Below are 572,155 nucleotides of genomic sequence, written 5' to 3' on the forward strand. Positions count from 1 at the left end.
AGTTTGATGATGAGGTAGTTCATGAGCGTATATGGAAATTACATCATCGAACCGGGAACGTCATACACGGTTCTGCGGAGTGGTGCGCACTCGGAGATGCATGCACGTATCTACCACCGAGAGCGCGCTTCAACTCAGACCGGTCCCACCGTATGAGCGTACGCCCGCTGAGACTACCCGGCTGGGACGGTACATTGAGGTGAGTCGGGTGCACTCTGACTCATGAGTCGATATGAGGGCTGTCGTGTGCGCGCACAGAGGTGTATTTTTTGTCTTTCATGTGCGTATATGGAAATTACACCATCGAACCGGGAACGTCATACGCGGTTCTGCGGAGTGGTGCGCACTCGGAGATGCATGCACGTATCTACCACCGAGAGCGGGCTTCAATTCAGACCGTTCCCACCGTATGAGCGTACGCCCGCTGAGACTACCCGGCTGGGACGGTACATTGAGGTGAGTCGGGTGCACTCTTTCTCTCGCACGTCGTCCGCCGTCCGTGTGGACGAGGACTTGTACGGTGGATCGGTGGAGTTGCTCGCAAGGGGGCAACGCTCTCGTACGTCGTCCGCCTCCGTGTGGATGTGGGCTTGTACAGTGAATTGAAGACGGGCCACTATCTTAGAGCAAACAAGGCGTATGGATTTTCTATTGCCTACATTCAGGGGTAAAATATTCTTTAGAAAAATGCCCGAGTACTGGAAGTAACCACAACATAGGTTACTACCAGTCCTCGGGCAAATTTCTCTTCTTCGGAAGACTTCGGGATAGGTTAAGTGACATGAGCAAATAATAAATAGAACACTAGAGTGGAGTATGTATTTAGCTAATTATTGGTACAAAGATTATACTAATCGCTACTGCGCTAGCGGGGTCGCTGTTTAAATCTTCTGACACGGGCCATAGTCCCGCGGTACCTACCCTCAGTGAGCATAGATATTACACTGGCCTTAGTAAATCGACGAACAATGCCCTCTTCATCCCTGACTAAGTAAGTGTCTTTGTCGGTCGTGCTATCACGCAATTGAATTCTTCCAGTGAAATTAATAAATAGTTTTTTTAGCTTCGAACACTCGAGGGCAAGGAGAGCCGATCGTTTGATCCACCTCCTGGCCTGCCTCGCACTCCGACCTATTCTCGTCGGTGTAGGCCTCCCAAGTGGACGCTCCCGTCTCTTTAAGCGAGCAGGTATATGACTGCACTGCCCTCGGTATCCCAAGGGTTTCCAGTACCCTAGAGACGGCCGCTTGAGCATCGTTAATAGCAGTTTTGATCTCAAAATCAGTGGGTAGGTAAGGTGACGTTTCCTGACTACGACCTTGGTTTGGAAAATGGTATCTTTCCCTGTTTCGGTATTTAATTTGCTGCAACATGTGCACCCTACGCAACTTTTCGCTCAGTTCCTTAAATGTAAAATTAGTCTGTGTGTGATACATGGTTGTCATAGAACGCAGACTTCGAAACGCTCCTTCCACATGTTGACTTCCGTAGTGGGTAACCAGGAATTGCTCTGGATGACGACGATCGCGGCAGCTACGGGCAGCAAGCACAAGGCCGTGGGCGTTGAGCTCGCGACAAGCGTACACGTTGGCCGTTATGCACTGCGCATTTGTTCGTTCATGCCGCAATGTCCAATTCCTCCAAGCCCTCATGAAGAGTAATGTTTCCCTGCAAGGATAAGAATATATTGTATGTTTAGGTTAAGTCAGGTTAAGAATTTAAAAACAACCATACCAGCACATAGATATCCGTTCCAGCGGAGTAATAGACTTATCCGTGAAGGCTCGATACATGGCGCGCATGTACCGCAGAAGCGCCACTGTTCCTTCACTACCGGGAACATTTGCCTCCATGAAGTTGATGGTGGGTTCGTTCATTATCTTCTGAGTTGGATTGAAACTCATCAGATCAGTCGGGTTGAGGTCAGCCGAGGTGATTCCATGCATGTTCTTGTGGAAATATTTAACAAGATGCTCGAGATGACTAATTGAGGGATGCTTGTGCCCTAGTGCTAAGGTTCCCGGCAGTTTAAACAGCCGGCGACGGATATTGTTCAAGATATGTAGACTATCTTGGAAGCAGATTACCAACTGGTCAAATGCAATAGCAAACAATTCACCCAGTGAGGATTCTGGTGTAAACTTCATCACGTTGATCATGGCGCTTAGCAAAGGTGTGGCTCCATCTGAAGCGATGCCTAAGACAGCAATTCCATTGGCTTGTAGTGTTTTGATCGTGTGAGCCCAACGTTTAATGACATGTATGTGATTAAACTTGTTGTCAGTGGCCATGTAGAACAGTACATAGGGCGCAGCGTTTGGTATCAAGGGAGTAGCGAGTTGGACATAAGCAGTGCTTGCCAGTGCGCATTTCTCCAGTTTTTCGACCACCTCATTGGCATTTGACGCGTTGAAGTAGGCTTGCGTCGGCAGTCCAGTCTTGTCCAGTGGTGCAACACATCCAGTTATCGTGTTTGATCTAGAATCATACTGCACTTGCTGCATAACTCTGGAACGGATAATCGGATAACCGTTTTGAAGTAAGTACTGCTTCAAACCCGCTACGTCGATTTGGCCTGAAATAGATAAATAAATCGTTACAGGGTTACAAGTAAAGCCCAATTGAATAGCTTACCTTCATCTATACACTTTGTGCTAGCCTTCAAAATCCTTGATAGAGTGCTTCGGCTGATGACGGGCAAGTTCCCAACAAGGAATTTGTGGTACCTCTTGCCAGCCATCATGTAGTTATACAGTCCAATATCCTTTTCCTCATCCGTGTAGCGTACACCGCGACGTTCGTGTTGGGCTTGCTTTTTAGCAATTGTTCGATAATGTTGAAGCATTGGATATGCAGCCCTGTTAGACGACACGGAGCAGTTGGCCTCGCTGCTCCGCGCTTCTAGTTTCCCGAACTTTGTCTTGGACGGTAGCTGCATTCTGGTTGAGGTGAGAACTGTTCAATGATGCTAGCTACTTTTGGTCCCCTTTTTCTTCCCTTGGGCCCATCAGGCTGTGCAGTAGCGTGGTTCACGTTTCTATGAAAAAGACAAAAGTTGTTTTTTTGTCTTGCATCAACCGGAATTTCGTTCTTTTATGTCCCCAGAAGCACTCCTGAAAATTTGAGCACATTTGGTAAGGAGCTCCAGTTTTAATTTGAAATTTATATGGGATTTTGATTTATTTTCCATGGGAAACTATCTTTTTTTACATTGTATTAGGATTTTTTTAATAAATCGATGAAATGACTTGATTCTTATAGTAGGAGATAGGTTTTGAACTGGGGAACAACTTTGTAGAACATACCAACATGCTAGGAAGTGACCCTTTAAAGATACAGATACTTTTAGATGGTGGCTGGCCCCTTCAAAAGCCACCATCTAAAAGTACAGTATGTAAAAAAAGTATTTACACCCCTTGGGCACTATGTACATATTGTGATGAAACATCTAAACAATTTAATGTTGACAGAAACCTAGTACTACGTTTTGTTCAGAAACTCATGCCAGACATTTTGCTACAAAAAGCTCATGAAAAGATGATTTCTATAAAAAGTTATATAACAAATACTCTTACGAAAATAAAAAGGTGCAAAAAAGTTTGTACACCTTTCGAAAAATTAACATAAATAATGTTATTTGTTGACAAATCACCATAAATCCAGTCTCCCAACTCCAAATAGGCATCTTTGACTGATTAAAAATAATTTGGATTGAATATAAAGTTTACTAACTACTTAGTATAAAAGTTTATATAACTCTGAAATTCTATATAAAACTTATCTTAACTTAATTTTGAAATCTTCTAATTCAACTAAATGTCAATATATTACCATAGAATTGCTAAATAAACATTTTGGAGTGAGTAGAACACCGTTTTGGGGTCTTTGTATCGCTAGAATAGATTTTCGTTGGAATTTCGTACCAACCCGGAATTACGTCGTCGGAAAATCCGCCGGCATCCGAACCGGTCCACAATTCACAAGTCAACCTATGTGGAATCGGAAAGGGCATAAAATTTCCGATCTTTTGATACCCAAACATCTAGGTTTTCTTTAAAACCTACGTTTTAAAATACCTGGGCAAAAAGTAAGTTTGATCCACGAGAACAAAAATTACGAAATTCCATACATTTTGACAGGTTGCTCAAACGAAACCATAACAACGTTTTTGCTTAGGTATTTAAAAACGTGGGTTTTATAGAAAACCTGGATGTATGGGTATCAAAGATCGGAAATTTTATGCCCTTTCTGATGCCACATAGGTTGACTTGTGAATTGTGGACCGGTTCAGATTTTCCGACGACGTAATTCCGGGTTGGTGAAATTCCAACGAAAATCTATTCTATCGATACAAATACCCCAAAACGGTGTCTCCACTGTTTATTTAGCAATTCTATGGTAATATATTGACATTTAGTTGAATTAGAAGATTTCAAAATTAAGATAAGTTTTATATAGAATTTCAGAGTTATATAAACTTTTATACTAAGTAGTTAGTAAACTTTATATTCAATCCAAATTATTTTTAATCAGTCAAAGATGCCTATTTGGAGTTGGTGATTTATGGTGATTTGTCAACAAATTTATTTATGTTAATTTTTCGAAAGGTGTACAAACTTTTTGCACCTTTTTATAGTTTTTTTGAAATCATCTTTATGAGCTTTTATAGAAAATCATGAGTTTTGTAGCAAAATGTCTAGGTTTCTGTCAACATTAAATTGTTTAGATGTTTCATCACAATATGTACATAGTGCCAAATACTTTTACATACTGTATCTGTATCTTTAAAGGGTCACTTCCTGATGTTCTACAAAGTTGTTCCCAGTTCAAAATCTCCTAGTTAAAATCCATCATCATTAAAAAAATTAAATGGGCTAAAATTTTCAGGAGTGCTTCTGGGGACATAAAAGCGAAATTCCGGTTGATGCAAGACAAAATAACAACTTTGTCTTTCATAGAAACGTGAACCACGCTACTGTGCAGTGACAACAGGTTGCGGCGTCGTCCTGGTCGTCGTCGTCCTCGTCTCGATCGTGATTGTTGTCGAGATTCTCCAACTCGTGCTCTTCTACGGTAGTATAACTTCCGGTTGAGCTGATCGAGTTTGCTTCTTCGGGAGCATAGGATTCGTCGGAGTCGTCACTTTCAGCGTAATTTCGAAAGGCAGCTGTAAAATCATCAACCCTTGTACCTATGCTGGACGTAGTTGGACACAGCCCATGTACGTCCAGTTTGAATGCTTACAACCGACCTTCCACATTTCAAAACGCAATGGACTTCTCTCCAGCCGTTAGCTCAAATTTATCCAAACTAGTTGCATGACGTCCAAAAATGTCAAATTTAGAGACCGTTACAGTCTTTCGCTCGATGCCCTCATCGTAAATTGCTTGACCTTCAGCCTTGATGGTTGCATCGATCGCCGTACCCCAGTCCTTCACCTCGGCCAGCGCATCCGAACCAGACAGCTCGAGCAAGTCCATGATGCTGATAACGCGCCAAGGAATGATGCCAATCAGCTTGCCCATGCGCTGCCAAAACGGTCGACTATTTCTCGTTTATCCATCCTGTGATACTAGACACTGCTCAATATCAATCTGTAAGGAAAAGAAAATGGAACCAATTAGGAATAAATGTGCATCGAATAAGCGTTTTACGTGCATTAAATGTAAATTAGATCCCAGACGGACCCGGTGGCATTTTTCGAGACGAGATTTGCCTGACCACGCCTTCTATCGAATGGGGAAGTAAAACCTCGGTCCATTTGCGTAAAAGAGGTTTTGAGTGACTCACCACACATAACCTTCGGACGCCTAGAAATGAGCAGAAACTTGCAACATAGACCACAAAAGACCCGGGGGTCGTTAAAGTGGATTACTTTGCTTTTAAATGTAAATTAGGTGCAATTTGTAAAATAAAATGCATGGGAAAAAATGTACACCGAATGTCCACTGAATTCCCACCGAATGTGTAAAATGCATTAGAATGCATTCGAAGTGAGCCACCCTTGAAAGGTCCTATAAACAAAATTTTCAATTTTTGCTTTTTGGGTGTTTTTAGCAGGGCTGCGGAGTCGGGTCATATTTCAAGCGACTCCGACTCCGGCATGCTGAGTTAAGCCGACTCCGACCCCGGCTCCGGCTTTCTACAAATTGGTGACTCCGGCTCCGGCCTACCAAATCTAGCCGACTCCGACTCCGACTCCAGCTTTCCAAAACTAGTTGACTCCGGCTCCGACTCCGACTCCGACACCTAATCTGTATTTAAAATATTTGTAGCGTTTGTAAAAAAAGCATTGTTAATTCACTTGAAAAATAATGAAATGTATGTAACTACTTAAGAATAAGCAACACCACTCAAAAATAAGTAGGCCATGATCAAAATTGACCTCACCCTCACGCGCCACGAGACCTGTCAAAGTCGCTTACACAAATACACCGACTCTGCTTCCGGCTAATTTGTGGGATTGGGAGAGCGGTGCAAGAGAGTGAGGGAAACGAAGAGAGCAAAATCGGGTGGACCAACCAACATCTCGAGTTGCTCGTTCAGTTGGATTTCTACTCAAGAAGGTGACGGTTGCGGAGCCGCGCTAAGTTTTTGTGCGAAAGCGAGCACACGCCGAAAGAAAGAGATCCGGGTCGGCAAGTAAAGATTCTTTCCGGGTCTGCGGGCGACGGGCGGCGCTACCTGGTCCACTAGCTGCCGGCGACGACCTTCAAAAGCGTGCTGATTTCCTGGTGTGCCGGAATAGACTGGCCTGGAACGTGGCGCGCCACGCGCGGCTGGAGGCCGCTCGACGCGGTCGCGAGGCTGTCTGAGGGAAGTCTGCGGCTCGGAAGAACCGGCGATCACGCCGAACGATCCGCCAGGGCGTAAGGAGCGACAAGCGGCTTACATCGGTGGCTGAGCGACCAGCCACGAGGCTGAGCAGCGGCGCGGAAGAAGGAAGATGAAGAAGAGGGTGAGGCGAAGCAGGGAAAGTAGGCCTTGAGAAAAGGACGTTTTGGGTAAACGGGGGAGAAATAAAAGTGATGAAAAATTAATTTCACCGTGTTTGGGCCATTAAATCTAGAAAGAACAATTATCTGTTACATATTTTGAAAATATTTCAATTCAATTCAATTGGTGTTTATTAGAATTTAACATTTCTGCTCCAGGATGTTACATTTGCAATTCAGAGATTTGGAGAACCTTTCAACTGAGATCAATTCATAAGCCTTTACAGGGAGGGTACATGTTCCTAAGTTTAGATTTTGCTAGCTGCGTGCTCTTTTAGGGAAAATAAATTTTGAGAAAAAACCCTAGATCTATTATAAAAATATGAATTAATCACATCACTCACATTCATTTCACACTTGGGCGAATACTGTAAACCGGGGTGACATTTATGTTCGGGGTGTTTCGCAAAATGATAAATACGAATGATTTATACAAAAAGAGTGGTATAGAACTATACTAAGCTGGGTAGATAAGTGTTCGTTGTTCTATGTTACATGTTTTCAGCGTTATTTAAACAAAAATAATAAAAAAAAATCTTCAGATTTAAACGCATTTTCAGCACAACAATGTTCTAAGTAAATTTGAATTTTGTTGTTTGAAAAATTGGAACTATTCATTTAACTACTTTAAATTTACATTTTTTTTGTTTATAAGCTAGCTACACTAGTTTTTAATTGTCCTTTTTTAATGAAATATTAAAAGAAAGTTTGCCTTCACGATCGAATTGACATATAAAACCATTTTGCATACTTTTTTTTAAAGAAACATGGTAACTATCAAAGATACCCTGGTTTTGAAATAAACAATTTTCAAAGTAACTATTTTTTAAAGCTCTTTTGAATTTATTTGAGAAGACGTACATGGACATTGTGCGAGCTTTCAGGTAAAAATATTTGCGAGACTGAAAAATCAAGTCTGTCATTAAGAAATTGTCAAAAACTATCGAAAAACCACTTATTCAACATTTTATTTTTAAAACCGCTGTAACTTCGCTTTCGGAACAAACGGCAGAAGCCCATAGAAAGGCAGACCACCGATTGGCGACTCGGCTCTTGGAACTGCAGGTCTTTAAATTTCTTGGGTTTCGAATTCGCCTTAGCGAAGGAGTTGCAACCTCGCAACTGCGATGTTGTGGCACTGCAGGAGGTGTGCTTGGAGGAGGAGCAGGTGCTCGACTGGCCAGGTCGGCAGACCAATTCCCGTTTTATCTGAGCGGCGGCAAGGACAAGAAGCTGGGTACAGGCTTTATCGTGCGGGGCAAGATGCAGGATCGCGTGTTCGGCTTCACGGCGATCAGCGACAGATGTGTAAGTTGAGGATAAGAGGCCGTTTCTTCAACTACAGCATCATCAACGTGCACTGCCCCCACGAAGAAAAGACCGATGATGAGAAGGAAGCATTCTACGCGACGCTGAAGGAGGTGTACGACGGCTGTCCGCGGCAGTATGTAAAGATCATCATTGGGGACATGAAGGCTCGGTTCGGAAGGGAGGAAATGTTTCGACCGACAATAGGCCCAGAAAGTCTACATGCGGTCACGAACGACAACGGCCAACGCTGCATCGACCTTGCAGCCTCCCGTGGAATGGTGGTCAGGAGCACCTACTTTCCTCGCAAGGACATCCACAAAGCCACCTGGACATCACCTGACCAACGGACGAAAACGCAAATCGACCACGTCCTGATCGACGGCCGATTCTTCTCGGACGTAACACACGTGCGCACCTTTCGCGGTGCGAATATTGACTCGGACCACTACCTAGTTGGAGTTGACATGCGCTCAAAGCTGTCGACGGTGTACAACCAACGCCGAAGCCGGCAGGCCCCTCCGTTCAACACCGCGTGTCTGCAGAAAGGAGATGTGGCCCACAGTTACGCGCAGCACCTGAAAGCGAATCTGCCAGGTGAGGAGGAACTTGGCGCAGCCTCGCTCGAGGGTGGTTGGAGCCGCATACGCTCAGCCATCGGCAGTGCAGCGGAAGCCACACTGGGTAGTGCGATCCGAGTCAGTCGAAACGATTGGTACGACGACGAGTGCCAACAGATTACCGCCGAGAAGAAAGCAGCTTACGACAAGAAGCTGCACAAGGCGACGAGAAGGAACGTGGAACGATACAGGCAGGCTCGGAATCGGCAGGTCGCGGTCTTCAAGCTTAAGAAGCGCCAGCAGGAAGACCGGGATTGCGCGGAAATGGAGCAGCTATTCCGAGCTAACGAAACGCGCAAGTTTTACGAGAAGGTGAACCGGTCCCGCAAAGGCTTCGTGCCGCGAGCCGACGTGTGCAGGGACAGCGGTGGAAACCTGATCGTAAACAAGAGCGAGGTGTTGGACAGGTGGAAGCAGTACTTCAACGAGCACCTCAACGGCGATGAAGCGAACGGAGACGGCGATGGAGTCAACCTTGGAGCGCCCGCAGCTGATGAACAGTTCCCAGTACCTGATCTGGAGACGGTGAAGAGGGAGATCAGGAAGCTGAAGAACAACAGAGCTGCCGGAAAGGATCGGTTACCCGGTGAGCTCTTCAAATATGGAGGAGAGAAACTGGCGAGGGCGCTTCACTGTGTGATCTCCAAGATCTGGGAGGAGGAGAAGCTACCGGAGGAATGGATGGATGGTGTCGTGTGCCCCATCTACAAAAAGGGCGATAAGCTGGACTGCGGCAACTACCGCGGCATTACGCTTATCAACGCGGCCTACAAAATCCTCTCCCAGATCCTCTGCCGTCAGCTGTAACCCCATGCAAGGAGGTTCGTGGGGCCCTACCAAGCGGGCTTTACTGGCGCGCGCGCCACCACGGACCAAATATTTTGTCTCCGACAGATCCTCGAGAAATGTCGTGAGTACAACGTGCCCACACATCACATCTTCATCGACTTCAAGGCAGCCTATGATACAGTCGACCGCGAGCAGCTATGGCAGATTATGCACGAGAACGGATTCCCGGATAAACTGACTCGGCTGATTAAGGCTACCTTGGATGGTGTGATGTGTCACGTGCGTGTTTCGGGGGAATTATCGGAACCCTTTGGATCACGCCGAGGGCTGCGGCAAGGTGATGGCTAATCCTGTGCGCTGTTCAACATCGTCCTTGAGGGCATTATTCGAAGGGCGGGCATCGAAACGAGTGGCACGATTATGAACAAGTCCTACCAGTTGCTTGCTTTTGCCGATGACATCGACATTGTGGCAAGAAACCTGGAGACGGTGATGGACCTCTACACCCGACTGAAGGTACAAGAAAGGCGTGTAGGACATGGCATGAATACGACGAACACGAAGTACATGAGAGGAAGGGGTTCGAAGGATGTCGGCCCCCCAAGTCTCACCCCTCTAACTGTGGATGGTGATGAGTTGGAGGAGGTGAGCGAGTTCGTGTACTTGGGATCGCTGGTAACCGCCGACAACGACACCAGCAAAGAGATCCGGACTCGTATTTTTGCTGGGAATCGTGCGTACTTCGGATTACGGAAAACTCTCACTTCGGATCGAGTGCAACGCCGCACGAAGCTGACGATGTACAGAACACTGATCAGACCGGTAGTCCTCTATGGCCACGAGACCTGGACGATGCGGCAGGAAGATGAACGTGCCCTTAGAGTTTTCGAAAGGAAGGTGCTACGAACGATCTACGGTGGAGTGCAGGTGTCTGACGGAGTGTGGCGAAGACGCATGAACCACGAACTGCACGAGTTTCTTGAAGAACCGACCATCGCCACCCAGGCGAAAATCGGGAGGCTCAGGTGGGCCGGCCATGTCGCCCGAATGGAGGAAAGTCAGCCTGTCAGACTGCTATTTGACCGCGCTGAACCAGCTGGCGGAACAGGCAGAAAAGCAGGGAAACCGCGCGCACGGTAGGGAGATCAAGTGAATGGTGATATCTGGAAGATCTGTAACCTGGGAAATTGGAGAGTAGTAGCACAAGACCGAGAAAGATGGAAGCGTCTTCTTGCTACAGCACGCGTACCTGGTGCGCTATGCTGATTGGTATGGTATGTATGTAACTTCACATGGATTAGACTTAGGACAAAGGTCAATACGATCAATGTAAAATTGTCTGGAAAATCGATTCCCGCATTCGGTTTTTAAAAATTTACGTTCAGAGCACTTTTCAAAAAAATGTTTTCAGTAAATAATTTTAGCTTAGCTTAGCTTGGTTGTCCGTACTCTAGCCGAGCATAAAGCTCGCAATAGCTAGGTTGGCGCCGATAAGGAAAATAAATGCGTCAAGAATGTGCCGAATGACACATTACCATTCATTTTTCCTTTTGGTCGACTCCTCACGATCAACGGGGGAGGTGGGGTGGGATTTGATGATTGGATACCCTATAGAGATGCCTAAGAACTTAGACGACCTCCAAGATATCCGGATTTGGAAGGGAAAAGGTTTTGATGGGATACTTCACCGACGAATGAAGTAATGGGTAAGCAGAATATAAATGGCAATGCAATAATTGAAAATGATGAATTACCTTGAAACACTGCTGAAAAAAAATCAATATTAAATGTAAAAAAAATAAACCATTTTGAAAAGGATATTTGACTGCTTGAACATCCTTTCTATCGGAATATTTGACGAGTGGGGTGTTTGTTCCGTGCGCCAATTCTTCTTGTCGATCATCTATCAGTGAATGTAGATCTTGCCAGTTTTTTCCTTTCCTGAATTAATTTGCCTATCACAAAACCAGTTCTACTAGAAAACTTTGAGCAGAGCAAGTCGTGCACTCAATCTATTTTGTTCTTTTGTGTCACATACACCGGTATATATATATTTTTTTTCTTCAAAGCTAAGCTCAAAATTCACAACCATTTTAATTCTAAACTTTTATGATCATCTTGTTTCACAACATCCAACAACGCATTGTAATATTTTCACTTTAAAATCCAATTGAACAAGTCACACTGCCAGATGCTAGCGATGACTATTTTTTCCACAAAAGCCAAATGTTTCCAGTAAATAATTTTGGTATTTTTTTAGATGATTGCTCCATCCTGCATTTTTCGTGAGTTTTTTGTAACATCTTGACTATTTTCACAAAAATTTTGAACGAAAAAAAATCGCGGCTTACTCTCAAATTTGACATTAAAATTTTTAAATAAAAAAATATCATAAAAGTGGCGTGTTGTTTTCTTTCAGTGTATTTTTTTGGAAAGCCCGTCAAATTCGCGATCAAAAGCTCAAAAATTCCGACAGATGGCGCAAAGCATCGAAGAATGACGATTCAAATTTTCGCTGTTCGGTTACATAGGAATGCAAACTTAAAATTGAATTTACAGCTCATAGAACAACTTTTGAAAAAAAATTCAAGTAGTACGATTGTTAACTCTTTGCCCTCTATAAATTAACGCAATAAAAAAAAATTTGAAAAAAAAATAATTTTGAAAAAATAATATTGTTTAAAATGATAGAGCATCAAAAGTTAACAAAGTATCAGCTCGAATTTTTGCTCAAAAGTTGCTCTCAACGCTGGAACGCGTTCAAAACGCGTTCAAAACAACTTTTGAGCAAAAATTCGAGCTGATACTTTGTTAACTTTTGATGCTCTATCATTTTAAACAATATTATTTTTTCAAATTTTTTTTTTCATTTTTTTTCATTGCGTTAATTTATAGAGGGCAAAAAGTTAACAACCGTACTACTTGATTTTTTTCTCAAAAGTTGTTCTATGAGCTGTAAATTCAATTTTAAGTTTGCATTCCTATGTAACCGAACAGTGAAAATCTGAATCGTCATTCTTCGATGCTTTGCGCCATCTGTCGGAATTTTTGAGCTTTTGATCGCGAATTGCCTACAAGTTTGTCTTTGACCACTTTTTGATACGATGCAACGGCTTTGAGATACAGAAAAAAATAAATTCCGAAATACAAATAAATATCGAATTTAAACTGGCTCCATATACACAAACATGGCTTACATAAGCGTCGTATAACATGTCTACAAAGTTTCATTAAAATTGGAGATCGTCCTGTATAACCGATTCCCTATTTGGCATGGAATTGCTCTATATCAATGATGCAATGATTATTTAAAAAATAGTTGCTACTTTTTTTCGATATTGTTTGTCAGTCCTTAATGTTTTCAGCACGACACTTTGATTTATTTTTATTTACATACAAAAGTAGATTGATATAATAATTGATCATTTATTAGTAGACTTATACTGTCAATTTTACAAATATAATAAAAATACTTTTTTTCGATGAGTACCTTTATTTTCCTATAAAAAAATGATCTACTTAAAACCTCCAAGATATTCGCTATCGGGCAAAAAGATATATTTTTTTAGAAAGAGTTTGATAAAATTTGTTCAAATTTGATTTGAAAGAATACATAAATACAAGCAAAAAGAAACAGTAAAGAATTTTTTTAATATGTTTTAATTTTTCGACTACACAGCCACAATTGTTTACTATTTTATTTGTTATGACACTATAATATAGTGTATACAAATATTGACAAGAGAGGATTAACAGATTATCATTCAGTGATCTTAGTAAAATAACACAATAAGAGCTTTCCAATCACAATAAAAATGCTTCGAAAATATATCTTGAACCAAAAAATAAATTGAATAAAAAATTTCAACGCAGTGCACGCGACAACTCCGACTCCAGCTTCGACTCCGGGTCTATCAGAAATTTACGACTCCGGCTCCAGCTCATACAATTTAGCCGACTTCGACTCCGACTCCACCTAATCGAGTTTTGACGACTCCGACTCCGACTCCAGGTCCCCAAAAATACCCGACTCCACCGACTCCGGCTCCGACTCCGACTCCGACTCCACAGCCCTGGTTTTTAAAACCGCCTTGAGTCAATGGTTTTGAAAAACACCCAAAAAGCAAAAAGTGAAAATTTCGTTTATAGGACCTTTAAAAAAAAACTCGAGATTTGTTCATATCGAGAAGATCACAGAGCAGTACTTATATTGTGATTTCGGAAATAAATCGAAATAACAGCGCGAGTCATTTCCGTCTTGCGAAGCTATTTTATGTTGTTTCTTTTCTGAGTGTATCTCAAATGTCACTCTCGAAACCAAAACAAAATTTCGCCGCGGCACCAAACTGAATTGTCGCGAGTGGAGTAGCGAAGCGACTAGCGCCGCGACCAACAAGAATCACAGAACCGACCCCAAGTATTGCCGGAATTTGCTCTATGGATGTGGATTGGATGGACCATGGCATGAAATGCAGCCTGAGAAGGATGTGCAAGGTGCTTTTAGGATTAATAAGGGTGACTTGGCATCCGGATCAGCTCATTTCTGACGGGACGTAACGAACCAAATTGACGACGAATTTCGAGGCCAGATAGCACTCTTGGTATTCTGCCTCTCCTTCTGAATCTGGGAATCAATTGAAGTTCATTATATAACCCCACTAAACGATTCGTGTGGTAGTTTAAGCTCCTAATTTATCGGAACATGAGATTCTACTCAATAATTTTATTTTTTTGTTTTCATTTCTCCTTTATTTCGCTGATATCAGCGTAAAATCTCAATTTATACTTCAATAATTCAAGCAATGCCAAGCAATCAAAACAAAACAACCTACCACACTGATTCAATACCGCTTTAACGTGTATGACAGATATTTCGCGACAAAAAATCGTCGCGAGAGTTAAACTCGCTCAATTCGGTTTAGTGCTGCGGCGACAATAAATATGTCGTTTACGTCACATTGTGAGAAAATCTCATGTTTTTTCATGAAATGTTGCAAATATCGTTTTTGAGCGAGCAAAATTAAAATATCCAAAATATTATTGCGGGCGTTAATAATTAGAGTTCACGCGCGGTGATACGACCGCAAGATAATGGTCGCATGACAGCCGCATGACAACCGCAGAACAAATTTTTGGCTGTTGTCAAAGGTTGCCTTGAGTTTTCAGCTGACTTTTTGGAAAATATTCAAAACAAACCAAGCTGACAGCCAAATCAACGCAGAATTTCAGTTCAACTTGCTGATTTTTACACTGCGGTAGTTAGGCGGCAATAATCTTCTGTCACTCACAGCGATGGAGAAACGTGATTTTATCTCGCAATAAGCAATATATGCCTGCTCGTTTGTAATCATAGTAGCCCATGTTTTATGCTAAAAACGCTCATATACCAAGAATTTTGAAAATTCGTCACTTTTTGTTCACTTTTCAAACTCAACAAATATTACCGCTCTTGTTCGAATCCTGACTTCAAATGACAGACGTAAACATACCCAAGTTCATCTTTTAAATATTTAACCAATTGTTAATTATAATCAACCAACAAAATTTTTGATTTTCCTAAAACCAAAGCAAACAGTCGAGCACGTTCATTCGAGTTCGGGAAATCTGTTAGCCTTTAGCATTTTCAACAAACGGGTTATTAAATTAATATTGAATTTTGGTAATTTTAACTGAAAATTGGCAGTAAAAAGTACGTTTTTGTTGAAATTTACGAAAGCAAAATCTACAATTTTAACTCCTCTTTCAACGGAATCTGGAAGTAAGCGTCAATAATCGAAAAGTACTTCGCGCGGCCCAGCCGGTGAAAAATATTCTGCATATTTTGCATCGGATACGCGTCCTTGACCGTCATCGCGTTGATCCGCCGTGAATCGAGACAAACCCTGATCTTGCCGTTCGATTTCCGAACCGGCACCAACGGGTTCGTCCACTCGGAGTAACACTCCTCGATGGCGTCGAGCTCCTTAAACAGCTCGATCTCCGCGTCGATCTGTTTTTGGATGAAAGGCGAGCACTTGTAGACGGGCTGGTTCCTCGGCTTTGCTTCCTTCTTCAGGATGATCTCGTGCTGGATCAGATGTGTGCGTCCTAGCTTCACGGGCGCGGTGAACTCGAACACTTCGACGACTTCGATCAGTTCCGCCCGCTCTTGCGGCGTCAGCTCGTGTTCCGTCTCGATGCTCTCGGGAGCTGGTTCGCCAGGCGTCCCGAGCATGGGTAAATAACAAGGGTGTTGGAGTGGTCACGATTAACAACCCTGCATCTACTGTCGGGTCACCACTGTCGGGTCAACTGTGACCATTCAACGCGAGTGACCACTGTTATCACGGCTGCACGCGACCTACAGCAGCTGATCGCGGTATTGGTGATCGCGGTGATCCTCTCGCGAGATGGACGATCGTGATCGCTGATAGGACCAACACCAACAGCAGGATGCACTTTTTCGGGGTCGATGACCGCCGGGCCGGGTTGATGACCTGACCTGCTTCAACGAACGACGGGAGCAGCTGACCTGCTGCGATTTTTAGTTTTTAAGTTTTATAACCCTCGTACCTGCAGATCGAAACGGTCGATTCTGCGCCCTTCAGGCAATTTATATCTGTTTAGCGTATTTTTCAATAAATGTACTGCCGCTCTAATCGAGTCCGTCCCATATGTAAAAACAGCAAGCCGAGAAAAACGCAAGTCAAATTTGTCTCGCCCATAAGGTTACGTGTTAGCAATTCCCGAAAAAGTGAATTTTCTACGGTTTTCTGGAACAAAGTACTGAAGTTTATTAGTTTTTCTGATAGTTTACATGATTTTGAACCAAACTGCATCATTAACTCAATATTGACAAAATTACATATGGGACGGACTTGATTTGAGCGGCAGTGTAGTCCTTTTTAGTTCGTGTATTTAAGTAAAAATTGTGTTTAAATTAAAGTTCTGTGTTTTCCCAGTCACGACGTTCTAGCAGGATTCTAGCAGAGTTCTTACAGAGCTGGATATTCTTACAGCATTCTAGCAGAAATGTTCCACCGTTCTAGCAGGATTCTGACAGAACCAGCTCTGCTAGAATATTTCGTGACTGGGTTACTGTGATTTCGTGTTGTTTTAATTGTGAAATCCGTAAATTCCGGAAGCCACCCTACGCACGGACTACCCACGGCCAACGAACCAGGACCGGACCAGCCAGCCCAATCCGATCCGGTCGATGCTGGGAGCCACCAGAGCTGTCGAAGGCTAAGGTTTTTATTCCGGCTCCCCAACAAAGGGAAATGCGTAATAATACCTTTCTCTGGTATCAATACCAAATTTTGGTATTCCAGGACCCTTTAAAATTTGTCTTAAGGATTATGCAAGAGCAAAATGTGCTATCATACCAATTTAAGGTATTGTTTTGATATTGCAAAATTGCAGAATTTGTCAATGGTCGAACACCACATATTGGTATTCTTTTGGTATTACAGTGTTTTATCAAATTCCTCTGAAACTATGGGAAAATTTTGACCAATTTTGACAAAATAATTAATTTTAAGCTAAAATGATGTCTCAAAGTGAATGCTTTCATTGAAAACCGGAAATTTCAAACTTGATTTTAAACATTTTTGATATACCCCCTGAAGAAATGACTTGAAATTGTGGAAAATTTTCTAAGTCAGGATGGCACATTTTGGTATTATTTTGGTATTAAAGTGTTTAATCAAATTCCTCTGAAAATATGGGAAAATTTTGACCAATTTTGACAAAATTATTAATTTTGCGCTAAAATGATGTCTCAAAGAGAATGCTTTCATTGAAAACCGGAAATTTCAAACTTGATTTCAAACATTTTTGATATACCCCCTAAAGAAATGACCTGACATTGTGAAAAAATTCTAAGTCAGGATGCCACATTTTGTTATTATTTTGGTATTGAAAGGTTTCATAAAATTCCTCTAAAACTATGCGATTTTTTTTTTAATTTTGATGAGATAATTAATTTTGCGCTAAAATGACTTGAAACCCAAAATGTTAAAGCTGATTTTCATTTTTTTATATACCCACTAAGATTTTTTTATAACGTTGAAATTTCTCTAAGTTGTGATAACCAAATACTTTGAAAAACGAGTTAATCGACAGATTATAGAATTTTTGTGAATTTCAATCCAGTTTCATTTTAATAACACCGTAAACTGGGGTCAATCGGGACACATGGGGCGAATTGGGACAGCAGTTTTAACCATGTTGGAGCATTTTTTTTAATTTCCTGGTTGGTTTCGGTTAGAACAGACTCAGACCAACAAAATGTGTACAGTCATCCCACATATTCGGAACACCCACAAATTCGGAACACTTTTGTGGTAATTTGTCAATAGAATGCAAAATGCAACTTTTCTGCCGACCCTGCTATTTTTAAGGCCTTTATTTGGACATTTTCTTGCTATTTCACTAGTAAAAGTAGTACTTTTTGAACAAAAAACTTCAATTCAAGACTATTTTATCCAGATCAGCAAAACACTGCCTCCAAATTGCCTGTTCCATGATCGTGGGATGTTATTGTGCCTCCCACAATTATGGAACACCTGTATTTAACTGATATTTTCACAAAAAAGTTATTAGACCATTTATAAAACATTACTAAGCATGAGTTTTATTGGTTTCGGAGTGCGAAGTCATTATTTTGTAAAAAAATACGTACTCCTGGAGAGAATAAAAAGCTTGTTTACATCGTAAGAAAAAAGTGTTCCGAATTTGTGGATTTCAAGGGTCAATGTTTTTCTTTGAAAACTTGATATAAAACGTAAAAATGTACAGCCGGTCTATACATCAATCGAAAGATCGCAAGAAAAGCTTTCTCATGAAGGTAAAAGCAATTCATTATATTCAATTATCGATTTTATATGATTTGTTGAACATTGGCCGATCTGTAAACTGTTCCGAATATGAGGGATGAGTGTACATCCATTTCCAAATTTAAAAGCTTTAAGTGCTCTAAAACTGCTGTCCCTATTCAGACTGTAGTCCCGATTCACCCCAGATTACGGCACTTATTTTTCAATCTTGTTATTTTTCAGAATCTTCAAGAACTTCAAGCACAGTCCGTTCATCAATGACAAATGCATTCAATGTGGTGAAGAATATCACTAAGAACAACATGGAATCATCAGGTGAGTAGATTTGGCTGTTGCATATGGATCATTTCCGTTTTTCACTAACTGCAACTGTTGCACTAAAATGGTATGAAAATACCAAATTTAGGTATTTCTTGTGCAAATACCAGCGACCAAAATGTGCTCTTGGTTGCCCAGTAATAGATGGTAAAATACCATTAAATCATACCAAATTCATGTATTTTGAAGACCACAGGAATACCAAAATCTGATTTTCCAAGGGCGGGAATACCTAAAAATTAAACCATGGCAATACCAAGTTTTGGTATTCAAGCAAAGTTCAAAAATCCAGAAGACCTCAACTTGGTATTGAAATGGTTTTATTTTGAGGTATTATTTTACCCTTGGAATAACATGGTTTGGTATTGTTGTGCCCTTCCACATACTAGACTTTGGTATGATTTCATGGTATTTTACCATCTATTACTGGGCAACCAAGGGCACATTTTGGTCCCTGTTATTTGCCCAAGTAATACCAAAATTTGGTATTCCCGTGTTATTTACCCCTGCTCGGGTTTAGGAGGTATATCAAAAATGTTTGAAATCAAGTTTGAAATTTCCGGTTTTCAATGAAAGCATTCGCTTTGAGACATCATTTTAGCGCAAAATTAATTATTTTGTCAAAATTGGTCAAAATTTTCCCATATTTTCAGAGGAATTTGATTAAACACTTTAATACCAAAATAATACCAAAATGTGCCAATTTCAATTTCGCAATCAAACCTTTATGCCAAACACTGTCAAATGCTTTTTCTATGTCTAGAAGAGCAGCGCCAGTAGAATAGCCCTCAGATTTGTTGCTTCGAATTAAATTTGAAACTCTCAACAACTGATGAGTAGTTGAATGCCCAAGGCGAAATCCAAACTGCTCATCAGCGAAAATTGAATTTTCATTAATGTATGTCATCATTATATTAAGAATTATTCTTTCGAATAATTTACTAATAGATGAAAGCAAACTAATGGGCCGATAGCTTGAGGCTTCAGCAGGATGTTTATCCGGTTTCAAAATCGGAACTACATTGGCATTTTTCCAACTACTGGGAAAATATGCCAAATCAAAACATTTGTTGCAAATTTTGACCAAGCTACTTAAAGTTGCTTCAGGTATTTTTTTAATTAAAATGTAAAAAATGCCATCCTCACCAGGGGCTTTCATATTTTAAATTTTTTTAATAATAGATTTTATTTCATTCAGACCCGTATTAAAAACATCATCTGATGAAAACTCTTGTTCAACAATATCCTGAAATTCTATTGAAATTTGATCTTCAATAGGACTCAAAACATTTAAGTTGAAATTATGAGCACTCTCAAACTGCTGAGCAAGTTTTGAGCTTTCTCCCCATTAGTTAATAGAATATTATCACCATCTTTTAAAGAAGGGATTGGTTTTGAGGTTTCTTAAGAACCTTTGAAAGTTTCCAAAAGGTTTGGAATAAGGTTTAATTTGTTCGACATCTCTTGCGAACTTTTCATTTCGCAGGAGAGTGAATCTGTGGTCAATAACCTTTTGCAAATCTTTTTGAATTCGCTTCAGTGCAGGATCACGAGAACGTTGATACTGTCTTCGGCGAACATTTTTCAGAGGAATAAGAAGCTGAAGATCGTCATCAATAATGAGAGAATCAAATTTGACTTGGACTTTAGGAATAGCAATATTCCTAGCATCCAAAATTGCATTAGTTAAAGATTCCAAGGCTGAATCAATGTCAGCTTTGGTTTCTAAAACAAAATCATGATTTAAATTATTCTCAATATGATGCTGATACCTGTCCCAATTAGCTTTGTGGTAATTAAACACAGAACTATTGGGTCTGATAACTGCTTCATGAGAAATTGAAAAAGTTACTGGAAGATGATCAGAATCAAAATCAGCATGAGTCACTAATGAACCACAATACTGACTTTGATTTGTCAAACCAAATCAATTGTTGATGGATTTCTAACAGAAGAAATGCAAGTTGGCCCATTCGGATATAAAACCGAATAAAGACCAGAAGTGCAATCTCTGAATAGAATTTTACCATTGGAATTTACTTTTGAATTATTCCAAGATTGGTGTTTGGCATTAAAATCACCGATGACCAAAAATCGAGATCTATGCCGAGTAAGTTTATTCAAATCCCCTTTTAAATAATTTTTATTTTCCCCAGTGCATTGGAAAGGCAAATATGCAGCTGCAATCATAATTTTCCCAAATGAAGTTTCAAGTTCAATGCCCAAACTTTCAATAACTTTTAACTTAAAGTCACGTAATGTGCTATAAGTCATACTACGGTGGATAACTATTGCAACTCCGCCGCCATTTCGATTCATTCTGTTATTGGTTATAACTTTATAATCTGGATCACTTTTCAAATAAGTGCCAGTTTTTTTAAAATGTTTCGGTTATAACAGCAACATGCACGTTATGAACTCGTAAAAAAAGTTGAAAAAATCATTTTCTTTCGCTTTTAAAGAGCGAGCATTAAAATTCATAATATTGATGGAATTACTTAGATCCATGATTAAACTTGAGGGTAAGAACAACATCATTCGCAAATTTTAATCCAATCTGGATAGCTTCCATCATGGATGTAGCATTACTCATTGTTTGAATCAAACCAAACAGTGAGTTTTGCAAAAAAGTCATTTTTTTCAAACGTAACATCGCCGAGATCAGAAGATCCCAAAGCGTTGCCAGCAGAAAAAATTTCAAATGAAATTTGAGGTACCTGCCCAATTTGAAGATTGGTAGAGGATTCAAAATTCGTGGATGAACCCGAACCCGAAACGACGTTGGCATAAGAAATACCATTGCTGTTACCTAACTTTTCCACGGTAGGGGTATTTCTAGCATTGTTCGAGTGAGACAGCACGAACGTTTGATTTAAAGATGCTACAATCTGACTTTGAGAAAATTTCGGTTTGGATTTCGGCTGATGCTTAGCACGAGAATCCAAAACCTTTTTTCTGATGGGGCAATCCCAGAAATTTGATTTGTGATTTCCACCACAATTTGCACATTTAAATTGGGTGACTTCTTTCACGGGACAATTGTCCTTGTCGTGAGAAGAATCCCCGCAAACCATGCATTTTGGAACCATGGCGCAATGATCAGTACCGTGACCGAATGCCTGGCAACGCCGGCACTGGGTCAGATTCTGGCCATTACCGCCATGTTTCTTAAAATGCTCCCACTTTACCCGTACATGGAACAAAAACTGAACTTTGTCCAAAAGTTTCAAATTGTTGATTTCATTTCTGTTGAAATGAATCAGATAAAATTGTGAAGTCAAACCAAAGCGAAAAATATTCCCGTTTGATTTTTTCTTCATTGGTATTACTTGGCATGTCGGTGGATGAGATCCAAATCGAACTTAAGGTGTTGCTTGGCTTTGCCCCATCCCAAGTAATACCAATGAAGAAAAAATCAAACGGGAATATTTTTCGCTTTGGTTTGACTTCACAATTTTATCTGATTCATTTCAACAGAAATGAAATCAACAATTTGAAACTTTTGGACAAAGTTCAGTTTTTGTTCCATGTACGGGTAAAGTGGGAGCATTTTAAGAAACATGGCGGTAATGGCCAGAATCTGACCCAGTGCCGGCGTTGCCAGGCATTCGGTCACGGTACTGATCATTGCGCCATGGTTCCAAAATGCATGGTTTGCGGGGATTCTTCTCACGACAAGGACAATTGTCCCGTGAAAGAAGTCACCCAATTTAAATGTGCAAATTGTGGTGGAAATCACAAATCAAATTTCTGGGATTGCCCCATCAGAAAAAAAGGTTTTGGATTCTCGTGCTAAGCATCAGCCGAAATCCAAACCGAAATTTTCTCAAAGTCAGATTGTAGCATCTTTAAATCAAACGTTCGTGCTGTCTCACTCGAACAATGCTAGAAATACCCCTACCGTGGAAAAGTTAGGTAACAGCAATGGTATTTCTTATGCCAACGTCGTTTCGGGTTCGGGTTCATCCACGAATTTTGAATCCTCTACCAATCTTCAAATTGGGCAGGTACCTCAAATTTCATTTGAAATTTTTCTGCTGGCAACGCTTTGGGATCTTCTGATCTCGGCGATGTTACGTTTGAAAAATGACTTTTGCAAAACTCACTGTTTGGTTTGATTCAAACAATGAGTAATGCTACATCCATGATGGAAGCTATCCAGATTGGATTAAAATTTGCGAATGATGTTGTTCTTACCCTCAAGTTTAATCATGGATCTAAGTAATTCCATCAATATTATGAATTTTAATGCTCGCTCTTTAAAAGCGAAAGAAAATGATTTTTTCAACTTTTTACGAGTTCATAACGTGCATGTTGCTGTTATAACCGAAACATTTTAAAAAACTGGCACTTATTTGAAAAGTGATCCAGATTATAAAGTTATAACCAATAACAGAATGAATCGAAATGGCGGCGGAGTTGCAATAGTTATCCACCGTAGTATGACTTATAGCACATTACGTGACTTTAAGTTAAAAGTTATTGAAAGTTTGGGCATTGAACTTGAAACTTCATTTGGGAAAATTATGATTGCAGCTGCATATTTGCCTTTCCAATGCACTGGGAAAATAAAAATTATTTAAAAGGATTTGAATAAACTTACTCGGCATAGATCTCGATTTTTGGTCATCGGTGATTTTAATGCCAAACACCAATCTTGGAATAATTCAAAAGTAAATTCCAATGGTAAAATTCTATTCAGAGATTGCACTTCTGGTCTTTATTCGGTTTTATATCCGAATGGGCCAACTTGCATTTCTTCTGTTAGAAATCCATCAACAATTGATTTGGTTTGACAAATCAAAGTCAGTATTGTGGTTCATTAGTGACTCATGCTGATTTTGATTCTGATCATCTTCCAGTAACTTTTTCAATTTCTCATGAAGCAGTTATCAGACCCAATAGTTCTGTGTTTAATTACCACAAAGCTAATTGGGACAGGTATCAGCATCATATTGAGAATAATTTAAATCATGATTTTGTTTTAGAAACCAAAGCTGACATTGATTCAGCCTTGGAATCTTTAACTAATGCAATTTTGGTTGCAAGGAATATTGCTATTCCTAAAGTCCAATTCAAATTTGATTCTCTCATTATTGATGACGATCTTCAGCTTCTTATTCCTCTGAAAAATGTTCGCCGAAGACAGTATCAACGTTCTCGTGATCCTGCACTGAAGCGAATTCAAAAAGATTTGCAAAAGGTTATTGACCACAGATTCACTCTCCTGCGAAATGAAAAGTTCGCAAGAGATGTCGAACAAATTAAACCTTATTCCAAACCTTTTGAAACTTTCAAAGGTTCTTAAGAAACCTCAAAACCAATCCCTTCTTTAAAAGATGGTGATAATATTCTATTAACTAATGGGAGAAAGCTCAAAACTTGCTCAGCAGTTTGAGAGTGCTCATAATTTCAACTTAAATGTTTTGAGTCCTATTGAAGATCAAATTTCAATAGAATTTCAGGATATTGTTGAACAAGAGTTTTCATCAGATGATTTTTTTAATACGGATCTGAATGAAATAAAATCTATTATTAAAAAAAATTAAAATATGAAAGCCCCTGGTGAGGATGGCATTTTTTACATTTTAATTAAAAAAATACCTGAAGCAACTTTAAGTAGCTTGGTCAAAATTTGCAACAAATGTTTTGATTTGGCATATTTTCCCAGTAGTTGGAAAAATGCCAATGTAGTTCCGATTTTGAAACCGGATAAACATCCTGCTGAAGCCTCAAGCTATCGGCCCATTAGTTTGCTTTCATCTATTAGTAAATTATTCGAAAGAATAATTCTTAATATAATGATGACATACATTAATGAAAATTCAATTTTCGCTGATGAGCAGTTTGGATTTCGCCTTGGGCATTCAACTACTCATCAGTTGTTGAGAGTTTCAAATTTAATTCGAAGCAACAAATCTGAGGGCTATTCTACTGGCGCTGCTCTTCTAGACATAGAAAAGCATTTGACAGTGTTTGGCATAAAGGTTTGATTGCGAAATTGAAATTGGCACATTTTGGTATTATTTTGGTATTAAAGTGTTTAATCAAATTCCTCTGAAAATATGGGAAAATTTTGACCAATTTTGACAAAATAATTAATTTTGCGCTAAAATGATGTCTCAAAGCGAATGCTTTCATTGAAAACCGGAAATTTCAAACTTGATTTCAAACATTTTTGATATACCTCCTAAACCCGAGCAGGGGTAAATAACACGGGAATACCAAATTTTGGTATTACTTGGGCAAATAACGGGACCAAAATGTGCCCTTGGTTGCCCAGTAATAGATGGTAAAATACCATGAAATCATACCAAAGTCTAGTATGTGGAAGGGCACAACAATACCAAACCATGTTATTCCAAGGGTAAAATAATACCTCAAAATAAAACCATTTCAATACCAAGTTGAGGTCTTCTGGATTTTGAACTTTGCTTGAATACCAAAACTTGGTATTGCCATGGTTTAATTTTTAGGTATTCCGCGCCCTTGGAAAATCAGATTTTGGTATTCCTGTGGTCTTCAAAATACATGAATTTGGTATGATTTAATGGTATTTTACCATCTATTACTGGGCAACCAAGAGCACATTTTGGTCGCTGGTATTTGCACAAGAAATACCTAAATTTGGTATTTTCATACCATTTTTAGTGCAACAGTTGCAGTTAGTGAAAAAACGGAAATGATCCATATGCAACAGCCAAATCTACTCACCTGATGATTCCATGTTGTTCTTAGTGATATTCTTCACCACATTGAATGCATTTGTCATTGATGAACGGACTGTGCTTGAAGTTCCGACAAGTCGTTGGAGAGACCTTTTAGGACCGCCTTGAATGGACGAGCATTCTTTGTCTCATACGTGTAGAAATTGTGTTTGTGGTTTTCAAATAACCAACAAAATTTTGGTGATCTTGTAAAGATTCCGTCAACAAGCGACATTCTCCTCTTCGACCAAGCTGGAACGAAACCTTCAAATTGCAAGTTTCCTTGAATTTCTTCAGTTGCGTTCGAAAGCTGGCCAAATCGGAGACGGAAGTCACTACAATTGGCGGAGCCTTTACTCGTTTCTCGACGGCAGAAGGCTCAGTACGAGGAGAAGGATCCTTGTCAACAGTTTCAGATAGGAGGATGGAGGATTGACCTCACTTTCAGAATCAGAATCAGACCTCGGATGAGGCTGTTTTCTTTTTCTGTTTCCGTTAGCCAGTTTAGCGTTCAAACGCTTCACCGACGTAACGACCAAATCTTCAGAAGATTTGCGTTTACCTTTGTTTTGACGCATTTTGCAAGCAAAGTTCTCTTTAAAAAGATGGCTTCGTTTGTAAAATACAACAAAATTTCAGGTGGGGTTAGTCTTGAAAAGACTGTTTAGAATTTTGAAAAATAACACAGGTAGTCTTTAAAAAGACTGTGAATTTTGTTTGAAATAACTCCGAGCTTAGGTAGTAAAAAATACCGCAGCTCTAGTGTCCGTTCACCACGAAGGTTCGCAAGACACTGGCCTTGGTTGGTGTTTATTCCGTTAAGTCATTCTAGGTGTGGGAGACGTCTCCCTGCTATAAAGACAAACAACACACCAAACCAAGTCTGCTCCGGTGGAATCGCTGGCGGCTGTTGATCTCGCAATCGAAAGGTCGTCAGTTCAGGAACAGGGAAAGATTTACTTTTACTTTACTATAGAACTTAAAAAACTTAACTTTCGTTCGGTAGTAGAGATACTTGACTGTGATACTGTATGAAAAAAAAAATGGCTCGGTAATATTTTTTATTGGCTAAAAGTTTGAAAATGAGAATTTCTTGTGATACATTAGAAAAAAACATATGCTTTCGCAATAATTTTGCTTAGAACTTCCTAATTTTTTTTTTTTTTTATTATTGACGTCTAATCAAACTACAAATACAATTTACTTCCAACTCCTAACCACGTGGCACTTTACTTTAATTTACTGTACAGAAAGCAAAGAAAAAACAAAACCTCCTAACAAATCCTAATCCTCCAACAAAACCTCTTCACCATAGATTCAAGAAATGTTTGAAATGTTTTTAAACAATTCTCTTTTATTCCACCACGATTCGCGAATGTGACTTTTCAATTCTTCAATACTTCCGCTTTTACTATTTTTACAATAACACATCGATTCGATAGTCAACCACAATGCTGCTTTTTCTTTACTATTCGTTTCGCTTATATTACAAGATAAAAGCTCTTCAGCATCACATAAAGTTAATTTGAATCTTGTTTTCAAAATTTCGTTAAGCCAGGACCAAACTTTGTTCGAGGAGCAGCAATTCTTAATTCTGTGTTCCACACTGTCTGGCACACCGCAGCAGTCACAGTTCGGAGATTCAACTCCCCTTACACCGTGTCGAAACATTTTAGCATTGCATGGAATAATGTCCCGGAGAATCATGAATAAAACAGATTTGCTATCAGATGTAAAAAAATTTTTGTTCATATTTTCAAAAAGGTTTTGCCAGTTGTTATTCGGTAACTCAATTCGATTTTTAACTGTTATTTTCGTTCTTTACAAAATTGTATCATACATTTGTTTTCAGGTATTTAAATGAGTTTCATTCATAAATAAATCTGCATCCTTCAATCATTCCCTAGTATTCCTTGTGATAGTTTTAGTATGAATTTGCTCCAGCATAAATTTATCGATATTAACTACATCATTACTACGCGAAAATAAAATATTTTTTACAAAAAGAGCTTTACATTTTGCTTCAACGTCTATAAGCGATAGACCTCCCTCCAATACTGGAAGGTAGAGTTCCTTCCTTTCTACTTTATAAAACAGTCCTTTCCAAATGAATTTTCCACAAATAGATCGTAATGTGCAAATATGTTTATTTTCCGGTGGAAAAATCTTAGCTACATACCACAACTTTGAAAGAATAAAAGTGTTTAAAATTGTTACTTTTTGAAATAAATTTAACCGTCGAGATTGTTGTAGAATTAAACTTACAATGATGCAGTAATTTTTGAGTTTTGACCCAGAAGGAGCGTAACCGTATAAATTAGAGCAACACATGTCTCATGGTGAGAAACATTGGAAAGTGATAAACATTGAATAAAGAAGATAATTAGCGAAAAAATTGTGCACTGTATTCCGCCGGGGAATTGAACCCCGTTCTATCTCATACCGTGAGAACGCATCACCGATCTGCCAACGGAACCAAACCACCGTGCTGACCCAGTCACGAAATATTCTAGCAGAGCTGGTTTTGCCAGAATCCTGCTAGAACGGCAAAATATTTCTGCTAGAATGCTGTTAGAATATCCAGCTCTGTAAGAACTCTGCTAGAATCCTGCTAGAACGTCGTGACTGGGGAGAGGCGACCTCTTAGAACGTGATCTGTTTCTACTGGGTAATCGTATGACATTTGTTCCATGTCTCCGACGCAACCATAACACCAATTCTTTCGCTCTTCTATTATGTCAATTTCTCTCTCTTTCCAGTGGCTCTCCGAGATCCTTGTGGATCAAGTATATGTTTAGAAGCATTTGTGTCGTTGTTCATTAGGGTCATTGGGTGAATACTGAACACCTCGACCCAAATGCGACGTATAAACGCGGTTGCCTACTTGAACAATGACAACATTTGAGTGGATTAAAGCCACCGGCTTATTTTCGCAGTAATTTTTGAGTTGGGGTCTCGTGGCGCAGGGGTAGCGGCTTCGGCTGCCGATCCCGATGATGCTATGAGACGCGGGTTCGATTCCCGCCTTATCCACTGAGCTTCTATCGGATGGTGAAGTAAAACGTCGGTCCCGGTTTCTCCTGTCTCGTCAGAGGCGCTGGAGCAGAAATCCCACGTTAGAGGAAGGCCATGCCCCGGGGCGTAGTGCCAATAGTTTCGTTTTTTTCACTTTCCAATGTTTCTCACCATGAGACATGTGTTGCTCTAATAATTACAATGATGCTTTGAATCAAATCTTTATTATTTTTCGATGGTTTCAACATAGTCCTTTTTAAAAGTTATTCCTAGAATTTTCATTTCTTCCACCTCTTTAACTTGTTGGGGACCCATCCGACAGCTGTGAAATCTTGAAAACTGTGATTTCTTAGAGTTTAATTTAATTTTAGAATATACACTGTAGTAGTGTATTAACTGTAAAGTCATATCAAATTCACTATCATCTCTTATAAAAATGTTTATATCATCCGCAAATGCTACTATTTTAACAAAATCGTTATCAATTAAAACACCTTTTAAATTTCTATCAATTAATCGAATTAGTGGTTCTAAATATAAGATAAATAAAACCATGCTAAGGGGACAACCTTGCCTTACAGAACTAAGAATAGCAAAGGGTGAAGTCAGGAAACCATTAAATAATATGGATGATGTCGCGTTTTTATACAGTTTGCGTAAACAGCTAAAAAAATTGTCAGGAAAATTGAACTTTTTCAAAATTTTCCACATGAACTCATGATCAACACGATCAAAGGCTTTTTCCAAATCAAGACTTAAAATCGCTCCTTTAAACTTTTTCGATTTATTTGCTTTTATCAAAACATTTCTCAATAATTTTAAATTATGAATACAAGAACTATTTTTAACACATGCTGCTTGGCCTGGTCCAATTAACTTTTCTAGAATGGGTTGTATACGATTCCATAGAATTTTTGTGAATAATTTATAATCTGTGTTAAGCATACTAATTGGTCTTTTATTTTGCAAGTCTAACTTATCACCTTTCTTAGGAATTAATGTTATAATTCCCGACGTAAATAATCCTGGAGGGTACTCTTCGTTGATGAAATAAGTGTTAAATAATTTCAGTAAGTCATTTTTAATGATATCAAAACAATGAGTATAAAACTCATAACTAATCCCGTCTGGTCCTGGAGAGGAACGTTTGGATGAAAATCTTAAAGAAGTTTCTAATTCAGACATTTCTATCGGTTTAGCTAAATTTTGTTTTTCGTGATCATCTAAATGCGCAGTTAAAGTGTTTAAAATTTCATCGGTGTTATCATTATTTACAGGCTGTTTTTTGAACTTCTGAGAAAAATTATTGAATATTTCATTTCTAAGTAAGTTATAATCTGATGTTTCTCTGCCGTCAATTCGAAGTTTCAATTGCTTGGTGGATGTATTGCGATTTATAAAAGATGTTATTTGATATAGTGATAGTTTCTCGTCATTTTGAAGTGATTCTGGTTTGATTTTATATTTGATTTTATTCAATCTTTGTTGTTCTAGTTCAATTAACTTTGATTTGACTAACGCTAATTCCTGAGAGCAATCAATATTAGCTCTTTGTTTTTCAATAATCTCTTTTAGACAGTTATAATAAAAACTTTTTTCACGGTGCGACTGCTGGTTGGTTATAAAGTTTTCCGTCTTGAAAATTTTTTTGATGCTGGTTTACACATCATTGTTCCACCAATAACTTAAGTTTTGGTACGAATTTCTTTGTTTTAAATTACTATACAAGTTTTTGAATTTATTTAAAAAGTCTAGATCATATAAAAGGGATGAATTCATCTTCCAATAACCTCTTTCGTGAAAACACATAAACTGTCGATTTATTTCAAATTTTATAATAATACTATGATGATCCGAAAACGGTACGGGTACCGTTTCTAAAGATCTAACTTTTCTAAAAATCAATTGAACTGTACACTCTATCCAGCCTGGATTTAGAGTTACATCTCATAAAAGTGAAAGTTGTTGTGTTTTTTTTCTTTAATTCAATATCAATCAGTCCTAATGATGTTACTAAAGTTTTCAATCCGTTACTTATATATTTATTCAATCCGTTCGAATCATTTTTATCAATTATGCAGTTAAAATCACCTAAAATAACGTTTTCCTTATGTTCTGACAAATGGATAAGCAGATCTTCAGAAAAAAGCAAATCTCTTTCTTTTTTATATTTTGAACCAGAATGTGCATAAATATTAATGAAATTTATGTCATCAATTACAACTGAGATAATTCTTCCATTAATTTACCGAGAATACAGAGTACGCTTGAGGCAGTGCAAGACACCCGAGGAACAGATTGATGTGATCGCACACTTGTTGACACATGGAGCGGGAAAATGATCATCTACTTAAGTTACTTTTTTATCTTTTATTATTTTTGTACCATTGACCCTCGGTCCTAACCTGGTTGTAGCACCTAAAAGGACCTAATAAAAAAAAAATCTTCCATTAGGATTCCTGCAAACGTTTGAAAATTCAATAGAGTTCCTTATCAAAACACCAGTTCCTTTTCCATCACTGCTAATGTTGATTAAAGCATTATGAGATGGTAAAAAACGAAAATTTTCGGTTGCAACTTCCTGCAAAAACACAAAATCTAAATCGTTGTTCCACACATAGTCCTTTAGTAACGAGAGTTTTAAAGTTGAGCTGATTGCATTAAGATTAACTGTCGAACACTTGCGTATGTATGCCATTATACCTTTAGAATATCAAAGAAATCAAAGCCAAAGTCACGAATATAATATTCAACAATTCCATATCGAGTTATTAAAAAAAAACATTTCTTGAAACTAAAGTTTGAGAACAGCAAAAAATTAATAAAAATGGAATCAAAATAAAATAAATAAATAATAAAATAAAATTAGAAATAAAATTTAGAAGAAAATTAGAAAGAAAAGAAAAAAAAACTTCAAATGGTTTCTACTTGCCCTTACTACCTCGCTTTCCCTTACCTTGCCCTGCGTTCGAATCAGTCGACAGCGATTCCGCAATCGGCCGTTTCAACTGCTGCTTCTGTTGAAGTCTCCACTCCTCCCGATCTATCACCTCCTCCTGCTTCGTATCATTCGCGTTCGGCTGATCTCCGACGACGATCATCGCGTCGCTGGCGGATCCCCCCGCCTCGGCTTGCCCACTTCTCGGCTTCGTCATCCGTTTCGGCGTCGGTCTGCTCGGCGCTCTGGTCGCTCGGGTCGTTCGCGACGATCGCGTCGATCGGCGAAGCTTCCTTCTGCTCCTCTCCTTGTCCCTCCGCTGGTTTCGCTTGAGGCAACGCCAGATCCGGGTTCGCTTGCACTGGCGGCTGCACAGTGCTCGTACTTGGTACCACGCCGGCTTCTTCTTGCTGAGCTTGTTCTTTGGTCTTGGTGCGTTGAGCTGGAACTGGGATCAAGGTCATGTTGAGTAACGGGCTTGCTGTCTCTTTCGCACTGCCGGTGGCAATCTTCAGATTCGCTGTAACGCTGCTGTACGAAGGCTGACCACCAGTTTCAGCATTGCTCCTGAGACTGGCCAGCTTGGGGCAATCGACCTTCATGTGCCATTCTGCTTTGCAGAAGAAGCATTTATTCTTCAGTCCTTCGTAATACACCCGGGCACGGAAATGAGCGATGTACAAGTTGGCCGGTATCTCCTTTACCACCTTCATGTACACGCCGCGGATGCCGCTGAACACGTGGTAGCCTAGGTCCGCGGGGTACTTTTCCCGCACGTGCTGTCGGATTTTCCCAAATTTCGCCAACGCTGCTGTGATTTCTTTCTCCTCCGTCTCCGGTGGCAAGTTGAACAAACGGACATACTTGAACTGCCGGCTTGCCAACTCGAGTTGAACCGGTGTCCTCGAACCATACTCGTAATGGAACCAGTACTGGTCTTCCACGGTGTTACAGAATCGGTTGTAGCTGGTTCCATCGATGAACTTCACGTAAAATTTCTGGTCATTTTCGTCCTTGTAAACGGAATGGACGTCGGCTGCTGGAATTTTCACTCCCTTGGCCATAAACTTTAGCACATCTAGATGCGACGGAACTCTGGCACTGGTCACAAACTGCAGCTTCAACGTGTTCTTTCGGGTTTCCATTTTTTATCTGTCCGTAGATTAGATTCCGCTTGAAGAAATAGAGATAGCTGTGGGTGGCACAGAGTGCGACATAACGTTTACAGCTTCTTCGCGAGCACTTCGAGAACTTGACTTGACTGTCTGAACTGCCCACCATTGAAAAAACGGCTAATATGCACTTTTGGCAAAAACGAGATATTAGCACCAGGTGGTAGAGGATGTTCCAACGCATCTCCTGGAACTTGAATTTTACTGAAATATTGTTTAGACTTGGCTGCCAATGCGAAAAACCAAACGGCTAATATATCACTCTTATGGGAAATTGCCTTGACGGAGATTTTGTCACAAACACTAAAACGCGTTTTTCTCGGAATACTTGATTTAGCATAAGCATAAGCATAAGCATAAGCATAGGTGCCCACCCGCAGTTGCTACTCCGTTATTGACCAGGACCTCCAGAAGTTACATCCACGAGCCGTGGAAGATGAGTGGGTGCTATCTTTCCTCGCTTCGCAACTTCTCAAAGGCCCCTATCATGCTGATCAATACCGGCGCCGGCCACGACCAGTGGTAGAGTCACGGGAAGTGGATGGGAATGTTAGTCCGATACTTGAGTGATAGAGACCGCCCAATCGACTGCTTCTCCGACAAAGTATCACATGAGTTTTGAGGGGTTAGTAGATGGGTATGAGGTCAGGATTCACGAGTGGCAGTGATGTGACCATGAGCATTTTGTTTATCGGTTGAAAATTTTAAATCTTAGGCAGCCGGCTGCGGAAAGATACATAATTGATTATTTAAAAGTGTTTTAATCGAACGCGTGCCAACCGAGCAGTAGTGCTATGGGCTGGACTTTTAGTATATTTTTACTGTTTGTACAATTTAGATAACGTGAGCAAATTACAAAAATAATAAATAAAAGACGCTTTACTCTTCATAAAATCGGTAATTTGATGAGTTAATACTAAAACTGCCAGTTGGAATAAATTATTACGATCAACGAATATAAACGAAAAGAAAACAGGACACCACGTAACCGATTGTAATGAAATTAAAACAATAACATAAACGAACCAAACCGGCGGCGTGCCTTCCAATCAACGATGACGAAACTAGCGACGCGAAGTGTTGTTACTCCAATTGCATTTGCCGTAATAACATAAAAAATGTATTTTCTATCCCGACCGCCGCGTAACCCGTATTAACTTTTCCTGGCCTTGCTTTTTTGAAATGAAATTATCATATTATTAAAACACAAAAACCTCGACGAACTCAACCGGCGGCATGCCTTCCGATCCACGATGATAATGGAAGGACTGATTTTATCACTACTACCGAGAAAAAGGTCGCAAAAATTACGATCATACGCATGGCCCCGCTGGTCACAATCGACTCGATTTTACGATTGATGCGATATTTTATATATATTTAAAAATGAATAGCAGCACTCTTTCATTCACTCTGACGTACTCAAACACTCACATGCACACACACACACACACACACACACACACACACACACACACACACACACACACACACACACACACACACACACACACACACACACACACACACACACACACACACACAGAGGTCATAAAACGAAATAAACTTTGGAACTATGCTGGATATAGTCAGCACTTTAAATCATTAAAATAGATAAAGTTGGTGCTTGCAATTTTTTTCTCAGTTTACCATTGCCTACTCAATGTTGGGTTCGATCTTAAAAGGCAATGAGGAATCAGTAATTCCAATTAAGCGTGTCAACTGACATAACTCACTTGATATCTCGGTTCTCAAACTTTCAAGCGACACTCGCAAATCACAACACATTCATTCACTCTCACTTTCATTCATAAAACAACATAGAACGTGCTCACCCGAGTTCAGAACAAAGAAGTTCATTCACGCAGAAAAAAGTTTTGTAGAATCAGCCTGTACGAGGTTTGAATCAACAAAATTTTTGTTGAATATAATCAACGCCGATTTTGCGTTGAAACAAACCTTGATTTTCTCGATTCCGCAAAAGTCTTTTGTTGTTTTGAAAAAGCTGCTTTGACGTTTAGCGTTGATTCAACAAAAAATATGATTTTCAAATCAACAAAACGTTTTGTTGATTCAAATATGCCTTATTTTTCTGCGTGTTGTTACGTTTTTCTCGGAATACTTGATTTGGCATAATAGCCGAATTTTCAATTATGGGCAGTGAAGTCCAAAAGCGAACTGAGAAAACAATTATCTATATGGGTAATCTTTTTTTCGTAAAATCGCGATAACTCGTGATGTTTATAAGCAAACCCCTTATGTCTATATATCAAATTTTTTGTAATTGTCTGCTCTACAACTTTGTAGAACATTGTTACACTCTAAAAAATAACCCTACAAAGTTAGAAAAAACACGAAATTTTAAAATGAAAAATTTTGTTCTAAATGAAAAAATGACCCTTCTGGGACAATGTAGATTCGAAAGGTACATTAAATTTCCCATAAAATGACATGTTCCAAAATTTTGTACAGTCGAGTAACGGAAAATGGGAGAATTTTTAAAACTTTTTTAGTGTTTTTTTCGATGAAAAATACGTTTTTTCGAAATTCTGAGTACGCCATCAAATCGGGCGTCTAATTTTACACAAAAGTCCCTTTGACACCAAATTTCTATCTCATCACCGTTTCAGGCTGCAAATTATTTAAAAACACCTCTTTTTCGCATGTTCAAAAATGGAAGGGGTCGTACCACCCCTCCGTCACGAGATATCAAAAAACGGACCTCGGATTCGTGATCAGGGACAAAAGTTACCCCTTAGGACAAAGTTTCACGCAAATCGAAGAGGGGTCGGGGCAACTGCTGTGTGAGTTGGCGGAGAATTACCCATATGTATTTTGCTTTTGTTTCATTTGAAATTAATGAAAAAAGAAATATCCAGAAAATGTTGATAAATATAATTTTCATTTCGATAAAAACACTTTATAGTTTTGATAAAAATCCTTATCAAAACGATCAATATTTTTATCGATTAGATAAATTTTGCAAGCGACGTTTCTTTTATGACGTTTATCAAAATGATAATACATTTTGTCAAAATGATAAATTTCGGCTGTCAAATTGACAGGAAAACTTATTGATTTTGATAAAATAAATTATTGGTTGCCAACCAATAATTTTATTTATCGAATTGATGTCAGAAATTTATCGAATTAATAATTCTTTTTTCAGCGTGTTAAGGCGTTGATTATCAACTTTCTAGAAAACAAAAAAAAACTAAAACTATACATGAAAAGTACGATTGTGGATAGCATCACCATGGTGAGCAACCCTAATGTTCAACCAAGCCAAAATATGCTTCCTTCCCATTTGCAACAACTCTTCTTAAGGCACCAAAGCTTCAGAGCTTCGCAATTTTTCTGAAAATCAAATTTTCACCTAATTTTGCGATCTTTTCGGAGGTTTTGAGTCTAATTAATTTAAATGTGTATCATTGTTTAAGTGGTTTTTTTTGAACCAGTAAAATACTAATACATGACGAAGCCCTGGGGCTGTCGGTCACCTAACGAGGTTAAATGCAGGGATCAAGTGCACTGTGAGCATTTCTATATTGTGTTAGTGACGACAAGAAGCATATGACGACGATCATTGGGCTCAATTAAAAAAAAAGGTTTATGAGTGATTAAAGAATCGTGTATCTTTTAAATTGAATGCACTGACTATAAAACAGACTTGTACCTTTAGTAGATAGTTTAGGGATAGTCGTTTTAACCATGTCAGAGCACAATATTTTTATTTTTCTTGTTGGTTTCGGAACAGACTCAGGCCAACAAAATGTGTACACCCATTTCAAAATTTAAAACCTATAAGTGCTTCAAACACTGCTGTCCCTACTCAGACTGTAGTCCCGATTCGCCCCAGATGACGGTACGCTGTTTTATGCATTTTGCAGCACAACTGAATGTGACCAACATGGGCATTATATAAATTTTTCACAAAACTAGAAGTGTAAAATGAAAGTCCTTTTTTCATAAAATTATTTGTATTAGGTCCTTTTCGGTACTGGGACCTGGTTAGGCTTGGAGCAGGCTTGGCCGAATGGTTAAGTTGTCCGCTTTGTAAGCGGATGATCATGGGTTGGATTCCCATCTGCTCCAACCTTCTATCGGATGAGGAAGTAAAACGTCGGTCCCGGCCTTGGTTGGTGTTTATTCCGTTAAGTCATTCGAGGTGTGGGAGACGTCTCCCTGCTATAAAGACAAACAACACACCAAACCAAGCCTGCTCCGGTGGAATCGCTGGCGGCTGTTGATCTCGCAATCGAAAGGTCGTCAGTTTAGGAACAGGGAAAGATTTACTTTTACTTTACTATAGAACTTAAAAAACTTAACTTTCGTTCGGTAGTAGAGATACTTGACTGTGATACTGTATGAAAAAAAAATGGCTCGGTAATATTTTTTATTGGCTAAAAGTTTGAAAATGAGAATTTCTTGTGATACATTAGAAAAAAAAATATGCTTTCGCAATAATTTTGCTTAGAACTTCCTAATTTTTCAAATCTTACAATTGAAATGTAGACGGAATGTTATAATGATATGTTGATCATGTATATTATTTATATCTCTTTCAATTTTGAATGCTTAATTTTATGAAGGGCAAAGTCTTACTAAAAGTGGGGTTGTATGATTGCCATTTACACATGTGATATATTCTATTCGTTTCCGTTACAGCATATTAAGCACAGATAAGCAGACATGAATATATGTTTGAATCCATCAACTTGACAAACTTTTCTCGAAAATCATGAATCATGACAGTTGATTTACAAACGTTTTACAGTTGGATGAAATTTTCATAAACTTTGCGCCTGATGATTGATGGACATTGAAAAAATCGTATGTTTATGTCTGTTTGCCTATGCTGTAAGAGAGCAAGTAGAAACTCTAAAGTCTTTTTTATTTTCTTGAACTAAAATTGGCATGGCATATTTAATACGATGTTTTTATCATAGAACAGAAGCATGGAGGTAAATGTGCCTTTTTCGGTACAGTGATCTGAAACAAAACGAAAATAAAAAGAAAATTAATTACTATATAAATTACAAAATATATATATACAGCAATTCCATTTGAAAAGAGCCTAAACCAAAAAAAAAGCAAAAAAAAATTTTTTCTGGGGGTTCCTTGGCCAAAATAATAAGACCCGTATTTTTTTGTTTGGCCATTAGGGTGGCCTACATCGTGCTAGGGTGGTTCGAAAAATGGCAATTTTCGTCATTTTTCGCAAAAACCACTATTTTCTAAAAATCATATCTCCGCGCCATTTCATCCGATTTTAGCTGTCTTAGACGCAAAAGAAAGGTGATGAGTTTGGCTATTTGGGAAAAATAGTAAAAGTTCCAAAAATCTAGCTTAACTATTGAAAAGTCGTATGAAAACTTAAAATGGCGTTTTGACCGTGTCTGGACCAAAGAGCCTATGTCTGAAAATATTTTTATCGGATTCCTCGGAAAATTTCACATAACATATCAAAAAATTGGCGATGTCGAACCGTACGTTTCCGAGATATGATTTTTTGAAAAAACTGCGTTTTTCGACGCGCCACGCGCAAAAACGGGAAAATGACGAAATCGGCAAAAAATCAACTTTTTCCACTAAAACTGCGATAACTTTAAAATTTCAGCGATGACCTATACTGCCCATAATCGCAAATTCGGCTATTATGCCAAATCAAGTATTCCGAGAAAAACGCGTTAGATGTTATGGTACCAAAAGTTGCGTCTTTTAATTTCGAAAATTTTGGTACCCTTACATGTACAGGTCATCGCTGAAATTTTCAAGTTATCGCAGTTTTAGTGAAAAAAGTCGAATTTTCCCCGTTTTCGTAATTTTCCCATTTTTGCGCGTGGCGCGTCGAAAAACCCAGTTTTTATTTTCAAAAAATCGTATCTCAGAGTATCGAAAACATAACTTCACCATTTTTTGATATGTTATGTGAAATTTTCCGAGGAATCCGATAAAAATATTTTCAGACATAGGTTCTTTGGTCCCGAGACCTACAAAACAGCATTTTAAGTTTTCATACGACCTTTTCAAATGTTAAGCTAGATTTTGAAACTTCTTACTATTTTTCCCAAATAGCCAAACTAATAACCTTTCTTTTGCGTCTAAGACAGCTAAAATCGGATGAAATGGCGCGGAGATATGATTTTTGAAAAAGTGGTTTTGCGAAAATCGACAAGTTGCGTCTTTCAATGACGAAAATTTTGGTACCCAGACATGTATAGGTCATCGCTGAAATTTTTAAGTTATTGCAGTTTTAGTGAAAAATGTTGATTTTTTGCCGATTTTGTCATTTTCGTGTTTTTGCGCGCGGCGCGTCGAAAAACACGGATTTTATTTTTAAAAAATCATATCTCGGAATCCTGTTAATGTACTCCTCCCATTTTTTAGTATGTTATGTAAAAATGTCCGGGGAATCCGATAAAAATATTTCCAGATATAAGCTCTTTGGTCCAGACACCGTCAAAACGGCATTTTAAAGTTTCATACGCCCTTTCCATATGTTAGGCTAGATTTTTGAAACTTCTAACTATTTTCCCTTGAAAGGCCAACTTATCACCTTTCATTTGCGTATAAGACAATTGAAATCGGTTAAAACGGCGAGGAGTTATGATTTTTTGAAAAAAGTGGTTTTTGCGAAAATCGACGAAAATGGCCATTTTTCAGACCACCCTAACACGGCGTAAGTCACCCTAATGGCCAAACAAAAAAATACGGGTCTAATTATTTTGGCCAGGGAACCCCCAGAAAAATTTTGAGCCCGATCCGAGCACTTTTGTTTTTTCCATGTATATATACAGCAATTCACGAAAACAGCATGGAAAAAACAAAGTGATCGGATCGGCTCAAAATTTCGGCCAAAATAATAGACCCGTATTTTGTTTGGCCGTGTTAGGTGGTCGAAAAAAACCTTTTCGAAAATCATAACTCCTCGCCATTTTAACCGATTTCAATGTTTATACGCAATGAAAGGTATTTTCAAAGAAAATAATAAGTTTCAAAATCTAGCCATATGAAAGGGCGTATGAAACTTTAAATGCCGTTTTTGACGGTAAATATTCCGACATTTTTACATACTAAAATGGGAGGAGTTCAGATTCGAGATATGATTTTTAAAATCCGTGCGACGCGCAAAACCGAAAATGACGAAATCGGCAAAAAATCAACATTTTTCACTAAAACTGCGATAACTTTAAAATTTCAGCGATGACCTATAGATGTCTGGGTACCAAAAGTTGCGTCTTTTAATTACGACAATTTTGGTACCCAGACATCTATAGGTCATCGCTGAATATTTTAAGTTATCGCAGTTTTAGTGAAAAAGTTAATTTTTTGCCGATTTCGTCATTTTCCGGTTCTTGCGCGCGGCGCGTCGAAAAACACGGATTTTATTTTCAAAAAATCATATCTCGGAATCCTGTTAATGAACTCCTCCCATTTTTTAGTATATTATGTAAAAATGTCCGGGGAATCCGATACAAATATTTCCAGACATAGGCTCTTTGGTCCAGACACCGTCAAAACGGCATTTTAATGTTTCATACGCCCTTTTCATATGTTAGGCTAGATTTTTGAAACTTATTATTATTTTTCTTTGAAAGGCCAACTTATCACCTTTCATTTGCGTATAAGACGATTGAATTCGGTTAAAATGGCGAGGAGTTATGATTTTTCGAAAAAAGTGGTTTTTGCGAAAATCGACGAAAATGGCAATTTTTCAGACCACCCTAACACGGCGTAGGTCACCCTAATGGCCAAACAAAAAAATACGGGTCTAATTATTTCGGCCAGGGAACCCCCAGAAAAATTTGAGCCCGATCCGAGCACTTTTGTTTTTTTCCATGCTGTTTTCGTGGGGAATTGCTGTATATATATACAGTATGGTGCCCAGAATATGGGACTTTTCTCAAAACCTCGCTCCACAAGCTGAATATTGCTCCTTAACCTATTTTAGGACTCTGGGCCAAATATGAGCGAAATCGGTCATCATTTACTCATTGATACTGGGAAGTGAAGTTTGCATGGGAAAAATCGAAAAAAAAGTATGGAAAACCCAAGTTTATTACGGTTTGGTCTGCACCTTGCGCTACTTCCATCCAAATATTCCCAAGAGTGAGATTCTTATTAAAAATTTAATGCTCTACAACTTTGTAGAACATACCAAAGCTGAAAAATTCGATCCTGAAAAGTTATTAGTGATTTAAAAAAGTCATTTTCGTATAAAAAACATTTTTTTCACCAACTTTAGGCTCGGGTATCAATGGGTTAATCTCATCCAATTTCGCTCAAAATTTACACAGATGCTTAAAATAACCCAGAAAACCGTTTTCCGCTTGTGGAGCAGGTGGTTATTTTTCCTGGGCACCCTAATATACAGCCATTCCACGTCAAACAGGAAGTCTCCAAATCGAAAGTGCTCCGATTTGGCTATGTAAAATATAACAAGGAATCAGGGAAAAATATTTTCAGACATGGGCTCTTTGGTCCCGAGACCTTGAAATCGGCAAATTAAATTATCATAGGACCTTTTCAAATATTCAGCTAGTTTTTTGGACCTCAACACATTTTTCCTTAAAAGCCCAACTAATAACCTTTCTTTTGAATTGTTGCGCTCCAAAATTGGTTCAGCCGTTCCGGAGAAATGATTTTTTTTTTGAAAAATGTGGTTTTGCGAAAATCGACCAAAAACGCAATTTTATGGACCACCCTATTTCGGATAGGACCACCCTAATCGCCAAACAAAAAAATACGGGTCTTATTATTTGGGCTAAAAAATGCCCACTCCAAATTTGTGCCAAATCGGAGCACTTTTGATTTGGAGACTTCCTGTTTGACGTGAAATGGCTGTATATTAGGGTGTTTCAACCAAAACAAAAAGTTCTCAGATCACGGCAAACCGAGGTTCTCCTTGTAGAGAATACCCATAGGGACTCTTATGTCAAATATCAGCCCATTTGGTTGAGAATTGACCTGTCCCCAGCAGTTTAAAATTTACATGGAAATTACCATGGGATTTTTGTGCTTTTCATTCAATTGATCCTACAGGTCTGGGGACAAAATGGATTCACTCGGATTAAAGACAGTTGTGTAGGGGATGGTCCAATGAACACATTCCAGAAGGAATTAGGTTTGTCCAATCTGTCCCCAAGGTGCGCATTGGATCGACGTCCGGTGTCTTCAGAATCAACAATTCACCCTTCAAAAGCATCGCATTTCCTTAGTAAACTGGGGTGACATTGATAGCCCGGGGTGACTTTGATAGGTTTTTCAAATACCCGTCAAATTCATAGCTCAACATTTTTGAAAATTTTGAGTATATTAGCACTAAGGCCTACCTTGGTAACGAACATATATGCAAAAATGTGACTGTTATATTGGATGTATCCGAATTAGTGGCCAAATCAAATTTCTATCAATGTCACCCCAGTTTACGGTACCCAAACATGTATAGGTCATCGCTGAAATTTTTAAGTTATCGCAGTTTTAGTGAAAAAAGTAGATTTTTTGGCGATTTCGTCATTTCCCCGTCTTCGCGCGCGTCGCATCGAAAAACATTTATTTTATTTTCAAAAAATCATACCTCGGAATCTTGTTAATGAACTCCTCCCTTTTTTTGGTATGTTACGTAGAAATAAACGGGGAATCCGAAAAAAAAAAATATTTCCAGACATAGGCTGTATAGTTCAGACACCGTCAAAACGACATTTTAATGTTTCATACGCCCTTTTCATATGTTAGGCTAGATTTTTGAAACTTCTTGTTATTATTCTTTGAAAGGCCAACTTATCACCTTTCATTTGCGTATAAGACAATTGAAATCGGTTGAAATGGCGAGGAGTTATGATTTTCGATGATATCGAAAAAAGTGGTTTTTGCGAAAATCGACGAAAATGGCCATTTGTCAGATAACCCTAACACGGCGTAGGTCACCCTAATGGCCAAACAAAAAATACGAGTCTAATCATTTCGACTAGGGAACCCCCAGAAAAATTTTGAGCCGAGGAATCCGTTAAAAATATTTTCAGACATAGGATCTTTGTTCCAGACACGGTCAAAACGCAATTTTAAGTTTTCATACGACTTTTTCAAATGTTAAGCTAGATTTTTGAAACTTCTTACTATTTTTGTCAAATAGCCAAACTAATCACCTTTCTTTTACGTCTAAGACAGCTAAAATCGGATGAAATGACGCGGAGAAAAGGTGGTTTTTGCGAAAAATGACGAAAATTTCAATTTTTCGAACCGCGATGTAGGTCAATCTAATAGCCAAACAAAAAAAAAATACGGGTCAAATTATTTTGGCCGATGAACCCCCGAAAATTCCACGTCCCCGAAAATTATTTTCTCGAAATTTCCACATCCCCGAAAATTCCATATCCCCGAAAGTCATTTACCTGAATAACCATTTTACCGAACTGTCGTTTTCCCGAATTTACATATACCCGAATGGTTACTTCCCCAAAAATTAAATTGTCTCTAATGATAACCTAGATATAAACATTTTATAAACCTTAATATTAAATTCTCCTACGTGTGTTTTTAAATATGAATAAAAAAACAAATAACCGTAAACCACGCGGACACTTAAAGAGTTCGGGGTATAGAGATCTTCCACGTTCCATTAAAAAAAGTTGTTTTTTTTGTATGGGCAATTATCAGCAAAGGAATTTTCAAAAACGGTTTCCATGTGGTAAGGATTCTGGGGTTTCCAAAAAAGTGTCCACATGGTTTGTGAATAGTCCCATACAAATTTTTACGGTAGTCGAGCTCTTACTTGTGTCAAACGCATTCTGACCTGAAATCCCTTTGGCCAGTTGTCGTACTTACATCAATTTTCCGGGTGTGTCAAGTCGGTTTTTATTGAATATCTCAGGACTGAAATCAAATTTTGGGTTTCTGTGTAGGTCAAAAGATGAGGCATTGTGAGCTGCACCAAATTGCGTTTTTAACTCAATTTGACTCAAAATCGACGTACGACAAGACAGCGACGAAATGTGAAAAATAGGCAACTGCATTAAGCGGCACGCTGCCATTTAAATTTGTTCATTATAAATATGTACACCGCTCAAGATGTTCTCATTCTCTACATCATTTGTCATAGTCGGAGTTTTTGTTGGATTCGGTGGAGTCAGTTCTTTTGAAAGGCAGTTGGAGTAACAAAATCTCAGAATCCGGAGTTCAAATTCTTTAACTCTACAAACTTGGAAAATATCCAAAATTTAAGTGAAGCTGGAATAAAATACTCGGAAAAAACTTGGAATGTTTTTAACGTTTAATTTTGCATGATACTTCATCGATCGCTTCTTCCCCTTGCCGGGTTCGGAGATGTGGTGTTCGGGAAATGGCCGTTCGGGGATATGGTCATTCGGGAAAATGATTTTTAGGGATGTGGAAAATTAGGGGAAATGGCCATTCGGGAAAATGGTTTTTAAGGGAAGTCGCCACCCCCATTCGGGGAAATGGATTGTTCGGGGAAATGATTTTCGGGTAAATGACATTTCGAGAAAGTGTCTTTTCGGAGATGTGGCATTCGGGGAAATGTCTTTTCGGGAATGTGGGTTTCGGGGAAATGTCATAGATTCGCTGCAGCTGGATGGTGAGACGAAGTGATGGGGGGAGAGATTTTGACATTTTATGCCCGCATTTGGCCCGCCGCCTATTTCGTCGGTCGTTGAGCCGACGGTCGTTTCCAGCGACCGAGTCCAGCTAGGAACTGATCGTACAATAAGGTATTTCTGGAGCAACACGAGAAAAGGGCGGATAAGCATTTTGACAGTTTGGACTGTTTTGCTATTTCTCAAGTTAACGGTAACTTTTTCTCAAAACTCGTAAGGGGAAACAATAGCTCCCAGCTACCATTTTACGCTATGGGTATTATAAAATAGTTGAGTATTGCCTGGGAAATTGCAAAATAGTTGCAGCTGTCAAAATGCTTATGTGCCCTATTCAAATGTTGCTCCAGATTTTATGTATGTAGCGAAGATTTTTATCTTGCTTTTTCATGTGGTTCTATCAGCATTGGGAACCCATGGTGCATAGAACCTTTTGAAAAGAACTCTGGACCGAATCTAAGAATAATACTAATCCTTGCAATTTATAGAAACTTACCTTACTCCCTGTAGATCCATTGTCTTTATTATTTCCTCTTCTTCTTTTTGTCTTGTTCTAAATAGTATGATTCAGTTTGGTTTGAATCCTGTATCGATGAATGGGTTTCAAATACTACAGGAGCATTGATATTAAACCATTTCCTTTCCTTCTAATTTCAATGAAAGGTCAGAGATTATTTCTTTATATATTAAAGAATCAATATTTTTCCCTAATTGATATAGGATGAACCAATCGCCTAGCTGACATTTTGAAGATATTAACTCAACTTCGTCGTGCGAAGACAGGCGAGATCTAGCACGTAGCAAATATAGGCGTACTTTTGGCATGAAAACTACTGCAAAACGATAAAGCAATGAAGCTCCCGTCAGAATAGTTAGAATGATAAACCAAAACCATAGAAAAACGTAAATCTTTTCGTTTACAATGTTCAATGGTAGTACGCACAGGCCATCAAATTTCTGGACACTTCCTGACGGACCATATTTGTGGAAAGTGCATTTGGTTACTTTAGGGAAAACACGTGCCATAGGATCTCCTCTTTCTTCCGGTTCCATCTCGGTAAAGCGTACTACTTCACTGCCATAAGTGGTAAATTCGCCATCCAAGAAGAAGTCCATGAAATATATCTGCCCTAATACATTGACGAAGTTAAGGACCTCACAAATGAAGAAGCGAATGGCGTAGAAGTTGTGTCGATTGATGTTCTCAACAAAGTAATCCACCAGGATCTTCTTACGTTCATCTTTGCATTCATCGTTTACGACCGGCATGTTGAGATCGAGAACCAGCATTTTGATGCGGCCAGCTTCCCATGTCTTCCACAGGTAGCGAGGTACGTAGAAGAGCATTGCTTGGAAGAACAGCACAAAGCAAACCCACTGATAGTATTTATGGTATTTGACTTCATCATGGCCGTCGACGTGACTGGAGACTCCCGGCTGCACGATATCTTTCCCAGCGACTCCGGTTAAGCGATTTGGAATGGTGAAAGTTGAGTAGATCCAGCAATACGTATCCATCACATTCAGTGGAATTTCGTCCACGATACAGTCGATTGGGTCACCAATATATTGCCGAGATGTCACCAACAGTGAGAAGGCAATCAAAATCACCACGGTGGCTTTATAATGGAGGCGAAAAATGTTGTTGTCGATGCATACTTGATCAAGTTTTAGTAGCCCCTTTACGGAGCCAAACACATCAAACATTTTTGCGGTTTAATCACGTTACTCGTTCTCAAATTGATTATCACTTCACACACAAGAATGCATACCTTACGGATGCTAGCTTTTTCCTCACTAAATTATATGTTCGGATTCAACTTGAATGTATCCGATCGTTGTACTGCCTGCAAATGACCTGACTCAAATGTTGTTCATCAGAAACGATGTGAACTACTTGGGACACTGAAGGCAACTGGTTTTGTCTGGTTTATTTCTATCTGTGTGAGCTGTTCATGGGTAGTCTGGAAAATATGGGACTTTTCAAATATGAGCTTTCTGTATGCAGCTATAGAAATCATTGTGTCTTTCATTTCAACCATACATTCATACCAGCTCTTGCCCTCAACGCGGAAGACCAAACTTAATTCAAAGAAATGTTTAAAACATAATTTGATTCGTTTGGCATTTTAGCAATTAAGCATGCGTCGTATGCTTTGGTATAGTAAAATTTTGAAAAAGCCCATCGCTTCCAATCTCCAGAATGCTTGTATTAGTTTCATACTCTCACTATCCATGTATTGGTTCATTCATGATGCTCAACGTGCCTTTACCTGCAGCATCGTCTAGCTTGAATGTATTCAACATATTGTCGCTTGTGTGCTATCTTGTGACACGTCTGCTGTAAAGATAGGACGTGTCACAAGATAGCACACAAGCGACGATATGAGAGTCTAGAAGCCATATTTTCGTATGTGATAACTTTGAGATAGGTTTTATTTTTTTTTCTTGTTTTTTTTAAATAGCGGTTTGTCATTTTTTTTTACACATTACAAGTTTGTGTAAAATTTACGGTGTTAAATTTGAAGGTTTGATATAACCTCTTTTATGATGTAATACACCATAAAAGTGGTCAATTCACATATTTTTAGAGGTATAATTAAACTTTTTACAAAAGGCAATCAATCATAGACCAAAAATGGCAATATTTGTGATTAAAAGATCTATTTTGCCGCATGGCGTCTACACGGAGTCTAAAATACCGCTTTCATATAGAAAAACACTAATTCGAGATATATTCACCACACGTTGTCCAAAATACCGTTATTAAAAATAAAAATACCAATTCGATTGGTAAGACCCTATACACTGAAAAAAAAGTACCGAATTCCTAAATTCTAGGAATTTTGGCTCCTTTCCTTATTAAGTAAGCCAAAAAACCCGATTACTAAATAAGGAAAAGAGGCAAAATTCCTAGAATAAAGGAATTTGGTACTATTTTTTTTATTTCAGTGTAGAGCACCTCTGGGTGAAATACGAAAATTTTTGTCGGAGAGTTTTCGAGTTACGCCATTTTAAAGATGTTAGTATCGATTTTTCATGATTTTCCTCTGAATGCAACCTTAGAATTCATCATTGAAACAGAACACAAAAAATATTTCCGGGTTAAAAGGCATTGTTAGAAAAACAATTTTGTAAGTAAATTTGGATTTAATTATTTAACTTCAAATTTACATTCAATTTATTTAAAGCTAATAAATTTAAATAGTAAATTGTTATTTTTTCACTGAATCATTAAAGCAGGGGTGCCCAATCTTTTTGCCCTGCGTGCCAGATCTGATTTTTCTTGTGACGGGCCGCAACTAATATTTGATAAAAGTTGAAAAAGTAAACACATTTTTTTCAATTTTCTTATGATTGGGTTCTTTTAAAGTAAATATATAAAAGAACTAGTGTTGTGAATATGATTCATATATCTTGATTTTAAGAATGAAAAACAAAGATAACATTCAAAAGTGTGTTTATTTTACTTATTTTAATATTTTCTTGTTTAAAATTGTAAAGTTATTGTTTTTGACGATTGCAATTAAATACCTTGATTTATTTTTTTATTAAAAAAAAAACAAATTTCAATGACCGTTGCAATTTTTTGAAGTTTTTGATACATTTTTTAAAAATTTTAAAATATTTGCAGCGATCTATTTTCAGTATGAATAATTTGTTTTTAAGCTTTTTTTAAACTTTATCACTAAAAAGTTGTTCTGGAAAAATACATTAGTTTTGCTTACTTATTTATTTAAAAAAGAAAATAGAAAAAACATGAATTGGAAGTACACAGTCAAAACTTGACGAAATAACATTTAGTCTCTTTTTGTAAATTTTAAGACAACAATCCAAGTTTTTTCATAAATTTTACAATTTTACGAAATGGATAATTTCGTTTTCCTGCACAATTTTTCAGTTAAAAAATATCAATATAAAAATTATAAGAATTAAATTCAAACATGAAGAATGTTCTTATAATATGTTAAAATTGGATCTCAAGGTTATTTTTTTAATTCGGACAATGATTATATTTATTTAATACTTCATGAACAGCCTTAAGGGCCGGTCATAGAACTATTTTGAAAAGCCGTCGCGGGCCGGATGAAATGGCTTCACGGGCCGGACGTTGGGCAGGCCTGCATTAAAGGAAACCTGGCCATAATGATGGATTTAACATATAAGTTCAATTTGATCACTTTCAGGCTGACATTTATAAAAGCACAGTGACTATCAAAATCACTTTGGTTTTTTAAATAACAATTTTAAACGAAACTTTTTTTAAAGCTCCATTGTTTTTTTAAGACGTACATGGACATCACGCCATGGCTGAAGGAGACTATTATTGCAAATCAATGTGTCTAAAAAAATTGTTCGTGGAAAGGACACTTGCGGGATACTTTTTCATTATCCGTGACCTAGATTTTGTTACCCATGAATTTTTGATTGATTTTATTTTTTTAAATTTTCTACACATTTAAAAGGAGGCGTGTGATTCTTGAATCTTCACTTAAAACTAATTGATTTGCAATGATAATCACCTTCTGTCATATTGGCATGGGACATACAGTATGAGGAAATTATTACACGGAGAGACCGGCCTGGGCATATCTAAGAAAATCTTGGTTAACCTTCCTTGGATGTTAAGAAAAACTTACGTTAAAGGTGTTCCGGGGTCTATATGACCCCGAAATTGAAAATGCTGGCAAAAATCCATTTTGCAACCGATTTTCGTTCTTTTGGACGCAAATGAAAGGTATGGACGTCTAGAAAGGCACCTGTGCTATGCGGACCCGATTTGGCCACTTTGGTTCCTGGGAATCGATTCCAAAGGAACAAATTTTCCGGCAAACCGACTCTTATAAGTTTTATTAGAATTAGCTATGGATTAATGGATAATAAACTATATATATAATCTCTAAAAATACGAGTCATACGCTCAGGAACAGGTTGCATGCCATTTGGATCATATCTGGCCACTTTGGAACCGGTTCCGGATACCCTGGAAGTGACCAGATTGCTGTTTTGGTAAAAGCATATCGTGCGACATATCAAACTTCATGGAGTTACAAGCCATGTACACTGGAACCAGCAAAAAGCCAATTGGTGGCCACATGGCTATTTTGGTAAAAGCCTAACGTGCGGCATATCAAACTTCATGGAATAACAAGCCATGTACACTGGAACTAGTAAAAAGCCAACTGGACCATATCTGGCCACTCCGGAACCGGTTCCGGATACCCTGAAAGTGGTCAGGTTGCTATTTTGGTAAAAGCCTATCGTGTGACATATCAAACTACATGGAATAACAAGCCATGCACACTGGAACCAGTAAAAAGCCATTTGGATCATGTCTGGCCATTCCGGAACCGGTTCCGGATATCCTGAAAGTGGCCAAATGGCTATTTTGGTAAAATCCTATCGTGCGACATATCAAACTTCATGGAATAACAAGCCATGCTAGCTGAAACTAGTAAAAATCCAACTGGACCATATCTGGACAATCTGGGACCGGTTCCGGATGCCCTGGAAGTGGCCAAATGGCTATTTTGGTAATAGCCTATCGTGTGACATATCAGACTTCATGGAATTAAAAGCCATGTGCTCTGGAATCAGCAAAAAACTAATTGAACCATAGCTGGCCACTTCGGAGCTGGCCACTTCGGAACTGGTTCGGAAGTGGTTCTAGTGTGCATGGCTTGTAATTCCATGAAGTTTGATGTGTCGCACGATAGGCTTTACCAAAATAGCCATTTGACCACTTCCAGGGTATCCGAACCGGTTCCAAAGTGGCCAGATATGATCCAAATGGCATGCAACCTGTTCCGGAGCGTATGACTCGTATTTTTAGAGATGATATATAGGGAAATATACCCATTTTAATCACTCTAAGCCGTTCGACCAATTTTAATCACTTTTGCAGTTTTCGGCTATTAAATCAACATTTTTTGATACATCAACAATGGAGAGTTGCTTACTCACTTTTATTTGAGCTATTTGTTACTTTGAAACAGTCAAAAACACATTATGAAAGCTGTAATTCATGATCAAAGTGCTAATAGGCCGATAATAGAAATAGGCTGATAAAGGGTATATTTCCCCTAGTTTATTATGCATTAATACGCTGCTGCGGTCTGGGGCAACTGCGCCAAATCGCACCGAAAGCGACTCCAGGTGAAGCAGAACAAGCTGCTCAAGATGGTGCACAACCTGGACCCGTGGTACCCGACCGACGATCTACACAAGCTGGCCGGCAAGCATCGAAAAGGCAACGTGAACCTTCAGGACTTCATGTGGGATGTCAACGAATCCGCTCATCGAAGCACTCCTCCGTCAACAACTGTGATATTAGTTTTTAAGCCAAACATAGATCTAGGGTTTTTTCTCAAAATTTATTTTCCCTAAAAGAACACCCAGTTAGCAAAATCTAAACTTAGAAATATGTATCCTCCTGCAAAGGCTTATGAATTGATCTCAGTTGAAAGGTTCTCCAAATCTCTGAATTGCAAATGTAACATCCTGGAGCAGAACTGTTAAATTGTAATAAAAATACAATTGAAATTGAAATTAAATTATGCATTAATCCATAGCTAAATCAAATAAAACTTATGAGAATCGGTTTTCCGGAAATTTTGTTCCTTTGGAATCGATTCTCAGGAACCAAAGTGGCCAAATCGGGTCCGCATAGCACAGGTGCCTTTCTAGACATCCATACCTTTCATTTGCGTCCAAAAGAACGAAATCGGTTGCAAAATGGATTTTTGCCAGCGTTTTCAATTTCGGGGTCTATATGACCTTTAACGTAAGTTTTTTTTTGTAGCGCCCTTTCTATGTGGCGCTGGAGGTTGCTTCCGGTTGCAAAATTTTTATTTTACAAAGTTAGGAAAAGTCAGAAAGTTTCAAGTCTGTAAGTTAGAATGAATAAAAGTTACAGCACATTTTATAAGCCGTCTGGGTCATATAGACCCTAACACCTTAGGAAGGTTTTAATTTAACTAAAAGTATGGGTTAATTTTGTACACAGCTTTTTTTCAACAATCGATTGTTGATTTTGTTAACCCAAAAAAAAAGTATTCTCAACCCCTTTTAAGTTCTATTTTTATCCTTTTCTTTTATTCTTTTTTGAAATTCGGTGAAATGTCCATTCGGCGAAATGTCCCGCACCCGTATATTATAATTGATGATTCTGAAAAAAAGAATGGTTCATCAAGATTTTATCCGTCGTAAGCACGAAGCTTTTTAATGATTCAGTTTTCTAATAAGAATCACATAAAATAAATTATTGTGCAAAAATAAACCCATACTTACTTGGATTAACCAACATTTTTTTTTCGCCGTGTACCGTGCTTGAGTAAACAAACATCGTTACTAGCGCGCATTTTAAATCGTTTTTTCTACGTGTTTTTCGCACCGTTTTTCTCCGCGGGACTTTTAATAGTGCAGTTAAATGGAGGAACTAAGTGGACATTGTGGTGGTTAAGGGCTAAGAGAAAGACCGAGCTCCGATTTTTTTCGTTTTGCGCTTACTAGATTTCGCTCTCCCCGTGTTTTGTTTTCTCTCTCTATTCTCTCTCGCCGTGTGCACCGTGCTGCCAGCAAGGCGATAGGCATACTTTTGCGTCGCATGAACAGGATACCAATAATTATGCCGTTGATTCCATATTACTTCTGATGTAAAAATCTTCAATGATTATTTCAAGAACATTGTGAAGATTTTTGTATTCCAGTACTATAAGTTATTACAAAAATATGTAAATTCTTCAAAAAATCGTACATTGTTCGAGAACTTGATTTTAATAGCAATGTCCCCCAAAGTTTTTGTTTGCATAATGTTTCATCAAGCGTTGGAAACATATTTCAAAAGCAATCTGAAGAGTTTTGTATTCAAATACTACAAAATATTACAAAAATACGTAAAATACAGTAAAATTAAAACATTGTTCTAGAATTCAACTGTTATCGTGATGGCCTCCACAGTTTCTAGTGGCAAAATGATTCTTCAAGTATTAGATACATATTTCAGAAATAATCTGAAGAGTTTTGTATTCAAGTACTACAACATTTTACAAAAATACGTAAATACAGTAAAAAACGTACATTGTTCAAGAACCTGATTTTATAGCAATGATTTCCAATGTTTTTGTTTGCGTAATGTTTCATCAAGCGTTGGAATCATATTTCAAAAGCAATCTGAAGAGTTTTGTATTCAAATACTACAAAATATTACAAAAATACGTAAAATACAGCAAAATTCAAACATTGTTCTAGAATTCAACTCTTATCGTGACAGCCCCAACAGTTTCTAGTGGCAATAGGTTTCCTCAAGTATTAGATACATATTTCTGAAAGAATCTGAAGAGTTTTGTATTCTAATACTACCAAATTGTACAAAAATACGTAAAAACCAGTTAAACATCAAAAATTTAAATTGAACTCGAATTTTATCGTCATGAACCCCACAGTTTTGGGTTGCAAAATGTTTCATTTTTTTTAGTGTTGGAAACATATTTCAAAAGCAATTTGAAGCGTTTTATTTTAAAGTACTAAAAAAATATTACAAAAATACGTAAAATACAGTAAAATACCATTATTGTACCAGAATTCACCTTTCATCGTAACGACCCCCACAGTTTCTAGTTGCAAAATGTTTCATCGAGTATTAGATACATATTTCTGTAAAAACTGGAGAGTTTTGTTTTCAAGTACTATAACTTACTACAAAAGATTGTTCTAGAACTAAATTTTTATCGCGATGATTTCCACAGTTTTGATTCGAGCATGTTTCTTCAAATATTTTTTTATACCACAATTCCCCACACTAAAAGCTCATAATTCCAGAGCCCCCTGGTTATGGACGCAAACTGATTTCAGATCGAATTCAAAATGAAAATAAGGCAAAGTAATACAATAATGAGCTGACTTTACTAGGATGTGCGGTGTGTGCGACATATTTCTAAAATAATCCTAGGATGTGTTTGAAACATATTTCTAAAATAATCTGAAAAGTTTTGTATTCAAGTACCTACTACAAAGTTTTACAAAAATAAATAAATTGTTCGCTCTACAGCAGTGTTTCTCAACCAGTGAGGAATTCCCCCCTGGGGGGGAGGAATGAAGGTTCAATAGAAATTCAATGCCTTTATCTGACACATTCTTTGCAACTTTCAGTTTCTTTGATTAGTAATAACAACATTTATTTTTTCTAAAAAAATAATTATTAATGTTTCAATTTCTGATAATTTTGACATGCTTTGAGATAATTAAATGATTTTTTAAATATTTCTCAGGCATTTTTATTTTAAACTTTGTAAATTTTTTGTAATTTTTTTTGTGACTGTTTTTTTTTGTTGGTTTCTACGAGATTTTTGTACACTTTTTAACAAGAACAATTTTTTGAAAAATAATTGGAAATTGAAAAAAAGTTTTTCAAATATTATTTAAGATTGTTTGAGTTCTTTACTTTTTTAGAGTAATTTGTCTTCTGCCACAGATATTTTTTTTATATTTGTACATATTTTACAATTGTATTTGGGTAATTCTCTACCAACTCACACGAAATCGGGAAAAGTTGCCCCGACCCCTCTTCGATTTGCGTGAAACTTTGTCCTAAGGGGTAACTTTTGTCCCTGATCACGAATTCGAGGTCCGTTTTTTGATATCTCGTGACGGAGGGGCGGTACGACCCCTTCCATTTTTGAACATGCGAAAAAAGAGGTGTTTTTCAATAATTTGCAGCCTGAAACGGTGATGAGATAGAAATTTGGTGTCAAAGGGACTTTTATGTAAAATTAGACGCCCGATTTGATGGCGTACTCAGAATTCCGAAAAACGTATTTTCATCGAAAAAACACTAAAAAGTTTTAAAAATTCTCCCATTTTCCGTTACTCGACTGTAAAAATTTTGGAACATGTCATTTTATGGGAAATTTAATTTACTTTTCGAATCTACATTGTCCCAAAGGGTCATTTTTTCATTTAGAACAAAATTTTTATTTTAAAATTTCGTGTTTTTCTAACTTTGCAGGGTTGTTTTTTAGAGTGTAACAATGTTGTACAAAGTTGTAGAGCAGACAATTACAAAAATTTTGATATATAGACATAAGGGGTTTGCTTATAAACATCACAAGTTATCGCGATTTTACGAAAAAAAGTTTTGAAAAAGTTACTTTTTGCGTTTCTCTTTGTTTCGTCGTCCGTGTCTGTCGCGGGTGACCATGAACGGCCATGATCGATGACGACCAACTTTTTAAAACTTTTTTCGTAAAATCGTGATAACTTGTGATGTTTATAAGCAAACCCTTATGTATATATATCAAAATTTTGTAATTGTCTGCTCTACAACTTTGTAGAACATTGTTACACTCTAAAAAATAACCCTGCAAAGTTAGAAAAACACGAAATTTTAAAATGAAAAATTTTGTTCTAAATGAAAAATGACCCTTCTGGGACAATGTAGATTCGAAAAGTACATTAAATTTCCCATAAAATGACATGTTCCAAAATTTTACAGTCGAGTAACGGAAAATGGGAGAATTTTAAAACTTTTTAGTGTTTTTTCGATGAAAATACGTTTTCGGAATTCTGAGTACGCCATCAAATCGGGCGTCTAATTTACATAAAAGTCCCTTTGACACCAAATTTCTATCTCATCACCGTTTCAGGCTGCAAATTATTGAAAAACACCTCTTTTTCGCATGTTCAAAAATGGAAGGGTCGTACCGCCCCTCCGTCACGAGATATCAAAAAACGGACCTCGGATTCGTGATCAGGGACAAAAGTTACCCCTTAGGACAAAGTTTCACGCAAATCGAAGAGGGGTCGGGGCAACTGCTGTGTGAGTTGGCGGAGAATTACCCATTTATTTATTGTAATTTAAACGAAAAGAAGCCTAGAATAGTGGCTTTTCTTGTTCAAGAAGAAATGATCAAATAAACAACCAATCAATCAAATTCAAACCTGCGAAACTGTCAAAATGTCAGTAATTTTTTTTTAATAAAAAAAAAGTTTTTAAATCCTACTAAAGTTTATTGCATATTTTACAATTTAATTTGTTATGAAAATTGTAATCTATTTGCAAACCTAAAAAAATGTAATTATATTTCTGCATTGATACCAATAACAGTCAAGGGGGTCACTGCTACAGCATTGCCTTGGCGTTCTTGATTGCGAGATTCCTACTCGAAACTAGGTGTCCGAAGGCTTGATTGTTGAGACAATTGCAAACCTCTGTTTACACCTTACCTTCATCCACCCCGGAATTCCAACTGACGACCTTTGGATTGTAAGTCCAACTACATACCAGCGACTCCACCGAGACAGGACCCAGGGAGACGACTCCTACACCTGGATTGAGCTAACGACCTAAACTCCAGGTTAGACCAGGGCCAACATTTACTTCCCCAATCGATGGAAGGCGTGATCAGACAAATCTCGTCTCGAAAAATGCCACCGGGACCGTCTGGGATCGAACCCAGGCTGACTGACTGAGAGGCAACCACGCTTGCCCCTACACCACGGTCCTGGCAAAATTTTACAAAAATACGTAAATACAGTGAAAATCGTACATTGTTCGAGAACTTGATTTTTATAGCAATGACCGCCAAAGTTTTTGATTGCAAAATGTTTCAATATGTCGATATCTCTGTGCTCACTTGTTCCAAGCTTGCAGGTTTTCCATTCTTGTTAGCATAAGAGAACACAGAGGCATCGAAGTGTTAGACATATATGTTTTAAAACAATCAAATACTACAAAAATACGAAAGATACAACAAAAATAATATACTGATCCAGAATTAGATTTTTATCGTGACGATCCCCACAATGTTTAGTTGCAAAATGTTTCATCAAGTATTAGATACGTATTCCTGAAAAAAACTGAAGAGTTTTGTATTCAAGTACTATAACTAATTACAAAGCATTGTTCTAGAATTCATTTTTTATCGCGCTTTTCAAGTACTATAAATTGTTACAAAAATACGTAAATACTGAAAAAAATCAAACATTGTTCAAGAACTACATTTTTATCATGATGGCCTCCACAGTTTTTGGTTGGAAAATATTTATTAAAATGATTGCAACATGTTTCCCAAATAGTCTGAAGAATTTGATTTTTTTTATATAGTTGCTCAATGAGGTACAAAAATATTTTTAAATTATTTATTATTGTGGGCTGGATTAGAGATCAAAGATATATTTCGAACAACTTATCAAACACGCAGAAAAATAAGGCAACATTTTCAATTAAATCCAATTAGTGTTTTTATTAGAATTTAGCAGTTTTGTTCAAGGATGTTACATTTGAGATTTGGAGAACCTTTCAACTGAAATCAATTCATAAGCCTTTGCAGGGAGGGTACATATTTCTACGTTTAGATTTTTCTAGCTGAGTGCTCTTTCAGGGAAAATAAATTTTGAGAAAAAATCCTAAATCTATGTAAGGAAACATTTTGTTTATTCAAAAATCATTATTTTTGTTGAATCAACGTTAAACGTCAAAGCATTTATTTTCTTCAAAACACTGAAGGACTTTTTTGGACTTGAGAAAATATAGGTTTGTTTCAACGCAAAATTTTTGTTGATTATATTCAACAAAAAATTTGTTGAAGCAAACCTCGTACAGCCTGAGCAATTTTGAAGGGGGAGGGGGCGACATAAACTTTGAAAAATATTTGAAACGGCCTAAATTTCTTATTTTTTATCTAGAATTTTTAATTTTCTAGAAATTCTTGAGTTTTTAGAATTCAATATATAGTTTTTAATTTCTTGATTTCTACAAACTTCTTAAAGTTAAATTTCATTATTTTTTTTTTGTTTCTTGCATTTTTCAAATTTTACTTTGTAGCTTCCTAATTTTATTGGATTTCGTTGAAATTCTATTTTTTATTCATTTTATTTAATTACTTTATGTTGAAATTTCCTGAATTTCTTGGATATCTAAATTTGTTCTGAAATGTATCATTTAATTTTTTTTTAATTATTAGAAATTTTAGAACTAAAAAAACAAAAATAATTCCTCTTTATAATGTACGCTTGAATGACCTTTTTTATTGCTAAAATTTTCTTGAATTTTTTAGGTTAGTTTTTTTAATATCATGAGTTTTATGAATTATTTGTATTCTATGATATATTTAATTTTCTCAAATTTCGTCAATTAAAACTGATTTTTTTATGAAAATAGTGCTCTAATCAACACAAAACAATCTAAAATGCCCTTTCTGCATTGATTACCATATTTAGCTTGTTTGAGCTCGTTTAAAAATATGTTGAACTTTTATGAAATTTCAATGTTCAGCACCGCAAAAACTTTTTTTTCTTTCAAAAATAAAATTTTCGTCAATGCTTAGATATTTTGGGAATTTATGATTGCAAAATAACTTGACAGGTGTTTAATGCATTTTAAAACACTTTTTTCATTCAAATGCAAAAAATTTGTCCGTTAAAAAATTGTTTGTATATATTCAAAAATATGTATCTTGGAAAGGATGTCGTTGTTTGTTAGTTTATTTGAGGTATTTTAACCTTCTTGGTAATTTGCTGCCGATCTCTAGAAGGAATTGTTTTATTGATATAGTGTCTTGAGCAAATTTGTAAGTTATGATAAAGAGAGTTTTGAAATAATAGTAAAACTCTTAAAAAAATACATAACTAAACTATCATAAAATAATTATTTAAAAAATAAATCTGAAAACTGCACTTTTAAATATATATTTTTTTTTTCATAAATATAAATGAACAAAAGTGGTATCTGTAGAAGTGTAAAAGTTTATTCAAAAATGCTGATTTTCTGAAGGTGCCATATAATTTCTCTGAGTTTCCTCATAATATTTATAAAATACAAAAATATGAAAATCAAAATTTTATAATGTCGGTCGATTTTGTAAAGAATGTCATCTCAGAACTCCATTGAGTTGGTAGATGTCCTAGAGCTATTCAACAGACCATAGATCATAGATATTGACCATTGATATAAGCAGCCATTGATAAGGTTGACCTCCATGAGAAAATATAGGTTTGTTTCAACGCAAAATTTTTGTTGATTATATTCAACAAAAAATTTGTTGAAGCAAACCTCGTACAGCCTGAGCAATTTTGAAGGGGAGGGGGCGACATAAACTTTGAAAAATATTTGAAACGGCCTAAATTTCTTATTTTTTATCTAGAATTTTTAATTTTCTAGAAATTCTTGAGTTTTTAGAATTCAATATATAGTTTTTAATTTCTTGATTTCTACAAACTTCTTAAAGTTAAATTTCATTATTTTTTTTTTGTTTCTTGCATTTTTCAAATTTTACTTTGTAGCTTCCTAATTTTATTGGATTTCATTGAAATTCTATTTTTTATTCATTTTATTTAATTACTTTATGTTGAAATTTCCTGAATTTCTTGGATATCTAAATTTGTTCTGAAATGTATCATTTAATTTTTTTTTTAATTATTAGAAATTTTAGAACTAAAAAAACAAAAATAATTCCTCTTTATAATGTACGCTTGAATGACCTTTTTTATTGCTAAAATTTTCTTGAATTTTTTAGGTTAGTTTTTTTAATATCATGAGTTTTATGAATTATTTGTATTCTATGATATAATTAATTTTCTCAAATTTCGTCAATTAAAACTGATTTTTTTTATGAAAATAGTGCTCTAATCAACACAAAACAATCTAAAATGCCCTTTCTGCATAGATTACCATATTTAGCTTGTTTGAGCTCGTTTAAAAATATGTTGAACTTTTATGAAATTTCAATGTTCAGCACCGCAAAAACTTTTTTTTCTTTCAAAAATAAAATTTTCGTCAATGCTTAGATATTTTGGGAATTTATGATTGCAAAATAACTTGACAGGTGTTTAATGCATTTTAAAACGCTTTTTTCATTCAAATGCAAAAAAATTTGTCCGTTAAAAAATTGTTTGTATATATTCAAAAATATGTATCTTGGAAAGGATGTCGTTGTTTGTTAGTTTATTTGAGGTATTTTAACCTTCTTGGTAATTTGCTGCCGATCTCTAGAAGGAATTGTTTTATTGATATAGTGTCTTGAGCAAATTTGTAAGTTATGATAAAGAGAGTTTTGAAATAATAGTAAAACTCTTAAAAAAATACATAACTAAACTATCATAAAATAATTATTTAAAAAATAAATCTGAAAACTGCACTTTTAAATATATATTTTTTTTTCATAAATATAAATGAACAAAAGTGGTATCTGTAGAAGTGGAAAAAGTTTATTCAAAAATGCTGATTTTCTGAAGGTGCCATATAATTTCTCTGAGTTTCCTCATAATATTTATAAAATACAAAAATATGAAAATCAAAATTTTATAATGTCGGTCGATTTTGTAAAGAATGTCATCTCAGAACTCCATTGAGTTGGTAGATGTCCTAGAGCTATTCAACAGACCATAGATCATAGATATTGACCATTGATATAAGCAGCCATTGATAAGGTTGACCTCCATCTCTGAACTCCGTAGAGTTGGTAGATGTCCTAGAACTTCTCAACAGATCATAGATCTACCCAGTGTAACGCACTGAAGCTACCTGAAGATGTTCCAACTTCATAGTTATTGATATAAGCAACCATTGTTCAGGTTGACCTTCATCTCTGAACTTCATAGAATTGGTAGATGTGCTAGAACTTCTCAACAGACCATAGATCTACTCTCTGAAGCTACCTGAAGATGTTTAAACTTCACAGCTATTGATATAAGCAACTATTGATCAGGTTGACCTTCAACTCTGAACTCCGTAGAGTTGGTAGATGTCCTATAGCTATTCAACAGGCCGTAGATCTACCTAGCTCACTGAAGTTACCTGAAGATGTTCCAACTTCACAGTTATTGATATAAGCAACCATTGATCAGGTTGACCTTCATTTCTATATAAAGTTGGTAGATGTCCCAGAACTTCTCAACAGATCATAGATCTACTCACTGAAGCTACCTGAAGATGTTCCAACTTCACAGTTATTGATATAAGCAACCAATGATCAGGTTGACCTTCATCTGTGAACTCCATAGCGTTGGTAGATGTCCTAGAAATTCTCAAAAGACCATAGATCTACTCAGTGTAACTCACTGAAGCTACCTGAAGATGTTCCAACTTCACAGTTTTTGATATAAGCAACCATTGAACAGGTTGACCTTCATCGCTGAACTCCATAGAGTTGGTAGATGTCCTAGAACTTCTCAACAGACCATAGATCTACTCAGTGTAACTCGCTGAAGCTACCTGAAGATGTTCCAACTTCACAGTTATTGATATAAGCAACCATTGATCAGGTTGACCTTAATTTCTGAACTATATAAAGTTGGTAGATGTCCTAGAACTTCTCAACAGACCATAGATCTACTCACTGAAGCTACCTGAAGATGTTCCAACTTCACAGTTATTGATCAGGTTGACCTCCATCTCTGAACTCCATAGAGTTGGTCGATGTCCTAGAACTTCTCAACAGACCATAGATCTACTCAGTGTAACTCACTGAAGCTACCTGAAGATATTCCAACTCCACAGTTATTGATATAAGCAACTATTGATCAGGTTGACCTTCAACTCTGAACTCCGTAGAGTTGGTAGATGTCCTATAGCTATTCAACAGGCCGTAGATCTACCCAGTGTAACTCACTGAAGCTACCTGAAGATGTTTCAACTTCACAGTTTTTGATATAAGCAACCATTGATCAGGTTGACCTTCATCTGTGAACTCCATAGAGTTGGTAGATGTCCTAGAACTTCTCAACAGACCATAGATCTACCCACTGTAATTTACTGTAGCTACCTGTAAATTTTCCAACTTCATAGTCATTGATCAAAGCAACTATTGATCAGGTTGACCTTCATCTCTGAACTCGATAGAGTTGGTAGATGTTCTATAGCTATTCAACAGGCCATAGATCTACCCAGTGTAACTCACTGAAGCTACCTGAAGATGTTCCAACTTCACAGTTTTTGATATAAGCAACCATTGAACAGGTTGACCTTCATCGCTGAACTCCATAGAATTGGTAGATGTCCTAGAACTTCTCAACAGACCATAGATCTACTCAGTGTAACTCACTGAAGCTACCTGAAGATGTTCCAACTTCACAGTTATTGATATAAGCAACCAATGATCAGGTTGACCTTCATCTGTGAACTCCATAGAGTTGGTAGATGTCCTAGAACTTCTCAACAGACCATAGATCTACTCAGTGTAACTCACTGAAGCTACCTGAAGATGTTCCAACTTCACAGTTATTGATATAAGCAACCATTGATCAGGTTGACCTTCATTTCTGAACTATATAAAGTTGGTAGATGTCCTAGAACTTCTTAACAGACCATAGATCTACTCACTGAAGCTACCTGAAGATGTTCCAACTTCACAGTTATTGATCAGGTTGACCTCCATCTCTGAACTCCATAGAGTTGGTCGATGTCCTAGAACTTCTCAACAGACCATAGATCTACTCAGTGTAACTCACTGAAGCTGCCTGAAGATATTCCAACTCCACAGTTATTGATATAAGCAACTATTGATCAGGTTGACCTTCATCTGTGAACTCCATAGAGTTGGTAGATGTCCTAGAACTTCTCAACAGACCATAGATCTACCCACTGTAATTTACTGTAGCTACCTGTAGATTTTTCAACTTCATAGTCATTGATCAAAGCAACTATTGATCAGGTTGACCTTCATCTCTGAACTCCATAGAGTTGGTAGATGTTCTATAGCTATTCAAAGGCCATAGATCTACCCAGTGTAACTCACTGAAGCTACCTGAAGATGTTCCAACTTCACAGTTTTTGATATAAGCAACCATTGAACAGGTTGACCTTCATCGCTGAACTCCATAGAGTTGGTAGATGTCCTAGAACTTCTCAACAGATCATAGATCTACCCAGTGTAACTCAATGAAGCTACCTGAAGATGTGCCAACTTCATAGTCATTCATATAAGCAACTATTGATCAGGTTGACCTTCATCTCTGAACTCCATAGAGTTGGTAGATGCCCTAGAACTTCTCAACAGATCATAGATCTACCCAGTGTAACTCACTGAAACTACCTGAAGATGTTCCAACTTCATAGTTATTGATATAAGCAACTATTGATCAGGTTGACCTTCAACTCTGAACTCCGTAGAGTTGGTAGATATCCTAGAGCTATTCAACAGACCATAGATCTACCCAGTGTAACTCACTGAAGTTACCTGAAGATGTTCCAACTTCATAGTCATTGATACAAGCAACCATTGATCAGGTTGACCTTCATCTCTGAACTCCATAGAGTTGGTAGATGTCCTAGAACTTCTCAACAGACCGAAGATCAACCACCAACTAACTGTAGCTTCAGAAAAAACCTACCTGAAATTTTTAAAATCATTAAAAAATATAATGATTTAAAAAGTCTTTGAAAAATATAAAGAAAATATTCTGGCACCACTGCAAACGAACTGTCAGCACGCGAGCTTGAGACAAAATGAGAGAGTAGAAATCTGCGCGAATTTGTTTATGTTTCAGATATTTTTTGGGAAAAAGATAACCACTCAATTATTTTACAACTAAAGTATGGCTTTATATGTATCAAATTGCAGGTAATTGTCTCGACTACAAACTGTCGAGCTTAGATTTTCCATAAAGGCTTTCATTTCTTTAAAAAGTTGGGAGGAAAATAAGGCATTTTTCAACGTGTTTTAGTACCTTTTACTAAAAAGATAACCACTCAGGCTAGACTTAACCAATCAAGCTCATATTTAACCAGTAGGTGCGTAAGAATGTTGGCTACAAAATGTCGGGTCGGTTTGTTGAGAAAATGTATCGTTTTCGAGATATTTCAATTCTACTGAAAAAACTCCCAGCTGGTTCTCTTAGCCCTTAAAGAAAACTTTTGGAGGATTAGTGTTTTCACGGCCGCTAAAAAGTTACACCGACATTGTACTAGTGCCTTCTTGCGACACTTTCCTTACTCCTCCTCGCGCACCCGTACCCGCAGCTATAGTCTTTTTCACTTGTTATTGTTACCTACCACGTGCTCACCATTTGGTTGATAAAGTTACCCTCCAAGTGACCACCCTCCGGATTTGATCTTTGCTGCCGATCAAATAACATTTTATTGGCAACTTATCGAGAATGCCGAAATCCAGCAACTGTGACGCCGAAGTTTGCCTGGGCAAAGCAGCAAATCGCTCCCCCCGAGTTCGCTGTGAAATCTGTTCAACCAGCGTGCACCTCAAGTGCGCAAACTTGGACAACACCGTCGTCAAACCTTTGCGGGATTCCGCCGGCCTCTGCTGATTGTGTCCTAATTGCCGCGATCCAGAAAAACGAAAGTCGACTTCCAACAGCAACACCATTGATCACATCTTGCAACGTTCAACTTCAACGCTCAAACTAGTCGGTGTCCTCATGGACACAGTACAGATTTTGAGCCGGCTCATCAGGACCATGTGTTCACGGCCCGTCTGCAGTGCTGGTCGTCCATCTGCCCTGGATGCTGAGTTCCCAGGAAACCACGATCCTCTGAACTTCACCGAAATCTTTGAATCCATCATGAATGGTGACAAACGGCCACGATCAAGCAGTCTCTCCAGACCATCTTTACCTCAGCCAGACAAAATAATGAGAGTTGACGTTCCGGTTGACCAAACGCTCGATTCAAATAATTCAGTCCCTACCGTTTCAGTCGCTGAGGAAAGACCTGATGCTGAGCAGCTCTGCGCCGATCTATTGCTCCGAGCTGCTTCGGAAGCTGCTCTGGAAGCGGCTGCCTTGGCTGTTGAACGCGCAGCTGCCACTCGTACCACCAACAGCTCCATCGTTCAAGCCGTCCAGCTTGACGGGACCACTCCACCGATTGCCCCTCGGAATGCAGTCGCCACCTCCGGCGCCGCCGCTCACTCGACCACCGCATTATTGCCTCCAACTGATCCTGGGGTACAACTAAGGTTTTGCCGCATTCTCGCAGGTCTCGCAGCAGCTGCTAATCACGCCTCAGGCCCCGCCTCAATCGCAAACCATGCCCTCGTCCCAGCCTCTGGTTGTGCCACCGCAGTCCATGCTTCCCTCGCAGCCTCTGGTCTCAGCGCAGCCGCCACCGCAAACCATGCCCTTGCTCCAGCCTCTGGTTTTGCCGCCGCCGCAAATACAGGCCCCGCCTCCGCCTCTGATTACGCAGCCGCTGCAGACTGCGCCTCAGGCTTTAACCCACGCCGCACCAACATCTTCCTCATCATCTACCGCTACCAACCGCATTGTTCCCGACGCACGATTTTCTGTGGAAAGCTACCAGCAATCAAAAGCTCTTGAAGTTAACTTCATTCCATTCAAAACTAGTTTTATTGTTAGCGAAGGGAATAGGATTAATGTTTATGGACCCAGTCTTACGCAGTGTCAACAGCTGTTAGACTCAAACATCTCGGAACCCAATTGCCAGATTCACGAACATAACTGTACACCTCACACTACACAAGCTACAAATTATTGTGAAACCACCAACACCATCAGCAACCTACAACATCCTTCACTTTTGGTAGCCCCTCCAGAACAGTCCACCTCTGACGATTCGGCTGAGCTTACACAGCAAAAAATAATGTAAAAATGGAAGGTTGAAAATAGAATGTTGAAAAAAAGAATGATGAATTTTACCTCTATAATTGTTGAATAACGAATTTTTTGTTTGTCAAACAGGTTTTACACAAAAAATGTGTAATATTACAAAATTTTTGATGAATATTCAACATTATTTTTGCTACTTGTATACTTGAGTAATATTCATCAAATTTAGGTACATTATTCAACCATCTTTTGACCCAGGGACTTTGACAACTGTCAAACGCAAAGTTTTGAAAAGTGGTTGGCAGAAGCCTGTCGGATCGTGATTCAATCGTCGCGTGTCCAGGAGTTTTGGTCGCTCGTGCGTCAAACAATCGTCGCCGATTCCGCGCCGCCGTCGTCATTTATTTTGGTGAGTTTGTGTTGGTGCTTCTTCCGGATAGGTCTGGAGGAAGGTGCCAGTGTGTCCGGGTGTTTACGTCCAGGAATTGCCGCAGATTCCGTGCCGCCGTCGTCGTTTGTTTTGGTGAGTTTGTGTTGGTGCTTCTACCGGTTCGGTTTGGGAGAAGTTGCCAGTGTGTCCGAGTGTTTACGTCCAGGAATCGTCGCAGATCGGTTTGGAGGAAGGAGCCAGTGTGTCCGGGTGTTTACGTCCAGGAATTGTCGCAGATTCCGTGCCGCCGTCGTCGTTTGTTTTGGTGAGTTTGTGTTGGTGCTTCTTCCGGTTCGGTTTGAGAGAAGTTGCCAGTGTGTCCGAGTGTTTACGTCCAGGAATCGTAGCAGATTCCGCGAAGCCGTTGTCATTTATTTTGGTGAGTTTGTGTTGGTGCTTCTTCCGGATAGGTCTGGAGGAAGGTGCCAGTGTGTCCGGGTGTTTACGTCCAGGAATCGTCGCAGATTCCGTGCCGCCGTCGTCGTTTGTTTTGGTGAGTTTTGTTAGTGCTTCTTCCGGACTGGTTTGGAAGAAGAGTCCGGGTGTTTTGGCCACTTGCGCATCCAAGAATTCTTAAAAGTGGTGCTTTTTCGGGTAAGTTTGGAGGAAGTTGCCTATCGAGTTTTGAAGTTTGAACAGTTCACGAAGAATCTGATGTACGATCCATTTATTTCAGGATTCAATCGTCGTAGTCGGGATGACTTGTTTATCGTACTTATTCAACCAAAATAAACAACAAACGTTAAATTTGAAGTAAATTACCTCATGTTCATTTTGTAAGTAAAAACAGGACTAATAAATTCCTAAAATATTGTTTTTAATTATTTTTCTGAGTGTTATCAAATTGGCTTGGTGAGAAGCATTCTTTGATGGCCCCTCTCGCGTAATTCGCGTCACTTTTTCGTTACTGGATTGACACCGCAACAGTTAAGAGTTCTAATGACAATTTTAAATATCATTAAACATAATTATCAACTCATCTTTACAGCTTCTCAGGACAAACGACTCTTGGAAAATGCCAAAGCCAACGTGAAAAAAGCAGCCGCCATAACTGTGCAAAATTTGTTTTTCGGATCTAATAACCATTAGTCGACGTCTATTTCCACTTTTAGATAAGTTTTGTTTTCTTAAGAATATGACACTTTGTAAAAATCGTTTTTTTGCAGGTGGATATTTCATGTGGGATAATATCTCAAGGATTTCAACTGGTGAAACTTCGTCTGGGAAGGTAGCTACTGCTTGCAGCATTTTTTGGGTAAGTACACAGCAAAATCCGATGGTAAAATTGCATGCACATCACCATTATGGAAAAAGTAATTTAACATTACACTTTGCATGTACAATTTTGGAAACACATAAAAGGTGCCACCGATGGGATTCAAACCCAACATTAACAGTATGGACTGGCGCCTTAGCCCGATCGCAATCAGACAGATGAAGAATTAAAAGGATAAAGGAATCTATGAGCTTAACATATCGGTCAAGTAGATTTCCCATAATGATGAGCTACATATGTCAGGGTGTAATATTACATAAAATTTCATAAAATAATGCAAAATATATTTTACAACCAGGCTTTTTACACGCAGTCAGATTAATACTTTTTTTTCCTGTTTAAATTGCATGGTATCTTGTTTTCATTATTTCATTGAATTATCCTCCTTTTGTACTGACGATGAATAACGTCTTACTCGAAGGTGCTGGGGTACCATTTCGCAGAAAACAGTGCTTCAAATTTCAATCGCTAATATTTCGGTCCAGACGAATCTAAAATGCACGTATTATGCATTATTTTCAAAATTTGTCACAATTTTCTATCAAACTTCCTACAATCGCACAAATTTATGTCCAACATTGTTCCCTTCTCTTTGCTTTAACTGTTAAAACAATTCAGTTGGAATGCGTACAATTTTAAAGCCAAGTTGGCTTTAAGCAATCAAATAATTTAATATCTAATTATATCAGTGCTTTTACGTTTTGTATATTATAAAAGAAATGGCTCAATCCTAAGTCTCTGGCTTAAATAATTTTCCAATTTCTGCTTCTCCAAATTTGTCGACTGCAAATCGTTAAAAAGGTTTGATTCCGCCTACGAAGGCTCTGAATTAGCAGCTCTGCTGAAATTATTTTTAATCTTGTGCAATGTTTTAAAACAAATAATAAATTGAATAATTATGGATTTTTTTTGAAAAGGTCCTATAAACCAAATTTTCATTTTTTGCTTTTTGGGTTTTTGGGACACAAGGCGGTTCTAAAAACACCCAAAAAGAAAAAAATGCAAATTTTGTTTATAGGACCTTTTCAAAAAAAAAAATCTAGGATTATTGAATTCCAACGATATAAATTAAGGTAAAACGGGAAAGCAGCGCCATATTGATACCACGACTAGCATTTTGGAAGCTCCTTTAAAGAAAACACCGTAACTTAAACATGTTCTGTCTGTTGCAGACGCTAAATAGGTCGATAGCGAGCAACCTGTCGAGTTCAGACATTTATTTAAGTTGAACAAAAGTTGTCCAAGAACTGGCGTTCCGTCTAACCTTAAAGTAATATTTGCTAAAAAACCAACCCGGGTCCTTAGAGCGATCAAGCAGTTGGCCGCTAACTGATTGCCACCCACAAAGTGCCCTGAAAGTCATGAAAAAAATATTCGCTTGAATTAAATGTTTTATTTACGTTCTCTGAAATTGATGACAGCTCAATATTTTTTCTTTCCACTTTCTCAGCCACAAATTACACATTTTTTAATGCAATAATACACATTCTTTCGTAAAATTCAACATTTTTGCGGTAAATTTCATCATTTTTTTAGGTAAATTTCATCATTATTTGAGGTAAATTTCATCATTTTCTGATGAAAATTCATCATTTTCTAAGGTAAAATTTATCATTTTTTTGCCACAATATCTGTCACCATTTCCTGATGAATATTACCATCATTTTTTTCTGTGTAAAGTGGTTTTACGTCTCCCGGTTCCTTCCTAGCGAGACTTGTGATAATCTGATACGCTACATACAAAACAAAACGAACTGCGATTCCACCCGCATCATTTGTCAAAAGTTAGTTCGCAAAAATCGTAACTCAGCCAGGCCCCTTACGTTTTTCTCGTTCAAACTAAGCGTTCCGGAATCAATTGAGAGTTTGATTGTCGCTACAGACTTTTGGCCAGAAGGTGTTACAATCAAGCCTTTTTTAGTGAAGCGACAAGCTCCCGAGCTCATTGGTCCTTCCTCACACAACCCGCAACCACTGAACAACCTCGTTTCGCCACGCAGTTCACGAACAACGACTCCTCGTCGCCGGCCCGCTCCGAAAATGATTCCTAATCAGCCTCAGCACACAGCACGTCTCTACCGCTACCGTTTTATCATCCCAGTCAGTTGGCGATGCCCCATATGAACCAGTATCTTCCGCTGTACGGTCAGATGCCAGAAGCTGTCCACCACAGGCAGCAATGGTCAACAATGGTTTAAGGTCTGCCATTTCACCCGCTCCACCACCAACCGACCCTCGTACGACTAACCAAGCTGCGCTGCATCGTGAAGAAGCGACAAATCTTCTGCTCTACTATCAAAATATAGGGGGTATGTTTGTGTGTGTTGTTCATATTCCACCAAAATTTGACAACAATGCGACTCTCTTTGAGCAGCACAGACGATCTTTGACGTGGATTTTATCCAAGACGAAAGTCAATGACAGCATAATGATCGTCGGCGATTTCAACTTTCCGGGTATCCGTTGGACACGCACCCCGACGAACAAATTGCTACCAAATCTTGCTCTCACCCCCTCGAACAAGCTTAAACATGATCTCCTGGACGAATATTCGACTGCGAACCTGAGCCAGTTAAACGACCTCTGCAACAGCTCCAACAACGTGCTCGACCTCTGCTTTGCCAGCTCGAAAGTACCTGTCAACTGTGTCCTCCTCCCAGCACCTTCACCTCTCGTGAAAGACGTTCGTCACCACTTGCGCTTCCTGGTATCTATCTCGTGTACAGTGTTCACCTTTAGTGACACAAGACTACCGCAATGGTAACTACGAAGGTATGAACGAATTCTTGGCAACCGTTAACTGGACTCGACTGATGGCCAATCTCGACGCCAACGAAGCTGCTGTTACTTGGACGGAAATTTTGACGCAAGCTATCAACGTCTTTATCCGAAGAAACAGCGGCAACCTCCTCAACATCCACCATGGTCTACTCACCACCTAAAGAAGCTGAAGACCGTGAAACGTGCCGCACTCAAGAAATATGCCAAGCATCCGACAGATCGTTGGAAAAACCACTACAGAGCTAAGAACCGGAAGTACAGTTTGTTAAACAACCAACTTTTTCGCCGCCACCTGAACCGCATCCAGAGCCGCTTGAAACGTGAACCCAAAATTTTGGAACCACGTCAACGAGCAGCGGAAAGAAACTGGCCTCCCAACCTCGATGGTACTCGACGGTGATGAGGCTACAACCACCGAGAGTATTTGTGACCTTTTCCGGCGCCAGTTCTGCAGTGTCTTCAATAACGAAACTGTAGCAGACTCGCAAGTTGCTAGGGCTGCTAGTAACGTTCCACTGAGACCTCCCATCGGACCTCATCCGGTGATAAGCTCCGAGTCCGTTCGCCGTGCCTGCGCCCGCCTGAAGAGTTCCAACAGCTGTGGACCGGATGGCATCCCCGCGGTTGTGCTCAAAAAGTGTTGCGATGCACCCGCTGGCTCAACTCTTCAACACCTCGCTTTCCACCGGAGTTTTCCCATGTTTCTGGAAGAAGTTGTTTTTGTTCTCTGTTCACAAAAACGGGCCTAAACGTGACGTCCGGAACTACCGCGGAATCGCTGCCCTCTACGCTGTAAGAAAGCTCTTCGAAGTCATTGTGCTAGACTTCATCAAGTTCAACTGTTGTGTTTATATCGCCCAGGAACAGCATGGCTTTCTGGCGAAACGTTCTACCAGTTCCAATCTGGTCACCTGGGTTTCACCTGGGTTTCAGCGGTTCTCTGCTCGAATGGCTTCGCCCCTACCTCACCGGACGAGAAATGAGCGTGAAAGTGGGCGACGTAATTTCTGCCATATTTGCTGTTTTTCAGGCGTCCCACAAGGCAGCCACCTGATTTTTCTCCTCTATACGAACGACGTGCACCCTCTGCTTAAATGTCACAAGCTGTCTTACGCGGACGACGTAAAGCTTTTCACTGTTATCGATGAGACCAGAGACTGCCAGTTTCTTCAAGAGCAGCTCAACTGGTTTGCCAACTGGTGCTCCGATAACAGAATGGTTCTTAATGCAACTAAGTGTTCAGTAATCACTTTCACCCGCAAACGCAACAAAATTTCCTTTGACTATAGAGCAGTTCTCTACGGAATCGGTCTTTTTTCTTTAATTTAATTTTTTGTATTTTTTAATCCGGCTGAAACTTTTTTGGTGCCTTCGGTATGCCCAAAGAAGCCATTTTGCATCATTAGTTTGTCCATATAATTTTCCATACAAATTTGGCAGCTGAGGCAAACATGGGCACTAATTTTAAAAAATGAAAAACTGAGACTATTTTCAAAATAGTTACATAAAAATGGTTATAACTTGAAAACGGTGCACTTTATCAAAAATTCACTAAAGTACTTTTTGATTGCAAATTCTATTTTACATCGAAAAATGAAGTTGAAAATTTTTTGTGACCGATATTTCAATTTTTTGAAAAAATCTGTATTGATTAAAAAAATCATAACTCGGTCAAAGATTTTTTGCCCATTCTGGAAATTTCTGAAAAGTTGGCATTTTATGTCCTCTAAAACATATAAAAAAAATAAAAATAGTGTTTTTTTTTTGCAAATTAAGTTTTAGTGATAAAAAGTTAAATTAAAAATCACCAATTTTTTTTTTACCGTGTATAATTTTTTTCCAGTGTAGTCCATATCCATACCTACAACTTTGCCGAAGACACCAAATCGATCAAAAAATTCCTTCAAAAGATACAGATTTTTGAATTTTCACATATCATTTTTGTATGGACAGCTGCCAAATTTGTATGGAAAATTATATGGACAAACTAATTATGCAAAATGGCTTCTTTGGGCATACCGAAGGCACCAAAAAAGTTTCAGCCGGATTAAAAAATACAAAAAAAAAACGAATGACCGAAATCTTAGAGAATTGCTCTATACTCTTTCAAACACCACTATACCTGACTCCCTTGTGGACCACCGATCAGTGAGGTACTCCTGGATATTAGCTCCTGAAAAAAGCTTTAAAAGTGCAAAAAATGCCTCACGGCAAGAAAAAGAGGCGGTCCTCACCAGCAGGATCGGCAGATTTGAAGAAGCTAAAGAATGCCGAAGCGCTACCTGCAAAGCCAGGCAGTTTGAGCAAGGACGCTCAAAATTCGTCTGGAAACCAGTTCGCTACCCTCCCTGTGGACGTGAGCGAGAAGGAAGAATTTGAACGACGGGAAAAGTTGCCACCCATTTTTGTGAAAACATCGTCATCGGATTCGGTGCGAAAGTGGCTGACCGGGTTTATCAAATCTGGTGCTTTACGAGCTTCCATTCGCTTGTGTGCTGATGGACTCAAAATTCTGCTACCTACCAGAAAGGATTACAACTACGTGCGGGATTTCCTGAACAACACAAAGATTGAATACTACAGCCATGACGATCCAGGTAAACGCCCCATGAAACAGGTCCTCCGAGGCCTGTACGCAGGGTTGTTAAAATATCAAAATATCAGCTCTCAGCAACTACAATTATCCCGCCTGAATATTCATGCCTCAAATATAACTGCTCTTCTCTCTTCATTGAAACTCTCAGCGCCGAACATAGCCGAACACGTTTTCGTGTTTACCCACTCGCGATTGACATTTTCCTTTTCTCTCCAATTCCCGCTTCTACTTTCATCCTACCACAACAGCGTTTAACCACAAAAGCCGCCACAAAACCAATTTCGCAAACGCAGTTTAACGGGACGTCATGCGTGGTCGGCTCCTAATCGCCTTCTCGCGTTCTCTCATTGCAGTTTTCGGAGAGATTGAGAGACTATGCGGTGAGAGGGCATAGTCGAGGAAAAGGGAAAGAGTGACAGAGAGAAAATGACATCGCTGGGAATCACGAGGCATAAGAAGAGATCTCACAAGCTATAGTGACGGCCACTATACTCTCAGATATTTTTGGTGCAGAGATAATCTATTGATAGCTTTTTTATCACTCATTTGCAACACTGCCTGTACGACATGGATGTGAGTGTACTGAAAGAAGAGCTCAAAACTCTTAAGTTGAACGTGATCGAAGTCTTCAAGATGACGAGACACAACAAGGACATCAAGTATCGTGATCAACTGTACCTGGTTCATCTCGAGAAAGGATCGACAACGTCGTCTGAGCTGAAAGCAGTTCGGGCAATTTTCAACATCATCGTGACTTGGGAACGTTATCGTCCAGTGCACCGTGATGTGACGCAATGTTCGAACTGCTTGCAGTTTGGACATGGTGGAAGGAACTGTTTCATCAAGAGTCGTTGTGCAACCTGCGGAGGTGAGCACAAAACTCAAGCGTGCGAAACAATCAACGAGAACATCGAAGCGAAATGCTTCAATTGCGGCGGCGACCATTCGACCAAGAATCGGAGCTGCCCAAAACGTGCAGAGTTTGTAAAAATTCGGCAGCAAGCGACGACGAGGCACCAACCAAATCGTCGCAAAACACCACCAGCATACACGGACGTGGATTTTCCTGCTTTGGCGTCGCCAGTAGCAGGATCTGTTCGAGTGGTTCCAAATCTGCAGCCATTGCCGTTGAATCAGCGGCAAAAAGTTGCAGAGAATACAACACCTCCTGGCTTCAGTCAGCAACCGAGAGAGAACCAACCAGCATCAACGGGTGAAGGCAGTAGTGACCTGTTTTCACCACAAGAACTTCTGAACATTTTCATCGAGATGACAACAACACTGCGTGGTTGCAAAACTCGCCAGGAACAAGTAAGAACGCTTGGAGCATTAATCTTAAAATACAGTTCGTAGTTTACTCGTTCTAATGATTTTGAATATTTCAATGAATTTATTTTTTTAGTTTTAAGTTAGGATTAGTTGTTAAAGTGATTTTTTTTTCTTTTTTACCCAAATGTATTCGATTCAATGCAATAATGTAAAACAATTTGAAGTAAATAAAATAAATGTGATCAGTTAATAATAAAACGAAAAATACAACAAAGATGAAGAGCATTAGGCCATACCACTTAGCATGTAAAAGAAATGTAATTATTATAAGAAAGTTCAATAAAGACATATTTAATTTCAATAAAAAAAAAACCACTATACCTCGGACTTCCTGTGTAAAAGATTTAGGCGTGATGCTGGATAGCAAAATGACGTTTACTGACCATATTACGTACATGGTTTCCAAAGCTTCCAAAACATTAGGATTCGTCTTTAGAATAGCTAAGCATTTTCGAGATTTAGGCTGTCTCAAACTAGGGGGTGTACAGAGTCAAAGTATTTACTTTTGACGCTGAAATCAACATACTAGTTAATTTATTGACGAAAATTTGAGCCGGCGTTCCCACCGTGTAATTTTGACCTCGGTTAAATTTGACAGCATACATTCTATAAACAAAAACAACGCAACATGTTCGACGACAACGACAACAACCACTGGCCGGATTTTCTGCAGTTTCTGTTCCTGTGTGCGAGTGCCCCGACCTTCCAGCTGCAGGAATCGGCGCTGCGAACCCGCCGTTCGATCCGGACATGCGCTTTTTATTCTATTGCACAACAAGGAAGATGGAGCTTGAGCCGGACGTGAAGGACAGTTGGCGCCATTTGGAGAATGCTCTGGCGATGGTGCGCAAGCTGGCGGAAAAGCAAGTGCCCTCATTTGTTCCGCTGGTGCTACAAATGATGACCGGCCTGGATGACGACGAGGAAAAGTCCAAGAAAAGTCCGTATCGTATGAGATCGAAGATGGCCCTGCTGGACAACGAGTTGAGAAAATTCAACGATCTCGTGCCACCGTAAACAAGATGATCGGAATCCTGATTTAACAGTTCATTATTGCGTGTGTTTCCTCCTGACAACATCATCTGAAGGCAACATTTATCTTGTTTTAAATTTCTTTCGATCACAATTTCAAAGTCTGCATTTTGGTTTCTCATTATTCAGCTTAGTTATAAATGTTCGTTTGTTCGTGCTCTCTAACCAGGTCATTTTAGAGGTCACTTCTAGTACGGAAGAAATCTTGCCACGCTGTCTCCGTACTTCGAATTCCTGCAAGAAGCGCAAGCGTGGCCTTCTTACTCCAGTTCTCCGCTCTGTGGCCGGGAGACTAGCACAGTTTTGCGTAATATTCGAAGTTCATCAAGCATAAGCGCATGAGCTATAATTCACAGATTCTCCTTCGACGTGCCTATGTCCGCGTGGTCCAAGTCCATCTAGCGCTAGCCTAACAACGAAATGTCGATGAGAATTACCTAGACCTTTACCCGTATAGTGTCTCACTTGGCGTCTAAATCTGCGACGATCGACGACACTTCCATACCGTAACTCGGCAATCTCCGAGCTCCAGCTTGGACTTCAGCACCTTCAAATCTTCGTGCCTGAAGGGATATTATCTTGGCACAGTACCAGTTGCCGTCACTCGACTTCCTTCATCTCTAGGTTAATGAAGATCTCGTTGCTCGTTGACAGAACGTCCAGCAGCTTGCCGATCTCCGGTGTCCAGCGCGAGTTCTAGTTTGCGGTTTGCTCAGGCACTTCTTCTTGATGTTCAATCTTCGCAAGTGTCACTTCTTTTCGAATCTATCACAGGTTTTACGTAATCGCCGCGCTCCTCTGTAATCGCTCTCCCCTTGCCCTCAAGTACCAGATTCTGGACCCACTAAATTATCTCCCGCTATTGTTTTCTCTCCAGCGAATCTCCTTCTCCCGGTTCAACAAAACCGATTCCGGAACATTACCAGATCTGAAAAGAAGACAGTCACCCATGTAGCCACCGATTCTGTGAGTTTTTTTTGCCGTATACTGGATCGAATCCACCGTTGTGAAAATTGTTTTTCTGTTTCATTGGGAACTTGTTTTGTTTTGATTTTGATGAAATTTTGACTTGCCACGCTTCTTATCTCATGGTGGGATTTCGTCAATATATTAACGAAATGTCGATGCGTTGACCAATTATCTTAGTCTGCTGATAATGTATTAACCTATCTGTCCAGCTCCTAGCTTCTTGCTCAAAGTACCTGCACTGGCAGTGCAGCACTGCAGTCTTACCAATCTTCAAGCTGTATTCTTGCCCTTCCAATAGCTCGTACACGGCTATTGTGTCGATGACGAATATCGGCGGAGGCCTTTTTTCCTTCGCCGCCGTAGCAGTAGCGCCGCTCCGTTTCTTCGACTTGCTTGTTGAGCCGCCGTCATTAACGCTGCTGATGCTGATGTCGTCATTGTCATGAGCGGAGTGTACGTGTCTCTCGCAGGGATGTTTACAGTTGTGGATTGCTGCGTTCCAGAATTACTGCCGGAAGGTACCTGGTTCTTCTGGCCACTTTTGCTCAACATGCCTCGCGTACGAACGGGGCTACGTATCGGTACAATTGGTCGGATGTTGGTGTTGGCATGGAGCAGATTAGAGTTGATTCCATCTTGGTCCGCTGGTGATGTTAGGGTGGCGGCGTTGTTCGTCTTGGCACCTTTTTTCACTCGGCCAGTTGAAGTGCTTCGGGACTGCCTCGAGGTCACACTCGAGTTCCCGCGTCCCCGGCCGGGTTAAGGCATCCCGGGGGAGATGTTCGCGGACAATCACTTCTAATTTACGACGTAATTTTCGAAAAAACTGTGGAGCACCAAAAACTTTGTTGTTACCGGCTGTAGGGTTGGTCGAACGATGATTTCAAGTGTTTTGCTATTGATATTTGAGTGCTCTGTACTGCAGGGTCAGATCATGTGCGAAACACTTCGATGCGCTGTGGGAGTTTTGCTCAGTGTTCCATTACAATTTGAAACTTTGTTTGAAAAACTTTTTTTGCCCTTGATTTTTCGTGAAAAAATTGAATGCAATCAGACTTGAGTTGTCATCAAACTGTCATTTTAAATTTATCGAAGGATTAAAAGCCGACCATTGAAATATTTCATTAATTATTCACCTTAGTGGTATATGAAAGAAAGCTCAAGAAAGATTTTTTTTAAACTTACATTTGAGATTCGAATAGGATTTGCAAAATTTATGGTTTAACTAGATTTGATTTTGTAATTGTGGAGAGCATTTTAAATTTGAATGCATTAATATTGTCACGAAACTTTTCAAAATATTTATATGCATTTATTTAGATGCAATATTCACTATGATTCTTATTACCTTCGCTCACTATAACAGAACAGCGCCATTGCGCATGTCAAAGGCAAGAACGAAGCGTTGTGATGATGACGATATAGCACGAACTTTCACGAACATATTTTTATAATCACAGCTGGAGGAATTCACGTTTATGTAAAATTTCTGTTCGCCTTACAGACAAACGGTACGACGAATGTGCATAGCGAAGCAGAACATACAGAAGATTCCAAAAACGTGGTCGTCGGGATTCTGTCGCGTTTTTGCTTCTGAAAATATTTTTTCATCCAACCATTTTCAATTCCTCAGATAGCATGTCTAAGCATCGAAAAATAGTACTAATTTATTAGGCATCAAGTGTCGTGTTTAATAGTAGAATACTTAGAGCAAGGTAAAGAGTTATAGTTCAGGGTCCGATCTAAGAAAGAGGTCACATATCTGTTACCAGCTCACAAAATCATGAAAAGGTAGCAAAAAAACGCTCGATAAATGTGCATACAATAGGCTCGTTTTAATAAGCTTTATATGGAAGATCTCAAACAATGCTTACAAAAGCATGATTTTTAAGTTATGTGATTAACTCCAAGAAGTCTCAAGATAGTTAAGTGCGGTATAGCATATATTCTTGTCAGTAAACTCTATTGCGTTATCTTGCAGACAGGAAAAATCGATAATGATGAAGAAAATGACTTGGAACGTTCACAACTGAGGAGAATTTCATTTACCGTTAAATGAAGCAAATAAAGACAAACGAATTGAAAGTACACTGCAGGGATTCTATTTGTATCTCATAGGGTCATGGAATGATACGGATTCGCTTCGGAAGAAATGTTACATAAATGTTTTGGATTTTATTTATGTTTAACACTTTATTCACCCCAGGTGACGGTATACTGCAAAATGGAAAAGTGTTCCCGCGCATTACGTACGCTTGTCCAGAAATAAAGATTTTCTTTCTCTGTTCGGCAACGTAATACGTGCAAATTATTTAAGATTTCGTTTAAACTTGTATCAGAAAAAAATGTTCTGTGCAAATATGGCTGCTAAGTGGAAAGCTGATCATGAAGGAAAACAACAAAAGGCAAAAATGAAAATTTCGGCAGCAAAATGCGTTATCATGTCACGGAAGCATGAGTAGTACAATAAACAGGAATAAAACTAAAGGTAGCAGTTAAACAGAGAGCCAGGTTTTAGGGAAAAAGTGTTCTCATTAAATATTTCGTTATATGTAGTAAACTATATATCCAAGATAATTATAGTTTTGAATCCTTCCTCGGAAAATGAAAAAAATGGTTTAGTTCAACGTATGATGTCGCTCCCGAATCTTTATGTGTTCTCATTCCGATTGCGTTCTCTACCACGAAAGTTTATCTGGGAAAATTGTGAATTCAAAAACAACTGAAAAATCTTATGCTTATGTGCAGTGTGTGATAATTTGTGACGATTTTTAAGAAAAATTTCGGATGGGATTTATTTCATTAGAAGTAAACTGATCAAAAATATATAGTTTTGATTATTTTAAATATTTTATTAAAGATAAATTATGAAACAATACGAATGCATCAACCGAACATGCTGGTTGAGAATTCAAGACAGTCACAAACGTCTAATTTTATAAATATGGTGCAATGTGCTTGAATGAGACTATGACATGCGAATGCACCAATAAGCATTGAGTGTTTTCTTGCCATTCGGGTTTCGTATCGATTTTTCCGCTGAAACAAAACTCTGCAGAAGGAAAATGGTGAAAATTGTTCTCTTGGAATTTTCGCATTAACATGGCTTAAACGGAACTTGGATATAACGTGTTAGTTTTTTAATTGTTCATCGATTTATTTAATAGCATCAGTTTGTGCAATCTTAAATATGGAATATAACGCAATAAGGAAGAGACTACAGAAGAAAATATATAATATAAAGTGCAACTGGATCTAAAATTAAAGCAGAGAAGAAAAGGTTCTCATCCATCTGAAGTGAAAATATGGTGAAAAAACTAGTGTGACAAATTGTTAAATTGTGCCATATCGCTATGCTGTCCAGTTCGAAATTTAGGCCACCGTTGTTGGATATAGCAAAATGCAACTGCAATACCAATTGTGCTGGAATTGAACAGTTATCCTGAATGAGGAAAAATGAAGAGGTAACTTGATTTTTGTGGTTAAATTATTATTTGAGTTTTTGCGCTATTGACCAAGTATGGTGGAAGAGAAAAAAGAGTGTTTAATTAGGTGATTTTTTTTCTTTGGCTTGTAATATATAACCGAACAAGAAGAAACACACAGTTCACATGGAAGCAAAAAAAAACCTGCGCATTGGAGGTCTCAACCAAAAAGTGAGTATTACTGTTTTCATCCTTGATTTTGTTTTTTTTCTGTACAATACTTCTTCGATGATGTTTTTGATAGGGCTGCCTATGATTTTATTTACCTTTATAAATATTGTATTAACGTATTTGCCAGACTATACCATGTTCAAGCTTATTTCTTCTTTTATGATGCGCATAATCGTGAGCAGGCGGCTGGATGTGATTGCATAACACAATTTTATATAGAGCATAACATCTTCCTTTTGTAGAGTAACGTTTTGTTTCGTGTGTTGTTTTAGTTCTTTAATATCAAAATGACTTACATTTAAACTTATGAACTCTAGAAAAGTGAATTTGCAATGAGCATTATATTTATTAGAGAACAAAATATGTTCGTGAGCATCGCTAACATACGCTAGGTCATAAACATAGCCTGGCGATGGCCCAATAACATAGAAGCAGAATAATTAAATGGGGAAACAGAACACTGTACACATTGTGAACAAAGATGACGTTGTTGAAGAAACAGCTTTCGTGATAACTGTCATGTCACACAATTAACCTAAATTTCAAATAAAGTGTAATGTGACACAAACTTGTATACGGGACATTCTCTAGAAACTCACACAGCAGTTCCCCGACGCCTCTTCGATTTGCGTGAAACTTTGTTCCAAGGGTAATTTTGGTCCCTGATCAAGAATCCAAGGTCCATTTTCTAAATATCTCGTGACAGTAGGGCGGTACGACCCTTTAATTTTCGAACATGCAAAAAAATGCAGCCTGAAACGGTGATGGTATGGAAATTTAGTGTCAAAGGGACTTTTATGTAAAATTGGACGCATGACGTCCAATTCCGTATTTATCTTTAAAAAAAATGCAACAATAGTTTCAAAACCTCCATAATTTTTCTTTACTCAACTGAATTTTTTTTTGGATGTAATTTTAAAATAATTTTAATGTACTGATTCTGATATAACCCAGAAGAATAATTGTTTCACTAAGAACCACATTTCTCATTTTGAAATTTCGTTTTCCCACGGACAACTCAGCATTCCCTCCTGGTTGAGGGGCGGCCCAGCAAGAAGTCACCGGGGGAAGATCTCTTCACCCTGCCGGAGTTCTTTGCTCTCGCGGGGGAGATGATGTCGCGGTTTCGGACCTGCCGTAACAAGGCGGAGCAATTTCTAGCCCTTGGGGAGCTGATGATTAAGCACATCTACAAAGGATAAAATTCTCTGATTTAGTTATAAGCTTTTTCTCTTTCTTTCCCCTTTCCTTTGCAATTTTAGCAAGTTTTTTTTTTTTAATTTTCTTGCTCTTGTTAGTGCCTTAGTTATAGAAATAATTGTTCCAAAATGGATTATGATGCAACATACAGCTGAAAGGAACTCCAAAACTCTGTTATGAATAGGAACGTGGCGTTACATCGTGCTGCATAGTGGTTCAAATGGTTGTTTTGACGAACTTAATTGATTAGAGCAAAAAGTGAGCATTTTCGTGCATCGACATGTTCTACAACTTTGCTCAGCGTTGTCATGGTCTACTTTTGGTGAAATTTGTTTTTCAAAATACTCATCACAGCAGGCTAGGGAATTTCTAACTTTTGACAGTAGATAGAGCTTTTGTGTCTTGGGCAAAGTTGTAGGGCTGAAAATTTCCACAAACTTTGTCGAAGACGCCAAAGTTCTATCGTTGACTAAATGTCTAGTTTCGCCGATTAGCTCTTTTGGAAGGGATTTTTTTTTTCAAAAATACACTGGATAGCCTCAAAAATAGATCAAAATTTTCACAAGAGTCTGGCCTACACGCCTCGTGTGTCCGAATAAATCGTAAAAATGGCTTATGTGCCTAAATATAAGTGCAGTGATTCTGGGGACGCGCAGTCCTGTTTTTTCTCGATAATTTTCGTCTCTTTTGTGTGCATGGGGTGATTGGTCATAATAATTAAATAATGCCTTCATAAGTGCAATGCTTCTGGGGACGCACAGTCCGGTTTTTCGCGATAATTTTCGTCGTAAATGATCGTAAAAAATTATTCCAACTTTCAGTTTTAGTATTAACTCATCAAACTATCGATTTTATGAAGAGTAAAGCGTCATTTATTTACTATTTTTGAAATTTGCTCGCGTTATCTAAATTGTAAAAACAGTAAAAATATACTGATAAGTCCAGCCCATAGCCCCACTACTGCTCGGCTGGCACGCGTACGATAAAAATAAACCATTCTAAATAATCAATTATCTATCTTTCCGCAGCCGGCTGCCTAAGATTTAAAAAATCAACCGATAAACAAAATGCTCATGGTCACATCACTGCCACTCGTGAATCCTGACCTCATACCCATCTACTAACCCCCTCAAAACTCATGTGATACTTTGTCGGAGAAGCAGTCGATTGGGCGGTCTCTATCACTCAAGTATCGGACTAACATTCCCATCCACTTCCCCGTGACCCTACCACTGGTCGTGGCCGACGCCGGTATTGATCAGCATGATAGGGGCCTTTGAGAAGTTGCGAAGCGAGGAAAGATAGCACCCACTCATCTTCCACGGCTCGTGGATGTAACTTCTGGAGGTCCTGGTCAATAACGGAGTAGCAACTGCGGGTGGGCACCTATGCTTATGCTTATGCTTAAAATGGCTTATGTGCCTAAATGCATTACAATAGCCATCAAAAATAAAATAAATTGAAATGCTCAGAAATCTATGACCGTAAACCTTCGGACGAATGATTCACCTGACATTTTGTAGTGGAATAGTCATACTTGAAGCCTATTGTATGGATTTTTGCCCAAATTTGCCCGAGGCTTTGTATACCGAGTTCGAAAACTAGCTAAATTATCACGAAATCTTGCTATACCTCATCACATATAGCTCCTTTCAATTTGGCGTCTTCGACAAAGTTGTTTTTTTATACTACTGACAACTCTTCTGAACATTGTAATCGTCTAAAATCAAAGTTCAACATAGTTTTAGTCAAAAAACTGTTTTTTTTGGCAGGGATTTATGAAAAAGGTTCCAAAACTGGTATTCAACGCAAAGATAGAACTTTGGCGTCTTCGACAAAGTTTGTGGAAATTTTCAGCCCTACAACTATGCCCAAGATACAAAAGCTCTATCTCTTAACTATCAAAAGTTATAAATTCCCTAGCCTGCTGTGATGAGTATTTTGAAAAAACAAATTTCACCAAAAGTAGGCCATGACAACGCTGAGCAAAGTTGTAGAACATGTCGAAGCACGAAAATGCTCACTTTTGCTCTAATCGATTAAGTTCGTCAAAACAGCCTTTTGAAACACTGTGGCAGTGTTAATCTGAAGCGGAACAGCATTTGAAAATTACCCTCTTCAATCCTGCTCAAATTTGGCAGGGCTGCTGATACTATCAAAACAAGTAATAATCCCGAATTTCATCCAAATCGGACCATCCCCTCCATTTTTGTACCTCCCAAAATAATCGACATTTTGGCGATTTTTGAGCAAACATCCTAGTTTCAAAAGGCGATAGCTCAGGAACCACAAATCTTAGAAGGTCGTTCTTAAACTCAATTTTGAAGAAAATTGGACGTAGAATCCAGTTCCGTGATCAAAATCTTGATTAATCCATTTGTTCTACCTGTATTGCGCAATTGACAACTTTAAACGGCCGTATCTCAAAACACCCTCCCCCTCACTTATTTTTTTTTATTTGACCTCACCTCGTATTTCCCGGCCAATTCTACATAAGAATCACTTATCGACAGAATTTTTAAAATTTTGTGTTTTTTGAGATTACCTACATCCTACAATCATATTTCATCATAAGAGCAATTCTCTGAGATTTCGGTCATTCGATTTTTGTTTTGTATTTTTTAATCCGGCTGAAACTTTTTTGGTGCCTTCGGTATGCCCAAAGAAGCCATTTTGCATCATTAGTTCGTTCATATAATTTCTCATAAAAAATTTAGCAGCTATCCATACCAAAATGATATGAGCAATTCTCGCTGAAACCGTCCCACTAAATGCACATGTTCTCAAATCGTTACGACAATGTTCTCATTCGATTCAGCGCACCAAAAAACCATAAAAACAACCTTCGAACCAATGAAAATGTCAGCCGTTAGCCACCTGTAAATAAAAACTTGTTTTGAACAATGGATTTTTTCGACAAAATGCCCTAATTTGAAGAAATGATATCTCCCAAAATACATCACCAAACATCAAAAACTTACATATCGTTGGAAAGGTAATCGCAAGGGCTTTCTATCGCACTTTGATAAACATTTTAAAAATTATTTTTTCAAGGGTAATTTTCAGGATTTTTGGGAAACTTACTCTTAATTTTGAATTTTGACCGTGTTCGCAACCACTTATCATTACGAAACCATTTTCATTCGAAAGATTGGACGATTTTGCATAAAATTAACTTGAGAAAAGTAGTGTAATGAAATAGTTTTCGTATAGTTATTAACGGATGAAAGAAATTGGTCAAAATTCAGTAAAAATAATCAAAGCTCAGACTTCAGAGATGAGCCTTATTTACAGGCAATACAAAGCAGGATTGTATTTGAGTCGAATTTACAGTCATCTGATGCAAATCTGGACATATAGGATGAATAGGGACAGTTTTTTCAACTATGCTTTCACTCATTAGATCATATTTTTAATTTGTTTATGTAGCTATCTTGAAGAGCTCTTGTAGAACTCCTGGAAAAAAATGTTACTTGGGATATAAGCAGTTCATTTATAAATGATCCAGGAAGCTGTAAAAAAAATTAAACACAATTTTAAATGATATTGTTGCCGCTGAACTGATAATTGAAAATAATTGAAATTACTTCCTACCCACGTCCTGCATCATGCACACCTAAAAAACGTCAAACAAAAGAAAGACAAAAATCGCTGCTGCACCACTAATTGCCTCCACTGCTGGCACTGAACCCGCAACCTTTGGAGTGTTAACATTCACACAAAAAAAACATTAACATTGATTGAGTAAACATTGGCACAAAATCCGCTTTGTAAATGCCACCTCGATACCCTTCAAGAGGTTTCCCTGGTGTAAGAAGAATTAAGAAGTTTTAAGAAGAAATCTAGAAGAAATCTTTTGTTGGGTTTTCTTTCTAGCAAATTAGAAAAAAGGGGAGAAGTGCACGGGACATAACAATAACTTCTAATAAATAACGAATAATTACACTTTAAAATACTTACACTGAATCACACACTTTACAGGGCAAAACAAGCAAAAGACCAGATATTATAAATAATTTAAGACGACACAGCATGATTGATCTTGACCTACATTTTATTTTATTTCAGACGGGTTTCAATAATTTCAACCACTTTACTTAAGGGGGCTTAGGAGGGGGAGAAGGGGCAAGAGGGGGGTTTAAAGACTTTTTAACTTGTTCACGTGTATTTGTCTTTGTTTCTGTACTTGCATGCTTTTAGGTTAGTATCGTTGTTGCTCGTTGGTCGACTTGCTGCTGCTGTTGATCCTCTGCTGGTGGCTGGTTCCGGAACTCGGCGGGAGCGTCGGCGATGCCTCAAAGGCCGCCGGGGTTCGATGGCTTCGCCCAAAGGGCCACAAAAGGGGGGGGGGGTTTCTTCGGCGTTTCGCGGGCCATATGGTGACGGATGGCCAAGTTCGCTGTCCGGGGAGTGGTACCGCGCGCACAAAAGAGTGGTCCATCCCGAGCGAGGCACACCACTGTTCTTTGGGGACTGGTCCACAGAATTTGACGTGTACCACAATGCACTCAGTACCGCGGTACTTCGTGCGACCAGTCCCGACCACTTTACACTTTTCACTGCAGTTTCTTCACACTACACTCGCTCGGGGGTACGATTTTGACCGAGGGGACTTAACGCGGCTAGGGTTTTTTAACTTGTCCGTGGTGTCCACTAACCGTTTGTAGTGTTGTCCTTCCTCAGTCCGTACTATTAACTTTAAGTGATTTTAATCTTGTGGTACGTCACTGTTTATCACTGTTTAATGTGTGAATTTTAATTAGGTTTTCAAATTGCACACGCGAACTTTCAAACCGGGTCACATGTTGACGGGTGACACCGGCGCGATTGCCGATCTTCACTCCTCCGGACGTTGGTAAAATAAGAGAGCGGGCCTTCGTTTGGGTCCGCTTTTATACCCCAGAAAATCCGTTCCCGCCAGCTCACTTCCGCTTGCGACGATGACAGTTGGTTGACATTGACATCTGTCACTGTCAGCTTAAACAGGCTGAAACTTACAGTTCATATGGGGTTGGTGTCTTTGTATTTTTCATGTGACTTTTCTCGACTTAATAGAGTCGCCTACTTTTAATTCATTTTAACTGTGCTTGTTTTCTAATTGTTTTTTATTTAATCATGCATGAATAGGTTTTAATAAATAGGAAATAAATTAATAAAAATCTCCTAGTATGACACCAACCAAAGGCTAATAAATATAAAATAAATGCATGTGGCACACGATAAACATGAAGACATACATTTAAATATATTTGAACATTTACAGACAACAATTCGGAGAAATAAGAGAAACCTCGCTCTTCTTGTCAGAAATGTCACTTTTGACATTGTTGACGTTTCTCATCTGATGTTATGTTTACCGTTTTGATTTTGCCTGTGTGAAGTTCGCTGCTTTTTGCGGCAATTATTTTTGGGGATAAAAACATGTTGCTAAATTTTCTGAAATGCCTTGCCCTGCGACCCACTCCAAGTACTCCGGTAAGTATTAACGGGAGTTTCCACCGAGTTGGAAAACCTCCGCAAGAAAATTGCCGCACTGTCCAACTCCAGTATGTATATTTTTTAACTTTCCTCCTCCCCCAGATCGTGTTGAAAAATGCACATCGGAATGTGCAGGAAGTGTACCGGAACAGCAACATTCCCGAAGGCTAGATCGGCTCATGTAACGACCCCGTACGAGGTCGTGGGCAAGTCATGGACCGGACAGAAGCTACAGACTCCAATGGACACATGGGAAGAACCAGGAACTAGGAAGGCCAAGGACATAATCGTCGATTGAGGACGTGTACGAAGGCCCGAAAAGGATTCCACGACATTGTGTCACCGTGGCCATATGCTGGCAGGGTTTTTTTTTTGGATTTGTTGTAGTTTGGCCGTTATTTATTGTATCTCGTGTTGGTTAATAAACATTAATTTCCGTGGGGAGAGGGAAGGGAGGGGGCATCCTAATCTGCACCTTCGGGATTTTGAGCGATCTTCGGCAATACGGGATGATTATGTCCAGTTCGGTAAGTGGCTCTTCGCTTGGTTTTCTTCGTGTGTTTTGTCGTTCCGGGACTCAGCAAGAGGTAGGTAGGTAGGTCGTGGTACGTTTTGGAGGTAGGTCCCTTGTAGCCGGTTAGCGGTTTGCTGCAACATGAACTGAACTTCTTCCAAGACAAATCACTTCGTCGTCAAGCTTCTATGACTCGTCGATCTTAGCGCATTTGGGAGAACTTCCGGTTGCACTTGTTCTGTTTCGAGTCGTCGAGAGCTGCCATTTGCTCGAAGACTTAGTCACTGTAAAGAATAAACGTTTAGTTTGAAACCAAAATCGTCACCAAACTAGGTGTTGACCGTGAGAATAATCGCAATGACCTGGGAAGCTTCTAGATTGACCCTCAGTTGAAGGATGGTTTCTTTGGAATTGCCAAGTACGGCCATGGTTTAGACGAGTTCAGCTTTTAGGGCAATCGGGACAGAACAGCTGATGAGGCCGAGTAGGTTGAGTGTTCGCAGAGGGCAACACGGGCCACCACAGCACGGATCACTAGCAGGACTGCTTGCAATCCTCAAGGCTCGACTGCTATAAACCGTCTCGGAACCGGGGTTCTGTTCCTGATAGTACCGGGACAGCAAGTTGAAGAAGTATTCCCACGAGATGGTCGGTGCGGCACCTCCAATGCCACCTTGGCTTTCCTGCTTCAGCAGGTTGAACGCGGTTTAGATACGGATTGAAGAGAATTGGAGGTAGATAATCTCCGGCCAACAAGATGAACTTGAACAGACAAATTGATCGTAACGACCCGCGATAGTTGGCAGCCACTTCCATCGGTCCCCATTTCTCGAGGGTCAGCGAGAGATGTTAAATACAAAATAGACGACTAAACGCAAGAAATGACCCATATTTCATCTGTGGTATCGGTCGAGAGTCGTGTCGATATCCTTCTCCAAGTCGATCTGGAACTGTAACGAACTTCCGATGCGGAGTGCCATTCTTCTTGTTGCATCTGTACTAACAGTCGACTTGAAACCGAACCCCGCCAATTACAACTTCCACTTCTTCCTCGAGTGAACAATTGGCCGCGGTCGACGTCGTGGTTCCCACCGCCGGATTGGTCGTGTGAATCACGGGCTGTGTTTCTGGAAGTGCCGTCGTGACTTGGTCGTGACTCACTTGCGTAGCCACCGCAGAAGCTGGCCTGCTGACAACCGACACTCCGATCGTATTTAATATGGCCAATCATGCCAGAGAACCATTCCAGATTCTGGAATCGTCTGGAAAAAAAAATCTTTTAAAGGTAAACAAACAACAAAATGACATTTCCTTGTTTCGCTCTTCTCTCTTTGTTTGCTCTCTTCATAGAGATCTCTCTTAAAATATTCGGAGCAAACGGGAGCAATCGGGAGGAATCTGGAGGAATGTAGAGCAACCAAGAGGAATGAGCTGAAAACGGTCAAAAGTAAAATTTCAGAGCAAACGGGAGCAAAGCAGAGGAAACGGGAGCAACCAGAGTAACTCTCTTGCTCACTGTCTTGCCCCGAGGCTTTATCGTTGTGAACAATAATATCAGCAATCTAAACTTAATTTTAGGACCCAATTTTGAAGAATGTACTAAGAATAAAAGCGTTTTAAATCACAAGTCGGCGGTGAAGATCTTTCAATGGAACATTCGAGGAATGAACAGTCTGGAGAAATTTGATGGCGTTCGGGAACTCATTGATCGTTATGGAGATCCAATTGATTTTCTTGTACTAGGGTCAAGGAGGGCAACCAGGAGATGTACAACTTAGCGGGCTACAAAAGCATATTTTCGTGTCGAGCAAGGTCAAATGGTGGATTAGTTGTATATGTCCGCAGTAATATCAACGCGAAAATCGTCGAAATTCTATCGCATAACGGTTTTCATTTGATTCACCTGCTGCTGTCTCTGGGAAAGAGGAAATTAAACTTGATTGCAGTATATCGCCCACCTGGATTTCCTTCTGGCGACTTTCTGGACAAATTGGAAGCTAAACTAGGAGTCTTGCAATCTGACCAAGAGGTTATCCTTCTGGGAGATACCAACGTTCCGTGCAACGTGGAGGCGAACAGTACTGTGCAGGAGTACGATCGGTTGTTATCTCCGTTCAATCTACAAGTTACAAACAACATCACTACTAGACCAGCAAGCCTAAACCTTCTTGATCACGTGGTGTATTCTGCGGGCATCCCATGAAGCATAACAAATGAAACGGTTGAGACAGAATTGAGTGATCATTCAATGATCCTGACATCCCTGGAAATGAAAGTGGAAAGGTGACTAAAACATTAACCACAGACGTAGTAAATCACGAGTTGCTGGATGAATTGTTTGCTCGTTCGATTACGCAATTTTCGGGGGAGGTCAGTGCTGCGGAGCGTCTCCTGTTTGCAATCAACCAATACAAGGAAGCCTTAAAGTCAGCTACAAGGACTGTGGCTGTAAAAGTGAAGGTGAAGGGAAACTGCCCATGGATGACTTTGGAGCTGTGGCAGATGATCAAAATCAAGAAGCAAGTCTTGAAAAGCAGTAAACAACACCCTAGCAATGCACACCTCCGAGAACTTGTTAAACACACTGCGCAACTGCTGAGCAAGAGAAAAGCCCAGAGCAAAAGGAATTACTATTACAACCTAATTACTACATCAATGCCGACGAACTCGTGGAAGCTGATCAACGAAGTCCTTGGAAGATCAAAGAAGAAGGAGTCGGAAATACTTGTACGGGACCAATCTGGAGTATTGAGAGACAACTTACAAGCTGCAAACACGCTGAACAAGCACTTCTGTGAAGTCGGAGAAAACCTGTCCTCATCAATCCAAAGTGACAGAAACGTGAACCACTTTCGCACCCTCACCCGCCATGACCTGACCATTTATATGAGACCTGCAATATCCCAAGAAGTCATCGTTCTGATTGGCCAATTGAACCCGAAAAAGTCACCTGGTCCGGACAGGATACCAGCTTCATTCATCAAAAAGCATCATCTGTTGTTCCCTGACCTCCTCAAAGATGCCTTCAACGAGATGATTGAGACAGGACTTTACCCGGACTTCCTGAAAGAAGATCGAGTGGTTCCCATTTTTAAATCTGGTGACCCAACGGACGTGAACAACTACAGACCTATTTCAACTCTATCCATGCTGAACAAACTGTTGGAGCAAATGGTTGCAGCGCGCTTAAGTAGCTTTCTGGATACCCACAAACATCTATACAACCAGCAATATGGATTTAAAAAGGCTCCAGCACACTAACAGCCACCTGCGAGCTACTCAAGGACATCTACGACAGCTTGGACGAGAGAAAATTTTGTGGGGCACTGTTTCTGGATCTGCAAAAGGCGTTTGACACGATTAACCACGGGCTGCTATTACAAAACTAGAATTCTATGGAATTCGCGGCAAAGCAAACAGTCTTCTTAGGAGTTACCTATTGAACCGAATGCAGCACGTGAGTGTCAATGGCACAAGAAGCGAATCTCGACGTATATCGACCGGAGTTCCGCAGGGGAGCAATCTCGGCCCGTTGTTGTTTTTGGTGTTTATCAACGACCTGTCTCGCTTACAGTTGACTGGAAAAATACGTCTTTTCGCTGATGACACGCTCCTACTTTATAGTAGTCGAGACTGTCGCACCATAAGGAACAACATGCTGGAAGACCTGTCCATACTTAACCAGTACTTTGCATCGAACCTGCTGTCGTTGAACGTAAGCAAAACAAAATTTGTGATGTTCCATACATGTCAACGACGAGTTCCAGAGCTGAGTCCCATAAGGTTCGGAAACCAAGTGGTCGAGCGAGTCTCCCACTTCAAGTACCTTGGACTTGTCTTGGACGAAACCTTGTCATGGGAAGCGCACAACCAGCACTTAAAACGTTGTATAGCGCCAATCTGCGGAGTCATCAGGAAACTAGCTTCACCTATACCATCTGTTTGGTTGTTGAAATTGTACTTCACCCTTGTACAATCTAGATTGCAGTATCTCGCACTGAACTGGGGTACAGCTGCCGCTTTCAGACTACGTGAACTCCAGACACTGCAAAACCGTTGCCTGAAGTCAATTCTTGCAAAACCCTACCTCTACCCTACACGCCAACTCTATATTGACGCTCCGGAAACTGTCCTACCGGTTCGGGGACTACACATGCAGCAAACACTAGTTCACATGTGGAACATGTTGAAGGATGATGCTATCCACCACAATTTGAAGTTCGAAATAATTAACTTTATGACAAGACAAAACGGGGATATTCGGATTCCCGGTCCAACACAGAACTCTGCAAGAACCGGGTTACCTACGTTGGAAGCAAATTGTTCAACGAACTCCCCAATGACCTGAAGGAACTAAACTCTAAAGTTGTATTCAAAAAGAACCTACACCGACATATAAAAAAACAACCTACTGAACGCTTTGTACTTATCCTCCACTAACCAATATTTAAAAATCTGATCTTGTCGTTTCCGCCGCCACCGACCGCCCTCCGCTCGCCACCAACCACCCACCGCCAACCGCTCATCGCCACCGCCCACTGACAACAACCCACCGCCCACCGCCCACCACCAGCCGTTAACCTACACCGTCCATTACACACACTTTCGTCTGAACACCACTATATTGAAATTCCACACACTATTTATTCAGCAATTCTCCACGAAAACAGCATGATTCGAAAAAAAAGTTCTCCGATCGGGCTCAAAATTTTTCTGGGGGATCCTTGGCCGAAATAATGAGACCCGTATTTTTTTGTTTGGCCATTAGGGTGACCTACGCCGCCGTGTTAGGGTGGTCCGAAAAATTGCAATTTTCGTCGATTTTCGCAAAACCACTTTATTCAAAAATCATATCTCCGCGCCATTTCATCCGATTTTAGCTGTCTTAGATGCAAAAGAAAGGTGATTAGTTTGGCTATTTGGGAAAAATAGTAAGAAGTTTCAAAAATCTAGCTTAACATTTGAAAAGGTTGGATGAAAACATAAAATGCTGTTTTGAAGGTCTCGGGACCAAAGAGCCTATGTCTGAAAATATTTTTATCGGATTCCTTAGAAAATTTCACATTACATATCAAAAAATGGTGAAGTTATGTTTTCGATACTCTGAGATACGATTTTTTGAAAATAAAAACTGGGGTTTTCGACGCGCCACGCGCAAAAATGGGAAAATGACGAAAACGGGAAAAAATCAACTTTTTTCACTAAAACTGCGATAACTTTAAAATTTCAGTGATGACTTATACATGTTAAAATACCAAATTTTTTAGTTTGGCTATTTGGGAAAAATAGTAAGAAGTTTCAAAAATCTAGCTTAACATTTGAAAAGGTTGGATGAAAACATAAAATGCTGTTTTGAAGGTCTCGGGACCAAAGAGCCTATGTCTGAAAATATTTTTATCGGATTCCTTAGAAAATTTCACATTACATATCAAAAAATGGTGAAGTTATGTTTTCGATACTCTGAGATACGATTTTTTGAAAATAAAAACTGGGGTTTTCGACGCGCAAAATGGGAAAATGACGAAAACGGGAAAAAATCAACTTTTTTCACTAAAACTGCGATAACTTTAAAATTTCAGTGATGACTTATACATGTTAAAATACCAAAATTTTCGTAATTAAAAGACGCACCTTTTGGTACCATAACATCTATAGGTCATCGGTGAAATTTTAAAATTATCGCAGTTTTAGTGAAAAAATTCGATTTTTTCCCGTTTTCGTCATTTTCCCATTTTTGCGCGTGGCGCGTCGAAAAATCCGGTTTTTATTTTCAAAAAATCGTATCTCAGAGTATTGAAAACATAACTTCACCATTTTTTGATATGTAATGTGAAATTTTCTAAGGAATCCGATAAAAATATTTTCAGACATAGGCTCTTCGGTCCCGAGACCTTCAAAACAGCATTTTAAGTTTTCATATGACCTTTTCAAATGTTAAGCTAGATTTTTGAAACTTCTTACTATTTTTCCCAAATAGCCCAACTAATCACCTTTCTTTTGCGTCTAAGACAGCTAAAATCGGATGAAATGGCGCGGAGATATGACTTTTTAAAAAAAGTGGTTTTTGCGAAAATCGACAAAAATTGCCATTTTTTGAACCACCCTAACACGGCGTAGGTCACCCTAATGGCCAAACAAAAAAATACGGGTCTCATTATTTCGGCCAAGGATCCCCCAGAAAAAAAAATTGAGCTCGATCGGAGAACTTTTTTTTCGAATCATGCTGTTTTCGTGGGGAATTGCTGTATTAACGTTTAAACGCCAAAATTAGCACTCTCTTAAAAGAGCAAACTTTGCTCACTGAGATGTGCAAATAATGTAAATGTTAAATGTTTTTTTTTGAAAAGATAGTAAGTTTTATGCCCTAGTGCTTTTGTCCTACCAAAAAAAATGTACTGCAAAAAAAATATCACTGCAAAAAAGAAAAGAATTATCCCACATTGACTGGGCAGCCCGCCGGCGGTTCGCAGGCGGACCGCCAAACCGCTCTGGCGATCCGCCGGCGCTTGATTTGGCGGACCACGGGCGACCCGCAGGCGGATAAAATTTGCAACAATTTGGCGCACGATCAGTTTTTTTTATCGTGACGTTGGTCCGCCAGCGACCCGCCTCGGGGTCGCCCAGGTTTGCCTTGAAATGTTTCACCCGGCGTTCATCCGCCCACATACGCCGTTTTGTATGGTTCAACCGCCCCTATAAGATGGTTTGCCAGCGGGTCACCCCCGATCCGCCCCCTATATAAAGTTCATCCGCTCAAAAAGCCCCAACCGCCATGGCTCGCCCTTGATGCGCCTCTCATATACGGTTCAGCCACCCCTGTAGGTTGGTCCGCCAGCGGGTCACCCTTGATACGCCCCCATATGATACTAATTTAATAACTACTAATAAGAAAAAGGTGTGATATCCAAGGATGTCGGCAAGCTCTTGACACTAACTCTTCCCCTAGGATAGGAAAACAGAGTCGGCTCACCCAGGTGACGGAGGACAACGCGGATCAAATAAAATAAAGCCAATTTGTGGGATATATCAAGGGATGGGTTTTATTAAAGACAACTAAAGAAAAAATATGGAATTAAGACTAAATTTATTAAAAACTACGGAACTACTGTGTGTGTGATGTGGGGGAAATTTGGGCTATTGTGGGGGGTTGCTGGGGTTCTGGAACTGCTGCGGTACGTACCGTTGATAATCTGCTTCTTCTCCTACTTCTGCTTCGGCTTCGGTTGGCTCAGGTTCTTGGTGGGCTAGCACCACTCGGATGGCCACGCTCGCTTCAGCGCCGCGCACGGGACATCGACCAGTGCTCTTGGGTGGCAATGGCGGCCGTGGAAAACCGCGGGCTGGCTTGAGCGATGGCGGACGGATGGCGCGTACTGACCAGCAATGGCGTAGGCTGGTGTCGAGGTTTACGGTGTCTTCCTTCGTTGGCTCGATCGGGCGGACCACGGGATCACCGTAACGGTCGTTCCGAGAAGGGTCTCCTTGTTAATTAGGGCTTCAGCCCGAGAAAAACGCTCCTTTACGGGTTATGGATCCGTAGATCCAGAGCGAGAGGTCCTATTACGATTAGGTGCATGTACTGGCTCCTCCGCTCTCAATGTACATGGACCGACCCGTGCGAGTGTGAGGCGCGTACGCTTGGTGGACGAAATCAAAAAGGTCCTGAGGGGACAAATCGTGAGCATGAATGCCAAGGTCGGGCGATTCAGGGACGCAGGGTTTACCTGAACGAACAGCAGGGTGATGCGGGAATCCTTCTTCCGTCTTCTGCTGGCTCACTTTTAAAAAACTTTCACTAAAGCACTCAACTTTCTCGCACGAACACCGGGATTGAAATGGCCGATTCACGGCGGTCAAATATGCCTCGAAGAATCCGTCATCGGTCTCCTCAACCGTCATCCCCCAATACCGCCAACATCGTAGAAGCTTGCCCTTAAGTTGCACCCACTGGATACCCCCCTTGCACCCACTGAGCCCTTTCTTAAGAGACAATATTTTGTTGTGTTTGTTGACGGGGGACTACGCTATACAATATTGGTGTTTCCCTATAGCTCGTAACCCAAAACATTGAACATTTACCACAAAGAACATTAAATAATAAATAAATAAATTAACATATTAAAAATACTAGGGATCTTGTAACTGAACGGTTACACATATAAAATTCATCCGCCCAAAAAGCCCCAACCGCCTTGGCTCGCCCTCGATGCGTCTCTCATATACGGTTCGGTCGCCCCTGTAGGTTGGTCCACCAGCGGGTCGCCCTTGATACGCCCCCCATATAAAGTTCATCCGCCCAAAAAGCCCCAACCGCCTTGGCTCACCCTTGATGCGCCTCTCATATATGGTTCAGCCGCCCATGTAGGTTAGTCCGCCAGCGGGTTGCCCTTGATACGCCCCCCATATAAAATTCATCCGCCCGAAAAGCCAAACCGCCTTGGCTCACCCTCGATTCGCCCTTTCATACATATTTAATCCGCCCAAGCACAATACCCGTACAGGTTCCTTCAGGATTCTGAGTGTGTTGTTTCAAGTTCATCTAAATCTGAAAAAACACAAAGTGCCTTATATAGAAATGCAGATCTTTGCAGATTCTTGTGTGCTGAAATTTAGAAATAAAACAAAAACTAACCTTATCCACCTATGTGGTTGGAGCCTTCCTCACTCATTACCAACAATGGCTGATTTGATGGGGTTGTACACAAATTTCATCTATTTTTTAGATCCGGAATAAAAAAGTACATGAATATCACTTAAGTGACCATATCTCGAGACAGGGTTGCCAGATCTTCAATGTTTTAGAGTCTTTGGAAAGGTATTTTGATAATCTATCCAACGATGGGTCGGATGGTGGATCCGGACATAGTTTACATACATTTAAGTGAGATCCGGATATATGTGAAAACACATTTTTATACATAACTTTTGAACTACTTATCGAAACTTCAATTTGTATAAAACTCGATATATGGGACCCTAAACCAAGTCGAATGCAACAGGTTCGGGTCAAATCGGTTCAGCCAGTGCCGAGAAACATGAGCTAGTTTGTTGGTCACATACATACATAGACACACACATACACACAGACATTTGTTCAGTTTTCGATTCTGAGTCGATATGTACAGTATGTAAAAGTATTTACACTTGGGCACTATGCACATTTTGTGATGAAACATGTAAAATTTAAAGTTTGACAGGAACCTAGTACTACGTTTTGTTCAGAAACTCATGCCAAACATTTTGCTACAAAAGCTCATGAAAAGATGATTTCTATAAAAGTTATATAACAAATACTATTACGAAAATAAAAAGGTGCAAAAAAGTTTGTACACCTTTCGAAAAATTAACATAAATAATGTTATTTGTTGACAAATCACCATAAATCCAGTCTCCCAACTCCAAATAGGCATCCTTGACTGATTAGATTGAATATAAAGTTTACTAACTACTTAGTATAAAAGTTTATATAACTCTGGAAATTCTATGTAAAACTTATCTAAACTTAATTTTGCAAACTTTTAATTCAAATAAATGTCAATATATTACCATAGAATTGCTAAATAAACATTTTGGAGTGGGTATAACACCGTATTTGTATCGATAGAAGAGATTTTCGTTGGAATTTCGTACCAACCCGGAATTACGTCGTCGGAAAATCCGCCGGCATCTGAACCGGTCCTCAATTCACAAGTCAACCTCTGTGGCATCAGAAAGGGCATAAAATTTCCGATCTTTTGATACCCATACATCCAGGTTTTCTATAAAACCCACGTTTTTAAATACCTAAGCAAAAACGTTGTTATGGTTTCGTTTGAGCAACCTGCCAAAAATGTATGGAATTTCGTAATTTTTGTTCTCGTGGATCAAACTTACTTTTGCCCTGGTATTTAAAAACGTAGGTTTTATAGAAAACCTAGATGTATGGGTATCAAAAGATCGGAAATTTTATGCCCTTTCCGATTCCACATAGGTTGACTTGTGAATCGTGGACCGGTTCGGATGCCGGCGGATTTTCCTACGACGTAATTCCGGGTTGGTACGAAATTCCAACGAAAATCTATTCTATCGATACAAATACCCCAAAACGGTGTTATACCCACTCCAAAATGTTTATTTAGCAATTCTATGGTAATATATTGACATTTAGTTGAATTAAAAGTTTGCAAAATTAATTTTAGATAAGTTTTATATAGAATTTCCAGAGTTATATAAACTTTTATACTAAGTAGTTAGTAAACTTTATATTCAATCCAAATTATTTTTTGAATCAGTCAAGGATGCCTATTTGGAGTTGGGAGACTGGATTTATGGTGATTTGTCAACAAATAACATTATTTATGTTAATTTTTCGAAAGGTGTACAAACTTTTTTTGCACCTTTTTTATTTTCGTAATAGTATTTGTTATATAACTTTTTATAGAAATCATCTTTTCATGAGCTTTTTGTAGCAAAATGTTTGGCATGAGTTTCTGAACAAAACGTAGTACTAGGTTCCTGTCAAACTTTAATTTTTTTACATGTTTCATCACAAAATGTGCATAGTGCCCAAGGGGTGTAAATACTTTTTTTACATACTGTATACATGAAGGTGGGTCTACGACGTTTTTATACAAAGTTCATTTTTAGAGCAGGATTATAGCCTCTAATAAAATAAAAGCCATATTTTCGTATGTGATAACTTTGAGATAGGTTTTAATTTTTCTTGTTTTTTTTAATAACGGTTTGTAATTTTTTTTACACATTGCAAGTTTGTGTAAAATTTACGGTGTTAAATTTGAAGGTTTGATATAACCTCTTTTATGATGTAATACACCATAAAGGTGGTTAATTCACATATTTTTAGAGGTATAATTAAACTTTTTACAAAAGGCAATCAATCATAGACAAAAATGGCAAAATTTGTGATTAAAAGCTCTATTCTGCCGCATGGCGTCTACACGGAGTCTAAAATACCGCTTTCATATAGAAAAACACTAATTCGAGATATATTCACCACACGTTGTCCAAAATACCGTTATTATTGTCGCCGCAGCACTAAACCGAATTGAGCGAGTTTAACTCTCGCGACGATTTTTTGTCGCGAAATATCTGTCATACACGTTAAAGCGGTATTGAATCAGTGTGGTAGGTTGTTTTGTTTTGATTGCTTGGCATTGCTTGAATTATTGAAGTATAAATTGGAGATTTTACGCTGATATCAGCGAAATAAAGGAGAAATGAAAACAAAAATAAAATTATTGAGTAGAATCTCATGTTCCGATAAATTAGGAGCTTAAACTACCACACGAATCGTTTAGTGGGGTTATATAATGAACTTCAATTGATTCCCAGATTCAGAAGGAGAGGCAGAATACCAAGAGTGCTATCTGGCCTCGAAATTCGTCGTCAATTTGGTTCGTTACGTCCCGTCAGAAATGAGCTGATCCGGATGCCAAGTCACCCTTATTAATCCTAAAAGCACCTTGCACATCCTTCTCAGGCTGCATTTCATGCCATGGTCCATCCAATCCACATCCATAGAGCAAATTCCGGCAATACTTGGGGTCGGTTCTGTGATTCTTGTTGGTCGCGGCGCTAGTCGCTTCGCTACTCCACTCGCGACAATTCAGTTTGGTGCCGCGGCGAAATTTTGTTTTGGTTTCGAGAGTGACATTTGAGATACACTCAGAAAAGAAACAACATAAAATAGCTTCGCAAGACGGAAATGACTCGCGCTGTTATTTCGATTTATTTCCGAAATCACAATATAAAATAAAAATACCCAATCGAGCAAAATCCTTTGTCTTATGCTCGTTTGGTACCTCCGTTTGACAGTTCTCGTGATTCGATTGGTACCCCGGTCGGAAAAAAATCTGGTAAATTTGAGTGTCTGGCGCAGGCGGACGTTTGTCGTGCAGTTCAGACACACTTGGCACATTTCTTTTAGCCAGGTTTTGCGTGACGCCCGACGAATCTGGCGAAAATCTGGCGGGATAACTCACAGCTGTCTGGCACAAAACCAATCGGTTCAATCGGTTGAACCGTGCACGACCGGTTTGTTGCATATTCGCCAGAATTCTGGCAACATTCTTGGGCCAGTCGGGGGGAAAATCTGCCAGACGTCTTGCGCAGCTAAGTGCAGCGCCCAAGACAAAACGCCCGCCAGGCGCCCCCCTTTTCCGTCTGGGACTTTTGGTTTGAGATGTCCGTTCTCTAATAAGATCCAGGCTCTCTAGTATGACCCTAGAGCACCTCTGGGTGAAATACGAAATTTTTTGTCGGAGAGTTTTCGAGTTACGCCATTTTAAAGATGTTACCCAGACGGAAAAGGGGGGCGCCTGGTGGGCGTTTTGTCTTGGGCGCTGCACTTAGCTGCGCAAGACGTCTGGCAGATTTTCCCCCCGACTGGCCCAAGAATGTATGCAACAAACCGGTCGTGCACGGTTCAACCGATTGAACCGATTGGTTTTTGTGCCAGACAGCTGTGAGTTATCCCGCCAGATTTTCGCCAGATTCGTCGGGCGTCACGCAAAACCTGGCTAAAAGAAATGTGCCAAGTGTGTCTGAACTGCACGACAAACGTCCGCCTGCGCCAGACACTCAAATTTACCAGATTTTTTTCCGACCGGGTAGTATCAATTTTTCATGATTTTCCTCTGAATGCAACCTTAGAATCCATTATTGAAACAGAACACAAAAAATATTTCCGGGTTTGAAGGCATTGTTAGAAAAACAATTTTGTAAGTAAATTTGGATTTAATTATTTAACCTCAAATTTACATTCAATTTATTTAAAGCTAATAAATTTAAATAGTAAATTGTTATTTTTTCACTGAATCATTAAAGCAGGGGTGCCCAATCTTTTTGCCCTGCGTGCCAGATCTGATTTTTCTTAAGAAGTGACGGGCCGCAACTAATATTTGATAAAAGCTGAAAAAGTAAACACATTTTTTTTCAATTTACTTATGATTGGGTTCTTTTAAAGTAAATACATAAAAGAACTACACAGTAAACAAAATCTGTGTAAAATCGCATGTAAAAGCATGCACATCATCATTGTGAGCAAAAGCATGTAATATTGTATGAGAAACGTGTACACAATTTCCACCATTTCAAATTTACGACAAACTGTGGAAGAGCAGGCCAAGTGAGTGCCGCGCTATTATTTTGTTAAGATCTCTCAAGCATATTTGTTTGTGTATCATCCCGGTCGGAAATGGCGGACGCATTTCTGGCGTTTGTCTGGGGGCTTGCGCCAGCTATCTGGCAGAATTTCCCCCAGATTTGCCCCAGATTTCTGCCATGATTTCTGGCGAATATGACACAAACCGGTCGTGCACGGTTCAACCGATTGAACCGGATGATTTTGTTGGCAGACAGCTTGCTGGAATTTTGCCCGATTTTCGCCAGATTCGTCTGGCGTTACGCAAAACTTGGCTAGAATAAGTGTGCCAAGTGTGTCTGAACTTCACGACAAACGTCCGCCTGTTCCAGACACTCAAATATATACGATTATTTTCCGAGTGGGATATGTGAGCATTTTTGTTTGTGTATCGCTTTGTGAGGCAATGGACCAATTCGCTGGCAGCCAGAGCTACCGAGCTGTCAAATCGCAACATGGAGTAAATCTTCCCACTCGGAAAATAATCTGGTATATTTGGGTGTCTGGCGCAGGCGGACGTTGGTCGTGCAGTTCAGACACACTTGGCACACTTATTCTAGCCAAGTTTTGCGTAACGCCAGATGAATCTGGCGAAAATCGGGCAAAATTTCAGCCAGCTGTCTGGCAGCAAAATCAACCGGTTCAATCGGTTGAACCGTGCACGACCGGTTTGTGTCATATTCGCCAGAAATCTTGGCAGAAATCAGGGGCAAATCTGGGGGAAATTCTGCCAGATGGCTGGCGCAAGCCCCCAGACGAACGCCAGAAATGCGTCCGCCATTTCCGACCGGGTTTCTGTGAAGTTGCTGTGAAGCTTACCAATCCTTTTCAAAAAGTCTGACTCCATGTTGTACGCACACACTCTCACTTTTAATTTGTATATACACCACCGGTCTCGGCCGCATAATTATTATAAACGTTTTTTTGTCATTATAAATCTGGTGTGACCAAAGTATTATATGGCCCGTGGGCCAAACGTAGCCCACGGCGTGTTTTCTGGGCAACCTTAAGGAGAAAAAATAGTCATCACTACTTTCAAAAGTGTCTTATAGGAAATTTTCTCAGCTTTTCAATGCTTCTAAGAGCGAAATGTTTCATCGGGAAATTTCTGAGATATCTCTATTTTAAGTTATTTGTTTTAAAATCCTTAATCATTTATTGGAAACTTTTAAATAACAGTCCAGGAAACAAATGATGTGTTTCATGTGTCATTTACTCATCAAAATGTGCAAAATAAGACAAGAAACAACTTTGTAGAAGGTTGCAAACCGCTAAACATTTTGAAAATGAAGTTTAACCAGAATTTTTGAATATATGGAATTTATTTAGAAATTGAAATCATAAAACCGCATTAAAATATTATTTTCACAAGAACAAATAGATTATTACATAATTGTTGTGTAAAATAACACCGCACAAGCAAAGCAATCCACTTTAACGACCCCCGGGTCTTTTGTGGGCTCTGTTGCAAGTTTCTACTCATTTCTAGGCCTCCGAAGGTTATGTGTGGTGAGTCACTCAAAACCTCTTTTACGCTAATGGACCGACGTTTTACTTCCCCATCCGATAGAAGGCGTGATCAGGCAAATCTCATCTCGAAAAATGCCACCGGGTCCGTCTGGGATTGAACCCAGGCCATACTGGAGTGAGAGGCTACCACGCTAACCACTGCGCCACCGGACCCGGTCTGCTCTGATTCAACTTGAAATTTGCTGCTACATCCGAATTTTTTACAGGTTGGAGATTGATAGGATATTACAAGATTTTTATGAATAAATATCATATTTCCTCAATCAAACATTAACCAGTTGCATAGATACAAAACATGTTTAATACTCGAAATTAAACTGCAAACTACCGTTGCAAGCTTAAGGAGAAATACTTTTCATTAGTATGAAATGATTGTTTTAGTTTTTATGTATTAAATGATCAAGGATTTACCAATATTTTAGAAGTTTATAACACTCTCATCTTCGATCTCATCTTTAAAAAAATATTTATTGATTTTTGTTTAAATAGTTGCGAAAGAAAGTTTCTGTTTGATTTTTTTTTGTTAAAATAATATCAAAAAAAAAAGTTTGTGACGGTGTTTTCAGCATTCTGAATTGGAAGACTCGAGTATTATTGCTACTTTTAAGTGCATGTTCAACAGAAAACATTTTATTTTTTTTTCTTTATTTTAAACTCATGAAAATATGACTTTTGAAGCTTGCAACAGTAATATGTAGTACATTTTCGATTTTAAATCATATTTGTATTTATGTTCCTGGTTAATGTTTGCATAACAAAATATCAAATTTATTCATTAAAATTCAATAATACCATTAACAATCACAAACCTGCCAAAGTTTCGGTTGAACAAGCTAAATCAGAGCAGACACGTGATTTTTGTACACAAAAAATATGTAATAATCTAATAATTCTTGTAAAATATATATTTTACATTGTTTTATGATTTTAATTTCTAAATAAATCCTACATATTCAAAAATTCGGTAATAACATAATTTTTAAAATGTTTAGCGGTTTGCAACCTTCTACAAGTAGCAGTGCGTGGCCGAATGGTTACGCTGTCCGCTTTGTAAGTGGATGATTCTGGGTTCGATTCCCATCTGCTCCAACCTTCCATCGGATGAGGAAGTAAAATGTCGGTCCCGGCCTTGGTTGTTAGGCCGTTAAGTCATTCCAGGTGTAGGAGTCGTCTCCATGCCATAAGTACAAACAACACACCAAACCAAGCCTACTCCGGTGGAATCGCTGGCGGCGGTTGGACTCGCAATCCAAAGGTCGTCAGTTCAAACACTGGGGTGGAAGGTTCCTTGGAGTAGAAAGAGGTTTGGGTGCTCTCCCCATTCAAGCCTTCGGACTCCTAGGTTCGAGCAGAAACTTGCAATAGAGACCACAAAAGACCCGGGGGTCGTTAATGTGGATGGTTTGATTTGATTTGAACCTTCTACAAAGTTGTTCTTGTCTTATTTTGCACATTTTGATGAGTAAATGACACATGAAACACATCATTTGATAAGTTTTCTGAACTGGTAGTATAAAATTTCCAATAAATTATCAAGGAATTTAAAACCATAAAACAGAGATATCTTAGAAATTTCCCGATGAAACATTTCGCTCTTAGAAGCATTGGAAAGCTGAGAAAATTTCCTATAAGACACATTTGAAAGTAGCGATGACTATTTTTTTCTGATAAGTTTGTTCTAGAAAACACGCCGTGAGCCCACTAGGTGATTTTTTGTGGATTGCGAACTCATTTAGAATGATCATGTAAAATGGTCCGTTGATAATTTTTTTATTTTTTTTCCTTGGATGGCCCACCTCTTACCCATACACAGTTTTTGTAGCATGGAAGGATTACGAGCAGATATCTTTCGATAATTCTATCGTCTATTATTGAGAGTGTCCTTTGATCTAACTCTACTTCCGTGTATGCCCATCCGTTCCTCTCTTACTTCATCTCAAGGCGCTCTTACAAAAACCTATGTAGAGTCCTTTTGTCTATCACTCAGATTGCAGCTTCCATTTAGGGTATTGAGATCATTTGCTATCCCACACACATATGAGCACATAGGGTTAGAACCGCGCCCAGATTCGCGTTACTTTTGATCAAGCTTACATCATATGAGGCCCAAAGTGATCCCATGCGACATGTACCGATAATGAAGATGGCCGGCCGTCATAACATGCTCTTCCTCACAGTACCGTCGTGGTTCACTTTTACTCCATCGGTCGTTTACGCACGAAATTCTTACACAAGTTTTTGAACTCGTTGATGTTCCTTGTGTTCTTTGCTGCTTCCGGTAGCTGGTTGTACGTACATGCTGTATCCTTTGTAGAACAGTGAATTCTGCGTACACGCCTTCCTGCACATCTGCAATCTGAGATTGTCAGCTCCTCTGGTGTCGTGCTGATGGATATCCCTCCCGTATACCAACGTACCTATCAAGTATTTCGGCGCCATCCCTTTAGATACACGAAATACTACATTTAAGTTTCATTAGTAAAACTAATGATTTATCCATATCTTGATCGTTATTTTACTACACAAATAGTTTGTTCAAAAAAATTTCTAATTGAAGCAATTGCACATGTTTCGATGTGAGTGAAACTAGTAAATATCGTCATAATTTTCATCAATCATTTTTGAAACTTATTATGAAACGTTTAAATTTGACTTATGGGTCATTCCATCTGAAGCGGAACAGCACTTGAAAATTAACATCTCCGATTCTGTCCAAATTTGGCAGAGCTGTTGAGACTATCAAAAAATGCAAAAATCCCGAATTTCATCCAAATCGGACCACCCCCTCCATTTTTTCACAAATTCACTGTATACTATTTTTTAATTTAAGATTATACAGCAGTTTTCTACAGTGGTGTACATTCAATATTTGCCTATTTTGCTAATGATTATTTGGGATGAAATCTTATTTCAATAAAAGCAGGTAGCAGTTATTGATCTTAGCATTTATTGACTTAGTGCTTCTAGCAGAGGCGGCGAGTGTAGCTAATTTAGGTAATCTCAAATACTCAAAACTTTAAAATTCGGTATCTCTGGAACGAAACATATTCCTTTTTGTCGATAAGTGATTCTTATGTAAAATCGGACGGGGAATACGATGGTGAGGTCAAATTCGAAAAATAAATAGGGCTGCTTTGAGATACGGCCATTCAAAGTTTTCAATTGCGCAATACAGGTAGAAAACATATTTTAGTCTAAGTTTTGATCACAGAAATAGATTCTACGTCCGATTTCCTTCAAAATTAAGACTGACCCTCTAAGATTTGTGGTTCCTGAGTTATCGTCGTTTGAAGATAGGGGTTTCGCTCAAAAATCGCAAAAAAGTTGATTTTTGGGAGGGTACAAAAATGGAGGGGGTGGTCCGATTTGGATGGAATTCGGGATTTTTGCATGTTTTGATAGTCTCAACAGCTCTGCCAAATTTGAGCAGAATCGGAGATGGTAATTTTCAAATTTGCATTTTTTCTTGCACACTTCAGGTGGAATGACCCTTGAAATTTAAATTTTTATAATTTGTATTGTTTGCCTTCCCTCGACCATGACCAGAGTGGAGAGACATTTTTTTAAATATATGCATTGGCCTAATTGTAGGAAAACAATTTCGCATCGATGTTTCATTAATTACACTTAATTGAAATATAAATATACGCCGTAACTTAAATTGTTCAGATTTCATGTCATCATTTTCAAAAACACTACTACATTCAAGTAAAATTCAAAATACTTGAACTGATGCATGTATTTTTAGGCATTTTAAATAAAAATAAAGTAGATGGTTTGGCAACGCTGCCAACAGAACCGATTGCGGCAGCGTCGCGCTCCGTGGATTACATTTTTTGAATTATTTTGAGTGTTAAAATTGGAAATTTGGTGTTGATCGACTTGCTTCAATGAATATTACCAGGAAAATACGAAGTTTTAAAGTTTTAACGTTGATTTTAGTGTTTTGAAGTGGTTTTTGTTTTTGCTGCTCGAGAAGCACCGGCCATTTTGCGGGATTTGATTTGAAGCGATATTTGTGCGTTGGGGATTTCGAAAGAAGTTGAAGGATAAATGAAAAAAAATCGAGACTTGTTTACAGATAGAGGGTAAAGTTTAAATGGATTGTATGGAAAATTTGTTAGCAAAAATCTCATTCAGCCTTTGTTTGCGATGACCGTGGAGCTTTGAGAGTGAGAGTGAAAAGTGAAAAGAGCTGAGGGTGCGAAGAAATGTGACAGTTCATCGACGCTGCCCGGTCGGAAATCAAATTATTCTCTCTACAGCATTGCCTTGGCGTTCTCGATTTCGAGATTCCTACTCGAAACTAGGTGTTCGAAGGCTTGATTGTTGAGGCAATTGCAAACCTCTTTTTACACCTTAGTAGAGGTGGGCAAAACCGCTCTTTTTTGGGAACCGCTCATTTTCGTTCGCTCATTAAAAGAGCCGCTCTTTTGAACGGCTCTTTCGCTCTTTTTCAAAATATGGACGAAAAGGATATTTTTAAGAATGTATTATTTGTAAAGCTATTGCACATTGGAATTATATAAATTATTTGGCGATCTCTAAGTCAACATGTCTACTTGAACCTAAACGTTCGAATGATTGAATGGCATCCAAACTTAAATCGAGGAGACTGTGGAGAAATTGCTATTTATTTGAAAATTACGTTTATTTCTGCCAAAATTAAATTAAAATTTAGCTGATATTTTATGTAGAGAAAATATTCTGTTAACTCTTTTACATTCTGATTTGCTCAATAAAGTCTGTAAACGCTGAAGTTTATTCGGGCAAAAGGATTTATTTTTTCCAGAATCTCTCAGCTATTAAGTAGATTTTTGATAATAATAAAAGCAATTTAAAATACTCAAATTTGTATTCAAGTTATACTTTAATTTACGATCAGTACAAAGAAAAGTTACTTCGTTTTGTTTATAAAATCTTTAACTTTGGAATTTTAAAAAAATAAGGAAACCGAAAATATGAGCTTGAAAACTATTAATTGGTTTCCAATATGAACATCAATGTTATTGAAAGTCTTTCAATATATATATATATAGATGATAAAGTTGCTATAGACAAGACATCCCAATGAAATATAACAATCCAGCTCTGAAAATGTCGGGAAATAGCCGTTTTTATTATAAAGTGCTTGAAAAACACCAAGTACACCAAGGGACAATGCAGGGATTATTTTTTCAAAAACAAATTTAACACTAAAATATTTTGGAAATTTAATAAATTATGTTTAGAACCAGTTTAAACATGATTCCTTCTTGGAACGGATCTTTCAAAAGACCGGAGCTTAAAAAAGAACCGCGGTTCTTTTTTTGTGAGCCATGGTTCGTTCGCTCTTTTTAATGAACCGGCTCTTTGAGCGGCTCGCTCTTTTTTTGCCCACCTCTACACCTTAGCTTCCATCCACCCTGGGGTTCAAACTGACGATTTTTGGATTGTTAGTCCAACTTAGAGCGTCCAATTTCCCGGGGTTACAAAATTCCAGGGAAACGGGAAATTTTTAACAAATTTCCCGGGAAATCCCGGGAGTTCCCGGGAAATTTGAAATTTATTGAAAATTCATCTTATCCTCAGCCCGGGATCATGTTGACAGCTCCCATACAAACTGAGCGTACCCCTTTTTGTGGGCCCAGTGGGCCTAAGATGGCGGCCTTCGAAATAATCTCGCCAAACTTTAGAAAATGGCGAATAGTTTAAATAAATATAGTGTTTGCCTTGTTTTGGTTTAAAACGACAAAATAAGCAGTCTGGAATCATTTTTTTTTGAAACTTGTTTAGAGATACGCCACGTTCAAAAATTAGTCTAGAACAGTTGAAGTGAGCAAGCCACGAAAGCCGTCACGAAAAAAAGTTTCCCATGCAAATTTTGAGTTGCGTATTTAATGGGCGGACTCCGACGAGGCCTACTGGCCATCTGTCGGTTAATACGCGCAACTCACAAAAACTGTCATGTTAGGGGACGGCTGCTTATCCTGCTTCTGATTGATATTTTGCAACAAAATTGTATAGAACTGTAACTTTAATGTTCAAAATGAGTAAGTAAAAAAAAAGTAAATCTTTCCCAGTTCCTGAGGGGAACACCCTTGAAGAGTATCGCGGCCGGCATTTACAAAGCGGATTCAGTGGCAGTTTCATTCTCAACTTAATGTTAACATGTTAAGGTTAATGTTAACATTCCATAGGTCGCCTCCCTAAGGTGTCGTGATAAGGTCCAGTTTGTGACGATACACTACCTTCCCTTTACTAAGCAATCGATTCCAGAAGGGAAAAGATCACCAGTTGTGTTGGTCCGAGCCGGGATTTGAACCCCGATCTACCGCTTACGAGGCGGAAGCGTTACCCGGTCGGAAAAAAATCTGGTAAATTTGAGTGTCTGGCGCAGGCGGACGTTTGTCGTGCAGTTCAGACACACTTGGCACATTTCTTTTAGCCAGGTTTTGCGTGACGCCCGACGAATCTGGCGAAAATCTGGCGGGATAACTCACAGCTGTCTGGCACAAAAACCAATCGGTTCAATCGGTTGAACCGTGCACGACCGGTTTGTTGCATATTCGCCAGAATTCTGGCAACATTCTTGGGCCAGTCGGGGGGAAAATCTGCCAGACGTCTTGCGCAGCTAAGTGCAGCGCCCAAGACAAAACGCCCGCCAGGCGCCCCCCTTTTCCGTCTGGGTACCACTGGGCTACGTGGCTCGGTCAAAATGAGTGTAGGGGTCAAATCATGGCTTGACTGCTTAGAAAAATCATACAAATTTGTAAAAAAAAATCTTATTATATCAATTGATTTTTTTTGTTAAGAAGTATTATTTTTTTAAATAAAATATTGAATCAGTGAGTAAAATCCATGCTTCTTAACCATAAAAATGCTTTTAAATTTGTCTCTGTTACCATTTCAAAGGAATATGTTTAAGAATAACGTTGACTCATAAAACAAACAAAAATAAAAGCATGCAGAAATTATGTTTTTCATGGCAAATAACTTGTTCTAGACCGTAATTTTATCAACAAAACTCATTTTAAAGATTTTTAGGCAAAACTTTGACTTTTTATCAATTTCACCAAAAATTTATAGGTATATTGTTAAAAAAACTTATAAACTATAAACTAATTTACACATTGATTTTCTTTTTCTTCGTAAAAACTTATCAGCAACCTTAGTGATTGTGTAAATTTTGAACACATTAAATCTGATTTTAACAACAAATATTTTGTATAAAGTCACCCCAATATGCTAAATACAATTTTCATCGCCACTAGTTTTCAAATACTATTAAAAAACATTTTTTTCCAACAATATTTTTTTTTTTAATTTATATTTATTTTGAATTTCTCTTCCATGTACATTCATTCAGTTAAAATATTATTGAGTGTCCAATCACAATCGATGACTTTTCACCTCAATTATAAATACTAGCAACTTTCATTTATTCATGAAATATTGTAGCTTTCGCTATTCAGTGATTTCAAATGTAGGAGGTCCTACATGTACAAAGGGGAAAAGAGATACCTTAAAACTAACTTATAAACTATATAAAGAGCGGATCAATGCAGCTGAAGACTGCAATGATTTTTGTCGAAATGCATCAATTATCTTATTGGACATAACATCCAAAGTGTCCACTTCGGCTAATTGATGAAGTTCACTGGTGCTGAACCAGGGAGGAAGTTTCAGAATCATTTTCAGAATTTTGTTCTGAATCCTCTGAAGTTTTTTCTTCCTGGTTAAGCAACAGCTTGTCCAGATCGGCACAGCATAAAGCATGGTAGGTCTGAAAATTTGTTTATAAATTAACAGTTTATTCTTGAGACAAAGTCTAGAATTCCTGTTTATAAGTGGATACAAACATTTAATATAGGTATTTGTTACATTTAACCTGGATACTTTCAATGTGATCCTTGTAAGTAAGGTTTTTGTCAAAAGCAAGTCCAAGATATTTCACTGTCCTGAGATTCTTGAGCAAGTCAACTTCTACATTCAACGCCGTACGATCAGATCTCACCAATTCATTAGAATTCCACGCGCATCGACCAACTACGGTCGCAACGCGGCCGTGTCGAGCATGTGTAGAGTCTTTAACGATTGCTACGAGCACTTTGACTTCCATTTGTCTCGCAACGTACTCCGGAAACTTTTCCTAAACCATTTTAAAACTTGACCCATCGCTACCAGAAGCTTTCTACTTGTGATATCCAACTGTGATCTTAGTTTAGGTTAGGATTAGGAAAGTTTTATTTGTGTTCTATGTATTAGTTTAAGAAATCTTGTATCATTGGAGTTTGTAAACTTGTTGATGCGTTAAGATGAGGTGGTTTTTATGCCTTCTTGAGAATGTGTCTGACACAGCTCAAGGAGGCTTTTTGTCCACCAAAATAAAAAATGAAATGAAATGAAATGACTTTTTGGTTTAAGAAAATCAGCCCTTGGTTTGTGAGGGAAAATAATAAGTTGAGTTTTTGCAGCATTTGGAGTAATTTTCCATTCTTTTAAATAAGAATTGAAAATATCCAACCTTTTTTGTAATCTTCTTGTGATGACACGAAGGCTTCTAACTTTGGCGGAGATGCTTGAATCATCAGCAAAAAGTGATTTCTGACATCCTGGGGGCAAATCAGGCAAGTCAGAAGTAAAAATATTGTATAAAATTGGACCCAAAATGCTTCCTTGAGGGACGCCAGCACGTACAGGTAGTTGATCAGATTTGCTGTTCTGATAACATACCTGTAGAGTACGATCCGTCAAATAATTTTGAATAATTTTCACGATATAAATCGGAAAATTAAACCTTTTTAATTTCGCAATCAAACCTTTATGCCAAACACTGTCAAATGCCTTTTCTATGTCTAGAAGAGCAGCGCCAGTAGAATAGCCCTCAGATTTGTTGCTTCGAATCAAATTTGAAACTATCAACAACTGATGAGTAGTTGAATGCCCAAGGCGAAATCCAAACTGCTCATCAGCGAAAATTGATTTTTCATTAATGTGCGTCATCATTCTATTAAGAATTATTCTTTCGAATAATTTACTAATAGATGAAAGCAAACTAATGGGCCGATAGCTTGAGGCTTCAGCAGGATTTTTATCCGGTTTCAAAATCGGAACTACTTTGGCATTTTTCCAACTACTGGGAAAGTATGCCAAATCAAAACATTTGTTGCAAATTTTGACCAAGCTACTTAAAGTTGCTTCAGGTAATTTTTTAATTAAAATGTAAAAAATGCCATCCTCACCAGGGGCTTTCATATTTTTATTTTTTTTTGATGATAGATTTTATTTCATAGATCCGTATTAAAAATTTCATCTGATGAAAATTCTTTTTCAGCAATATTCTGAAATTCTATTGAAATTTGATCTTCAATAGGACTCAAAACATTTAAGTTGAAATTATGAGCACTCTCAAACTGCTGAGCAAGTTTTTGAGCTTTCTCCTCATTAGTTAATAGAATATTATCACCATCTTTTAAAGAAGGGATTGGTTTTGAGGTTTCTTAAGAACCTTTGAAAGTTTCCAAAAAGGTTTGGAATAAGGTTTAATTTGTTCGACATCTCTTGCGTACTTTTCATTTCGCAGGAGAGTGAATCTGTGGTCAATAACCTTTTGCAAATCTTTTGAATTCGCTTCAGTGCAGGATCACGAGAACGTTGATACTGTCTTCGGCGAACATTTTCAGACGAATCAGAAGCTGAAGATCGTCATCAATAATGGGAGAATCAAATTTGACTTGGACTTTAGGAATAGCAATATTCCTAGCATCCAAAATTGCATTAGTTAAAGATTCCAATGCTGAATCAATATCAGCTTTGGTTTCTAAAACAAAATCATGATTTAAATTATTCTCAATATGATGCTGATACCTGTCCCAATTAGCTTTGTGGTAATTAAACACAGAACTATTGGGTCTGGTAACTGCTTCATGAGAAAGTGAAAATGATACTGGAAGGTGATCAGAATCAAAATCAGCATGAGTCACTAAAGGACCACAATACTGACTTTGTTGATGGATTTCTAACAGAAGAAAAGCAAGTTGGCCCATTCGGATATAAAACCGAATAAAGACCAGAAGTGCAATCTCTGAATAGAATTTTACCATTGGAATTTACTTTTGAATTATTCCAAGATTGGTGTTTGGCATTAAAATCACCGATGATCAAAAATCGAGATCTATGCCGAGTAAGTTTATTCAAATCCCCTTTGAAATAATTTTTATTTTCCCCAGTGCATTGGAAAGGCAAATATGCAGCTGCAATCATAATTTTCCCAAAAGAAGTTTCAAGTTCAATGCCCAAACTTTCAATAACTTTTAACTTAAAGTCACGTAACGTGCTATAAGTCATACTACGGTGGATAACTATTGCAACTCCACCGCCATTTCGATTCATTCTGTTATTGGTTATAACTTTATAATCTGGATCACTTTTCAAATAAGTGCCAGTTTTTAAAAATGTTTCGGTTATAACAGCAACATGCACGTTATGAACTCGTAAAAAGTTGAAAAATTCATTTTCTTTCGCTTTTAAAGAGCGAGCATTAAAATTCATAATATTGATGGAACTACTTAGATCCATGATTAAACTTCAGGGTAAGAACAACATCATTCGCAAATTTTAATCCAATCTGGATTGCTTCCATCATGGATGTAGCATTACTCATTGTTTGAATCAAACCAAACAGTGAGTTTTGCAAAAAAGTCATTTTTTCAAACGTAACATCGCCGAGATCAGAAGATCCCAAAGCGTTGCCAGCAGAAAAATTTTCAAATGAAATTTGAGGTACCTGCCCAATTTCAGGAAGTTTGGTAGAGGATTTAAAATTCGTGGATGAACTCGAACCCGAAACGACGTTGGCATAAGAAATACCATTGCTGTTACCTAATTTTTCCACGGTAGGCGTATTTCTAGCATTGTTCGAGTGAGACAGCACGAACGTTTGATTTAAAGATGCAGGTACAATCTGACTTTGAGAAAATTTCGGTTTAGATTTCGGCTGATGCTTAGCACGAGAATCCAAAACCTTTTTTCTGATGGGGCAATCCCAGAAATTTGATTTGTGATTTCCATCACAATTTGCACATTTAAATTGGGTGACTTCTTTCACGGGACAATTGTCCTTGTCGTGAGAAGAATCCCCGCAAACCATGCATTTTGGAATCATGGCGCAATGATTAGTACCGTGACTGAATCCCTGGCAACGCCGGCACTGGGTCAAATTCTGGCCATTACCGCCAATGTTTCTTAAAATGCTCCCACTTTACACGTACATGGAACAAAAACTAAACTTTGTCCAAAAGTTTCAAATTGTTGATTTCATTTCTGTTGAAATGAATCAGATAAAATTGTGAAGTCAAACCAAAGCGAGAAATATTCCCGTTTGATTTTTTCTTCATTGGTATTACTTGGGATGGGGCAAAGTCAAGCAACACCTTAAGTTCGTTTTTGATCTCATCCACCGAACAGTCGTTGGAGAGACCTTTCAGGACCGCCTTGAATGGACGAGCATTCTTGGTCTCATACGTGTAGAAATTGTGTTTGTGGTTTTTCAAATAACCAACAAAAGTTTGGTGATCTTGTAAAGATTCCGTCAACAAGCGACATTCTCCTCTTCGACCAAGCTGGAATGAAACCTTCAAATTGCAAGTTTCCTTGCAATTCTTCAGTTGAGTTCGAAAGCTGGCCAAATCGGAGACGGAAGTCACCACAATTGGCGGAGTCTTTACTCGTTTCTCGACGGCAGAAGGCTTAGTACGAGGAGAAGGAGCCTTGTCAACAGTTTCGGATAAAATACCGAAACTGTTTGCCAATGGAATTGGAGGATTGACCTCATTTTCAGAATCAGAATCAGACCTCGGATGAGGCTGTTTTCTTTTTCTGTTTCCGTTAGCCGATTTAGCGTTCAAACGCTTCACCGACTTAACGACCAAATCTTCAGAAGATTTGCGTTTACCTTTGTTTTGACGCATTTTGCAAGCAAAGTTCTCTTAAAAGATGGCTTCGTTTGTAAAATACAACAAAATTTCAGGTGGGGTTAGTCTTGAAAAGACTGTTTAGAATTTTGGAAAATAACTCTGGTAGTCTTTAAAAAGACTGTGAATTTTGTTTGAAATAACTCTGAGCTTAGGTAGGAAAAAATACCGCAGCTCTAGTGTCCGTTCACCTCGAAGGTTCGTAAGACACTGATTTTTTCCAACAATAGTGCATGGACCTTGTTTGGCCTACCCCAGTACATGTTTTACAAAATAATAATCTTGAGACAAACCTTACCAGTTGGAAAAAAATATATAAAAACAGATGGCTTGGGGACGCCGAAGCGACCTCGTCAGTGGGCACCGCACGGCGGTGCAGCACTTGATCGACGGACAATAGCTTCAAAACCGGGCGTCTAAGCTACAACCACTGGGTCCTGTCGTGGGTGGTTGATCGGGCCGAGATTAGCAATGGGGAATGAGGGACTACTGGGGCAGCACGTGGGTGGTTCGCCAGTTCGGCAATTACCTGATTTTCTCGTTCAACGCGCAGTTCTCTTACTTTTCCGTACAGTTTTGCGGGCCAATCACTGGTGAAACTTTGGACAAACTGAAATAGACGGTCAGTTGTCTCGCTCAGGACTTGGTGCACTTCTGCGCTCGGTGATAGGCAAATCGGAAAAGACCTTTTAATTTCGCTATGGCCACCAGTAACCCTCCTCGGCTCTCGATCCCACACTCGCTCTCTTTTTACCCCTTTTCGTGCAGATCTCGCGAATAATCAACCCTTGCAGCAAATCTCGTTACAGACTCTGATTCGTGTGTTAACACTTAAATGGCTATGGTTTGCGATCTGTGATATTTAGGTTTAATCTAACTGTGCTCCAATTTATTTATTAGTTTGTGTTTTAATTTAATTTAAGTTTTACATAAAGACGCTTAAAAAGACAAATACACAAACATCCTCATCCTTAATCCCTATGCATACTACTGTAGTTTCTCCCTAAGCTCCTATTTACCCTTAACGGGGCGGGGTAAAGGTAGAACAATTTAGTTACAACGGTAACAGGACCAAAAAGTAAGGAAAATGTATACTTCCGCTTGAATTTCGGGAATTCCCGGGAAATTTAAAAATTTCCCGGGAAACGGGAAATATTATTTTTCGGGAAATCCCGGGAATTTCCGGGAAGTTTTTCCCGGGACGGGAAATTGGACGCTCTAGTCCAACTGCCTACCAGTGACTCCACCGAGACAGGACCCAGGGAGACGACTCCTACACCTGGACTGAGCTAACGACCTAACCTTTTAGGTTAGTCCAGGGCCAACATTTACTTCCCGTCCGACGGAAGGCGTGATCAGACAAATCTCGTCTCGAAAAATGCCACCGGGACCGTCTGGGATCGAACCTAGGCCGACTGGGTGAGAGGCAATCACGCTTACCCCTACACCACGGTCCCGGCATGGCGGACGCATTTCTGCCATCTGGCAGAATTTCTCCCAGATTTGCCCCAGATTTCTGCCATAATTTCTGGCTAATATGACACAAACCGGTCGGGCACGATTCAACCGATTGAACCGGTTGATTTTGTTGCCAGACAACTGGCTGAAATTATGCCCGATTTTCGCCAGATTCGTCTGGCGTTACGCAAAACTTGGCTAGAATAAGTGTGCCAAGTGTGTCTGAACTGCACGACAAACGCCCACTCAGCACGTTCCGTTTGAATTCCGTTTAGAATTCCGCTTGAGCGAAAAAAGTTCGATTCGAATTCTAAACAGTGTTCGTTTTAGATTCTAAAACGCATTCCGTTTCAAACGCAACAACCGGTTCCGTTTGAGTTTTCGCCGCAAATCGGTTCAAGTGGAATTCAAACGGAATCGAAACGGAATGGACGGGTTAGTTTTGACAGCTACTTCTTCTTATTCTTGTTTTTACTTTTTTATTTTCTTTTTTGTTTTGGTTGAATCCAAAATTAATTTGAATTCAACCAGAGAGGTTGATTAAACTATTTTTTCTTATTTTGAACGAATTTTATTCATTATTATCAAAATTTCTCGTTAAATGAAACGCCTAACACGAACCCAACCCCCCAGTCCTCTTATTTTTTATTATTCTTTTAAAATAATCATAAACCACTGACAGGACAGTTTGTATTCCTCGGTGCAATCCGTAACGACGTCATTGTTGGTGGCCCCGGTCAACTTTCGGATCCCTTGCCAGTGACGTCGTGCTGCTCCATTAGGTTGACGATCTGGGCCGGGCTCGGCGGACCAAACTGGCTGTACTGCATCGGGAACTTGATGAAGGAAGCTGCCTGCTGGAAGCATTGTGGACCGGCGGTTGCACCACCGCCCACGACGCAGGTTGGCGTGTTCTTTTCGTGAACGTGAGGAAGGGCGGTCACTTCGGTTGCTTCCGACGTGTTGTCGCCACTTTCTATCAAGCTCATGTCGGCAGCAGACGCGGTGGTGCGAGGACGATCCTGGTGATGCTCGAACTTTACACCCGTCACAAAGGCCGTCGACGTCGACGTGGACGCCACCGCGCGCTCTTAATCTACCCCAGCGATGAAATTCCGAGACGCCTTCTTTGCCCTGGAGGATGGTTTCGTGGGCTTTGTTGAGTGTGCTGGCAGTGACGCTGTGCTGGCTGAGGCGGGCCTGTGTCAGGCTGGAATTTTCACGAAGTAGCTGCTTGAGCAGATGCAGCAGGGACAGACGGGTAACCGGAACCGCAGTCTTGCAAGCGTTGATGGCGGTTTAGAAGCCGCCTTCCGCCCGTCCCCCAGCACCACCTGCCGGAAACACTTGATCGCCACCTCGATCCACGGCGAGGACTTCTGGGACGTGTCGAATAGGGAAGCTCCCGCCATGTTTTCAACGCTTCCAACGCCTCGGAGATGAAACGATCCTCGCCGGATCCTCCCCGGTTGAAGTCCTTTGTGGCCGAACTTCTGTTCGTGTGCGGGAAAAACTTGAAAAAAATCGAAATAAACTGTTACTGTTAATTCATATATTTTTATAACGAGCTTAACTCACCAGTCCGATTAATTAAACGGCAAATATGTTTTTCCGTTAAAACACGAGGCGCGAAAGAAAACAGGAACGAACAAGTTTTCCTACTTGTTTTTTCCTAACACTTTGACGTTTGATTGCCAAAAATCAACAAGAAACCCGCTTCGGCGAAACTCGGCGAAATGTCATCGAGGTTCCACCATACACCAGAAGGTGTCGCCCTTGTGCAAAAATTGCTCAAACGGAATCGAAGCGGAACCCAATCAGACAATCTGTTTAGAAAATTTCGAAGCAATTTTCGAAGCGGAATTCGAAGCGGAATGAACCCGTCTAGCGGAAAGCGGTTTGATTGGGCGTCCGCCTGCGCCATACACTCAAATTTACCAGATTATTTTCCGAGTGGATGAGTGCTTAGCAACCACCACGCCACTACGCTCGACGGTGATCGGTGGCGGAACTAAAAAGGGCAGTGATGCCCGCTTCACAGAATCTTGTTGAGTTTGTTCCAAGGAAACAGTTGTTTTTATTTGACCTCTCGGATTTCGATGTTAAATGTGAATAGGAAATGAATTCAAACCTCCGATTTTTTTTTGCATAATATATTTTTCATTAAAAATGATTAACTCGGATATTAGTGTAGATTCATTTAGGTAAGTCGGCCGAGCTCCTGTGGTCTAATGGTTACAGGTTTCGCTTTATGAGCGGAAGGTCGTGGTTTCAAACCCACATGGCTCGGCACATCCTTTCCCCTGTACTCTTCACATGTATAAGGACCAACTGTTCTCTGTATAATTGCCCTACAGAGCTCCACGGCCCGATCACAAAAAGTGCTTTGAAGGGACGAGTTTTTCAGAAACCAGAATTTAAGGGCTAGCTGGGTATAAGTAAACGTAAAATGTGCACTTCGGTTCTAGCGATACATTTGGACAGTACAGAGTGGAAAAGGCAGAGCCAAAGAGGAAGGAAAAAACATTCAAACCTCTTCGGCGGCGAAGTTACGGCAGTGGATCGCTCGACACACTCGCTCAACAATAGCGTGTGTGCGTGTCCCATCTGCCTAATAACAGAAGAAGCCTTTGTGATTCTATAAATAGAATTGCAAGTCCGCAATAGATCTAATTCCTGGTCGCAGTGGATAGTGGCATCAAACAAAAAAAAAAAAAAAAAAGTCTATTTAAAAACTTGATTTGTGAGTGCGTTAAATCTTTCCACAGCCGGTTGTTGAGGATGTACCTTCTATAAAATAATCACACTACGCCTTTAAGTAAATCATAATTTTCTCGACAACTGCATCCGATTGCATGCCTTGAGAATACGATATATCAAACAATTTTAACTTTTCAAAAATGTCAAAATCAGTATGCAGTTTTCTTACTTTACCGAATCTTTCCCTTTTCCCACATTAACTCAGAGCGGACGTTACGCATCGTGTTGTCCGCCCTGGAACCGCCCTGGCGGACCGAGGGCGAGCCGCCTGGCCGTCCGCCCTCCATCCGCCTTGGCGTGCCATGGGCGCATCGCCTGGGCGGTTCAAACTGATCGCTGAAATGTTTCAATATCGTTCGCCCCTCAATCGCCACGGCGAGCCAATGGCTGATTGCCGTGGCGGTTTGCATCTGAAGGAATTTATTTCGAATTTGACATTTCAGTCAGTTTTCAACGAGCTGCAGTGGGCGTTGTTATTTAATCGGCGGCTGCTGATTTTCGTTGTTAAATTTGTGTTGGGAGAAGTGTTGTGTTGTTTAGATTGTTTACTTATGTAAACAAACAGTTAAGAGCGAGTTGTGGCGCTATAACCACGGCAAATAGTGCCCAGGGCATTCGTGGAATTACAATGTCCCATCCCAGAGGGTCCCGGAGTACCAAACCTTCTTAGCATGGTGCTCCCAACGAATACAACCAAAATCTCGGAGCGTATGGTGGTGTGTCCCCACGCTTCTTCCTCCCCTGTCGATTCAGAATTGTGTTGTTGTTCGAACACTCAGTGCTCAAACTCAACCCAATTACGAGTCATCTCTGCGATACGGCTTTACGCAGTAGGCCTGGCCGCTTTAACGCTTGTGATGTTTCAATGCATACCGATGCAATGGCGCACTACAAATGTTAATAAATGACAAGAAGAGTGCTAGGCGTCGTCTAACCTAAGGCACTCTCCAGGATCCCTTCGAAAGATTGGCTGCGCTACACGGAGAAAAAACCGTTCCGAAAATCGTGAACAACGTACCACGAAACCGGGAACAACGTGATTTCTACGGTACGAAAACGTACCATGAACAATTTCCATGAACTAATTGCAAATCATGCACACTTGTTCACGCCGCTAAGCTTCTCCAATTTCATAGGGGATTTAAACTTTTGGTATTGACGAGCTTTAAGCTTTCAAGCAATTTTACAGCGCCATCTGCATATCGTTTCATATTGTGAATGAAGCTTTCAACCTGACATCTAGCGGTGGGTTATGCAAGCTTTTAATTCGGAGCATTAGAAATTCATTGAAACCACAAACGAATTGTTTACTTTTATTAAAGAAAACAACAAAACAAAAAGCATCTTTATTCATAAAAATAATGATAACAACATTGCATTTTATAAACAAAGCACTGTAAAATAATCACTGCACTTTAAATATAACTTTAACTCCGCTCTCCGCCTAAAATATCCTTGCAGCAACCCAGTTGGAACTTCCGGATAGAAATTGGTAAGGCTGCCGGCGGTTAGCTGCTCTCCAATGTCCTCAAAACAAAAACGTCTAACCTTTGTCACTTGGTTATCGGAATCAGTTCCGGCAGCCTCCTGTTCCAGCGGACCAACCACAACAAGGTGGTTTTCACCTGTAAGAAAAAAAAAACCTTCAGAATCAAAACAAAAATCATCACAAAAAAGATAGAAAAAACTTACCAAACTCGAGATTCGTAACTTGTCCCGGAAAACCCGAGACCAATATTGGCCGATTCTCCAAAAACGGTCCATTACAGCAAACGATTTGGGATAGAAATTTTTCACGACTGCTTGATCGGACTTGTTTCGTTGGTTTGCGTTTTGCGATGACAACAATGGCGACTGAGCTTTTCAGGGAACCGTTCAGCGAAAACTCGACGCGGAAACAGAAGATCATTCAAATATTAAGGAACGCTTTAAAAATGCAAATAATTAATCCGATAAATTATTAATTATTAATAAAAACGTTAACAAATTAATTTGACAGTAACAGTTATTCATAAATAGGTATGTTTTATTTATTAATCAACGAAATACATAAGTTAAAAGTGATGAATAGGGTCCTAACAAGCTTTACGTAAATATAGAAAAACTTATTTTATGGAGCACAATGACACTTTATATTAACGTTTAAAACTAGGTGGAATTTGAAATTAATTTTAATAAAACCCACGGTCTTTCTTGAGCATCATTTTTGATAGCTTGTTGTATGGGACCAGATTTGATTTTTCGAACCATACACTCAAACCCCGATGGTTTAACCCCAACTGTTGTCAAACGAACGGGGTCACTTTTTAGTTTGACACCCCTTTACACGGAGTTCACTCACACTATCAAACGTTTGATGGCGTACTCAGAATTCCGAAAAACGTATTTTCATCGAAAAACACTAAAAAGTTTCAAAAATTCTCCCGGAAAATCCGTTACTCGACTGCAAAATTTTTTGGAACATGTCATTTTATGGGAAATTTAATGTACTTTTCGAATCTACATTGACCCAGAAGGGTAATTTTTTCATTTAGAACAAAATTTTTCATTTTAAAATTTCGTGTTTTTTCTAACTTTGCAGGGTTATTTTTTAGAGTGTAACAATGTTCTACAAAGTTGTAGAGCAGACAATTACAAAAATTTTGATATATAAATATGAGGGGTTTGCTTATAAACATCACGAGTTATCGCGATTTTACGAAAAAAAGTTTTGAAAAAGTTGGTCGTCGTTGATCATGGCCGTTCATGGTAACCCGCGACAGACACGGACGACGAAACAAAAGGAAACGCAAAAAGTAACTTTTTTAAAACTTTTTTTTCGTAAAATCGCGATAACTCGTGATGTTTATAAGCAAACCCCTTATGTCTGTATATCAAAATTTTTGTAATTGTCTGCTCTACAACTTTGTAGAACATTGTTACACTCTAAAAAATAACCCTGCAAAGTTAAAAAAAACACGAAATCTTAAAATGAAAAATTTTGTTCTAAATGAAAAAATGACCCTTCTGGGTCAATGTAGATTCGAAAAGTACATTAAATTTCCCATAAAATGACATGATCCAAAAAATTTTACAGTCGAGTAACGGAAAATGGGAGAATTTTTAAAACTTTTGTAGTGTTTTTTTTCGATGAAAAATACGTTTTTTCGGAATTCTGAGTACGCCATCAAATCGAGCGTCTAATTTTATATAAAAGTCCCTTTGACACCAAATTTCTATCTCATCACCGTTTCAGGCTGAAAATTATTGAAAAACACCTCTTTTTCGCATGTTCAAAAATGGAAGGGGTCGTACCGCCCCTCCGTCACGAGATATCAAAAAACGGACCACGGATTCGTGATCAGGGACAAAAGTTACCCCTTAGGACAAAGTTTCACGCAAATCGGGGCAACTGCTGTGTGAGTTGGCGGAGAATTACCCATTACTTTTAAAACAATTTTAAAATCTTCTCTGGGATTGTTTAAACGTTATAATCGTTAATTTTTTTTTCAATATGTACTAACGTTATTTTGAAAATTTCTTTCTAGCTTACAGATACTGCGCGAAAGGCGAATAAAACAACGAATCCCTGCCAAGCTTACACAATGCCGTAAATAGTAATGGATGTGCCAAAATCCATTCAATCACTGCTAAAACTGGATGTGAGTGTAGCTCAGTTGTTTTTTGGTTTCTCTTATGGATAATTAATATGTTTGCGATTATTTCTATTATCCTCATTCTTTATTGATAACATTTTGGTATACTACATCAAATTATTATTTGTTTTAATTAAATCATCAATGTTTCTGTTGTTTATATTTTTCTTTCAATACTCATTAGGAGTTCTCCTTTAGATTCATGTTTAAAATCCACATTCCTTATCAAAACTGGTCAAAGTCAATAAGACTTTAGAGATATGAAATAGTGCCAAAGTATTGCAGTTTTGCTTTTGCTAAATTTTGTTATATGTTACGTAGAACGCAGTAGTGAATGGAACAAATATGTTTGTATAAATATGTTGAGCTACATTAAATTTTCTTATGAGCTAAACATCGTAAAATCGTATTCCTATTCCTCCTCGGAACACCAGAAGGACCTATAAAGGTATAGAACTGGTCAAGGTTTACGAAAAAGGTTTGAAAAATACCTAATTCTCACCTCAACTGTTCTTTCATTGGAATTCGAAATGAAAATGTTGTCAACAAACATCCTTCACCTGTCAGACATTTTTTTCTGATCACAGCTACCATACAGATAAAAAGGCTATAGTTAAAAGCTGAGTTGGACCCTGGAAAAACAACTTAGCTTAAACCACTTATAACTAAGCCAAATGTGCTCAGATCGTTTCGCGATGTTCTACAAAGTTGTTCACCATAGTAAAATCTATAAACACCTCGGACGGAATGTTATTTGGGTAAAGTTTGGAATTTTAATGCAATAAAATGTAAAAACTGGTGTTTTCTCTATACTAACGAGCCCAAAATCCAATACAAACTTCAAACCGAGTGGGCTACTCGAATTCTTAACCAAAATGGCTGAAATTTTCAGGAGAGCATCTATAGATATACGCCTATCCGACCTAGCTCAACTTTTTGCTTTTTTAGCGCACCCTAGTCCCCCAATCGGAACAATCGTGAGGTAGCGGCTTCTCCAGATTGTTGTCACCTTTTTCGAAATGGCCAGTATTGCAAACCATGAGTTGTGATACCAATATTGCCAAAACTCGTAGGTTCAATAGATGTCTTCCCGGGAAAACTTTTCTTTAGGGCATTGGCCACTGCAGCTTTTGGCCAACTTTTTCTAAATTGCCATTTTCATTACCAATATCAAAACCCGATTTAATCCCACCTGGGGTGAGACAGAGCCTTTCTTACTAAAGAATATAACAATGGTAGAACTTTTTTTCAATTCATAACATCGACTTTGTTTATTTATAACGTCAGCACAAAAGAAAGTCTTATGATGAAAGCAAAGTATTATAAATGATATGATTTCCAAAAGAAATAAAAAACGCAATTTTCACCAAAAGAAAATATTCAATCGTACAATATGCTTGTACGTTTGTAATCAAACAAGCGTTTATGCCAAACGCGATCATAGCAAGTTTCCCATGCGCCATTGACAATGCACACCGCGGTTTTGGTTTTTTAGCTTCGGTGAAACGCGTGTGCCGCAGGGGAAGCTAGCCTAAGAAGCTTCTAAGAAAGTGACAGAGTCAGAGATAGCTATTTTCAACAACCGCACCACTACACACTCAATCGCGAGAACCTTAGGTAGAAAGCCATTGGCGTCGCCAGCATTGAAAACTTCGAAAACGATATAAACGATGAAAGCTTGGAAAGCTCCTATTGGAATCCAATGAACCCTGTTAGATAAACTTACGACAAATGAAGTCTACATTTAGGCGTTTTTAAGAGCGCACGAAAAACAAATTGATTGTAGCCGGATGAATGTCCTATGTCACAAAAGTTTTTGAATAAACATTGGACAGATATGCAAAAACGGACAGGGCAAAAGAAACCGAAAAGCTACGATATCTTACATGTTGTAGAAAACATCGGTAGACAAGCTACTACAAACGAGTATAAGTCGAGCCAGCAAATATGTGCGCCAGCATTCTCGCGCCAGTATTCGAAGCTCAACTTGACAACTTGGCGACGAAGCGTCGATGCAGTGTGATTTTTTGACGATTTTTCCGCTTAAAATTCATGCTGAGTCGACATATTTACGAAGATGAAAATGACGTCCTGGCTTAAAGTAAAACCTATACCTTTCTTTAGTAAGAAAGGCAAAAGTAAATCGTTCTAAAAATTGATCGGGATTGTCGATCGATGTCAAATTTGTTTCAGATGCTCACTCATGGTCTGTACTATGAATGTAGCAAGAAATTTTGAATAAAATCAGAAATGAAAAACGTTGGTGAAGGTCACCAGGTGGGCTTTTACCTTTTTTTAGGGATTTTTTTTCTTTTGGTAGGTTAATCAAATGGCTCTAACTCCAGAACCAGATTATGGATCTGGATGAAAATTTGGGAGGTTGTAGAGCTCGAAAAATGCAATTTTTGAGATAAATAAAAAATATGAAAATGAAAAAAATTGACCATATTTTCATTTGAAAACTGTGAATTTTGTTGAAAAGTCTGGCCGCATCCGAAAACAGATGGATATTTCGAAATTTGCGTGGCAACTCGCCCAGGTTCAGCACACTAGCTTTCATCTGCACTCAGAAAAATCGAAATCGGATTTATGGGAGCTGAGAACGGCGCGACACAAAATTTTGCAAAATTTTACCACATACGAACATCACTCGACCTCCACGGAATTTATTTTCTCAAAATTCGAGGATTCGAGATAGACGAGTTCTGTCAAGGTGAATCGATAGAGCGTCGAAAATCGATGCAGTGTGATTTTTTGACGATTTTTCCGCTTAAAATTCATGCTGAGTCGACATATTTACGAAGATGAAAATGACGTCCTGGCTTAAAGTAAAACCTATACCTTTCTTTAGTAAGAAAGGCAAAAAGTAAATCGTTCTAAAAATTGATCGGGATTGCCGATCGATGTCAAATTTGTTTCAGATGCTCACTCATGGTCTGTACTATGAATGTAGCAAGAAATTTTGAATAAAATCAGAAATGAAAAACGTTGGTGAAGGTCACCAGGTGGGCTTTTACCTTTTTTTAGGGATTTTTTTTCTTTTGGTAGGTTAATCAAATGGCTCTAACTCCAGAACCAGATTATGGATCTGGATGAAAATTTGGGAGGTTGTAGAGCTCGAAAAATGCAATTTTTGAGATAAAAAAAAATATGAAAATGAAAAAAATTGACCATATTTTCATTTGAAAACTGTGTATTTTGTTGAAAAGTCTGGCCGCATCCGAAAACAGATGGATATTTCGAAATTTGCGTGGCAACTCGCCCAGGTTCAGCACACTAGCTTTCATCTGCACTCAGAAAAATCGAAATCGGATTTATGGGAGCTGAGAACGGCGCGACACAAAATTTTGCAAAATTTTACCACATACGAACATCACTCGACCTCCACGGAATTTATTTTCTCAAAATTCGAGGATTCGAGATAGACGAGTTCTGTCAAGGTGAATCGATAGAGCGTCGAAAATCGATGCAGTGTGATTTTTTGACGATTTTTCCGCTTAAAATTCATGCTGAATCGACATATTTACGAAGATGAAAATGACGTCCTGGCTTAAAGTAAAACCTATACCTTTCTTTAGTAAGAAAGGCAAAAAGTAAATCGTTCTAAAAATTGATCGGGATTGCCGATCGATGTCAAATTTGTTTCAGATGCTCACTCATGGTCTGTACTATGAATGTAGCAAGAAATTTTGAATAAAATCAGAAATGAAAAACGTTGGTGAAGGTCACCAGGTGGGCTTTTACCTTGTTTTAGGGATTTTTTTTCTTTTGGTAGGTTAATCAAATGGCTCTAACTCCAGAACCAGATTATGGATCTGGATGAAAATTTGGGAGGTTGTAGAGCTCGAAAAATGCAATTTTTGAGATAAATAAAAAATATGAAAATGAAAAAAATGACCATATTTTCATTTGATAACTGTGAATTTTGTTGAAAAGTCTGGCCGCATCCGAAAACAGATGGATATTTCGAAATTTGCGTGGCAACTCGCCCAGGTTCAGCACACTAGCTTTCATCTGCACTCAGAAAAATCGAAATCGGATTTATGGGAGCTGAGAACGGCGCGACACAAAATTTTGCAAAATTTTACCACATACGAACATCACTCGACCTCCACGGAATTTATTTTCTCAAAATTCGAGGATTCGAGATAGACGAGTTCTGTCAAGGTGAATCGATAGAGCGTCGAAAATCGATGCAGTGTGATTTTTTGACGATTTTTCCGCTTAAAATTCATGCTGAATCGACATATTTACGAAGATGAAAATGACGTCCTGGCTTAAAGTAAAACCTATACCTTTCTTTAGTAAGAAAGGCAAAACCATGAAATTTGATACCAATATTGCCCAAAATCGTATGGTTCGGTAAATGTCCTCCCGGGGCAACCTCCCTGAGGGCACCGGCCACTTCAGGTTGTAGCCAATACTGTCAAATTGGCCATTTTAATCACCAGTCACCCAAACGAAAAATATATCTCAAAATCTGCAACAGTGAATTTGCTGCAGAAAATGTTATATTTTATTACATTTTTTGCAGCAAGCCCATAGATCATTTTTGCCCGCGTGTAAACACGTCAGCGATCTGCAGTTCTCACCAACACATAGAATAGGGACGTGGCGTTACATCGTGCTGCCACCTGGTTTTTTTAAGCGCAAGAGTGGAAAAGTGCTGAGTCATCGTCTAAAAATAGACGGCGTCCTATCTCGCCCAGCAAAATAAAGTCGATAAAGTAGTCGGTTTCGATGGAGAAAAAGTGGAAAACGTGGTCTAAAAATAGCGACGCCATCCCCCTATGCTGGCGCGTCCCCGAGCAACAATCTAGAGAGAACATTATGTTCGCGCTCTGTCCCTCACCATTCATCAAGCGTCCATAGCGCGGTGGTAGCGTGTCGGATCAGCAACCTAGAAGTTGATGGTTCAATCCTCGTTCTGTTAAGGTTTTTTTTCTGCAATACAATCAATCTGCCGTCGGTAATGTCGATAATTGTCGGTAACGGGCAAAAATGTCATACCCCTATATCGCAAAAAATGCATGAGGACAGTTTTCATGCAGATTCTGATATACTTTCATGCTGCCATGCATAAAAATCATGCGACCGCCGTTTGGGTGTATCAAAATCCAAGAAGTTTGATACCCATGTTGTCCAGTCTCGTATGGCCTTCCATCGGAACACCCCTGAGGAATCTGGCCACTCCGGGTCTTGTGGCCAGAATATTTCGTTGGCTCTCAATTATTCTGGCTGGCCTGCCTCCGCTTGGTCTGCTCCTAGCTCCGGGCTAGCTGCTTTTCGGCCAACTGCTTCTGGGCCTCCAGGCCATCTGCTCCCAGGTTCAGGTTGTTGTTTACTCCTCGGCATCCAACGATAGAATGATTTCCCAGGGTTGACGGAGCGGGGTTATATTGGCTTAGAATGGAGACGGATGTCCCGCCCCTTTGCGCCGGTTATCCCATTCCTACGTCATTCGCTTTTTGATGCACTGGTGGGAATGGGAAGTCGTAAAGGCAGCATTTTTGCCAACGATTTTCATTCGATCGTCATCGTTCGAACCGACAACATCGTAGCAGCAGCAGCAGCAGCGGAAAAAAATCAACGACTGGAGGAAATCAAGAGCTAGCTCCGAGAAGAAGAAACACGCCAGCGTGAGCGTGAAATTGCTGCCAAAACGACGTCGAAAGAGAAAAACAAGGCCTACTTGGATGGACGCTCGAGAAGATGGCCACAAGAATCAAATTCTGCTGCAATTTAACAAAATGGCGCTTTTCAGCGCCAACGAAAAATTCACGAAAGAGTTATTGTTTCAAATGATTCATGCACTGCTTCTGCTGCATTTTTAAAGCTTTTGACGCTTAACAATTTTCGCTTGCAAGTGTCAACGGTCAATCGATCGCAGTTGGCCTTGAGCAAGCAAGCGCGTGCTTTGACCCACGCAAAAAATCTTTCCGCTCTCTGATTGGCTGTTTTGTTATGCCGTGGAGTCGTGAAGGCAGCATTTTTGCCAACGATTTTCATTCCATCGTCATCGTCAACGATCGTAGTTGAGCCTTGAACAATTGCTCAAAATCATATGGTTCAGTAAATGTCCTCTCGAGAGAACCTCCCTGAGGGCACCGGCCACTCCAGGTTGTGGCCAATACTGTCAAAATGGTTTTTTTTCATTACCAGTATTTTAAAACATGAATTTTGATACCCATATTGCCCAAAATCGTATGGTTCGGTAAATGTCCTCCCGGAAGAACCTCCCTGAGGACACCGGCCACTCCAGGTTGTGGCCAATACTGTCAAAATGGCCATTTGCATTACCAGTATTTAAAATCATGAATTTTGATACCCATATTGCCCAAAATCGTTTAGTTCGTTAAATGTCCACCCGGGACAACCTCCCTGAGGGCACCGGCCATTCCAGGTTGTAGCCAATACTGTCAAAATGGCCATTTTCATCACCAGTATCAAAATCCAAGAAGTTTGATACCCATGTTGTCCAGTCTCGTATGGCCTTCCATCGGAACACCCCTGAGGGTTCTGGCCACTCCGGGTCTTGTGGCCGGAATGTTCCGGCTGGCCTGCCTCCGCTTGGGCTGCACCTAGCTCCAGGCCAGCTGCTTTACAGCCAACTGCTTCTGGGCCTCCAGGCCATCTGCTTCCAGGTCCAGGTTGTTGTTTACTTCTCGGCGTCCAGCGATAGAATGATTTTCTTGGGCTGATCGAGCGGGGTTTATATTGGCTCGAAATGGTGACGCAACAGTGCCTTGTTGCGTCGCAGACTACTTCCCCAGTACCAAGCATGCAACATTTCGTAACGCGCGACATTTTTCGGTTTTCTGGATTGACACCTCACCAGAATAGAGCCCTTAGGACAAAGTTCTTTGTAAAAATGTCACTCGATTATCTCCGGTCTGGACAAACGGATTTTGACCGTATTAGTCACATTCAATCCGTCTTGGGGTCCCATAGGTCAAAATCAGCAAGTTTAGTTAAGTACTTCAAAATTTGGCGTAGTTCCGGAAGATTGTAAAAAGGGTGGTTTGAGCAAGAAAACATATCATGTTATACATTGTCAGAAAGGGTATTGAAGAGACCTTTCCAATGAACCTAAAACAGGCCTGCCCAACGTCCGGCCCAGGGGCCGGATCCGGCCCGTGAAGCCATTTCATCCGGCCCGCGACGGCTTTTCAAAAATGTTCTATGACCGGCCCTGTTCATGAACTGTTCATGAAATATTCAATAAATAAACGGAGTGTTTAAATTAAAAAAATAAGCTTGAGATTAAATATTCACGCAAGCAAAAATTTAACGAGAAAAAATTTGGTTTTTTATTTGTTTTGTTTTTTTTTGCTATAAAATGTTACTAATTCAACGTATTATTTGGATTTTGCCTTTGTATTTTTAAAGATTTTTGTTTCAAAATCTAACATTCTTCATGTTTGAATTTAATTCTTATCATTTCTATATTGATGACTTCAGAATTAATCAATTAACTGAAAAATGGCTTAAAAAAATAAAATTATCCATTTCGTGAGAATGTGAAATAAAACTGAAGTTTTTCTTTTTTTAGGAACTTGATTAAAATTGATTTTAAAATTCAAATATCGTTTTTTTCAGAACATCTTTTCAGTGATAAACTCGTGTTTGAAAAAAAAGCGTTTTAAAAGCAAATTATTAAGACCGAAGAAAAAATAGCTGCAAATATTTTTAAAATATTGAAATGTTAAAATGAGTCAATAAATCTGGGAGCATAAAATATATGACACGTTCTTCAGTATATTTTTCATAAACTTCGATAGTTTAAAGTTGGTTTAAAAAAGTTCAATGAACTAAACATGAAAACTACTCAATATATATTTTTCTACACGTTTTAAAATTTGTCTGTTTCAAATCTTTTAAAATGTTTTATAAAATATATTTCAACAACGCAAAAACTGTTTTTTTTTTGTTTCATTACGCTTGGATCCAAATTATTTGGATCCAAATTTCGTTTAGATAGTTTTTGTCAAGCTTCATTGATTTCTTTTATACATGGTTGTGTTGGCATTCATGCTTTTAAAAATAACTTGCAACGACCATTTAAATTTGAATGTTTTTGCCTTTTTTTACTAATTTTTAAATTAATTATATCAAGGTATTGAATAGCAATCTACAAAACCAATAACAATAAATGAAAAAAAAAAAACTAAATGAAAATAAAACAAATAAACACATTTTTCAATGTTTTGGTTCTTATTTTCAACACTAGTTTATTCATTTGATTACATGAAAAGAACCTATAATACCCCGTTCGCACGGGCGAGTTATAGCCGGTTATAAGACCAAAAGTGGTTATAACTCTTAAAACCGGCTATAACTCTGGTTTTGCCCATACAACGAGCTGTCAAATTAAAACCGGTTTTAAGAGTTATAACCAAGTTAAAACTGCTCGAAAAGGGAACTCGACTACTTGAAAACTCATAGTAGCCTTTGGAAACATTTGAAAACGTCCAACATTGACAGGAACAAAACAACGTTTTTTCACTGTTTCTTTGCTGAATTACACCAGCTTATCGGCGCGTCCCAGTTCCAGAGCAAGTTCCACAGTGGACAGTGCACCGTGGCAAGGAACTATCGAAAGAACTTGGTTTGAAATCTTTTTTTTAGTTGCGAGATTAGCAGTTCGGAAGCATTTTATTGATCCGATACGCTCTTGCAGATTTTGCCCTGGAATTCATCGCCATTGCCCGCGGATCCAGTGCCGCCTAATGCCCAAAAACCTGAGTGGACATACACATGGACGTGTGCAAGATGTGTTCCAGTAGAAATCCGATTTCGCATTTCGCTCGGTGCATGTTGTAGAACTGAACTGGTTTTCCAAGTAGATCTTCGTTTCGACTATCAGAACGTTTTCACCAACAAGTTCCCTATCGATAATTTTTCAGAGTCTTGCGGGAAGGTGGCCTAGATCTCGGAACACTTGCCAAACCCCGGATTCACTAGCACTACGGATCGGCCTTACCGTTTAAATCCATCGGATGCAGATCGGTCACCGGCGCGGTCCAATGATCCGAGGATTTGGCGCGTCCTGGCGGGAGCGACAGGCTCACGTGCTTTAGCGGGGCATGCTACGGACTCGATGCTCTGCTGCTGTTGCTGGTGACTCGCGCTGCTGCTGCTGTTCCACGGCGGATGGAGGCTGACGCAGACTACGCTCCTGGCCGATTCTCGCGATCAAGTGTGCTGCTTTTGGTCGGACTCTCGGGCCACCTGGCACAAACTCTGCCTGTTTGCAGAACTCCTACGCTGGTGGTACTTCGCTGGGACACGTGGCACTCAAGCTTGGTACTTCCAGACGCCGGTGAGGTCCACTAGCTAGGAGATTTTATGCGTCTCCTACAAACAACACCTGCCGATCACTGTCGGAGTGCTCGCCAGCGATGCTGGTTGGATACGGTGGGGTCCAATGGCTCACGTGGTCCAGATGCAGGTCACGTGTCGCGAGTCGATCGCTGGATGGGTTGAATGCTGACGAACGTCGATGGTGTTCCAGTGGCTCAAGATCGAAAACAAAGAATTCTACGGACGATACCACGTGACCGTGGGGACGGCTTAGCGGAGCAGCGAGGCAGGTTTCTCGTCGACGTTCGTGTCCTATGGCTTGGAGAGGATGGTGGGGCGTCCTTTTCTTCCGCCAGCCAAAGTGACGGCCAGCTTTTATTTGATTTGTTCAGTACGTTCCAGTTTCGTTGAAGTTCTTTTAAAATTCTATAATAAAAGATGATGCTTTGGGGGTCTAGGGGATTCTAAGATGAACAATTTCGCAACGCTGTTTAGGGTGACTCGAAAACCTCGTCTTGAGCTACACATTGCAGGAGCGCGGTCGTCTCCTGGCGATTGCTTATCACGGTGGTACTGTTGGTGGGTGAGGTGCATTACTCGCAAACGTCCATTCGCATAATACTCAAGAATTTTTTTGGTTAGGCGCAGTACTTCGCTGGACATCCCGATCGGGGTTAGGGAATGTAGCGGTCTTCCGGTAATCCTAACAAATTAGAAAAGCAATTCTTATTTACTATAAGCACATAGTTTGTTCCATTCATTCTTGGCCATTTTCAGCCGGTAGGGTCGACGTAGAACACGTGTTCGTTGTTGTCTAACTCGCCTCACTTCTTCTATGTAGGACTTGGAATCTGGCTCTAGCAGACCAAACGTCTTGAGTTAAATCCTTGACGGCACTTGGTTCAGTGCGTTCAGCATAAGCTGACCAGCCGGCTTCCGGAGATGCTTCCGGCGTTAACAATTTAATAGTATCATTGTACTTATGGCCCCTTTCCCCCATCTTTTTTGTATGAAGCGTGAATATCCCCCCTTCCCCCCCCCCCAACCCCCGTCAAACTACTCGCAGACTTTATTAAACTTTATCATGCGACCCGTATAAATTTGTTCGGTTGGTTTTTTCGAGTCCCATCATGGTCAGGTGCAGCTGTTCAGCCGGTCTATGTATCTGGATGTAATGCTTGTCGAGGTAGATTCGTCCAAAAAACATCGGAGTTTGATCGCCATTTCAACATCTTTTTTAAGCTCCATCGGGGACCTGCTTCAACTCAGTCTCAATTTTCATCACCAGAAGCAACACCTTTTCCAATTCCTCATCGTGATCCTTCCTGACGGCTCATAACGCGGGCGTGATGGTAGAACTTGTTCTTTTCCAGCCTGAATACTTGGATCTTCAGGCGACCTTCCAGAAAGTCGTCGAGGCAAAGCCCTCAGCATAAAGGCGCGACCTTTCGAAAGGACAAATGGGCGTCAGTTGGGTCGTGAAGAACGTCTAATATGTTTTCCGGAATCATCTTTATAGAAACAGCAAACTAGCTCCAACTGGCCAACAATCAAAAATAAATTCTGTAAATGAAGTTAGTCAAAACAAATCGAACTTATGAAAATTGGATTTTAAAATACCTGCCATCCTGCCCAAATCCAGAAGCGAAAAAAGGTCAAAAACCCGGCCCTTACCGGACAGAGTGCCAACAATGGTCAAATTCCGCATCACCGTAAAAAATCGAAAATATTTGAAAACGCTAAATAATCACAGCCTGCTGTAATCTGTCAAAATAGTTAAAACCGTTAAAACCTCTCGGGCCCGTGCGAACGGGTTGGTTTTAACTTGGTTATAACTTATATCCATTTCGTTAAAACCGGCTATAACTCGCCCGTGCGAACGGGGTATAAGAATAATTTTACGAAAAAAATGTTTACTTTTTCAATTTTTTATCAAACATTGGTGGCAGTGCGTGGCCGAATGGTTACGCTGTCCGCTTTGTAAGCGGATGATTCTGGGTTCGATTCCCATCTGCTCCAACCTTCCATCGGATGAGGAAGTAAAATGTCGGTCCCGGCCTTGGTTGTTAGGCCGTTAAGTCATTCCAGGTGTAGGAGTCGCCTCCATGCCATAAGTACAAACAACACACCAAACCAAGCCTACTCCGGTGGAATCGCTGGCGGCGGTTGGACTCGCAATCCAAAGGTCGTCAGTTCAAACACTGGGGTGGAAGGTTCCTTGGAGTAGAAAGAGGTTTGGGTGCTCTCCCCATTCAAGCCTTCGGACTCCTAGGTTCGAGCAGAAACTTGCAATAGAGACCACAAAAGACCCGGGGGTCGTTAATGTGGATGGTTTGATTTTTTTTGATTTTTGGTTCCGGCCCGTCACTGCTTCAGAAAAATCAGATCTGGCCCGCAGGGTCAAAAGGTTGGGCACCCCTGTACTACACAGAAGAAAAAAATGTGAATTTACTCCACACGGAAAAAATTAATCACATGTAAACTCAGTTGTTACCTGCTGGATCAGACGGACCCTGAAACGCCCCTGCCGGTTGGTCTTAGAGCCACGACCGACAGGGGTGGGCCTCGGCCTCTTTTTACGCGCTGGCGGGCAAAGGGACAAGAACAAGAGCCTTAATTTCAAGGGGGCTCGCCATCAAAACACTAAACGCCTAAACACAAAAGAGTTTCATGGTAAAACGTTTATTGCACTTACGATTCTGTGTGTGTGGGGGAATATGGCTGGCCGGTTGGTGCTGGCGACGCTGCTGCTGCTGCTAGTGTCGACGGGGCATCCGCGCACGTGCTCCACGTACGGTCGTCGACGATCTCCTGCTCTCGAGCTCGCGCTTCCAGCTTCGGGGTGCGGGCCGTCCTCCAAAACAGTTTCGGCCTCGTGCACACGCCGGGTGTTCATGCGGGGGTGGATGCGCGTGTTCTCTCGTGCCGGGCTGTGTCGCAAATCATGCAGCGACGGGTACGCCGGCCTCTGGTTCGTCTTCGGCCACGAACGCTCGCGGGATGCTTGTGGCAGGCTTTGGGCAGGGGTGCTCGAACTTGGACGCGTCGCAGGAGGTAATTTCCTCAGCGCGACGACGGCGCGGCAGGAGGTTAGATCCTCAGCGCACCGAATGGCTTAGGGACGCCGGAGCGACCTCGTCAGTGGGCACCGCTCGGCGGTGCAGCACTTGATCGACGGACCAAAAGCTTCAAAACCGGGCGTTTAAGCTACAACCACTGGGTCCTGTCGTGGGTGGTTGATCGGGCCGAGATTAGCAATGGGGAATGAGGACTACTGGGGCAGCACGTGGGTGGTTCGCCAGTTCGGCAATTACCTGATTTTCTCGTTCAACGCGCAGTTCTCTTACTTTTCCGTACAGTTTTGCGGGCCAATCACTGGTAAAACTTTGGACAAACTGAAATAGACGGTCAGTTGTCTCGCTCAGGACTTGGTGCACTTCTGCGCTCGGTGATAGGCAAATCGGAAAAGACCTTTTAATTTCGCTATGGCCACCAGTAACCCTCCTCGGCTCTCGATCCCACACTCGCTCTCTTTTTTACCCCTTTTTCGTGCAGATCTCGCGAATAATCAACCCTTGCAGCAAATCTCGTTACAGACTCTGCTTCGTGTGTTAACACTTAAATGGCTATGGTTTGCGATCTGTGATGTTTAGTTTTAACCTAACTGTGCTCCAATTTATTTATTAGTTTGTGTTTTAATTTACTTTAAGTTTTACATAAAGACGCTTAAAAAGACAAATACACAAACATCCTCATCCTTAATCCCTATGCATACTACTGTAGTTACTCCCTAAGCTCCTATTTACCCTTAACGGGGCGGGGTAAAAGTAGAACGATTTAGTCACAACGGTAACACAGTTGATGTAAACTTGAGATTCGACGTAAACGGTTGAATCGCACGTAAAATCATGCTTTTACTTATAATTTGTCTCTAATTTACATCAAATTACATTTAAATTTAAATGTTCAATGACGTGCACAAGTGTTAAATCATAAATGATGTAACATTCGGATATATTTGTTTGTGTGTATTTGAAGTAAAAGTAAATCTTTCCCTGTTCTTGAGGGATCACCTGTAAAGAGTATCGAGGCCGGCATTTACAAAGCGGATTCAGTGACAGTTTTTTAATCAACTTAATCTTAACATGTTAAGGTTAATGTTAACGTTCCATAGGTTGTCTTCCTAAGGTGTCTTACAGTAACATGTTTTACAGAAACGCGAACGATAAAGAAATGCACTGCCCATGATCGTATAAATGTCCCATATGCATTTTCATCACATTTGAGTTATTTATGCAGTCTGGTTCAAAATCGTGTCCTTTTCTGATAAGCCTATAAAATCCAGTCCTTGTTCTAGAAATCAGAAGGGAAATCCGTATTTTCGCGAATGCTTTACATGTGTGGGACAAATTTGCGTTTTTCTCAGCATTCTGTTTCTGCATATGGGACATTTATGCGAACATGGGCAATGTATGTTTGTTGGATTTAAAATTTCAATGCCCGTTTTAACACTTTTTTGTTGTTGTAGAGGTCTCATATTTGGCATTAGTTATTATCTCATGTATGGACATAAAAAGGCAAAAAGTATCCAAATCGGGGCACCTCGATATGACCTCTAGAATAAACCGAGAAAAATCATAATCTGCCTCCCCATGATTTATGATTTTTAATATTTCGATTATTATTTTATGTTTCCATCCTAAATCATTATAGAGTTTTTTTTTCATAATTTTAAATTTTGTATGAATAGAAAGTAATTAGTCCTATGTCTTGTAACAAGTAGAAGGTTCCAAATTATTAAAAGTTCTTGTACAAAATAAAATTTTAAAATTGAAAGAATAAAAACAAGTTTGTGTTACAAAATTGTACCCTTTGATTTGGTTTCTTCTTTTGGATGTTTTCCTAATTTTTGGCATGAATCGATTGTTGTTACAAAGTCAATAAGAATAAAAAATGAAACTTTTTTTTTAATTCATAGTGCCAATGCTCCGTGGATGACAATATAAAATTAAAAATCATTGAAAATTGGTCACAGAAGAGTAAGGAACGAGGAAACCAATTTGAAATGGTAGAGACAAGCGGTTTGTTTTCATTTATCAAACAGTTAAGTGTTCTCAAAGAAAAAAAGCGACAGAAAATTATTATAAATGTTAAGTGATCCAGATAGTCGTGCTGAATTGAAAACTTTTCGGAGTGCCTCAATAGTGAGTTCTTTATTTGACACTGGTGGATCAAAACAATTTCATCCTTTAAATCCTAGTGTAGAACTTGAACTTGAATCACCGGATACTCCTCGAAGAAGGGGTATTTATGATTCCGGTCAGTTTACACACATGGGAAGAGCCGCATCCGCGAGAAGTTTAGTCGATACAAGGAGAGGACTTCAACATAAGAGGTTTGCTCAACACTTCATTTTGTAATGCATCCTGTTTAATCGTGTTTATGTATCTTGTAAACTTGTTGTCTGTGTTGTTATGCTTGTTACGTTCCATGATTGATGTTTAATATTTTTTAAGAATTCAATTAGCATTTTACATTATGAATGTTTAAATATCTAGAAATTATTTGAATAAACTTGCTACGTATCCCAATTCAGGTTTTTGTTAACATTTAATGTTTTATTAGTACACAAATTTATGTTCAAAAATTATCATAAGATTTTTGAAATCAGAATGAGTTAAAAAATTCAACTGCAATAATTTTCCTTTTATTTCCCATACTGTATTATACATTATTTGTATACAAGGATTTTCTACATTTTAATATATTTTCATTGATATTCAAAAATACCAAAGTATCGATTATTATTTATTTACACTGCCCATGTTCGCATAAATGTCCCATATGCAAAAACACAAGGCAAGTTTGTCCTACACAGAAAAAAATATTCCTATTAATTTATATTATTTATCATGTTCCAAAAGATATCATGATAATTAATATATATTTATATTAGATTAATCGGAAATAAACATGTTTTCATTGAAAACGTCCCAATAAAAATTTTGGGAAATCTTGTAATTTTCCAATGAAAATAATGTAAATTTGCCAAAGCAAAAACATTGTTTTCCTCCGTTGAATCTAGAATCTTTCCAGATTTCTAAATTCAACGGTGCAATTGGTTATTCAATGAAGCTATTGCGCGTATTCCCGAAAAAGACACGCGGCATACCAACCTCGAAACGACGCGCCGCACTTTCGGCAAATGCGCGCTGTCAAATCCCATACTGTGCGTTTTGTTTTTGTTGATCTTCTTCTTCGAATTGCATGGCATTGTTGCCGGGAATGTTTTTTATTGCACCAAAAGTGCAGAAAATCGCTGGCAACAATGTCTATGGCATTTTCTGAAATGCCGCGCGGCGTGTACATTTGAAAGAAAAGGACAATATTGCTCTCATTTAAAACAACTAACTTTTGAAAACTTTATTGCATTGTCGTTTTAACGAATAAAAAAAAAATCTAAAACATATAAAACAAACTGACTTTAAAGCAAGTGACGGTTTGTTTGATTGTCTTGAAAAAAAAAAATAATTAAACCTATGTTTTATTTGCTGCCATACCGTGGACAACGTTTAAGGGCAGGTCGTTCCCAACAAACTGAGTCTGATCTGTGACAACATCTAGTTTACCCTTCGACCTTAACGCTCTGCCACCACCTCACTATGCACAGCAAAAAATCCGATGGTAAAATCGCATGCAAAAGCATGCACATCACCTTCGTCAAAATAAACACTTAATATTACACACTGCATGTACAATTTTTGCAAACACAAAAAAAATTGCAACCGACGGGATTCAAACCCAGCACCATCAGTAAGGACTGGCGCCTTAGCCCACTCGGCCATCAGACCGATGTAAAACTGTAAGGATAAACGCATATATGAGCTTGACATTTCGGTCAAGTAGGTTTCCCATACTGATGGGCTACATATTTCAGGGTGTAAAATCACATAAAATTGCATAAATAATGCAATATTTATTTTACACCCAGGCCATTTACACGCAGCTGGATTACTACTTTTTTAGCTGTGTGGGCTAGCAGGTGGCCAAAAATTGAAAAAAAACTTTTGCATATTTGAATAGTTTTTTCATCGATGTTAGTTGATAGTAAACATTTCAACTTAGAAAAATTCCAAATTTCAAAGTTGTAGGTGCCATAGCTTCCAAGATACACGATTTCAAAGTCAAAAATGAGTGTGAAAAAGTTCATTTTCAAGAAAATACCTGTAATTTTCAAATGGCCATAAAACATGATTTTACCATGAATTTAAAATATTTTTAAGAGTTTTGGAAAGGAAATAAGAGGAACTTTCACAGCTGACACAATGTTCACATTTTTAATTTTTATTTTTTATTTAAATAAAACTAAAATTACTTGTCAAAAAATTACAAACTAATAACTTCTTTAATCCAGTACTTAAAAGTCTCGCACTGTACTTCACTTTGAATTGGTTTGTTTTAAAATTTGGAATCTAACTAACAAGGTCATCTTCACAAAAGTTGCGAAAACGATTTTTACAGCATTATGCGCGATATTTCAAAATAGCTACGGTTTCGTGTACCTAGTACCAGTACAAGACGCGCGTAGGTGAATGACGTCACATATATTTTTAACTGTAGCAGCAGGCTGTCAACATAAAATTGAGAACTTCATGAGAGTACGCTGATGAAGTGAAAGATTTTCTTATTTTCAGCGATTCCAGTATCAATTCAGAATGGGAAAAAATAATGATTTAAATGTTTTAGATTGACTAATGAATCTGTAGTAGTTGAAGATTTTATTCTAGAGTTTTTTTTTGAAAGGTGCTATAAGCAATTGTGATTAATATGGCTGTGGTAATCAATATGACGAAGTAAAATAAAAAAAAAAGGTTTTATATGAGGGAAAAGCCCGTTCGAGTGGAACGCCTACCGATGGGTCTTTCTCAAATATGCACAAAACCTCTTACCACAGACAAACAAACGTAAACTTCTTTTGAATTCCATCAATCAAAAATATAACGGCTGATTTAAATTTAAATGTACTTCTCGGATTAACAACCAGGCTTAGGATGGCGCTAAAATCAAGGCACAATCACTTTGACGTTTCAGCTAGCGCGCTCAAATATTTCTGTTTGTTTAGACGACTCGGCGCCGTGTTTTTTTTGTTACGAAAGCCACCACATTTTTTATTTACAGCGAGCTTAAACTCGTTGATTCCTGCAGCAGGTCAGGAGTTTGCAAGCAATCACCGTGTGGCCTTGAGAAGCGATGAATGATGCATGCAATTTGCTTTAATCTGCCTCCAGCCGAGGAACCGGGACTGCAGATCGATGACAAGATTAGAACTGTCCGAGGAAGTGGAACGCGTCTCTGAAGTAGATTGAATCCACCGCCGCTGTGTAGATTGACATTGGCTCCTCCGTTCGCAACAGTTACCAACTAGCGCAAAAAAACCTAATCTTGACCATTCCATCGATCTGCAGTTCCAGCCCTCTTTTCGGATACAGGTTGAGATGAGTCTCATGCAACCCCTCTCCCGGTGGCGGGGATTTTACAGGCCGGACCCATGAATGCCCCCGCGAGGTCCGAACCGCCTCCCTCTAAAAACTACTTTACCCTGACCCACGCCAAATGTCGAAGAACTGATTACACGCCGTAATTTTGTCCTCAGCGATCGCTATGTTGACCGAGGGAAATGAAACTTTCTCAAAGTCGATCGATTTTATCCGCAAAAAGAAAATCTTGTCGTACGTAATGTACTAAGCCACGGTCCACGTTAACGGGGTTCCGAGGCCCAGTAGCCAGACATAAGCCGCAGGGATGCTTTTCACTTTTTTTTCGATTCATCAGATTGAAAAATCTAATTGTTAGTAATCAAAACTCCATCTCACTACCACAAGAACGATCTCATGAACATACACATTGAAAGCTCTTATACATATATCGCTTTCACAATGCTTAACTTTAGTATTGGCCACCAGATTGAGCTAGTTGCAAGAACATTTCGTGATTGATGAAATTTAGGAAAAATTGTTAAATGATTTACGTTTGTTTGTCTGTGCTCTTACTGTTTTTTTTATTTTCAACAGATTTTACAATCCAAATGACATAGAGAGCAACTCTCTACGAAATCGGCCGATTTCGACCATTTTTATTTTTTGTATTTTTTTATTTGACTCAAACTTTGTGGGGGCCTTCCCTATGATCAAATAAGCTATTTTGTGTCATTGGTTCACCCATACAAGTCACCATACAATTTTGGCTGCTGTCCATACAAAAATGGTATGTAAATATTCAAACAGCTGTAACTTTTGAGTGAATTTTCTGATCAATTTGGTGTCTTCGGCAAAGTTGTAGGTATTGTTGAGGACAATTGATAAAAAAATAGGTACACGGGAAAAAATTGCAGATTTTTTATTAACTTTTTTAACTAAAACTCAATTTCCCAAAATACGTATTTTTGATTTTCGAGATTTTTGATATGTTTTAGGGAACTAAAATCCGCAACTTTTGAGCTATAGAGAAACATGGTCAAAAAATCTGCCGCCAAGTTATGATTTTTTGAAAAATAGTGATTTTTGGAAAAAAAATCCAAATTTCATGCAAAAACAAATTTGAAATCAATTTTTTATGCAAAATTGAATTTGCAATCGAAAACTAGGGTATATGACCCTATTTTGGACCTAGTACCTATTTTAGACCTATTTTGATTAATGGAGGTAGTTCAGGCTTTTAAAGTACGAATTCACTGTATCCAACCAACAGAAAGTGTAAGGAGGATCGTACCTCTTCCAAAAATGTTAACATTTTTGATTATTTCCGCTTTTTCTGTCACTTTTTCCAATGCCATTCGTATTTCCTACCATTTTCCTAGCACATCGATTAGGTCCAAATATTCCGGCCTCATTGCTTATCAGATTTGGCTCGCGACACCTCGATGATTTTTTCTGTTTTGCACTGACACCAAGCAATTTTGTCCGGTTTCCGAGCAATGTAACTGTTGTCTATTTAATTCTTTTATGTTTTTCGTCACTAAACCATTGAAATAACTATTCTATTATCGAAAAAAACTCTATTCAAAATATTTTTTCAAATCAGCCGCGTTGGATCAGTTTTTGGAGCTACTTTGCCGTCGGTTCAAGGCTATCACCAACACATATTTAACAAGGTGTTGCCAGTTTTGTTTATCAATTTATTTCGATGTTTCATTGAAATTGATTGAATTTTTTAATTTAATATTTTGAATTGAATTGCTTTACAGCAATTATTTGAAAGAAATCTAAGCTTTAAAAAACAAATGATTACGGAAACAATGAAAATATGTTTTTAAACGATAAAAATGCAAATTGATGATAGAGATTTAGATGATTGTAAGGACCGATTGCAAAGTATCCCAAAATTTAAACTGATGTTGATTTATTTTTGTCTTAACATCATTATCACCAATTTAGCTGCATAAGTTTTTAATTTTTGCTTCAAAAAATGCAAACTGCACAGCAAAAAATCCGATGGTAAAATCGCATGCAAAAGCATGCACATCACCTTCGTCAAAATAAACACTTAATATTACACACTGCATGTACAATTTTTGCAAACACAAAAAAAAATTGCAACCGACGGGATTCAAACCCAGCACCATCAGTAAGGACTGGCGCCTTAGCCCACTCGGCCATCAGACCGATGTAAAACTGTAAGGATAAACGCATATATGAGCTTGACATTTCGGTCAAGTAGGTTTCCCATACTGATGGGCTACATATTTCAGGGTGTAAAATCACATAAAATTGCATAAATAATGCAATATTTATTTTACACCCAGGCCATTTACACGCAGCTGGATTACTACTTTTTTAGCTGTGTGGCTACCCTGTTGGAATTGAAGGGGAAACGATTGAAACCCCTAAAGGGTCTACACTGAGCAAAACTTACACTGCTCAACGAAGTGTTCTACACATGATCTGGCCCTGCTGTACAGAGCACTCAAATATCAATCGCAAAACACTTGAAATTTCGGTGATTGGCCATGAAATAATGTCAATAGCCAAACACTTGAATTTTAAATGGTGTTGAAAAATAAAGTACATACAAGCGATTTACAGGTTCTCGCTTGCTAGTCGTGCACGCTACCACTGCGCCGGCCGGCCAGTTGAAGACGGGAGAGTTTTTTGTGCTATTGGTTCTTGCCTCGCTTCTAGCCTTCGATGAAAGTCACGCAAAAATCAATCAGTGAAACACATTAAATGCATGTGGATAATCACGTTGACTTTGAATAGTGCCTGTTTTGGGTAGATCTTAAGATCATTTTCAAGTGTTTTGCTCATCACTTAGAATAGTTCAAGACGGTGGGACAAATTCATGAGCAAAACAATTGAAAAGCTTGAGCCACCCGAATGAAAATAACATGTTAAAAAATACCAAAAAGTCAACCGCCCAAACACTTTCATTTGATAGTGGTTTGGATTGATGTTGAAACACAAACCAATTAGATCTACGAAGTGACTTTATTCAATCATTCAAGTGTTTGGGCACTTGAATAAAAAGTGTGGCATATTTTCAGTGTAGTTCATTAAATCGTCAGCTGTCACCGTGACAGGAGCTGCCAACATTGCTTACGAGTGGTTTTTGAAAAAGTCGCATGAATTAAATTTAAAAAAAAAACTTGAGTTCGTTTTAAAAAGATCCTAAGCGCTCGTTGTAAACAAATCAATTTTTCGATCAGTTCTCGATCAATTTACGAATTATAAATAAAAAATGCTTTGAATTGTCATCTGCACGTCTTTTAAATGCTCTTTACTGGAAAACAAACAAAATTTGGTTTGATTTAGAGAAAAAAAAATCAATTAAGTGTCGGAGATCGTGATGACTGTTACGACGTATTGCATACTAATCAGAGAAATATACATATGGAAAATATATTTTTTGTATGTTTTGACTGATTTTTGCATATTTATCAATATATAATTTTCAAAAATACAGGTATAACGTATTTTTTTCAAAATTGGCAGCGTTGGCTTATAATAAATTACACATTTAGATTTTACCGTGTCAATCATGTTAGAAACACAATTGCACCAGCTAGTAAAATAAAAATCTTCGAAAACAAATTGGCATAAGAGGTTAATACGATGTTAACTTTATGCATTTTATGATTTGAGACATATCTGATTACCGTAAATCTGGGTGACTTCACCCCGACTTTGATAGGTTTGACATTTTTCCGCAAAATGAAGAGTACAAATTAAATACGTACGGAATGGTATGGAATCATACTGGCCGTGGTAGAGAAGTGCTCAAAGTACCTCATGAAGAACTTTCATGAAATTTTGAAAAGTTTAAAGAGTTAGTTAACTATAATAAAGAAAATGTTGATAAATAGCATTATTTTAATCTTCTCAAAGTGTCATGATTTTCTCAATGAACATGATTTTGAATCGTAAAACGGAAAGCATTTTCGGATTCTTCGGACAATCTTCTACTAGGAAAAGGTAAAATGTAAAAACTGATTCCTTCTTTGTTAAGTTAAACATGTAATATAAATCTATAGTTTAATAAACAAAACTAGTTTAAACGAATTTCAGGCAAAGTTCTGAATTTTTAACAATTTTACCTAAAATTTATATGTTTTATGTAAAAAAAGCTTATAAACATAGTTAACTAAATATTGACATAAATGATTTTCTTAAAAATTAAATCAGCAACCTAAGTGATGGTAAGTTCAAAGTAAAAATAATGTTGGCAGTAAAAAGGCAGTAAAAAAATAATAATGTGAAAGGCACCCTGGTGTTCAAACAAAGATTTTTTCAAATATTACTTTGTTTTTAAAAGTGCAAAATGTAGTTAAACTTTTTGTCAAGCAACTGTAAAGTTTAACATGACAGATTAGAAAGTTTTACACCAAGTTACAAGCTATAATCTCCTTTAAAATTTCTTGATTGTTTAATCATATTTGAACTTAAGCTCTGCGTAAAATTTAGAACATTTTTTCATTGTAACTTGTTATGTATCTCTGTCATTCATTTAATTTTATGTTAAGGTGTTTTTATTGCGACTAATAACGGGTTGTATTTTATGTTCTAATGCTTGAACAATTAGGTCGTAAGAATACGAGAATTGTAAATAGGACAGAGACCTGCTAAAGATGCGTGAGCTTCCATTCAATATAATTTAATAAAATAATTTAATTTAATATAATATAATTTAATTAATTAAATTAAAACACGTTTTCAAATTCAAATCCTTTGTATTATCATAATTATTTAATTTCTGAAATGAATATTTTCCAAATTATAATCGTGGATAGGCCATTTGGTTCATCAAACCGAGTTTTTGTAAGTGTGCGTGTTGCCGCCGCACGCCGCAATTCGAGTTGTCCAAGTTTCAACCAATCAGAGTGTGGGTCCAAAAAAGGTTCAGCGATGTCTCCAAAATACATTCAATAAGTCCAAAAAGCATCCAAAAAATGTTTTACTTGAAATGCTTATTACAATGAAATGGTTAAATTATTTTCAATTTTCATTAGTACACTTTGTTAAGCATAAATTCAGGCACAAAACAATCCTGAAACGAGCCAAATTAGTTAGACCGTTCCTGAGAACCATGCGAAATGTGTTGACGCTTTGCATAGTAGGTCCAAAATAGGGCCAAATAACCTACTTTACATTTTTTTTTTTGAGTTTGCCTATAGGGAAAGAATCGTAGTAACCAGTGCTGACGGTTGGAAAACTTTTTCACTCCGCGTCATTTTTGTCATTTTTCTTCCTTTTAATAAAATTCTTTTTGTGAAAATGCAATAAGTATTGAGCCGTTGAAAATTGTTTAATTTAAGAAGGGTTTTTTTTTTGTGTTGAAAGGGAATTCTGATTCTTGTTGTCGTTGAAAGTGAATTTCGATGTAAATTAATTAAATCGTTCAAATCTGCCAAGAATCAGGAAGTAAGTGAAAAGAAAGTGGAAGGGCTTGACCTAGGTGGAGCCGTTTCCAGAGTGGAACTGATCATGGATGCCAAGGCGAATAAATGAACATCAAATCCATTTACGGAGGATGCTGTTTCAAGAGACTGTGAAAAAGTCTGGATGTGAAATTATGATGTGAAATTCTGTGATATTTGTATTTTTCATTGGTGACACAATGCTCTCATTTTATTATTATTTATTGTTCAAATGTACCCCGAACAACTTTCTGTTGTATGCAAAAAGTTCACATTATCTTGTTGAAAAGATTCTTCTACAGATTCAACACCAGCGAAGCATCCGAAAATATTGTTTGGAGTGGAGATATTCGGTGCTAAGGTACACTTCCACTTCATCCAATAGGCCTGTTTTTTGTCAAGAATCTGGGGTGTGACGATCGGGACCCCACCTGGCTATGTCTATTGAAGATTTGCTGTTCCTTGGTGAGAGCTTTCCATCATTTTTTTTTGCTATTTGACTATATTCCCATTTATTATAATATAAAATTATTAATTCAATAACCCTCCTACCCTTTTCTCACTTTCCCATTCCCCAATCCCAATTTCCCCAACCCCAATTTCCCAATTTCCACCTCCCCCCGAAAAATAAATAATTGCCAATTTACACTAACACACCACACCCAACTTATTCGGAGCGTTTGGTACGGTATGTCCACGCATCCTTCCTCCCCTGTTGATTCTGTGAAAAGTGGTCCGTTCACAGAATCTGTCTCTGCGGTTAATGCAACGCAGTAGGCCTGGCCGCTTTAATTTTTGCTATACATTTTCGGGGTAACTCAGATGTACTGCAATTATTAATATTGACAAGAAAGAACTTGGGGCATAAGCTAACCGCAAGTTTTTCCAGGATGCTTTCTTCGGACTGGCTGCGCTTGTGTTCGATTAGATTAGATAAGATTAGAAAACTACTTTACAATTTTTTGATAAAGGGCTTCGTTTTCAAGATATAGCCACCGAAAGTTTGATTTTAGCAAAATATTTGCAGTTTTTCGATTTTTAAAAATAGTGACCATGAGCGACCATTTCTAAAAATATTTTTTTTGAAAAGTTCAGAAAATTTGCTATAAAATTGTCTAAGAGACATTGAAGATTGGACCTCGGATTGCTGAGATACAGCCGCTTTAAGAAAAAGAAACACGAAAATTGAAGTTTTCTAAGTCTCACCAAAACAACCCACCATTTTCTAATGTCGATATCTCAGCAACTAATGGTCCGATTTTCAATGTTAATACATGAAACATTCGTGAAATTTTCCGATCTTTTCGAAGAAAATATTTTGAAAAACATTAAATCAAGACTAACATTTTAAATGGGCGTAATATTCAATGTTGAACGTTGAACAGCAGAAAAGCGTTGATTGATTGCCGGAGGGCCTCCCCCCCCGTTGATGATGAAGATGAGTGCTTGATGATGCTACACTCGGCAACCCCGTTGTAGTGTGGGTTGCGGTGGCCTGACCAGCTGGTTGGTCGGCCGGACTGCACGTCCTGTTTGATCTGGAGAACTGGGCCGGGTGGAGTTTCTCGCTTGGCAAGCGAAACGTACCGGAACGGGACGATGTCCGCAGTGACGTGCTCTCCTGGACGCTGCAGTGCTTGACGTGGGTAGCTACCGTGCTGAACCTGTGCGTGTCCTCCAACCAAGCTGTCATCGATTTGACATGAACCGCAAAGTTTGCCTTCGTTGTTGTCCACCAGCTGAGTAGACGCCGGCGCGGATGTGATGCCCGGTGTGCTTGTGATGGTGGTGGACGACGGCTGAAGCGGATCGATGACTGTTAGGTTGGCGTGCTTGAGATCCGCCATCTTGTCGATGATGATCGGCGGAAGCACTGAGTGGTGCAGGTTCGTGGTGGATGTTTGGCCGGAATTACGGTGTGTGTGCTTCCGTTCCGGGCCAACTGGATGCACGGGTGCTTGAACTCGTGGTTGCTGGAACTCCGGCGCTTGATCCGACTCCACCGCTTCTTCGCCGGGTTGATCGCCAAACGGTGGGGCATCCTCGGAGAACGCACGATCATGAACGAGCTCGTGGTCGGCCAGCTGGGTAGCTGCCTGAACGAGCACCGTCAGAAGCTGTTGTTGCTGGGACAGGATTTGGAGCAACAGCGGAATGCTGTCCTCCGACAACAGATCTTCTTCCAGCAGCTCCCACATGGTCCACCTAACCTCACTCCGTTCGCGAACCGGAGGAAACTGCGGATTGCGGTCTTTCGCGCGGAACCAGCTAACCGACAATATTCGTCGCCACTTTGTTGTAATACGACGTAATTATACATTTATTACAACAAACTACAAATAACAATTTAAAACGAATCTAAGACGACCCGAGCCGCAGACAGGCTGTGTCGCGGTGAATGGTCTACAATAGAATAAAGACAACAAGTGACGACGACAATTTCTCCTCTTCCTTGCGCGCGGCTGGCATCGATCTTGTGTTGACGATCATCACAATGAGCCACCGCGCGTGATGATGTTGTGTCGTCAGGGTGGTCCACCCAACAATAAATAAATAATTAATTAAAACTAACTACCTACAAATACACCGGTCTAAACCATTGTCAAAACACATATGCTTCCCTGAGAAAATTAAAAATACCTTGCTTCAGACGGGGACGAGACAAATGGAAATCGAAAAAGGGGTAACAACGTTCAAAAACCCTGCACATACTAGAAACAGGTTCAATAAAGGCATAATTTGTACGGGCTCCAGGTATAACGAGAAAAGAGTGTGAGCGAAGCACCCGGCGTCTAATGTCGACGTTCAGTTCACTCGTAAGAAAAGGACTGATGATGTTTGATCGGAAAAGGTCACCAACGAAAAAGGCTTTAGCAGCATCTCTACGAACTCTCAAAGGATCAAGGTGGGGCATAGAGCAACGAGTTTCGTTAGGTATCTGAAGACTGTGAGGCAAACAATAATATAGGGGAAATATACCCATTTTAATCACTCTAAGTCGTTCGACCAATTCTCATCACTTTTACCGTTTCCCGCTATTAAATCAACATTTTCCGATGTATTAACAATGGAGAGTTGCTTGCTCACTTTTATTCGAGCTATTTATTACTTTGGAATAGTCAAAAACACTTTATGAAAGCTGTAATTCATGATCAAAGTGCTAATAGGCCGATAATAGCAATAGGCTGAAAAAGGGTATAGTTCCCCTAGTCTACAATCGATTTATCAAGAATAAGATATTGTAACGTAATTTAACTTTACTCTTCTTTTCATTTATTTCCGCTCACTAACCTTATGGAGAGCCAACCTTCTGTGGCCGAATGGTTACGGGTTTCGCCTCATAAGCGGAATGTCATGGGTTCTTGTCAGGGTGGCAGCCTTAGGTTTAAGTTCAGAGGTAGCAGCAACCGCATGAGTATAAAACGGTTGCTTCACGTGCTCTTCAAGCATGTCATCGATCTTGGGACATCATTTGCGCCTCTTTCCCAAAATACTTTAATCGTGTCTTCGCCAGTGGTGTCACGGTTCGCTTTTGAGCGTATCATAGCCACTCAATCGACGAACCTATCGGGTGAGCGCTTGTCGAACGCTCAGAGCGGCGGGTTTGAACGGTTCGCGAACCAAAATTTTGATCATCATTTCTCTGCTCGCTTGCCGCTCCGCTCTTAACGGAGTAAAGAGAGCGTTCAGCGAACGGTTCGCGGCGGAGAATGTAGGCACTGATAGAAAAACTTATTTGTTTTTATTCTTCACTCCCACAAAATTGTGCAAATTTGTTAACGATAAAGTTATCAAGGGACCATCCATAAACTACGTGGACACGTTAGGGTGAGGTAGGAGGGGGGCTATGGCGATTAACCACGTTCCATAGAAAAAGATTTAATTTGAATGGAAATTGTCCACGAGGGGGTTGAGATTTCCAAAAAAGTGTCCACGTTTGTGGATGGTCCCCAAGGAACCAGGGAGTCCTCTGCTGACCCAGGACATAATAACATAATATAAAAAAAGTCTACCAAACTCATTGGAGCTAAGCGGGTATGATCTGCAGTCATAAACCGCAGACCTCTTGCTTGTTACGGCGATGGACCCACCGATAATAAATCCAGGGAGTCATTGGAAGACCCACTTAGTCACTTAAGCCGTCTGCCGTAGCCCTCTGATGTCAAAACCATGAAATGTTTTTCTCTGAGTGCTGATTTTTAGCTCTTCTAGCGAACCGCTCATTGATGGTCCCTCTCACTCTCATTCGCGATGAGAGAGCAAGGGTTCATGCGAACCACAGCAGGCGTTCGGATCGTGGTTCGCTCGTGATTGGTTCGCAATCATGAGCGAACCACACTTGAGCGTCATGACGTATCGTTTGAACCACGATTCGAGTGAGCGAACCGTGACACCACTGGTCTTCGCATGTGAATAATGCCCAGCCGATCGGTATTGCACTGCAGTCCAGTCGCATTGTCGAGATCAGAGCGAAGGGAACACCGCAAATATAGCACCACAAAAGACAATTGACTTTACAAGTCCCCGCACGGCAAATAATAGCTGCTGGGAGGAGCTTGAAAAATGACGATAAAAAATTATCACCGCGGTTCTAGCGATACATAGCGCACAAGGCACCCGAGCTTGGGTAAATAACAAGGGAAATGCGTAATAATACCTTTCTCTGGTATCAATACCAAATTTTTGTATTCCTAGACCCTTTAAAATTTGTCTTAATGATTATGCAAGAGCAAAATGTGGTATCATACCAATTTAAGCTATTGTTTTGATATTACAAAATTACAGAAATTTTCAATGGTCGGACACCATACCCAAGTAACAATTTAAGTTCTGTACCTTTCTTGAAGAGAGATTCAAGTTATCTTGGCCAAAAATGATCATAAAGCCAATTTAATTTTAATTTATGGTCGATCAACTTTAGCAAACATTGATAATTGTATAATAATAACAAAATAAATATAACTGTGACTTAACGCAACCAATCTAGTCGTATGATTCTTGCCATTAAAATTTCACTGATTAATTTTCAAAGATACCTCGAAAAAATATGCATCGCAAGTGTGAATCATATAAAATAAGTTAGTTTTTTTGTTTTGGGTGAAATGATTATTTCTTATTATGCTGAAAAATCAACATGGCTGCCTTTATCGGTCGTTATTTTGGTGTGTTAATATGGCTGATCTTATAAAAACTGTTCTCTCTAACTCAAAGCCGCTATAAGAGATATTTTTCTAAAGAAGCTCTTGTCCTAGCCACTTTAAGGGTGCACAGCAACCAAGGAAGTTGTTGTATTCTTATTCCAAAATTAATCTGATTGTAAAAATAATCAAATTTTGTTGTAAATCGCTCAGTAGACAATACTTTAGGGCAGCGATTCTCAACGGGGGTACCGGGCCTACTTGATTTACATGGCAGGGGGTACCAGCCTACACAGCAAAAAATCCAATGGTAAAATCGCATGCAAAAGCATGCACATCACCTTCGTCAAAATAAACACTTAATATTACACACTGCATGTACAATTTTTGCAACACACAAAAAAAGTTGCAACCGACGGGATTCAAACCCAGCACCAACAGTAAGGACTGGCGCCTTAGCCCACTCGGCCATCAGACCGATGAAAATCTGAAAGGATAAACGCATATATGAGCTTGACATTTCGGTCAAGTAGGTTTCCCATACTGATGGGCTACATATTTCAGGGTGTAAAATCACATAAAATTGCATAAAATAATGCAATATTTATTTTACACCCAGGCCTTTTACACGCAGCTGGATTACTACTTTTTTAGCTGTGTAGAAGAAGGTTGAGAATCGCTGCTTTAGGGGATGAATAACAAATTATATTGATAATTCCCGTAGTTTCGAAAATACTAAAATATCTGTAACAAAAATCTTGGTGCAAAAACTCTGGTTGATGTGCACCGTTAAGAGCTATGTTTTTTGAGAAGCTCTTGTTCGAGATCAATCAAGAACATATAGACTACAGTAGGCGCGGGTGATGCGGGTTTAAGTCAGAGTAAAAGGCGTAGTACTGCGACCGTAGAGCATGCACGTTTCAGTTCGCAGGAGGTAGATCCCAGAATATATATTTTAGAGTTCTTTTTGTGTCGTTCAATAAAAACAATGGTTGTGATTTTTCAATTCATTTTATTATTTATTGTAAACGGAAAGCTGTGTTTCGATATCCATTAAAAACATTGTTCAATGAAACGACTATATCTTGTACTCGAAACGCCTCATCCGATCATAACGGGCCAGAGTGAAATTTCTTGTTGAACACGCATACCAACGAAATCCGCTTGCACTCGATCGCGTACACCCTTCCGATTACGGATTATAAACTTTGTTAATCGGTTCTTTGGCACTAAACCGACCGAATGTACGAGAAAAAGTGATTTGACAGATCAAGTTCAAGTAATTTGACATTATGCTTTCCTAAAACAAAGAAGTTTTAATCGAGTTTTAATGAAGTTTTGGTAATGTTAAACAGTTTTAAAAATAACCTCTCCGGGATAGCTTCAAGTGAACCGTTGAAGTGTAACATAAAGCTATGTTCCATGCTCTCATTTTTGATATACCCCCTAAAGAAATTACATGAAATTGTGTAAAATTTTCTAAGTCAGGATGGCACATTTTGGTATTATTTTGGTATTAAAGTGTTTTATCAATTTTTTTCGCATTCGCATGGAGATCTTAGCGATCTTAGTGATCTTAGCGGGTTGCAGACTGGATTTCGTCATGTATATGTGATGATTGTCCATTACTGGCTGCTTAGAAATTGATTAAAGGGAATTTAAAACCAATTCTACCAGAACAGAACAGCACCATGAAAGCCATCCATTGCCGGCCGCTCCCATCTCCACCATACACCAGGAAGGAACAAGGATTCGGAGCACGGGAAGTGTTGGTGCTAGCTTACTTAGAAAAAGGTAGCGAACCCGCAAATTGACAAATTGACCGTTTGACCAAATTTTATCGAATTTAAACAACAGGGCTGCGTAAGTGTCTCGCGGAGTTGGTAGTTTTGGAGGGTGATGGTCTGGGATTCACCCTAAGCAAGCGATACGACCAGTGGCATAAATCGGGTTAGCGGATATACTATTATTCTCAAGGCAAGCAATCGGATGCTGCTGTTGAAACAATTCCCGTTTAACAAATTTACTTTTTTTTTAGTATTTTAGCAGATTAGACATTTATTCTCAAAACAACAATAAGATGCTGCTGTTGAGACTACTTATGTTAAGTTAGTGTGTTTTAAAAACTTTATCACGATGCGCATATATTTTTTAGGGACCAATATTAGACAGCCGGCTGTGGAAATAGAGGATGCCGTACTAAAATTTAACCGTTTTGGTTAAAACGTACAGACTTTAGTGATGCCCGTTACCCGAGCAAGGGTAAATAACAAGGAAATGCGTAGTAATACCTCTGGTATCAATACCAAATTTTGGTATTCCTGGACCCTTTAAAATTTGTCTTAAGGATTATGCAAGAGCAAAATAAGGTATCATACCAATTTAATGTATTGTTTTGATATTGCAAAAATGCAGAATTTGTCGATGGTCGAACACCACATTTTGGTATTCTTTTGGTATTACAGTATTTTATCAAATTCCTCTGAAACTATGGGAAAATGTTGACCAATTTTGACAAAATATTTAATTTTGCGCTAAAATGATGTCTCAAAGCGAATGCTTTCATTGAAAACCGGAAATTTCAAACTTGATTTTAAACATTTTTGATACACCCCCTAACGAAATGACCTGAAATTGTTGAAAAATTTCTAAGTCAGGATGGCACATTTTGGTATTAAAGTGTAACTCGACTGTAAAATTTTTTGGAACATGTCATTTTATGGAAAATTTAATGTACTTTTCGAATCTACATTGACCCAGAAGGATCATTTTTTCATTTAGAACAACATTTGTCATTTTAAAATTTCGTGTTTTTTCTAACTTTGCAGGGTTATTTTTTAGAGTGTAACAATGTTCTACAAAGTTGTAGAGCAGACAATTACAAACATGTTGATATGTAAACATAAGGGTTTGCTAGTAAACATCACGATTTATCGCGATTTTATGAAAAAAAGTTTTGAAAAAGTTGCTTATTGCGTTTCTATTTGTTTCGTCGTCCGTGTCTGTCACGGGTGACGATTAACGGCCATGATCAACGACGACCAACTTTTTCAAAACTTTTTTTCGTAAAATCGCGATAACTCGTGATGTTTATAAGCAAACCCCTCATGTTTATATATCAACATTTTTGGAATTGTCTGCTCTACAACTTTGTAGAATATTGTTACACTCAAAAAAATAACCCTTCAAAGTTAGAAAAAACACGAAATTTTAAAATGAAAAATTTAGTTCTAAATGAAAAAATGACCCTTCTGGGTCAATGTAGATTCGAAAAGTACATTAAATTTTCCATAAAATGACGTGTTCCAAAATTTTTTACAGCCGAGTAACGGAAAATGGCAGAGTTTTTAAAACTGTTTTAGTGTTTTACGTACGCCATCAAATCGGGCGTCTAATTTCTAATCTAATCTAATCTAATCTAATCTAATCTAATCTAATCTAATCTAATCTAACCCTAGCGCAGCCAGTCTTTCGAGGGCATCCTGGAAAATGCCTTAGGTTGATTGACGCCTAGCATCCTCTTGTCGTTATTAACAATTGCAGTGCCCCAATGCAATAAATTGCTTTGAAACATCACAAACGTTAAAGCGGCCAGGCCAACTGCGTAAAGTTTACCGCAAAGATGATTCGTTGAATTGGATTGAGTTTGAGCACGAATGTTCAAACAACAACACATTTCTGAATCTACAGGGGAGGAAGAAACGTGGGGATCCCCCGCTCACGTTCCTGTTTGTTTAGGCAATTTATCGTTGGGAGCCACCATGCTAAGAAGTTTTGGTGCTCCGGGACCTTCTAGGGATGGGACACTGTATTTCCACAAATGCCCTGGACACTACTTGCCGTGGATATAGCGCCACAACTCACTTCCTGTGAATAGAAAAATATATGGGTAATTTAAATCAAATAAAAACATGAGTAAAATTGGCAACCCCTTTAACCCAACTTTCAATTTTTATGTTCTCAATTTTTTTAATGAATGAAGTATATCTTAGCTTACCTTTTGATGTAGTCGAACACCTGCATTAGCTGGAACGGCTTACCTAGCACCACAAACCTTGTTTCACCAACACCGACACACCAAAGTCGGTCGACACTAGAGTACCGTTGAGAGAGAAGCAAATACATGTAGATCAAATCGGGCGTCTAATTTTACATAAAAGTCCCTTTGACACTAAATGTCTATCTCATCACCGTTTCAGGCTGCAAATTATTGAAAAACACCTCTTTTTACGCATGTTCAAAAATGGAAGGGGTCGCACCGCCCCTCCGTCACGAGATATCAAAAAACGGACCACGGATTCGTGATCAGGGACAAAAATTACCCCCTAGGACAAAGTTTCACGCAAATCGGAGAGGGGTCGGGGCAACTGCTGTGTGAGTTGGCGGAGAATTATCCATGTCTCAAAGCGAATGCTTTTATTGAAAACCGGAAATTTCAAACTTGATTTTAAACATTTTTGATATACCCCCCTAAAGAAATGACTTGGAATTGTGGAAAAATTTCTAAGTCAGGATGCCACATTTTGGTATTAAAGTGTTTTATCAAATTCCTCTGAAACTATGGGAAAATTTTGACCAATGTTGACAACATATTTAATTCTGCGCTAAAATGATGTCTCAAAGCGAATGCTTTCATTGAAAAACGGAAATTTCAAACTTGATTTTAAATATTTTAGATATACCCCCTATAGAAATGACTTGAAATTGTGGAAAATTTTCTAAGTCAGGATGCCACATTTTGGTATTATTTTGGTATAGAAAGGTTTCATCAAATTCCTCTGAAACTATGGGAATTTTTTTATGAATTTTGATGAGATAATTTATTTTGCGCTAAAATGACTTGAAACCCAAAAATGTTAAAGCTGGTATTTTTTTTTATATACCCACTTAGATTATTTTTTAAACGTTGAAATTTCTCTAAGTTGGGATAACTAAATACTTTGAAAAACGAGTTAATCGACAGATTATTGAATTTTGGTGAATTTCAATCCAGTTTCATTGTATTAACCCGGGCAGAAAGTTGCATCTTGGAAAAATCTACCCATGTTCGTAAAAACACGAACAAGTCATGTTCACCCCAGGGTATGGTTAAGAGATAACCGAACATGGCTACGAACATAAATTGTTCGAGGCGTATCTGCGAAAAATCTTGTTGAGTTTATTTGACCAACAATGCCACATCAAGTTGAGTTTATAGTAGCAAACAACTGAAATCTTCCAAAAATCATATCAAGTTCATCAAGTAGATTTTGATCCCAAAAATAATTTTATTGGTTTTTAATGCACCCCGCCACAATTCAGACCCCCAGGAATATACGCACTTACATCAAAACAAGATTTTTCAAAGTTGAAAAATTATTTTACTTGAAAAACTCATTAAAAAATTGTGGAGAAAGTGTTGAATCGCCAAAATGTCACAATAATTTTCCAAATCACGAAAAATCCAAAGTCTCCTATATTCCATTTTTTTTAAATTAAAAATAAAAGTTTATGAAAATATTCCTAAAATTGCATAAGTCCAAAAATCCACAGTAAAATTTCAAAAAGCCTGGTAATGTTTCTTATCAAAATAATTTTTCAAAATGTTGAAAAATATTCAACTGGCTGAGAGCAAAAATTTCGCAAAGTCCTGAAAATCTAATAAATTCTACCAACAATCTTGTCGTGATACGGATCCCGTAAATTTTCTAAGTGCCGGAACGATTTTTGTAGGGGGTATATCAATAATTATTAAAAACCAACTTTCGAATTTCAAAATTTCAATGAAAACGTTTTGTTAGGGACATTATTTTAGGAACAAACTGATGTTTTTGTAAAAATCGGACGAAAATTTCCTGTAATTTCGACAATTTTTCTGAAATTTTGGTTCAAAGCAAAAATAAACATCAAAATAATTTATCATGTTTCCAAACTCCCAAAAATTTTCTAAGTTCCAAAATAATGCTTTTTCTATAAAAGTAAAGAATTGAAAAATATACGCAAAAATTTCAAAGTCCAGCATAAATAAAATCAAACTTTAAAATATCAGCTCATGAACATTATTCTAAGTGTCGGAAATTGAAAATTATGTCAGTGACTGCTAATTTTTCTAAGTCCAGCATAAATTTGAAATAAAGTAAAAATAATCATTTCATGATGTTCGGGTGAAATTTTGGAAAAAATAAAATTTTCGAAATTTTTGCTAAGTCCAAAAAAATTACCACTAACACCTCAATATCAACTGTAGATAATGCAGTATGATCATGGAATATACTTTCCATGATACGCAGTCGGTTTCAAAAGTCGTCATAACTCGAGGAGTTTACAGCAAGATGCGAATAAACAAGTCAAGATAGTTCGAAGTTATATCCACCAACTCACTTTCCGCCCGGGAACACTTATTTTTCAATCTTGTTATTTTTTAGAATCTCCAAGAACTTCAAGCACAGGCCGTTCATCAATGACAAATGCATTCAATGTGGTGAAGAATATCACTAAGAACAACATGGAATCATCAGGTGAGTAGATTTGGCTGTTGCATATGGATCATTTCCGTTTTTTCACTAACTGCAACTGTTGCACTAAAAATGGTATGAAAATACCAAATTTTGGTATTTCTTGTGCAAATACCAGCGACCAAAATGTGCTCTTGGTTGCCCAGTAATAGATGGTAAAATACCATAAAATCATACCAAAATCTTGTATGTGGAAGGGCACAACAATATCAAACCATGTTATTCCAAGGGTAAAATAATACCTCAAAATAAAACCATTTCAATGTTATTTGTCCAAGTAATACCAAAATTTGGTATTCCCGTGTTATTTACCCCTGCTCGGGAAGTGTAAGTGTGATGAAAATGTATCGATGAGTAATAAATCAGATTTCGAAAAAAATATTCCGTTTGTTTACTTATTAAAAAATTGTGTCTTGTGTAATATTACACGACTTTTTGGAATACATTCAAGAATGTAATATTAAGTGCTTTTTTCACAAAGGTGATGTGCATGTAGAGGGTGACGAGCGGGAATTCCCGGGAAATCGACCATTTTTGGACCTCTCGATTCCCGGGAAATTCGGTCGAGACTCCCGGGAAATTTTCAACTTATAAATATTGAAGCAAAATTATATAAACTAATCAAGAATTATTTGAAAAATTCAAAATTGTTTGGAACATTGGATGTCTAATATTCGATGTTCAAATTCAAATAAACCAATGCTTCTCTAATCTTCCTATTCATATTTTTTTTATTTTTTTTTAGTTTTAACTTGTCAAAAATTCCAATAACTATAATCGAGAGAAGCCAAAAAAATGTGGACCCCAAAATTTACCTTAAAACATACTCTGCAGTTACACCCTAGAAATGAAATTTAATGTTTTCTTTTTTATAAATCCAGAGTGTTTATAAGAGCGATGTGAAAAAAACTCTAGAAATATTATTTTTATTTATTATTTCTAAGAGGTAAAAGCTTTTTCAAGATAATAAGTTCAAAGCATAGCAATCCTCTTATTTTTTTTTAAATTCTAAGTACCCAACTTAATTTTCAAGGTAATTTCTTTGTTTGATGTCTAAGCGATGTCATTTTATGTTTCACGTTAACCTCAATATTAAACTTTGGTGCGGTAATCTTTGTAAAGTTAAGGTTCGCCAATTGTGAATACTCCGGTTTTCCTGATAACTGATAAATTTTATATCAGCTATGTTTTTACTTCACAAAAATTGAATAATAAGAAGTTCATGGAATAAGTTTGTGAAACATTTGAAAAGTCACTCATTGCGAATTATGATTCGTAAACATTTTAAAACAATTATAGTAAACTATATAGTTCCTCAAAATTATGAGGATACTTAATTAGATAACGAATAAATAACGAATAAATAGCGAATGTAATACATACTTTTCTTTTTAAATTTTGCCACTATTGGCATAGTAAAAAAAACTCCCGGGTCCCGGGAATTCCCGGGAAATGGCCAAATTCAACTCTCGATTCCCGGGAAATTGAAAATCTCGAGAATCGTCACCCTCTATGTACATGCGATTTTACCATCGGATTTTTTGCTGTGTAGTTTGCCGAGTTTATGGGAAAGTTAAAGGAGATGATTGGATCGTTGAAGAAGGCGACGGCTGCGCCTGTGGAATGACCGGCGGCAGTGGTCTCGGTTCCTCTTCCGCCTCCACTGGAACTGGACGGACCATTAGTTGCTGAGATATCGACGTTAGAAAATAGTGGGTTTTTTGGGTGAGACTTAGAAAACATCATTTTTCCTGTTTTTAAACAACTGCATGCCAATATCTCAACAACTAAGGGTCGTATCAATTTTTTTTTTAGAAGTGGCAAACATGTGCACTAATTTAAAAAAATAAAAACTGCGACTATTTTCAAAAAAGTCACCTATAAATGGCTATAACTTGAAAACGGGGCACCTTATCAAAAATTCACTAAAGTACTTTTTGATTGCAAATTTGATTTTACATCGAAAAATGAAGTTGAAAAAAATTCCTTGGAAAGATACAGATTTTTGAATTTTCATATATCATTTTTGTATGGACAGCTGCCAAATTTGTACACCCAACCGGCGGTCGCATGATTGTGATACATGGCGGCATGAAAGTATATCAGAATCTGCATGAAATCTGTCCTCATGCATTTTTTGCGATATAGGGGTATGACATTTTTGCCCGTTACCGACAATTATCGACATTACCGACGGCAGATTGATTGTATTGCAGAAAAAAAATCTTAACAGAACGAGGATTGAACCATCAACTTCTAGGTTGCTGATCCGAAACGCTACCACCGCGCCATGGACGCTTGATGAATGGTGAGGGACAGAGCGCGAACATAATGTGATCTCTAGAGTGTTGCTCGGGGACGCGCCAGCATTCTATGTGTTGGTGAGAACTGCAGATCGCTGACGTGTTTACACGCGGGCAAAAATGATCTATGGGCTTGCTGCAAAAAATGTAATAAAATATAACATTTTTTGCAGCAAATCCACTGTTGCAGATTTTGGCATCTCCAGGTTGTGGCCACTACTGTCGAAATGTCAATTTTCATGTTCAGTATCAAAAACCATGAATTTTAATACCCATATTGCAACAACTCGCATGGTTCTGTAAATGTCCCCCCAGGCCCCGAGGGAACCTTCTTTGAGGGCAGCGGCCACTCCTGGTTTTGGCCACCACTGTCGAAATGGCCATTTTCATGTTCAGTATCAAAAACCATGAATTTGGATACCCATATTGCAACAACTCGTATGGTTCTGTAAATGTCCCCCAGGCCCCGAGGGAATCTTTTTTGAGAGCAGCGGCCACTCCAGGTTTTGGCCACCACTGTCGAAATAACTATTATCATGTTCAGTATCAAAAACCATGAATTTTGATACCCATATTGTCACAACTCGTATGGTTCTGTAAAAAGCCCTCCGGGCTCTGGGGGAACCTGCTTTGAGATCACCGGCCACTCCAGGTTGTGGCCAACACTGTCGAAATGGCCATTGGCATGTTCAGTATCAAAAACCATGAATTTTGATACCAATATTGCCACAACTCGTATGGTTCTGTAAAAGGCCCTCCGGGCTCCGGGGGAACCTGCTTTGAGATCACCGGCCACTCCAGGTTGTGGCCAACACTGTCGAAATGGCCATTTTCATGTTCAGTATCAAAAACCATGAATTTTGATACCCATATTGCCATAACTCGTATGGTTCTGTAAAAAGCCCTTCGGGCCCCGGGGTAACCTGCTTTGAGGGCACCGGCCACTCCAGGTTTTGGCCACCACTGTCGAAATGGCCATTGGCATGTTCAGTATCAAAAACCATGAATTTGGATACCCATATTGCAACAACTCGTATGGTTCTGTAAATGTCCCCCCAGGCCCCGAGGGAACCTTCTTTGAGAGCAGCGGCCACTCCAGGTTTTGGCCACTACTGTCGAAATGGCTATTATCATGTTCAGTTTCAAAAACCATGAATTTTGATACCCATATTGCCACAACTCGTATGGTTCTGTAAAAGGCCCTCCGGGGGAAACTGCTTTGAGATCACCGGCCACTCCAGGTTGTGGCCAACACTGACGAAATGGCCATTGGCATGTTCAGTATCAAAAACCATGAATTTTGATACCCATATTGCCACAACTCGTATGGTTCTGTAAAAGGCCTTCCGGGCCCCGGGGGTACCTGCTTCGAGGGCACCGGCCACTCCAGGTTTTGGCAACCACTGTCGAAATGGCCATTTTTCATGAGAACCGCCACATCATGGCGACTTCCACCGGTGCGCCTTTGTACGAATTTCCTCCTTCTGCTGCTGGGGTTCTTCCTTCTGGTTGCTGGTCCTCTTCTTATATTGGCTGCTGCTGCTGCTGCTCCGCGCCGGCCCGATGTGCACAGTTCAAGTGCTCGTTCCAAAGTGACTTGCTTTTGCGAAATTTTCTGCTTAAATAGCGGCACAGCCGGAGAACGGCACAAAAGGGCGCGGCCTCGAATGCATACGCTCGCTCTGATTGGTCATCTGTCCGATTTGTACTGAAAAATTACTCATTTTGATTGCATGTTTTATGTTTTATATGAGGGAAAAGCCCGTTTGAGTGGAACGCCTACCGATGGGTCCTTCTATGGGACATATGCTTCCCTGAGAAAATTCAAAATATCGTGCTTCAGACGGGGACGAGACAAATGGAAATCGAAAAAGGGGTAACAACGTTCAAAAACCCTGCACATACTAGAAACATGTTCATTGAAGGCATAATTTGTACGGGCTCCAGGTATAACGAGAAAAGAGTGTGAGCGAAGCACCCGGCGTCTAATGTTGACGTTCAGTTCACTCGTAAGAAAAGGGCAGTTGATGTTTGATCGGAAAAGGTCAGCAACAAAAAAGGCTTTAGCAGCTTCTCTACGAACACTCAAAGGATCAAGGTGGAGCATAGAGCAACGAGTTTCGTAATTTGGACACTCACCAAGATGTCTTAGAGCAAATCTTGTAAATTTACGTTGAATCGCTTCGATTCGTCCAATGTCATTATGATAATATGGAGCCCACACAACTGAACCGTACTCTAGGGTGGAGCGAACTAAGGAAAGATAGAGAATTTTTAGGCAATTGACGTCGCGAAAATATTTGGTCATTCTAAAAATCATTCCTAGCAGTTTAGAAGCCTTCGAGCACAAATAGGAAATGTGATTTTTAAAAGAAAGCTTCGAATCCAACAACACGCCTAAATCCTTTACAAAAGAGTCACGAGTAAGTGGGTTACCAAGAATTTTGTAATGAAAAACGTTGGGCAGCGTTTACGGGTGAATGTAATTGTCGAACATTTAGAAGGATTGAGAACCATCTGATTCAAGCGGCACCAGTCAGCAAATAAATCAACCTGAGCTTGCAAATCTTCCATATCAGTAGGCCTCTTAATTATAGCATACAATTTAAAATCGTCAGCGTAGCATAGTTTAGGACAGCGAAGCAGGAAATTGACATCATTGATATACAACAGGAAAAGAAACGGCCCTAAATGGCTTCCCTGTGGAACACCCGAGGTAACAGAAAATGGTAAAGACAAGTTATCGGAGATTTTAACCAACATAGTTTTAAGTGCTTTAAATATGTTTAGTCAAACTTTCTAAGTAGTTAAACGATAGCTGAAGTCTTCCCCTTTCGATTGGTGTTTCAACCGTCTGGACTAATTCACATGGAAAAAATATATAATCGTTCGAAATGTCCCCTTTTTTTGAACGCTTAAAAGTGACGCTTTGGATCGAATTTCTGAACTGGCCCCCCAATATAGTAAGTAGAGACCCCAAGTAGCATTTGGCAACATGATAAATTTGACTAAGTCCAGTTTTTGTTTTGTTTTGCTATAGAAACATAACAATGACATTTTAGCAACAATACGTTGCAATGTTGCAAACCTTTCGAATTGAAAACAACTTTGTAACAATCCATTTCGTTTTGTAATCGAAACATATTGAAAACTTATTGGTCCCATTGTTGCAACATGTGACTTAGCCCGATTTGTGTGCTCAGTGGTAGAGAGCAAGGTGTGAAGATCTGAAGGTACCAGTCCAGAATCCCGACAGGGGCACTTTAGTTTTTTTTTGTTCAAAAAGATTTTTTTTTGTTTCGCGCAAATTAAACGACAACATAATGGCAACATCATGACAACACAACAAACTACTTTACCGACATATTTAGACAAACAAATTGTTTCTGGAACTTCGTCATAACAAAGTTGAAACAAGCGGCTAAATGTTGCCAACACAAAATTTTCGTGCGCTTTTCAGGGCACCACGAGTGTTCTAACTATGTTGTGATAGCACATTTTGGGTGTTACGAAATAGTTGCATTTAAGGATCCGCAACAAAAATGTTACTTGGGACATAGTCCTATGAATGACCAAAATCTGAGAGATCTGTTATATTATTTTGAAAACCTTGATAACTAGGATTATTTAAATACTCTCTAAGTGTCATGTTTTTCTCAAGGAAAATAAGTTCGAATTCATGCGTTATTGAAACAGAACACAATAGTAGTTTATGCAACAAGTTGCAAAAAGAGGATTTTTTCAGCACGAGTCGTACATTTATCCAACGAGGTTCACCGAGAATGCGTATGTTTTCTCTCGACACCGTAACGGGGCTTTTGTCTCGAAGCCTAACGGTACAGCTACACCCTCCGAAGAGGGTGGAGCCCCCTACCCTGTCAGCATACTACCAAAGTTTCCACCGGGGGTTGGTTACCCGATCACTGCAATGGTTACTAGTATCCCGGCCAGCACCGCGGGGAGGCCAGGGTATCGGAGTTACAGGACAAGAGGCTAAAGGACCACTTGGTGGGTCTATTTTATACCTACGGTACATGATGTACCTATGGTACGCGTTGTCCAATCGTTCGCTGACCATGATTCTTGAAAACCATAAAGTTGGATACCCATCATGTCCGGTGGACCACCATTCTGGTATTGTCCTTCCTCCGGAACATCCCCGGGGTCACTGGGACAATCTGGAGGGTGGTCAGGTCACTCATGGTCCTCAAAATGTCAATAGTCTTGTTTATCTTTGAAAATCTTGAAGTATGATACCCATCATGTCTGATGGACCACAATTCCGGTATTGTCCCTCCTCCGGAACATCCCCGTGGATCACCGGAACAATCGGGAGGGTGGTTAGGTCACTCGTGGACCTCAAAATGTCAATAGTCTTGCTTATCTTTGAAAATCTTGAAGTTTGATACCCATCATGTCCAGTGGTGTCTATAAGACCTACCCTATAATTTTGTTGGACGTTGTTTCATATTACATATTTGCACAAAAGCATTTTTTTTAAATTAAATATGTCTTTATTGAACTTTCTTATAATAATTACATTTCTTTTACATGCTAAGTGGTATGACTTAATGCTCTTCATCTTTGTTGTATTTTTCGTTTTCTTATTTACTGATCACATTTGTTTTATTTACTTCAAATTGTTTTACATTTTTCATTGAATTGAATACATTTGGGTAAAAAAGAAAAATCACTTCAACAACTAATTTTTACATAAAACTAAAATAAAAATTCTTTGAATTATTTAAAATCATTAAAACGAGTAAACTACGAACTGTATTTTAAGATGAATGCTCCAAGGGTTCTTACTTATTCCTGGCGTGTTTTGCACCCACGCAGAGTTGTTGTCATCTCGAAGAAAATGTAGGAGTGTCTTGCGAACCTTCGAGGTGAACGGACACTAGAGCTGCGGTATTTTTTACTACCTAAGCTCAGAGTTATTTCAAACAAAATTCACAGTCTTTTTAAAGACTACCTGAGTTATTTTCCAAAATTCTAAACAGTCTTTTCAAGACTAACCCCACCTGAAATTTTGTTGTATTTTACAAACGAAGCCATCTTTTTAAGAGAACTTTGCTTGCAAAATGCGTCAAAACAAAGGCAAACGCAAATCTTCTGAAGATTTGGTCGTTACGTCGGTGAAGCGTTTGAACGCTAAATCGGCTAACGGAAACAGAAAAAGAAAACAGCCTCATCCGAGGTCTGATTCTGATTCTGAAAGTGAGGTCAATCCTCCAATTCCATTGGCAAACAGTTTCGGTGTTTTATCCGAAACTGTTGACAAGGCTCCTTCTCCTCGTACTGAGCCTTCTGCCGTCGAGAAACGAGTAAAGGCTCCGCCAATTGTAGTGACTTCCGTCTCCGATTTGGCCAGCTTTCGAACGCAACTGAAGAATTGCAAGGAAACTTGCAATTTGAAGGTTTCGTTCCAGCTTGGTCGAAGAGGAGAATGTCGCTAGTTGACGGAATCTTTACAAGATCACCAAACTTTTGTTGGTTATTTGAAAAACCACAAACACAATTTCTACACGTATGAGACCAAGAATGCTCGTCCATTCAAGGCGGTCCTAAAAGGTCTCTCCAACGACTTGTCGGTGGATGAGATCAAAAACGAACTTAAGGTGTTGCTTGACTTTGCCCCATCCCAAGTAATACCAATGAAGAAAAAATCAATCGGGAATATTTCTCGCTTTGGTTTGACTTCACAATTTTATCTGATTCATTTCAATAGAAATGAAATCAACAATTTGAAACTTTTGGACAAAGTTCAGTTTTTGTTCCATGTACGGGTAAAGTGGGAGCATTTTAAGAAACATGGCGGTAATGGCCAGAATCTGACTCAGTGCCGGCGTTGCCAGGCATTCGGTCACGGTACTGATCATTGCGCCATGGTTCCAAAATGCATGGTTTGCGGGGATTCTTCTCACGACAAGGACAATTGTCCCGTGAAAGAAGTCACCCAATTTAAATGTGCAAATTGTGGTGGAAATCACAAATCAAATTTCTGGGATTGCCCCATCAGAAAAAAGGTTTTGGATTCTCGTGCTAAGCATCAGCCGAAATCCAAACCGAAATTTTCTCAAAGTCAGGTAGTACCTGCATCTTTAAATCAAACGTTCGTGCTGTCTCACTCGAACAATACCCCTACCGTGGAAAAGTTAGGTAACAACAATGGTATTTCTTATGCCAACGTCGTTTCGGGTTCTTCTTACCTACCAATCTTCCTGAAATTGGGCAGGTACCTCAAATTTACCCTGAAGTTTAATCATGGATCTAAGTAGTTCCATCAATATTATGAATTTTAATGCTCGCTCTTTAAAAGCGAAAGAAAATGAATTTTTCAACTTTTTACGAGTTCATAACGTGCATGTTGCTGTTATAACCGAAACATTTTTAAAAACTGGCACTTATTTGAAAAGTGATCCAGATTATAAAGTTATAACCAATAACAGAATGAATCGAAATGGCGGTGGAGTTGCAATAGTTATCCACCGTAGTATGACTTATAGCACTTTACGTGACTTTAAGTTAAAAGTTATTGAAAGTTTGGGCATTGAACTTGAAACTTCTTTTGGGAAAATTATGATTGCAGCTGCATATTTGCCTTTCAATGCACTGGGGAAAATAAAAATTATTTCAAAGGGGATTTGAATAAACTTACTCGGCATAGATCTCGATTTTTGATCATCGGTGATTTTAATGCCAAACACCAATCTTGGAATAATTCAAAAGTAAATTCCAATGGTAAAATTCTATTCAGAGATTGCACTTCTGGTCTTTATTCGGTTTTATATCCGAATGGGCCAACTTGCTTTTCTTCTGTTAGAAATCCATCAACAAAGTCAGTATTGTGGTCCTTTAGTGACTCATGCTGATTTTGATTCTGATCACCTTCCAGTATCATTTTCACTTTCTCATGAAGCAGTTACCAGACCCAATAGTTCTGTGTTTAATTACCACAAAGCTAATTGGGACAGGTATCAGCATCATATTGAGAATAATTTAAATCATGATTTTGTTTTAGAAACCAAAGCTGATATTGATTCAGCATTGGAATCTTTAACTAATGCAATTTTGGATGCTAGGAATATTGCTATTCCTAAAGTCCAAGTCAAATTTGATTCTCCCATTATTGATGACGATCTTCAGCTTCTGATTCGTCTGAAAAATGTTCGCCGAAGACAGTATCAACGTTCTCGTGATCCTGCACTGAAGCGAATTCAAAAGATTTGCAAAAGGTTATTGACCACAGATTCACTCTCCTGCGAAATGAAAAGTACGCAAGAGATGTCGAACAAATTAAACCTTATTCCAAACCTTTTTGGAAACTTTCAAAGGTTCTTAAAAAACCTCAAAAACCAATCCCTTCTTTAAAAGATGGTGATAATATTCTATTAACTAATGGGGAGAAAGCTCAAAAACTTGCTCAGCAGTTTGAGAGTGCTCATAATTTCAACTTAAATGTTTTGAGTCCTAATGAAGATCAAATTTCAATAGAATTTCAGAATATTGTTGAACAAGAGTTTTCATCAGATGATGTTTTTAATACGGATCTGAATGAAATAAAATCTGTTATCAAAAAATTTAAAAATATGAGAGCCCCTGGTGAGGATGGCATTTTCTACATTTTAATTAAAAAATTACCTGAAGCAACTTTAAGTAGCTTGGTCAAAATTTGCAACAAATGTTTTGATTTGGCATATTTTCCCAGTAGTTGGAAAAATGCCAAAGTAATTCCGATTTTGAAACCGGATAAAAATCCTGCTGAAGCCTCAAGCTATCGGCCCATTAGTTTGCTTTCATCTATTAGTAAATTATTCGAAAGAATAATTCTTAATAGAATGATGACGCACATTAATGAAAATTCAATTTTCGCTGATGAGCAGTTTGGATTTCGCCTTGGGCATTCAACTACTCATCAGTTGTTGAGAGTTTCAAATTTAATTCGAAGCAACAAATCTGAGGGCTATTCTACTGGCGCTGCTCTTCTAGACATAGACAAAGCATTTGACAGTGTTTGGCATAAAGGTTTGATTGCGAAATTAAAAAGGTTTAATTTTCCGATTTATATCGTGAAAATTATTCGAAATTATTTGACGGATCGTACTCTGCAGGTATGTTATCAGAACAGCAAATCTGATCAACTACCTGTACGTGCCGGCGTCCCTCAAGGAAGCATTTTGGGTCCAATTTTATACAATATTTTTACTTCCGACTTGCCTGATTTGCCCCTGTAGGGTCTGATCCGCTGAGTGTCATGCCCCTTGGCAGATAAGCTGAGAGAGAACAGCGTGTGGGGAAAAACCGAAGAGAAAGAGTTAGTTGAGTGGTAGCTGTGAACGAGGACGGTGCTGGCGGCGATGGTGATCGAGTGTGCGGCATTCCGGACATGTGGTCAGAGGGCGGTCGGGAGGATGATCGGCAGCCTGCGAGCTGCGTCCGGAATGGCGAGGACCCCACAGCCCCAGGATGTCAGAAATCACTTTTGCTGATGATACAAGCATCTCCGCCAAGGGTAGAAGCCTTCGTGTCATCACAAGAAGATTACAAAAGCTTGGATATTTTCAATTCTTATTTGAAAGAATGGAAAATTACTCCAAATGCTGCAAAACTCAACTTATTATTTTCCCTCACAAACCAAGGGCTGATTTTCTTAAACCAAAAAGTCATCACATTATAAAGATGAATGAGGTAAATTTAAAGTGGGAGGATCAAGTGAAATATCTTGGACTTGCTTTTGACAAAAACCTTACTTACAAGGATCACATCGAAAGTATCCAGGTTAAGTGTAACAAATATATTAAATGTTTGTATCGAGTTCCGTTCGGGCAGCCCAAGCGATCGGATCGTTCTGCAAGCTGCTCCCGCGTCGTGTCTTTTTTCAACAATATTCGGCGTACTTTTTCGAGTGGGATAGTGCTAAATTGTTAAAATTTTCTTTGGTGTACATCCAGTGAAGGGATGGTTCAGTATTGGCATAGTTTTCAGCAAATTAACGCTGAAAAAATGTCATTTTTCTTTTGGTTTCTATCTGAAGCAATTTTTTCTTGCTTCATCGATGTGGGGTTAAGTGTGTGTTTGTGTCATGAAGTCGGGAGAGTCAACGGCTGACTCTTAGTGCACATGTGCGAGTGAGAAGCGAACACCAAAGCTGCTCCGAAAAAATGTGAAAGCCGAGAATGTATTAGTGTGAGAAGCAAGTTTTTCAAGAGAGCTATCTAAGCCCGATCTCACACACACTAGCACACCATTTGTTTTGCTGGCTGGTACAAAATTTAACCTCACTTTTTTTCGTGTACGTACACGCAATACATGCGCACGTAGATAACTCTAGTGGATTGCCGTCATCCTGTTTGTGTTGGCCGACTACAGTGGCATTTATGCTGCAGCGAAGGGGTGGAAAGAGAATTTGTTGTGCATGTGGCTGAGTGTGTGCGGTGGGTTCTGTGGCCACTACCAGCAGGACCAGATTGATTTGCATTTCAACCTGACTGTGTCAACCCACGATCAGAATGCACCAATACAGTCGAAGACGACGAGAAGCGTGCTGTAAAATTTGGTGAGTCTGTTCCAAGCCGTCGGCTTATCTGTTGGTGTGTATGAGAGTGAGCATTGTTTGGGAGAGTGAGAGTGAAAAAGGGATGAAGAAGTGGGGGAGGGGGTTGGAACAGATAGGTTATGAGGGAGAGCGAGAGGGATAATGACGGTTTATGTTGCTTTCTAGTGTGTGAGTGTAGGAGTGTGTTGCATTTATGAATGAATGTATGTATGAATGTGGATGACGGAAGCATTACTATTTGCAAATGCTATTTAGGAGAGAACTGTCAGAGCTGGCGAAATGCTGCTGACACGTTTGATTGGAATTCATCATTTCTATAGATTTCGGAGAATGACCTCAAAATTGGGTAGCAATCTATATTGAGTGTTAGTTTGCGCAGATTTAAGTTTTTCTTGTCTTTTGTACAAATGGAAGCGACAGATAATGTAGCGGATCGTCAACATAGGGCGGGCTGGTCTGGGGGAGGAAAGAAACAGCAGCGATATGTATGAAGGAAGGGGTTGTGGACAGGCGACGTTCGCTGCAGCGTTTGCTACACCCAAAGTTAAAGAACGAGGGGAAAGTCCTTCCGAAAAGAAACATGAGGAAAGTACTATTTTGCGTGAGTAAAGACCTCTCGCGTGTTCATTCGTTCATTGACGAGTTCATCCTATTGAGTGGCTTATATGGACAAATGACCGCCACTTAGTCACCGAACCAACCTATACGGCAAAGACACGGTTCAATATGCCGAAGGTCTTGGGTTCGAGTCTCGGTACCGGTACTTTTTTTTTGATAAATGAACTTTTTTTGAAAATGAACCATGAGTAAAGTACTCACGGTAATTTCAGGATTTATCCTCTCCGTCCGCACACAGTACCATTTTACTACCAAATCGTGCTCTTTATCCTCTCGTATGCCGATGCCCAGTTCTGGGTGTAGTGTTTGTGCTGGTGGCTTGGCACACGGCAGGCGGTTGCTTGGATGCCAGTGAACATGAGTGGCCGGGAGGTGCAGACGACGTGTTGTACTTCAGGAATGATCATTGAAGCTGGTGAGTTCGTTCTTTGTTGGATGTATTTGTGATTTTGAATGTCAGAGAGTATGCGTGAGTAAAACTGGTAGCTATGTTTCGGAATATGAGTTTGTGTGAGTTGCATCATCAGAACATACAGTGTTGCCAAAACTGTAAAAAGCTCCAAGTTAAAATAACATTGTTTAAAACCTCTAAGCTTTCCTGATACGGCTAAGTGACGTAAGCGACATTTTTTTTTACAACTAAGCGCTTTGACATTTTCCTCACTGAGTGTGATTGGTCATGAATGAAAGGAAGCATGAATGAGTACTATTTTTAACTTAAATTAAATAGTCGCGTCGCGTAATTAGTACATAATCGGACGTTGCACTCAATCGCGTTGCCTATCTATTTACTCAATACGATATAATTTCATTAAATCATAATATTGATTATGTGTTACATTCGGGTTGATATATTTTATACGGTTTTCGTCGTCGCGTCAGACTTTTTGCGCGTTTTCAAAGCATTCTCTTCGATAAATCATTTGCATTAAACGCGCGTGTTTTTAAATTGAAAACAGTAAAATAATTGCAACAACAAAAAATCCTTATCATATCATTTCAGCTCGATAAACATCGCAACTCGTCGTTCGCTTCGTTAATCAATACCTCACTAAACATCAATCATTTAAAATCCTTAAATCATCTCAAGTTAAAAGTTACAATGGTTAATCTTTAATTTTATAATTAAAAATTATTTTGGTACTATCTTTCCACAGCCGGCTGTCTAAGATTAAACCATTTCATTAAAAAATAAACAAACGATAAACGGGAAATGTCTCATCCGCAGCATCCGATTGCTTGCCTTGAGAATAATACATAATATCGATCAACAAACACTATGATTTTGGGTCGCATCATCATCTTCTATGATGAATCCTGGCCAAACACCCTATCCTACTAACAAGTTTTCAGGTTCCTAGCGCTCGTGGGGTGTAAGCACAGAGTAAATCAGCTGCCCTAGTAGCAACCTGCGCTAACTAACATTCCCGTCCCTTAAAATCGAGGTCTACAAACTGACATGGCGGGCGCCGTTGGTGGCCAATGACTGTTACCTATTCGCAACTGATCTAGCTTTAGCAATCATGGTGTTTTATCTTTTCAGCGCATTCATACATGCTGTTGATAAGGGAAACACCACTAGATCGTCGAAGCCTATAATCAGTAGTGCTGAAAGGATATTACGGTTCTGTTCAGCAACGGAGGGGCAACCATGGGTGATCTCTCATGCTCATGCTCATGCTCAATATATTAAATGTTTGTATCCACTTATAAACAGGAATTCTAGACTTTGTCTCAAGAATAAACTGTTAATTTATAAACAAATTTTCAGACCTGCCATGCTTTATGCTGTGCCGATCTGGACAAGCTGTTGCTTATCCAGGAAGAAAAAACTTCAGAGGATTCAGAACAAAATTCTGAAAATGATTCTGAAACTTCCTCCCTGGTTCAGCACCAGTGAACTTCATCAATTAGCCGAAGTTGACACTTTGGATGTTATGTCCAATAAGATAATTGATGCATTTCGACAAAAATCATTGCAGTCTTCAGCTGCATTGATCCGCTCTTTATATAGTTTATAAGTTAGTTTTAAGATATCCCTTTTCCTTTTTGTACATGTAGGACCTCCTACATTTAAAATCACTGAATAGCGAAAGCTACAATATTTGTTTAGAAGTTCTTGTATGTATGTATGTATGTATGTATTAGTACCCCCGCCTTGGCAGGACTTGGCCATGACCACAGTATTTTTTTTTCATAAAATTATTTTTATTAGGTCCTTTTCGGTACTGGGACCTGGTTAGGACCGAGTCGGCTTTTGTAATTACATTTGACTTAATAATTACAGAGGATCTTGTGTGTAAATGTTAGTGGGAGGGGAGCCGATTACCCGCGGCCTACTCGGGGTTAGTAGGGAAGGGATTGATGTTAAAGACAAGGCGTGGGATGGGAAGTGGGATTGTGTAGGGGTCTTGGTTGGCTCTGCTGGCCTTTGCTTGTGTCCTCAGCCGCAACTCGGTGTCCAGCTGCTGGGGCGTTCTTGCTTTGCTTCCGGTGCAATCCAGAAACGACGGCTTTGTGTGAAGGCGAGTTATACTAACTGAAGGAAAACTAACTGAAGGAAAACTAACTGGCAGAAAACTAAATGGATATTTTGGAATCTACGAGGAACTGATAGATCGGATAGAGAACATCAAGGTCTAGTTGAGATAACGCGTCTCGCATCGGGATTTCTGGTGGTCTTCCTCGGGCCCTGAGGGTATCTTTCAACTTAATTCTGTGAGCCTGGTGATCTGGACACGCCCATACGATGTCCTGATAACCCTGCCCACAGTCGCATAAGTTTGTATCACTCATGTTGATACGGTAAAGATGAGCCTTGGACGAGTAATGGTTCGACATAAGGCGGGACATCGTTCTGATGAATCCACGCGTCAAGTCCATTCCCTTGAACCAGGCTTTTCTTTGCACCTTAGGTCGTATGGAATACATCCAACGTCCCTTGGTGTCGTCGTCCCATTGTTTTTGCCAATCCAGGAGCGTACGCTGCCTCGGCAAACCGTAGCATTCTTGTAGGCTAATTGGCCTTTCAAAATGTCTCCACTCTCAGCACCCTTCTTGGCGAGCAAGTCCGCTTTCTCATTACCCGGAATCGAGCAATGAGCGCGGACCCACACCACCGTGATGCTGACGGACTGAGCCGCCAGGTTGTTTAAAGTCTTGCGTATTTCCGTGAGGAAAAACGCAGACTCCCTGGTCGGCTTCAGAGACCGGATAGCCTCAACAGAGCTAAAGCTATCGGTGAAGATGAAGTAGTGGTCAGGTGGCATGGTCTCGATGATTCGCAGTGCGCAGTAAACCGCGGCTAACTCTGCGACGTAAACCGAACTCGGGTCCTTCAGCTTAAAGAACAGCTGATGAGATTCATGATAAACACCGAGGACGGTACAGCCGTCAAGCTTGGAGCCATCGGTGAAGAATCTGTTGTTTGGAGGAACATGGTTGTACTTTGATGCGAAGATCGACGGTACAACTCCCCGCAGAAGATGGTTTGGGATACCGCGAGTATCGGCTTTCATGGACGTGTCGAAGCCAATCAGGGTGCTGTTGGTTAACGGAGGCGTGCGCTGTACCGTTGTGCTCGGGCTCCACTCCCACGATGACATAAAGTCATAGTATAGAAGCATGCGCCGAGACTCAACGTGAAGGTTCAGCAACGTTTCAAAGTTGTCAATTACCAGTTTATTCCTGTAATCACACCGGATCAGGAACCGGTAAGACAATTCGTAGTAACGAGTTCGCAGAGGCAATACTCCCGCCAAGACCTCGAGGGTCATGTTGTGAGTTGAGTGCATGCATCCCAAGACAATGCGAAGACTTCGGTACTGTATCCGCTGGAGAACCAACAAGCGTGATTTCGCAGCTGACTGGAAGCAGAAACTGCCATATTCCAGCACCGAGAGTATCGTTGTCTTGTACAGTCGAAGCAGGTCAGAAGGATGAGCACCCCACCGGTTGCCAGAGACACTGCGCAGAAAATTAGTTCTTTGCAGGCACTTTTGCTTCAGGTAGTTAATGTGCTTCCCCCATGTTCCCTTTTGATCGAAGAGCTGACCCTGCAAAAGTCACCCGAAACGAGGCAGAAGGAATGAACTTCTTCTGGCCACCCTCGGTGGTGACGTTGCCCAGTTGCCGGCACTCGAGTACCTCCACAGCTGGAAGTTTAGGGTTCTTGAAGCGTCCCACCGCCCTTGAGAGGTCGACAAGCGACAGACTGTCATCGGTCACCACGCCGTCGATTTCGACTTTGTGGGCCGGAATCCAAACACGGTACTCGACACAGAACCGAATGTCTTTCACGATCTGGTTAGCTTCCTCCGCGGAGTTCACGATCACGCTGAGCTTGCTCTTGTTCAGCTTAGTACATTGTACCAGCCCAGGATAATGGTTATGCAGATCTTTTGTGATCCGAACGAAGTTAAGGGGTTTTTGTTTGGGCTGGAAGAAGACCACCCACTCCGTCTGCGAGCCCCCCACGTACTGGCGAGCGCGAGCTTGAACTGGTCTTTCCTTGTCACCTGGTGGATTTGGATTTGGAGGGATCGGAGGGTTGGTGCCGGTGGAATTGGATCCGTATTTGGCGGGATCGGAGGGTTGGGTTCGTTGGAATAGGAGTTGGATTTGTTGGGACCAGAGGACTTGGATTCAGTGGAAGAGCTGGATCCGGTTTTTGTGTTGGAGGGGAAGTGGGATCAGGTTTTGGGTATGGTTTCGGAGACAGTCGAGACTTGCGTTTCTTCGCCTTGCGCCCGCCAGTGCCCTTCACAACGACCTTGGTTTCCTTTCCGTAGAGTTCCAACGCGGTTTGGTTAGAAGGCACTCCTGGGAGAGGATCAACTTCACCCTCGTTGTCCGTGTCCCAGTCTTCGGACTCGGACATTTTTTCCACCTGGTCCTCATCCGGATCCATGGTTGGAATGAAAAACGAAAGAAAAACTAATACAAAAGCTAATCAAGATTTACGCGAAAAAGAAAAAAAAAACCAAGGAAGAAGAGAAAAAAAAATGACTAACAAAAAAAAAACTATGAGAAAAAAAAAATAAAAAACTAAAAGCAAACAAAAAACTCGCCTTTCACACTCACCGCCGAACTGGCCGCACTGGCTGCCGCCCGCAGCGGGATGCGCGGGAAGCTCGTTTTCGCGCGCTTGTTGTTGTTGTTGTGCTGCCTGCTGCCAGCCACGTAAACAACGGGGATGTCTCCGACCTGGCCTGGCCGAAAACTGGTCCGCCGACCGCAGTCGACTCTCCGGGGCCGATTCCACCGGCCAACGACCGTCTCTCGTCTCAGCTGCCGCCGCAGCCGCTGCTGCTCACTCCTCCTGCTGCTGCTGCTCGGATTCGGGAACTCGTTCCTTCTCCGCCTCTGCACCGCCGCCGTGTCCACGACGACCAGATTGTGGCTCCTCTGACCACCGGTACGGGCTTGTCCGCTCGCACACGCCTCGGAATCGCCGTGAAAAACGCGCCAAACACAACTCGATAGAGCACGAAAAAACACGACTACGCGCTGAGACTTCTGCCGGAGCAATGACTTGGCCATGACCACAGTATGTTTCAACTGATATATCTTAAGGACCTTAAAGATTATCATTCTCTATCCAACCATATCTTATGATATGATTAAATAGACAATGACATTCATGTGACTTGGGCCAGGCGATCCACGACTCCCTCATCCAGTCCATAAAAGATATGAAGGCCCTGGGATTATTTTTTGAGAGGGGTTAGTATTTTTTGGGGGTTGTTAGGCGTTTGAAATATATGGTAATATGGGTTATATAATATAATGAAAACAATTAGCGATTATATAATGAAAAACAAATAAAAGATCAAGTATCAATATATGCCATAAGAACTTTACAAGTTGTTTTGAAGCATTTATTCTTTTTAATCTACATAAATAAATGGAATATTATGGAAATAAAACAAATCAAAATGACAAATTAAAGTAAAAAAAAATTAAGGTACTCGTTAAATTAAATATACCAAGAGCTGATGGAATTGTAGAGGCTAATTAACAAAAGCTTCGAAACAGCTTCCAAAGCCTATGTATTATACATACAACTTTCCCGTTTTTGGCAATTCATCCAATCGAATAATTTAGTCTTGGAAAACTACGTAACAAAATATTACTGATTCCAAAATCGAGACATAACAAGAAATAACTACTGAATATTATTAATTAGTCTCCCAGATGGTACAAAACGTGGTCCTGAAAAACAATGGTGTTAGATGAAATATAGATAGTAATGGTATAATATAATAATGATAAATATAATAAATGTAAAATATTAAATAAAAAACTAGCAATGTCACAATTATAATAAAAATATAAAATAAAAATATGTAATCAGATCTTAACAAATGTTTCGAAGTTGAAACCGATCACTGAATTAAAGAAAGAAATTAAAATGATCTTATTCCACAACTAATTCTTGTACTTAATATTAAATAATCCCATACAACTTATTTTAAAATTGAATCTTATAAATGTTGGATAAGGATAATAAATGCAACAATATTATTCATGCAACTACTTATTTAAAAATTTAGAAAAAACAGCGGATCAAGACCATACTTTATCAGCGGCAATTGAAAACGAATAAACAAACAAACTTTGAAATACTTGTCAAATCCAAATTTTAGTTAGAATCTATACCATGTCCAAATTTTGGCAACCAGAATTTGAAATGCTGATTAAAAATTAAAACTAATTTGATAAAACTCATAGCAATTGGAAACTTATAAAGCATCAAAAGTTTTAATTCCATTAAAAAATGTATTCGTTTATGATAGACAATTAAACAATACTAATACTAGAACCAAAATCAAGACATAACATAGAAAAATAGATTATTTAATTTGTTACCATTAATTATCATTTGTTTATCTTAAGTGGGCATGAAATACAACATAACAATAATTAACCAATTTCTACACAAATGTTTTTAATTATTTTGTTTAATACAGCCGCTAGATGTATCCGCAAACTGCATTCTGAAATTTTAAATGGATCATAAACACATAAAAGACACCTTATACAAGAGAATGTAGATTAATAAATATTATACAACATCAGAAACGCAATATAAATAATGCGAGTTATGACAAAACTGTGAAGTGTTATATTGTCCACTATGAAAACACGGATATTTTTTTCTAAATCGAGATGTTTGTTCAAGGTTTGGAAATCTCTCCAGATTCAGGTTATACTGCTCTTCAAAAAAGTAAGAATGAACAGTTTCCTCTAAACTATAAGAGACTAGTTAAACTTTTAAGAATAAATCATACAAGGTTTTAATCTTCTGAATGGAAATGAGGATAATTAAATTAGTTAACATTTTTGCTAATAGATCACACATGAACAACATAAAACGAGCTCACCCGAAAGTCGCAGTAGGCATTGAAATTCTGCCGCTTGATTGCGGCTGCGGCAGTCTCTCCGGCAATTGCCTCTCTCTTTTCCTCAAACCTGCTCATTGAGCACGACGGAGACAACGACCGTTAGTCACCATCTCACCACTACAACACACGAGAAACACCGTTACCGACAAACACTCTCAGAGACTCTCCGTAGTTCCACGCAGATTTTGCTCTTCTCCGAAAACGTAGTCCTGCTCGGGCTTTTCTGATATCTCTCTCTTCCCGAAGCCAATCACTTAAATTCTTCCTCGCTCTCGATCAAAATAATCTTTTTTTCTGCCTAGTTTTCCTCGACCCAGCTCCCGACGAACCGCCATCTTAAATTTAATCCAATTCTTCACCAAATTGTCTCTTATTACCATTTTTTCGGATTTTAAATTAAATTTCAACTCAAACAAGACAGCGACCACCGCCATCGGTCTTTTGACACCTCACAGATCGCCCAAATCCACAAGAAGCGGTCCTTTTGTACAACGCGTGCTCGCCAAAAAAAACCGTTTTCACTATAAAATATGGCTCCTTCCACGACCATTCATCTAATTTCTCTACTTTTCAACAAACACTCGTGACAAAACTAAAGACCACCGTGAAAAACGACGCCAAAGACGCCGTTTGCCAGTCGACAACTGCGCTTCTCCTCTCCACAAATTTGAAACTCCGTCGTTCAGCGCCTCAGCTAACAGGAAACCTAAATCCGTCACCAAAATCCCGGAAAATCCACATTTTGAACTAAAATTTCACTTAAAACTAGACTAAGAAAATACGGAGCGAAAAAAAACGAGGAGCAAAAATCCAAAACGTCACGACGCGCGCGCGGCTTGCTTCGATCGTATCCACAATATTTGTTTAGAAGTTCTTATGAAGAAAACAGATCACTACTGCCTTCACCCGTTGATACTGGTTAGTCTTTACTCGGTTGCTGACTGAAACCTGGAGGTGTTGTATTCTCTGCAACTTTTTGCCGCTGATTCAACGGCAATAGCTGCAGATTTGGAACCACTCGAGCAGATCCCGCTCCTGGTGACGCCAAAGCAGGAAAATCCATATCCGTGAATGTTGGTGGTGTTTTGCGACGATTTGGTTGGTGCCTCGTCGTCGCTTGCTGCCGAATTTTTACAAACTCAGCACGTTTTGAGCAGCTCCGATTCCTGGTAGAATGGTCGCCGCCGCAATTGAAGCATTTCGCTTCGATGTTCTCGTTGATTGTTTCGCAAGCTTGAGTTTTGTGCTCACCTCCGCAGGTTGCACAACGACTCTTGATGAAACAGTTCCTTCCACCATGCCCAAACTGCAAACAGTTCGAACATTGCGTCACGTCACGGTGCACTGGATGATATCGTTCCCAAGTCACGATGATGTTGAAAATTGCCCGAACTGCTTTCAGCTCAGAAGGCGTTGTCGATCCTTTCTCGAGATGAACCAGGTACAGTTGATCACGATACTTGATGTCCTTGTTGTGTCTCGTCATCTTGAAGACTTCGATTACGTTCAACTTAAGAGTTTTGAGCTCTTCTTTCAGCACACTCACATCCATGTCCTACAAGCCTCGGAGGACCTGTTTCATGGGGCGTTTACCTGTCATCATGGCTGTAGTATCGTTGTATCGGGCCGTCCACCCGATATTTTTCAAACACTGGAATTTCTTTTAGGGTTGAGTAAAAACGCGGGCACGATCACTTTTCCTAACGTTTTATTTAAATGTTTAAAGAATTACAAAGTCAAACACCAATACAAAACTGAACTGAACCACTGAACTGAGACCAAAAACTGAGACGTACTGAACTACATACTGAACTGAGACTGAGACGTACTGACTAACTGAGAGCAAAACCTGAACTACATACTGTGACTAACTGAACTGAACCCCGATCGAGATTTTCGATCGCCTTTATATTGTCCTCTTGGTTCATTTGAGGACTTTGAAGATCCCCATAATTCCTGGAAATCCTTTGGGTTAGGAAGGTTTTCGGAAACACTCAGAAGTGTTCGGATTACTTGCCGAAACCTTCTGACCAATCCATTAGCGGGTGAGGTAATTATCCCCTCCATGTCCTAATTGATTGGTCAACGAGTCAAAACCCGAAGTGTCGCATATTGTCTTTCTTCTCCCTTTCTCTATCTCTCTCTCTCCCTCTGGCATAAGTAAGTGAATAAGATTCGATCTCCTATCGGCTTACGCATGGGCCATCTATTTTTGCGCGTGTGAAAACCCGAACGCACAAACGACATCGCCTCAGCCGGTCCTTCGTTTGATCTTGAATTGAGAACTGTGAAGTTATGCTAACTGGGCCAAATTCCCCTGGGGTAATTTGGCTGTAGACTAATTATTATTTTGAGCGACTTCACGGTTCTCTTTAATTTCTCCACTGGATGAAATCTCCTCATCATGGATCAAAGTCCAATCGCACATTATTGCGTCGGGGATTTCATCGAAGATGAAAAAGATGTGGGTCGCTACATCGTCAACTGGAGTGAATTGGGACACATGGGGCGAATTGGGACAGCAGTTTAAACCATGTTAGAGCACAATATTTTGATTTTTCTGGTTGGTTTCGGATAGAACAGACTCAGACCAACAAAATGTGTACATCTATTTCCAAATTTAAAACCTATAAGTGCTCTAAACACTGCTGTCCCTATTCAGACTGTAGTCCCGATTCACCCCAGATGACGGTATTCAATCTTTGTGTTGTTCAGGAAATCCCGAACGTAGTTGTAATCCTTTCTGCTGGGTAGAAGAATTTTGAGTCCATCAGCACACACGCGAATGGAAGCTCGTAGAGCACCAGATTTGATAAACCCGGTCAGCCACGTTCGCACCGAATCGGATGACGATGTTTTCACAAAAATTGGTGGCACCTTTTCCCGTCGTTCAAATTCTTCCTTCTCGCTCACGTCCACAGGAAGGTAGCGAACTGGTTTCCAGACGAATTTTGAGCGTCCTTGCTCAAACTGCCTGGCTTTGCAGGTAGCGCTTCGGCATTCTTTAGCTTCTTCAAATCTACCGATCCTGCTGGTGAGGACCGCCTCTTTCTTACCGTGAGGCATTTTTGCACTTTTCAGGAGCTAATATCGAGGAGTACCTCTCTCGTTGTTGGTTCCCAAGGGAATGAAAGCAGTTCACACGAGCAGTCGCGCCGGTGTACTTTGTACACTAGGGTGCCCAGAAAAATGACGCCCTGCTCCACAAGCAAAAATTGTTTTTTGGGTAATTTTAAGGATCTGTGCAAATTTTGAGCGAAATTGGTTGAGATAAACCCATTGATACCCTAGAGTCTCGCCGTTGCTCTTTGCGAGGCAAGGCCTGCTTCGATCGTGTATGGCCTGCGTCGTTGTTTCGCGCAGGAGAAAAAGAAGAAAAAAGTGATTTTGAAAGAAGCGGGCCAGTCTCGCCGTTGCTCTTTGCAAAGCAAGGCCTGCTTCGGACGTGTTTGACCTGCGTCGTTGTTTCACGCGGGAGAAAAGGAAGAAAAAGTGTTTTTACCCAAATGCCACTTATTTATCATTATACAGTATGTAAAAAAAGTATTTACACCCCTTGGGCACTATGCACATTTTGTGATGAAACATGTAAAAAAATTAAAGTTTGACAGGAACCTAGTACTACGTTTTGTTCAGAAACTCATGCCAAACATTTTGCTTCAAAAAGCTCATGAAAAGATGATTTCTATAAAAAGTTATATAACAAATACTATTACGAAAATAAAAAAGGTGCAAAAAAAGTTTGTACACCTTTCGAAAAATTTACATAAATAATGTTATTTGTTGACAAATCACCATAAATCCAGTCTCCCAACTCCAAATAGGCATCCTTGACTGATTAAAAAAATAATTTGGATTGAATATAAAGTTTACTAACCACTTAGTATAAAAGTTTATATAACTCTGGAAATTCTATAGAAAACTTATCTTAACTTAATTTTGAAATCTTGTAATTCAACTAAATGTCAATATATTACCATAGAATTGCAAAATAAACATTTGGGAGTGGGTATAACACCGTTTTGGGGGTCTATGTATCGCTAGAATAGATTTTTCGTTGGAATTTCGTAACAACCCGGAATTACGTCGTCGGAAAATCCGCCGGCATCGAACCGGTCCACAATTCACAAGTCAACCTATGTGGAATCGGAAAGGGCATAAAATTTCCGATCTTTTGATACCCAAACATCTAGGTTTTCTTTAAAACCTACGTTTTTAAATACCTGGGCAAAAAGTAAGTTTGATCCACGAGAACAAAAATTACGAAATTCCATACATTTTTGACAGGTTGCTCAAACGAAACCATAACATCGTTTTTGCTTAAGTATTTAAAAACGTGGGTTTTATAGAAAACCTGGATGTATGGATATCAAAAGATCGGAAATTTTATGCCCTTTCTGATGCCACATAGGTTGACTTGTGAATTGTGGACCGGTTCAGATGCCGGCGGATTTTCCGACGACGTAATTCCGGGTTGGTACGAAATTCCAAAAAATCTATTCTATCGATACAAATACCCCAAAACGGTGTTATACTCACTCCAAAATGTTTATTTAGCAATTCTATGGTAATATATTGACATTTAGTTGAATTAGAAGATTTCAAAATTAAGTTAAGATAAGTTTTATATAGAATTTCCAGAGTTATATAAACTATTATACTAAGTTGTTAGTAAACTTTATATTCAATCCAAATTATTTTAATCAGTCAAAGATGCCTATTTGGAGTTGGGAGACTGGATTTATGGTGATTTGTCAACAAATAACATTATTTATGTTAATTTTTCGAAAGGTGTACAAACTTTTTGCACCTTTTATTTTCGTAATAGTATTTGTTATATAACTTTTTATAGAAATCATCTTTTCATGAGCTTTGTAGCAAATGTCTGGCATGAGTTTCTGAACAAAACGTAGTACTAGGTTTCTGTCAACATTAAATTGTTTAGATGTTTCATCACAATATGTACATAGTGCCCAAGGGGTGTAAATACTTTGTTTACATACTGTATACGCGCTAATCCCTGTTTTGCCTGATGGGATTGGAAGTTTAAAAATAGTTCGAGGATCCGCCTGGTTCTTGTTCTATGTTTAGGTGGGGCCAGACAATGCCCAATGACCTCGGAATTGGGCCGCTAGATCTCTGCCATTCTGAAATGGGTCATTGGAAGCAGCGCGAGGGCTGTCACCACCTAATACCCGGGACTGAGATAAGCTGTATCAGCATAACCCAAGTCTGATACAAATTATACTTTCCCATAATTTCGCTGCCGGCCAGCGGGTATTGGATTGCACCACACACACACACACACACACACACACACACACACACACACACACACACACACACACACACACACACCCGTGAACCGTGGGGACAGGTGAGGGTCCCTGCGGAGCTTAGCTGCCAGCTACCGGGCGGGTTGCAGTAGGCGGATAGCTGTCGGCGATTGCATACATTCATTGCATCGCCCCCGGACCAGCAGCGGGAGGATGTCTAGGACGTGGCGGAATTGAACAAGGGCTCTGTTTAATTTCTTCGAAAAAAACCACATGGGTCCGTAAACACCTCTGTCAAGCGATCGAACGCCGCTATAAGTGTTTTAGCCCAAAACCTCACCAAACCCCGAATCCAAGATGTGACGCGACCCGTGTCGAGGGATGCATGGCTGGGGGGGTTCAACAAATTCCCAGTCGATAACGGAGCCTGTGGGGCACAGGGGCGAACCCCACACGTAATTTGCCCTTACTGCGTCACGGCAGGGCACTGGCGCAGCGGACCGTATTTCCCTAGCGACTCGTGGGATTCAAAATGAAGACAAGTGAAACAAACCAACAAAAGGGTCCCGATGCGCCCCAAGCATCGGAAAACACGGAGGTAGAAGAGGGCGCAAACGTCGAAATGGCAGGAGGCGAGTCAAACGGCGGCGACACAGCAGGCGGAGTGGCGAGCGCGTTCCGTGGAAGCGGGAAGGTGTTGAGATCCCCAGTGTTGAACCAGGTGGCTGCTTCGAGTCAGCAAATAGGAGTAATTGGAGAGGAGACACCCAAGTCATCCTTGTTGAACTTCGCCGGCAGTACCCCTCAGGACGGAGTCCTGCTCGGAAGGACCGCGTTGCAGGAGGTCAGAAGGAGGGTTAACGAACTCTTTGATTTCATCAAGGACAAAAACAACGTCCACACCAGAATCAAGCAGATGGTGAATGGAGTCAAGGCAGCCATGAATGCCGCAGAGCGCGAAAACAGCTCGCTGGTGGTGACGCGGAATTCACTGAAGCTCAGAGCTGAAAGAGCCGAAGAAACGCTGAACGCAAAACTGGAGGAGGAAGCGCTACGGGAGAAAGAACCGAAAACGCCGCCCGGCCCAGGCTCTAAAAGGGACAGGGAAACGCCTGGAGAGGAGGAGGACGCAAAGAAGCAGAAGCAGGGGAATGGAGACAGTCCGGACCCAGCGAAGGAGCCAGAACCAGACCCAGGGAAGGAGGAATGGGAGAAGGTCAAGAAAAAGAAGCGGAAGAAAAAGGGCAGAACGAGGACACCCAAAAACCCAAGTTTCGCAGGGAGCGTAACAAAGGCGAGGCTTTGGTGGTCGAGGTGAAGGAAGGTGTTTCGTACGCAGACCTCCTCCGGAAAGTACGAACCGATCCGGAACTCAAGGAGCTTGGCGAGAACGTGGTTAAAACCAGGCGCACACAGACCGGAGCGATGCTTTTTGAGCTGAAGAATGACCCCGCGGTCAAGAGCTCAGCTTTTAAGTCCCTCGTCGAGAAAGCCGTAGGCTACGAGTCGAAGGTAAGGGCGCTATCGCCGGAGACAACGATTGAGTGCAGGAACCTGGACGAGATCACGACGCAGGAAGAGCTAGAAGATGCGCTGATCGTTCTTCTGGATGACCGCACGACACCGATGGCAATCCGGTTGAGGAAAGCCTACGGCGGCACGCAAATTGCGTCGGTCCGACTATCGACGCCTTCGGCGTCTAAGCTGCTGGAAGCCGGCAAGGTCAAAGTAGGGTGGTCGGTGTGCCCACTGAGGCCTGTTCCTCGAGTGACCCAGCAGATGACGAGGTGTTTCCGCTGTATGGGTTTCGGCCACCAGGCGAGAAATTGCGACGGTCCCGATCGAACCAACAGTTGCAGAAGATGTGGTAGAGAAGGCCACATGGCAAGAGACTGCAAAAATAAGCCGAAGTGCGTGCTCTGTAAAGAAGGCGATGGCAATAGCCATGCGACGGGTGGCTTTAATTGCCCGGTGTACAAGAAGCTGGCCTCGGGCAAAAAGTAGTGGAGGTGTCCCAGGTGAACCTCAATCACTGCGACACTGCACAGCAACTGCTGTGGCAGTCGACCGCGGAGACGGGGTGTGACGTGGCAATTATTGCAGAACCGTACCGAGTTCCTCACGACAACGGAAACTGGGCCGCGGATACAGCAAGAATGGCGGCGATACACGTGATGGGGCGGTACCCCATACAGGAAGTGGTCTCGAGGGCGTTTGAAGGATTCGTGATCGCCAAAGTAAACGGAACCTTCTTCTGTAGCTGCTATGCTCCCCAAGATGGACCTTGGAGCAGTTTCAGCAGATGCTGGATAGTCTGACCGATGAACTGATCGGACGAAGCCCGATCGTTATCGGAGGTGACTTCAACGCGTGGGCGGTCGGGTGGGGTAGCAGATGCACCAATGCTAGGGGGCATAGCCTAATGGAAGCTCTGGCAAAGCTAGACGTTAGGCTGGCGAATCGCGGAACCAGCAGTACCTTCCGCAAAGACGGTCGTGAGTCCATTATCGACGTTACGTTCTGTAGTCCGCGACTGGCGGCCGACATGAACTGGAGGGTGAGTGAGGACTATACCCATAGCGATCACCAAGCGATCCGGTACAGCATCGGGAGACGAGCCCCTGTACCAGATAGGAGCAGCCGGTCCTACGGAAGGAAATGGAAGCTGCAGTACTTCGACGAGGGTCTCTTCGTGGAAGCGCTCCATTGGTGTGATGGTCCCCAAGACTTGAGTGCCGACGTGCTAACAGCACAACTGGTGACAGCATGCGACACAACCATGCCGCGGAGACTGGAGCCAAGGAACTGTCGTCGTCCAGCTTACTGGTGGAATGAAGAACTCGGTACCCTTCGGGCAAGTTGCCTCAGCGCCAGAAGACGAGTCCAGAGAGCAAGATCCGAAGCAACTAGAGAGGAGCGCAGAGAGGAGTACCGGTCTGCAAAGGCCGCGCTCAAGAAAGCGATCAAATGCAGCAAGACAAACTGCTTCAAGGAGTTATGCCAAGACGCTGATGCGAACCCTTGGGGAAGCGCATATCGTGTCGCGATGGCGAAGATCAGAGGCCCATCGATGGTGGCTGAAACGTGTCCCGACAAGCTGAAGGTCATTGTGGAAGGGCTCTTCCCAAGACATGACCCAACGACATGGCCTCCTACACCGTACAACGACGAAGGGGTAGCAACGCCGAAGGTCATCTGATCACCAACGAAGAACTTGTGGCAGTAGCGAAGAGATTGAAGGTGAAGAAAGCTCCCGGCCCGGATGGAATCCCGAATTTCGCCCTGAAATCGGCGGTTCAAGCATTCCCGGACAGGTTTCGAACAGTCCTGCAGAAATGCCTGGACGAAGGACACTTCCCCGACCCGTGGAAGGTTCAAAAGCTCGTGTTGCTGCCGAAGCCAGGCAAACCACCGGGGGACCCATCATCGTATAGGCCTATATGTTTGCTGGACACCCTCGGAAAGCTTCTGGAACGGATCATCCTTAACCGGCTGACCAAGTACACGGAGAGCGAGCATGGCTTAGCAGCGAGGCAGTTCGGCTTCCGTAAAGGGAGATCCACGGTGGACGCCATCCGGAAAGTGGTCGAGAAAGCCGACGAAGCGCGGAGGAAAAACGCAGGGGAACCGCTGCTGCGCAATAGTCACGATTGACGTCAAGAACGCGTTCAACAGTGCGAGCTGGGCGGCCATAGCAGCAGCGCTGCACAAAATGAAGGTGCCTGACTATTTGTGCATGATCTTGAAGAGCTACTTCGAGAACCGCGTGCTGGTCTACGACACTGCCGATGGACAAAAAACCGTTGTTGTTACCGCGGGAGTTCCGCAGGGATCCATTCTGGGTTCAGCACTGTGGAACGGAATGTATGACGGAGTGTTGACACTGGGGCTACCCAACGGCGTAGAGATTGTTGGCTTTGCAGACGACATAGTGCTGACGGTAACCGGCGAAAATGTCGAGGAGGTCGAAGTGCTGGCTATGGAGGCAATCGCAATGATCGAGAACTGGATGCTCGAGGTGAAGCTGCGGATCGCTCACCAAAAGACGGAGATGGTTCTGGTTAGTAACCACAAGAAGGTGCAGCAAGCCCAGATACAAGTTGGGAACACGTAGTGCACTCGAAGAGAGCGCTCAAGTACCTCGGGGTGATGGTGGATGACCGGCTGAACTTCAACAGCCACGTCGATTACGCCTGCGAGAAGGCGGCTAAGGCGATCATGGCACTGTCGAGGATTATGCCGAACAACGCTGGACCCAGGAGCAGTAGGCGCCGCCTCTTGGCAAGTGTCGCGACGTCCATACTTAGGTACGGCGGACCGGTATGGTGGACGGCGCTGGGGACGAAGCGAAATCGAGCGCTGCTCGACAGAACGCAGAGACTGATGGCCATGCGGGTTGCAAGCGCGTACAGGACCATTTCGTCGGAAGCGGTTGGCGTTATAGCCGGAATGATCCCCATCGGCATCACACTGGAGGAGGACACCGTGCGCTACACCCGGAGAGGCACGAGAGGTATCCGGGAAGCTGCGAAAGCCGAATCGCTGGCAAGGTGGCAACGTGAGTGGGACACCACGGAGAAAGGCAGATGGACGCATCGGCTGATCCCGTCCGTATCCACGTGGGTGAGCAGAAGGCATGGAGAGGTCACCTTCCACCTCACACAGTTCCTGTCGGGCCATGGCTGCTTCAGGAAGTACCTGCACAGGTTCGGACATGCAGAGTCTCCTCTCTGTCCGGACTGCGTCGATTGCGAGGAAACACCGGAGCACGTGGTGTTCAGCTGCCCTCGCTTCGAGGCAGCGCGAAGCGAAATGCTGGCCATTATCGGAGCAGACACCAGCCCGGATAATGTGGTGCGAAGAATGTGCAGCGACATCGCCAAGTGGAATGCGGTCGTCGGAGCGGTGACGCAGATCACTTCGGCTCTCCAGCGGAAATGGAGAGACGACCAGAGGAGGAACGACTAGAAGCCTAGTCGAAAACCCACGAGTGTGGCTGTGAAGGAGAGCACGTTATGATGGTCGGCTCTACCAAATCGGTACACGTCTCGATGGTCACAGGAGTTGAGAACCCACGAGTGTGGCTGTGAAGGAGAGCACGTTATGACGGTTGGCTCTACCAAATCGGTACACGTCTCGATGGTCCAAGGAGAGGGCTGCATATGACTAACCGATCAAAAGCAACGCGATTCTTGGGCGCGGTTAAACCCTCGCATGGACTCATATGTATGTAGAACAGGAAATGGTTCTAGCACCCGGCATGGATCCTGTAAGTAGACTAGTGCAGAAAATGCAACGCCTCCCCCCGAAGTTATACCGAAAGGTGGTCCCGGGGGGAAAAGGGCACGGCGTTCAAGGACTGGTTTAGTGGGTCGGGAAAACTCCTTTTGTTTTCCCAACCCCACACTACCTGAGAAATGAATTCTCAGGTGTCTGATAGCAGATTCCGACCTTGTAAAAAAAAAAAAAAAAAAAAAAAACACACACACACACACACACACACACACACACACACACACACACACACACACACACACAGAATTGCAAAAATGACTTTTTTAAATCGCTAATAACTTTTCAGGGTCGAGATTTACGGCTTTGGTGTGTTCTACAAAGTTGTAGAGCATTAAGTTTTTAAATTTAAAATTATAAAATGTGCCCTTGGTTGCCCAGTAATAGATGGTAGAATACAGAAAATCATACCAAAATCTTGTATGTGGAAGGGCACGACAATACCAAACCATGTTATTCCAAGGGTAAAATAATACCACAAAATAAAACCATTTCAATACCAAGTTGAGGTCTTCTGGATTTTTGAACATTGTCTGAATACCAAAACTTGCTATCGCCATGGTTTTATTTTTAGGATGAATACCTTGGAAAATCAGAGTTGAAAAAGAATCGCGCGATTGAAAAGTTCTTTTTTTGGTTTGCTTTGTTTCGGGCGCGTTTTTGGGGGGAATTGGAACGACTGCGGAAAGAGGAAGAGTTCCGAATGTTCGAGAGGTTTCATCGGTGTGTATGTGCGCCGCAGAGGCACACAAAGTGGAGCGAAAAAAGAATCGCCGTCAGTTGAAAAAGAATCGCGCGATTGAAAAGTTCTTTTTTTGATTTGCTTTGTTTCGGGCGCGTTTTTGGGGGGAATTGGAACGACTGCGGAAAGAGGAAGAGTTCCGAATGTTCGAGAGGTTTCATCGGTGTGTATGTGCGCCGCAGAGGCACACAAAGTGGAGCGAAAAAAGAATCGCCGTCAGTTGAAAAAGAATCGCGCGATTGAAAAGTTCTTTTTTTGGTTTGCTTTGTTTCGGGCGCGTTTTTGGGGGGAATTGGAACGACTGCGGAAAGAGGAAGAGTTCCGAATGTTCGAGAGGTTTCATCGGTGTGTATGTGCGCCGCAGAGGCACACAAAGTGGAGCGAAAAAGAATCGCCGTCAGTTGAAAAAGAATCGCGCGATTGAAAAGTTCTTTTTTGGTTTGCTTTGTTTCGGGCGCGTTTTTGGGGGGAATTGGAACGACTGCGGAAAGAGGAAGAGTTCCGAATGTTCGAGAGGTTTCATCGGTGTGTGTGTGTGCGCCGCAGAGGCACACAAAGTGGAGCGAAAAAGAATCGCCGTCAGTTGAAAAAGAATCGCGCGATTGAAAAGTTCTTTTTTTGGTTTGCTTTGTTTCGGGCGCGTTTTTGGGGGGAATTGGAACGACTGCGGAAAGAGGAAGAGTTCCGAATGTTCGAGAGGTTTCATCGGTGTGTGTGTGCGCCGCAGAGGCACACAAAGTGGAGCGAAAAAAGAATCGCCGTCAGTTGAAAAAGAATCGCGCGATTGAAAAGTTCTTTTTTTGGTTTGCTTTGTTTCGGGCGCGTTTTTGGGGGGAATTGGAACGACTGCGGAAAGAGGAAGAGTTCCGAATGTTCGAGGGGTTTCATCGGTGTGTGTGTGCGCCGCAGAGGCACACAAAGTGGAGCGAAAAAGAATCGCCGTCAGTTGAAAAAGAATCGCGCGATTGAAAAGTTCTTTTTTTGGTTTGCTTTGTTTCGGGCGCGTTTTTGGGGGGAATTGGAACGACTGCGGAAAGAGGAAGAGTTCCGAATGTTCGAGAGGTTTCATCGGTGTGTGTGTGCGCCGCAGAGGCACACAAAGTGGAGCGAAAAAGAATCGCCGTCAGTTGAAAAAGAATCGCGCGATTGAAAAGTTCTTTTTTTGGTTTGCTTTGTTTCGGGCGCGTTTTTGGGGGAATTGGAACGACTGCGGACTCATCAAACTATCAATTTTATGAAGAGTAAAGCGTTTTTTATTTACTAATTTTGAAATTTGCACGCGTTATCTAAATTGTACAATTAGTAAATATATACTGATAAGTCCAGCCCATTGCACTACTGCTCGGTTGGCACGCGTTCGATTTAAAAAACTTTCTAACTAATCAATAATTTATCTTTCCGCAGCCGGCTGCCTAAGATTTAAATTTTTCAACCGATAAACAAAATGCTCATGGTCACATCACTGCCACTCGTGAATCCTGACCTCATACCCATCTACTAACCCCCTCAAAACTCATGTGATACTTTGTCGGAGAAGCAGTCGATTGGGCGGTCTCTATCACTCAAGTATCGGACTAACATTCCCATCCACTTCCCCGTGACTCTACCACTGGTCGTGGCCGGCGCCGGTATTGATCAGCATGATAGGGGCCTTTGAGAAGTTGCGAAGCGAGGAAAGATAGCAACCACTCATCTTCCACGGCTCGTGGATGTAACTTCTGGAGGTCCTGGTCAATGACGGAGTAGCAACTGCGGGTGGGCACCTATGCTTATGCTTATGTTTATTCATGCGGAACGGAATGGAATCGACGTAACACCTTATAATGTGGCCCTCCTAAACCTTGCGGTTTCGTCAACGGATTCACAGGCGTATATCGTTCTTTTTGCGACAAGACTCCGCCTCCCGGGTCTCCTAAGTGTGAAGGTATGGCACGGGGAGAGGGCACCGAATACCTATATTTACACTTAGAATTTTTTGCGTCCGCCTCGGGATTCGAACCGGCGACCTCTGGATTGTGAGTCCAGTGCGCGGTCCGATTGATCCACACAGGCAGACAATGCTTATTCATGCGCCCTTGGAAAATCAAATTTTTTGGGTTTCCTGTGGTCTTCCACATACATGATTTGGTATGATTTCATGTTTTTTTACCATCTGTTACTGGGCAACCAAGAGCACATTTTGGTCGCTGATATTTGCACAAGTAATACCAAAATTTTGTATTTTCAGCAGCAGTTGCAGTTAGTGAAAAAACGGAAATGACCCATATGCAACAGCCAAATCTACTCACCTGATGATTCCATGCACTCAAAAAAATGAGTTCTCGTAAACGTGAACAGCGTTCATGCCAACGGGAACAAGGAAGAAAACTGTTCACTTTCATGGTGCAATGCACTATAAAAGTTGAACAGTTTTCTTCCTGGTTCCCGTTGGCATGAACGCTGTTCACGTTTACGCGAACTCATTTTTTTGAGTGTGTTGTTCTTAGTGATATTCTTCACCACATCGAATGCATTTGTCATTGATGAACGGCCTGTGCTTGAAGTTCTTGAAGCTTCTGAAAAATAACAAGATTGAAAAATAAGTGTTATTAAAATTAAACTGGATTGAAAATCACCAAAATTTAATAATCTGTCGATTGACTCGTTTTTCAAAGTATTTGGTCATCCCGACTTAAAGAAATTTCAACGATTTAAAAAAATCTTAGGTATATTAAAAAAATTGAAAATCAGCTTTAACATTTTTGGGTTTCAAGTCATTTTAGCGCAAAATTAATTATCTCGTCAAAATTTATAAAAAAAAATCCCGTAGTTTCAGAGGAATTTGATTAAACACTTTAATACCAAAATAATACCAAAATGTGCCATCCTGACTTTTCCACAATTTCAAGTCATTTCTTTAGGGGGTATATCAAAAATGTTTAAAATAAAATTTGAAATTTCCGGTTTTGAATGAAAGCATTCGCTTTGAGACATCATTTTAGCGCAAAATGAATTATTTTGTCAAAATTGGTCAAAATTTTCCCATAGTTTCAGAGGAATTTGATAAAACACTTTAATACCAAAATAATACCAAAATGTGCCATCCTGACTTAGACAATTTTCCACAATTTCAAGTAATTTCTTAAGGGGTTATAAAAAAAATGTTTGAAATCAAGTTTGAAATTTCCGTTTTTCAATGAAAGCATTCGCTTTGAGACATCATTTTAGTGCAAAATTAATTATTTTGTCAAAATTGGTCAACATTTCCCCATAGCTTCAGAGGAATTTTATAAAATACTGTTATACCAAAGAATACCAAAATGTGGTGTTCGACCATTGACAAATTAAGCAATTTTGCAATATCAAAACAATACCTTAAATTGGTATGATACCACATTTTGCTCTTGCACAATCCTTAAGACAAATTTTTAAAAGTCCAGGAATACCAAAATTTGGAATTGATACCAGAGAAAGATATTATTACGCATTTCCCTTGTTATTTACCCATGCTCAGGTTTTGAATAAAGGAAAAACATTGTTTTTCAACAATTTGCAAAAGTTGTGTACAAAGTACACTAGCGCGACCTCCCGAAGGTTAACTCCATGATCAAACACATCCCTGACGGCAGAACCTTTTTATTAAAAGCTCGAAGACCCACCTTCATGTATACATATCGACTCAGGATCGAAAGCTGCACAAATGGCTGTGTGTGTATGTATGTATGTGACCAAAATTATGACTGAGTTTTCTCAGCACTGCAAGTGCTTCAAGTTTATACAGTATAACTTTAAATTTTTGGCAGTTTTTTTGCCCCCTATTTTTTTGAAAGTTTATAAAGGGGGGGGGGGGGGAGGGCAACTTGACAAAAAAATTGAATTGGTCTAAGGGATAGAAGTGTATCGGCACAAGCTAGCTTTTAACTGGCGGTCTATCGTCGCTTGTGTGCTATCTTGTGACACGTCTGCTGTAAAAAGATAGGACGTATCACGAGATAGCACACAAGCGACGCTATGCAATGTAAAAAATAAAAAAATTAACACTAAATTTATGGTTTCTTCAGTCTATTCAATCAGTCTCTTCAATATTTTAGAAAATTTTAGGCAATAGCATAAATTTTTATTTATGCACTTTTGGTGTCATCTATCCCAAACATTTAGTATTCATTATCGCTATGCAATTGACTTAGAGTAGGCATTATACGATTTCTTTTATTATTACAATTGTTCGACAACATGGTTAATAAGCTCAACTATATTAAAAGTAGATTAGAGAAAATATCTATGGAAACACGGAGTTAGTAATACATGATCTTTTATCTTTAGGACAAGTTATAAATGAATCTAGCATGGTACTTTTGCAACTCACTGGTACAAAAACACAGATTCACACAAACTGTTAACACATTATATGGCCTATTAAACTACAATTAGGTTAGGACCCGTGGTGAGTGATTTTAATTGTTTTTAAGAATTCTTTAATATGTTTTTAGTATTTTAACGTTTTGTTTAATACTTCATTTATATGTTTTTATTTTTGGCGTATACGGTGATTGGAAACACGTTCATTATGCTTTTAGAATATTTCATACTTTTTTAAAAATGTATTTCTCTGAATCATATCATAGCATTTATTATTCCTTCATTCTATTCGACTTTTTATTTGCTAAAAGTTATAGAAAAAATATGCAATGACATTTAGAACGTACCCAACTGTAATGTGGATACACTTAGTTTGGTTATGTTTTGGAGAATTATAAGGGTTTTTAATTTAAATGTGGATACATTTAGTTTGGTTAAGTTTTGGAGAATTATATGGGTTTTTGATTTAATTATATATACCTTATCTGTTATTTTACTGAACGGTGGAAAGATTTCAGTTACAATTTTAAACAGAAGCAAATTTGCAAAAAATATGCCATTTTATTCCAAAGTAGATTGGATTCTTTTAACGTTATGATGAGAAGTGGGGGAGAGGTAAGTTGTAGTTCATGATATGTTTGCAGTTATTTTTGTGATGGATCAAATGGATACAAAATTGTACATAAAATATTTCAAAACATTATAAATACATTATTTTTTTTGCGTTTTTTTCATTTGCGCGCCGGAGCGTTTTTTTCTGTTTGATTTTCGGGATACTAAATTGATCCCAGCCCAGGGAGTTGGTGAAGTTGCCATTATTGTTTAATATTGATGTGTGTGGGCAGCATTATGAAGTGATTTTTTTCTTCTTAATTTACATTATTTCCGAATAGTTTTTGACTTGTTTTTAAACAGTTTTAGATAAATGCTGGCAAAGTCACTATCGCCTTGGTATAAAAGTGTAAAACAAATAAGCTTTACGTTAACAACGACCGTTTGCAGTTATAATTTAAATCTGATAAATGATATGTTTATAATTATCTGATGTTTATTTATCATGTGTTAAGCTTTTTTTTACCAAAAAAGATATAATATGAATGGCCTTTTTGCATTGATGGTATTTTGAGATACATTGTAACGCTAAGTTATTGAGTGAAGTTTAAGTGTAAAATTTCCTGTATGTTTTATTTGTTTAAGAATTGCAAATATTTATAAAAAAAATGTATCTGAGGTGTTTATTAGATTGTTGAACAATGTTATGTGCTTGTGTTATTGATATAAGATAGTTACAAGTGTAACGTTTTTCATTTCTTCTTTATTCAATAGATCATTTTCCAAGAAAGTAAAAACACAGCTGGTTGAAGGTGTGCCATCCTATTTTCGTAGAAATCAAGGGGGCCGCCACAAAGAGCCCCATAAATTCACCATCCAGTAGTAATATGGAGTTTTTAAGAGGCGTATATGCGTTTATGCAAGTTAGCAGATCGTCGGTAAGTAATCATTTTTTTTTGTCTGTGTTATTGGGAAAAAGCACACTACTTTGGCTGGTTGGAGTTGTAGTACCTTCAGTTGTGGTTACATAGGCTCTAAGGGGTGAGATTGGGTCAAACTTTGACCGTCAAAGTGTTATTTTTACGGATTTTGCACTTCTCAGGATCTTCTCAATAAAACGTAATCCTGGGAAAAGGGTGAAAAGGGGACATCTAAAAATGACTTAGTTGAAAAAATGTCGTTCCTAGAACAAATCTCGCTTACTTTTTCAAAAGGTCTTATGTTCATAGGAACCCATGGCGCATTGGTGGTTTTAAAAAGTAATTTAGAAATCATGTCTTTTTTCAGCTGACTGAAGTGCAGGCTTTTTTAATTCGTAACTACGCACCATTTCAACCGATTTCAGTTGTCTAAGGTGGAAATGAAAAGTGATTAGTTTGTCTTTCAAGGAAATATAATTTGAAAACTGAAAAAAAAACCAGCCAAGCATTTTAAAAAGACGTATGAAAACTAAAAATGGCGTTTTGACCGTGTGTGGACCAAAAAAAAAATCAAATAATTCGCTCTACAGCAGAGAAGTTCTCTCAGATTTCGGTGATTGTTTTGCCTTCCTCACTGAGGTAAGGCTATAATCCTGCTCTAAAATGGAACCGTCAGTGGGGGTGACATTGGGTCTGGGGGGTGAGATTGGGTCAAAAAGATTTTTTACGGATTTTACCATTTCTCAGGTTCTTCTCAATGAAAATGAATTCTGTTGAAAGGGTTGTGTAGGGGACATCTTAAGATGACTTCGCTGAAAAAATCTCGTTCCTAGAACAAATCCTGTTATTTTGGCAGCTGTCAAAAGTTGGGGTACGTTTTTGGCCAAAAATGACCTCTCGAAAAATCATTTTTCTTATATTATTGTTAGAATTGCTCGAAAACTACCCAAATGTTTGAAAATCTCCACTTCAAAAATTGTAGCGTGTCAATACGATTCCCTCGAACAAGAAACACTGTTGGATGACTTGTTTTTACCATGTCGTTGTATTTGAGCATCAATTTAGTTTCATTTGACCCAATGTCACCCCCTCTAAGGGGTGAGATTGGGTCAATTTTCAAACAATTGGCATTTAAGGTAGTGTTCATCAAAATACACTATATTTTGGGAAAATGTTAGTAAACTATCTAAGAACAAATCTAGGTTTAAAGATTTTCGATGTTATTTAAATTGTTTTTGTTATTCAGAAAATACGAGAGGTGTATCGTTTTTTGACCCATAGTCACCCCCACTGACGGAACTTTTTATTTAAAGCTCGAAAACCCACCTTGATGTATACATATCGACTCAGAATCGAAAACTGAACAAATGTCTGTGTGTATGTGTGTGTGTATGTGTGTGTGTATGTGTGTGTGTATGTGTGTGTGTATGTGACCAATAATGTCACGCAGTTTTCTCAGCACTGGCTGAACCGATTTTGACCAAACCAGTCGCATTCGACTTGGTTTAGGGTCCCATACGGTGCTATTGAATTGTTTGAAGTTTCGATAAGTAGTTCAAAAGTTATGTATAAAAATGTGTTTTCGCATATTTTCGGAAGTTGAATAAATGGCAGTAAACTAACCCAAACATCATCATATTATACATCGTTAGTTAGGTAATCGAAAGACCTTTCCAACGAGTCTAAAACATTGACGATCTGGCAACCCTGTCTCGAGCTATGACCACTTAAGTGACATTTATTTACTTTTTTGAAGCCGGATCTCACTTAAATGTATGTAAACAATGTCCGGATCCACCATCCAACCCATCGTTGGTTAGGTAATCGAAAGACCTTTCCAACGAGTCTAAAACATTGACGATCTGGCAACCCTGTCTCGAGTTCTGACCACTTAAGTGATATTTATGTACTTTTTTGTAGCCGGATCTCACTTAAATGTATGTAAACAATGTCCGGATCCATCATCCGACCCATCGTTGGTTAGGTAATCGAAAGACCTTTCCAACGAGTCTAAAACATTGACGATCTGGCAACCCTGTCTCGAGTTCTGACCACTTAAGTGATATTTACGTACTTTTTTGTAGCCGGATCTCACTTAAATGTATGTAAACAATGTCCGGATCCATCATCCGACCCATCGTTGGTTAGGTAATCGTAAGACCTTTCCAATGAGTCTAAAACATTGACGATCTGGCAACCCTGTCTCGAGCTATGACCACTTAAGTGACATTTATTTACTTTTTTGTAGCCGTATCTCACTTAAATGTATGTAAACAATGTCCGGATCCACCATCCAACCCATCGTTGGTTAGGTAATCGAAAGACCTTTCCAACGAGTCTAAAACATTGACGATCTGGCAACCCTGTCTCGAGTTCTGACCACTTAAGTGATATTTATGTACTTTTTTGTAGCCGGATCTCACTTAAATGTATGTAAACAATGTCCGGATCCATCATCCGACCCATCGTTGGTTAGGTAATCGAAAGACCTTTCCAACGAGTCTAAAACATTGACGATCTGGCAACCCTGTCTCGAGTTCTGACCACTTAAGTGATATTTATGTACTTTTTTGTAGCCGGATCTCACTTAAGTGTATGTAAACAATGTCCGGATCCATCATCCGACCCATCGTTGGTTAGGTAATCGAAAGACCTTTCCAACGAGTCTAAAACATTGACGATCTGGCAACCCTGTCTCGAGTTCTGACCACTTAAGTGATATTTATGTACTTTTTTGTAGCCGGATCTCACTTAAATGTATGTAAACAATGTCCGGATCCATCATCCGACCCATCGTTGGTTAGGTAATCGAAAGACCTTTCCAACGAGTCTAAAACATTGACGATCTGGCAACCCTGTCTCGAGCTATGACCACTTAAGATGCCACTTATGAGCCCTTGCGGGCGCTCTAAAATTCTTTGTGTAAATATGTGTATTCGGCGCCGTCGCTTCGTGCCTTACTTTCATACACTTAGGAGCCCAGGGCAGCGTAATCCTTGTAGATTAAAAGGAAGACACTAGTGGTTGGTACTAGCAATGGTGGCCGACAGCTATAAAGTCAACTTCGTTTTTATGAGCCCTTGAGTAATATGTGTGTTTTTTTGTATTCCGGAACTTAACGAAATCAGCCGAAATTTGTGTCCAAACCCATCATATCACATATCACCCATTGTTGGAAAAGAGTGAGGAAGGCACCAACCACATAGGTGGATTAAGTTTTTTTTGTATTTTTTAATCCGACTGAAACTTTTTTGGTGCCTTCGGTATGCCCAAAGAAGCCATTTTGCATCATTAGTTTGTCCATATAATTTTCCATACAAATTTGGCAGCTGTCCATACAAAAATGATATATGAAAATTCAAAAATCTGTATCTTTTGAAGGAATTTTTTGATCGATTTGGTGTCTTCGGCAAAGTTGTAGGTATGGATAAGGACTACACTGAAAAAAATGATGCACGGTAAAAATTGTTTTGGTGATTTTTTATTTAACTGTTTGTCACTTAAACTTGATTTGCAAAAAAACACAGTTTTTATTTTTTTTCATTTTCTGATATGTTTTAGGAAACATCAAATGCAAACTTTTCAGAAATTTCTAGGTTGTGCAAAATATCTTTGACCGAGTTATAATTTGTTTAATCAATACTGATTTTTTTTTTTTTCTGTTCGATGCCACTATCCACTGCGACCAGTAATTAGATTTTATAGAATCACAAAGGCTACTGTACTGTCCAAATGTATCGCTAGAACCGAAGTGCACATTTACGTTTTACTTATACCCAGTCCCCCACTTTAAACTCTGGTTTCTGAAAACTCGTCCCTTTCAAAGCACATTTTTGCGATTGGGCCGTGGAACTCTGCAGACGCAAATATACAGAGAACAGTTTGGTCCTCCACTATACCAGTTTGGTATAGTGGAAAGGATTTGCCAAGCCATGTGGGTTTGAAACCACGACCTTCTACTTATAAAGCGAAACCTGTAACCATTAGACCACAGGAGCTCGGCATACTGATTTTTTGATAAAATCGAAATATTGGTCGCAAAATTTTTTCAGCTTTATTTTTCGATGTAAAATCAAATTTGCAATCAAAAAGTACTTTAGTGAAATTTTGATAAAGTGCACCGTTTTCAAGTTAAAGCCATTTTAGGTAACTTTTTTGAAAATAGTCGCCGTTTATCATTTTTAAAGTCAGTGCACATGTTTGCCCACTTTAAAAAAAATATTTTTGAAAAGCTGAGAAAATATTTTGCTTTTTTGAACTTTGTTGACACGATCCTTAGTAGTTGAGAAATTGCCTTGAAAGTGTTTAAAAACAGGAAAATTTATGTTTTCTAAGTCTCACCCAAACAACCAACCATTTTGTAATGTCGATATCTCAGCAACTAATGGTCCGATTTATAATGTTAAAATTTGAAACATTAGTGAAATTTTTCGATCTCTTCGAAAAAAAATATTTTCAAATTTTTAAGCCAAGACTAACATTTGAAAATTACGCCCAATATTATAACTTTGCCGAAGACACCAAATCGATCAAAAAAATTTCTTTAAAAGATAAATATTTTTGAATTTTCATACATCATTTTTTTATGGACAGCTGCCAAATTTGTAAGGAAAATTATATGGACGAACTAATGATGCAAAATTGCTTCATTGGGTATACCGAAAGCACCACAAAAGTTTTAGCCGGATTGAAAAATACAAAAATAAAAATAAAAAAAAGACCGATTTCGTAGAGAATTGCTCAACATTGCCTTGGCGTTCTCGATTGCGAGATTCCTACTCGAAACTAAGCAATTGCAAACCTCTTTTTACACCTTAGCTTCCATCCACCCCGGGATTCGAACTGACGACCTTTCGATTGTTAGTCCAACTGCCTACCAGCGACTCCACCGAGACAGGACCCAGGAAGAAGACTCCTACACCTGGATTGAGCAATCGACCTAACCTCTAGGTTAAACCGGGGCCAACATTTACTTCCCCATCCGACGGAAGGCGTGGTCTGGAAAATCTCGCCCCGAAAAATGCCACCGGGACCTTCTGGGATAAAATCCAGGCCGACTGGGTGAGAGGCAACCATGCTTACCTCTACACCACGGGTCCCGACCATGGACAATTTCACGTATCACATAATAAAATTGGCAATGTCTAACCGTACGTTTTCGAGATATGCATTTTTGAAAGAAAAAAAAACTGGATTTTTCGTCGCGCCACGCGCAGAAATGGGGAAATGACTAAATTGGCAAAAAAACTAAGTTGCGTCTTTTAATTACAAAAATTGTTGTACCCAACATGTATAGGTATTTGCTGAAATTTTAAAGTTACCGCAGTTTTAGTGAAAAAAGTTGTTTTTTTTTGTTCCTGTTTTTGTTTTAAAAAATCATATCTTGGAAACGTACGGTTCGATATGGCAAATTTTTGTTAATATTATGTGAAATTTTCCGAGGATTCCGACAAAAATATTTTCAGACACGGTCAAAACGCCATTTTCAGTTTTCAAATGTCTTTTACAAATGTTTGCCTTTCCAATGCACTGGGGAAAATAAAAATTATTTCAAAGGGGATTTGAATAAACAGATTGCACTTCTCGTCTTTATTCGGTTTTATACCCAAATGGGCCAACTTGCGTTTCTTCTGTTAGAAATCCATCAACAATTGATTTGGTTTTGACAAATAAAAGTCAGTATTGTGGTCCTTTACCCGAGCAGGGTAAATAACACGGGAATACCAAATTTTGGTATTACTTGAGCAAATAACAGCGACCAAAATGTGCCCTTGGTTGCCCAGTAATAGATGGTAAAATACCATGCAATCATACCAAAGTCTTGTATGTGGAAGGGCACAACAATACCAAACCATGTTATTCCATGGGTAAAATAATACCTCAAAATATAACCATTTCAATACCAAGTTGAAGTCTTCTGGATTTTTGAACATTGCTTGAATACCAAAACTTGGTATTGTCATGGTTTTAATTTTAGGTATTCCCGCGCCCTTGGAAAATCATATTTTGGTATTCCTGTGGTCTTCCACATACATGATTTTGGTATGATTTGATGGTATTTTACCATCTATTACTGGGCAACCAAGATCACATTTTGGTCGCTGATATTTGCACAAGTAATACCAAAATTTGGTATTTTCATACCATTTTTAGTGCAGCAGTTGCAGTTAGTGAAAAAACGGAAATGATCCATATGCAACAGCCAAATCTACTCACCTGATGATTCCATGTTGTTCTTAGTGATGTTCTTCACCACACCGAATGCATTTGTCATTGATGAACGGCCTGTGCATGAAGTTCTTGAAGATTCTGAAAAATAACAAGATTGAAAAATAAGTGTTATTAAAATAAAACTGGATTGAAATTCTCCAAAATTCAATAATCTTTCGATTGACTCGTTTTTCAAAGTATTTGGTTTTTTTTTCAAGTCATTTTAGCGCAAAATTTATTGTCTTGTCCAAATTGGTAAAAAAAATCCCATAGTTTCAGAGAAAATTGATGAAACCTTTCAATACCAAAATAATACCAAAATGTGCCATCCTGACTAAGAAAATTTTCCACAATTTCAAGTCATTTCTGTAGGGGGTATATCAAAAAAAAAAAAATGAAAGCATTCGCTTTGAGACATCATTTTAGTGCAGAATTAATTATTTTGTCAAAATTTTCCCATAGTTTCAGAGGAATTTGATAAAACACTGTAATACCAAAAGAATACCAAAATGTGCCATCCTGACCTAGAAAATTTTCAACAATTTCAAGTCATTTCTGTAGGGGTATATCAAAATGTTTAAAATCAAGTTCGAAATTTCCGGTTTTCAATGAAAGCATTCGCTTTGAGACATCATTTTAGTGCAAAATTAATTATTTTGTCAAAATTGGTCAAAATTTTCCCATAGTTTCAGAGGAATTTGATAAAATACTATAATATCAAAAGAATACCAATATGTGGTGTTCGACCATTGACAAATTCTGCAATTTTGCAATATCAAAACAATACCTTAAATTGGTATGATACCACATTTTGCTCTTGCATTATCCTCAAGACAAATTTTAAAGGGTCCAGGAATACCAAAATTTGATATTGATACCAGAGAAAGGTATTATTACGCATTTCTCTTGTTATTTACCCATGCTCGGGTAGTGACTCATGCTGATTTTGATTCTGATCACCTTCCAGTAACTTTTTCACTTTCTCATGAAGCAGTTACCAGACCCAATAGTTCTGTGTTTAATTATCATAAAGCTGTTTGGGACAGGTATCACACAGAAAAAAATGATGGTAATATTCATCAGGAAATGGTGACAGATTTTGTGGCTAAAAAAATTATGAATTTTACCCCAGAAAAGGTTCACATTTTACACATTTTTATGTAATATTACTCAAAAAAAAGAGGTAATATTCAACCTACCAAATCTCCACATTCCAAAATTCAACTTTTTTTTTCTGTGCAGCATCATATTGAGAATAATTTAAATCATGATTTTATTTTAGAAACCAAAACTGATATTGATTCAGCCTTGAAATCTTTAAAAACCGAGGCGTGCATAACCGAGGCACAGAGCTTATGGGATTTTGGCTATATGGGAGACATTGACTTTAATCGTACGAAAAATCATGCAAACATCAAAAAATTATAGTGTTTTGAAATCGGGATGATGTCAGCTATCCATTTAAATTATTATTTCATGAAATTTTTCACAAAAATACGTATTTTTCCTGTATTTCGAAAATGCATTTTTTTCTCTAAAGAAACCAAAAATATATTGTTATGGCAATATGGGTATCAAATGATCAGGTTTTTTGCCTTCCTCACTGAGGTAAGGCTATAATCCTGCTCTAAAAATGAACTTTGAATCAAAACATCGTAGACCCACCTTCATGTATACATATCGACTCAGAATCGAAAACTGAACAAATGTCTGTGTGTATGTGTGTGTGTATGTGTGTGTGTATGTGTGTGTGTATGTGTGTGTGTATGTGTGTGTGTATGTATGTATGTGACCAACAAACTAGCTCATGTTTCTCGGAACTGGCTTAACCGATTTGACCCGAACCTGTTGCATTCGACTTGGTTTAGGGTCCCATAGATCGAGTTTTATACAGATTGAAGTTTTGATAAGTAATTCAAAAGTTATGTGTAAAAATGTGTTTTCACATATATCCGGATCTCACTTAAATGTATGTAAACTATGTCCGGGTCCATCATCCGACCCATCGTTGATTAGGTTATCAAAAGAACTTTCCAACGAGCCTAAAACATTGAAGATCTGGCAACCCTGTCTCGAGATATGGCCACTTAAGTGATATTGATGTACTTTTTGGAAGCCGGATCTCACTTAAATGTATGTAAACTATATCTGGATCCACCATCCGACCCATCGTTGATTAGTTTATCAAAAGACCTTTCCAACGAGCCTAAAACATTGAAGATCTGGCAACCCTGTCTCGAGATATAGCCACTTAAGTGATATTGATGTACTTTTTTACTCCGGATCTAAATAAGAGATGAAATTTTTGTATCTGAAAGAGATGAAATTTCATATCAGCCATTGTTGGTAATAAGTGAGGAAGGCTCCAACCACATAGGTGGATTAAGTTAGTTTTTTTCATACATTTTGGATGTAATAACAACATTTTTAGGAAATACTCAAAATTTTCACAAAACTACGTCTTTTTGAAAAAAAAACTCCAAATTTCAATTTTTACAATATGGGTATCAAACGATCGGGATTTTTTCATACATTTCGAATGTAATAACAACATTTTTAGAAAATACAAAAAAATTTTCACAAAACTACGTATTTTCGAATAAAATATTCAAAATTTCCATTTTTACAATGTGGGTATCGAACGATCGAGATTTTTTCATACATTTCGAATGTAATAACAATATTTTTTGAAAATACTCAAAATTTTCACAAAACTACGTATTTCCGAAAAAAATACTCAAAATTTCCGTTTTTACAATGTTGGTATCAAACGATTGGAATTTTTTCATACATTTCGAATGTAATAACAACATTTTTTGAAAATACTCCAAATTTTCTACGTATTACTACGTATACTACGTATTTTCTTTAAAAAAATACTAAAAATTTCCGTTTTACGATGTGGGTGTCAAACGATCGGGATTTTGCCTTCCTCACTGAGGTAAGGCTATAATCCTGCTCTAAAAATGAACTTCGTATAAAAACGTCGTAGACCCACCTTCATGTATACATATCGACTCAGAATCGAAAACTGAACAAATGTCTGTGTGTATGTGTGTGTGTGTGTGTGTGTATGTGTGTGTGTATGTGTGTGTGTATGTATGTATGTGACCAACAAACTAGCTCATGTTTCTCGGCACTGGCTGAACCGATTTGACCCGAACTTGTTGCATTCGACTTTGTTTAGGGTCCCATAGATCGAGTTTTATACAGATTGAAGTTTCGATAAGTAGTTTAAAAGTTATGTATAAAAATGTGTTTTCACATATATTTGAATCTCACTTAACTGTATGTAAACTATGTCCGGGTCCATCATCCGATCCATCGTTGGTTAGGTTATCAAAGACCTTTCCAACGAGCCTACAACATTGAAGATCTGGCAACCCTGTCTCGAGATATGGCCCCTTAGATGATATTGATGTACTTTTTTGAAGCCGGATCTCACTTAAATGTATGTAAACTATGTCCGGATCCACTATCCGACCTATTGTTGGTTAGATTATCAAAATACCTTTCCAACGAGTCCAAAACATTGAAGATCTGGCAACCCTGCCTCGAGATATGGCCACTTAAGTGATATTGATGTACTTTTTTGAAGCCGGATCTCACTTAAATGTATGTAAACTATGTACGGATCCACCATCCGACCCATTGTTGGTTAGGTTATCAAAGGACCCTTCCAACGAGTGCAAAACATTGAAGATCTGGCAACCCTGTCTCAAGATATGGCCACTTAAGAGCGAGTTTTTCACCAATGTGTAACAGGTCGTATCGAGGTGCTCCGATTTGGATGAAACTTTCAGGGTTTGTTTGTCTATACATGAGATGAACTCATGCCAAATATGAGCCTTCTACGACAAAGGGAAGTGGGGTAAAACGGGCTTCGAAGTTTGAGGTCAAAAACACAAAAATCTTAAAATTGCTCGCATTTCCGTAAAACTTCATCAATTCCAACTCTCTTAGATGCATTCGAAAGGTCTTTTGAAGCACTTCAAAATGTGCTATAGACATCCAGGATTGGTTCGAATTTTCTCTTAGCTTTTGCAAATTACTGTCAAAAATTGGTTTTTAAAAGCTTAATATCTTTTCCAACAGCCTCCAACACCCATACTCCCGTAGGTCAAAGATAGGTAATTACATGGACTATAAGCCTACGGTGTTAACTTTTGGCCAATCGCAGTTTTTCTCATAGTTTTTCGATTTTTCTAGAACAAACATTTTACAACGTTAGTTTTTACCCTGTAGGCCGCCATATCGGCACTTTTTGGTCTCAATTTTGTCATATTCGGAATCCTCGGACAATTTCACGTAAGTTAGAAGTATTGGAGTTGTAAATTTTATTGGAAAAATTGCCATTTAGAATGAATTAAAATATTTTTTAACAATTTGTTGGATTAGGGGTAAAACAGGTTTTCGCCTACTTGGTACAGCATTTGACGTATTGATCACAGGGTAAATAAGATCTATTTCTTTTTTCAAATATGTTTTATTTAATTATTTTTTAAATCTAAATTACAACTCCAATACATCTAACTTACGTGAAATTGTCCGAGGATTCCAAATATGACAAAATTGAGACCAAAAAGTGCCGTCTTCTTGGCCTGCAGGGCAAACACTAACGTTGTAAAATGTTTGTTCTAGAAAAATCGAAAACCTATGAGAAAAACTGCGATTGGCCAAAAAGTTAACACCGTAGGCTTATAGTCCAAGTAATTACCTATCATTTGATCTATGGGAGTATGGGTGTTGGAGGCTGTTGCAAAAGATATTAAGGTTCTAAAAATCCATTTTTAACAGTAATTCGCAAAAGCTAAGAGACAAATTCGAACCAATTCTGGATGTCTATAGCACATTTTGAAGTGCTTCAAAAGACCTTTCGAATGCATCTAAGAGAGTTGGAATTGATGAAGTTTTACGGAAATGCGAGCAATTTTAAGATTTTTGTGTTTTTGACCTCAAACTTCGAAGTCCGTTTTACCCCACTTCCCTTTGTCGTAGAGGGCTCATATTTGGCATGAGTTCATCTTTAGTATAGACAAACAAACGCTGAAAGTTTCATCCAAATCGGAGCACCTCGATACGACCTCTAGAACAAACCGAGCAATATTTACAAATACTGCCTCTTAAGTGATATTGATGTACTTTTTTGAAGCCGGATCTCACTTAAATGTATGTAAACTATGTCCGGATCCACCATCCGACCCATTGTTGGTTAGGTTATCAAAATACCTTTCCAACGAGTCTAAAACATTGAAGGTCTGGCAACCCTGTCTCGAGATATGGCCACTTAAGTGATATTGATGTACTTTTTTGAAGCCGGATCTCACTTAAATGTATGTAAACTATGTCCGACTCCACTATCCGACTCGTCGTTGGTTAGGTTATCAAAATACCTTTCCAGCGAGTCTAAAAAATTGAAGATTTGGTAACCCTGTCTCGAGATATGGCCACTTAAGTGATATTGATGTACTTTTTTGAAGCCGGATCTCACTTAAATGTATGTAAACTATGTCCGGGTTCATCATCCGACCCATTGTTGGTTAGGTTATCAAAAGACCTTTCCAACGAGTCCTAAACATTGAAGGTCTGGCAACCCTGTCTCGAGATATGGCCACTTAAGAGATATCGATGTACTTTGTGGAAGCCGGATCTAAAAACCCGATTTAATCCGATTAAATCGGGTTTAATCGGGCAAGAGAATTTATTTTTTCTTCAAAATCTCTCAGCTATTTAGTAATTTTTAGGTAACAAGTTACAAGCTAAGCAATTTTAAATGCTCAAATTTTTTATTCGGGTAATACTTTATTGTACGAGCAGTTGTATAATGAAAAGTTTTTCTCATTTTGTTTAGAAAATCATTTACTTTTGGAAGAAAAGTAGCAAACTGAAATTGAGTTTGAAAACTTTTAAGTGACAATGCTATATTTGGATTAATTTTTATCAGCAATTATTTTTTCAATTCGGAATTGCATTTTCAATTCTAAAAACAAATTTTATGCTTCAATTTGTTCGATATTTAATAAATTATATTTATAACAAGTTGAAAAATCATTCCATCTTGGAACGGTTATTTCAAAGGACGGAGTTTAAAAAAGAACCGCGGTTCTTTTTTTGTGAGCCATGGTTCGTTCGCTCTTTTTAGTGAACCGGTTCTTTGAGCGGCTCGCTCTTTTTTGCCCACCTCTAAAAGAAACCGAAAAGCTACGATATCTTACATGTTGTAGAAAACATCGGTAGACAAGCTACTACAAACGAGTATAAGTCGAGCCAGCAAATATATGCGCCAGCATTCTCGCGCCAGTATTCGAAGCTCAACTTGACAACTTGTCGACTTGGCGACGAAGCGTCGAAAATCGGTGCAGTGTGATTTTTTGACGATTTTTCCGATTAAAATTCATGCTGAATCGACATATTTACGAAGATGCAAATGACGTCCTGGCTTAAAGTAAAACCTATACCTTTCTTTAGTAAGAAAGGCAAAAAGGAAATCGTTCTAAAAATTAATCGGGATTGCCGATCGATGTCGAATTTGTTTCAGATGCTCACTCATGGTCTGTACTATGAATGTAGCAAGAAATTTTGAATAAAATCAGAAATGAAAAATGTTGGCGAAGGTCACCAGGTGGGCTTTTACCTTTTTTTAGGGATTTTTTTTCTTATGGTAGGTCAATCAAACGGCTCTAACTCCAGAACCATATTATGAATCTGGATGAAAATTTGGGAGGTTGTAGGGCTCGAAAAATGCAATTTTTGAGATAAATAAAAGATATGAAAATGAAAAAATTGACCATATTTTCATTTGAAAACTGTGTATTTTGTTGAAAAGTTTGGCCGCATCCGAAAACAGATGGATATTTCGAAATTTGCGCGACAACTCGCCCAGGTTCAGCACACTAGCTTTCATCTGCATTTAGAAGAATCGAAATCGGATATATGGGAGCTGAGAACGGCGCGACACAAAATTTAGCAAAATTTTACCACATACGAACATCACTCGACCTCCACGGAATTTATTTTCTCAAAATTCGAGGGTTGGAGATAGACGAGTTCTGTCAAGGTGAATCGATAGAGCGTCGAAAATCGGTGCAGTGTGATTTGTTGACGATTTTTCCGATTAAAATTCATGTTGAATCGACATATTTACGAAGATGGAAATGACGTCCTGGCTTAAAGTAAAACCTATACCTTTCTTTAGTAAGAAAGGCAAAAATAGATGAAACTTGTGTACAGCCATTGTTGTGAGGAAGGCTCCAACCACATAGGTGGATTAAGTTAGTTTTTTCATATATTTCGAATGTAATAACAATATTTTTTGAAAATACTCAAAATTTTCACAAAACTACGTATTTTCGAAAAAAAATGATTTGACTATTTGATACCCATATTGTTAAAACTGAAATTTTGAAAAGTTTTACAAAAATACGTAGTTTTGTGAAATTTTTGAGTATTTAAAAAAAATATTGTTATTACTTTCGAAATGTATGAAAAAATCCCGATCGTTTGATACCCATATTGTAAAAATTGAAATTGTAAGTATTTTTTTTCGAAAAAACGTAGTTTTGTGAAAATTTGGAGTATTTTCTAAAAATGTTGTTATTATATCCGAAATGTATGAAAAACCTGATCATTTGATACCCATATTCCAATAACAATATATTTTTAGATTCTTTAGAGAAAAAAAATGCATTTTAAAAATACACACCCAGAACTGGGCATCGGCATACGCGAGGATAAAGAGCACGATTCGGTAGTAAAATGGTACTGTGTGCGGACGGAGAGGATAAATCCCGAAAATGCCTTGAGTACTTTACTCATGGGTTCATTTTCCAAAAAAGTTTACCTTAAAAAAAAAGTAACGGTACCGAGATTCGAACCCAAGACCTTCGGCTTATTGAACCGTGCCTTTGCCGTATAGGATACCATGGTTCGGTGACTAAGTGGTGGTCATTTGTCCATATAAGCCACTCAATAGGATGAACTCGTCAATGAACGAATGAACACGCGAGAGGTCTTTACTCACGCAAAATAGTACTTTCCTCACGTTTCTTTTCGGGAGGACTTTCCCTCGTTCTTTAACTTTGGGTGCAGGAAAATACGTATTTTTATGAAAATTTTCATGAAATAATAATTTTAATGGATAACTGACATCATCCCATGATGATCCATCATGATGTTTGCATGATTTTTCATACGATTAAAGCCAATGTCTCCCATATAGCCAAAAACCCATAAGCTCTGTGCTTCAGTTAAGCACTGGGCCGTGCTTAACCGAGGCAGCTGAACGGTGCAAAACCGGGGCAGTGCAAAACCGAGGCGTGCAAAACCGAGGCATGGCTGTAATGCAATTTTGGATGCTTTTCCTAAAGTCCAAGTCAAATTTGATTCTCCCATTACTGATAACGATCTTCAGCTTTTGATTCGTCTGAAAAATGTTCGCCGAAAACAGTATCAACGTTCTCGCACGGTGAGTAAGAAGGGGATTATTATGCAACTTGCATGCACCTCGGAAATTCCTCCTGGAGGTTGTTGGGGAGACTATTTTGAGTCAGAAAAATCGATTTCCAAAATATTCTGTCGGTGAAAACTGATTTTATCTCGATTTGAAGTTAAAAAACCAAATATTTTACCTAAAACCTCAAAAATACGTCTAAAATCTCGGTCTAACTCTAGACAAAGATGTAAATTTTCATCAAAATATCAATTATTAGTTCCCAAAATATATTCCTGACATAGTACACCTTAAATCGGTCCATTACTTGAGTCCCAGCGTCATAAGAAGGTGTAAAATAGTGTTTTTTCTTTAAAAATATTTTCAAATTGCTCTGGTAAATAAACTGTCATGTCTGAATTTCAAAACTAATGTTGTAGCATTGTTGCAAACAAAATGAAGAACAATTTTGCAGAAAAAAGAATGAAATTTTATCCATTTTCAGTAAAGTTATGTCCATTTTAGTGGGAAAATTGTTGCCAATTTTCAAAATTCTTCGATATTTAACTCATTCCTGTTATCAACAGCTACTACGATCATACTCAGTAGGATGTAACAAAAAAAACTTTTTTGCGGGCATTCAGGGGATGGTTCCGGTGGGCATACTGAGCTCAAATCTCAAATATGAGCTTGATTGAACTTAATAGGAGCTGTCGCTTTGCATTTTAAATTTAAATGGGATTTAACATGGTTTTTTCAAAAATGTAGATTTTTAGGCACTTTGGCCACTAAAGCGTTTATCTTCAACATCATTGCCATGTAGGACAGGTCCTTGCGCATGTTTTGGAGTATATATCACATTGAATTGAAGCACTCTGGAGCTCAGGCCTTCAATGTCTTGATTTTTTTTTTTTTCAAAAAACGGCTCAGCAGAAAAGATAGGCGACGCGCCATTTCATTTTGCTCAAAACTTCAATGTTATATATACCAAAACATGTGCAAGGATCTGTCCTACATGCCAATGATGTTGAAGATAAACGCTTTAGTGGCCAAAGTGTCTAAAAATCAAAATTTTTTAAAAACCATGTTTTTTACTGGTTAAATCCCATTTAAATTTAAAATGCAAAACAACAGCTCTTATAAAGTTCAATCAAGCTTATATTTGAGATTTGAGTTCAGTGTACCCACCGGAACCAGCTCCTGCATGCCCGCCAAAAAGTAATTTTTGTTACATCCTACTGAGTATGATCATAGTATTGCAGATTGCAGCGATTTTTAGACAATCGTGCAACTTGTGGAAAGCTCTATACAAAAGTGCACACCTCAAACTACAGCAGAAAAAAAACTGTCTAAGACACACACCCTAGTTTGAAACTGTTCTAAAGTGTTCGAAAGCAGCAAAGCTCAGTCAAGACACGCACCACTCTAGGCGAGCGGGGGGGAGAAGGGGTAGGATTTCAAGTGTGCACATATTTGGTGTGCAGTTATGATTTGCAAGGGTGGAGAATTTGGTGCAAAGTGTGCAATAGCTGTTAATAAATAACACACCCAAAGGAAAAATATATCTCAAAATCTGCAACAGTGGATTTGCTGCAGAAAATGTCATATTTTATAACATTTTTTGCAGCAAGCCCCTAGATCATTTTTGCCCGCGTGTAAACATTTCAGCGATTTGCAGTTCTCACCAACACATATAACGCTGGCCCGTCCCCGAGCAACACTCCAAAGAGAAGCATATGTTGGTGCTCTTTCACTCACTTTTCATCAAGCGTCCATGGCGCGGTGGTATCGTGTCGGATTAATAACCAAAAGTTGGTGGTTCAATCCTCGTTCTGTAAAGGGTTTTTTTTTGTGAAATACAACCAAAAAGCCGTCGGTAATGTCGATAATTGTCGGTAACGGGCAAAAATGTCATACCCCTATATCGCAAAAAATGCTTGAGGACAGTTTTCATGCAGATTCTGATATACTTTCATGCCGCCATGCATCACAATCATGCGACCGACGTTTGGGTGCAGGAATGAGTTAAATATCGAAGAATTTTGAAAATCGGCAACAATTTTCCCACTAAAATGGACATAACTTTACTGAAAATGGATAAAATTTCATTCTTTTTTCTGCAAAATTGTTCTTCATTTTGTTTGCAACAATGCTACAACATTAGTTTTGAAATTCAGACATGACAGTTTATTTACCAGAGCAATTTGAAAATATTTTTAAAGAAAAAACACTATTTTACACCTTCTTATGACGCTGGGACTCAAGTAATGGACCGATTTAAGGTGTACTATGTCAGGAATATATTTTGGGAACTAAGAATTGATATTTTGATGAAAATTTACATCTTTGTCCAGAGTTAGACCGAGATTTTAGACGTATTTTTGAGGTTTTAGGTAAAATATTAGGTTTTTTAACTTCAAATCGAGATAAAATCAGTTTTTACCGACAGAATATTTTGGAAATCGATTTTTCTGACTCAGAATAGTCTCCCCAACAACCTCCAGGAGGAATTTCCGAGGTGCATGCAAGTTGCATAATAATCCCCTTCTTACCCACCGTGTCTCGTGATGCTGCACTAAACTGCCCATGTTCGCATAAATGTCCCATATGCAAAAACAGCAAACTGAGAAAAACGCCTTTGAAATTTGTCCCATACATAAGGCATTTTGCTAAAATGCTCAACCAAACCACAATATTCTATGAATACATAGAGACGAGTTGTTCCTTTTAATTCCGCTATATATTTTTAATATCTTGACAGATACGTATTTCGTCTACTACTTGCAGACTTCATCAGTGTTCTGTTCTCGACAATATTCTATTAACTAAGAAGAGAAAGACCACAAACCTGCTCAGCAGTCTGAGAGTGCTCATAATTTAAACTTAAATGTTTTGAGTCCTATTGAAGATCAAATTTCAATAGAATTTCAGAATATTGTTGATCAAGAATTTTCATCAGATGAAGTTTTTAATACGGATCTGAATGAAATAAAATCTATTATCAACAAAAATCAAAAATATTAAAGCCCCTGGTGAGGATGACATTTTTTACATTGTTAAACACATTGTTAAAAAAAATACCAGAAGCAACTTTGAGTACACAGAAAAAAAAATTATGGTAATATTCATCAGGAAATGGTGATAGATTTTGTGACAAAAAAAAAAGATTTATGAATTTTCATCAGTTCAGTTTTTGATGAATATTCATCAGGTTCACATTTTTTATGTAATATTACTTTAAAAAAAGGTAATATTCAACCTACCAAATTTTCAACATTCCAAAATTCAATTTTTTTTTGTGTTTAGCTTGGTCAAAATTTTCAACAAATGTTTTGATTTGGCATATTTTCCCAGTAGTTGGAAAAATGCCAAAGTAGTTCCGATTTTGAAACCGGATAAAAATCCTGCTGAAGCCTCGAGCTATCGGCCCATTAGTTTGCTTTCATCTATTAGTAAATTATTTGAAAGAATAATTCTTTACAGAATGATGACGCACATTAATGAAAATTCAATTTTCGCTGATGAGCAGTTTGGATTTCGCCTTGGGCATTCAACTACTCATCAGTTGTTGAGAGTTTCAAATTTGATTCGAAGCAACAAATCTGAGGGCTATTCTACTGGCGCTGCTCTTCTAGACAAGTTGTTGTTGTTAATTAATTTATGTCTGGCTGCTTTAACCTTCTTGGTCATTCGCTGCCCTCTTTTAGACATAGAAAAAACATTTGACAGTGTTTGGCATAAAGGTTTGATTGCGAAATTGAAAAGGTTCAATTTTCCGATTTATATCGTGAAAATTATTTGACGGATTGTACTCTGCAGGTATGTTATCAGAATAGCAATCAACTACCTGATCAACTACCTGTACGTGCTGGCGTCCCTCAAGGAAGCATTCTGGGTCCAATTTTATACAATATTTTTACTTCTGGCTTGCCTGATTTGCCCCCAGGATGTCAGAAATCACTTTTTGCTGATGATACAAGCATCTTCGCCAAAGGTAGAAGCCTTCGCCACAGTGGTTCAAAAGGCTGTTTTGACGAACTTAATTGATTAGAGCAAAAAGTAAGCATTTTTGTGCATCGACATGTTCTACAACTTTGTTCAGCGTTGTCATGGCCTACTTTTGATGAAATTTGTTTTTCAAAATACTCATCACAGTAGGCTATGGAATTTCTAACTTTTGACTGTTAAGAGATAGAGCTTTGGTGTCTTCGGCAAAGTTGTAGGGCTGAAAATTTCCACAAACTTTGTCGAAGACGCCAAAGCTCTATCTTTGCGTTGAATACCAGTTTTGGAACCTTTTTCATAAATCCCTGCCGAAAACCAGTTTTTTTACTAAAACTATGTTGAACTTTGATTTTTGACGATTACAATGTTCAGAAGAGTTGTCAGTAATATCAAAACAAACAACTTTGTCGAAGACGCCAAATTGATAGGAGCGATGTGTGATGAGTTATAGCAAGATTTGGTGATAATTTAGCTAGTTTTCGAGCTCGGTATACAAAGCCTCGGGCAAATTTGGGCAAAAACCCATACAATGGGTTTCAAGTATGACTATTCCACTACAAAATGTCGGGTGAATCATTCGTCCAAAGGTTTACGGTCATAGATTTCCGAGCATTTTAATTTATTTTATTTTTGATGACTATTTATATGCATTTAGGACACTTTTAAGGCACATAAGCCATTTTTGCGATTTATTCGGACACACGAGGCGTGTAGGCCAGCCTCTTGTGAAAATTTTGATGTATTGTAAGTCTATTTTTGAGGTTATCCAGTGTATTTTTGTGAACATCTTTGAAAAAAAAAATCCTTCCAAAAGAGTTAATCGGCGAATCTAGACATCTAGATAACGTAATAACGTTGGTGTTGCAAAGACAGTAAATTATTTCAAACATTCATATTATTTATTAGCCAATAGGTTCCAAAGATAGACTTCCAATACATCAAAATTTTCACAAGACTCTGGCCTACACGCCTCGTATGTCCGAAAAAATCGCAAAAATGGCTTATGTGCCTTAAAAGTGTCCTAAATGCATTTAAATAGTCATCAAAAATAAAATAAATTGAAATGCTCAGAAATCTATGACCGTAAACCTTCGGACGAATTATTCACCTGACATTTTGTAGTGGAATAGTCATACTTGAAGCCTATTGTATGGGTTTTTGCCCAAATTTGCCCGAGGCTTTGTATACCGATCTCGAAAACTAGCTAAATTATCACGAAATCTTGCTATAACTCATCACATATAGCTCCTATCAATTTGGCGTCTTCGACAAAGTTGTTTGTTTTGATATTACTGACAACTCTTCTGAACATTGTAATCGTCAAAAATCAAAGTTCAACATAGTTTTAGTAAAAACTGGTTTTCGGCAGGGATTTATGAAAAGGTTCCAAAACTGGTATTCAACGCAAAGATAGAGCTTTGGCGTCTTCGACAAAGTTTGTGGAAATTTTCAGCCCTACAACTTTGCCGAAGACACCAAAGCTCTATCTCTTAACAGTCAAAAGTTAGAAATTCCATAGCCTACTGTGATGAGTATTTTGAAAAACAAATTTCATCAAAAGAAGGCCATGACAACGCTGAACAAAGTTGTAGAACATGTCGATGCACAAAAATGCTTACTTTTTGCTCTAATCAATTAAGTTCGTCAAAACAGCCTTTTGAACCACTGTGCTTCGTGTTATCACAAGAAGATTACAAAAAAGCTTGGATATTTTCAATTCTTATTTGAAAGAATGGAAAATTACTCCAAATGCTGCAAAAACTCAACTTATTATTTTCCCTCACAAACCTACCAAGGGCTGATTTTCTTAAACCAAAAAGTCATCACATTATAAAGATGAATGGGGTAATTTTAAAGTGGGAGGATCAAGTGAAATATCTTGGACTTGTTTTTGACAAAAACCTTACTTACAAGGATCACATTGAAAGTATACAGGTTAAATGTAACAAATATATTAAATGTGTGTATCCACTTATAAACAGGAATTCTAGACTTTGTCTCAAGAATAAACTGTTAATTTATAAATCTGGACAAGCTGTTGCTTAACCAGGAAGAAAAAACTTCAGAGGATTCAGAACAAAGTTCTGAAAATGATTCTGAAACTTCCTCCCTGGTCCAGCACCAGTGCCCTTCATCAATAAGCCGAAGTTGACACTTTGGATGTTTTGTCCAATAAGATAATTGATGCATTTCGACAAAAATCATTGCAGTCTTCAGCTGCATTGATCCGCTCTTTATATCTTCATCTTCTTCTTCTATATATATAAAAAATTTCGATGGTTTTGTTCGAACGCGAATCAGTTCAATACGGAGCGTCGGATCGATGTGCTCTTTGTTGCCTTGGGTTCGTATAAGCCCAAGGAAGGTTTATACGCTAACTAATTGACACTTTGGCCACTCTGGAACCGATTCCGGAAAGATTGTGCAGATTGCAGATTCTGCAGATTGTATAGGAAAATTTACGTAAAATCAAATTTTGATCACAGGAGGCTGAATAAGCAAAAAAAGCAAAAAACGTTAACAAACGATAAAAGGCAGAACGAAGTTTGTCGGGTAAGGCGTGTAGTTTATAAGTTAGTTTCCCTTTTGTAAACGTAGGACCTCCTACATTTGAAATCACTGAATAGCGAAAGCTACAATATTTCATGAATAAATGAAAGTTGCTAGTTTTTAAAATTGAAGTAAAAAGTCATCGATTGTGATTGGACACTCAATAATATTTTAACTGAATGAATGTGCATGGAAATGAAAATCTGAATAAATATAAATTTATAAAAGAGCCCCTAAGTCGATTCCATAGGCAAAAGTAAAGTGACTGTGCCAATTTTGAGCCAAATCGGTTAGGGCTTAGGCAAAGAATAGGTATAGGTAGAATTACCACTCGTTGCTCGCCCCATATAATCGCTTGACGACACTGCCGACAGCGCAATCATCAGGTCGAATGAGGAACTAAAAAGTCTGCAAAATAAATGAGGTGCGCATTTTTGGCACGCTGTCATTCTAAGTGACAGATAGCGAGCACGTTTTGATTTGACATTTCTCGGGGTAGTTTTCAAAAGGTCCCGCCAGTTGTTAACAAAGCGGGTTTTTTTTTTCGGTTCTCAACGTTCTCAATCAATTTACGAATAATCAAAATCAAAAATGCGTTAAATTATTCATCTGTGCGTCCTTTAAATGCTCTTCACTGAAAAAAATAAATAAAATTTGATATGTTTTAATTGCGGAAGCTTGAGTGCTTCGGAGGTTTAGACAATGATAAAATGGGTCTCACAAGTCGTAGTTTCAACCAATCAGGTTCATATTTTGGGGAAAGGTGTGTCTACTTTGGATACACCTCTGCCATTATAGTTGCTTTGGTTATGGACGCTCCCTTGCAAAGTTATTCATAAATGTTTGATTTTGGGGTGTAAAAGTAAATTATGCCTGAAAATTTCATTTTTGCTAATAGGCTGTCATTAATACAAAAACTAATATTTCTCCAAATTTCTTTCGTCATTTCATAGGGCAAGAACTGGGCTACAATTGCCTTTCATTAGATTTGACCAACATTGAGAATATACCCAGAATTCAGGGCTGTTTCATTGTTCCCCACTCTTTTCAGTCCATGGGTAGGGGTCCCTAAGGGACCATCCATAAACCACGTGGATACTTTTTTTGGGAATCTCCACCCCCCTCCCCCTCGTGGACAATTAGCCATACAAAAAAAACTTGATTGTATGGATCGTGGACAATCCCCTCAACCCCCCACTCCTGAAGTGTCCACGTGGTTTATGAATGGTCCCGTAACAATGAGACACTTTGATTTTTCTTCATAAAACTTTTCAAAATCTAGGAAAATCCTTCAAAACATGAATTGATTTTTGGCATATTTATTGAGTTTTAACTTCATTTAACCAAATATAAAAAGTTATTTGGTATAAATAAATGTATTTTACTAAATTATAATATTTTTTAGTATAACTTTTGTTAATTATATAACTCCCTTTAGATTGAACCAATTGGGATGCTTCTGCTTCACTGGTGCTTCATTTTGTTGTATTTTTAAGGCCCTTTCAGATGCATTTTGAATTTTGAAATTAAATTGAATTTTGCCTAAGTTATAGCCTTTTTAAGATTTATGACGTTTTTGAACCTCAAAACTTTGTGTCCTGATTTGCCCCACTTACCGTTGACCTAGAGTGCTCATATTTTGGCCAGATGCTATTTTTATATGTTCAAACAACCCTTGAAAATTTCAGGCAGATTGCTGAGGTCGATGTGAGATGGGTATGCTTTGCTCGTGGACTCGCTCTTAATAAACCAAAAGCGGAATTAAAAGGCACACCTCGCTTCTTTAGTAATTTCAGTAATTCTGTTGAAACAACCAACCAAACCGCAATTCAAATTTTAACTACCGGTTAGGAAATTGCAGCATTGTTTTTTTCTTAAATTCACAACTGACTTGGTTGAAAATAATAATTAACTTCTTTATTTTAGGTGAATCATGTAAAAACAGATTCTTCGATTTTTCGACTTCACACCAATGCGACTGTCATACTGTTGGTGACTTTCTCGATAGCAGTAACCACTCGACAATACGTCGGAAATCCAATAGACTGCGTCCACACACGGTAAGTTTAAATACTATTCGCGATTAAAAGCTCCATGATTCCGCCAGATGGCGTAAAGCATCGAATAACGACGATTCAAATTTTCCCTGTTTTGTAATATAGGAATGAAAACCAAAAATAGACTTTACTACAACTCTTAAGCAATAATTCAAGTAGTTCGCGTTTAGACTTGTTGCCCTCAATAAATTAAAGCGATTAGGTTTTTTTCTCAAAATTTATTTTCCCTCAAAGAGCACTCAGCTAGCAAAATCTAAACTTAGAAATATGAATTGATCTCAGTAAGTTGAAAGGTTCTCCAAATCTCTGAATTGCAAATGTAACATCATGGAGCAGAACTGTTAAATTCTAATAAACACTAATTGAAATGAGTTAATTTAAATATTTTGTAAAATGTTGGAGCATCAAAATCCTAAATACGATCACCTCAAATTTCTGCTCAAAAGTTGATGTGGACGATTCGCGATTAAAAGCTCAATAATTACGGCAGATGGCGCAAAGCATCGAAGAATGACGATTCAAATTTTCGCTGTTTGGTTACATAGGAATGCAAACTTAAAATTTAATTTACAGCCCTTAGAACGACCGAGCCACGTAGCCCAGTGGTAACGCTTCCGCCTCGTAAGCGGTAGATCGGGGTTCAAATCCCGGCTCGGTCCAACACAACTGGTGATCTTTTTCCCTTCTGGATTCGATTGCTTAGTAAAGGCAAGGTAGTGTATCGTCACAAACTGGACCTTATCACAACACCTTAGGGAGGCGACCTATGGAATGTTAACATTAACCTTAACATGTTAACATTAAGTTGAGAATGAAATTGTCACTGAATCCGCTTTGTAAATGCCGGCCCCGATACTCTTCAAGGGTGTTCCCCTCAGGAACTGTGAAAGATTTACTTTTTTTAGAACAACTTTTGAAAAAAAAATTCAAGTTGTACGAGTGTAAACTTTTTGCCCTCTATTGAGATTTTGCAGCGCGACTGTGTTTCAAATGTAGGTGGCGCCAAAATGAGGTTACTTGCCAAAAATCGTATTCCTTTCTGCTAGATTGAAGAACAAAATCGCTTATTTCTCATGATTCCCTACATCAATCTTAATGAAACTGGTTGCAAAAGACGAGAATTTTTTTGCTTTAGAATAATGAACATCAACTTTTGGGCGCGCAAAAATTTGTGACCTTTTTCTTTAAAAAAAAGGTGCAGGTGGTTATGTTCTACATGACCAATATGACAAAGAACTTTGTACAAAATTCTAAAAATCATGCTATTTTTATTTATATTTTTTAATTCTTTGCCTATTTATTTAATCCTGAATAATTAATTCTAATTAAATTTATTCAATCAATGGCACCGGTAGAACCTTCCCTCAGAGCCATGGCCACTCCGAGTGTGGCCAATCCTGTCAAAATGGCCATTTTCATCACCAGTATCAAAAACCATGAATTTTGATACCCATATTGCCCAAAGTCATATGGTTCGATAAATGTCCCCCGGTAGAACCTTCCCTCAGGGCCATAGCCAATCCAGGTGTGGCCAATCCTGTCAAAATGGCCATTTTCATCACCAGTATCAAAAACCATGAATTGTGATACCCATATTGCCCCAAGTCGTATGGTTCGATAAATGTCCCCCCGGTAAAACCTTCCCTCAGGGCCATGGCCACTCCGGGTGTGGCCAATCCTGTCAAAATGGCCATTTTCATCACCAGTATCAAAAACCATGAATTTTGATACCCATATTGCCCCAAGTCGTATGGTTCGATAAATGTCCCCCCGGTAGAACCTTCCCTCAGGGCCATGGCCACTCCGGGTGTGGCCAATCCTGTCAAAATGGCCATTTTCATCACCAGTATAAAAAACCATGAATTTTGATACCCATATTGCCCCAAGTCGTATGGTTCGATAAATGTCCCCCCGGTAGAACCTTCCCTCAGGGCCATGACCACTCCGGGTGTGGCCAATCCTGTCAAAATGGCCATTTTCATCACAAGTATCAAAAACCATGAATTTTGATACCCATATTGCCCCAAGTCGTATGGTTCATAAAATGTGCCACCCCCCAACCCTTCCCTCAGGGCCATGGCCACTCCGGGTGTGGCCAATCCTGTCAAAATGGCCATTTTCATCACCAGCATCAAAAACCATGAATTTTGATACCCATATTGCCCCAAGTCGTATGGTTCGATAAATGTCCCCCCGGTAAAACCTTCCCTCAGGGCCATGGCCACTCCGGGTGTGGCCAATCCTGTCAAAATGGCCATTTTCATCACCAGTATCAAAAACCATGAATTTTGATACCCATATTGCCCCAAGTCGTATGGTTCGATAAATGTCCCCCCGGTAGAACCTTCCCTCAGGGCCATGGCCACTCCGGGTGTGGCCATGGCCCTGAGGGAAGCCAGTTTGGTCCCAACCCCATTGCATTGAATCATTCTGGTTTCCGAGTGACCATTCTAACAATGTTCTTTAGAACAGAATTCCTCCCAAGGTGGTGCACAACCTGTGTCTTTCAATGTGTGTATGTGTGTGTGAGCAATAAAATTACCACCGTCGATCCGTCTCTGACGGATTTTCGGTCAAAACTAACTGTTCAGAGGCTATCTGTTAGCTTATATAGTCCGCATGAAATGTGGCAACATGGTGCAAATTTTGCCTCGTCTCCTGCTTTCTTGCAACTGTCACGTGAGAATGTTGAAAAAAAATAAAAACAAACAAACACTTGAAACAATAAACTACCCTATTTTTCTTAAAAATGATTATTGAAACACTTAGAAAATACTTACCAAACTTTGAACAAGCTACTTTCTGCTACAACATTGAAAATTGCAGGAATTCCGGTTCAAATTAACGCAGACAATAATTTACCTAAGTCCATTTAGTAAACAACACTAAAACGTATTTCATTAACCGATTCTTTGACAAACTTAGTGTGTTTCCGTGCATGCCCGACTAAAGCCAATCTAATTTGCCGATTAATAGATCGACTAAAACGTTGGCATCGACGCATGCCAACTTAGTAGGTTTACAGGTCGGTCGTTTTAGAAGACACCCGATTTCGTTGGCTCATTGCTCAGATTGAGAACTGTCAAACTTTTTACAGGGTGTCAACATGCTCCCGGGCTGTATATACCACACGGAAAGGAGTTCCATCTAAAATTTAACAATTCAAATTAGCTGGCTTCAAATTGGTGAAACAGTGATTTATTTGGTTAAATCAGCTAAAATTACAGGTAAATTTACCATCCTGGGATTGGTGAAATAGCTAACCCTGATTGCTGATTTGCTATCCAAAACTGACAGCCCAAACCAAAATGACAGGAGAGATGTTACCAAAAATAATGGTTGTTTCAGCACAATTTTGCGTACAATTACCGAAAAACTAGCTGGAACCGGCAGCATGGATTTTGATAGATCATCAGTCAATAAATACTGGAAAATTCCCACAAACATGGAAAAGTCTTTTTGGTGCCTATTTTCAAGTCAGGCCCAACATCAGACATAAGTAATTATCGCGGAATTGCCCTTTTGTCTAGCATTCCAAAACTTTTTGAATCTATTATAAATGAAAAAATCTTTCAGCAAGTAAAAACCGCATCACATGTAAACAGAACGGCTTTTTAAATGCTACTAGCACCAACCTTTAGAATTTGTAAATTTTACACTGAATGCAATGCATAATCGCAATTTCGTAGAAGCAATTTACACAGTCTTTAGTAAGTCATTTGACAGAATCGACATATCATTATTAATCTACAAACTGCAGAAAATTGGAATTCAACCGAATCTTTTGGAATGGCTAAAGTCATATTTGACTGAGCGCGAACAAATTGTTCGCTTCCAAAATGTACTACACTAAAACCCCGATGGTTTGACACCAACTGTTGTCAAACGAACGGGGTCACTGTTTAGTTTGACACCCCTTTTACACGGAGTTTACACACACTACCAAACGTTTGTTTTGATAGTGTGCGTGAGTGCCTTGTAAAAGTGACAGTTCGTCACTTTTAGTTTGACTTTGTCAAACAAACGGGGTACAAACTAAAAAGTGTCAAACGAAAAAGTGACCAACCACCGGGTCTATCGGAATCAATTCACGTCATCTCTGGGGTTCCGCAAGGATCCCTTTTAGGACCTCTTCTTTTCATATTGTATATAAACGACATTTCCTTCATTCTTAAAAAAAAATAACGTAGTTGTATATGCAGACGACATGAAATTGTATATGGAAATAGGAAAAGCCAATGACAGTCATGTATTCCAAAACGAAATTAATCTTTTCTACACATGGTGTAGTAAAAGCCTAAAAAAAAATCAAACCATCCACATTAACGACCCCGGGTCTTTTGTGGTCTCTATTGCAAGTTTCTGCTCGAACCTAGGAGTCCGAAGGCTTGAATGGGGAGGGCACCCAAACCTCTTTCTACTCCAAGGAACTTTCCACCCCAGTGTTTGAACTGACGACCTTTGGATTGCGAGTCCAACCGCCACCAGCGATTCCACCGGAGTAGGCTTGGTTTGGTGTGTTGTTTGTACTTATGGCAAGGAGACGACTCCTACACCTGGAATGACTTAACGGCCTAACAACCAAGGCCGGGACCGACATTTTACTTCCTCATCCGATGGAAGGTTGCAGCAGACGGAAATCGAACCCAGAATCATCCGCTTACAAAGCGGACAGCGTAACCATTCGGTCACGCACTGCCAGTAAAAGCCTACTCCAATTGAATGTAAAGAAATGTAATTCCATTGCCTTCAGCAGAAAACATGAAACACCAAACATAACAGTATAATTAGGAAACCAACCAGTAGAAAAATGCAAAGAAGTACGTGATCTAGGTGTCATCCTAGACTCACAACCAGAGCCGTAACTTGGGTCCACGGCGCCCTTGGCGAAGCATCAATTTGGTGCCCCTCCCAAATTTACAAGCATTTTGATAAGAAATTTTCAATGAATGCTTAAATATGAGTTTGGATTTTATAATTGCAATTGGAGAACTTAATATGGTTAAATTCAGAAACACAGTTATTTTATGTTTAATTTTTCAAATAATATAAGAGAAGATGAATCGAAAATTTATTACAGGAATTAAGTTTTCTGAATATTTTCTCAGATTTCATAAAGTCGATAATGATAGCGGGTTTTAGTTTTTTTCAAATTTATTTTTCAGATAACTGCACAGAATATTTTATTCAATTTTACTCAATCATGATAAATTTTGCTATAACTTGTTAGCTAATTTTATATTTTTAAGCCTGCATAATTTGATCTGATCTAGTATTAATTTGATTGTATAAGCAAAGAACATTCCCTGATCCGTAAAATAATTTACTGATTTGGCTTTGGATTTTATTTCGTTAATTACAACGAAAAAAGAAAAAAATCCTTCTTCAAATTTGTAAAAACAATAATTCGATGCCCGTGCGCTTGATTGTTGCGCGGGTCCGGTGGCGCAGTGGTTAGCGTGGTAGCCTCTCACCCCAGTAAGGCCTGGGTTCAATCCCAGACGGACCCGGTGGCATTTTTCGAGACGAGATTTGCCTGATCACGCCTTCTATCGGATGGGGAAGTAAAACGTCGGTCCATTAGCGTAAAAGAGGTTTTGAGTGACTCAACACACATAACCTTCGGACGCCTAGAAATGAGTAGAAACTTGCAACAGAGCCCACAAAAGACCCGGGGGTCGTAAAAGTGGATTGCTTATTTTGTGCTCTATTGTTCTATCTAGATAGCAATCCCAGCAAGCTTAGTTCAAAAGAGAACACCGGCATCGAAATAGAATTTTTCAACATGCAGCGGCAAAACAAAATTTTGTCGAAATCAATTTTGGCCTTTGCACATATTTTTTGAAATTTATGTCCCTCGACTCTGACCAAAAAAAAAGGTCAAAAATTTAAATTACAGGCCACGGTTTCATCATTTGAATGCAAAAAGTCCAGTTGTTTCGCAATCATATGTTTCCAAAATTTCTAAGTATTGACAAATTTTTAATTGTTAGAAAAAAAAGTTTATAAAAATATTAAGATAAGAAATTTTTATTCACTTTGAGGAATTTGTCCATCAATATTTGAGAATCTATTTCATAATTTTATTTTTTAATTATGTTTTGCTTTGATTTTTATTTTCATCAGTATTTATATGTTTATTTTTTATTCGTAAAATTTAATTTTATGTTCTAGACAAACATTTTTGGCGCAAAACTATACACATGTTTTCAAACCTTGGTAAAATATAATTTTTCAGTTTTTAGCTGATTCTTTTATTGTTTTTCATTACCAAAGTTTTTTAGACAATTTAAAAAGTACGGCGCCCTTGCTGTTTCAAATATCTAATGAGAATGTTATAGCTGACATGAAAATTTTGTGCAATCAACGATTTCGGCGCCCCCTAGGGCTGGCGCCCTTGGCGGTCGCCAACCGCGCCAACCCCTAGGTACGGCGCTACTCACAACTAACTTTTGTAGAACACTATAACACAATAATAAACAATGCAAAAAGTACATTAGGCTTTATAAAGCGCTTTGCATTCAACTTCCAGGACCCGTATACTATTGAATTACTCTATATAACGTATGTCAGGTCACTCTTGGAATACTGTAGTATCGTCTGGAATCCATACTATGCCGTACACCAAGCACGTATTGAATCTGTCCAAAAACAATTCTTACTGTACGCACTACGTAAACTTAACTGGACTGCATTTTCTCTCCCATCGTATGAAGCACGCTGCATGCTCATAAACATACAATCATTACAAGAACGTCGTAAATTTGCCATGCTCTCTTTCATCAACTACATAATTTCTCAACGCATACAGTCAGCAGCAAAATTTTCAGAAATACGCAATAGTATTCATGAACCAAGCCATACTCTTAGACATTCACCACTTTTTAGAATAACTGCATACACGACAAATTATTTTAAAAAAATCGCCATTAAATCAAATGATGCGCTTTTATACAGCAATTCCCCACGAAAACAGCATAGTTCGAAAAAAAGTTCTCCGATCGGGCTCAAAATTTTTCTGGGGGTTCCTTGGCCGAAATAATTTGACCCGTATTTTTTCGTTTGGCCATTAGGGTGACCTACGCCGTGTTAGGGTGGTCCAAAAAATGGCAATTTTCGTAAATTTTCTCAAAAACCACTTTTTTTTCAAAAAATCGTATCTCCGCGCCATTTCATCCGATTTTAGCTGTCTTGTGTGTGTGTGTGTGGTCCAATCCAATACCCGCTAACCGGTAGCGATATTATGGGAAAGTATAGTTTGTATCAGACTTTGTATATGCCGAATTGCTGATACAACTTATCTCAGTCCCGGGTATTAGGTGGTGATAGCCCTCGCGCTGCTTCCAACGACCCGTTTCAGAATGACAGAGCTCCTTGCGGTCCAATTCCGAGGTCGCTGGGCATTGTTCGGCCCCGCCTAAACATAGAAGCAAGCATCTGAAGGAAACTCGATCTATATTTAGACTTCCAATCCCCTCAGGCAAATCAGGGATCAGCGCGTATTTAATAATATAAGAAGAAGAGATAACATGTTTCAACACTACGGATCAATTCACTGCTAGAGTGTAAACCTTCTGATGACCGACTGCTTAGCGTCCCAGACCACCAATCCAAAGGTGTGAGTTCGAATCCCACCTGATTCATTTTAGTTTTTATTCATATTCAAATTCCTGATTCCAAATTTCAAAGGTACCGACCGGGATTTGATCCCTGAACCTTCTGCTTGGGAGACAGAAGTCGTAACCATTAAGCCACGGAGCCGGTTGAATGGGACTTGGTTCTCTGTATGGATTTTTGCGAGATGAGAGCAGAGGACAACAATCATCTCAACGTTTCCACTTTACCCGGGCTAACGACCGGCAGTTCCAGTTCACGATGATTTCCCTTCATATGTTAAAAACCACTTATGATTTTGGAACATATTCCGTTTGTCAACGTTTCCTGTCATTACTGGCGGGGAAAATCTACGTGGAATCAGCTGTGCAGACCTCATGTGTGACAGGAATGCAGGTTGAGCGACTCCCACGGGCTTCATCCGATTTTAGCTGTCTTAGATGCAAAAGAAAGGTTATTAGTTTGGCTATTTAAGAAAAATAGTAAGAAGTTTCAAAAACCTAGCTTAACATATGGGTCATTCCCCCTGAAGTGTGCAAGAATAATGCAAATTTGAAAATTACCATCTCCGATTCTGCTCAAATTTGACATCCAAAATTTCATCCAAATCGGACCACCCTCTCCATGTTTGTACCCTCCCAAAAAATCGACTTTTTGGCGATTTTTGAGCGAAACCCCTATCTTCAAACGACGATAACTCAGGAACCACAAATCTTAGAGGGTCGGTCTTAGACTCAATTTTGAAGGAAATTGGACGTAGAATCCATTTATGTGATCAAAATTTAGATTAAAATATGTTTTCTACCTGTATTGCACAATTGAAAACTTATCACTTATCGACAGAAAGGAATATGTTTCGTTCCAGAGATACCGAATTTTAAAGTTTTGAGTATTTGAGATTACCCAAATTAGCTACACTCGCCGCCTCTGCTAGAAGCACTAAGTCGTGCTGATCAATAACTGCTACCTGCTTTTATTGAAATAAGATTTCATCCCAAATAATCATTAGCAAAATAGGCGAATATTGAATGTACACCACTGTTGGAAACTGCTGTATAATCTTAAATTAAAAATAGTATACAGTTGCAGTTGAGTCTTTTTACCGGACGGACGCGTTTTTAATTCGCTCTACACCTTATTTTTATTTACCTTCACTGACCCAGTCCACAAACGTAAACGTAAACATATTTTTTTTTTGTCGCGCGTCGCGTGTGCACTTATTAACAAACGTAAGCAAAATGCAGTGCTATGTGCCGACGTGCTCTTCACCCTTCGACCAACAATACCTCTGGAACTGTTCGGGCATTTGTAATCGAAAATTTCACGCAGCCTGTATTGGGGTCAAGCGTGGCTCCGAAGACGACTTGCAACTACATGTACTTCCTATATGCAGCCTTTGTCGAAATAACCTACATATGGAAATCGACATTAGAAAAATAATGCAGCATCATTTAGAAGGCAGGCATATGATCTTGACTCACATCAAGACCAATGACAAGACAAACCAAGAAGCCCTTAATGAACTGCATAATAAAATCATAGGCCTGCAGGAAGAAATTAAGAAATCTGCAGAAATCGCAAGTCGAATACTTTCGGCAGTATTAACACAGGCACCGGCAATGGACTTCCCCTTAAACGAAGTCAGAAAAGCATTTGAAGACACCACCTCGGACCAGAATCAAAAACTCGCTGAATCATTCTGCCGTATCTAGGAAATTACGTCATCCCACCGGGATGACATAATTAAAACAATTGCCTCAGCAGAAAAATGCCCCTCGGACATAATTTTAGCAGTCCACGATGAAGTGAGGTCCCTCACTTCATCCATCAATAAACTGCAACACAATGAAATTGAAGTCCGGCAAAAATCACTGGCAGAAGAATTAAACGAACAAACCGTACTGGAAATCGAATCTGGCTGGCGACTTATCGGCAGCAAAAATTTGAAGCCAGACTGGACCGACTTCGACGCCAGGCAGCGGACTCGCCGTCTTCAGGAAAAGGAAGCCGAAAAAGCACGTCGCCGCAACCGAAAACATCGTCAACAAATTCAGCACCAGCAACAACAACAATCACAACAACATCATCAGCAACGCCGGCAACAGCAACACCTGCAGCAACAACAATCACATCAGCATCTTCGTCGGCAACAGCACCAGACCAACTGCAACTCTGACGCAGGCCGAAACCCAAGTACGCCACATTTTAACTTAAAGGACAATCAATTCGACCAGGACAACGCAAGTAGCAGCAACTTTTTCACTCATTCGTCAACCAAATTGTCCGACAAGGAACTTCTAGACCAGGCAAGGGTCGAATTTTCTGGCCAACCTCCAACTACATCGAATTCAAACTTCATCAACTTCCGAAAAGGGGAAACCATCAACCCCTACCGGAAGGAAAAAACGCCAATCGTCCCACCTCTAAACGCCACCACGCCGCAGCCAGCAAAAACGTCATCACAAACTCCTGAAGTAACAGACAGTATGTTCTGTCTGGACCCAATGAAGCCGCCCATAGTACGCCTAACTGAACAGTCTGCAGTCGGCGATGGCCGTTTCCTGCTGGCCAGACTCCGCGAAATTAAAGTCTATGACAATCTCAGACTATACTTGGCGTATCTGAAGGACCAAAAACCGGACGTCTGCATAGACGGACTAACACTAACCAGCATGCATGTCTTTTTTGCATCCAATGGCCTGCCTACTGAACCTGAACATCTTATGAACATCTTCATGGAATACAACTCAACAATTGGAATTTCACCTAAGCAAACCCTCACCGACCTGAAACCTACAGGAAATATGTAACAACTAGAAGACTTCAATACCTGCAGCATTCGCGCGAAGCCGCCAACAAATTTTACCTGCCGACTACATCGTCGAATTTTTACAAGCATTGACGCCTTCTAACACGGAAGAAGAAATGACACCCTCGCAAGAGGCAGTAAGTACTATTAATAATTTAAGTATGTCTCCAAAAATTTCTTCAACGGAACAACAGAATGCGAATGAAATTCTAATTTATTGTCAGAATTTCAATCGCATGAAAAGCCCAGGCAAAATGAAGGAAATTTCTTTAAACATTCTCTCACATTCTTTCGACATTATTCTTGGAACTGAAACTAACTGGGACGAAAGCGTCCACCCTGAAGAAATTTTTGGAAACAATTATTTTGTATTCCTAGGCAATAGAAATTTAAATCTCAGTCAGAAAAAGTCAGGAGGCGGCGTCCTCTTAGCCATAAATGCCAGACTTAATCCAAAAGAAATTGTAACTGAAAAACATTTTCAATTTGAACAAGTCTGGGCCAAAGCCACTATTGCAGGCCAAGCACACATTTTTGCATCAGTATACTTTCCGCCGGACCATGCAAATAAACAGTCGTATGAACTATTCTTTAAAACAGTAGAAATCATAACATCAAAAATGGAACCGGAAGTAAAACTTCACATTTATGGCGACTTTAATCAAAGCAAAGTCGAATTTATATCTGACCAAGAAAATGAAGCAATTCTTTTCCCAGTCATTGGGGAAAATGAAACTTTGCATTTTCTCTTTGACAATATTGCAAGTTATGGACTTTTCCAAATCAATCATGTAAAAAACCAAAGAAATTCATTTTTAGACCTTTTATTCACTAACTGTATTGAAGACTTTCATGTACAAGAATCTGTAACCCCCCTTTGGAAGAATGAAGTCTTCCATACAGCAATTGAATATTCTATTTATGTCCATAAAAACACTTTGCCCATTGACTGGGAATGTTAAGAAGTCCTGGAATACAATAAAACAAACTTTGTAGAAGCCAAACGTAAACTACTTGCAATTGACTGGCAAAATTTATTTAATAATGAAGGAAATGTCGACGAATTAGTAGGAAAATTCTATACGGAAATTAACACTATAACATCTGAAACCGTACCTACTAGAAGAAGACGACGTAATAACACAGGCAATAAATACCCAGTGTGGTTCACTCCACAACTAAGAAATTTAAAAAATAGAAAACAAAAAGCCTACAAACTATACAGAAACAATACAAATGACACAAATCTTCTGAATTATCTAAATATTTCCGACCATTTTTTTTCGGCACTCAATTCTGCCAACGAAGAATATAATAGTAAAGTCGAATCTGAAGTCAAATCATGCCCGAAAAATTTCTTTAATTACGAAACGAAAAAAAAACGAAACTATTGGCACTACGCCCCCCGGGGCATGGCCTTCCTCTAACGTGGGATTTCTGCTCCAGCGCCTCTGACGAGACAGGAGAAACCGGGACCGACGTTTTACTTCACCATCCGATAGAAGCTCAGTGGATAAGGCGGGAATCGAACCCGCGTCTCATAGCATCATCGGGATCGGCAGCCGAAGCCGCTATCCCTGCGCCACGAGACTCTTTAATTACGTAAAATTCAAATCCAAAAGTAGTAACTTCCCATCGCAAATGCAACTGGACGAAAATGTAGGCAGTAACTCAAAAGAAATTTGCAATCTTTTTTCTAATTTTTCAAAGAAGTATACACCTCATTTTCCGAAGAAGACCGCGACCGCGACTACTTTTCATATATACCAGAATTTCCAAAATGACGTCACAGTCAATTCTTTGTCAGAAACGAAAGCACGTCAGGCATTGAAGGACTTAGACTCGTCAAAAGGACCAGGACCCGACGGAATAGCACCTGCATTCCTAAAGAACATTGCAGAAGAATTGACATTTCCACTGCATCATCTTTTCAACATGTCAATAAATACTGGAAAATTCCCACAAACATGGAAAAAGTCTTTTTGGTGCCTATTTTCAAGTCAGGCCCAAAATCAGACATACGTAATTATCGCGGAATTGCCCTATTGTTTTGCATTCCAAAACTTTTCGAATCTATTTTAAATGAAAAATCATTCAGCAAGTAAAAACGCATCACATGTAAACAGAACGGCTTTTTAAAGGCCGCTCTACTAGCACCAACCTTTTAGAATTTGTAAATTTTACACTGAATGCAATGCATAATCGCAATTTCGTAGAAGCAATTTACACAGACTTTAGTAAGGCATTTGACTGAATCGACATACCATTATTAATCTTCAAACTGCAGAAAATTGGAATTCAACCGAATCATTTGGAATGGCTTAAGTGCGAACAAATTGTTCGCTTCCAAAATGTACTATCGGAATCAATTCACGTCACCTCTGGGGTTCCGCAAGGATCCCATCTAGGACCTCTTCTTTTCATCTTGTATGTAAACGACATTTCCTTCATTCTTAAAAAATTAACGTACTTGTATATGCAGACGACATGAAATTGTATATGGAAATAGGAAATGCCAATGACAGTCATGTATTCCAAAACGAAATTAATCTTTTCTACACATGGTGTAGTAAAAGCCTACTCCAATTGAATGTAAAGAAATGTAATTCCATTGCCTTCAGCAGAAAACATGAAACACCAAACATAACAGTATTATTAGGAAACCAACCAGTAGAAAAATGCAAAGTAGTACGTGATCTAGGTGTCATCCTAGACTCACAACTAACTTTTGTAGAACACTATAACACAATAATAAATAAGGCAAAAGTACATTAGGCTTTATAAAGCGCTTTGCATTCAACTTCCAGGACCCGTATACTATTAAATTACTCTATATAACGTATGTCAGGCCACTCTTGGAATACTGTAGTATCGTCTGGAATCCATACTATGCCGTACACCAAGCACGTATTGAATCTGTCCAAAAACAATTCTTACTGTACGCACTACGTAAACTTAACTGGACTGCATTTCCTCTCCCATCGTATGAAGCACGCTGCATGCTCATAAACATACAATCATTACAAGAACGTCGTAAATTCGTCGTAAACAAACCGTACTCTTAGACATTCACAACTTTTTAGAATTACTGCATACACGACAAATTATTTAAAAAATTCGCCATTAAATCAAATGATGCGCTTTTATAATGAAAATTCACAGTACATTCATTTCGACATGTCTAAACCGGAACTACGAAAAAATCTGTACAATAGAAATAATATCTAGTATGTAAGAAAATTGTAAGTAGTCTACATAAGCTTGACGAATAAACAATAATCAATTTATTTATGTGCTAGCCCAATGGATAACCCAAGAATGGAATTCCCGCAGAGCTAGCAGGAAATTGCAATTGATCTTGTAAGTAACACTTAAGAAAAAGTGTACGATACATTATCGTGTTAAAAATTATGAATTAACATGAATAAAACTCTCGTGAAGCATGATTAAGGAGGAGGATTTCTGGAAAAGTATAAAACTGAAAGATGTAAGTAAATCACAAAGATTAATTTGATTTATTATCTGATTAAGATCAAATTCAGTTGTGTTGATTTCGACACCGTCCGAAAAATAATCTTTTTATTTTGTTTGTCAATCATTTAGAAATCTTGAAAGACGATAAAGCTGCTGTCCACATGTAATAGAATTGAAAAATATCAATTATTCAGATGAAACTGGCTCACAATTTAAAAATCGGTTTAATATGATCAACCTTTCAAACCGTAAGGCAGATTTTGGGGTATTTGCTGAATGGCACTATTTCGCTACCGCACATGGCAATAGCTCTAGACCCCATGAGAGTTATTTCATCTACCACAGCCAGCTCTACATTTGTTCTCACCTCAAATAAAAAAAAATAATTTGATAAAGTTAGGAAAGTTTGATAAAGGAATTAGGAAAAATATAAAAATAATAGAAAAATGATATTTTATTGAAAATTGTATAGTAAAAACTCTGTAGCATTTGCAAATAAATATTCAAAGTTCAAATTTTACTTAATATGGTTTAATGACACTGAGATCATGAAGATCAGTGCATTGAAAATTACCCAATAAATATTCCTTAAACATAAAATAGATTGTTCAAGGTATTGATTATCTCAAAATCGTATAAAATTATAAAAATAATTCATCTTACAGAACACCAGGTAGTAATTATTCATCAGCACGACTTAATGCTTCTAGCATCAACCAGAACTTTCCGGAGAACCATCTCCAACCTTCCTCCACCCAAAATGAAAAGCTGAAGCATTGTGTGTTTTATTAAAGAACAAACTTAAACTGAATGATTAATAACTGATTAAATCTAAGGTTACAAATAAAATACTGAGTTCATTGGTCAGATCGATAAATTCTTTTGGTAGTCCGATCGACTCGTTGGTGCTTTGGGGCAGATCTCGATAGATCCAGCTGACCATCTGGTTTGTCTCTAAAAGCAGATCTTGTTCGTCGCGTACACCACTTGATCCTTGTTCATCGCGGACACCGCTTGATCTGTCGCTTTCAAGGAGACGAATATGTGCCGGCAAACTAGGTTCCTCCAGGTCGGCGGTCTCGTGCTCGGTCCAGTTGACCGAAGCAGGTATCCCACGCGATTCGCCACGCCTGCAGTCATCGTTTGTCAAAACCTGGCCGCTGGCTTCCTGGATTCAAGACCTTGGCACAGCACCTGGTCTGTCAGGTCGTTTTCAGAAAAGTTGTTCGAACAAACTTATCGCTGTTTCAAAGCGGTCGGACCAAACTTTTGAAACACAGCGTCCACTTCCGGATTCTCACAGTTGGCAATCCACCGGCGACAGCTTTTAAGAAAGTTCCTTCGGCCATGATGAGTTCTCCACTTTGGGAACAGGCCGGAAACGTTTCGACAATCCGCAAATTCACGCCTACGGCCCATTTTTTCAACTCGGTTGCAGTTGCCTCTTCCTTGGCATTGACGTTTACAAACAATAACAGTAAAAAAACATCTGTCAAATTGGTCGAACCGGGGGCAACAGAGGCGCCTCTAGCGGATGCTTCACAAATCAATTTCAAATGGTTCGTAACGGTTTTTACACAACTTTCCTATTTAAGTTGTACATCTGTTCTCTGTGATCTACCTAAGCAACGGGGGTCTATATACAGTATGTAAAAAGTATTTACACCTTGGGCACTATGAACATTTTGTGATGAAACATGTTAACAATTTAATGTTGACATAAACCTAGTACTACGTTTTGTTCAGAAACTCATGCCGAACATTTTGCTACGAAATGCTCATGAAAAGATATTTTCTATAAAAAGTTATATAACAAATACGATTACAAAAATCAAAAATGGTGCAAAAAAAGTTTGTACATCTTTCGAAAAATTAACATAAATAAAGTTATTTGTTGACAAATCACCATAAATCCAGTCTCCCAACTCCTAATAGGCATCCTTGACTGATTAAAACAATAATTTTGATTGAATATGAAGTTTACTAACTACTTAGGATAAATGTTTATATAACTCTGGAAACTCTATATAAAACTTATCTAAACTTAATTTTGTAAACTTTTAATTCAACTAAAAGTCAATATATTACCATAGGATTGCTAAATAAACATTTTGGAGTGGCTATAACACATTTTTAGGGGTCTTTGTATCGCTAGAATAGATTTTTCGTTGGAATTTCGTACCAACCCGGAATTACGTCATCGGAAAATCCGCCTGCATCCCTGTCCACAATTCACAAGTCATCCTATGTGGCATCGGAAAGGGCATACAATTTCCGATCTTTTGATACCCATACATCTAGGCTTTCTATAAAACCCACGTTTTTAAATACCTAGGCAAAAACGTTGTTATGGTTTCGTTTGAGCAACCTGCCAAAAATGTATGGACTTTCGTAATTTTTGCTTTCGTGGATCAAACTTACTTTTTGCCCAGGTATTTAAAAACGTGGGTTTTATAGAAAACCTAGATGTATGGGTATCAAAAGATCGGAAATTGTATGCCCTTTCCGATGCCACATAGGATGACTTGTGAATTGTGGACCGGTTCGGATGCAGGCGGATTTTCCGACGACGTAATTCCGGGTTGGTACGAAATTCCAACGAAAAATCTATTCTAGCGATACAAAGACCCCAAAACGGTGTTATACCCACTCCAGAATGTTTATTTAGCAATTTTATGGTAATATATTGATATTTAGTTAAATTGAAAGTTTGCAAAATTAAGTTTAGATAAGTTTTATATAGAGTTTCCAGAGTTATATAAACTTTTATACTAAGTAATTAGTAAACTTTATATTCAATCCAAATTATTTTTTTAATCAGTCAAGGATGCCTATTAGGAGTTGGGAGACTGGATTTATGGTGATTTGTCAACAAATAACATAATTTATGTTAATTTTTCGAAAGGTGTACAAACTTTTTTTGCACCTTTTTTGATTTTTGTAATAGTATTTGTTATATAATTTTTTATAGAAAACATCTTTTCGTGAGCTTTTTGTAGCAAAATGTTCGGCATGAGTTTCTGAACAAAACGTAGTACTAGGTTTATGTCAACCTTAAATTGTTAACATGTTTCATCACAAAATGTACATAGTGCCCAAGGGGTGTAAATACTTTTTTTACAAACTGTACACTCAAAATCAGAAGTACCCTTCAAAAAGGGTTCTATCTACCCTTTATCTATCATCCCAAAGAAAAAAAACCCTTTTTGAGGGTTACTTCCATCCTTTTTTGAAGTTTACCGGTAGTAACCCTTTGCAAAAGGGTGACGACGGGTAAACTTAAAAAAAAGGGTGGAAGTAACCCTCAAAAAGGTTTTTTTTTTTCTTTGGGATGACAGATAAAGGGTAGATAGAACCCTTTTTGCGGGGTACTTCTGATTTTGAGTGTAGGTGTATTAACCATCCGTATAGCTTCAGGTAGCTTCAGTGAACCACGATGGATATTCTGGGTTACGTTGGGTTGTTATGGGTCCTCCATGAACTCCCGGGAGTTATGACCTGATGATCTACCTGATCAACGGGGGTCTATATGGGTGTATTAACCATCGGTATAGCTTCAGGTAGCTTCAGCGAACCACGATGAACATTCTGGGTTACGTTGGGTTGTTATGGGTCCTCCATGAACTCCCGGGAGTTATGACCTGATGATCTACCTGATCAACGGGGGTCTATATGGGTGTATTAACCATCGGTATAGCTTCAGGTAGCTTCAGCGAACCACGATGAACATTCTGGGTTACGTTGGATTGTTATGGGTCCTCCAGGAACTTCCGGGAGTTATGACCTGATGATCTACCTGATCTACCGGGCTCTATATGGGTGCATTAACCATCAGTATATTTTTAGGTAGCTTCATTGAACCACGATGGATAACTTTCGCCATGTTGGATTGTTATGGGTCCTCTAGGAACTCTCGGAAGTTATGAACTGATGATCTACCTGAGCAACAGGGGTCTATATACAGCAATTCCCCACGAAAACAGCATGGAAAAAACAAAAGTGCTCGGATCGGGCTCAAAATTTCTCTGGGGTTCCTGGCCGAAATAATTAGACCCGTATTTTTTGTTTGGCCATTAGGGTGACCTACGCCGTGTTAGGGTGGTCTGAAAAATGGCCATTTTCGTCGATTTTCGCAAAAACCACTTTTTTCGAAAAATCATAACTCCTCGCCATTTTAACCGATTTCAATTGTCTTATACGCAAATGAAAGGTGATAAGTTGGCCTTTCAAAGAAAAATAATAAGAAGTTTCAAAAATCGAGCCTAACATATGAAAAGGGCGTATGAAACTTTAAAATGTCGTTTTGACAGTGTCTGGACCAAAGAGCCTATGTCTGGAAATATTTTTATCGGATTCTCCGGACATTTTTACATAACATACTAAAAAATGGAAGGAGTTCATTAACAGGATTCCGAGATATGATTTTTTGAAAATAAAATCCGTGTTTTTTGACGCGCCGCGCGCAAAAACCGGAGAATGACGAAATTGGCAAAAATCAACTTTTTTTTCACTAAAACTGCGATAACTTTAAAATTTCAGCGATGACCTACAGATGTCTGGGTACCAACATTTTCGTAATTAAAAGACGCAACTTGGTGCGTGGTGGTGTTTTTTGGAGTCCGGTTTTATATCAGGACGGATTATCCGGAGAAAACTAAAAAAAGGATTTTGCGGTTCCGAATGCAGATCGGATGATGAAAAATTATGTGATCCACTCAACCGCTTCCGGCAGACCGTGGAGTGGAAATGAATGTAATGTTCGTCAAAATGTTTTATGTGAAGCTGAAGCAGAAGACTTATCATGTGTTATTTGTTTTTATGCGTAATTTACAAATTTTCAAAGGAAATAAATATGTTTTTAAGGGGGTGGATCTTGTTGTTGAAGAGTGTGATTAAATTCGAAATTGTATCGAATTTGATTAGCCATATTTTTACATCTCGATCGTAGAAAACTATTAAATATAAAATAAATGGAGGTTAAGGATACAACATGAAATAAACAAAGAAAACAGTTGTGTTATTTCTTTTCCTTAGCTTGTCTAAAGGACTTTTATTTTTGTTTTTCGTCATTCATTTTTCGCTTAAATCAAGACAATAAGCAAAATAGCAACTTCCTTTCTTCTAAAATCCCCCCTTTCCACTGCATTGCAATCATTCACTCCAGGAAAAGAATAACAGGAAGCAAACAAGAGTTTGGTTTCTGGCGTACGGTCTTTCTTAAACATTTTTCAGCAACCCAAACTCCCAACCAGAATTGCCATTACGTTTTCCGTTTCATAGGAGTGCCGAGAATTTTACCAACACAAATAAATATATTTAAAACATTTTTTATTTCACGTGTTTAACATCCAGGACAACTAAAGGACATTTCAACACTCTAAAATGAATTGATGGAACTAGGGATTCGGATTCCTAGAATAACTTGGCCAGTTTTCTCCGGACCCCGAAAAAACACCACCGTTGCAAATGAAAACAGAAATTTTTGACAAAGACTTTTACGTTTTCCCCAGCAACCCCCAGTGTGCTGCGATTTGTTTGGCGGATTTTATAAATCATGCATGTCAAACGGCGGTATTTAAAAGTCATTGTTTATGTTTTTGACATTAGTTTACATAAAGAATTGCTGTATAATGAAAATTCACATTACATACATTTTGACATGTCTAAACCGGAACTACGAAAAATCTGTACAATAGAAATAATATCTAGTATGTAAGAAAATTGTAAGTAGTCTACATAAGCCTCAATTGTCATCGATGACAACCAGAGCCAGCCGCACCTTCACACACACACACGCATGCGAAAAACGGCGAACGCGAACAAACCCTGCGACCCGACGGAAAGGCATCGCAAATCGGACTGACTCAATAAGGGGAAGGCAGAGTCTCGGCCCGAAACTTCAAACACGAACAAAAGCAGCGAACCGAAGATTGGCAATGACGTTTTGGAATTTTGACAGTTTGGAACGCATGAATTACCCCATTATCGGTTTCCTGCATGGGTGATGTGGAAATTGTTGCACATGGCTGAAGTTTGGAATTTTGCAACTTATTTTGATTTATGCTAAATTTCAAAATTTAAACACGTATCTAAAACGAATCGATGTGAAAACTAAAGATACACTAAAGGCACGATGAATCGAATCGCGATAAAAGCGGTTTAAATTGAAAAATAATAATAAAACAAATTCTGTTCTAGAATTTAACGAAATTTTGTCTGTTTTGTAAGACTTAATGTTATTGCACAAAGTTATAGATTTTTTTTTACAAAAATGTAAATTTTTCGGATCGTCCACAAACAATCTCATGTTTGTAAACAAACGACGCCATATTGCCAATGTTGTTCGGTAGCTCATATCACGCCATCGCCGGGGCCCTGGGGGAAGGCGTCGCTATTTTTAGACCACATTTTCCACTTTTTCTCATCGAAACCGACAACCAGAGCCAGCCGCACCTTCACACACACACACGCACGCGATAAAAACGAAAAACACACCGACGACGAACGCGAAAAAACCCTGAGACCCGACGAAAAGGCATCGCAAATCGGACTCATTTTGGTCCCTGTTATTTGCCCAAGTAATACCAAAATTTTGTATTCCCGTGTTATTTACCCCTGCTCGGGATGAAATAAGAAACAATGTGTAGAAAATCAAAAATCTAACATGTTGCTGACTTAAATAAAAAATAAAGCAAAATCCTGGCGTTTTTGAAGTTTAAATTTTATATGTATCATAAAAGCAAAGGAAAATCATTTCTAAAATTTATTAACAATGTGTTAATTTATTCAGCTTTATTTAAAAAAAAACTCAAACGAAAGCTATGACAGGCACAGATATTTTTTACCCATATTTACACTCTGAATTTATGTGCGCCCGCCGTGGAGTTCAAACTGATGTTAGCCCAAGCCACGGGATTGAAACTCGTCTGAAAAACCTGTATCATTTTCTCAATCAAAACGGTGGCGCCGCGTGGTGGTAGCTGCCCTGTTTATTACACTGTGAAATTATCCATGGCTAATCCAAGGAACCAATAGGTGACAACAGAAATGTCCGCCCAAAAGGGGTGCTGCAAAAAACTTTTTATTTTTAAAAAATTTCCTAACAAATCAGCAACGAATTACAAGTTTGATAGTCGAACTACACTTAAAAGTTGGTTTTATTATTTGTTTTTGCAAAACCGCATATTTTTTACAAAAGTGCCAAAATATTCGTAACTACCTTTTGCCTCTTGGCACGGGTATGAATCTTCAAGCAATTTCAATATGGCGACTTGTATCAGAAGAAAGTGAGCCATTTTCGCTAGTTCTCACTGTTCTGTGTTCTGCGTGCAAGTCCGCAAATATTGACCACACACATACTAACACATATCGTCACCAAGAGCACGGGATTGAAACTCGTCTGAAAAACCTGTATCATTTTCTCAATCAAAACGGTGGCGCCGCGTGGTGGTAGCTGCCCTGTTTATTACACTGTGAAATTATCCATGGCTAATCCAAGGAACCAATAGGTGACAACAGAAATGTCCGCCCAAAAGGGGTGCTGCAAAAAACTTTTTATTTTTAAAAAAATTCCTAACAGATCAGCAACGAATTACAAGTTTGATAGTCGAACTACACTTAAAAGTTGGTTTTGTTATTTGTTTTTGCAAAACCGCATATTTTTTTACAAAAGTGCCAAAAATATTCGTAACTACCTTTTGCCTCTTGGTGACGATATGTGTTAGTATGTGTGTGGTCGATATTTGCGGACTTGCACGCAGAACACAGAACAGTGAGAACTAGCGAAAATGGCTCACTTTCTTCTGATACAAGTCGCCATATTGAAATTGCTTGAAGATTCATACCCGTGCCCAAGCCCAGTGTCACGTCCGATTGATCCACCAGACGGGACTTGAAGGTAAACATAAACCGATTTTAATATTGAATGCAGACGTGACGAAAAGTATATTCAGTATGTTTGTAATTTATACCTAATAACACCCATAATGGATGTACAAAAATGCCCAGAATATGGGACTTTTTCTCAAAACCTCGCTCCACAAGCTGAATATTGTCCCTTAGGCTATTTTAGGACTATGGGCCAAATATGAGCTAAATCGGCCAACATTTACCCATTGATACTCGAAGGTGAAGTTTGTATGGGGAAAATCGAAAAAATGTATGGAAAACTCAATTTTCTTACGGTTTGGTCTGCACGTTGCGCTACTTTCATCCAAATATTCCCAAAAGTGAGATTCTTATTGAAAATTTAATGCTCTACAACTTTGTAGAACATACCAAAGCCGCAAAACTTGATCCTGAAAAGTAATTATCGATTTGAAAAAGTCATTTTTGTATGAAAAACATTTTTTTCACCAACATTAGGCTCGGGTATCAATGGGTTAATCTCAACAAATTTCGCTCAAAATTTGCACAGATGCTTAAAATAACCCAATACACCGTTTTCCGCTTGTGGAGCAGGGGGTCATGTTTCTATGCACCCTAATGTACAAGCAAGCTTCCTTCCTTCCTCATTTTCAATATTTTTTTATCTGTACTTTTCTGTAATTTATTCCCAACCAAGCTGTACAGCTAAAACAAACTACATTTTGTTTCAATAACATTGTATCCGCATTACATCCAATTAATTGTCAAACCATAAAAATTGAGAATCCGATAACATGCAACATGTATGAAAAACAATACATAAATCATGCATTTTGAAACTATTAAAAAATCATGGGAAATATTACTAAATACGTTATACACATTCAAAATGATTCAATGATTTAGTACAGCTTCACTATCAATATGGAATACTAGGGTGTAATATGGTTGTATGGAAAAATATAAAATTGTCCAAATCTAATGAGCACAGCAACTTTTAGTTCCTTTTGGGGTCCTAAACAACTCACCAAAGTTTGGGAACGATTGGTTTAGTCCTCACTTTGCGCAAAGCGTTTCAATTTTATATGGGAATTTGTATGGGGAAAACCATTTTTTTTAGATTTTGATATTTATAAATTTCACGCATCACTTAAACCGGATTCATATTCCAATACTCTGAAAGATGCTCTACAACTTTCCCGAAGAGTATGGTGCTAACTTGCTCCTATAAAAAGATACAGCGTGTTCAAAACTCGTCTAAAACGTGTTTTTTTGCTCGAAAATCACGTTTTAGACGAGTTTTGAGGACGCTGTATCTTCTTTCAGGATCAAGTTAGCACCATACTCTCTTCGGGAAAGTTGTAGAGCACCTTCTAGAGCATCCGAATATGAATCCGGTTTTAGTTCTGCGTGAAACTTGGATTTTTAAAATATTAAAATTCAAAAAAAAATATTTTTCCCATACAAATTTATATGGAAAACTGAATCGCTTTGCGCAAAGTGAGGACTAAATCAATCGTTCCCAAACTTTGGGGAGTTATTAAGGACCCCGAAAGGAACTGAAAAAATGCTTTGCTAGAAAATCGACACCCTAATGGAATACATAATCAATAACGTCTTTCAATTTAGAGTTTTATCTTTCAAGAGAGGACAACTCCAGTGTTAGTTATAGTGACAACCGTTTTAGTCCTATTTGATAAATTTAAAAACATTTCTTCAGGCAGTCCACAGACATAACGCCAAAATACATACAGAGTTATCTACGTACGCATGTATTGCGTGTACGTACACGAAGGGTTTTTAGGTTAAAATTTGTACCCGCCGGCAAAAACAAATGGTAAGTAAGTGTGCGTGAGATCAGGCTTAGATAACTCTATTGCTTTATCTCTGGATACCAAAAAGTGCCCACTTTCACATTTACACGGAGAGGAGGTTTGTCGCAAAACTTACTAAAAACTGGTTAAAATTTCTAAAATAATTAGTTGATTTGTTGACTTGGAATTTTTTAGTAAGAAATTCAAAAAAAATGTTAACCAGTGTTTTGGTAACTTCAATTAATTGTTTATAAAAATTACTAGTTTTTTAAGTTGGCGTAACTCCTACTCACCGTTAACAATCCACCCAAACATCTCTATTACCGATGCGTGGACAATGTCATAGATTCGTGCATGGTACACAGCAAATCCGACCCGGAATGTTCACCTATTCGCTGCTCTACCAGGCCATCGATCATCCAGACTTAGAGGATCCTTTTTCGCGATGACCCAGAGTCCTACGGCGCAAGAACCGCTCTCCCCACGAAGGGGCATTTCCGCAGAAGCCGCTTCTCGACCAGCTTCCAGCTGTCCCCAGAAACAAACAAACAGCTGCAGCAGTAGCCGGTGCGGCACAAGATGACCACCCCAAAGGTCGAACAGCAGAAAAATCGGCTCCAGTAAATAGCGGTGTGCTTTCTTATGGGTCATTCCACCTGAGCGGTGTGCTTTCTTATGGGTCATTCCACCTGAAGTGTGCAAGAAAAAAATGCAAATTTGAAAATTACCATCTCCGATTCTGCTCAAATTTGGCAGAGCTGTTGAAACTATCAAAACATGTAAAAATCCCGAATTTCATCCAAATCGGACCACCCCCTCCATTTTTGTACCCTCCCAAAAAATCGACTTTTTGGCGATTTTTGAGCGAAACCCCTATCTTCAAACGACGATAACTCAGGAACCACAAATCTTAGAGAGTCGGTCTTATACTCAATTTTGAAGGAAATTGGACGTAGAATCCATTTCTGTGATCAAAATTTGGATTAACATATATTTTCTACCTGTATAGCGCAATTGAAAACTTTGAATGGCCGTATCTCAAAACAGCCCCATTTATTTTTTTAAATTTGACCTCACCATCGTATTCCCCGTCCAATTTTACATAAGAATTACTTATCGACAGAAAGGAATATGTTTCGTTCCAGAGATATCGAATTTTAAAGTTTTAGGTATTTGAGATTACCCAAATTAGCTACACTCGCCGCATATGCTAGAAGCACCCGGGCGCGCTGATCAATAACTGCTACATGGTTATTTATTGAAATAAGATTTCATCCCAATTAATCATTAGCAAATCAGGCGAAAATTGTAGGAAACTGCTGTATTTATCTTAAGGAAGCACAGCAACGAAGGAAGTTGTTGTCTTCTTATTCCAAAATTGTCAAACTTACGGACCCAATCCTGCAACAACGGAAATGTAAAATTAGTCAAACTTTGTTGTTATTTACTTTGTAGACAGTACTTTAGGGGATGAATAAAAAAATATTTCGGTACTACCCGTAGTTTTGAAGATACTAAAATATCTGTAACAAGAATCTGGGTGCAAAAGCTCTGGTTGATGTGTACCGTTAAATTTAAAAAAATAGTATACGGTGAATTTATGTGCTAGCCCACAGGACAGAGCAAGAACGACACGCAATACAGGGTAGAATGGAATTCCTGCTGAGCTAGCAGGAAATTGAAATTGATCTTGTAAGTAACACTTAAGAAAAAGTGTACGATACATTATCGTGTTGAAAATTATGAAATAACATGAATAAAACTCTCGTTAAGCATGATTAAGCAAGAGGATTTCTGGAAAGTATAAAACTGAAAAATGTAAGAAAATCACAAAGATTAATCGGATTTATTATCTGATTAAGATCAAATTAAGTGGTGTTGATTTCGACACCGCCCGAACAATTATCTTTTTTTTTGTCAATCATTTCGAAATCTTGGAAGACGATACAGCTGCTGTCCACATGTATCAGAAGTATATGGTTTCGTTTTTGAAACTAAATGTACCAGAATCGAAAAAAATCATCAATTATTCAGATGAAACTGGCTCACAAAATAAAAATCGGTATAATATGATCATGCTCAATCTTTCAAACCGTAAGGAAGATTTTGGGGTTTATTGCTGAATGGCACTATTTTGCTACCGCACATGGCAAAAGCTCTAGAACCCATGAGATTTTTTTCATCTACTGCATCCAGCTCTACATTTGTTCTTGAAATAATTAATTAATAAAAAAAAGATTGTTCAAGGTATTGATTATCTCAAAATCGTAACACCAGGTAGTAATTATTGTTCAGCACGACTGCGGCGAGTGTAGCTAATTTAGGTAATTTAAAATACTCAAAACTTTAAAATTCGATATCTCTGGAACGAAACATATTCCTTTCTGTCGATAAGTGATTCTTATGTAAAATTGGACGGGGAATACGATGGTGAGGTCAAATTTAAAAAAATAAATGGGGCTGTTTTGAGATACGGCCATTTAATGTATTCAATTGCGCAATACAGGGAGAAAATATATGTAAATCCAAAGATCACGGAAATGGATTCTACGTCAAATTTCCTTCAAAATTGAGTCTAAGACCGACTCTCTATGATTTGTGGTTCCTGAGTTATCGTCGTATGAAAATAGGGGTTTCGCTCAAAAATCGCAAAAAAGTCGATTTTTTGGGAGGGTACAAAAATGGAGGGGGTGGTCCGATTTGGATGAAATTCGGGATTTTTGCATGTTTTGATAGTCTCAACAGCTCTGCAAAATTTGAGCAGAATTGGAGATGGTAATTTTCAAATGCTGTTCCGCTTCAGATGGAATGACCCTTATACTAACTGACATTTTGGTAGTTGCGAGAAAATCGATTTTTAAACTTTGAATTACTGTTTATCGAAAACTATTCGACAAACAATTGTTCTAACAATTTTAAAGTATGCACCTGCCACTACTTAAAGACATTGTGAAATATTAAAACTTTTGAAATGCTAGAAAAATTAAAAAAAAATTTGGCAGAGAAAATACGAAAAAAAAATCATGCTTGCAATTGGCACAAGTGTGTTTTGGGAGGTAATTTGTATGAGTTAGCACAAACGTGCACAGGGCTTTGTTACAAAAGCGTGCAAAGTCATTTTATTGTTAAAATAGTTCAAATTAGTTGTTTCAATGTTATTTTTTCACGAATATATTAATTCGAGCTTAAGAAAAACATTTTATATCAAAACTTTTTTCAAACACTTATTTTAGTTTGAATTATCTTTTTGGAAAAAAGAGCATTTAAATCAAAATTTTTGTATGAAAAACTTGGTGGAATTATATTTTTTATGAATATAATTGTAAAAAACATCTATAATACATCAACTATGACGAATACTAGGTTGATGTACTATTATAAACATAAGAAAATGATGTTTTAAAAACTTTTAGCTAGTTTATTATGTTTCAATCATGTCATACGACCTTTCAAAACGAATGGTATCCAAGGCACAAACCATTATTTAGATTTATGGTGAATTGCAGTTGGAACAAGTGTGTCTCATGCAATAAAAACGATGAATGTATTGAATAGAACAAATGTGCCCCAAACAAATTAAATACGTAATATTTTTAAGAATGGACGACCCATACAGTTGTGCCAAGTGTGCACTGCACATCAACTATGGAAGATGTTGTTACGTAGTTTTTTGCATGGACGACCCCTGCAGTTGAGCTAAGAGTTGCACAACGACTTGAAGAATGTTTCAAACTGGACTTTTGGGTTGGGCTAAGTGGGAAATGGGTTGGGAAAAATTGTTACGTCGTTTTTTGCCTGGACGACCCCTACTGTTGAGCTAGGAGTGCACAACGATTTAAAGAATGTTTCAAATTGGACTTTTGGGTTGGGCTAAGTGGGAAATGGGTTGGGAACGACTAGAGAGCCTGGGTCTTATTATAGAACGGACATCTCAAACCAAAAGTACCAATCGAAGCACGAGAACTGTCAAACGGAGGTACCAATCGAGCAAAATCCTTTGTCTTATGCTCGTTTGGTACCTCCGTTTGACAGTTCTCGTGCTTCGATTGGTACTTTTGGTTTGAGATGTCCGTTCTCTAATAAGATCCAGGCTCTCTAGGAACGACGTAACAACATTTTTCCCCAACCCATTACCCACTTAGCCCAACCCAAAAGTCCAATTTAATATTCTTCAAGTCGTTGTGCACTCTAAGCTCAACTGTAGAGGTCGTCAAGGCAAAAAAAAACGACGTTACAACTATTTTCCTCAACCCATTTCCCGCTTAGCCCAACCCAAAAGTCCAGTTTGAAACATTCTTCAAGTCATTGAGCACTTCTAGCTCAACTGTAGGGGTCGTCCAGGCAAAAAAAAAAAAACGACGTAACAACAATTTTCCCCAACCCATTGCCCACTTAGCCCAACCCATGATGATGATAAATAAGAGAGCACATCCCCCATGGGTTAATGATGCCATCTTTTAGCTAATTAAATTCCCTACAAAACGCTTCTAACAGATCTGATAAATTCGTTTCCCACGCGGAGATATCGCCCTGCAACCATTTGTACTAACTGACATTTTTGAACGCATCCCCAATCACGAGAAATTCTAGCAGAGTTTGTTTTGCTAGAATCCTGCTAGAATAATTCTAGCAGGCCTGTCAGAATTTTGTCGGAATTTTCTGACAGAGCGTAATCTGACAGAAATCTGTAAGAATTTAGTTGGAAGACTCTGACAGAGCAAAACCAGCGAAAATGACGTCATTTTTGCTGAACCGCTTCGCAATTTCCGACCACCATCTTGAAAGCGAACGTGTTCGCACAAGTTTTGATTGGTCTTCCAATCGAAGAAGATGCTGTTCCTGTATAGTTCTGGTGCCGTTCCTTCATCCACCCGTGCTGTGGTAAGAATTTTATTTATATATTATTTTTTCTTGAAATTATGTCTTATTGCCTTCCTCACAGAAACAGGAACCGTGTGACGTCGGAGAACATCCGGATCTAGTAGGAAAACGACGACGATGTCTGTACGGTGGCCAAGAACATCGAAATTCGGTGCCGACGGCGAGGAAAAAAGGGCCGGATTCTTCGGACAGAAGAAATGACGCAAGCTGCCTACTCCGCTGCAAGAAGAATCGGACCACAGGAATCCCACCCGGAAGAGAAATCAATGCACTGCAGTCGTGAAATGCTTGTATTTTGTTATGCAGTGCATAATTTTATTTATAGAAAAGTGTAAATACTATGTATCTTAAAATAAAGCTGACTGAAAAATTGTTTTATATAGCTAGAATAGAAATATCTAGCAATTAAAAATTGCACCACTTTTTATTGATAACAATCGCCCATTAAAGTTCTAATAAAATTCTAGCAGGATTCTAGCAAAAATTTTGCCGTCTCATTCTAGCAAAATTCTTACAGAATTCTAGCAGGTTGGCCTGTCAGAATTGTTCTAGCTAAATTCTAGCAGGATTCTAACATAACCAGTTGATTTCGCCGGCTCCTGCTAGAACCGGTTATTGCATTTGAGCTAAAATTCTTTGAGAATTGTTGCAAAGTTCTGGCAGGACAATAACACAGTTCTAGTAAGAATATTTTCGCTCTGCTAGAATTCTGTAAGAATTCTGTGAGAACGCCGTGACTGGGCAGCAGTACCTGCACATAACGATCACTTGCACTCAACAAAAACAATCCACACAACATTTCAACGATCAGCTTCGTACAGGACCTAACGCTCCGTGACGTCTTTCTGCTTATTTTGTGCCTCGATTTCAACGATCAGCTTCGTACAGGACCTAACGCTCCGTGACGTCTTTCTGCTTATTTTGTGCAGGCCCGTGATACTGACGTAGCTTGCTGAAGCCGCCACCAAATGTATAGTGTATAGCGGGATTAACATTTCAGAGGGTCACAAATCAAAATATAATAAATCGTATTTAATTTGTTTGGAAAAAAATCCTGTAGCTGCTCAGAATGATTCTTTTATGTCTAGCATCAGGTCTCAGGCAAAGCTTCCCAGCAGGTGTCTTTTTAAAATCCTCTGAAATGTTTTCCGCAAATTCTAATTTGGCCAATTAACTTACAGATCATCATAATGTTAATTCAAATCTACAATTTGAGGCGGTTAAACCAATATGTGAGCTAAACCATGATGTTGGGAAACCTTGAGAGCGTGTCCACGAACAGGGCATAGCCCATTGTTAGGGACGTCGTGGAGCTCACCAATCTTCCTGAAATTCAGGGGTAGTTTGAACTTATATAACTAACATCTGGGCTAAATATGAGCACTCTAGCTCAATGGAAAGTGGAACAAATCTGGACACAACATTTTAACTTTGAAATAACTAAAAAAAAATTAAAAAAATCTGCGACTAAGGCAAATTTCAATTGAGCTTCAAAATTCTTAAACAGGGCTTGAAAAATGCTACAAAATGAAGGGTGAAGCATCCAAATTGTTCAAATCTAACGGAAGTTATAAGCATTTTAGTGAAAAATTAGCATTTTTCGACATTTCGACCTGGAGCTCATTGGCGACATGTAGGAATCATCATCTATTTATGCCTACTCTTTAAAAAATAAAGGCAAAATAAGAATCTGCTCTTGTCGGTTGACATTTCGTATCGTTGGGTATGAATTAAATTTCCAATAAATGTGAATCGGCGATATTTTTAAATTTTAGTTTAGTAAAGAGTATAAATGAATAAATATTAACATTTTAATACATGTTATTCTGAAATTGGCTCAGGAACTCGAATTTGATAAATCCATCTCCAAAAATGGGATATCGGAGCAAAAATTTCCTCCTGAAACAATTCATTGTAACATTAAGTTCAAAGCTAGATAATACACAGAAAAAAAAATCATGGTAATATTACATCTGGGAACGGGGAAGAGTAACTTTACCATTTTTCTGGTGTAATGTCACTTTTTCAGTCTAAATTGAGGTAAAATTACATCATAAAAGAGGTAATATTCAACCTTCCAAAATTACAGCTTTCAAATTTACATTATTTTTTCTGTGTACTCAAATCAACATGCACTGGCCCAACCATGGTTATTGCTTCCATATTGTGGATTTAAGTTGAGGCACGCACCGATGTATTTTACTAAAAACTAACCGTACAAACTTGATTTGAATAAATTACGTTGTCAATTTTACGATGTCCAGTAGTGCATAGTAATTTTAACCCTCCAATACAGAAAAGATTATCATGATTTAGTATTCACTACCATGCAGTTACGAAGAAGGGACCATCCATAAACCACGTGGACACTTTTTTGGGAATCTCGAACCCCCCCCCCCCCCCTTCGTGGACAATTGTCCATACAAAAAAATCTTTTTTGTATGGAGCGTGGACAATCGCCATACCCCCTAAAGTGTCCACGTGGTTTATGAATGGTCCCGAAGCATGGTACATTTTACCACATTTGCGTTTTTTGAGTCAAACAAACGAACTTCTATGGTACCCCGTGGTTTGAATGTGTTGGTAAATTTTCGACCAGAAAGCCTTCTATGAACAGCTGTTTTTAGACATAAAAGTTCAAATTTAGAAACTAATTTTGTTGTTTTGTGCCTATTCTAACTGAAACCAATTAAAAATATCCAAATATTGTGCAAAACATTGCTAAATTCACTTCCCAATTCACCCCGCGTGTCCCGATTTACCACGGATAATGGTACACATTTAAGTTCATTTTAACCAAGATTTTAACTAACAAAACAAAAATAAAGGAAAAAACTATTTTCGTCCTTTCGATTTTGCGCCCTTTTTGTCATGTTACTCCCCATAATTTTGACACTAGACACCAAAACTTTGGTACTTTTTAGGCTTCAGTGACATTGTATGCAGATGACAGCCGTAGCATCCCCGTGATTTTGTGCCTCGATCTGACAATCTGTCAATTCCAGTAATGTTTTTATAATCAGTACGAAAAATTTGGTTGAAACACCAATGTTTTTGTTAAAACTCATTGCTGCCAATCATTTTTATGCTGTTAATATCAATTGGCGATGCAGCAATCTGTGTTTGTTATTTTTTACAATTTGCCAATGGTAAATTTTACTGAGAATATGGCTAATTCTGCTAAAAAAAGTAGGAATTTTACTAATTTTGAGCCAACTAAAACGGAACTCCTTTTTGTGTAAATTTTATTTATTTGTTCATTTTCTAGTCAATTTCTTTTGTGATGTTTAAGACGGTCCTTAAGTGAATAAACAGATTTGCTGAACAATTTTTTTAATCTGCACGGAGAAGAGGTTTCTCGCAAAACTTACTAAAAACTGGTTGAAATTTCTAAAAAAATTGGTTGATTTGACTTGGAACTTTTTTAGTAAGAAATCCTTAAAGTAGTTGACAGCTCAAGCGATGTCGCAAAAATAGTTATTCTTACCAACAAAAAGGTTGAGTTTACTAATTATCTGATCGACAAAATAGGCTGTCAGTTTAGAAACAGGCTCGCTTTACCTGTTTATTAGTAAACAGATAAAAATCAGGATTTGAACCACTGTGATAAAAAAAACTTCTCATTGATATCACTGCGCCTCTACCATCAGGACTACTTTTGCGCTGTTGAGTGAACAAGAAAATCACCGATGTGGGTTTGACATCTCGAAATTTGTTTTCTAAAATAGCCCTCATGAACCCTCAACGCCCTCTTTGTGAGTAAATGAGGGAGGCCCTCACACTCACCGAGAGTGATGAGTAATTTACTCGCAGGTAACTTAGTTTTTCCTCATGGTTGAGTAACTTGTGAGTGAGTTTCCGAACTCTGGTTTTAAGTTTGGAAATGGATTTACACATTTTGTTGGTCTCCGTCTGTTCTAACCGAAACCAACCAGAAAAATCAAAATATTGTGCACCTACATGGTTAAAACTGCTGTCCCAATTCGGCCCATGTGTCCCGATTCACCCCAGTTGACGGTTATTCACATTTCGACGGTAACATTTCAAAAGGCATCATGTACATTTTTACACTTTCTGGGTTATTGCATATTCTGAAAGTATTCCTAATAAGCCACCTCTCCACTAAAATGAGCAAAAGCTACTTCAGTAAAGTCTGTTTAATAATGATTTTAAATAAAGTAACATAAACAAATTCTCTGCCATCAGCAATGCCTGTTTATATAGCCCTGTCAATCTGTCAAATAAAAGACTACCGTAAACTGGGGTTACTTTGATAGCCCGGGGTGACATTGATAGAAATTTGATTTGACCACTAATTTTGATACATCCAATGTAACAGTCACATTTTTGCATATATGTTCGATAATAAGCTATCCCTTAATGCTTACATACTCTAAATTCTCAAAAATGTTTAGATATTAATTTGACGGGCATTTGAAAAACCTATCAAAGTCACCCCGGGCTATCAAAGTCACCCCAGTTTACGGTACATAAACCTCATGACGAGAAAAAAAAAAGCATCAGGAAAAAAGCGCCATGTACATTCGGCGAATAAGAACGAATCATAACAAAGCGCCCCCCTCAATGACAGCAGGGTGATATAAGCGTTGGTGATTTCAAAAGACGTTATGTTTGTTTTTCTCAAATATAATGACGGGAAGTTTTTATGTTCATTTGGGCAATAAGTGCCTGTTGAGAAATAAACAAACAAGTTTGAGGAAATAATGTTTTATTGAATATGGATGATCAAATATCAATAAAAGCCACGTTTTTCATCGTTTGTTATCATTAAAACATCTTCTTTTGCTTTTATATCAAAATGGGAATTGAAAAATGATGCTTAACATTCAAATGCGTTTTTCTCAAAAAGGATGGTTTGTACATGATGCTTTTTGTAATGTTGGCATCGATTTTGTATAATAGAACTGTTCTTTAAGTAAGTAGCGGTAGTCGTTTATTACCACGAATTAGTCGTCGATTTTTGCCGTCCCGAAACAGATTTTTGCACTAGTCGACCTTCAACCATCCGTGAACCTGCGTTGAGACCGGCGGTCGTTTCGGACTGGATTTAGGTAAAACTGGAGAAGATAACGACGACAATGGCGAGAAATGTCGCCAGCTTCTGGAAAGCCGGGTTGTACTTTTGATTGTTGTCTTGTGCCATCGTCTTGGAGTTGATTCTGGGACGTTAGAGGCCGAACTTGGATATGTATGTATATCGAGCAAGGCCGCGGACTGCACAGCTTTATGCGGATGCGCTTTCCAATTACATTTGCCTAAGCGTAGGTCACTTGCAGGTATTGTTGCTTGCCGTTGTGCTGCTGCTGTTGGTGCTGACGACACGGTCGAATTGCTGCCCATGAAACTGTCCCTCGTGCTTGCCATGGAACTACTGGGATAAGAAGCTCCTTAGAGTCCATTTTATTTTGCCATTCTATGAAAAATAAAATTAATTCTAATGGATGCAATAGTTCATAATCGTACTCACAACCTCATTTTTTGTCGATCGCGATTTTTTTTTATGTTGGTCTGTGGTTGTCGTGGTTGTTTATTTTAAAACTGTCACTGCTTGTTGGGAGGAGATTGCTGTGATGGAACAAAAATCACCTTCCACTATCATAACGCCTCATCGAAGGCGTTACGGTTGTACTTTTGGTTGGTACATAGACTAAATATATATAGATACGCCACTCCCCTGATGGGGCTGGCGACACTACCGCCACGCCAAAATTGCACCTGGTGGCAATTCACAGGTACAACTTTTCGATGTTTCCAAAGGGAAAGTGAGTTTTCCCCAGTTTCAGTTCAAGTGTTTCGGTTGCATCGTAGTAACAGCTGCTTTTAAAACTTTGTTTATTTTCTGTCAACATTTCAACTTCAACTTCAAAGCGTTGGATCCAAGTTGGATCCTACAATATCAACTCGTTGCGGGCGTTTCCGACCACCAAAAATCCCGCGCGCAGAACCTCCGACGATACGGAGTGTTCGCAGTGGAGACGTATCAGCAAGTGAGTAGAATGAAATAACAGAAAAAAATATTTATGGAAAAGTTTATTGTTTACAGGCATCGTTAAGGTGGACCTGTCACCAATTCAACCACGGCAAGAGGAAACTGCACAGCGATCTAGATGACCTTCGGCGCTTCTAGCAGCCACGGATTCCTTCGTGGGAACAGAACTCTAGGAAAGCTTTTCTCGGGTCTGATTCCTCAAGAACCACTCTGCGTGGCTACCTCCGTTGCCGGAATAGTCGCCCATTTGTCGGGCAAATTGGAACACGTCTAATCTAAATCACATCACATGCTAGACACTACGATGAACCAAATTGCATAGATTTTTGCTGCAACGTGTTTCTTTTAGTATTTTATTGATTTTTAAGCATTCAATATAATAATCATGACTCAAATAGAAATATTATCAAACAAACGGATTGAATTTTATTTGCCTAGACTTTGGAACAGCTCCACTTTTTCCACACGATTAAAACATGTTTATTGTATGTTTCTAAACTGTGACGGTGAAGCGATCATGGTCCGCGAGGGGACAAACTGCAACTGGGGGATCCGCGCCTGGTTCGGGAGGAGGCAGCACTCGTCCAGCATAAGATCGTTGGTATTGAGGGCGAGACTGACTAGCGAAACTAGGATGTCCAGCTTATTACGGGCAGTATCCAGATGCGGTGATTCGCGGATACTGTTGGGTGCGACGATGTCCTGGCTGATGTCGTAGCCCTGCTTGTTGGACATAACAATGCAATTTTTGGGTGGTTTAGCTAATGTTGGTCGCCAAGTCAGTGAACTACTGGATTGGCTGCTGCAGACTCGGCTACCCCATAGAAATGGTCTTGGCCGCAAGATTAACACTAAAACTCCCAAGCTCGATAAAAAGGGGGAATTTCCATACAAAGTCCCCCTTTTTCTCGAGCTTGGGAGTTTAGGTGTTTTTAAGGAGCACCTTGTCGACGTCCTGTACCGACTTTGAGAAGCCATTGAAAAGAAACACCCAAGTCAGATACTTCTAAGAACGCAATTTAACACAAGTCTGTACTTACTGTTTTCACTGTAAATTATCGTGCGAGGCCAAATTAAACGGTGATAAAGGTGGTCATGATCGAGTGCAGAGTTAGCAAGTTTAAAAGATCAATATTTGAGACCAAACCGGTAGAAAGCCGATACGGAGGATGATTGTCACGCTACGGGATCTTCGGTGGCCTTGTCATAACACCTGCTTGCTTCGGGCCTCCGCAACGGCTTTTTCTTCGCCAACATTGCCTAGAGCAAAACGTTCCTTCTCCTAAGCCCCGCTCCACCGCCGGTTTTGTCTCTACCACCCTCTGCCTCTGGCCGGGGATTGACGCAAATTTGTAGATTTCCCCCCAGTGGTGTCGCGATCGGCTTGAAGAGATGACCCTTATCGGTTCCTTTATTATGGCCAGAGTCTTTACTACTACTGAATTTGCCACTTGCCCTGCAGGCCGAACATTTTTCACGATTTCGGGGATGAATTATAAAAAAAAACAGATTGTTCAAGCGCGTGTTGAACCAAAATGGGTGACACTTTTTTCAAAAACAAAACAATCGGCAAGTGCACAGAGTACTATGATTTGTTTACCCAAATTAGTACCTGTAACTTGACTGTGGTGGCACTCGGAGCGCTAAAGGGGTGTCGCCAACTGGATGTATGAAAAAGTTCAAGATGGTATGTCAGAGACATAACCGAAAGACATAGGACCAAACAATTTGAGTTTTGGATTGCTAGTGAAATCTGGAATAAGATTATTTTATTTTGTTTCATAGATTTGTCGGCAAAATTGTCATAAATGTTCCCCCAAGGTGAACCTTCCATGAGGGCACCGGCAACTCCAGGTTGTGGCCACTACTGTCGAAATGGCCATTTGCAGGTTCAATATCAAAACTATGAATTTTGATACCCATATTGCCACAACTCGTATGTTTCGGTTAATGTTACCCCAGGCCCAAGGGGAACCTGCTTTGAGGGCACCGGCCACTCCAGGTTGTGGCCACTAGGGTCGAAATGGCCATTATTATGTTCATTATTAAAAAGCATGAATTTTGATACCTATATTGCCAAAACTCGTATGGTTCTGTAAAAGGCCCTCCGGGCCCCGGGGGAACCTACTTTGAGATCACTGGCCACTCCAGGTTGTGGCAACTGCTGACGAAATGGCCATTATTATGTTCAGTATCAAAAACCATGAATTTTGATACCCATATTTCCACAACTCGTATGGTTCTGTAAAAGGCCCTCCGGGGAACCTGCTTTGAGGGCACCGGCCACTCCAGGTTATGGCCACCACTGTCGAAATGTCAATTTTCATGTTCAGTATCAAAAACCATGAATTTTGATACCCATATTGCCACAACTCGTATGGTTTAGTAAAAGGCCCTCCGGGCCCCGGGGGAACCTGCTTTGTGATCACTGGCCACTCCAGGTTTTGGCCACCACTGTCGAAATTGCCATTTTTATGCTCAGTATCAAAAACCATGAATTTTGATACCCATATTGCCAAAACTCGTATGGTTCTGTAAAAGTTCCCCCGGGCCCCGGGGGAACCTGCTTTGTGATCACTGGCCACTCCAGGTTGTGGCCACTGCTGACGAAATGGCCATTATTATGTTTAGTATCAAAAACCATGAATTTTGGTACCCATATTGCAACATGTCGTATGGTTCTGTAAATGTCCCCCAGGCCCCGGGGGAACCTTCTTTGAGGGCAGCGGCCACTCCAGGTTTTGGCCACCACTGTCGAAATTGCCATTATCATGTTCAGTATCAAAAACCGTGAATTTTGGCACCCATATTACCAAAACTCGTATGATTCTGTAAAAGGCCCTCCGGGCCCCGGGGGAACCTGCTTTGAGATCACCGGCCACTCCAGGTTGTGGCCACTACTGTCGAAATGGCCATTTTTATGTTCAGTATCAAAAACCATGAATTTTGATACCGATATTGCCACAACTCGTATGGTTCTGTAAATGTTCCCCCGGGCTCCGGGGGAACCTGCTTCGAGGGCACCGGCCACTCCAGGTTTTGGCCACCACTGTCGAAATGGCCATTTTTCATGAGCGCCGCCGCATCATAGCGACTTCCATCGGTCCGCTTCGCTCGAATTTCCTCCTTCTGCTGCTGGTGGTTCTTCGTTCTGGTTGCTGGTCCGCTTCTTCTATTGGCTGCTGCTGCTGCTGATCCGCGCCGGCCCGACGTGCACAGTTCGAGTGCTCGTTCCAAAGTGACTTGCTTTTGCGAAATTTTCTGCTTAAATAGCGGCACAGCCGGAGAACGGCACAAAAGGGGCGCGGCCTCGAATGCATACGCTCGCTCTGATTGGTCATCTGCCCGATTTGAACTGAAAAATGACTCATTTTGATTGCATGTTTTAAGCGCTTAAACTATGTTTGATCAAAGTTATTATGTAATAAAACGATAGCTTAAGTCTTCCCCTTTCGACTGGTGATTGAATCTTCTGGATTAATCGATTGGGGGAAAAGATATAAGCGTTTGAAATATGTCAAATTTTTTCGCACGCTTGTGACGCTTTGGATCGAATTTCTGAACTGGCCCCCCAATATAGTAAGTAGAGACATAGTCCTATGTCAAAAATCATGAAGTGAGACATCTAGGTAATTAATAATCTATGGTTGGTACCATGAATTTAATGGAAATTTGATCTAAGTCCGCGCTCTATTTTCAATACTCTTTGACCATACCCTACACACACTTTCCATGCGGGGGTTTCTGAATTTTCCAACTCTGTGATTGATGAGCTCAGTCGGGTTAAGATCTGGTTCGTTGACGATTCCATCAATCTCCACATAACGAAACGGCACATACACACAATTGGACGGTGTAAATGTCAGATTTTGTGGGAGATGGTTCGCTTCTTCTCGATCGGTTAGGAATACTTTCACGTTGTGTTCATTTTCTTTGCTGATTCTTTCTACCGAGGAATTATACCGGTTGATGGTATCAGCTACGGTTATCAGGTTTATCGGGGAGTCTTGTTTCCTGAAGCAAACAGCAAATGGTCCAATTGCTGACTTGGGATATTCCCGTTTCCAGCCCTTTAGCCCTTTAGAGAAATTCGGAGGCGCATCATCACCGGTAGTCGTGCCTACTATGGACTCCACAAGACCCTACGGTCTGGTCATCTTTCCCGGCGTACAAAGTGCACCATGTACGAAACGCTGATAAGACCGGTCGTTCTCTACGGGCACGAGACGTGGACGATGCTCGAGGAGGACCTGCAAGCACTTGAAGTTTTCGAACGGCGAGTGCTTAGGACGATCTTTGGCGGCGTGCGTGAGAACACTGTGTGGCGGAGAAGGATGAACCACGAGCTGGCGCAACTCTACGGCAAGCCAAACATTCGGAAAGTCGCCAAGGCTGGCCGGATCAGGTGGGCCGGACACGTCGCGAGAATGCCGGACGCGTTGGATGCGCGCCAACCGAACCAGACTATCAATCCGGTGAAGTTGGTGTTCAATTCGGAGCCGTCTGGAACGCGGCGGAGGGGGGCGCAACGTGCAAGGTGGTTAGACCAAGTGGAGGAAGATCTTCGAAGTGTGGGAGTTCCGAGTTGGAATTGGAGAGTAGCAGCCCAAGACCGAGTTCAGTGGCAGCGCATCTGGAGACAGCTCATGACCCGGGGGTTGTCTGAGCAGTAAAAGTAAGTAAGTAAGCCCTTTAGTGAAGCAGATTTCAGTTTTGTAAACTGAGGAGGTTCTTTTGTTTTCATATTGTAGACATTATACACTCAACCCCCGGTGGTTGGTCACTTTTTCGTTTGCCACTTTATTAGTTTGTACCCTGTTGGTTGGTTAAAGTCAAACTTAAAAGTGACGAACTGTCAAACTAAAAAGCAGGGCTGTGGAGTCGGAGTCGGAGTCGGAGCCGGAGTCGGTGGAGTCGGGTCTTTTTGGGGACCTGGAGTCGGAGTCGGAGTCGGAGTCGTCAAAACTCTAACAGCTGGAGTCGGAGTCGGAGCCGAAGTCGGCTAAATTTTTAGAGCTGGAGTCGGAGTCGGAGTCGGAGCCGAGGATTTCTGATAACCCGGAGTCGGAGTCGGAGCCGGAGTTATCTTAAATTCAACAAAAAATATGTTTTTTTTTTATTGTTCAGTATTTCCTATAGAACAGGCTAATTTTCAAAACATCTTATATTTTTATTGATTTATCAGATGCCATTGTGTTTTTGAAGCTTTTTATTGTGATTGAAAAGGTCTAATTGTGTTATTACACTATAATCACTAAATGATAACCTCTTACCCAAGTATGTAGTATCATAATTTAAAAAATAATTTAAAAAAATATTGGTTATGTAGTCAGACATATCTAATTGATTCTTGAATGCTTCCTTTTGCCTATATTTATGTGCCCTTTCAATTCAAATTTCACCAAATTTCATCCAGATATTTCTAAAAAAAAAGTACACACACAATCATCTTTTACCCCGATAGCATATGTCTTGGTACGAGGTACATAAAAAGATTAAAAATAGTAATCACTGTTTTTGCAAATCGAAAAAGAGTCACTGACAGTTTAACTTTTGTAACAAATAATAAACGATAATAACAATCTCTTACTTGGAACTCAACATGCGCATTTTGTTTATCACTAAGTACAAGAAAATCAATATGTTGCATTTGAATAATTGAAACTAACAAAAAATATCAAAAGAAGTTGCAACAAATTTTGAATTAATCATTGATTGGTTTTTTTTTTGCAACGATATCAAAATAGTTTAACTAAAATCAAAACTATTTTGATATCGTTGCAAAAAAAAACCAAATCTCAAGAATTCAGAGAAAAATGAACTAAAAAAAAAATTTATAGAACAAAATGTAGGATTTTAATTTATTTTTCAAATATTATACAAAAACAAAATCAAAATATTATCAACTGGTACGAATTTTCTCATACTGTATGTCCCACGCCAATATGACGAAAGGTGATAATCATTGCATAACAATGTACCTTAAAAATTAAATATTTGTGACCTAGAAAATATTTTACTTGTGGATATTTGTTTTTATTATATTTTAAGTTTTTCATATATTTCGATGGAGGCGCAAGATCATTCATAAAACTTCGTTTTAGGTGAAGATTCACGAAGTATCGTGCGCCTCCTTTTAAAGTATATAACATTTTAAAATTTAAATAAATTAAAAATTTCCAGGGTAAAATATTTTCCATGTCACAGATATTTGAAAAGGACATGTTAAGCGTACTTTTCACGAAGAAATTGTTTAGATACATTGATTTGCAATAATAATCTCCTTCAGCCGTGATGTCCATGTACGTCTTAAAAAAACAAAAAAAATGTTTCGTTTAAAATTGTCATTTTAAAAACAAGGTGCCTGTCACTGTGCTTCTTACAAATGTCAGCCTGAAAGTGAGCAAATTGAATTTTAATGTTCAATAGATCATTAAGGCCAGGTTTCTTTTAGTTATTCTTTCAAAAATAATAATTTAATATTTAAATTTATTACCTTGAAAAAAATATTTTCAAATTTGAGGTTAAGCAAATAAATCCAAATTAACTTACATAACTGTTCTTCTCAAAATGCCTCTAAAACTGAAGATATTTTTTGATTTCTGTTTCCATAACGTATAAAACTTGTAACCTAGAAACTTTTTTCCGTTTATTTACTTTACTTTACTTTTACTTAACTTATTTTTCTTGAGAAAACATGACGCTTAGAGAGTATTCAAATAATCCTATTTATCAATGTTTCAAAATAATTAACTAATAATAGTTAACTAACTTTTGAAACATTTAAAAATATGTGGAGTCGGAGTCGGAGTCGGAGCCAACCATTTGTTGAAAGCTGGAGTCGGAGTCGGAGTCGGAGTCGGCTAGAGTTGGTAGGCCGGAGTCGGAGTCGGAGTCAGAGTCGGAGCCAACCATTTGTTGAAAGCCGGAGCCGGAGTCGGAGTCGGAGTCGGCTAATCTGAGAAAGCCGGAGTCGGAGTCGGAGTCGGAGTCGTTTGAAATATGACCCGACTCCGCAGCCCTGCTAAAAAGAGACGAACTATCATTTTATTCGCGGCGCTCACGAACGCTATAAAAACGTTTGGTAGTGTGTGTGAACTCCGTGTAAAAGGGGTGTCAAACTAAAAAGTGATCCCGTTCGTTTAACAACAGTTGGTGTCAAACCATCGGGGTTTGAGTGTAATGAGAACACGTGCAAAGAGAACGATCCGAACAAGTCAAAAGCCGGTTAGCACTGCTTTAAATTCTAATATTTGAATTCTGGAAATAAAGTATAAAGCTGGTAATTTTTGTTTACAAAACATTTGAAAAATGGTTCAAACTGCAGTGAGTCATCCACAACTATATTAAAGGAATCCATGTACGAAAAACCAAACCAAAAAAAAAAAACAACAAAAAAACAAACCATCCACATTAACGACCCCCGGGTCTTTTGTGGTCTCTTTTGCAAGTTTCTGCTCGAACCTAGGAGTCCGAAGGCTTGAATGGGGAGAGCACCCAAACCTCTTTTACTCCAAGGAACCTTCCACCCCAGTGTTTGAACTGACGACCTTTGGATTGCGAGTCCAACCGCCGCCAGCGATTCCACCGGAGTAGGCTTGGTTTGGTGTGTTGTTTGTACTTATGGCATGGAGACGACTCCTACACCTGGAATGACTTAACGGCTTAACAACCAAGGCCGGGACCGACATTTTACTTCCTCATCCGATGGAAGGTTGGAGCAGATGGGAATCGAACCCAGAATCATTCGCTTACAAAGCGGACAGCGTAACCATTCGGCCACGCACTGCCACCATTTGGTTCCAAAAAAAATGATTGTAAATATAGTATGACGATGAATTTAACTTCAAATGCGTAAGGGTTTCGTAATTTTTAAGTTTACAAAACAATTCATATTTAAAAAAATAAAAATAAATGAATTTAAAATGTTTTCAATACACAAAAAAAAACAAAGAAAACTGATCTCGTGGAGGTTTTTTAATCCAATCCATTTTTTTTTTGAATTTTTTCTTTGTTTTCTAAAATTAGTTTGAGTCAAATTTGCGTAACTTTCTAGAACAAAGCTAATTTTTTACCCACATGATGAAAAGATACAGGCTGGGGATCAAGTCTCCCCACTCTCCCCTACATACAACATTCGAAGAATGCAAGAGCCACTTTATCACAAAAAATAAATTAATTGTGTTTCCCTTGATTTAATTTTTCAGTGACATCCCAGAGGACGTGTTAAACACATACTGTTGGATTCATTCAACATACACGGTAGTAGATGCGTTCATGAAAAAACAAGGACAAGAAGTGCCATTTCCAGGAGTGGACAACTCACAGAGAAGCGGTGCATTGACAATTCGGCATACAAAGTATTACCAATGGGTAGCGTTCACATTATTTTTTCAAGTAAGTTACATTGCTCAAAATAAACAAAAAATCATCTCAAAACGATGTTTTCATTTTAATATTCACCATTCATCACATTTGCCACTTTCACATCACTAGTGATTATAATTTAAGCACATTTTGTTAATATATAATAAAATCACACTGTTAATTTAATTTTCACATCGAATCTCAACCCTCACGACCAAATAATACAAAACTTATATCTTAATATTTCACCAAAATCATCATTGCGTTAAATTCAAATCCAATTTAGAGCCTGACATGATTTTTATTTGCAAAAAAATGTACACTTTCAATTTAAATGTTCAATGAGGTTTTATTAGTGAATAATCATGTTACAATAAGTTCATTTGCAGTACATAACAGAGTTTTGGAGCTCCTTTCAGATGTGTGTTAAATCTCAATCCATTTTAGAACGATTATTGTTTATAGCCGGGACCGTGGTGTAGGGGTAAGCGTGATTGCCTCTCACCTAGTCGACCTGGGTTCGATCCCAGACGGTCCCGGTGGCATTTTTCGAGACGAGATTTGTCTGATCACGCCTTCCGTCGGACGGGAAGTAAATGTTGACCCCGGACTAACCTAAAAAAAGGTTAGGTCGTTAGCTCAGTCCAGGTGTTGGAGTCGTCTCCCTGGGTCCTGCCTCGGTGGAGTCGCTGGTAGGCAATTGGACTAACAATCCAAAGGTCGTCAGTTCGAATCCCGGGGTGGATGGAAGCTAAGGTGTAAAAAGAAGTTTGCGATTGCCTCAACAATCCAGCCTTCGAACACCTAGTTTCGAGTAGGAATCTCGCAATCGAGATCGCCAAGGCAATGCTGTAGAGCGAATAATTTGATTTGATTTTTATTTATAACTAAGAAATTAACAAGAGTAAGAAAATTATAAAAAAAACTTACTAAAATTGCAAAGGAAAGGGGATAGAAATAGAAAAAGCTTAAATTAGATCACAGTTTTTTTTTTAATCTGTTGTAGATGTTCTTAATCATCCGCTCCCCGAGGGCCAGAAATTGCTCCGCCTTGTTATGGCAGGTCCGAAACTGCGTCATCATCTCCCGCGAAAAAAAACTCCGGCAAGATGAAGAGATCTTCCCAGGTTACTTCTTGCTGGGCCCATCACAGTTAGCGCACTTAATGCGCGCCTTGGTTTGCTCTGCCTTGTCTCCCAAGACCACCTTGCATGGCAGTGCACACTTCTCCGAGAGGTGTGTTTCACCGCACTTCACGCAGCGGGCGGGATGTTGCAGTTCCGCGAGCCGTGGCCTAATTACTGGCAACGGTGGCATTGCGCTACGTCCATCGGGTTTTTGGAGTAAAACTGCCAGTTTACCCAAAAACCGTCCAACGCCTTAGTCCGTCGCAAGTCTTGGATTTTGACGGTGCCGCAGTCGAGGACAACAGGTACAGAGTATGCGTACATGTGACTGTTGTCTTGCACGAGAGCACTTTTATCTCCCGTGACGATATTTCGGCACCCGAGAGGTGTCCCTTTAGGTCAAAGTTATATGAACTAATCAGGAAAAAACATTTGAAAAATTCAAAATTGTTTTGAACATTGAATGTTCAATGTTCAAGTTCGAATAAACCAATGCTTTTCTAATCTTCTTATTCAGAAAGTGTAAATTTTAACTTGTCAAAAATTCCAAAAACTATAATTGAGAGAAGCGTTAAAAAAATTGACCCCAAAATTTACCTTAAAATATTTAGCAGTTACACCCCAGAAATGAAATCAAATGTTTTATTTTCAAATATTTTTTATTATTATTTCTAAAAGGGAAAAGATTTTAAAGTTAAGATCAATTCCCATTCTTGTATTTTCCTGATAACTGTAAATATTTCTTCAATGAATATTTACGTTTGACCTAAAAAATTACAAAAAAACAATTTAATTTGTTGTTTTGAGCCGTTGTTTATCATATTGCGAAATTCTCGATACTGGGAAATTATATATTAGCTATATTAGTTATTTTTTTACAAAAATCTAATAACAAGTTTGTGAAACTTTTGAAAAATCACTAAGTGCGAATTTAGATTCGTAAATATTTTAAAGTACAATTTTGTGTCTTAAAAAGCTCATGAAACGATTTTGTATTTGCAGATTCAGAAAGAAATCAAAAGGTTTTATATAGTTCCTCAAAATAATAGGACCATCCATAAGCCAAGTGGACGTGGACACTTTTTTGGAAATCTGTTACCCCCCCCCCCCCCTTCGTGGACAATTATCCATACAAAAAAAACTTTTTTGTATGGATCGTAGACAATCGCCTTACCCCCTCAAATTGGTTAAGGCTACTTAAGTTAACTGATTTTATTCAAAAGAAAGAAATTTGTTACTTTTCATTTTAAATTTTGGCACTATTGGCATTGTCATAAAACTCGCGGGTCCCGGGAATTCCCGAGAGCTGGCTAAATTCAACTCTCGATTCCCGGGAAATTGAAAATCTCGAGAATCGTCACCCTTAACAGCGGTCTTCTCAACTGGATCGAATATGTAGAACTTGAAGTTGCTACGCTTCAGTTCTCTATAACCAGGTCGTATTTTTTTTATTGAAAGTAATCACTTGTACTTTCGATTTGCAAATTTTCAGATTATATTGGAGGTCTCCAGCAACTCGTCAACATCGTCCGCCAACGTATCTAAAACAAAAATTGGAGGTGGTCGCCGTTCCTTCGGAGAATCAACTTTTTTGTCGTACTACCTTTTTTGCGTGCACGTACATCGTCACTCAGTTTCGCGAACTTGTAACTGGTGGGATTGTTGATGCGCCACCGGTCGACAGATTGCCGGACGTACTTGAGCGGAGTCTGTTTCTTATAGGGCTTCGATCCTGGACACGGTAATTAGCGTGTAATAGCTAAGGATTGAGCAGAAACTTGCAACAGAGACCACAAAAGACTCGGGGGTCGTTAAAGTGGATTGCTTTGCTGTTTAGCTCCGGATTGAACCCATGGCGGCCGACGTGGCGGCGTTGTTTTGTTTACCTTTTTGCACTCGGCCGGTAGACGAATTTCGCGGGTTTTTCGAGGCCGCACTCGAACTGCCACGGCCACGGCCGGCCTTCGGCATGCGGAGCAAACTCGCGGGTAATCACGGTTCCCGAGCATGGGTAAATAACAAGGAAATGCAAAATAATACCATTCAATGGTATCAATACCAAATTTTGGTTTTCGCGAGCCCTTGAATAAATGTCGAAAGTGTAAGTTAATACCAATATGTAGTATTATACCAAATGTTGGTATTGTTTTGTTATTGGGCAAATTTCAAGAAAATGTCGAATTTTGACATATTGTTACTTACTTACATACCTTAAAACGAAAATCTACTCCAAATTAAAGCCAACTATTTTATTTCAGTCTAAAAAAGTCATTTAATGATCTTTATAAATTAAGGAATACCCTACATTGCACTATGGGCCATCTCCATACAAACAGGCGGCCAAATCATTTTTTTGCTTTTTAAATATTTTTTCATACAAATTTGGGTAATTGTATGGTATTGAAATGATATACGTCCATTTTTATGACTTTTCATGTTTTTCAATAGTTGATTTTTTATTACACTACTCGACAAAACAAAACTTGTGTCATGCGCAGCACGATATCTCATCGGTTCCTCAGAGAAAAGGCTTCCCCGAATCCGATGCAATCGACAGAATTTGATTTTATGTCCATGGAGACTGATGAGAATGTGGTAAATTTTTTAACATAAAAAATCGAACAATTTAAAAAAAACCATGCGTCTCCTCCCAATTATATGAGCCATCTACAAGAATATGGAAGCGCCTGGTGCATAGCCATTTCCTTTTAGCACAACGGAAACAACCAATACAAATGTATAAAAAAAAGTTGTTAAGTTCGGGGGGTCCACAGCTAGCACTTTTTGTACTATTATAAAAATAAATATTAATAGTTTAAAATTAAAATATTTGACAAACATTTTTTTTTCAAGTTTATTTGTTTACTAAAATTTTATGTATCTCAAAGGTCTATGGGTACTTCGGGATGTCCATGGTCATCCAAAGACTGCCTGGAGTTAAGATCTACGAGTCTACCGCCGTAACAAGCAAGAGGTCGTCGGATTTTGACCCCGGATCATGTGCGTATAGCATCAGTGCATATGGTAGACTACTATATGAATGTGTTAGGATGTCCATGGTCATCCGAGGACTCCCTGGAGTTAAGATTTACAAGTCTACCGCCGTAACAAGCAAGAGGTCGTCGGATTTTGACCCCGGATCATGTGCGTATAGCATCAGTGCATATGGTAGACTACTATATGAATGTGTTGGGATGTCCATGGTCATCCAAAGACTCCCTGGAGTTAAGATTTACAAGTCTATCGCCGTAACAAGCAAGAGGTCGTCGGATTTTGACCCCGGATCATGTGCGTATAGCATCAGTGCATATGGTAGACTACTATATGAATGTGTTGGGATGTCCATGGTCATCCGAGGACTCCTTGGAGTTAAGATCTACGAGTCTACCGCCGTAACAAGCAAGAGGTCGTCCGAGGACTTCCTGGAGTTAAGATCTACGAGTCTACCGCCGTAACAAGCAAGAGGTCGTCGGATTTTGACCCCGGATCATGTGCGTATAGCATCAGTGCATATGGTAGACTACTATATGAATGTGTTGGGATGTCCATGGTCATCCGAGGACTCCTTGGAGTTAAGATTTACAAGTCTACCGCCGTAACAAGCAAGAGGTCGTCGGATTTTGACCCCAGATCATGTGCGTATAGCATCAGTGCATATGGTAGACCACTATATGAATGTGTTGGGATGTCCATGGTCATCCGAGGACTCCTTGGAGTTAAGATCTACGAGTCTACCGCCGTAACAAGCAAGAGGTCGTCCGAGGACTTCCTGGAGTTAAGATCTACGAGTCTACCACCGTAACAAGCAAGAGGTCGTCGGAATTTGACCCCGGATCATGTGCCTATAGCATCAGTGCATATGGTAGACTACTATATGAATGTGTAAGGATGTCCATGGTTATCCGAGGACTCCCTGGAGTTAAGATCTACGAGTCTACCACCGTAACAAGCAAGAGGTCGTCGGAATTTGACCCCGGATCATGTGCCTATAGCATCAGTGCATATGGTAGACTACTATATGAATGTGTTGGGATGTCCATGGTCATCCGAGGACTCCTTGGAGTTAAGATTTACAAGTCTACCGCCGTAACAAGCAAGAGGTCGTCGGATTTTGACCCCGGATCATGTGCGTATAGCATCAGTGCATATGGTAGACCACTATATGAATGTGTTGGGATGTCCATGGTCATCCGAGGACTCCTTGGAGTTAAGATCTACGAGTCTACCGCCGTAACAAGCAAGAGGTCGTCCGAGGACTTCCTGGAGTTAAGATCTACGAGTCTACCACCGTAACAAGCAAGAGGTCGTCGGATTTTGACCCCGGATCATGTGCGTATAGCATCAGTGCATATGGTAGACTACTATATGAATGTGTAAGGATGTCCATGGTTATCCGAGGACTCCCTGGAGTTAAGATCTACGAGTCTACCACCGTAACAAGCAAGAGGTCGTCGGATTTTGACCCCGGATCATGTGCGTATAGCATCAGTGCATATGGTAGACTACTATATGAATGTGTAAGGATGTCCATGGTTATCCGAGGACTCCCTGGAGTTAAGATCTACGAGTCTACGACCGTAACAAGCAAGAGGTCGTCGGATTTTGACCCCGGATCATGTGCGTATAGCATCAGTGCATATGGTAGACTACTATATGAATGTGTTGGGATGTCCATGGTCATCCGAGGACTCCTTTGAGTTAAGATCTACGAGTCTACCGCCGTAACAAGCAAGAGGTCGTCGGAATTTGACCCCGGATCATGTGCCTATAGCATCAGTGCATATGGTAGAGTACTATATGAATGTGTAAGGATGTCCATGGTTATCCGAGGACTCCCTGGAGTTAAGATCTACGAGTCTACCACCGTAACAAGCAAGAGGTCGTCCGAGGACTTCCTGGAGTTAAGATCTACGAGTCTACCGCCGTAACAAGCAAGAGGTCGTCGGATTTTGACCCCGGATCATGTGCGTATAGCATCAGTGCATATGGTAGACTACTATATGAATGTGTTGGGATGTCCATGGTCATCCGAGGACTCCTTGGAGTTAAGATCTACGAGTCTACCGCCGTAACAAGCAAGAGGTCGTCCGAGGACTTCCTGGAGTTAAGATCTACGAGTCTACCGCCGTAACAAGCAAGAGGTCGTCGGATTTTGACCCCGGATCATGTGCGTATAGCATCAGTGCATATGGTAGACTACTATATGAATGTGTTGGGATGTCCATGGTCATCCGAGGACTCCCTGGAGATAAGATCTCCGAGTCTACCGCCGTAACAAGCAAGAGGTCGTTGGATTTTGACCCCGGATCATGTGCCTATAGCATCAGTGCATATGGTAGACTACTATATGAATGTGTAAGGATGTCCATGGTCATCCAAAGACTCCCTGAAGTTAAGATCTACGAGTCTACCACCGTAACAAGCAAGAGGTCGTCGGATTTTGACCCCGGATCATGTGCCTATAGCATCAGTGCATATGGTAGACTACAATATGAATATGTAAGGATGTCCATGGTCATCCAAAGACTCCCTGGAGTTAAGATCTACGAGTCTACCGCCGTAACAAGCAAGAGGTCGTCGGATTTTGACCCAGGATCTTGTGTGTATAGCATCAGTGCATATGGTAGACTACTGCTATAGGCACATGATCCGGGGTCAAAATCCGACGACCTCTTGCTTGTTACGGCGGTAGACTTGTAAATCTTAACTCCAGGGAGTCTTTGGATGACCATGGACATCCTTACACATTCATATAGTAGTCTACCATATGCACTGATGCTGCTTCTCTGAGGAACCGATGAGATATCGTGCTGCGCATGACACAAGTTTTGTTTTGTCGAGTAGTGTTATTAATAGTCTTTTCATATTTAACATCAATCCCTTCCCTACTAACCCCGAGTAGGCCGCGGGTAATCGGCTCCCCTCCCACTAACATTTACACACAAGATCCTCTGTAATTATTAAGCCAAATGTAATTACAAAAGCCGACTCGGTCCTAACCAGGTCCCAGTACCGAAAAGGACCTAATAAAAATAATTTTTTGAAAAAAAAAAAAAAATAGTCTTTTCATACATTTGCAAGTGTAACAGAATTACGTATATATTGTATTGCAAGTTTATATTATTAAATTCTGGATAAGCTAATACATCCCCACTTTAAGGACACAACCCCTCCCTCCTCTTTCTTTCACCCCCTTCCATCCCATCCTCCAACAAAATTTTGTTAAGCGTAATAAATTCATTTTTAGTCAAACATTTATTATTTACTGCTGTGTGTTTCTTTTTGCGAGTCCATGCCATATAACTTGAGTCCCCCCACCACCCCCTTACCCTTACGGGCATAAATTGCGAAAATTTTAATTGTTAAATCAAATAACAAATAACAAAAATTAATGTTATTCAAAATACTAATTATGAAGTAAAACGATAAAATACAAAACATATTCTAACTAATCCTAATGTTCTTGTTCATGAAAATTCATTTGATTATAGAGTTTCTGACGGCTTCAGGATATGTTAAAGGTACTTTTTATGATGTTTTGTAGTAACCAACATAGAACTTAAATGTGGATCAGTTTCATGGATTGATCGCAGAAATTCATCATGCTAAGTCAATATTTTGCTGAATACTTTTTTCGGTATCAAACTGAGATTCTCCAGTTTCGCTGGAGAAACTTCGGTACGAATACCTTATTTTGACTATGGTACTCAATTTTAAATGTAGGCAGCAGAAAATTCCAATAAAGTCATTTCGAACTTCTTGATTTTTAAAGCGACGATGCCCACGAAGTAGGTAGCAAAGCAAGTGAAATAAACGGGCGCATAAGTAGATTGCAGCAAATTTTGAAAAAACGTAAATGTTCAAAATGGCATATCTCCGAAAACGCAAAAAATCGCATGTTGGAAATTTCAGCAATGTTAGATTATGATCCAATCTTTCAAGTGATCTTAGTTTCATGTTTAGCATCGGTTAGCAAAAAGTACTCGATTAACAAACACAAAAAAATAAGTTTTGTCAAAAAAATGCTTCAGTTATTCGATGAAAACTTCAGTTTTTGGTTTGGAAACAACATTTTATCTATTAATAGTTTCAAAGAGCTTATCTCATTACCTTTCCAACGATGTATAATTGTCCTAATAAAATATTCAAAATGGCTGAGCTATGTTAAAATTAAACAATCAGGCTTTTTTACGAAAAACGCTAGTTTTTTACTCCATTTTTTGACTTTCAGCTTGCGTATCTCCGTAATGAACAAACTTAGAGCTTTGAAAATTTGGATTTTTCTTAGTTAGAATGTTTACTTTCGAGAAAAAAATACCAAAAAATATTTGGAGAAGGTAACTTTTATGAAACTTGGCCACCCAATGTACCATAGTGCATTGGTTTTGTAGAGGTATTTTAATTAAAATTAATATAAAATATAATATTATAAAATATTCAAGAAAAAAAAATTGTATGCATCATGTTCAACATTTTTAAAAGATAAAAAAACATTTATATATTCAGCAATTCCCCACGAAAACAGCATGATTCGAAAAAAAAGTTCTCCGATCGGGCTCAAAATTTTTCTGGGGGTTCCTTGGCCGATATAATTAGATCCGTATTTTTGGATTGGACATTAGGGTGACCTACGCCGTGTTAGGGTGGTTCGAAAAATGGCAATTTTAGTTGATTTTCGCAAAAACCACTTTTTTCATAAAATCATATCTCCGCGCCATTTCATCCGATTTTAGCTGTCCTAGACGCAAAAGAAAGGTGATTAGTTTGGCTATTTGGGAAAAATAGTAAGAAGTTCAAAAATTTAGCTTAACATTTGAAAAGGTTGAATGAAAACATAAAATGCTGTTTTGAAGGTCTCGGGACCAAAGAGCCTATGTCTGAAAATATTTTTATCGGATTCCTCGGAAAATTTCACATAACATATCAAAAAATGATGAAGTTATGTTTTCGAGATACGATTTTTTGAAAATAAAAACTGGATTTTTCGACGCGCCACGCGCAAAAATGGGAAAATGACGAAAACGGGAAAAAATCGACTTTCTTCACTAAAATTGCGATAACTTTAAAATTTCAGCGATGACCTATACATGTTACGGTACCAAAAGTTCCGCCTTTAAATTACGAAAATTTTGGTATCCTGGTAATCCTTATCGCATTTAACCTGGATACTTTCAATGTGATCCTTGTAAGTAAGGTTTTTGTCAAAAGCAAGTCCAAGATATTTCTCTTGATCCTCCCACTTTAAATTTACCTCATTCATCTTTATAATGTGATGACTTTTTGGTTTAAGAAAATCAGCCCTTGGTTTGTGAGGGAAAATAATAAGTTGAGTTTTTGAAGCATTTGGAGTAATTTTCCATTCTTTTAAATAAGAATTGAAAATATCCAAGCTTTTTTGTAATCTTCTTGTGATGACACGAAGGCTTCTACCTTTGGCGGAGATGCTTGTATCATCAGCAAAAAGTGATTTCTGACATCCTGGGGGCAAATCAGGCAAGTCAGAAGTAAAAATATTGTATAAAATTGGACCCAAAATGCTTCCTTGAGGGACGCCAGCACGTACAGGTAGTTGATCAGATTTGCTATTCTGATAACATACCTGCAGAGTAGGATCCGTCAAATAATTTTGGATAATTTTCACGATATAAATCGGAAAATTAAATCTTTTCAATTTCGCAATCGAACCTTTATGCCAAGCACTGTCAAATGCTTTTTCTATGTCTAGAAGAGCAGCGCCAGTAGAATAGCCCTCAGATTTGTTGCTTCGAATCAAATTTGAAACTCTCAACAGCTGATGAGTAGTTGAATGCCCAAGGCGAAATCCAAACTGCTCATCAGCGAAAATTGAATTTTCATTAATGTGCGTCATCATTCTATTAAGAATTATTCTTTCGAATAATTTACTAATAGATGAAAGCAAACTTATGGGCCGATAGCTTGAGGCTTCAGCAGGATTTTTATCCGGTTTCAAAATCGGAACTACTTTGGCATTTTTCCAACTACTGTTTGTTGAAATTTGTTGAAAATTTTGACCAGGCTACTTAAAGTTGCTTCTAGTAATTTTTTAATTAAAATGTAAAAAATGCCATCCTCACCAGGGGCTTTCATATTTTTAAATTTTTTGATAATAGATTTTATTTCATTCAGATCCGTATTAAAAACTCCATCTGATGAAAATTCTTGTTCAGCAATATTATGAAATTCTATTGAAATTTGATCTTCAATAGGACTCAAAACATTTAAGTTGAAATTATGAGCACTCTCAAACTGCTGAGCGAGTTTTTGAGCTTTTTTCCCATTAGTTAATAGAATATTATCACCATCTTTTAAAGAAGGGATTGGTTTTGAGGTTTCTTAACAACCTTTGAAAGTTTCAAAAGGTTTGGAATAAGGTTTAATTTGTTCGACATCTCTTGCGAACTTTTCATTTCGCAGGAGAGTGAATCTGTGGTCAATAATCTTTTGCAAATCTTTTTGAATTCGCTTCAGTGCAGGATCACGAGAACGTTGATACGGTCTTCGGCGAACATTTTTCAGACGAATCAGAAGCTGAAGATCGTCATCAATAATGGGAGAATCAAATTTGACTTGGACTTTAGGAATAGCACTATTCCTAGCATCCAAAATTGCATTAGTTAAAGATTCCAAGGCTGGATCAATATCAGCTTTGGTTTCTAAAACAAAATCATGATTTAAATTATTCTCAATATGATGCTGATACCTGTCCCAATTAGCTTTGTGGTAATTAAACACAGCACTATTGAGTCTGGTAACTGCTTCATGAGAAAGTGAAAAAGTTACTGGAAGATGATCAGAATCAAAATCAGCATGAGTCACAAAAGAACCACAATACTGACTTTGATTTGTCAAAACCAAATCAATTGTTGATGGATTTCTAACAAAAGACAAGGAAGTTGGCCCATTCGGATATAAAACCGAATAAAGACCAGAAGTGCAATCTCTGAATAGAATTTTACCATTGGAATTTACCTTCGAATTATTCCAAGATTGGTGTTTGGCATTAAAATCACCGATGATCAAAAATCGAGATCTATGCCGAGTAAGTTTATTCAAATCCCCTTTGAAATTATTTTTATTTTCTCCAGTGCATTGGAAAGGCAAATATGCAGCTGCAATCATAATTTTCCCAAAAGAAGTTTCAAGTTCAATGCCCAAACTTTCAATAACTTGTTACTGGTCGGGACATCGTACCCTCTGGGCCAGGAGGCCTTAAGACGCCCCAGCCGGTTGGTCTTAGAGCCACGGCCGACTGGGGGGCTCTGGGCCTCTTTTGCGCGCTGGCGGGACTAGCTAAAGCAAAGAGCCTTCTCATCAAGGTCGGCTCGAAGCCGAATCAAGGACACAAGACCTAGAAATTACTTTTTAACTTTTTGTATTTAAACTTACGGTGTGTGAGTGTGTGTGTGGTTAGTGCGGTGGGCCGGCCTTGCTGCTGGGAGTTGTTCTCGCTGCTTGGGCTGCTACGGGGTGCTGGACGGCCGGTGAGGCACAGGGGGGGGGGGGGCTCCCGTGCGCGTGCCCGATTTCGGATTCGCCTCCGAAACTCGTGCGGCGATCCTGGACACACGTGCTTCTCGAACTTGCTGCGGTAGAAACCCGGCTTCGTGGACTCCAAACACGTGCCAAACCACCGAAGTGCGCCGGTGGGCGGGTTGTACTCTCCAGGATGGACACATCTTGGCCACCAGACTGGCGATCGTCCGGAAGCGATCTTAGTTGGCAATTACGGGTCCTTCCAGGTGAATAGATGACGGTTAGGAGATTAGAGGGATATCGAAGTGGCTCAAGCCTTGTGGGGTACCAAAACTATCCAAATGATACCTGATATGACGCTGTAGCGGGCAGATCTCAATCTCCCACTTGGACTACACTTTGTAACTGTGCCGGGTACTATGTACTGGTGTACGTGCTCGCACTAGAATCTGGTAGTTATTTGCTCGTGTGCTGCTAAAGTGGGAAAGATCTTCTTCGTCGTTCTGCATATCAGTCGAACCCTCTTTACCCATCGATCGTATTCCCTTTTATTCCTTTTTGTGGTTCTCTGTTGCGTTTGCATGTGACGATCCCAATGGTCACGGTTTTATAGCACCACAACCGCTGGGTTAGTAGGTAAAGTGTGTGGACAGATATTGGACCTACGGTTTGTTAAGTGTGGTTTATTATTAATTTCCCTAACTGTGCTCTGTCTAAGTTACATTTAAACATTAATACAATAAATGAAAACAATACAAAACAAAACCTTATTCCCTACAAAATTAAATTAAAACTTCAAATAAATAGACGTGTTCCTATTTGCCATGGGCGAAGTTAAATGGCAAAATCGAGCGATTACCCGCAACGGTAACAAACTTTTAACTTAAAGTCACGTAACGTGCTATAAGTCATGCTACGGTGGATAACTATTGCAACTCCACCGCCATTTCGATTCATTCTGTTATTGGTTATAACTTTATAATCTGGATCACTTTTCAAATAAGTGCCAGTTTTTAAAAATGTTTCGGTTATAACAGCACCATGCACGTTATGAACTCGTAAAAAGTTGAAAAAATCATTTTCTTTCGCTTTTAAAGAGCGAGCATGAAAATTCATAATATTGATGGAATTACTTAGATCCATGATTAAACTTCAGGGTAAGAACAACATCATTCGCAAATTTTAATCCAATCTGGATTGCTTCCATCATGGATGTAGCATTACTCATTGTTTGAATCAAACCAAACAGTGAGTTTTGCAAAAAAGTCATTTTTTTCAAACGTAACATCGCCGAGATCAGAAGATCCCAAAGCGAGCAGAAAAATTTTCAAAAGTAATTTGAGGTACCTGCCCAATTTCAGGAAGATTGGTAGAGGATTTAAAATTCGTGGATGAACCCGAACCCGAAACAACGTTGGCATTGATGTTACCTAACTTTTCCACGGTAGGGGTATTTCTAGCATTGTTCGGGTGAGACAGCACGAACGTTTGATTAAAAGATGCAGGTAAAATTTCGATTTGGATTTCGGCTGATGCTTGGCACGAGAATCCAAAACCTTTTTTCTGATGGGGCAATCCCAGAAATTTGATTTGTGATTTCCACCACAATTTGCACATTTAAATTGGGTGATTTCTTTCACGGGACAATTGTCCTTGTCGTGAGAAGAATCTCCGCAAACCATGCATTTTGGAACCATGGCGCAATGATCAGTACCGTGACCGAATGCCTGGCAATGCCGGCACTGGGTCAGATTCTGGCCATTACCGCCATGTTTCTTAAAATGCTCCCACTTTACCCGTACATGGAACAAAAACTGAACTTTGTCCAAAAGTTTCAAATTGTTGATTTCATTTCTGTTGAAATGAATCAGATAAAATTGTGAAGTCAAACCAAAGCGAGAAATATTCCCGTTTGATTTTTTCTTCATTGGTATTACTTGGGATGGGGCAAAGCCAAGCAACACCTTAACTGCCCATGATCGCATAAATGTCTCATATGCATTTTCATCACTTTTGAGTTATTGATGCAGTTTTGTTCAAAATCGTGTGCTCTTTCAAAAGAGCCTATAACATCCAGTACTTTGTTCTAGAAATCAGGAGTAAATCCAGTTTTTTCGTGAAAACTTAACACGTAGCCTTATGCGTGGGACAAACTTAAAATGCGTTTTTCTCAGCTTGCTGTTTTTGCATATGGGACATTTATGCGAACATGGGCAGTTAAGTTCGTTTTTGATCTCATCCACCGACAAGTCGTTGGAGAGACCTTTTAGGACCGCCTTGAATGGACGAGCATTCTTTGTCTCATACGTGTAGAAATTGTGTTTGTGGTTTTTCAAATAACCAACAAAAGTTTGGTGATCTTGTAAAGATTCCGTCAACAAGCGACATTCTCCTCTTCGACCAAGCTGGAACGAAACCTTCAAATTGCAAGTTTCCTTGAAATTCTTCAGTTGCGTTCGAAAGCTGGCCAAATCGGAGACGGAAGTCACTACAATTGGCGGAGCCTTTACTCGTTTCTCGACGGCAGAAGGCTCAGTACGAGGAGAAGGATCCTTGTCAACAGTTTCAGATAGGAGGATGGAGGATTGACCTCACTTTCAGAATCAGAATCAGACCTCGGATGAGGCTGTTTTCTTTTTCTGTTTCCGTTAGCCGGCTTAGCGTTCAAACGCTTCACCGACGTAACGACCAAATCTTCAGAAGATTTGCGTTTACCTTTGTTTTGACGCATTTTGCAAGCAAAGTTCTCTTAAAAAGATGGCTTCGTTTGTAAAATACAACAAAATTTCAGGTGGGGTTAGTCTTGAAAAGACTGTTTAGAATTTGGGAAAATAACTCAGGTAGTCTTAAAAGACTGTGAATTTTGTTTGAAATAACTCTGAGCTTAGGTAGCAAAAAATACCGCAGCTCTAGTGTCCGTTCACCTCGAAGGTTCGCAAGACACTGAGTTTTAAGGTATCCCTTTTCCCTTTTGTACATGTAGGACCTCCAACATTTGAAATCACTGAATAGCGAAAGCTACAATATTTCATGAATAATTGAAAGTTGCTAGTATTTAAAATTGAGGTGAAAAGTCATCGATTGTGATTGGATACTCAATAATATTTTAACTGAGTGAATGTACATGGAAAAGAAAATCTGAATAAATATAAAATAAAAAAATAAAATAAATTGCCTTTGGAATGGCACGGTTTGGTATTGCTTTGGTCTTTCCCATACAGTTTTTTTGTATGATTTCATGGTATTATACCATCTATTACTGGGCAACCAAGGGCACATTTTGGTATTTGTTAATATGCCAATTAATACCAAAATATGGTATTCCCGTGTTATTTACCCCTGCTCGGATGGTTGAAACCACGACTTGTGAGAGCCATTTTATCTTTGTTCCTCGTGTCTCATTGATGACTACTCTACACGGAGAAAAAAGAGTTCCTAAAATCGTGAACAAGCGTTCATGAAAATGGGAACCACGAACAAAGTGTTCAAATGCCATGGTACGTTTTTCGAAATCGTACCATGAGATTTGAACACTTTGTTCGTGGTTCCCATTTTCATGAACGCTTGTTCACGATTTTGGGAACTCTTTTTTCTCCGTGTACCCTACATACTTCATGGATGACGCCTATATCACATTATATCGTTTTCGTACTACGAAAAAATGGAAATAATTATCTTAAGCACATAACAATTTTCTGTTTTCTTGAGTAAATTTGACAATTGATGACTTAATTAGTGAAATATTCAATAATAAAAAGAAACTTACCAATTTTATATTAGAGTATTACATTCCATGTCTTTACTTCTTACACATTTAGCACTTTTAATAGTCAGGACCCGGTGCCTGCAATCCCCGTTACAGTTTATATCATTAAGAATGTAACAGAAAAATCAGGCTTCGGGTCCAGACTGTTAATCAATCATGTACCTCCTACCCGGTCAGCAGCATATCTTCAAATGGCAATTCCCATAAAATTAATTACAAGTGTATGGTTTTCTGCAATGCTTACGAAAATAAATTCCTTATTTGAGACAACATAAACAAGAATTTATCATACGGTGGATGTCGATGTGATGTCACGCAAAACAATATTATTTTGCACGTCGTCGGGCTGTATTAAATTTATACATGTATAAGCAAAAATTACTGCAAATACTTAAATCAATCGTCCTCTACATTGAATTGTATTTGTATATATACATAACTTAAATTGTATCATCTGTGCTAGATAACAATAAAATCTTGGGCATTTTATTGCACATATTTATTTTAGCATGTGCGCTCAGTTTTTCCCGTTTGTTACATTCACATTCAAGAGAGCACGTAACTCGTCGAAACCACATGCCATACCAATATGGGAGTTCAAACGTGGCAGATAAAACATGTGTGCCAGCTCTCGTTTTCACATGCTCGTACATTCTCTTCCCATGGTGTGGTGATTCCTAACCACGTTTACTAATATTCCAATGTTGTCCTGCAGCAATCCAATGAAGTGCAAAAGAAAAGTGAACAAAATTATAACCAAAATATATAAATATGTACTAACCCTTATTACCGAAAACTCCCAAAATCAACACATACATTACGTATTTATAAACATTTCAAACTTGAACACATATTGCGGAAAGAGAGAGGCCAGATATTTTATGTTTTAAATAACGGATTGGCTACTAGTGTTAATTTTGGCGTCGAGACGCTAACAACGTCGCCGGGTGCGAGTGAAAATAAATTAGAACGTAAATATATTTCGATCACAATTTTCGTCAGTGTAGTGCCTGCTAATTCAAAAATTGAGGAAAAAAGTATGAATCATGTTCATTAAACGGGCGATCGGATAACCTAGCGAGCGATAACTGTCATTTTGTCAGAAGTGAAACCAGTGCATGTGTGAAAAATGTTGAGGAGAATTTACGTAAAGCTAGTACTATTAATAAAATTAAGGAAAACACACAGTGATTGATTGTCAAGAAAATTTTACGATTGTAAATTAGACCAGCTTTGACCAGCTCAATTGGGTTCAAATCACGGTGAAGTGTGGAATCGACTCCTTGATATGAACCAGTGTTTTTTTTTTGTACATGTGTGGCTCCTGGATCTGTAATACAAGTGAAAATTTATACAATACAGTTTAATGATGGGTGTGTGCACAGTCTGTCTGCCTTCAGAGTTGGATTAGACTACATCGCATACACTGCGCTGTTTGAAAATAGAATAGTTTTGCCACGTCTCAAGTGTGCATCATCGTGAAAACGGTGGAAAATGGGGAGTCAGCGTTATGAGAATATTATTTTCTGCCTCTTTCGAATTCGTGGTAACCATTTTTGTTTTCAACTATAAACGGATTTAAATGAAAGTTTGTATTTGTATCAACGATGAAATAATAAAATTGCCAAAAAATTATGCATAATGAAATCGCAGTAATCGGACGCAAAAATTATAAGTGTTAATATAAATAGATATTCGGTGCACTCTCCCCATACCATATTTTAACACTTAGAAGAGTGGAGTCTTGTCGCAAAAAGAACGATACACGCCTGTGGATCCGTTGACGAAACTGCAAGTTTACAACCGTTCGATTTTTTTGTTAAGCTGTGGAATAAAATGTTCATCATATAAATATTTTAAAACCTACTGCCCAAACTGAAAAAATGGCTTCTGTGCCAAATCAAGTTTGCCAAAAATTATTTTTCAGTTTTTGTCACCAAATCTTCATCAAGGCAATTTCTCATTTAGAAGATGCCATCAGTGGAGGTGACTATGGGTACACCCAACCGGTAGTCGCATGATTGTGATGCATGGCGGCATGAAAGTATATCCGATTCTGCATGAAATCTGTCCTCATGCATTTTTCGAGAAATAGGGGTAAGGCATTTTTGCCCGTTGCCGACAGTTATCTACAATACCGACAGCTGTTTGCTGGTATTGCGAAAAAAAATCATGGTCAAACGAGGATCAAACCAGCAACTTCTTGGTTGGTAATCTAAAACGTTGCCTCTGCGCCGTGGGCGCTTGATGAATTGAGAGGGATACCCAAGTAACCGTGGGACTGTATATGGTAGCTTTAAATCCCCTCTATATCAACATATAAAGTATGCATACAGAGTCTCAAAACTTTATATTCACTTTATACGCATGGAGGTAAAATTGAGTGGCGACGGGTAGAGTTGATATAAAGTTATACCGCGGTAAAACGTCAAAATACTACCTTACCGACAGTACTTGAAATAGAAAAAGCTTTGCGCGCAGCTCTCTCTCTTGGGAGAGTGCTTTTCACGCTGGGATGACGGTTTTTGAAAGCTTGTTTGTGTTTTTTGCTGTGTTGTGCTTCATTCGAGATTCTAAACTGCGTGTTGATTTGATGTTCTGAGATGTTCCACCTAGATGCCCTGCGCCAACCGTCTCGTCCGTCCTGAAATATGTTTACACGTATGATTTTTGTCGATAGAGTCTTCCTTCAGTTAATTGCATGAAAAAAGAATACACTAGACAGGTTGAAACAAAGTACCGTAAAACGGGGTGACTTTGATAGCCGGGGTGACTTTGATAGGTTTGCGATTTTTCCGCAAAATGAAGAGTACAATTAAAATACGTAAAGAATGTTTCAGAAACATACTGACCGTGGTAGAGAAGTGTTCAAAGTACCTCAAGAAGAACTTTTCATAAATTTTTGAAAGGTTTATAAAATTAGTTAACTATAGTTAAGAAAATGTTGATGGAAGTCATTATTTTAAACTTCTCAAAGTGTCATGATTTTCTCAATGAACATGATTTTTAATCGGAAAACGGAATGCATTTTCGGATTCTTTGGACAATTTTCCACTAGGAGAAGGTTAAATAAGTTTGTAAATAATAAATTATATGTGTTTTTGAAACACAATTAAAAAAAAATCTCCAAATTTATAGGCAAATTCAGTTGAACAAATTTCATGTAAAATGTGAAAACTTGTGATTCGTGCTTCGAATTCAGTATAAAATGCAATAAAAATCGATAATTTTACAAACAAAACTAGTTTTAACAAATTTAGGCAAAATTCAGACTTTTTAACAATTTTACCTGAAATTTATATGTATTTTGTTAAAAAAGCTTATAAACTTAGTTAACTTAACATAAACATTGATTTTTTTTCTTACAAACTATATCAGCTACATTAGTAATGATACATTTAACGCACAAATAAAGTTTGAACATCTTAAATATGATTTTAACAAAAAAACTTTGACTATCAAAGTCACCCCGGAATTAAAACTAAGAATTTTTAACGTAACTATTTTTCTAAACACTATTGAAAAACTTTTTCCAAAATAGTGCATGGACTTTGTGTGGCCTACCCCAGTACATGTTTTAAAAATAATAATCTTGAGAAAAACCTTACTTGTTGGAAAATATTCTAAAAACAATTTGAAATCCTATCAAAGTCACCCCGGTTTACGGTATTTATTAATCAATACACTTCAAACCTTCACAAAATATTCATCGACGAACGGGCCAGGGCACGGAGCGCTGATTGCGCACCCGGTCCCGGGGTCTTGGTGCAGTTTTCGCCGGCGGCACGCAGCTTCATGTGCAGCGCGGTGATTCCGAGGGACTTGCACTTTCCGCCGACGTACAAAGCGGCCACATAGCAGCGTAGGGCGAGCCTCGTCACGATCAGCCTTGACCTTCATGCCACCGGTGCCCCGCCAGATAGTTGCTTGCCCAAAAGATCCGTAACGTGGACGAAGGTATCGTTGAAGCTGGCGTAGACGTATGTCACTCCGCACACGATCTCGTCCGAGCAAAACCTGGACCTCCTCCTAACGATTTTTCCTGCATCAACAAAATTACCACCAAATACTGCCAAACTTGCTTTGCCCTCACTAATGTTGAGTTAGTGTTTTGAAACATTTGAAGAAATGTCAAAGTGTGATGTAACTTTAAAAGCTCACTTTACATTGATATATAAAGCTTACCATTAATGCTTCGAAACATTATTGAGCTAAATGCTTTGAAACTTTAATTGGCTGTTCTATATGTCATTATACAGTAGGTAATAATGTTTCAAGCTATAAATGTTTCGAAACATTGGGAAAGGCTATTTAAAGTGTCATAGCATTGGGAAAGTTTATTTAGAGTGGATTTAGAGTTTTGATTTAGTGCTTCTGGTTACTTGGGTAGAGCACAAGCACATTCTTCACTTTGAGCAGTTTCTCAGGGATGTTCCAGCATTTATATGTATTAGGGTGGTCCGAATCCGGGCTTTTTAGGGCTACTCCCTGAAATCAAAGATTGACCTATCACTAGGCTAAATTCCAAATTTGAGCTCATTCTGACCACGGGAACCCCTCCTCCAATCGCTTAACGTTTGTATGGGAAAAATCGTCAAAATGTATGGAGAAAAGCAACTGTTTTGAGCATGACCATGAGCATGGTTGACTGCCAATGAGCTGCTACTCCGTTACTGACAGATCAGCTGAAGTTAAACAATGAATCAAATATGATCAGTGGGAGCCAACCATCCATTCACTGTTTAACCTCTCCCTACTTTATGTTTAAGATCCCTACTTTATTAGTCAATACCGGCGCCCTCCCAAGAAGCCTGCAGTTCAACGAAAGGGAGGAATGTTGGTCCGATAGTTGAAGTTGCAGACTCACCAAGCACATAGTTTTTCGCTACAGTGAAACCTCTTTTTACACGGTGGGTTACGTTTTTCTAATTTGAAGATTTCTCTGAAACGACGCAACATTTTTGCAATGTTTTAAAAGCAATTTGTAGGTTTTGTTCAGATCTACAAAACGCTTTTAGAAGCTTTCAAAAATATTGTATGGTTTAAGAGAAATCTACGAAACAAAAAGCGTAACGCCACCGCGTAAAAAGAGGTTTCTCTGTATATACTTGTTGATACCGCTTGAGACCGTTGAGTCCACAGCATCTCCTTCAAGCATCACGTGATTATTATTTTTTTTTTGGTTAGTAGGATAAGGTATTGGCTTTTCGATGCCTCCCGAGCTACGATGCTATGGGGAGGACTTTCATAACAGACCCGTCGGCGAGCCTTCCGAGCAACGAAGCTATGGGAAGTTCTTTCTGGTTAACATACAAAATCACTCACGCACAATTATTTTGCTCCACTACTCGACTACTAACTCGACGATCCAAAATGTCAGTGCGTCTTTCGATCATTATATAGAAATGGCTTTTTCACCATAAAAATAAAACCTTATTCGAAAAAAATATACACAATTTACCCGACACCGTGCCTTCTGATCAACGATGATATAGAAAGGGCTTTGAAAATCACAAAACAATTAATTAAGATTACAAAAGCACAAAAAAACACCAATTACTCACCGAAAATGACGCTCAAGATACAAATAATTCAGTAAGGCAAGCGCGTGGCCTCGCCGCCCGCAATTGACTGAAGTAGGAAACAAAATTAACACCCTGTTACTTTGAAACACAACTACTACGACACACGAAAAAAATTAAACCGACGGCGTGCCCTCCGATCAACGATGATAAAGGAAGGACTGATATTATCATTGCTAGCAAGAGATAGCACACATAAAAACACGATTCTGTCAAGCAAGCACGTTGCCTCACCACCCGCAAGCGACACACACAATTCATGACAAAAGGCACACACAAAAAATCACTTTTCACTCCGAATATTTTTTACGACCACGCGCTCCCTTTACAAATTATGCACTCACCCCATACGAACAGCGACACAAAAGCACAAAAAAAATAACCTGAATAATCACGACTTCGCGTCCCCACTTCCAGTGCACCAATGATGCTATTATTCGATTACCACAATTACTCACCCCATACGAACAGCGACACAAAAGCACACACAAAATTAAAAGCAACTGTTATACTTTTTTACCTGTGGAAGGCGCCATTATTATCCGATTTTTGAAATTTCTCAGATATAGGACCTTCATTAAATTAAGAACAACTTTCCCGAAGACACCATATTTTTGGGATTTTTCCCGCGAAGTTATTAGCGCCCTGAATTGACCAATTTTGCGCGGCCAGCTGTAAGGGGCTACCTAACAACGATGTTTATTTCCAATTCGTACACGCACGTGCTTCTCTCCATTGAAATAAAGTATCAAGTATAAAGTACCAAATTCCTAAATTCTAGGAATTTTGCCTCCTTTTCTTATTTAGTAATAAAAAAAAACAATTTTCAATTCAATTCGGTTTTATTAGTGAATCATGTTACAATTTGTACATTCGCAGTACATAACAGAGTTTTGGAGTTCCTTTCAGCTGTGTGTTAAATCTCAATCCATTATGGAACGATTATTACTTATCACTAAGAGATTACCAAGATTAAGAAAAATTTAGAAAAAAAAAACCGATTTAATCCCACCTGGGGTGAGATAGAGCCTTTCTTACAAAAGGAAGATAACGGCAGTTGAATTTTTTTGAAAGAAGTAGCAAAATAAAGAATGGTCTATTCATTAATCAATTCAAAACTCAACATGATTTTTTCATAAATCTGGAAAGCGCTGGTTTTTGCCTCATTTGCCATGGCCGGGTGTAAGCTGTGCTCGCACACAAGCATTTTCGATTTTTTAAATCAGAACAAATTATTTGTGAGGCAAAGAATTAGCTCACAATTTGCGATGTTCGTAATGTTTTCTGCCTATCGCAAAATTGTTCGTATTCTATGAGTGTTTTTTTGCACTTTTCAAAATATCAAGAATTAACGAGAAAACAAAACAATTCCGTCTTGCTCCAGAGCGTTAAAGTGGTTACAAAATGACTGGCACCCGAGAATTTGCCGTGTTGTGAACGATGTAACGGTAAAGCCGCATAAATGTTTTTGAAAGCTTTGAAACGCCTACTGGAATTCACTAAACTGACATTTGGGCGTTAGGCAAAACTGTGAGTTTTCAATAAGCAAGCCAGAAAATTATGTAGTATGCATTTAGGCGTTTTTGGGATTGGGAAGCATACTGCGACTGAGCGCTCGGAGAGACTTCACTACGACAAACGCAAAGGTACCGAATGAACCACCTTGACTCATACGCTGGGTTCATTGCCAAGGAGCCGATACGATGAACCAAAATACAGAATGAGCAAAAAAAAAGGCAAAAGAATGAGCATGGGGCTTCAGAACGGATAGCTGCTTGCGTCTAGTTTGCGTTCACTGAAGCTTAGCATAGATAATCATGACAGGCGATGTGTGATGAACGAGCAATCGATAAAGCAACTTGCACTAAAAGGGGGTAATCTAGTATCAAAACTCTATACGCGCCAGCATTGCTCGCGTCTGCATGTGAAGCTCAACTTGACAACTTGTCGACGAGGCGACAAAAATCATCTCACCCGCTAGAGCAAAAAACTCCGGCAAGGTGAAGAGATTTTCCCCGGTTACTTCTTGCTGGGCCGCATCGCCGCTACCGGCAGCGTGGGATGCTGCTGCTTTCTTCTTCCTCGTTTTGTGCTCCTCGAGGTAGGCCTTGCGCGCGTTGCATCCGCGGTAATTACAGGTATGGTGGCCGTCACACTTGGCGCACTTAATGCGCGCCTTGGTTTGCTCTGCCTTGTCCCCCAAGTCCGCCTTGCACGGCAGTGCACACTTCTCCGAGAGGTGTGTTTCACCGCACTTCACGCAGTGGGGCGGGAGGTTGCAGTTCCGCGAGCCGTGGCCGAACTTCTGGCAACGGTGGCATTGCGATTCGTCCATAGGGTTTTTGGAGTAAAACCGCCAGTTTACCCAAAAACCGTCTAACGCCTTATGGCCTATCTACAATCACTTAGCTTAGAACATCTAAGTAAAGTAGTTACTTAGGAAAGTACGCAACTTACGGCCGTCATCCACAATCAACTTAGAAATTTTGCTGGGCTGATATACGTTGCTATGCAGTTGTTTGTTTACCTTTGATATTGAAACGTCAACTTACCGTAGATTTTGAAATTTTTCAAACCATACGTCAGTTTCTAATTTGATTACTTTTCCATTGTAGAAGCTCGGCTTCATTTCCATTGATTCAAATTTCTAAGCTAAGTGAAATTTTCTAAGCTAAGTGATTGTAGATAGGCCATTACCTTTTTTGCGTACACGTCCATCGTCGTCGTCGTCGTCGGTGGTGCTGCTACCGTCGGTGTTGTTGTTGTAGCTTTCCTCGTCAAAAATCGCGCAGTAGCACCAACATTAGAAAAAAAATGCCATGGCACACTTTTTTCGTAATGTTGATACCACTGCGTGATTTTGACATTTCGAGCGTTCACCATTCGAACGTCATTTTCGCTTAAAAAGCTGGATAAGGAAAGGAGCCAAAATTCCTAGAATATAGGAATTTGGTACTTTTTTTTTATTTCAGTGTCAGGTTCAAACTCTCTCACGAGCTTTCTCGCCTGCCTGTTTACCTAAAAACGCGCGCGCTGTTTCTTTGCTTGGACTTTTGTCGTCGTCGTCGTTTTCGTTTTCGTTTGCCTTCCGCTGCGCTGCATTCCTGGCATGTTTATTATAATTTTCAACTTAAATAGCAGGTTTGATTTGATCGCGGGAAAAATCCCAAAAATATGGTGTCTTCGGGAAAGTTGTTCTAAATTCACTGAGGTAAGGCTATAATCCTGCTCTAAAAATGAACTTTTTTATTAAAAGCTCGTAGACCCACCTTCATGTATACTAGGGTGCCCAGAATATGAGACTTTTTCTTAAAACCTCGTTCCACAAGCTGATTGTTGTTCCTTGTGCTATTTTAGGACTCTGGGTCAAATATGAGCTAAATCGATCAACATTTACCCATTAAATAAATATATGAAACACCAAATTTTCATATGGTTTGGTCTGCACGTTGCGCTACTTTCATCCAAATATTCCCAAAAGTGAGATTCTTATTGGAAATTTAATGTTCGACAACTTTGTAGAACATGCCAAAGCTGTAAAACTGGATCCTGAAAAGTTATTAGCGATTTAATAATGTCATTTTTGTATGAAACACATTTTTTTCACCATCTTCAGGTTCGAGTATCAATGGGTTAATCTTAATCAATTTCGCTCAAAATTTACATAGATGCTTAAAATAACCCAAAAACCCGTTTTCCGCTTGTGGAGCAGGCGGTCATTTTCAACTAGTTCAACACATTGAAGATCTTGCAACTATGTCTCAAGTTTTGACCACTTAAATGAAATTTAAGTTCTTTTTTGAGGTAGGATCTAACTTAAATGCATGTACACTCAAACCCCGATGATTTTACACCAACTGTTGACAAACGAACGGGGTCACTTTTTAGTTTGACACCCCTTTTACACAGAGTTCACACACACTGCCAAACCATTGTTTTGATAGTGTGCGTTAGCGCCGTGAAAAAGTGACAGTTCGTCACTTTTTAGATTGACTTTGTCAAACCAACGGGGTACAAACTAAAAAGTGTCAAACAAAAAAGTGACCAACCTCCGAGGGTTAAGTGTCAACTATGTCCGGATCGATCATCCAACCAACCGTTGGTTAACCCATCATATCACATATCACCCATTGTTGGTAATGAGTGAGGAAGGCACCAACCATAGGTGGATTGAGTTAGTTTTCAGTTGAAAAGTGCAATTTGATCGTTTGAAAATTTACCCGATCGCACCCCTTAGAGGGGGTGACATTGAATTAAATCAAGCTAAAATGATGTTCAAATACAAAGATAGGGTCAAACAAGTCATCCCACAGTGTACATTGTTTGAGAAAAACGTATTGACATGCTACATTGTTCGGGAGTGGAGATTAAAAAACTTCATCATCCCGGTACGAGAATCAAACGCACCTCTGGAAACCGTATTACGCCGTACGCCGCAAGTCGAAACCCATCCCCTACCGGTCAGTATTCCCAGTGAGCAGATTTACTCTTTGAAGGGATCTAACTTTGCCGAGCCAGACAGGAATTGAACCCATCACCTTCCGTTTACGAGGCGAAACCCGTAACCTCACGGCCACGGTAGCTCGGCGATCATTTAAGTATTGCCATTATAGAGTATTGCCATTATAGAGCAAATTAACCGTTGATTTTTAAATTTAAATTTTTCGAGAAATTATTTTTAATCAAAAACGTACCTCAACTTTAGACATTTGCCAAACATAAAAATTTTCAGCAAAGCTTTTTTTTAAAAGATGTCCACTACATCTGCCTTTTGAACAGAATTATGTTTCATTGAAAAGAACCTGGGAACTTTCAAAATCATTAAAAAATCACTTTGACTCAATATCACCCCCACAGATGGTATATAATCATTAAGTTTTTCGTATAAGCACCAATAGCCAATTACTAAGAAAGAGTGGGAATACTGACCACACGGCAACGGAAAGATGCTTGTATAACTCGAAAAGTAAAATGACATTTGCAGACATGATATTCCATTTCAGTTTGCTAAACATGATAACATAGTAGATTTGACCTTTGGCTTCGGCTGGGATTACTCGTAAACAAGTTGTTTATGTGTAGTTCCCGTTCATGTTTGAAAAATCGAGCAAGAATATGTTGACGAAACAAACACAGATAGTTCTAAAAATAGAAACAGCTTATGTTCAAAAGATGTTTTGGCAAACTTGGTAAAACCTAGATGACCGCAAACTTCTTATTGATTGAAAAAATAATTTTCGGATCCTATTGGGTAATAAACAGCTTATAAAATAAATAATCTATGTTTTGAATTGTTTAATGCTCAAATTTGTATCCGGGCAATATTTTGCTGTTATTTCATGACAAATTGTACAAAGATAAGATTTACTTTCGGTAGTATCCAGCTTGGATTTTGGAGTAATTTCAAAGAAATTTAGAAATCTGGTAAATTTGGTTCGATTTTTTTTTATTATTGGAGGTAATATTGGTGAAATATAGTTGGTTAGAGTCTCCAAAGCTTATTCATAAGAAGTTTGAGTGATATCAACATGAATGCACCGATTTTGTGTGACTTTTTTGAACAAATATCCCATAAAATCGAAAAATAATCTTCAAAAAAAAAAGTTGCGCTAGACCCCCCGACGAAATATTTCGGTATACCCCGCAAAATGTCGGGAAAGAGCCCTTCTTTCACGGTGCCAAATATCAGACATACCGAATTTTTTATCATTTGTTTGTTCTAAAAAATACACCGTGAGTAACCAGCGATGTTGATTAGTACTCAAACATGTTTGAAAAAAAGAATGATCTCCAAATGCATAATAATGAACTTGAATGATTTTATATGATTGATATTTTTATTATTCATGGTTATAGGGTCATCCATACATGACGTATCTCTGTAAAAACTAATAAATCACAAAAACTAGTAGTTTACTTTACTTTAGTGACATTACCCACAAATAAAGTATTAAATAACGAAAAAGAAAAGTTTTTAAGCGAACGCCTCGGATGTATTTTATAAAAAGCCTCTTTAAAGTTCATGTCTGCCATGATATGTTCTTGAACGGTTTTCAAAACGTTTGACTAACTCATTTCAGAATCTTAAAGGCAGTTGGGCCATCTAAATTGTATTTAAATATACCAAACTTGTAGCGCAAAAGAGCGCACCAGATTATTTTGAAGAAAAGATGTTCACCTTTTTTGGGACAGCCCTAACTAATGAACCAAATTATCAATGTTGATGAAAATTTGGGAGGATGTTGAGCTCGAGAAATGTAATCTTTGGGATATTTGAAACGAAACTATTGGCACTACGCCCCCCGGGGCATGGCCTTCCTTTGGGATATTTACACTTTTTGAAAATGTCATTGACCATATTTTCATTAAAAATCGTATGATTCGTTGAAAAATCATTCCAAATCCACACAAATAACGGAATTTTGAAATTCGAACAACAACAGCGCGTCAATTGATGTACTGTAGTTTTTTGGCGATATTTCCGAAAAAAAAATTCTTGATGGAATACTTAATTACCGAAGATAGAAGTGATTCATAAACCAAAGTGAAACCATTACCTTTCTCTAGTAATAAAGTAAAACATACTTGTTCTAGTGGAATTACAAGAGAGTGGCCCAACCATGGTCCTCAAAATAGAAGGGTCGAGAGAAAAGTTGCATGTTGCATTATGGTGTAATAACAAAATTGATTTTCCAGCACAGCAATTTTTCAGTTCCTTTTGGGGTCCTAAACAACTCCCCAAAGTTTGAGAAAGATTGGTTAAGTCCTCACATTGCGCAAAGCGATAAAATTTTCCATATAAATTTGTACGGGAAAATTTTTTTTTTTTTAATTTTACTCTCTTCGGGAAAGTTGTAGAGCACATTCCAGAGCAACCGAATATGAATCCGAAAACCATATTACACCCTAATATAATGTTGCATCCAATTGACAAATTACTACATAAGTGTTCCGAAATTGTGGCTGCTTTCAATATGTTAAATGACTGTAAATGTAACGCGTTTTTTCTTGTCTATTCAATTCGTGCATGCTATAGCAAACGCTAAAGGCGTCATCCATAAAGTACGTCACGCTCTAGGGGGGGAGGGGGGGTTGTCGCAAGTGTGACAAAGTGTGACAAGGGGGAGAGGGGGGGTACGTGAGACTGTGACGTCACGCTAAACTATTTATTTAATATTGATTTTTTTTTTTCTTAAATATAGCTTTAGAAATTTAATGTTTGATAACTTTTACTCATAAATTAAACACGATTCAAGGCTTTAAGAAACAGAGTTTTTGATAATAGATTTAATATGCTTCAAAAAGTGGTAAAATTACTCATTTTCAGAAGTAAAATTACACATTTTTTCTGACATAAAAGACGTACCCCTTCCCAGATGTAATATTACCATGATTTTTTTTACTGTGTAAAATTGTACAAAAAACAAGATAGTGCGGGGGGGGGGGGGGGGTCCGACAAAACGTGACGTACTTTCTGAAGGGGGGTCAGAGCCAGCGTGACAAAGTGTGACATAGGGGAGGGGGTTAATTTTAGCCGATTTTAGCGTGACATACTTTATGGATGACGCCAAAGTGATATCCTAACAAACCAAGATGGAATGTGAAACATTTATTGACGCATGATATAGTTTTTATTTATTTTAAGTTCTAAGGCTTAGCTAAACAGCTGTAGAATTATCAGCCAGAAGCAATTGCGTGGTTTATATTCTAATATAGGATTATTCCTCCACTAACTCACACAGCAGTTGCCCCGACCCCTCTTCGTTTTTCTTGAAACTTTGCTTTAAGGTATGATTTTGGTCCCTGACCATGAATCCGAGATCAATTTTTCGATATCTCGTGACCGTGGGGCTGTACGGCTCCTTAAATTCTTCTGTAGTTTTACTAAGACACGTTCCACAATAATTTCTAGTTTGAAACCTTGAAAATATAGAAATTTGGTCGTAATTTTGAGTTTTCAACTCAGGAGGAGGGTAACCGTATAAATTAGAATCGTTTCTGGACTCGGGTGAGAGCGTTCTTTCCAGCAGCCGGCTGTCTAAGTCTGAATCAGTTTTAATCCAACAAAATATATAATAAAACATTAATTTTCTCTGTAGCAGCATGATAATATGGAAGTTCCGCGATTATAAAAAAAACTTCTTAAAATTAATCAGCTAAAAATTAAATAAAACAAACATTGTCTCGACAGCAACATCATTGAGAATAAATTTGAACACCTTAAAATTAAATTGACAATTATCAAACGGGAATTGTCTCTACAGCAGCATCCGATTGCTTGCCTTGAGAATAAAACTATAACCCTTAAACACATTATGCCATTGGTCGCAACCGTCCAACTCCAAGCGAAACTAACTTGGGGACACCGTGGAGATTTTCCCTTTTCCCCTTAAAAAAGTGGAGCATCAACACTTCTCGTCTTCCAAATCCCTTTCCTTGTCCCTGGTGCGCAGTGGAGATGGGAGCGGCCAGCAATGGAGGGCTGTCATGGTGGTGAGAATCTAGTTCAGGTGGAATTGGTTCTATTTCTAGGCAACTTGGGCTTAGACAATCATCACATTACATGGTGAAATCCAGTCTGCAATCCGCTAAAATCACCGTCTCCTAGCGAAGCGAAGCGAATGACAGTAACCGTTTAAATTAGAGCAACACATGTCTCATGGTGAGAAACATTGGAAAGTGATAAACATTAATAAAGAAGTTAATTAGCGAAAAAAATTTGCACTGTATTCCGCCGGGGAATTGAACCCCGTTCTATCTCACGGTATGAGATAGAACGGGGTTCATTTCCCCGGCGGAATACAGTGCACAATTTTGTCGCTTATTATCTTCTTTATTCAATGTTAATCGCTTTCCAATGTTTTTCACCATGAGACATGTGTTGCTCTAAAGAAATTTGGTATCAAAAAGACTTTAGTGTAACATTAGGCACCCGATTCGATGACGTACAGAAAATTCAAAAAAAATCATCAATAAAAGTAATAAAATAGTTTAAAAATCTCCCATTTCCAATTACTTAAATTCAAAAATCAAGAGACACGTAATTTTCTTCGAAATTTTTAGCTTCTGAGCAATTCTCTACGGAATCGGTCTTTTTTCTTTAATTTTATTTTTTGTATTTTTTAATCCAGCTGAAACTTTTTTGGTGCCTTCGGTATGCCCAAAGAAGCCATTTTGCATCATTAGTTTGTCCATATAATTTTCCATACAAATTTGGCAGCTGTCCATACAAAAATGATATGTGAAAATTCAAAAATCTGTATCTTTTGAAGGAATTTTTTGATCGATTTGGTGTCTTCGGCAAAGTTGTAGGTATGGATACGGACTACACTGGAAAAAAATGATACACGGTAAAAAAATTTGGTGATTTTTTTATTTAACTTTTTATCACTAAAACTTGATTTGCAAAAAAACACTATTTTTATTTTTTTTTTTTATATGTTTTAGAGGACATAAAATGCCAACTTTTCAGAAATTTTCAGGTTGTGCAAAAAATCTTTGAACGAGTTATGAATTTTTTAATCAATACTGATTTTTTCAAAAAATCGAAATATTGGTCGCAAAATTTTTCAACTTCATTTTCGATGTAAAATTAAATTTGCAATCGAAAAGTACTTCAGTAAAATTTTGATAAAGTGCACCGTTTTCAAGATAAATCCATATTTAGGTGACTTTTTGAAAATAGTTGCAGTTTTCATTTTTAAATTAGTGCACATGTTTGCACACTTTTGAAAAAATATTTTGAAAAGCTGAGAAAATTCTCTATATTTTGCTTCTTCGGACTTTGTTGATACGATCTTTAGTTGCTGAGATATTGCAATGCAAAGGTTTAAAAACAGGAAAATTGATGTTTTTTAAGTCTCACCCAAACAGCCCACCATTTTTGAATGTCGATATCTCAGCAAGTAATGGTCCGATTTTCAATGTTAATATATGAAACATTTGTGAAATTTTCCGATCTTTTCGAAAACAATATTTTCAAAATTTTCAAATTAAGACTAACATTTTAAAAGGGCCTAATATTGAATGTTTAGCCCTTTTGAAATGTTAGGCTTGATTTGAAAATTTTGAAAATATTGTTTTCGAAAAGATCGGAAAATTTTACAAATGTTTCATATATTAACATTGAAAATCGGACCATTACTTGCTGAGATATCGACATTGAAAAATGGTGGGCTGTTTGGGTGAGACTTAGAAAACATCAATTTTCCTGTTTTTAAACCTTTGCATTGCAATATCTCAGCAACTAAAGATCGTATCAACAAAGTCCGAAGAAGCAAAATATAGAGAATTTTCTCAGCTTTTCAAAAATATTTTTTTCAAAAGTGTGCAAACATGTGCACTAATTTAAAAAAATGAAAAACTGCAACTATTTTCAAAAAAGTCACCTAAATATGGATTTATCTTGAAAATGGTGCACTTTATCAAAATTTTACTAAAGTACTTTTCGATTGCAAATTTGATTTTACATCAAAAATGAAGTCGAAAATTTTTGCGACCAATATTTCGATTTTTGAAAAATCAGTATTGATTAAAAATTCATAACTCGTTCAAAGATTTTTGCACAACCTGAAAATTTCTGAAAAGTTGGCATTTTATGTCCTCTAAAACATATCAAAAATAAAAAAATTAAAATTGTGTTTTTGCAAATCAAGTTTTAGTGATAAAGTTAAATAAAAAATCACCAAATTTTTTTACCGTGTATCATTTTTTCCAGTGTAGTCCGTATCCATACCTACAACTTTGCCGAAGACACCAAATCGATCAAAAATTCCTTCAAAAGATACAGATTTTTGAATTTTCACATATCATTTTTGTATGGACAGCTGCCAAATTTGTATGGAAAATTATATGGACAAACTAATGATGCAAAATGGCTTCTTTGGGCATACCGAAGCCACCAAAAAAGTTTCAGTCGGATTAAAAAATACAAAAAAAAATCGAATGACCGAAATCCTAGAGAACCGCTCTTCTTTTTGAATTTGCAATAATACCAATGTTCTACAAAGTTGCAGAGCAGGCAAAAACAAATATATAGATGTATAACATAAGAAATTTTCTTTAATGCTTCTCGAGTTATCAGAATTATCACAATATATGTTTTTAAATTGCTGCTATTTATGACGTGTCTCCAATTTTTCGAAGTAGACAGTTGGAGGGTAACGGGAAATGAGGTGTCCAATGTTACATAAAAATCCCTTTGACAGCAATTTGTTATCTTTCACAGTTTTGGGCTAGAAATCATTGAAAAACGTTTCTCAGCCAAAATCCAAAACACATCACGAGATATCGAAAAATGTACCTCGAATTCGTGATCATGAACCAAAATTACCCCGTGAGCAATGTGTTAGGGAAATCGAAGTGTGGCAATTTATATTGCTTTCATGTGAGTTTTCGGAGAATAACCCATTATTATTATTTTTTATAATAGACACCTGATTTCAAGTCGAATGTTTTTGTTGCACTGGGTTTCTGCACAACACATATTTTATGTATATTAAAATCAAACTAAATTTGTACGTTATTTATGCTTCGTGTTTCTTTCAGATAAATTTCAAATAAATTGGCCGCTTCTAACTACCTCCTAAACCCCCCCTGACCCCCGGCCTCCTCAACAACTTCACCTTGTACGTTTTATTGCGGTACAGTTTCATATGCAGCATATTATGGTAATCTCAGAAGACACACAAAAAACTTACCATCTTGCATGCCTAATCTTCAAGATGCTTTTAAATGAAAGAAATGTCATTATACAGCGTTCCTGTTGTATATAAAATAAATCTTTTTAAATATGACAATCAATCACTTGAATTTCCGACATTGTTTCAATATACACTTTTAGTTTAGGCAGTTGCTAGTCATTATTTTGGCAGCACTGGCGTGAGTTGGAGCATTTTTGCCGTCGAATAGTGCCTGAAAAATAGTGCCATTACAGTGACTGAAAAATATAAATAAGATTTAACCACTGTTAAAATCGAAAATAGGCTTATTGTCGATCTTTACGAAATAGTGAAAAGTTTAGTTGCAAAGAACAATAGTTGTACACAGTTGTCCCAAAGTGAATCTACAGGAAAAAAAATGTTAAGCATACAATATCAAGCTTGGAAAAATTTGGTGGTGTAGTTTCACATGTAGTGAATAATGAGAACTTTTCGTGCGTTAACATTCTCTCTGACCCATTCAAGTCAAGACCTATTTTTTATAATATGGTATAAACTGGTGAAGTATTTTGAAAAAAAAAAAACATTGGCTTGCTTAAGTTAAAAGTGGTAGCTAATTGAAGAATTTACTTACATTGAACCAAAAACAATGTTGGATATATTTCGTGGTCTGAAAAGTTTAGTCAAAATTAGTCATGTAAACACCGATTCTCCCGTTTTCCGGTTGCACTACTCCATAACCGTGATGATATTGATGTCATTTTCATTGATTGTGACCACGAAGCAATATGTTGGCAATCCTATCGACTGTGTTCACACTAAAGACATACCAGAGGAAGTACTAAACACTTACTGCTGGATACACTCAACCTACGCTTTGAAAAGCCTTTTCCTAAAAAAGGTTGGCAGTGAAGTTCCTTACCCCGGCGTTGGAAACTCTGATGGCAAGAGTTTGGACAAAAAGATTTATAAGTACTACCAATGGGTGTGTTTCTGTCTGTTTTTTCAGGTGAGTCAAGAAATGAAAATATAAAAAATGTTCTATTTTTGAGGATTTCCTTCTTACCATACATTACGTGATAACACGTGGTACACATAACAATCAAACTACACCGTTTTCAAAATACAGGTTACTTGCATGATCCAATCTGTTCAGAAACGGAATTTGAAGAAAATTCCATCCCAACATGTACCAAAATTGTGGCATACTAGAAATAACAACCTATAGACACTCCCTAGGGTTGTGCCGTGTGAGCCAGTAAAAGTTTGTTTTTAGACACACACATACATTTTCTACCATACAGTATGTTAAAAAAAAGTATTTTCACCCCTTGGCCACTATGCACATATTGTGATGAAACATCTAAACAATTTAATGTTGACAGAAACCTAGTACTACATTTTGTTCAGAAACTCATGTTAAACATTTTGCTACAAAAAGCTCACGGAAAGATGATTTCTATAAATAGTTCTATAACAAATACTATTCAAAATCAAATCAAATTATTTGCTCTACAGCATTGCCTTGGCGTTCTCGATTGCGAGATTCCTACTCGAAACTAGGTGTTCGAAGGCTTGATTGTTGAGGCAATTACAAACCTCTTTTTACACCTTAGCTTCCATCCACCCTGGGATTAGAACTGACGACCTTTGGATTGTGAGTCCAACTGCCTACCAGCGACTCCACCGAGGCAGGACCCAGGGAGACGACTCCTACACCTGGACTGAGCTAACGACCTAAACATTTTTTTTAGGTTAGTCCGAAGGCGTGATCAGACAAATCTCGTCTCGATAAATGCCACCGGGACCGTCTGGGATCGAACCCAGGCCGACTGGATGGGAGGCAATCACGCTTACCCCTACAATAATAATACTATTACAAAAATAAAAAAAAACCCTCGTTTTAAAATACCTTAGCAAAAAATAAGTTTGATCCACGAGAACAAAAATTACGAAAGTCCATACATTTTTGGCAGGTTGCTCAAACGAAACCATAACCTAGGTATTTAAAAACGTGGGTTTTATAAAACACCTAGATGTTTGGGTATCAAGAGATCGGAAATTGTATGATCTTTCCGATGCCACATATGTTGATTTGTGAATCGTAGACTGGTTCGGATGCCGGCGGATTTTCCGACGACGTATTTCCGTGTTGGTACGAAATTCCAACTAAAAATCTATTCTATCGATACAAAGACCCCCAAACGGTGTTATATACTAGGGTGTTTCAACCAAACAAACAAGTTCTCTGATTACGGCAAACCGAAATTCCTCTTGTAGAGGATAACCATAGGGACGCTCATGCCAAATATCAGCCCATTTGGTTGAGAATTTGCCTGTCCCCAGGGGTTTTAAGTTTACATAGAAATCACTATGGGATTTTTGTGCATTTCGTTCAATCGTTCCTACAAGTCTGGGGACAACCTGGATTCACTCGGAATAAAGACAGGTGTGTAGGGGATGGTCTAATGAACACAATCCAGAAGGAATTATGCTTGTCCATTCTGTCCCCGAGGTGCGCATTGGATCGTCGTCCGGTGTCTCCAAAATCAACGATTCATCCTTCAAAAGCATCGCATTGTCCTTAGTATGCTATGACGGCTAGGTTAAAACCACGAAGCCAGACGGAGAACACGTGGTAGAGCATACACTCAAGTTTTGGCTTAGAAAAAATCTTTTAGGTAATAAAATTATAATTATTGTTGTTCCTGTAAGAATTTTAACTATTCTAAATAACGTAGCATGACGATTTTGTAATAATAATGCAATCGATGCCTCTCCTCGTGTTCACCGTCTGATATGGGGCGTCGTGGTTTCACCTAGCCGTCATAGCATACTAAGGACAATGCGATGCTTTTGAAGGATGAATCGTTGATTTTGGAGACACCGGACGTCGATCCAATGCGCACCTCGGGACAGAATGGACAAGCCTAATTCCTCTGGATTGTGTTAATTTGACCATCACCTACACACCTGTCTTTATTCCGAATGAATCCATGTTGTCCCCAGATCTGTAGTAACGATTGAACGAAAAGCACAACAATCCCATAGTGATTTCCATGTAAACTTTAAACCGCTGGGGACAGGCCAATTCTCAACCAAATGGACTGATATTTGGCATGAGAGTCCCTATGGGTATCCTCTACAAGGGAAACCTCGGTTTGTCGTAATCTGGGAACTTTTTTGTTTGGTTGAAACACCCTATTATATACCCACTCCAAAATGTTTATTTAGCAATTCTATGGTACACAGCAATAAAAGTAGTAATCCTGGGTGTAAAATAAATATTGCACTATTTTATGAAATTCTATGTAATATTACACCCTGGAATATGTAGCCCATCAGTATGGGAAACCTACTTGACCAAAATGTCAAGCTCATGTATGCGTTTATCCTTTCCATTTTTCATCGGTCTGATGGTCGAGCGGGCTAAGGCGCCAGTCTTTACTGTTGGTGCTGGGTTTGAATCCCGTTGGTTGCAACTTTTTTTTTGTGTTTACAAAAATTGTACATGCAAAAATGACTAAATGACTTTCTTGGCGAAGGTGATATGCATGCTTTTGCATGCGATTTTGCCATCAGATTTTTTGCTGTGTAATATAATGACATTTAGTTGAATTGAAAGTTTGCAAAATTAAGTTTAGATAAGTTTTACATAGAATTTCCAGAGTTATATAAACTTTTATACTAAGTAGTTGCTATGGGGCGCGGGTTCGATTCCCGTCTTATCCTCCTGGCCTTCTATCGGATGGGGAAGTAAAATGTCGGTCCATTTACGTAGAAGAGGTTTTGGGTGACTCACCACACATAACCTTCGGACGCTTAGAAATGAGCAGAAACTTGAAACAGATACCACAAAAGACCCGGGGGTCGTCGGGGGATTGCTTAGCTTTTTTTAACTAAGTAGTTAGTAAACTTTATATAGAATCCAAATTATTTTTTTAATCAGTCAATGATGCCTATTTGGATTTGGGAGACTGGATTTATGGTGATTTGTCAACAAATAACATTAGTTATGTCAATTTTTCGAAAGGTGTAAAAACTTTTTCTGCACCTTTTTTAATTTTAGTAATAGTTTTTGTTATAGAACTTTTTATAGAAATCATCTTTTCATGAGTTTTTTTGTAGCAAAACATTTGGCATGAGTTTCTGAACAAAACGTAATACTAGGTTTCTGTCAAACTTTAAATTGTTTACATGTTTTATCACAAAATGTGCATAGTGCCCAAGGGGTGTAAATACTTTTTTTACATAGGTACTGTGAATTATCAGAACCAGTCTAGTTTATATGTTTGCTTTATGTGTGCTCAAGCAAAATGTATTTGACAAAATAATATTCATCAAAATTTTAATTCAATTAAACTTACTACAATTACATCGTGCATCACTAATTTTCGTTTCAAGACGAGTCAAGTTTATCATATTTCATTGCATTTCGTGTATATAGTTTATATGAAGAATTAGTTTTCGAAAGGTGGTGTTTCTGGTGACTATAAACCTTATGCTTCCACATGGCTCATGATTTGTTGCACGGTGCTATTATCTCAAAGCTCATTTACCCATACATCAGCCATAAAAAAACATTATCATCATTTATTGAGGAAAAACAATATTTCTCGACAGCCTGTCATTCCTACGCATTCATTAAACATTTTCTTTTGCGTTGTGTTTTACAGGCAATTTTGTTTTATACACCACGATGGCTTTGGAAATCTTGGGAAGGAGGAAAGATACACGCACTGATGATGGACCTTGATATTGGCATATGCTCAGAAATCGAAAAGAAGCAAAAGAAAAAATTACTTCTCGATTATTTGTGGGATAACTTGAGGTTTGTATACTTATAAATTGGTTCGTTTAGTTCGATAAATTATTGTTTCATTTCAAGGTATCACAACTGGTGGGCTTACAGGTACTATATATGTGAATTATTGTCACTGATCAATGTGATAGGTATGTTAGAAACTGTGTATGAAATGTGGGGTGTAGCGAGTTGTATTTTCTGCATACCGTCATCTAGGAGTCATCGGGAGACATGGTGTTAATTAGGACAGTTCTATTGTTAGTTTGCTATCTCTTGATCAAATAAAGCTTTCATTGTTTTTCAGTAAAGAGCATTTATAGGACGTGTAAATGAACAATTTATATATTTTAAATCTTGATGGTTTGTCAATCGAACGATAATTGATCAAAAACGGTCACTGTACAAATGACACTTAGAACCTGAGCAATTCTCTACTGAATCGGTCTTTTTTTAGAATTTTAATTTTTGTATTTTTCAATCCGACTGAAACTTTTGTGGTGCTTTCGATATGCCCAAGAAGCCATTTTGCATCATTAGTTTGTCCATATAATTTTCCTTACAAATTTGGCAGCTGATGATGCATGAATGTTCAAAAATTTGTATCTTTTGAAGGATTTTTTGATCGATGTGGTGTCTTCGGCAAAGTACGGACTACACTGAAAAAATATTATACACGGTAAAATAATTTTTGGTGATTTTTTATTCAACTTTTTGTCACTAAAACTTGATTTGCAAAAAACACTATTTGTATTTGTCTTGATTTAAAAAAAATGAAAAAAAAAATTTCGAAGAGATTGGAAAATTTCACGAATGATTCATATTTTAACATTGTAAATCGGATTATTAGTTGCTGAGAAATCGACGTTAGAAAATGGTGGATTGTTTGGGTGAGACTTGGAAAACATCAATTTTCATGTTTTTAAACACTTGCATGGCAATATCTCAGCAACTAAGGGTCGTATTAACAAAGTTCAAAAAAGAAAAATATAGAGAATTTTCTCAGCTTTTCAAAAGTGGGCAAACATGTGCACTAATTAAAAAAATGAAAACCTGTGACTATTTTCAAAAAAAAGTCACCTGAAAATGGCTTTAACTTGAAAACGATGCCCTTTTGATTGAAAATTGGATTTTACATCGAAGAATGAAGTTGAAATTTTTTTGCGAACAATATTTCATTTTTTTTGAAAAAATCATTACTCGGTCCAAAAAATTTTGCACGACCTGGAAATTTCTAAAAAGTTGGCATTGATGTCTCTTGAAACATATAAAAAAAAAAAAAAAATAAAGATAGTGTTTTTTTTTGCAAATCAAGTTTTAGTGACAAAAAGTTAAATAAAAAATCACAAAAAATTTTACCGTGTATCATATTTTTTCAGTGTAGTCCGTATCCTACAACTTTGCTGAAGACACCAAATTGATCAAAAAATTCCTTCAACAGATACAGATTTTTGAATTTTCATGCATAATTTTTGTGTGGACAGCTGCCAAATTTGTATGGAAAATTATATGGACAAACTAATGATGCAAAATAGCTTCTTTGGGCATACCGAAGTCACCAAAAAAGTTTCAGTCGGATTAAAAAATACAAAAAATATCGAATGACTGAAATCTGAAAGAGCTTCTCACCTTTGAAAACAAACCCGAGAGTTGGTATAGTCATGTTTTTGCAACATATGTTTTTTTTATATTTTGGATTAGGTACTTTGAGCTAGAACAAAAATAAGTACATTCGATTCGATTTAAAGATGTTACATGCTCTAAAAACATAAACCCCTTCCCAGAATGTAGTCCCGATGGACCCCAGTTGACGGTACAACTTTTTCATTACACTAAAATTGTAATTAATGTTCGCAGGCCAAATGTTTTTGATGAACCGATTTTTTGACGGTGAGTTCATGACGTTTGGTTTAGACGTGATAGCACATATGGAAGCAGATCAAGAAGATCGCATGGATCCAATGATTTACATATTTCCCAGAATGACCAAATGCACATTCTACAAGTATGGTGTCAGCGGAGAAGTAATACAATTGGATTTATAAAAAAATATTTTAGACTATTCTAATATGTGTTTACTTACAGGTCGAACGACATGACGCTATATGCATTCTTCCACTAAACGTTGTTAACGAAAAAATTTACATCTTTCTTTGGTTCTGGTTCATTATTCTTACGATACTGACAACGTTAACAATATTTTACAGAATAATTATAATTTTTTCGCCTCGAATGCGAGTGTATTTATTAAGGTTAAGGTTTAGGTAAGTCTAGCATTTTTCTAAAACCTGGGATCTCTTGGTTGAAGTAAAACTTAACACAATAAATGCGAATTATTTACAAACTTTCAGGATACTCTAAGGAGTCATCTGATACTTGAGTTATATGTATCATTTTTATTTATTTGTAGGTATTGTATATGGCTTTTTCAAGTCAACTGGGAACGACCATCATTGATTTGTACCTAACTTGTTGATTGATGGAACTCAACAAGGGTTTGAAACTAAGCTGCAAAATGTGTAGTGAAGTTGTAGAGTACAGTAGAATTGATCACTCAATTGGATCCTACTGCGCCCGGGTCCCTCACAGACCGTTATTATGAAAAAAAAAAAACTTCAGTGACTGATGCCTTCCTCCTAAAATCATTTGAAAATCCCGATTTAATCCCACCTGGGGTGAGAAAGAGCCTTTCTTACTAAAAAATATAACAATGGTAGAACTTTTTCCAATTCATAACATCGACTTTGTTTATTTATAACGTCAGCACAAAGAAAGTCTTATGATGAAAGCAATGTATTATAAATGATATGGTTTCCAAAAGAAATAAAAAACACAATTTTCACCAAAAGAATATTTCTCGATTAAATTTTCAAAAGGCCCTATCTGCATAGGAAACCCATGAGGGATAGGTTGTTTTGAAAATTTAATCTAGAATTTTCAATCGTACAATATGTTTGTACGTTTGTAATCAAACAAGCGTTTATGGCAAACGTGATCATAGCAAGCTTCCTATGCGCCAGTGACAACGCAAAACGCGGTTTTGGTTTTCTAGCTTCGGTACGAGTCCTTTTGTGTGTTGGTATTTTGGTTCATCGTTCCAGCGCACCAAGCCAAGCAAAACCGAGGTACAAGTGAACCGCGTGTGCCGCACGGTGCAGGGAAGCTAGTCATTCTGCTTCTACGAAAGTGACAGAGTCAGAGATAGCTATTTTTAACAACCGCACCACTACACACTCAATCGCGAGAACCTTAGGTAGAAAGCCATTGGCGTCGCCAGCATTGAAAACTTAGAAAACGATATAAACGATGAAAAGCTTAGAAAGCTCCTATTGGAATCCAACGAACCCTGTTAAATAAACGTAAGAAAATGAAGTCTACATTTAGGCAATTTTAGGAGCGCACGGGAAACAAATTGATTGTAGCCGGATGAATGTCCTATGTCACAAAAGTTTTTGCATAAACATTGGACAGTTATGCAAAAACGGACAGGGCAAAAGAAACCGAAAAGCTGCGATATCTTACATGTTGTAGGAAACATCAAACTACAAAACGAGTATAAGTCGAGCCACAAAATATATGCGCCAGCATTCTCGCGCCAGTATTCGAAGCTCAACTTGACAACTTATCGACTTAGCGACGAAGCGTCGAAAATCGATGCAGTGTGATTTTTTGGCGATTTTTCCGCTTAAAATTCATGCTGAATCGACATATTTACAAAGGTGAAAATGACGTCCAGCCTTAAAGTAAAACCTATACCTTTCTTTAGTAAGAAAGGCAAAAAGTAAATCGTTCTAAAAATTGATCGGGATTGCCTATAGATGTCGAATTTGTTTCAGATGCTCACTCATGGTCTATACTATGAATGTAGAAAGAAATTTCGAATAAAATCAGAAATGAAAAGTGTTTGCGAAGGTCACCAGGTGGGCTTTTACCTTTTTTAGGGTTTTTTTTTTCTTATGGTAGGTTAATCAAACGGCTCTAACTCCAGAACCATATTATGAATCTGGATGAAAATTTGGGAGGTTGTAGAGCTCGAAAAATGCAATTATTGAGATAAATAAAAGATATGAAAATGAAAAAATTTGACCATATTTTCATTTGAAAACTGTGTATTTTGTTGAAAAGTCTGGCCGCATCCGAAAACAGATGGATTTGCGAAATTTGCGCGGAAACTCGCCCAGGTTCAGCACACTAGCTTTGATCTGCATTCAGAAGAATTGAAATCGGATATATGGGAGCTGAGAACGACGCGACACAAAATTTTGCAAAATTTTACCACATACGAACATCACTCGACCTCCACGGAATTTATTTTCTCAAAATTCGAGGGTTGGAGATAGACGAGTTCTGTCAAGGTGAATCGATAGAGCGTCGAAAATCGATGCAGTGTGATTTTTTGGCGATTTTTCCGCTTAAAATTCATGCTGAATCGACATATTTACGAAGATGAAAATGACGTCCAGCCTTAAAGTAAAACCTATACCTTTCTTTATACCTTCCCAAGTGACCACGCGTCCAACATCGACCTTCAACAAATCTGCTCATATTTGGCATGGGGGTCGTTTTTGCCCCAAAAACAAAGAATCCCAAGCTTGGTGAATTTGGTCCGACCCCGCGCCCGTGGACCCTCCTCTTTTTCTGAGATTTTTGAAAAACCTCCTTTTTAAAAATGCGTTTTACTAAGAGAAAAGTTAACAAAAAGTCAACTTTTGGGTATGCACATTTGAAGATTTTTTAACGTAGAATCGAATGGCGTACTCAAACTTTTCGTACAGTGTTGCCAGATATGATTTTTTTTAAGTTTTGTCACTCGGCAGGACTTGGCGTGAACCACGCCAAGTCCTGCCAAGACGGGGGTTCAAATACATAAGTTACGGAAATTGCTTTCCGCACAATTGATAGACGCCACAATAAAATCAGAACGTTTTGGACAGTCTAACTAAACACATCGGCGTATTTATTTTCGTGAATCTCCCCTCCGATCATGGAACCTTTATAACTGGCGCAGTCGAGTCTTCGTCGGAAGGTGACTGTGCCCAGTGATTCAAGTGGTCGTTCGCGAAAATCTCGGTAGTGAGACCGAAAGGGCAAGTTAATGCGAAAAACTCCGCAGTAGTTCATTAGCAGAAAATCGTCACCAACGGCTCTGGAGATCAGGAGTGAACAGCCAAGAAGAAGCAGCCACCGACCGAAGAAGACGAACCAACGTTATCCGCTGGATACTTCGGCAAGAGGCATCGTGTGCACATCGCGAAAAATTCGGATCTGAGTTCAGGAGCGCAGCACGACGTGGACTTCAAAACCTGCTGACGAGGAGGACAAAGGAACAGCGTTACCCGGATTTTCAACAAGCGTCAAAATTTAAAGTGAAGAAAAAATCTAAATTCAAAATTTAAAAATACTTTTCAAAATTTGATAAGTTAAGCGAATGTGTGAGTGAAAACAAAATCAGAAATTCAAAAATCATTTTAATAATAATAATAATAATAATAAATAAATAATTCTGCATGACCAAATTAACTAATTTGACAAAAGGAAAAAACAAGATTCACAATTGATTCAATTATGTTCCATCGGTGCGAGCGGATGGTTGTGTTTGTTTACAAAGTGAAAAAACAGGATTGTGCATGCAAACATATTGAGTGAAGGGACGCGCTGGACGGGGGGAAATCATTCAATTATGTTCCATCAGTGCGAGCGGATAGTTGTGTTTGTTTACAAAGTGAAAAAACAGGATTGTGCATGCAAAAATATTGAGTGAAGGGACGCGCTGGACGAGGGGGAATTATTCAATTATGTTCCATCAGTGCGAGCGGATGGTCGTGTTTGTTAACGAAGTGGAAAAAAATAGGATTGTGCATGCAAATATTGAGTGAAGGGACGCGCTGGACGGGGGGGAATCGTTCAATTATGTTCCATCAGAGTGAGCGGATGGTCGTGTTTGTTTACAAAGTGAAAAAAACAGGATTGGGCAGAGTCCGATTTGCGATGCCTTTCCGTCAGGTCGAAAGATTTTTCGTGTCCGTCGCAGTTTGTTTTCGTTTTTCCGCGTGCATGTGTGTGTTAAGGTGCGGCTGGCTCTGGTTGTCCCGATCACAGCTAGCCAGTCCGATTTGCGATCCCTTTCCGTCGGGTCGCAAGATTTTTCGTGTCCGTCGCGGCGTGCAACAACAACAAAACCCTATCATACCATTTCATCTCGATAAACATCGTAACTCGTCGTTCGCAACGTTAATCAGTACCTCACTAAACATCAATCATTTAAAACTCGTGAAATCATCTCAATAGACCATTTCATTTAAAATTTGACAACCGATAAACGGGAAATGTCTCATCCGCAGCATCCGATTGTTTGCCTTGAGAATAATATATAACATCTTTCAACAAACACTATGATTTTGGGTCGCATCATCATCTTCTATGATGAATCCTGACCAAACACCCTATCCTACTAACAAGTTTTCAGGTTCCTGGCGCTCGTGCGGTGTAAGCACAGAGTAAATCAGCTGCCCTTGTAGCAACCTGCGCTAACTAACATTCCCGTCCATTAAAATCGAGATCTACAAACTGACATGGCGGGCGCCGTTGGTGGCCAATGACCGTTACCTATTCGCAATTGATCTAGCTTTAGCAATCATGGTATTTTATCTTTTCAGCGCATTCATACATGCTGTTGATAAGGGAAACACTACTAGATCGTCGAAGCCTATAATCAGTAGTGCTGAAAGGATATTACGGTTCTGTTCAGCAACGGAGGGGCAACCATGGGTGATCTCTCATGCTCATGCTCATGCTCATGCTCAAAAGGAAAAAAAATTCAAAATTTATGTTTGCCTTTCTTACAAAATAAAGGTTTAAGGTTTGCTTTTGGAAAAACGCTTTTCGCAGAAATCTTTAAAAAATCGTGCACGGCGGGGAATCGTCCCAGAAAAAATCCTATTACTAATTTGATGGATTTGATGCGCTCTTTCGATTTAATTTTGGCCCGAAACCCGGAACTCAAAGCCTGATTTTTGAGAGCTCTTTTTCTGAAATACTTGTGCGATGTCTGTATCCGCTCTTTAAAATTTGTGTCTTCCATCATTGGAAAACCACTCCATTTTTTTTATTTCAGATTTGTAGCCGTGGGTTCGGAGGCGAACATTTTATATTTCGATTCACAATTTTCGACCAGTAAACTGCCGTTTTACGCATAATTGTCCCATGTTCAAAAATGTGCAACTGAGAAAAAAGCGATTGAAGTTTTTCGACCGTTTTTTATGTTTTTACGCATAATTGTCCCGTGGGTCCCAATTCACCCCATAAGTCCCTAATCATCCCAGAAAGCAGTTTATCAAACTAATTTGTAATCCTCTTGCTATACTATAGGTAATCAAGTCCTAATACTTAGTTAAACTGGTGATTTCGTGAAAGAAAATTCTTGGTGGGACAATTATGCGTAGAAGTACAACGATGGGACAAACAAACTTGATGTTGTTTTCAATGAGTTTCTGAACAAAGTAATAGATTTTATGTGTTTTTCGAAAAGTACACGTCAAACTAAAACTAAACATGACCAAAAGTCAGAATCGACCAAAAATGACATGGGACAATTATGCGTAGAACGGTAGTAAATGAGGTCAAAGACATTTTTAGAAGTATTTTGTGGATTCATTGTTGACACCAGGTTAACTGACATTTCACTAGTTTTTTAACATTCCAACGATAGATCAACGATAGATTTGATCAAATCTATTTTCTTTGCGATCAAAAACATCGTTCCAAGTTTTTTTTTACGCGCTGGTCCCGCGGAATTTTGGGCGATTTTTTTGAAACGCTCAAAATGCACAAATTGAATCGAGTTCTGCCAATTTCTAGGATCATTTAGAAATTCTTACAAATCAAAAAATAAAAATGAATCGTCCAGATTGATTGAAGTATGCACTAGAAACAGCGAGTAGAAGTTGCCGTTGGACGTCCGTGTAAGTTTGGATTGCGTTGGGTGTTCCAGTGTTAACATAAAGCTTTAAATTGTTAAAATTGTTAATCAAATTAAAATGCTCAATAATTTTCTATTAAGCTTTCAAAAATTAAAACCGGAAAAAACACAAAAGGGTCAATTTTTCAATAATCATTTAATTTTATTTTTATAGCAACCAATAATTTAATTTTTCTATTTTTGCTTTACATATATTTGTTCATTTAAAAATACAATTTGTTCAAAAAGTCTTGAAATGGTTTTATTTTTTTCAATAAATCTTTAGAAGTATTTTTTAAATTATTTTATAAATTATTGATTCCGGAAAGATTCAGAACTCAATAATGTCTGTGAATGTTTATCGAAATGTTATTTATTTATTGTGCAAATATTTTTTTATGCATGGTTTACCATAAAAAAATCAGAATTAAAAAAAATGCTGTTAACACAGAATCCAAATACTTGAGACATTTTTCCTCGAATTTTCCTTGAAAAGCGTTCATTAGTTTCATTCCTATTTTATTTAATTTTGCTGAAACATTATAGAATCTTTTCGAGGACCAGAAAAGTTAAAAGTATTGGTGAGGGAAGTTTAGAAAAATGTTTTCGCTTTTTAAAAAGCATATTTTTCAAAATTAAAATATGACTGAAACTCATTTCTGATTTTCAAGGAAAATTCGAGGAAATGTCAAGTATTTTTTTCAGTGTTAACTGCCATGTTTTGTATTCTAATTCTAATCATACATCAAACATATTTGCACAATTTAAAACAAAACAAACATTAACATTTAAAGACATTTACGAGTTCTGAATCTTTTTTGATTTTTTTTTATTTTATGAAATGATTTAAAAAACTTGTTTAAGTTTTTTTTTATCAAGCTGTATTTTTTTAAAGAAACTTTTATAATGGATTTAAATTCTAGAACAGAATGTTGAAAAAATCACTGATTTTTTAAAAAATATTTCAGAGTTATCAGAAAACATGTTTTATGTTCTTAAGACTGAAGAATCTACCTTTCAATATTTGTCAATATATCAATATTGCCTTGACTTGAAAACACTCACAAAAAGAATAGAGTCAACTTAGTTTTATTGCTCTCCTTAGGTAATGAATGGATTTTCATTTCATAATTCACAGATTTTCAAATGAACAAATAAATATATATTGAATATTTAAAGCAAATAAAATATTTTATTGAAAATTATTGGTTGAAATAAAAATAATATTCAATGATAATTGAAAAATTTAACCTGTTTGTGTTTTTTAAAAGCTTAATAGGAAATCATTGAACTTTTTTATTTGTTAAACAAATTTTACAATACAAAGCTTTATTGTAACACTGGAACACCCAACACATGTCAAACAACTTAGATCATTTTTTATTTATTTAATTTCAGAAAAATAAGTAAATTTTTCATTTTCCTAGAGAGTGCCCATTTATGGAAACACTTGTAGAATTTGAAAAAGATCAGAAAAATCATAGCTGAGATATAAACGAAACTATTGGCCCTACGCCCCCCGGGGCATGGCCTTCCTCTAACGTGGGATTTCTGCTCCAGCGCCTCTGACGAGACAGGAGAAACCGGGACCGACGTTTTACTTCACCATCCGATAGAAGCTCAGTGGATAAGGCGGGAATCGAACCCGCGTCTCATAGCATCATCGGGATCGGCAGCCGAAGCCGCTACCCCTGCGCCACGAGACCGAGCTGAGATATAACATTGCTAACAAAAAATATTGAGAAAAAACGTCTATTGATACCCAATGCCCTACCTTTGTTATTTTGAATTTTAAAATTTAAAAATCTTAAATAAGAGAATTTCATATCTTTTCAAATCAACAAAAATGTACATACTTGGCACTACTTTAAAAAAAACATCCGTTGGCCCTTTATAGCCTTTAACTTTAAAAAATGCCTTTTAGTTCATTTCCAAAAACTTCAGAATAGGTAATTTTACTGATAAGTACATATAATTATTTTGAAAATAAAATCAAAAAAATGCTTTTGGAATTGCTATGAGAACGTCCTAATATATATTTTTAATTCGCATTTTGTATCATTTTTGTCTATCTCTTTCATAAAATCAAAAGTTGTGTTTTGATTATCTAAAACTTACTATAATCTAAAACAAAAAAACTAATCCCAACACAAGGATTTTCATATATTCTAGAAGCACGGCAACAATACGAAATATCAAAATGGTTTTTGTGACGAGTAATTTAATGTTTCGTTAAGGGGTTACATACATGTTAATCGACAAAAATGTAAGAGGTTTGTTTCGGCACACACATAAACTTTTTTTAAATCTGTTTTAAGGGCATTAAAATTTATATTTTCAACTATTATCAAAATAAATTTAAAGATATTTGGTTGTATCATTGCCGAGATTAAGCCATTTTAAGTTAGCAGTTTCAAAAAACGGGTGCCACGATATCTGCACACTGCTTTGACCAAATCGGCTCAAAATTTTAGTGAAACCTCGTTAAACCGGTCCAGTGTGCATGACGAAGCCCGATTTTCAAAAAGTTTGTAAAAATATGTTTATGTTTTCCATATAAAAAATCGCCAGTTTTTGATTTTTGTACTTTTTTAAAAAGCAAGATTTCAAAATCGGGCTTCGTCATGCACACGGGATATGTCTTGCAAGTCTTCATCTCAAATTTTAGCCAATTTGATCCATCCCATCTCGAGATATCGTGGCACCCGTAAATCAACTCGGTGTTCAGAGAAAAACGCTCACAAAGTTCGACAGTTCGCTTTGCGCATGGCAAAATTTTGAACGTAAACCGTCTCTTACTCAGTTTAATCATGAAATATCTTCATGAAACTTTCAGGAGTGATTGAAAATCATCTTTTAAGTGGATTTATTAAATTTTCTGAATTATGAAATTTTTGATTTTCTACATGTATGTAACCCCTTAATTCATATTTTTAATTGATCATAATTTGGGATATTTGTTCAAATATCCAACGTTTTTGGCATGGGTGCTTTTCAAAGTTTATTTCATTTATAATAGAGTTTAAATAGCTTGTTGTGCACTCTTGCCGAGTCTTACTCTACTTATAATTTTTGTATGGACAGTTGATAAAATTATATAGAGACTTGCAAAGGCGAACCAACAAATGTCCCGCGGGCTGGTCTGTAACCGACTGTTACAATTTCCTCAGGTTTTCTTCTTTTTAATGTGTAAATGTTATTTGTACCAGTATTTTCTATGGTCATTTGTGTTACAGGTTAGTAGGGTTTAGCTTTTGAAAGCAATATATATACATCAATTTAACAAACAAATAAATAAATAAATAAATAAATAAATATTGTTAAAAGTAGATTAGTAGGGTAGAGTCATGCAGGAGATTACTATTTTTTTAAGTTTATTGTTTATTCGTCAAGCTTATGTAGACTACTTACAATTTTCTTACATACTAGATATTATTTCTATTGTACAGATTTTTTCGTAGTTCCGGTTTAGACATGTCGAAATGTATGTACTGTGAATTTTCATTATAAAAGCGCATCATTTGATTTAATGGCGATTTTTTTAAATATGGCATAGTATGGATTCCAGACGATACTACAGTATTCCAAAAGTGGTCTGACATACGTTATATCAGCAATTCCCCACGAAAACAGCATGGAAAAAACAAAAGTGCTCGGATCGGGCTCAAAATTTTTCTGGGGGTTCCCTGGCCGAAATAATTAGACCCGTATTTTTTGTTTGACCATTAGGGTGACCTACGCCATGTGAGGGTGGTCTGAAAAATGGCCATTTTCGTCGATTTTCGCAAAAACCACTTTTTTCAAAAAACCATATCTCCGCGCCATTTCATCCGATTTTAGCTGTCCTATACGCAAAAGAAAGGTGATTAGTTTGGCTATTTGGGAAAATAGTAAGAAGTTTCGAAAATCTAGCTTAACATTTGAAAAGGTCATATGAAAACTTAAAATGCTGTTTTGAAGGTCTCGGGACCAAAGAGCCTATGTCTGAAAATATTTTTATCGGATTCCTCGGAAAATTTCACATAACATATCAAAAAATTGTGAAGTTATGTTTTCGATACTCTGAGATACGATTTTTTGAAAATAAAAACTGTGTTTTTCGACGAAACACGCGCAAAAATTGGAAAATGACGAAAACGGGGAAAAATCGACTTTTTTCACTAAAACTGCGATAACTTTAAAATTTTAGCGATGACTTATAGATGTTATGGTACCAAAAGTTGCGTCTTTTAATTACGAAAATTTTAGTACCCTAACATGTATAGTAGGGTGGTCCAAATCTGGACTTTTTTGGGGCTACCCTCTGAAATCAAAGATTGACCCATCACTAGGCTAAATTTCAAATTTGAGCTCATTCTGACCACGGGAACCCCTCCAATCGCTTAAAGTTTGTATGGGAAAAATCGTCAAAATGTATGGAGAAAAGCAACTGTTTTACTTTTTTACCTGTGGAAGGCGCCATAGTTATCCGATGCTTACCATTTCTCAAATGTAGAACCTTTATTATATTTAGAACAACTTTCCCGAAGACACCATATTTTTAGGATTTTTTCCCGCGAAGTTATTAGCGCCCAAAACTGACCATTTTTGCGCGGCCAGCTGTAAGGGGCTACCTAACAACGATGTTTAATTCCAATTCGAACACGCACGTGCTCTCTCTCAGGTTCAAACTCTCTCACGAGCTTGCTCGCCTGCCTGCCTGCCTGCCTGTTTACCAACAAGCGCGCGCTGTTTCTCTGCTTGGACTTTTGTCGTCGTCGTCGTTTTCGTTTGATATCTGCTGCGCTGCGTTCCTGGCATGTTTATTATTATTTTCAACTAAAATAGCAGGTTTGTTTTGAGATATATTTAGCATATAAATTCTTAGATTATGTCAAAATTGAAAAAAGTGCACTAAAAAAAATAATTTGAATAAAAGACTTAGGCCTTGGCTTAGCCTCGTTTAAAAAACTGAAGCAAATGAACAGGATTTGTTCGTTTTCCAAGCATTACAAGCAGTTGTTCGTATATGCTCATTAGAGAGAATGATTCAATCTTCAGGTAATACAAATTTTGTCTAAATATCATCCGACCAACTGCTTGTCCATTCGAAGGCGATTTGATTACAGATTTCAAACTAGCTAGCTCAACAATCTCTATTTTTGAGGCTTTTCTTTTAGACATCGTTGCACTTTTTGGATGTTTCGGAATCGTAAACTTCTAATAATCGTCATAGGCAAAATATACCGCAATTTGTTGTAATGAAGTTTTTTTTTATATTTTCGACAGATTAAAATATTTTGTATAGAATGAAAAATAATCGTGATCATAGGGCTACGAAAAAACTTCAAATGTTTTCTTTTTAAGCTTGTTTGATAGTATACAAAAGTGGAAAAAACAGTTCCCAAAATCGATGAATTGTCTAAGTGTATTGTTCTTCCTGAAATCTATACTTGACCAAGTTAAAAAAAAGTCTTATATTTTTTCTAGAAGAGTTAAAATCCCAGTCTTGAGTTTGGTATGATACCAAAACTAGAAATAAATTTCAATTACATAACATAACAGATGACAATTCATGGAGGAACTAATTTATCGAAATTTGTATTCTCTCACACACGCTCTGATAATATGATATCTATTGTTAAACACATATTACATTTAATTTTATATCTCGAAATAAATATCGAAATATATCTTGAAAATTTTAATAACCATGGCAAACGAAAACGACGACGACGACAAAAGTCCAAGCAGAGAAACAGCACGCGCTTGTAGGTAAACAGGCAGGCAGGCAGGCAGGCGAGCAAGCTCGTGAGAGAGTTTGAACCAGAGAGAGAGCACGTGCGTGTACGAATTGGAATTAAACATCGTTGTTAGGTAGCCCCTTACAGCTGGCCGCGCAAAAATGGTCAGTTTTGGGCGCTAATAACTTCGCGGGAAAAAATCCTAAAAATATGGTGTCTTCGGGAAAGTTGTTCTAAATATAATGAAGGTTCTACATTTGAGAAATGGTAAGCATCGGATAACTATGGCGCCTTCCACAGGTAAAAAGTAAAACAGTTGCTTTTCTCCATACATTTTGACGATTTTTCCCATACAAACTTTAAGCGATTGGAGGGAGGGGTTCCCGTGGTCAGAATGAGCTCAAATTTGGAATTTAGCCTAGTGATGGGTCAATCTTTGATTTCAGAGGGTAGCCCCAAAAAAGTCCAGATTTGGACCACCCTACTGTGTAATTGAAAATAATTGAAATTACTTCCTACCCACGTCCTGCATCATGCACACCTAAAAAACGTCAAACAAAAGAAAGACAAAAATCGCTGCTGCACCACTAATTGCCTCCACTGCTGGCACTGAACCCGCAACCTTTGGAGTGTACATTCACACAAAAACAAACATTAACATTAATTGAGTAAACATAGGCACATTTGGCATTTGTAAATGCCACCTCGATACTCTTCAAGAGGTTTTCCTGGGAAAGATATACTTTTTACCAAAATGTACACCAAATTTCCATACAAACATACAAAAAAGAACAAATCAAATCATAACAACAATGAAACATATCAAATTCTAAGTATTCCAAATGATTGCACATCTGCCAATAATATTTATAAGGGGTGTCACATAAATTACACCAACAATAACGATTATTCTTGCAAAACAACCTTCAATCACTATTTCAAACGCACTTTCAACTGTTTGTTTACATAAGCAAACAGTCTAAACAACACAACACTTCTCCCAATACAAACTTAACAACGAAAATCAGCAGCCACCGATTCTAGGGCGGACCACACGATCAGTAACGGCCGCCGATGCGTAACGTCCGCACTGAGTTAATGTGGGTCTCGATCAGGGCTTGCGAAATTTCGACTTTTTTGGTGATAGATGACAGAACACCACGACAACCTGATTTTTACATTCTACTTTCGTTCGTTTCACACACAAAGGAATGAGTGCTACGCAAAGTCACTCACACAATCATTGACAACCCTTCAGGAGAAAAATCGCTTGGAGAGCGTTCGTTTGACATTCTACCGAGATTCCGATCATCTCTCCAATGATAGCAATCATATGACTCCTGTCACCACGCAGCATACATTAGGAAGAGAGAGACAAAAACGAGAGAAAGAGAAAGAGCACGTTGTCTCGTTCGGGCGGCTGCTTGAGTGGTGCTCATTTTTCGTTCGTTTCGTCTTCGTGTTTACGTTCATCGACCGTCGCCAAGCAATGGCGGTCATGATAGGCGTTGTGTGTCAGCGATCAAATATCGTTTTAGGAAGTGATCGCTGACAGAAAGCTCTATCGAATATCGAGCAGTCCCATTCAGTGATAGATCCCTTTTCAAGCATTGGTCTCGATGATCTGCAGGTCGATCAAGGCCGGGGGAATGGCAACCCTATTCCGACCAAATCAAACTGACAACAGTCGACATTAACACGGTTGTCAAATGAGAGCCCACAACAAAAGCACTAGCTGTCAAATGGTAGCCCATAACAAATCATTGTTTGGGTTTTGATTTTCAAAAAAGTTCTTTTGGTCGACAAAACAGTGCGTCCGTACACTAAGAATCGGCATTACACATTTTCCAGTTTGCTTTTACACATTTGCATGGGACTTTTGAATTCAACCAAGATAACACACTTCGTGTAACCATAGTAATATGTATAATACTGATTGTAAATGTTTGTTTTCTGAACTTCCAAGATGGCGTCTTCTTAGCTACCCCCTGATCAAGGCCGTCAAGTTGACCCAGCCAAACTAGTGGGGTATTTTAACCATTAGTGGACCCCCTAGTAGAGCCGAAGCACATTTTTCACAAATTTTCAATATTTTAAGCACTTTTTCATAACCCTTTGTACAAAACAATGAATTCTGAAGTCTTTTGAGCAATTTTGACTATTTGTTTCAAATAGCCATTTGAAAAAAAAAGTTTTTTTGCTTTGTTATGGACCCCCTTTTCCTATAGTGGACCCGGGTCCATAATCCGATTGTGGACCCGGGTCCACTATAGGCAAACTGTTATTTTTATACAAAATTTAACCGATTTTTGATGTTTTGATGCATGGTGTAGGTCTAATGATAGATATAATGAATAAAAGATGGATTTTGCTCACTTTTCATTATAAACAAATATGTTTTGTTAACAAATTTGGCTTTAAACATCAAAAAACCTAACAGACATTTAAACACATTTATTTCCGAAAAAGATCAGAGAAAACGTTTCAAAAACCGCTATAAACATAATAATAATTAAAAAAAGTAATCTTGATGCAAATTCTTCCATATTAATTACATAAATGGTTAACCGAAACTAAATAATAGATTTGTTTACAGTTGCTGATAAAACCACGCATGTTTATTAAAAAAAAGGTTTGGTATTTTTTTATTATTATAAAATATAATTTCAAACTGCAATTATGATGCTTCAGTTAAGTACAATTAACTATAGTTTTGATTAATTATAAATTCATACGGCTTCAGCATTTTTGGTACTTTTATCATAAAAACAGCTATATTTATACTCATAATTGAAAAAAATATGCGTTTAGGTTGATAACAACAAGCATTTATTGCATGTTTTAGAGAAACTTTTGCTTGAATACACAGTTTTCTTCATTTTTGAAGGTTAAATTAACAGGGGTCCATTTTTGGAAAAGTTTGGATTTTCGTTGTCCTATATTGGACCCCCCTAATTTTTGCTCGAAAATGAGCAATTCTTCGCTTTATTTTAGTAAAGTTCCTTAAACTTACATTATTTCGACTTGCTGAAGTTAAATAATCAGTCAAAAAAGTATTGGATAGTTAATTCAATCATAAAATATAAATGCAGTTTTGTTGTGAAAATGCTAGTGGCCATGGCTGATTTCAGATGTCGAACTCAAAACACTCATTTTGGTTAAAAAGACAATTCAATGTCAGTCAACATGGTTTTAAATGATGCTGAACATGCCAAATAAATGATTTGTAGACAACAACACGCTTGAAATTGTGATTTTATTGAATTTTTCATCAAAAACCCTTCAGAGGGTCCACTATAGGAAAGGGGTCCACTAATGGATAACGTACCCTACGCTTCTTGATGCGATCTTTCACCATGTTTACCGGAATGTCCAGGTTAATGCCCAGAACGACATCCTCGCCATTCGAAAACATATGGGTGCCCACTTCTATGCACTGGAACTCTGAATCGGAAACAGCCGCTGGGGATTGCTACGTTTTGGTTCTTAAGATTTTGCCAGATAAAAAAAAACCCACGTCCGGTAGCATTTGCTGATCAAGCTTTCGCAGGTCGTACCCGTACAGGTTGATGTACTATTCACCATTCAGTTCAGCAGCAAGCAGTAGCAGTCATCGACGACAACGACCTGCAATCAATCCCAAAGAGTCGATTTAATCCCACATATTCTCGAAATAAGTTGCTTGATGGTCTTGTATGAACAATGAATGAATGCAACCTGCAGAACCGAATATTCTTTCTCCAGAACGGGAACAGTGCCGACGTCAAACCTCGATGCGTTTCCGCGAATGTTGCTTGACTGATCGTTATCTCGTTGCACACCGGTTCAGGAAGTGGACGCCAACTGTTAATACACCGGTTACTACTGCCGGATGTCGCCCGCCGAAATTACTACGGAGTTCCGCGCATCTGGTGAAAAAAAACTACCTTCAGAAGAAAAAAACCTAGATCAAAACAAATATTGCACGATTAAAATGAAATCAACAATATTGAACAAAATCCATTTACTCTTTACACGTTCGTAACTAAGCAGGATAGAATCTTTATTCACAAATCTACATTGGACTAACAATGTTTTTTTGAACCAATGTTCAGCATTTAGCACTCAACTGTATTTGAAAGTTACCTTCTGGATCCTCCCCGGAGTACGGCTACACCATCCGATGATCATTGTTTGCCGAATGTCGCGAATATCGTTTAGCCACTATTGACATTAGTCAAGTTTGGTTTCACTAAAATAGAGCGTTTAACTTTTCATTTGATATGAAAACTCTTCCACTTAACGCCGCACCCATACGCACCAAACATTAACAACAAATAAATTGATTTGTTTTTTCAGCTGTCACTCGCAACACAATTAGAACTTTAAATTTACATGTTTTTTTTTTTCAAATTTACAGTTCCACAAATTACATCATGCGCTTTCAACTTTCAAATTCGTGATGAGCCAAAACAAAAGTTCCCTTTAAATGAGGTTCAAGCATTACATTGAATCTCATTTTACATGAGGGCTCTTTAAATGCAATACATATGTTTACAATGGATTTCAAATTTACATTAAGCATGTTTACGTTAAAAACATGGTTTCAGTGTCGGGTAAAATTACATTTATGATGTAACACTTTTGCACGTCGTTAAACATTTAAATTTAAATGCAATTTGATGTAAATTTGCAACAAATTATACGTAAAAACATGATTTTACATGTGATTCAACCGTTTACGGTTGAAGGGGTAGGATTTAAAGTGTGCAAATATTTGTTGTGCAGATATTATTTGCAAGGGTGGAGAATTTGGTGCAAAGTGTGCAATATTATTCAATACAAACGATACTATTTTCCCATTTGGATCGAGCAAAACATCTTTAAAATTGAAACTCTTTCTTATTAATACAGTGGTAACCTTGTTATCCTCACTAATGTGGACCAACGGACAGTGTTTTGGTAAAAACAAGAAATTATCATACGTTACCTCCTGTAGCATCACAATATCGATATCATGATTGTATACAAAATCCCTAAGCAAACCCTTGTTGACATCTGTACTGGTACTGTTGAGATTAACTGTGGCAAATTTAAAGGAATATTGCATCTTTTCGTTTTATACTACACACACATTCACACAAACACACTCTCTCAATAACAATTGGTCAGGTGAACTCACCTAACCTCACTTTAGATCCACCATTGCTGCGTCTTCTTCGGACGCCTTTCTATCGCTCGTTTCCGTATCCGTCTTCTGGTTGCTAGGAGAAGGTGAGCCGTCGATCAGAACGACCGGCACCTTAGCGTTCGAATTCTCCTTTTGCTTCAGACTATTCAGCGTTCGAGCTCTCGTTCCTAGCAGCCTCGCTAGTTTCGGCGAGTCTGGAACCTTGAACAGGTCCTCTGGATCCGAATCCGCGTCGGTCGCTTTCCTTGGTTGCAACCCCCGACCGCGAAGGCTGTAGTCCTCCTTGTACATAGCTGAATGCATTTCCTCATTCCAGTTCTGTTTCCGGAAAAACGCGAACATTTCCGAGTTAGTTGGTCCACGGTTTTGGGCTTCACAGTGTTCTCGCGCACAACTCTCACCTCTATTTTCTTACACTTTCCGGATCAAACTCAGTTCAAGGTCAAAAAGATTATTTTCACAATAGCTTCTGGTAGCGTATTACTGCACACGTCTGAAGCGAGTGGAAGCCGACTGCGAGTGGAAGTTACTGAATTAGGTGACCGATTTGCGTGGACAACGTGGGTTAAGCGGGTCAAATACATAAATTATCGCACACTAATTTTAGTTTAGTTTCTGATTTTTTCTGGCATTATTACGTTAAAATCTAGAGTAAATTAATTGGTCCCTTGGTAGGTATCTGTGTTCTGATGTTCGAGCCTCTATTAACCCACCCTTAGAGTCTCTGTCGGGTCTCTAATAACAGCTTTACTGCCCCTGATCTCATAAATGTCCAATATATTGGACATATATGCATTTTTATCGTTTTTGAGTTATTGATGCAGTTTGGTTCAAAATCGTGTGCACTTTCAAAAGCGCCTATAACATCCAATACTTTGTTCTAGAAATCAGGAGGAAATCCAGTTTTTTCGCGAAAACTTAACACGTATCCTTATGTGTAGGACAAACTTCAAATGCGTTTTTCTCAGCTTGCTGTTTTTGCATATGGGACATTTATGCGAACATGGGCAGTTCAGCAGTCTCTCGATCCCCGGGAGTGGCGCGACACCTCTGGTGTCAAACTGTTGATAGTCGAGGAACAAAACCATCCGTAATCAAAAGACCTTTCCAAGGATCAAAAAATGAAGATTTGTTAACAACACACAAGAAATAAGTGATGATTTTTTGTCGCTTATTTGCTAATTTGTTAAAAGTGGGGAGAATTATGCGTTTTGACTGAATGTATTTACAATATGAATGTGAGGAAGGCACCAACCACCTAAAGTTAGGTTAAGTTCCGCAAATCAATACCTTTTAGAATCTTGAGTATTCATTTTAGCCAAGGCTTGGGGGGTTTATGGTTAAATGAATGTGACTAGATGTTACGTGTTGAGATGTGATAAATGTTAATGTTTTGTTTGTATATTTACAGGTTAGTTCGTCGAGACGCTATAGAGATTATAGTAAGACGTTCGAAAATGGGCGATTGGTTTTTATTATATAGATTAGGTGAAAATTTAGATAGTATTATATTTCGTGATGTTATGCAAGATCTAGCAAATCGTCTACATAATAATCAACACCATCGTGTACCTGGTATGAAAGGTGAAATACAGGATGCATGATATTGGCTACCTTAGATTTTATTTTGTTATTACTCAGCTATTACATTGTATGTTTTCAAAGTCATTTTGATTTCAAATATTTATTTTTGTAAAGAAAACACCTAATTATATTGTTTGTGTAATTTATTTATTGGTGGTAGATTCATCGAACACGATACAAAAGACTTTTAACGAAATCAGAGCAACACATTTAAACGAAACAATGTTCGATACGACTGCTGTATAAACCAAATATCGCAACGAATTGTTTGACACGATAAACCACGTTAAGCATTAATAGTAATCTAGTCAAAAATGTGCCGACGATAGATAAAATCGTGTACAGGGAAAATCAATTATTTGTATGACAAAAGTTTGTTTATACAATAAGAAACTCAATAAACTACAACTGTATCAATTCAATCATAAACGAGAATTATAAACAAATGATATGAAAATCCTAAAATAAAGGGAAATGCAAAATACATTTAAAAAATAATGTAATGCCCTCGAAATAGAAAGTAGTCAATTTAAATGCATAAGTGATGCACTGCAGTTTCAATGAAAAATGGCCCACATTGCTAAAAGATTTTTGTGAATCTATTTCATAAAATAGAAAAAAAAATGTAATGTTAAAACACGCTTATTGATTTATACCGTAGATATACAATACTCATCAAAAATCCGTCATCTTACAAAATTATTATACCTATTTCAAATTCAATTTCGATTTTATATTTAACACAATCTAGACGCCAACTAACCCATAAAAAAGTCATATTTTTCTTCTATTTCATCACGAACATTACCTGCTTATTTGTTGACATTATGATTGCCTTTCTGTGTGGAAAAATCGGACCGCGCACTGGACTCATAATCCAAAAGTTGCCGGTTCAAATCCCCAAGCGGACGCAAACAAATTGTGTGTATAAATATAGGTATTCAGTGCCCTCTCCCGTTCCATACTTTTGCACTTGGGATACCCGAGAGGCGGATTCTTGTCACAAAAAGAACGATACACACCTGTGGGACTGTTGATGAAACCGCTAGGTTTATTAGGGCCACATCATAAGATGTTAGCGTCGATTCCGTTTTATGATTGAAAATTCTTTGGTAGGGAAAAAAATTAAGCAGGTATTTCAGATCAAATTGAATTCCAAGGTATTTCTTGTTTTTTTTTCTTTCGACATTAAATGGCGTTGAATGGCCATGAAACATGTAAAAAAAGTTTCTCATTAGTTTCCAACATATGATACAGGAATATAATGTTATATATGTTAAAGTCTATCGCTTAGGGACCAACCATAAACCATGTGGACACATTTTTGAAATCTCAGACCCCCCTCCTCCCCTCCTCTTGGACTACTTCTAAATACTAAACAAATCTGTATGGAGCGTGGACAATCGTTCAATCCCACCCCCTCCCCCAAAGGTGTCCGCGTGGTATATGGATGGTCCCTTATTGTTTTTTTTTAATAAAAACTATCATATTTTGTGGATCAATGGTACGAAATAATAATTTCCTACAAAATAGTATCAAACTATGAGAAAAGCCGGGTTGTAAAGTTCAAAAATTTAAATTGCAGGTTTAATTACATTATCAATAAAATTTGTTGGAAAAATTATTAACATATAATTTGAACCATTGATATAATTACAATATATTCCAATGTTCTATTAAAATCTTGCCGAGAAATCTATTTTTCAGTTTTCACAAAAATAAATACCAAAAAGAAAAAAAAAGGAAGATTTGAAAATTATGAAATTTTGCATCATTCTAAAGTAAATGCCTTCTCAACTTTTGCAACTTAGTTTGTCAAGATTCGTGAACGTAAATAAAAAAACATTGAAGCTTAAAAATTACACGCGCGACCAAGCATCGATCTTTGTTGACGGCCCTACATTAGTCCAAATCGCTTAGCTATCGATTGCACAAGCCATGTTCATGAAGTGATCAGGGTTTGAAATCTCAATGTTGATAATATTTGCAAGGGGGAAATGGTGGTAAATAATTGTTTTTTTATAAACATGAACTTTGACGATATAAAAAATAACGTTTGCCAAAATCGCTATTAATGATTTAATTATGTTATCCTTAAAAAGGAATGAAATTGAACAGAGAGTTTATATTATTATTAGAGATAATCTATCTATGCTGTTGTTTGCGAAGTCATATTTTGAAAGAAAACCAGATGAATAATCAAGAGAAGTACCATACTCTGGCAAATATTTGCATGTATCCTACTTTTGCTTGGACTTTACAGTAACTAAATCCTTATTTCTTTCTGTATATTGCACAACTCACACTCTGATCACTCAATTCAATTTCAATATTCTCACCTCACCCCGTCTTACTCTTGTAGGCATTCAAATGCAAATCGTTAGATAATGAGTTGCGTTACTTCACAATAGTCTAAACAATGATTTTAATTTCCTTTATTATTTTGATTGTACATTGGCAAAGAGTAGAATTGCAGTTATTTAAACATCCATTATTATACTTTATTTTGCCTTCTATGTTCACCATAAAACATCTAAATATAACAACACATCATATTATGCGCTAAAAGCTTTCTCTTGGTTTTCAGATGTCGACAAAATTGAGTACGGATTCGGAGTAAATTTATTTTGATTTAAATTGAGCATACGCCCGACGGATTTTACTAGTTACACACATAAAATACGGATCAAGTTATTCGAGAGCTTATGATGATCATTTCGAATAAACGAACTATTAGTCAAACATGTCTAGTATCGCATTACTATTCAAGTGGAATACTCATTTATTGTAGTCAGAACATGCATTTACTAACATTTTTCTGTAGAGGCATTCGATTGATCTCACGATTTCCATTCACATATATTCAACTTAGAAGAATAGCAATGCATAAATCAAAGTTACATACCAAACAGAAAAATACATCAACACAAACTAAAAATAAAAAGCAGCTTAGAACTCACAACACTGCACATAACGTATGGTTTTCTTAAAGAATTAAGCCTATAATAGAAACAAATCAAATACCATGGAGCGTGAACCACAATTCGGAAAAAAGTCTGAACATCAAGTATGATCAAACTGTTAAGGCCTTCGTTCAGTTAATAGTTCAACCGACATAGATCTTCCACAGTGGGCAGGGCTTCTATAAATCAATCGTTCAGTCAACTCAACAGTCAACTGTCATATAAGTTACAAAAAATATAAGGATGGATAATTTCACATAAAAAGAGTTCAATCGAATCAAGTTAATGTTGAATGAATAAAGGAGTTATCTATGCTTGTTCGTTTTTTCAAAGGCGCAAATGATTTTTTTTGTTTAAATATAGACGGTTTCAATTTAACCCGCCTTTGTGGATCAATCAGACAAAAATCCCAGGTTGCAGATTTTAATCCTAAAGTCGTCGAAAAAAATCGATCATTTAATTTCAAAGATGTTTGAAATTTTGAACATACCTGCAAGTCCCTGCCCACCACAGGTTAATATTCTCTTTATTTCTTCCAACGCAGAAGACACACATCTTCAGTAATTTATCATGGCCAAATAATAGCAGTCTTCCTGACAAGGAGCAATTATTTTTTGTAATATTCATTTGTTTGTTTGCATTTTTATATGTTTCTTATCTGAAAAAAAGTTTTTTTTAATTCCCTAAAAACATCAAAACGAGGTTTGATCTCAACATAATTCTAGGCTGCGCTTTTGTTAACCCTCTAACGCCCTGAGATTTTTACCTGTTTTAAAAATAGTATGGGTAAATTTTGGTTCAATATTTCTAGAATAGCTTTACTTTGGCCCACAAACATTGAATCCATGCAAAATTAAAATTAATTTGTATTGGTGCCCCAGTGCTCAACCAGGAAGATAAGGAACTTTTTTTTCTATACCGGTAAAAACTCAATCTTTTCAAAAACAAGATTTCAGGGCCAATATTTATATAAAATTGATAAATTAGATTGAAACTACCTTTAACATCATTTTATTACAATTTATTCATTGCTAAAAATATAATAAAACTAGTTAAACTTCTTTCAATAATTCTCTGATATTCCCATACTAGTCCAACCCAGTCATAACGTTCTATCTCGGGCGGACAGTAATAACAAAATTCATGCCACTTCAATACCAAATATTGTTAAAATAACACAAAGTGTTATGAAACCTTCTTGAAAAATCAATTTTTGGTCTGGTATTGGTTGAAAGCCAAAACAACTGTGGAATAACATTTTTTGTTATGGAAGAATACCTCCAACTGTTATTTGAATTTTCGGATTAGTTTTTAAAATAACAAAAAATAATAACAAAGATTAGTTCGAAGAATATCTAAAAATGTTTTAGTCTGTTATTACAAATAGCAGAGTTCTCACAACCCGAGCAGACGGAAATAACGTGGGAATAACATTTTTTGATATTTGAAAATACTAGGCCAATAACATTTTATGTTATTTATAACAAGAATTGTTATTCGTCGTTATGATTTTTTTTTTATTGGATTGTTATTGTAATAACAGACTAATAACATTTTGAGTTATTCTTCGAACAAATCTTTGTTATTATTTTTTGTTATAACAAGTTTATGGACCGCATTACAATCAATTCACTCCTTTTCATTAGTTCTGACTGTTTCAAACTTATTTGTCACAAAACTACTGATTTTACCGCACTTTAAAAAATCAGCCTTCAAGAAATTTTGTTTGTTTTGTTCGCCCAATGGTGCTCTGGTGCACCATTTTGAAAAAGCCGTAAAATAAATCAAACAAGTTAAAATTTCTAATTAAATGCGCAAGGGCTCTTAAGAAGGGTCAAAATTACTCGTGCACATTTTTTGTTTCATCTTAAATGCTTTCGTGTCGGTTGTTCCAGCTTGTAAAATAGTGTTTAGTTATTTTCGCAAAAATACTCGATTTTTGTTTACATCAATGTGGATGAAGTTTGGTCAGAAGTTAGTTTATATGTTTCTTAAACATGTGCAAAAAGAAGCACCGTCAACTGGGGGAGAATCGGGACTACAGTCTTAATAGGGACAGCAGTTTTTAGAGCACTTAAAGGTTTTTAATTTGGACACACATTTTGTTAGTCTGAGTCTGTTGTATATTGTTCTCTAACATGGTTAAAACTGCTGTCCCAATTCACCCTATGTCTCCCAATTCGCCCTAGTTGACGGCAGTTGAAAATATTGTCACATCTCCGAGAAATTCGATCTCAAAGTTTTGGTGCACTGGTGTCATGGACGTTAGAGAGTTAAAATTGAGGCCACATATTTGTTTCTTTCGTTAATTTTATTAAGTTGATTTATGATAGCTTGACAATTTTTCATCTTCAAACATCCAGTGAACAGTACAACACAAAACAAATCGAGCAATTATCAAAAGAAGGATTTCCTTCATTTAAAATAGTTCGATATCTGTAAGTTACAAAGTTTACGTACAGCATGTTTTTTAAACGGCCTCAACACTGCCAAATCATAAATTGTAGGAGTCCTATGTATTATCTCTAAGCTCAAAAATAGACTTGAATAATAAAACTTGTGAAATTTTTCTAACGTACAATATGACTAGTAATCGCAAAAAAATCAATAATTTCAAAGCAGGATAATTCCCTTACTCCTTATCAAACTAATTGTCTGAAAGGCTGGGTTTAATAAACTGTGCAGAAACATGTTATGAAAAGAATATTTTGCTATGTATATTAATCATGCTCATTCCATGGTATTTGCTTAAACCGAATATGATAAATCAAGTGTAAATAGTAAAATGGATTGTAAAAACTTGATTTAAAATCGAAAAACGTTTCAACGAATCAATGAATCGTTACATTTTCAAGCAGTTTTTTAGTAAAAAAAAGTAGTTATTGTATGCCATGAGCATCTATAGTAAATTATTCTCGATTTTAATCAAAAGGACTAGATAGTGTAAATAAAATCAATGTAAATAAAGGAAGTAATGAGTAAATATCAACTAAAGTAAGAACAGGAAAAAGCATAATTTTAAATTATGGTGAGAACTTTATACATTACTGACTAACTCCAATTAAAAACGAAATCATGAAATATCATGTAAAAAATAAGAGCTGAATGATAATTGATGCGTGGCACAGTGCATGTCAATATCGGTATAAAGAAAAGTGTAATAAGTATTCAATAATGCATTTGCTCAAAGCTCAAATATTTTAATATGGTTGTAAAAGCTCAGCTCATCGAAAACACAAAACAGATGGCGTGGATGCAAATTTTGATTTGTATTGGTTTATTGTGTTTTTTTTTAATCTTCTTTTGCAATATTGATTATTGATTGAACAATCCCGGACTTGATGCAAAAACAAGGCCTTAACTTTTAAAAAACAAACCAAACTTAATTGATTTAAAGGAAAATTGAACGTAGAATTGTTTGGCGTCATACCTTCTTGACCTCGATGATCTTCCTTCGGTCTTCCTTCGCAGCAGATCCCACCGGCTCCTTGCCCGTGTCCTGCTCCACTCGCTCGTCGATGCCTCGCTCGCATCTTCGGAACCTCTGTTCTCAACTTCTCCTTGATCTTCGTTGCTGCAGGGACGCAGACTTCCAAACACGTTCTTTCCGCTCCGCCATCTGGCTTCCACGTAGAACCAGCAGTCATCTACCTCGATACGTCAGACTGCTCCTCGATCTCCGACAACGCAACAGGGGTGCAGTCAGCTGCACTCAAAGCGAAGCTCGTGTACGCCTTCTTGTCCTGCTTCGGTTCTCGCTTGCTTCGGCCTCGTTGTGGTTCGGTTTTCTCCGCTTCGTCGCTTCCGCCCTCGGAGCATCCCTCCGTGTAGAACCAGCAGGTACAGCCTCCCCGACTGCTTTCCGATCGCCACAGTTCTCTCCTCCTGCTTGATGCTCACTGTTCCCGAACTGAACTCCACTTTCAGTCCGCGCTCGTCCAGTTTCCGAACCGACAACATGTTCGCGCTGGCTTCCGGGATGTACAGAACTTCCTTCAGCGCGATCGGGATCGTCTTTCCGTCCACGGCTGACGTCAGACGAATCACAGCTCACTTCCCACAGCTCCGGACGCTTCTCCACGCCGACGAAGCAAACCTCGTCGTCACTCGACCCGTAGCGTGCGCTCGCTTTCGTCGCGTCAGACTTCTTCTCCGGACAGTCTGCAGTCTGTGGCCCTCTTTTCCGCAAACGAAGCACTTGAATGCCTTCTCCTTTTTCTGCTGTTGCGACCTCAGCGTACTCGTTCCCGAGAAAGCCGCTTCCTCCGTCTTCACATCAACCGATTCGCTGGAGTTCTTCCTCGTCTCCTCGTCGAGTAAACCGCATCTGACGAATTCCAGCGATAAATCTCGCTCTGGAACCGTCTGAATGCTCGTCACCACCATCTCGAACCTCGGATTCACCGTCAACAGCAGATGACAGATGACGTCGAGTTCGTCGATGGTCGCTCCAGTAGACTTCAACTCACGAATGATCCGGTCAAACTTCTTGAAGTGCTCCCGTAGAGTGTCGCCCCCCTGGCGTAGCAGAATCATCTCCTGCTTCAGGTGCAAACGTTTCACCAAACTTTGCCGTTCGTACATCGCAGCTAGGGCTAGACAAATCTCCCTCGGCGTCGACTTGTCCTGGACCTGCTCGACGTGGTCGTCATTCAGACGAGAAAGCAGAAACGACCAGCACCGTTTCTCCTTCTTCTTCCTCTTCTCCAACGCCTTCAACTTTACCCCCTTCTGTGCCGTTGCGTCCTCCTCCTTCACCTTCAGCTCCTCCACTTCCGCCGCCTCCTGCTGGATGCATTCTTCCAGCTCGTACTCGTCCAGCACGGCCAGCATCCGGCACTTACACGACCGGTAGTTCGAACCAATGAAGAGTGGCACCCTCGCAACAACGCCGTAGGTCTCCATCTTCAATCCGTTTCACCAACTTCCAAAACTTCACTCACTAAAGCGCCGCGAAAACAACTTTTCGGTACTCGCGCAACCTGGGCCCATAGCCTGATTAGCAGAGTGGCAGGTTGGTCGGATTTGTTCCGGAGAAAAACGCGTAAGTTGTCTAACTAAACTGGAGAACTTTATTGACACGTGCTGTTTACAACGGATGACGTAACACATTTGTTGTTGTTGTTTTGCAGCTCTGACAGCTGCACGTGAGGTCGAAAGGGTTTCGGCCGACTAGGTTGACTTGATGACGACTGTTCATCTCAACAGAGAAGAATCAAGCTATCTGTTTACAGTCTTTTTCCCAATGCACATATACACTGGTAGAGTGCTGTACGTTGAAGCGTGGTTGGTGCGGAAGGAATAATTCTCCTCCCGTGTTTTTTAGTTTGAACACTCATCAAAATCTGTTAGCGCATCTTCGGCTAGTTGACCAGTCAACTACCTTCCGAAGTACACAAGTCAGCCGAAGCTATGTGCTTCCCAAGAGAGCGAACCGTCCTACGGTCGGACGAAATCCATAGTGGTTGACGTAGCGAAGGAGAAATGAGCAACTTTGAAGATTTGTTGTGGCTCGTAGGCTGTTGATGTCCAACTTCAAATGATGAGGACGGACGGGGACTGGAGCGGTCCCTATTGGCTATTTTTAGATCTCTCTCTTTGTCATCAGTTATCGGCTCTCCGTATTGACCCGACTGTCGTCAGTTGGCATTGGAGCTCTTCCCCGAGTAGTCCATTTTTTTATTAACTCGAGGTTTCTCCAAAGGGCAGACAGCAGGGAAAAAAAACCTGTTCTGATTTTGCGGGATGATCAAGGCTCCAAGCTGCCGCTCGAGGATTGAACATCTGATCTTCCGCTTGTTAGACGGATCCCGTCCAACCTCCCACGGGAGTTTGTAAAAAATTTACCACCATTGAAAAAACGGCTAATATCCAGTTTTGGCGAAAACGAGTTATTAGCACCAGGTGATAGAGGATGTTCCAACGCATCTTCTGAAACTTGAATTTCACTAAAATAGTGTTTAGATTTGGCTGCCGATGCGGGAACTAAACGGCTAATATGCCACTCTTATGGAAAATTGCCTTGATGGAGATTTGGTGACAAACAATAAAAAGCGTTTTTCTCGGAATATTTGGTTTGGCATAATATATTATGGGCAGTATACTGCCGTTCCAAGCATAATTGTCCCATGTCATTTTTGGATTCTGACTTTTGTCATTTTTAAGTTTATTTTTACGTATTCTTTTAGAAAAACACATAAAATTTAGTACTTTGTTCGGAAACTCATGAAAATAAACACCAAGTATGTTTGTCCCATCGATAAACTTCTACGCATAATTGTCCCACCAAGTATTTTCTTACACGTAATTATTAGTTTTACAAAGCATTAGGTCTTGTATACCTGTTATATATTAAGATAATCACAAATAAGGGTGATTAACTGCTAACGGGGCGATTAGGGACATAGGGCGAATAGGAACCCCCGGGACAATTATGCGTAGAAACACAGAAATCAGTCGAAAAATTTCAATCGCGTTTTTCTCAGTTGCACTTTTTTGAACATGGGACAATTATGCGTAGAACGGCAGTATAGCAGTTTGAAAAATGAGTGTCTTAGAAGAAAATAAAAATTTAGGGCGAGTCTAGGAACAAAGCATACCCATCTGGCGTCGACCTCACCAATCTGCCTGAAAATTTCAGGGGTTGTTTGGACATATTTAACTGGACCAAATATGAGCACTCTAAGCCATGAGGCAGATTGGGACACAAAGTTGGAAGGCTTAAAAAACTCGAATATCTTGAAAATACTGCAAATAAGCCAAAATTCTATTCAATTTCAAATGCACCTGTAAGTGCTCAAAAATTGCAACAAAATGATAGTTGAAGCCTTCAGACATATTTGAAACCTGCATACAAATGTTTATTTTAATCTAGGCCGTTGCGAATATTTTTTGAAGTTTAGTTCCCTCGACTCTGCCCAAAAAAATAAAATAGTAAAAAAAAAAATTACAGGCCACGGTTTCAAAATAAGAATGAAAAAAAGTGTTTTAAAATGCATTATACACCTGTCCAGTTATTTTGCAATCATCATTTTCCAAAATTTGTAAGTATTGGCGAAAATTTTATTATTGTGAGAAGAAAAACTTTTTTGGACAATAGATTTTTTTTTTTGAAAAATAGCCCTGATTTGGAGAAATGGTCTCCCAAAATACATTACCAAAGATCAAAAAGTTATGCATCGTTGGAAAGGTAGTCGCGAAGGCTTTCCGTCGCACAAAAAAATGTTTTTCAACGGTAAACTTCCAGGGTTTTCGGGAAATATGTTCGCAACCACTTATCATTACGAAACCATTTTCATTCGAAATATGAGAAGATTTTGCATAAAATTAACATGAGAAAATTAGTGTAATGAAATAGTTTTCGTATCGTTATTAGCGGATGAAAGAAATTTGTCAAATTTCTGTTAACAATAATCAAAGCACATATGTACTTCAGAAATGATCCTTATTTACAGGCAAAACAAAGCAAGATTGTATTTGAGCCAAATGTACAGTAGCCCGGCCGGAAAGTGAGTTGGTGGCGATAACTTCGAACTATCTTGGCTTGTTTATTCGCATCTTGCTGTAAACTCCTCGAGTTATGACGACTTTTGAAACCGACTGCGTATCATGGAAAGTATATTCCATGATCATACTGCATTATCTACAGTTGATATTGAGCTGTTAGTGGTAGTTTTTTTAGACTTAGCAAAAATTTCGAAAATTTTATTTTTTCCAAAATTTTACCCGAACATCATGAAATGATTATTTTGACTTTATTTCAAATTTATACTGGACTTAGCAAAATTTGCAGTCACTGACAGAATTTTCAATTTCCGACACTTAGAATAATTTTTCATGAGCTGATATTTTAAAATTTGATTTTATTTATGCTGGACTTTGAAATTTTTGCGTATATTTTTAAATTCTTTACTTTTTACAGAAAAAGCATTTTTTTGGGACATAGAAATTTTTTGGGAGTTTGGAAACATGATAAATTATTTTGATGTTTATTTTTGCTTTGAACCAAAATTTCGGAAAAATCGTCGACATTACAGGAAATTTTCGTCCGATTTTTACAAAAACATCAGTTTGTTCCTAAAATAATGTCCCTAACAAAACGTCTTCATTGAAATTTTGAAATACGAAAGTTGGTTTTTAATAATTATTGATATACCCCTACAAAAATCGTTCCGGCACTTAGAAAATTTACGGGATCCGTATTACGACAAGATTGTTGGTAGAATTTATTAGATTTTCAGGACTTTGCGAAATTTTTGCTCTCAGCCAGTTGAATATTTTTCAACACTTTGAAAAATTATTTTGATAAGAAACATTACCAGGCTTTTTGAAATTTTACTGTGGATTTTTGGACTTATGCAATTTTAGGAATATTTTCATAGACTTCTATTTTTAATTTAAAAAAAATGGAATATAGAGACTTTGGATTTTTCGTGATTTGGAAAATTATTGTGACATTTTGGCAATTCAACGCATTCTCCACAATTTTTTAATGAATTTTTAAAGTAAAATAATTTTTCAACTTTGAAAAATCTTGTTTTGATGTAAGTGCGTATATTCCTGCAATATTACTCATATTTGTGAAGAGAAAGAAGGGGGGGGTGGGTTTGAATAGTGGCGGGGTGCATTAAAAACCAATAAAATTATTTTTGGGATCAAAATCTACTTTATGAACTTGATATGATTTTTGGAAGATTTCAGTTGTTTGCTACTATAAACTCAACTTGATGTGGCATTGTTGGTCAAATAAACTCAACAAGATTTTTCGCAGATACACCTCGAACAATTTATGTTCGTGGCCATGTTCGGTTATCTCTTAACCATACCCTGGGGTGAACTTGACTTGTTCGTGTTTTTACGAACATGGGTAGATTTTTCCAAGATGCAACTTTCTGCCCGGGAGGGCGCCCAGAAAAATGACCCCCTGAACAGAAAAAAAGTTGAATTTTGGAATGTTGAAAATTGGGTAGGTTGAATAAAAAAAATGATGGTAATATTTATCAGGAAATGATGACAGATTTTGTGGCAATAAAATGATACATTTTAATCCTAAAAATGATGAATTTTCATCAGTTTTTGATGAATATTCATCAGGTTCAAATTTTTACACATTTTTTATGTAATATTACTCAAAAAAGAGGTAATATTCAACCTACCAAATTTTCAACATTCCAAAATTAAACTTTTTTTTCTGTGTAAAAGCATAAACTTCTGAAACCTGTTTGTTTATGCACACAGAAAAAAAAGTTGAACCTGATGAATATTCATCAAAAACTGATGAAAATTCATCATTTTCTGAGGTAAAATTCATCATTTTATTTGACACAGAATCTGTCACCACTTCCTGATGAATATTACCATCTTTTTTTCTGTGTAAGTATACTCTGAAATCTAATGTCCTTACTCAGACTTTAGTCTCGATTCGCCATATTTCACTGAAGTAAGGCTTCATCCATAAAGTACGTCACGCTAAAATCAGCCAAAATTTACCCCCCCCCCCTCCCCCCCTTTGTCACGCTTTTCTTATACTTACAACACGCAATGTCACACTTGCTCAGACCCCCCCTCCCCCCTAGAGCGTGACATACTTTATGGATGACGCCTAATATGTTATGTACAGAATATGTTTTGGTAAGGTCTGTTTTATTTGTACAGCCTCAATCGTGCACAAAAAAGTTAAAAATTGAAATCAAAATTGTTTGATCAAGTTAAAATTTAGTGGGGCTGTTGATACCACCATAACAACACAAAAAAAAAAGTTTAATTTTGGAATGTTGAAAATTTCGTAGGTTGAATATTACCTCTTTTTTGAGTAATATTACATAAAAAATGTGGAAAAATGTGAACCTGAGGAATATTCTTTAAAAACTGGTGAAAATTCATCATTTTCTGGGGTAAAATTAATCATTTTTTGACGCAAAATCTGTCACCATTTCCTGATGTATATTACCATCATTTTTTTTCTGTGAAGCAAGAAACTCGATTTTCGTCCAAATCGGACTTCGCCCTTCTATTTGACAACATCAAAGCATGTCTAAAGGTTATTTTCATCGAACTCGAATGAACCTCGCTTATTCATCCTGGAGCTTGTTGGGGGGACTGTCCTGAGTCAGGGAAACTGTTTTCCATAATCATCTATCGGTGAAAATTGATGTTATCTCATTTTCAAGTTTTCATACCATAAATTTTAGCTAAAATCTCGAAAAAGTGTCAAATACGTCACTAAAATTAGGTTATTTTTTAGTCTTGTTTCATCAAAACTGTAGGATTTTACAATAGAGCCAAAATAAAGAAAAACAAATTTTCCAAAAAAAAGTTAATCAAAAAGTTTAAAACTAATTTAGAAATGCGCTTCTGATTGCACTTTTAAATGCCGACAATGTGGGTTTAGTTTTCAGCTCCAGATGGAGGTTGTTCCAGCACTTAACCCCGGAAACCAGCACACTCCTCCCACTTATCGTTGTGTGCCTGAGGGTGATGAACGATCTGGTTCGTTGCAGTTGTCCACGTACGAGGTGTTGTTGGAGATACTCCGGCAGGCCGCCGTCGTATCCCCGTATCCCGTTCAAAAAATATTGTTACATTCGAAATGTATGAAAAAATCCCGATCGTTTGATACACACTTTGTAAAAACGGAAATTTTGAGTATTTTTTTTTCGAAAACACGTAGTTTTGTGAAAATTTTGAGTAAAAGTAAAGTAAATCTTTCCCAGTTCCTGGGGGGAACACCCGTGAAGAGTATCGGGCCTGTATTTACAGAGCGAATTCAGTGGCAGTTTTTCACTCAACTAATGTTAACATGTTTAGGTTAATGTTAACATTCCATAGGTCGCCTCCCTAAGGTGTCGTGAGAAGGTTCAGTTTTTTTTTGTTTTTTTCTTTCTGAGTAATCTACCACTTAAACCTGATTATAGGTCTATTGTAGGATTGCCCAATTTACTGTTGTTGGGCCTTTCTGTTGACTTCGCACGCAAACACCATTGTATTGGGTGAACACGTGTGTCGACCAGCCGAAAAGCCGTAACTCTTGTAGACCACCTTCCATGCGTTCTTCTTTATATTGTGCATCGCTAGAACCAGAGCAGTATTGTATTGCTATATAAGCTCTTCTCAGCGCGCGGCCAAGCTTCTTACACAGCACCGCTAGGTTCTGAGCACAACCTTTGCACCGGGTGATAAATGCTAGGCGATTATTTGCACTCGAAAAACGCTTGGAAGGTTGGGCCGGGAGCCAAGGATTTGAACCCGAGTTTTTTTTCACAAGCAGGAATTTGCGATGTAAAGCAACCGCCTTACTCGCACGACTGCGGCTCCCCCTTTCCAGGTCCAGGTCCAGTTTGTGACGATACACTACCTTCCCTTTACTAAGCAATCGAATCCAGAAGGGAAAAGAGTTGTGTTGGTCCGAGCCGGGATTTGAACACCGATCTACCGCTTACGAGGCGGAAGCGATACAACTAGGCTACGTGGCTCGGTCGAAAATTTTGAGAATTTCAAAAAATATTGTTTGTCGAATGAATGAAAAAATCGCGATCGTTAGACACCCACATTGTAAAAACGGAAATTTTGAGTATTTTTTCGAAAATACGCAGTTTTTTTGAAAATTTGGAGTATTTTCAAAAAATATTGTTATTACATTCGAAATGTATGAAAAAATCCCAATCGTTCGATACCCACATTGTAAAAACGGAAATTTTGAGTATTTTATTCGTTTTGTGAAAAATTTGAGTATTTTCTAAAAATGTTGTTATTACATTAGAAATGTATGAAAAAATCCCGATCGTTTGATACCCATATTGTAAAAATTTAAATTTTGATTTTTTTTCGAAAAGACGTAGTTTTGTGAAAATTTTGAGTATTTTCTAAAAATTTTGTTATTACATCCAAAATGTATGAAAAAAACCTGATCATTTGATACGCATATTGCAACAACAATATATTTTTGGTTTCTTTAGAGAAAAAAAAATGCATTTTCGAAATACAGGAAAAATACGTATTTTTGTGAAAATTTTCATGAAATAATAATTTTAATGGATAGCTGACATCATCCCGATTTCAAAACACTATAATTTTTTATGTTTGCATGATTTTTCGTACGATTAAAGCCAATGTCTCCCATATAGCCAAAATCCCATAAGCTCGGATAACGACGACCAACTTTTTAAAAACTTTTTTTCGTAAAATCGCGATAACTTGTGATGGTTACAACCAAACCCCTTCTGAGTACGCCATCAAATCGGGCGTCTAATTTTACATAAAAGTCCCTTTGACACCAAATTTCTATCTTATCACCATTCAGGCTGCAAATTATTGAAAAACACTTCTTTTTTCGCATGTTCAAAAATGGAAGGGGTCGACTGCCCCTCCGTAACGAGATATCAAAAAACGGACCTCGGATTCGTGATCATCATCGTTTATCCTTCAATTTACGGGATATTACCTCGTTTTCAATTAGATTCCACGTAAAAATATAAATAAATTGATAAATTCAAATTGGGATATCTAAAAATAGACACCGATAGATAGACACGGAGATATTTTCAGGAAATGTAGTTGGAAGTATGCACTTTCAGGTGCATTGTTCGGTTTTGCGCCAAAATGCGCCATTTTGAAAACATAGCAACTTGAAAATAGGCTCAAAATCACTTAAAACAGTTATAACTCCTTAATAAAGGCTCAAAACATTTTGCTGTCTTTGGCAAAGATATGTAATTTTATGTCATAAACAACTCTTCACAACATAGTGGTTTGCTGAAATGCTAACATTTTGAGTTATCACCAAAAAAGTGCTTTTTTGGACCATTTCTGCAAAAATTGAGTAGTGTAGAGTAGCCATCAATGAGACACGGGGAACAATGATAAAATGGCACTCAAAAGTAGTAGTTTCAACCAATCAGGCTCATATTTTGGGGAAAGGTGTGTCTACAGGATATGCGTCTGCCATAATAGTGGCTTTGGTTATGGACGCTCCGTTGAAAAGTTATTCTTTAATGTTTGATTCTGGGGTGTAAAAGTAAATTTTGGACAAAAATTACTTTTTCGCTCGTAGGCTGCCACACCAAAAGTAACATTTCTTTAGATTTTTTTCGACTATTCAAAGGAAATGAATTGGGCTACAATGTCCCTTCATTAGGCTTGACAAAAATTAAGAAGATACCCAGAATCCAGGGCTGTCTCATTGTTCCCCACTCCTTTCAGCCCATGGGTAACAATGAGACACTTTGATTTTTCTTAAACAAACTTATCAAATCTATGTAATTCTTTAAAAACATGAATTGAAAGTGATTTTTGGCATATTAATTGAGTATGAACTCCTTTTAACAAAAAATATAAAGTTAGTTTGTATAAATATACGGATTTTACAAAATTTAAATACTTTTTAGTGTAACTTTTGTTAATTAAAGTTTCAAGTTGGTAAAATTGCTGTAAAATAATTAAGTCAAATTACCTGCAACGGAACAATACAAAAACATGAACACATTAAAAGAAAGTAAATGCAACAAAAAGCTCATTAAAACGTGCTGATGAAAAAAAAATACAAAAATCGTTGAGGTTATAAACCAATAGTGTCTCATTGAAGACTTCCCTACCCTATATCTCGAGAAGATTCAGAGCTACAAATTTGGCGCCTTTCATGAAATTTTCTCCTCTACAACTTTGCCGAAAATTCCAAAGCACTCCATATTCAAATCAAAGCCAAATTCAACAAAACAATCTAACAATTAAAAAAAAAATTGCGACATTTTGCGCAGTTCAAAATATTTTTTGAGTTTTCGTCTCACTTTTCAAAAACTAAATTTAAAATCAATAGGCAAAAATAATTTAATATGTAAATGTTATTAAAATGTTATTAAAAATACGAACAAGAAACAAACATTTCATTAGTCATTAACCCAAATAATTAAATATCGTGAAAATTAAACAGGTGAAATGTTCTTAAAAGGTGACTTTAAAAATAAAAAAAACTAACAAATGAATATTATATTAATGTTGAATAGACCAAGTATGACTCTTTTAATTTCTTTTGAAATTATATATTTCAAATATCAAATCAAATAATGATTGAATTGTTATTACGGCTAATGAAAATATTGCTAAACTAACTTTTCCTAAGTAAAATTGATAAACTTTTTTTAGAGTATCAAGTAAAAGCAATCTATTTTCTCAATATTTTTCTTTACTCTGATGAAATTCAATTTTTCAATCTTTTTTTTTTCTTTTGCTCCTCCGGTTAAATCCGGAGGAAAAGGGAAAGACGACTTTTTTCAATCAATGTTACTTTTACAAAAAAAAATTGATTTTAACTGATTTAAAAAAAATCATTACGAGGCAGTATTTGTGAATATTGCTCGGTTTGTTCTAGAGGTCGTATCGAGGTGCTCCGATTTAGATGAAATTTTCAGTGTTTTTCAGCGTTCGTTTGTCTATACATGAGATGAACTCATGCCAAATATGAGCCCTCTACGACAAAGGGAAGTGGGGTAAAACGGGCTTTGAAGTTTAAGTTCGAAAAAACATAAAAAATCTCAAAATTGCTCGCATTTCCGTAAAACTTCTTTAATTCCAACTTTCTTAGATGCATTCGAAAGTCTTTTGAAGCACTTCAAAATATGCCATAGACATCCAGGATTGGTTTGATTTTTTCCAATAGCTTTTGCAAATTACTTTTAAAAATGGATTTTTTAAAAACTTAATATCTTTTTGCAACAGCCTCCAACATCCATACTCCCATAGGTCAAAAGATAGGTAATTTCATGGACTATAAGCCTACTGTATTAACTTTTTGGCCAATCGCATTTTTTCTCATAGTTTTCGATTTTTCTATAACCAACATTTTACTACGTTAGTTTTTGCCCTGTAGGCCGCCATAGCGGTACTTTTTGGTCTAAATTTTGTCATATTCGGAATCCTCGGACAATTTTACGTAAGTTAGAAGTATTGGAGTTGTAAATTTGATTTTGAAAAATAATTGAATAAAACATTTTTGAAAAAAAAGTTAGGTTTTACCCCTCTTCCCATTGTCGTAGAGGGCTCATATTTGGCATGAGTTCATCTCATGTATAGACGAACAAACGCTAAAAGTTTCATCCAAATCGGAGCACCTCGATACGACCTGTTACACATTGATGAAAAAGTCGCTCTTAAAAATTAAAAAAAAATCTTTGCAATCTTTAAATAAATATCACAATATACTTGTTCAATCAAATTTAACAAGTTTCCGTTGAAAAACACAGAATTTATATTAAAAAAATGCGAGATTATATTTTTTTCTTTGACTGATTTTTGTTAACATCATTTAAGTTTTCGCAGCATTCACTTCTTAATAAATGTTCTATCAATTTCATGTTAATGTAGGTTTTGCTAACAAATTTTCAAATGGTTCATATCACACTTTTCAATTGAAAACTAATAAAATTTACTTAAAAAGTCTTTAACGAATTAAATATTGATTATGTTATTATTTTGAAGAATTGATTTGAGAAAATTGATAAATTTCAAAGGATTTCACGGAAATCTTCAAATTTCACGAATTTCACGCTGTCCGCGAAATCGTGAAAATTCAATTATATAATTATAAGCTTATAATAAGGCCGTTGCTAATATTTTTCAAAGTTTATGCATCAAATGTAAACATTCATGGATATAGACAGTTGGCACAATGGGAATGAACAAAATGGGTTGGAAGTTCAACTTGTTACCACTTCCCTTCTGAATTCGATTGCTTAGTAAAGGGAAGGTAGTGTATCGTCACAAACTGGACCTTATCAAGACACCTTAGGAAGACAACCTTTGGAATGTAAACATTTACCATAACATGTTAACATTAAGTTGATTAATAAACTGTCACTGAATCCGCTTTGTAAATGCCGGCCTCGATACTCTACACGGGTCAGGAACAGAGAAAGATTTACTTTTTTACTTTAATCAAAATCTACGTTTTTAAAAAGTTGTATAGAATAAAACAAATTTGCTGCAGCATTAATTAAGTATTTATCAAAATACTAAAATACTAAAGCCAACTCAATCATAGGTCCATGCCATCATTTTGGATTTGCCTTGGTCAATCCTTTTGTGTACGGAATAAATAATAATAATAATTTTCTATCATGATGAACCGAATGTTGAGCAAATAAAGGTGTATAATGTTCTGAAACAATAAACTACATATCTCGGAAGCTACCTCCCCATCAATTTTACATACATATCAAAATATTTGTACTTCTGAGCATGCATTTCCATTTTCTTAAAGCTTTTTTTGAATGAACCAAACGGTGTTCCGTTATGATGACATTTTGTGCAGGTTCATGTTTATGTGTTTAGGCTTATAATTTTCTTAAAAAATAACTGTCACCATAAAATACTGAACATGTTACACAGACAAAAAAAAAATCAATTATCTTTTCATTGAAAACGATCTATAAAGAGCGCAATTTTACTGACTATCGGTAAAATAAAAGAAAACTTCTCTGATCCACCACGTTTTCCTTAAAAGTGCTTCCAAAAACTCGAGTCGTGGTGTCAACACGTCAACTACGTTTGAAAAACAGATTTTTGAGAGTTGGCTCTGATGCTTTTGATAATAATGTTCAATTATCTGGAACACCTTCGTCGAATAAATTTACTGAAAATTTGGAATTTTTAATTGAACATGGGGTACATCGATACACACAGGACGAGTTGAAATTTTTTACTGGTTCTAGTTAGAACAGACATATAACAACAAAATTATTGGGTCGGTCTCAAATGTTGAAGTTTTATATGTTCTAAAAATTACTGCCTAAATTAGTAATGTCCCGATTCTTACCAGTTCACAGAACCTTTTTTTTTTAATTAAATATGTATTTATTGAACTTTCTTATAACAATTCCATTTCTTTTCCATGCTAAGTCGTATGGCTTAATGCTCTTCATCTATGTTGTATTTTTCATTTTATTATTAACTGATCACATTTATTTTATTTACTTCAAATTGTTTTACATTATTGCATTGAATTGAATACATTTGGGTAAAAAATTAAAAAAATCACTATGACAACTAATCCTAACTTAAAACTAAAAAACTAAATTTATTGAAATATTCAAAGTCATTAGAACGAGTAAACTACGAACTGTATTTTAAGATGAATCCTCCAAGCATTCTTACTTGCTCCTGGCGAATTTTGCAACCACGCAGAGTTGTTGTCATCTCGATGAAAATGTTCAGAAGTTCTTGTGGTAAAAACAGGTCACTACTGCCTTCACCCGTTGATGCTGGTTGGGTTTCCCTCGGTTGCTGACTGAAGCCAGGAGGTGTTGTATTTTCTGCAACTTTTTGCCGCTGATTCAACGGCAATAGCTGCAGGTTCAGAACCACTCGAGCAGATCCCGCTCCTGGTGACGCCAAACAAGTAAAATCCACGCCCGTGAATGCTGGTAGTGTTTTGCAACGATTTGGTTGGTGCCTCGTCGTCGCTTGCTGCCGAATTTTTACAAACTCAGCTCGTTTTGGGCAGATCCGATTCTTGTTAGAATGATCGCCACCGCAATTGAAGCATTTGGCTTCGATGCTCTCGTTGATTGTGTTGCAAGCTTTTGTGCTCACCTCCGCAGTTTGCACAACGACTCTTGACGAAACAGTTCCTTCCACCATGTCCAAACTGCAAGCAGTTCGAACATTGGGTCACTTAACTATGCCTTGAAAAAAGAATTTTTTTTTTCAAACGGTGGCTCAAAACATCTGGCAATGCCAGATTTTTCTGGCAAAATGTCAACCCTGTCTGAGTGTGATTGAGTACAGAACGAAGCAAAGGCGCTGGATACCATATTTTTACATATAGAATTTTAGAGCGCCCGCTGCTGGATTCAAACCGTAAATTTCTGGTTTGTGAGTTCAGTCAAATCGAATCAAATTATTCGCTTTACAGCATTGCCTTGGCGTTCTCGATTGTGAGATTCCTACTCGAAACTAGGTGTCCGAAGGCTTGATTGTTGAGGCAATTGCCTCTTTTTACACCTTAGCTTCCATCCACCCCGGGATTCGAACTGACGACCTTTGGATTATTAGTCCAACTGCCTACCAGCGACTCCACCGAGACAGGACCCAGGGAGACGACTCCTACACCTGGACTGAGCTAACGACCTAACCTTTAGAGGTTAGTCCGGGCCAACATTTATTTCCCGTCCGACGGAAGGCGTGATCAGACAAATCTCGTCTCGAAAAATGCCACCGGGACCGTTTGGGACACCACGGTTCCCGGGTTTGTGAGTTTAGTGCGCGGTCCAATTAATCCACACATGCGGGACAAAACATGAATAAACCTATTTCAAAGAATTTTATAACCAAACACAAAAAAAAATCTTGCTTCTTTGATATTTTGATGAGTTTTTATATTCTTTCAATTATGAACATGTTTTTAAACAGTTTTCATGAGAAAATCATTTCACACCTCTTGAACTAAGTCGTTGTGCTTAGTAAAAAAAATCGACCTTTTGTCCTTTAGATTTTTTATTATTTCGACATTTTGTTCATTCCAAAATGTTGTCTATTCGACCTTCTGTCATACAGTCATCCCTCATATTCGAAACAGTTTACAGATCGGCCAAAATTCAAAAAAATCATAGCAAATCGGTGATTGAACTTAATGATTCGCTTTTACCTTCATTTGAAAGCATTTTTCGAAGGCTGTATCGAACAACTGCAAATTTTGACTTTTATATCAAGTTTTTGAAGAAAAACTTTGACCCTTGAAATCCAGAGTGCATAATTGGCAAAGGGAGCGCGTGGTCGTAAAGAAATATTCGGAGCGAAAAGTGATTTTTTTTTTGTACATTTTGTTTCACATTTTTGTCGTGAATTTGTGTGCTGCGAGGAGGAGAAAAAAAATAGTTGGAGTGAAAAGTGATTTTTTGTGATTTTCAAAGCCCTTCCTATATCATCGTTGATCGGAAGGCACGGCGTCGGGTGGATTGTGTTTAATTTTTTCGAATAAGGTTTTATTTTTTTTGTGGTGAAAAAGCCATTTCTATATAATGATTGAAACACGCACTGACAATTTAGATCGTCGAGTTAATAGTGGAGCAAAATTACTCGTGCAAAAAAGAAAAATAATAAAAAAAATAAATAAAAAAAATAACTTGTGCAAAAGTGATGCTGTGTGTTAACCAGAAAGACCTTCCCATAGCATCGTTGCTCGGAAGGCTCGCCGACGGGTCTGTTATGAAAGTCCTCCCCACAGCGTCGCAGCTCGGGAGGCATCGAAAAGCCAATACCTTATCCTACTAACCCAAAAAAATTCGGAACACTTTTTTCTTACGGATGTAAACAAACTTTGGATCTCTCCAGGAGTACATATTTGTAACAAAATAATGACTTCACACACTGCAACTAGTTAAACTCAAGCTTAGTGATGTCATGACACGATCCAGACACTCCAGCAGGAGTAGCCTGGCCTGGAATAGTTTTTGTGTCTGAAGATGGCCGAAACCAAGAAGTAGGCCGAAACGTAACGAAGAAGAATTTTGTTTCATTTCTCACCGAAAAACATCAACTAAAGCCAAAAAAACAAAAGTTCTCGGTGACCATAACTTTTTTTATGAAAATATCAGTTAAATTCAGGTGTTCCACAATTGTGGGAGGCACAATAACATCCCACAATCATGGAACAGGCAATTTGAAGGCAGTGTTTAGCTGCTCTGGATAAAATAGTCTTGAAGTGAAGTTTTTTGTCCAAAAAGTACTATTTTACTAGTGAAATAGCAAGAAAATGTCCAAATAAAGGTCCTAAAAATAGTAGGGTCGAGAGAAATGCTGCATTTGGCATGCTATTGACAAATTATTACATAAGTGTTCCGAATTTGTGGGTGTTCCGAATATGTGGGATGACTGTACATTGCAATCTAGCGAAGGTCATTGTCGTCGATTGGTATTGGTACTTCTAGTTTGAGAGAGCTTTTCTCTAACAAATCGTCGCTCTTGTGCTAGATTATCTACGGGAATTCAATTGTTCTTTGCTACAATTGTAGAAAAAAAAGTTTTCCTCGACCTCTTGTCGGTTCATCATCTTTCACTTTTTGCATATTTCTCTTCAAAACAACTTTATTATTAACTGCAGACATTAGGTTTCAAATATAAAACATATCATAATAGCTGACTGTTCACCGTTTAAAACGTGCCAAGTAATTTGTCTTTTCATGAAAAAAAATTAAAAAGGCTTTCATTCTTAAACATTCATGTGTAATGTGCACTACAAAAAAAAGTTCAATCATTCTAAAATATCATTGAATTCCAAAAAAATAATAAGAGAAAAATTAGTGCACAACTCTTCAAGAAAGCCGAGGATGGACGTAAACATTTTTTTATTAGGCCATATGTACAATTTTGCTAGCTGTCCAAACAAAAACGGTACATATTTGAAGACTCGAGAACACAGATTGAGGCATAATTTTGTACCGTGTGCGCTAGTCTGAGTAAGACCGGGCTTAGATAACTCTCTTTATTAGAGTGACAAGAAAAAATCTGAGTGTTTTAAAAAATCTTGAGAGATACCGCTTGGCTTTATTTCTTAGCTAAAAAAAAGTAGCTGTGCCAATTTTGAGCCAAATCAGTTGAGGTTTAAGGGTGGCAATTAATCGTTGAAGTATGTATGGGAAAATAAAAAAAAATTATGGGGAAAAACAAAAAAATCCAAATTCCTCCAAAAAGTGGTGTCAAAAGTGTCGGATCGTTGTCAAGTGTGAGATTATTATGTATAACAAGCCTTACCCGAAAAACTTCGCCTTTTCCTTTTTTCGTTTGTTGACGTTTTTAGATTTTTCCTTATTCAGCCTCCTATGATCAAAATTTGATTTTACGCCACATTTCCCATACAATCTGCAGATTTTCCGGAATCGGTTCCAGAGTGGCCAAAGTTGCCACTTTTTGGTGTAAGAACCTTCCTTGGACTTATACGAACCCAACGCAACAAAGAGCACCTCGATCCGACGTTCCGTGTTGAATTGATTCGCGTTCGAACAAAACCATCGAAATTTTTTATATATACATATAGATACATATACATATACATGTATAGATTTTATGACAAACAACTTTGTTTAAGACCGCAAAAGTTGACTATGACGAGTTATTACTGATTTGAAGGATACGTTTTTGTATGAAAAGATTTTTTTCACAAACTTTATCGACCTATACTGTTTATGATTGCATAAATGTCCCATATGCATTTTCATCGATTTCGACTTATTGATGCAGTTTGGTTCAAAATTTTGTGCTCTTTCAAAAGAGCCTATAACATCCAGTACTTTGTTCTAGAAATCAGGAGTAAATCCAGTTTTTTCGTGAAAACTTAACACGTAGCCTTATGTGTGGGACAAACTTCAAATGCGTTTTTCTCAGCTTGCTGTTTTTGCATATGGGACATTTATGCGAACATGGGCAGTATAGCGACCCTTAAATCTTAAACGATTTGATTCAAAATTAGCACAGTTACTTATTATTACCTAAAGAATCAAGCCAAAGGGTTTCCCTACTCACATCCATCGGAGTAAGCGAGATGCACCCATAGTTCGTCGCCGTCGTGCTAACTTGTCGTACGTGCATTTTGGGCCAAATTGAGTTAAAAATGCCATTTTGTGCAGCTCACAATGCCTCATCTTTTGACCTTTACAGATCCCCAAAATTCGATTTCAATCCTGAGATATTCAATGAAAACCAAAACAGCTCCGAAAATTTTTGTCACTCTACATATAAAAGAAGTTTCAATCCTGTCTTGCTATCTTGTCACTCCCTGAAAATTGATGTAATTGCGACAAAGGGCAAAGGGATTTCAGGTCAGGATGCGTTTGACGCACGTACAAGTTAGACTACCGTAAACATTTTTAATTATAACTCTGGACTCCAGCAACCAACTTCAACCAAACTTCGGGACAATGCACAGAATGGTCAGCCAAACAAAACGTGTTCGTTATTGTTTACATTGCGTGATTTCGTTTTTGTATATTCAAGGTCAAACATTAAAACGCGATTTTCTCGGAACGTCAAAATGGCGGGTGCGACCAAGGGTTTCCAGCAAGGCCTCAGACTGGCAAGTAATTAATAATTACTTTGATTTTTAGCTGGTAATTAAGTAATTATTTAATTACTTTGTAATTCATGGTAATAAGAGTAACTTAATGTAATTTATTGGTAATTAATGTAAATTTTGAGTAATTAAAGTAATTGATTTTTTTAAATTGTACTTCTTCAACGAAACTATTAACTATTTAAATATAATCTATTATAACAGTATTTTATTAATTTCAAATAAGAGCGAATAACAAAGATTAAAAAATACTGGTTCTGTATGTAGAAGACCTTCCCAAGCAACACACTTTGTCAGATAAACGTATTTCCTAACTGGTTGTATAACCAATCCGCCTCGTTATCACAACTTGTTCTACAACTCCTGTGTACTGGAAAAAGCGCACTTTTTTTATTGTATAACTTGCCAGAAAAAGATGCAAGTTATCAGAGTAAGTTGTACAAATGTATTTGACAACACTCTGCTATCTAACAAGAGATTCAACGAAAAAAAGGGGGCGTGGTTTACGGCTGTGCTGTCAAATCAAAGCGCACACTGGAAAGGAAAGTTAGATTGAAAACAGCTATCTAACCGTCGACTAACTTACATGTAAACAAACGTTTCTTATTAGAATTTAAATCAACGACGAAGCTAATAATAAAAGTACGCTTGCTTCTGCAAGATTTATTTGAAATAATTCTAAATTGAATTAAAAAAAAGAAAAACAATCATGGCGCGCATGTGATTAGTGTGAAATTTCCTGCATGGCGAACTTTTAGATTTTCCTTTTTTGATGAACTTCCTCTTTCCCAAGATTCGATCCGACGACTTCGACGACTTGTTGTTATCTCCACGGCAGGTCCAGGCGCTCTTCCGCATTGCTCCACGGGGCTTCATAGTAAATAAGCTGACCTAATCGTCAATAAGAAGGTTGCTGTCTGTTTTGTTAGCTAAAGAACAAAGGCTGTCATTGGAATTGAAGTTATATAAGTTTGTTTCAAGTCAGTTTCTATAACTCCATTATATAACTTTGTTATAACAAACCGTTTCAACTGTCATTTCGAGAACCGTACCAAGGAGTAATATTGAAAATCGCTATGATTTTGATTTGTTGTTTTCTCTATCATAAACTCTATAAGCTGATAATTTTTGTAGCTTTTACCAGCGATATGTTCACAAATGAATCGGTCAACAATCAAAACTAGTGCAATCTTCAATACATAAACATTTTTGAAACTCTAAATTCCTCATGTACAAATTTACACCACCTAACAACACGCCATGTCAAGTTGAATATGTATGTTGAGCATCAGTTTTATAATCTATTCTCCGATAACATTTGTGTAACAAAGCGAGAAAACCTAAGGTTATTTATAGAATGGTTGGCCACGCCCATTTTTTAGAAGATGCCGTCACACGACAATGTTAGATAAGCAGTGAAACAAACAGTGCAATATTGTTTTTATTCAACAAACTGTTTTCGAGTAAAACATTCCAGTTGAGGGAACAGCATCTTGGCATATCAGCACTTTGACGTTCAATTACAGCTCATAAAAAGTGTTTTCGAGTGAAATAAAGTGATAAATAGCTCAATAGGAAGTGAGCAAGTAAGTTTTTATCAAAAGTGTTCCAACAAAAATTATTTTAATAGTGAAAATCAGCAAATTGGATGGAGTTAGGAGCGAGTGCATATTCCCTATGTTTTGAGTAAAAGTTGGAAAAGAGTGAAGTTGACTGTGTTTTAACACTTGTATGGCACTCATCTCATGAGTTACATAAGTCAGTTATACAAGTAGTGAAAAAAACTGATATTTAACTAGTGTTGATATTTTTTCTCGTATGTTGGTTCAAAACAGCTATCTAACTATTATTCAACAGTCGACAAGTTATGAGTGCTACTTGGGTTATTCACCATAGTTCTCTCCTAAAACTCTCCTAAAATTTATTTTTATCATGTTGTTTATCGAAGCTGATTAACAACAAAAAGCAACGCCATGATATATTACCCAGTGTTTTTTTTTTTTGTAAATCCGAAATCTATTCATTTTTTTAAATAATCAATAAAATATGTATTTTTTTGCAAGAACTACATTAGAATTGATTAATTTTTTATGCTTTTCCTAAAAATGTGCTATAATTTTTGAAAGAGCTATCGAATTAGCTATTTATAAATAATTTAGTTTAGAACCGTAGAAATGAATACTTAAATTTAAATTAAATGTTTTTTACCGTAGTGAAAAGTAATTAAGTAATTTATGTAATTAATAATTTTGGACCAGTAATTTGAGTAATTAATTGGCAGACTGGCAAGTAATTAACGCTTCTGGAAACCCTTGGGTGCGACATGATAGCACGACGACGTCGAGTTTACGTTTGCTTGTAGGACTTTATATTATCACGGGCGTCAATAATTAGAGTTCACGCGCGCTGATATGACTGCAAAAGAATGGCCGCATGACAGCCGCAGATCAAATTTTCGGCTGTTGTCAAAGGTTGTTTTGAGTTTTCAGCTGACTTTTTGGAAAATATTGAACTTGACAACCAAATCAACGCAGAATTTCAGTTCAACTTGCTGATTTTTACACCGCGGTAGGTCGGCGGCTTTAACCTCCTGTCAGTCGAAGCGAAGGAGAATCAAGATTTTATTCGCATTCGCATGGAGGCAGGAGAATCAAGATTTTATGTCGCAATAAGTAGTATAAAATAGTCCATGATTATTTGTAAACTGCCAACAATGTCAAATTCCTTCCATTTCCTACAAAACATATGTACAGTAGGGTGTAAAATGGTTGTAAGGAAAAAAAGTTGTCCAAATTTAGCTAGCACAGCAACTTTTTGGTTACATAGGGTCCTTAACAACTCCCCAAAGTTTGGTAACGATTGGTTAAGTCCCCACTTTGCGCAAAGCGATTTAATTTTCCATACAAATTTATATGGGAAAAATCATTTTTTTGAATTATGATATTTGAAAAATCTTGGAAAAATCCACGTTTCACGCTATATCAAAACTAAGAGAGTATGGTGCTAACTTGCTCATATAAAAAGATACAGCGTGTTCAAAACTCGTCTAAAACGTGTTTTTTGATCGAAAATCACGTTTTAGACGAGTTTTGAGGACGCTGTATCTTCTTTTAGGAGCAAGTTAGCACCATACTTTCTTAGGGAAAGTTGTAGAGCACATTCCAGAGCATCCGAATATTTTTTTTTTAATTTATATTTATTCAGATTTTTTTTTTTTTTTTTTTTTTTTTTTTTTTGAGATTTGCGATTCCTTTCCGTAGGGTCGTAAGAATTTTCGCGTCCGCCGTCGGTGTGTTTTTCGTTTTTCTCGCGTGCGTGTGTGCGTGTGAAGGTGCGGCTGGCTTTGGCTGTCTCGATGACAGTTGAGCCAGTCAGATTTGCGATTCCTTTTCGTAGGGTCGTAAAATTTTCGCGTCCGCCGTCGGTGTGTTTTTCCGTTTTTTGGCGTGCGTGTGTGCGTGTGAAGGTGCGGCTGGCTTTGGCTGTCTCGATGACAGTTGAGCCAGTCAGATTTGCGATTCCTTTCCGTAGGGTCGTAAGAATTTTCGCGTCCGCCGTCGGTGTGTTTTTCGTTTTCTCGCGTGCGTGTGTGCGTGTGAAGGTGCGGCTGGCTTTGGCTGTCCCGATGACAGTTGAGCCAGTCAGATTTGCGATTCCTTTTCGTAGGGTCGTAGAATTTTCGCGTCCGCCGTCGGTGTGTTTCGTTTTTTTGGCGTGCGTGTGTGCGTGTGAAGGTGCGGCTGGCTTTGGCTGTCCCGATGACAGTTGAGCCAGTCAGATTTGCGATTCCTTTCCGTAGGGTCGTAAGAATTTTCGCGTCCGCCGTCGGTGTGTTTTTCGTTTTCTCGCGTGCGTGTGTGCGTGTGAAGGTGCGGCTGGCTTTGGCTGTCCCGATGACAGTTGAGCCAGTCAGATTTGCGATTCCTTTTCGTAGGGTCGTAAAATTTTCGCGTCCGCCGTCGGTGTGTTTTTCCGTTTTTGGCGTGCGTGTGTGCGTGTGAAGGTGCGGCTGGCTTTGGCTGTCTCGATGACAGTTGAGCCAGTCAGATTTGCGATTCCTTTCCGTAGGGTCGTAGAATTTTCGCGTCCGCCGTCGGTGTGTTTTTCGTTTTTTTGGCGTGCGTGTGTGCGTGTGAAGGTGCGGCTGGCTTTGGCTGTCCCGATGACAGTTGAGCCAGTCAGATTTGCGATTCCTTTCCGTAGGGTCGTAAGAATTTTCGCGTCCGCCGTCGGTGTGTTTTTCGTTTTTCTCGCGTGCGTGTGAAGGTGCGGCTGGCTTTGGCTCTCCCGATGACAGCTAGCCAGTTTGATTTGACCCTATCAACACCCTATCATACCATTTCAGCTCGATACACATCGAAACTCGTCGTTCGCACCGTTAATCAGTACCTCACTGAACATCAATCATTTAAAACTCGTAAAATCATCTCAAGTTAAAAGTTACATTGTTTAATCCTTCATTCTTTAATTACAAATGATTTTTGTTCTATCTTTCCACAGCCGGCTGTCTAAGACTAGACCATTTCATTTAAAATTTAACAACCGATAAACGGGAAATGTCTCATCCGCAGCATCCGATTGTTTGCCTTGAGAATAATATATAACATCTTTTAACAAACACTATGATTTTGGGTCGCATCATCATCTTCTATGATGAATCCTGACCAAACACCCTATCCTACTAACAAGTTTTCAGGTTCCTGGCGCTCGTGGGGTGTAAGCACAGAGTAAATCAGCTGCCCTAGTAGCAACCTGCGCTAACTAACATTCCCGTCCCTTAAAATCGAGGTCTACAAACTGACATGGCGGGCGCCGTTGGTGGCCAATGACTGTTACCTATTCGCAACTGATCTAGCTTTAGCAATCATGGTGTTTTATCTTTTCAGCGCATTCATACATGCTGTTGATAAGGGAAACACCACTAGATCGTCGAAGCCTATAATCAGTAGTGCTGAAAGGATATTACGGTTCTGTTCAGCAACGGAGGGGCAACCATGGGTGATCTCTCATGCTCATGCTCATGCTCATTTATATTTATTCAGATTTTTTCTTCCATGAACATTCATTCAGTTAAAATATTATTGAGTGTCCAATCACAATCGATGACTTTTCACCTCAATTTTAAATACTAACAACTTTCATTTATTCATGAAATATTGTAGCTTTCGCTATTCAGTGCTTTCAAATGTAGGAGGTCCTACATGTACAAAAGAGAAAAGGGATACCTTAAAACCTGGGTGCTGAAAAGACAGAATGCGTAACGTGATTTTCGAAAGCTCCCCACTGCTCCCCACTAATACAACTGCACTACAGCTGTAAACATAAACAAAGTAGAAGGCCATGTTCAAGCTCAAGCGTGACATATTTTTTGCCGCTGAAGTGAATTATTATAAAACATTTTGGATCTGTTGATGTTGATGTTTTCGATGAAAAATTAAGTGCTTCGCACTTTTTTCTTCGTAGACTAAACGATGGGCGGCCAAAAGAGGCCTTTTTTTGTTTTCCACGTGATGAAAAATTGTGTCAAAAGTGGGTGGAATTTCGTGAATCAGAAGAGCAACCGAATGGAAGTTCCGAGATTATGTATCTTTGATGTGTAGTGATAATATCGGAGTAAGATTATCCAATATTATTTGGAAAGTACTATTCATAGTTATTGATAATTCGTCGCTAACATTTAAAAGAGCGTCATAAAATAGGTTTTGCGTGGGACAAAGCGATTATAAAATTTTAGCGACGAATTATGCCAATCTCAATTTCAACCCTCTTATTAAGATGTTTTGACTTCGAATACCTCAATAGCCATTGATTTTTTTTTTATTCCTTACTAAATAAATTATAGATCGATCACAATACTTGCCACTTCTTGGTATAATTATGCGAACAGTAAATTGGTTCCGCTTTGACAGTTCTAAATTGAGGCCGCTTTGCGGACAACTATTCTGCACCCAGCTTAAAACTAACTTATAAATTATATAAAGAGCGGATCAATGCAGCTGAAGACTGCAATGATTTTTGTCGAAATGCATCAATTATCTTATTGGACAAAACGAGCATCCGAATATGAATCCGGTTTTAGTATAGCGTGAAACTTGGATTTTTTAATTACCTATCAAAATTCAAAAAAAATATTTTTCTCATGCAAATTTGTAAGGAAAATTGAATCGCTTTGCGCAAAGTGAGGACTAAACCGATTGTTCCCAAACTTTGGGAAGTTGTTTAGGACCCCAAAAGGAACTAAAATGATGCTGTGCTGGAAAATCGATTTTGATATTACACCCTAATGATACAGTCATCCCACATATTAAGACCACTTTTGTGGTAATTTGTCAATAGAATGCAAAACGCAACTTTTCTGCCGATCCTGCTATTTTTAGGGCCTTTATTTGGACATTCTCTTGATATTTCACTAGTAAAAGTAATACTTTTTAAACAAAACTGCAATTCCAGACTATTTAATCCAGAGCACCAAAACACTGCCTCCAAATTATCTGTTCCATGATTGTGGGATGTTATCGTGTCTCCCACAATTGTGGAACTCCTGAATTTAATTGATATTTTCACAAAAAGTTATCAGACCATTCATAAAACATTACTAAGCATGAGTTTGAATGGTTTCAGAGTGCAAAGTCATTATTTTGTTAAAAATGTGTACTCCTGGAGAGAGAAAAAAGTTTGTTTATATCGTTAGAAAAAAGTGTTCCGAATTTGTGGATTTCAGGGGTCAATGATTTTCTTTGAAAACTTGATATAAAACGTGGAAATGTACAGCCGGTATGTACATCAATTGAAAGATCACAATAAGAGCTTTCATATGAAGGTAAAAGCAAACCATTATGTTCATATATCGATTTTATATGATTTGTTGAACATTGGCCGATCTGTAAACTGTTCTGAATATGAGGGATGACTGTATTGTTTTTTTAGATTAATGGTTATCATCTCAACGTCCTTCCGAAAACTGATATAAAGTTCATAAACCGGCAGCAAATGTACTTCACTACGGATATGACGCGATTTGATATGCAAGTTTAAAAAGAATTTAATTCGAATCACGTTGTTCTTGTTTCTTTTTAAATTAGATGTATTATAACTGGGCCTGCAACAAAACTAAATAGCTTTAAAAGTTGCTAAAGCTGCCGATAAATACTTTAAGGGATAAACCATCAAATCTCTTTGTTCAAACTTCAAAGCAAAACTAGTGCCATGATTTTTTTCTTCAAACGCTATTATTGTTTGTGATACTGGAACATCAACGAAGCAATAACTAGTGAAAGAAATGCGTGTGGGTATAGAAAGAAAATCAAATATTTTTGTCATTTCTCAGAAAATCTATGAATTGTTTTTTTTTCTGTTTTTGCCAATATTTTTGATTACAAGGAGAAGCATTACAGTAAAACGTCAAACAGTGCTTATTAACTATTTCTAATCCAACAATAACGTCAATCTCAACATCACAAATCACATTCATCGATACTAACTGCCAAACATTGACATATAAGAAAATGCCAGGAAACGACTCAAAAACTTTTGTATCATTCATTTTCACTGTAATTAAACTTATCTCACAAAAAAAATCGAAATTATTAGTTTGGTTAGAATGAAACATAAAACAATAGTAATCAGACTATTTTTATATACATTAAAATTCTTATAATGCGATAGTAGAAAAAAACTATCGCGATTCAAATCAGACGTAAAAACGTACTCACGAAGGACTATACATAACTTCATAAATAGACACGCATATACATAAGTAATTTGTATTTTTTGCAATGATACATAAATCAATTGTGGAAGACATGATGCATTGAGAATTATAACACAAAAATACAAAGTAAGCATACCAGAATCGACTTAAGTGATTTTATAGCATACAAGGACAAAAAATTTTAATAACGACCAAACCTAATATTAATTATACACATACATGTTTTTAACGATACGAAAAAAAAGAAATATGAGCAAAATTGATACTAAAACACCAAGAAGTGCTATTAGTAAATAAAACCCAACATTATCTGTTTATTATAATTCATTAAAATAATGAAGGCGAATCTTCCACTTCGAATAAAACCGAAAAAAAGAAGTAGTATAAGCTAGAATGAGGATTATAAAACAAGTTAAAATATGGTGATACGAATGTTAATCCAGAGTTATTATCTTTTATTAATAATCTGATGCAAAAGGATGGAAAATAATATAAAAACTAGTTACTGCCTTAATGAATATAGTGAATATAATTGAAGTTCATTGAAAATGTAGCCGGAGATTATAAATTGTACAGAAGAAGCAATCGAATGAAAGCGGAGAGAAACATGAAATAGGAAATAACCATTTTTATTTATTATAAACACTATTAGTTGGAATTTACCAAATTCCTTTAAAACAGGTCATAACGTATAAATATTCAAATTCATGAAAATGTAATAAAACTCACAAAGCATTTTTTTTTCTATGAGCTTAGGTAATATTTTTATTATCATTATTCGAAGAAATCTTAAACGCAAGAAATTTATATAAGTATCAATTACATTGTAAATACTGCCATGTATACAATAAAATAAACCAAAATATTTATAACACAGAAACCCAAAGTTTAATTTCTTAGATATTCGAAAGAAATGTCGTTTTACATCGTCAACCAAGCCTACATACTACCCAGTGAGAAATACGGGGCCGATCGGGTCTGATTTTGAGACACGCATCAGACCCGAATCAAGGTATTTTGCAGCCGAAACGTCAACCTGTCAAGGTTGTTCGAACATCGCAAGATGCCTATAGGAGCGGGCCCATGGCTTTCTACCTCCCACATAGAAAAATGGGCGGAAAAAGGCCAAAAAGCGGGGACGTTTTGCCTGAAAGCGGGCCCGATTTTCAGCACGCTTTTTCCCCTCGTTGTGGCCCATTGCGTGCCAGAATGCAACATTTCTAGCAGCAATTTCTAGAGTTTTGTGTCAATCGTGCTAGGCCTAGATTTTTTCATCACACTGCTTTGCAGGACAGAGAACTGTCAACTTTGCGCACTTTGCACCGCAGTAGAGTGCTGCGGAATAATTTTCATCACAGTTGGCAAAATGATTTTCCATCACACCATCAAAACAAAACAAGTGTAATGCATCGACTTCTGATCACAATCTAGTCACCAAGCTGTGGTGGCCGAGACAGTTAAGTCATTGAGATGGTCTGAACAATGTTCTGACTAAAACCTATGCTTTGGGGAAGGAAGAAATCTGTAAATTTTACAGTAAAAGCATTCTCATTTTCAATTCTAAGCATCTCCTAATTACCCTACCCAAGTAACATTTTTAAACCAACTAACTACCACCTAGTATTATTGAGGTTTTATGGTAGCATCCTGATTGTTTCATAGCTTTATTTGGGCATTTACTAAATACTAAAAGCGGGAAGATTTCGTTTTTTTAACTACTTTATTAGAAAAGATTACATTCATTAAATGGAATTGGTAGATCTGACAAGCATCAGAGTAGCGAAGGATGACCAATCGCCTTTTCCAACAGCGACACGCTGAGCATCCGTCCATCTCGGATTGATCTGTAGCGTGAATCCCGTGCAGTTGATCCCACCTCCGCCGTCTGTCGCCTCCCTATGAGACGGCCGTAGAGGACAATGACTATCAGGCTTCTGGCCTTCATCGCCATAAAACGACCCTCTGGGCAGCACCGGATCAGTTAATGCAGGGGATGCCAAGAATAAGTAGTGAAGACGCGTGTCTCCAACGCCCGCAGGTTTTCCATCATCCATGTGGCGCGAACATACCCTGTTTGAAAAATGTCGCACGTCGTACGAGTTGTCGCACGGTTTTGATTTTACCGTTTCGATATCGATTGGTCGAAAGGACGACAAACGGACGACAAACACTTGACATGCTCGACATAGTTTTTTCGATCGATTTTCCTTCAATTCGACGTCGATTATCGTCGACGCAAACAGTTTGACAGTTCTCTTCAGTTGATCTTGTTCGGACTTGATTGCAACCGAATCGAACCAGCTGTCGTTACTTTTGGTGTTTGGTTTAGGAGCTGAGAAGATTTTGGACGATTTTCGATGGATAATAGGTAAGTTTAGTTCTAGATTGTGATATTTTTGCTGCCGAAATGATCCGGCCGGGGTGCGCGAGTGACCGAATCAAAGTGTCTTCCTTGGTGTCTTCTATTCCAGATATCGGTCTTCGAGGCGGTGAAGGAGGACGGGAAATTTGGCGGGTCATTCCGGAAGACGGGACGGGAAGGAACCGGTTTGCGATCGAGGTAGCGGTTGGTGTTTGGTGTTTTACTTTCCGCGGGAGGTTGCGGCACATACCTGATGAAACTGGTGAGTCATGTTTTAGAAACGAAGTGTGTGTTTGTATTGTATTAAATTCAAAACCTCAAAACATAAAAATTGTTATCTAATCCACGTTTTTACCCAATAATTCTAAACTAAAGAAAAATCTAAATTACCAGAATTTAAAAAATCTTTAACACTAAAACTGTAAAATTCTAAAGTTTTTCAAACTCTAGTATTTCAAATTATAGAATGCAAGCATTTGAATACTAAAAATTTCTTTAAATTCATAGAATATTGTAAATTGTTAATATTCTTAAATTATAGAATTTAATAAATCATAAAATTTTCGAGGTCTTAAAGTTCTCAAAACATTTCACTAAAAAATCTGAAATTCTAAAATATTTAAATTTGGAAATTGAAAAAAACCTCAAATACTGAAATTCTTTAATTCTAAAATATTGTGGATTTAGCTCGTAGCTGGATTTTCTGGCATCTTCTCACGGTCATTGGAAACGGTCGTGGATAGACCTAGGGGTTCCCAGTTGGAGTGAAAAAATTCAATTTATAGAAAAATTATGGATTAAAATTTTGGTTTTTTATCACTTCTCCGACATCAGGAATAATTGTTTGAACATGCTCGCAATTTTTTTATTCGGTCAGAAAAATATTATTTTTCTTGAAAAAACTTTCATTTTTAATCACATGATCACCCCTAATTCTGGCTCGATGCCGCCATCATGCGACCGCGTGCTCCTTTTGTTTGTCAACAAAGCTGCAGCTGGATGGTGAGACGAAGTGAGGGGGGAAGAGATTTTGACATTTTTATGCCCGCATCTGGCCCGCCGCCTATTTCGTCGGTCACTGAGTCGCCGGTCGTTTCCAGTGACCGAGTCCAGCTAGGTACTGATCGTACAATACTAAAATTGTTAAATTCTAACATTATTAAAATTCTTATAATCCCAAAATTCATGAAATAAAAAAAATCTAAATGTCGTTCGTCATATTTAGAATTAGAGTTTAGAATTCAAAAATTCTAAAAATTATGAGTTTAAAATTCTAAAAATTCTAAAATAAAATTACAATCAAAAATTTTTTATAGTTTCATATTTTGAAAATTCGAAAAATTCTATGAATTATAAAATTAAAAATCTTCAAAAATCTAAAAATTCTAGAATTCTAAAATATAAAATTTTAGAATTTTAGAATTTTAGAATTTTAGAATTTTAGAATTTTAGAATTTTAGAATTTTAGAATTTTAGAATTTTAGAATTTTAGAATTTTAGAATTTTAGAATTTTAGAATTTTAGAATTTTAGAATTTTAGAATTTTAGAATTTTAAATTTTAAATTTTAAATTTTAAATTTTAGAATTTTAGAATTTTAAATTTTAGAATTTTAAATTTTAGAATTTTAAATTTTAGAATTTTAGAATTTTAGAATTTTAGAATTTTAAATTTTAAATTTTAGAATTTTAAATTTTAAATTTTAAATTTTAAATTTTAAATTTTAAATTTTAAATTTTAGAATTTTAGAATTTTAGAATTTTAGAATTTTAAATTTTAGAATTTTAGAATTTTAAATTTTAGAATTTTAGAATTTTAAATTTTAAATTTTAAATTTTAAATTTTAGAATTTTAAATTTTAGAATTTTAAATTTTAGAATTTTAAATTTTAAATTTTAGAATTTTAAATTTTAAATTTTAAATTTTAAATTTTAAATTTTAAATTTTAAATTTTAAATTTTAAAATTTTAAATTTTAGAATTTTAGAATTTTAAATTTTAAATTTTAGAATTTTAAATTTTAAATTTTAAATTTTAAATTTTAAATTTTAAATTTTAAATTTTAAATTTTAGAATTTTAGAATTTTAAATTTTAAATTTTAAATTTTAAATTTTAAATTTTAGAATTTTAGAATTTTAAATTTTAAATTTTAGAATTTTAAATTTTAGAATTTTAAATTTTAGAATTTTAGAATTTTAAATTTTAAATTTTAAATTTTAGAATTTTAAATTTTAGAATTTTAGAATTTTAAATTTTAGAATTTTAAATTTTAAATTTTAAATTTTAGAATTTTAAATTTTAAATTTTAGAATTTTAGAATTTTAAATTTTAAATTTTAGAATTTTAAATTTTAAATTTTAAATTTTAAATTTTAAATTTTAAATTTTAAATTTTAAATTTTAAATTTTAAATTTTAGAATTTTAGAATTTTAAATTTTAAATTTTAAATTTTAAATTTTAAATTTTAGAATTTTAGAATTTTAAATTTTAAATTTTAAATTTTAAATTTTAAATTTTAAATTTTAGAATTTTAGAATTTTAGAATTTTAAATTTTAAATTTTAGAATTTTAAATTTTAGAATTTTAAATTTTAAATTTTAAATTTTAGAATTTTAAATTTTAAATTTTAGAATTTTAGAATTTTAAATTTTAAATTTTAAATTTTAAATTTTAGAATTTTAAATTTTAAATTTTAAATTTTAAATTTTAGAATTTTAAATTTTAAATTTTAAATTTTAAATTTTAAATTTTAAATTTTAAATTTTAAATTTTAAATTTTAGAATTTTAGAATTTTAAATTTTAGAATTTTAAATTTTAAATTTTAGAATTTTAGAATTTTAAATTTTAAATTTTAAATTTTAAATTTTAAATTTTAAATTTTAAATTTTAAATTTTAAATTTTAAATTTTAGAATTTTAAATTTTAAATTTTAGAATTTTAAATTTTAAATTTTAAATTTTAGAATTTTAAATTTTAGAATTTTAAATTTTAGAATTTTAAATTTTAAATTTTAGAATTTTAAATTTTAAATTTTAGAATTTTAAATTTTAAATTTTAAATTTTAAATTTTAAATTTTAAATTTTAGAATTTTAAATTTTAAATTTTAAATTTTAAATTTTAAATTTTAAATTTTAAATTTTAGAATTTTAAATTTTAAATTTTAGAATTTTAAATTTTAGAATTTTAAATTTTAAATTTTAGAATTTTAAATTTTAGAATTTTAAATTTTAGAATTTTAAATTTTAAATTTTAAATTTTAAAATTTTAAATTTTAAATTTTAAATTTTAAATTTTAAATTTTAAATTTTAAATTTTAAATTTTAGAATTTTAAATTTTAAATTTTAGAATTTTAAATTTTAAAATTTTAAATTTTAGAATTTTAGAATTTTAAATTTTAAATTTTAAATTTTAGAATTTTAAATTTTAAATTTTAAATTTTAGAATTTTAAATTTTAAATTTTAGAATTTTAAATTTTAAATTTTAGAATTTTAAATTTTAAATTTTAGAATTTTAAATTTTAAATTTTAAATTTTAGAATTTTAAATTTTAAATTTTAAATTTTAAATTTTAAATTTTAAATTTTAGAATTTTAAATTTTAAATTTTAGAATTTTAAATTTTAGAATTTTAAATTTTAGAATTTTAGAATTTTAAATTTTAAATTTTAAATTTTAAATTTTAAATTTTAGAATTTTAAATTTTAAATTTTAGAATTTTAAATTTTAAAATTTTAAATTTTAGAATTTTAAATTTTAAATTTTAAATTTTAGAATTTTAGAATTTTAAATTTTAAATTTTAGAATTTTAGAATTTTAGAATTTTAAATTTTAGAATTTTAGAATTTTAAATTTTAGAATTTTAAATTTTAAATTTTAAATTTTAAATTTTAGAATTTTAAATTTTAGAATTTTAGAATTTTAAATTTTAAATTTTAAATTTTAAATTTTAAATTTTAAATTTTAAATTTTAGAATTTTAAATTTTAAATTTTAAATTTTAGAATTTTAAATTTTAAATTTTAAATTTTAGAATTTTAGAATTTTAAATTTTAAATTTTAAATTTTAAATTTTAAATTTTAAATTTTAAATTTTAGAATTTTAGAATTTTAAATTTTAAATTTTAAATTTTAGAATTTTAGAATTTTAAATTTTAAATTTTAAATTTTAAATTTTAGAATTTTAGAATTTTAAATTTTAAATTTTAAATTTTAGAATTTTAAATTTTAAATTTTAAATTTTAAATTTTAGAATTTTAAATTTTAGAATTTTAGAATTTTAGAATTTTAAATTTTAAATTTTAGAATTTTAGAATTTTAAATTTTAAATTTTAAATTTTAAATTTTAAATTTTAAATTTTAGAATTTTAAATTTTAGAATTTTAAATTTTAAATTTTAAATTTTAAATTTTAGAATTTTAAATTTTAAATTTTAGAATTTTAGAATTTTAGAATTTTAAATTTTAAATTTTAAATTTTAAATTTTAGAATTTTAAATTTTAAATTTTAAATTTTAAATTTTAAATTTTAAATTTTAAATTTTAAATTTTAAATTTTAAATTTTAGAATTTTAAATTTTAAATTTTAGAATTTTAGAATTTTAAATTTTAAATTTTAAATTTTAAATTTTAGAATTTTAGAATTTTAGAATTTTAAATTTTAAATTTTAAATTTTAAATTTTAAATTTTAAATTTTAAATTTTAGAATTTTAAATTTTAAATTTTAAATTTTAAATTTTAAATTTTAAATTTTAGAATTTTAAATTTTAAATTTTAAATTTTAAATTTTAGAATTTTAGAATTTTAAATTTTAAATTTTAAATTTTAAATTTTAAATTTTAAATTTTAAATTTTAGAATTTTAAATTTTAAATTTTAGAATTTTAGAATTTTAAATTTTAAATTTTAAATTTTAAATTTTAAATTTTAGAATTTTAAATTTTAAATTTTAAATTTTAAATTTTAAATTTTAAATTTTAGAATTTTAGAATTTTAAATTTTAAATTTTAAATTTTAAATTTTAGAATTTTAAATTTTAAATTTTAAATTTTAGAATTTTAAATTTTAAATTTTAAATTTTAAATTTTAAATTTTAAATTTTAAATTTTAAATTTTAAATTTTAAATTTTAGAATTTTAAATTTTAAATTTTAAATTTTAGAATTTTAAATTTTAGAATTTTAGAATTTTAAATTTTAAATTTTAGAATTTTAAATTTTAGAATTTTAAATTTTAAATTTTAAATTTTAAATTTTAAATTTTAGAATTTTAGAATTTTAGAATTTTAAATTTTAAATTTTAAATTTTAGAATTTTAGAATTTTAGAATTTTAAATTTTAAATTTTAGAATTTTAAATTTTAAATTTTAGAATTTTAAATTTTAAATTTTAAATTTTAGAATTTTAAATTTTAAATTTTAGAATTTTAGAATTTTAAATTTTAAATTTTAAATTTTAGAATTTTAAATTTTAGAATTTTAAATTTTAAATTTTAAATTTTAAATTTTAGAATTTTAGAATTTTAGAATTTTAAATTTTAAATTTTAAATTTTAAATTTTAAATTTTAAATTTTAAATTTTAAATTTTAGAATTTTAGAATTTTAGAATTTTAAATTTTAAATTTTAAATTTTAAATTTTAGAATTTTAAATTTTAAATTTTAAATTTTAAATTTTAAATTTTAAATTTTAGAATTTTAAATTTTAGAATTTTAAATTTTAAATTTTAGAATTTTAAATTTTAAATTTTAGAATTTTAGAATTTTAGAATTTTAAATTTTAAATTTTAAATTTTAAATTTTAAATTTTAAATTTTAAATTTTAGAATTTTAGAATTTTAAATTTTAAATTTTAAATTTTAGAATTTTAAATTTTAAATTTTAGAATTTTAAATTTTAGAATTTTAAATTTTAGAATTTTAAATTTTAGAATTTTAAATTTTAAATTTTAAATTTTAAATTTTAAATTTTAAATTTTAGAATTTTAAATTTTAAATTTTAAATTTTAAATTTTAAATTTTAAATTTTAGAATTTTAGAATTTTAAATTTTAGAATTTTAAATTTTAAATTTTAGAATTTTAGAATTTTAAATTTTAAATTTTAGAATTTTAAATTTTAAATTTTAAATTTTAAATTTTAAATTTTAAATTTTAAATTTTAAATTTTAAATTTTAAATTTTAAATTTTAAATTTTAGAATTTTAGAATTTTAAATTTTAAATTTTAGAATTTTAAATTTTAGAATTTTAAATTTTAGAATTTTAAATTTTAGAATTTTAAATTTTAAATTTTAGAATTTTAGAATTTTAGAATTTTAGAATTTTAAATTTTAAATTTTAAATTTTAAATTTTAAATTTTAAAATTTTAGAATTTTAGAATTTTAGAATTTTAAATTTTAAATTTTAAATTTTAAATTTTAAATTTTAAAATTTAAATTTTAAATTTTAAATTTTAGAATTTTAGAATTTTAAATTTTAAATTTTAGAATTTTAAATTTTAAATTTTAAATTTTAAATTTTAGAATTTTAAATTTTAAATTTTAAATTTTAAATTTTAAATTTTAAATTTTAAATTTTAAATTTTAAATTTTAGAATTTTAAATTTTAGAATTTTAAATTTTAAATTTTAGAATTTTAAATTTTAAATTTTAAATTTTAAATTTTAAATTTTAGAATTTTAAATTTTAAATTTTAAATTTTAAAATTTTAAATTTTAAATTTTAAATTTTAGAATTTTAGAATTTTAAATTTTAAATTTTAAATTTTAAATTTTAGAATTTTAAATTTTAGAATTTTAGAATTTTAAATTTTAAATTTTAAATTTTAAATTTTAGAATTTTAAATTTTAAATTTTAAATTTTAGATTTTAAATTTTAGAATTTTAAATTTTAAATTTTAAATTTTAGAATTTTAAATTTTAAATTTTAAATTTTAAATTTTAAATTTTAGAATTTTAAATTTTAAATTTTAAATTTTAAATTTTAAATTTTAAATTTTAAATTTTAAATTTTAAATTTTAAATTTTAGAATTTTAGAATTTTAAATTTTAAATTTTAGAATTTTAAATTTTAGAATTTTAGAATTTTAAATTTTAAATTTTAAATTTTAAATTTTAAATTTTAAATTTTAAATTTTAGAATTTTAGAATTTTAAATTTTAAATTTTAAATTTTAAATTTTAAATTTTAAATTTTAAATTTTAAATTTTAGAATTTTAGAATTTTAAATTTTAAATTTTAAATTTTAGAAATTTTAAATTTTAAATTTTAGAATTTTAGAATTTTAGAATTTTAAATTTTAAATTTTAGAATTTTAAATTTTAGAATTTTAGAATTTTAAATTTTAGAATTTTAGAATTTTAGAATTTTAGAATTTTAAATTTTAGAATTTTAAATTTTAGAATTTTAGAATTTTAAATTTTAGAATTTTAAATTTTAAATTTTAGAATTTTAAATTTTAAATTTTAAATTTTAAATTTTAAATTTTAAATTTTAAATTTTAAATTTTAAATTTTAGAATTTTAGAATTTTAGAATTTTAGAATTTTAGAATTTTAAATTTTAAATTTTAAATTTTAAATTTTAGAATTTTAAATTTTAGAATTTTAGAATTTTAGAATTTTAAATTTTAAATTTTAAATTTTAAATTTTAGAATTTTAAATTTTAAATTTTAAATTTTAAATTTTAAATTTTAGAATTTTAAATTTTAAATTTTAAATTTTAAATTTTAAATTTTAGAATTTTAAATTTTAAATTTTAAATTTTAAATTTTAAATTTTAGAATTTTAAATTTTAGAATTTTAAATTTTAAATTTTAAATTTTAAATTTTAAATTTTAAATTTTAGAATTTTAAATTTTAAATTTTAAATTTTAAATTTTAGAATTTTAAATTTTAGAATTTTAGAATTTTAAATTTTAAATTTTAAATTTTAGAATTTTAGAATTTTAGAATTTTAAATTTTAAATTTTAAAATTTTAGAATTTTAGAATTTTAAATTTTAGAATTTTAGATTTTAGAATTTTAGAATTTTAGAATTTTAAATTTTAGAATTTTAGATTTTAAATTTTAAATTTTAGAATTTTAAATTTTAGAATTTTAAATTTTAAATTTTAAATTTTAGAATTTTAGAATTTTAGAATTTTAGAATTTTAAATTTTAAATTTTAAATTTTAAATTTTAGAATTTTAAATTTTAGAATTTTAAATTTTAAATTTTAAATTTTAAATTTTAGAATTTTAAATTTTAGAATTTTAAATTTTAGAATTTTAAATTTTAAATTTTAAATTTTAGAATTTTAAATTTTAAATTTTAAATTTTAAATTTTAGAATTTTAAATTTTAGAATTTTAAATTTTAGAATTTTAAATTTTAAATTTTAGAATTTTAAATTTTAGAATTTTAGAATTTTAAATTTTAAATTTTAAATTTTAGAATTTTAAATTTTAGAATTTTAGAATTTTAAATTTTAAATTTTAGAATTTTAAATTTTAGAATTTTAAATTTTAGAATTTTAGAATTTTAAATTTTAAATTTTAAATTTTAAATTTTAAATTTTAGAATTTTAAATTTTAAATTTTAAATTTTAAATTTTAAATTTTAAATTTTAGAATTTTAGAATTTTAGAATTTTAAATTTTAAATTTTAAAATTTTAGAATTTTAAATTTTAAATTTTAGAATTTTAGAATTTTAGAATTTTAAATTTTAAATTTTAAATTTTAGAATTTTAGAATTTTAAATTTTAAATTTTAGAATTTTAGAATTTTAGAATTTTAGAATTTTAAATTTTAAATTTTAAATTTTAAATTTTAAATTTTAGAATTTTAAATTTTAAATTTTAGAATTTTAAATTTTAAATTTTAAATTTTAAATTTTAGAATTTTAAATTTTAAATTTTAAATTTTAGAATTTTAAATTTTAAATTTTAGAATTTTAAATTTTAAATTTTAAATTTTAAATTTTAAATTTTAGAATTTTAAATTTTAAATTTTAGAATTTTAAATTTTAAATTTTAGAATTTTAAATTTTAAATTTTAAATTTTAAATTTTAAATTTTAAATTTTAAATTTTAAATTTTAGAATTTTAGAATTTTAAAATTTTAGAATTTTAAATTTTAAATTTTAAATTTTAAATTTTAGAATTTTAAATTTTAAATTTTAGAATTTTAAATTTTAAATTTTAGAATTTTAAATTTTAAATTTTAAATTTTAAATTTTAGAATTTTAAATTTTAAATTTTAGAATTTTAGAATTTTAGAATTTTAGAATTTTAAATTTTAAATTTTAGAATTTTAAATTTTAAATTTTAAATTTTAGAATTTTAGAATTTTAAATTTTAAATTTTAAATTTTAGAATTTTAAATTTTAAATTTTAAATTTTAAATTTTAGAATTTTAAATTTTAAATTTTAAATTTTAAATTTTAAATTTTAAATTTTAGAATTTTAAATTTTAAATTTTAAATTTTAAATTTTAGAATTTTAAATTTTAGAATTTTAAATTTTAGAATTTTAGAATTTTAGAATTTTAAATTTTAGAATTTTAAATTTTAGAATTTTAGAATTTTAAATTTTAGAATTTTAGAATTTTAAATTTTAGAATTTTAAATTTTAAATTTTAAATTTTAAATTTTAAATTTTAGAATTTTAGAATTTTAGATTTTAAATTTTAAAATTTTAAATTTTAAATTTTAAATTTTAAATTTTAGAATTTTAGAATTTTAGAATTTTAAATTTTAGAATTTTAGAATTTTAAATTTTAAATTTTAGAATTTTAAATTTTAAATTTTAAATTTTAGAATTTTAGAATTTTAGAATTTTAAATTTTAAATTTTAAATTTTAAATTTTAAATTTTAAATTTTAAATTTTAGAATTTTAAATTTTAGAATTTTAAATTTTAAATTTTAGAATTTTAGAATTTTTAGAATGATATTTTTAAAATCTTAATATTCAAAAGCCCAAATTCCTAAAACTTAATTGTATAATCCTTAAAAATCTTCTTAGTTCTAGAGTTCTTAAATAATTTTAAAGAATTTTGAAATTCATAAATTTTAAAATCCTAAATTTCAAATATTTTAAAATTTCAAAAAATCAGCAAACATACATGCTTAATTTAAAAAAAAATAATTCTTGCAATTTCGATTTTAAAATTAGTTGCAAAAAAATTAGTTTTTTAGGTTTTTAAATCTATTTTTAAAATGTCTTAATTTTTAATTGATTTTTATGTTTAAAATACCTTTTTTGAAATTTGTATGCTATAAATATTTAAGTATGAATTTAATTTATAAATTGATGCCAATTAAAGTAATTTGGCAAATGTCGCAGTGTATATTAAGAAGCTATCCTGCTCATTCCTACCTAATGTAAACGTCAACGTTATCTTTTTTCAGGCAACTAAAATATTCCAATCTGATCATGCCGGAAACCATGAGTTCGCCTCCGTAGAACCCACGGAAGTATTCACGTTATCTCGTACCCCGGTGGCCATCAATCCGCCTGAGATCCAATATTGGCGGGTTAAACTTTGATCAGCTCGTCGAGAAGCAAAAGTCCAACACCAACATCCAAGCCGGAAGCTGCGGTCAAGGCAAATCCGAGAGCATCCGAAGAATGCCAAGTTGGAGAAGAATCGGCGATCCGGAAGTTAAATTTCGTGAAAAAGTTAATATTATTGTGAAATTAGATGTGTTTGAATAAAAAATAAAATAAAAAAAAAAACACAACAGTTTTTTTCAACAGCAACATAACCTAAAAATCCGAAATGACAGCACACGACAATAGCACGACATTCTAAATAACAAAACCGTGCGACGTCGGTCGAATGTCGTACGACAATGTCGTACAATTTCGATTATCGATCGCACGACAAATACGACATTTTGGTGCAAAAACGTCTGACATTCGTGCGATAGTCGCGCGACATTGTCGTGCGACGTCGTACGATTGCACGGACGACAAACGACGGACGTCCGACGGACTTTTCAGTCAGGGTAGCTGCAAGAATACCGAAGACTAAAATTCCTCAGCCAGAACAAGCTGTCGTAATTGTCTCCCTCGAATAATCAATTACCTTGCCAGTCTTGGGATTATCGGTCCTTTCACTGTACCCATAAGTTTATTAACGCAAAATAAATAAACATAAACAGCCTGCCTTAGCAACGGGTTTGGTCACCATTGTGATGAAAAATCACTGTGATAGAAAAATACTGTGATGAAAATAATTGCGCAGGACTCTAGTAGAGTGAAAATAAGATTAAATAAAATTTTCAAATTTCATATTTCACTTCATTTATTTCAATTTAGTTAACTTTGGCTAAATTGAATAATTTCTAGAAATAAAATTGCTTTCGATTTGCAAACTTTGTCCTAGGGTATTTTATCACGAAAAATATGTGACGGTATTCCATTTTTGAACATGCGAAAATGAAATAATTTTCAGCCTGAAACGGTGATGAGATAGAAATAATTTGTAAAATTAGACGCCCGATTGATGGCGTACTCAGAATTCGAAAAACGTAGAAGTTTTAAAAATGTTACTCGACTGTAAAAAATAACATGTCATTTTAAAATTTAATGTACTTTAATCTATTGTCCCAGAAATTTTCATTTAGAACAAAATTTTCATTTTAAAATTTCAATTTGCAGGGTTATTTTTAGAGTGTAACAATGTTCCAAATTCAGTTACAAAAGGTTTTAATAAACATCACGAGTTATCGCGATTTTACGAAAAAGTTTGAAAAAGTTAAATTGACCATGAACAATGATCGATGACTTTTTTCGTAGAATCGCGATAACTCGTGATGTTTATTAGCAAACCCGTCTATATATCAAAATTTTTGTAATTGTCTGCTCTACAAAACACTCTAAATAACCCTGCAAAGAGAATGAAAAATTTTGTTCTAGATGAAAAAATGACCGAAAGATTCGAAAATAAATTATAAAATGACATGTAATTTTCAGTCGAGTAACGGAAAATGGGAGAATTTTCAAACTTTAGTGTTTTCGATAATACGTTTAATTCTAAAATCAATCTAACATAAAAGTTTTCTAGTTCACTGGAAATGAAAAATCTCATGAAAAAATGGAAGCTGTACGAGTATCAAAACTAAGATTAAGTAAAATTTCGTCAATTTCACGCATTTATTTCAATTTGTAACTTTGGCTAAATTGAGTTATTAAGTTAAAATTAGTTAAATTAAGTAAAATTGACTTAAATTGAATTATATATAGTTAAATTCAGTTAAACTTAGTAAATTTTAGTTCGATATAGTAAAATTTATTAAAATTTATTCAAATTTGGTTTAATTTAATTAGATTTCATAAAATTTAGTTACAATTCGCCTTCAATTTAGTAAACTTTGGCAATATTAAGTTATATTTAGTTAAAATTAGTTAAATTGAGATAAATTGACTTAAATTGAGTTATATTTAGTTAAATTTAATTAAATTTAATTAAATTTGGTTAAATTTAGTTAAATTTAGTTAAATTTAGTTAAATTTAGTTAAATTTAGTTAAATTTAGTTAAATTTAGTTAAATTTAATTAAATTTAGTTAAATTTAGTTAAATTTAGTTAAATTTAGTTAAATTTAGTTAAATTTAGTTAAATTTAGTTAAATTTAGTTAAATTTAGTTAAATTTAGTTAAATTTAGTTAAATTTAGTTAAATTTAGTTAAATTTAGTTAAATTTAGTTACATTTCGTCAAAATAAGTAAAATTTAGTTATATTAAAACAAAGTTGACTTTATAGCTGTCGGCCACCATTGCTAGTACCAACTACTAGTGTCTTCCTTTTTATCTACAAGGACTTCGCCGCCCTGGGCTCCTAAGTGTATGAAAGTAAGGCACGAAGCGACGGCGCCGAATACCCATATTTCACAAAGAATTTTAGAGCGCCCGCCGCGGATTCGAACCGGCGACCTTAAGTTTGTGCACCACCTATTTCTTTCAACGTGTGCGTGTGTGAGTGAGCAATAAAATTCCCAACGTAAGGTCCGTCTTTGTTGAAAGTCTGATAGACGCTAAATCCTCCAGAGGCTAACTTTTAGCTTAAATAGTTGGCACGGCACCCAAGTAGCAAGTAAAACATCGCTTTTTATTGTTTTTGTTGATCAATTGTTCCACTAGCGTTTTTATACGTTAATTATTCAACAAGTGTCATACAATTTGGTCAATTGTTTACATTTTGATCAAAAAACCATTATTCAACATGGTTGTATAACACAAATGCCAAATCTAGCAACGGATTACGAGTAGTTCATTTTGAAGTTTATTCTGACTTAAATGAAACATGCTTGTAGAACTCGAAAAGTAAAATGACATTTGCAGACATGATGTTTCATTTCAGTTTGCTAAACATGATAACATAGTAGATTTAACCTTTGGTTTCAGCTGGGATTTCTCGTAAGCAAGTTGTTTATGTGTAGTTCGCGTTTGTGTTTTAAAACCGAGCAAGAACATGTTGCCGAAACAAGCACATATATTTCTAAAAATAGAAACAGCTAATGTTCAAAGGAATTTTTGACAAACTGTTAGTGAACATGGTAAAACCTAGATGACCGCAGACTTCTTATTGACGTTTAATCCTGCTCATCCAACATAACCCCTCGTGGAAAGATGCGCGCCCGGACTTGACATTTGGAGTGATCTTGGGTTCGATACTTGCCCTGAGAATTCTTCATCAAAAGAAAAACTGAAAATGCAGCAACGGGAACCAACAGCAGTAGCAGAGTACTAGCAAGCGATGTTGATTAGCACTCAAACATGATTGAAAAAATCTAGATTACACCTGGTGTATGTCGATTCTGTCAAATGCCTTACTAAAGTCTGTGTAAATTGCTTCTACGAAATTGCGATTATGCATTGCATTCAGTGTAAAATTTACAAATTCTAAAAGGTTGGTGCTAGTAGAGCGGCCTTTAAAAAAGCCGTTCTGTTTACATGTGATGCGGTTTTTTACTTGCTGAAGCTTTTTTTTTTTTTTTTGATTTATATTTATTCAGTTTTTCTTTTCCATGTACATTCATTCAGTTAAAATATTATTGAGTGTCCAATCACAATTGATGACTTTTCACCTCAATTTTAAATACTAGCAACTTTCATTTATTCATGAAATATTGTAGCTTTCGCTATTCAGTGATTTCAAATGTAGGAGGTCCTACATGTACAAAAGGAAAAGGGATACCTTAAAACTAACTTATAAACTATATAAAGAGCGGATCAATGCAGCTGAAGACTGCAATGATTTTTGTCGAAATGCATCAATTATCTTATTGGACATAACATCCAAAGTGTCAACTTCGGCTAATTGATGAAGTTCACTGGTGCTGAACCAGGGAGGAAGTTTCAGAATCATTTTCAGAATTTTGTTCTGAATCCTCTGAAGTTTTTCTTCCTGGTTAAGCAACAGCTTGTCCAGATCGGCACAGCATAAAGCATGGCAGGTCTGAAAATTTGTTTATAAATTAACAGTTTATTCTTGAGACAAAGTCTAGAATTCCTGTTTATAAGTGGATACAAACATTTAATATATTTGTTACATTTAACCTGGATACTTTCAATGTGATCCTTGTAAGTAAGGTTTTGTCAAAAGCAAGTCCAAGATATTTCACTTGATCCTCCCACTTTAAATTTACCTCATTCATCTTTATAATGTGATGACTTTTTGGTTTAAGAAAATCAGCCCTTGGTTTGTGAGGGAAAATAATAAGTTGAGTTTTGCAGCATTTGGAGTAATTTTCCATTCTTTCAAATAAGAATTGAAAATATCCAAGCTTTTTGTAATCTTCTTGTGATGACACGAAGGCTTCTACCTTTGGCGGAGATGCTTGTATCATCAGCAAAAGTGATTTCTGACATCCTGGGGCAAATCAGGCAAGTCAGAAGTAAAAATATTGTATAAAATTGGACCCAAAATGCTTCCTTGAGGGACGCCAGCACGTACAGGTAGTTGATCAGATTTGCTATTCTGATAACATACCTGCAGAGTACGATCCGTCAAATAATTTTGAATAATTTTCACGATATAAATCGGAAAATTAAACCTTTTCAATTTCGCAATCAAACCTTTATGCCAAACACTGTCAAATGCTTTTTCTATGTCTAGAAGAGCAGCGCCAGTAGAATAGCCCTCAGATTTGTTGCTTCGAATTAAATTTGAAACTCTCAACAACTGATGAGTAGTTGAATGCCCAAGGCGAAATCCAAACTGCTCATCAGCGAAAATTGAATTTTCATTAATGTGCGTCATCATTCTATTAAGAATTATTCTTTCGAATAATTTACTAATAGATGAAAGCAAACTAATGGGCCGATAGCTTGAAGCTTCGGCAGGATTTTGTCCGGTTTCAAAATCGGAACTACTTTGGCATTTTTCCAACTACTGGGAAAATATGCCAAATCAAAACATTTGTTGCAAATTTTGACCAAGCTACTTAAAGTTGCTTCTGGTAATTTTTAATTAAAATGTAAAAATGCCATCCTCACCAGGGGCTTTCATATTTTTAAATTTTTGATAATAGATTTTATTTCATTCAGATCCGTATTAAAAACTTCATCTGATGAAAATTCTTGTTCAACAATATTCTGAAATTCTATTGAAATTTGATTTTCAATAGGACTCAAAACATTTAAGTTGAAATTATGAGCACTCTCAAACTGCTGAGCAAGTTTTTGAGCTTTCTCCCCATTAGTTAATAGAATATTATCACCATCTTTTAAAGAAGGGATTGGTTTTGAGGTTTCTTAAGAACCTTTGAAAGTTTCAAAAGGTTTGGAATAAGGTTTAATTTGTTCGACATCTCTTGCGAACTTTTCATTTCGCAGGAGAGTGAATCTGTGGTCAATAACCTTTTGCAAATCTTTTGAATTCGCTTCAGTGCAGGATCACGAGAACGTTGATACTGTCTTCGGCGAACATTTTCAGACGAATCAGAAGCTGAAGATCGTCATCAATAATGGGAGAATCAAATTTGACTTGGACTTTAGGAATAGCAATATTCCTAGCATCCAAAATTGCATTAGTTAAAGATTCCAAGGCTGAATCAATATCAGCTTTGGTTTCTAAAACAAAATCATGATTTAAATTATTCTCAATATGATGCTGATACCTGTCCCAATTAGCTTTGTGGTAATTAAACACAGAACTATTGGGTCTGGTAACTGCTTCATGAGAAAGTGAAAAAGTTACTGGAAGATGATCAGAATCAAAATCAGCATGAGTCACTAAAGGACCACAATACTGACTTTGATTTGTCAAAACCAAATCAATTGTTGATGGATTTCTAACAGAAGAAAAGCAAGTTGGCCCATTCGGGTATAAAACCGAATAAAGACCAGAAGTGCAATCTCTGAATAGAATTTTACCATTGGAATTTACTTTTGAATTATTCCAAGATTGGTGTTTGGCATTAAAATCACCGATGATCAAAAATCGAGATCTATGCCGAGTAAGTTTATTCAAATCCCCTTTGAAATAATTTTTATTTTCCCCAGTGCATTGGAAAGGCAAATATGCAGCTGCAATCATAATTTTCCCAAAAAGTTTCAAGTTCAATGCCCAAACTTTCAATAACTTTTAACTTAAAGTCACGTAACGTGCTATAAGTCATACTACGGTGGATAACTATTGCAACTCCACCGCCATTTCGATTCATTCTGTTATTGGTTATAACTTTATAATCTGGATCACTTTTCAAATAAGTGCCAGTTTTTAAAAATGTTTCGGTTATAACAGCAACATGCACGTTATGAACTCGTAAAAGTTGAAAAATTCATTTTCTTTCGCTTTTAAAGAGCGAGCATTAAAATTCATAATATTGATGGAATTACTTAGATCCATGATTAAACTTCAGGGTAAGAACAACATCATTCGCAAATTTTAATCCAATCTGGATTGCTTCCATCATGGATGTAGCATTACTCATTGTTTGAATCAAACCAGACAGTGAGTTTTGCAAAAAAGTCATTTTTTCAAACGTAACATCGCCGAGATCAGAAGATCCCAAAGCGTTGCCAGCAGAAAAATTTTCAAATGAAATTTGAGGTACCTGCCCAATTTGAAAATTGGTAGAGGATTTAAAATTCGTGGATGAACCCGAACCCGAAACGACGTTGGCATAAGAAATACCATTGCTGTTACCTAACTTTTCCATGGTAGGGGTATTGTTCGAGTGAGACAGCACGAACGTTTGATTTAAAGATGCAGGTACAACCTGACTTTGAGAAAATTTCGGTTTGGTTTTCGGCTGATGCTTAGCACGAGAATCCAAAACCTTTTTTCTGATGGGGCAATCCCAGAAATTTGATTTGTGATTTCCACCACAATTTGCACATTTAAATTGGGTGACTTCTTTCACGGGACAATTGTCCTTGTCGTGAGAAGAATCCCCGCAAACCATGCATTTTGGAACCATGGAGCAATGATCAGTACCGTGACCGAATGCCTGGCAACGCCGGCACTGGGTCAGATTCTGGCCATTACCGCCATGTTTCTTAAAATGCTCCCACTTTACCCGTACATGGAACAAAAACTGAACTTTGTCCAAAAGTTTCAAATTGTTGATTTCATTTCTGTTGAAATGAATCAGATAAAATTGTGAAGTCAAACCAAAGCGAGAAATATTCCCGTTTGATTTTTTCTTCATTGGTATTACTTGGGATGGGACAAAGCCAAGCAACACCTTAAGTTCGTTTTTGATCTCATCCACCGACAAGTCGTTGGAGAGACCTTTCAGGACCGCCTTGAATGGACGAGCATTCTTGGTCTCATACGTGTAGAAATTGTGTTTGTGGTTTTCAAATAACCAACAAAAGTTTGGTGATCTTGTAAAGATTCCGTCAACAAGCGACATTCTCCTCTTCGACCAAGCTGGAACGAAACCTTCAAATTGCAAGTTTCCTTGCAGTTCTTCAGTTGCGTTCGAAAGCTGGCCAAATCGGAGACGGAAGTCACTACAATTGGCGGAGCCTTTACTCGTTTCTCGACGGCAGAAGGCTCAGTACGAGGAGAAGGATCCTTGTCCACAGTTTCGGATAAAACACCGAAACCGTTTGCCAATGGAACTGGAGAATTGACCTCACTTTCAGAATCAGAATCAGACCTCGGATGAGGCTGTTTTCTTTTTCTGTTTCCGTTAGCCGGTTTAGCGTTCAAACGCTTCACCGACGTAACGACCAAATCTTCAGAAGATTTGCGTTTACCTTTGTTTTGACGCATTTTGCAAGCAAAGTTCTCTTAAAAAGATGGCTTCGTTTGTAAAATACAACAAAATTTCAGGTGGGGTTAGTCTTGAAAAGACTGTTTAGAATTTTGGAATGCAACTCAGGTAGTCTTTAAAAAGACTGTGAATTTTGTTTGAAATAACTCTGAGCTTAGGTAGTAAAAAAATACCGCAGCTCTAGTGTCCGTTCACCACGAAGGTTCGCAAGACACGAACTTGCTGAAGCTGAGCAACGGGTTTTGGTCACCATTGTGATGAAAAATCACTGTGATAGAAAAATACTGTGATGAAAATAATTGCGCAGGACTCTAGTAAAGTGCAAAATGCGCAATAAGATTAAGTAAAATTTTCGCAAGTTTCGTCATATTTCACTTCATTTATTTCAATTTAGTTAACTTTGGCTAAATTGAGTTATTAAGTTAAAATTAGTTAAATTAAGTAAAATTGACTTAAATTGAATTATATATAGTTAAATTTAGTTAAACTTAGTAAATTTTAGTTCGATATAGTAAAATTTATTAAAATTTATTCAAATTTGGTTTAATTTAATTAGATTTCATAAAATTTAGTTACAATTCGCCTTCAATTTAGTAAACTTTGGCAATATTAAGTTATATTTAGTTAAAATTAGTTAAATTGAGATAAATTGACTTAAATTGAGTTATATTTAGTTAAATTTAATTAAATTTAATAAAATTTGGTTAAATTTAGTTAAATTTAGTTAAATTTAGTTAAATTTAGTTAAATTTAGTTAAATTTAATTAAATTTAGTTAAATTTAGTTAAATTTAGTTAAATTTAGTTAAATTTAGTTAAATTTAGTTAAATTTAGTTAAATTTAGTTAAATTTAGTTAAATTTAGTTAAATTTAGTTAAATTTAGTTAAATTTAGTTAAATTTAGTTAAATTTAGTTAAATTTAGTTAAATTTAGTTAAATTTAGTTAAATTTAGTTAAATTTAGTAAAATTTAGTTAAATTTAGTTAAATTTAGTTAAATTTAGTTAAATTTAGTTAAATTTAGTAAAATTTAGTTAAATTTAGTTAAATTTAGTTAAATTTAGTTAAATTTAGTTAAATTTAGTTAAATTTAGTTACATTTCGTCAAAATAAGTAAAATTTAGTTATATTAAAACAAAGTTGACTTTATAGCTGTCGGCCACCATTGCTAGTACCAACTACTAGTGTCTTCCTTTTTATCTACAAGGACTTCGCCGCCCTGGGCTCCTAAGTGTATGAAAGTAAGGCACGAAGCGACGGCGCCGAATACCCATATTTCACAAAGAATTTTAGAGCGCCCGCCGCGGATTCGAACCGGCGACCTTAAGTTTGTGCACCACCTATTTCTTTCAACGTGTGCGTGTGTGAGTGAGCAATAAAATTCCCAACGTAAGGTCCGTCTTTGTTGAAAGTCTGATAGACGCTAAATCCTCCAGAGGCTAACTTTTAGCTTAAATAGTTGGCACGGCACCCAAGTAGCCAGTAAAACATCGCTTTTTATTGTTTTTGTTGATCAATTGTTCCACTAGCGTTTTTATACGTTAATTATTCAACAAGTCGTCAGCTGTGTGCTATCTTGTGACATAGACCATTTGGTACTTTTCGAGAAAAACGATTTTTAAAGTTTGAGGTTGAATATTTTCACAACAATACATGATAAACTATTTTTGAATACAGCGATCTGTTCGTATACTATCGATGAACAAACGCTCCAAGTATGGACTAATTTAGTGAAACCTACTAAAAGTTACAGTATAAAATGTAACTAAAAATCTGAAAAGCACGTGTCACAAGTGTGTTTTGAAAGTAAAAATGTACTACGTGTCACAAGTGTGCACAGAATTCCCATACAAAATTAAATAAGCTCAAATCAATAGTTTAGTTAAGTTAAACAATAGTTTTTGAAATTTTTATGATGAGATTACCTTGAAACAACGGTAAGCAATCAAAATGTTTAGAAAACGATGAAATTTTTTTCGTTTTTCCGAAGTTTTCCACGATTTTTTAATGAGTAATAATAAAAATTCTCTTAAATTATCTAAAATATTTTAAAAAATATTAAAATAAGCTCAATCCAAAAAATGAGTCATATTCATAGTAGTGCAATTAAATAAAATATCAGAAAATGATGAAAATCAAGGAAAACCAAAGATTTTCCCATGGCAAACACAAAATCCATGATGGAAAATTAAATCATTCAAGACACAAACCTTTTTCAGATTTATAGCACGTTCTGTAAATCACCGTGTCACAAGAGTGCACTTCAAATAAATGAAGAACATGTACTACGTGTCACAAAGAGTTTCAAAGGGATTATGGTCGTTGTCACAAGAGTACCACCAATATGTTGATGGGTTTGTATGGTCGTTGTCACAAGTGTGCTACGAATATTTTGGTAGGAGTTTGTATGGTCGTTGTCACAAGTGTGCCACGAATATTTTGGTAGGAGTTTGTATGGTCGTTGTCACAAGTGTGCCACGAATATTTCGATGGAAGTTTGTATGGTCGTTGTCACAAGTGTGCAACAAATATTTTGATAGGAGTTTGTATGGTCGTTGTCACAAGTGTGCTACGAATATTTTGGTAGGAGTTTGTATGGTCGTTGTCACAAGTGTGCAACAAATATTTTGATAGGAGTTTGTATGGTCGTTGTCACAAGTGTGCCACGAATATTTTGGTAGGAGTTTGTATGGTCGTTGTCACAAGTGTGCCACGAATATTTTGGTAGGAGTTTGTATGGTCGTTGTCACAAGTGTGCCACGAATATTTCGATGGAAGTTGTATGGTCGTTGGCACAAGTGTGCCATGAATATTTTGGTAGGAGTTTGTATGGTCGTTGTCACAAGTGTGCAACAAATATTTTGATAGGAGTTTGTATGGTCGTTGTCACAAGTGTGCCACGAATATTTTGGTAGGAGTTTGTATGGTCGTTGTCACAAGTGTGCCACGAATATTTCGATGGAAGTTTGTATGGTCGTTGTCACAAGTGTGCCACGAATATTTCGATGGAAGTTTGTATGGTCGTTGTCACAAGTGTGCAACAAATATTTTGATAGGAGTTTGTATGGTCGTTGTCACAAGTGTGCTACGAATATTTTGGTAGGAGTTTGTATGGTCGTTGTCACAAGTGTGCCACGAATATTTTGATAGGAGTTTGTATGGTCGTTGTCACAAGTGTGCCACGAATATTTTGATAGGAGTTTGTATGGTCGTTGTCACAAGTGTGCCACGAATATTTTGGTAGGAGTTTGTATGGTCGTTGTCACAAGTGTGCAACAAATATTTTGATAGGAGTTTGTATGGTCGTTGTCACAAGTGTGCCACGAATATTTTGGTAGAACTTTGTATGGTCGTTGTCACAAGTGTGCAACAAATATTTTGATAGGAGTTTGTATGGTCGTTGTCACAAGTGTGCCACGAATATTTTGGTAGGAGTTTGTATGGTCGTTGTCACAAGTGTGCCACGAATATTTCGATGGAAGTTTGTATGGTCGTTGTCACAAGTGTGCAACAAATATTTTGATAGGAGTTTGTATGGTCGTTGTCACAAGTGTGCTACGAATATTTTGGTAGGAGTTTGTATGGTCGTTGTCACAAGTGTGCAACAAATATTTTGATAGGAGTTTGTATGGTCGTTGTCACAAGTGTGCCACGAATATTTTGGTAGGAGTTTGTATGGTCGTTGTCACAAGTGTGCCACGAATATTTTGGTAGGAGTTTGTATGGTCGTTGTCACAAGTGTGCCACGAATATTTCGATGGAAGTTGTATGGTCGTTGGCACAAGTGTGCCATGAATATTTTGGTAGGAGTTTGTATGGTCGTTGTCACAAGTGTGCAACAAATATTTTGATAGGAGTTTGTATGGTCGTTGTCACAAGTGTGCCACGAATATTTTGGTAGGAGTTTGTATGGTCGTTGTCACAAGTGTGCCACGAATATTTTGATAGGAGTTTGTATGGTCGTTGTCACAAGTGTGCCACGAATATTTTGGTAGGAGTTTGTATGGTCGTTGTCACAAGTGTGCCACGAATATTTTGGTAGGAGTTTGTATGGTCGTTGTCACAAGTGTGCCACGAATATTTTGGTAGAACTTTGTATGGTCGTTGTCACAAGTGTGCCACGAATATTTTGGTAGGAGTTTGTATGGTCGTTGTCACAAGTGTGCCACGAATATTTCGATGGAAGTTTGTATGGTCGTTGTCACAAGTGTGCCACGAATATTTCGATGGAAGTTTGTATGGTCGTTGTCACAAGTGTGCAACAAATATTTTGATAGGAGTTTGTATGGTCGTTGTCACAAGTGTGCTACGAATATTTTGGTAGGAGTTTGTATGGTCGTTGTCACAAGTGTGCCACGAATATTTTGATAGGAGTTTGTATGGTCGTTGTCACAAGTGTGCCACGAATATTTTGGTAGGAGTTTGTATGGTCGTTGTCACAAGTGTGCAACAAATATTTTGATAGGAGTTTGTATGGTCGTTGTCACAAGTGTGCCACGAATATTTTGGTAGAACTTTGTATGGTCGTTGTCACAAGTGTGCCACGAATATTTTGGTAGGAGTTTGTATGGTCGTTGTCACAAGTGTGCCACGAATATTTCGATGGAAGTTGTATGGTCGTTGGCACAAGTGTGCCATGAATATTTTGGTAGGAGTTTGTATGGTCGTTGTCACAAGTGTGCAACAAATATTTTGATAGGAGTTTGTATGGTCGTTGTCACAAGTGTGCCACGAATATTTCGATGGAAGTTGTATGGTCGTTGTCACAAGTGTGCCATGAATATTTTGATAGGAGTTTGTATGGTCGTTGTCACAAGTGTGCCACGAATATTTTGGTAGGAGTTTGTATGGTCGTTGTCACAAGTGTGCCACCAATATAACATTCATTACACCGTAACATTCGTTACACCGTAGTATGGTCACACCGTAACATTGTTACACCGCAATATTCGTTACACCGCAGTATGGTTACACCGTAACATAGTAACACCGTAATATGATTACACCGTAACATTGTTACACCGCAACATTCGTTATTTCGTAGTATGATGACACCGTACATTTGTTACACCACAACATTCGTTACACCGTTACATTCGTTACACCGTAACATTGTTACACCGTAACATTGTTACACCGTAACATTGTTACACCGTAACATTGTAACAACGTAACATTGTTACACCGCAACATTCGTTACACCGTAACATTTCTTGACACCGTAGTTTGATTACACTATAAAATTGTTACACCACAACATTGGTTACACCGTTTTATTCGTTACACCGTTACATTCGTTACACCGTTACACCGCATCATTCGTTACACCGTAACATTCGTTACACCGTAACATTCGTTACACCGTAGTATGGTCACACCGTAACATTGTTACACCGCAATATTCGTTACACCGTAACAAAGTTAAACCGTAATATGATTACACCGTAACAAAGTTACACCGTTATATTATTACACCGTTACAGTGTTACACCGTAATAGTCTTACACCGTAACATTATTACGGTGTAACGAATGCCACGGTGTAATGAATGCTACGAAGCAACGAATGTTGCGGTGTAACAATGTTACGGTGTAACCAAACTAAGGTGTAACGAATGTTACGGTGTAACGATTGTTAAGCAGTAACGAATGTTACGGTGTAACGAATTTTGTGGTGTAACGAATGTTGCGGTGTAACAATATTACGGTGTAACGAATGTAACTGTGTAACGAATGTAACTGTGTAACGAATGTAACGGTGTAACGAATGTTGTGGTGTTACAATGTTACGGTGTAATAATATTACGGTGTAACTTTGTTACGGTGTAACCATATTACGGTGTAACTTTGTTACGGTGTAATCATATTACGGTGTAACAATGTTACGGTGTGACCATACTACGGTGTAACGAATGTTACGGTGTAACGAATGATGCGGTGTAACGGTGTAACGAATGTAACGGTGTTACGAATGTAACGGTGTAACGAATGTAACGGTGTAACCAATGTTGTGGTGTAACAATTTTATAGTGTAATCAAACTACGGTGTGAAGAAATGTTACGGTGTAACGAATGTTGCGGTGTAACAATGTTACGTTGTTACAATGTTACGGTGTAACAATGTTACGGTGTAACAATGTTACGGTGTAACAATGTTACGGTGTAACGAATGTAACGGTGTAACGAATGTTGTGGTGTAACAAGTGTACGGTGTAATCATACTACGAAGTAACGAATATTGCGGTGTAACAATGTTGCGGTGTAATCATATTACGGTGTTACTATGTTACGGTGTAACCATACTGCGGTGTAACGAATATTGCGGTGTAACAATGTTACGGTGTGACCATATTACGGTGTAACGAATGTTACGGTGTAATGAATGTTATATTGGTGGCACACTTGTGACAACGACCATACAAATCTCCATCAAAATATTGGTGGCACACTTGTGACAACGACCATACAAACTCCTATCAAAATATTTGTTGCACACTTGTGACAACGACCATACAAACTTCCATCGAAATATTTGTTGCACACTTGTGACAACGACCATACAAACTACCATTGAAATATTTGTTGCACACTTGTGACAACGACCATACAAACTCCTACCAAAATATTTGTTGCACACTTGTGACAACGACCATACAAACTCCTACCAAAATATCCATTGCACACTTGTGACAATGACCATACAAACTCCTATCAAAATATTTGTTGCACACTTGTGACAACGACCATACAAACTTCCATCGAAATTTTCGTGGCACACTTGTGACAACGACCATACAAACTCCTACCAAAATATTCGTGGCACACTTGTGACAACGACCATACAAACTACCATCAAAATATTTGTTGCACACTTGTGACAACGACCATACAAACTACCATTGAAATATTTGTTGCACACTTGTGACAACGACCATACAAACTCCTACCAAAATATTTGTTGCACACTTGTGACAACGACCATACAAACTCCTACCAAAATATCCATTGCACACTTGTGACAATGACCATACAAACTCCTATCAAAATATTTGTTGCACACTTGTGACAACGACCATACAAACTTCCATCGAAATTTTCGTGGCACACTTGTGACAACGACCATACAAAGTTCTACCAAAATATTCGTGGCACACTTGTGACAACGACCATACAAACTCCTATCAAAATATTTGTTGCACACTTGTGACAACGACCATACAAACTACCATTGAAATATTTGTTGCACACTTGTGACAACGACCATACAAACTCCTACCAAAATATTTGTTGCACACTTGTGACAACGACCATACAAACTCCTACCAAAATATCCATTGCACACTTGTGACAATGACCATACAAACTCCTATCAAAATATTTGTTGCACACTTGTGACAACGACCATACAAACTTCCATCGAAATTTTCGTGGCACACTTGTGACAACGACCATACAAAGTTCTACCAAAATATTCGTGGCACACTTGTGACAACGACCATACAAACTCCTATCAAAATATTTGTTGCACACTTGTGACAACGACCATACAAACTACCATCGAAATATTTGTTGCACACTTGTGACAACGACCATACAAACTACCATTGAAATATTTGTTGCACACTTGTGACAACGACCATACAAACTCCTACCAAAATATTTGTTGCACACTTGTGACAACGACCATACAAACTCCTACCAAAATATCCATTGCACACTTGTGACAATGACCATACAAACTCCTATCAAAATATTTGTTGCACACTTGTGACAACGACCATACAAACTTCCATCGAAATTTTCGTGGCACACTTGTGACAACGACCATACAAAGTTCTACCAAAATATTCGTGGCACACTTGTGACAACGACCATACAAACTCCTATCAAAATATTTGTTGCACACTTGTGACAACGACCATACAAACTACCATCGAAATATTTGTTGCACACTTGTGACAACGACCATACAAACTACCATTGAAATATTTGTTGCACACTTGTGACAACGACCATACAAACTCCTACCAAAATATTTGTTGCACACTTGTGACAACGACCATACAAACTCCTACCAAAATATCCATTGCACACTTGTGACAATGACCATACAAACTCCTATCAAAATATTTGTTGCACACTTGTGACAACGACCATACAAACTTCCATCGAAATTTTCGTGGCACACTTGTGACAACGACCATACAAAGTTCTACCAATATATTCGTGGCACACTTGTGACAACGACCATACAAACTCCTATCAAAATATTTGTTGCACACTTGTGACAACGACCATACAAACTTCCATCGAAATTTTCGTGGCACACTTGTGACAACGACCATACAAAGTTCTACCAATATATTCGTGGCACACTTGTGACAACGACCATACAAACTCCTACCAAAATATTTGTTGCACACTTGTGACAACGACCATACAAACTCCTACCAAAGTATCCATTGCACACTTGTGACAATGACCATACAAACTCCTATCAAAATATTTGTTGCGCACTTGTGACAACGACCATACAAACTTCCATCGAAATTTTCGTGGCACACTTGTGACAACGACCATACAAACTCCTACCAAAATATTCGTGGCACACTTGTGACAACGACCATACAAACTCCTACCAAAATATCCATTGCACACTTGTGACAATGACCATACAAACTCCTATCAAAATATTTGTTGCACACTTGTGACAACGACCATACAAACTTCCATCGAAATTTTCGTGGCACACTTGTGACAACGACCATACAAACTTCCATCGAAATATTCGTGGCACACTTGTGACAACGACCATACAAACTCCTACCAAAATATTCGTGGCACACTTGTGACAACGACCATACAAACTCCTATCAAAATATTTATTGCACACTTGTGACAACGACCATACAAACCCATCAACATATTGGTGGTACTCTTGTGACAACGACCATAATCTCTTTGAAACTCTCTTGTGACACGTAGTACATGTTCTTCATTTTTTTGAAGTGCACTCTTGTGACAAGGTTAGTTATAAATCTCGCCATAAAGTTGTAGTGACATCTGTTGGTACCATACAGTTTTATAGTTCTCTACTGCTTTTGCACGTGTCACAAGATAGCACAAAAAAATTGACTGGGAATTTGGTCTATATCACAAGTGTGCTTTGCTGTATACCGGAAACGGAAACAGATATCGAAAATCGGGTTAAAGCATCTTGTAGGGTTTGTTACGTATAACAAAACGTCATCATTAACTCATTTTCGACCAAAATGGTCTATGTCACAAGATAGCACACAGCTGACGAAGTGTCATACAATTTGGTCAATTGTTTACATTTTGATCAAAAAACCATTATTCAACATGGTTGTATAACACAAATGCCAAATCTAGCAACGGATTACGAGTAGTTCATTTTGAAGTTTATTCTGACTTAAATGAAACATGCTTGTAGAACTCGAAAAGTAAAATGACATTTGCAGACATGATGTTTCATTTCAGTTTGCTAAACATGATAACATAGTAGATTTAACCTTTGGTTTCAGCTGGGATTTCTCGTAAGCAAGTTGTTTATGTGTAGTTCGCGTTCGTGTTTTAAAACCGAGCAAGAACATGTTGCCGAAACAAGCACATATATTTCTAAAAATAGAAACAGCTAATGTTCAAAGGAAGTTTTGACAAACTGTTAGTGAACATGGTAAAACCTAGATGACCGCAGACTTCTTATTGACGTTTAATCCTGCTCATCCAACATAACCCCTCGTGGAAAGATGCGCGCCCGGACTTGACATTTGGAGTGATCTTGGGTTCGATACTTGCCCTGAGAATTCTTCATCAAAAGAAAAACTGAAAATGCAGCAACGGGAACCAACAGCAGTAGCAGAGTACTAGCAAGCGATGTTGATTAGCACTCAAACATGATTGAAAAAAATCTAGATTACACCTGGTGTATGTCGATTCTGTCAAATGCCTTACTAAAGTCTGTGTAAATTGCTTCTACGAAATTGCGATTATGCATTGCATTCAGTGTAAAATTTACAAATTCTAAAAGGTTGGTGCTAGTAGAGCGGCCTTTAAAAAAGCCGTTCGGTTTACATGTGATGCGGTTTTTTACTTGCTGAAGCTGAGCAACGGGTTTTGGTCACCATTGTGATGAAAAATCACTGTGATAGAAAAATACTGTGATGAAAATAATTGCGCAGGACTCTAGTAAAGTGCAAAATGCGCAATAAGATTAAGTAAAATTTTCGCAAGTTTCGTCATATTTCACTTCATTTATTTCAATTTAGTTAACTTTGGCTAAATTGAGTTATTAAGTTAAAATTAGTTAAATTAAGTAAAATTGACTTAAATTGAATTATATATAGTTAAATTCAGTTAAACTTAGTAAATTTTAGTTCGATATAGTAAAATTTATTAAAATTTATTCAAATTTGGTTTAATTTAATTAGATTTCATAAAATTTAGTTACAATTCGCCTTCAATTTAGTAAACTTTGGCAATATTAAGTTATATTTAGTTAAAATTAGTTAAATTGAGATAAATTGACTTAAATTGAGTTATATTTAGTTAAATTTAATTAAATTTAATAAAATTTGGTTAAATTTAGTTAAATTTAGTTAAATTTAGTTAAATTTAGTTAAATTTAGTTAAATTTAGTTAAATTTAATTAAATTTAGTTAAATTTAGTTAAATTTAGTTAAATTTAGTTAAATTTAGTTAAATTTAGTTAAATTTAGTTAAATTTAGTTAAATTTAGTTAAATTTAGTTAAATTTAGTTAAATTTAGTTAAATTTAGTTAAATTTAGTTAAATTTAGTTAAATTTAGTTAAATTTAGTTAAATTTAGTTAAATTTAGTTAAATTTAGTTAAATTTAGTTAAATTTAGTTAAATTTAGTTAAATTTAGTTAAATTTAGTTAAATTTAGTTAAATTTAGTTTAATTTAGTTAAATTTAGTTACATTTCGTCAAAATAAGTAAAATTTAGTTATATTAAAACAAAGTTGACTTTATAGCTGTCGGCCACCATTGCTAGTACCAACTACTAGTGTCTTCCTTTTTATCTACAAGGACTTCGCCGCCCTGGGCTCCTAAGTGTATGAAAGTAAGGCACGAAGCGACGGCGCCGAATACCCATATTTCACAAAGAATTTTAGAGCGCCCGCCGCGGGATTCGAACCGGCGACCTTAAGTTTGTGCACCACCTATTTCTTTCAACGTGTGCGTGTGTGAGTGAGCAATAAAATTCCCAACGTAAGGTCCGTCTTTGTTGAAAGTCTGATAGACGCTAAATCCTCCAGAGGCTAACTTTTAGCTTAAATAGTTGGCACGGCACCCAAGTAGCAAGTAAAACATCGCTTTTTATTGTTTTGTTGATCAATTGTTCCACTAGCGTTTTTATACGTTAATTATTCAACAAGTGTCATACAATTTGGTCAATTGTTTACATTTTGATCAAAAAACCATTATTCAACATGGTTGTATAACACAAATGCCAAATCTAGCAACGGATTACGAGTAGTTCATTTTGAAGTTTATTCTGACTTAAATGAAACATGCTTGTAGAACTCGAAAAGTAAAATGACATTTGCAGACATGATGTTTCATTTCAGTTTGCTAAACATGATAACATAGTAGATTTAACCTTTGGTTTCAGCTGGGATTTCTCGTAAGCAAGTTGTTTATGTGTAGTTCGCGTTCGTGTTTTAAAAACCGAGCAAGAACATGTTGCCGAAACAAGCACATATATTTCTAAAAATAGAAACAGCTAATGTTCAAAGGAATTTTGACAAACTGTTAGTGAACATGGTAAAACCTAGATGACCGCAGACTTCTTATTGACGTTTAATCCTGCTCATCCAACATAACCCCTCGTGGAAAGATGCGCGCCCGGACTTGACATTTGGAGTGATCTTGGGTTCGATACTTGCCCTGAGAATTCTTCATCAAAAAGAAAAACTGAAAATGCAGCAACGGGAACCAACAGCAGTAGCAGAGTACTAGCAAGCGATGTTGATTAGCACTCAAACATGATTGAAAAAAATCTAGATTACACCTGGTGTATGTCGATTCTGTCAAATGCCTTACTAAAGTCTGTGTAAATTGCTTCTACGAAATTGCGATTATGCATTGCATTCAGTGTAAAATTTACAAATTCTAAAAGGTTGGTGCTAGTAGAGCGGCCTTTAAAAGCCGTTCTGTTTACATGTGATGCGGTTTTTACTTGCTGAAAGATTTTTCATTTATAATAGATTCGAAAAGTTTTGGAATGCAAGACAAAAGGGCAATTCCGCGATAATTACGTATGTCTGATTTTGGGCCTGACTTGAAAATAGGCACCAAAAAAGACTTTTTCCATGTTTGTGGGAATTTTCCAGTATTGAAAAGATGATGCAGTGGATATGTCAATTCTTCTGCAAGGTTCTTTAGGAATGCAGGTGCTATTCCGTCGGGTCCTGGTCCTTTTGATGAGTCTAAATCCTTCAATGCCTGGCGTACTTTCGTTTCTGAATTGACTGAGACGTCATTTGGAAATTCCGGTATATATGAAAAGTAGTCGCGATCGCGGTCTTCTTCGGAAAATGAGGTGTATACTTCTTTGAAAATTTTTGAAAAAAGATTGCAAATTTCTTTTGAGTTACTGCCTACATTTTCGTCCAGTTGCATTTGCGATGGGAAGTTACTACTTTTGGATTTGGATTTTACGTAATTAAAGAAATTTTTCGGGCATGATTTGACTTCAGATTCGACTTTACTATTATATTCTTCGTTGGCAGAATTGAGTGCCGAAAAAAAATGGTCGGAAATATTCAGATAACTCAGAAGATTTGTGTCATTTGTATTGTTTCTGTATAGTTTGTAGGCTTTTTGTTTTCTATTTTTTAAATTTCTTAGTTGTGGAGTGAACCACACTGGGTATTTATTGCCTGTGTTATTACGTCGTCTTCTTCTAGTAGGTACGGTTTCAGATGTTATAGTGTTAATTTCCGTATAGAATTTTCCTACTAATTCGTCGACATTTCCTTCATTATTAAATAAATTTTGCCAGTCAATTGCAAGTAGTTTACGTTTGGCTTCTACAAAGATTGTTTTATTGTATTTCAGGACTTCTTCATATTCCCAGTCAATGGGCAAAGTGTTTTTATGGACATAAATAGAATATTCAATTGCTGTATGAAAGACTTCATTCTTCCAAAGGGGGGTTACAGATTCTTGTACATGAAAGTCTTCAATACAGTTAGTGAATAAAAGGTCTAAAAATGAATTTCTTTGGTTTTTTACATGATTGATTTGGAAAAGTCCATAATTTGCAATATTGTCAAAGAGAAAATGCAAAGTTTCATTTTCCCCAATGACTGGGAGAATAATTGCTTCATTTTCTTGGTCAGATATAAATTCGACTTTGCTTTGATAAAAGTCGCCATAAATGTGAAGTTTTACTTCCGGTTCCATTTTTGATGTTATGATTTCTACTGTTTTAAAGAATAGTTCATACGACTATTTATTTGCATGGTCCGGCGGAAAGTATACTGATGCAAAAATGTGTACTTGGCCTGCAATAGTGGCTTTGGCCCAGACTTGTTCAAATTGAAAATGTTTTTCAGTTACAATTTCTTTTGGATTAAGTCTGGCATTTATGGCTAAGAGGACGCCGCCTCCTGACTTTTTCTGACTGAGATTTAAATTTCTATTGCCTAGGAATACAAAATAATTGTTTCCAAAAATTTCTTCAGGGTGGACGCTTTCGTCCCAGTTAATTATTATTTTCAAATAACTCTTACATTCACTCTATCATGCATACACTTCACTAAAGACAACTACGCCAACCATATTATATACGCGGTAGGGTGTTCCCTTGGTCGTTCGCTGTGAGTTGTGGATTGCCTGCTTCTCTAATGAAGGTTCGACTGGGGGGGCATGCTTATTAATTTCTCGTCGCTCCATACCCTCAGTGACGTGATGGGAGCAAGGGCGTCTATGCAAAGTGTCCCTACACCCGCTACAAATTTCCGGCGCTTGGGGAGGGAAAAGGGAAATAATTTCTTTTTATGCGCCGGTATTTGTAGCATTAAAATTCGTGCAAAAAAACTTATGCACGTGAGTGTACAGATTACGGAGTAAAAGATGATCGAATTGTTCACCTAGCGCTCACATGTGTTTCGGGACCAAGTTGCCTGCGGGTATGGGGATCATACATACATACATACTTACATACATACATACATACAACGACACCAGCAAAGAGATCCGGACTCGTATTTTTGCTGGGAATCGTGCGTACTTCGGATTACGGAAAACTCTCACTTCGGATCGAGTGCAACGCCGCACGAAGCTGACGATGTACAAAACACTGATCAGACCGGTAGTCCTCTATGGCCACGAGACCTGGACGATGCGGCAAGAGGACGAACGTGCCCTTGGAGTTTTCGAACGGAAGGTGCTACGAACGATCTACGGTGGAGTGCAGGTGTCTGACGGAGTGTGGCGAAGACGCATGAACCACGAACTGCACGCGTTTCTTGAAGAACCGACCATCGCCACCCAGGCGAAAATCGGGAGGCTCAGGTGGGCCGGCCATGTCGCTCGAATGGACGAAAGCCAGCCTGTCAGACTGCTATTTGACCGCGCTGAACCAGCTGGCGGAACAGGCAGAAGAGCAAGGAAACCGCGCGCACGGTGGGGAGATCAAGTGAATGGTGATATCCGGAAGATCTGTAACCTGGGAAATTGGAGAGTAGCAGCACAAGACCGAGAAAGACGGAAGCGTCTTCTTGCTACAGCACGCGTACCTGGTGCGCTATGCTGATTACTTGTGCCGTGTTCCTTCTCTCTGCGTCCCGCCTGTCCCTCCTCCCAACCGCATTCACAACAATAGTAAATGAGTTCAACAACCAGTTCGGAAATCTCTTGGCGAACAAATGTGCTACTTGGGCATCCACGCAACAGAAACAGAATGTCACGCCGAGGGCAATCGACGAAACGCATACATACCATACCAATCAGGCTAATTTGAGCTTCAAAGTTGTCCCGGCATCCAAAAACTTTGAGCACCCCAGTCCTAAAAAAATAGTTTTTTGAATGAAAACTGATGTTTTGCGCAAAGTCTTGTATCAAAATATGCCATATTTAACATCTCCAGCGTATAAAACATATTCGGTTATAAAATTGAGACTCAACAAGAACAATTTCATATCGAAGCATTGTTTTGGGTTTGATGGAATTGTAAAATTTTATTAATAAAAATTGATTTTCAAAGAATTATTGATTTTTTTACCACAATCGGAGGTACCAAAAAGTTTTTATTGTAGACTTGGAGTACAGGCCATGCCTCAATTTCGCCACATAGGGTATGGTGGTATCTACGTTTTTGAGAAAGATACGACAATTTTGAAAAAAACACGACTTTTCAGTAATTAATAAATATCTCTGGAAGTAAGTATCCGACAGATGTCATTCAAAGTCGAAGTTGTAGTGCTTGTAAAAACCTTTCAAATGAAACCAAGCGAGCAGGTTTACGAATTGCCAAACATGAGATATGAGCATTTTAAAAATTCGGCCTTTTTTTTGAACATTTTTGCAAAATTTTGAAATGATATTTTACCTCACTTCCCCGCATCGTAGTGGGCTCATATTTGGCATGAGTTCATCTTTTGTGTAGACCAACAAACGCTGAAAGTTTCATCAAAATCGGAGCTCATCGATGCGAGCAGCGTGCCCCCTAGCAAAAATCTGGCTCTTAAGATTTCTTCAAAATGTTGAAAGGGGAATCAAGCTACCCCTACCATTTTTAAAATGCCGGTTTAAAATATTTCTTTAAAACGCTTGGCATGATTCGAAGAGTTCATCTGATGAAATACCCTTATTAGCCAAACATAGATGAATGTTTAAGCTTTCAATTCATGCAAAAAGTTAATAGTTTTGTGAGAAATTGACAGAGTTATGTACGATACAAAAAAAGGGGATTAAGTCTCCCCACTCTCCCCTATAGGGGAAAGTGGGGCAAGTGTAACAAGCTAAGGAAATGCTCGTTATAACCCATTTAAAACGTTTAAAAATCTGTCGGATTTATTAGAATCATCTTATTCCAGGTCTTGACTGAGACTTTGATAGAGCAAGTTTAAAAAAAAATCTGTTTTTTAATGTAAAAAATTGATTTTTTTCGATTTTTCGTACGTTCTATTCAACTAGTGGGGCAAGACCAGGGGGATGCTAAAGGCCGCCATCTTGGGTGATTGAGATTGATAACGCGCGAAAACTGCGAACAGTGAAAACTAAATTATTTTTTTATTAATAATTCAATTTTTGTTATAAGAATTACTGTAGTAAAAGTCAAATTACACAGTAGTTAAGCTAAACGTTTTATGTGATAAAAGTACAACTTTAAATTAGGTCATCCCCCCCGATGCGTGCTTAATAATCCCAACTTGAGTAGTTTATTTTGCAAATAAATTGATGAAAATCATCTCAAAACATACACTAATTAGGTCCTAAAATGAAGCTTAGATTGCTGATATTATTGTTTACAGCGATAAAGCTTATTTTTCTGAGTACAATGACCCTTTGTACGACCACAAAGCGTTTAAAATTGATTTTTAAATCAATTTTGAAAAATTAACCTCGCGATCCTTCTTGACAGAAAAGCTCCTACTTGACAGCTCGTTCCAAGGGGACCATAGTTCATTCATCGAAAAAATGTTGTCTCGTTAAAAAAATGCATTAAAATGAAAAAAGTGATCATAAATGGTTTTTAATCGTGTTTTTTACCGTTGTACATAAAAATTGACATAGGGCTTTAGTATCCAATTGTAAACGTACATTGCGGTAAAATTTTACATAAAAACAAAAATTACTTTATTTCCATTTTATGCCTGCAGTTTTTGTACTTTTTTTACAGTGCGCAGTTGCTTTGTTTTGGTTCCGTAACGAACAGCTGTTCTTTTGTGCTGGCGCCATAATTGACAGCTCCCTTTTGTTCTGGTGCCGAAGTTGACAGCTTGTGTTGGCTGTGAGCGAGATGCCTGTAGTGAGATATAGATGTCGCCCCCCTGGGCAAGACGAACAACCCGTTGGGGCAAGAGTAAGGGAGCGTTCTTTTATTACGTAACGCAGTTAGGGGGGGGAGGGGGTGTCGGTGTCTGTTACGAAATGTTACGAAAATTGGGGGGAGGGGGGGTGTGCTGAAAAATTCTGTTACGTAACGCAAAATTTTCATATAAGCACTCATAAAAATTTGCAAAAAGACCTTGCGTTACGCGTTACAGGGGGGGTAGGGGGGATGGCTCATCTGTTACGATTTGTTACAAAGGGGGGGGAGGGGGGTCAAAAATCCCAAATTTTGCGTTACGTAATAAAAGAACGCTCCCTAAGGCTACCAACTGTACGGATTTTTTCCTTACCGTACGGATTTTCAACCTTCTCCGCGGATTTTTAACAGGCCGGAATTTTGGTACGGAATTTTTTGCATAATACGGATTTGTACGGAATTATTTCATTGCTTTTTTGATTGGACCAAAGCTTTCTCTAATACGATATTTTTATTTAACTGTCAGTTTGATTTTAAAGGGATAACTTGCATAACTTTCCGGGTTTCCCTCAGTTCAAACTTGATTGTCAATGATTGTTCTTTTCAAAATCCTTACAAAACAAAAAAAAAAATCAAAAATCAAACCATCCACATTAACGACCTCCGGGTCTTTTGTGGTCTCTATTGCAAGTTTCTGCTCGAACCTAGGAGTCCGAAGGCTTGAATGGGGAGAGCACCCAAACCTCTTTCTACTCCAAGGAACCTTCCACCCCAGTGTTTGAACTGACGACCTTTGGATTGCGAGTCCAACCGCCGCCAGCGATTCCACCGGAGTAGGCTTGGTTTGGTGTGGTGTTTGTACTTATGGCATGGAGACGACTCCTACACCTGGAATGACTTAACGGCCTAACAACCAAGGCCGGGACCGACATTTTACTTCCTCATCCGATGGAAGGTTGTAGCAGATGGGAATCGAACCCAGAATCATCCGCTTACAAAGCGGACAGCGTAACCATTCGGCCACGCACTGCCACTGCCTTACAAAACATATTTATTAAATAAAAGATCAAATTTTGGCTTGTGAAAACCTTGTGTTGTGCTTGTATTTATAGGACCTCTAGAAATGTTTTCGTGAAAACACTAACAATGATATTATTCGTAAAAGCAAACTTGGCATTTCGTAAACTTTTAAACGTATAACAAAAATATTTTTAATTCCCAAATTCCAAACTTATCTAAATAATTCCTTGACAGTTTTTGTTATACCATGGTGTCATATCGGTAAAGTATACGGATTTTGGCTTAGCAAGAGTTGGTAGCCTTAGGCAAGAGGAACAATGCATGAAAAAACATGCTAATTTACTAACAATTGAACTATTATCACTTAGATACCGTAAAACGGGGTGACTTTGATAGCCGGGGTGACTTTGATAGGTTCGCGATTTTTCCGCAAATTGAAGAGTACAATTAAAATACTTACGGAATTGTTTAGAATCATACTGACTATGGTACAAAAGTGTTCAAAGTACCTCAAAAAGAACTTTTCATAAAATTTTGAAAAGTTTAAAAAGTTAGTTGACTATAGTTATGAAAATGTTGATGATAGTCATTATTTTAAACTTCTTAAAGTGTCATGATTTTCTCAATTAACAAGATTTTTAATCGGAGAACGGAATGCATTTTCGGATTCCTTGGACAATTTTCCACTAGGAGAAGGTTAAATAAGTTTGTAAGTAATAAATAATATGTGTTTTTGAAACACAATTGAAAAAAATCTCTAAATTTATAAGCAATTTTAGTTGAACAAATTTCATGTAAAATGTGAAAATTGGTGATTCGTGCTTCGAATTCAGTATAAAATGCAATATAAATCGATAATTTTATAAACAAAACTAGTTTGAAAAAATTTCAGGCAAAATTCCGATTTTTTAACAATATTACCTAAAATATACACTCAACCCCCGGTGGTTGGTCACTTTTTCGTTTGACACTTTTTTAGTTTGTACCCCGTTGGTTGGTCAAAGTCAAACTAAAAAGTGACGAACTGTCACTTTTTACACGGCGCTCACGCACACTATCAAAAGAAACGTTTGGTGGTGTGTGTGAACTCCGTGTAAAAGGGGTGTCAAACTAAAAAGTGACCCCGTTTGTTTGACAACAGTTAGTGTCAAACCATCGGGGTTTGAGTGTATATGCATTTTGTTGAAAAGCTTATAAACTTAGTTAACTAAATATAAACATTGATGTTTTTCTTCAAAACTATATCAGCTACTTTAGTGATGGTACATTTAACATACAAATAAAGTTTGAACACCTTAAATATGATTTTAACAAGAAAAACTATGACTATCAAAGTCACTCCGGAATTTAAACTAAGAACTTTCAACGTATTTTTTTTCTAAACACTATTGAAAAAACTTGTTTGCCAAAATAGTGCATGGACTTTGTGTGGCCTTTTTTTTTGTTTTTGTTGAGCCTTATGACCACTGCGACCAATTAGGAGAATATTGTGGTGTGACTCTTTTTTGTAGCAAATCAGGTTAACCCACCACCATGGAACGATGAGAGACAGCTCCTGTTTACTGCATGTTGTCCCAGTTAGGGTCGACTTGTTTTATAAAGTCTATCACCCTACTAGTACGGAAATGGTTGATATTGGAGGGATGTAAGATCCCTTTCCCAAAAAATAATATTCTAGTTTGAATCAGAGCACCACAATTACACAAAAGGTGCTCTGATGTTTCATTCTCAGTATTACAAAATCGACAATTTGCGTTTGGAATTTTCCTCATATTAAATAAGTCGTATTTGCATGGACCAGTTAGTAAACCAGTTATCACCCTTAATTTTTTTTTATCTAGTTTTAATAGTTCCCGAGATAGTTTTCCACCTGAAAAGATAAATCTTTTTGCTTGTCTGGAAGTATCTGTAGAATTCCAGATTGAATTGATTGTTAATTGTTCCCAACGTTTTAGCTCCATTTTCAGAGAACAATCTGGAACACCAAAGAAAGGTTCTGGGCCAATAAAGTCAGTTTCAGATCCTTTCCTCGCCAGGCTGTCCGCATTTTCGTTTCCTAAAATTCCACAATGCCCAGGAACCCAGTAAAGATTGACCGAGTTCTTTTGGGACAATTGCTTTAGTAATTTGATTCCTTCCCATACTAGTCTTGACTGGCAGGTAAACCCTTTCAGAGCATTCAGTGCTGCCAAGCTGTCGGAAAAGATACAAATATTAGCTAATCTATAATTTCTTTTAAGGCAAATGTGCAAACATTCAATTATTGCATAAACTTCTGCTTGAAAAACTGTTGGAAATTGCCCCATTGGAACAGATGTCTTAATTCCTGGTCGAAACACTCCAGCTCCCGTTTTATTATTCATTCTAGAACCATCCGTGTAGAACAGAATAGAGCCTGGACGAAGATTAGGCCCACCATTATCCCACTCGTAGCGACTTTTAGCGTCCACTGTGAACGGAATGTCATAGTTAGCCTTTGTCGGCATTCAGTCTACTATTGAGTTTAACACCGGATTCAAGGTAAAGTTTTTAAAGACTTCTAGGTGCCCTGTCAAATCTTCATCCTGAATTCTTGTGGATCGATTCATTAATAAAGCACTCTTAAGGGCTTCTAATTCTATGAATTTATGAAGAGGAAGTAAATTTAACAAGGAGTTAAGTGCAGCAGATGAAGTGCTGTGCTCAGACGTGCATCCGCTCTAACTCCTCTTTTAGAAGAACTTGTTTGGCATTTGGCGTAGATGATTCCCAGCATGTCGTGCCAGTGTTTAGAGTAAACTAATTACGCTAATCTTGAAGGCTCCCGAAGACCCTGAGAGGCTATATTATAAACCATGTGAGATACAGGGTAAGAACCGTTAAGTGCACTCAAAGAGCTTTTAAGACGTTCTTCTCAAGAGCTTATGAGAACAGTCACATGAAAATATACCTGAAGTCGTTTTTTCCAATGAACCAATGTTTTCTATACATTATTTATGCTAAAAACAAGACGTTTTTAACTGGCAACAAGCATAACATTAATTTAAACTTAAATGCCAACCAGAACAAGCTGAGTGCCGTTAAAAAGAGCTCTTAGTGCCGATGCATGTCTGGCTGTGCTTAGCTCCAGTTATTGAAATGGTGGCTAATCTTTGCAGCTTAGCTAATTTATTTTGTGCAATTGTTTCTTTAACTTTCGGCCACCACACAAGTGACGCATACGTAATTCTTGTTCTAACTATACATGTATATATCCAATAAATCATTTTGGGGCGGAGACCCCACTTTTTTCCAATAGTTTTTTTACTCAGCCATAGAAAATTAATTCCTTTATTTAATACATTATTCAGGTGAGCATTCCAATTAAGTTTCCTATCTAAAGTAATACCAAGATATTTCACTTCGTTAGAATACTCAATAGTTGTCCCACGAATAGCAAGATTAGGTAGTTTTTTTTTTTTTTTTTTTTAAATTTATATTTATTTTGATTTTCTCTTCCATGTACATTCATTCAGTTAAAATATTATTGAGTGTCCAATCACAATCGATGACTTTTCACCTCAATTTTAAATACTAGCAACTTTCATTTATTCATGAAATATTGTAGCTTTCGCTATTCAGTGATTTCAAATGTAGGAGGTCCTACATGTACAAAAGGAAAAGGGATACCTTAAAACTAACTTATAAACTATATAAAGAGCGGATCAATGCAGCTGAAGACTGCAATGATTTTTGTCGAAATGCATCAATTATCTTATTGGACATAACATCCAAAGTGTCAACTTCGGCTAATTGATGAAGTTCACTGGTGCTGAACCAGGAGGAAGTTTCAGAATCATTTTCAGAATTTTGTTCTGAATCCTCTGAAGTTTTTCTTCCTGGTTAAGCAACAGCTTGTCCAGATCGGCACAGCATAAAGCATGGCAGGTCTGAAAATTTGTTTATAAATTAACAGTTTATTCTTGAGACAAAGTCTAGAATTCCTGTTTATAAGTGGATACAAACATTTAATATATTTGTTACATTTAACCTGGATACTTTCAATGTGATCCTTGTAAGTAAGGTTTTGTCAAAAGCAAGTCCAAGATATTTCACTTGATCCTCCCACTTTAAATTTACCTCATTCATCTTTATAATGTGATGACTTTTTGGTTTAAGAAAATCAGCCCTTGGTTTGTGAGGGAAAATAATAAGTTGAGTTTTGCAGCATTTGGAGTAATTTTCCATTCTTTCAAATAAGAATTGAAAATATCCAAGCTTTTTGTAATCTTCTTGTGATGACACGAAGGCTTCTACCTTTGGCGGAGATGCTTGTATCATCAGCAAAAGTGATTTCTGACATCCTGGGGGCAAATCAGGCAAGTCAGAAGTAAAAATATTGTATAAAATTGGACCCAAAATGCTTCCTTGAGGGACGCCAGCACGTACAGGTAGTTGATCAGATTTGCTATTCTGATAACATACCTGCAGAGTACGATCCGTCAAATAATTTTGAATAATTTTCACGATATAAATCGGAAAATTAAACCTTTTCAATTTCGCAATCAAACCTTTATGCCAAACACTGTCAAATGCTTTTTCTATGTCTAGAAGAGCAGCGCCAGTAGAATAGCCCTCAGATTTGTTGCTTCGAATTAAATTTGAAACTCTCAACAACTGATGAGTAGTTGAATGCCCAAGGCGAAATCCAAACTGCTCATCAGCGAAAATTGAATTTTCATTAATGTGCGTCATCATTCTATTAAGAATTATTCTTTCGAATAATTTACTAATAGATGAAAGCAAACTAATGGGCCGATAGCTTGAAGCTTCGGCAGGATTTTTATCCGGTTTCAAAATCGGAATTACTTTGGCATTTTTCCAACTACTGGGAAAATATGCCAAATCAAAACATTTGTTGAAAATTTTGACCAAGCTACTTAAAGTTGCTTCAGGTAATTTTTTAATTAAAATGTAAAAAATGCCATCCTCACCAGGGGCTTTCATATTTTTAAATTTTTTGATAATAGATTTTATTTCATTCAGATCCGTATTAAAAACTTCATCTGATGAAAATTCTTGTTCAACAATATTCTGAAATTCTATTGAAATTTGATTTTCAATAGGACTCAAAACATTTAAGTTGAAATTATGAGCACTCTCAAACTGCTGAGCAAGTTTTGAGCTTTCTCCCCATTAGTTAATAGAATATTATCACCATCTTTTAAAGAAGGGATTGGTTTTTGAGGTTTCTTAAGAACCTTTGAAAGTTTCCAAAAGGTTTGGAATAAGGTTTAATTTGTTCGACATCTCTTGCGAACTTTTCATTTCGCAGGAGAGTGAATCTGTGGTCAATAACCTTTTGCAAATCTTTTGAATTCGCTTCAGTGCAGGATCACGAGAACGTTGATACTGTCTTCGGCGAACATTTTCAGACGAATCAAAAGCTGAAGATCGTCATCAATAATGGGAGAATCAAATTTGACTTGGACTTTAGGAATAGCAATATTCCTAGCATCCAAAATTGCATTAGTTAAAGATTCCAAGGCTGAATCAATATCAGCTTTGGTTTCTAAAACAAAATCATGATTTAAATTATTCTCAATATGATGCTGATACCTGTCCCAATTAGCTTTGTGGTAATTAAACACAGAACTATTGGGTCTGGTAACTGCTTCATGAGAAAGTGAAAAAGTTACTGGAAGATGATCAGAATCAAAATCAGCATGAGTCACTAAAGGACCACAATACTGACTTTGATTTGTCAAAACCAAATCAATTGTTGATGGATTTCTAACAGAAGAAAAGCAAGTTGGCCCATTCGGATATAAAACCGAATAAAGACCAGAAGTGCAATCTCTGAATAGAATTTTACCATTGGAATTTACTTTTGAATTATTCCAAGATTGGTGTTTGGCATTAAAATCACCGATGATCAAAAATCGAGATCTATGCCGAGTAAGTTTATTCAAATCCCCTTTGAAATAATTTTTATTTTCCCCAGTGCATTGGAATGGCAAATATGCAGCTGCAATCATAATTTTCCCAAAAGAAGTTTCAAGTTCAATGCCCAAACTTTCAATAACTTTTAACTTAAAGTCACGTAACGTGCTATAAGTCATACTACGGTGGATAACTATTGCAACTCCACCGCCATTTCGATTCATTCTGTTATTAGTTATAACTTTATAATCTGGATCACTTTTCAAATAAGTGCCAGTTTTTAAAAATGTTTCGGTTATAACAGCAACATGCACGTTATGAACTCGTAAAAGTTGAAAAATTCATTTTCTTTCGCTTTTAAAGAGCGAGCATTAAAATTCATAATATTGATGGAATTACTTAGATCCATGATTAAACTTCAGGGTAAGAACAACATCATTCGCAAATTTTAATCCAATCTGGATTGCTTCCATCATGGATGTAGCATTACTCATTGTTTGAATCAAACCAAACAGTGAGTTTTGCAAAAAAGTCATTTTTTCAAACGTAACATCGCCGAGATCAGAAGATCCCAAAGCGTTGCCAGCAGAAAAATTTTCAAATGAAATTTGAGGTACCTGCCCAATTTGAAAATTGGTAGAGGATTTAAAATTCGTGGATGAACCCGAACCCGAAACGACGTTGGCATAAGAAATACCATTAGTGTTACCTAACTTTTCCACGGTAGGGGTATTGTTCGAGTGAGACAGCACGAACGTTTGATTTAAAGATGCAGGTACAACCTGACTTTGAGAAAATTTCGGTTTGGATTTCGGCTGATGCTTAGCACGAGAATCCAAAACCTTTTTTCTGATGGGGCAATCCCAGAAATTTGATTTGTGATTTCCACCACAATTTGCACATTTAAATTGGATGACTTCTTTCACGGGACAATTGTCCTTGTCGTGAGAAGAATCCCCGCAAACCATGCATTTTGGAACCATGGCGCAATGATCAGTACCGTGACCGAATGCCTGGCAACGCCGGCATTGGGTCAGATTCTGGCCATTACCGCCATGTTTCTTAAAATGCTCCCACTTTACCCGTACATGGAACAAAAACTGAACTTTGTCCAAAAGTTTCAAATTGTTGATTTCATTTCTATTGAAATGAATCAGATAAAATTGTGAAGTCAAACCAAAGCGAGAAATATTCCCGTTAGATTTTTTCTTCATTGGTATTACTTGGGATGGGGCAAAGCCAAGCAACACCTTAAGTTCGTTTTTGATCTCATCCACCGACAAGTCGTTGGAGAGACCTTTCAGGACCGCCTTGAATGGACGAGCATTCTTGGTTTCATACGTGTAGAAATTGTGTTTGTGGTTTTCAAATAACCAACAAAAGTTTGGTGATCTTGTAAAGATTCCGTCAACAAGCGACATTCTCCTCTTCGACCAAGCTGAAACGAAACCTTCAAATTGCAAGTTTCCTTGCAATTCTTCAGTTGCGTTCGAAAGCTGGCCAAATCGGAGACGGAAGTCACTACAATTGGCGGAGCCTTTACTCGTTTCTCGAAGGCAGAAGGCTCAGTACGAGGAGAAGGATCCTTGTCAACAGTTTCGGATAAAACACCGAAACTATTTGCCAATGGAATTGGAGGATTGACCTCACTTTCAGAATCAGAATCAGACCTCAGAAGAGGCTGTTTTCTTTTTCTGTTTCCGTTAGCCGGTTTAGCGTTCAAACGCTTCACCGACGTAACGACCAAATCTTCAGAAGATTTGCGTTTACCTTTGTTTTGACGCATTTTGCAAGCAAAGTTCTCTTTAAAAGATGGCTTCGTTTGTAAAATACAACAAAATTTCAGGTGGGGTTAGTCTTGAAAAGACTGTTTAGAATTTTGGAAAGTAACTCAGGTAGTCTTTAAAAAGACTGTGAATTTTGTTTGAAATAACTCTGAGCTTAGGTAGTAAAAAATACCGCAGCTCTAGTGTCCGTTCACCACGAAGGTTCGCAAGACACTGGCAAGATTAGGTAGTGCTAGTGTCCTTCGTCTTGTGAACGGTATTATAACTGTTTTAGAGGATTTATACCAAGACCCTCATTTTACACCATTTTGAGATAAAATTCAAAGCCGATTGCATTCGGTTACAAATTTCGCTTTTCCCCCTAACTATTATACAGATGTCATCCGCATAGCTGATCAGTTCAAAGCCGAGACTCGCCAACTTTTTCAGAAGATCGTCGACTACTAATGACCATAGCAGAGGTGATAGAACTCCACCTTGTGGACATCCCCTCCGTGGTCTGATTACCAATCGTTCTCCTCCAAGGTCGGCAGATATCTCCCTTTCAATCAGCAATGTCTAGGAAAGTAGCTAGAGCTACTTCCTTGGTTTTGAGGACTTCTCAATTTTAGAAACTAAACAGTTTAAAGCAGTTATAGTAGATTTACCACTTTGGTATGCAAATTGGCTATTACTAAGAGGAAATTTGATCAAGAACGTTTTTACAAAATCATCAAGAATTTTTTCCATAGTTTTCAATAGAATAGAAGAGAGACTAATTGGACGGAAGGATTTGGGACTTGTTTTGTCCCTTTTCCCAACTTTTGGAATAAATATGACCCGTACCTCTCTCCAAGCTTTTGGGATATAGCTAAGAGCGATACTGGCTCGAAAAATGTCTGTTAATTTAGCATTGATAATATCTTTATCCTGCTGGAGAAGAGCAGGAAAGATGCCATCCATCCTGCGGATTTAAATGGTTTGAAAGAGCTCACCGCCCAGTCAACCTTGGAACGAGTAAATATTTCACAGGCTTGATTATGGGCAAGTACAGACCAATCTTTTGTCAGTCTTTCGCCCACGGCCTGATCTATACAACTTATTACCTTGGTCGAGCCAAGAAAGTGAGATTCCATCATTAAATCCAGAGTTTCAGATGCATTTTTTGTAAAACATCCATCTGCCTTTTTAAGATTTCCTAGACCGTTTGAATGATCTTTGGAAAGAGCTTTTTGTAATCTTGCGACTATTGGAGTTTCCTCGATTTTTTCACAAGAACGTCTCCAGTCGTTGCGTTTAGAACGTTTTATTTCTTTATTTATTGTATTCAGTCAGGGCTTTTTTATATGAGTCCCAATCTCCAGTTTTTTTTGCTCTGTTGAACAACCTTCTAGATTTTTTCCTTAACGCAGCTAATTTTTCATTCCACCAAGATACCTCACGATTTGAAGATCTTTGCTAGACTGGGCAACTAGCGGAGTAAGAATTGGTTATAGCAATAATTAATTCAGACGAAGCCTTCTCCAACTGATCAACAGTACGGATTTCGGCCTCGGAATTGAAATCGTAGTCATTTAGAAGAAGTTTATAGGAGTCCCAATTGGTTTTCTTGGGATTCCTATAACTTCAACTATCATTTCTCCTGCATTGTATTCGAATTCAATTTGTTTATGGTCTGAGAGTGATATTTCATCAGAAACCTTCCAATTTATAACTCTTTCAGAAATAACTTCGCTACAAAACGTGAGGTCAAGAACCTCCTGTCTTGTTGCTGTAACTAAAGTGGGATTATCATCATTGTGACAAATGTCAATATTGTTAGTTGTTAAGTAATTGAGCAAATTCTCACCTCTATTGTTAATGTTAGTGCTACCCCATACTGTGTGATGAGCATTAGCGTCGCACCCAACAATAAATTGTTTATTTTTTTTTTTTTGCAGTAAGAGATAAACATTGTTACATCAGCTGGAGGGGCCTCCTCGGTGTCTCCGGGGAAGTACGCAGATGCAATACACACCCAGGTACTTCCTCTGACCGTAGGGACCTCAATTTGAATTGCAATAATGTCTCTTGAAATAAATTCGGTTATTGGAATGAAATTTGTATCATTTTTTACAATCATAGCTGCTCTAGGGTTGGGAGAACTATTATCATATAATAGTTTACCCATTTGAGCTGAAATTCCTTTAATTTTACCCTTATTTATCCAGGGTTCTTGAATGAGCCCTACGTCAATATTATTTTTACTAAACCTTCTGCTAAGAACGGCTGACGCTCCTTTGGCGTGATGAAGATTAATTTGAATAAATCGTTTCATTGTTGAATTTTTTTCACCTTTTTTTCGGGAAGGAGGTCTCCCTTTAATATTTGATTTATTATTATTTCAAGTCTGTAAGAACCGTCTTCAGAACCCTGTGCGATCATCGCCCTGGGGTTCGTAAGACAGTCCTTAATTCGAATAAATTGTTTCATTGCTGGACTTTTCCACCTTCTATTTCGGGTTGATGGTCTCCCTTATTTATTTGATTTTTTATTTTCAAGTCTGGAAGAACCATCTTCGGAACCCTGTGCGATCAACGCCCTGTGTGGCCTACCCTAGTACATGTTTTAAAAATAATAATCTTGAGAAAAACCTTACCTGTTGCAAAATATTCCAAAAACAAATTGAAATCCTATCAAAGTCACCCCGGTTTACGGTACATCAGATTAGGATGTATTTGAAACGTTTCTTTCATGTTTAGATTAAAAAATAATATTTTACTAAAAATTTGACCGTTTTTACGAAAAAAATACTTAGATGATAAATAGTAAATTTTCATGATATTATTATATCGTGTATGGACAATTTTTTAAACAATTGATTATCAGTTTTTAAGAATTTTTATGTATTTTTTTTCACAATAAAATGTGTTGCTGCAGCAATTCGTATTTTTTCCATACTAAAAATCTATATGGTACGCTTGCCCCACTTAAACAAGATTTTTTAAAAGCTCTCTACAAAAATAACCAAAACATAAATCATACTTTATAATACGTGCAAGTCATTGGTAGGGACACTACTGATGTAGGAAAAATAGCATTTTGATAAAATGAGCCTTAAAACGAGCCTTATTTTGTACTTTCCAAATATTATAAGGAAACAAAGGTTTTGAAAAAAACTTCATTCAATATTATGCCCCGTGGCGTTTTTAGCAGATTTTAGAATCGGCTAATTGCATTGCTAGCAACAATTCCTCATACTGAAAATCATCAAAATTGTAAAAATTACGGCCTTACTAGCGATTTTTCCTCTTGCCCCATATGGTCGTCTTGCCCCACCTTCCCCTACTTGTTTGAAAAAATTTGAAAAAAATTACAGATGTCTTTTGAGTTACTGCCTACATTTTCGTCTAGTTGCATTTGCGATGGAAAGTTACTACTTTTGGATTTGGATGTTACGTAATTAAAAAAATATTTCGGGCTTGACTTGACTTCAGATTCGACTTTACTATTATATTCTTCGTTGGAAGAATTTAGTGCCGAAAAAAATTGGTCGGAAATATTCAGATTATTCAGAAGATTTGTGTCATTTGTAATGTTTTGGTATAATTTGTAGGCTTTTTGTTTTCTATTTAATTATTTTTTCTTCGGACTCCTAGGTTCGAGCAGAAACTTGCAATAGAGACCACAAAAGACCCGTTAATGTGAATGGTTTGATTTGTTTTAATTTTAAAATCCAACATTAATGACGCCCACCTCGGGTTTCATACCGGTGACTTCTGGATTGTGAGTCCAATGCGCGGTCCGATTGATCTACATAGGCAGACTAGTAAGCAAGCTTTCGGCCAGTCAAGTCGTCTGTTGTGTGCTATCTTGTGACAACGACCATTTTGGTCAAAAGTGAGTTAAGGATGACGTTTTGCTATACTTAACAAACATTACAAGTTGCTTTAATCCGATTTTGGAAATTCGCTTCCGTTTCCCGGATATCGCAAAACACACTTGTGACATAGACCATTTTATCATCAAAATTATCATGCACACTTGTGAAACGTCATACATGTTGTTGGAAAATGTGGAAATTTTTCAAAATTTTCACATATTTGTGTTGATACTTATTTTTTTAAAGCAATTCCATCTTTTGTTCTTGAAAATACACTGATTAAGTCGATTAAACTATTGATTTGAGCCAATTTTAGTTTGTATGGGAATTCTGTGCACACTGACACGTAGTACAATTTAACTTTCGAAACACACTTGTGACACTAGGGTGTAATATCAAAATCGATTTTCCAGCACAGCATTATTTTAGTTCCTTTTGGAGTCCTAAACAACTCACCAAAGTTAGACGAGTTTTGAACACGCTGTATCTTTTTATAGGAGCAAGTTAGCACCATACTCTCTTAGGGAAAGTTGTAGAGCACATTCCAGAGCATCCGAATATGAATCCGGTTTTGATATAGCGTGAAACGTGGATTTTTTAAATATCATAATTCAAAAAAATGATTTTTCCCATACAAACTTGTATGGAAAATTAAATCGCTTTGCGCAAAGTGGGGACTTAACCAATCGTTACCAAACTTTGGGGAGTTGTTAAGGACCCTATAAGGAACCAAAAAGTTGCTTTTCAGATTTTTGTTTACATAATTTACTGTATCTTCAAACTGGTGTAACCAAATTAGTTGAAACTTGGAGCGTTTGTTAAGCGATAGTATACGAGCCGATTGCTTCAAAAAGTTTGACTCTATCATCCATAATTTTTAAAATACTTTGAACATCGATTTTCTCGAATACTATCTAAATGGTCGTTGTCACAAGATAGCACACAACAGACGAAGTGTAGTTTTCTTCCATATGAAACGTTTCATCATTCACCAAAATTGTTACTTCAAGAATACGCCTCATTGCTCCAATTACAGTGGACTCTCTCGTTGTAGATATTGAAGCGGCTGAAAACTAAAAATCAATGCATGCTTCTTGAAAGGACTGAAAAATGTATCGACAGCTGAAGCAATATTGATATCGAGAAGATCGGCAGCCAGAAGGTCGACTGTAATTATCATTTTTCAAAAATCGAACTTCCTCTTAGTGTGATCAGAACAAAGATGAGGTAACATCTCAAATCTAAATTGAGATTGCCATAGTTTTTTTTTTTTTGCGTGCTGCTGTATAATTCATCTCCTGTAGTTCACCAGCATTGAAATCTTTCGTATTTTGTGTCATTTGGGCATGAGTTCAAGTTCAGACCTTGTTTATAAAATATTTTTAGCATGTGTATGCAATAAAAAAGAAAGTGTAATGTTTGTAATAATGCATGAGGATTACACCATTAAAACAGTTATATTTTTTTATCTAATACAATCTGTTCATTGCTTGATTTACTACTTGCATGAAACAGATTTTGTTCAAGCTTTCAAGTTGGCTGTTGTTCATGTTGAAAGCTTCATGGTACCATGGAAAGTTTAATAAAATAACAAACACAACGAAAAGAAATAACAAATCGCTGAGGCTTGACGATACAACCCAGTTTGGTACAGGTTGTCTAGTAGTGCGCACGTAATTCATTTGTGGTTTATTTTTTCCTCAATAACTGCGTAGGTTTAGAAAAGATTTGCTCATAATACACAAAAAATACATATTTTCACAAGAATTCATGTCAAAACAAACTCATAAAACAATTATAAGCACACGTTCTTGGTATCAAATAAAACCTGCAAATTGGTGATCTGCTTCTTTTCCTCCTATAGTTGTAATAGTGTTCGTGTGATATCTTCTCTGTTTTGTTGGTGTTTCACAGGGTGCAAATATCATTGAGAAGAAAAAAAAATCCATTCTGCTTCGTGTGGGTGGTTCTCAAATGCTTCCGTCTGTGGCTGGAGACTAAATGGTGAGTAAAGCAATACATTCCTCCAAAGATATTCTCGTACAATGACAAATTAAAGTGTGATGGTAGCTTAAATTCAATACTTTTGTTATTGTTATCGAAAAATATAATGAATTGGATATAACTTTATGTGCCACATTGTCAAAAAAAGCATTCAAGGTAATCTCTATACAGCAAGATTTACTTATGGCATTCTCTATATCAAGTGAACGATGAAAATGTATTGGTTGTCTTTTAAATCTGCCCACATAAAAAGTGTGAATCATATAATTCTATGATCAAAGGGAGCGTTCTTTTATTACGTAACGCAGAGGGGGGGGGGAGGAGGCCGTGTTACGCTCAAGACAAAATTTTTAAAATTTGTATGGAAATTTTGTTACGAGGGGGGGATCAATAAATCCGATTTTTTACGTAACGTAATGAAAGAACGCTCCCATATGTGGAGACCTGATTTGACTTGGATTAACTATTGACGTAACAGCTTGTTACAATGCCATTTTTTGCAGTGTACCGACATTAATAATTATTCATGTTTACTTAGTAAAATGATTTTTTACAATGCAGAACACAATCAAGCATGAAATTTGCACAAAAAATGTTCGATGCAAAATCTTTTTATTAAAATATAACATAATAATTGACACAATCTTTGTATTTGCCAATCTAATCTAATCAGACCCTATCGCAGCAAATCTTTCGAAGGGATCCTGGAGAGTGCCTTAGGTTAGATGACGCCTAGCACTCTTCTTGTCATTTTGTAGTGCGCCATTGCATTAGAATGCATTGAAACATCACAAGCGTTAAACCGGCCAGGCCTACTGCGGAGGATCGAACCCCGCCTCGAGTGACTTTGATTTTTCGTTCATATTCATCATTTCAAATTTATGTGTTCTTAACTTTCTCGTTGGGAGCAAATGGGAATCGAACCCAGAACCATTCGCTTACAAAGCGAACACCGTAACCAGCCACGGCCGCTCCTTAACACAATCTTTGTATTTGTCAAATACATAAACTGGATAGAAAGTTAAGGCGTCATTCATAAAGTATGTCACGCTAAAATCGGCCAAAATTAACCCACCTCCCCCCCTATGTCACACTTTGTCACGCTGGCTCTGACCGCCCCCCCACCCCTCGAAAAGTACGTCACGTTTGGTCGGATCCACTAGCGTGCCCAGCTCATTGAGAAAGGTGGGGCAATAATAATGACGTTTTGAAAAATACGTCATTTGTGGACACCCCCTGACCAAATTTAGAACAAATTTCTGAGGACGGTGGAGCAGTTGCCCCATGTTGCCCCACCCTGTGCACGCTAGTGGTCGGATCCACCCCTCCCCCCACCATCTTGAACAATTTTATCATGATTTTAAAAAAAGGATTATTTTTAAATTTGGAATTCAATCTGGAATTCAATTTTTAACTTATACAGGTTGACCGATTCTTAGCGAAATTACACCAAAATGCCACATTTTTCAATTTTCAATGTGATTTCTCAAATGAAAGATTTCATTTTTATTGTGATTCAATATTTGCAATGTTCTTTAAATGCGTTTTCTTACCTTTTCATTTCGTGATAATGTGTAGAAGAGCAAAAGTCTAAAAAAATCAAACTGGCAAAACTGCAGCGATTGTTGTAGTGTGCCTTATAAAGTCCAGTTTTACGATGTTGTACCGTCACGCTACATTTTCATTTCAGGGGAAGTACTATATCAGCGGTTCTCAACCTGGGGTACATGTACCCCTAGGAGTACCACGAGCGGTCTAATGGGGTACCGGGAGACAAACCCCGTAATGGCGGACATTTAAACATAATATTTGAGAGAAAAGAAATAACAAACTGAGCAAAAAAATAATACCATATTTAAAGTGCATTGAATTACGAGCGAATTGTTTTTGACCAATCAGAAAAAGTTTAAAACATATTGAATGATAAAAAATAATTTGCACTTGTTAAGAAATTTTAAAATTTGAAATAAAGTGCACCGTTTTTATTTTTTTCCCTACAAATATTTGTTTCAAATTTGTAAATTGTGCCAGCTACCATTTATTTGAAACATTGTAACCGTTGTTACAGGTTTCCTTTACTTATAAATAAATAAATACGAACGTTCACAATCGTTGAGGTTATGGTTAGTAGGGAAACAGGGATTTGACAAATATTATAAACCAGCTAGTAGGGATTTGATGCAAAAAAGGATTGAAATAACACAATTTGTTAACACACTGATACAACACATCAACAAGGTGGGACCAATATCAACAATAATAACAAACTACAGAATCCAACTCCGGTGGGTGGAAAATGGAACGACTCCAGAGGGTGGTGTGACCTCCCTCTGTGACGTCATGCCGTGTCCTGGCATCGGAGGCTTGAAGGAATCTGGGGAAGGCCGCCATCGGGCTATTCCCCTCAGGCAAGTGTGCGATCAACAAGTAAATTTGTGGAGCTTAAATTAGAGAATTAGATTTGGTGGAATTCCGGAAGTTTACACCTCACGTCGTTCAGGTATGCCAAACACCCTGCAGTACGGCTCTGTAGTACGGACGACGTTGCTTAGCCTAGATAGTACGGTTAAAGTAACTCCTCTCACTAATCTCCGTCCAACAGGACCTTTTGTGTTGCCGTTTAACGGCCATTTTGTCGGTCAGCAGGAAGCTGGTCCGACACCCCGATCGCACACTGTCGGCCTAGCAGCAGTAAGAGCGGAGGAGCCAGCTGCTACGCCTAACCCGTCAAGGATCATCGTTTCTGCTCTGGCCAAGGTGGCCATCAACACCAAGGAGCACGCTCGGACCGGAAGGTCCTAATTCCCAAGGAGCGTTTTCCCCTCTCGGGTTGGCCAGATTGGGCAGGTCCCAGGTCGCCCGATTGCGCCAAGGAGGGAAGGCCTGAGATTCCAGCTGTGCTCTACACCACCACCACCGTCGACACTGTTCCGGAGAACCGGTGTCCACCTGTACGCGAGCGCTCGCCGGCCGAGAGGATTCGGCCAAGAAGTCGTCGTCGTCATCAAGGTAGCAGCGGTACGTACCGGCAGCGTCTAAACCCCCTCCCTTCCTACACACACATACACATTAGGGTGGGTACGTTTTTCAAAAAGTTCTCGGATCAAGTTTTAGTATGGTTCCCCTTGTAGGGCATGCCCATAGAGACTTTCATGCCAAATATCAGCTCATTTGGTTGTAAACTGGCTGCGCGCATCAGGGTTAAAGTTTACATGCGAATTACTATGGGAAATTGGAACTTTTTGTTCAAACGCTCCTACAGGTCTCGGAATATCACGCGCCAACTTCTGGTATGGTCAGGCCTATGGGGAATGGTCTGGAGAACATTTTTCCCGAAGAGAGCATATGGATTCGTTGTCCCTAGACCTGGCGCATCGGCAAACAATCCGATGTCTCCGGAATCAACGATTTCCCCTGAAAAAGCATAAAATTTTCCTTAGCATGCTATGAAAGCTTGATGCACACGGCGACGCCATACGTCAGGCAGTTACCACGTGGGTGAGAAACGGCTGGAATATTCAACTGCAAACCGTCTTTTAACTAGAAAATGATCATTTCGAGCGATCCTGATATTATTTAGTCGAATTCAGAATCTTTGCATAGTAAATTTGTATTTTTTTGCAAATATTTCAACCACGTGGTAGCTGCCTGACGTATGGCGTCGCCGTGTGCATCAAGCTTTCATAGCATGCTAAGGAAAATTTTATGCTTTTTCAGGGGAAACCGTTGATTCCGGAGACATCGGATTGTTTGCCGATGCGCCAGGTCTAGGGACAACGAATCCATATGCTCTCTTCGGGAAAAATGTTCTCCAGACCATTCCCCATAGGCCTGACCATACCAGAAGTTGGCGCGTGATTTTTCCAGACCTGTAGGAGCGTTTGAACAAAAAGTTCCAATTTCCCATAGTAATTCCCATGTAAACTTTAACCCTGATGCGCGCAGCCAGTTTACAACCAAATGAGCTGATATTTGGCATGAAAGTCCCTATGGGCATGCCCTACAAGGGGAACCATACTAAAACTTGATCCGAGAACTTTTTGAAAAACGTACCCACCCTAATACACATACAATAAAACACTTTAAAACTGATTTAGAATTTATTAAATTATTGAACCCGACCTGTAAAGAAAGTGAACGTTTTAGTCCCTTGTCCGCGATCTCCTCTGTTGACCACCGTAGCGCAGCCGGCCCTAAGATTAACCCTTAAGTGCCTCATGCCTTAACCTGAGTTAGCAGTTGCCTAGTTTTACAACAGTTTCAACATACAAAATGTTGAAAAAAAATATGTTTCATATTTTGAATATTGTAAATTCCACCTTTCTTTGCTCAAATATTAGTTTTGCATAAAATTAAAATTAGGATTTTTTTGTGATTGTTATATATTGGAAATTATGGATCTTATTTTCAATGGTACGAAAACAATAATACAGTGAATATAGTCCTAAATTTAAAGATCAAGGCATTTGCTTCAAATTATCACACAAAATACACTCTTTTAATATATTTTTCGTGACCTGTATCTCAGCAACAAAAGAATGGATAAAAATGTTTAAAAAGAATGAAGTAAAAAAATTCTCAACCATTCGATTTTTCGAGATAAAGTAGAATTGTTTTTTTTTATAATAACTTGAAAAAAATACTATTAAATTAAATAGCATTTTTAAATCTGAAATCAATACAGATTTTGAAAATCTTTTAAATGTACAGTGAGTCAAATATTTGTCCCTACCTTCCCGTACGGAAGCTTTTTGCCTTTCTTACTAAAGAAAGGTATAGGGTTTGCTTTTGGCTCCGACGCCAAATCAAGCTTCGTTCCCAAATCATTTCTCGAGAAATATTCATTGGAAAAATCTGCAAAAAATCATGGACGATCGATTTTCGACGCCCGATCGTTTGACAATGACAGAATTGGTATATCTCCAATATCCGAATTTTGGCGCTTAATTTACTGTAGAGCACGCGTGACGTCCGTGTGTGGTAAAAAAGTGCTCAATTTTGTGGTAGGGGGTTTCTCAGAGCCCACATTATGGATTTAAGCTCTCTTGGGCGCATTTGAAAGGGGATGTGCTGAACCTGAACCAGTTCCATACCAAATTTTAATTTATCCATATTTTAAGGGGCCTCGGAGTGTGTTTTCACCTGATCAGGCGGTTTTCAAATGAAAATTCGGTCGAAAATTTAAGTATTGAAATCGTTTATTTATCCAAAAAATTTCATTTTTCGAGCCCTACATCCTCCCAAATTTTCATCCATGTCGGTAATGTGGTTCTTGATTTACAGCTTGAGGACTAATTCACTGTGAGGGGGAAAAACCCCTAAAAAAGGTAAAAGCCAATTTTCACCAAATGCCAAAACTATTCCTTTGGCATTTTATCTAATTTTTTTTCTCCATATCATAATCTAGACCATAATAGAGGTTCTGAAACTAATTTGACCTCATTCGGATTTACCGTTCAGATTTTGGAAAATTTCCATTTTTGCCTTTCTTACTAAAGAAAGGTATAGGGTTTGCTTTTGGCTCCGACGCCAAATCAAGCTGCGTTCCCAAATCATTTCTCGAGAAATATTCATTCGAAAAATCTGCAAACAATCATGGACGATCGATTTTCGTCGCCTCGTCGCCTAAATGTAAATTTAGTGAATTCCAGTAGGCGTTTCAAAGCTTTCAAGGACATTTATGCGGCTTTACCGTTACATCGTTTACAACACGGCAAACTCTCGGGTGTGGAAACACTTTCTGCCAGTCATTTTGTAACCACTTTAACGCTCTGGAGCAAGACGGAATTATTTTGTTTTCTCGTTAATTCTTGATATTTTGAAAAGTGCAAAAAACACTCAGAGATTACGAACAATTTAGCGATAGGCAGAAAACATTACGAACATCGCAAATTGTGAGCTTATTCTCTGCCTCAAAAATAATTTGTTCTGATTTAAAAAATCGAAAATGCTTTTGTGCGAGCACAGCTTACACTCAGCCATGGCAAATGAGGCAAAACCAGCGCTTTTCAGTTTTATGAAAAAATCATGTTAAGTTTTGAATTGATTCATGAATGGACCATTCTTTATTTTGCTATTTCTTTGAAAAAAAAAAATCAACTGCCGTTATCTTCCTTTTGTAAGAAAGACTCTATCTCACCCCAGGTGGGATTAAATCGGGTTTGTCATGTAAAGGAACATACAATTCGACTAAAGTACCAAGTTTTATACAACAATTCACGCGGCAGAATGTCCTCTTCAAGATCCTGTGAAGTTTAAAAAGAGGTAAAATTATTGTCCGTACCAATAAAAGTACAAAATCTGATCAATTCAACGGTGCACATCAACCAGAGGTTTTGCACCAAGATTTTTATTACAGATATTTTAGTATTTTTGGAACCATACAGAAAAAAAGTTGAATTTTGGAATGTTGAAAATTTTGGTAGGTTGAATATTACCTCTTTTTTTTTGAGTAATATTACATAAAAATAGGGTAAAAATGTGAACTTGATGAATATTCATCAAAAACTGATGAAAATTCATCATTTTCTGAGTTAAAATTAATCATTTTTTTGCCACAAAATCTGTCACCATTTCCTGATGAATATTAAAATCTTTTTTTCTGTGTACGGAACTATCGATAATTTTTATTCATTTCCTAAAGTACTGTCTACTAAGCGATTTACAACAAAATTTGTCGTTCTTCACAATCAGATTGTTACAGGATTGGGTCCGTAAGTTTGACAATTTTGGAACAAGAAGACAACAACTTCCTTGGTTGCTGTGCTGTGAATTCTTTTATTAAACAAGCCTTACCCGACAAACTTTTTTTTTGCTTTTTTTTTACTTTTTTTTTTGTTTCTTCAGCCTCCTGTGATTAAAATTTGATTTTGCGTAACTTTTCCCATACAATCGGCAGATTTTCCGGAATCGGTTCCAGAGTGGCCAAAGTTGTAATTTTTTGGCGTAAGAACCTTCCTTGGGCTTATACGAACCCAACGCAACAAAGAGCACCTCGATCCGATATGCCGTGTTGAATTGATTCGCGTTCGAACAAAACCATCGAAATTTTATATATCTATAGAAAGATTAGGGTGGGTAAGTTTTTCAAAAAGTTCTCGGATCAAGTTTTAGTATGGTTCCCCTTGTAGGGCATACCCATAGGGACTTTCATGCCAAATATCAGCTCATTTGGTTGTAAACTGGCTGCGCGCATCAGGGTTAAAGTTTAAATGGGAATTACTATGGGAAATTGGAACTTTTTGTTCAAACGCTCCTACAGGTCTGGGAAAATCACGCGCCAACTTCTGGTATGGTCAGGCCTGTGGGGAATGGTCTGGAGAACACTTTACCCGAAGAGAGCATATGGATTCGTTGTCCCTAGACCTGGCGCATCGGCAAACAATCCGATGTCTCCGGAATCAACGGTTTTCCCTGAAAAAGCATCAAACTTTCCTTAGCATGCTATGAAAGCTTGATGCACACCGCGACGCCATACGTCAGACAGCTACCACGTGGGTGAGAAACGGCTGGAATATTCAATTGCAAACCTTCTTTAACTAGAAAATGATCATTTCGAGCAATCCTAATATTATGTAGTTGAATTCAGAATCTTTGCATAGCGAATTTGTATTTTTTTGCAAATATTTTAACCACGTGGTAGCTGCCTGACGTATGGCGTCGCGGTGTTCAAGCATGCTGAGTTTGATGCTTTCAGAAAACCGTTGATTCCGGAGACATCGGATTGTTTGCCGATGTCTAGGGACAACGAATCCATATGCTCTCGGAAAAATGTTCTCCAGACCATTCCCCATAGGCCTGACCATACCAGTTGGCGCGTGATTTTCCCAGACCTGTAGGAGCGTTTGAACAAAAGTTCCATTTCCCATATTAATTCCATGTAAACTTTAACCTGATGCGCGCCAGTTTGAAACCAAATGAGCTGATATTTGGCATGAAAGTCCCTATGGTATGCCTACTACTAAACTTGATCCGAGAACTTTTTGAAAAACGTACCCACCCTAATATATATAGATAGAAGATGTTGGTTCTGTATCAAATTTGTGCCAGTTTGTGACAACTTTGAAGTTCTGATAACTTTGTTTAGTATGTTTATATTGAAAACTGGTAAAAATTTAGTTTTTTATGTTAGACTTATCAAAACATTAGTTTATAAACAACTATTTTTATAAAATTGCTATTTTGTAACCGTTGGTTACAATTCTTGAACGAATCTTCACTTTTTAATTTTATTCCCCAACATACAACATCACACCCTACAAAGCAGCGAAGGGATTTTCGTACCGCTGCGAACAAGACCGTTCTTGACGACGTCGCGTCGAGTCGGCACACAATGGGTGGGATGGAAAATGGTGGTTTTCCCTCCAGGGAAAATAGGATGGAGAAGTCTACCTTGCTCGCCGATCCCAAAGATCGGCCTCTTTTAATATTCAGGCGTCCGTGCGATCGGTTGAGTGTCCGTGTCAGTGTCGTCAATTGCACTGGACACATCTGCCTTCCGGAAGTGAAGTGATGTATCGGTCGACCTGGACCTAGGAGTGCGGAGGTGCCATTGTCCACGTCTTACGTCAAAGACCATCAAGACCTCTGGCGCGGAACGCGCCATAAACGCCAAGGTTCCCCTCTCGGCGTGCCCAATTCGGTGGACTCCGGGGCTTGCCGATTCGTCACTGAGGGAAGACGCCTGCCCGCGTGGAAGTCCAGCATCGCTCGCTCGACATCCGACCGCGGTTCCCAGCCCAGCAGCTCAAGCGTTCCGGAAACAACAACAGCCTACAACCGTTACGTGGCTGCAACGACCCCCCCCCCCCCCCTGGGAGTTCCGGCGGCACAGTCGAGGGCGCTCCTGTGACCGGCCATCGTCAAGGAGAACGCCGAAGGCGTTCAGTCGGAGGATCAGCTGCAGCAGAACGGTACGTTGTCCCCGAAGTGCTTTACACGCCCACACCCACACACAAATACACGCTTCAATAAAAATTATACGTTTTATTTAGAAAAGTGTGGTTCCTTGATTTATTACCCTATCCGTATCTACCTGAATCCGCTTAGTAGTTCGTGTCGATCTTGAGTGATGAGTAGTCAGTAGCTAGGTCTAAGACTACTTTTGAGTTGATGGTATTTTGTCCTGGATAGGACTGAGCTAGCCGTCCTTGATAACTGACCAAAGTCATAAGTTTCAATTGGCGCCCAACGTGGGGCTCGAACCCACGACCCTGAGATTAAGAGTCTCATGCTTTCCTTCGGGAGGTGGCAGGGATCCGTACTTTCAGTACGGCTTTCTCCATCTGCACACTTTCCCTCCCCTGTGGAAAATTTGTGTTAGTGCCCCCAAAAGGGCTTAAAACGATTGAGAGTTTGTGACCTGACCTCATCCTTGACTTGTTCAGGTTTGACAATCGTCGGTCGCTACCTCATCTTCCCCTAATCGAGCGGATTAACAATTACACGGCGTAGGCTATTGTATTCAGTACTCTCAAACAACAGCACAACAAAACAAAACAGTTCCAGATCAGATCGTTCGTGTTGGCCAAACGCGCGATCGATCTTCTTAACCTGAAGATCACCACTACACCAACACCACGCGAAAGATAATTTTATTATCTCTTCCTTGACCAAGCAAGGGGAACTGCACATTATCATGACCTTATCAACGTGGATGAAATAACACCACCAAAGCTCGATCTGCAACCGAACGTGAGGAGGAACCCTGGAGGCCAACTGGACCATTCTCATTTATGGCACATTTTCTACTCTCGCTCGCCAAACGATAAGCACGAAGGGCTTCTCACACTTGATCATCACACCTAATAAAACCTCTGACCAATTCTGCGACCACTACCAGTTTTCGGCTAATTGTAAAGCAGGCTACATCAGTGCAAACAGTATAAGTGCTCAACTCTAAATTTGTGGACGCTGATTATCTACAAAGTTCTACATCAACTATATTTCGCTAATTCCGCCTGGCCGAAGTAAGCTGGGATCCCATCGGGTTTAGTGGCTTTAACTAATGAAGGTATTTCCGTAGAACGCAGCTGAGGGCTGAAAATCGGGATCAAGTGACGCGCGCCCAATCTAAGCGCAGTTGCGAGCAGGTGTGATCAGTGTGTGTGAAAAACTGAAGAAAGTTGATTAACCCAGTTTTCCCTAATTTGTGCGTTTAGAACAAGGTCTAGTGAGGCTAGGCTGCGGCCGGAGCCGTACGACACAGCTCGCCAAATCTACAAAATGGCTGGAGCACGCGTCGAGATGCAATAGTCCCACGCGGGGTTAGAGATCGGTAAGATCAGCAAAATGGTGGATTGAGGGTCAAAGCGAGCTTTGTGTGGTACTAAGGGTGTTTTCTTGGACCTGGTGCAGGCCCTTCTTCTTTCTTCTTGTATTATTCCCACCATACAATGGTCCTGCACAAACAAACTTCCGATGGACGTCGCCAGACCGGATGTCCGCGGAACTGGAGACGCCGGTTGGCACGCGAGCGCCCTCGAGGCCGATCGAAGGCCGGGCTGACGCGGTTGCCAGGCTGCCGTGGACGCTGGGATGCTGAGGATTCCAGGCTGCCGTTGAAGCTGGGCTGCCATGGGTGCCGGAAGTGGCACAAAGTCGGCGCACACCATCGTGGGAAACACTTTCACACTACTCTGACACTCACACACCTTAGATTTAATCATTAATCCTTAGATTTAATTTTGGCCGGCGCATTCGCCTTCTTTTTGGCCGGTTTTTGGCAAGTTGCCCTATTTTCGCGATGATCATCCAAAAATTGAATACATTTATTATAAAACACTAAATTTTTCTTTATTTCCTTAATAAAATGGCTGCAAGGCGGCGTGATTAGTTCTAACAGCAATTTGTGACCTGTATTTTCTAATTTTCTCGGTTTTGGGCGATGACAAGGGGTGAAAATCGAAAGGATCTTCAACCAGCGAACGCGAACCTCTCCAACTCAGGGCTGTGGATAAGGAGCAGCAGAATTCTGGTGAGTTGGTAAATCTTTTGTTATTCAGTGCTTGCGCTTTATATTGGTTAGCTGGTGACAAGTAATTGCCCCTACGCAAAACTTTCCATAACCGTTGAAAGCAACGAAAAATTCGTGGTTTTGGGCAATTTGTGTTAGTCGCGAGCCGATTGAAATGAACATGAAACATAAAACATTAAGATCGTGAACCCTCACATACACCTGAACACAATAACAAGACAGCACAATGCACAATTACCCATCCCCGGATTGACGATGAAAGATAATTGAACATTTACGACTATTACGCTGCGCGCTGGTCGAACAAAATCACACACAATGACGAGAAAAAAACAATACACAATACACGCGTTGCCTTGTCCCGTCGCTCCTGGCCACCAGAACTATCCGATCAATTCGGTAAATAACGACTTGACTTTTAGTTTGGAGTTATTCGAGCAGCTTCGGGGGGAATGGTGAATTGGTACCGGCAGATATCGTGAAGATTAGCCAGGCCATGCAAACGTTCCGCCGGGAGTTGAGCTCGGTGCTGGAGGTAGTGTCCTCTCGGCACACCCAGGCTAAGTCAGTTAAAAACCCGGTCACAGAGCGGTAACACACCGAGAAGTTGGTGGTTCCGAGTGCTGTGACCATGGAAAATGAACAGCCGAACGGAGATTCGGTCTCCGGGAACAAGACCCGAGAGAAGAAGACCCGTCCGAAGACGGTGACCTTTTGTGTCGGCCCGTCCTCTAGGAGGATTGGCGGCACCAAAACACGGAAGCAGAAAGAGACGGTCAGGTCGTCTGACTCGGCCTACGGAAGTTCGCCGGGGAATCGACCGAAGTCCGCCGAAGCTTCCGTTGTGAAGCATAAGGCGCGACATAAAAAGCTTCAAGAATCTGAACCCACAGAACTAACGGAATTTGAACCTGCGAAACGAACCAAGGAACTGGAAACGGAAATCAAGAAAGTACGAAGAATATTCCAAGAAATGTTGGACGGTGTTATATCGTTGATTAGCCGATAGTAATCGAATTTAATCGGAGCTCAATTGCGCACTCTTTGCCGCTTCATTCTTTATTCCCTTCTGATACAGTGTTCCCAGTTTTGTTTCTAAATATAAATCATAACAATCCCCCCTTTCTGCGAGTTAATCGGTAGTTGTCGTCTGTCACGTTATTCATCAATTGCGCTGACCTCGAACCGGAGCGGGCGTTTCCTCGTGTAGCTAGAACCCTTGTGTCGCTGACGGTGCAACCAAGTCCGGCGAATTCAGCTCTTCGCGCTGCTCAGCAGACAGACCTGGCTGAGAACTCTGCTTCGCGTAGCTGGCTGGGTGTGGGACACTTGATGTAGATAGCCAGTCCTTCGGCAGCAGACTGCGTACAGGAACTCGACCGTGTGATTGCAGCCTCAACTCCAGAACGATGTGAGCATAGAGCTCAAGTACGTCGACCGATGGGTTTCCAGTCAGCTGCGGGATCCGATCCCACAGTCCTCCTCCGAAAGCCAACCAAATGTTCATGGAGTACAAGTAGTTCGCTTCCGCCAGGTCCACCTTCCAACCTGTTCCGTTGCAGCAACCGCCAGGCAGACTTCCCAAGGCGCTCACCGTGTGCCACGCTTGCTGTGCCAATTCTCCCACTGACAGCAGCTCCGGCGATAATAAACTCACCAGCCGGCCATCCAGGCACGTTTCAATTGAACTTTCCGCTCCATTGGTGACGTTCAGCGCTTCCTTCATCACCGCACGCACCGCCTCTTCCAACGCCCCCAGTCTAAAAAGAATTCCTCGCACATACCCCTCCCGTCCTCCCGCTGCCTCAACCAGCATAACTGCTTCTCCTCCGTTACCAGCGATCTCGGCGGCTCCGTCGGACGGTGAGTCCTGGAAGTGTTGCAAGTGCGGAACCTTTTCCAAGCAGAGCTCGTCCGCCTTCGGCAGAACTTCCTCCAACATTGGTAGAAGCGGGATAGAGATACGCCTTTGGGTATGTTGGACGGGTTTCACATCCGGATCCACTTGCACAGCCACTGCGACTCTCTTTACTTTGCCGATTACTCCTTCTTTCTGCTGAACGGCATAACTGGAACGATCGATCTTCAGAATTCCCAGCTTGGTAGCAGCAGACCTTCCCAGCAAGTTTGATCCGCCTTCCTTGACCACAAACACACGATCCTTGATAGTAAAACGATTTGTGGCAATGTTTGCGGTAAACATGCCCTTTACTTCCAGCGGGTGGTTTCCGTAGGCCATCAGCTTCTTCGTGACTTGTGCGGTCTGATAATCCACTTTCACTTTGCTCTGCTTCAAGAACTCCCACGCTGCCTCGCTGATCACGTTGCAACTCGTTCCCGAATCTACCATCCAGTGTAGCTTAACATCACCCACACAACAGCTTACTTTTTCGGCAGCAGCTGGACCGGTTGCGAACACGTAGTGAACATCGTTGTTCTCATCTTCCGACGACTCTTCAGACTGGTCACTTGATTCTTTGTCCGCAACTCGCCGTACATTCTTCTTCGGCTGGTTCTTTCTCTGATGCTTCTTGCTACGCGGCTTCACCAGTTTCGTGTTACAGCATCGCTTGAAATGCCCCACCAGTTGACAGCGGTCACACTTCTGGTTCCTTGCTGGACAATCTTCGCTGCTGGCGTAGTGACCGGTTTGGCCACATCGAAAACACTCTCCCTTCATGCCACTAACACGGTTGATTGCTTCTTCCGGCACCAGGCTATTTTGATGTTTCGCAATAGTTTCCAGTGAGCGGCCCAACTCGACGATCTCTGCCAGCGTCATGTTTGGTTTGGTCAAAATCTTCGCACGCAGATGATCGGATGACCCCTTTTCGAAGATCTGCTCCTCGATATTCTCCTCCAACCAGTTCTCGTATTCGCAGAGGGCCCCTTGTTCACAAAGGCGGAGGACAAATTTCTCGATCGATTCTTCCGGAGCCTGAGCCAAGTTCCGGAAGATGTGCCTTTCGCGCGGGAGACATTTAAGTGGCAAAAAGTAGTCGTCCAACAATTTTACCGATTCTTTGTAAATGTCCGAGCCCCCTGGAATTTCCGGCTCCGCGTCACCCCGAAGGTTGAAGAAAATGTCCTGAACGTCGGCACCGGCACAGTGCAACAGGTATGAACGTTTGCGTGCTGGCACCGTAACATTGTTTACGTCGAGAAAAATCTCGAACCCGCGTTTCCACTTCTTCCATCGACTGCAAACGGTTGAGGTATCGGTGGGGTCGAATCTTTGCACATTGCTTCCGGGATTATCAATTTTTCTTCCGACGGGTCAAGCAGCCCGTTTCGCGCACTTTTCTTTGTTTACCTTTTTCTTCTACTCTGCTGGCTGCTCCAAGCGCCTGCTAATGTCCGTCAAATACTTCGAAATAGCACTTTTTGGTCCGAATTTAATCGTAGAACGTATTTAACACCGCTTTTTCTCGAGTTTTACCTCAGGCGCCAAATGTTATATCGTTGATTAGCCGATAGTAATCGAATTTAATCGGAGCTCAATTGCGCACTCTTTGCCGCTTCATTCTTTATTCCCTTCTGATACAGTGTTCCCAGTTTTGTTTCTAAATATAAATCATAACAGACGGAACTCTCGAGGAAATAAACCCACAGCTCCTAATGATGAAGAAGAAGGTTTCGGACTTGCTTAAGATTAATCCGGACTTCTCTCTGATAGAGTTAGTGGACGAATCAATAGAACAACTTTATTAAGAATAATTTACAGGTCCATAATTCTTCCTTTTCCGGAACCGGTGTAGCTGTTGGCGAGGGATTAATTCTATCCTCGGAACTTTCTGTTGGTTCGTCCCGAAGACCCAGTGAACCGTTCCGGGAATGTGTTGATGATGGTTACCTGTAAATAAAAAGAAAATGAAATTTATGAATGTAAACCGTACTATGAATGTATTGTGTTGTGAAAATTTAATTATTTTTATGTTGTGAATTTGTCAAACATTTGCACAAAGACTGATGGATTAAGTTCCCAGTCGTAAAATGAGCATAATTGGTAGGTGTCGCTGTTGCTCACAAAGCACACCTAGGTTGGCAGTCCATAGCTGCGCTGGCGGCTCGGTGGACGACGAAGGGGTTATCCGAAGTGCCCTCCGTCCGAGCACCGTCCGCAGAGCGACAGTGAGGGGACTGACCAACGGCCGCAGTGCCAGACCCAGAGTGGTCAAAATTGAAAAGTGGTTACGATACCTAAATCACCACTTAGGGACGTTCATTGTCGATCGTTCTTTTAAATCGATTTTAATGTGTACACTAGCTTACCTGTTGTCTCTTGCGCCGTCAAGATGGCACCAAGTTAAATCCCGGGATTTTTTGGGAGTTTCTGCAGTCCACTCTTCCTCAGGAAGAGTGCGCACTGGCAGCAAAACGTCCCACCATTCACAGCCATTGATGCGCTGGAAATGAATGGATTTTTAACGAAGATATTCTTCGTCAACCTGATGTTACTAATACCATGGTACTTACCTCAATATATTGTCCTAAAACTGCTAAAAATCGCCGAGAATACCACTCGCGCGATTCACAACCAGTCGACCGAACTGATGAATCACGCAGATGTAAACATGCGATGACAGTTCGGCGTTGTGACAGTAGTGACGTTTTGGCATCTGTCATCTGCAGAGACAGTTTGCTGCAGGGGTCAACTTTTTGTTGATTCACCCCTCACCGATCGAATGTGATCTAATTTGTACAGACTTTTGCACGTGTTTATTATGCTGGCCAGCAACAAAATAGAGTTGTCTACCCAAACTATTGGGATGATTTTAAACTTTTATTTTGATTTATTTTAAATGTTTTTTCGTTAATTTATTATTTTAATTTGTTGTAAATAGTGCATGTTTTGATTGTTTATTATGTATTTTTGGGATGTTATGTGGAGGTTCATGATCTCGCACGTCTAAAAGATAGTGTACCTGAGGTTTATTTGTCCACACCCACGAATCTAGTAGAAGTCGACGGCGGTTATGTAAAGCATTCATGTAAAAAAATGCTAAACCTCGTCGTGCTTTCACATTTTTTTCACCGGGGTGTTGGATAGTGTAACCGTTGGTTACAATTCTTGAACGAACCTTCACTTTTTAATTTTATTCCCCAACATACAACATCACACCCTACAAAGCAGCGAAGGGATTTTCGTACCGCTGCGAACAAGACCGTTCTTGACGACGTCGCGTCGAGACGGCACACAATGGGTGGGATGGAAAATGGTGGTTTTCCCTCCAGGGAAAATAGGATGGAGAAGTCTACCTGGCTCGCCGATCCCAAAGATCGGCCTCTTTTAATATTCAGGCGTCCGTGCGATCGGTTGAGTGTCCGTGTCAGTGTCGTCAATTGCACTGGACACATCTGCCTTCCGGAACTGGAAGTGCCTGGCGGTCGTCAAGGTTCCGCTGGACCTCAACGGCGCACGGGTATCGGTCGACCTGGACCTAGAAGTGCGGAGGTGCCATTGTCCACGTCTTACGTCAAAGACCATCAAGACCTCTGGCGCGGAACGCGCCATAAACACCAAGGAGGTTCCCCTCTCGGCGAGCCCAATTCGGTGGACTCCGGGGCTTGCCGATTCGTCACTGAGGGAAGACGCCTGCCCGCGCGGAAGTCCAGCATCGCTCGCTCGACATCCGACCGCGGTTCCCAGCCCAGCAGCTCAAGCGTTCCGGAAACAACAACAGCCTACAACCGTTACGTGGCTGCAACGACCCCCACCCCTGGGGAGTTCCGGCGGCACAGTCGAGGGCGCTCCTGTGACCGGCCATCGTAAAGGAGAACGCCGAAGGCGTTCAGTCGGAGGATCAGCTCAGTGCGGTTCCTTGATTTATTACCCTATCCGTATCTACCTGAATCCGCTTAGTAGTTCGTGCCGATCCTGAGTGATGAGTAGTCAGTAGCTAGGTCTACGACTACTTTTGAGTTGATGGTATTTTGTCCTGGAAAGGACTGAGCTAGCCGTCCTTGATAACTGACCAAAGCCATAAGTTTCAATTTTATGTTGTAATAGTCTATTGGCCAACCTCCTGTGGCCGAATGGTTACGGGTTTCGCCTCATAAGCGGAAAGTCATGGGTTCTTCTCAGGGTGGCAGCCTTAGGTTTAAGTTCTGAGGTAGCAGCAACCGTATGAGTATAAAACGGTTGCTTCACGTGCTCTTCAAGCATGTGATCAATCTTGGGATATTCCTTTGCGCCTCTTCCCAAAATACTTTCCTCGTGTCTTCGCATGTAAATAATGCCCAGCCGATCGGTATTGCACAGCAGTCCAGTCGCATTGTCCAGATGAGAGCAAAGCATATGAGCAAAGGGAACACCGCAAAAGTAGCACCGCAAAAAGACAATTGTCTTTACAAGACCCCGCGCGGCAAATAATAGCTGCTGGGAAGAGCTTGAAAAATGACACGAAAAAATTGTCACCGCGTTTCTAGCGATACATAGCGCACAAGGCACAAGGAATGGAGTTTACAGCATCTGGATGAAACAGCACTTTTCCTCTCAATAGGAACTGTGTTATAGATCTGGAAATGCTTAATAACAGTAAAAATGGGTAACACGATACAATAGTCCTTGTAATCAGGATTCCGTGTCTGAATACTCAAACAGAAAAAAAAGATTCTTTTGAACAACACAGCAAAAAAGGTGAATTTTGGAATGTTGAAAATTTGGTAGGTTGAATATTACCACTTTCTTTGAGTTATTACATAAAAAATGTGAACCTGATGAATATTCATCAAAAACTGATGAAAATACATAATTTCATCATTTTTTTGACACAAAATCTGTCACCATTTCCTGTTGAATATTACCATCATTTCTTTTCTGTGAAGTTTCAACAATATTTGTTCAAAAAATACATTGATTTCATCTCGGTTCCTCCTCATTTCGTTCAACCGGCGATTGCTTATCCGCCGGGCTTATCCCACCGGAGGTCGCGTACGTGTACTTTGTACACAGTTTGTAAGGGCACTTGTAAGAAAGGCGAAAACACGCGACTTCCCGAAGGTTATGGTAGTACCGATGATTTGGCTTCTGGAGGTCATCACGGAACTAACGAACGTCCAGGACTCGGCGGTGATAAGGTTTCATCTTTTTTATTGACATTTTTCGACCAAAAATGCTGTTTCGGAACAAATACGTTAAACAATCCGGATTGTGCCGAAACCGGCTTAGGAAAAAAAAATCCACCTCTTGCAATTTGAAGCATCCAAATTCGTCCACTACAGTCCGAATATGAGTCCCCAGTCTGAAATTTGAATGTTTTGCTTGGGGAATCAAAATAAAATGGATAAAATAGAATTGATTTTTTTATAATAACTAGAAAAATGTACTATTAAATTAAATAGCATTTTTAAATCTGAATTCAAAACAGATTTTAGAAATCTTTTAAATGTATACGTTGGGTAGTTTCAAAAATATTTCTTTCAAAAACAATTCGTCCGTCATCAAAAATTTACATTTTAATTCCTGAATAAAAATTTAAAAATATATATGCAGCAATTCCTTACGAAAACAGCATGGAAAAAACAATTGTTTAAACGTACGCGGATCGGGCTCAAATTTTTTCTGGGATTTACTGGCCGAAATAATTAGACCCGTATTTTGCCCATTATGGTGATTTACGACGTTTAAGGGTGGTCTGAAAAATTGCCATTTTCGTCGATTTTCGCAAAAACCACTTTTTAAAAAAATCATAACTCCCTGCCATTTTAACCGATTTTAGCTGTCTTATACGCAGATGAAAGATGATAAGTTGGCATTTCAAAGAAAAATAGTAAGAAGTTTCAAAAATCTAGTCTAACATATGAAAAGGTCGTATGAAACAATAAAATGCCGTTTTGAAGGTGTCTGGACCAAAGAGCCTATGTCTGGAAATATTTTTATCGGATTCCTCGGACAATTTTACATAACTTACTAAAAAATGGAAGGAGTTCATTAACAGGATGCTGAGATATGATTAATTTTAAATAAAACCTGTGGAAAAAATCAACCTTTTTCACTAAAACTGCGATAACTCAAAAATTTCCGCGATGACCTGAAGATGTTTGGGTACCGTAATCTGGGGTGAATCGGGACTACAGTCTGAATAGGGACAGCAGTTTTTAGAGCACTTAAAACTTTTAAATTTAGAAACGGATGTACACATTTTGTAGGCCTGAGTCTGTTCTAACCGAAACCAACCAGATAAATCAACATATTGTGCTCCAACATGGTAAAAACTGCTGTCCCAATTCGCCCCATGTGTCCCGATCAGGGATGGAATAATCGTAAAAAATCAATTTCGCTTGCGAACTTTCTTCACCCGCGAAAGAGAGAGGAGGCAAATCACGCAAAAGAAAATCGCTCCCGAACTTCTCCAAGAAAATCAATCTGCTGATGATTTTTGTGAATTTCCTTGTCAGCACCGCTTAAAAATATTTATTTCACTTTGTTTACACACATTGCCCATCTACAAAATGTGACAGGTCAAATTTCGACGCGTGAAGCAACACTTGCATGTGTAGTAGTGAAAAAGATGTTCCGGCGAATAATCATGATGATGATTTTTTTAGATTTCTTCTACTGATCTTTCGTGCGCGAGAGAGGAGAGCCAAGCTCCCTTCGGATTTTTTCTCTTGATGAACGTCCAATGATTTTCTTTTGATGATGATTATTCCATCGCTGGTCCCGATTGACCCCAGTTTACGGTACCAAAATTTTCGTAATTGAAAGACGCAACTTTTGGTACCCAGGCATGTATAGGTCATCGCTGAGATTTTAAAATTATCGCAGTTTTAGTGAAAAAAGTTGATTTGTTGCCGATTTCGTCATTTTCCCGTTTTAGCGCACGGCGCGTCGAAAAACACGGATTTTATTTTCAAATAAACATATCTTGGAATCCTGTTAATGAACTGCTCCCATTTTTTTTAATGTTAAATCAAGTCTGTCATAAAGAAATTGCCAAAAACCACAAAAAACCGTTTTTTCAATTTTTTTTGTTTAAATCCGCTGTATCTTCACAAGGACTGGACATAGGACAATGGTCAATATGGAGACTTTTATGTAAAATTGTCTTAGAAATCGATTCCCATTGTCGGTTTGTAAAAATTTTGACGTTTAGACCATTTTTCAAAAAAGTCAAAGTAGTTATGCCACATACATAACCGGAATGGCGTAGACTACGTAAAGTTCTGATATGTGGACATAGTTTTCTAATCTAATCTAATCTAATCTAATCAGACCCTAGTACAGCCAATCTTTCGAAGGGATCCTGGAGAGTGCCTTAGGTTAGATTATGCCTAGCACTCTTCTTGACATTTATTAACATTTGTAATGCGCCATTACATCGGAATGCATTGAAACATCTCAAGCGTTAAAGCGGCCATGCCTACTGCGTAAAGTCGTATCGCAGAGACATGATTCGTTTTAAAGTGGGTTGAGTTTGAGCACCGAGTGTTCGAACAACAACACAATTCTGAATCGACAGTGGAAGAAGAACCGTGGGGACATGTAGAGTCGAGGTATAATCATTATATCCCATGCTCCCCTATATCGGCAAGCTGCTGCGAGTGTTTTGACAGCAAGTGAGAGTGAGTGCGGCATTCGCTGAGAGCGTGAGTTACAGGCGCATAGTTTGACAAGTAGCGCTCAAGTGTTGCGCGCGCAGTTCGGATTCTACGATTGGCGCAGCCGGTAGCAAAAACTATGCTTCCGATTTTTTTTGTTTTAAAAGTTTTTGTCCCACAAAATTTGAGGTGGAGGTGCAAAGAAAATGTGTACGCTAGGGAAGAAGAGGTGTGGGTGAGTATTCATCGGTAAACGAAGTGGAATTCAAGTGAGAATTTGGGCAGCGGTTTGATGGAAGAAGTGGGAAATGTTTTGATTACTCACATTGGCGTGGCGACCCTTTCATCCGCCGGCATTTTGCTGGCATGGAAATTTGTAACTGAGTGGGGTGCCGTCATGGGAACTACAGGTAGTCCAGTGATAGACTAGCCAAGTTAAAATGATTTAATTTTGGGGAAGCGTGGTTGCCTCTCACCCAGTCGGCCTGGGTTCGATCCCAGACGGCCCCGGTGGCATTTTTCAAGACGAGATTTGTCTGATCAAGCTTTCCGTCGGACGGGGAAGTAAATGTTGTCCCCGGTCTAACTTAGATGTTAGATCGTTAGCTTAATCCAGGTGTAGGAGTCGTCTCCCTAGGTTCTGTCTCGGTGGAGTCACTGATCGTCAGTTCGAATCCCGGGGATGATTGAAGTTTAGGTGTAAAAGAGGTTTAAATAACCTAAACAATCAAGTCAAGCCTTCGGACACCTAGTTTCAAGTACAGATTGTCTAGGGAAACAGATTGGCCAATGTTTCTGGACACCAAACGCGCTGGACACCAACCGCCCTTTACGCCCAGCAAAACTGGCAGTGTTGCAAGCGCAAAACATACGTTGCCTGTGCCAATTTATTTTGCATCGGCCAATCTGTCTCCCTTGACAATCTGTAATTTCAAGTAGGAATCTCGAAATCGAGAACGCTAAGGCAATGCTGTAGAGCGAACAATTTATTTTTATTAATTTTGGTGTTGCCAACATTGTCAGCAACAGCATTATTTTGCGTAACTTTGAAACAAAATGGTCATCGGGAATTTTGGCTTTCTGAACGTGCTAAACAGGTTTAAAATATCAACTGCCCCGTTGATCAAATCGTATCTAATCAAATCCTAGCGCAGCCAATCTTTCGAAGGGATTCTGGAGAAAGCCTTAAATTAGATTACGCGTCAAGTTTACTGCAGAGATGATGTTCGGAATCTACAAGGGAGGAAGAAGCGTGGGACATACCACCATTTAAAATAGCAAAAGCCCGTGACGAAATTCGGGAGAGAGATGAATGGGTACGAAAGACAAAAGCGAGTCCGACGAAAGTCGTAGCGCTGGAAAAAGGCGAGTCCGATTAATATCGTACCGGCTGTTGCCCCAGCTTGGGTCAAGTTGCGACGTCTGCCGGATCATCTTCTAACCGCTCCGATTCACGTCGCCCAACTAACTAGCCGATTCTCCGGTGTTGCGCCATCTTTTCCGTCGTTCCGGTGTCTGCAATGACATTCTTGGACCCGCTACTCTAAGAACCCTTAATTCCAACCAACAGAAGTAAAGTAACACAATTCTTCAACTTGCGCAGCTTGCTGGGGATCATGCCGACCATCTCGAGGCTCTTGATGGCGGACAATCGACCGGGGCCGAGGCCGCGCACCCTCACCCGGACCGTGTAGCCGCGCTCGATCGCTTTAGTGCAAATACTGACGGCCTTCACCTGCGCCGCAATGTTCGTTCCGAGTCGTAAATCGTGATGATGTGTTGTTCGGCGACACCCGGATGTTGCAGATGGAAATCTCGTTGCAATCTTCCACCTTTAACAGGAGGGCACTTTGGTGGAGTGTCCTCGCCCGAGCTGCCGGTGAAGGTTTTCAGAAGCACCATAGTTCTTGGTACAACCAAACGCGGGACAGAACTTTGTTAAAAATTCACGAAATTCTGATGATCCGGTCACCGACGGACACCACCGAACGGGTTGAAGGTTGTTGTTTACGCAACGGGTTGAAAACTTCAGCAGAACCGATTCCAGTGATGCACCACCCAACCGAAAGCGCCGATGCAGCTTGGTTTATTCTACATCTACCCGAAATAGTTTAACGCCTTCATTCCCGTAACAAGGCCTTGGAGTAACGATGGGCCAACTGTTACGATGGAAAGTTTAGACGGAAGTGGTTCCGGCAGGATTCGTTGTGATGGCCCGAGCTAGTGAGTCGAACCCGACACGAACTACCAACAACCGGTGCCAATTGTTCGATGGATGTTTTCGCAAACAGCGCAAGGGTTACGAAGAAGTTCACGTGCCGGCGTTGAAGCCATAATCCTTCGAAGAGGAACTGATGATCATCGAGAAACTGCCCATGTACGTGCAACTCGTGTTCGCCGGCTTCAAAATGCGCAACCGAATCCAGAGTCGCGACGTGCAACCAGCTGCTAAAGATAACGCTTAGCGAGATTGAACTTATCAGCATATTTTCGCTGTCCTGTGAGTTCGGCGTCCGCGAGGAGGAAAGACTCAAGCTGCAAAAGCTTATGGAGCGGTTCCCGTTCCGGATCCCACCTCAATGAAACTCGATGGCTTTGCTAGCATCCCGTCTGCTGCCTGATAGCTACGAGATCGTCCTACATCGCGAGTGGGCCCAGCTGGCGGACAAGTGTGCGGTGCAAAATCTTTGGCGCCGGAAGTCGGGTTACGTAGTACCCGGCCAACGCCACTAAGTGGCCACTCTCCCGCGAAGGCGATCGATCGGTGCGATCATTCTCGAAAACAATCAACAAAACACAGCTGATTCCAATCCAACATAAATAATTACAAACAAGCAGTGTTGCGAAAAAAGTTTATTTTACGAAATAACGAGGGGTCCTTCAATTTTACCGTGACTTTGGACATTCACGGTTGTTTCCCGGTTCACGGTGAGGAACACATTTTGCAAAAGTTTTTCCACCGAGTGTCTTGTCGTGTCGTCGACTATACGCTCCGAGATTTTGGTTGTATTCATTGGGAGCACCATGCTAAGAGGGTTTGGTACTCCGGGACCCTCTGGGATGGGACATTGTATTTCCTCGAATGCCCTCGACACTATTTGCCGTGGTTATAGCGCCACAACTCGCTCAGATATGTGGACATAGTTTTCTATATCTTAATTTTGAAGAATTAGCTAGATAGTTGAAATACATTTACGGAATAAGATCGTGAATGGGAGATGGACCCCCGACTAGACAGAACTTTTACACCCTTAGGTCAGTAAACTCAATCGGACCGCCCAAGTAACCGTGAGGCACTAAATAGCGGCATTAAATCAGCATTATATTGGCATTTAATACCAGCAAATAATGCTTCAAAACATTAAATCAGCACTTTTCCCTTGAGCAATATTTCAAGTGGCGCACAGTGATGCTGATTTAATGCCTCACCAAAAGCTCCAACAAAAAACTGCTTTATCGACGTCAAGGCTGAGGGAAAAAAAGGACAGCTAGCTGCTCCACACACTTGGTGGTGGGCCTCCTGTTTTTTTTTCTCCTGTTGCGTTTCATGTGTGAGTGTGACACTTTGATGTTATTCTTGCATTTTTCTCGTCGATCTCCAGGATGCGCGCCAGTTGGCTGGCGCGTATTCTGAAATGAGTGTTTGTTTTGAAAGTTTTAATCGATGTGGTTGATGCATCGAACATTAATGAGACTTTTTTTCTGCTGTTTAGAGCTTCTGGTTCATGAGAAAAACCCGTTGTCATTTCGTTGCACGGAAATTAAAGACAAAACACTCAGCAAATCGCGGCCAGCCAGTCAAGTGCAGTACAATCAATTACGGAAGGCTTGGGGTTAATAGGGACAAGTAATGGCTAACGGCTAACGTAAACTGTTTTTCCGAGGAGTGCTTGGTCCACGGGTGGCAAAATTTCACAAAGTGTATCAGACTTCCGGAAAGCAGCTTTTTGCTTGCGAGAAAAGTCATTCAATTTACCAGAGAACTTTTGATAATGTCCTTTGTGCTATGGGCATATGTTTTGAAAATAATTGGCTTAATTACAGGCTGCAGTTTTCCACAAAAAAAAACACTTCAGTCAGCGGGAATTGAACCCAATTCACGCAAAAATAAAACTGTTGCACACTGGGGGAAATGCGCCTTAGCCCGCACGCTTATTGGAACGGTATAACGGGAGAAGGATTAAAGTCAATACCCCCCACATTAACTCAGTGCGGACGTTATGCATCGGCGGCCGTTACTGATCGTGTGGTCCGCCCTAGAACCGCCCTGGCGGACCGAGGGGGCCGCCTGGGCGGTTAAAATTTGACATTTGAAATTTTTCAATTTCGTCCGCCCTCCATCCGCCTTGGCGTGCCATGGGCGCATCGCCTGGGCGGTTCAAACTGATCGCTGAAATGTTTCAATATCGTTCGCCCCTCAATCGCCGCGGCGAGCCAAAGGCTGATTGCCGTGGCGGTTTGCATCTGAAGGAATTTATTTCGAATTTGACATTTCAGTCAGTTTTCAACGAGCTTCGGTGGGTGTTGTTATTTAATCGGCGGCTGCTGATTTTCGTTGTTAAGTTTGTGTTGGGAGAAGTGTTGTGTTGTTTAGATTGTTTACTTATGTAAACAAACAGTTGAAAGTGCGTTTGAAATAGTGGTTGAAGGTTGTTTTGCAAGAATAATCGTTATTGTTGGTGTAATTTATGTGACACCCCTTATAAATATTGTTGGCAGATGTGCAAACATTTGGAATCAAGTTTGGAATACTTAGAATTTGATATTTTTCATTGTTGTTATGATTTGATTTGTTCTTATTTGTATGTTTGTATGGAAATTTGGTGTACATTTTGGTAAAAAGTATATCATTCCCAGGGAAACCTCTCGAAGAGTATCGAGGTGGCATTTACAAAGCGGATTTTGTGCCAATGTTTACTCAATTAATGTTAATGTTTTTTTGTGTGAATGTTAACACTCCAAAGGTTCGGGTTCAGTGCCAGCAGTGGAGGCAATTAGTGGTGCATCAGCGATTTTTTTCTTTCTTTTGTTTGACGTTTTTTAGGTGTGCATGATGCAGGACTTTGGTAGGAAGTAATTTCAATTATTTTCAATTATCATTTCAGCGGCAACAATATCATTTAAAATTTTGTTTAATTTTTTTACAGCTTCCTGGATCATTTATAAATGAACTGCTTATATGTATTTATCTATTCTTCATTTGATTTATTTGAATGTTTATATCATTCCTATTCCTTTTCCTTTTTTCTACCATTCCTCCATACCATATATGATCAAATTTCATGGACTAACGACAGTTACTGAAAAAGCAATGGAATCATCTGAAGAATTTGTCTTTAAAAAATAATTATCATTCTTCCAGCTCCTGGGAATCTTCTTCAATTTTAATGCCCACATTTATCTATTCACTAGATGTTTTATTTAAATGTTTATATCCTTCCTTATCCTATTCCTTTTCTTTCAGCAATGGAACCATCTGGAGCATTTGTCTTTTTAATTATAGTTGTTTGTTTTGCAGCTTCCGGAATCATCTTTAAATTTACTGCTTATATGTATTTATCTTTTCACTGTAAGATTTATTTTCATATTCAGATCTACCATTCCCCATACCATATATGATCAAACAAGCTCTTCCCGGCAAACTTCGTCCTGCCCTTTTTTGGTTTCCTGACGTTTCATGCTTGTTTGCTTATTCAGCCTCCTGTGATCAAAATTTGATTTTACGTAACTTTTCCCATACAATCTGCAGCTTTTCCGGAATCGGTTCCAGAGTGGCCAAAGTGTCATTTAGTTAGCGTAAGAACCTTCCTTGGGCTTATACGAACCCAACGCAACAAAGAGCACCTCGATCCGACGCTCCGTATTGAACTGATTCGCGTTCGAAAAAACCGTCGAAATTTTTATATATATAGAAGAAGATTGAATGACAAGAAAGAACATGGGGTGTAATCTACTAGGATACTTTCTTCGGATTAGCTGCGCTTGTGTTTGATTAGATTAGAGTATGAATTGTTAACATTCAATACGTTGCCTGTTTATATGTAAGTACCAATAATACATGAACATTTTAAATAATTTAGCTTTTAAGAATTAGTTAAAGAATTATTTTTATTTGCAGGAAATGGAAAATCTTCGCAACAAGTTTGCTTATCAATATATTATTTTGTTTCTTTATTTTTTTCATCATTTCACCTCAGTGAACTAACAACGCACGTAAGATGTATTGAGAACAAAATTATGTTGAAAATTATGTTTTTTTTTTCATATTTTTGCTTTATTTCTAAATTTCAGCACACAAGAATCTACAAAGATCTGCATTTCTATATAAGGCACTTTGTGTTTTTTCCGTTTTAGATGAACTTGAAAAAACACTATCAGAATCCTGAAGGAACCTGAACGGGTATTCTGCTTGGGCGGATGAAATATGTATGAATGGCGAATCGCGGGAGGGCCAAGGCGGTTGGGGCATTTTGGGGGGATGAACTTTATATAGGGGGCGGATCGGGGGCGACCCGCTGGCGGACCATCTTACAGGGGCGGCTGTACCGTATATGAAAGGCGCATCAAGGGCGAGCCAAGGCGGTTGGGGCTTTTTGGGCGGATGAACTTTATATAGGGGGCGGATCGGGGGCGACCCGCTGGCGGATCATCTTACAGGGGCGGACGAACCGTATATGAAAGGCGGGTCGAGGGCGAGCCACGGCGGTTGGGGCTTTTTAGGCGGATGAACTTTCTATGGGAGGCGTATCGAGGGCGACCCGCTGGCGGACCATCCTATAGGGGCGGTTGAACCATACAAAACGGCGTATGTGGGGCGGATGAACGGCGGGTGAAACATTTCAAGGCAAACCTGGGCGACCCCGGGCGAGACCAACGTCACGATAAAAAAACTGATCGTGCGCCAAATTGTTGCAAATTTTATCCGCCAGCGGGTCGCCCGTGGTCCGCCAAATCAATCGCTGGCGGATCGCCTGGGCAGCCCGCCGGCGGTCCGCTGGCGGACCGCCAAACCGCTCTGGCGATCCGCCAGCGATTGATTTGGCGGACCACGGGCGACCCGCTGGCGGATAAAATTTGCAACAATTTGGCGCACGATCAGTTTTTTTATCGTGACGTTGGTCCGCCAGCGACTCGCCCCGGGGTCGCCCAGGTTTGCCTTGAAATGTTTCACCCGCCGTTCATCCGCCCTACATACGCCGTTTTGTATGGTTCAACCGCCCCTATAGGATGGTCCGCCAGCGGGTCGCCCTCGATACGCCTCCCATAGAAAGTTCATCCGCCTAAAAAGCCCCAACCGCCGTGGCTCGCCCTCGACCCGCCTTTCATATACGGTTCGTCCGCCCCTGTAGGTTGGTTCGCCAGCGGGTCGCCCTTGATACGCCTCCCATATAAAGTTCATCCGCCCAAAATGCCCCAACCGCCTTGGCTCGCCCTTGATGCGCCTCTCATATACGGTTCAGCCGCCCCTGTAGGTTGGTTCGCCAGCGGGTCGCCCTTGATACGCCTCCCATATAAAGTTCATCCGCCCAAAAAGCCCCAACCGCCTTGGCTCGCCCTTGATGCGCCTTACATATACGGTTCAGCCGCTCCTGTAGGTTGGTTCGCCAGCGGGTCGCCCTTGATACGCCTCCCATATAAAGTTCATCCGCCCAAAAAGCCCCAACCGCCTTGGCTCGCCCTTGATGCGCCTTTCATATACGGTTCAGCCGCCCCTGTAGGTTGGTTCGCCAGCGGGTCGCCCTTGATACGCTCCCCATATAAAGTTCATCCGCCCAAAAAGCCCCAACCACCTTGGCTCGCCCTTGTTGCGCCTCTCATATACGGTTCAGCCGCCCCTATAGGTTGGTCCGCCAGCGGCTCGCCCCCGATCCGCCCCCTATATAAAGTTCATCCGCCCAAAAAGCCCCAACCGCCTTGGCCCGCCCTCGATTCGCCTTTCATACATATTTCATCCGCCCACGCAGAATACCCGTTCAGGTTCCTTCAGGATTCTGATAGTGTTTTTTCAAGTTCTTCTAAAACTGAAAAAACACAAAGTAGAGTTTGTAGATTCTTGTGTGCTAAAATTTAGAAATAAAACAAAAATATGAAAAAAAAAAAACATAATTTTCAAAATAATTTTGTTCTTAATACATCTTACGTGCGTTGTTAGTTCACTGAGGTGAAATGATGAAAAAAATAAAGAAACAAAATAATATATTGATAAGCAAACTTGTTGCGAAGATTTTCCATTTCCTGCAAATAAAAATAATTCTTTAACTAATTCTTAAAAACTAAATTATTTAAAATGTTCATGAATTATTGGTACTTACATATAAACAGTCAACGTATTGAATATTAACAATTCATACTCTAATCTAATAAAACACAAGCGCAGCTAATCCGAAGAAAGTATCCTAGTAGATTACACCCCATGTTCTTTCTTGTCATTCTATTTGATCATATATTGTATGGGGGAATGGTAGACATGAATATAAAAATAAATCTTACAGTGATAAATACAAATAAGCAGTAATTTTAAAGATGATTCCGGGAAGCTGCAAAACAAACAACTATAATTAAAAAGACAAATGCTCCAGATGGTTCCATTGCTGAAAGAAAAGGAATAGGATAAGGAAGGATATAAACATTTAAATAAATCATCTAGTGAATAGATAAATGTAGGCATTAAAATTGAAGAAGATTCCCGGAAGCTGGAAGAAAGATAATTATATTTTAAAGACAAATTCTTCAGATGGTTCCATTGCTATTTCAGTAACTGTCGTTAGTTCATGAAATTTAATCATATATGGTATGGAGGAATGGTAGAAAAAAGGACAAGGAATAGGAATGATATAAACATTCAAATAAATCAAATGAAGAATAGATAAATACATATAAGCAGTCCATTTATAAATGATCCAGGAAGCTGTAAAAAATTAAACACAATTTTAAATGATATTGTTGCCGCTGAACTGATAATTGAAAATAATTGAAATTACTTCCTACCCACGTCCTGCATCATGCACACCTAAAAAACGTCAAACAAAAGAAAGACAAAAATCGCTTCTGCACCACTAATTGCCTCCACTGCTGGCACTGAACCCGCAACCTTTGGAGTGTTAACATTCACACAAAAAAACATTAACATTAATTGAGTAAACATTGGCACAAAATCCGCTTTGTAAATGCCACCTCGATACTCTTCAAGAGGTTTCCCTGGGAAAGGTATACTTTTACCAAAATGTACACCAAATTTCCATACAAACATACAAAAAAGAATAAATCAAATCATAACAACAATGAAACATATCAAATTCAAAGTATTCCAAATGATTGCACATCTGCCAACAATATTTATAAGGGGTGTCACATAAATTACACCAACAATAACGATTATTCTTGCAAAACAACCTTCAATCACTATTTCAAACGCACTTTCAACTGTTTGTAGTAAGTAAACAATCTAAACAACACAACACTTCTCCCAACACAAACTTAACAACGAAAATCAGCAGCCGCCGATTAAATAACAACACCCACCGAAGCTCGTTGAAAACTGACTGAAATGTCAAATTCGAAATAAATTCCTTCAGATGCAAACCGCCACGGCAATCAGCCTTTGGCTCGCCGCGGAGATTGAGGGGCGAACGAAATTGAAACATTTCAGCGATCAGTTTGAACCGCCCAGGCGATGCGCCCATGGCACGCCAAGGCGGATGGAGGGCGGACGAAATTGAAAAATTTCAAATGTCAAATTTCAACCGCCCAGGCGGCCCGCCCTCGGTTCGCCAGGGCGGTTCTAGGGCGGACCACACGATCAGTAACGGCCGCCGATGCGTAACGTCCGCACTGAGTTAATGTGGGTAAGAGCGTGCCTGGCTGAAATGTTTCCCGTATGAATGGGTTACTTTGTTGATAAACATCAAATGCTTTGAAGCACATTTTCAAGGTCGTAAATGGTGATTTAATGCCAGTTGTAATGCTGCAAAGTCTTGGTACTTTGAGGCATTCGCAAAGCTTATTTACTACTTCAAAACATTCGAGTGCTGATTTAGTACTGAATAAATACTTCAATTTAGTGCTTGTGGTTACTTGGGCGTGTACGTACGTTGAATGTTTGTAAAAGTTGGTTTTGCAAGCCTTAAACTAGACATAATCTAATCACAATATCTATTTCGCTAGTAAATCAAGTTTTTAAATTTTCCCACTGGAGCCCGGAGAATGTGTCAAATTAGGGATTATGACATTCGGGAAAATTGAATTTTCGGGGAAGTTTATGACAATCGATAAAATGATTTTCGGGGATGTAGAATATTCGGGGATATGGGATTAGGAAAGTGGCTTGAAAAGCTCGGGGATATGGGATAAAGCCACATTCATTGCCATGCTTTACGAGCTAAATTGCTTAGCGGAGGTCTTTTCACGGGAAACGACTGGTCGAATTGAAGGATAATGTATATCTAGCGAATCTTCTCATTAAACAATTACAAACAAAGAACAATGAAACCCAGCTGTAATGTGTATCAAATACTCGACAAACGAGAAAAACGATCTCGACATTTCAACTACATCATCTAACTGCACGCAAAACCGAGGGGGATGACACTCCCGCGATGAGCTCGCGATTCAACTGCGATGACCTTCGATGAACGCGATCTGCCACGATTGCCAAGAATGAGCGCGATCTGGCGCGATTTCACCGCGATGTGAGCGCGATGTAGAAAAATCGCGCGATGTGAGCTGTACACTGCTCGAATGAGTTTGACAGCAACCAAATGACAGGTCTTGCTGAAATTCGATTCGAGCAGTGAAAGAGCAAAACAAAACAAAATAAACACGTGGGAAAAGTGGATGTTGGAGGATAAATTTTCCACCGGATTTCCAAAACCAGGAAGAAGGACACCCGAAAGCCCGCCATGAAAGAGATGGACGGCGGCCTCGAGAATTTTCGCCGAAGAAGACCAAGCCGGAATGACCCCTGTGAAAGGCGAGGAAGTCACCGCCGTCGATTCGCCAGCCCAAGCGACATCCCATGTCGACACTCCAGATGAGTCCTTGAGCTGGAAATCGTCGTGGAACCCGCACTCTTTGAGCCCAATTCCAACCCGATCCCCTGCCTTCCTTGCCACATTCCTCCCAGATTATGGTTTTCGTAGAATCGGTGCCAGAGAACGTCATCCAGACTACGAACAACCCAATCAGTTAGCTGGACGCACAATCGCTCGAGCTGGCCGGTTGATTCGGTGGTTTTGCATACACGCCGGCGGCCACGACCGCAACCAGTAAGGCCACGAGCAGTGCCGCGTGCTGCCAGAGAGAAGGTTTCCGATAAAAGTAGCAGTGGTATCTCGTTAAGTAACAGCCCGGCAAGAAGCAGCTCGAGCTTGAGTGGCGGAAGACCCACGACAACGACCAGTAGCAACAACCGAAGTGATCCGCTGTACCACTTGCAGCAGCTGTAACTGTGGCCACGGCTGTTGGAAATAGCAGCAGCATCAGTTCCGAGCACGATAAGCTGCTCAACTAGCTATGCAACCAAATAGCCCAGGTCCCCCCGGATATACCACCATTCAGCTGCGGACGGACCGTCGTCCAATGGTAAAAGACTGCCCTACATTGAGGACTCACACGTGCTCGTAGAGCCCGGCGCCACTTGACTACCGTAATTAACATTCTCGCTATTTTTCTTCTTTGCACATTTTTCAGACGCCGAACTTCACGAGGTCACGACATCCGGTCGGACCTACTGCCCATGCCCACGCGGGTTTGTCTAGGTGCACGTGTCCAATATCATTCAGCATACGGCTATAGCGCACGACATGAAGGACGACATGGAAAGACGACACGAGGACGAACGAAACCATGTCGGAGTGCATCGTAGAAATCAACCCTATCTGAACCAGTCGCTCGAGACGGTCAACCCGGAGGATGGTTTGGTGGTGGCGGTGGACGGCTCGCGGGTAACCATCTACAACTACGATGGGTCGAGTGCATCAACGCGCTCAACGGTTGCCCCGATATACCGATTGCCGATTGGTAAGCAAGTCGACACTATAATAATCTTGCTGAATCTAAAAACGGTTCTTTAAAAACCATTAGGAAATGGCAAACAACCTCAGCTGTCAGGACCTTGACACGTACGCGAACCTAATCGGCATGAACGAGTTCTGCAAGACGCGATGGGCAGGCAACCAGAACCAGCTGGTGACGTCAGGGACGTCGTCGCCAATCGGAGACGACCTGGCCGACGTCGAGCAGTGTGATTTTCGGCAGAAAGCGGCCGCGGCTGGCCATCCGATGACATTCGACCCGAACCATAAGATCTCGGACAAGCTTCGGCTGCGGAGTTGCTCGAGAGGATGGTTCGGCGGAGGTGGCGAACGGCTCGCGGGAAACCATGTGCAACTACGAGACATTTGAGTGAATCGCCAAGGTAATCCACGCGAGCTTGTACACGTGATCGTCCAAGAGTTGCTGCTGCCGAGCATGTGGAATCGGATACACTTTTTATACCACTAGAAACGCCGTTTGACCAGCTTAGAAAGACCCCAGCTCGGAGCAGTAACCGCGCATTCAGTAGAAACTTGAAGCAGCAGTTGAGTGTGCAATTGTAGTAGTGTTCAGGTTCAGGCTTCGCTTAAAATTTACCAAATCTGAAATATAATGTGTTTGATCAAATAAGCGTTTTATAGATTTAACAATTGAGCGGGACCAAACCCAAAACTACTTCCAGCAGTACGCCGAAGCAAACCGCGGAACGTTCGGCGTTGACCAACTTGACGATCTGGACAACAAATTCCTGATGCTCACGCAGCGCGTCAACACCGTCTTCGCGGAGGCCGCCTTCCAAAGCATCTCCTGCGACCTTCTCCACTACCTCAAAGACATCCCCGAAAGGTGCCACGAAACCTGGGTCAAATCACCAACTCGAGCGCCCTCCAGCTCGCTCGAATATTCAATGGAACCACCATCTACTGCATCGTAGTGGACGGAACGTTCGGGGTCTTCTTTCGCCGCGATTTCGGCTTCACCTCAACCGCCTCTGTCGCCTTCATCGGTATCCTATTGTTCCAAATCATTAAATATTTGACCAACATCACCAAAAACATCAGCCAGCAGAAACGCTGAAAAACTTCATCAACCGAATCTACTTCGCCTTCACGACGTGCGTGCTCTGCTCGAACATCTCCATCGTGCTAGAACAAAAGATCCTCTCGTACGTACTGGTTAGCCCTTCCTGTTGGCCATCTACAACGTCAAAAAAGCAACCACGATTTTTGCCTTGCGCTGGTCCGCCCTTTCCAAAACTACTCGCACTAGCGTTGCTCGGAATAGCGCTGGTTCGCATCTGCAGTGGGCACTTCCGGTGTCACGAGGAGCAGGGCAACTGCACCGACTGCCTGGTGAACGTCCCGGAAGGCGACCGGATTGGGTGCCGGGGTGCCGGTCAAAGCTGTGGTGCTATAAGTGGAATTTGAAACGTTGTATTAAGTTTTGAGGTCGTGTGGAAATTTGAAGGGCAATGTGGTGAATGTACTGCTGATGCGGTAAGGACCGACGGTCTTGCGCCCTTGGACACTTTGCGTTGGCGCAAAAAAAAGGCAACCTGCATCACCTAGCCACGCGTGCCTGGGTCGTCAATGGCCTGCTGTTGATCCGCTCGGTAAACGCGTCGCAGCACATCTTGTTATTCCCGGCCATCAACTCAACCGCGATGAACGCGTCCGGGCAGACTCACGGTACGTTGACGCCGTGCCTTCACGTCCTGCTGCTCGATGCTCATCTTCCCATCATGACAACTCGCACTCCACATTCGACTCTCCTCCGGATTTGTTTGTTCGGATTCTCCTGCACATCGTCACGCTTTTCCGGACCGCCGTTTGGCTAACGTTCTCTTCGACTGCAAATTGTCCTTGTCCAATTTGGCGGAGCCTTTGACGTCATCTTCCGGTTTGTCACCTGTGGCAGTGGAGTCGTTGTCGATTTATTGAGTTTTTTTTTCAGCTTTTCCTTGGTTTTGGTCGCATTCTTGATGATACGGCGTCGTATACGGCTGCTTAGTGGTTTTAGGGAAGCTCAGCCGGAAGTGGACGTAGCCGTAGTCTGGTTTAGGGCTGCATTTTCGTTGAATCGGGGGTTGCAGTTTTTGAACTCAACTTGCCCAAACGAAAGGAAACAATAAACAATTAATAAAAACCGAAGCAGGCTCCAGGTCATCGCAGACGAAATAGTTCCGGCCTGGTTCCGGCCTTAACAATCCCGTTTTATGATTCTACCGCAATCCGTCCTGAAAAAAACAATTTAGTTTATTTACATCATTCTGCTCTAATCAACAAAAGTAAACATTGAAGCAGTGCGCCCAATTTCATGGGAAACTGCTAGAACGAATAATTTCTGGCAACTCTGACTGCATGAATGAAAATTTTCATTCGAGCACGATCTGAGCACGATGAGCACGATGAGCACGATGAGCGCGATTTGGCGCGATTTGGCACGATGAGCTAAAAACGACCGCGATGAAGGTACGATGAGCAAAGATGTAGGAATTTGGTGCGATTTGGCACGATTTGAATGAAATCGCGGAGTGTCATCCCCCTCGCGCAAAACTGCCAATGCGAATTTACTGACCATTGGTTTCAAAATTTTGAGCATCGAATGGTCATAAACGATCATGAACGTTCGATGCGCAAAGCGCGTTGACCATCCGAAGTTCATCGTGTTTTTCTGACATTTTGACAGCTCTTTTGAATGTGTGCGTGACATCACACGCAGCTGTTTACTGCTTGCACTATTCATCACTAGCGCCGCCACCGTACATCATCACGGCTAGTGCTAGTACCACTTTTCGCCACCAGATGGATTCAGACATCCCCAGGACGCAAACCAAAAAATAGCAGAGAATATTTATCAAAACAGACAATTTATGTGCCGTTAACGGTGCACATCAACCATAGCTTTTGCACCCAGATTTTTGTTACAGACAATTTAGTATCTTCAAAACTACGGGTACTATCGAAATATTTTTTTATTCATCCCCTAAAGTACTGTCCACAAAGCAATTTACAACAAAGTTTGATTAATTTTACAATCCCGTTATTGCAGGATTGGGTTCGTAAGTTTGACAATTTTGGAATAAGAAGACAACAACTTCCTTAGTTGCTGTGCACCCTTAAACCAATATTAAAACTAAATCAATCAAAATTACGATTGAGTCAGTTTATTTTTGGTTTACCAAGAACAGAAATTGTATTTTTTTTATAAATATTCCTCCCAAAGAGAAAATATTATATTGAAAAACAAACAACAGCATTTTATTTGTTATTATATCAGACAAATTTCTTATTTTTATATTAAATTAAACACACAGCTTTTTAGTCATCTCTATGACAAGAATCAAGAGTCAGGAATCCGGTGCTACGCAGTAACTGTCCGCACCTCCGCCGAGTAGTTCCGAAGTAACACACACGAGATGTTTTTGTTGTTGTCAACCGGTTCCTCGACATGGTCGTGCCGGCCAGGTCTGAGTCTTCTGAATGGGCTTTTGAGGGACGTCTTGGTGGAAGACTGTTAGAGAGGCGGCGAACAAGACTGGCAGGTCTACCGATGGCAACGGAATACCACGGCAACAGTAGCCTGCCGAAGCACGTATCTTCTTATTCTTCTTGTTTCTCTCCGATTGGCTTGTTCTTCGGTTTGACCTCCGCGGTCGTAGATTCTTCCCAGATTTGATCGTTTCTGGTCCGCTCGGGACGCCTCCGCACAAAAATTAATCACCGATGCCAAGCTTCTGCAGATTGCGTAGCTCAACCACGTCCTGCTCGTTCGTAACCAGCGGTTCCAGCTTGACATCATCAAACGAGTTGTCCAAGTTGCTCCCGGCTACGGCTGATTCGATCGCGGCCAGAACTCCGTCGTTCTTGTCCAATGCCGGGGGAGGTTGCAGCTGTAGCTTTGGTTTCCGCTTGCCACGCTTGCCAACTCGGCCTGCAGCGATTTGATTTGGTGCAGATTGTGCTCGCTATGACAAACTCCGTCCACGTAGTGATTGCCTTTCAGCGCTAGAGGAATGATCTTTTCCTCCGGTTTTGGAGTGGACTTAGGCGTGGATATTGGCGTGGCGTGTCCCACTGCTGGTAGCCATCGCGACGAAGCGCCCCCTCCCGGCGTTCGCGAACCCCAATCAAAACAAACCCGACAGCACAGGCACATCCAGCCGTACTTCGGAATCGACGTCACGTTTCGTGGTAGTGCCACCGGCCGCGGCGATGCACGGGTAGTAGAACAATTTTGGACATCTGGGGAAAAATAAGTGTTTTGAATCTCTGAACCGCGATGTAGCTTGCGTATCTACCTTGCACAGCAAAGCAAAAGTAGCACATTTTGCTTAAGGCCTGCGCCACGACCACCTCCAGGTTGCTGAGCGTCCCCGTGGCCGCGCCAATGCCCACGCCAAACGACCAGCTGGCACACGACCGTTGAGTGTAAAAGTATCCGCCGTTCTTGATCGAGTAAATCACGTATGGCCACCATGGCCACAGTCACGTACTCGGCGTTGATAATTGGGTTTCTGCGGAAGAGAGATAGAGGGTTTAGTTAGGTCGCCGGTCAAAGGTCACAACCATACGCACTTACGTTACGTTCAATCCTTTCTATCGTTTTTGCTGCTCAGCAGCGGCGATATTCCGAGCGTGATGCCACCACCACCGCTGCCCGTTTGTCCTCCTGACTGGGACTGCGCCCGGAGAATCCCTCGTCGTCTTCCTAGGACTACAGCGAGGCCGCCACCGTCGATTTGACACTGTTCTTGACCTCGATCCGTCCATTTCGCCCTGGCCCAGCTGGCTGCGTTCGCCGAGCGCGCACAGGCGCACACTTTGCCAGGGTACTTTTCCGGAAAGTAGGGAGATTCTTCCGGCACGGGCATCAACAGGTCCGTGTCGGTTTCCATAATTTCGGCCGTCACGACGGAACTGCTGGCCGAACTCGGGCCGCCGCGGATTGATTTGTCCGTGAGGGAAGTACCATATTGCTTAAATCTAAAAACGTTGAGGGGAGAGAAACCGAAATTAATTCTCTGGGCTACGGACGGGAACCAATTTCGGACACTCGCGATGCGGTGAGCACAAAATTACCGGCGGAAACTTTCCCGGACCGCCTACCGTTGTTGGCCGAAAAAAACTTGCAGAGCGAGCACAGCCTACCGCGACAAAAAAAAACAAAACGTCAAACTGACCACAGAGAAGAACGAGCTATCAGAAAAAAAAATCTTCGGTTGACTGTTCGGTTTGCGCAAATATCACGAATACTAGAGCATGAATAAAATCGTATGATTCAGAATGCGGTGGTGTTGGTGATTTTTTAAATGCTTTGAACATCCGATGGGAATAAATTTGAACATCGGATGGGTAAGGGCGATTGAGCATCCAACGTTCACCGGAATTTCTTTGCGTGTGGGTAGAGAATTAAATTTAATAGGCTGAACAGAAAACGAAGTGTCGATAAGATAGACTAACAAATATTTTAAGAATCATTCGTCTAGTATGTTCCTTAAAGGAACGAGTTCACTGATTCAGTGTTTGCTTGTCTCTGGAATCAATACGATCCTAAAGAATTCAGGGGCCTAATTCAAACAGGCTGGAAGCAGACAAATTTTATATGGCTTCACCCATAAAGTACATCACGCAAAAATCAGCACAGATTTACCCCCCCCCTCCCCCCCCCCCTTTGTCACGCTTTTCCTATACTTATAACATGCAATGTCACACTTGCTCAGATCCCCCTCCCCCCTAGAGCGTGACATACTTTATGGATGACGCCTATGTTGTTGTTAACTCTTTATTTCTAGCAGCTTTAACCTATGCGGTCATTCGAAATTTTATATGGATAATAAAATAACAACAACTTCTCACTACGTTAAACATACACGCCATATAACAATATTATTTAAAACGATAACAGTCATTTTATATTTTCAGACGCTTATCATGAAGCCCACTCTTATTTGCTTTGTGGCATTAATTCTGATTTTTTTGGATGATAACCATTGTGCTGCACAGTCCAATTATGCATCACATGCAAACAGCATAGAATACCAAGGAGAAGGGCTACCTGAAGAAGCAACATTAGATGGAAAGGTAAGAATTCTGAACTGCACTTAAGCGGCACCGGTGGTATAGTGGTAAGCGTGATTGCCTCTCGCCCCAACAGGCATGGATCCAATCCCAGTCGACGCCATCGAGATTTTCAGAGATGAAATATCCCTGATCACGTATTCCGTCGGAAAGGAAGTAAATGTTCGCCAGGCACTTGTCGTCTTTCTGCATGGGAGGGAAAGAAATGGGATAGAGCTGAACCAGTAATAACTTTGGGATAACATTTTTTGATATGTGAAAATACTAGGACAATTACATTGTTTGTTTTTTATAACAAGATTTGTTATTCGTCGTTATGATTTTTTTGTTATTGGATTGTTATTGTAATAACAGAGTAATAACATTTTCAGTTATTCTGCGAACAAATCTTTGTTATTATTTTTTGTTATTTTAACAACTCATCCGATCATCCCAATAACAGTTGGCGGTATTCTTCCATAACAAAAAACGTTATTCCAAAGTTGTTTTGGCTTTCAACCAATGTCATACCAATAACACATTTTGTTATGATAACATAAACTGTTATTAAATCCTTATGCAAAAAAATATTGTTCAAGAAGATTCGATAACACTTTCTGTTATTTTAACAGTATTTGTTATTGAAATGGCATGAATTTTGTTATTACCGTCTGCCCGGGACGCTCTGCTGCCGATTTCGTGCAGAATTGCAGAATTCTGCAGTACGGGAATAGACCTAATGTTATTACAAAAGCCGACTCGGTCCTAACCAGGTCCCAGTACCGAAAAGGACCTAAAAAAATAATTTTATGAAAAAACAAAGACATCAAATACCGTGACCAGCTCTACTTGCTGCATTTGGCTAAGGGCGACCAGGGCTGATCTGTAGGTCTTCTTTACAAAAAATGTCGCCCTCCTTAAACATTTGGCGCCCGCTCAGGGAAACTTTGCATTTTGCAAATTTGCTAAGTTTCCAAGTTGCGCCGCGTTTGTTATGAATATACACTCAACCCCCGATGGTTGGTCACTTTTTCGTTTGACACTTTTTTAGTTTGTACCCCGTTGGTTGGTCAAAGTCAAACTAAAAAGTGACGAAGTGTCACTTTTTACACGGCGCTCACGCACACTATCAAAACACACGTTTGGTAGTGTGCGTGAACTCCGTGTAAAAGGGGTGCCAAACTAAAAAGTGACCCCGTTCGTCTGACAGAAAAAAAATTAATAAATGAATAAAAAATCTTGTTCAATTCATATTCATTAGGGTGGTCCAAATCTGGACTTTTTTGGGGCTACCCCCTGAAATCAAAGATTGACCCATCACTAGGCTAAATTCCAAATTTGAGCTCATTCTGACCACGGGAACCCCTCCCTCCAATCGCTTAAAGTTTGTATGGGAAAAATCGTCAAAATGTATGGAGAAAAGCAACTGTTTTACTTTTTTACCTGTGGAAGGCGCCATAGTTATCCGATGCTTACCATTTCTCAAATGTAGAACCTTCATTATATTTAGAACAACTTTCCTGAAGACACCATATTTTTAGGATTTTTTCCCGCGAAGTTATTAGCGCCCAAAACTGACCATTTTTGCGCGGCCAGCTGTAAGGGCTACCTAACAACGATGTTTAATTCCAATTCGTACACGCACGTGCTCTCTCTCAGGTTCAAACTCTCTCACGAGTTTGCTTGCCTGCCTGGCTGCCTGCCTGCCTGCTTACCAACAAGCGCGCGCTGCTTCTCTGCTTGGACTTTTGTCGTCGTCGTCGTTTTCGTTTGCTATCCGCTGCGCTGCGTTTCTGGCATATTTATTATAATTTTCAAGATACATTTCGATATTTATTTCGAGATATAAAATTAAATGTAATATGCGATTAACAATAGATATCATATTATCAGGGCGTGTTTGAGAGAATACAAATTTCGATAAATTTGTTCCTCCATGAATTGTCATCTGTTATGTTATGTAATTGAAATTTATTTCTAGTTTTGGTATCATACCAAACTCAAGACTGGGATTTTAACTCTTCTAGAAAAATATAAGACTTTTTTTAACTTAGTCAAGTATAGATTTCAGGAAGAACAATACACTTAGACAGTTCATCGATTTTGGGAACTGTTTGTTTTCACTTTTGTATACTATCAAACAAGCTTAAAAGAAAACATTTGAAGTTTTTCGTAGCCCTATGATCACGATTATTTTTCATTCCATACAAAATATTTTAATCTGCCGAAAATATAAAAAAATTCCTTACAACAAATTGCGGTATATTTGCCTTTGACGATTATTAAAAGTTTACGATTCCGAAACATCCAAAAAGTGCAACGATGTCTAAAAGAAAAGCCTCAAAAATAGAAATTGTTGAGCTAGGTAGTTTGAAATCTGTAATCAAATCGCCTTCGAATGGACAAGCAGTTGGTCGGATGATATTTAGAGTAAAAACAAAATTTGTATTACCTGAAGATTTTTAAAATAATTGAATCATTCTCTCTAATGAGCATATACGAACAACTGCTTGTAATGCTTGGAAAAACGAACAAATCCTGTTCATTTGCTTCAATTTTTAAACGAGGCTTAGCCAAGGCCTAAGTCTTTTATTCAAATTATTTTGTTTAGTGCACTTTTTCAATTTTGACATAATCTAAGAATTTATATGCTAAATATATCTCAAAACAAACCTGCTATTTTAGTTGAAAATTATAATAAACATGCCAGGAACGCAGCGCAGAAGATAGCAAACGAAAACGACGACGACGACAAAAGTCCAAGCAGAGATTCAGCGCGCGCTTGTTGGTAAGCAGGCAGGCAGGCAGCCAGGCAGGCAAGCAAACTCGTGAGAGAGTTTGAACCTGAGAGAGAGCACGTGCGTGTACGAATTGGAATTAAACATCGTTGTTAGGTAGCCCCTTACAGCTGGCCGCGCAAAAATGGTCAGTTTTGGGCGCTAATAACTTCGCGGGAAAAAATCCTAAAAATATGGTGTCTTCAGGAAAGTTGTTCTAAATATAATGAAGGTTCTACATTTGAGAAATGGTAAGCATCGGATAACTATGGCGCCTTCCACAGGTAAAAAAGTAAAACAGTTGCTTTTCTCCATACATTTTGACGATTTTTCCCATACAAACTTTAAGCGATTGGAGGAGGGGTTCCCGTGGTCAGAATGAGCTCAAATTTGGAATTTAACCTAGTGATGGGTCAATCTTTGATTTCAGGGGTAGCCCCAAAAAGTCCAGATTTGGACCACCTAATATTCATTCATAAATTGTGGTCTAATCGTTTTATTAACAAAACAAAAATGGCTTACGGTTACCCATGGGCTCAAAAGAAAGGGGAACAATGGTCAGTTTGGTCAAATCCACTGATAGGACATTGTAGTTCAAACAGAAATCTGCAAAAAAAGTTTGTGTTAGATCTGTTAGGCCCGTGGTTGTGCTGGGCTTTTCCCGTTTAGTTCCTATTCGGTTTGAAATAAGAAGTGATTGTTTTTTTAACATGAAAATCAATTAGAAGATCTTAACTTTTAGTATACATCAAATTTTCTCCATAAGTATACAAAACTTTTACCTCTTTAACATTCAATGTATAAGGAAAAGTTTTCCTAATGTTCAGAAAAAAATAAATTCATACAATAAACTTCTAAATATTTTATTTTAGGTGACCAAACTCGATGATCTAAGCCCAATAATATTCTTGAATCGCACTAAAGCTGCGTTAAACTGTGCTGCCGGCTCCATGCAAGTGGAATTGAAGTTCAACGAAAAGTTTTATGGAACTGCATATGCAAATTTCGATAGAAATAGCGCTTGTCAAATAACAGGCAAGGGTGACACCAGTTACAGTGTTGAGCTACCTTTGAAAGGATGTGGAACAAAACAGGTTTGATGCGAGTAATCGTGTACGATAAAGCTTACATTTAATATCTAAATACAACAGGAACCTCAGCGTGTGTTTACCAACAATATTGTGGTACGTTTCCATCCTGGCTTGGAGATGGATGGGGATGAAATCATCACAATTGTGTGCCGATATCCACCACCAGTAGCTCCAATTCCAGCGGGTATACCTGCGCCGATGTATGAATTGATGGTTTTGCTTAAATGTGAATGATAATACAATGTTTTTTTTTTTAGTTTGACTGACGTGATACCAGCATCCATACTCGACCCACCACTGAAAGGAATTCAAATATTGTTTATTATTTGTGCTATCATGTTTCTTACTTTACTACTTATTGGGCTTGGGGTATCTTACTATTGTTTACGCCGACAGCCGGTATCTGTTGTACGAAGGGTTATACATGTGGGAAGCGGCTCCGAGATAACAGCTCTAGAAACCGGCAGTATAGGTAAAAACGTGTTTTGTTTGTCAATTTATTTTTTTAAATATCACATATTTTAATATAAAACAAAAAATAATCGCACTCATTGCACAAATTTTGTGTTTTACCATTCAGGCAGCATATCAGGATTGAAGCTACCACACCATGCACATGTTTCGCACCAAACTCAAAGTGTTTCTGGTAGTGATGGTGCTCTAATACCCTCTGACTATCCAAGTGAATCTCACTCGGAAAATGAGGAAGTAGATACTGGATCGCTTCCTATAAGCTCACATGGTAGCTATGACAATAGCGCATTTCTGCAAGATGCATCAAGCATTTACAGTGATCATTATGGCCATACTCAAGAAATTCGAACAACAGCAAATTGTGAGATGTCCCCTAAATTTGATATCCATGTGAGAGTTAAGCGAACTCCACCACCGCTGCCGTCACCACTAACATCTGATACTGACAGTAATACCACGGTTAGCCGAGCAGAGCGGAACAACCTGTCTACAATTTTGGAGACCCACGAAGATGCAAGAAGTGATAGCGTACTAACATTTGAATCGTTGCAAGATGCTGAACAATCTCAGTTCACTTATACCCCTGAACTACATTCAGCTCCCAGATATATTAAATCGCCATCTAATGTTCCCAACATTTTAAGAAACCAGCAGAAAAATGTAACTTTTCATATATTAATTCATTATTATCATCAAACTAATATTTCTAAACCCACATTCACAGATTCAACAAAACGATTGGCCTGAAAATTATCCAGATGTACCGCAAGCATTCTCAACGCGCAGTCTTGTTTCTTTAGGAACAGAAATGACTGATACGCATTCAATGACTGAAATTGTTGATTCATCGCACTTATACCCCATTCCTTATGCATTTGATTTAGGAAATAACGAGCATATTGAACCCCAAATCATTGTAACCAGAAAAAATGAATTATCGTCTCATATTGTAGATGACGTATTTACACAAACAGTTACCGAAAAGACAACAATTGAAGACGTGGAAAAGCATAGACGCATGGTTACTGAATATAAGGCCAAACCAATGGTCGACCCTAACTGGAATGTCACTATTCGTAATTATCAGGAGTCTTCGGATCCCAAATGGGAAGATTTTTCGGATGTTTCCAGTGCTTCCGGCATGACAATAAGCCAGCCCATGGTCACCCAAATGACCATACCAACCTCTACTTACATTTCCGAGAACGATGTTCTACTGCAAAGTCCTGAGTTGGTTGGAAATGTGAAACCCATTGAATTACCGCCAGAAGATAAGACAATTACAAACTGGGATGTGCTTATTCGGGTTCTCCAGGATGTTGAAGTACCTGATATAACTATTTCTACAGCATCTTTACAAAACAATCGTGTAGCAGTACCGCTAGTGACCCAACTAAGCTATGATGATAAAGCTAAGTGGAAGGAAATTATAACTACAGAATCAACGCTAAGGTACGAGAGCCAATATATATACAGCAATTCCCCACGAAAACAGCATGGAAAAAAACAAAAGTGCTCGGATTGGGGTTCCCTGGCCGAAATAATTAGACCCGTATTTTTTTGTTTGGCCATTAGGGTGACCTACGCCGTGTTAGGGTGGTCTGAAAAATTGCAATTTTCGTCGATTTTCGCAAAAACCATTTTTTTTCGAAAAATCATAACTCCTCGCCATTTTAACCGATTTCAATTGTCTTATACGCAAATGAAAGGTGATAAGTTGGCCTTTCAAAGAAAAATAGTAAGAAGTTTCAAAAATCTAGCCTAACATATGAAAAGGGCGTTTGAAACTTTAAAATGACGTTTTGACGGTGTCTGGACCAAAGAGCCTATGTCTGGAAATATTTTTATTGGATTCCCCGGACATTTTTACATAACATACTAAAAAGTGGGAGGAGTTTATTAACAGGGTTCCGAGATATGATTTTTTGAAAATATAATCCATGTTTTCTGACGAGCCGAACGCCGTCCACCGCCCGCCGCCCACCACCCACCGTCCACCACCCGCCGTCCGCCGCCCACCACCCGCCGCCCAACGCCACCCGCCACACACCAACCCCCGCCGCCAAACGCCACCCGCCCACTACCAGCAACTGCGGCTTACAACCCGCACCCATTTAGAATTTAGCTATAGTTTTTAATTTATGTAATAGTTTGCACTTTAAAACTTAAAAAAAAAGTAGGTTAAATATTCCCAGCTTCTGCTGGGAAGTGCGTAATTCGGTATTAAAAAAAAAAAACCGGAGAATGACGAAATTGGCAAAAAATCAATTTTTTTCACTAAAACTGTGATAACTTTAAAATTTCAGCGATGACCTATACATGTCTGGGTACCAAAAGTTGCGTCTTTTAATTACGAAAATTTTGGTCATTGCTGAAATTTTAAAGTTATCGCAGTTTTAGTGAAAAAAGTTGATTTTTTGCCAATTTCGTCATTCTCCGGTTTTTGCGCGCGGCGCGTCAAAAAACACGGATTTTATTTTCAAAAAATCATATCTCGGAATCCTGTTAATGAACTCCTCCCATTTTTTAGTATGTTATGTAAAAATGTCCGGGGAATCCGATAAAAATATTTTCAGACATAGGCTCTTTGGTCCAGACACCGCCAAAACGGCATTTTAAAGTTTCAAACGCCCTTTTCATATGCTAGGCTAGATTTTTGAAACTTCTAACTATTTTTCTTTGAAAGACCAACTTATCACCTTTCATTTGCGTGTAAGACAATTGAAATCGGTTAAAATGGCGAGGAGTTATGATTTTTCGAAAAAAGTGGTTTTTGCGAAAATCGACGAAAATGGCCATTTTTTAGAACACCCTAACACGGCGTAGGCCACCCTAATGGCCAAACAAAAAAATACGGGTCTAATTATTTCGGCCAGGGAACCCCCAGAAAAATTTTGAGCCCGATCCGAGCACTTTTGTTTTTTTCCATGCTGTTTTCGTGGGGAATTGCTGTATATATATTATTATTTTTTCAATCGAGACTACTGGAAATTTATTTAGGACTATGAGAAAGATTATTTGTCACTATATAATTTATTATTTTCTGTAATTTCAGAACAATGCTTACTGAAGCCGTGGTACGTGAAGATTTCGAACGAATTAGGGCCGATGCCCGTTATGAAAAACTTTTCGAGCCTCAGTCATGGGAGATCATTATGCGCATACTAGCTCCTGCAGATGATGATGTCGAATTAAGACGATCCAAGCGATCCAAAAAGCGAGAAACATGGGATACACGTTCACGCAGAAGTTCTCTGCCCACCTTGTATGAATATGATAGTGACGGTGGATCCTCGGTGCGCACAATAACACAAGAACCAATAACAATAACAACACAAAATAGAGACTCTTATGGCAGTTTGAAATCACGTTCAAGAAAGACATCGAGATCATCATTTAGCTCAAACAATGTTGATTATCGCTCTATGACGGAGGTAATGGTTGATTTCGCCAAACCCAAATATTCCGAGAGCTATTCCGATGAAAGCTCGTACACTGCCCAACCGTACTACGAAGGTGATCATTACGAACAACAATCGGTGCACCGATCAACAAGTCATCCAAGTCTTGCAAGATCAGCAAGTGAGTTTACAGAAAGATGGATCGCTCCCGAAAATACAGACTCTTCGACCTCTGAAGTAAGCCCACAACCCGGGCGTAGAGAAAGAACTATAATGGTAAGTAAAATTCCAAAATCAAGCTTGAATTTTCGATGATGAAAGATGCGCAGTACGATATCTCATCGGTTCCTCAGAGAAAAGCCTTCCCCGAATCCGATGCAATCGACAGAATTTGATTTTATGTCTACGCGGACTCACCAGAAGATGGTAAATTTTTAACATACAAAATCTAACAATTTAAAAAAAACCATGCGGCTCCTCCAAATTATATGAGCCATCTACAAGAATATTGAAGCGCCTGCTGCATAGCCAATTCCTTTAAGCACCACGGAAACAACCAATACAAATGTTTAAAAATGTTGTCAAGTTCGGGGGGTCCACAACTAGCATTTTTTGTACGAATAAAATAAATATAAAAATTTATGTATCTAATAGGTCTATGTGTACTTCGGGATGTCCATGGTCATCCAAGGGCTCCCTAGAGTTAAGATCTACGAGTCTACCGCCATAACAAGCAAGAGGTAATTTTGATTCATCAATGAGACACTTTTGGTTTTCAACTTTCAACGATTTTTCTAATTTTTTCATCAGCATGTTTCAATGAGCTTTTTATTGCATTTACTTTCTTTTAATGTGTTCTAACATTGACCAAAATATGAGATCCATCCGACATCTACAGCCAGAGTTATTCAACTGTCTCATTGTAGACGCACTTGGCAGGAACAATGAGACAGCTGGGGAACAATGAGACACTCTATAAAAATCAACATTTTTCTAGTAAAACATCATGTTTTTGTATTGTTCCATTGCAGGTGACTTGCCTTGAACATTTTAGAGCAATTTTGCCAATATGAAACTTTAATTAACAAAAGTTATACTAATAAGTATTTAAATTTTGTAAAATCCATATGTTTATACCAAATAACTTTGTATTTTTGGTTAAACGAAGTTAAAACTCTACAAATATGCCAAAAACCACTTTTAATTCATGTTTTGAAAGATTTCCATAGATTTTGAAAAGTTTAATGAAGAAAAATCAAAGTGTCTCATTGTTACCCATGAGCTGAAATGAGTGGGGAACAATGAGACAGCCCTGGATTCTGGGTATATTCTAAATTTTGGCCAAACCTAATGAAAGGACATTGTAGCCCAACTCATTCCCTATGGAACGTCGAAAGAAATTTGAAGAAATATTACTTTTGGTGTAAATGGCAGCCTACGAGCGAAAAAATATTTTTTGTCCATAATTTACTTTTACACCCCAGAATCAAACATTTATGAATAACTTTTTAAGGGAGCGTCCATAACCAAAGCCACTATTATGGCAGATGTGTATCCTGTAGACACACCTTTCCCCCAAATATGAGCCTGATTGGTTGAAACTACGACTTGTGAGAGCCATTTTATCATTGTTCCCTGTCTCATTGATGACTATACTCTACCCTAATCTAATTTTGACCCCAGATCATGTCCGAATAGCATCAGTGCATATGGTCGAAATTAAATTACCTCTTGCTTGTTACGGCGGTAGACTCGTAGATTTTAACTCCGGAGAGTCCTTGGAAGACCATAGACATTCCAACCCATTCATATATGCACTGATGTTATACGCACATGATCTGGTGTCAAAATCCGACTTCCTCTTGCTTGTCACGGCGGTAGACTCGTAGATCTTACCTCTAGGGAGTCCTTGGATGACCATGGACACATAGACCTATAAGATACATAAAACTTTAGTAAACAAATAATTTCTAAAAAACTTTTTTTTCAAATATTTTAATTTTAAACTGTTTACACACAAGATGATGATTCTAGTCAAGTCAGAAACTTCTGTACTGTACTGTTTTCGTGAAGTTTTTGCCACAGTTTATGTTGTCTAGTTTTCCCACTCTACGTTACATGTAAACACACACATATTTGTAAATAAAAGAACACAAACAGGACGAAGAGGTCAGTGAACTTGTCCTGTGTGTGTGTGTGTGTGTGCAACCAACCAAACGGGACCACGCGGCCGCCTCTTACAAATTGAGTTGTTTCCATGTATTTTAGATTTGACATCCTATACATGCAAATAACTCGCATAGGCATTTGGAAGGTGTTAGCTCTGCCGAGCTTCGGTGACCCATTTCTACGCAGGCTAGCCGTGCGCGAGGTACCTCAGCTTGAATCGACAAACCCCGCCCTAAAGAACGTTTGCATCAATCGGATTCAAACGTTATTTAGAACTTCTGAACCCTTGTCAAATGGACAAAGACCCAGCTCGTATATAGTTTGTAATAATAGTATTCCTAATTCACCAATCCAAAGAACGGGGGATCGAACCCGGTTAGAGCGACTTTGATGTTTCGTTCATGTTTAGAGTTTCAAAAATTCATATTTCCTTAACATTATCGTGTGGAGCAGATGGGAATCGAACCCAGCATCATTCGCTTACAAAGCGAACAGCGTAGCCAGTCAGCAACGGCTGCTCCATATTTCCAATTGGAAGTTTCTCACCCGAAAAGCAGCACCGGCAGCGATTGCACTCGCATTAGGCTTGACCAAATCGATCATGGCGTTCAGCCGCAATTGTTGACTCCCGTCGGATGTTTTATCATAAAATCTGCAGGAACATCGCAGGAACCCACCACAACCGCACCAAGCACTTTAGTTCAAAAGAAAATAGTGAAAGCGCGCGCACTTAAACCCTTGCCACTCACGAAGAACACGAAAAAACGAACATTTTTCCCAAATTTTCGAACCGGAGGTTAATATTTCCGTGAGTTCTCGGACACCGGAATTGACACCCATTTTTTTATATTTTGCCGTTTGCCTTCAAATTTTTTTTAAACCGATCAAAACAAATAAAAAACGTTTTCTGCCTCACTTCAGTCATCTTCGCATCAGAGCAAACACTAAAAATCAGAGGTCAGTGAACTTGTCCTGACCGTAAATTTTCTTGTAGGAAAACCACCTCAGAACAGCCCCATTCCCTGACAGACCTCAGAGCAGGTCAGAACAGTTAATTTACTGCAAAATAGAGCCAAGTTGACGCGAATAAAGTCGTTTTGTTGTAACCAGTTTTGTTATGTGTAATCTGAGTGTTTAAATTTGTATTTACCGGGAAAGAAAGTGCGACAGGATCAACAGACGTTCTTATGTGCGCATCATAAACTTTTAATATTTATTTTAATAATCGCAAAAAAAATGCTTGTTGGGTCGCGGACCCCATTATCGGCGATTATTTATTACCCCCCGTCGCACGGGGGGGGGGTGAGTATAAAACTAGAATCAAATGTGACAAGTGACGTCTTGTTGGATTTGTTTATGTTTTGACTGTAATTATTGTGAATAAAATTCTGTTGCGTTTTGACACCCGTTGAGACCGGTCGTCTCATCGGGACCTAGAAAGTCGCCTATTTTATTTTATTGTACCGTCCTCCCAGTGGTGTCTTCGTCCGCCGTCGTAATATTCGTTTCGTTTCTTGTTCCGGAAGTCCCCGCAGTGATGCACAACGTAGGGGACTGGACGATCGGGCCGAACATTGGTGCCGTGACCAGGATGCGGGGGCTGCGCCGGAACATTTGCTGTTTTGTTTGCTGTCGATGGTAGCGCAAGATGGTTCCAGCGCCTCTGCAGCAGCTGTGCTGTAAGGAGTGGAACTTGGTCGCGGAAGTTGGGTAGGACCTGACGGGGACTGGAGTGTTGATGGCGAAAGGTCACTGGCTGCTGGTTCCCGGTGTCGGACCTGAGGTAACCTGAGGTAGCGAGTCAAGTCTGGGGCCACAGAGCCTTTCCCGCGTACGGTCAAATCGGACCCAGGGATGAATTGACCGGAGACAAGGCCGGCAGCTTCCGGACATACAGTGGCTGCCCATTCATCGCTGCTGAAGGTGGAAACCATCGAAGGATGCCTATCGCGCAAAGGGAAGATGGCGGTAGCGAAGCAGAGGACATCATGGGGACCGGAGCAGCAACAGCAAGAAGTCGTGCGAAGAAGTAGAGGGTAAAATGTGCCATTTTAGGGGACCGGTATGTTGGGTCGCGGACCCCATTATCGGCGATTATTTATTACCCCCCGTCGCACGGGGGGTGAGTATAAAACTAGAATCAAATGTGACAAGTGACGTCTTGTTGGATTTGTTTATGTTTTGATTGTAATTATTGTGAATAAAATTCTGTTGCGTTTTGACACCCGTTGAGACCGGTCGTCTCATCGGGACCTAGAAAGTCGCCTATTTTATTTTATTGTACCGTCCTCCCAGTGGTGTCTTCGTCCGCCGTCGTAATATTCGTTTCGTTTCTTGTTCCGGACGTCCCCGCAGTGATGCACAACGTAGGGGACTGGACGATCGGGCCGAACAATGCTAGTTGTGGACCACCCGAACTTGACAACATTTTTATACATTTGTATTGGTTGTTTCCGTTGTGCTTAAAGGAAATGGCTATGAACCAGGCGCTTCCATATTCTTGTACATGGCTCATATAATTTGGAGGAGACGCATGGCTTTTTTAAATTGTTCGATTTTTTATGTTAAAAAACTTGCCAACTTCTTGTAAGTCCGCGTAGACATAAAATCAAATTCTGTCGATTGCATCGGATTCGGGGAAGCCTTTTCTCTGAGGAACCGATGAGATATCGTACTGCGCATGATACAAGTTTTGTTTTGTCGTGTAGTGAATTAAACAAAGAAATTCGCTTTCTAGTTAAAAGCTTTTCTAGCGGTCTTTCGATTGATGTGTATGATTACTTCAAATTTTCACTTACTTTACTTTTACTGCTTGGACAACCTGCGGGTCATGAGCTGTCTCAAGATGCATTGCCATCTAACTCGGTTCTAGGCTGCTTCTTTCCAATTCCAACTCGGAACCCCCACACTTTCCAGATCTTCCTACACTTGGTCCTACCACATTGCACGTTGCGTGTTCAAATACTCTGTGCTCAAACTCAACCCACTTCAAACGAATCATGTCTCTGCGATACGACTTTACGCAGTAGGCCTGGCCGCATTAACGCTTGTGATGTTTCAATGCATTATAATGCAATGGCGCACTACAAACGTTAATAAATGACAAGAAGAGTAAAAAGTAAATCTTTCCCTGATCCTGAGGGGAACACCCGTGAAGAGTATCGGGGCCGGCATTTACAAAGCGGATTCAGTGACAGTTTATTATTCAACTTAATGTTAACATGTTAAGGTTAATGATAACATTCCATAGGTTGTCTTTCTAAGGTGTCGTGATAAGGTCCAGTTTGTGACGATACACTACCTTCCCTTTACTAAGCAATCGAATCCAGAAGGGAAAAGATCACCAGTTGTGTTGGTCCGAGCCGGGATTTGAACCCCGATCTACCGCTTACGAGGCGGAAGCGTTACCACTGGGCTAATTGGCTCGGTCTCGACAAGAAGAGTGCTAGGCGTAATCTAACCTAAGGCACTATCCAGGATCCTTTAGAAAGATTGGCAGCGCTAGGGTCTGATTTGATTAGATTAACTCTATTTAAGAAAAATCCAAAATTTCAAAGCTTTATGTGCGTTACGGAGATACACTACGCTGTGTGTGTGTGTAGTCCAATCCAATACCCGCTGGCCGGCAGCGAAATTATGGGAAAGGATAGTTTGTATCAGACTTGGGTTATGCTGATACAACATATCTCAGTCCTAGGTATTAGGTGGTGACAGCCCTCGCGCTGCTTCCAATGACCCATTTCAGAATGGCAGAGATCCTAGCGGCCCAATTCCTAGGTCATTGGGCATTGTCTGGCCCCGCCTAAACATAGAGCAAGAACCAGACGGGTCCTCGAACTATCTTTAAACTTCCAATCCCATCAGGCAAAACAGGGATCAGCGCGTATATAATGGTTAATAAATGGCATTCGCATAACACTTTTTTTCCATCGAACAAAGCTCGCACACAAACCGGCCCTGACGCCCGACCAACTCGATGGATATTTCTTCTTTTTTTCCTTTTCACTGTCATCCTCCGACGAAGCTCGCACACAAACTGGCCCCGACGCCCGACCAACTCGTTGGATTTTTCTTCTTTTTCACTTTTTTTTCGCAAGAGGATGCACAGGTTTGCTCCTGTCATCCTCCGACGAAGCTCGTACACAAACTGGTCCCGACGCCCGACCAACTCGTTGGATTTTTCTTCTTTTTCACTTTTTTTTCGCAAGAGGATGCACAGGTTTGCTCCTGTCATCCTCCGACGAAGCTCGTACACAAACTGGTCCCGACGCCCGACCAACTCGTTGGATTTTTCTTCTTTTTTCGCAAGAGGATGCACAGGTTTGCTCCTGTCATCCTCCGACGAAGCTCTCACACAAACTGGCCCCGATGCCCGACCAACTCGTTGGATTTTTCTTCTTTTTTCGCAAGAGGATGCGCAGGTTTGCTCCTGTCATCCTCCGACGAAGCTCGCACACAAACTGGCCCCGACGCCCGACCAACTCGTTGGATTTTTCTTTTTTTTTCCCTTTTTTTCGCAAGAGGATGCGTAGGTTTGCTCCTGTCTTCCTCCGACGAAGCTCGCTCACAAAGTGGCCCCGACGCCCGACCAACTCGTTGGATTTTTCTTCTTTTTCACTTCTTTTTTGATCCCTCGCCATCGATTTTATTTTTTTATTATATTATATACAGCAATTCCACACAAAAACAGACCACCCTAACACGGCGTACGTTCTTTCCCTGCTGTCTGCGCTTTGGAGAAACCTCGAGTTAGTCAAAAATGGACTACTCGGCGAAGAGCTCCAATGCCAACTGACGACAGTCGGGTCAATACGAGAGAGCCGAAAAAACTGATGACAAAGGGAGAGATCTAAAAATAGCCAACAGGGACCGCTCCAGTCCCCGTCCGTCCTCATCATTTGAAGTTGGACATCAACAGCCTGCGAGCCATAACAGTTCTTCAAAAGTTGCTCATTTCTCCTTCGCTAGGTCAACTACTACTACTTAGCTTTGGCTGATTTGTGCACCTCGGAAGATGCTTGACTGGTCAACTTGCCGAAGATGCGCTAACAGATACGATGAGTGTTCGGACTCAAAAAACACGAGAGGAGAATTCTTCCTTTCGCACAACCACGCTTCAACGCACTGCGTTCAGGCGCACTCTACCAGTGTATATGTGCATTGGAAAAAAGACTGTAAACAGATAGCTTGATTCTTCTCAATAAGATTCGAGCAAAATTGCAGCCTTAAGAGTATAACAGGGAATCACAAAAGATAGTCGCTAGGACGGTCGAGGTGAACTAATCCCAATATCTGCCCACAAGGCGGACAAAAAAAAACACGGCGTAGGTTATGTTCTACATGACCAATATGACAAAGAACTTTGTACAAAACTCTTAAAAGTAAATCCATTTTTATTTATATTTTTTAATTCTTTGCCAATTTATTTAATCATAAATAAATCAAACAAATCAAATCAAATTATTCGCTCTACAGCATTGCCTTGGCGTTCTCGATTGCGAGATTCCTAGTCGAAACTAGGTGTTCGAAGGCTTGATTGTTGAGGCAATTGCAAACCTCTTTTTACACCTTAGCTTTCATCCACCCCGGGATTCTAACTGACGACCTTTGGATTCTTAGTCCAACTGCCTACCAGCGACTCCACCGAGACAGGACCCAGGGAGACGACTCCTACACCTGGACTGAGCTAACGACCTAACCTTTTTAGGTTAGTCCGGGGCCAACATTTACTTCCCTGTCCGACGGAAGGCGTGATCAGACAAATCTCGTCTCGAAAAATGCCACCGGGACCGTCTGGGATCGAACCCAGGCCGACTGGGTGAGAGGCAATCACGCTTACCCCTACATCACGGTTCCCGGCCGATCATCATAAATAATTAATTCTAATTTAATGTTTTCAATAATTGGCACCTCTGTGGAAATAAATTGCCAAAAAAACGAAAATATCGTCAAAACAAGTATGGTTCGGAAAAACACTGCGGGTGGCCAATCCTGTCAAAATGGCCATTTTCATTACCAGTATCAAAAACCATGAATTTTGATACCCATATTGCCCCAATTTGTATGGTTCCATAAATGTCCTCCCGGGAGAACCTTTCCCAGGGCACTGGCCACTCCAGGTGTGGCCAATCCTGTCAAAATGTCCATTTTCATTATCAGTATCAAAAACCTTGAATTTTGTGTGTGTGTGTGTGTGTGTGTGTGTGTGTGTTTTTTTTTTTTTTTTTTTTTACAAGGTCGGAATCTGCTATCAGACACCTGAGAATTCATTTCTCAGGTAGTGTGGGGTTGGGAAAACAAAAAGAGTTTTCCCGACCCACTAAACCAGTCCTTGAACGCCGTGCCCTTTTCCCCCCGGGACCACCTTTCGGTATAACTTCGGGGGGAGGCGTTGCATTTTCTGCACTAGTCTACTTACAGGATCCATGCCGGGTGCTAGAACCATTTCCTGTTCTACATACATATGAGTCCATGCGAGGGTTTAACCGCGCCCAAGAATCGCGTTGCTTTTGATCGGTTAGTCATATGCAGCCCTCTCCTTGGACCATCGAGACGTGTACCGATTTGGTAGAGCCAACCGTCATAACGTGCTCTCCTTCACAGCCACACCCGTGGGTTCTCAACTCCTGTGACCATCGAGACGTGTACCGATTTGGTAGAGCCGACCATCATAACGTGCTCTCCTTCACAGCCACACTCGTGGGTTTTCGACTAGGCTTCTAGTCGTTCCTCCTCTGGTCGTCTCTCCATTTCCGCTGGAGAGCCGAAGTGATCTGCGTCACCGCTCCGACGACCGCATTCCACTTGGCGATGTCGCTGCACATTCTTCGCACCACATTATCCGGGCTGGTGTCTGCTCCGATAATGGCCAGCATTTCGCTTCGCGCTGCCTCGAAGCGAGGGCAGCTGAACACCACGTGCTCCGGTGTTTCCTCGCAATCGACGCAGTCCGGACAGAGAGGAGACTCTGCATGTCCGAACCTGTGCAGGTACTTCCTGAAGCAGCCATGGCCCGACAGGAACTGTGTGAGGTGGAAGGTGACCTCTCCATGCCTTCTGCTCACCCACGTGGATACGGACGGGATAAGCCGATGCGTCCATCTGCCTTTCTCCGTGGTGTCCCACTCACGTTGCCACCTTGCCAGCGATTCGGCTTTCGCAGCTTCCCGGATACCTCTCGTGCCTCTCCGGGTGTAGCGCACGGTGTCCTCCTCCAGTGTGATGCCGATGGGGATCATTCCGGCTATGACGCCAACTGCTTCCGACGAAATGGTCCTGTACGCGCTTGCAACCCGCATGGCCATCAGTCTCTGCGTTCTGTCGAGCAGCGCTCGATTTCGCTTCGTCCCCAGCGCCGTCCACCATACCGGTCCGCCGTACCTAAGTATGGACGTCGCGACACTTGCCAAGAGGCGGCGCCTACTGCTCCTGGGTCCAGCGTTGTTCGGCATAATCCTCGACAGTGCCATGATCGCCTTAGCCGCCTTCTCGCAGGCGTAATCGACGTGGCTGTTGAAGTTCAGCCGGTCATCTACCATCACCCCGAGGTACTTGAGCGCTCTCTTCGAGTGCACGACGTGTTCTCCAATGTGTATCTGGGCCTGCTGCACCTTTTTGTGGTTACTAACCAGTATCATCTCCGTCTTGTGGTGAGCGATCCGCAGCTTCACCTCGAGCATCCAGTTCTCGATCATCGCAATGGCCTCCGTAGCCAGAATTTCGACCTCCTCGACATTTTCGCCGGTTACCGTCAGCACTATGTCGTCTGCAAAGCCAACAATCTCTACGCCGTTGGGTAGCCCCAGTGTCAACACTCCGTCATACATTCCGTTCCACAGTGCTGAACCCAGAATGGATCCCTGCGGAACTCCCGCGGTAACAACAACGGTTTTTTGTCCATCGGCAGTGTCGTAGACCAGCACGCGGTTCTCGAAGTAGCTCTTCAAGATCATGCACAAATAGTCAGGCACCTTCATTTTGTGCAGTGCTGCTGCTATGGCCGCCCAGCTCGCACTGTTGAACGCGTTCTTGACGTCAATCGTGATTATTGCGCAGCAACGGTTCCCCCTGCGTTTTTTCCTCCGCGCTTCGTCGGCTTTCTCGACCACTTTCCGGATGGCGTCCACCGTGGATCTCCCTTTACGGAAGCCGAACTGCCTCGCTGCTAAGCCATGCTCGCTCTCCGTGTACTTGGTCAGCCGGTTAAGGATGATCCGTTCCAGGAGCTTTCCGAGGGTGTCCAGCAAACATATAGGCCTATACGATGATGGGTCCCCCGGTGGTTTGCCTGGCTTTGGCAGCAACACGAGCTTTTGAACCTTCCACGGGTCGGGGAAGTGTCCTTCGTCCAGGCATTTCTGCAGGACTGTTCGAAACCTATCCGGGAATGCTTGAACCGCCGATTTCAGGGCGAAATTCGGGATTCCATCCGGGCCGGGAGCTTTCTTCACCTTCAATCTTTTCGCTACTGCCACAAGTTCTTCGTTGGTGATCGGATGACCTTCGGCGTTGCTACCCCCTTCGTCGTTGTACGGTGTAGGAGGCCATGTCGTTGGGTCATGTCTTGGAAAGAGCCCTTCCACAATGACCTTCAGCTTGTCGGGACACGTTTCAGCCACCATCGATGGGCCTCTGATCCTCGCCATCGCGACACGATATGCGCTCCCCCAAGGGTTTGCATCAGCGTCTTGGCATAACTCCTTGAAGCAGTTTGTCTTGCTGCATTTGATCGCTTTCTTGAGCGCGGCCTTTGCAGACCGGTACTCCTCTCTGCACTCCTCTCTAGTTGCTTCGGATCTTGCTCTCTGGACTCGTCTTCTGGCGCTGAGGCAACTTGCCCGAAGGGTACCGAGTTCTTCATTCCACCAGTAAGCTGGACGACGACAGTTCCTTGGCTCTAGTCTCCGCGGCATGGTTGTGTCGCATGCTGTCACCAGTTGTGCTGTTAGCTCGTCGGCACTCAAGTCTTGGCGACCATCACGCCAATGGAGCGCTTCCACGAAGAGACCCTCGTCGAAGTACTGCAGCTTCCATTTCCTTCCGTAGGACCGGCTGCTCCTATCTGGTACAGGGGCTCGTCTCCCGATGCTGTACCGGATCGCTTGGTGATCGCTATGGGTATAGTCCTCACTCACCCTCCAGTTCATGTCGGCCGCCAGTCGCGGGCTACAGAACGTAACGTCAATAATGGACTCACGACCGTCTTTGCGGAAGGTACTGCTGGTTCCGCGATTCGCCAGCCTAACGTCTAGCTTTGCCAGAGCTTCCATTAGGCTATGCCCCCTAGCATTGGTGCATCTGCTACCCCACTCGACCGCCCACGCGTTGAAGTCACCTCCGATAACGATCGGGCTTCGTCCGATCAGTTCGTCGGTCAGACTATCCAGCATCTGCTGAAACTGCTCCAAGGTCCATCTTGGGGGAGCATAGCAGCTACAGAAGAAGGTTCCGTTTACTTTGGCGATCACGAACCCTTCAAACGCCCTCGATACCACTTCCTGTATGGGGTACCGCCCCATTACGTGTATCGCCGCCATTCTTGCTGTATCCGCGGCCCAGTTTCCGTTGTCGTGTGGAACTCGGTACGGTTCTGCAATAATTGCCACGTCACACCCCGTCTCCGCGGTCGACTGCCACAGCAGTTGCTGTGCAGTGTCGCAGTGATTGAGGTTCACCTGGGACACCTCCATTACTTTTTGCCCGAGGCCAGCTTCTTGTACACCGGGCAATTAAAGCCACCCGTCGCATGGCTATTGCCATCGCCTTCTTTACAAAGCACGCACTTCGGCTTATTTTTGCAGTCTCTTGCCATGTGGCCTTCTCTACCACACCTTCTGCAACTGTTGGTTCGATCGGGACCATCGCAATTTCTCGCCTGGTGGCCGAAGCCCATGCAGCGGAAACACCTCGTCATCTGCTGGGTCACTCGAGAAACAGGCTTCAGTGAGCACACTGACCATCCTACTTTGACCCTGCCTACTTCCAGGAGCTTGGACGCCGCAGGCGTCGATAGCCGAATCGACGCAATCTGCGAGCCACCGTAGGCTTTCCTCAACCGGATTGCCATCGATGTCGTACGGTCTTCCAGAAGAACAATCAGCGCATCCTCTAGCTCTTCCTCCGTCGTGATCTCGTCCAGGTCTCTGCACTCGAGCGTTGTCTCCGGCGATAGCGCCCTTACCTTCGACTCATAGCCTACGGCCTTCTCGACAAGAGACTTGAAAGCTGAGCTCTTGTCCGCGGGGTCTTTCTTCAGCTCAAAAAGCATCGCTCCGGTTTGAGTGCGTCTGGTTTTAACCACGTTCTCGCCAAGCTCCTTGAGTTCCGGATCGGTTCGTACTTTCCGGAGGAGGTCTGCGTACGACGTGCCTTCCTTCACTTCGACTACCAATGCCTCGCCTTTGTTGCGCTCCCTGCGTAGCCTGGGTTTTTTCTTCCGCTTCTTCTCCTTGACCTTTTCCCATCCCTTCCCTGGGTCTGGTTCTGGCTTCTTCGCTGGGTCCGGACTGTCTCCATTCCCCTGCTTCTGCTTCTTTGCGTCCTCCTCCTCTCCAGGCGTTTCCCTGTCCCTTTTTGAGCTTGGGCCGGGCGGCGTTTTCGGTTCTTTCTCCCGTAGCGCTTCCTCCTCCAGTTTTGCCTTCAGCGTTTCTTCGGCTCTTTCAGCTCTGAGCTTCAGCGAATTTCGCGTCACCACCAGCGAGCTGTTTTCGCGCTCTGCGGCATTCATGGCTGCCTTGACTCCATTCACCATCTGCTTGATTCTGGTGTGGACGTTGTTTTTGTCCTTGATGAAATCAAAGAGTTCGTTGACCCTCCTCCTGACCTCCTGCAACGCGGTCCTTCCGAGCAGGACTCCGTCCTGAGGGGTACCGCCGGCGAAGTTCAATACGGAAGACTTGGGAGTTTCCCCTCCAATGACTCCTATCTGCTGACTCGAAGCAGCCGCCTGGTTGAACACTGGGGATCTCATCACCTTCCCGCTTCCACGAAACGCGCTCGCCCCTCCGCTTGCTGTGTCGCCGCCGTTTGACTCGCCTCCTGTCATTTCGACGTTTGCGTCCTCTTCTACCTCCGTGTTTTCCGATGCTTGGGGCGCATCGGGACCCTTTTGTTGGTTTGTTTCACTTGTCTTCATTTTGAATCCCACGAGTCGCTAGGGAAGTACGGTCCGCTGCGCCAGTGCCCTGCCGTGACGCAGTAAGGGCAAATTACGTGTGGGGTGCGCCCCTGTGCCCCACAGGCTCCGTTATCGACTGAGAATTTGTTGAACCCCCAGCCATGCATCCTCGACACGGGTCGCGTCACATCTTGGATTCGGGGTTTGGTGAGGTTTTGGGCTAAAACACTTATAGCGGCGTTCGATCGCTTGACAGAGGTGTTTACGGACCCATGTGGTTTTTTTCGAAGAAATTAAACAGAGCCCTTGTTCAATTCCGCCACGTCCTAGACATCCTCCCGCTGCTGGTCCGGGGGCGATGCAATGAATGTATGCAATCGCCGACAGCTATCCGCCTAATGCAACCCGCCCGGTAGCTGGCAGCTAAGCTCCGCAAGGACCCTCACCTGTCCCCACGGTTCACGGGTGTGTGTGTGTGTGTGTGTGTGTGTGTGTGTGTGCAACCAACCAAACGGGACCACGCGGCCGCCTCTTACAAATTGAGTTGTTTCCATTTTTTTAGATTTGACATCCTATACATGCAAATAACTCGCATAGGCATTTGGAAGGTGTTAGCTCTGCCGAGCTTCGGTGACCCATTTCTACGCAGGCTAGCCGTGCGCGAGGTACCTCAGCTTGAATCGACAAGCCCCGCCCTAAAGAACGTTTGCATCAATCGGATTCAAACGTTATTTAGAACTTCTGAATCCTTGTCAAATGGACAAAGACCCAGCGCGTATATAGTTTGTAATAATAGTATTCCTAATTCACCAATCCAAAGAACGGGGGATCGAACCCGGTTAGAGCGACTTTGATGTTTCGTTCATGCTTAGAGTTTCAAAAATTCATATTTCCTTAACATTATCGTGTGGAGCAGATGGGAATCGAACCCAGCATCATTCGCTTACAGAGCGAACAGCGTAGCCAGGCAGCAACGGCTGCTCCATATTTCCAATTGGAAGTTTCTCACCCGAAAAGCAGCACCGGCAGCGATTGCACTCGCATTAGGCTTGACCAAATCGATCATGGCGTTGGCGTTCAGCCGCAATTGATGACTCCCGTCGGATGTTACATCATAAAATCTGCAGGAACATCGCAGGAACCCACCACAACCGCACCAAGCACTTTAGTTCAAAAGAAAATAGTGAAAGCGCGCGCACTTAAACCCTTGCCACTCACGAAACACACGAAAAAACGAACATTTTTCCCAAATTTTCGAACCGGAGGTTAATATTTCCGTGAGTTCTCGGACACCGGAATTGACACCCATTTTTTTATATTTTGCCGTTTGCCTTCAAATTTTTTTTAAACCGATCAAAACAAATAAAAAACGTTTTCTTCCTCACTTCAGTCATCTTCGCATCAGAGCAAACACTAAAACTGCTTTCTCTTTCTTGCCAACACACCGATGCTCATCAGACTGATCAGACTGGACAAATATCTCGCTCTAGCTTTCAGGTCTCTTCAGTGCTCTCTTCCGCACCCATTTTTTATGCTGCCAGGCTGTTCTCATCGCAGCAACCCATAAACATAGCGTCACCGGCAAGTTTGCGACACACACCAAAAGAGAGCAGCATAAATTCTCTCTCGAATTCCCCTCCCTCTCCCACAACGAAGCGGTCGCACTATTACTATCGTGTGCTTCCAAGCACGATGAACCACCACCAATACTGGCACACGTCTTCTGTTTCTGCTGCCACTTCAAAATCAAGCTGGCATCTTGGAGACGCTTGGAAACCAAATTTATTTCATGAATTTCTCCCACTATTCTTGGGAATTCCATTAAACTCCAACTTTTTCACAAGGAAAATGTACACACGCGACGATTTAAACACTGTTTGCCATATTAACATTTACATTTCACAATAAAAAACGCATTTTGAATTCGCGAACCGTTTAGGCCAACCTACCACGCCAACAGTAGAGGCTCTCCACCAGTATCAAAAACCATGAATTTTGATACCCATATTGCCCCAATTTGTAAAGTTCCATAAATGTCCTCCCGGGAGAACCTTCCCTCAGGGCAATGGCCACTCCAGGTGTGGCCAATCCTGTTAAAATGGCCATTTTCATTACCAGTATCAAAAACCATGAATTTTGATACCCATATTGCCCCAATTTGTATGGTTCCATAAATGTCCTCCCGGGAGAACCTTCCCTCAGGGCAATGGCCACTCCAGGTGTGGCCAATCCTGTCAAAATGGCCATTTTCATTACCAGTATCAAAAACCATGAATTTTGATACCCATATTGCCCCAATTTGTATGGTTCCGTAAATGTCCTCCTGGTAGAACCTTCCCTCAGGGTCATGGGCACTCCGGGTGTGGCCAATATCCTAAAAGTTCGGTCCCAATCCCATTGCCCCAAATCATTCTGGTTTTCGGGTGACCGTCCTAACAATCTTCATTTGAACAGAATTCCTCTCAAGTTGGTGCACAACCTGTGGCACTGAAATTTTCTGAGGCTATCTGTTGGCTTATATAGTTCGCATGAAATGTGGCAACAGTGGTGCAACATTTTTGCGTGACAGTTCCAAGAAAGCAGGAGACGAGGCAAAATTTGCGCCATGTGGCCGCATTTCATGCGAACTATATAAGCTAACAGATAGCCTCTGACCAATTTCAGTGCCTACCGAGGTTTCGTCAAAGACGGATCCACGGTGGTAATTTTATTGCTCAAACACACACATGCACACATTGAAAAACACAGGTTGTGCACCAAATTGGGAGGAATTCTGTTCTAATGAAGATTGTTAGGGCGGCCAGAATGATTTGGGGCAATGGGGTTGGGACCAAACTTTTAGGATATTGGCCACACCCGGAGTGGCCATGACCCTGAGGGAAGGTTCTTCCGGGGGGACATTTACGGAACCATACAAATTGGGGTAATATGGGTATCAAAATTCATGGTTTTTGATACTGGTAATGAAAATTGCCATTTTGGCAGAATTGGCAGAATTGGCCACACCCGGAGTGGGGAATGCCCTGAGGGAAGGTTCATTTACCGAACCATACAAATAAGGTAATATGAGTATCAAAATTCATGGTTTTTGATATTGGTAATGAAAATGGCCATTTTGACAGGATTGGCCACACCTTTCTACGAACCGAGGAATAAGCATGTGTCTTTGGTGAGGTCACCGGATTAACACTTCTTCAATCGAAATGGCCAGATTCACCGCCTGCGGTAGAAGCAGTTGAAGTTCCACGAGCCGCAGTTGAAGTTCCACATTTTCCGCAGGTCAAGAATCCTACCCTGAGCGGTCAGAACAAATATAATTCAACCTCGCTTATCTACCCAACAGCGACGAAAACAAGAAGCACTACATGGACGTTTGGCTTGGCGAGGATGTCAACGACTTGGCCAGGGCCACTGAAGATGAAGACTCCGTGTTGAACATCGTTGGGGGTTAGCCGGAGAGAACGAGCCAGCACGAATGCAATTTCGCTGCCCTCGAGCTGAAACCTGAGCCACCACTGGGAGATTCGCCAATGTCACCAGTCGCGTAAACGGTTAACACCGACAATCCCCCTAGTCTCCGTTACCGGATGTGGAGTTCAGCAACGATACATCCATCTCTCTGCCACTGGAGATTCGTGGCCTAATGTACTGCCTGGAACTGATGCAGATACCGGTGGAGAATTCGTTGGTCTGCACTTCCCAGGAGTACACCAATACGCCGATCACGATTGACGATTTCGCGGTATGGACGATGGAGAATGAGCATCGGAAGCGGTGGCCCTGAAAAGGCAGCCCAACTTGCAGGTCGTGTCCCACTTCATGCAAACTTTCGGCAACATTGTCCAACTCGCGCCCCTTATTCCCGTGGTTCCCCAGCTACGAAGTGAGCGGCCAATATTTTGGTCATTGAAGCACTGGCGGTACCAGGGGGGGGCACGTGCCCCCCCTTCTGTTTCGAGAGTTGATAAAATCTTACCTGATTTTTTTAACTGGTAAACAATGTACACAATAGGGTGGGTACGGATTTTGAAAAGTTCTCAGATCAAGTTCTGGTGTGGTTCCCCTTGTAGGGCATAGCCATAGGGACTCTCACGCCAAATTTCAGCTCATTTGGTTGAAAACTGGCTTGTCTCAAGCGAGTGCAAGTTTACATGGGATTTACTATGGGAAATTTTGAATTTTCGTTCATTCGCTCCTACAGGCCTGGGGAAAACATGTAGAAACTTCTAGGATGGCCAGAAATGAGCGGAATCGTCTGGAGAACAACTTTCCCTAAGAGACCAGGTCGATTCGTTCAACCCTGTAGCCTTGATTACTTCAAGGGTCTCTAGAATTTGGGACCATAGGCTGTCATCTGAAGTAGATCGGTGTCCTCAAGCCTGGCTTGGGGGCGATCACTAAACTGTACAGTTCTGGTCTGTGTTCTAGAAAGAATTCCTTTATTTGGTGGCTCCTGGCCCTTTTATATGAGTTTGGTTACATTTCTTACATCGTATTTGTAGAGTTTACTCATTGGAGACATCTGGAGTTGGCTCTCTTTGTTTATGGCCCGAAGTGTCCTTTGCGCTGGATCAGCATTATCCAGCGCATGGCCACTTTGCCGTAAAACCCGAAAAATTGTACAACCCGAAACAGTCCCATGCGCAAGCACAGCAGTTATGCCAGCGCATATTGAACCGATTGTTATGTAATTTGAGTCCTGGGCCTGGCTGTGTGTGGCTCACTCAGCCAGGCAGGGCAATAAATTAAAATTGAAGTGTGAGGCAGTAAATGATGGGTTGCAACTAATTAGCTATGCAGGGTTGGTAAACCCGTGCAGGGGTGGTAACCTATCACACCTTCCCCCTAAAAGAAGAATGATTTTTATGAAGTAAAAATTATTCTTTACCATTCTCCAGTTGCCTTTAACAATCTTGTGTATATAATCAAAATCTTCCTGTTTTTTGTTATTTCCGAATTATTCACTTCCACGGCCTATTGCCGGGAAACTTTCACCTACTTCGGTTGAAGTTAGGCTCGGATGAGTTTTTTTTTTTATTTTTGATTGCGTATTTGATTACCCTATTTTTATGGATTTCTTTATTTTTATTCGAGGGTGTATGAAAAATTGTTATATTTGGATAATTTAGACTAACTATAGTATATGGGCCTTCATAAATGTTGTCTAATTTTCTATTGGTTTCTGATTTAATTAAAATTTTGTCTCCTACTTTAAGATTGATTGGGTTTGATGATTTTTGGTTTTGTATTCTTTTCAGCTTTGTTTTGATTATGATATCACGTACTCTTTGAGCTATTGTTTGTAATTTGAATTTTAATTGTGTATAGTATTCCTCGTGATTGTACATAGGTTCTATGTTGTTTAGTGTGTATGTGGGAAAATTTGCTTGTTTTCCAAAGACTATTTCGAAAGGTGTATACTGCGTATCAGTATTTGGTGTTGTATTGTAACAAAAACAATAGTAAGGAAGCCATGAATCCCAATCATCATGCAACTCATTTGTGAATGACCTGAGGTATTCGTTGAGGCAACGATGATTACGTTCCAAATTACCAATTGTTTGTGGGTGGTAAGCTGTTGAAAATTTCTGATTCAACTGTAAGAACTGAGAAATTTTACCGAATACTTCATTTTTGTATTCTGTTCCTAAATCTGATTTAATATTTTGGGACATCCAAAAACTAAAATGAGGTTTTCTACAAACGCTTTTGCAAGTGTTTGAGCTTGTTTGTCTTGGATTGGAACAACAATAACGTATTTGGATAGATCGCATTGCATAGTTTATGCGTATCGATTACCATTTTGCGTTTTTGTCATAGGTCCAATTGTGTCTATGGAAATTGTTTCGAAAACTGAATGAGGAGTTGAAGTTTTTGTATAAATTTCGTTTGTTTTTGCAGAATGTTTGTTCATTTTACACTGAACACATTTTTCTACAAAAGTTTTGATTAGTTTTTGCATGTTTTTAAATTCAAAGTATGCTTTCAATTTTTTCCAAAGGCGGTAAGAACCAACATGACCTCCTATCGGTGAGTCATGATAATATTCTATAATCCTTAGTGCTTCAAGTGGATCATTTATAATTCTACGTTTTTTATAAAAGATTAACGTAAAGTTTATTTGTTTTGAGTTTTGGTTAGTAATAGGATTTGGTTTGGGTGTGGCTAGCACTTTGTACGCGTGTATGAACTTTTGAATATCACATAAACTTGAGAATTCAGCGGTTAGCGCTAGAGCTAACTTGTCTATTCCTAGTTTATTGGCCTGTGAGTCAATGTTCTGAATAATCTCCATGAGAGTATCATTAGTGTTAGACAGAGGCATAGGGATAATTAACGCTGGAGTTAATTCCTTTCTGGATCGCTTGTCTCTAATGGAAATTTTTATACCGGTTTGCGCATTTGTATCAATACCAACTATTTCAAGTTTTGGTAGATTATAGACGTCATTTATATTGCAAGATTCGTAGATTTTGAGTTGATCAGGCTCTACTACTGAACTTGGCTTTGTTTGATTTTGTTGATGCAGTTTTGTTCGCGCTCGTGTTTGTACGAGATGCACATACATCTGTTTCAGCTCATCAATGTCGATAACTACTTTGAAAGTGCGTCAGCTCCGACGTTTGATTTTCCAGGTACATAGTGTACTGTGAAATCGAATTCTTCGAGATCTAAGCGCATTCTAGTAAGTTTCGATGATGGCTCTTTCATTGAGAACAGATAGACTAGTGGTCTATGATCTGTTTTAACGACGAATTTCCTACCATATAAATATGGCTTAAAATGGTCAATTGCCCAATGTATGGCAACGAGTTCCTGTTCTATAGTGGATTTATTTGATTCACCTTTAGTGAATGTTCTGCTTGCGTAGCATACTGGTAAGTCAATATCTCCATGATTTTGGGATAATATTGCTCCACATGCTATTTTGAAGCATCCGTTGTTAAAATGAACTGCTTTTCGAAGTCAGGAAATTGAAGAATTTCTGGTGACAACAGTTTATTCTTAATTTCTTGAAAAGCGTTCTCGCATATATCAGACCAGATGAAAGGTTGATTTTTGCGTAATAGTCGATTTAATGGGTGAGCTGTTTTAGCGAAATCTGGCAAGAAGCGTCGATAATAATTTGCAAATGCTACAAATCTTCGAACATCATCTGCATTTTCTGGTTTTGGATATTTTTGGATCACTTCATATTTTGATTTGTCCGGTTGAATGCCTTTGTCTGAGACATGATGACCTAAATAAGTCACGTCAGTTCCGAAAAAGTTACATTTTGCTGGATTTAGTTTAAGATTGAAGTGTCTTAGTTTGGAAAAAACATTTTCCAGATTTGAGATGTGATGATTGATTGAGCATCCGACGACGATAATGTCGTCAATATAAAGGAATGCACATTCTGGTGGCAATCCACTCAAAGCAATCGTCATCATTCTTTGAAAACTGTTGGGCGAAATGTTTAATCCGAATGGAAGTCTATTGAATTCGTAGTGTCCATTAGAACTAGAAAAGGCTGTGAATTTTTTTGATTCCTCTTCAAGTTCAATTTGGTGAAATCCGGACATTAAATCCAAAGTTGTGAAAAATTTTGCTCTACCTAGATGATCTAAAATTTCATCAATTCTTGGTAAAGGAAATTTGTCACCGAGAATCTTTTTATTTAATTGTCGGAAATCCACTACCAACCTCCATTTTTTCTCGTCATTGTCGGTTTTTTGGGCACTAGCATTATCGGGGAATTATAATGAGACGTTGAGTGTCTTATAATCCCGTCATTTAGCATTTTGTGCACTTGTTTGTTTGTTTCCTGAATGTGCGCTTCTGGAGTTCGGTAATTTGTAATATAAACTGGTCGACTATCTTCCAAGTTTATTTTTTGTTTATAGAAATTATTCGTTGTGAGATGATCATTTTCTAAAGAGAAAATATCATTATATTCACGACATAATTCTATTAATTTGTCTTTAGCTTTTTTGGGAACTTTATCCAGTTTTAGCGACATCAGTAATACTCCGGCTGCCGGTAGAAGCTATTTGAATGATTTCGGCAGCACTTGCCATTTTAACTTTTTTATATGATCTGTTTAATGTAATTATAACTTTAACTAGTGTCCTAAATGAAAGTGGTTCGACGTGTTTTTCGAGCTTTTCATTTATTAATGTTATGATTTCTCCTTGGAGAAATCGTAAAGTTTTTGTTAACGGAGCTTGTTTTTGCTCCGGCAAATATTCAATTTCCGAAAGTCCTATGCGATATAAGCTTTTCGCTTTATCTAATTTCGTTAATAAGGTCTTAGACCTATATTTTCTATTCGGGTTTTTTGAAAAAATTTTTAGAATAACCCCCAGACCTTCATATGTTTTTTCTAATAAATTTTCTGTCATCTAGATTACTTATCTTATACATTTAAATGAAGAAATGTCCAAACATTGAATATTATCCCCATTAAAAATGCTAGTATTGATTTAATTTTTTTTTAAATATTTTTTTCGAAAAGATCGGAAAATTTCACGAATGTTTCATGTATTAACATTGAAAATCGGACCATTAATTGCTGAGATATCGTCATTAGAAAATGGTGGGCTGTTTGGGTGAGACTTAGAAAACTTCAATTTTCGTGTTTCTTTTTCTTTAAGCCGCTGTATCTCAACAACCAGAGGTCCAATCTTCAATGTCTCCTTGACAATTTTATAGCAAATTTTCTGAACTTTTCAAAAAAAATATTTTTAGAAATGGTCACTCATGGTCACTATTTTTAAAAATCGAAAAACTGCAAATATTTCGCTGAAATCAAACTTTCGGTGGCTATATCTTGAAAACGGGGCCCTTTATCAAAAAATCTGTAAAGTAATTTTCGATTGCAAATTCAATTTTGCATAAAAAAATGAAATCAAAAAAATTTTATGAATGAAATTTCAATTTTTTCCAAAAATCACCAGTTTTTCAAAAAATCATAACTCGGCGGCAGATTTTTTGACCATGTTTCTCTATAGCTCAAAAGTTGCGGATTTTTGTCCCCTAAAACATATCAAAAAATCTCGAAAATCAAAAAATACGTATTTTGGGAATTTGAGTTTTTGTGAAAAAAAAGTTAATAAAAAAATCGGGAAATTTTTTTTCCGTGTACCTATTTTTTTCTAAATAGTCCTTAACAATACCTACAACTTTGCCGAAGACACCAAATTGATCAAAAAATTCCTTCAAAAGTTACAGATTTTCGAATATATACGTACCATTTTTGTATGAACAGCTGCCAAATTTGTATGGAAATTTATATGGACAAACTAATGATGCAAAATGGCCTCTTTGGTCATAGGGAAGGCCCCCACAAAGTTTGAGATAAATCAAAAAATACAAAAAATAAATATGGTCGAAATCGGCCGGTTTTGTAGAGAATTGCTCATTTGTAGAGTTTACTCATTGGAGACATCTGGAGTTGGCTCTCTTTGTTTATGGCCCGAAGTGTCCTTTGCGCTGGATCAGCATTATCCAGCGCATGGCCACTTTGCCGTAAAACCCGAAAAATTGTACAACCCGAAACAGTCCCATGCGCAAGCACAGCAGTTATGCCAGCGCATATTGAACCGATTGTTATGTAATTTGAGTCCTGGGCCTGGCTGTGTGTGGCTCACTCAGCCAGGCAGGGCAATAAATTAAAATTGAAGTGTGAGGCAGTAAATGATGGGTTGCAACTAATTAGCTATGCAGGGTTGGTAAACCCGTGCAGGGGTGGTAACCTATCACAACCCCCATCGAGCTCAACGGCAATACATCCGGGGTTTTCGGAACCAACGGTTTTCCCCAGAAAGCATCAAATTTTCCTTAGCATGCTATGAATGCTTGATGAACAACGCGACGCCACGTGTCAAACAGCTACCACGTGATTGTAAAATTTGCACCATAACAGTTTTTTTCTTATTTGGAGGTTTAGAATACAGCTAAATAGTAACAGGATCACCATAAATGATAATTCTATAGTTCAAAAAGTAATAAAAAGTCATTTTTCATAGGCGATGCTAGTCCATAAATGTCCTCCCGGGAGAACCTTCCCTCAGGGCAATGGCCACTCCAGGTGTGGCCAAACCTGTTAAAATGGCCATTTTCATTACCAGTATCAAAAACCATGAATTTTGATACCCATATTGCCCCAATTTGTATGGTTCCATAAATGTCCTCCCGGTAGAACCTTCCTCAGGGCAATGGCCACTCCGGGTGTGGCCAATCCTGCCAAAATGGCCATTTCCATCACCAGTATCAAAACCATGAATTTTGATACTCATATTGCCCCAATTTGTATGGTTCCGTAAATGTCCTCCCGGGAGAACGGGTCTAGCTCATTTCCCCGAATGACATTTCCCGAATGCCATTTCCCCGAAAATCATTTCCTAATTGGTCACAATCCCGAATACCACTTCCCTAACCAGCCACATCCCCGAATGCCATTTCCCGAATATCATTTCCCTAATCGGCTATATCCCCGAATGCCATTTACCCTAATCGGCCATTTCCCCGAATGCCATTTCCCCGAAATGACACTTACGCCAATTGCCGTTTATTAAAATTTAAAATTACTCGAATTTGCATATCCCCTAATCATCATTTTCGCTAAAGCCTTTTTCCATGACGAACAGTTATTTTCTTTCTCAATTTTACCGAAAAAAACAGCTTTTCGGGTATACTGATGATCTCGCTGTTGATTAAATGTTGTAAATTGGGTAGTAAAACCCTTTGTCAATTTTTATGAACAACGGTAAGAAACACGATTGAAAACCATTTCTGATAACTTTTTTTTATTAATTTTTATGCAAAAAAAAGTTTTTGACAAGACAACATTTTTTCGATGGATCAATTATGGCCCCCCTGGATCGAGCTGTCAAGTAGGAGCTTTTCTGCCAAGAAGGGCCGTGAAGTGAATTTTTAGAAATTGAATTAAAAATCCCTTTTAAATCCTTTGCGGTCGTTCAAAGGGTCATTGTACTTAGTAAAGCTTATTTTTCTTGTGAACAATAATATCACAAATTTAAGCTTAATTTTAGGACCCAATTACTAGATTTTTTGTTGTTCAATTAACATTTGTATTCAACCGCATGATTAGATGTTGTTTTTGAGAAATTTGCAAGGAATTTTTTTTCGAATTTTGTTCAAGAACGCAAAAATCGAACAAATAGGTACACAAGGCTGGTACAAATTTTTGTTGATTATACTTTTCGCCAAATCCCAAACCAGCAATGCGAATAAAATGATCAGTGTGAACGGGGTTCTGTACTACGAAAATCGCACGGTATGTTTTCTGAATCATAAAAATAACAAAACTTCTATTGCATTATTATTATCATGTCTATAAGAAAAAGGTATTTGTTTTGAGAATATATAAAAAAAAGTCTGTAACAATATTCATTGTATTTGAATGAATAGTACCAAACCTTCCAACACCCCTTCCCCCCTAAAATGCTACGTCTGTTCTGAGTGAAGCCAAAAAGAAAGTTCATCATTCAAGGCCAATACGAACCTTTCAAGAAATATTATATGTAGTTTGATGTGACAAAAATTGCCATCATTTTTTTTCTTATACAGTCGACTCTCTGGTTGTCCATCTTCTCGATATCAATAATTCTCCATCTATCGTTGAATTCTTCAGTCAGTTTTCAATCGAGTCTTCATTTTGCATCGTTCTGTAATCTGATGATTCTCTTCCTCGACGGTCCCTTGGATATTGACAAGCAGAGAGTCGACTGTAAAACGCTATTTCCCCGAACGCGGTCAAGCCGAAATGCCCGGTGCCCCGGAGCGCGCGCGCGGAAATGGCGTTCAGGGAAATGACTATTCAGGGATATGACTAATCGGGTAAATGGCATTCGGGATTGTGGCCCATTCGGGAAAATGGCATTCGGGGATGTGGACGATTAGGGGAAATGGGAAATTCGGGCAAATGGAATTCGGGGAAATGACTATTAGGGGAAGTGTCTTTTCGGGGAAGTGGCATTCGGGGAAATGTCCCTTCGGTAATATGGGTTTCGGGGAAATGTCGAAAACGAAACTATTGGCACTACGCCCCCCGGGGCATGGCCTTCCTCTAACGTGGGATTTCTGCTCCAGCGCCTCTGACGAGACAGGAGAAACCGGGACCGACGTTTTACTTCACCATCCGATAGAAGCTCAGTGGATAAGGCGGGAATCGAACCCGCGTCTCATAGCATCATCGGGATCGGCAGCCGAAGCCGCTACCCCTGCGCCACGAGACCCACGGGGAAATGTCATAGATTCCAAAACCATGAATTTTGATACCCATATTGCCCCAAGTCGTATGGTTCGATAAATGTCCTCCCGGTAGAACCTTCCCTCAGGGCAATGGCCACTCCGGGTGTGGCCAATCCTGCCAAAATGGCCATTTTTATCACCATTATCAAAAACCATGAATTTTGTTACCCATATTGCCCCAAGTCGTATGGTTCGATAAATGTCCTCCCGGTAGAACCTTCCTCAGGGCAATGGCCACTCCGGGTGTGGCCAATCCTGCCAAAATTGCCATTTCCATTTCCATTTCCAAAACCATGAATTTTGATACCCATATTGCCCCAAGTCGTACACCCAAAATTCAGAGTCGAGATAATCGTTCTCTCAAAATTTATTGAGGGCTCAGTGCCAAAATCGATAGAATAATGGTACCAACTCACACCATCATAACAAATGAGTTCATTCGTTAGTTGAATCAATAAATCTCCAACAAGTGTCATACATCGACTTCTGACTTCTCCTTGGTCACCAAGCTGTGGTGGCCGAGGCAGCTAAGTCATTGGATTGGTTTGTCAAAGGTCTCTGGTTCGATTCCCGTTGTCGACACTTTTGGTTTTTTGTTTGACGGATGAACTTTTTTTGCAAATGAACCTCGAGAGAATAGTTCTATCGCCCATCTCGAGCTGTGTTCTCTGCGTCCGTGAATGGTACCACTATTCTCTCGACTCGAGACCATAATTCTCTCGAACTAGCGCTGCCAGTTTTGGGTGTATGGTTCGATAAATGTCCCCGGTAGAACCTTCCAGGGCTGAGCTGTCGAGGTTAGTCGTCGACTAACAAGTTCTTTACAAAAAATGTCGCCCTCCTTAAACATTTGGCGCCCTCAGCAGGGAAACTTTGCATTTTGCAAATTTGCTAAGTTGCCAAGTTGCGCCGCGTTTGTTATGAATATACTAGCAGTGCTCTTCAACGTGCTCCGTTTTTATTGTTCTTTCCATTTTCTTGATGCTGCTACGTTGCTGCGTCGCTGTTCGTTTTATGCATCGTTAGCATACAATGACCGGTGTTATGGTATGTCAGGGTCTGTGTTTGATATAAACATTTTTGTTCGCTGCGATGATTGAATTTATTGCGGCTGGAGTGGCTATTTATTGCCAAATCATTCAAAAACTCACCTTCCGTAGGGGTGAAAATGGGTCAAAATGATTTTTTATGGAATTTGCTATTTCTCAACTTATACAATAAATTTAAATTCTGTTTAATGGGTTGTGTAGAAGATATCTTATAAAACGCTTGCTTAAAATGTCACATTCCTAGAACAAAACCTTATTTTTTAGCAGCTATATATTAGCCTGTCCCATTTTGAGGTCATGTCGAGGAATTTCAGGTGCTCACTTCTTAAATGATAGATTATGATGTTAGGAACAATGTTTTCTTAGACAAGAAAAAATAATAAAATACTTTCTCGCACCCCCTAGTCGATTTACTGAAAAAGTCACTTTTTTGAACAAATTTTCTAAAATCGCTTGGAATCAATACAAAAACTGATTCGATCTGGTGAGTATTATCTTCAAACGATAGGTTTTTGTCCATAGATTAAGATGCACTATCAATATTGGACCAAAATCTTAGTTTTTGGACTCTCCCAGGCGGATTTATGTCGAAAAAATCGCATTTTCTCGAAACTTTTTTCAGAAATGCTCATTTAATTTAGGGTAGCCTATTTTTCCCAGTAAAACCAATACATGCAGCTTATAGGAAATTTCATGGCGAAAATTTTTCCCTCTGAGAAAATGCAATTTCGACACTCCAGAGCCGAGATATTTGAGTTTTAGTGAGAAAAAAAAGTGCCAATTTTCAAAATTCCTCAGAATTCAGAAGCAAGGCCTACTAATTACACGATGTTGCAAGCATGTGTCGCAAAGGTCAGGGTATGCTTTCTTATAGTAATTTTGGCCGCTGAATCCGAATCTGAAATCAAATTTTGTATTTTGATGAATTTCAATCCAGTTTCATTTTCATCAATGACAAATACATTCGATGTGGTGAAGAATATCACTAAGAACAACATGGAATCATCAGGTGAGTAGATTTGGCTGTTGCATATGTATCATTTCCGTTTTTTCACTAACTGCAACTGCTGCACTAAAAATGGTATGAAAATACCAAATTTAGGTATTTCTTGTGCAAATACCAGCGACCAAAATGTGCTCTTGGGTGCCCAGTAATAGATGGTGAAATACCATGAAATCATACCAAAATCATGTATGTGGAAGACCACAGAAATACCAAAATCTGAATATCCAAGTGGGAATACCTGAAAATTAAACCATGGCAATACCAAGTTTTGGTATTCAAGCAATGTTCAAAAATCCAGAAGACCTCAACTTGGTATTGAAATGGTTTTATTTTGAGGTATTATTTTACCCTTGGAATAACATGGTTTGGTATTGTTGTGCCCTTCCACATACAAGATTTTGGTATGATTCCATGGTATTTTACCATCTATTACTGGGCAACATTTTGGTCCCTGTTATTTGCCCAAGTAATACCAAAATTTGGTATTCCCGTGTTATTTACCCCTGCTCGGGTAGTTCAGAGGAATTTGATAAAACACTTTAACCCTCTACAACCCAACCCCGCCTCTAGACGGGCTTCGATTTAAAAAATCGCCAAAAATCAATTTTTCAACCAATTTTTGATCTTCAAAAAGCATTGGAAAGAAGAACTTTTAAAATTTTGGAACATTTGAGGGTTGGAAGTTTGACTTGTTTTATGTGACTTTGCCAATGTTTTTAAACATCTTATTTTTTTAGGGGTCAACTTTGGATGTGTTTTTTACTAACATTTCCTATATTTTAAGTAAAAAGAAGTATGCAGTAATTTTTCTAGTGCCCCAGACTATGCCTCTACGCATTTATTTACAATTTAAATGATAATGGTTCCATTTTATAGCAGAAAATGTGAAAAACATGCAAAAAATTGAAAAAGTTACTGTAAAAACATGAAAAAATTAGATAGGCAAAATGTAATGATAGGAGGTGATAGGGTAGGCCAAATACTACTAAAAACAAACATAAACTTAACAAGATAAATGGAAATTAAAATACTAAAAATGAAACAAGAAAAATATAAAACAAGAGAAGTAAAGTTTTTCGTAGAACAAAAGTTGCTCAAAATGACCTCCTAAACACGGGAAAAATAAAAATTTTCGAAAGAAAAATTTGGGCAGTAGAGGGTTAATACCAAAATGTGGTATCCTGGCTTAGAAATTTTTCCACAATTTCAAGTCATTTCTTTAGGGGGTGTATCAAAAATGTTTGAAATCAAGTTTGAAATTTCCGGTTTTCAATGAAAGCATTCGCTTTGAGACATAATTTTAGCGCAAAATTAATTATGTTGTTCATATTGGTCGAAAATTTCCCATAGTTTTAGAGGAACTCGATAAAATACTGTAATACCAAAAGAATACCAAAATGTGGTGTTCGACCATTAACAAATTCTGCAATTTTGCAATATCAAAACAATACCTTAAATTGGTATGATACCACATTTTGCTCTTGCATAATCCTTAAGACAAATTTTAAAGGGTCCAGGAATAGCAAAATTCGGTATTGATACCAGAGAAAGGTATTATTACGCATTTCCCTTGTTATTTACCCATGCTCGGGAACAGAGTTATGTTGTTTTGGGTTCCAGGGCACTGCGGCATTGAAGGCAACGAAATGGCTGATGAACTTGCCAGACAAGGCTCATCAAACATCTCCGTGGGTCCCGAGCCGTTCTTTGGAATCTCAAAAAGTGCCGTGAAGCAAGAAATAACTAATTGGGGACAATCGCAAATTGCTTCAATCTGGGGCGAGATGCGTGGATTGAGACAAGCTTAACCGTAGGGAACTACGAATACGCGCAGGGCTTCTAACAGGACATTGTCCTGCTAGATATCACCTGCACAAAATCGGTATGTGGCCTAACAACCTCTGTCGTTTTTTTTAACTAAGCTAGAAAGCTCGGCACATTTACTCTGCTTCTGCGGAGCACTTGTGTCTCGAAGGTTGCGGTTCTTCGGATCACCTTCTTACGCCTTACGATGTATGGCACCCAAGAGGGTGGTGTCAGAACAAGCTGACAGTAGACCTAAGGGTTAATCACTTCGAGTATACCGCATACTGCGTACGGCCGCATACTATACGCGCGTACCATACGCGCATAATTCTGGCTTGGTATGGTCAACTTTTTAATACGATTTATATCAGTGTAGTTGTCAAAATCGCTCAAAATAGTAAACAAGGCTAAATTCTAAGCTAGATTGCAATCGACAAAAGTTTTTTCGGCAATTTGAAAATTAAATTGTGGAAAAAACATCATCATTTGACGATTTTTTCATTGAATTTGTTGTGGGTGGTTGCTGGAGTTTGGTGAAGTCAAGTCGCTCCGTGATTGGCAAGTTTTGAGCTCGGATTCGACAAATATGAGTGCGGATTTGGAGTCATCAAAAAGTTTGGGTTGGAGTTCTGGAGCAACATTTGAAAGGGACGGTACGACATTGCTCTTACGGCCTTTTATTACACGCGTTTATATGGGAAGAAAGGCCGTAAGAGCAATGTCGTACAGCCCCTTTCAAATGTTGCTCCAGAGTTGCCCTTTTTGCTCGAGCAGGGGCTGGATTTTGTCCATGAGGGTGGTGAGATTCTTCCGGGAGGGTGGCTTCGAGGTCGGTTTTGTTAGATTCCTCTGACGAGATTTTCCTTTTTTGAGCGCTTCAATCTTTTCGTCGTTTTGGTGAGGATCTACAAAGCCTGATCCCGTTCCTGATCCAGCTCGACGATCTTCTTTTAAGTTTAAGCAACCAGTCACTTCCTCAAAGTGGCCTTCCGGTACAACGAATTACCTCGCGACGCAGTCCGCGCCACGACAACTCCGTGTTGGGAACCACATCAAACGAACCGTCTTTTCGGTAAAGAATCTGCCCCAACGGTACAGTTCTGTGTATTTGGATGCTTCGACGAACTGTGCAATAGCATCTTGCCAATAGCACTGCGGATGATGCAACCTCCACGCCACATCAACGCGATTCCATCGAAGTTCAGGTTCCACTTGTACTCGTTGACGGCCTTGCGGAGCAGCATAAAGCCATGGCCATACGAGACGATGTTGGCACAGTACACGGCGCTGCGGATGTGCGTGAGGAACGTCTTACGGTCGGGTTTCGTTGCGCGGCAAAGTGCTTTCAGATGGAGGTGGAAGAGTCCTCCGATGGGGACGAGTTTCGTTCCGTAAACGGATCGCGGAAGCGGAAGAAGACCAGCGACGGGGTCGTTGTCGGAAATGGCCAAGAGGAGCATCTTCTCAACAACAACAAGTTCAGCCCGCTGGTGAAGAACAACAACAACAATGGTAAACAAGCCGGGAAAGGAGACGTCCCAGTGGTTCCAGTGGCCAAGAAACCACCACCTCTGGTGGTAAAGAATACGAGCTACGCCAAGCTGAGGAGTGTAATGTCGCCGTGCACAACCAAGCCAAGTTACAAGCTAACTCCGTTTGGGATCAAATTGCTGTGTTCCTCCGAGGAGCGTTTTGAGACCGCGCGGGCCCACTTGATTGCGAACAAAGTGGAGTTCTACACCCACGAGAAACGAAGCGAGCGGCAACTCCGCGTCGTCGTCAGAGGACTTCCACCGGCTTCACCTGAATTCGTCAAGAAGAACCTCAAGGAATCGCAAAACCTGGATGCTGTGGCGGTACACGCCATCAAGAGAAAGGGAGAGTCCGCCTCGTCAGAGGAAACCCCGTACATTGTTACGTTCCCCAAGGGGTACACCAACTTGAAGCAGCTGAGTAAGATCAAGCGCTTGAGGAGATTTCACATCCGGTGGGAGGCCTACCGGAACAAGCGACCGAACGTGACCCAGTGCAGGAACTGCTTGCAGCTGGGTCATGGAACCAGGAACTGTCACCTCAAGGGGAGGTGCAACAACTGTGGGGGTCCCCACAAGACGGACGAGTGCGAAGTCAAGGAAGCCCAGCCAAAGCGGTGTGCCAACTGCTCTGGAGCCCACGAAGCGTGCCCAAAGCGTGCGGATTTCATCCAGCGGCGACAGCAGGCGTCGAAACCAAAACCGCCGGCTAGGAAGGCGGAGAAGCAGAGTCCAGCAGTTCCGGCGTTCACGCCGGCGGAGTTTCCTCCACTGCCGGGCGCAGTTCCGGACGGAAAACCGAAGGATCGCCCTCGACCCGCAGGAAGCAGCAAAGGAAGCAGTTGCTCCCGAGACGTTGGAGCTACGGAGGAGGAAGCTGGGGAGGTGTTCTACAGTTCGGCTGAGCTGTGGGGCATTTTCTCCGAGTACATCGGCAGGTTCAAGACCTGCAAGACTCGCTTGGACCAAGTAACCCTAGTCAGTTACATGATCTCCAAGTATGGAATGTAAGGAGTTATTTTTGATGTGTATATTTAATATGTTGATCGATCCTCGGTCCTAACCTGGTCTTAGCACCTAAGAGGACCTAATAAAAATAAGTTTAGAATAAAAAAAAAACAAAACGTCTTACGGTCGGCAACGTTTAGTTTGTGGAACGGCCCGGCGAGTTGCTTGCTAGCCTTGGCACGTTCCGGACAGGCAACGCGCGAAGACGGCCTCGCCGATCACCGTAACCGAACGCCCTGGTGCAGAGCAACGATCGCCGTCCACTTGCCGATTCCCTTCTGGCCAGCCGTGTCCCGAATACGCTCCATCAGCCAGCAAAGCAAACTTAACCTAACAATAAAAACAACTGCACCAGAGTTTGACGATGAAAAATGTCAAAAGTTCCCACACTAATAAATCTTCGTAATAATGATTAATACTGAGGTCCATACCATACGCACGATATCGAGTATGATACTGACTACATACACACTCTATACACACCTCAGTATCAGAAGTGATTTGCCCTTAGCAGTAGACTCGTCCGTCACCAAAATCTTACTAGCCCACGCAGTTGTATTCGTGAGTAGCCGTGAGAAATAGGAAGGTGCTGTGTCCTATCCCTCGCCTAGACCAGACCAAAATCCATGATAAAGCTGTCAGACCAAAACTGTCAGAGCAAGACTGTCAGACCAAAGAGCAAAAAGTAAACAATCTTGGTCTTCGGTGTAGGTGCACACAAATCAAGAAAAGAAAATTTGAAAAAGAATTTTATTTTTCAATTTCAATAACGGCAAGAAAAGAGGCGGTCCTCACCAGCAGGATCGGCAGATTTGAAGAAGCTAAAAAATACCGGAGCGCTACCTGCAAAGCCAGGCAGTTTGAGCAAGGACGCTCAAAATTCGTCTGGAAACCAGTTCGCTGCCCTCCCTGTGGACGTGAGTGAGAAGGAAGAATTTGAACGACGGGAAAAGTTGCCACCCATTTTTGTGAAAACATCGTCATCGGATTCGGTGCGAAAGTGGCTGACCGGGTTTATCAAATCTGGTGCTTTACGAGCTTCCATTCGCTTGTGTCCTACCAGAAAAGATTACAACTACGATCGGGATTTCCTGAACAACACAAAGATTGAATACTACAGCCATGACGATCCAGGTAAACGCGAGTGTGCTGAAAGAAAAGCTCAAAACTCTGAAGTTGAACGTGATCGAAGTCTTCAAGATGACGAGACACAACAAGGACATCAAGTATCGTGACCAACTATACCTGGTTCATCTCAAGAAAGGATCGACAACGCCGTCTGATCTGAAAGCAGTTCGGGCAATTTTCAACATCACTTGGGACTTTGGAACGTTATCGTCCAGTGCACCGTGACGTGACCCAATGTTCGAACTGCTTGCAGTTTGGGCATGGTGGAAGGAATCGTTACATCAAGAGTCGTTGTGCAACCTGCGGAGTGTCGTAACTCAGGCCAAGTCTCTCTTTTCCAACTCCTGGAAGCGAACCTTTGTTTTGTTTTAATGATCCCACCACCCACCACATAAAACCAAACTGCTCGCTACAACGTTAAACGCCAGACTGAAGAACCGTTCCTGAATCCCGATACCCGAAGGCCCTTCCAGACACAATCGTTCCATAAGCGCACAAACACATACAAAGCTCTCTCAATTTCCCTCACCCGAAGCTCAACACCCTCATTCTCACGCCACATCCGTAGCTCTCGCTTTTCGCTCTCTCTTTTCCTCTACCAACGTGCGCGTTGCGCAGACTTCAATCTGTCCTGTCGACGCGCTCACACATATACAGTCGCACACGCGGAGCAGGCTTATTTCATTTCTCTTGCATCGTGTGCATCTTCGTTGTCTTTCAGAGAATCTCGCAACATTCGGATTTCGGCACCAACATTTCGAAAGGCCACAGGCATTTTTTTAAACATTTTGCGTTCATTTACAAATTCTTTAAATTCTACCATCATTGCCCGCCTTATCTGCGACACGGAGGTGAGCACAAAACTCAAGCTTGCGAAACAATCAACGAGAACATCGAAGCGAAATGCTTCAATTGCGGTGGCGACCATTCTACCAAGAATCGGAGCTGCCCAAAACGAGCTGAGTTTGTAAAAATTCGGCAGCAAGCGACGACGAGGCACCAACCAAATCGTCGCAAAACACCACCAGCATACACGGACGTGGATTTTCCTGCTTTGGCGTCGCCAGTAGCAGGATCTGTTCGAGTGGTTCCAAATCTGCAGCCATTGCCGTTGAATCAGCGGCAAAAAGTTGCAGTGAATACAACACCTCCAGGCTTCAGTCAGCAACCGAGGGAAAAGCAACCAACATCAACGGGTGAAGGCAGTAGTGACCTGTTTTCACCACAAGAACTTTTGAACATTTTCATCGAGATGACAACAACACTGCGTGGTTGCGAAACTCGTCAGGAACAAGTAAGAACTCTTGGAGCATTCATATTAAAATACAGTTCGTAGTTGACTCGTTCTAGTGATTTTGAATATTTCAATGAATTTATTTTTTAGTTTTAGGTTAGGATTAGTTGTTAAAGTGATTTTTTTCTTGTTTACCCAAATGTATTTGATTCAATGCAATAATGTAAAACAATTTGAAGTAAATAAAATAAATGTGAACAGTTAATAATAAAACGAAAAATACAACAAAGATGAAGAGCATTAGGCCATACCACTTAGCATGTAAATGAAATGTAATTATTATAAGGAAGTTCAATAAAGACATTTAATTTAAAAAAAATGTTGACATTAGTTGAGTAAAAACTGACATTAAATCCACTTTGTCGGCCTCCGGCCTCGATACTCTTCGAAGGTTCCCCTCAGAAACCGGGAAAATTTAGTTTTTTTACTTTCATAGTTTCTAAATATGTTGATATTAAACATCTTTTTCATTATTTACAGGTTAAATCTGCTGCCTCGCATGTCAACAATAATCATCAAACAGTTCATGAGAGTCAATCTCGATATATCAATGCCAGAAAAACTACTTATAGCTCAACCTCCAATAGAAACGAAGATTGGTGATGAACATCTACTGAAAACAATGAAGCAAACCACTGTCAAAGTTATCTAAATGTGCCAATAGCAATATGTTGAAATTTATTTTAATGATATATAACAAGCAATTCATTAACAACCGTGAATCAAGAACTTATTCGAACAAGCTTAAGAAGTGATACTAATATTGAAAAATAATAATTATGAAATATCACGATAGTCCTAATTTACACAGGAACACAAATCATTTAAATTTTGTTTTAGTAGAAGTTTGGTTTATAATCATTCGAATAGACTCTATTCAATAATATGGAAGATTATGTGACCTTTAAATTTAAAATACTTTTGAAACAATCCGAGGTGGATATCAAAAAAAAAAAAAAGACAAGCGTAGATAGTAACCAAGGAAGTAGCTGTCTTCTTTTTTAAATTGTAGAATTTACGGATCCATTCCTGCAACAATTTGAATTTAAAAACATCTCAATCGGGTCTTATACTACCCTGATTGCATAAATATCCCATATGCATTTTCATCTCTGTTAAGTTATTGATGTAATTTGGTCCAAATCGTGTGCTCTTTCAGAAAAGCCTAAAATATCCAGTACTTTGTTCTAGAAATCAGGTGAAAATCCAGTATTTCGTGAAAACTCAACACATAGCCTTATGTGTAAAACAAACTTGCCTTGCGTTTTTCTCAGCTTGTTATTTTAGTATATTGTACATTTATGCGAACATGGCAGTAAAGTCCTACGTTAATTTTTATGTACAACGGTAAAAAAAGAAACAACCGGCTCCGTGGCTTAATGGTTACGGCTTCTGCCTCACAAGCAGAAGGTTCAGGGATCAAATCCCGGTTGGTACACACAAAGAAAAATTACTCTAAATTTAAAAAGATCGTTCGTTGGATTAAAAGTTCGCGTTGGTGAATATTCGTAGAAAGTTCAAACTTTTCAATTTAACAGTTGGAAAGTTTTTGATACTACTATGCATTTATGGAACAAAATCGTTGTATTGGTAAAAGTATTTTACTTTTAATTGGAAAAGAAACCTTTTATGGCAAGAATACACAACATTTAGCACTACAGGTATAATTTTAGAAAAATGTGCTTGGTTTTTACATTTATTTAAAAAAAATTAAACTGTATGTAAAAAAACATTTTTTATTGCATTTAACTCTTCTTCACTAGCTTCACCTCAAAGTAGGCCAATATCCGAGTCCAAGCTGTACCGATTCATACGGTACACCACCGGTCACTTCCGAATACCCCAGGACGGTTCCGGATGGATGTTTCGACGCGCGACAGCAGTGTAACACGATGGTCACGTTTCCGGCCTCAATCAGGATAGTCTTGGAGGAGTTGGCCGTGGATTCGGGAAGGGTGGTCGACGTTTTCCGGCTGGAAAGTAAAGTGCCTGAACGGGGAGTTCCCGATCCTGGAAGCGCATCCGGAACATGGAGTTGATGAGGTCCTCGGAACGGAATTCGATTTTGAGCACGTAATCCTACTTCGGGAATGACACAGATTTTTTTTTGGCTCACTGTCCAGGTTCATTCGGGTGAAGCTGCGCCGTCGCGAGGTGAGTGTTTGTGGGCGGGAAGTTGCTAAAAGAGATGGAAAGTAAGTGAAGTTGGCTAGCCACTGCACACATTCTCAATACTCACCGGTGTTGTAAACCGCCGGCACCGAGTGCAACATCTGCGCTGACCACCTTCGATTATGTAGCTTTTCGTCGTCCTCCTCTTCGTCGGATCCTTCTCCTCACCATGAAAATAAACTTTCTCGTACTTGTCCAAAAACCGGAAGTAAATCTTCTTCAACGCAATCTCGTTGTTCACGCAACGCTTCGGCAGCGCCATCTCCTCGATGATATCGCCCCAGTCCTCGCGGGAATTGACCTTTAATCACCAATCCCGGGCCACCACTACCGAATACAACCGGTGCGAATCCACATTCCTACTTCTCAACCTACAAAAACAAACAAAATCAATCACAAACCCCCCAAAACACCCAAGCTTCTTTCTTACGCATTTCGGCCGTGGAACAGCTGCAGTTCCTGCAGGAAGCTGGCCTTGTCCTTTTCGAGCACTCAACATCGTCCCGCTCCTGCACCACCCTCCTTCGAAGGCGTTCCGCTGCTGCTGTTTGGCTCACGAAGGTTTCCGCGTCCGAGTCCTGGCTGCTGCCGCGGTCGGCTTTGCTTTTCGTCCTAGACTCACCAGCACCACCAGACCCACCAAAGTGTTTGTTTACATTTGCGACTTAGGCGTACACGGTTACACGAGAACGTCAAAATGAAAGAAATTTTACAGTCGAATTAAAAGGAAAACTTTTAAATCAGTGAGCAATGAGATTTTCAAAACTGTAGCAGTAAAAGTTTTCATTTTCAAAACAAGAAAAAAACTTTTAATGTAGCAAATTTTACCAACTTTTTAATTCGAAAGTAAGTTACTTTTGTCATTACCGTAATATTTTTTTGTGTGTACCATTGAATTTAGAATCAGGAATTTGAACTTTGAATATCTAATCTAATCTAATCTAATCTAATCAGACCCTAGCGCAGCCAATCTTTCGAAGGGATCCTGGAGAGTGCCTTAGGTTAGATGACGCCTAGCACTCTTCTTGTCATTTATTAACATTTGCAGTGCGCCATTGCATTAGAATGCATTGAAACATCACAAGCGTTAAAGCGGCCAGGCCTACTGCGTAACTTTGAACTTTGAACGAGGGGTGGTTCACTTCCACCTTGACCGAGCGATAAAGCTCCTTTTACAAGACCTTTCGGTATTCGTTCTTCTTATTTCGCCTTCTCTGACCTTTTCTTGTGCTAACGCGCGTTAGCTCGCCTTTTCTGTTCCCTTTGGTCACCTTTTCTCATCAAACTGCTCGATTTTTTTGACAACAAGAACTGTCAGTGCAATTGACAGTTCTCGCTGTCAAATGATTCAAGCAGTTTGTTTGGATAGATTTTGTACCTTTTCACAACTGTATTTCGCGAAACGGATTCTTTTTCCGGAAAAAGCAACCTTTGCGCGAAGAAGCGGTTCACAAAGCGCCTCTACCGAAGAGCCCTCACACGGGGTCGCTTATATTTCATCGCAGAAGACTAACACGTTTCCGCTGGCCCTAAATGGCATAATGCCGGAGGAAAACTTTACGATTTTGAACGGAACCGGCTCTATTATCTCCGTGTCCTTGATCTGCAACAGCGCAAGTTCCACAAATATGACTCCTTGCCGATCGCGATAACATCGTCCAGCGCAACCGCTGAGGCCGTTGATACAAACTTTAAATCCTCGGGAGCAGCACCGGTGACTCTGAACGCACTTGCTCCTAAGCCCGGAATGAGACGAGCTGTCTGTTATGAGATTCTCTCCTCCTTCTCACCCACTTTACCGGGACCACATGAGCCACTTCCGGTAAAAGTGAAATCGCAAGAAAAACGGTCCGCCAAGCGCTTCTATGTCCGGGGCTGCAGAACTGTAGCCCGGAATTGACGTGGTTTTCGAAGGATAACGTGACGATTCCAAGCAGAGCAAAACTATTAACAGCCGGTGCTTTTTCCGGCGAAAAAGCTCTAGGCTGAAAGGTGTCTGAATTAGCAGTTCCGCTTCATCCTCCTTCGCAGAGAGCCTCCCTCCTCGGTCAAGACGGACAGCCAGAACAGAGCGGCAGGATTCAAACCATCGAAAACAAGTCTGTTTTCGGCGAAGCAATCCCGGACGCCCCATTCTAGGAAAACTCGACGTTGGACGTCAAACCAGCTCCAGAACCGCATTCTGGTGCTGGAATGCGAACTTTCCCAGTGGGGTAACGTGGACTTTTCCCGGTTGGCCCGATTGCGGACGCCACCATCACGCCAACATCCCCGCTCCAGCCGAAGTCGGCGACGCCATCAGAACATGGCAGGTGGCCAGGAATCTCCGGCTATGGTATAGTATGTGTAATTAATAACAATTGCCCAATTTCTCTGTTTTCTAGTACAGTTCTTCCAGCGTCTTCGATCGGGAACCTGCCGTTAGGTCATTCGACAGGTTTCACAAATTCTCCTTCCGCACACGTCCGCGACGGAACCCCGACAACCCTAAGCAACCACACCACACCACCGCTCATCAACGACGATACCAGCTGAATCCTCTGACGGAGCATGAAACGCTTGAGGAAAAGTGCCTAAAGTGCAGGATACGACTTCGGAAATGTTATAAATAGAGAACAAAATAAAATAAAGAACAGTTTCAAACAAACATGTAATGATAAAACAACACTTCCAGAATCATACTTGAAATCAGTTTATTTTACGATTTAAAAATAATATATATATATATTGCCAAATGTGGGCAAAGGAAAGATTTCTGGTCGGTTTTGAGGGGTTAAACGGCTCCCTGACTTCCCTCACTGCGGAGTCGATACCAAGCCTCACCTGTGTCATCATCCTATCGTTCAGGACATCAATGGCCGACAACCATAACGCCAATATCCACACCGGAAACCGTAACTTTAACCCCTCCGTAGGTCTCCGACCTGGCGTGCCGCAACACGTTGCGCGCCATCCTCAGTTTTAACCCTCACCAACTGAGCCAAGCCAAACCTGATGATCACGTAGCTCGCTATCCTTTACGACCCGACGATCAAAGTAGCCAGGAGACTGGCCAGCTGGTAGACGCTCTTTCGCATCGCACGACCGCGTCGATACTGCAAAAAGAAATTCCTTTAAATTCTACCAATTTATGCTGTTTTACCTCAAATATTTACCCTCCAAAATGGTTATCACCACCAGCATCATCCCGCGAGGGCCCCACGTCTTGGTGTGCTGTTATCATCAGCTGCTCCAAGTCGCACGTGTGGCCATTAATGTCGTAACTCCCGCTGCCTACAGGTTATCTTTAATGGAATCGGTTCCATTTTTTCCCTGCCACCGCTCTTCTGCCTACTTCCGAAACCATTCCTCTTGGACTCGACCGTCGCCGCAGTCTACACTCCGGAGGCTTGTCCATTTCGGGGACCTTTTTGGTACGCACGCACTATCGGAACTGGTCGGTCGGAACCTTTCTGGAGAACTTCCATCACATCTATCTCCCACACGGCCTCCGGAAATCGTATGTTTTTCAGCTGCACACCATCGCACTTGTTCCTGCACCTTCGGCAGAGGCCGCGGTCAACGCACCGCACCGGTTTCTGCCTACCAGTCCAGTTGTGCAAAAGCACAAGTTTTGAACACAATATTGTTTTTTTCGTTGTGCCCAGGTTGTGACATTTCAACTGCTTGAAAAAAATCAAAACAAACGCCGGGTTGCCAAAACTAGGGGAAAACTGCTCGATCTGTGATGACAAGGTTGCAAGATCTTATCTCGCAGCTCTTCATTCGAGCTGAAACAAGCCGCCCTATGAGCGCTAACGCGCGTTAGCTTGCCTTATCGTGCCTTCTCAAGGCGTTGTACTGCGTTCTTGAAATTCGAGCCAGTTTTGGTGCGTTTTCTGTTTCTAACGCGAAGTGAGCTACCCCTCGACTTTGAATATGAACTAGGATGTAACAAAAATGACTTTTTGGCGGGCATTCAGGGGTTTGTTCCGGTGGGCATACTGAGCCCAAATCCAAAATATGAGCTTGATTGGACGTAACAGGAGCTGGCGCTCCGCCCTTCAATTTTAAATGGGATTTAGCCCGTAAAAAAAGATTTTTTCAGAAATGTCAATTTTTAAGGCATTTTGGCCACTGAAGCGTTTACCAAAAACATCACTGGCGTGTAGGCCAGATCCTTGCGCATCTTTTGGTGTATATAACATTGAAGTTTGGAGCACCCTGGAGCTCGGTACAGACCTTCAAAGTTTGGCATTTTTTCGAAAAACCGGCCCCGGCAAAAAGATATGCGTCGCGTCTCGCGACGCCGAGACGCCATTTGATTTGGCTGGGACCGATTTTTCGAAAAAATGCCAAACTTTGAAGGTCTGTACCGAGCTCCAGGGTGCTCCAAACTTCAATGTTATATATACCAAAAGATGCGCAAGGATCTGGCCTACACGCCAGTGATGTTTTTGGTAAACGCTTCAGTGGCCAAAATGCCTCAAAAATTGACATTTTTGAAAAAAAAAAATTTTTACGGGTTAAATCCCATTTAAAATTGAAGGGCGGAGCGCCAGCTCCTGTTACGTCCAATCAAGCTCATATTTTGGATTTGGGCTCAGTATGCCCACTGAACAAACCCTGAATGCCTGCAAAAGTCATTTTTGTTACACTCTAATATGAACAAAAACGAAATTTAATCAGGTGGGATTCGAACTCACACCTTTGGATTGGTGGTCTTGGACGCTAAGCAGTCAGCCATCAGAAGGTTTACACTCTAGCAGTGAATTGATCCGTAGTGTTGAAACATGTTATCTTCTCATATTAAATACGCGCTGATCCCTGATTTGCCTGACGGGATTGGAAGTCTAAATATAGATTGAGTTTCCATCAGATGCTTGTTCTATGTTAAGGCGGGGCCGGACAATGCCCAACGACCTCGGAATTGGGCCGCTAGGATCTCTGCCATTCTGAAATGGGTCGTTGGAAGCAGCGAGTGCTATCACCACCTAATACCGGGACTGAGATAAGTTGTATCAGCATTCGGCATATACAAAGTCTGCTACAAATTATACTTTCCCATAACTTCGCTACCGGTTAGCGGGTATTGGATTGGACCACACACACACACACACACACACACACACACACACACACACACACACACAACGGTAAAAAAGAAACAAACCATTTCTGATATTTTTTTATTTTAATGAAAAAAAATACAAGACATTTTACGATGGATCAACTATGGTCCCCTTCGAAAGAGCTGTCAAGTACAGAAAAAAATCGGGTAAATTTACCTCATTTATGATGTACCAAAGTGCACGTCATTAATGATGCTAATTTACATCAAATTCATTTTAAATTTAAATGCCTTCCAACGTAAAGTTGCCAAACAAACTTCGCTTCCGAAACATGTAATTTTCCGATGAAATCGATGTAATTTTACCCAAACCTATTTTTTTTTGCTCCGTTGAATTTTGAATCTGATGTAAATTTCAAATGCTAGAAAGCTTTCAACGTTGATTGAAACGGTTCACTTTTGTTATCCTTGTTATCAATTTAAACACTCAAGTATAACAATTGCTTCTCATTGACTAGAAATTAGTAGATAATTCCAAATTACTGTGGGCTAGTAGCGGGGGGATGGCAACCTTATTCCGACCAAAGCAAACTGACAACAGTCAACATTAGCATGGTAGTCATATGAGAGCCCACAACAAAAGCACTAGCTGTCAAATGGTAGCCCATAACAAATCATTGTTTGGGTTTTTGATTTTCAATTTTTCGCAATTTAAACGATAAATTCCTGAAAAAAGCGTGAATTGTGTTGCTGATGGCGAATTCTATCATATTCTTGTAGATTCCATCCCAATATTTCATATTTCATATGAAAATGAAAATTCATATCGAAAAAAGTGAATTTTCTGTTTACCTTTTTTTTACTTTTTTTTTTGGTCGACAAAACAGCCCAGTCAACTCAATCGGAATTCTGAAACGGAATTCAATTCGAATCGTTTACGTTTTCCGTTTCAAACGCAACAACCGATTCCGAGTACGTACCGGTTGTTGCGTTTGAAACGGAATACGTAAACGATTCGAATTGAGTGTCTTGCGAACCTTCGTGGTGAACGGACACTAGAGCTGCGGTATTTTTTACTACCTAAGCTCAGAGTTATTTCAAAACAAAATTCTCAGTCTTTTTAAAGACTACCTGAGTTATTTTCCAAAATTCTAAACAGTCTTTTCAAGACTAACCCTACCTGAAATTTTGTTGTATTTTACAAACGAAGCCATCTTTTTAAGAGAACTTGCAAAATGCGTCAAAACAAAGGTAAACGCAAATCTTCTGAAGATTTGGTCGTTACGTCGGTGAAGCGTTTGAACGCTAAACCGGCTAACGGAAACAGAAAAAGAAAACAGCCTCTTCTGAGGTCTGATTCTGATTCTGAATGTGAGGTCAATCCTCCAATTCCATTGACAAACAGTTTCGGTGTTTTATCCGAAACTGATGACAAGAACCTTCTCCTCGTACTGAGCCTTCTGCCGTCGAGAAACGAGTAAAGGCTCCGCCAATTGTAGTGACTTCCGTCTCCGATTTGGCCAGCTTTCGAACGCAACTGAAGAATTGCAAGGAAACTTGCAATTTGAAAGTTTCGTTCCAGCTTGGTCGAAGAGGAGAATGTCGCTTGTTGACGGAATCTTTACAAGATCACCAAACTTTTGTTGGTTATTTGAAAAACCACAAACACAATTTCTACACGTATGAGACCAAGAATGCTCGCCCATTCAAGGCAGTCTTGAAAGGTCTCTCCAACGACTTGTCGGTGGATGAGATCAAAAACGAACTTAAGGTGTTGCTTGGCTTTGCCCCATCCCAAGTAATACCAATGAAGAAAAAATCAAACGGGAATATTTCTCGTTTTGGTTTGACTTCACAATTTTATCTGATTCATTTCAACAGAAATGAAATCAACAATTGAAACTTTTGGACAAAGTACAGTTTTTGTTCCATGTACGGGTAAAGTGGGAGCATTTTAAGAAACATGGCGGTAATGGCCAGAATCTGACCCAGTGCCGGCGTTGCCAGGCATTCGGTCACGGTACTGATCATTGCGCCATGGTTCCAAAATGCATGGTTTGCGGGGATTCTTCTCACGACAAGGACAATTGTCCCGTGAAAGAAGTCACCCAATTTAAATGTGCAAATTGTGGTGGAAATCACAAATCAAATTTCTGGGATTGCCCCATCAGAAAAAGGTTTTGGATTCTCGCGCTAAGCATCAGCCGAAATCCAAACCGAAATTTTCTCAAAGTCAGGTTGTACCTGAATCTTTAAATCAAACGTTCGTGCTGTCTCCCTCGAATGAAGAGCTAGAAAAATACTTCTACCATTGAAACAGGCAACGGCATTTCTTATGCTAACGTCGTTTCGGGTACATCCACGAATTTTAAATCCTCTGCAATTCTTCCTGAAATTGGCCAGGTACCTCAAATTTCATTTGAAAATGTTTCTGCTGGCAACGCTTTGGGATCTTCTGATCTCGGCGATGTTACGTTTGAAAAATGATTTTTGCAAAACTCACTGTTTGGTTTGATTCAAACAATGAGTAATGCTACATCCATGATGGAAGCAATCCAGATTGGATTAAAATTTGCGAATGATGTTGTTCTTACCCTGAAGTTTAATCATGGATCTAAGTAATTCCATCAATATTATGAATTTTAATGCTCGCTCTTTAAAAGCGAAAGAAAATGAATTTTTCAACTTTTACGAGTTCATAACGTGCATGTTGCTGTTATAACCGAAACATTTTTAAAACTGGCACTTATTTGAAAAGTGATCCAGATTATAAAGTTATAACTAATAACCGAATGAATCGAAATGGCGGTGGAGTTGCAATAGTTATCCACCGTAGTATGACTTATAGCACGTTACGTGACTTTAAGTTAAAAGTTATTGAAAGTTTGGGCATTGAACTTGAAACTTCTTTTGGGAAAATTATGATTGCAGCTGCATATTTGCCTTTCCAATGCACTGGGGAAAATAAAAATTATTTCAAAGGGGATTTGAATAAACTTACACGGCATAGATCTCGATTTTTGATCATCGGTGATTTTAATGCCAAACACCAATCTTGGAATAATTCAAAAGTAAATTCCAATGGTAAAATTCTATTCAGAGATTGCACTTCTGGTCTTTATTCGGTTTTATACCCGAATGGACCAACTTGCTTTTCTTCTGTTAGAAATCCATCAACAATTGATTTGGTGTTGACAAATCAAAGTCAGTATTGTGGTCCTTTAGTGACTCATGCTGATTTTGATTCTGATCACCTTCCAGTAACTTTTTCACTTTCTCATGAAGCAGTTACCAGACCCAATAGTTCTGTGTTTAATTACCACAAAGCTAATTGGGACAGGTATCAGCATCATATTGAGAATAATTTAAATCATGATTTTGTTTTAGAAACCAAAGCTGATATTGATTCAGCCTTGGAATCTTTAACTAATGCAATTTTGGATGCTAGGAATATTGCTATTCCTAAAGTCCAAGTCAAATTTGATTCTCCCATTATTGATGACGATCTTCAGCTTCTGATTCGTCTGAAAAATGTTCGCCGAAGACAGTATCAACGTTCTCGTGATCCTGCACTGAAGCGAATTCAAAAGATTTGCAAAAGGTTATTGACCACAGATTCACTCTCCTGCGAAATGAAAAGTTCGCAAGAGATGTCGAACAAATTAAACCTTATTCCAAACCTTTTGAAACTTTCAAAGGTTCTTAAGAAACCTCAAAACCAATCCCTTCTTTAAAAGATGGTGATAATATTCTATTAACTAATGGGAGAAAGCTCAAAAACTTGCTCAGCAGTTTGAGAGTGCTCATAATTTCAACTTGAATGTTTTGAGTCCTATTGAAAATCAAATTTCAATAGAATTTCAGAATATTGTTGAACAAGAATTTTCATCAGATGAAGTTTTTAATACGGATCTGAATGAAATAAAATCTATTATCAAAAAATTTAAAAATATGAAAGCCCCTGGTGAGGATGGCATTTTTTACATTTTAATTAAAAAATTACCAGAAGCAACTTTAAGTGGCTTGGTCAAAATTTTCAACAAATGTTTTGATTTGGCATATTTTCCCAGTAGTTGGAAAAATGCCAAAGTAATTCCGATTTTGAAACCGGATAAAAATCCTGCTGAAGCCTCAAGCTATCGGCCCATTAGTTTGCTTTCATCTATTAGTAAATTATTCGAAAGAATAATTCTTAATAGAATGATGACGCACATTAATGAAAATTCAATTTTCGCTGATGAGCAGTTTGGATTTCGCCTTGGGCATTCAACTACTCATCAGTTGTTGAGAGTTTCAAATTTAATTCGAAGCAACAAATCTGAGGGCTATTCTACTGGCGCTGCTCTTCTAGACATAGAAAAGCATTTGACAGTGTTTGGCATAAAGGTTTGATTGCGAAATTGAAAAGGTTTAATTTTCCGATTTATATCGTGAAAATTATTCAAAATTATTTGACGGATCGTACTCTGCAGGTATGTTATCAGAATAGCAAATCTGATCAACTACCTGTACGTGCTGGCGTCCCTCAAGGAAGCATTTTGGGTCCAATTTTATACAATATTTTTACTTCTGACTTGCCTGATTTGCCCCCAGGATGTCAGAAATCACTTTTGCTGATGATACAAGCATCTCCGCCAAAGGTAGAAGCCTTCGTGTCATCACAAGAAGATTACAAAAGCTTGGATATTTTCAATTCTTATTTGAAAGAATGGAAAATTACTCCAAATGCTGCAAAACTCAACTTATTATTTTCCTCACAAACCAAGGGCTGATTTTCTTAAACCAAAAAGTCATCACATTATAAAGATGAATGAGGTAAATTTAAAGTGGGAGGATCAAGTGAAATATCTTGGACTTGGTTTTGACAAAACCTTACTTACAAGGATCACATTGAAAGTATCCAGGTTAAATGTAACAAATATATTAAATGTTTGTATCCACTTATAAACAGGAATTCTAGACTTTGTCTCAAGAATAAACTGTTAATTTATAAACAAATTTTCAGACCTGCCATGCTTTATGCTGTGCCGATCTGGACAAGCTGTTGCTTAACCAGGAAGAAAAAACTTCAGAGGATTCAGAACAAAATTCTGAAAATGATTCTGAAACTTCCTCCCTGGTTCAGCACCAGTGAACTTCATCAATTAGCCGAAGTTGACACTTTGGATGTTATGTCCAATAAGATAATTGATGCATTTCGACAAAAATCATTGCAGTCTTCAGCTGCATTGATCCGCTCTTTATATAGTTTATAAGTTAGTTTTAAGGTATCCCTTTTCCCTTTTGTACATGTAGGACCTCCTACATTTGAAATCACTGAATAGCGAAAGCTACAATATTTCATGAATAAATGAAAGTTGCTAGTATTTAAAATTGAGGTGAAAAGTCATCGATTGTGATTGGACACTCAATAATATTTTAACTGAATGAATGTATGGAAAAGAAAATCTGAATAAATATAAATTTAAAAAAAAAAAAAAAAAAAAAAAAAAAAAAAAACGATTCGAATTGAATTCCGTTTCAGAATTCCGATTGAGTTGACTGGGAGTGCGCCCGTACACTGAGAATGGGCATTACACATTTTCCAGTTTGCTTTCACACATTTGCATGGGTCTTTTCAACGTTCAACCAAGACAACACACTTCGTGTAACCATAGTAATATGTATAATATTGATTCTCAGTGTTCGTTTTCTGAACTTGCAAGATGGCGTCTTCTTCGCTACCCCCTGGCTAATAGCATGAAAAGTAGTATCAGATTCAAAATTTAACGGAGTGATATGAAATAATACGAAAAATCTAGACTACTGTTTCAAAAGGTCCTTTGCGCCATGGGTTTCCAATGTTGATAGGAAGATTTTTGTCAAGAAGGGTCGCGAAGTTGTTTTTAAATTGATTCAAAATCCACTTATGGTCGTACAAAGGGTCGAAGTATTGATGTCTGCATCTTAAGCTAAATTTTTGAAAACAAATTAGTTTTAAATCCTTTTGTATACAATCGTTTATGTCGATAGTTCCAGTAGTTTTATGCTACGAAGGAAATCGTTGTTTTTTTTTCAAAAACCTTACTCTTGAAAAGATCAAATGTGGCCGTTATGCTCAAATTCATAAACACAATTTATCCAATAATAAATTTTAAAGACAGGTTTGAACATTTTTTTAAAACCAAAAAACTAAAGAGCGCAGAATTTTCATTTCATTATAATCGAAATGTTAGTTTAAAAATAATGAACTGCTGAGTTTTATTTTAATTAATTCAAACACATTTTTAAATTATCACGATTTGCCAATCCAAATCTAACAAAACTTATTGTTTGGATTTGTTTTTTCGAAAATTTTTGTTATGGTTCCAAAATATAACCCTAAAAGTTTCGTACGAATGGTATCAAACAATAACGATTTTTAAACATTTAATTTGTTTAAATCGTTGTGCACACTATTTGAGATCAGCCTTACTAGACTTTCAAGAATGGATGACGTTAGAAACGGTAAAGGATAATAAGGGAGCGTTCATTTATTACGTAACACAACATTTGGGATTTTGACCCCCCCCCCCTCTCCCCCCTCGTAACAAATCGTAACAGATGAGCGATACCCCCTACCTTCCTGTAACGCGTAACACAAGGTCTTTTTGCAATTTTTGATAAATGAGCAATTCTCTGCCAAACCCGTAAATAAATTTTATTTGTAATTTTTTTATTTGGCTCACACTTTGTGGGGGCCTTTCCTATAACCCATACAAGGTACGTAATTTCATTTCATTATAATCGAAATGTACGTAAATATTCAAATATCGGTTACTTTTGAGTGAAGTTTCTGATCAATTTGGTGTCGGCATAGTTGTAGGTATTGTTGAGGACTATTGAGAAAAAAAAATAGATACACGAAAAAAAAATTGCCGATTTTATAATTAGCTTTCAATTTCTCAACTCAATTTCCCAAAAAACTTATTTTTTTATTTTCGAGATTTTTTTTATAAATTTTAGAAAAAAATGAAAATTAAAAAAAAATCTAAATTTCATACAACAACAAAAATTGATTTAATTTTTTAATGTAAAATTGAATTTGCAATCGAAAAGTACACTACAATTGTTTTGATAAAGGGTCTCCGTTTTCAAGATATAGCCACCGAAAGTTTGAATTCAGCGAAATATTTGCAGTTTTTCGATTTTTAAAATAGTGACCATTAATTTTTTTTAAAGTTCAAAAATTTGCTATAAAACTGTCTAAGAGACATTGGCGATTTTAAATACAGCGTTTAAAAAAAAGAAACATGAACATGAAACATGAGGATCTCAGATATTTCAGTAAAAATGATGTCCGGGTCCATCATGCGACCCATCGTTAGTTAGATAATCGAAAGACCTTTCAAATGAGCCTAAAACATCAAGGATCTGACAACCCTATTAAAAGTTATTGGCACTTAAGTGTTATTTATACACTTTTTAGAGGTTTGATTTCAGATATTGTGATAAAAATATTGTCTGAATCTTCCATGCGAACTATCGTTGGATAGGTTTTTTTTTATCAGACCTTGCCGATGAGCCAGAAATATTGATGGTCTGCGAACCATATCAAAAGAAATGATATTGATTTGTTGATTTGTTAAACATGTTAAGGGGGAATGTTGCTATTTTTACTGAATGTATTGACTTTATGAATATGAGGAAGGCACCAACCACCTAAAGGTGGATTAGGTAACGTTTTTTTAATAAGCTTGGATCAATACAGCGCAATCCAAGCGCTATCAGAGCTTGAAGATTCATACCCGTGGCAGTAGAGATAGTTTTTAGTAGCGACGTGTGTGGTAAATTCATTAGTGGTTTAATTCGATGTAAAGACAATTCTGGACTTTTTTTCAAAGGGCAATTTTTTTTTTAGGTGGCGCTATAATCACGGCAAATAGTGTCCAGGGCATTTGTAAAAATACAATTTTCCTCCCCAGACGGTCCAAGAGCACCAAAACTTTTTAGCATGGTGCTCCCAACGAATAATTACCTAAAACCAAAACCCGGGCGTATGGTGGTGTGTCCCCACGCTTCTTCCTCCAATAGATTCAGATTTGTGTTGATGTTTGAACACTCCGTGCTCAATTTCAACCCACTTCAAAGAATCAACTCTAGGGTGATTCTAGGCTAGGCATAATCTAACCTAAGGCACTCTCCTGGAAGAAGGATTAGCTGTTTGATTAGATTAGATTAGAAAAACAAATTCAACTTTTTTGAGACATAGTAGAACGAACAACTTTATTTGTTTTTCTTGAACAGCATTATATGAATTATAATGTTATACCTATTCGAATGCAGGGAAGATATCCATTTACCGTAAATGTGACAATTATTTTTACTTTAGTGTTCCGTTAAATTTTATTCATATATCATATATTTAATCGTGACACAGTCTTCCAATACCGACTTAATAAATTGGTGATGGGCATGTTCTTAAGTGATAATGTTTCAAAAGAAACAATAATCTTACACTAATGCTTGTATTGTTAAATTTTTAAACAAATAAATATTCTAACGCACTAACGAATACCATGTGTTTCCAACATAGATATCCGAAGACCAAAAGTTTTACAGTCCTTTATTAATTGAAAAAAGTTTGATTTTGTTTATTCTAGCCAGTTGTTATGCAAAGTGCGACAACGTCCACAGGATGGCGAAGATGGTGCTGCATGATTGACGATTAGCGTCTACGGATGCTACCGAAGTTTTGGATGGGGTGTGCAACCTCAGCTAACCCTCTGCTGCAGCGTATGAGAATTTTGGCTCCAGCCTCGACTCGATTAAGGCTCGATCTCGAGCCAGATCGACTCGAGGCTCGAGCCATAATTCTCAGAGGCTTAATATATTGATTATTTCAAAGCACGGCTACACTGAGCTAAACTCCCACAGCGCATCGGAGTGTTTCGCAAATGATCTGGCCCTGCTGTACAGAGCACTCAAATATCAAATATCAATCGATGGTAGAATCGTATGCAAAAGTATGCACATCACCTTCGTCAAAATTAACACTTAATATTACACACTGCATGTACATTTTTTGCAAACAAAAAAAAAGTTGCAACCGGTGGAATTCAAACCCAGCTCCAACAGTAAGGACTGGCGCGTTAGCCCACTCGGCCATCAGACCGATGTAAAGCTGAAAGAATAAACGCATATATGGGCTTGACATTTCGGTCTAGTAGGTTTCCCATACTGATGTGCTACATATTTCAGGGTGTAAAATTACATAAAATTGCATAAAATAATGCAATATTCATCTAACACCCAGGCCTTTTACACGCAGCTGGATTACTACTTTTTTTGCTGTGTAGCCAAACACTTGAATTTTAAATGGGGTACGGAAAGAAGGTTTATCGTAAATCTTACGAATTTTTAGTTAAAAATCAGGGCCGTAGCCAGGATTTTGTTTGGGGCTTGGTTGCATAAAATCAAAGAGTATAAAAACCAGCAAATCATTTATACCATCACTTGGTTTATGGTATAACTATTAAGATGAATTGTAAAATTGTAAAGTAATGTATGCAAAAATGTTAAAAGATTTTCTTCTTAAGTTTTCAATGTCTTTATTGAAGAAACTCCTTCGTCAAAAGTTTCTCTTTATTCATAAAGCTAGTTTGTATTAATGGAGTAGAGAAGAAAGTGTTTTACATTTTCTTTAATTGTTTAATTGTAATTGAATTTCGTAATAAACTGTCGCTAAATTTAAAATATACATAACTTGAATAAAAATTTTGAAATCGAAAAAAATCCTGACAAAATATTTAGATTTATCTAACCATAAGTATTACATTTTTGTACTTTATACTGAGAGAAAACCCCAAGAACAAACTGGTAAATTTGAACTATCAAATTTTAAACCGTCTGAATTTACATTTTCAGCTGCGTGATCACTGTGATGGTTTATCTGAAATTTTTCCTTTTTACTAGCACAACAAAAAACTCATAACTGAAATATTTGTTTTTCTTGAAATTTTATAAACAAACTTCAACAATGTTTTATTTTAATTGTTCTAAGCTATTGGAGCCATTTCATATATATAAGTGTTCGGCCAGGGGCCGACTCCGCGGGGGCCAGAACCACCAGCTCACCGATTCTTTTCAGGTTCTACTGCAGCAAACGAAGCGGAAGATGACCAGCGGACCAGACTTCCAGGGCTCGGAAACGGGTGAAATAAAACACCGAGCTTGAGTACTCTGCCAGGCGACTTGCCTGGTCGGAGGTTTGATGAGAAAGAGAACGTTTATTTGCACGAATCTTAACTCTACACTTTTCATAGGTCATAAAAGTATCACAGATAAAATGTAAACAAATAACAATACTACCCTACGTTGTGTTTGTGTTTCAGTGTGGTGACAATCAGATATTCACCACACTGCATTGGCGAGGGGTGCTTTGTTTACCTTAATTTGCACCCTGGAACACTAGAGACGTTAGGTTCCAACATACTCCCGCCAAAACGAATGTTTTTAAATTTACCGAAACGCTCTTTCACTAACACAAGTTGGTCACGATGGTGTTTGGGAAATGGCCGAAGCCGCCATTTTGGATGGGAAAAGGATTTGTAGGAATGGGAAGGTTACCTTGCTTGCTGATACCGTGGATACCTAATCCGAGAACAGCCGAACTGGATACTGTTCAGAGGTTGCAGACTCGGCAACCCCGGCCTTGCCTTCTGGGAGCACAAGACCCGAATCTCCACTTCAGGAAACAGCACAGCGAAGCCGGATGAGCCGCCGTAAGCCGAGGATGATGCTCCGGAGTACCCACTGCGGTCGTGGGTCACTCTGACACGGGAAACAGGGTTCCGCAGATGTCGAAAACGGGAGGCAGGGCTCCGCAAATGTCCACTCAGGCGGTGGACCGACCGAAAACGTTGGAGATCATCCGTGCGGGTTGTCCAGCTGGCGTGGACAGAGACTTACGGGTCAAAATCGGTGGGACTTGCGGCTTGTCGACGAGGACACGTAAATGAACTGCGATGGCGGCTTCTTCATCTTGGACAGCGATTCTGCGATGGCGTTCTCCGTGGAAGAATGGCGTCGGTGTTCCGGCGAAGACCATCCTGGTCACGGCACCAATGTTCGGCCAGGGGCCGACTCCGCGGGGGCCAGAACCACCAGCTCACCGAGGGGGTGCGATCCGATCGTCGGTCATTGGATCGCAGCATTCTGCTGACGCGTTCTTAGAACGAACAGTTGCAACATTGTAGCAACTGTCGTTCTTACTAGGGCGGTATCCACCACACGCCCTTCCTAATTGTTTAAAAAAAATATATCTAAAGTTTATATTTTTTTTTGTTTAATGTTTTGATTTTTTCCTTTTTTCTTCTGGATGAATATAATTTCTTCTCTTTTTATTATTATTTTTATATATTATTTAATTTGGGTTCTTCTCCTTCTCTCTCCCTTCTTTTTAAAAAAAAAAAATCTTTTTTTTTAGAAATATTTTCTTACTCTGTCCTTATGGACAGTATCTATTTTATTCTTGATCTGCACTTTCAAATTGGAACCCAGATCTTCGAGGACTTGGTATGGTCCTCGAATTTTGGTTCCAGTTTGGAAGTGCTTTCTTTTTGATTAAAATTAAATCGTTTATTTTATAAAGATTCGTGTCAATGTTGTTTTCAATCCGTTTTTGCTTGGATTTTAACAAACTGTCGCGCGCTTGGGATTGCGACGTTTGTACACAGAAAAAAAATGTGAATTTACACGACACTGAAATGATGTTTAAATCGTAAACATGCTCGATGTAAATCTGAGATTCAATTTAACTCGTTGTATTGCACGTAAATAGCCTTCTCGTAAAATGAAATTCAATGTAATTGATGAAAACATGTAAACGACATTTTGGTACAGATATTTTGTAAAATTGAATTTTCAAAAGCATGTAAATGTTGAAACCAATGTATAATTTGAAAATGTAAATCTGAAATTATTGTAACTTTCATTTGCGAATGAAAGCAAGCAAAACAACAACCTGTTTGATCTTGTTCTGTCCTTCAGTTTGAGTTGGGCGCTCGTCAATGGAAGTTTTGTGCATTATGTGACAATTTTTGGTCCTGAAAAGGATGCAGATTCTGGGTTGAATTCTCGATCCGGGTTGACCGGATTCGCTGAGTAAGTAACAATTGCTTTGTTTTTGGTTTGTTGTGAACCTTTGTAAACAAAGAGTGTATCACTTCAAGCAAAACATTGTAATAGAGCCGAAGGAAGTGTAAACAAAGAGTCTATCCTGCTTGTTCCTAATGTAAACATCAACTGACGTGAGCAGGATAGACTCTTTGTTTACACTTCGGCTAAAGTAACAGTTTACATGAGGGAGGGACAGTTTATAAGAGGGATAAAATCTTGTTTACAAAAGTTGTGTCAGGTTTTGTGCTCTTTGAAATGCTTACTTTACTTTGTTTACCCTTTCAATATGGACAGCTTCTTCTTTGCCGGTTCGCTTTTCGCTGTCTTGAGCATGGCGTTCTTATTCTCGGTGCGTGAATGTTCGATGTGACACGACGACGACATCTACAGGTTGACGCGGCCGTGGACACGTTTCGTGCGGCGATGCAGTCTCAAAGCACGGTTCACCTGGATGTGGTGCACAACTAGCCGTTCAACAACGTTCAGTTCACGATAGTCGGCGTTTGCCTTGACGGTAGCTTTAGCCGGAACTCGACGGACTTTTACGGTCAGCGACAGACGGGCGTGTTCCAGTGTTTGACCTTGAAATGCAACCGGAGGATCGAGCCGTAATACATGCACGACTTGGCTGGTTTGTTTGGTTCCTCGGCGTTCCTCTACCATTTCCAGTTTGCAGTCGGTCGGACATCCCGTTTACGGTTCCATTACGTATGTTCTCCTGGAACCTTCCGGATCATGGAGGTACATGCGTGTGATAATAGGTCAGATTTTATTTTGAGCATTTAATTTTAAACTTACTGATGTTTTTAACTTGAAAGGACCAAATTTAATTCTGAAAGGTTGACAAACAAAATAGTTGTAAACGTAAACACAGTTCAAAGTGCTATAAAAATATTTTATAGCAAACACGCAAAAACATAAATGAAATTACTCAAAAAAGACTAAGTTGTATTCGAAATTATAAGTTTTATTTAATTTTTTAATTTGTAATTACAAATTGAATTAATTCAATCACAATTTTTTTTTGTATTGAACTAAGCCGAAAATTTTTATTAGGATTTTCAAATAGCAATAGTGATAGTTATTTTTATCAAATTTTTATTTCGAAAAAGTACCCTGTTAGCCTCGCTAATGTGTTCAGCTTTTTTTTTATTTGAATGAAAATAAGTTAAACTTAATTCATTTAAAAACAATAAAGCACCCGCCGTCACTGTCAAAATCTGCTCGACGGCGGGTACTCCATATTCTAAAACAATTTGAGCACTTTTGGGAGAAAATTCGCGTTTTTATTCAAAAATCTAATATTTCAGTTTATTGGGTTTTGAACAGTGTTGCAATTTTTACTGAGTCGTGTGGTGTTCGTTGGATCGATCGGAGAGTGAATAGACGCGCGCGAGCCCGCGGGAAAGTGGTAGAAAGTTCTCGAAATCATTGAAAAGGGGGTCGCAGTGTGCCCAGAGAAGTTGGGCCATCAGTCGTGTGGTGTTCGTTGGATCGATCGGAGAGTGAATAGACGCGCGCGAGCCCGCGGGAAAGTGGTAGAAAGTTCTCGAAATCATTGAAAAGGGGGTCGCAGTGTGCCTAGAGAAGTTGTGGTGTTCGTTGGATCGATCGGAGAGTGAATCGACGCGCGCGAGCCCGCGGGAAAGTGGTAGAAAGTTCTCGAAATCATTGAAAAGGGGGTCGCAGTGTGCCTAGAGAAGTTGGGCCATCAGTCGTGTGGTGTTCGTTGGATCGATCGAGAGTGAATCGACGCGCGCGAGCCCGCGGGAAAGTGGTAGAAAGTTCTCGAAATCATTGAAAAGGGGTCGCAGTGTGCCTAGAGAAGTTGGGCCATCAGTCGTGTGGTGTTCGTTGATCGATCGGAGAGTGAATAGACGCGCGAGCCCGCGGGAAAGTGGTAGAAAGTTCTCGAAATCATTGAAAAGGGGTCGCAGTGTGCCCAGAGAAGTTGGGCCATCAGTCGTGTGGTGTTCGTTGGATCGATCGGAGAGTGAATAGACGCGCGCGAGCCCGCGGGAAAGTGGTAGAAAGTTCTCGAAATCATTGAAAAGGGGGTCGCAGTGTGCCTAGAGAAGTTGTGGTGTTCGTTGGATCGATCGGAGAGTGAATCGACGCAGCGAGCCCGCGGGAAAGTGGTAGAAAGTTCTCGAAATCATTGAAAAGGGGTCGCAGTGTGCCCAGAAGTTGGGCCATCAGTCGTGTGGTGTTCGTTGGATCGATCGGAGAGTGAATAGACGCGCGCGAGCCCGCGGGAAAGTGGTAGAAAGTTCTCGAAATCATTGAAAAGGGGGTCGCAGTGTGCCCAGAGAAGTTGGGCCATCAGTCGTGTGGTGTTCGTTGGATCGATCGGAGAGTGAAGAGACGCGCGCGAGCCCGCGGGAAAGTGGTAGAAAGTTCTCGAAATCATTGAAAAGGGGGTCGCAGTGTGCCTAGAGAAGTTGTGGTGTTCGTTGGATCGATCGGAGAGTGAATCGACGCGCGCGAGCCCGCGGGAAAGTGGTAGAAAGTTCTCGAAATCATTGAAAAGGGGGTCGCAGTGTGCCTAGAGAAGTTGTGGTGTTCGTTGGATCGATCGGAGAGTGAATCGACGCGCGCGAGCCCGCGGGAAAGTGGTAGAAAGTTCTCGAAATCATTGAAAAGGGGGTCGCAGTGTGCCCAGAGAAGTTGGGCCATCAGTCGTGTGGTGTTCGTTGGATCGATCGGAGAATGAATCGACGCGCGAGCCCGCGGAAAGTGGTAGAATGTTCTCAAAATCATTGAAAAGGGGGTCGCAGTGTGCCTTGAGAAGTTGGGCCATCAGTCGTGTGGTGTTCGTTGGATCGATCGAAGTGTGAATAGCGCGCGAACCCGCGAGAAATAGATCGGAAAGCATTGAAATAGAGATTCGCGTCGTTGAATTATATGTTATATTTTCATTTCGTTTTGAAAGCCCATCCCATAGCATCGTTGCTCGGATGGCACGCCGGCGGTAAGAAGTTAAACATAATACGCGATTGAGGAATTGATAAGTCCTTCTCAAAGCGTCGCAACTCGGTAGGCAGCGATAATGTTTCACTTTTTGGTCATATCATCTTACAAAAATGAATCCTGATCTATCCTAAATTGTACATCACCGAATAATACGTTAATTCAAAATTCATTTTGTTTTGAAAGTCCTTCCCAAAGCATCGTTGCTCGGATGGCACGCCGGCGGTAAGAAGTAAAACAATACGCGATTGATAAGTCCTTCTCATAGCGTCGTAGCTCGGAAGGCAACGATTGTTTCACTTTCTGGTCATATCATCTACCAAGATGAATCCTGACCTTCCCTTTCCTTCCCTACTAACACAATTCCCCACTTCCCGTGATGCTTGAAGGAGATGCTGTGGATTCAACGGTCTCATACGGTGTCAACAGGTATAGAGCGACAAACTCTGTGTCGATGAGTCTGCAACTTCAACTATCGGACTAACATTCCTACTTTTGTTGAACTGCATCTCCTTGGGGGCGCCGGTATTGACTTAAAGCAGAGATCTTCAGGGGTTATACAGTGAGGATGATTAGCTCCCACTATTCATCTGTTGGTTCATTGTGTAACTTCAGCTGATCCGTCAATAACGGAGTAGCAGCTCATTGGCAGTCAACCATGCTCATGCTCATGCTCATGCTTTTGAACAGTGTTGCAATTTTACTAACGATCATAAAAAACGAAAAAAAACGAAACTATTGGCACTACGCCCTCCGGGGCATGGCCTTCCTCTAACGTGGGATTTCTGCTCCAGCGCCTCTGACGAGACAGGAGAAACCGGGACCGACGTTTTACTTCACCATCCGATAGAAGCTCAGTGGATAAGGCGGGAATCGAACCCGCGTCTCATAGCATCATCGATCTAATGTGTGGTAAATTGTTGCGATCAATTTTGACAATTATTTAATTTCAACAACCTTTCTGAAGTGCTGATCGATTTTGATCATTTGAGTAAAACGTCGAAAAAAGAATGAAACATTAATCAAACGTAATATTGAAGTATTGAAATATCACTTTTGTTTCTTTCCATACCAAAATATTGACTGGACATTGTTTTTGCTACTTTTTGCCTTTCTTACTAAAGAAAGGTATAGGTTTTACCACAGACAAACAGACATGAAAGTCCAGGTCACCAGGTTGTCCCAAAAGTGTAACGGACTTTTTTCAAAAATCGGAAAGCATGGTTTCTACTTTTCGGATTCGCCGCTAGAGGCGCTTTTGTGTTGAGTAGCAAATGACAGTTTTCATATTCATCATGTTTTGATTGCCGCCACATTACGTGTGTTTATTTTATCTGAAATGGAATTTCTTTCGAAGATTACGTCCAAAAAAAGCTTTTCTGGGCCGCTCCCGTCGGGTAAATCTGTATGTGTTGCAGTCCAATAGGCAGAGCTTTGACGTGGTTGAGCCGCTTCAAAAACGGTAGCCCTGTGATATTTTTTACACGCGGAAATCTTAGCCTTCTTGGCAGGTGTAGCAGCTGGCACCGGTGCTGACGGGTGCTAAAATTGATCATCTTTAACCCCCTTCCACCACAAAGGTTGTGCAGGTGAACCGATGCCATTGACGCCATCACTCCTTTTCAAAACATGTAGAACCGATAGCCAAAATGCCCCAACATCATAGAACCAGCTGCATCACAGAGTGCAGTTTTTTCACGTCTCCTTTTTCATTGATTTTGATAACATCCGGAGCACCGCGGCTAGGGACGGTCGTCACCGCTGTTGTCTCCAAAATGAAGCATGTTTCATTGAGCAAATGTCCGCTCTCCACCATCTAGAAGAAGAAAACGCTGACTTTGCAGGCGCCTTGGGCGTTCGAGTAACGGCAGGAGGACATTCCGTCGAAAGGGTAACATTTGTCTTGTAGCCGGCAACAATTCAATTTCAATGTTTTGGTTTGGTTTGTCTTTTGATGCTATTCTGCAGACACGTTGACATCTGCGCATACGCACATACACATGCCCTACTGTCATTTAGGATGGGGAGATTTTAGGAATCGTCTATAGATGTCGCTAGTGAGCATACAAAATTCAAATTTGAACTGATCCCACGTTTTGATCAAAAATTTGTTCGAACTTTCATGTCTGTTTGTCTGTGGTTTTACTTTAAGCCAGGACGTCATTTCCATCTTCGTAAATATGTCGATTCAGCATGAGTTTTAATCGGAAAAATCGTCAAAAAATCACACTGCATCGATTTTCTACGCTCTATCGATTCACCTTGACAGAACTCGTCTATCTCCAGCCCCTAGAATTTTGAGAAAATAAATTCCGTGGAGGTCGAGTGATGTTCGTATGTGGTAAAATTTTGCTAAATTTTGTGTCGCGCCGTTCTATATCCGATTTCGATTCTTCTAAATGCAGACGAAAGCTAGTGTGCTGAACCTGGGCGAGTTGCCGCGCAAATTTCGAAATATCCATTTGTTTTCGGATGCGGCCAGATTTTTCAACAAAATACACAGTTTTCAAATGAAAATATGGTAAAATTTTTTCATTTTCATATCTTTTATTTATCTCAAAAATTGCATTTTTCGAGCCCTACAACCTCCCAAATTTTCATCCAGATTCATAATATGGTTCTGGAGTTAGAGCCGTTTGATTGACCTACCATAAGAAAAAAAATCCCTAAAAAAAGGTAAAAGACCTTCGCCAACATTGTTCATTTCTGATTTTATTCAAAATTTCTTGCTACATTCATAGTACAGACCATGAGTGAACATCTGAAACAAATTCGACATCGATCGGCAATCCCGATCAATTTTTAGAACGATTTACTTTTTGTCTTTCTTACTAAAGATAGGTATAGGTCGAGGGGGACGTCACTCCGCGATAACACACTAAAACGCACAAAAACGAGCTCGAAAAGCATCAACGCTACACAGAAAAAAAAATTCGGTAAATTTACATCATTTATGATGTACCAAAAGTGCACGTCATTAATGATGCGAATTTACATCAACTTCAGTGGAAATTTACATGCCATCCGACGTAATCATGCCGAACAAACAGCGCTTTGAAAACATGTAAATTTCCGATGAAATCTACGTAAATTTACCGAAATCAAAAATTTTTTTACTCCGTTGAATCTTAAATCCAATGTAATTTTCATACGCTTTTAGGCTTTTATTGAACGTTTAAAATTAGTTTTGCCTTTAATCAGAATTAAAATTTGTACTCCTGAAGTATACTTTGAAAACGACTCATGCACCGTATACATAACATACATTTATTTGAATTACTCCAATTGATATTGAAATGAGAACAAAAAAAGATTAACATAACGTGTGGTGCATAAAACGTTTTCAAGCAAAGTCGGAGTTAATCTGGTAAGGACAAAAAATACCTTATAAAACAACAAAAATAACTAGCCAACAAGCGTTTGAAAACTCCATCAAATCTAAGATTCAACAGAGTATTTTACTAAATTTCAGCCAATTACTTGAACAACTTTATAATAAACTTCAGCCATGAGTTGGAAATGATTCAATCCCTTTAAAGGAAAATTGACTGACCAATCTAGATGAAACCCGAACCCATCACCTTTCTCTCATAACACGGCTCGTGTACTATCTTGTGACATCTTTGAAAAAAGCAGACGTTTACGAGATAGCTAAACAGCTACGATAAGCTGGATTATAAGTATTGTGTGTTTATGATCTGTTTATGGCTGGGTCTCGTGGCGCAGGGGTAGCGGCTTCGGCTGCCGATCCCGATGATGCTATGAGACGCGGGTTCGATTCCCGCCTTATCCACTGAGCTTCTATCGGATGGTGAAGTAAAACGTCGGTCCCGGTTTCTCCTGTCTCGTCAGAGGCGCTGGAGCAGAAATCCCACGTTAGAGGAAGGCCATGCCCCGGGGGGCGTAGTGCCAATAGTTTCGTTTCGTGTTTATGAAAAAAAAGTAGTGTGTGTGTGTGTGTGTGTGTGTGTGTGTGTGTGTGTGTATGTGTGTAATGTTAAAATATTGCTTAACTTACTTGATCATGATCCATTTCAAATGTCATCGGCCGACTTTTGGTCTCACGCTTACATGCCAAACTTCATCGAAGACCCGTGCGCCGAAAATACATTATAACTTGCTTCGGTTTCCAGCTCCAGCGGCACATGACAGCTGTGTTGTCGTAGGCTTATATTGCGAAAAACAAAAGCAGCGTTTTGTTTAGCACTGAAAATATATTCACTTTTAACAGAGGCATTACGAAAATAAAAATTAATACTTACAGAAGAACAATCATAGAGCTGTAAAGCCTTTTTTGAATGTGTCATATGCCACTTGCTGAAATGTATCAGTCTCGGATGGTCCACTCCGGTGGTTTACAAGCGAAATGACCCCGATAGGTAAAAGGTTTAACTGGGCGAGTTTGACCAAGGTGTCCACCAGATGGCGTCAGTATTCGATGGAATTGTATATGCGGGAATTGCGCTTTCAAGCAGAGTCTTGAAGAGGTCACTTCGTGGCACTGGGCATGATGGGATAGTTGGCTAAGGTCCACATCGGTTCCCGGCACGAGTGCCTAGAAGAATGTGGACTGAATGGAGCGTTTGGATGGTCCTGTTTTCCGTGGGCAACTAAATGTTGATTTAACTTATAAGAAAAACATATCCTGTAAAAAAAAATCTTCAAAAAAATGCAGACAAACTGATTATTTGTTATTAAACATTATAAATACTTACTTTTCCTTTGATTTGATTGGTTTTTTTGCTCCGTTTGAATCGATTACTCAGGAATGGCAAGTGCTTACAATGTTTACATCAAATCGCTGACGTTTTGGTTCAACGGTCTGACAATTAGACAGGTGAGCGAAAAAATGTCGGAGTTCATGTCGGAATCAGCTGCAGACAACTTCCCGTTACAGACTTTTTGTTGATTGTAAAGAGTTTTGGTTAAGATTTGTAGAATCTCCTATTGTGTTTTATAGGCAGCGAATGACATAAATGTTAAAGCTGCCTGAAATAAATTAACTACCAGGACCTAGTGTTTTATATGGAAAGGACCTATAAACAAAGGGAATAAGACTTTTTATCCAGATTTTTGAATTATATTGAGTTTTACACTGTGACGTAATTCGACAGCTCTTGTGCAACAAAGCGTACACGCACCCTCATTTTAACAGAGACACACGTGGAAAATGGAAACAGTGCACGCGAGCTGTCAACATTTTGACCTCTAAACCGAGGCTGCGTTTTTTTTTTCAACGAAGCTTCAATCGGATGATAAGACGGAAAATCGGATTTTGAGACCCCTCGTAACAAAATTTCCATACAAATTTTGGAAATTTTGTATGGAGCGTAACACAACCCCCGACCCCCCCCCCCCCCAACTGCGTTACGTAATTAAAGAACGCTCCCTTAGAGTCTCAATCTGTCCCGTCGACTGTTTCGACGACCGCTTAAAAAAAAAATGATCTTGTAAACTTACATTCTACGTAAGTACAAATTATGAGATTGAAAATATATTTTGCAACACCCTTTTTTGCCCAAAAGAAGGAATGGATTATTTTCGGGATGCTAAGATTTGGTCTTATTTTTATAAAATTTGCCGTTTCTCACTATTTTTACGATTTATTTGGCAAAGCTTTTGATAGAAACTTGCTAGCTCACTTAGAAGTGAAGAACTGAGTTAAGTTTTGAATTAATGGATTTCTGTTGAAAATGTGCAAATGAAGTGAAGCTGCAAATGCAAATGTCAATAATTAAGTGCTCGATGAAATCACTGCTGTTCCTCTAAAATCTATGTTTACCAAATGTAAAAGTTAATTTTTAATTTTACCTACCACCTAGTCGATCACCCTAATTCGAAAACATTTGCAACTCCGACATCCTTGTGCATGCACCTTGTTGAGTCAACACCCTTGGCACATGTCAACCAGATGCGCGACGAACATTTCGGATGAACACTATCAGTGTGAATTAAACGTGCCTCTCGCTCACACGTTATGACAACTTTCATTTGAGTGAGCGAGATAATTTTTTTTTGTTACATTCTGAAAAGTCTTTTTGAAATGTTCGTAGCGAAAGATTTGGTTTCTAAATTTAACTGTCACTTGAACCCTAGAATTATAAAAATCTGTCCCAAAAGTGGTCCCACGAACAAAAAATCCTGTGTCCCTGAGTGTGGATTGTTGGCGAATTAGTTCCCGGACGCGTTGAGTTCCTATAAACCCGGATTCTGCGTCGGGTAGCTGCGGGTCAACACGATGGACGAAAGTTTCACGCCGACTGGAATCTCAATTTCCGGTGCTGCTGCGACTATAGGAGGTTGGAGTGTAGTTGCGGGATAATTTGACGCGGAAGTTCATGATCTAAGCTGCGGTCACTAGCAATCACTAGAACGAGTGGGACATACACATATAGCAGATTCGGGTACACTCGACGTGGAGAGGACACGCTTTCGCTGGAACTGGCCGATCATGTTTCACCCTGCAACTTTAAAGGAGTCGGTAAGATGTTGGTTAAATTGAGGAAAGGAACCATGAATCGTCAAATAGTGAAACAATTATTTCGCTTTTGTTTTCGTACTGCACCCTTTCAAAAAGCCTTCGGGGTCTCCGGAAGGAAGCGTTTTGGAGACAAGATTGTTTCATTGTTTACAAGTAGGCAATCAGCACAAGAAGATACACAGAACTGGGAATTGAAAACAGTTATATTATTAAATTTACTTACCCGGTTAACCTGCCGAAGTTTAGCGGAAGATCCCTCATCATTTCCCCCAAACCGATTTGCTTCCTGCAACTCCGGACAGATTCTCTCCGGATTGTTCCCGTAGACGTCACCGGACTTCACTGATACTGGTTAGGATGGCCTTCAGAAATTCAATGATGCTTTAGTTATAACTAGATTCCCAAACATTGACTCTAACCTCAACGGAACTAATTTTTGTAATTCTGGCCGTCAAAAGCCGATTTGAGTAAACTCTTTTAAAATCTTTAGCATAACTATCGTGAGTTGCACTTAAGCATCATAGAGATCACTAATTTACTTGAATTTACACTAGAAGTTAACATTTGTCCACAAAAAACTTCCGCACCTTCACCCGCAATCGTCAACAATGTTGAACTGTCATTTGCATTAACAAACAACAGTTCGAATGAAATTAAGTGTCTTGAAGATTTACATCAAGCAAATTTTACATGCAATTATAATTTACATTACATTCATAAATTCAAATTTGACATTTGACACCAAAATCAAAACCATTTACATGACAAACATGCATTACATTGAATCTCATTTTACATGAAGGCTCTTTAAGTGCAAAACAACTTTTTAAGTTAAATTTCAAAATTACATTGAGCATGTTTACATTGAAAGCATAGTTTCAGTGCCGTGTAAATTCACACTTTTTTTCTGTGTACTCATCGTGCCGAGTTTTCACATAACGCCACCCTAAAGCAAGTTATCGCAAGTTAACGCGCGTTAAAGCGAGTTAAAGCGACCAGCGTCTGCTCGACTTTTGAACCAGGGAAATCTATCTTGCAACCTTGCCGTCGAGCAGTTTTTGGTCATGTTTGGCAACTCGGTATTTGTTTTGGTTTTTTCAAGCAGTTTTGACAGAAAGAAAAAACAAAGCAAAATTGCGATTTTTGTCAACGACCGGAAAAGTTTGCTCCGGGGTGATCGCCCGGCTGTCCTCGTTTGTGGGGGCCATCGCCATCGGCAATCTGGTAAAGAGCACACTCGGCCCGGAGGGAATGGACAAGATTCTGATTGCGCACGGCCGTAGCGCCGGCCAGGTTGAGGTCACCAACGACGGGGCTCGATTTTGAAGGCGGTCGGCGTGGACATGAGTCGCTTCCAGGACGACGAGGTTGGCGATGAAATGACTTCCGTGACGGTGGTGGTGTCAGAGTTGCTGCAATGCTGAGCGAGGCGGAAAAGTTGCTGGAGCAAAAATTTCACCCTCAAACAAGTGCGGCCAAGCAGGCGCCAAAACTATTTGCCGGCTGTTGCTTGGAGGATTCGTTCCTTGACAAGGGTTTCCTGTTGGACAAGAAGACCGTTGTGCACAAGCCGAAATGCATCGTGAACGCAAAGATCTTGATCGCCAACACGCCGATGGACACGGACAAGATCAAGGTCTCGATGGTGAAGATTGCTGAGCTGGAGGTCGCCGAGAAGGAGAAGATGAAGGACAAGGTGATAACCAGGACCAGGCTCTTCTCGGTTGTTGCGATCTGTTCGAAAGTTTGCATCGATGTGATCGCCCGTTCCAACATCTGCAGGACACGGTGCCGGAATATCTCGCAAGGAGGCAAGTTGCTGCCCAACAGAAACTTCGCCCCAAAGTGGTAAGCGAAGGAATTTGGAGGAGATTTCGGTGGAATTCGAGGAGGAGAAAAAGTTCATGGGTAAGTTTTTTTTATCCGGCGAGTTTAAGTTTTTTTTTTTTAATTTGTTGGATAGATTATATCGAACATTCCGGAGTCAGCGCTCAATCGACATCCTGCTAGGCATTGGCATTTTAGTGCGACTCGTAGCAAAACAGTCCGGCGCGCTGCAGCTGGAGAATCTAAAATTTAAGGTGCTTCTGTCGGCCGCTGACGAGAATCTGGAAAAGCTAAGCAGCAACTCATCCGGGAAGAGCCGACGTGGTATGCGGTGTGGAAAAGTAAAAGGTAAGCCTGTTCATCTGAACAAGCATTTCGATCGAAAGTGCATACAGTTTTTTTTAAATATTTTTAGACGTTTGTTGTTGTTGAACACTGGGCCAGAACAGAACACTAGATATATTCTCGCTGCATCAGAGAGTGCGTCGGCCGCCAAGGACACACTTAACCAGCTGGGCAGCATTCCGTGGAAGATCAACAGCGAAGTGATGGCGTTGTTCATCAGAGCAGCATCTCCATGCTGGACCTTTCCTGCCCTCCTTATCGCCAATCGAAGAAACCAAGAAGAAACCGTTCCGCGCAGTGAATTGACCGGTTACGATTGGTTCATCCTTATGCGCAAGAAGATGACCCACTGGCGCAAAGCTCACCTGATTCCCCCGCACCTGAACCACTCACTCTCTCCTTAGTTCGGTATGATTTTGTACACATAATTGAATAAAATCCTGTTTTTTCTGTTGATACTGTTTATTTTACTTGAGCTAAGAATTTATTTATGCATTAATACAATAATTAAGAGCGATTTCAATATCAAATTCACATGAAATTTTTAGGGGTTGTTCGGTCATATATAACTAACATCTGGGCTGAATATGAGCACCCACACGTCTTCATCAGCATTTCAGGTTGTACAGGTAGATCTTCGTTTTACCCCTTGTCGGCCGCGTCCGGCATGTTAAACAGCGTGGCCGAGTCCTTGACCAAAAAGCTCCAGCGGGATCCACCGCCGCTGTTGGGCGCAACTGCGACGGTCTCTGGAACAATGGGAGCCTGTGCCGTCTGCAGTCGATGCTGTCCTCCGAGCTGGCCGCGTTGCCCGTATGCATCGTTATTGTTGTCCACAGCCAGTCGCATCAATCATGCCGATGTTCGAACGCTTCGCCTTGATTCTCACCAGCCAGCTCAAGGATCTTAATGGCCACTTCCAGGTTTCCAATCTTCTGCTCTGGTCCTTCAGAGTGTCGCGCGACCTTTCGATTCCTCCACCATGAAATCGACGAAAGACCGACCCGTCTCGAATCGCTGGAACAGGAACCCTTCGAAGGCGCAGGAAACGGTTCCGACGGCTGATCTGTCCCCACCAGTTTTGCCCTCCGCAGGTTCATCGTGGTAAAGCTCCGTTAGCAGACTCTTCGCAGCCAACACCGGCCCCGGAACACGCCCGTTTTCATTAATGTTCCGTTCGGAAGTTGCATCAGCACAACGCGGCGAGAATCTTGTTTCCTCCTAGAGCGCCACCGTTTTTTGACCACCATCCGTCCGGTGACGGAGAAAATCTAGCAAAACAAACTGCTCGACTGATTTGACAACGAGAACTGTCATTTGCTCTTGACAGTTCTCGCTGTCAAAAAATCGAGCAGTGTGATGCGAGAACGCAAAAAGGCAAGCCAAAAGCAAGTTATCGCGGTTAACGAGCGTTAAAGCATGTTAAAGCGGAAAGGTGAAAGTGAACGCTGCAAAGGTTTGAAAAGGAAGCTTTATCGCTCGGTTAGCGCGGAAGTGACATCCCCCTCGGTATAGGTTTTACTTTAACCCTGTTTGAAAAATGTCGCACGTCGTACAAGCTGTCGCGCGGTTTTGATTTTACCGTTTCGATATCGATTGGTCGAAAGGACGACAAACGTACGACAAACACTCGACATGCCCGACATTGTTTTTTTTCCATCGATTCCCTGACTGAAAAGTCCGTCGAACGTCCGTCGTTTGTCGTCCGTGCAACCGTACGACGTCGCACGACAATGTCGTGCGACTTTCGCACGAATGTCATACGTTTTTGCACCAAAATGTCGTATTTGTCGTGCGATCGATCATCGAAATTGTTCGACATTGTCGTACGACATTCGACCGACGTCGCACGGTTTTGTTATTTAGGTTGTCGTGCCTTTGTCGTGTGCTGTTTTTTAGGTTATGTTGCAGTAAAAATAAAAGAAAAAATATTTTAAATTATTTTTAGATATATTTTTTTCTGTTAATTAATCTTTTTCACTCGATTTCACAAACATTCATTAATTTTTCTTGTTGTGTGTCGCGATCTTCACGTGGTTTTTGGCGTTGTCTTCCGGTTGGTCTTTCAGCTCATCTCGTCGCTTCGGCATCTTGGCCGGACTTTGTCAGCCATCTTTTGCAGTCGACACCAGCGTGTAGATACGGCACTGGAGCGGCGCTTCCATTTAATTCTCACAGATTGATGGCCTACGGGACAACGTTGGTTTACGCACTTCCAGTGCAGGTGTTTTTGCGATCGTTACAGCTTCCGTTCCGTGGGACAATACGGAAACGCTGGGTTGTCAGCAGGATTCGATTGGAATATTTTTGGTTACCTGAAAAAAGATTACGTCATTCGGCTAAATCATTCAAAAACATAACTAAAAATGTAAAATTTAACTTTCAATGTAAATTAAAAAAAAAGTTGGTCAATTTAAACTTGTACATTTTTAGGAAAAAATAGGAAAAAAACAACAAAAATTCAAACATTTTTGATTTCAGATAAATCAACATCAACGCATGTTGATTTTTATCAAAAATTTGTATGGAGAATTTTGTTTCTTGGGACTCTGAAGTCCTTGCTAAAAAAGCAATGAACTATAAAGTTATTAAGCAATTATGAAATGTTTGAATGTTAGAATCGTTAAAATTTAAAATATCTGAATAATTTTAAAATAAAAATAAAATCTTTGGTATTTTTAAAAAAAAGTTTTGAGAATATCAAGAATTTTGAGAATAATACAATTTGAAAAAATAAGAGTATGTGATTTGTAGACATTTTTGAATTTATGATTTTATAATGTTATAATTTTATAATTTTATAATTTTATAATTTTATAATTTTATAATTTTATAATTTTATAATTTTATAATTTTATAATTTTATAATTTTATAATTTTATAATTTTATAATTTTATAATTTTATAATTTTATAATTTTATAATTTTATAATTTTATAATTTTATAATTTTATAATTTTATAATTTTATAATCCGTATAAAAAGGGTGTCAAACTAAAAGTGACCTCGTTCGTTTGACAACAGTTGGTGTCAAACCATCGGGGTTTGAGTGTATTGTTAAAAGATAACCAAAGAAATAAACAGAATTGAATTGAATAGAAATAATTTTATATTTTTATATATTTTTAATTTTTATCATATTTTTGAACGAAACCATACCTTTTAATTGTATTATTTTATATTTATTTGAATCTTAGAAAATTTGAATTGTGGAATTGAAAAGAATCAGAATTGAAAAATAGAATATTATTGTTTAGAATTTGTGATGGTTTCAGGTTTTAAATTGTCCAGTCCCCACCCCCAGCCCTTTCCTCCTCACACTTTCATCGTCCTCATTTATTTTTCGTCGTCCAATCGTCTACGATGCAATCGTCTACGATGCACACCTCCTCTATCGTTTCAAAACACAACTCACCGTATAAAAACCATGCACCGCCACCTCCCGCGGAAAGTTAAACACCAATCCGCTTCCTCGATCACAGACCGGGTGCTTCCCTTTCCGTCTTTCGGCATGGCCCGCCGGAGCAACGATGTGACCCGTTCTCCTCCTCCTCCACCACGAAGGCCGAAATCAGAAAATTTGGAATATAAATATTGCTGTGATAAAGCCGCTCGCAAAAAAAGCAACACAACTTACCAATCAACCGGCAAAAATCCACACGAACTTTTCAACAAAGTAAACTGGTTCGATTCGGTTCAAAGTTTCTCTGATTTGATCAAGTCCAAACAAGACCAACTGAAGAGAACTGTCAAACTGCGTCGACGAAAATCGTGACGTCAAATTGAAGGAAAATCGATGGAAAAAACAATGTCGGGCATGTCGAGTGTTTGTCGTCCGTTTGTCGTCCTTTCGACCAATCGATATCGAAACGGTAAAATCAAAACCGCGCGACAGCTCGCACGACGTGCGACATTTTTCAAACAGGGTTTTCCTTCAATTCGACGTCACGATTTTCGTCGACGCAAACAGTTTGACAGTTCTCTTCAGCTGGTCTTGTTTGGACTTGATTGCAACCGAATCGAACCAGTTATTGTTAATGTTGGGCTTCGGAAGGATTTTGACCGGTTGATAGGTAAGTTCCAGAGTTTTTTTGAAAAGGACCAATAAGCTATTGTCTTTCATATGTTTATAGGACCTAATCAAAAAAACTCGAGAGTTGTGCTTCTTTTTCTGTCGGAAAGTTCCGGCCGGAGTGGGAAAGTGGCCAAATTATAGTTTCTTATGCTCCAGATATTCAGAATTCGGTCTTCGTGGCGGTGGAGGAGAAGGACGAGACGCATGAATCCGGCGAGCCAGGTCTTCGTGGCGGAAGACGGGACCGGAAGGAACCGAGCTTATGGAGGATATGGTTCATTCCAAAGGAGGAGGAGGATGAAACATCGAGTGTCAAAAGTTCTACCCAAGGTAAGAGAAAAAGGGTACAGAATAATCATCTCGTGGCGGTGTTTCTGATCCACCGGAAGTTTTTATCAATAGAACTGTTGCTTCAAGTCATTGATATGATGGAAGAGGCGCATTTCAAAGTATCGGGAGTGAGCTTGGAAGACGGAAAGTATGAGGGCTAATATTGGGTGTTTTGATTATTGGACTTCAGAATTGTATAATAAAAAAAACTCTAACATAAGTGCTCCGCCATGATTATCTCGATGATGAGTTTCAAAATTTAAAAACTACCAACATCCTGAATAATAATTTACAGATTTTTTATATTTTTATATTTTTTTACTGAAAAAATAAAATTAATTAAAAAAGGTTGAAAACAAAGCAGATTACAAAAAAATAGCTATTTTTTTAATGTTTGCAGAAATATTTTTTAAATAAAAAATATTTATATTAAAGTTATAACAAATTGAAAAATGCAGATTACAAAAGGTAAAAGCAATATAAAAATATAAAATTTAAAATTCTAAAATTCTAAAATTCTAAAATTCTAAAATTTAAAATTCTAAAATTCTAAAATTCTAAAATTCTAAAATTCTAAAATTCTAAAATTCTAAAATTCTAAAATTCTAAAATTCTAAAATTCTAAAATTCTAAAATTTAAAATTCTAAAATTCTAAAATTCTAAAATTCTAAAATTTAAAATTCTAAAATTCTAAAATTCTAAAATTCTAAAATTTAAAATTCAAAATTTCGAAAATTAAAAAAAAATATATAATTTTGAAATACTTAGGTTCTACAATTTTTAATCTCTTAAATTTTTATATTGTATTACACTCAGCCCCCGGTGGTTGATCACTTTTTCGTTTGTAAAATGGGTGTCAAACTAAAAGTGACTTTTTAGTTTGACAACAGTTGGTGTCAAACCATCGGGTTTTGAGTGTATTCTTATAACTCATGATATTTGTAAATTTCTAATATGTCGAAGATTAAATTTCATTTTTTAATTATTCAGAAATTTTAAATTTTTACGATTAATTTAAACATCCGAACATTTTAAAATTGTTCAAAGTCGTTTAAGTTCTTAGCATCCTCAAAGCATGGACTTTGTGGTCTTCAGAAACACATGCACTTTAAATTTAAAAAAAAAATCAAAAATATTTAAACAGGTCCAGATGGGTTTTCTCCATAAAACATTGGAGAAAACCCATGCGTTGATGTTGATTTTTATTTTGAAATTTAAAATGTTAGAATTTTTTGTTGTCTTAAACTTTCTTTTATCTTTATTTTCTTAAAAATTTATAATTTTTTTTTTTCAAAATTTTACATTGAAAGTTAAGTTTTTGAATATTCCACAATTAATTATTTTATGAATTTTCACAGATTTTTTGAGTATAATATCTGTCATGAGATTCCCTTTGTTTCAACAACAAAACTCTGATTTGGATATGATGATTCAGCCGAATGACGTTATCTTTTTTCAGGTAACCAAAAATTTTCCAATCTGATCCTGCTAACAAACCAGCGTCTTTGTGTTGTCCCACGCAGTTTGTTGAACGGAAGCTGTAACGACCGCAAAACATCTGCTCCGGAAGTGCGTAAACCGACGTAGTCCCGTACTCCGGTGGCAAATTCCGGACCCGGAAGACAACGCCAAAAACTTCCGGCCAAGATGCCGAGCGATGAGCTGAAAGACCAACTGGAAGACAACGCCAAAAACTACGTGGAGATCGCGACACACAAGTAAAATTAATGAATGTATTTTAAATCGAGTGAAAAAGTGAAATTTACAATAAAAATAAATCTAAAAATAAATAAAAATTTTAATAAATATCTATTTTTTACTGCAACATAACCTAAAACCCAAAATGACATCACACGACAAAGGCACGACATCCTAAATAACAAAACCGTGCGACGTCGGTCGAATGTCGTACGACAATGTCGTACAATTTCGATCATCGATCGCACGACAAATACGACATTTTGGTGCAAAAACGTATGACATTCGCGCGAAAGTCGCACGACATTGTCGTGCAACGTCGTACGATTGCACGGACGACAAACGACGGACGTCCGACGAACTTTTCAGTCAGGGAAGCCAGGACGTCATTTCCATCTTCGTAAATATGTCGATTCAGCATGAGTTTTAATCGGAAAAATCGTCAAAAATTCACACTGCATCGATTTTCGACGCTTCGTCGCCAAGTCGACAAGTTGTCAAGTTGAGCTTCGAATACTGGCGCGAGAATGCTGGCGCATATATTTGCTGGTTCGACTTATACTCGTTTGTAGTAGCTTGTCTACCGATGTTTCCTACAACATGTAAGATAGGCGTCATCCATAAAGTACGCCACGCTGTAGGGGGGGAGGGGGGGTTTGTTGCAAGCGTGACAAAGTGTGACAAGGGGGAGAGGGGGGGTCTGTGAGACCGTGACGTCACGCTAGACTATTTCCATAATACTGAAAATTCAATTAAAGAATATATCTAAAAAAAGTTTTTTTTTTGATAAAATTTACTCATACATCAAATACGACACAAGGCTTTAAGAAACAGAGTTTTCGATGATAGATTTAATATGCTTAAATCATTAGATTTTCAAAAAAAAACTGTCGATGGCGTTTTCTATCACTACAACATTCAACAAAATAAAAATCTGAAAACAACTTTTAAAAATTAAAAACTTTCTCGATTGAACTCCGAACTTATAAATAATTCTATTTATAAATCATGTAATAATTATTCAAAAATCAATATGGAGGGGGGGGGGGGATCAACAGAATGTTACGTACTTTTCGAAGGCGGGTTGGAACTAGCGTGACAAAGTGTGACATAGGGGGAGGGGGGGTTAATTTTGGCCGATTTTAGCGTGACATACTTTATGGATGACGCCATATCGTAGCTTTTCGGTTTTTTTGCCCTGTTTGTTTTTGCATAACTGTCCAATGTTTATTTAAAAACTTTTGTGACATAGGACATTCATCCGGCTACAATCTATTTGTTTTCCGTGGGCTCCGAAAATCGCCTAAAAGTAGACTCAATTTTTCGTGATTTCGTAAGTTTATTTAACAGGGTTCATTGGATTCCAATAGGAGCTTTCTAAGCTTTTCATCGTTTATATCGTTTTCAAAGTTTTCAATGCTGGCGACGCCAATGGCTTTCTACCTAAGGTTCTCGCGATTGAGTGTGTAGTGGTGCGGTTGTAAAAATAGCTATCTCTGACTCTGTCACATTCGTAGAAGCTGAATGGCTATCTTCCTGCACCGTGCGGCACACGCGGTTCACTTATACCTCGGTTTTTCTTTGTGCCTACCGCGGTGTGCGTTGTCACTGGCGCATGTGAAGCTTGCTATGCTCGCGTTTGTCATAAACGCTTGTTTGATTAAGAATATGTACGATTAAAAATATTCTTTTGGTGAAAATTGCGTTTTTTGTTTCTTTTGGAAATCATATCATTTATAATGCTTTGCTTCCATCATAAGACTTTCTTCTTCTTCTAAACAAAGTCAATGTTATGAATTGAAAGAAGTTCTACCATCGTTATATTCTTTAGTAAGAAAGGCTCTATCTCACCCCAGGTGGGATTAAATCGGGTTTTTCTGGAAAGCTTTGATTATTTTTTAAATTGATGAATATTGATGTTTTTTTTTAAATTTTGCAATAATATGACTTTTGAAAAGAATACCATTAAATCAATCTTAAAAAATTAACCTTGCGGTCCTTCTTGGCAGAAAAGGTCCGGCTTGACAGCTCGTTTCAAGGGAACCGTAGAAAAAATGTTGCTTCTTAGAACTAAGACATAGAATAGAAGTCCAACTGTCAAAAACAAGTTGTATCACTTTTTTCTCAAGAACAAGTTGCGCCGCGTATCGGCGATGATATACTTTATTATACCACTACTCTGGCATAATTTCAAGAAAGTGTTGCTAAAGGTGGCAACAACACCATTATTGATTTTTATTCGGAAGAATTTAATTAAAATTTGTTTTATTCTTAGCATCAACAAACCGGGAGTGAAACACGCAGACAAAGGGGCAGTATGGAAAGTCCGCTGCTATATTTTTCTATGGTTCTAAACATTCACAGCGCTTTTAAACTTCGTTTTGAAAATTATTTTTAATATTATTTTTAATCAACATATATGTTGATTTGTTATATGATTTGTTTTACCACCATTTTTGCATCGCATTGCCAAAGAACTGACATCATTGCAATTGAAAATCAAATTTTATTCTTAAAAAAACGAATCTCTTCATTTCTATTGAGGAGAAAATCGTGACGTCAGAAATGAACTCAAATCACTCAAAGTTCATTTTGTGAGTGACTTTAACAGTTTGGCCTAGTTTGACAGCTACATTGTCCCCAGTTTTCTGTGGGAGAGAAAAGGAGGCGAATACTTTATGAAAATCATACCTGTCAAAATTCCTAGCCTCAAAATTTTGTCGCGAGTTGCTTTTCTCCTCTATTGTTCGATAATTTTCGAGCACGTGGTTTTAAGCTTTTGACAGAACCGGCTCCGTGGCTTAATGGTTACGGCTTCTGCCTCATAAGCAGAAGGTTCAGGGATCAAATCCCGGTCGGTACCTGTAGAGTCTTGGCCGGGAGACGAGACGGATAATAAATAAAAGATATCACTGGCGGCTAATAATTTCGTTTATTGCCGCCACCACCCGTGCGTCCGTCCGACTTACACTCTAACTCAGACATACCCCAACATTGATGAAAACTATAGTTGATCTGTTCTCCCTGTGTTGTCCTACTACCAGGGGCTAGACTCTGACATCCCCCCCTTACTTCAGAATAGTGTTTGACGTAATACTTATTTTACATTTAAATCTGAATCTCGATCTGAATATACAATCATCCTAACACTACCTGGATCTGAACGCAAAGGTGGATTTTATTCTTTTTGTATTGACATCAAAATATAAAAATTATTATTATCTCATAATATTTGTGAACGGTTGATGTTTGCTCCTCCTTCAATCGACGATATTGATTCGTATGTCTGAAACACATAAGAAAAATGGTCAGAAGTCATTTAGCTCCAAAACGTCATTTGTATACTCCCTCTTTCCATGTAGTCATGCCGACCCTTGTTAATTCCTGATCACATCCTAAACGTCTAGGTCGTGGAGTCCCAACCGCTCTCCCGCCAGATGCCCCCTCCATCAATCTATCAAATAAAAACATTTTTTTTTAAAGCCGCTGATAACCAACGCTTATAGTCCATATCAGCCAAACCCATGCAAAAGGCAAATCACTGCTAATGTTGAACCAATGTGATGCCAATATTAGAGTTTATACGGCATGCAGCCTAGGCATAAAAAATCAAAATTATTCACTCTAAAGCATTGCCTCGGCGTTCTCGATTGCGAGATTCCTACTAGAAACTAAGTGTCCGAAGGCATGATTGTTGAGGCAATTGCAAACCTCTTTTTACGCCTTAGCTTCCATCCACCCCGGGATTCGAACTGACGACCTTTGGATTGGTAGTACAAATGCCTAACGACTCCACCGAGACAGGACCCAGGTGGACGACTCCTATACCTGGACTGAGATATCGACCTAACTTCTAGGTTAGACCGGGCCAGCATTTACTTCTCCGTTCGACGAAAACCGCGATCAGACAAATCTCGTCTCGAAAAATGCCACCGGAACCTTCTGGGATCGAACCCAGGCCGACGCTTACTCCTACACCACGGGTTCCGGATAGCCTAAGCATACTGTGTGATTATTATGCGTGTATGCAGTATATACGAAGTGATTAACCCCTAGAACTAATGTCTGTCGGGATTCAGGAATATTTTCTCGAAAACATAAAATAAGACCACTAGAGCTCATGCCCGAAACTAAAAAACGTTGACTTATTTTCCACCTAGCCGCTCAAATTATGTTGTAAAGAACACGCCTTCTTTGGAACCGAGCATTCAATGAATCTTCTTCGGTATACAGCAAAACAATAGTTCCTTTATCGACATCACTTGTTCATTTCCATTTTTATAGTAGATACTCACCAGCCATCTCTACGCCAGGCATGGACGAAAATCTACAAGCCTCATCTTCACCAGACTTTCCAGTGAACATCCACAAGCCATCTCTCCAACAGGCATTAGCGGACGTTCACAATCCTCTCCCACATCAGGCCTTACAGTAGACATTCACAAGCCATCTCTACGCCAGGCATGAGCGAACATCTACAAGCCTCCTCTTTACCATGCTTCCATGTAATTATCCGCAAGCCATCTCTCCCCCAAGTGGACAATCACAAGCCTCTTCTCCCACAGGCCTTACAGCAGATATTCACGAGCCATCTCTCCGCCAGGCATGAGTGAACATCCACCAGCCTCCTCATCACCAGGCTTCCATGTAATCATTCACAAGCCATCTCTCCACCAGGCATGAGTGGACAATCACAAGCCGCTTCTCCCCCAGGCCTTACAGTAGATATTCACAAGCTATCTCTCCTAGTGCCTCCCCCGGCACTAAGCCATCCCCCGGCACTAAGCCTTCCCATCGGCACTAAGCCATCCCCGGCACTAAGCCATCCCCGGCACTAAGCCATCCCCCGGCACTAAGCCATCCCCCGGCACTAAGCCATCTTCCGGCACTAAGCCTTCCCATCGGCACTAAGCCATCCCCCGGCACTAAGCCATCCCCCGGCACTAAGCCTTCCCATCGGCACTAAGCCATCCCCCGGCACTAAGCCATCCCCCGGCACTAAGCCATCCCCCGGCACTAAGCCATCCCCCGGCACTAAGCCATCCCCCGGCACTAAGCCATCTTCCGGCACTAAGCCTTCCCATCGGCACTAAGCCATCCCCGGCACTAAGCCATCCCCGGCACTAAGCCATCCCCCGGCACTAAGCCATCCCCCGGCACTAAGCCATCCCACCGGCACTAAGCCATCCCACCGGCACTTAGCCATTCCACCGACACTAAGCGTCCCCTATTTTTGATGTAGTCTATAGACAGCAATCTCATTATAATATTAGCACTACACTTATTATCCATTCGTTTTATCGATTGATACTCTGCTTTAATCACTCACATAGCACCTCATCTTTCTCTTGCCACACGATCACTTAATTTTCCTTCGTTTACAGTAATGTCAGTTCATTGAATAAACTAGTAAATATCCTTTGGCCACATTTCAATTTTACCCTTGCGTGTCACCTAATAGAGTTTAGTTGTTTTGCTGGCCGGTACAAATTTAACCTCAACCGCAGTATATGTATATGTAGATAACTCTATGAAGTTTCACCAAGCAATACATGATCCTCTACGACTTTCTATCAGGGTTCTAACAAAGCTGAACATTCTAACATCATTCTAGCAGAAATGTGTCACTTTTCTAGCAGTATGCTGACAGAATCAGCGCAGAAGAATATGTCGTGACTGAGTTAACCTCTGTAATCAACAAAATGTATTAGTCACTTCTCGTTACAGCTAAACTACAGACTCAACCAATACTACTTGTTTTAAGGGTGCACATCAGCCAAGGAAGTTGTTGTCTTCTTATTCCAAAATTGACAAACTTACGGACCCAATCCTGCAACAACCTGATTATAAAAATAAGCAAATTTTGTAGTAAATCGCTTAGTAGACAGTACTTTAGGGGATGAATATAAAATTATATCGATAGTTCCCGTAATTTAAAAAATACTAAAATATCTGTAACAAAAATCTCGGTGCAAAAGCTCTGGTTGATGTGCACCGTTAATGACTTAACCATTCTTACTTCACCTAACCCAAACTGATAAAGTCTGTTCATCCAATCAAAACATCCTCACAACGATTAACTTATCTCCACGTTAAACAAGATTCTGCTATATTTCAAATTGATTCTAAAATATAATTAACTGAGTTCTTAAAAATCGAACAAAACTAATAGAAACTGGGCAGCGAAGCGAATGACCGCGCAGGTTACAGCTGCCGGAAATAAAACTAACACCAACAAAAATAAAAGACTAACACTTAAAAATAAATAATGCTTCATGACAAATGGACAGTGTGGTACCGCCCTAACATTATACCACCTTGAGTTTGACAATCTGGTTCGTGCAACCTAATGACATATGGATCTTGGGGCTAAGCATCAGAGTGGGGAGTTGTTGTGAAGTGCGCGAGCGGACAGAACGTGCGGCTGGGAGTTCCCGAGGAGTGCGGAGTGGTTCCCGGTTAGACCCTTCGATGGGTCACCACAGACAGCCACGAAATACGACCTTAACATCAGCAATCCGATAAGAAACACTCCCAAATGCCTTGCCGTCGATATTTACCTAAAAATTACTCAATTCCGTCGAATGTGCCACCACTCCAATTTGGGTAGCACCATCAACCACACAACAACACAAATTGCGTGAATCCCCGTCACGGTACAGTTGGTAAACACCAAAAGTTTACAGTGGAAGCCGAGGGGGATGACACTCCCGAGATGAGCTCGCGATTCAACTGCGATGACCTTCGATGGACGCGATCTGCCACGATTGCCAAGATTCAGCGCGATCAGGCACGATTTCATCGCGATGAGAGCGCGATGTAGAAAAATCGCGCGATTTCAGCTGTCCTCTGCTCGAATGAGTTTGACAGCAACCAATTGACAGGTCTTGCTGAAATCAATTCGAGCAGTGGAAGAGCAAAACAAAACAACATAAACACGTGGCTGTCGCAGGACGAATTTTCTACCGGATTGCCAGAACCAATCTCCCGGAATCCCGCTGGCTGTGTAAAACTTGGCCATGTGCTCTGCAGCAAGAAGGACAACCAAAAGCCCGCCATGAAGGAGAAGGACGGCGGCTGGTGGACCAGATCTTGGACAAGGTTTGAGGTGGTCCAGTTTGAGGCCGTGCCACTCACTCCGGTTGCGAAAGAGTCAACGAGCCGGAGCAGATTCCAAATCCGACGATTCGAGCGATCTTTTGCAGTAGTGGTGGTCAGCTGCACCGTTTTTTCTGAGTATGGGATCACATGAGGAGGGGGCAGCCTATCTCGCCAGAGAACTCTTAGCCGAAAGAGGTAATCCGGTGGCGGATGAACGCTTCGTATGTTTGGTTCAGTGCGTTGATTTTGGTATTTTTTTAGTCAGGGATTCCAACGTCCGAGCAGAAAATACTGGACCTACAGCAGTCATTCTCGAGTCTGAACAGTTTTAGGGTTGCGGGGCTCAAGTCGACGTTAGCGACAGCGGCTTCGGCACGTCGGTGCCAGCGAACGTCATCCAAACAACCAAATCAGTGAGCTGAACGCATAATTTCTCGTGCTCGGTGGAATCGGTGAATCGTTCGCAACCTGTACGGCCACGAGCAGTGCCGCGATTGGACAGGAAGCAATGTTTTCGGTGGAAGTAGCAGTGGAAGCCCGGAAGTAGTGCCAGAAGTAGCGGTTAAACCTCGACCTTGAGTGACGGAGTCGGAGGTAGCTCACGCCTACGAACAGCAGCAGACGCGGTCTGACAGTACCGATAATAGCAGCCTCAGCGGTGGCCACGGCTGGTGGAAATAACAGCAGCCGGGAACTAGTTCAATCAGCCGTCCCTCAAAACCAGAAGGTCCCGCAACAGATCGCACATGTCCCCGCTGCTCAGCTGCTCAGCACCAATCCGGACAGACCGCCAGCACCACCGCTCAGTGGAAAAGAACAAAAACTGTCGTCTGAATCGAATTCAAGTTTCCTTCTAAATGCCAATAGTCTACCGGATATTGGTACAATGAATGCCAACTATTTCTAGCGTCGCCCATCAAGCGATCCAAGCATCCAGACGGTCCAGACATATCAACTCAATGGACGTAGCTGCTTTTGAGGTTGTGAGTTATCACAACAGCGCAATCAATTCCGTTCTCGGTCCAACGCAGGCATTCGCAATGGTGTCTCTCCCGGTCACACTCCCGTAACAGCAATACGGCCATTGGTCACGTCAGATCTTGCAACGCTGACGGCAACGATGATCTGCACGATCATCTCACAGCGGAAGTAGTATATTCACAAACCTGGACAGCGACGGGAAGAATGTGTACGGTAAAGGTGGAAACGGGGATGTACACTGAACAGACGCGGGCAAGAAGGTTCCCGTGGAGCAGCCGGTTACCAGTTCAAAATTGCCATCCATCGGGATGACGTGCCGCATTCCTCGGTAAAGACGACGAACCTGCAACCTGCCGCAAAACCTCTCTGACTCAACCAAAATTCAAAGCGTCACAATAAATCTCGTTTTACTCAGATGAAAGAATATTACCGAAATATTTTATTTTTTTAAATAATTTTAATCCAAAAATAGAGCCATTCCAACTCGATTTAATAACTTGTCTTATTAAACAACATGCCGTGAATCGTGTCACATCCACGACAAACCCGTATGCGACTCATCCAACCGAGCGTCATTCTAGGTGGCTGATTGGCGTGGGTTACAATCTATTTGGACCGCTCTATGGTCCTGCTTCCGGTTGCACACATTCCTCTGTCGGCTAGCCTCAGTTCATTCCTAAACAAAACGAACCAGGAATAATGTGATCTGGAGTTGCAACCGTATGCTTTCCACCTGCATTCCACAGCTGGAAAGCTTGCCGTCCGGGAAGGGCTCAATGTTACGGTACTTAAGCTGTACCTTCAACATCCGACGAGAGAAATCTGCATAATCGATAAAAAAAAATAATGTTAATAACGTGACTAGGGGGAAACTGGGGAAGGGAGGGAGGCGGAACGGTTCTCTTACAAGTACTCGTCCTCGTTGGGCAGAGCCGTGGCCTGGCCTCCTGCAGTTCCTTCTCGTTCTACTGCTGCCAGTCCTTGTCCATCTTGACTGCTGTGGGCAGGAGGGCGGACATTGCGACTAACTCCAGGTTTGAGTTGTAGACCAGGTGGTCCGCAAGCTTGTAGTTGGACTTGGCAGAGATGTCGTAGTATTGCAGGTTCTTCTTCCGGTGGAACCCGGACGACCCCTCAAACCGCTTCTGTCCATATTCGGCTCGAAGAAGGGAATTCTTCGGCTGAACTACGACTACCGAGATCTAGCATATGCCTACGAGCGAATTCTACGGGTCATCACCTGCAACGAACGCTACACTCCAGGCCGTAGCCAAGTACATCCGCGACGGATGACCATGCAGCGCGGGGTCGGTCACCAATTCCAAGGTTCAAACTTCCACCGAAGGGAATCGCTCCGTCTTGACGATGGCTCCGTGATGTTCCACGACCGAGAGTGGTTCCAACCCAGTTCCTTTGCCAGATTTTGCAGCAGTTCCCCAGTGGACACTTGGGAATGATCCCCTTAAAGACGACTGCGCGCAGTTTCGTCTACTAGATCGGAATCCATAGCGAGCATTTCATCCCAAGCACCAGCGCTTGGACGGCGCGACCAAACGGAACATTAAGCACATTGATGTCGTCTTCGCGCAGATTCAACGTGCTAACTCTTGGGCGTGGGAGGCTGGAACCGTGATCGACAGGATCGGCAGGGCAAACTACGACATCTTCCTGGATGATCGCCGACGCTTGATCCGGGCACACGCAAAGCAGCTAAAAAACCGAGTTTCAAAGATTGCTGCCCCGCTAGAGCCGACACCGCAGCAAATCGATCTTCTACGACGATTCTGTACCAGACCCTGCAGCGCCAGCGTCGATTCCTTTTCCAGTGGACGGCCCCTGCCACCCCCGAACCAGTTTTTGTAGAATTCCGTGGCTAAAACGAAATCGACCATCGAACGACCGGCGAGGCCGGCGAGACGACCAGTTTGTTTATTTACAAATTTGAACTGCTCGATCAAAACAAACAGATATTTGTACAGTGCGCCCATTTTTGTGGAAAACTGCTAGAATGAATATTTCAGGGTAAAATTGGCAACCCTGACTGCATGAAAAAAAATATTTTCATTCGAGCACGATCTACGCACGATGTGCACGATGAGCGCGATCTGGCGCGATTTGGCACGATGAACAAAAAAGGCCGCGATGAAGGAAAGATGAGCAAGAATGAAGGAATTTGATGCGATTTGGTGCGATTTTGATCACATCGCGAAGTGTCATCCCCCTCGGTGGAAGCGCTGTATGGAAAGTTTGCCGAGGTGCGGCTTTCGAACCTCCACAAAAAGTCCAGAAAAAAAAACCTTGTTTCAACCTACCGCAATATTAGTGTCCTTAGTGACTCTCACCTACGTTTGTAGTATCCTTGTTTCACAGACATTCAATACGCATTCTCACACACACACACTTCTCTCTCTCTCTCCTTGTGTTAGCCTCTCCTCCTCTTCCGGCCAACGAAAAAAAAAAAATACACAACACCTTACCAAATTTGATCCAATCCTGCGGCTTAAAACTAGCACTACTCAATCACTATTTTAGTTTCTCCTCGTCGCCAATGTAGAGTCTTGGCCGGGAGACGAGACGGATAATAAATAAAAGATATCACTGGCGGCTAATAATTTCGTTTATTGCCGCCACCACCCGTGCGTCCGTCCGACTTACACTCTAACTCAGACATACCCCAACATTGATGACAACTATAGTTGATCTGTTCTCCCTGTGTTGTCCTACTACCAGGGGCTAGACTCTGACAGTACCTTTGAAATTTGGAATCAGGAATTGAACAAAAACGAAACTGAATCAGGTGGGATTCGAACTCACACCTCTGGATTGATGGTCTGGGACTCTAACCAGTCGGCCATCTGAAGGTTATAAAACATGTTGTATTCTTCTCATATTAAATACGCTCTGATCCCTGATTTGCCAGAAGGGATTGGGAGTCTTAAGATAGATCAAGGATCCGTCTGGTGCTTGCTTCTATGTAAAGGCGGGGCCGGACAATGCCCAACGACCTCGGAATTGGGCCGCTAGGATCTCTGCCATTCTGAAATGGATCGTTGGAAGCAGCGCGAGGGCTATCACCACCTAATACCCAGGACTGAGATAAGTTGTATCAGCATTCGGCATATAACGTCATGATTCGAAATCCGGACACTTAGTAGCATATCATTTTTGTTATAGCTGGCAAAAAAACATGTAATAAGTTGGAAATGTAGGAATATCATCAGAATGTAGTATAAACAGTCAGTTTCAAGAAAATGCATGCAAAATATGTCTTTTCTAAGAATTTTTCATCAGAATTTTAACATTAAAATGACTTGTTGTGCTTCGAATCCCGGACACTGATAAAAGCTGATTCGAAATCCGGACACTTTTGCTTCGAATTCCGGACACTCGATTTTACTTATGAATCGCACAAATTTGGACTGAAATGTTAGTGAATGGCGTTCTTTAGGTCTCAAATAAGCTGTTAACATCAAAACAATCGATGATTTATATAAAAATTTGCTAGAATTTAAGGAAATCAAAACCATAAATTTCTGCTTTGCCTTCCCGGTGCTTCGGACGCCTATGAAATATTTCAAGTGAAATGTTTCGCATTTTTGGTAAACTTTTAATTTTATTGTATTTAATTGTTTTGGCATTAACTACAGCGTTCAAACAAACTTTAAATGAAAGTTGATATTGGAATTCACCAAATAACACAGATTTGACATTCATATAAGAAATTATATCCAAATAATTGATAAAACAAGATGAAGTGTCCGGGTTTCGAAGCGTCCGGGAATTCGAATCATGACGTTACAAAGTCTGATACAAATTATACTTTCCCATAATTTCGCTACCGGTTAGCGGGTATTGGATTGACACACACACACACACACACACACACACACACACACACACACACACACACACACACACACGTGGTTTTAAGCTTTTGACAGCTGTCAGTTGTTCCAATTCGCGAATTCAGATTTGCTAATTCAATAACAGTTCTATTCATATTGGCGAATCTGCATTTTTCTTAAATTATTTTTATTCTTTTTTTGTATTTTTTTGTTATAAAAGAACGCTCCCTTAAAATTATTTTTGTTCTGTTCTTTTCGGTACCTGGTTAAAGATTTAAAGATCTTTGGAATTTTCGATATATATTATTGCAAAAAGTTTTTTTTTTTGCAATTCCGTCGCGAAACAACTTACTTTTCCTGTCATTTTTGAACGACGAAATAGCCTACTTTTCTGTACCAAAAATAACAGAATCGAATAGCAACAATTTTCAAAATAAATGCTGAAAAGTTCTACTTTCCAGCACTGAAATGGGTGCTGAAAAGTTTAACTTTTCAGCACTTGTTTCGAAAAGTAACACTTTTCATCATTTTTTTGATTTAAACGATTTATCGACAAAATACTTGAAAATTTGACTTGAAATTTCACTGAATGGGTTTTTCGGAATTGCAAAAAATGTTGTATGGAACTCGTTGCAAAACTTATTTTTTTCAGCACTCGTCGTATTTATCCAACTCGGCGAACTTCGTTGGATAAATGTACGACTCGTGCTGAAAAAATCCTCTTTTTGCAACTTGTTGCATAAACTACTATTTTCGCTTAATTTTTTGTTTTCTTCAAATCTTGCATTTTTTGTAAACTTATGATTGCAAAACAATTGAACTAGTGTAAGTTTAGGAAAAACAATGTCGAATTTATTTTGGATAGCTCAATGCTTAAAATGTCTCCCACAGTTCGGAATTTGTTGCTTGGTCGCTACTCTTCGATCCCAAAATGCTGTGGACGGTGAAAAACCTGTTCATCTGCTCCGACCATTTCCTCCCTGAGCAATTTAAGGACGCGTCGTGCAAGTCGAAAGGGTAAGTTTACCGTAATAATGCATAACGTAGCGATCACATATCACTGAATACCACGGGGATGCTTCGGCTGTCATCTGCATACAATGTCACTGAAGCCTAAAAAGTACCAAAGTTTTGGTGTCTAGTGTCAAAATTATGGGGAGTAACATGACGAAAAGGGCGCAAAATCGAAAGAACGAAAATATTTTTTTTTCTTTATTTTTGTTTCGTTAGTTCAAATGAAATTAAATGTGTACCATTATCTGGGGCAAATTGAGACACATGGGGTGAATTGAGAAGTGATTTTAGCAATGTTTTTGCACAATATTTGAATATTTTTTAATTTTTTCCAGTAGGAATAGACACAAAACAACAAAATTAGTTTATACATTTGAACTTTTATGTTCTGGTTTTCTTGTCAAAAATTTACCAACACATTCAAACCACGGGGTACCATAGAAGTTGGTTTGTTTGACTCAAAAACATGCTTTTTTGTAAAGCCCCACAACGTGAGCCAAACAACGTCCCTAACAATGGGCTATGCCCTGTTCGTGGACTCGCTCTTAAGGTTTCCCAACAACATGGTTGAGCTCAACCGCCTCAAATTGTAGATTTAAATTAACATTATGATGATCTGTAAGTTCATTGGCCAAATAAGAATTTGCGGAAGACATTTCAGAGGATTTGAAAAAGACACCTGCTGGGAAGCTTTGCCTAAGACCACATATATTGTTGTTGGCGGCATTTATGGTTTATTTTAATGAAAAGAATCAATATGAGCAGCTACAGGATTATTTTCCAAAAAAATAAATAAGACTAATTAAATTTTGATGTGTGACCCTCTGAAATGTTATTCCCGAAACAGCGCCACCAAACATTTGGTGGCGGCTTCAGCAAGCTACGTCAGTATCACGGGCCTGCTGAATACCTTTAAAATTAAAAATTAGATAAAGCAATGTTTATAACATTATTTAAAAAGTTTGCAACGATTTGTCGTAGCCACCGATTTGCCGTCATCTTGTACCAACAACCCAGCTTCGCCATGATAAAATCTGGTATAATTATGCAAGCTTGGGCTACAGTCAAACCTCGTTAATTTGGAAAGGTTGAACTTCTAAAATTTATTACTAATCTTCGAAATCCGTGTTTCGTTCTTAAACTGTTTTTAAAGTTGCTGTCCCTATTCAGACCGTAGTCCCAATTCACCACAGTTGGCGGTACTTATAGTTTTAAACTGGAAAATATGATTATAAAATTTAGTTTTTTTTCGAAATTGCCGAATTAGCGGAGCTCTACTGTAATCGTTTGTTTACAGTGAATTATACCACCAGTTATACCACTTCAAGGTACACTGTGAAGTCAGAACAGTGAGAAGTGAAAAAATCGTGGGGCCTTTTGAAACACGTCGCCATCTTGTTTTCTCTCAACCCTGACTGAAAAGTCCGTCGGACGTCCGTCGTTTGTCGTCCGTGCAATCGTACGACGTCGCACGACAATGTCGTGTGACTTTCGCACGAATGTCATACGTTTTTGCACCAAAATGTCGTATTTGTCGTGCGATCGATCATCGAAATTGTTCGACATTGTCGTACGACATTCGACCGACGTTGCACGGTTTTGTTATTTAGGTTGTCGTGCCTTTGTCGTGTGCTGTTTTTATCGTGTTTTTAGGTTATGTTGCAGTAAAAATAAACGTTTTTTTTTATTTTTAATTATTATTAGATGTATTTTTTCCGTAAATTAAACTTATTCACTCGATTTCACAAACATTCATTAATTTTACTTATTGTGTGTCGCGATCTTCACGTGGTTTTTGGCGTTGTCTTCCGGTTGGCCTTTCAGCTCATCTCGTCGCTTCGGCATCTTGGCCGGACTTTGTTATCCATCTTTTTGGAGTCAACACCAGCGTGTAGATACGGCACTGGAGCGGCGCTTCCATTCAATTCCCACAGATTGATGGCCTACGGGACAACGTTGGTTTACGCACTTCTGGTGCAGGTGTTTTTGCGATCGTTACAGCTTCCGTTCCGTGGGACAACACGGAAACGCTGGGTTGTCAGCAGGATTCGATTGGAATATTTTTGGTTACCTGAAAAAAGATTACGTCATTCGGCTAAATCATCCAAAAACATAACTAGAAATGTAAAATTTAACCTTCAATGTAAAATAAAAAAAATGTAGTCAATTTAAACTTGTAAATTTGTAGGAAAAAATTGTTTAACACAACAACAAAAATTCAAACATTTTTAATTTCAGATAAAAAATCAACATCAACACATGTTGATTTTTTATCAAAAATTTGTATGGAGAATTTGTCCGATTCTTTTGAGGGGTGAACGAACTTATTTGGTCAAAAGAGGCCAAAGATACAGCATTTTTAAGGTTTTTTCGGTATCTCGCATCAGACGTTCGGACTGTAAGGGTTAATTTAAAGTGCATGTGTTTCTTGGGACTCTGAAGTCCTTGCTTTAAAAAAGCAATGAACTTTAAAGTTTTTAAACAATTTTGAAATGTTTTAATGTTAGAATCGTTAAAATTTAAAATATCTGAATATTTTTAAAATAATAATAAAATCTTTGATATTTTGAAAAATTATAATTTTATAATTTTATAATTTTATAATTTTATAATTTTATAATTTTATAATTTTATAATTTTATAATTTTATAATTTTATAATTTTATAATTTTATAATTTTATAATTTTATAATTTTATAATTTTATAATTTTATAATTTTATAATTTTATAATTTTATAATTTTATAATTTTATAATTTTATAATTTTATAATTTTATAATTTTATAATTTTATAATTTTATAATTTTATAATTTTATAATTTTATAATTTTATAATTTTATAATTTTATAATTTTATAATTTTATAATTTTATAATTTTATAATTTTATAATTTTATAATTTTATAATTTTATAATTTTATAATTTTATAATTTTATAATTTTATAATTTTATAATTTTATAATTTTATAATTTTATAATTTTATAATTTTATAATTTTATAATTTTATAATTTTATAATTTTATAATTTTATAATTTTATAATTTTATAATTTTATAATTTTATAATTTTATAATTTTATAATTTTATAATTTTATAATTTTATAATTTTATAATTTTATAATTTTATAATTTTATAATTTTATAATTTTATATTTTATAATTTTATAATTTTATAATTTTATAATTTTATAATTTTATAATTTTATAATTTTATAATTTTATAATTTTATAATTTTATAATTTTATAATTTTATAATTTTTTTTTCTTTTTTTTTTTTGGGAGGGTGATCCAGCCGCACATCGTTGATGTTGAAACCTCTAAACTGGGCCCTCGTCCTGTCGCGTCCGTCAGTAGTCTTGTCGTACATTACAACTAGAATCAGATCTGCCAATGAATTAGTACACTTCGACCAAATAAACACTGACGCTGTATGGATCTGACTCTAGAATAAATGCACAGTTGTGTGTTATTCATAAGTCCAACTTATTCAATTATTCATTTAAGTCCAAATATTCATTTGCTAACTACTTTGGATTGAAAATCTAAATTTTACTCTAAAATCCTCTAAACTCAATGTTCAAAACTAAACGTTCCTTTAACGGTTGCAGTACTACTTCTATCAAAAACAATAAAAAAATTGTGAACTGATATACAAATAGGATAGAAATCGCGATCTGCAAAAGAAATGACCATTTACGTCAAAAGATCCGTAGTTCCTCGATTCGCAACAATGGTCAATACAACCATAATCCGAAAACCGTTAGTTCAACAGATCAACGAATTTTGTCCGATATCATTACATTATTGATTGATCGAGACTCTGAGCATGAGCATGAGCATGAGAGATCACCCATGGTTGCCCCTCCGTTGCTGAACAGAACCGTAATATCCTTTCAGCACTACTGACTATAGGCTTCGACAATCTAGTGGTGTTTCCTTATCAACAGCATGTATGAATGCGCTGAAAAGATAAAACACCATGATTGCTAAAGCTAGATCAGTTGCGAATAGGTAACAGTCATTGGCCACCAACGGCGCCCGCCATGTCAGTTTGTAGACCTCGATTTAAAGGGACGGGAATGTTAGTTAGCGCAGGTTGCTACTAGGGCAGCTGATTTACTCTGTGCTTACACCCCACGAGCGCCAGGAACCTGAAAATTTGTTAGTAGGATAGGGTGTTTGGTCAGGATTCATCATAAAAGATGATGATGCGACCCAAAATCATAGTGTTTGTTGAAAGGTATTATATATTATTCTCAAGGCAAGCAATCGGATGCTGCGGATGAGACATTTCCCGTTTAGCGGTTGTTAAATTTTAAATGAAATGGTTTAGTCTTAGACAGCCGGCTGTGGAAAGATAGAACCAAAATCATTTGTAATAAAAAAATTAAGGATTGAACAGTGCAATTTTTAACTTGAGATGATTTTACGAGTTTTAAATGATTGATGTTTAGTGAGGTACTGGTTAACGTTGCGAACGACGAGTTACAATGTTTATCAAGCTGAAATGGTATGATAGGGGTTTGTTGTTGTTGCACACCGACAACGGACGCGAAAAATGTTGCGACCCAACGAAAAGGCATCGCAAATCGAACTGGCTAACTGTCATCGGGACAGCCAAAGCCAGCCGCACCTTCACACACACACGCACGCGGAAAAAAAACGAAAACACACTGCGACGGACGCAAAAAATTTTGCGACCCAACGAAAAGGCATCGCAAATTGAACTGGCTAACTGTCATCGGGACAGCCAAAGCCAGCTGCACCTTCACACGCACGCCAAAGGAAAACGAAAAACACTGCGACGGACGCGAAAATTTTGCGACCCAACGAAAAGGCATCGCAAATCGAACTCATTATTGATTGATCGAGACTCTATGGAAATTTTGACATAAAAGAATGCCTAGTATTCTACATCAATCAAAGTTTATTGACAGCATTACTCTAACTTAACAAGTGCAACTAAATTTATCATCAAATAGATTTGAAAAGCATACAGATTTATTTTAAATGCTAATGCTAAGCAACAAATCAATTGTACTATCCTAAAGTCCCACCTAAATCCCACATTGTGATAGTGAAAAAGTCACAGAAGCAGCGGTGTCTTGTGCAATTGTGATATTTTCACTATCGGAGAACTACCTAGTTCACGAAGACAGCTTATCGGTCAACGCTTAAGCCCTGGGGCTGCGCCAAAGCGAGTTCTCGTAGCATGAAGTGGTGTCCATAGTGCTTATAAAAAAGAATGTATACCCAAATTTTAACTAATGCACTAGGATCAAATCATGCCCCTTGACTTTACAAGGCCCAGGAATTTTATAATTTTATAATTTTATAATTTTATAATTTTATAATTTTATAATTTTATAATTTTATAATTTTATAATTTTATAATTTTATAATTTTATAATTTTATAATTTTATAATTTTATAATTTTATAATTTTATAATTTTATAATTTTATAATTTTATAATTTTATAATTTTATAATTTTATAATTTTATAATTTTATAATTTTATAATTTTATAATTTTATAATTTTATAATTTTATAATTTTATAATTTTATAATTTTATAATTTTATAATTTTATAATTTTATAATTTTATAATTTTATAATTTTATAATTTTATAATTTTATAATTTTATAATTTTATAATTTTATAATTTTATAATTTTATAATTTTATAATTTTATAATTTTATAATTTTATAATTTTATAATTTTATAATTTTATAATTTTATAATTTTATAATTTTATAATTTTATAATTTTATAATTTTATAATTTTATAATTTTATAATTTTATAATTTTATAATTTTATAATTTTATAATTTTATAATTTTATAATTTTATAATTTTATAATTTTATAATTTTATAATTTTATAATTTTATAATTTTACAATTTTATAATTTTATAATTTTATAATTTTATAATTTTATAATTTTATAATTTTATAATTATATAATTTTATAATTTTATAATTTTATAATTTTATAATTTTATAATTTTATAATTTTATAATTTTATAATTTTATAATTTTATAATTTTATAATTTTATAATTTTTTTTTTTTTTTTTTTTTGGGAGGGTGATCCAGCCGCACATCGTTGATGTTGAAACCTCTAAACTGGGCCCTCGTCCTGTCGCGTCCGTCAGTAGTCTTGTCGTACATTACAACTAGAATCAGATCTGCCAATGAATTAGTACACTTCGACCAAATAAACACTGACGCTGTATGGATCTGACTCTAGAATAAATGCACAGTTGTGTGTTATTCATAAGTCCAACTTATTCAATTATTCATTTAAGTCCAAATATTCATTTGCTAACTACTTTGGATTGAAAATCTAAATTTTACTCTAAAATCCTCTAAACTCAATGTTCAAAACTAAACGTTCCTTTAACGGTTGCAGTACTACTTCTATCAAAAAACAATAAAAAAAATTGTGAACTGATATACAAATAGGATAGAAATCGCGATCTGCAAAAGAAATGACCATTTACGTCAAAAGATCCGTAGTTCCTCGATTCGCAACAATGGTCAATACAACCATAATCCGAAAACCGTTAGTTCAACAGATCAACGAATTTTGTCCGATATCATTACATTATTGATTGATCGAGACTCTGAGCATGAGCATGAGCATGAGAGATCACCCATGGTTGCCCTCCGTTGCTGAACAGAACCGTAATATCCTTTCAGCACTACTGACTATAGGCTTCGACAATCTAGTGGTGTTTCCCTTATCAACAGCATGTATGAATGCGCTGAAAAGATAAAACACCATGATTGCTAAAGCTAGATCAGTTGCGAATAGGTAACAGTCATTGGCCACCAACGGCGCCCGCCATGTCAGTTTGTAGACCTCGATTTAAAGGGACGGGAATGTTAGTTAGCGCAGGTTGCTACTAGGGCAGCTGATTTACTCTGTGCTTACACCCCACGAGCGCCAGGAACCTGAAAATTTGTTAGTAGGATAGGGTGTTTGGTCAGGATTCATCATAAAAGATGATGATGCGACCCAAAATCATAGTGTTTGTTGAAAGGTATTATATATTATTCTCAAGGCAAGCAATCGGATGCTGCGGATGAGACATTTCCCGTTTAGCGGTTGTTAAATTTTAAATGAAATGGTTTAGTCTTAGACAGCCGGCTGTGGAAAGATAGAACCAAAATCATTTGTAATAAAAAAATTAAGGATTGAACAGTGCAATTTTTAACTTGAGATGATTTTACGAGTTTTAAATGATTGATGTTTAGTGAGGTACTGGTTAACGTTGCGAACGACGAGTTACAATGTTTATCAAGCTGAAATGGTATGATAGGGGTTTGTTGTTGTTGCACACCGACAACGGACGCGAAAAATGTTGCGACCCAACGAAAAGGCATCGCAAATCGAACTGGCTAACTGTCATCGGGACAGCCAAAGCCAGCCGCACCTTCACACACACGCACGCGGAAAAAAAACGAAAACACACTGCGACGGACGCAAAAAATTTTGCGACCCAACGAAAAGGCATCGCAAATTGAACTGGCTAACTGTCATCGGGACAGCCAAAGCCAGCTGCACCTTCACACGCACGCCAAAGGAAAAACGAAAAACACTGCGACGGACGCGAAAAATTTTGCGACCCAACGAAAAGGCATCGCAAATCGAACTCATTATTGATTGATCGAGACTCTATGGAAATTTTGACATAAAAGAATGCCTAGTATTCTACATCAATCAAAGTTTATTGACAGCATTACTCTAACTTAACAAGTGCAACTAAATTTATCATCAAATAGATTTGAAAAGCATACAGATTTATTTTAAATGCTAATGCTAAGCAACAAATCAATTGTACTATCCTAAAGTCCCACCTAAATCCCACATTGTGATAGTGAAAAAGTCACAGAAGCAGCGGTGTCTTGTGCAATTGTGATATTTTCACTATCGGAGAACTACCTAGTTCACGAAGACAGCTTATCGGTCAACGCTTAAGCCCTGGGGCTGCGCCAAAGCGAGTTCTCGTAGCATGAAGTGGTGTCCATAGTGCTTATAAAAAAGAATGTATACCCAAATTTTAACTAATGCACTAGGATCAAATCATGCCCCTTGACTTTACAAGGCCCAGGGAATTTTATAATTTTATAATTTTATAATTTTATAATTTTATAATTTTATAATTTTATAATTTTATAATTTTATAATTTTATAATTTTATAATTTTATAATTTTATAATTTTATAATTTTATAATTTTATAATTTTATAATTTTATAATTTTATAATTTTATAATTTTATAATTTTATAATTTTATAATTTTATAATTTTATAATTTTATAATTTTATAATTTTATAATTTTATAATTTTATAATTTTATAATTTTATAATTTTATAATTTTATAATTTTATAATTTTATAATTTTATAATTTTATAATTTTATAATTTTATAATTTTATAATTTTATAATTTTATAATTTTATAATTTTATAATTTTATAATTTTATAATTTTATAATTTTATAATTTTATAATTTTATAATTTTATAATTTTATTATTTTATAATTTTATAATTTTATAATTTTATAATTTTATAATTTTATAATTTTATAATTTTATAATTTTATAATTTTATAATTTTATAATTTTATAATTTTATTTTCATGTTTTCAAAGTCAAACTAAAAATTGACAAACTGTCACTTTTAACATGGGGCTCACGCACACTATCAAAACAAATGTTTGGCAGTGTGTGTGAACTTCTTATAAAAGGGGTGTCAAACTAAAAAGTGACCTCGTTCGTTTGACAACAGTTGGTGTCAAACCATCGGGGTTTGAGTGTAGTGTTAAAAGATAACCAAGATAACCAAAGAAATAAACAGAATTGAATTGAATAGAAATAATTTTATAATTTTTATATATTTTGAATTTTTATCATATTTTTGAACGAAACCATACCTTTTAATTGTATTATTTTATATTTATTAGAATCTTAGAAAATTTTAATTGTGGAATTGAAAAGATTCAGAATTGAAAAAATAGAATATTATTGTTTAGAATTTGTGATGGTTTCAGGTTTTTAATTCTCCAGTCCCCCACACCCCTTCTCCCCCGCACACTTTCATCGTCCTCATTTATTTTCCGTCGTCCTAATGGGATGCACACCCCCTCTATCGTTTCAAAAACACAACTCACCGTATAAAAACCACGCATCGCCACCTCCCAATAAACACCAATCCGCTTCCTCGATCACAGACTGGGTGCTCCCCTTCCCGTCTTCCGGCATGGCCCGCCGGAGCAACGATGTGACCCGTTCTCCTCCACCTCCACCACGAAGGCTGAAATCAGGAAATCTGGAATATAAATATTGCTGTGATAAAGTCGATCGCAAAAAAGCAACGCTACTTACCAATCAACCGGCCAAAATCCACACGAAACTTTTCAACAACGTAAACTGGTTCGATTCGGTTCAAAGTTTCTCTGATTTGATCAAGTCCAAACAAGACCAACTGAAGAGAACTGTCAAACTGCGTCGACGAAAATCGTGACGTCAAATTGAAGGAAAATCGATGGAAAAAACAATGTCGGGCATGTCGAGTGTTTGTCGTCCGTTTGTCGTCCTTTCGACCAATCGATATCGAAACGGTAAAATCAAAACCGCGCGACAGCTCGTACGAAGTGCGACATGTTTCAAACAGGGAAGTTACACTTCTATTCTATGCAGGCATGTAACAGCTTTTTCTACACCATCGGGACCAAGGGGTAAGACAGTGAGAAACTGAGTGACTCATTTTCTCAAAGTTACTCAATGTGGCTCAAAGTTACTCAATATCCCTCTTGAACGATTTTCCAACAGGTTACGGAATTTGTGAATATACATATTTTGACAGGCGAGCGTGTTTACAAGCAAGTTAAACATAATTTCACGACAAGATACTGCTCAACTTCCCAAAATTGGCCATTGTATTTGCTGCGGAATGGTCTGTCCCGGATTTCAATCCGGATGTTGCTGCAAGAGAAAGATTCCAGCGTTGCGGCACGTAGCAGTTCTCGATTTTGTGGCATAGCTGGCACCCCCTGCCGCTTGTAGAAGCTGCTGACCTTGTGCCAGAGTGCTTTAGCCGGCCGGATTTACTACCCTGTTCCGGTCCATTATCTCTCAAAACGGACCTGAGGAAATGCCCTGTTCGCCTTCACCCTCGGTGTAAAACAGCTGATCGCCGGTATCACCAAGATGGAATCGACCGAGCCCTTCGTACAACGACGCCCGTTTCGAGGAAATCTTGTCCTACATCCAGAAGAACGACTACAACACGGCCGCCGTCGCTATCGTGGCCATCTCCGGATGGCACGGAGACAACTGGAACCGTCCACCAAGATATACTAGTTCAAGGGATGGGCCATCGAGCGCAAGAGGGCAAGGCTGACGGCAAGTATCTGCTTGAGACTATGGATGGCGTCCTGACGCCGAACCGCCCCACCGACAAGCCCCTGCATCTGCCACTAAAGGACGTCAACAAAAACGGTGGTACGGGAACGAAAACCTGTGCGAACAAGCCCGGTATCGCCATCGACCCGGTCAACCTGATCGCTGATGTCAAGTCCGTCGAAATGCAACAAGAAGCCCTGCCGGAGGTTGTGCCCTGACTCAAAGAATCACCGCCCAGGTCATCGTGCTGAACCACTCCGGTCAGATCTTCAACGGATACACCCTGTGCTGGAATGCCACACCGCTCACATTGATTGCGAGTTTAGCGAGATCAAGGAGAAGGTCTATCGTCGTTCCGGCAAGTCCACCGAGGATCATCCAAAGTCCATCAAGTCTGGTGATGACACCATCGTCTTCCTGGTCCCACCCAAGCCTCTGTGCGCGGTAGCCGAAAAGGCCACCAAATAACATTCGATAATAGCGACCGCGAGGACAGTTCCCTTGAGTGAACCAGAAGTCGATCCGGTCATGTCCTGCGAGTACTTGCCAGTAATCAGCTATTGTCGAAGGAGTCAGACAAAACTAATAAAAAAGTTTATTAAATTTTCTGCTTTTGCTTAGTTTTTTTAATGCGGTCGGTTTCGATGCCTGTGGTCCGTTCTGTGCGCAGGAAAAGGCTTGGGTGAACATTCTTGAAAGATGCCGATGTCCCCTGAGTCCTCCTCGTTCTGAATCTGAATGTCCGAGTGTGCCTTCCACTCCTCGTCCTGGTGCACCGTGCGCGATCGAGGAATGATGGGTCAGGGCCTGGTTGAGTACGTTCTCGGCGCCGTCGCTTAGGAACGTGTCACACTGATCTCGGGGACGCGAAACCATGTTACGAATCGCCCACGAACCGTTCCGCTGGATAACCTTGCTGGCCGCGTGGATTGTCATAGCTTGACGATCGTTTCGGTGATACCGATTTCGAAGAGCGTTTTTTGTCACGCAGGCGACGGAGTGTCGGGCGAACGATTTTCCGACTGGGACTGCAACAATCTGAAAGTGCAGTAAAATTCAACACCATTTCTTCGTCTTTATGGCAGGCCATCATTAGAAACTATTTATAAATAATATTGTGCTTATGAATTTGATTTGTGGGTTTCAAGAGCTTGTGGTACTTATCACAAGTGAAGATCGGAAACAGACTGTAGTTGCGGGACAGTCCGGGGAACTTGATCTCTACCATGTCCACCGGTACCACACACCTTCCTCCTCCGGATGAAGATCCGGAGACGTCCTGCAGCTGCTCGGCGCAAAACACAACTTTTTGTTTCGATCTCGGCGTGTGTGAGATGCCGGATTTTTATACGGATCTGGTCCTGCAAGGGGTAGGATCCATGATATCAGTCTGCCGTAGCATGATTATTGAAAGGGCGGGTGCTGCCTTTGCTGATGGATGATGCATTTTTATGCACGGGCCCAGACCAGTTGTTGCTGTAATTTTTTTTCGCTTCACGTTGTTTCTGCTTGGGGTTGGTTTTGTATCTGTCAAAGTCAGTCGTCTCTCTCTGGTGCCAAATGTCAGTGTCAAAATTCGTTACGTCGTTTGGGAGGATTGAAAAACTTTGAGTGGCTCAATGTTACTCAAAGTTATTCAAACTTTCTCAATATTACTCTCTGTCCTACCCCTTCATCGGGACAGTATCAAATGACCAGACTGCCCATGGGACTAAAAATCAGTCCGTCTAAATTTACCAGATTCATGACTATTGCTATGTCAGGACTTAATGGTACAAAATGTTTAATTTATCTAGACGACATTATAGTCTATGGTAAAATGTTGCGAGAACACAACCAAAATTTAATGCGAATTTTTGAGAGACTTCGAGAAGTTAATTTAAAGCTTAACCCTAAGAAGTGCATTTAAAAAAAAAAGAACTATTGTATTTGGGACATATGATTTCCGAAGAAGGGATAAAGCCAGACCCATCGAAAATTGAAATCATTAAAAAATGGAGTAGTCCAAAGACTCCAGACGAAATCAAGAGATTTGTGGCTTTTGCAAACTATTACCGAAAGCACATTAAAAATTTCGCTAAAGTTTGCAGTCCATTGAATAAACTGACTCGAAAGGGAGTGGAGTTTGACTGGACCCAAGAATGCGAAAACTCTTTTCAGTTTTTGAAGGAGTGCTTCATTAATCCTCCGGTACTTGACTACCCAAATTTTTCGAGCGAAAACGTGTTTACATTACATACAGATGCATCTGGAAAAGCGTTAGAGCTGTATTGAGTAACAGCAACGCTAGACCGATTGCATTTGCTAGTAAAGCCCTAAATCCTGCTGAACTAAACTACAGTACGATTGAGAAGGAACTTTTGGGTTTGGTCTGGGCAATCCGACATTTTCGGCCATATTTGTATGGTAGGAGATTCCAGATCTACACAGACCATCGCCCGTTGGTTTATTTACAACTTCTGATAACTTTGTTTAGTTAATTTATATTAAAAATTGGTTTAAATTTAGTTTTTTAAAGTAAAACTTATCAAAACATTAGTTTATAAACAACTATTTTTATAAAATTGCTATTTTATGTTGTAAGAGTCTCTATTGAACAAGTTTCAACAATATTTGTTCAAAACATACATTGTTTTCATCTTTTTATTGACATTTTTCGACCAAAAATACTGTTTCGGAACAATACCGTTAAACAATCCGGATTGTCCCGGAACCGGTTTAACCCCTCGGAGGGAAATTCTGTGGTGGTCAGATAAAGGACAAAAAAAACCACCTCTAGCAATTTGAAGCATCCAATTTCGTCCACTACAGCCCGATTACGAGTCCCTAGTCTGAAATTTGAAATTTTCACTTTCCATGCTGAGAATTTCTGTACCGTCCTGAGTCAGAATGTTTTGCTTGGGGAATTTGAAAATTTCAAATTTCAGACTAGGGACTCGTAATCGGGCTGTAGTGGACGAAATTGGATGCTTCAAATTGCAAGAGGTGGGTTTTTTTTGTCCTCTATTTGATCACCACAAAATTTCCCTCCGAGGGGTTGAACCGGTTCCGGGACAATCCGGATTGTTTAACGGTATTGTTCCGAAACAGTATTTTTGGTCGAAAAATGTCAATAAAAAGATGAAAACAATGTATGTTTTGAACAAATATTGTTGAAACTTGTTCAATAGAGACTCTTACAACATAAAATAGCAATTTTATAAAAATAGTTGTTTATAAACTAATGTTTTGATAAGTTTTACTTAAAAAAACTAAATTTAATCCAATTTTTAATATAAATTAACTAAACAAAGTTATCAGAAGTTCAAAGTTGTCACAAACTGGCTAGAGGTACTAGTATTTGACACAGAAACAACATTTTATAAATAAATTCACTCAAATCGATCAGATTTTGTACTTTTACTAGGGGTACGGGCAATTATTTGACCTCTTTTTTGACTTTTTTCAGTAAACAGTTTTTGTATTTTTTAAGAAAAAGTTTTTTGCAAATCCAATGACAGTGTCTTAAAGAGGACATTCTGCCGCGTCGATTGATGTGTAAAACATGGCACTTTAGTCGAATTTTATGTACTTTTATATCACAAACATTTCCCGTACGGGGGGGTACGGACAAATATTTGACTCACTGTATTTACGTTAACTGACCCTTCTAGTAGACTAACCAAATTTCGGTTAGCACTGGAAGAGTAAAAGTTTGATGTATTTTATAAAAAGGGATCAGAAAACGTGGTGGCGGACGCGTTGTCACGTATTTCCATAGAAGATCTCCAGGCGCTTACGCCTGAAATTAGCATGGTGTGCACAAGAGCACAGACAAAAATAAAAGCTGCCACTTCACAAGTGAGCAAGAATGTAGATTACATTCAAATAAAATTGGGAACTGACCAAACTGATCTCGAGACAGTTCAGTCCCAGGGTATTTTATACATCAAGCCCAATACGACATTAACTCACCTACGGGGAGTAATGACCCGATTGGTAAATTTGATAAAAAATAACCCGATCAAAGGCCTTGTCGTAAGTAATACGACTGAATTCCGGACACTGAAGGAACAAATAGAGTCCTTAAAAATAGAAGGCATGCCTCCAATAATTACAATTGGATCAAAAATTCGTCAAATAGACGATAAAAAAGAGCAAAAACTCATCATAAACAACTTCCACGTGTTGCCAACTGCAGGGCACGCGGGTGTAAAAAGAACAACCAACACGATAAAGCAAAGATATTTTGGAAATCCATGGACCAAGATATTTCTAATTTTATCAGAAAATGTAACGAGTGCCAAAGAAACAAAAGTTTCCGCACTAAAGTTCCTATGACGATATTGTCGCCGCGGCACTAAACCGAATTGAGCAAGTTTAATTCTCGCGACGATTTTCTGTCGCGAAATATCTGTCAAGTATGTTTAAGTGATTTTGAATCAGTGTGTTTGCTTTTTGTTTTGACGGCTTTGGATGATGAGAAAACGTGGCTGATCTTTTCTGGTCTGCCAAGGAAATGGAATGCTTTAGATTAAATTATTGTTTCAAATCTTGGTTTTTAGTTCTACTACCACTAGAACTGTTTCATTTGGGGAAGTTCAGTCAGTTTCCAGCTCCAGGAAAAGACGCAAAAGGGAAAAAGTCTTGGTTAAGTTGCTGATTACGGATCGATTACCGTCTAAATAAAACAAAAATAAGTGGCCTCATTGTCGAGGGACCTCAATCCGGTCCGTTGTGTCCTCTCACCGGGAGAGTTTTGCCGATGCGGGATGTTGCGGGTGTCGATTGAATAAGCTCTATAGTGTCAAAATGGGAAGACCCAACCACCAATTTGAAAATCAAAAGCGCCGTAATTGTACTCTCCAAGCTAGACATCATGAAATGGTCCATCCGGATGATCGAATCCACGCTCACAGAACGATTTCCGGTAGATTTTCGTGATCGATTCCATGCTCCGTGTAAGACGCGGCGCGAGTCTTGTCGCAGCTCAACTGGCGACATTTCAGTTTGGTGCCGCGGCGAAATTTTGTTTTGGTTTCGCGTGTGACATTTGAGGTACACTCAGAAAAGAAACAACAGAAAATTGCTTCGCGAGATGAAAAACACTCGCGCTGTTATTTCGATTTATTTCAAAAACCACAATAACCAGCACTGCTAACAGTGCGTTTGAGAAAATATTTCTGGATATACACACAAAAAAATATTTCCGAATGTTACATCATTTATGATGTAACCAAGGATGTAACACTTTTGCACGTCATTAAACATTAGAATTTAAATGCAATTTGATGTAAATTTGCAACAAATTATACGTAAAAACATGATTTTACGTGTGATTCAACCGTTTACGTCGAATCTCAAGTTTACATGAACTGAGTTCACATGTGATTTCCGTGTCGAGTAAATTCACTTTTTTTTTCTGTGTAGTAGGTCCTTTAATACCAGACGCTCACGGGAATCAGTACATACTGACCACCCAATGCGATTTAACTAAATTCGTGACCGCGACACCAATTGCTGATAAATCAACAAATTCTGTGGCCAAAGCATTTGTTGAATCAGTAATTTTAAATTACGGTGTCCCAACCCAAATTTTGACTGATAAAGGCACAGAATTCATGTCCTCCGTATTTACAAATTGTGTGATATGCTGAAAATTGATAAACTCAATTCAACAGCATATCATCACGAGACAATTGGAGCACTAGAGAATTCCCATAAAGCTCTGGGAAATTTTCTACGCATCCAAACCAATAATTCTTATGGTTATTGGTCTGCATGGGTGCCGTATTATAAGTTCGCTTATAATACAACTGTGCACAGTGCAACCAATAAAACACCGTACGAGTTAATGAATGGGAAATTATGCAACATTCCATCTGAGTTGCAAGGAGAAACGGAAATAAGTCCGGTCTATAACATAGACGACTATTCCGCTATTCTGAAATTTAAATTACACAGAAAAAAAAATCGGGTAAATTTACATGATTTATGATGTACCAAAAGTGCACGTCATTAATGATGCTGATTTACATCAAATTCATTGTAAATTTAAATGCCATCCGACGTAAATTTGCCAAACAAACTTTGCTTTCAGACATGTAATTTTCCGATGAAATCGATGTAATTTTACCCAAACCTAATTTTTTTTTACTCCGTTGAATTTTGAATCTGATGTAAACTTCAAATGCTAGAAAAACTCAACGTTGATTGAATCGGTTCACTTTTGTTATATTTCTTATCAATTTAAACATTCATGTATAAAAAATGCTTTTCATTGATTAGAAATTAAGAAAGTAAATCATTCCAAACTACTGTGGGCTCATAGCATGAAAAGTAGTATCAGATTTAAAATTCAACGGAGTGATGATACGAAATAATACGAAAAATCTAGAGTAAATACCTACTGTTTCAAAAAAGGACCGTACCATGGGTTTCCAATATTGATAGAATTTTTTGAAAAAGTAAGCGAGAAATGTTGGCTCACATAAATATGTAGATTGTGATTTTAGTTCTGCGGAATTTTGAAAAAAATGAATAAAGTAGAAACAAAATCCACATCAATCGGCTTCAAATCATTGGTTTCATTCGTATCTCGCGGCGGAAGCCCTAAGCCGACACGTCCCCTTCCTGAAGCTTTTTGTATTCCGTTTCGGACAGGATGTCCATCATGATCTGCTCGCAATCCAGGCGGTCAGATCAAATGCTCCTACTACAAACTTATGCAAGAGGCGGACCAGCGTGCAATTCGACGCCGGCAATGCTTCATTCCGAACCCTAGACTATGGGCAACAAGACATTATGAATTCCGTAATTGAATTTTATTTAGTAATATTATCACCTGTGGAACTGAACCCAACTGAGCCATGGAGGCACCTGCCAGCATCGTAACGGTGTTCGTCATCGCCCTTGCCCTTAGCGATCCAGATTGTGTTGTCACCATCGTGTTTTGCTGCAACCTTTCGAAGTCCCCGAATTAATCAACGTCGTGGGCGAGTTGCATGGGAAAAAGAACAAAATGTTGTATCTGGCAATAGAAATAATTTACCTCAACTTACATGACGATTCTTCATCCCACCGTTCCTACTGAAGCGCCGGAACTGGTGCATCAGAAGTCGCTGAGAATCATGCTGGTGGATAAAGGCATCTCAGTCGTCTACAGATGGCCAAAGAACCAGACCAAGCCGGCCAAGGTCACCGTGAAGGTGACGCTAAAGCACAACCCACGCCCACACCCTGAAGAAGCTGAAGAACATTATCAACAGCAATCGGTTCCGGCGGGACCTGCGCCAGGCTGCTCAACACCGTGTCTGCCCCGCTACCAAGAAGGGTGGTGGTAGTTAATTTATTTCAGGCAGCTTTAACATGTTTGTCATTCGCTGCCTACCAAGAAGGGAGCCAAGCCAGTTTCCGCTGCTGCTGCCGGAGTCTATGCCCAAGAAAGCCGAACAAGAACAGAAAGCTTTGTGAGGAAATAGAAACAAAGATAAATAAACAAACAGAATTTCCTATAGAAGGATCTTACCGTTATCAACAACTTCGACCTTGTCCTAGACCACAGTCTCTTGTAGCGGAGTAATCGGCCACGTTCACGTTGGCCGATCGCCGGAACGCGATTATACGCGGTTTCGGACGGAAATGTAGACCAGCTGGGCCACGGTCCGAATCCAACTTCAGAAAACAGAAAACGCCGAAAACTCACGTAAACAAAAAAAGCGATCTCAGCAGGCGGGTGGGAGGCAGCGTTTTTGGCGCTTTGACGTTTTCGGCTGAAGAAAATGCCATAAACTCAATACACGGAAAACCAAACATACCCTATTTCAAGTTCAAACAAGTTTTTGTTAGGAGCGTTCTTTTATAACGTAACGCAAAAATCGGTTTTTAAGCCCCCTCCCTCCCTCGTAACAAAATTTCCATACAAATTTTAAAAAATTGTATGGAGCGTAACACGACCTCCGACCCCCTACCCCCACTGCGTTACGTAATAAAAGAACGCTCCCTTATGAGGAATTCGACGAACTATTTTTTTCAAAATAATCAAAAAGCACTTCACAGGTTTAATAAGGTTTCATATGGTCCTAAAGCCCTATCATAGAATAGAAGTGTAACTTGGAGAGAAAACAAGATGGCGACGTGTTTCAAAAGGCCCCCACGATTTTTTTCACTTCTCACTGTTCTGACTTCACAGTGTACCTTGAAGTGGTATAACTGGTGGTATAATTCACTGTAAACAAACGATTACAGTAGAGCTCCGCTAATTCGGCAATTTCGAAAAAAAACTAAATTTTATAATCATATTTTCCAGTTTAAAACTATAAGTACCGCCAACTGTGGTGAATTGGGACTACGGTCTGAATAGGGACAGCAACTTTAAAAACAGTTTAAGAACGAAACACGGATTTCGAAGATTAGTAATAAATTTTAGAAGTTCAACCTTTCCAAATTAACGAGGTTTGACTGTAGCCCAAGCTTGCATAATTATACCAGATTTTATCATGGCGAAGCTGGGTTGTTGGTACAAGATGACGGCAAATCGGTGGCTACGACAAATCGTTGCAAACTTTTTAAATAATGTTATAAACATTGCTTTATCTAATTTTTAATTTTAAAGGTATTCAGTGATATGTGATCGCTACGTTATGCATTATTACGGTAAACTTACCCTTTCGACTTGCACGACGCGTCCTTAAATTGCTCAGGGAGGAAATGATCGGAGCAGATGAACAGGTTTTTCACCGTCCACAGCATTTTGGGATCGAAGAGTAGCGACCAAGCAACAAATTCCGAACTGTGGAAGACATTTTAAGCATTGAGCTATCCAAAATAAATTCGACATTGTTTTCTTAAACTTACACTAGTTCAATTGTTTTGCAATCATAAGTTTACAAAAATGCAAGATTTGAAGAAAACAAAAAATTAAGCGAAAATAGTAGTTTATGCAACAAGTTGCAAAGAGGATTTTTCAGCACGAGTCGTACATTTATCCAACGAAGTTCACCGAGTTGGATAAATACGACAGTATTCTCCTTAGGCTCTTTTTATTAATTTGCAAAAATGGCATTTTGGGCACCCTGGGGCTTCCTGAGGGGCGCTTTATCTTTTCAAAAGGCGCAGCACAAATCGGCAACTTGGCAAATTTGCAAAATGCAAAGTTTCTCTTGGGCCCTGCTGAGGGCGCCAAATGGTTTAAGGAGGGCGACATTTTTGTTAAAGAACTTGTTAGTCGAAGACTAACCTCGACTAACCTACAGCTCAGCCCTGATCTCCCTTAGGCTCTTTTTTTTAATTTGCAAAATGGCATTTTGGGCACCCTGGGGCTTCCTGAGGGGCGCTTTATCTTTTCAAAAGGCGCAGCACAAATCGGCAACTTGGCAAATTTGCTAAATGCAAAGTTTCTCTTGGGCCCTGCTGAGGGCGCCAAATGGTTTAAGGAGGGCGACATTTTTGTTAAAGAACTTGTTAGTCGACGACTAACCTCGACTAACCTACAGCTCAGAACTGGACGAGTGCTGAAAAAATTAAGTTTTGCAACGAGTTCCATACAACATTTTTTGCAATTCCGAAAAACCCATTGAGTGAAATTTCAAGTCAAATTTTCAAGTATTTTGTCGATAAATCGTTTAAATCAAAAAAATGATGAAAAGTGTTACTTTTCGAAACAAGTGCTGAAAAGTTAAACTTTTCAGCACCCATTTCAGTGCTGAAAAGTAGAACTTTTCAGCATTTATTTTGAAAATTGTTGCTATTCGATTCTGTTATTTTTGGTACAGAAAAGTAGGCTATTTCGTCGTTCAAAAATGACAGGAAAAGTAAGTTGTTTCGCGACGGAATTGCAAAATAAAAACTTTTTGCAATAATAAATATCGAAAATTCCAAAGATCTTTAAATCTTTAACCAGGTACCGAAAAGAACAGAACAAAAATAATTTTAAGAAAAAATGCAGATTCGCCAATATGAATAGAACTGTTATTGAATTAGCAAATCTGAATTCGCGAATTGGAACAACTGACAGCTGTCAAAAGCTTAAAACCACGTGTGTGTGTGTGTGTGTGTGTGTGTGTGTGTGTGTGTGTGTGTGTGTGTGTGTGGTCCAATCCAATACCCGCTAACCGGTAGCGAAATTATGGGAAAGTATAATTTGTATCAGACTTTGTAACGTCATGATTCGAATTCCCGGACGCTTCGAAACCCGGACACTTCATCTTGTTTTATCAATTATTTGGATATAATTTCTTATATGAATGTCAAATCTGTGTTATTTGGTGAATTCCAACATCAACTTTCATTTAAAGTTTGTTTGAACGCTGTAGTTAATGCCAAAACAATTAAATACAATAAAATTAAAAGTTTACCAAAAATGCGAAACATTTCACTTGAAATATTTCATAGGCGTCCGAAGCACCGGGAAGGCAAAGCAGAAATTTATGGTTATGATATCCTTAAATTCTAGCAAATTTTTATATAAATCATCGATTGTTTTGATGTTAACAGCTTATTTGAGACCTAAAGAACGCCATTCACTAACATTTCAGTCCAAATTTGTGCGATTCATAAGTAAAATCGAGTGTCCGGAATTCGAAGCAAAAGTGTCCGGATTTCGAATCAGCTTTATCAGTGTCCGGGATTCGAAGCACAACAAGTCATTTTAATGTTAAAATTCTGATGAAAAATTCTTAGAAAAGACATATTTTGCATGCATTTTCTTGAAACTGACTGTTTATACTACATTCTGATGATATTCCTACATTTCCAACTTATTACATGTTTTTGCCAGCTATAACAAAATGATATGCTACTAAGTGTCCGGATTTCGAATCATGACGTTATATGCCGAATGCTGATACAACTTATCTCAGTCCTGGGTATTAGGTGGTGATAGCCCTCGCGCTGCTTCCAACGATCCATTTCAGAATGGCAGAGATCCTAGCGGCCCAATTCCGAGGTCGTTGGGCATTGTCCGGCCCCGCCTTTACATAGAAGCAAGCACCAGACGGATCCTTGATCTATCTTAAGACTCCCAATCCCTTCTGGCAAATCAGGGATCAGAGCGTATTTAATATGAGAAGAATACAACATGTTTTATAACCTTCAGATGGCCGACTGGTTAGAGTCCCAGACCATCAATCCAGAGGTGTGAGTTCGAATCCCACCTGATTCAGTTTCGTTTTGTTCAATTCCTGATTCCAAATTTCAAAGGTACCGACCGGGATTTGATCCCTGAACCTTCTGCTTATGAGGCAGAAGCCGTAACCATTAAGCCACGGAGCCGGTTCTGTCAAAAGCTTAAAACCACGTGCTCGAAAATTATCGAACAATAGAGGAGAAAAGCAACTCGCGACAAAATTTTGAGGCTAGGAATTTTGACAGGTATGATTTTCATAAAGTATTCGCCTCCTTTTCTCTCCCACAGAAAACTGGGGACAATGTAGCTGTCAAACTAGGCCAAACTGTTAAAGTCACTCACAAAATGAACTTTGAGTGATTTGAGTTCATTTCTGACGCCACGATTTTCTCCTCAATAGAAATGAAGAGATTCGTTTTTTTAAGAATAAAATTTGATTTTCAATTGCAATGATGTCAGTTCTTTGGCAATGCGATGCAAAAATGGTGGTAAAACAAATCATATAACAAATCAACATATATGTTGATTAAAAATAATATTAAAAATAATTTTCAAAACGAAGTTTAAAAGCGCTGTGAATGTTTAGAACCATAGAAAAATAAAGCAGCGGACTTTCCATACTGCCCCTTTGTCTGCGTGTTTCACTCCCGGTTTGTTGATGCTAAGAATAAAACAAATTTTAATTAAATTCTTCCGAATAAAAATCAATAATGGTGTTGTTGCCACCTTTAGCAACACTTTCATGAAATTATGCCAGAGTAGTGGTATAATAAAGTATACCATCCCCAGACAGCAGAACATCTTGCGTCTTGCGGCGGCGGACGTTTGTCGGGGGTAATCTCAGACACCATTTATTCAAGTTGGGTTCGTGTCCTTGCATGGTTTGGGACCTAGCTATATCCGACACAAAAATTTTGGCGAAAATTCGCTTCTCACACACTAGTGTACTTTGCACCTGTCAGTTGTCATTCTCTCTTCGTGCTCGTCGCGTCCGCGTGGTATTTTTCGTTCCGTGAAAGGCCGGTTTTCTCGCGGTTTTCCTAAATTCTGTTCCGTGTTTGTCGCGTCCGATTGTTTTATTTGTAACCGGTCCAACCGTTCGTACCCACTCAAGTGCCTGTGCCCGGTAAACCCGTATCCGTACCCCGTGTGTGCCGTGCCGAAAACCGTGCTGCTCGTAGCAAGCCGCGCTTTTTAGTTTTCCTCATTTTGGGGCCACTTTCCAAGCGGGCCGCGTCGTAAAACGGTAAGTAAGAGGTTAAAAAATAAACACGAATTGGAAGGAAACATTCGTAAATATACGGTATCCTACAAAGGGTCTCCGCCGAATACTCCGCTGAATCAATTTTCAGGTTAGGTCAGGTTAGTGTTATTTTTGCGTGCGAGGCGGCTCACGAATAGACGAGCTCTAGGCGAACGCTGACGTCCCACGGAGCTGGCCACTTTGACCGTGCTCCGGAATGCCGCTGGTGTGAGTATGGATCGATCTGGGTCCAAGGGGGGATTCGGAATGTTATTCATGATGATGATTTTGTTGATCGTTTCCTGCTCTTGCTCGCCTGGAGTGCCAAACTTTTGCGACTTGTTTTCCTTGTCCCACTTTTCGATGCTAAAAGATTCCGATCCGGTCGAGTGATCGAACGACATCAGATAAGTCTATCCTCTTCGTCGCGATTGTCCGGAATATCCAACCGTCGCACGCCATCCACTGCTTAATCCAATCCGTTGCTCTTGCTCCTTGGCCACTTTCGTTACCACGAAGACATCCTCCCCGCCATCCCGTCGTGTCGGTCACATCTTTGCTAACCACGACAGATTCCTGTTGTCCATTTGGAAGTTAAGAAATTCAGAATTTTGGAATTTTTGTATGTAACATTAAATGTAGTTTTTCACGACCGTTACAGTTATTTTAGGTTATGTTTCGGCTTTCGGTCACTTGGTAAAATCGAACACCAGTTTGCTTTCTTCTCCGACGTTTCGGTTCATATAGAACCTTTTTCAAGGAATCTAAAATTTGTAACATTAAATTTTAAAAACTTTGGTTTTTCATTTCATTTTGAATATTTAGATTTTTTGTATTTAAGTAATTTAAAATTGAGGAAAAATAAAGATTTAAAATTTGTACAAAAATCTAAGATTTTTTTTTGTATTTTGGAAATTTGGAATTTTAAGATTATGTTATTTTTATTTCAGAATTTCAGGATCCCGGAAATATAAAGTTTTAAAAATTAAGAAAGTTTTCTTTGATTTTTGTGTATTTTTGATTTTTTGTGTTTTGCCTTCCTCACCTCAATGAGGAAAGGCTATAAAATCACTCGAAATATGAACTTCTTTATTAGTCCTCGTAGACCCACCTTCACGTATACCTATCGACTCAGAATCAAATTCTGAACAAATGTCTGTGCGTGTGTCTGGATGTGAGTCCGTGCACCGAAAAATATGCACACGATTTTCTCCGGACTGGCTGAGCTGATTTTGACCATTTTGGTCTCATTCGATCCGTCTTGGGGTCCCACAAGACCCTAGTTAATATTATGAAGTTTATAAAAGTACTTCAAAAGTTATGCTAAAAACGATTTCGAATAAAGTCTGGAAGATTTTAAAAAGGGTGGTTTTTGTAAGAAAACCCGTCATGCTATACATTTTTAGAAAGGTATTTAGAATACCTTTCCAACGAGCCCAAAACGTTAAAGATCTGAAACCCATATCAAAAGTTATAAGCACTTTAGTGTTATTTATGCACTTTTTGGAGGCCGGATCTCAAATATTTTGATGAAAACGTTGTCCGGATCTATCATGCGACCTGTCTTTGTATAGGTAAACAAAAGACCTTTCCAATGAGCCCAAAACGTTGAAGATCTGACAACCCTATAAAAAGTTATAAGCGCTTTTACACTTTATACACTTTTTTTAGGCCAGATCTCAGATATTTTGATAAAAATAAGTCTTATTTATACTCTTTTTTGAGGCTCTGTAGTGTATTAACTTTATGAATGTAAGGAAGGCACCACCCACCTAAAGGTGGATTAAGCAACGTTTTTTTTAATAAGAATTGTTGAGTTTTTTTTCAACCGCCTTGAGTCAGGGGTTTTCAAAAACACCCAAAAAGCAAAAACTGTAAATTTTGTTAATTGGACCATTTAAAAAAATCTCTAGAATTTTATGATTCACATAACAATTTTTATTAAAAGAATATTTTGATTATTTGTTTTTGAGTTTTTTTTTAGTTTTAGAAGAATAAAAATTTAGAATTTTAGTAATTTAGATTTTTATAAATTTTGAATTTCAGGATTTTAATTTTTAGAATTTTTGTAATTTTGAATTTTTTAAATTTGTGTACAGTCATCCCACATATTCGGAACACCCACAAATTCGGAACACTTTTGTGGTAATTTGTCAATAACATGGCAAATGTATAGCTTTTCTGTCGACCCTACTATTTTTAGGACCTTTATTTAGACATTCTCTTGCTATTTCACTAGTAATAGTAGTACTTTTTGAACAAAAAACCTCATTTCAAGACTATTTTATCAATAGCAGCAAAACTCTGGCTCCAAATTGCCTGTTCCATGATTGTGGGATGTTATTGTGCCTCCCACAATTGTGGAACACCTGAATGAAACTGATATGTTCACAAAAAAAGTTATCAGACCATTCATAAAACATAACTAAGCTTAAGTGCATTGGAATCAGTGCGTGAAGTCATTATTTTGTAAAAATTATGTACTCATGGAGAGAACCAAAGTTTGTTTACATCCGTAAGAAAAAAGTGTTCCGAATTTGTGGCTTTCAAGAGCTAAAGTTTTTCTTCAAAAACTTGATATACAAGTTAAAATTTGTAGTTGTTCTATACAGCAATCGAAAGATCGCAAGAAAATCTTTCAAATGAAGGTAAAAACGAATCATTAAGTTCAATCATCGATTTTCTCTGATTTTTTGAACATTGGCCGATCTGTAAACTGTTCCGAATATGAGGGATGACTGTACCTCAGAATTAAAAAATCACGGATTTCTTTGATTTTTTTTTAATTAAAAAATTTCTGAAACAAATACGTTATGTTTATGTATTTTTGATATTTATAATTTAAAATTTCAGATTTCAGAATTTTGTTATTTTCTATTTTAAAAGATTTTATAATTTTGAAAAATGTCGAATCAAACATTTTTAACTTTGGTATTTTTTAATTTTTGTATTTGAGAATTTCATAATTTATCAAAGATCCTTGAATGTTGTTTTATGAATATTTTTAATTTTTGTGTTTAAGAAGCTTCGAATTTCAAAATAAAAAAAACTTTGAATATTTTGTATTTTAGAATTTTTAAACTAAGGATTAGTATTTTTTTATTTTTAGTTTTAATTTTTGAATTAAATATTTTTGTCTATTAGATTGATTTGAAAATTTTCCTTCCGGTAAAAATGGCCACAACCTGGAATGGCTGCTGCCCCAGTATACGAGTTTGGACAATATGGTTGTCTAATTTCATGGATTTTGGATTGTAGAATGTTTTAAATGTTTTGTTGAATTTTAGGATTGCAGAATGTTTTAAAGTGTAAACATTTTATAATTTGATTTTTTTTTAATTTTAAAATTATTGAAATGTAGAATTTAGATTTATATACCTAGTTAAGTATTTTAAAATTTGGTAGTAACATAATTTTAAAATTTTAGAATTTAAGAGCTTTTCAGCTCTAGAATTTTGTGGATTTTCGAATTTAAGTTCTTTTGAAACTTTAGTATTCTAGGAAATCATATCTGTACAATTTCCATTTAAAATTGCGAAATTTTAGAATATTCGAATTGATGAATTGAATTTTGAAATTTTGTTGAATTTTAGAATGAAGGAATTTCAGAAGTTCAGTGTTATGATTTAAAAATGTTAAAAGTTAGAAATTTGAAAGTTTGAGAATTTTATATTTTTGCAATTTAGAAATATTATAATTCTTAACCTCAGAGGTTTAGAATTTTTATTTTTTCAGGTTTTTTATTTTGGAATTGTATTAAATTAGAATATTTAGAATTAGAATATATAGTATGGTTTTTTAATTTAATTTAATCAGCTCCTTTTCACAGATCACACGTAGGAAAGAACATCACTTTTCCTCCCTTGAAAAGCTGAAGAACCCGCGGGCGACGGTCGACCACCTTGGGCTGCTGCTAAACCTGGCCGATTCCACGAACATGGCTCATTCGAAATGCCCAAGAATCCGCCGGAGACAGGCGAACACCTCGGACTGCTGCTGAACCAGCCGTAAGAGGCGTGGTTGGAGATGGTCCGCAAAGCCGAGACCGTGGCCGAATTCAAGAACCTGTGAGTTTAACACGTCATTCCAAACTTATCTATACAGCTTTAATAATCAGTTTCTTTTTCGCAGATCCAGAAGTTGGAGCTCAACGTTCTTTCAAGAACATGTCTGAACTGAACCTGCCAGCAGGGATTGCCCACACAGCCGGTTCGTGGCCGACTTCAATATTATCTCTCTGGTCCCTCGAAAAGCGCGATGAGCCAAAATCACCACCAGCAGCAACGCCGCTCCCAGAGTAACCCTGCGGGCCAACTTTATCCGCGGCTAATGCAGCAGCTATCGCAACACTCAAAGGTCAACCACACTATGCAACACTATCACCAACATGGAACTGGGCGCAATCGTCAGCTGGAAGAATAAGGAAGGCGACAAGCTGAACAAAGGTTTGTTATTACGCGTTTCGTGTCACTTCAAGCGCGTTACTGATAAATGTGTCTTGTTTGCAGGTGACCTGTTGGCGGAAATCAAATTGACGAAGCCACCATGGACTTCGAGACGCCCGATGAGGGTTAGGCCAAGATTTTGGTGCAGGCCGGCCGGAAGGACGTCCCGATTGGCAAGCTAGTGTGTATCATCGTTTAGAACGATGCGGACGGTGCCACGTTCAAGAATTGCAGACACTGGAGCTCCGGATGCGGCTCCGGCAGCAGCTGCCGCTTCAGACACGTGTATCCACCACCAGCCGCGGCTCCACTGGTAGCCACTCCGCTGCCAACGGCTGCGGCACTTCCTCCGTCACCAGCGGTCTACGCCCGTCGAATGGTGAAAAAGCTAACCGAACAGCAGAGACTGCGATTGGAAGGTACTTTCCACTGTTGCTGCATGTCCGTATGTTTCGCCTTACAACCCATATTCGTTGCTTGCAGGTCGAAGCTCCGGCCTGTTCGGTTCACTAACGTTTAAGGATCTTGCGGGTACCCAGACAAGATTCCGGCTGCTTGAGTCCAAGACGATCTTTCCGCACTACTATCTGACCTCCGTTGTATGTAACATGGACAACATCAACAAGCTGCGCGCCACGTTCAACAAGCATCTCGAAAAGGACGGCGTCAAGCTGTCGATCATCGACTTTATTATCAAGACGCCCGCGATTGTTTGCAAGACGGTCCCGGAGCCGAACTCGGCCAGGATGGACACCATCCCCAGTGAGTCGGACCGTTATTCGCAAGATGATCTCCATTTGACAAAGTTCAACTTTCGCTTCTAGATTTGACGCCGTGCACGTGACACCGATCGTGTTCGGCGCGGACCACGAGGGACTGTCCAATATCTCCAAGAAAATCGCTGGCGGCGAAGGCTCACGACGGCAAGCTACATCTGCAGGAGTTCCAGGGCGGCACCTTGAGCGTGGCCATGTTCGGCGTGATGCACTCTTCTACCGTCATCAACCCGCCCTAGAGCTGTACTCATCGGTGTTTGTCCTTGTCCTGGCTTCGGTGCCGGGACCGTGGACGATTTCACAAAAAATAAGACCGCGACCGGAAGAAGTGAAGATAAAGATGGTCCGCTTTGTGAAGACAGCGGCTCTTTAACCAACCCCCTTTTTAAAATGTATTTTTATAATAAATAAAGTATAATCATCACGCCGAGACAGTCAAAATTTGTTTTATTTTGTAAAAACTTTTTCCACTAATGGGATTTTAAAAAGAAGAAAACGAAGAATAAAATCGCTCCACGAAATACGTCCGATTTTCCACCAGATTTGCGCTAGTTCATTTACCGCAGTCCAGCGAAAATCTGGCGCAAAATCGGGCGTGTGTCTGGCATATCCCATCTGTCAAAATGCATAACCGTTTGAACCGGGCCAAACGGTTCGTTCGCCTCAATCGTGCACGACCGGTTTGTTGCATATTCGCAAGAATTCGGGCAAAAATCTTGGGCCAGTCGGGGGGAAATTCTGCCAGACGTCTGGCGCAGCGCCCAAGACAAAGCGCCCGCCAGGCGCCCCCCGTTTCCGTCTGGGTCGCCGATACGCGGCGCTACTTGTTCTTGAGAAAAAAGTGATACAACTTGTTTTTGACAGTTGGACTTCTATCCCAGACGGAAACGGGGGGCGCCTGGCGGGCGTTTTGTCTTGGGCGCTGCGCCAGACGTCTGGCAGATTTTCCCCCCGACTGGCCCAAGATTCTCGCCAGAATTCTTGCGAATATGCAACAAACCGGTCGTGCACGATTGAGGCGAACGAACCGTTTGGCCCGGTTCAATCGGTTATGCATTTTGACAGATCCCATCTGCCAGACAAACTCCAGATTTTGCGCAAGATTTTCGCAGGACTGCGGTCAACTGAGCAGCACAAATCTGGCGAAAAATCGGACATATTTCGTGCTGCGATTTTCTTCTTGGTTTTCTTCTTCTTCATATTCTTTTATGTTTTAAACTAAAGGTTCTCAAATAAAACAAATGTTGGTTCTGATCGTAATAATTATACTTTATCTGGGTTTATTTATTTTAAAATGACACTTTGATTAACGAGCCGCTGTCTTGGAAGTGGTCGACCGTGGCCAGCGGATTCTTAAACTTTTCTTGAAATCGACCACGGAACCGAAGCCAGGGAACGGAAAAGTACCGATAGCCAGGATACAGCTTTAGCGGGGTTGATGATGGCACAAAAGTGCGTCACGCCGAACATGTTCAGGTTGGATACGCTGAAGGTGCCACCCTGGAACTCCTGCGGCTATGTGGACCACTGGACCATCTCCTTCCGGCAGGTTCAGTTCAGACTCCTTTCTGACAGATTTAGCAGCTTCCCAGGTTGAGCTCGAAATCGACCACGGACCCTGCTTTGCGAACCATCTCCAACCTCTCTTCCGGTTGGTTCAGCAGCAGCTCGAGGTGGTCGCCCGTCTTTGGCAGATTCTTGAGCTTTTCGAGGGCTATGTTCTTGGAATCGGCCAGGTTTAGCAGCAAACCAAGTGGTCAACCATCGCCGGCAGCTTTTTCAGCCTTTCGAGGGTGGTAGATCGATGTTCTTGTAATCTGCCACGCCTTTCCGACGGATTCAGTAGTATCCCGGGTTGAGCTCCCGGCAAAGTCCCCGCTGTGTGGACCGTCCTCCTGCTCGCCTCTTCCGGCAGATTCAGTAGCAGCCCGATGTGGTCATCCATCGCCGGTGGACTCTCCAGCTTTCCGTGAACTCGTCCCGGATGAGCGGACCTTCCTCCTCCTCGCCTCTTCCGGCAGGTTCAGCAGCAGTCCGAAGTGGGCGACCGTCGCCGGTAGGTTCAGCTTTTTGAGGGGGCCAAGGAGATGTTCTTGAAATCGGATCTGCGAAAAGGGAACGGATTAAGTAAACATTTAGTTAGATTAGTTTGGAATAACGCATTATACTCACAGGTTCTTGAAAGCGGCCACGGTCCCAGTTTTGCATCTTTGTCATCTCCTCTTCCGGCAGGTTCAGCAGCATCCCGAGATGGTGGAGGTGGACCCTCCTCGACGGATTCTTAAACCTCGCCTCTTCTTGAAGATTCTGCAGCAGCCAGAGGTGGTCGACCGTTGCCGGCGGATACTTGAGCTTTTCGAGGGGGCCAAAGTCGTATTCTAGAAATTGGCCACGGTCTGAGCTTTGCAGAGCATCCCCCTCCTCGTCTCTTCTAGCAGGTTCAGCAGCAACATCAGCTTTTCTTGAAATCAGTCTCGGTCCCGGCTGTGCGGACCGTCTTCTTCCAGCAGGTTTAGTTCAGACATGTTCTTGAAATCGGCCACGCTCAACGGATTCAGCAGCGTCCCGAGTTGAGCTCCTACTTCTGGATCTGCAAAAAGGAAACTGAATAATTAAATTGTATAGTTTAGTTAGGAATGATGCATTATACTCACAGGTTGAAATCGTCCACGGTCCCGGCTGAGCGACCGGTCTTCCTCCTCCCCTCTTCTAGTAGGTTCAGCAGCAGCCCGAGGTGATTGACCGTCGCTGGTGAATTCTTCAGTTTTTCTTGAACTCGACTACGGTCCCGGCGGTGCGGACCATCTCTATCTTCGCCTCTTTCGGTAGGCTTAGCCTGGAGTGGCTGACCGCCACCGTAATTTTCTTGCTATTCTTAAAGTCGGCCACGGTCCCGGCGGTGCGGACCATCTTCATCTTCGTATATTCCGGCTGGTCGACCGTCGCCGGTGGAATCATAAGCTTTTCGAGCTTTTCTTGAAATCGGCCACGCCTTTCCGACTGAAAGCAGCATCCGGGTTGAGCTCCGACTTCTGGATCTGTGAAAAAGGAAACTGATTAAAAAGTTAAAAATTGTATTTCTTTTAATTCTTCCTATTTTTTTAATCTAAGCTTTTGAAATTCTATCATTTTAAAATTATAAAACCCCAAAAGAATAACATAAAATTTATAAAATTTAAAGGTTCAGCAATTCTAAAAATTAAAAAAATGCAAATAAAATAAACTCAAAAAAAAAATTTGTTATGCACCAAAAAAATATATAAAATTCTTCAATTCAAAAATTCTTCCATTCTTAAATTTGTTATTATGAATTATAAATTTCTGAAATTTAAAATACAAAATCACAAATAAATTAACTGCTAAATGTCCAAATTGTTTTAGAAAAAAGTTCATAAAAACAAAAAAATGCAATATTATAAAATCTAAAATTTCTAAAATTCTTTAACACCAAAATTTTTAGACCTAAAATTATAAATACACTCAACCCCCGGTGTTTGATAACTTTTTGTTTGAAACTTTTTTTTATTTTTGTACCCAGTTGGTTTGACAAAGTCAATCTAAAAAATGACGAACTGTCACTTTTTACACGGGACTCACCATAACTATCAAACCAAACGTTTGGTAGTAAGTGTGAGCTCTGTGTAAAGAGGGTGTCAATTGGTGTCAATCAATCGGGGTTTTAGTGTAGTACAGATCTAAAATTTAGTGTAGTACAGATCTAAAGCATTCTAAATTTATTTATTTTATTTTATTCTAAAATTATTAAATTTTTAAGCTCATTTATAAAATTCTAAAATTTAAAAATCTTAAATACAAAAACTGTTCGATCATCAAAATTGAAAAAAATCTGAAATTGTAAAACACTTTAGAAAACACTTGAATACTAGAATTGGAAAATATCATAATTCTAAAATTTCAAAAATTCTTCAATTTCTAAAATCAATAAGGCCTTTAGAAAACTTTAGATAAAATTTGTACTTGCCTAATCCAAAGTACCAAAATTCAGAAAACAAATCTACTAACATATATAACAATTTAATTTCTAAAATTCTAAAATTTTTAAGTTCTAAAATTCAAAAATACTACAATTCAAAACTCTAAAATACAAAAATACCGAAAAATTCTAAAATACACTAAATCTTTAATGCGACATTTGAAAAAATCTAAAATCTGTACAATTCTGAAAATCTAAAAAAAAATATCCTATAATTCTTACATTCTATGACTATAATTCAATGAATTCTAACATTCTTGAATCAAAAATTATGTAATACAAAAATTGTATAATTCCAAAACTTAATATTCTAAAATTCTAGTGTTTCAATATTCTTAAATTCAAACATCATAAAATTTTTATATCTTAAAACTAAATTAAAATTCAAGAATTTAAAAAATGGTGTAGGTTATTCTAGAACTCTTAATTTTTCAGAAAATTACTCAACTATTCTCTGAAATCGTTAAAATTCTAAAATTGTGTAATTCTTAAATAAATTTATAATAATAATATTTTCAATATTCAAGAAAATTGTAATAAAACCAAAATTCTAACAAAAATAATATTGACAAAAATTCTAGAATTCTGAAGAACTCAAAATCTAAAGTACCAAAATTCTAAAAACTTATCTAACATATATAACAATTAACAAAAATCTAGAATTTTGAACAACACAAATTATTCTATTCTTAATTTCTAAAATTCTAAAATTATGAAGTTCTAAAATAAAATAAAAATTACTAATTAAAAACCATACAATTATAAAAAAAACGTTACTTAATCCACCTTTAGGTGGTTGGTGCCTTCCTCATATTCATAAAGTGAATACACTACACAGCGTATAAATAACATTTATTTTTATCAAAATATCTGAGATCAGGCCTGAAAAAAGTGTATTGAAAACACTAAAGTACTTATAACTTTTGATAGGGTTGTCAGGTCATCAATCTTTTGGGCTCGTTGGAAGGTCTTTTGATTACCTATCCAACGATGGGTCGCATAATAGATCCGGACAACTTTTTCATCGAAATATTTGAGATCCGGCCTCAAAAAAGTGTATAAATAACACTTAAGTGCTCATAACTTTTGATGGGGTTGTCAGATCTTCAATTTTTTTTGACGCGTTGGAAAGGTCTTTCAAATAACTTTCTAACAATATATAGCATGACGGGTTTTCTTACAAAAACCACCCATTTTACAATCTTCCGAAGTTTAGCTAAAACCGTTTTTTTAGCATAACTTTTGAAGTACTTTTCTAAACTTCATAATATTAACTAGGGTCTTGTGGGACCCCAAGACGGATCGAATGAGACCAAAACAGTCTAAATCGGTTCAGCCAGTCCGGAGATAAACGAGTGCATTTTTTTGGGTGCACGGACTCACATCCAGACACACACACAGACATTTGTTCAGAATTTGATTCTGAGTCGATAGGTATACGTGAAGGTGGGTCTAGGAGGTCGAATAAAGAAGTTCATTTTTCGAGTGATTTTAAAGCCTTTCCTCATTGAGGTGAGGAAGGCAAAAACCAATCAATTCTTAAATTCTTTTATTCTAAACTTAAAGAATCAATTAGGTATAAAATTATATAATTCTATAAATACTGTAATTCTTAAATTCTTCAATACTAAAACTGTGAAATCCTGAAACTCTGATATTCTAAAATTCTAATATTCAAAATTCTAACATTCTTAAAATCTAGCATTCAAAGCACGATTTAAAGACTCTAAAATATACAAAAAATCTAGAATTCTAATATTTTAAAATTGGCATATTCTAAAACTTTTTAATTCTAAAAGATCATAAAAAATCTGAAATTCTAAAATTTAATATATTTAAAAAAAAAACAATTAAATTCTAAAATTACATAATCCTGAAATTTCCAAATTTTGATAAACAAAAATTCAAAAACGGAAATTTTTAACATCGTAGAATATAAAAAAAAAATCAAAGTTCTAAGGTAAATTATAAAATTATAAAATTCTAAATTCTGAAATACAAAAATTCATAAACAAACAGAAAAATATAAAAATTCTATGGTTCTAAACTTCTTCAATTCTAAATTTCGTTCGGGGTAGTGGATTTTGCAGCGCCCCCAAATGGACGAAAGGAACATGTCGTGGTTAAAAAAGATCTGACCGTAACGACGGGATGGCGGGGGAGAAGCACCTAGGAAGATGTGCTCATGGTAACGACGGGCTTGGAGAGGTGGCCAAGGAGCAAGAACGACAGGTTGGATTGAGCAGCGGATGGCGTACGACGATTGGAGATTCCGGACAATCGTAAGATCAAGTCAAGTATGTTTTCAAGATGTGGATGTGGTCCGTCCACAAAAACCAAAATTGTTTTATCTAAAACTTCTCGACATAGGCGGAGTTTTGTTGGAACTGCCGCCCAGCTTAGGAAATGGCTAAACCGGATGTTCGTACTTCGATTACCAAGAACACCATAGCGACGAGGAGGATTGAAGAATCTGAAGTCGTTCGAGCACTCGACCGGATCGGACAAAAAGCTGGATGAGGAAAATAAGTCACAAAAGTTTGGCCAGTTCCCGTGGGACGTCAGCGTTCGTTTCGAGCACGCCTATGCTTGGACCGCTTCGCACGCAAGATAAACACCAGCCTGACCTAACCTTAAAAATCGTTTCGGCGGAAACCGTGTGTAGGCTTCCGCAGAATTACGGTTTGATATTTCCAGCCAATTCATGTTTTGTTCACTTACCGTTTTCTGACGCGGCTCGCGATGCAAAATGGGCAAGTGGTCCCAACATGCACAAAAGAAAATGCGTGGCTTGCCACGAGCAGTGCAGTTTCCGGCACGGTTCACTCCCTTACGGCACACGGCGGGGTACGGATCGGTTCAACCTGGCACGGGCACTTTTGGCGGACACGAACGGTCGAACCGATCACAACCAACAAGCGGACACGACGCACGGAACGGAATTATCCGTCTTTTTGGGACCGAAAACATCACGCGGACACGAGACACGAGCAAAAAGAAAAAAATGCAAATTACTCAAATGACAGTTGCAAAATACACTAGTGTGAGTGAAGCGAATTTTCGCCGAAATTTTGCTGTCAAATATAGCTAGGTCCCAAACCAACCAAAGACATGAACCCAACATGAATATATGGTGTCTGAGATTATCCCCGACAAACGCACGCCGCCGCCAGACGCAAGATGTTCTGCCGTCTGGGTATTCTATGATTCTATGCATGTGCTAGCTTCGACACAAACCCTTGATTCAGTTGGACTTGTTTATATTAAATTATTATAGCTAAATGAAAAACAACTAAACGAATAGAGTGACCATGTTACAAGTTTATTCCCTTAAAGGATGGAAAACTGTTGCCTTGTTGTCAAAATTTCCAATAAATATATTATAATCGAGAATATTGATGAAAAAGTTTCATAGGCCCCGTCAGAAAGTTTTGATTCCACGTGATATGCTTTGGCCCTTTGCACTTTAGTTCCTTTGTAAACTGGGAAAGTTTCACTTTCCATTTTGGCCCCTGGCCTAACACGATGACAGCTTGTTTATGTTGATGCTTTGTTTGTTTGTTTGGATCGTGGCCAAAACAGCAATAACCAAAATAAATTCCTTTATTCTGTTTGGCCTTTTGCATCGAATACATTTTTCGGTGTTTTAAATTGTTTTTTGAAGTTTTTATACGTGTTTTTTTGTGTTATTTTAGGTATGAAAGATCGTCTGAAGCCTTGGGATTAACTTTGGGTGTTGAAATTGAAATACTAGAGAATATTTATTTTGAGCAAATTGATGTTTGTGGAAGAGTAACTCAACTGTTGATTTGTTGATTGGAGACGTCGCGGACGGCGACGGAACATGGGTTGTCGGGGTAAGTTTTGGCACCGATTGGCGGTCTCCACGCATTGTGTTTTGGATCGCGTCCGAGGTCAGCATATTCTCCATTCAAACACTGATTTATCAGCCGCTCCGGATCGATGCGCCAGCGACAAAATGGACGAAGTGTTGGCGTTCGTGTCGTCGGATCTGCTCGTGATGCATTTACCGTCACGGCGGTCATCGGTGGTTGCCGGGTTGTTCCGGAAGTCGTCGGCTGGGCTGATCCCTGGCGTATTTATTTGTTGGCTGGGTATAGGTTCACTTGTTACACGTCGTTGTTGCCGAATTGGGGTTGCTGGTGACGCCAGTCGACGACGTGCGGTTGCCGGTTTTCTCCATGAAGTAGTTGATGAAGCAGAGACCGTCTTTTTTTTGAAATTAAATATGTCTTTATTGAACTTTCTTATAATAATTACATTTCATTTACATTCTAAGTGGTATGGCTACATGCTCTTCATCTTTGTTATATTTTTCGTTTTCTTATTAACTGTTCACATTCATTTATTTACTTCAAATTGTTTTACATTTTTGCATTGAATCGAATACATTTGGGTAAAAAATAAAAAAAAAATCGCTTTAACAACTAATCCTAACTTAAAACTAAAAAAGTAAATTCATTGAAATATTCAAAATCATTAGAACGAGTAAACTACGAACTGTATTTTAAGATAAATCCTCCAAGCGTTCTTACTTGTTCTGCACGAGTTTTGCACCCACGCAGAGTTGTTGTCATCTCGATGAAAATGTTTAGAAGTTCTTGTGGTGAAAACAGGTCACTACTGCCTTCACCCGTTGATGCTGGTTGGTTTTCCCTCGGTTGCTGACTGAAGCCAGGAGGTGCAACTGCAACTTTTTGCCGCTGATTCAACGGCAATGGCTGCAGATTTGGAACCACTCGAACAGATCCCGCTCCAGGTGACGCCAAAGCAGGAAAATCTACGTCCGTGTAAGTTGGTGGTGTTTTGCGACGATTTGGTTGGTGCCTCGTCGTTGCTTGCTGCCGAATTTTTACAAACTCAGTTCGTTTTGGACAGCTCCGATTCTTGGTAGAATGGTCGCCGCCGCAATTGAAGCATTTCGCTTCGATGTTCTCGTTGATTGTTTCGCAAGCTTGAGTTTTGTGCTCACCTCCGCAGGTTGCACAACGACTCTTGATGAAACAGTTCCTTCCACCATGTCCAAACTGCAAGCAGTTCGAGCATTGTGTCACATCACGGTGCACTGGACGATAACGATCCCAAGTCACGATGATGTTGAAAATTGCCCGAACTGCCTTCAGCTCAGACGGCGTTGTCGATCCTTTCTCGAGATGAACCAGGTACAGCTGATCACGATACTTGATGTCCTTGTTGTGTCTCGTCATCTTGAAGACTTCGATCACGTTCAACTTAAGAGTTTTGAGCTCTTCTTTCAGCAAACTCACATCCATGTCGTACAGGCCTCGGAGGACCTGTTTCATGGGGCGTTTACCTGGATCGTCATGGCTGTAGTATTCAATCTTTGTGTTGTTCAGGAAATCCCGAACGTAGTTGTAATCCTTTCTGGTAGGTAGCAGAATTTTGAGTCCATCAGCACACAAGCGAATGGAAGCTCGTAAAGCACCAGATTTGATAAACCCGGTCAGCCACTTTCGCACCGAATCCGATGACGATGTTTTCACAAAAATGGGTGGCAACTTTTCCCGTCGTTCAAATTCTTCCTTCTCGCTCACGTCCACAGGGAGGGTAGCGAACTGGTTTCCAGACGAATTTTGAGCGTCCTTGCTCAAACTGCCTGGCTTTGCAGGTAGCGCTTCGGCATTCTTTAGCTTCTTCAAATCTGCCGATCCTGCTGGTGAGGACCGCCTCTTTTTCTTGCCGTGAGGCATTTTTGCACTTTTTAAGCACTTTTTTGGTTTGTGAGGGACGCACGTCTGACTCGCTTCTCTGCTGATCGCAGACTGCAGAGACCGTCTGAATTGTGGTTCTGCTGGGTTTTTGGATCCGAGATTTGTTGGGGTGTAATTTTCGGCACTGTCCGTACCGAGAATTGATGCTGTGGTCACCACCCGGACGCCTACTTCTACCGCCAACATTTTTACATCCCCTGCTACTTCCGCCGGTGGACAAAGCCGAGACACGCCATGCCATTCCCGCAGGACCGGCTGGACTTTCAAGCGGGCTGCGCGGACCGTTCGTCGTTCTATTCCACTAATTTGAAACAAAGGGCCATACTTTGTTTCTATTTTTGTTTTGAAATGACACTGTGTTGGTCCCTGGACCTAACACGATTTCAAAACAAAACAAATCAGTTTCCATATTGGCCATTTGATGCCAAGGATCTATGCGGAAATTGAAAACAAACAAAATGTGATAAACTTTGACCTTTTGCAAAACTGGATTTTTTTCACATAAAAATCAACTTTTTATACTTTTCTCGAAATGTAGTGATAGTTTTCGGCTAAATGCATCGTTTGCAGTGAAAATCCCGTTTGTTTACATTTTTGACTTAGGACCTTTTACAATGTTTTGCTTGATTTATTATAAACAATCAACTATTAGCATAGCATAGCATAGCATTGGTGTCTACCCGTAGCTGCTACTTCGTTATTGACCAGGACCCCCAAACATTGCTCCGTGGACCACAGATGAAAAGTAGGAACCAATCATCACCCCTTCGCAATTTTCAAAGGTCCCTATCATGCTGATCAATACCGACGCCGGCCACGACCAGAGGTAAGACACGGGGAAGTGGATGGGAATGTTAGTCCGATACTTGAGTGATGGGACCGCCAAATCGACTGCGTCTCCGACAAAGTATCACATGAGTTTTGAGGGGTTAGTAAGATGGGTATGAGGTCAGGATTCACTGTGGTAGGTGATGCGACCATAAGCAATTTGTTTATCGATTGAAATTTTAAAAATCTTAGGCAGCCGGCTGCGGAAAGATAGCTATCTAGGGATTTAAATATACACAGAAAAAAATATGTAAATTTCCACGTCATGTAATTCGTGTTTTCAATGTAAATTCGCTTGATGTAAAAATGAAATGCGATGTAAAAGATTAAATCATATGTAAAAGACTGTTATGTAAAATCTAATAACATGTAATTGTTGAATCACATGTAAACACATGATTGTTTTGCCAATTTTCGATAATGATGGATCATGTAAAAGACAAATTCAATGTAAATATCCTTCATGTAAATCAAAAATCGTGTAAATTAATAAAAACACCTCGTTTGACAGCTGGAATTTGTTTTCAATGTTGATATTTGTTTGGATAAGAGCGGAAGTGTTTTCAAGATGATTGGTTGTTTTAGTCGATTTGACAGTAAAATTGACATACAACCAATGTTTACAATAGAAAACCAATCGTAATTGCATCTGATGAACTTGCGTTGTGAATAATGTGTTTTGTTATGTTTTGGTTTCCGAAAAAAAACACATTTCGTCGACAGAGTTACGACCTCCTAGGGTCCAGTCTAGGGACAGCGTTTAGATTTGATTTTTCGGCCAAACATTTTTCGTCTGACGCAGCGGAGGCTGGTGGACATAAGTACGACGCGGTTTCCGGAGCCTTCTGGAGATACCATGGAAGCCGATTGTGACAGATTCCGTGTTAAAAGTTGTTTCCTCCTTACCAAAACTATTAATTGTCACCTGAAGTTTTTTTGGATTTAATTCTAGAAACTTTCTCCGCATGTTGACGATCACGAATCATCTTTCAGCGAATTTGTCCTGTTTCGGATTGGTCTCCGGAAGATTACATTCACCGCATCAGTCGAGTATAGCAAAGGTTCAAGTCTTACCAATGGAGGTTTTCTTGCTGGAGAGCAAGGAAAATTTTCCTGTTCGATTATTTCCGCCCAACTCAAACAAACTTTAGGACGAGGCCGATTTTCCTTGTTCAGGGCATCGACGTTGTCTGAAGCTGGAAGAAGCAGGAACCGCTCGGAGACCATTCGAAGAGCAGAAAGAAATGGCCAGGCACTAAAATCGACGAGCAACGCACAGCGTGACCACATCCGGAATCGAATCGAGTTTGTATTCGGTGTACCATCCCGGGCAAGCTATTTTGACGACTCAAACTCAAAATATTTTTAGGAGCCTTCAAACGAGTGAGGCTACTAAACCGACTAAACCTGTCAAAAAAGAAAGGTGATGTACGATGCAAGGTGCAGCGGAGGTGGAATCAAGAAATGACATAAACCTTCCCAGTGAGAAAAATCGAGCCGGATTCGTTCGAGTCCGAGCCAAGTTAACTGTATTTTCTCACTACACTTGGTTTATGCTTTATTTATATGGAAAAACACGTAAGTACACACCGTTCTTGATTTTTATTAAAACATATAAACAAAA

General features: G+C 38.6%; 6 protein-coding genes, 6 long non-coding RNA genes and 2 pseudogenes across 24 annotated transcripts; 7 read left to right on the forward strand and 7 right to left on the reverse strand.

The window, feature by feature from the left end:
- Positions 1-37,061: 37,061 nt before the first annotated feature.
- On the reverse strand, positions 37,062-46,212 carry LOC6047913 (innexin inx2). The gene is made up of 2 exons (XM_038263502.1): positions 44,787-46,212; positions 37,062-37,670 (listed from the first exon to the last, which is right to left on the reverse strand). The coding sequence occupies exon 1, from the start codon at positions 45,995-45,997 to the stop codon at positions 44,918-44,920; it is 1,080 nt and encodes a 359-aa protein (XP_038119430.1). The 5' UTR covers positions 45,998-46,212; the 3' UTR covers positions 37,062-37,670; positions 44,787-44,917.
- Positions 46,213-76,739: 30,527 nt separating this feature from the next.
- On the forward strand, positions 76,740-320,554 carry LOC6052895 (innexin shaking-B). 12 transcript variants are annotated; one of them, XM_038263416.1, is made up of 13 exons: positions 76,740-76,935; positions 78,388-78,876; positions 120,439-120,552; positions 190,889-191,009; positions 192,251-192,414; positions 215,516-215,649; positions 258,322-258,511; positions 295,787-295,941; positions 295,999-296,063; positions 297,769-297,935; positions 297,997-298,175; positions 316,173-316,345; positions 318,933-320,554. In XM_038263416.1, exons 5-13 carry the CDS (start codon positions 192,364-192,366, stop codon positions 318,974-318,976), a joined length of 1,158 nt encoding a protein of 385 aa, XP_038119344.1. In that variant the 5' UTR covers positions 76,740-76,935; positions 78,388-78,876; positions 120,439-120,552; positions 190,889-191,009; positions 192,251-192,363; the 3' UTR covers positions 318,977-320,554. The 12 variants fall into 12 exon arrangements, with proteins under 12 accessions (XP_038119344.1, XP_038119343.1, XP_038119347.1 ...); XM_038263415.1 differs by lacking the exon at positions 190,889-191,009; XM_038263419.1 differs by lacking the exon at positions 190,889-191,009 and having other exon boundaries at positions 316,173-316,336.
- Positions 320,555-403,555: 83,001 nt separating this feature from the next.
- Positions 403,556-404,254, forward strand: LOC119769033. Its single transcript, XM_038260913.1, has 3 exons — positions 403,556-403,623; positions 403,675-403,715; positions 403,818-404,254. Exons 1-3 carry the CDS (start codon positions 403,556-403,558, stop codon positions 404,015-404,017), a joined length of 309 nt encoding a protein of 102 aa, XP_038116841.1. The 3' UTR covers positions 404,018-404,254.
- Positions 404,255-421,867: 17,613 nt separating this feature from the next.
- On the forward strand, positions 421,868-482,893 carry LOC6047281. Its single transcript, XM_038265411.1, has 8 exons — positions 421,868-421,968; positions 439,691-439,849; positions 443,475-443,696; positions 443,754-443,893; positions 443,951-444,165; positions 445,121-445,619; positions 447,223-447,844; positions 482,415-482,893. Exons 1-8 carry the CDS (start codon positions 421,873-421,875, stop codon positions 482,535-482,537), a joined length of 2,076 nt encoding a protein of 691 aa, XP_038121339.1. The 5' UTR covers positions 421,868-421,872; the 3' UTR covers positions 482,538-482,893.
- Positions 465,272-470,631, reverse strand: LOC119770466. Its single transcript, XR_005278841.1, has 2 exons — positions 470,591-470,631; positions 465,272-465,682 (listed from the first exon to the last, which is right to left on the reverse strand). It is a non-coding gene; the product is annotated as an uncharacterized LOC119770466 (long non-coding RNA).
- Positions 477,693-478,982, reverse strand: LOC119770456 (6-phosphogluconate dehydrogenase, decarboxylating-like). Its single transcript, XM_038265412.1, has one exon. It carries the CDS (start codon positions 478,430-478,432, stop codon positions 478,025-478,027), a length of 408 nt encoding a protein of 135 aa, XP_038121340.1. The 5' UTR covers positions 478,433-478,982; the 3' UTR covers positions 477,693-478,024.
- A 3,882-nt stretch (positions 482,894-486,775) lies between the features above and the next one.
- Positions 486,776-488,009, reverse strand: LOC119770464. The gene is made up of 2 exons (XR_005278838.1): positions 487,262-488,009; positions 486,776-487,201 (listed from the first exon to the last, which is right to left on the reverse strand). It is a non-coding gene; the product is annotated as an uncharacterized LOC119770464 (long non-coding RNA).
- Positions 488,010-501,485: 13,476 nt separating this feature from the next.
- LOC119770457 (60S ribosomal protein L17-B-like) lies at positions 501,486-502,019 on the reverse strand. Its single transcript, XM_038265413.1, has one exon. The coding sequence runs from the start codon at positions 501,955-501,957 to the stop codon at positions 501,679-501,681; it is 279 nt and encodes a 92-aa protein (XP_038121341.1). The 5' UTR covers positions 501,958-502,019; the 3' UTR covers positions 501,486-501,678.
- A 10,646-nt stretch (positions 502,020-512,665) lies between these two features.
- LOC6047278 lies at positions 512,666-513,387 on the forward strand. Its single transcript, XR_005278840.1, has 2 exons — positions 512,666-512,920; positions 512,988-513,387. It is a non-coding gene; the product is annotated as an uncharacterized LOC6047278 (long non-coding RNA).
- A 1,489-nt stretch (positions 513,388-514,876) lies between these two features.
- On the reverse strand, positions 514,877-516,762 carry LOC119770465. Its single transcript, XR_005278839.1, has 3 exons — positions 516,555-516,762; positions 516,333-516,468; positions 514,877-515,232 (listed from the first exon to the last, which is right to left on the reverse strand). It is a non-coding gene; the product is annotated as an uncharacterized LOC119770465 (long non-coding RNA).
- Positions 516,763-516,863: 101 nt separating this feature from the next.
- LOC119770460 lies at positions 516,864-518,879 on the forward strand. Of its 2 annotated transcripts, none has more exons than XR_005278833.1 (3): positions 516,864-516,990; positions 517,149-517,322; positions 518,783-518,879. It is a non-coding gene; the product is annotated as an uncharacterized LOC119770460 (long non-coding RNA). The 2 variants fall into 2 exon arrangements; XR_005278834.1 differs by having other exon boundaries at positions 516,874-516,990; positions 517,051-517,322.
- Positions 518,880-533,951: 15,072 nt separating this feature from the next.
- Positions 533,952-541,541, reverse strand: LOC119770459. The gene is made up of 3 exons (XR_005278832.1): positions 541,369-541,541; positions 541,155-541,312; positions 533,952-534,033 (listed from the first exon to the last, which is right to left on the reverse strand). It is a non-coding gene; the product is annotated as an uncharacterized LOC119770459 (long non-coding RNA).
- A 421-nt stretch (positions 541,542-541,962) lies between these two features.
- On the forward strand, positions 541,963-542,856 carry LOC6047276 (annotated as a pseudogene).
- Positions 542,857-554,467: 11,611 nt separating this feature from the next.
- Positions 554,468-560,348, forward strand: LOC6050197 (annotated as a pseudogene).
- The last annotated feature ends 11,807 nt before the right edge of the window (positions 560,349-572,155 follow it).

This window comes from Culex quinquefasciatus, chromosome 3 (genome assembly GCF_015732765.1).
Source record: "Culex quinquefasciatus strain JHB chromosome 3, VPISU_Cqui_1.0_pri_paternal, whole genome shotgun sequence".
Classification (NCBI taxonomy): domain Eukaryota; kingdom Metazoa; phylum Arthropoda; class Insecta; order Diptera; family Culicidae; genus Culex; species Culex quinquefasciatus.

What these genes read in the sequence shown, in the direction of transcription:
- LOC6047913 (XM_038263502.1), bottom strand. Translation starts at nt 45,997, where the DNA reads ATGTTTGATGTGTTTGGCTCCGTAAAGGGGCTACTAAAACTTGATCAA.
- LOC6052895 (XM_038263416.1), top strand. Translation starts at nt 192,364, where the DNA reads ATGGAGTTTTTAAGAGGCGTATATGCGTTTATGCAAGTTAGCAGATCG. An exon ending in TGCAAGTTAGCAGATCGTCG is followed by an intron (nt 192,415 to 215,515) that starts GTAAGTAATCAT and finishes TCTTTATTTTAG; the next exon opens with GTGAATCATGTAAAAACAGA. An exon ending in AGTATGGTGTCAGCGGAGAA is followed by an intron (nt 297,936 to 297,996) that starts GTAATACAATTG and finishes GTTTACTTACAG; the next exon opens with GTCGAACGACATGACGCTAT.
- LOC119769033 (XM_038260913.1), top strand. Translation starts at nt 403,556, where the DNA reads ATGCCGTGTCCTGGCATCGGAGGCTTGAAGGAATCTGGGGAAGGCCGC. An exon ending in CATCGGGCTATTCCCCTCAG is followed by an intron (nt 403,624 to 403,674) that starts GCAAGTGTGCGA and finishes TTAGAGAATTAG; the next exon opens with ATTTGGTGGAATTCCGGAAG. An exon ending in TTACACCTCACGTCGTTCAG is followed by an intron (nt 403,716 to 403,817) that starts GTATGCCAAACA and finishes TCCGTCCAACAG; the next exon opens with GACCTTTTGTGTTGCCGTTT.
- LOC6047281 (XM_038265411.1), top strand. Translation starts at nt 421,873, where the DNA reads ATGCTTCCGATTTTTTTTGTTTTAAAAGTTTTTGTCCCACAAAATTTG. An exon ending in AAGCAACATTAGATGGAAAG is followed by an intron (nt 439,850 to 443,474) that starts GTAAGAATTCTG and finishes ATTTTATTTTAG; the next exon opens with GTGACCAAACTCGATGATCT. An exon ending in ACTACAGAATCAACGCTAAG is followed by an intron (nt 445,620 to 447,222) that starts GTACGAGAGCCA and finishes CTGTAATTTCAG; the next exon opens with AACAATGCTTACTGAAGCCG.
- LOC119770456 (XM_038265412.1), bottom strand. Translation starts at nt 478,432, where the DNA reads ATGCTCCTCTTGGCCATTTCCGACAACGACCCCGTCGCTGGTCTTCTT.
- LOC119770457 (XM_038265413.1), bottom strand. Translation starts at nt 501,957, where the DNA reads ATGGTAGAGGAACGCCGAGGAACCAAACAAACCAGCCAAGTCGTGCAT.